Source organism: Chionomys nivalis, chromosome 13 (assembly GCF_950005125.1).
Source record: "Chionomys nivalis chromosome 13, mChiNiv1.1, whole genome shotgun sequence".
Lineage (NCBI taxonomy): Eukaryota > Metazoa > Chordata > Mammalia > Rodentia > Cricetidae > Chionomys > Chionomys nivalis.
Window position 1 is genome coordinate 27600175 of NC_080098.1, and position 576716 is coordinate 28176890.

General features: G+C 37.8%; 14 protein-coding genes across 30 annotated transcripts; 10 read left to right on the forward strand and 4 right to left on the reverse strand.

Moving 5' to 3' along the window:
• Positions 1-337: 337 nt before the first annotated feature.
• On the forward strand, positions 338-19062 carry LOC130885464 (aldo-keto reductase family 1 member C15). Its single transcript, XM_057786952.1, has 9 exons — positions 338-523; positions 4980-5147; positions 6452-6568; positions 6809-6886; positions 7898-8020; positions 11189-11298; positions 14155-14320; positions 16432-16514; positions 18735-19062. The coding sequence occupies exons 1-9, from the start codon at positions 437-439 to the stop codon at positions 18775-18777; spliced, it is 975 nt and encodes a 324-aa protein (XP_057642935.1). The 5' UTR covers positions 338-436; the 3' UTR covers positions 18778-19062.
• Positions 19063-23877: 4815 nt separating this feature from the next.
• Positions 23878-53302, forward strand: LOC130885467 (3-alpha-hydroxysteroid dehydrogenase-like). The gene is made up of 9 exons (XM_057786956.1): positions 23878-24035; positions 31458-31625; positions 33221-33337; positions 35316-35393; positions 44806-44928; positions 46307-46416; positions 46679-46844; positions 49437-49519; positions 51559-53302. Exons 1-9 carry the CDS (start codon positions 23952-23954, stop codon positions 51599-51601), a joined length of 972 nt encoding a protein of 323 aa, XP_057642939.1. The 5' UTR covers positions 23878-23951; the 3' UTR covers positions 51602-53302.
• An 11184-nt stretch (positions 53303-64486) lies between these two features.
• On the forward strand, positions 64487-81691 carry LOC130885475 (estradiol 17 beta-dehydrogenase 5-like). Its single transcript, XM_057786978.1, is given in 10 exon segments — positions 64487-64567; positions 68071-68238; positions 70769-70885; positions 73144-73162; positions 73165-73220; positions 73588-73710; positions 76447-76557; positions 77082-77246; positions 80611-80693; positions 81649-81691. Coding segments are annotated over 10 exon segments (966 nt in total).
• LOC130885468 (aldo-keto reductase family 1 member C13-like) lies at positions 69986-358663 on the forward strand. Of its 6 annotated transcripts, none has more exons than XM_057786958.1 (11): positions 338755-338885; positions 341175-341222; positions 344972-345100; positions 347366-347533; positions 348327-348443; positions 349334-349411; positions 349922-350044; positions 352860-352969; positions 353223-353388; positions 356762-356844; positions 358349-358663. In XM_057786958.1, the coding sequence occupies exons 3-11, from the start codon at positions 345017-345019 to the stop codon at positions 358389-358391; spliced, it is 972 nt and encodes a 323-aa protein (XP_057642941.1). In that variant the 5' UTR covers positions 338755-338885; positions 341175-341222; positions 344972-345016; the 3' UTR covers positions 358392-358663. The 6 variants fall into 6 exon arrangements, with proteins under 6 accessions (XP_057642946.1, XP_057642941.1, XP_057642942.1 ...); XM_057786959.1 differs by lacking the exon at positions 341175-341222 and adding an exon at positions 342565-342653; XM_057786961.1 differs by lacking the exon at positions 341175-341222 and adding an exon at positions 342569-342653.
• Positions 101761-112400, forward strand: LOC130885474 (aldo-keto reductase family 1 member C13-like). 3 transcript variants are annotated; one of them, XM_057786976.1, is made up of 9 exons: positions 101761-101844; positions 104542-104706; positions 105112-105232; positions 106269-106342; positions 106722-106844; positions 107904-108013; positions 108607-108772; positions 111004-111086; positions 112358-112400. In XM_057786976.1, the coding sequence occupies exons 1-9, from the start codon at positions 101761-101763 to the stop codon at positions 112398-112400; spliced, it is 969 nt and encodes a 322-aa protein (XP_057642959.1). The 3 variants fall into 3 exon arrangements, with proteins under 3 accessions (XP_057642959.1, XP_057642958.1, XP_057642960.1); XM_057786975.1 differs by having other exon boundaries at positions 105112-105228; positions 106265-106342; XM_057786977.1 differs by having other exon boundaries at positions 105112-105228; positions 106265-106342; positions 111004-111083.
• Positions 131263-150250, reverse strand: LOC130885476 (aldo-keto reductase family 1 member C15-like). Its single transcript, XM_057786979.1, has 10 exons — positions 150231-150250; positions 148579-148720; positions 144018-144185; positions 142605-142721; positions 141719-141796; positions 140601-140723; positions 137597-137706; positions 134886-135051; positions 133803-133885; positions 131263-131492 (listed from the first exon to the last, which is right to left on the reverse strand). The coding sequence occupies exons 2-10, from the start codon at positions 148663-148665 to the stop codon at positions 131450-131452; spliced, it is 975 nt and encodes a 324-aa protein (XP_057642962.1). The 5' UTR covers positions 148666-148720; positions 150231-150250; the 3' UTR covers positions 131263-131449.
• LOC130885465 (aldo-keto reductase family 1 member C15-like) lies at positions 182028-202253 on the reverse strand. 3 transcript variants are annotated; one of them, XM_057786953.1, is made up of 9 exons: positions 202020-202247; positions 198948-199115; positions 197532-197648; positions 196649-196726; positions 195497-195619; positions 189664-189773; positions 186993-187158; positions 184933-185015; positions 182028-182251 (listed from the first exon to the last, which is right to left on the reverse strand). In XM_057786953.1, exons 1-9 carry the CDS (start codon positions 202104-202106, stop codon positions 182209-182211), a joined length of 975 nt encoding a protein of 324 aa, XP_057642936.1. In that variant the 5' UTR covers positions 202107-202247; the 3' UTR covers positions 182028-182208. The 3 variants fall into 3 exon arrangements, with proteins under 3 accessions (XP_057642936.1, XP_057642937.1, XP_057642938.1); XM_057786954.1 differs by lacking the exon at positions 197532-197648 and having other exon boundaries at positions 202020-202249; XM_057786955.1 differs by lacking the exons at positions 182028-182251; positions 184933-185015; positions 189664-189773 and having other exon boundaries at positions 187071-187158; positions 202020-202253.
• On the forward strand, positions 224830-234487 carry LOC130885473 (aldo-keto reductase family 1 member C13-like). Of its 5 annotated transcripts, none has more exons than XM_057786972.1 (9): positions 224830-224913; positions 227601-227768; positions 228173-228293; positions 230285-230358; positions 230775-230897; positions 231564-231673; positions 232271-232436; positions 233044-233126; positions 234445-234487. In XM_057786972.1, exons 1-9 carry the CDS (start codon positions 224830-224832, stop codon positions 234485-234487), a joined length of 972 nt encoding a protein of 323 aa, XP_057642955.1. The 5 variants fall into 5 exon arrangements, with proteins under 5 accessions (XP_057642955.1, XP_057642953.1, XP_057642954.1 ...); XM_057786970.1 differs by having other exon boundaries at positions 228173-228289; positions 230281-230358; XM_057786971.1 differs by having other exon boundaries at positions 228173-228289; positions 230281-230358; positions 233044-233123.
• LOC130885471 (aldo-keto reductase family 1 member C13) lies at positions 247570-261983 on the forward strand. The gene is made up of 9 exons (XM_057786969.1): positions 247570-247686; positions 250536-250703; positions 251123-251239; positions 252471-252548; positions 253054-253176; positions 253866-253975; positions 254626-254791; positions 259607-259689; positions 261725-261983. The coding sequence occupies exons 1-9, from the start codon at positions 247603-247605 to the stop codon at positions 261765-261767; spliced, it is 972 nt and encodes a 323-aa protein (XP_057642952.1). The 5' UTR covers positions 247570-247602; the 3' UTR covers positions 261768-261983.
• On the forward strand, positions 273443-295073 carry LOC130885470 (aldo-keto reductase family 1 member C13-like). Its single transcript, XM_057786968.1, has 10 exons — positions 273443-273466; positions 280129-280256; positions 283092-283259; positions 283679-283795; positions 285022-285099; positions 285604-285726; positions 286416-286525; positions 287179-287344; positions 292258-292340; positions 294791-295073. Exons 2-10 carry the CDS (start codon positions 280173-280175, stop codon positions 294831-294833), a joined length of 972 nt encoding a protein of 323 aa, XP_057642951.1. The 5' UTR covers positions 273443-273466; positions 280129-280172; the 3' UTR covers positions 294834-295073.
• Positions 306053-324938, forward strand: LOC130885469 (aldo-keto reductase family 1 member C13). Of its 4 annotated transcripts, none has more exons than XM_057786966.1 (10): positions 306053-306160; positions 312806-312941; positions 315568-315735; positions 316144-316260; positions 317683-317760; positions 318257-318379; positions 319079-319188; positions 319801-319966; positions 322225-322307; positions 324683-324938. In XM_057786966.1, the coding sequence occupies exons 2-10, from the start codon at positions 312858-312860 to the stop codon at positions 324723-324725; spliced, it is 972 nt and encodes a 323-aa protein (XP_057642949.1). In that variant the 5' UTR covers positions 306053-306160; positions 312806-312857; the 3' UTR covers positions 324726-324938. The 4 variants fall into 4 exon arrangements, with proteins under 4 accessions (XP_057642949.1, XP_057642948.1, XP_057642947.1 ...); XM_057786965.1 differs by having other exon boundaries at positions 306071-306173; XM_057786964.1 differs by lacking the exon at positions 306053-306160 and adding an exon at positions 306180-306291.
• A 39891-nt stretch (positions 358664-398554) lies between the features above and the next one.
• Positions 398555-417563, reverse strand: LOC130886183 (aldo-keto reductase family 1 member C1-like). The gene is made up of 9 exons (XM_057788094.1): positions 417480-417563; positions 414905-415072; positions 413927-414043; positions 413671-413748; positions 405442-405564; positions 404362-404471; positions 402077-402242; positions 400103-400185; positions 398555-398597 (listed from the first exon to the last, which is right to left on the reverse strand). Exons 1-9 carry the CDS (start codon positions 417561-417563, stop codon positions 398555-398557), a joined length of 972 nt encoding a protein of 323 aa, XP_057644077.1.
• Positions 417564-474177: 56614 nt separating this feature from the next.
• Positions 474178-488949, forward strand: LOC130886131 (estradiol 17 beta-dehydrogenase 5-like). Its single transcript, XM_057788030.1, has 8 exons — positions 474178-474261; positions 476844-477011; positions 479653-479769; positions 481246-481323; positions 481710-481832; positions 483596-483705; positions 483982-484147; positions 488863-488949. Exons 1-8 carry the CDS (start codon positions 474178-474180, stop codon positions 488947-488949), a joined length of 933 nt encoding a protein of 310 aa, XP_057644013.1.
• Positions 488950-501834: 12885 nt separating this feature from the next.
• On the reverse strand, positions 501835-518969 carry Akr1e2 (aldo-keto reductase family 1 member E2). Its single transcript, XM_057788093.1, has 10 exons — positions 518858-518969; positions 516906-517073; positions 514138-514254; positions 513335-513412; positions 511264-511386; positions 509949-510046; positions 508067-508139; positions 507462-507545; positions 505669-505751; positions 501835-505400 (listed from the first exon to the last, which is right to left on the reverse strand). The coding sequence occupies exons 1-10, from the start codon at positions 518894-518896 to the stop codon at positions 505358-505360; spliced, it is 906 nt and encodes a 301-aa protein (XP_057644076.1). The 5' UTR covers positions 518897-518969; the 3' UTR covers positions 501835-505357.
• Between the last annotated feature and the right edge of the window lie 57747 nt (positions 518970-576716).

Here is a 576716-nt window from a genome sequence, read left to right on the forward strand (position 1 = left end):
GCCACAGATGTCAAGCTTTGTTTGAGAAAATTTATAAAGTATTTTTGTTAAGATGTATAAAACAAATACAGGGTGAGGAAATTAACTAAGGTTCTATATCAGAATTCATATTTAGAAATGAACACCTTGATGAGAGTTTTGCATCTTACAAAGTAAGTCTGGTATAACTATCAGGGGCAGATTGTCACGACTAGCTTTTCTGTTTAGGAGCTGAAAATCCAACATCTTTTAATACATAAGCTTTCTGGGTGTGTTTGTTTTAGAGACATGAAGGGATTATAAGAAGTGCCATGGACTCACTCCAACCTTGGAGCCTTTGCAATCTTGTCCCCGCCTTTCTTGATAGAAATAAGTAGTGCTGGAGTCTTGCCTTTTATTCGGCTCAGGTTACTGAGGAAGGAAAGACAAGAGTCAGAATTGTTGGGCTGTGGACACCATGGATCTCAAACATAATCGTTCAGTGAAGCTAAATGATGGAAACTTAATGCCAGTGCTTGGATTTGGCACGTTTGCTTCGGATGGAGTAAGTTGGCCTCTCGGGAACTAAAGCATTAGATATCAGCTATCCTGGAAGTGTGTTCAGAAGGCAGGAGACCTGCACCTGATGAATGAGTCACCAGGGCTTCCCTTTCCCTGATTACAATTTACTTCTGTTCGTGCTTGGTGAGATGCCAAGATGTTAGGTCTGGAGATTTGGAGGTTAAAGATTTTGTAGGCGGATTATGTGTCAATTATTGTTATTAACATTGTTTCCTGACAAATCTCAGTGCTTGCTATATATTTAAGTCCTTACATCTATAAGTATATTAAATCCTTGATATAAGTATTCTTACTAATTTTTAAATTTTTATCACCTAAAGCTCAGGCTTCTTCAGCTTTCTACTCTTGGTTAGAAAAAGACAAGGTCCCCTGAGTAAATTGGGAGCATAGGACTGTTGGGGAGAGTTGAAGGGGGGAGGAAAGAGGCCGGAAGGGGAGCAGAGAAAAATGTAGAGTTCAATAAAAATCAATAAAAAAAAAAGAAATTCCTATGGGCAATGATTACAGGAGAAAATGGATAACAGTAGGAACATTGGACTGCAGCTTTGCTGTGAGATTTTTGGAAGAAGATGTATTTGTTGATGAATTTCAACTATTTGAACAGGTTTTAAAATTCTATACAGGTACACAATGTGTTTCGATCTTATGCACCACTCATTCCACATCTCCAACTCCTCTCAGACTCTCACTTCTCTTTTCCAACGTCATCTTCATTTCTTCTTCTTCTTCTTCTTCTTCTTCTTCTTCTTCTTCTTCTTCTTCTTCTTCTTCTTCTTCTTCTTCTTCTTCTTCTTCTTCTTCTCTTCTTCTTCTTCTCCTCCTCCTCCTCCTCCTCCTCTTCTTCTCTCTTCTTCTCTCTTCTTCTTCTTCTTCTTCTTCTTCTTCTTCTTCTTCTTCTTCTTCTTCTTCTTCTTCTTCTTCTTCTTCTTCTTCTTCTTCTTCTTCTTCCCCTTCCCCTTCCCCTTCTTCTTCTTCTTCCCCTTCCTCTTCTTCTTCTTCTTCTTCTTCTTCTTCTTCTTCTTCTTCTTCTTCTTCTTCTTCTTCTTCTTCTTCTTCTTCTTCTTCTTCTTCTTCTTCTTCTCCACTAAAATCATTAATACTGACTATATGTACTTGAATATGAGGCTGTCCTCCAGAACATGGCCAACATATGTGTGGCCACATGCTTGAAAGAGTGGATTTTCTATTTCCCAGAAGTCATTAACTGTCAGTAGCAGTTTTTTTTTCTGGGGTGGGGGCAAGGCCTTGTCTGGCCATCCTCTGTCCATGCTGCAGTGTTGACTGGATTGATATTGTGGAGGGTTTCTGCAGACAACCACAGCTGCTGTCAGCTCATGAATGTAAGCTGTTCCATCCCATCCAGAAGACACTGTTGAACAGCAGTTTTCTGTTTCATAATCTCTGGTTCTTACACTCTTTCTTCCATGATGTTCCCTGAGCCTCTTGAAGAAAGGGTGAGCAATAGAAATACCATTTATGGGTAAGTCCTCTATGGATACCTGTTCTCTGGACACAAACAGTTGTGGGTCCTGGTATTAGTTATTGTCTATGGCAAAAAGAAACTTCTTTGATGATGACTGAGAGATGCACTAATCTATGGGCATAAAGATAAACATTTACAATATAAGTCCAACTTTTAAAAAATGTCTCTGAGAATCCACAATAATTACATCCATAAGTTAGTGTTGAAGGCTTGCAAAATATAAAGTAACAATGGGAATCAGATCACACTTCTTACAAAACTCATTATGTACCCATCCAATAAGTCATTGTAGTGAACTGAAAGTGTTAAAAGATAGTCACAGGTAACAGAAGCATTGGGTGGCTTGGAAAGGATTGTCTCCAAATGACAGGGATCAATATATTCAATGTTGGTGGAAGAATGACAAAGTATTAGTATTGAACAGAACCAGTTTGTTTTAACTGACACTTATTACTTTTGTTAAAGATAGAATTGTATCTTAGGGAACAGAATGAAATCATTCTTCCATAATGCTTTTACTTGTAAAAGTAAATGTAATACATGCCATTGAGAAATAGAAAGGAACAAACAGAAGCTTCTTTTACAATATAGTAGAAGTTTTTATTCTGAATGTGATTCTTAGTCAATAAATGACCTCCCTATGAGGTCACTGCTGGAACAAAAGCCTGCGCCATTGTATGCTTTGGGATATTGTTTGTCTAGCTAAGTGCTCTGGGGGTAAAACAAACACTGGATATCTGATTAAATCATTAAATTATACACTGATTGAAATTTGAGGAAATTTTGTAAATATTATTATCCTGACTTTGTCCCTCAGCGGCAGCTTATTAAGGTGTGGTCCTTGTCCTGGTAACAATAACTGGTTCGAAGAGTAGTTCTCAGTTCTCTGGGCATCTGCTACATCTAGATACTCTCACTGTGGTTTTCATGGATATGAATTTAGCATCCTACCTACCCTTCAGTCTTCCCAGTTCTGATGCAGACCAAGGGCAGACTCATGTAAACTTCCTGCATGTAAAATTAGTGGATCAATTTTTGTCAGCATAGGTATTGAAATCAATGAGCTAGAATTTAAACTAAAAAGGACTAATACATATTTTACTGGTTCAGAGTATCATCTATGATGGCTATACTTTTGGTTTTGAATGAGTGATTTATTAAATATATGCAGAAATGTAAAAGAATAAATTATGAGGGGCAAACAGAGAGAAGCAGAATATAGATAGCAAAACATTAAATCAGGGGCTGAAAAACATCTACTAGAAACTAACTGTGGGAACCCCATTTAGGCAACCAGATGGAATTTTCCAGTTAAAAGTACATCCTGGGTAGAGTGAAGTATCCCCTTGGATGAGCGTTCCAAGTAACTGAACAAATAGCAGCAGAAAGAGTTGATATCATCAGATTGGATGTTCACTGCATCCAGCAAGAACTAAATGGGGAAACTGAGGCAGTAAATTCGAGTACCTTATTTTGCTCTCTCTCCGTATGGATGAGCTTCCGGTGAGACAACTGTTCTCCTCCTCCTCCTCCTCCTCCTCCTCCTCCTCCTCCTCCTCCTCTTCTTCTTCTTCTTCTTCTTCTCCTCCTCCTCCTCCTTCTCCTCCACTGTCTCCTTCTGCTGTTGCTGCTGCCCCTCCTCCTCTTCTCCTTCCTCATGCTGTAGCCTTTTCATATCATGGAATAAATAACAATCACCTCTGTTGGGAATGATTAATATTCTGTTTTAAAGGCATGTTTTCAAAACTGTTAGCTGCTTGAGATTTTTTTCCCCCTGGTACAAAGCCAGAGGGTCAACCTGACCCAGAGCAGAGAGTTTTCAAGGACAACTGACATAAACATGTTTCAGTCTGAAGTTGGTAGAGGGGAAAATCTGCTTCCATAATCAGCTTCTTAATGAGCTTTAGCAGCCTATGACAATTTACCACCATCATGTACAATATACATTTATACATATGCCTATTAAAGCAATTCTGGTAAATTCTGTCACTCTTACCTGATTATTATCCAATTTAGTGTTTATGATCAAGTTTCTAATTGTCATTCAAATTCATTCTGGTAATCATAGGAGTCTTCAAAGGCTAAACATCCATTTCTGTGTGGCTTTCACAACAAAATAGAGGTATTTGAAGCATAGATGAAAAGCTTTTAAGATGAGGTTAAAGAGAAAGAGAATGATAATGATGTTGATTAAAACAAGGTCTCAAGCAGTTCATGCTGACCTTGAACTCACTATATAGATAAGGATGAACTTGACCTTCTGCTCTTCCTGCCTCTCCATCTGTGAAGTGCTAGGATTGTAGGTGTGAGCTATCCCATCCACCTTTCATACTTTCTTTTGTAAAGACACTCTTCTCCACTTCTTCCAAAAACCTCATGAAAGAAGGGAAGCCAGTTTGTTCATGGAAAAATGCCTAGTACTCAAGAGCCTCATATAGTGTTGAGCTAGAAGGCAGCACTCAGTAAATGCTTACTGCATAAATGCTGAATGCAGAGACCTGCAAAATGAAGGGAACAAAAGAATCTTGAGTGAACTGAAGACTTATTTGGACAAATTTGAAAACGATGGAAAATAGGAGCTAATTATCATTCATCACCTCACAAATACCTATGTATATGTACACCTGTCTAATATACTGAGGGACTTAGAATTTTTCTCCCAGTATGCTGCTTTCCTGCTAGCTAGTTCCTTCCAACTAATCTTTATTGAATGAAACTTTCATTGACATGCTTGATAAGAATCCCACATCACTAATTCAATCAGTCAAGATTTAGAAGTTAATTCTTTTGTAGTTTGTGTCTCCAGATAGATTGTAAATCTATTATCAAGTTTGTATTATCAAACACGATCAACCATAGTGGTGGCAGCAACTCGGAAAAAAATGTGATGAAGATATAAATGTCTTTTTTTCCTGAATTAGTCACATCTCCAAATTTTTCTACTCTTGTTTTATAGATTCCAAAGAGCAAGGCTAATGAGGCCACCAAAATAGCCATTGATGTAGGTTTCCGTCACATAGATGCTGCATACTTCTACCAAAATGAGGAGGAAGTTGGACAGGCCCTCAGAGACAAGATGGCTGATGGAACTGTGAAGAGGGAGGATTTATTCTACACCACCAAGGTGAGCACGTATGGCCAAAATGGCTGAAAGCCAGTAACAACTCAGATATGTTACTAGGGAAGGAGACACCACCCCCTGGGTTTCAGATTGAATCGTGGCTTTATTGCAAAGACACATTATAGACAAATGAAGAACAGGGTCAACAGAATGATGCAGTAGAAAAGATGCAGGCTGCCATGCCTGGTAACCTTTTATTCTTGGCAAGTACATAATAGAAGAGAAATGATTCTTGATGTCTTACCTTAACATGTGTGGAACCCATGCACATGCATTGGTGGTCTCTCTCTCTTTCTCTCTTTCTCTCTCTCTCTCTCTCTCTCTCTCTCTCTCTCTCTCATACACTCACACACACACACAAAGATAAATAAAAGATTAAATAAGAAAAATCTTGTTTTGCTTCAAACTGTATTCAATGTGGCAGTGACTCAGTATCTCTGAATATCAGACATTATCAGATATAAAGGACGCAGTTCTGTTGGATAATCTGGCCTCGCTGGGTCCTGAGTAACTAATTCTTCAGTAGATTCCCAAGTGAGGTTGAGAATATTGTTCATGAAAGGGAAAATCCTTTTCTGAAATCTGCACTAAATGGACTGATATTTTTAACATTTCCTCAGGTGGAAAGGCAGTCTTCCAGTGTGATTCTATCTGAACTGAGGTCTCTACAGATGTCTCCTACCTATGTTTACACTGGTGACATCTTGTTTTTAGATGAGATCTCTTAGAATTGGTTCTGGATTTGCTAAGAACAGTAAATCCTTTGTCTACTTTACTGCTGTTTGTTCAGTTTCTTGGAAGCCTCACCCAAGAAGATACATCACTCTGCCCTGGATGGACTTTTAACTGGGAAAGTCCATCTGGCTACTTCAATGTGGTGGAGTTTTCTACTAGATGTTGCTCAGTCCTCTGATTTAATGTTTTGCTATGTATCTTCTATATCTTCTCTCTATTTGTCCCACATCCAACTCATCACTTCTTGACTCTTTTGAGACCAAAACTTCTAGTTCTTGAAACACTTAAATTAGTTGCTTTCTAATTTCTGCTCAGTCTCCTCACATTGTCATCACTCAAGTAAATCTCAGTATTCTATTGAGGATGTGATCTATGATGAACAGTACAAAATTATGTAGGGTTACAGGTAGGATCTGGGAAAAGTTGGATGAGGGGGAAAGCATGATACAAATTGTATAAAAATTTAAATAAAAATAAAAAACTTAGCCCCAGATGTTCTTAGTTTAGCTGAGACTACCATAGCCCATCTCAATCATTTCACCACAGTGTGTAATTCTGTTTGGAAACTATAGATTTGGACGACTTTCCTTAGACCAGAGTTGGTTTGTCAGTGCCTGGAGAGATCACTGAAGAAACTTGGGCTGGATTATGTAGATCTCTGTATCATTCATGCACCGTTTGCTATGAAGGTCAGTTTGGGATTTTTATTCCCTCGTTGTGTTGGCAATGAAAGAGAAGATATTCCAGTATAATCTATTACATAATTTCACTTTTCTTTCTCCAGAGTCTCCCCTTAACGACACATGTGCATACATGTATGTGCACACACTCTCACACACAGAGTGAATTTTGGATGAGTAAGCTCACTTGCCAGAAGAAATTGACTATTAGAGAAAGTTTTGTTAACTTTTTTTCTCTCTGCATTCTAGCCTGGAGAGGAACTTGTGCCAAAGGATGCCAGTGGAAAAATTATTTTAGATGTAGTGGACATTCATGATACATGGGAGGTATGTACTGCTGTAGACAATAAGCACTGTGTGGCAAGAGAAGATGCAATTAATAAAGAATTAGAAGAGATGGATTTTGCGTCCTTATATGACAAATCTAAGGCATATCATAATGCCTAGACTTATAATACCTTACTATTCTGTGTTCAGCTGATATCTCTGGGAGGCCTGCTCATTTCTGTAGGTAAACAAATGAGTGGATATGGGGGAGAGAGGAGATGAGGAGGAGGAATGGGAGGAGTGGTGGAGGTGGGGGAGCTGTGGTAGGGATATAATACATGAGAGAAGAATAAACCACAACAGTAACAGCACCACCATTGCTTCTCTGTCTTTCTGTAATCTGATCTGTAGAGGAAGAGTTGAGAGGGTCTGAGTTTATTTTTTAATCTCAACTATGATTTGAGGTAGACATTTCTTTGCCTCCTAGATCCCATTAACAATATAAGCCATATAAAAGGGATTAACTGAAAGACATTAAAGAAGGGTTACAGTACTCTTCCAGGACAGACAAACACGCCTTTGGAGAAGTGTAATCTGCCTTAGCACAGAGCAGGCTGTGATAGAGAATGAAACCTGCCACTATATACCCTATCCTGTATATAGTTTGTCAACATTAAAGAGAAAATGTAACAATATATTTTACCTAGCACAAGATCCTAGAATTCTTTGTCTTTGACTATGATGACATTTATTGAAGAACCATTATAAGCCTGGCATCACAATAGATGCCACTGACGAGGGTGGGGAAGGTAAAGCGAGACTTTTACGTACTTGCTGTTCTTAGTGTGCATGTAAATGAATGACAAATATGTATTCATTGCAGGTGAGTGCCTTAGGCAAGGCTTATTCAAGTGTCAAAACTGTTTTGAAATTGTAACCAAAATTATGTAAGTAACTGAAGTTATTATGTAAGCAACTGAAATTATTATGTAAGTGTTCAAAAAATCCCAAGGAGAATCTCTAAAGGGCAGAGTACAAATAGGATTAACTACACACTTTCTTCCTCCCCAGGCACTGGAGAAGTGTAAAGACTTAGGTTTAACCAAGTCCATCGGGGTGTCCAATTTCAACCGCAAACAGCTGGAATTGATTCTGAACAAACCAGGGCTAAAGTACAAGCCCACTTGCAATCAGGTGAGCTCTAGTTCACCTGGGCTGTGCTTTACCTTCTGTTCTTCACAAACTTCTTCATTACTTGGTACTCCCCAAATCTCTTTTTCAAACAAGCTATTTAGGTTATAGCTATTTTCACAGAGACAGGAAATATCAATTATGGCTCAGGTTGACAAGAGAGGGAAGAACAAGACAGGGGAAGGCTGTTTGATTGACTGAAATCACAGCTCTTAGAAGGAATACCACTGCTCAGTAATACAACGTGTGCTGTACTGAAAATCATATAAAATCTTTAATAAAACTTGATTGAAATGAAGCACACAAAATTATCTTGCTCCTGTATTGTTCTCGTGGCACCCTAGATAATTTGTGCTGGTTTCTTTCATAAATATAGGATGAAAATATTTTTTAATAACTTTCAAAGACTTTTATTAACTTTTGCAGAATTTAGAGCCACAAATGCACTGAGAATTGTGTGAGTACAACTTCCTTCACTTGTGCTCATCAGCGCACTCAAGCAATAATTTCTCTTCTGTACAAATTTGTCTTATACATACTATTTGAAGTATTGAGGCAGGCATCATGTAGTTTTAGCCCATATTTTAAAAATACATAGTTTAAAATAATTAACAGTGTTTGAACACTGTTTAAACACCTATACTTTCAACAAAGATTGGTATCACTAAATATCATGAGTGTCAAAGTATGATCACGGTTTTTTATTTTCATGGTACTTGGGATTGAACCAGAGGCCTCACTCACAGTAGGCAAATGCTGTAATACTAAGTTTTAGCTTGTGGTCTGTAATAAATTATTTTGAGGTAGGCTCTCTCTGAATGATCTGGTTGGCCTTGAGATTTTAGTCTTCCTGTCTTACTCTCCCAAGTAGCTAAGTGTTACTATATCTTGTAAGATATTTATTTTTTGTTTAAAACAAATTTTTTATTGTTTTTATTGAGCTATATATTTTTCTCTGCTTCCCTCCTTTCTTTCCCACTTCCCCTTTCTGCCCTCCCAATAATCCCCACATGATGGAGGAAGGTCATTGGTTAATTAATAAAGAAACTGCTTGGCCTCATAGGTTAGAGCATAGGTAGGTGGAGTAAACAGAACAGAATGCTGGGAGGAAGAGGAAGTGAGCTGAGATGCAGGGCAGCTCCTCTCAGAGCCAAAAGCAATGCAGCCAGCCGCCAGGTCAGACATGCTGAATCTTTCCCGGTAAGCGCACCTAGTGGTGCTACGCAGATTATTAGAAATGGGCTAAATTAATACGTAATAATTTGCCTAGAAGAGGCTAGATATAATGGGCCAGGCAGTGTTTAAAAGAATACAGTTTGTGTGTTGTTATTTCGGGGCATAAGCTAGCCAGGCAGCTGGGAGCCGGGCTGTGGAATGCAACCTGCAGCTTCTTCAACACCCACACTCCCAATTTACTCGGTAGATCTTGTCTTTTTCTACTACCAATGTAGATTATATCCATGTATGCTTTTCTTCTTTTTAAAGCTTTATTTATTTATTATGTATACAGTGTTCTGTCTGCATGTATCCCTGCAGGCCAGAAGAGGGTGCCACATCTAATTACAGATGGTTGTGAGCCACCGTGTGGTTGCTGGGAATTGAACTCAAGACCTCTGGAAGAATAGCTAGTGCTCTTAACCTCTGAGCCATTTCTCCAGCCCCCATGTATGTTTTTTTTACAGTTCTCATTGTTTAGGTTCTTTGAGGTTGTGAATTGTAGGTTTTCTTTGCTTTATGTCTAAAAGCCACTTATGAGTGAGTACATATTATACTTGTCTTTCTGGGTCTGGGTTTACCTCAATTAGTATGATGTTTTCTAGATTCATTCATTTGCAAATTTTAAGATGTCATTATTTTTTTCTGCTGTATAGTACTTCATTATGTAAATGTACCACATTTTCTTTATTAATTCTTTTATTAAGGGAGATTTAGATTGTTTCAGGGTCTGGGTATGACAAATAATGTTTCTATGAACATAGTTGTGGACATGTCCTTATGGAGCATTTTTTGGGTATATACCTAAAAGTGATATTGCTGGGTCTTGAGGTAGGTTGTTTCCTAATTTTCTGAGAAATCACCATACTGATTTCCAAAAAAGCTGTACAAGTTTGAATTCCCACCAACAATTCAGGAGTGTTTCCTCTACCCCACAACCTCTTAAGCATAAGCTGTCATCAATGTTTTTAGTCTTAGCTATTATTATGGGTATAAGATGGAATCTCAGAGTTACAGGGATTTGTGTTTCTCTATAGGCTAAGAATGTTAAGCATTTCCTTAAGTGCCTTTCAGCCATTTTAGATTCCTTTGTTGAGAGTTCTTTGCTTACTTAAGACAAGGATTTGTGTGTGTGTGTGTGTGTGTGTGTGTGTGTGTGTGTGTGGCTTTGGAGCCTGTCTTGGAACTTGCTCTATAGTCCAGACTGGTCTTGAACTCACAGAGATCTGCCTGCCTCTCTCTCCTGGGTGCTGGGATTAAAGGCATGCACCCCACTACTCTGCTAGCCCCTCACCCCACACATAGCTTTTTTTGATTTTTAGAGTAAGTTGATTCAAAGTAGGGAGGTAAAATGGCCAAATATTGTCACTGGGTTGAAGTCTATGAAGTTTTTTGTGAAATTAGAGGATCGCTCTCTTGTATTCATATACACTATCCATCCTCACTCCTCTATTTCCCTTCTTCCTGTTCTCTGTTCTCACTCTCACTCTCTTTCTCCTTTGATCTGTTTATGAACGAAATTAAGCATTTTATCCTGTTAAAGTTCCCCACATGATAGGGGAAACTAGTTACTGTGATAGTTTGTAGGTTACATTGAGGATCAGATTAAAAGGTTTGAAAACAGAAGACCAAGGTCATGTGAGTCCCTGAAGGTTAAAAGGCATGATATTTCCCCATCCAGTGCAGCCACTCTTGTTTATCTTTCTCTCCTCCTTTGTTCCCCTGAACACTGGGTCCTTCTACTAGGCTGCCACTTCTTCCCTCTCTAGGGGGCAAAAGGGAGATTTTAATCTTAAAATACTAATAAAAGGACAGAAGGAAGTATTTCAGGGAAAATTTGAAACATATTGTACTTAAGTCAGTATAGAAGTAGATCTGCCCTTAAGGCACTTTTAAAAACTGCATGACCTTGTTGGCTCATACATTCTAATACCTTTTTGTTTTGGAAATTTACAGGTAGAATGTCACCCATATCTCAACCAGAGCAAACTCCTGGAGTTCTGCAAGTCTAAAGACATTGTTCTAGTTGCCTACAGTGCTCTGGGATCCCACAGAGACCCAAACTGGTAATGAGATCATTGGACTTTATTTCCTTATGTCAATAATTCCATGTTGACAAACATTAACTTTTAACCTTGTGGAAAAGTTCAACTATGAAGAAACAATTTAACAGTGCAGAAGTTCCTATGCACCAGGGTTGAACTTCAGGCTAACTAGTGGTCTTTTATTCTTGCTTTATAAGTCTACCTGTTTGCAGCACTAATAAGCATAGATTTTAAGGCCCAGTTTACAGAGATGAGACTACATATATCCTAGCCATGCCATTTTGACAAGTGTGTGGAATGTAAAACCCACATTCGTATTCTTTCTAGAAACTTCCTTATTTCTGCAATATTTAATGTTTAATTTAGGAGGGACTTAGAACCATCTTCCCTCATAATATCAGCTAATGTTATACAGAAACCCAAAAGAGAATTCCCAGAAGAAAACATGACGTCTTTCCAAGTGGTGATATTGACTTGCAGAGTATCTAACATGTTACAAGACATTTTTCAAAGGATATATGCAGCTGAATTCATGAACTTATAGTTGCATGTGCATTGATATGTTAAAGTTCCACAGGCTTATGAAAATAGTACTGCTATTACATTTATCAGTGAATTCTGAGTTCTGTTTGTAGACTCAGAGACAGTAGATTTGCATATGCCCACACTGGTTGATTTCTTTCTTTCTTTCTTTCTTTCTTTCTTTCTTTCTTTCTTTCTTTCTTTCTTTCTTTCTTTCTTTCTCTCTCTCTCTCTCTCTCTCTCTCTCTCTCTCTCTCTCTCTCTCTCTCTCTCTTTCTTTCTTTGTTTTTTTCTTTTTGGGGGTGGGTTAACTTGACACTTGACATATGCCTAGACTTATCTGCTAGAAAGAGGAAATTATAACTAGGCTTTGAAAAATAGTACTGGTATTACATTTAGTAGTGAATTCTGAGTTCTGCCCACAGTGGTTGATTTTTTTCTCTTCCTTTTCTTTCTTTTTTTGTTCTCTTTTTCTTTTGGTTAACTTGACACATGCCTAGACTTACCTGGTAAGAGGAGGAAATTATAACTAAAAAAATTTTATCCATAAGATTGGCCAATTGGCAAGTCTGTATGGTATTGTCTTTATTAATAATTGATGTGTGAGGACCCAGCCCACTGTGGGTGGGGCCACCATTGTGGTCATGAGCTGTATAAGAGAGCAAGTTGAGTAAAGCAGTGGCCACCCTCCTGGATGGCCTCTGCTTCAGCTCTTGCTATGAACCCCTTTGAGGATGGACTGTGATGGGGAAGTGTAAGATGAGATAAGCCCTCTCCTTCCCAGGCTGTGTTTGTAATGATGCTTTATCATAGCATTAGAAACCATAACTAAGACAGAGCATGAGAAAGAAGACATTTTGATGACTGTCAAAGGCATTGTCTCTGGTCCTGAGCTTTTCATAGAGTGTAGCCTTTAATGTAAAAACTTGATTTTCTTAAGTGAAGCAAAATAAAACAGAAGTTAATCAATAATAATAATAATAAATAGTTTTTTGTATGCCTTTTAAGTTCTTATTACTTCTGAGACAGTTTCTCACCACTTCTCAGACTATTAATTTTTGCACTGTTCTTTTGCTCTAGAGAAGTTTTACTTGTTCTATAGGAATGCTGTGATTTTCGTTGAGGGGAATGGATTAAATTAGGATCATGCTATGTAGAGCAGGTTGTCTTCAAACTCAATGATGGGGGCCTCCTGCTTCAGTCTCCCAAGCTCTAGGATTGCAGACTTCTGCTCCCATGCCTATCTGGAATTCATATGTCTATGCTTTTTTTGGCCTGTGTCAGCACAATTACCTGAGCTCATGAAATTTTATAGCAATTCTCCTGAATTCTTTTCTTACTTCCTCTTCCTCCCTCTCCATCTGTCTGTCTTTCTGTCTCTCTTTTGTCTTTTTTCTCCTTCCTTCTTTCCCTTCCTTCCTTCCTTCCTTCCTTCCTTCCTTCCTTCCTTCCTTCCTTCCTTCCTTCCCTCCCTCCCTTCCTTTCTTCCTTCCTTCCTTTCTTTTCCTTTCCTTTTCAAACTTTTAGTTATCAATTAGTGGTAGCTTGAAACTATCAATTGAAAAATTCTAGAAATATGCAATTCTTAATTTGAGATTGCATATTATTCTAAGTAACTTGATGAAATCATATGCTGTCTGGGACAAGGATTATCCTTTTTCAGTGTGTTCTCACTAAATCTACTCCATGATAGCTAGGCACTTGTTTGTTGTTTGGTTTATCAGGACAACCATCATAACATGGTAGGGCTTGTATTTAATGAACCTTTATTTTACTTAATAAAGGTTCAAAATCATGAGAATAGTAGTGCTTGAAACTTGGATAGGGCAAAACGAGGCACTTACTTCGTTTGATAATGGGCAAGTTCTCAGCTTAATGAAAGAGAAAATTTATACACTGAGATTTTTGAAATATATGAAAAGAGTAAATCTTCTATTCTGAAATTGTCAAGAAGAAAAGGGAAGTTCATGCTAGCTTTGTATACCATCAAAGATAAGATTCACTTATTCATCAAATATAAATTGGAAAAGTATCATTTAATATATATACATATTTATAGTATATATTGGGATCAGTGCTATTCCCAGACCCTCTGAGGATAAAAGGGAGTATCTATATTTCTGTTATATTCTATTATATGGATACCTGCCCTACACAGTATTTATTTTCCCATCTATTTATGAGTAACTTAGTTGTTGGCAATTGCTACAATAAAAAATAAATCTCTGTTAATACTCACAAAATTCTGCTTTAATTATACTATATTGTACTTCTCAGAGGTCTGGGAATATAGGTAAGGGAGCAACATAGTCCAGATTTGTTATCTCTGTTAGTTTATGTCTGCATTTTTCTCAGGGTAAGCAGTGATAGCCCATACCTCCTGGAGGAACCTATCTTAAAGACCATTGCCAAGAAACACAACAGAACTCCAGGCCAGGTTGCCCTGCGCTACCAGCTACAGAGGGGTGTGGTGGTTTTGGCCAAGAGCTTCAATGAGAAGAGAATCAAAGAGAACTTCGAGGTAAAGGTCCAAGGACATTTCTCCAGAATGAGACCTGGGGGGCGGGGGGCGATTTCCCTCACATGGGAACACTTGCTATTTATTCGCTCCCATGCATTGCAACTGTGTGCTACAGACAGCAGCTTGAAAGGGTCGCAGAGAAAGCCTTGGGCAAAAGCCTGGGTTTCCTCCGTACTAGTTTTGACTTTTACAATTTCTTTAACAAACTGTATTGCTTCTCCATTACTTCAGTTGGTTGGGGGATTCCTTTCAGAAGGCAGAGAACTTTAAATACCTTCATTTCTATTCTTTGTATTCTATGCTTTTCAAATCTCTGTTTGTATTAAGGACTACAATTTGGATCAAGATTAAATCCCAGGACTGGAGAGATGGCTCAGTGGTTAAGAGCACTGACTGCTCTTCCAGAGGTCCTGAGTTCAATTTCCAGCAACCATGTGGTGGATCACAACCACCCATAATGAGATCTGGTGCCCTCTTCTGGCCTACAGGCAGGATACTATATAAATAAATAAATAAATGAATCATTTTTTAAAAAAGTTTAAATCCAAATACGATTGTTGGTTGGTTAACTCACTGCACCATTCCAATGCATTTTTGCTTTTTTCTTAAAACTTCCATAGTTCTGGCCATGGTTCTGTGTGTATTTTCCATTAACTTATAATTATTTAGTTATATACTGGTGTGCTTTCTGAGGTATGGGATGTTATATATGGACATTTCCCCTTTAATCATTGGTTTTTCTCTATGAAGAAAAAAGCTACATAAATTTAGACATTGGCTACATGAAGAAATCAATTATTAAAGTTATTCCTTAACTGCTTTCTTATGTGCACTGTCTAGTCTTTCCTATCAGTCAGTGGTTTTTCATTTGTTTTGTTTAAAATTCCATAAGGTTAAACAATTACCTTATATTTAGTTTCTGTATGTATGTGTGAGGACACACTCACCAGCACACAGTGGGTAACCAGAGGATAACTTGTGGGAATTGTTTCTCTCCTTCTACCACTGGACATCAGCGGTGGAACAAAGTGTCAGGAGGCACGATCGCCTGCAATATGGCAGCCATATTACTTAAAAAATGTATTTTTCAGAAGGACTTCTGGTGGACAGATGGATGGACAGTGTCTTGGTTTCTTTTCCTACTGATGTGATAAAATATTCTGGCAGAAGCAACTTAGGAATAAAAGGTTTATTCTGAATCACACCTCAAGGGTACTGTCTACCATTGCAGGGAAATTATAGTGGCAGGAACCTTAGGGAGCTGATTATATTGCCTACACAGTCAAATGTAGAGACAGTTGAATGCATGCTCATCTCTTCTCTGCTTTGTGCAGTCCAAGATCCTCTGCTCAGGGAATGATCCTACCCACAATCAAGATGGGTCTTCTCATATCAATTAGCACAACCAAGGTGATTCCTCACAGGCATGCCCTATGATGCATCTCACTGATGGTTCTAGATTCTGTCAAGTTGACTATTAACTTTAACCATCACAGATACATTTAATAGATATAGATGATTATACATATATATTTACATAATATAAATAAATATAAATTATACATAATATCAGAAAAGTTTTTTCATAAAAAGAATAATGTATGATAATGTTTGAGAACATGAGATGATCAAGTGATATGCTTGAATCAGGGGAAGATATTCTTCCACTCAGTCAAGTCTTGGAGAGGAGTTAGATTAGTCTCTGTGACTTGGGGAGGGGGTCTATTCAAAGCTGGATCAAACTCCAGGGTAGCAAAGGAAGAAAAGTTCAACAAATTTTGGTGAGACTAATTCTAGTATTTCATCTAGATTTGAAAATTAATTTGGAAGTCTTTTTTCCCTGCCTTTCTTAAGATTAGGGGTTGATGAGTCTTTCTGTTGTGAAGTGGATCAAAGTAGGAAAGAAATGGGAAAGGAGGGTCCTGCTATATTTAGCCAAAAGTTCTGAGAGCCGGGCCATCTGGAGGCCAATGGTGAATAAAATTCTTCTCTTAATGTCACCCTTGTTGCTATCACCCTTATATTTTTAGGTAGAGGAACACTTCAATGGCTTATTTATTTATTTGTTTATTGATTATTTTTATTTTTTCTGAATCTGTCTTTCATTCTAGGTGTTTGATTTTGAATTGACCCCGGAAGACATGAAAGTGATTGATGGCCTAAACAGAAATTTTCGATATTCTAAATTTTCATTGTAAGTAATGCCTCTAGACTGTTTTATGGTTTATTTTCTTTTTGTATCATGAAGGTGAACCATGAAGATGTTCTAGAGGATCCAGGTAATGATCAGTGCAGCTTAGCATTTGCTTTTGAATGAGTGAGTTTAAATATATATACATAATACTTACATAATAGTAAGTAGTGATAGATATATAGATAGATAGGTTGTAAACATAATTAAATTTCATACTCAAAGTATCCAGAAGTTGACTGAGAGAGCAACTTTAAAACAACCAGCCTAGGTTCTCAATAGAGGGGGTCTCGAACAGAGAACAGGGCCTACTTAGGTGAGGCTTCTAGGTAAAAGGGCACATGACAGCAGAAAGGTTGCATTACTAAACTAGATGCGTACAAACATCAGGCAAAATCCAACTGGGGAAGTTGAGACAGTTCCTAATGACAGTCCTGAGCAGAGAAGAGTGAGCCCCTAGGGTGAGGATTCCAAGTAAAACAAACCCTAGAAGAAAAAGATAACATTATCCAAATGGGTGCTTATAACATCCAGCAGAGACCTGGGAATATGGAGATCTACCAGTGACTGGTGGTGAGGAATTGAAGTCAAATTCAAGATTCAACAGAACCAGCGACTCTAGGATCTGCTACTCAAGAATGCCTTTACTGGCATTCTGTGAAGTTTTCTTTATTATGGAAAGCTCAGAGTTCAAAGGAGGGAGAGAGAAATGATGGAAAACATTCAGATTATTTCTTATCACTAGAAGTGCTCAAGAGACTGGAGATCTCTTGACTGGAGGGGGTTGTTTGAATAATGCCTTTGAGCACACAAAGCTGCACAGCTGATGAGGGGAGGGGACACATCTTACCCTTGACATTCCTTGGCAGGTGGAAGGCATTCTCCTCTTGGGAGTAAACAAAGTGCTATGGGAACAGAGTTCACACAGCAGGACAGTATATCATTATCTGCAGGTCACAGGGGAAGATGAGGCAGTTCCCATGGCTGAACTTCCAGCTTCTTTTTCCCATGGCAGGCAATTTACATTATGGAAACCTGTCTCTCTTCTAAAAGCATGATGTTTTCACTATTTAGCTGTTTCACTGCTTTCTTCATTCCCTGTCAGAGTTTTTTCATGGGCAGGGGGATCTCAACCCTAGACAAGGGGCTTTGGAGGATACATCGAGACAAAATACTTTGGGTCTTAAATGCAAGTGGCAACTCTGCTTCCAGAGCCAGCTTTTCAGTGATCTGAAACAACACACGAAAGTATTTTAATACAGTGTCATTGCAGAAGACACACCTGATTTTCAGAATAGGTTTGCAACAAAGAAAGGCATCCCTATGGACCTCAGAAGAGAGAAATTCCTTCTGAAGTTCAGATATGCAGTGAGACTCAAGACAACCCCATTTCAAAACTGGTCAATCTGGGGCTGTAGATTGGGTGGTTCATCACTTCCTAAGCAACACATAAAAACAGACATGATAGCCTAAACCATTATTCTCAGCCCCTGGGAGATAGAAATAGGAGGATGAGAAGTTTAAAGTCATCCTTGATACACAGGGAGTTCAGCTGAAACACAGAATACATGTGACCCTGTCCCCCCAAATGGTCAAAGCTGCATCACTGTGAACTGATATTAAAGAATATGCTATGACCTTCGGCTAAAATAAATGTCTTCAGGGCTCACCTGCCCATTAGACTCAGAGAACAGATTATGGCTCATGATATCAGAGGCCCATGAAAATACTTTCTCATTAATGTGTATTATAATCAAGAGAAATAAAAGAGAATTCAACAATAATGAATGTACAGCTATGCATCAAGACTATTTTAACTTTGTTTCCACTAAAACCTATTCTAACATGTACTTTGAATAATATTTGTGGAAGATGAACTCTCAAAGGTGATATGAATAAGTCCTAGGGAAAACATCATTCTCTTTCAGCTTCCTCCTCTCGGTGTCCACTGTCATCTCCCCTGGGACAGTCCTTTACCAAGCTACATCACAGGTGTCCTCTGACCTCCACAAGCATGTCTTGGCACACAGACAATCATAATAAAATTCTAAGAAGAAAATAATTAAATCAGTTGATCCACAACCTTAATTGCTGATGTATTCCCTTGCATTTAGCAAGACAGGGGCCACAGAAGTTTTTCTGGCTTCTCAAGTCATAACTGTCCTCATTTTGTCTGTCAGAAGTGTGACTCGTGAACAACCAGTGTTTCTTCTTCTCTTTCAGTGCAGTGGATCACCCTTACTATCCATTTTTAGAAGAATATTGAGCATGAGCTGTTAAACATTACAGAGACTCTCCTCTCTCCAGACAATGTGTATCTGTATTTGGTGGAGTGGTTGAGAAGCAGGATTCTTGCTCCAGGTGCTTGTCAAGTGTTACAAAAATCTCAAGTGTTTTTCCTGATGATAAAAAAAACACACAAATTACAGAGAATTTATAAAATAAAAAGAAATATTTGATGTATCTTTCTTGACTTTTATGTAATTTCATGACTGCATTGTTATTTTAAAAATTAAAATCAATTTCAACACATGGATAATATACTTTTAAATGTAATGTTTATACATTATCAAACTTTATTCAAGAATTTTAGAGCACTTTTCTAGTTGTAAAGAATAGGTCTTACTAACTTACTTGATTTCTTAGTTATCAAAGCAGGTTTGGCAGTGGCATGCACTCCTTTTTTTTTTTTAATTCCCTAGCAAAATTTTGTTGAATATCTGTTTTTCCTCCAGGCACTGCTTTATAATAAATTAGGAAAATTTAGACTAAGTTTACATATAAATATTTTTAAGTGCGGAGTTTTGTTTAGATAAATAGGGTATAGGGGAAGAGAAGGGAGGGAGAGAAGGAGAGAGAGAGAAAGAGGGATAGACAGATACAGAGAAGAAAGAACATTTTGAATAAAAAAGTCTACTGGAAAGAGTAGGCTACTAACAAATTAAAACCTGAAGTATTCAATGAGAAATGGTGAGGGGTGGACTGGAGAAGGCTCAGCGGGTAAGAGGGTGTTCTTCTTGTAATGTGGTTCCCAGCACACATGTTGGCACTGCACAATTGCATGTAACTCTGCCTCCAGGACATCTAAGTCCATCTTTTGGCCTCTTTTGGCACACATATTCATGTGCACTTACCTGTCCCCCAAGACATATACATAATTGAAAAGCAAAAATAAGACCAAAAAAAGAGAAATCAATTAAGTATCTTTTGGAAACTAATTATTCATAATCTTTTACATTTTTTCTTTTAAATTTTACTTTTTGATGTTTTGTTTATTTTTGTTTTTCTGTTTTCTTCATTGTTTTCTATTCACTTATTTATTCTGTTCTTTATCTTTATTTTTTCTTAAATTCAATTCTTTGAGAATTTTGTATGCATTGTGTTCATACTTGCTGTGGGACAATGGTCTTATACCCTGTAAAGTTTTGTAAGTTGTACTGGTTTAATAAAATGCTGATTGGTCAGTAACCAGGCATAAACAGCAGAATTCTTGGAAGAGAAAAGGCTGAGTCTGCAGTCCTAACCCAGATGCAGAGGAAGCAACATGAGAAAGCCTTGCTCATCAAAGGTATCAAGCCATGTTGCTGACACAGACAAGAATTCTGGGTTAATGTAGGCTGTAAGAGTTAATAAGAGTCCTGAGCTAATAGGCCAACCAGTTTATGATTAATGTAGACCTCTGTGTATTTCATTGGGACTGAACAGTTTTAGGACCAGGCGAGACAGAAATTTCAGGCAATGCATATTTATCCTCAGCTCTTCCCAGATCCATTCCCTTCCCTATCATTCCAACATAGTGTCCTAAGAAAACAACCATACCAACCAAACAAACAACTAACTAACCAACTAACCAACCAATCAAACAACCAACCAAAAAACAAACAAACACCAAAAACAAAAATCTCTTAAGATTAGTTGTGCTACCAAAATAATTTCGGATGTGTCGTCCTTCACTAGAGTGTGGTTAGCTAATAAAGGGATACACATGTAGAAGAAACTGTCACATGTTCTCCTAGCACTAACATTTGACATGTGTTCTGTGCCTAGGGGTAGGAACATATGAGTATCTACCTGCTAGAATTTCTTACATTGTTTTTACACATGACAAGTGGAGGGACTGACTGTGCTTCATTCTATATTTATTCAACAAGTTTGTATATTGAACAATCTTGACATGTAGAGACAGCATCTCCCTGCAAGGAAATGTGAATCATGTCTAATAAAGTAAACAACTAATCTCCTTGTTAAAGAGGCAGCCATGCTTACTGTTCATTGTAAATAACATGGATTCCCATTACTCTTTTTACTCAACCTACTGAATGTTCATGTGCCATTGAATTATTTCATTTCATGCTCTGAAACCTAGAAATTCAGGAAATGATGAAAAAGTGACCTTACTTTTGAGCAACAAATCTTCACTTATCCCTAACGCAGGAGTTTTAGGGTTTCTGCCACCATGTACAAAACATATCTAACTAGTTTATTAGTTTGTAAGTAAGATTATAATCTCGACCTTCCATATTCTTGACAATTATTTGAAGTGAATTGAAGAGTGGGAAGAATGGTAGCAGAGTGGGAATGTTAGTTGCTGTTTTCTTCTTTCCCTCCCTCCCTCCCTCCCTCCCTCCCTCCCTCCCTCCCTCCCTCCCTCCCTCCCTCCCTCCCTCCCTCCCTCTCCCTCCCCCTCCCTCCCTCCCTCCCTCCCCCTCCCTCCCTCCCTCCATCCCTCCCTCTCCCCTCCATCCCTCCCTCCCTTTCCCTCCCTCCCCCTCCATCCCTCCCTCCCTCCTTCCCCCCTCCCTCCCTTCCTCCCTCCCTCCCTCCCTTCCTTCCTTTCTTTTTTCCTTCTTATTTTTGATACAGTGCCCCTCTACAAAGTCTTAACTGTTCTAGAACTCTTTTTGTAGACCAGGCTGGTCTAAAATTCACAGAGTTATGTCTGCTTCTACTTCCTGAGTACTGAATTAAAGGTGTGAGCAACTGTGCTCAATTTTCTTTCTTTTAACATAATACTTCTTATTAATTATTTGGGAGTGTCACAATAATTATTATATTGTGATCGTATTTGCTCCTCCACTTCCCCTGACTCCACTTAGATCCAACAAACACCTACCAACCTCATGTATTCTTTTTATTCTTAATTTCAAAAGGAGTTCAGTTTGTGCTGCTCACATATTCAGCATGACTCACTTACCAGGTGCCACACATTTAATGCAAACTGACACTCCCTCCCTAACCAGTCATCAGCTATCAATAGCTCCTCAAATAAGGGTAGGTGCGACTTTCAATAGCTTGAGAAACAAAGATGCTATTGAAGCCTGACCAGCAGCAGTGATTATATGCTCCAGACCACAGTGAATCCTTTAGCTTTTGTCTCATTTACCAAGTTGGAAATCACCTCTGTGATATGTTTGAAAGGCTGTTATAATCCTGTCTTATGTTACTCACTGCTTTGATCACTCATTTCATTATCACAGCTTAGATTTGTACTCAGGATATTGTGTCAGGACCTTTCATTGCTCATACAGATAACCCATGCATCCACTTGTCTTCTTCTCATTGGGCTTCCTCTCTTATTATTTTTTATCGACTGCTAGCTCAGTTACTTGTCTTATTGCCCAGAGCAAGGGCTGCACAGCTGACATCATAGCTTGTTTACAGTCCCATCCTGTATTTGCTACTTTCAGGGGTTGTAGTATGTTATCTAGTCTCTCGGAGGCTTGGGAGGAACCTCTATAATCATGGAGCACAGCCCATACCTCAAGGAGACGTTCCAATCTACACTACATAGTGCAAGATGGCCATGTTTGAATCCCCCTTTAGTTGAAGCAGTGTTAGTTGTGTTTGTCTTTCCATCTGTTCCAAGGACAATACAATTGCTAATGTAGCAAGCAATCCTGCCATTCCACACCACAAAGAGAAGGGTGGCTGTACCAGTATCACCTCTGAGGGTGCTCCACTCAGATGTGTGTGTCACCATCATCACATGGATGAAACAAGGCAAACTCAGCTATCTGATTTTTTAAATTTCTGTACTGTTTCTTTAATTTGTTTTCTCTTCTCTGAGTGGCATAGAGGATGAAGTCTCGAAGAGAAGGCTGGTTACTTAGCAGGTACTTACAAAAAATAGAAAAGATATCCTTCATAATTGCTACGCAAATGTCAGCATAGCATATAGAAAATATGGAAAAATACAAGCAGTAGGAAAAGGAAACAATTATCAAAGTGAAGGAACGGCCTACGGAATGCAAGTGGACCTTTAGCAGCTATTCATCTTTCAAAGTGTGAGCATCCAGAACATTTAAAGTACTGAACAATCCAAATAATAAACCATTCAACCATAAATGAAGAAAGTAAAGAGCTCTAGGATGACTAATAAGAGTATAAAAATGTTCACTGTTTATGGCAATCAAGAATATGCAAGGCCAAGCTAGAGATTCTGTCACCAATGAGATGACTGAATCCAGAAAATAAAGACCAATGAATGCTCTTGAGGAAGGGTGGTGGTGGGGTCCTTCTATAATGCTGGTAAGAATGTCAGTTACTTCAGCCAGTATGGAAATCAGTATGAGTAGCTTCAGAAAACTAAAACATAAACTTCATTTTGGTCTAGATATGCTGCTCCTGAAGTGTATGCAAATGAATGCAAGTGAGAATAATAGCAATATCTACATACCCGTGTTTTTAAAGGTACTTTGCAAAGTGACCAATATATAGAATCAGTCTAGGTGCCAATACGAGGATGAATGGATAAGGAAAATGTGGCTTACATATAAAGTGGACTTTTATTAAGTTATAAGGAGGAAAATATCTTATTTGCAGGAAAGTGGATGAAGCTAGGTGGAAATGATCTCGATAAACATAAAAACCACAACTTAGGAAGGCAAATAGCTCATGTGTTCTCCATAGATGGTGTCTAGATTTTCAGAAAGACGTAGAGTAGAAGGGGGGCTGTTTGGAGAGTCAAAGAGAGAACAAAAGACATTGTGGACAAAGCAGTATGATCAAGATACTATGTGTCTGTGTGGAAAAATCACAATGAGAATCTTACTCTTTACAAAGTAAAGAAGAAGAGATACCCTTTCCAAGAGAAACTGAGCTCCCAGCAGCAGTTGTAGGTAACATGTGATTGATCAGTTACTATCCACCAGTTTTATTTTTCCAATTTAAAGAAGTCAGTGTGGATTATCAACAGACTCTTTTCTTCTAGAAGAAATTCATGCTTTCATTTTCACTCTGCAGTAATTTATTAGAGTTCACATTCATAAAATGCAAGCAGCCTTTAGCTCTCTTTCCTGTGGACTATTGCTTTAAGCAGCTCCTCCCACATGCCACTGTTTAACTTTCCACTAGATATTTAAGGAGCTTTCATATTTTGCTGGACTGCACCCTGTGCAAGCAGAAGACTCAAGACCTGCTTAGTTGCATGATTGACAAGCTATGAGTTCTGTGCCTCTGCGTGTGACTCTGAATGATGGTCACTTCATCCCTGTACTGGGGTTTGGAACCACTGTGCCTGATAAGGTAATATTTATGTCTTGGGTATAAGGGTTTATTTAAAAAATAGTCAAGGATGTGTGGAGGTTGAATGTACTTTCAGATTTGCTCCTGTCTGAAGTAGACCTCTAGAATCGCCAGATGAGATTTATCCACATATAATAGGGAAGGCAGTGTTGCTACTGTTCCTTGGAGATTTATGTGGACAGTACTGTTTATTCTCGAGTCTGTTTTCCCTTTAGTTTCTGCCTGTTTGGCAATAAGTGGAAAGCAGCTATGAGTGCTCCTATTGTGCTTTGAGTTTGATTGTAATGGGTTTAGTGACATGGATTATTTCTGTGATTTAAGTAATTGCCTTTTCTGATAGATATGATCCAGATAAAATATTTTGATAGACTTTACTAGAGATGTTGCTTATGAAAAATGATGAGCTTATAGTGTTTTGCTGAGCAGCAGGAATGAGCACCACAGCAGAAATTCCAGACCTGTGATGAAATAAGATTTGTTTTCTACTTTCACTCTAGAAACATTTACCAAACAAATAAAGAAATAAAGAAAACATTATATGGGTGTACTATACTTTAACAAAGCAACTCTAAATTCTTGTTCCTTGTTCCTGTTTATGACATTTGAATCAAAAAACCACAGGAGGTTCTCATGGGAAAATGCTTACATTCTGGTTTTATCCTCTGGTTTTTCAGTGAGTGTCAAGGACAGCACTTAAAGCTTGAGTGGCAGTTTTCTCCTGCAGAAGATATAATGACAGACATATTTTTACCTCTTTAGTTAGGAATTTTTACTTCATAGCATGCATAGCTTGAGAGAGAGGTAAGGAGCAAACATATTACAACAGCTGCGGTTTCAATAAATTTGTAGTGGTCAATACAACTTAGAGAAGGATAGGGATAGGACAACTGTTGGAGGTAGAAGAATCACTCCGTGGTTAAGAGCACTGGCTACTCTTGCAGAGGACTTGGATCCCAAGCACCCACATTGTACTTACAATTGTCTGTAACTCCAGTTCCAGGGCATCCAACAACCTTTTCTTGCTTTGCTGGAAGTAAACAAGTGAGGCATGGATATCCATTTCAGACAAAACAGTCACACACATAAGATGAAAAAAAATTTAAAATGGAAACGTGTCAAAGAAGAACATTATAATATTTTAGGAAGATTGACTACATCAGAGAAAACAATTCCTGGAAAATTGTGTGGGGTCTTTGATGACAGCAGTTTGATTGATCCCTAGGACTTATATGGTGTAAGGAGAGAACTGACTTTCATATGTCTTCCTAGAGCTCCAGATGTCCAACACACACACACACACACACACACACACACACACACACACACACACACACACACAGGCAAACACATGCACATGCACAAACAAGAAAATTAAGAAAAATTTTATAACTTATCTTCATTCTTATTATCTTCTTTGTTCGTGAAGATGAATCAAATCCATGTATCAGTAAAAACAAGCTCATTTTGATTATATTCTTTATAAGTCACTTTTTAAAAATTATGATGCATATATGCAAGCTGTGCTTATAGAGCAATATCTAAAGTACTGAATTTTTATCTCATTTTCAAATAAAAATTGGTGAAGTTCATGGTGCCAGCTGCCATATTGAACATAAAAAATACTATAAACAATTTTATATAGTTAAGATGATGTGGGTTATATTCATAAGAATGTTTTCTCTCACAATAGAACCAGAACAAATACATAAATATTTTTATGTGATATTAGGGGGTTCATATGTCTGTTTTAATAACTCATCGCATTATTATTTCCTTTTATTTGTATTACTTACAACATTTGAGTTCCACATAAATAATATCATTTAAATTAATGTCATCATTTCTGGTATTTTGAGAGATTTATTTTAATTTCAATTCATGTATGTATATACACATGTACATATGTATATATGTGTGGGGGTACAGATATGAGACCTCAAGGCCAGAAGAAGGTGTGGAATTCCATGGAACTAGAGTTATAGGCAGTTGTAAGTCATCTGACATGGGTGAAGGGAGACTAGACTCAGGTGTTAATGAGATACAGTAACATTTCTATGAATTGTACAAATATATGTGCAGGTCAAATTAATATATGACATACTATTATTCTGTATTTAGCTAATCCTGTTCTGTAAGCTGTGTGAATTTGGTAAGTAAAAGAATTGTGGTCACACTCTAACCTGTCTCATTTTCTCTGACTCCATTAATGATCTAATGCAAAAGGTAAATTGGACATGACTGCTAACCCCACTTCATCATGAAACCATAGTTTGAAAATGTATCTTCATGCATCTTTTAGCAAAACAAGATGGTTCTTTTACATTCCTGTTTGTGCAAGTCATTAATGAGATAAGTTTTCAACACACTGTGAAAGAAAAATATTGACAGAATGCTGTTCTCTCTCCTTTATTTTATTTTTTCTCTAGCTCTGAATCAACAGACAGAGAATGTTGACCATGACTCAAAGGTTTGGGCTTTCTCAGTAAAGGGACATTTTATTAATCATCAACATCAAGTTGATTTCAATGTATGATGATTTTATGAGCAGTTTGTTATTTTGTACTTGTTCAACTATGGTTATTTCTTGGTCCTCTTAAAATTTATTCTACATGAAAAAGTCTTGGGTTAGAATGTAATACACTACCATTTTTGGGGGTCTAGCCTCGATGAGTTTGTACATTCCACGGTAGGTAGCCAGAAAAGAGGTTCTTCTTTTGTTTCCGCTGAGGATGAGAACCTGTGGAATCCTTCCAGACTAGTGAGGTTTAACGGACCAAGACCCCCAGAAAGGTCACTTTGAACACCCTTCAAAAATTTACTTTGCCCAATAAATAACAGAAAACAGTTTGGAGAAAAACGACGCCCATATTCCCAAATATTGTCTACAAATATTTGTTTACATTTAAAGGGGAAATGCTATAGAGATTTGCATTAGTATTGATCTTGTTTTATGGATACAAATTTAAGGTCAATGTTGTTTTATGTATATTTCTGCTCTTGATTATGGTATTGTGTTTGTACAGCTCATTTAAAAATATTATGTATAATTAAGAAATATAGGTTAATAGATAATCATCAATAATAGTCAAAATTGTAGTCATGTTAGTTAGATTGTCTAGATGTACAGAGATATATTTCAGATAGATAGGCATTCTTCAAACCTTTCAAAGACTATAGAACATGGTATTTAAAATGTTTTAAGAATTGAGGACTTATCATGACAATTAGAAACATCTGCTCCTGGCATCTCCAATCTACTTCAAGAAAAAGATGGGCATTGAAGAGGCTCCTTATGAAGTTGGTTAGCTGTTTGGGCAAGAAACTGTTCTTGCCTGGACTGCTTGATGAACTGGACCTGCAGGACCCACAAAGAAATGACTGCTGAACTTGCCTAAATGTGAGACCATCCTTCAGGGTTCCTGCTTCATGAAAGAGTCTGCCAGACATTTTGTAGGACACAGAAGAAAGTGACTGAAAACTTCCAATATAGGCAGAACTGTTTCTGAAATTTTCTGTTTCATGGAAAAGTCTGCCAGTTACTATGGGCTAACAGGCTGAATATGGATGCCCTAAACGGTACAGAAGAACTTTGAGTGACTGTCCAGGCAGCAAAATGTCCCTGTCATTTCTAGAGTTTTGGAAGTTGCTTACAATGCACTTCCTGTTTACTTAGGGTAATAATATATCCTTCTGTAGTCTTTGATGGAGTTGAAAAATTTATAGTTAGTTTTCTTAGTTATGATAAAAGTAAAGTAGATATAGATATTGTAACTGTAATTATTGCTTGATACCTGTTTTGTTATATGTAATTTTACTATGTTAAAGTTAAAACCTTCCTTTTTAATTTAAACAGAAAAGGGGAGGTGATGTGGGATTCCCTTCTGTATGTTGTGAATATCATTGGTTAACAAAGAAGCTGCTTTGGGCTTATAGCAGAACTATCAGGAAACAGAACTAGGTGGGGAAAACTAAACAAAATGTAGGGAAAAAGAAGGTGGAGTCAGAAAGAGGCCATGTAACACTGCTGGAGACAGATTCCGGAACTTTAGCCAGTAAGCCACAGCCACATGGCAATACACAGATTAATGAAAATAGGTTAAAGTAATATGTAAGAATTAGGCAATACGAAGCTAGAGTAAATGGGCCAAACAGTGATTTCATTAATATGGTTTCTGTATAATTATTTCAGGGCTAAGTGACCTCCGTCCAACACTGTGAAAGCAAAGTATTGAAAGAATGCTGTTCTTTCTTCCTTATTTATTTTTTAGCTCTGAATCAGCAGACAAAGAATGTTGACAATGACTCAAAGGTTTGGGTTTTATCAATAAAGGGACATTTCATTAATCATCCATATCAAGTTGATTTCAATATGTGATGATTTTATGAGCAGTTCATTATTTTGTACTTGTTCAACTATGGTTATTTCACTGTCCTCTTAGAATTTATGCTACATGAAAGAGTCTTGTAATAGAATGTAATGCACTACCATTTGTTGGGGTCTAGCTTTGACGAGTTTGTACATTCCATGGTAGGGGCATGTGGATTAGAAATGTTAGGTAGAGTAGACAGAGATACAAAAGAAATACAGAGACATAGGATAGTACCAGAGGGCAACTCAGTGAAAAATGAATACTATATCCACTCATATTTGTTTGCCATATAATTATATAACCCTATAAAAAAGCAGAACAGTTACTTGTTTCAATACTTGAGATATCAGGTCACTATTTCCCAAGTTAAGCATTCTGATGTTTTGGACAGGATATGCAGAAAATACTCCTTAGTATCTTTTTTTTTACCATTTTAATATTCATATTTATTCTCATACACACGTACTCTCAACCTTTGTCAGAGAAGCTTCTTTTGTGGTAGGCAATGATACAGAGACTCATAACTGGTCAAAGTGCTGAGAACAAGTGACTGTGAGTCCTCAGCTGTGGATGGATCATCTGTGTCAACCTCCCCAACCAAGGCTCAGGGAAAATGCTATAAGAGTGAGTAGAAAGAGTGTAAGGGCCAGAGGTCAGAGAGGAGAGTCATAGAAGGAGAGCTGTCTCCTGGACATGACACAGCTGATGCACACATCAACTCTCAGCAACCGTGATTGTCTGCACATGGCCTGGACAAGTTCAAATCAGTCAAAATTCCAGTGTGTGGGGGCAGGGGTGTTTCTTTTTCTTTTTTTTTTCAATATAAAAATTGTCTATATTTATTTTAGTTATATACATTGTTAACATCCTTCAAATTTTCAGACAGATTCTTTTTTTATATTGAAAAAATTTCTGCCTCCTTCCCCCTCCCATTTCCCTCCCCCTCCCTCTACTCCTCTCCCCCTCCACCCACTCCTTTTCCCCTCCCTCTCCAGTCCAAAGAGCAGTCAGGGTTCCCCCCAAGGTCCAAATGAGGAGCAGAAGGAGGGAGAACATGAGGAAGGAAGTCAGGACCGCGAGGGGTGCACCCACCCACTGAGACAGTGGAGCTGATCTATTGGGAACTCACCAAGGCCAGCTGGACTGGGACTGAAAAAACATGGGATAAAACCGGACTCTCTGAACATGGCGGACAAGGAGGGCTAATGAGAAGCCAAAGACAATGGCTCTGGGTTTTGATCCTACTGCATATACTGGCTTTGTGGGAGCCTAGCCTGTTTGGATGCTCACCTTCCTAGACCTGGATGGAGAGGGGAGGACCTTGGACTTCCTTAGTATCTTGTAGGCAGCCACTCCTTATGTCAAACCTCCTATTTTAGAAGTGAAGTAACAAGAATAGGCTTGAATTCTCTGACCTTAGGTCAGGGTGGAGCAGATCCACCTCTATGGGCCATCTTAATGTTCAAACCACCAAGTAACCACATCCTAGGTCAGGCCACCTTGTTTGTAACCACACTAAAAATAAAAATAAACTCAAACTCTAAGACATTTAGTCAAGGTGGAACAAGACTCACATCTGTGGGCCCCCACAACCATCAAATATCATTGCCCACTTGTACTTGTTGATGTAGATGCAATTGCAGAATGAATTTTATACGTTTTATAGAATTAAAAATAATTGCTTTAGAAAAAGAGAAAGAAACAGAGAGTGAGAGAGAGAGAGAGAGAGAGAGAGAGAGAGAGGAGAAAAGATAATAAGACATTATTTGACATTTGTAATTTCATTGAAAAAATTCTTAAGTTCTTATATAGAATAGTTTCTTTGATTTTTGTTTTGAATAATACACTAATGTATGTGTGTGTGCATGTGTGTATGTGAGCAAGTATATGACTATGTTTGTACACACATGCACTGTACATGGGTGTATGCATGAGGAGGTCAGAGATCAACCATGGGTGTTCTTCTGGTGCTCTATGGATTTTTTTTTGAGGCAGTATCTGTCACTGGCCTGGAGCTCTGCAAGCAGACTGAGTTGGCGTGGCAGATCTGCCTTGCTTCCTCAGCTGTGAGATTACAAGTATGTTCATCTACACCCCATGATTTTACATCATCTACACCCCATGATTTTACATCATCTACACCCCATGATTTTACATCAGTTTGGGGGATTGACCTCAGAAACTCATCTCGTGTAACAAGCATTTTACCAAATGAGCCATTTGCCTAGTCCTAAAGCACACCTTAAAACAGAGATTTAAAAATAGGATATTAAGAGCAAGAAAAAGATACACCCAAATGTAGGTGTGGCTTTTTAAGGTAATGCCAACCTTTTTCATACTTGTCATATATCCCATTTAAGTGAAGTAATTATCTTCAAAGGGTTCATAAGATATATCTAAATGGATTCATGGAGTGGTTTCTGAATGACACATGGCAGGATCATAATTGATAAAGTAAAACTATTTCACAGGGATCCATGAAACTGGACATCTTTACTGTACATAACATTAACAGTCTTGTTTAAGATGCCCAGAAAATGATTGAGAAAATAAGCAATGTCTACAAGGCAAAGACACGCCAGGACTTATGTCAAGCTTATTGCTACTTAATACAAAATATTTGGATATGAAAGGAATGCTATAATATTATAGCCATCACAGCACACATTGCTAACTGTGCTGGAATTCTTGATTCTCAGCTGGTAAGAGGCTTCAACCAGACTCCAAGGGAGAGGCTGTATCCCATTCCTGTAAGTTTTTCTATCTTTCTATGCTGCCTCAATTAAACCTCTGAGTCCTTTGATCAAATCACTGAATTAGAAGATATTTTTCAGGATTTCAAGGGCAGTTTGCGCTGATTGCTCTAGACTGAGCAGATTTGGCGAATGTTCCACTCTGAGGCTGATTGGAAGAGATTCAGGAAAATTGGAATTGACTTATCCCCACACATTGTGAGCAACTCCAAGAAAGAGAAGTTGATTCACTGGAAAGCCATTGTTTGTGTTTGAGATGTCTTTCGTTACACAGATACTATTTTTGCTTGCTCTTTTAGGTTCCTAAGGATGAACTTATCAAGGCTACCAAAATAGCTATAGATGCTGGGTTCCGGCATTTTGATTCTGCTTATTTGTATGGAATAGAGGAGGAAGCAGGACAAGCCATTAGAAGCAAGATTGCAGATGGCACTGTGAAGAGAGAAGATATATTCTATACATCAAAGGTATTTTGTGCATGGGATGTTTGTAGACGTATTTAATGTGGCTCAACTGATGAAACAATGTGTCTTTGGATCAATACCTGTTTCATACATCGTTACTTATTGGTATAAATTGTATTCACACAGTGATGTATTAAAGATAGGATAAAAATAGATAATTATTTCTTTGTTGAGTTAAACTTTATGACTTTCATGTAAGTATACTGCACTGAATCTCAAGTCAAAACAGTGTGGTTCATCATGAAATGTAGAATGAAACAGAGCTAGAGCTAGACCATGACTTAACAGTGATCATTGCTGAGGAATTGAAGTAGAACTTGAGATTCAACAAAACCAGGGGACTGTAGGTTGTGCTACTCTGGAGTGCCTTTACTGGCATTCTGTGGTGCTCTTATTCCAGTTAACTAGAGAGATAAACAATGAAAAACAAAGCAAAACATTTCTCATCACCAGTGATCTCAGAACACACTAAGCTTCATTGCTGAGGAGGGGAAGAAAGGGGTACTTGCTTGAGACATTTCTTGGGCTGGTAGAGGCATTTGTCCCAGGCTAGTAAACAGTATTCTATGAGCACAGATTTTACACAAAAGATAGTATAGTAAAGTCTATATTATTCAGGCTATAGGCTCTTAAGAACCATAGCTCTCATATTAAAGTAAATAAAAGATAGTTTATTTTGGAGCTGTTTTGAGTAAACATGGCTTAGGAACACAGATTTACCTTACCTCAAATTCTATTTTCCGATGTGAAAGTAGTATCATGAAGTGTTTTTATTTTTATAGAACAAAGAAAATCATAAAGAACTGAAAATTTAAAATACATTGGTGGGTACACCAGAGAGACAGGTAGAGTGAGACGAGAGAGATTTTTTTATAGGTTTAACATGCTGTTGATGACATTCTTAGCTTTTGGATTGGTGGAAGTTAGCAGCCTGAGAAGTTAGTTTAGTCTCAGTTGTTTTTATCCATTAGTCACAAGATCTTAGTTCTGACACAGAGGTGCACAAGCAATGACTGTTCCAGATGACTAGTCCAAGATAAGATAATTCACCTCTGGACCCGCAGCATTCCAGCCTCACCACATAACGAAGTTCCAGTCGGCCAGTCAGTCTCTGCAGACACAACTTCTTTTCGGGAGATTTTGTTAACAAAAGGCATAGCTAAAATGTGTTCAGTTAGTTCAGCACACACTAACATGCCCACAAAAGGGTTTTTCTACAACCTACAGTTATGTATATTGGATGAGTACTAGCTCTTCCTGTGTGCTTGAACGGATGAGTGATTTAGACCAATCTTGAGTGTTACGTTGTAAACTCAGCATTATTATTAGAGAAAACAACCTTTCTCTTTAAATATTCCATTCTATGTTCAGTAGATAAACTGATAATAGCCAAGCATGCAATGATGTTCACGTTACATAGCTCAGTGGCAGGCACTGGACTATACTCATAATGGAGTTTGTATGTGAAAAACCAATGAAGAAAAAGAAAAGCAGGGAGGGTGTTTCCAGCTGTAGGAAAATGTCTCCTTGTTAAATAAAGTAATTGAGCAAAAGTGAATGAACTCTGAGTTTAAAATTTTGTTCTTTAACTTTGGCAGCTTTGGAGCACTTTCCACCGACCAGAATTGGTTCGATCTTGCTTGGAAGCGTCACTGAAGAAAGCTCAGTTGGACTATGTCGATCTGTATATTATTCATTTCCCAATGGCTTTGCAGGTGAGCAATCACTGTGCTTGCCATTATTTCACTAGTGGTGCCCGTTTAACTAACAGTTATGTGACAATTTATGATTTTTATTCTTGGGTGGATGTATGGATTATTCTGATGAAAATCCTAAACAATAATCCCCAAGTTCCATTTCATAGGGTTTTTTTGAGCCTTGAAACAGTGTTTCCTGCCTGTGGAAGAAAATAAATTAGTAGTCTTCTGCATTAGAATATGGGGTAAAAAACCCCAATACCCATATCCAATGCATAGTTCTGGTTTTAGTCCTTGTGATTTTTTTTATGTGTGTGTGCATGTGTGTTCACGTATCTGTTAGTGCACGTGTGTGCTTATTCATAGGAAGGACAGAAAGCAGTCACTGGTGTTGTTCTTTAGATGCCATTCACAATATATCTGAAACAAGGTCTTTCATTGGCCTAGAATTCTGAACAGTCTAGACTGACTGGACAATTAGCCCCAGGAAAACTACCTGTTTCCACCTTCCCAGTCTTAGGACTGCAAACATGAACAACCACACCTGGCTTTAAATTTTATTTTCTGTTTGCTATTTCACATCAGTTCTGAATGTCAACCTCAGGTCCATAGGCTTTCAAGTCCAGTATTTTACCCATTAGGCCATCTCCTCAGTTCCCCTTAGTCTTTTGAAGGTGCTTACATGCAGATGGCATGGAGATTAATAAAACTGCCACACATATGCTTCACAATGAGGTTTTAACATCTTTCATAATTGCACGTTGAAAGTAGATCTGGTGGTACTCAGTCTGTGTTGGTGTCCTGGTTAGTTTTAGCTTTCAACTTGACAGGGCCCAAAGTCATCTGAGGGAGTCTCAGTTGAGGAATTGTTCAGAACAGATTTGCCTGAGGTCATGTCTTTGAGAAAGTATCTTGACTATGGATTGATGTAAGATGGCCCACCACACTGTGGAAAGTGCCATCCCTCTGTAGATGGACTTGGCCTATGGAAGGAAGCTAGCTGATGAATGAGGAAGGAAGTGAACCCTGGAGTAGCATTCCTCCATGTTTTCTGCTTCAGTTTCTGCTCGAGTCCCTGCCCTCAATGATGGACTGTGGTCTGGAAGTGTAGGGCATTAAAAAACCCTTTCCTCCCCAGCTGTTTATAATGGCAGCAGAAAGCCAAGCAGTGCATCTGGTTCTCATACTCTCTGCCCTTGGAGAATTGGCGACTGGGGATTATTTGTCTTGATATTTCATGGTGGTGGGGTTTTGAAGATGGCATTTAGCCATTAATAACAGTGTTGTGCAGATTTCTTGCTACAAAATTACATGGAAAACTTAAGCTAGTTTGTGCAATGGAGGCTATTACGTTACATAACTGGGATGTCCAAGCCATGACTACATTTAAAGGTATGAATAACATCAGCATCAGACATATTTTCTCCACTCCTTATCTCTACATCTTGTCTATTTAGTTGGGGATTTCCATTGATATTGGTAGAAGATATGGTCTTGTGGCAATTCAAAATTCATGATTGGTAAAACTGGAGAGTTATTCTGGCTTTCTAACCCACATTAATCCTGAAAGGAAAGTCTGACTGATGGCCCAGTTTAATTGTGCATGCCCTTATACAATATTCTGACCACTGTGATAATGAATTGTTTTGCTCAAATCATAATCCGTTATTGCCAGAGACCAAGTTCATATAATTACTAGATTCACCAAAACGGTAGAGGCATTTTTCTATAGGGAAATATAAGGTCTGAAATAATAACAAAAGTAATGCAAGATACCATTAAGACTTTGAAGAAAGCACTATTTAAGCATAAGAAAAATATAAAGATTAGGGGATGCCAATCTTTAAAGTTTCATCCGTTGTCACTCCAAATGTATCTAAAATAATGTCCTTACTTGGGAAAGTTTCATGGCCCAGACTCTGAGAGACTTGGCAGTGTGACCAAATGTGATAACATGACTGTGGTAAAGTCTTTAAAATGGATGATTCTGTTCCAGCCTGGAGCTGAGTTATTTCCAAGAGATGAAGATGGAAATCTGTTGGTGGACCCGGTGAATCTCTGTGACACGTGGGAGGTGAGTTCTTAGAAGGGAGAATACAGAGGGAATATAGTGCGAGTTTGAGTGAGGTATTACCTTCACCTGTGAGAATAGAATGTACCTGGCTCAGTCTAGAAATTTGTAGCTTTTTAAATAATGGTTTTGATGGATTTATTGAAGGAATTCATTATTGGAAAATAATAAGAATGGAGAAGAACTGAGGGCAGGGGTTTAAGAATCTCTTTCCAAAAAATGTTGGAATGTCACCCATTTTGTATGTATGTATGTATGTATTGAACATCTCAGCCTCATTTTCCCTTCCCTTCTCTCCTTCCAGTCCCTTCCATTCACTTTCCCTCCAATTCCCTCCATCTGGGCAGGCTTCCCATGGACATTGGTAAAACGTGGCATATAAAGTTGTAATAAAATTTACCACCTAAGCTTGTATTAAGATTGAGCAAGGCTACCCAATATGAGGAACAGGGCCCAAAAAGCCAGCAAAAGAGTCAGAGAAATCCCTTGCCTCCATTGTTAGGAGTCCCAGAAGAAAACCAAGCTATACAACTATCATGCATATGCAGAGAGTGTAGGTCAGTTCCATGCAGGTTCCCTGGTTCTGGGTTCAGTCTCTTCGAGCTTCTATGAGCCCAGGTTAGTTGATTCTGTGGGTTTTCTTGTAATATCCTTGACCCCTCTGGCTCCATCTCTTCAGCAGGATTCCCCAAGCCCAGCATAATATTTGACTGTGGATCTCTGCATCTGTTCTCACCAGTTACTGGATGAGGCCTTTCTGATGAGTATTAGATTAGGCACTAATCTATGAGTATAGGAGAATACCATTAGGCATCATTATATTGACTTTCTTTTTCTCTTGTCATGTTTAGTTCTATCCTAGCTATCTGGGTCATTCAGCCTCTGAGTCATGGTGTTCCAAGCAGTGTCAGGGGTGGCTCACTCTCACTCTGCTGGCATGAATCTCAGACTAAACCTGTCATTGATTGGCCAGTCCCACAGTCTGCGTCACTCTTGCACAACCCTTAGGCAGAGCCGACTTAAGGTCTACGGTTATGTGCCTGGGTTGGTGTCCCAATCCCTCCAGTGGTAGTCTTGTCTGGTCATAGGAGGTGGTCATTTCAGGCTCCACATCCCCTTATGCTAGAGTCTTACCTGGGGTCATCTTTGTACATTCCTGGGAGTTTCCCTTGCACCAGGTTTCTATCTGACCCTGAAATGACCCCTTTAAGTTCATTCTTTCAATATTTTTCCCCCAACCTCTGCCTGATCCCTTGTATTCTTATCCCTATCTGCCCCCAGTTCATCCAAGAAATCTCTTGGATTTCTTCTTCCAAAGGAAATCCAAGTATCCCCTTGAGCCCTCCTTGTTACTTAGCCACCCTGGGTCTGTGAATTGTAGCATTGATCCTTTATTTTATGGATAATATCAACTTAAAAGTGAGTATAAAGCTATATTTGTTTTTCTGGGTCTAGGTTACCTCATTCAGGATGATTTTTTTTCTAATTCCATCCATTAGCCCTCAAATTTCATTTTGTCATTAATTTTAACATCTGAGTAGTACTCCATTGTGTAAATGTACCTCATTTTCTTTATCCATTCCTTGGTTGAGGAACATCTAGGTTGGTTCCAGGTTCTGCCTATTGTGAATAAAGCTGCTACGAACACAGTTGAACAAGTGTCCTTGTAGTATGATTGAGCATCCTTTGGGTATATGCTCAAGGGTGGTATGCTGGGTCTTATGGTAGATTTATTCCCAATTTTCTGAGAAATAACCATATTGCTTTCCTAAGTGGCTGTATCTGTTTGTACTCCCATCAGCAATGGAGGAGTGTTTGCTTTCCTCCATGTTCTTTCCAGCATGAGCTGTTGCTTGTGCTTTTGATCTTAGCCATTCTGACAGGTGTAAGGTGGAATCTCACAGTCATTTTTATCTGCATTTCCCTGATGGCTAAGGATGTTGAACATCTCCTTAAGTATTTCACAGTCATTTGAGATTATTCTGTTGAGAATTCTCTGTTTAGATTTATACCACATTTTAAAAATTGAATTATTTGTTTTTTGGTGTCTAGTTTTTTGAGTTTTTTTATATATTTTGGAAATCAGTCTGCTGTCAGATGTTGACATGGTGAAGATCTTTTCCCATTCTGTAGGCTGCTGTTTTGTCCTATTGACAGTGTCCTTTGCCTTACAGAGGCTTTTCAGTTTTATGAAATTCCACTTATTAATTGTGCATCTCAGAGTTTGCTCTATTGCTGTTCTATTCAGGAACTTGTTTCCTGTGCTAATGTGTTCAAGGTATTCCCCATTTTCTCTTATATCAGGTTCAGTGTATTTGGGTTTATGTTGAGGTCTTTGTTTCATTTGGACTTGAGTTTTGTACAGGGTGATATATATTGATCTCTTTGCATACTTTTAGATTTGAATACCAGTTATGCAAGTACCATTTGTTTGAAGATGCTTTCTATTTCCATTGTATTATTTTGGCTTCTTTGTTGAAAATCAGATATATATATATATTAGGGTCTTCAATTTGATTTGGTTTATCCACCTATCAGTTTTTATGCCAGTACCATGCATATTTCGTTATTATAGCCCTGTAGCAGAGACTGAAATCAGAGAAATCTCTGGAAGTTCTTTTATTGTTTATGATTATTCTAGCTCTCCTGTGTTTTTTCTTTTTCCAGATAAAGCTGAGTATTGTTCTTTCAAGGTCTGTAAAGAATTGTGTTGGAATTTTAATGGGGATAGGATTGAATTTGTAGATTGTTATTGATAAGTTGGCCATTTTTCTGTTTACCCTACTGATTCATGAAAATGGGAGATCTTTCCGTCTTCTGATATCTTCTCCAATTTTTTTCCCAAAGATTTGAAGTTCTTGTCGTATAGATCTTTCACTTGCATGGTTAGAGTTCCATCAAGATATTTTATATTATTTGTAATTTGTGTGAAGCATGTTGTTTTCCTGATTTCTTTTTTAATCCATCGATCATTTGTATATTGGAGTGCTACTGATTTTTTTTGAGTTAATATTGCATCCAGTCATTTCACTAAAGATGTTTATTAGTTGTATGAGTTCCCTGGTAGAATTCTTTTGTGTGTGTGTGTGTGTATGGAATCGATTTAATTGCTCCTAATTTATCAGTATCTAGGTATGTGCCAGTACAGAACCAAGAAGGACTGTGCATGCCTCTGCCAGCAGTGTATCCCCCTCCACACACATACAAACTGCAAAAACTACTGGCCAATAAAGACTATTATACTACAGCAATTTACTGAACTCTCATAATGGAAGTAACTTCATTTGATTATTAAATAAGTCAATAAATTTGAAAGTTATATAATAACAAATAGTATTACTGTCCAGGAATTTAATAACCTTTTTGCTTATACTATGGATGGTATTCTGAAAGATTTATATGGTTTTTTATGCATCCATTTATATGATATTTGGATTTAGCTCTTTTTTCATATTATATCCTTTAAAAATGGTTTGATAACAGAGCCAAGAATGAAACTCTATTAGAAATGATACAATCTTTACAGACTAATAATGAAATAATTGTATATGACAGAATTTATACAATTGAAAATAAAGTTAGCTGAAAAAATTTTTACCATTGAAAATGATAACATTAATTTTACGTACGAAATTCAATCCATATCAAATGGTGCTGAGAAATTATCTGAAAGATTTTATATTATTGAATTTGAAAATCAAAATCTGCTTAAAAGTTATGACAATTGTCAGATTATCTCTCCAGGAAGGCATTCTGCATGCTAACCAAATAATATCCAAGGATGAGAAGCTATCCTTAATGGAAAAAATTTCATACCATTGTATCATATGCGTAGAATGAGGACCAGAGGTTATATGAGTCATGATATTACTTAAAATATTCACAGACCAGGAGATTCAGGCTTTACAAAAGGCAGTGATAAAACAATTTGAAGTGATTGAAGAAATTATTGGAACTGATGAACAGGTAGAGAAACTACAAGCGCAGGATATAGCATCACCAGTATGTATCAAAGTCAGAGATGACTTACTAAGGGTTTTAGCTACTTATTACATAATTACCTCATCCAGTACTAAATACCCAAAGAGAGTCAGAGAATCTTTGGAGGTACCAATGGCCCTATCCTTAAAATGGTTAACTGAGAAATCAATATTGATTAAACAATGGCCTTTGACAGAAGAGACACTGCGGGCTTTAGAACAGCGGTTACAGGAGCAACCAGATTCTCACCATATTGAAGAATCAATGAGTGCTTGAAATTCTACTGTATTTGTTGTTAAAAAGAAATCTGGAAAATGAATAATGGTGACAGATCTAAGAGCTTTCAATAAGGAAACTCAAGCTATGGGCCCTCTACAATTTGGAATTCCTTTGCCTTCCCTATTGCATAAAGGATGACCTCTTACAGTTATTGATTTAAAAGATTTCTTCACTATACCATTACAAGAAAAGGACAGAGAAATTTTTTTACACACTGCCTATTTATACTAATTCTCAGCCTAATATGAGATATCAGTAGACCATCCTCCCAGAGGGAATGTTCAGTAGCTCCACCCAGCTCTTTATTCTATAAGTCAGTTATTGGAAATATTACATAAGAAATTTCTATATGTAAATCTATAATTTACATGGGTGACATTTTGCTATCTGATTCAAATGCATATATTTTAGAAAGAATGTTTGAAGAAGTAAAGAAAGTTTTGCCTAAATGAGGATGATAAATTGCTCCTGAAAAAATGCAAAGAGGAGAGTCTATCACTTACCTAGATTATAAAATAGGTCTACAGAAAAGTAGAAAACAGAAAGCTCAGATTAGGAGAGACCAATTGTGGACTCTTAAAGACTTTCAAAGATTGCTAGGAGACCTTTCCAATCTATGACCATCTGTTGGCATAACACCTGATTTAATAATTCATTTAAACAAAATCGTAGATGGTGATAAAGAATTACATAGTCCCAGGGAATTAACAACTGAAAGCTGAAAGAATTAAATTTGGTTGAAAAGGCACATATGGTTTGGATGGATCCAAATCTTTTTTTTCTTATTGTTGCTTTTGTAAGCTAGCATATCATCTGCAAATAATAGTACTTTGACTTCTTACTTTCAAATTTGTATTCTCTTGATCTCCTTCAGTTGTGTAGCTAGAACTTCAAGTACTATACTAAATAGACATGGAGATGATAGCTTTGTCTTCTTTCTGATTTTAGTGGAATTTCCTTGAGTTTCTATCCATTTAATTAGTCATTGGATACAGAATTGTTGTATTTTGCTTTTATCATGTTAAGTATTTTCCTTGTATTCCAGATCTCTCCAAGTCTTTTATCATGAAAGGGTGTTGATTTTTGTTGGAGACTTTTTCTGTATCTAATGAGATGATTATCTTGTTTTTCCCCTCAGTTTGTTTATATGGTGGATTACTGATAGATTTTTGTAAGTTGAACCATCCCTGTATATCTGATGAAGCCCACTAGATCATGATAGATGATTTTTTTGATATGTCCTTGGATTATGTTTGTAAGCACTTTATTGAGTATTTTTCTATATTTTTCAGTGAGATTGGTCTGTAATTTCATTTTTGTTGAGTCTTTCTGTGATTTGGGTTTCAGGGTGATTGTATCCTCATAAAATGAGCTTGGCAATATTCCTTCTGTTTCTATTTTGTGCAATAATTTGAAGAGCATTGTTATTAGCTCTTCTTTGAAGGTCTGGTAGAATTCTGTGTCAAAACCACTGGCCCTGTGGCCCTGTGGCCCTGGGCTTTTTTTGTTTGTTTGTTTGTTTGTTTTTGGTTGGAAGACTTTCAAAGATTGCTTGTATTCTCTTGGGAAATATAGATCTATTTGAATTGCTTATTATTTAACTTTAGTAAGTGGTATCTACCAAGAAAATTGTCCATTTCTTTTACATTTTCCACTTTTGTGTAGTACAGGTTTTTGAAATATGACTGTTTCTTTGAATTTCCTCAATGTTTGTTATTATGTCCCCTTTTTTTGTTTCTGATTTTAATTTGGATTTTCTCTCTGTCTTTTAGTTAGTTTGGAAAAAGATTTATCAGTCTTGTTGATTTTCTCAAAGAACCAACTCTTTGTTTTATTGATTCTTCGTATTGTTCTATTTTTTGAATTTTATTGATTTTAGCCTTAAGTTTATTTCTTGCCATCTGCTTCTTTTGGGTGTATCTACTTTTTTGTTTTACATCTTTCAAGTGTGCTGTTAAGTTACCAGTATGAGGATTCTTGAATTTTTTTTAATGTAAGCACTTAATGCTTTGAATTTTCCTCTTAGTTTTACTTTTATTGTATACCCTAGGTTTGGTTCTATTGTGTATTCATTTTCATTGAATTTTAGGAAGTCTTTAATTCTTTCTTTTTTTCTTGCATGAAAATTCAGTAAATTTATTAAAGTAAATGTTAACTCAGTAAAGACTTGCTCAGTTTCCATGAGTTTGTAGGTTTTATGTTGTTTCTGTTGCTTTTGCAATCTGATTTTAATACATGGTAGTCTAATAGGATACATGGGATTGTTTTAATCTTTGTGTATCTGTTGAGACTTGCTTTGTGATAAAGTGTGTGGTCAATTTTGTACAAGGTTCTATGAAGTGCTAAAAAGAAGGTATATTGTTTTATGTTTGGGTGAAATGTTCTGTAGATAACTGTTAGGTCCATTTATGTCCTATTACTTAGGACTGTAATTTCTCTGTTTAGTTCCTGCCAGGATGACCTGACCATGGGTGAAAGTAGAGTGTTGAAGTCTCCCAGTATTTCTGTGTGAGGTTTTATGAGTGATTTAAGTTTTAGTAATGTTTCTTTACAGATGTGGGTACCCTTCCAATACCCTTCTGGGGCATTGATGTTCAGAATTCAGTCATCATCTTGGTAGCCTTTTCCTTGACGAGTCCTTTTCTGTTTTTTCAGTTAATTTTAGTTTGAAGTCTGTTTTGTTAGGTAGTAGGATAGCTATACTTGAGTGTTTGTAAGGTCCATTTGACTGAATAATTTTTTCAACAATTTACTATGAGATAATGTTTATCTTTAATGTTGAGGTGTATTTCTTGTATGCAGAAGTATGAATTCTAGTTTGTATCCATTCTATTAGCCTGTGTCTTTTTATTGTTGAGTTGAGTCCGTTGATATTGAGAGATATTAATGACTATTGATTGTTTGCTCCTACAATGTTGTTGTTAGTAGCATTAGTATTAGTATCTTTCCCTTCTTTGAGTTTTTTATAGTGAGATCATCAGTTGCTTATGTTCATATGAGTGTAGTTAATCTCGTTGGGCTGGAGTTTTTCTTCTAGTACTTTTTGAAGGGCTGGATTTGTGGATAGATACTGTTTAAATTTAACTTTGTCATGAAATATCTTGTTTTCTCCATTTATACCAATTGAAAGCTTTGCTGGGTATATTTGTCTGGGCTGACATTGTTGGTTTCTCTGAGTCTGCAAGACTTTCCAGGCCCTTCTGGCTTTTAGAGTCTCAGTTAAGAAGCTAGGTGTAATTATTATATGTCTGCCTTTATATGTTACTTGGCCTTTTTCCATTGCAGTTTTTAATATTCTTTCTTTGTTCTGTATATTGAGACTTTTGATTATTGTGTGACAAAGGAAATTTCTTTTCTGATTCAATCTGTTTGGTGCTCAGTAACATTTTTGTACCTTTATAGCATGTCCTTCTTTAGGTTAGGAAATTTTTCTTTTATGATGTTGTTCTATTTTCCAGGTTTTGAGGTGGAATTCTTTTCCTTCTTCTATTACTATCGTTCTTAAATTTGGGTTTTTCATGGTGTCCCAGATTTTCTGGATGTTTAGTGTCAGGAATCTTTTAGCTCTACCATTTTCTTTGACTAAGGACACTATTTCTTCTATTGTATCTTCACTGTCCGACATTCTCTTTTCTATCTCTTGAATTCTGTTGTGATGCTTACATCTGTATTTTCTTCACTTACCCTGATTTTTCATTTTCTGTATTCACTCTGTGTTTTCTTTATTGCTTGTATTTTGATTTTAATGTCTCGAATCTTGAATTGTTTTCCCCAACTATTTGTTTCTTCTTAGTTTTCTTGCCATTCTTTAAGGGGTCTGTTGATTTCCTCTAACATTTTGGTTGTCTTGTTTTCTTTGAGCTCTTTAACGGAGTTTTTCATCTAGGATTAAAGGACTTCTATCATCACATCACGTTGACTTTAAGATTGTTTCCCTGTACCTTGGCTGTGTTAGAATATTCATGGCTTGCTGTAGTGGGATGACTGGGCTCTGGTGGTAATATATTGCCCTGGTTTTTGTTCAATGTGTTCTTACACTTTTAGGCATCTAGATTTGGAGTAATTATAGGTCTAGTTGATGATTTCTCAATCTGTCTTTGTTGGATGGATGTTTTCTCCCTTAGTTTCTATTTCCTTTCTGGTCTTCTGGATCCCATAGACTATGGTTGATTAGAGGGTCTCCACCCATACTGGAGGCTGGAATTCTTGATGTCCTGGATGGCTTTGTTCCAGCAGGGGATTGCTGCCCAAGTTTGGGGCTAGTGTTTTGGCTATGTCTGTGACTTTTGATCAGACCAGGGGTCCTCTCAGATTCAGATGCTGGCCTGGCTTCTGGTGGGGTAGGAACTTCTGCCTGCTTTTTTCAGGTAGTAAGTAAGCCTGGTCTTTGGGGTTCAGGATGTTGTTCTAGCTTCTTGGGATCAAGATTCTAGTTTGGCTTCTGATGGGATGGAAAATTCCACCAGAGATGTGTGCCAGGATGTGGTGATAAGGAGAGGAGGGACAGTTAAAGTTATGGTGATTGAGCACAGGTAGGGGAGGAGGCAATATTACCTGGCACTCAGGGTTTTGGTCTGTCATCTGGTGAGTGGGAGTATTCAGCTTAGGGGTGAGGGCAAGGAAGTGGTGATGAGGAGAGTTGGGGTGTTTGAGGTTAAGTTGGGGAGGCAGGGGTGTGTGGAGGGAGGTATTACCTGGGTTTCAGGATGCTGACCTGGCCTCTGGACAATGAAAGGTTTCAGCCAGAGTTGTGGTCAAGATCACGTGACAAGGAAAAGAGAGGCACTTGGGCTCATGCTGGGTGGGATAAGTGAGAGTTGGTTGGGTTGGTGGCTTACCTGGTTTTCAGGGTCGTGGCCTGGCCTCTGATGGCCTGGTAGGCTTCTGCCAGCGGTGTGGACTGGAATAAGGTGATAAGTAGAATAGGGGTGATTGGAGTTATGCTTGTTTTCAAGAATCTGGCCTGGCTTCTCATGTCACCTATTTCTTAAGGACTCAGGATTTTTTTTTTTAATTTCCCTTCCTCTGCTCCTTATTTTCTTTACCAATTCTCCTTCTTTAGATAGTCATAGACAGCATTGATTGGAGCATCCCCTTTAACACCAATTCTTGGAACAACTGCACAATTTATCCTTCACTATCTCTTCCACTACAGGCCATGGAGAAGTGTAAGGATGCAGGACTGGCCAAGTCCATCGGGGTGTCCAACTTTAACCGCAGGCAGCTGGAGATGATCCTGAATAAGCCAGGACTCAAGTACAAGCCTGTGTGCAACCAGGTGAGCTCTTTCCACTCCTTGCCCTTTTATGCTTTAATTTGTTCTTCCTGCACCACTGACTCATGTCCATTACTTGTTTAATTTTATTTATTTTACCTTCATGGGATGGAAATTTTAAAAGTACAGTCTCTCTGAAAAGACATAAGAGTACATTTATTAAAATTAGGAGAAAGACAGTGGAACTTTGAGGCTAATTTAGGCCTAATAGGATATAATAATTAGAACAAGGAAAGGCAACCAAAGGAGACAGGAGTTATAGTCCAGCCATTGAGAAGAAGATCAACTTCTTCTCCATCTCTGAGAAGCAACTGAAGAAGAAAGATGCTGTGGAGGGCATGGTGCACAGAATGAAAGGTCCTTGAAAGACAGTGTGGGCAATAAAGAATGATGGAGCAAAAGTAAAATATGGATGCTAATAATATGAATATTAGATGGTTGTGCCCTTGGTCCTGATAACCTCTGATTTCAGGTATATTAACCAAGTCATAGCTACAGGGAAATTAGCAGGAAGCTATCAAATTCATCTAGATTCATGACATATCTTACTTGGTTATGGTGAAATCATGATGGGAATTTTGGGCAAAGAACTATGAGCTGACCTTTTGCCTGACCACACACATCTATCAGAGAAGAAGTCTACTCCTTCCTGCTTTCTGACAGCAATTCAACTGTTTACACACACACACACACACACACACACACACACACGTGCCAGCACAGATGTGTAAATCTGAGGATTATAGAAATTGCTTGGTTCTCATTTTGCATCATCTGAGTCACAGGAATTGAAATCAAGTCATCATCAGGTCTACAGGCAAGTGCTTTAGCCTATTACACCATTTCACCTACCCCTTTTAGGATTCTTACATGATATTTTCTATAAAATGTTTTATGTATTACACAACAAGATAAAAATCAATTTTATATGAGATTAAGAGTTTGCCGCTGACTACCAATGTTCTGAAAGAACCATCACAGCGAAGGTCAGCATGAGCAAATGGATTTGTTTACCCTTTCTTTTCACTCTGTATTATGATGGACTTATGGGTTTCCTACATTCATATGGATCCTATCAAACTGGTTCTTTTGTCATAACACATGTCATCAAGAACCTTTAGCCAAGCCTTATGAAGTGAAAAGATTATTTAGCATCCAAGAACTGGTCCATAGAATTATTTCTTATCAGATACATATTTTTAAAAAAAACCTTTTTATAAGATAAAGAGTAATTTAATCTATTTTGTTAAAGTGATTGCTACTTAATGTTATTATTTGCGTCAAATTTCACATTATACTTTTTAAAATTTCACACTTTCATTTTTATGGTTTTCTTTTGTGTTAATGTAAAGCTTCTTACAATCTGATTGTTTCCTATCAGGTAGAGTGTCATATTTATCTCAACCAGAGCAAAATGCTGGAGTATTGCAAATCCAAGGACATCGCTCTGGTTGCTTACTGTACATTGGGAAGTTCACGAGACCCAATATGGTAGGTATCAAAACCAACAGCGAATCTCAAATATTATTGTTGAAATAGATTTAGTCCTTTAACAACTTTCTAGATCTAACTCTCAGCCTACTTAGAGAGGTTGGCATTTAAATTTCTGAGAAGATCTGAGGTGATATTGACTCTGCTGGCCTAAGGAGAATAATTGCCTATCTATGGTCTAGAGTATATAACAGTTTTGGAAGCCTTCTATTCTTAACATAATTTGAACTTCTGTAGTTTAGCATTTTACCTTCCCTTCCAGGGTGGACCAAAGCAGCCCAGTTCTTTTAGAAGATCCAGTTCTTTGTACCATGGCAAAGAAGTACAAGCAAACACCAGCCTTGGTTGCCCTTCGTTACCTGTTGCAGCGTGGGATTGTGACCCTGGCCAAAAGTTTCAAAGAGAAGAGGATCAAAGAGATGATGCAGGTGATGTAGGCACTGAAGCATCTGTGAAATATCTTCTCCTAGTTAGGGTTACTATTAATGTCATGAAGCATCATGACCAAAAGCAACTTGAGGAGGAAAATGTTTATTTGGCTTTGTTTCCACATCGCAGTTCACCATCAAATGAAGTTGGGGTAAGAACTCAACCAGGAGAGGAACCTAGAAGCTATGACTGATGCTGAGGCCATGGATGGGTAGTGCTTACTGGCTTGCTCCTCATGGTTGCTCAAACTGCTTTCTTATAAAATCCAGGGCCACCAGCCCAGGGAGGGCTTCACCCACAATGGGCCGGGCATCTCCCATCAATCAATAATTAAGAAAATATATTACATTTGGATATTATAGAGACATTTTCTCAATTGAATTCTTTGCTTTCAGATAACTCTAGCTTGTGGCAAGTTGTCATGGACTAGTCAGCACATATCCTTCATGTGGGTCTTTTGTGATCTCTCAGAACATCTTTGTACATGTTCGGCTCTTTTAAATTTATATTTATTCATATATATACACACATATGTATGCATGTATGTATGCCTGTGTGTGTGTTCATGCATGCATGTGCCATGATGTGTATGTGGAGGTCAGGTGACAGCTTTTCAGGAGTTAGCTTTTCTTTCCACTATGGATTCCAGGGATTGAATTCAGGCCTTAGGGTTTGAATTCAGCTCTTCAGGGACTGAATTCAGGTTTTCAGTCATGTGCCACAAGGGCTTTTACTTCCTGTACCATCTTGCCGCTCTGGATTGAGTTTTCTCATTTGCATGACAGTGAGGGTTTTCTACTGATTGGGCTGTTTGTAGCACTGTTCTCCTTCATTAGTTTACTATTTATTCTTTAGGTAACTAGTTTAGGCTGCACTTCATTACACATCACAACTTTTGTGGGGACGGAGTAGTCTAGAAATGTCTGTTATTTCCTTTCATCTATAAGGTCATTTAAGAATCTTTCTCTCGGGGCTGGAGAGATGGCTCAGCGGTTAAGAGTGTTGCCTGCTCTTCCAAAGGTCCTGAGTTCAATTCCCAGCAACCACATGGTGCCTCACAACCATCTATAATGAGGTCTGGTGCCCTCTTCTGGCCTGCAGACATACACACAGACAGAATATTATATGCATAACAAATAAATAAATATTTTTTTTTTAAAAAAGAATCTTTCTCTCTCCCCCACCAACCCCCATGAAGGTGCGTGTGTATGTGTGTTGTGCATATGGACATAGTCTGATATGTGTCTGGTTGTCAGAAGACAATCTTGGATGTTAGTTGTCACTTTTTACTTTGGCATAGAGTCCCTCTTGTATATAGCTGACATGGGGTGAACAGGATGTCCTAGTTAGTTTTCCTTTACTGGCTTAAAACCGTGACCTAAAGCAACTTGAGGGAATAAAGGGCTTGTTTGGCTTACACTGCAACAGTACAGTCCACCCTACCTTTAACAGCTTTATCAGCTGTTCAGATACTGATTTTCTCTTGTCTTCTACCATACTTTACAGTAGTACTATTGATTAATAAAATCATTAATCTGAATACACTGGGAGCTAGTGGTGATAATTTTGATCTCTAATTTCATAAGCTCTTTGGAAGCCAGTTCCTATTCTATTTGCTAATGACTTCATTACCATTTGACAATTTATAAATTAAACTATATAAAACTTATTTTCATTTTCTCATTTTTAATGGGATAGAGGAGTCTCTGGCCATACATTTTAGTAAATTCTTTTTTTTTTTTTTTTTTGATTTTTCAAGGCAGGGTTTCTCTGTGGCTTTGGAGCCTGTCCTGGAACTAGCTCTTGTAGACCAGGCTGGTCTCGAACTCACAGAGATCCGCCTGCCTCTGCCTTCCGAGTGCTGGGATTAAAGGCGTGTGCCACCACCGCCCGGCAGTAAATTCTTTTGTTAAAATGTTGACTGAGTTTTCTGTCCTGCCTGGTTGCTGCAGTCATTAAGTTCCAAAGAAATCACACAGAGTTCTACATTAATTATTAACTGATTGGCCTAGTATCTCAGACTTCTTATTAACTCTTATAACTTATATTAGCCCATAATTCTTGTGTGTGTTAGCCACGTGGCTTGGTACATTTTTCGGTGAAGCAGTCACATCTTGGTTCCTTTGTGTCTGGCTTATGGATTCCCTCTCTACAGCATTCTCGTTGTCCCTCCTGTACTTCTTGGTCATCCCGCCTATACTGCCTGCCTGGCTACTGGCCAAGCAGCATTTTATTAAAAATAATACAAGTGACAGAATAAAATACCATTGTCCCATAGCATTAAAATTCAGCTTTTATTGTTTTATTCAGTATTCTAAGTTGATATGTCTCAATAACACCATCTCTGTTTTTTTGGTTTTTTTTGGTTTGTAGTTGGGTGGTTCAATCTCTTATGTAAGAATATTGCTTTATTTCTTTTCTGCCTGTTATTTCTTAATAGTGTAAATGTTGTGAATGATATATTCAAGAGATTTGTGACATGTCTCCTGTGTTTTTAATATTGCCTCTGTACCACTCTTTTGAATATAATTGGGTTTCCCAGACTTGCAATATGTAATATAAAAGTAATAAAATTTCTACTTCTGTGATAGGTTTTTGAATTCCAGTTAACTTCAGAGGACATGAAAGTCCTAGATGGTTTGAACAGAAATTTAAGATACAATTCTGGAAATTAGTAAGTATCTTTGATCAATATATTGCTTCAGTTTGTTGAGTAGAAGTATAATGTATTAAATGTTACCTCGATATGCAGAAGACAAAAGCTAATGTGAGCTGGGGATGAGTTGCTTTGGGAGATCTTACAGATTTTCTCTAGGGCTCTGTTTCATGGTGGAAGCAGGGTCATCTTGACTTTCACATGTGCCTTCTGCCCTTCTCAAGCCACAGAACTCTTTGGATAATACAATGCCTTTCTTTAAACTGAAGCTCTGTGTAAGCTTCTGTTTTCTACAGTTGTGTCATGGCACATATACTTTACCATCTACCTGAGTTAAATACCTGAACTTATACATCAGCTTCCACATATCTCAGGGTGTTTTCCTAACCAGATCAATGATATCTTTTCAATACCATAGTCTTACTTAGACCCTCATATCTACTCCATATGCAATTGTTAATTACACCTCTTCAATTCGATGTTTTAAATAGAGTCAAGTTTCTTGATATGCAATACCTTTTCCTGAACTCAGCCCTCAAATTCTACGTTTGTATAAAACCAGTTGTTCTTTGTGAGGTGAAGAGAAACTATTGTTTTGCATTTTAAGAAATACAGAGATCTCAGTGCATAGGACAGAGATGTCTCAGTTTAGTGAGCTAAGAAACCGAAGGAAGATCTTGGAGAGCTTTCTATTGTTAGGAGATTTTTTTCCCATTTTTATCAAGACAGGGTTTCTCTGTGTAGCTTTGGAACCTATCCTGGAACTCACTTTGTGGACCAGACTGGCCTCACACTCACAGAGATCCACTTGCCTCTGCCTCTCAAGTGCTAGGATTAAAGGTGTGTGCCTCCACTACACAACTGTTGGGCGGAATTTGAAGGCAACAAATGATCTCTAGTTTTCCTTCCTTCCATAAAATTGTGAGAAGTAAAAAAAGACATACCCTATAAAAGAGTGTAAGCAGCAGTGTGTAGTTTTTCTGCCCATGGGAATTTAAATTCACAATATAAATAATGGAATGATGTATGAAATGAGTATAGCTCAATTAAAAATTTTATGTGCTGAAGAAAATAGCAGATACACAGTTAATAATCTTATCCTATGTATAGAAAAAAGTTAAGAATTATGGGAAATAGAACAATGATAGAGAGAATGGTAAACATAGAGGTGTTATTGCTGTACTTTATGCTTAACTATAAAAAATAAAAGAATGATCTTTGTTAATTATATTTGTGTCACTAGTAAAGTATGCAAATTACCAAATTATAAAGCATACATCTAGAATAATGGTCTTAATATTGTTAAACTGGGCATGGTGGCACACAAATATAGCTCCAACACTGGGAGATAGAGGCAGGAGGGTCAGAAGGTCCCAATCATTGTCAGCTATATGGTGAGTTTGAAGACAGCTTGGGATATGTGAGACCCAGTCTAAAAAATTGAAATATTTTCCATTTATAAACTTTATTTGTAAATCATGTGTTAGGGTTACCATTGCTATGAAGAAACAGCATGATGAAAGCAACATGGGAAATATAGCTTTTATTTTACTTACACTTTCATATAACAGTTACTTATCAAAAGCAGTGAAGGTAGGAACTCAAGCAGGGCACAAACCTGGAGGCTGGAGCTGATGCAGCAGCCGTGGAGGAGTGCAGCTTACTGGCTTGCTCTACATGGCTTGCTCAGTCTGCTTTCTTATAAAACCAAGGACCACCAGCCCAGGGATGGCACCACCCACAATGGACTGTGATCTCCCACATCAATCACTAATTAAAAATACTCTATTGATTTTCTGGTAGCTGGATATTATGGAGACATTTTCTCAATTAAGGCTCTTTCCTCTCAAATGACTCTTACTTGTGTCAAGTTGACATAAAACTAGCAAGTACAATATGCAACACTGTGTTAGATAGTAAAAAGAAAGTGAACTTGTTAGCAGTAACTAGTACATCTTAACCTAACGTTTATTACTGACCAACATTTGAATTTATCCTTCTTTAAACTAGGAAGAATCAATTTCTTATATTAAGCATTCTTTTTTTTCTAATTGCAGTTTTAATGGACATCCCAATCATCCATTTACTGATGAATATTAACATGGAGACCCTTGTCCAAATTTACACCGGAAGATCTGTTTATGCATCATGATATGAGACATGTCTCGGATACTGGCCATTGAACACATCACTTCTTATCAGACCTTCTTTTCTTTTCAATTCACAGTCAGCTATAGCTAAGTCCCCAGAGCTGTGTGAGAAGTCTGAAAGACAGCATCAAGATGTTTATCCTGATGACTCTTACATTTTGAAAGATTCATTTATTTTTATTTTACATATGAGTATCCCACATGTATGTGTACCTCATGAATATTCTTGTTCACTGAGGGCAACAGATCACCTGGAACTGGAGTTACCAATGGTTGTGAGTCACCATGTGGGTGTTGGAAGCCAAATCTGAGTCTTCTCTAAGAGCAGCAAGCCTTTAAACACTTTGCCAGTTCACCAGGTTCTACCCTAAAGATCCTTGCCTGCTTCTATTTCTGTGACCTTCAATGTCTTATTTCCTTCTGACTCCTTCTGACACCAACCTGATTTGCCTAGAAGTTTTGGATTGAATGTATGAGATGATGACTATCACTTAGTAAACATTTTTGGGTAAAATTTGGAAGAAATTTTAACATTTGGGGAATTAACAGTGACAGATTATTGATAAACCAATATTCCTCAAATTCTTTGAGAAAGAAGAAAGTACTCTGCAATTATCCCGCTCTTAGTTTGAAGGTGAGGCACATCTGGCAGTGGTGACCAAGAGTCCCAGGGCTTCCTTCACCAGCCCAAGAACCAGGGCTCCAAGAGCATGGAGATAAGATTTCCCTGTGGGAAGGCTGGGAGGTTGGAAGGTGGGTAAGAAGGGAACTCATGTAAAAGAGTCATCATGACACAGATGTGAAGACAGAAGAAAGCCAAATATGTCTCTGCTTGGGAAATATATCATTTGTTTTTGATCATTTTAACTAGGTAAAAGGGAATTCTATGTATTTTATCCAAGATAGAGATCTAGACTTTCAAGGGTTTCAGCAGTTGCCTTATTGAGCTATGGTAGGAAAAATTAATTCACATCAGTATAAACTCAATATTTAGCAAATTTTCTTAGTTTTAAAAATTGATCTGTGAAACATGATCGTATGTGTTTATAGGTAAACAAGACTCATTAAATATAAACTATCTCTAAGATTTTAAATTGTGTTATCAAATTAATGTTAAAATATATAACGATGATGAGACAAATTCTATAAATTTTCAAAAATTATTTGAAATATTGTATTTGACCAGCACAGTGCTTTAAGAATTGTTAAGTGTGGGCAATATCTTTTGCCCAAGAATATGTTAACGAAATCAGAGAGGAAAGTGTGCTGTGCTCAGAGAAGGTCCAGAAGAATGTGAAGGTAAATTAAAAAAAAAATTATCTACTGAGTTTCAAGGACACAGCTGAACTTATATATTTCGTTAATAAATATCTCAATTAAGAATTTTTTTGAGATAGTTTCTCATTAAATACTCCATGCTCACCCCTCATTCCTCTAGAAAGCTGAGATAAAAGGCATGCCACTATACCTATATATTTGAAGTCTGTTAAAGAAAAGGGAAAAATTATCAAAAAGCTTTAAATCACTTATAGCTACTTATCTATTAATAAATCTAACAAAATATGAATCGATAACAAAGCAAAATCCTATGAAATGTGTTGTTACAATAAAACTGTTATAATCTTATTAATAAATAAAAATATATATTATAATGGGGAATATGAAATTTCTTTAAAGACATTAGACAACATATAAAAACTAGACGTTTTATTGACCTCCCACAGCCAGAGTTTGTGTTGATGTCTGTGGCCCATGGTGTCACCAAAGGTCACATAGATGTCCAGGGACTGTCTGTGGCCATGTTAGTGTCTAAGGTCTGTCTTGCCACTAGGGTCATGCTGATCTGGGTGACCTGCACTGCCACACAACGACAGGGTGTTATCTGGGCCCAGGATGCTATTGCTGGTCATGTCTGGGTCTGTGGTCCAGCAGTAGTCAAGGTCTGGATTGATGTCTGTGGCTCCTACTGTCACCAGGGGCTGTGCTGATGTCTGGAGTCTGGACATCAGCCTGAGGCCTTTTTGATGTCTGAGGGTCTTGATGGGTCATACCAATCAGGGTGGCCTGTGCACCTACTGGGGCCATGAGGATGTCTGGACCCAACCTGTTGAAAATAGCCGTGTTTGCATCTGTGGTCCTGTTGCCACTGGTGTCTGTGATGACGCCTGTGGCCTGTGTTACTTCACAGGTTCATATGAAATATGTGTGTTGAATTCTGAAGGCTGTACTGAGTCGGTACCACCCTCACTTGCCCTGAGATAGCTGGCTGTGCCCCTAGTTGGACACTGCAGCAAAAGAGCTGCTCCTACCCCACATGGGAGAGCTGGTCCCTAGGACATTGGCCTAAGAGAGCTGGCTCTGTCCCTCACCTGAGGGGGGCAGTCCCAGAGGCCCAGTCCGACCAACTCAGCTACCATCAAGACATGAATTCTGGGCTTTTGGTTGTCCCACCCTAACATCTTCCCCATCTATGACCTACTGACGTTTGTGAAGGGCCTTGTCTTCAGGAACAGTAACGTAGGATCTCTATGACTCACAGCAACAGCATCCGACCTGAAAGGAGTTTCAGTGAGGATCCAGTGAGGATGGTGTGCCAGAGGCCCTGAACCAGACCACTGGCTCATCACAATGAAAATTTTGTGAGTGGTATTGGTCAGAAAAAAAGGGTATACTGTTTGACGCACTGCATCACTCAATACCACCAGGTCAAATGAAGAGGTGTTGCAAAGACAGAGGACCAAGGTGGTGTTGTTGTTTATTTTGTTTTTAATTAATTTTTAGGGGGCTTCTTGGGGGCTTATTCAGGGTTAGGGGCAGGTATGGAGGGACTGGTACATGAGCAGGATTGGGGTGCATGATGTGAAATTCCAAAAGAATCAATAAAGAGTTAAGTTAAAAATGAAATCATCAAATTATCTTCCAAGGTGGCTGTACCATTATGCACCCCCACTAGCAATGAATGAAGATATCCATTTCAGAGTCTTCCAGCATTCAGTGTTGTCAGTTTTCTGAAATTTTCCCATACTACTAACATTATCACCTCATTATTATTTTATTTACATCTCTTAAAACAGAAACGAATAGACAACAAGAACAAAACTAACCTAGACATTTCTATCATGATCATAGTCTCAGTGTCAATAGGGTCAATGAATCAGTTCTAAACCAACCAAATATTCCAAGGCAATAGCAAATGAACTTGTAGACTTATTCTTTTGTGCAAGTTTATTAGGTGTAAAGTTTATTAACTTTACATGATATACTGATAAGACAAAATAAAGTTACTCTTAAACAGAAGGAATTATGGAGAGTTGACTTTGAACTTATAAAGAAAATACAGAAATAAAATACATTAGGACTGGAGTGATGGCTCAGCCAGATCAGTGCAGTCCTTGAAATCATGAAGACCTGAGTTTGACTCCAAAACCCACACTTAAAAAGTCAGCTATAGTAACACACACACTTGTAAATTTAGTGTTGGGGAGGCAAAGACAGGTGTATCCATGCCCTCTTAGCCCACTTGGCAGGTTTCAGACTGGTGAGAGATCATGTCAATGAAAACAAAACAACAAAACGAAAACCAGAAAAATGGATGGTATCTTAAAAATAACAGCCAAGGCTGTGCTCTGGCTTCCACACACCCACATACATGCAGACATATGTACGATGAAAATTAAATATGCCAGTCAAAACTAGAGAGAGCAGTGTGCCATGGAAATAGAGCAAAAGTTTCTCCATCTTGAGTTCTAGTTTAGGTTAAACTAGATGTTGATCTTAATGGGAAGTCCTGTGGAAGATTATTCAGATCCATTCTAGGCAGCCAAGGTTAATGCCGCAGCTAACTTATCTTGGCTTTTGTTAAACTGTCTGCTTGTGCAACCCCCCCCCCCCGAAGCTGCCAAGCAAAAGAATAAGATATACCCTTTGTCTTTAAAATTCCCTCATCTAAATGCTCCGCATTACACTTGAGTCTAGAGTACCTGAGTGGCTTGAATAGAGACTTTCAAATGGCTATAGATTATCTGAGTGGTCTTCTCTGGAGGGTAACCCACCGCACCAGACACATGCTACTGTGACTATGAATATTTGATTTCCAATTGAAAATGGCACATGTATTTTGCAGGAGAATTATTCGCTCGGTCATTCCACAGTGCCAATAAAGCCACTTTGAATTAAAGGACAGAGTCTGCAATTGGCTGATGGGGATGAGCCGTAGAGTCATTGGAGGAATTAGGAGGCCTGATAGCGAGGGACAGGGAAAGAGAATAGGAAAGTTCTGGGGCACACAGATGGAAAAAAAAAAAAAAACGAACTAAGAGAGGGTCAGCCAATTGACTCTCTGATGTGCCTTGATGTTTATCAGACACATCTTTATCTCTATTTCTGACTCCCCAGCTTTTATTATATTAGAACAATTTAGGGAAACATAGGTGTATATTTAGATAATTGTTTCACATATTAATTAACATTATAGCATAATTAAACATCTACTGAGCAGATGATACTCTAATATTAATTTTTCAAAGGTAATAAAGAATATTTTTTTGTTTCCTATATAGAAAAGATCATGATACTCATGAAGTTTGGAGAACAGTCATGAAGAATCTCATTACAATAACAGCAGATCCAGGCTTGGTGTCACTCACCCGTATTTCTAGCACTTGGAAGGCAGAGAATGGAAGATCAGGAGCTAAAAGTCATCCTCAGCTACATGTCATGTTCAAGGGCAGTCTGTGAGCTACAGGAGAGCCTGTCTCAATACACACAAAATCCCAAAACAAAGCAGAAATAAGCTGGGTATGGTGACACACACCGAAATCCCAATAGTCAGGAAGCATAGGCAGGATGAACTGCAAATTTGGTGCTAGACTGGACTTCATAACTCGCCAGCTGAGTTTCATAGGAACCGATTTCAAAACCAAACCAAAGTAACACACACACAAATGGTGGAAGTATTTGTTCATAAAAGTATATCCTGTAAAAATTAACATAGGATTTTTTGGGAAATATCTCTATAAGTATTGCTGATGCTCTAAGAGGATTAATATTTAGAATATGTGAATTTTGTAGCCTGATCATAGAGTTCAGTTTCAGACCTTCATAGGTACTGTAGGCCCAGCAGCTTTACCCTTGCGGCTGGTTGCTCCGGTAGCGCCACGAGGGGGCGCACATATAGCCCAGTCACGCAGTCAAGGGGTGACCAGGGGATTCTGATGTCAGGTTCCCAGCAGCTAAGCCTCATCTAGATTCCCCCTAGCCCCTTCTGGCGCCGCAAGTTCCATTGAGGACGAAAAGTGGTAGGTTTCCTAAATGCCACCCTCTTAGCGGAGAAAGTGGCACGGCGGGGGGTGGGGAAGTAGCACAGCGGGGAGGGGAATCATAATCTGCTCAAGAAAGCTGCGGTCAGCGTTCTAGGTAGCTCGCAACTAGGTGGGGTTTAACTCGGTTCCTCACTTAGGGAGAGCTCTCTGTTCGGAATTTGACACTTTTGATACAGCTTGGGTTCTGCGAGTCGGTCAGTCTCATCGGGGTCTTTGAGAGTTGCGGAGAAAGTCTGATCTAGGAGAGGCGGCCGGTGACAAGGACATACTGGGAGCCAAGTAGCTAAGTCACAGTTGGCAGCGCAGGACATCATCACTAAGACTCCATACTGGGTCTTTTGGGTCTGAAAGCAACCGCTCCCTCTTCGGCCCGGGGAGAAGTTTCTCACCAGCCCCAAACTGCGCTCAACGATCGGACTACATATCCCAACATGCACTGCGCGCACATCTTCCAAACACACAAATGCCATTCTTGCCAGGACTTCTGCAACTGTGCAATTACCCGAATTTCAGAATCGAGAACTTGACTCGATGATACCTGCGGCGGTGCTATCCTGCCTTCGTTTGCTTTCGTGGATTTTTTGTTTGTTTTAATAAATTAGTATCCCGTATTACCTGCAATGCAACGCAACCAAGGCACACAGTATTCCTACCTCCCCTAAAAGTTCTTCTGCATTCTTCCTGTGACTATAACTGTGCAGAAATGGCCGGCTACTCTTTGAATTGCTACGTATCTTAATTTATTTCATAAGAGACCATAGGAACCTTCTTATATTTTGGTTAACAATTGCACTAAATATACATTCTGTAGAACGGTGTAAGAGAGTTTCTCTATTTTTATTTGGTTTAGAGTTTGGGGAGGCTGAAGGACATGATGCTGACAGGACACAGCTCTGATTGGGAGCGCACGCCTGACGGCTCAGCATGGGAGAACCACATGCAAAGATTCCATCACCAGATAAGAAGCTACAGAACAGCTGTGGACCGATGATGTAATTTCATCTTAGAATTCACTACCAAAAATCTCACCCTAATGCTAGATCCCACCTCCACAACTACCTCTTTCCCCTCTCTCTTAAATTTCTAAGTGGGCCCAGCCAGAATCAGAGTTTTTGTTTTCCTCTTGAGGAAAATAGGAACAGTGAAGTGCTGGATATGTTCATTAGTATATCTGAATGATTCTAACATACATATGCAGAGAAAAACATCCACTTTTCTCTCCTCACATTTGCTACCTCCAACTCATCTCCTCTGCACACCCAATCACTCCTGTTCCCATTCCATTGGCCCCCAGTCCACCAGAAAATTCTATCCTATTTCCCCTTCCCAGGGAGATCCATGTGTTCCCATAGAGCCCTCCTCTGTACCTAACCTCTCTGGGTCTTCAGAGTGTAGCTGGGTTATTATTTATTTAACTGCTAATTAATTTGCTAATTAATTGTTTACAAGTGAATACATACAATATTTGTCTTTCTGGGTCTGGCTTACCACACTCAGGATGATTTTTTTTTTCTAGTTAAATTCATTTGCCTACAAATTTCATGATGTCTTTTTTTTTTTTAACAACTGAGTAATACTCAGTGTGTAAATGTAACACATTTTTTAAATTCATTCTTTATTCCAGGGACATCCAGATTTTTCCAATTTCAGCTATTATGAATAAAATCACAATGAACATAGTTGAGCACGTGTCTTTGCGGTACGATATAGTGTCCTTGGGGTATAACCTGGGTCTTGTAGTGGAGTGACTCCTAATTTTTGGAAAAACTTCCATATTGACTTTCATAGTGACTGTACAAGTTTGCACTCCCACCAGCAATGGGAAAGTGTCCCCCTTATCTATATCCTTGCCAGCATGAACTGTCACCTGTGATATTGCTCTTAGACATTCTGACAGGAATAGGGTATAATCTCCCACCAGCTTTGATTTACTTTTATTTCTCTGATGGCTAAGGATGTTAAACATCTCCTTAACTGTTTAACAACCATTTGCGTTTTTTTTTTTTCCTACGGAGGATTCTCTGTTTAGATTATACCCTGTTTTTAATTTAATTATTTGGGGGTTTTGGATGTCTAGTTTTCTTTACATATTCTGGATATTAGTCCTCTACTGGATGTGGGGTTGGAAAAAAAAAACTTTTCCCAATCTCTGGATTGTTGCTTTGTCAAAGTAATGGTGTCTTTTGCCATGCAGAAGCTTCTCAGTTTCATGAGGTCCTTTTTATTAATCGTTGATCTTAATGCCCGTGCTACTAGTGTTCCCTTCAGAAAGTCGTCTCCTGTGACAGTGCATTCAAAGCTATTCTCCATTTCCCTTCTTTCGGGTTCAGAATTCAGGTTTAGAACTAGTGTTACAACTCTGAGGAGGGAAAGACTTCCCCATTAAATGTGTTGCAGCTCGTGGGAGGAAGGTTTCCCAGTGGAGGTGTTGCAGCTCAGAGGGGAAATGTTTGGCCAATGTGTTACAGTTCTGAAGGGTGAAGGGAAAGGTATCCTGACAATCATAAGCCAAGAAATACCACAAAGAAACACCCATTGTATGGGATACACAGGAGATCTGGATGGGGAAAGCAAGGCTATAGCTATTGTTTTGCTACAAAGTTCTAGGAAGGAGTCTGGTGGATGGCGTCTGCTGGGATAACAGAGAGCATCTAACATGAATTTATAAGTCCAGCTCCAAGGGATCTGACAACCTCTTCTGGCCTCTCAGGGAACCTGCACACACTTTAGGTATTCTACAAGATTTCAGATAGATGTGTTTGAACATTAGAATACCCTTCAAGACATAAAGAATTGACTATAAATAATAGTTAACAGTCTATTAGTCAGGATGAGAGAGAGAGAGAGAGAGAGAGAGAGAGAGAGAAGAGAGAGAGAGAGAGAGAGAAAGAAGAGAGAGAGAGAGAGAGAGAGAGAGAGAGAGAGAGAGAGAGAGAGAGAGGGAGTTTATTGGAATTACTTACAGGCTTACAGGTTACAGTCTAGCTAATCTAACAACAGCTAGCTGTGAATGAAAAGTCCAGAACGTGTGGACCATTTTGAAGAAATGTCTTTTTTTTTACCTCAAGATCCAGATTAAGGGTGTGTGTCCTCCTACATCAGAAGTCTGGACTAGAAATGGAGTCACCCACTTAAAACCAAGCAGAAACTCTCTCAGAGGTGTGCCTTCCATTTCTGTATTGTAGTTTATTCCACATGTGGTCAAGTTGACAACAAGAGTGGCCATCACACAATCTGTTAGTTTGTAAAATTTCTCATTTCTACCATGCTAAAGAGAAAGAGAAAACATGAGTTTGAACTACAACTTCTGAAGTAAAACCTATATTGTCCCTGGGAGATAGTGCTTTCTTTGTCTCAGTTCTTAAGACAGAGAAGCAAAACCAGCAAGGCCAGCCCCCAACCAAAAAACTCATGTTAGTCCCTGCCTAAACTTGTTCATAATAAAATATCAAGAATGAAATAAATCCAGGATCAAGGTCACAGAAGGTGAGTGGACAGTGTGCTTGGAAGGATACAGTTCAATTCCTTATGATGAAATAAATAAATCCTGTCTTGAAAATAGTGAGTGTTAGGCAGTTTAGCACTCAGGAGGCTAAGCAGTAAATGAGGGTGAGTCTGGTGTCAGTCTGAGCTCTGTAGTGAGTTTGAGGCTACTCTGGGCTGTATAACAAACATATGACTGAAATAAAGAATTAAGAAAGATAAAAAACTCCAAATCATAAAATATTCAAAGTCCTTAAAAATGACTTTTAAAATATTAAATAACAAAGTAGCCACAGTCAACACAGCTATGACATTTATTCCCTATTTACTTTTAAATATGTTTCAACTGACAGGTATTTGTGTATATTTGTATAATAAACTCTGAGACTTTGACATCTGCATCCATCATTGAAAGTGTCGATGTAGGTGGTAACATGCCCAGATCAGCACCAACTTCTGTGACCATTATGAGAACAAAAGTCTTGGACTTCTGGACTCATGTGCAGAATCAGGGACAAAAAAGAAACATTTGGCTACTATAAGCTGTTTTGTGGGTTTGTCTCAAGTGCAGGCTGGAACTGGTATAGGCAAGGGCTCATGGATTAGGGGGAGGGTGTTGTGTGCATAGCCAATCTGAAGACTCCTCAAGGAAGTCTGGAATTGAACACGGGGTACACTCTGTACTTGACTCCAATTTAGAAAACATTGTTATGAAGTTAGTTTGTGCCTGTGCCTATCAGGCACTGTCACCTCAAATGCCATGCTGTTTCTAGCTGTGTTCACAGATTAAAGGCTGAGCTCAGAACAAAGAACTTTGTGAAGTACTCTGGGTTGTGATAAGGAAAGAATTCTGTGTTAAAGGGAAGAGAAGAGGAAGAAACCACAATAAACTTGGCCACTTCTGTCTTTATTATTCTATCTAAACTTTTTTTTCTATCTAACATCTTATGTTGCATAGAGTGTCTTCTATATTTTCTAAGTAGCCAAGGTTTACCTTAATCTTGTGTTTTGTGCATGCTAGGATTATAGGCATGAATTAGTATATCTCTACTTCTCTAGTGGTAGAGATCAAACACAGGGCTTTGAACATGTGAGGACAGCACTAACCTAGACTCATCCCCAGACCCACTTCTGCCTTTAGGGGACCCAGATACATGGAAGGAAAGGCTGAACACAAGAGAGCTGACCTTCAATATCTCTGGAGTCAGTTCTGATGGGACAGGTATAGAATATGTTGAATAGTGCTCGGACTCAAAGTTCTAATCAGTTGTCTCTTTATATGTAACATTTTCTGTAATGACCCACCATGGAATGGCCACCAAGTTCGATCCCACATATGGTGCATTCTTCTTCTTGAAAGAGTCACAGAACCAGTAACTGAGGGTGAGCTTCGGCTATGAGGAAAATTATTCTTGGCCAAAGAATCGGAAAAGCAGGCACAAAAGGTCCATTGGAGAAGCCACAGTAAGTGAAAAGAAATGAAGGGTCACTGCTATACAAGTCAAGCATGGGCAGATTGGATTATGATGAAATTGGCAGTCGTCTGAACTCAGACTACTTGGGCTAACCTTACAAGTCTTTTGTCCTTTTGTTATCATTTCTTCGCAAGTAAGCAAGATTTGGGTGTAGAAGAATCCAGCCAAATCATAGGCATGTAATCAGGGCAGGGCAGAATTTAGTGAGGTCATGCATGCAGTACAGATTAGAACATGCTGGAAAACAAAAGGCCCTGTGGCCTCAGAGTCAAAAGATGGTCTGTTTTTCTTCTTGGTCTGTGAGGCTTGGCGGAGTTGTCAAGGATTCAGTTCTGTCTTTGTACAATTGGTTGAACAACAGATGCTCATCTTAAGAGACTTAAGGAATTTTGAATCTTATAGGAGAGGGAAACAAAAAGGACCCAAGGGAGGGACAAAGGAGGAGATAGGAAAGCAGGAACAGGAAGGAGAGCAGATGAGAGACTGATTATTTGAGTTTCAAGTAATACAACAATCTTGTATTTCAAATAATTAATAGCTCCTACTTTCTCTGACCTCATTCCTATAGAAGAGTTGTCAGACCTGCTCGGCAAGGTTTTAAGGCCTGGAAATATCTAGATCTACTACAGAACAGAAGGGGCTTTGGCTTTATTTAAAACAATCCCTGTATGCAAAGCAATTTACCGTTGTGCACTCCGGTCCTATATAGGTGCTATGAATGCAGGACAATAGGTGAAAATGGCAGCTGACTCCCCCCACAGTAAATCTGTAGAGAGAGTGAGTGGGATATGATGACCTTTCATTTGACTGACGGTCTGAATCTAATGAAAATGAAAGAATGAGAAGAAGAAATAAGACCCAGTGATTACAACTCTTGTTGAACTCAGACTTTGATGGATGGAGGCTTAGTAGAAACCACAGAGCAAGAATGTCCCTTAGTGTGATATTTAGGTTTTCCTTGTGAATTAGTCACAAGCAGTAAACACACAGGCAGTTACCTGAAGTACATTTTAAGTATGAACTAACCTCCTAGGAAAGCTTGAGCTTCTGCACTAACAGTGAAAGGTGATATCAGCTTCTCCCTAACAGAAATGTAAACTGAGAGAAGCGAATATATAGTTAACATTTGGACTGAAAGGATGGCTGAGTATGCAAGGGTGCTTGTCGTACCAGCCTTGAGTTCAACCCCTAGAATCCAATATGCATGTTATGTGCTTTTAGTGTGTGTGTGTGTGTGTGTTTGTGTGTGTATGTGAGAGAGAGAGAGAGGGGGGGGAGATTTAGTGAGTAAGTGAATGAGAGTGTGTGAGAAGGTGAATCAGTTTGTAGTAATGCATTCCCATATGTGGGTATGTGTGTTCTCTGTGTTTTAGTTGTGAAGTGTGTGTATTTGTGATTGTATTTGTATTTCAGTGTGTGACATTCTAAGTATGCATTGTAAAGTGTGTGTTTATATGAATGAATGTTTGTGATTATAAGTGTGTGAGTGTGAGCATGCCAGTATGCTACCATGTGTGTTTGAGTGTGTTTGTGGGACTAGGTGTTAATGTGTGTGAAATAGATAGTTGTTTCTTAAGTGTGTGTCTCGATGACTGAAAGTGATTGTATACATTTATGAACAAATGTGATTTATGTGTATTTGAGTATATGTGTTTTGTCTATGTATGTTTTTGATGTGTGCATGTATACATGTGTGATGGGATGTGTGCACTTGTGTGTAGATGTGTTATATGTACATTACTTGAATGTATATGTGTATGTGTGTTCTGTGTATGTGCTTAGTGTGTTTAGGTTTATTCGTATGCAGTAGTATATGCATGTGTGATGTATGAACATGTGTGGACCAGAGGAGAATTGTGAGTGTACTGTTCTGTTACTCTCTGCCTTACTTGTTTGAGACAGAGTTTCTTGCTGGAGCTGGAACCAGACCTTCTGGCCAGCATCCCAGTGAGCCTCGTGTGTCCCTACCTGGCAGCTCTAGGAATATAGGTATACACAGCCACACCCGGACTTTTATGTAGGTGCTGGAATCTGAGCTGGGGTCCTCATCTTGTAGAGCAAGTGATCCTAGTCACTGAGCCATATACCCACCTCCCTTTTCTTTAATTCTCTAAATGTGACTGTGTGTGTGGTGTGTGATATCTTACTCTTTTTATAGTGTATAACCAAGAGGGGCTTCATCATAGCCAGAAAAACACAAGTTCAAACAAGGGAATAGGTGTAGAGAGGTTTTCAATGTAACAAATGGCCAATAATTGTTCAATTAATTTTCTATTTAAAGACAATTTGTGGGACTATAATGAGAGAATTTTATAAAGACTAAATAATATATCAGTATATAGTACTTTACTCAGAATTCTTTTTATTATGAAATCATTGAGCTGGTACCAGTTTTCAGAGGCATGTGAGCTGTGTTACCTTCCTCCCCACACCCTGCTGTCTAAAGGTCGGACAGGAAATGAGTAATGATTAAACTTGCACCCCACAGTTGCAGTGTATCTTCCCGTTACTCAGCACCCAGTAACAGCAAGGAAAACAGAAGTGGAGCATTCCAGAATGAGTCCCAAACTCTGTGCAGAGCTAAATGATGGCCACCACATTCCTGTTCTTGGTTTTGGAACTTATGCCCCAGAAGAGGTAAGGATGGTGGTTTTGGAGTTCAGAAGAAAGCAGACAGTTGTACTGGGAGCTGAGAGTTTGACCATGAGATAAGGACTGTAATTCTTAGCTCTGTCTTCACGTTCAGTTTCAAGACTGAAACAAGCCTGTTTCCAACTGGGTGCAATGGATAAAACTCAATAACAACCCTCACTGCATAAAGTCTGGGTAAAGGCTTGTACATGATACTAAGTGTCTTATATTTCATATATTTTCAGAATTTTTTGAGAAATATATATTTAGATCACATCCTCTCTATTTAATGAATTCTGTTACAAAGTTTTCTGAGTTTTTTATGTACCCCAGATAGTAATAATTTTCCAGATAATACATTATTTTTGCATTACTGTGGTCAGAATACCTCATAGAACCCAAAGAAGAGATTGGTGGGTGGTTTTTCTTTCTTTTTGGATTTAGCTTATGGTCCCAAGCTCCAATCTGCTGTTGCTTGGCCAGCTTTGCTTGAGCAGAACATCAATGTGGTGGTGGTGCTTGTGGGGTATGTGGAGGCAGCTGCTCCTCTTTCTATTATTGGTGGAAGAGAAGTGAAGGAAGGAGCTAGGGCCAGCATGCATTCCAAGCATGCAGTCCCAGGCTCCTACTTTCTCTAATTAAATCACACCCCTACTTTCTGCCACTCCCCAACACAGAAATAAAATGAAGAGATTAATCTAATGATCTGGTCAGAGTCCTCTTCATCTAATTACCTCTGTAAATGCCAACACAACACACCTGGATTTTTCTTTTTTTGGTTCTTTAAAAAAAATTCAAATCAAGCCACCAAAGTGAACATGCATAGAAAGACATTTGCAATGATTTCCTTCTTATCTGTAGGAAATTTCTTCATTATGTTATTCCCTTGCTGCAAACAAACCCTACACAAAGATCTACATGCTAGTAAGGAATACTGAGAGTGGACAAATAGTCTTCTCCATTGTAGAAGACAGTGATTGGTCATCCAAACCCCAGTGGTCAGCCCTGAAAAATGTATGTATGATTAACATTATACAGACTGACCATATTATATTTAAGAAATTATGTATATAAATATATTCGTGTAATGACAATGAAGAAAAAAGCATCAATATGAAAGAGAGCAGGAAGGGATACATGTGAGGGTTTGCAGGGAGGAAAAGGCAGGGATAAATGTAGAAGCTATATTATAATCTCACAGTTAAAAATTAACAAATTATACACTTTAATTTTGTCTTCAAAAAGTAAAAGATGTTTCTTAAGTATAGATGATTTTATTTATGTATTTTCGTTTCTATGTTCTTTACATAGAGGACATGTATAAAAGATGTTACCTATACTAATGATTTGAAGGCTTGCTCTGTGCTTTCTTCCTTTGATGTCATTGTTTCAGGATAATACAATGTTTCTTTGCTTATGATGGCTTGATAGCATGTTTTGAAATTTAACATTACAGTGAGATAATGGTTCACCTTAGATTGTCAGTTAAAAAGGGGCATCAGAAAACAAACACTGATGGAATGCTGAAAGAGCAGAACTCTCAAGCATCCTAATGGGAATGTAAATTTGTACAAACACTAAAGAAGACAATATATAAATTCCTAAAACTAAAATTTTTATATGATCTACCCATAACCTCCTTCATCTGTACAAAGGAAATAACGTCAGTATACTGGAGTGATAGATGCAGTCCTATTAGTAACAAATATGAGTTTAACTTAGGTGCTCATCAAACAATGAATTATTAAGATGTTGCATGCATGTATGCACACACACACCACACACACACAAAGTAAAGTATTGAGAATCCACAAAGAAAAATTAATTCTTATCATTTTTATAAACTGCATGAATTAGAGGACATTTTAAAAATAAATGAATCACAGAAACCAAATACAAATACCACTTTTATGAAAGCTCATTTTTGACTGAAATGTAGAATAGTGATTATTAGGTTGAACATAGGTACCAAAACACAGATAAGGATTAAATTGTGGAATATCAATAGAATGTTGACTATATTTTATGGTGATATATATTTCAGTAAAGGGGATTAAACCTAAGCCCTAGAGCATGCTATGTAAATATTCTATCACGGAAAGAAGTTATATAAAGCATCACCAGGCTTAACAAAAAGACCTACATTTTGAGATAAGATCTCATTGTGTTGCTTACTCAGTCCTTGAACTCAGGAATCTCCTGCCTCAACCTGTGCCACCAGGTCTACTTTTATTTTATTAATATGTGGAGGAGAGTAACTCAAAGATCCTAAATGTAATATGAAGAAGAGAGAAATGTCATTTGCACTAATTTGATTGGTGCATGTGATATACATTGGTCAAAATACTTCAACCCCATGACATGTCTAATTTTAGCCAATCTCTTTATTATACCGACAATGAACCATCTTTCCTCATTCTACCATTTCCCAATGATATAATCAAATCATAAATTAACTAAGGACTGACCTCCTATTGAGGTTAAAGTCCTTCTGTTTCAATCACTTGATCCATCAGGGGACAATTAAGATTAAAACTATAACATTATGTGCCTGGCTCCAAAAAGATTATCTCTACATAGTAACACAAGTTCATTTATTCCATTTTTAAAGAGACCCTCAAATATCAATAGCCCCAGCAAAGGCCCAAATTCAAGTCTCCTCTGAGCATCAAGCAAAGTTACTTAAATAGTTCCGTTTATTTATCATAAAAGTAATTCTTATGATTAAATCTATATCCTGGCCTAATACATTTTAATGCTATAATTTACTTCAGTCATACAGATAGAATGGTTGGAGAATGAATTAAGACAGCATCCGGCTATGTGTTACAGTGTTTATTTTTAAACTAGATATTGATTAACAGCTGGCAATATTAATTATCACCATTTCATAAAAGAGAAGAACAGCCATATTTTTAACAGTTTGCATAAAAAGCAGAATTTTTGAAGGTCTGCTTTCCTTGGGAGAGTACATTTTAGAGTGTACTGACAGGGGATGTCTATATAAATCCTCAGCTAAATAATTAGGAATTGAGGCTCTCAATAGATTTCCTGTGAACAATGCATACATGTATACTCGAAGTGCAACGTGAGAGGAGTTTATGTGTTTGTGTGTCTTCTCCAGGGGAAACGTGCAATACTGTTCTTCTTGCCGTGCACATTGTCTTGGAGTTGTTTTACTTTGTAACCTTATTCTATAAATAACAAGCCCTGTTACAGCTGTATACTGAGTCCTGGGAATCCTCCCAGCAGATCACTGAACCTGGAGGAGTCCCTGAAGACCTTGGATGGCAGTGATTAATGAGTGTCTCAGTCTGAAGACTTGGCTCAGATGCCAAATTCTCATTATGTGTGAGGAAAAGGGCTGGGCAAACCTGGGAAGATGCAACACCCCCAAGACAGAACTCACTTAACACAGCAGAAACTTGTGATTTTGTAAAGTAACTAGCTGTTTCAGAATTAATTCAATCACACAGATCTCAAGATATTCCCTCTCGTTGCTTTTCTAGGTTCCTAAGAGTATGATTACAGAGGCCACCAAGATAGCTACAGATGCTGGACTTCGCCATATTAATGCAGCTTATATGTACCAAAATGAGGAAGAAGTAGGACTGGCTATCCGTGACAAGATTGCTGATGGTACTGTGAAGAGAGAAGATATATTCTACACTTCAAAGGTATTGTACACATATGGTATGCTGGTGTGCAAATGAATGAAATGCTAGTATGATTTGACCAGTAGTTGAATTAGGCATATTAGTCTACTGTTTAATTACATATGCTAAACTGGTGTTGAAAACAGAGGAAGCTAATGGATCTCTGCTCACCACTGTGTTTGAATTTGTAACCTTAGGGTAAAATTATTTTGTTATCTTGATTCTCACCTAAAAACAGTGTGATTTAACATGGACAGAACTATGATAAGACTGGCATCTTAGAACAATCTCATATCTTATCTCTTGGGTAACGAATATTACTTAAGTTTCTTAACATCCATTTTCACTTTCATTGGTGATAGAGAAGAATAAATATTTGTGTCCTGGGGGCTGGAGCGATGGCTCAGAGGTTAAGAGCACTGGCTGCTCTTCCAAAGGTCCTGAGTTCAATTCCCAGCAACCACATGGTGGCTCACAACCATCTGTACTGAGATCTGGCGCCCTCCTCTGGCGTGCGAGCATACATCGAGGCAGAATGTTATATATATAAAATAAATAAATCATAAAAGGAATTTGGCAATGACTTCTCTGTTTCTATATTGTGAAATACATTAAGGGGTATAGGTATTAGGTCTTCTTGGAAGTTCTGGTAGAATTCTGCATTGAAGCCGTCTGGACCTGGGCTTTTTTTGGTAGGGAGGTTCTTTATACCAACTTCTAATTCTTTGCGACTAACAGGTCTATTTAGATTGTTCACCTGGTCCTGGTTTAACTTTGGTATATGGTACTTATCTTAAAAAGTGTCCATTTCTTTTACATTTTTCAATTTTGTGGCATACAGGCTTTTGTAGTAAGATCTAATGATTCTCTGAATTTCCTCTGTGTCTGTGGTTATGTCTCCCTTTTCATTTCTGATCTTGTTAATTTGCGTATTCTCTCTCCGCCGTTTGATTAGTTTGGATAGGGGTTTATCAATCTTGTTGATTTTCTCCAAGAACCAGCTTTTTGTTTCATTGATTCTTTGGATTGTTTTCTGTGTTTCTATTTTGTTGATTTCAGCCCTCAGTTTGATTATTTCCAGTCTTCTACTTCTCCTAGGTGAGTCTGCTTCTTTTTTTTCTAGAGCTTTCAGATGGGCTATTAAGTCTCCAATGTGTGCTTTCTCTGTTTTCTTTAAGTGGGCACTTAATGCTACGAACTTTCCTCTTAGCACTGCTTTCATAGTGTCCCATAGGTTTGAGTATGTTGAGTCTTCATTTTCATTGAATTCAAGAAAGACTCTAATTTCTTTCTTTATTTCTTCCTTGATCCAGGTGTGGTTCAGTAGTTGACTGTCCAGTTTCCATGAGTTCGTAGGCTTTCTGGGGTTAGCATTGTTGTTGAATTCTAACTTTAATCCATGGTGATCTGATAAGACACAGGTGGTTACTAATATTTTTTTGTAACTGTGTAAGTTTGCTTTGTTACCGAGTATGTGGTCTATTTTCGAGAAGGTTCCATGAGCTGCAGAGAAGAAGGTATATTCTTTCCTATTTGGGTGGAATGTTCTATAGATGTCTGTTAAGTCCATTTGATTCATTACCTCCCTTAATCCTCTTATTTCTCTGTTAGGTTTCTGGAAGTCAGGACCACGAGGGGTGCACCCACCCACTGTGACAGTGGAACTGATCTATTGGGAGCCCACCAAGGCCAGCTGGACTGGGACTGAATAAACATGGGTTGAAACTGGACTCTCTGAACATGGCGGACAATGAAGGCTGATGAGAAGCCAAGGACAATGGCACTAGGTTTCGATCCTAATACATGAACTGGCTTTGTGGGAGCTTAACCTGTTTGGATGCTCACCTTCCTGGACCTACATAGAAGTGGGAGGACCTTGGTCTTCCCGCAGGGCAGGGAATTTGGACTGCTCTTCAGTATCGAGAGGGAGGGGGAATGGAGTAGGGGGAGGAGAAGAGAAGTGGGGATAAGGGAAGGGGAGTGGGGGGAGGGAGCAATATGTGGGGGGGAGGGAAATGGGAAACGGGGAGCAGGTGGAAATTTTAATTAAAAAAGAATAAAAAAACACAAAAAAACAAACAAAAATAAATAAATAAATCTTTAAAAAAATCGCATCCTAAGTATCTCATGAAACATTGCTAGAGTCTTGTATTGTGTCTAATATATGTTAAAAATATCAAAAATACTTCCTTTCACTTATGTAAATGATAGGAATATTAACTCTTTCCCATTGACTAAATGAATGAAACGATAAGAGAGAAACCGCCTTTGTAAACTCTTGTGAAATATAACTCAGAGAAGGGTTGTTATTATTATTATATCCAATGTTACTCAAGTATTAATTTTCCTATCGATTGACCAATACACCTCAGGTATGTATCAGACTTGACATTAACATATTAGACAATGGAAAACTTAAGTCTAGACAGAGTATTTTTGCTCTGTGGTCACCAGTTTCTGACCTGTTGAAAAAGACTCAATTTTGGGAAAAGAAATCCACAAATTTGGGCAGTGTGTTCATGTATCACAGCTCTCACTCTAACAATTGCAGCTCCCCTCCACGTGCCATAGGCCAGAACTGGTCCGGGTTTGTTTGGAAAAGTCACTGAAAAAGCTTCAGCTGGACTATGTTGACCTCTCTCTTATTCATTTCCCAGTGCCAATGAAGGTAAGCAGTCAGCATCTTCATACCTATTTTACTCCACTGCTCAGCATGAACTTTAATTTCGCTGATGATTTATTTAGATAAACTGATAAAAAATTAAATGTGGAAAAATTTGGAACCCAAATCACACTAGATTGATGGATTTGGAAAAGTCTTTAGAAATTCTCTGTTTATAGGGTTTCCCTTTGTTCTATCTTTTCCCATTGGTAGTAAATATGGTTTGATCATGGTTGTTTATATTGAATGCCTTATCTTCACCTTCCAGTGAAAAATTTATCATGAAAATAAACATGCTTGCATCTATCCTTACTTCAAACTGTGGCTCTTTTACATTTAATGTTTTTATGTTAATCTCTTTAGTTTTGATTTTTTTTTTAAAGGGACTGGCTTTGAACCTGCTGTGTTACCAAGGCTAACACTGAGTTCACATCCTTTGGCCTCCATATGCTAGGATTGTAGATATGTGTCCTCAAGACCACTGATCTTTCTCTTTTTTTAAAAAAATTATTTGCCTTTTGACATCTGAAAACTACACAAACCTAGGCAATGGCAAGCAGCAAGAGTATTTTAATGAATAAAGTGCATTGTCTTAGGAAATCATATATCCCTATTTTTGAACGGGTCCTAGCTGTGTTGATCTGTTGGCCTCCTTTGAAGGCTTTGATTACCTTTCCTCAATCACCTGAGTGCTGGGATGACAGGTGTATATCAACAGGTCTGGCGCATGCCAAATGGTTTGGAACGTTTTCTTTTAATTATCTGTTTCTCATTGAGTAGTTCCTTAAAATCCATGACTTTATTTTATTATCTGTAAATGCAAATAAGAGTAATACCATAGAACTCATAGAGAAAAAAGTAGATTACATGAATTAATATAGTGCCTGGAACATGGAGAGTACTTTTCAAATATGTTTTAATATTTGCAAAATAATCCTTAATAAAACAAATCTTAGTCCATGCCTAGCAATAATGGAAATTTTACCCATCATGATATTGTTTAGTCAACGAAAATGACATTTGACTACTGATGTCTCCCCAATGACTCAATCCCCTTTGAATGGCTGTTGACATGCTGGACTAATAATGATCTTTTAAAAAGCTTACAGTTATACAGAAGATGATGGCAGACATAAGTCACAATATATTGAGAGACATTGCTTGAGGTTAAAAAATATATTTTCTCATTAGAATGTTTGATCTTAAGACATGGAAAACAGATTCCTCATTACCTACATTAAGTGTTCTGCAAAGATCCACATCCCCAAGAATTAATGAGTCACACTTCCTAGTCAGACCAAGGATTTGTCTATACTTTTGTCTGTCATTAACAAGGCTGCAAATGGAAACCCTCCCTGTGAGGAATTTCTGTGTGTTCAGCAATCTACAGATGATAGTTGTTACTACTGATAGTGGTTTTTATTCTGACTTAGTTATTGTTGAATATAGAGAAAATTAATCTACAGAGATATTCTGATCACAGTGTCCTAGCTACTTCCCTAGTTCCATGTTTTCCTTTTTTTTCCTTAGTTCATACTTCTTATAACTGAAAAAAGTCTACAGACCCATAATTTATTCATTTATTTACTTGCTTATTTTTGAGACAAGGTTCCATGTAGCTCATCAAGTAGTGAAGGATGACCTTGAACTTTTCATCCTTCTACCTTCATTTCTTAAGACCTGAAATTACAGCCATGTACCACCATATTTTAAATGTAGAGCTGGTGATTGAACCTAACTAAGGCCTTGAGAATACTATATTGAACACTCTATATATCTACCAGCTAAGTTGTATCCCAGTCCCTTGGTGGACAAGTGTTTAGCTGTTGTGTGTAACCTTTGACCTTTGAAATGCTCAGGCAAAGTAACACTGATGAGAACATTGATTCTGTAACCATGTTAAGACTACAATTTCTAATTTAGTAGGGATCATGACCTTTGAAACTAGTGACTTTTTCAGTGATAGATAGATGTTCCTTCAGGGGATATCACACTGGTATTAAACAATAATGCAAGACAAATAGTATAACTGTAGAGATCTGGGAAATTTTGTGAATTAACACATAAAATAGATGTGAGAGAATAAAAGAAATCTGTTACTTTATATATTCCCTACAACTTCATATGCAAAGCCTTTTGCAGATGTAAATTGTGGCATGCTGGTCTACCTAACTTATGGAGTAGCCTTCTGTGTACTAGGGAACATTGCAATGTGGAAGGTCATGACACTGGTGAAATGGTGACAATGACTGTTTATATTCTAGCCAGACAACAATCTTAATCCAACAGTGAAAATGGGAAATTATTATTTGACCCAGTGGATCTCCGTGACACTTGGGAGGTAAGTACTTGGAATACAGAGCACAGGGGAAGTTAAGAGAGGGAGTCAGGTCTCATCACATGTGAGAGTCAGATATGAACCTTCAGATCATGAAACACATGATCTTTTCTAGGGTTATTTTGCAGTTGCAGGTAGGAAAGCATAATTGGAATAAATTGGAGACTACTGGAAAAGTATTGGGAGAAATATGTTTCAATATATGATTTCTTAGGTGACCCAAGGCATTCATTCTCTCTTTATCTTCTGCCTGTATTTTAAGCTGTTTTCTCTCTTTTTAATAATTATGTTCTATTTTCCTTTCTTGGTATTTATAACCATCTCCAGCCACTTTCATAAATTATTTTTTATCAACTTTCCCCTGACCCAGGCCATGGAGAAGTGTAAGGATGCAGGGTTGGCCAAGTCCATTGGGGTGTCCAACTTTAACTGCAGGCTGCTGGAGATGATCCTGAACAAGCCAGGGCTCAAGTACAAGCCTGTGTGCAACCAGGTGAGCATCTACAGTATTTTTTCTTCTGCTCTTCATTCTTTTCTTTTTTTATTACTAGCCACAATCCTCTTCTCTTATTTACCTGAACTTCGTGGAACAGAGAATGCTGATTGTATTTCTGCTTAGTTAAGAGTTTGTGGAAAAGCCTGGGAGCCACAGTGCTTCTGTGCACGTAAGAATATGGGAATGTAAAAGTACTCAAGGAGAGTTGCACTGTGTAATACAGAAAAATGACTAAAAGCTGCAAGAATGAAAGAGCCATGGAGGGGCTAGAGCAATGGCTTGGTCATTAAGAGCGAGGGCTCTTCTGAAAGAGGTTCATTTCCCAGCACCCAAATGGCAGCTCATAAGTCCATTTCTAGGGGACCTGACTTCCTCTACATGAGGTTAATTCTGACACTGTAGGGAAAGTTTTATAATGTTCCTTCTCTTTCAGTTTGAGGAGCATTGGTGTCAGTACCTTGTCTTGGTTGCTTTCTATTGCTCTGATAAAAGACCATGACCAAAAGAAACTTGGAGAGTAATGTGTTTATTTCATTTTGCAACTTATAGTCCTTCACTGAGGGAAGTCAGGGCAGGTTCTTGCAAGCAGAAACCTGGAGTCAGGAACTTAGGCTGAGACCATTAGGAAGACTGCTTACTGACTTGCTCCCATGGCTTGCTCATCCTGCTTTCCTATACACTTCAGTACCATCTGCCCCGTGGTGGTGTCTTCTAGTGACATCAATCATTAATCAGGAAAATGGCATACGGATTTGCCTATAGGCAACCAATAGAGGCATTTTCTCAAACAATACTCCTATTTCTAGATAACTCTAACTTGTGTCAAGTTCACAAATGCTAACCTGAACATTTCTCTTTAAAGGTGTGGCAGAATTCAGTACTGAATCCTTCAGGGCCTGGGTTTCTACTCGTTTACATTAGTTGGATTGCTATTATCGATTTTGTCAATTGTTTACATATTTTCACTTACTTTGGTAAGACATTTGAGTCTTGGGATTTGCTTACTTCTAGATTTTCCAGCTTTTTAGGATGTAAGTTCTCAAATTATGCTGTAACAATCCTCTGGATTTCATTGTGTCGGTTGTAACTTCCTCTCTATCTTCTATAATTTTAATAATGTGGTCTCTCCTCTTTTCTTGCTATTCAGAGAAGGCTTTTTTTTTATAAAAATATGTTTTCTTTTGCTTCAATTATTACTCTGCTGTCAGGTGATAAATGTCTATGGGGAAGTTATGTTTTAACATAGGTTTTCCCATAATTGAAATCTATTTCATACATCTCAGTATATTTTTGCCTGAATTATCTGCTTTACTGGGGTCTTTCCAAGGTTAATTTTTTATTTTAAGATACTTGTTTGGTTTTTTTCTTCATTGAATTCTACTATAAATAAAAATTTTGATTAAGAAGTGAAAATGAACCACAGTTATCCCTAAGTAATGGGGTAAGCCTTGTTTTTCCTTAGTTATCAATGACCTGAGCGAATTTTTACTTTGATAGCAGCACATTAGAGACAGATATCTGTGTTGTCTGTCTGTGTGTATTTGTTACTATGTAATTATTATATATGTTTACACATACATTCCTGAACACATAAAGTACATCTTGCTGATTTTGTGTAATGTTATTTGTATGCATGTATTCAAAGATGACCAAGTGACATTGTATAAACAATTCGTACGATCTTACCTTGGAGGGTTTTGTGTGTGTGTGTGTGTGTATTTGTTTTTTGGGATAGAGTTTCTTTGTGTAGCCCTGGCTGTCCTGGAATTCACTCTGTAGACCAGATTGGCCTCAAACTCACAGAGATCTACCTGCTTCTGCCTCACAAATTTTTGGGTTATAAGGCATGCACCATCACTGTTCGGCACTCTGGGGATTTTTAAAACACAATTAAATATTTTTTTGTGTGTATGTATATGAATGTTGTCTGTCTGTCTCTGTCTCTATCTCTGTGTGTGTGTCCATGTGTATGTCCGTGTGTGGCTGTGTGTGTAGGCAGGCTTGAATGCAATGGTGTCTGTGTGGAGGTCAGAGGACAACCTTGTGGAGTTGGCTTTCTCCTTCCAGCTTTATATGGGTTTTGTAATAGAACTTAGGTCACCAGGCAAGCATGGCAAACTCTTTCATCCCCTTGCCAACCTCTGATTGCTTTGATGCCCAAATATACCCAAATGTCACCAGCAGAATCCCTACAAATTTACTCTTTTGTCCTTCATACCTGCCCTCATGTGTTTTCAGCCAAATTCTTGCTTTAGGGTGTAATTCAAATCCAAGGCTTGATAAGCTTATTTTCTGTGCCCTATCTGTACTTCATATTTTCTCATTGTATCTACATTCAGTGGTCCAGTCAGTTCACCTCAGGGATGTTTTTAGTTTTTACAAGAGGATCATTACGCCGGGAGGTGGTGGCTCATGCCTTTAATCCCAGCACTCGGGAGGCAGAGGCAGGTGGATCTCTGAGAGTTCGAGGCCAGCCTGGTCTACAAGAGCTAGTGCCAGGACAGGCTCCAAAGCTACAGAGAAACCCTGCCTCAAAAAAAAAAAAAAAAACCAAAAACAAAAAACAAAAAAACCAAACAAACAAAAAAGAGGATCATTACTTGAAGTTGAGATTTTCTACTCATATTTTACATCGTATAGACTTTTCCACTTCTTTTACTTATAAACACTTCTTTTTCATGGATATTTGAGGTTTTCTATAATCTGAAATCTTTCTGTCTTTTTCATCTACAGGTAGAATGCCATCCATATCTCAACCAGAGCAAGCTCTTGGACTACTGCAAGTCAAAAGACATTGTTCTGGTTGCCTATGGTGCTCTAGGAACCCAACGATATAAGAACTGGTAATGAGAATTGTAACTAAATCATACCTAAAAAGCACATATAAAATAGTTTCAGTCTTGAAATCCCAAGTTTTCTGGAATTAACTCAACAGGATTGAGGATGGGGGAGGACAATCTACAGTTGATGAGGAAAGCCTTGTTAACCAATAATCTTTAAGATGCCAAACCTAGTTTAGCCATGGCTGTCTGGTACTCAGAGATAACCTAAACACCACCAGTGTACACTCTCTGTGTAGCTTCCCCCGTGGTCCAGGAAAGCCTGGATCTTCCATTCCTGTGGCATATAAGCTTTCCCCTTATAATAAATAAAATATATTTGTCTATCTTTAAGGTAGCCTGGTTATTTGCATATCTAGGTAACATCAACATACAATTCTGAAAATGTTCCAGAGGATGCTAGTATTACTGATTTTGGAGTCATATTTTAATAGTCCAAGGTCCAGAGTGAGCAAATCCATGTGTTCTGTAAGACTCCTAACACATCAAATCTTAACCTCAAGTAGTCAACATTTCTTTCTTTTCGGTGTAGATGAGAATGCCCCATATCTTTTGGAAGACCCAATTCTTGGTGCTATGGCTGAGAAGCACAAAAAAACTCCAGCCCTAATTTCCCCCTGTTATCTACTGCAGCATGGGGTTGTGGTTATTGCCAAGAGTTCCAATGAGAAGCAGATCAAAGAGAATATGAAGGTGAAGAAAAGACTATGGGCATCGGGGCTCCTGCGCAGTCTTTCTCCCTTGAAGGCTTGTTTGCAGGCTTCCAGTATCCTTGTGTCAGGCGACTGTGCCTGGAATTCCCTAGGCATATGTGTTTCAAGTGTATGCATGAGCATTTTCTTCTCTACAATAGCACTCTGGGTTCATGGCTGTAGAGGATTAAAACCGACTTTGTTTTCTCTTTAAGATAACAATGTGCTCTGTAGTCTTGTATACACACACACCTTTCATTCATTCGCTGGAGTGAGGTTATCAGACTGTGTGATTTTCAACCTTCATTAAAAATTTACTTTATAGTGACAGTGTCCTTTGCTTTACAGAAGCTACTCAGTTTCAGGAGGTCCCATTTATTCAATGTTGCCCTTAATGTCTGTGCTGCTGGTGATAAACGTAGGAAGTGATCTCCTGTACCCATATGTTGTAGAGTACTTCCAACTTTTTCTTCTATCAGGTTCAGTGTGTTCAGACTAATATTGAGGTCTTTAATCCATTTGGACTTGAGTTTTGTGCATGGTGATAGATATGGATCTATTTTCATTCTTCTACACGTTGACAAACAACGGTCTGAGCTCTTAAGGTCCAAATGAGGAGCAGAAGGAGGGAGAACATGAGCAAAAAATCAGGACCACGAGGGATGCACCCACCCACTGTGACAGTGGAACTGATTTATTGGGAGCCCACCAAGGCCAGCTGGTCTGGGACTGAATAAGCATGGGTTGATTCCGGACTCTCTGAGCATGGCGGTCAATGAAGACTGATGAGAAGCCAAGGACAATGGCACTAGGTTTCGATCCTAATACATGAACTGGCTTTGTGGGAGCTTAGCCTGTTTGGACGCTCACCTTTCTGGACGTAGATAGAAGGACCTTGGTCTTCCCGCAGGGCAGGGAATTTGGACTGCTCTTCAGTAACGAGAGGGAGGGGGAATGGAGTGGGGGGAGGAGAAGAGGAGTGGGGATAGGGGGAGGGAAGTGGGGGGAGGGCAATATTTGGGAGGAGGGGAGGGAAATGGGAAATGGGGAGCAGGTGGAAATTTTAATTAAAAAAGAATAAAAATAAATAAATAAGTAAAAAAAAATTTACTTTATATGTCCTTGATGCTCATAAAGAATAGTCTTCATATATTGATTCACTCTGTGGGTTGGTTGTCTTTATTTTCAAGTAGGAAAGTACTGTTAACTGTAATAGTTGTCTAGTAAACCAGTTCAATGTACACGTTTACAACAAAGAAATTAATGATATTGTTCTTTCTTGTCGTGTCTTTTTTCAGGCGGTCTCTCTGCAATCTAGGCTAACATCAGACTCACTGTCCTCTGCTCTTAGCCTCCCAAGAGCTAGGATTACAGGTGCGCTCCACATTCAGCTAGAACCAGATACTCGAAAACTCCTTTCATTTCTAAGCTTAACACTGCCATATTATCAATGTTTTCACACTCTGTGGGTCATTATAAGTTACAGGCCCGGCAAACCTCAAGGGATGGGAGAGAGACATGATCCCATACTGGAAAAAAAAACAAAACTTGCAAGTTCATATTACAAAAGTGTATGTCCTCAGAAACTAGAAGAGTCGGGGGAAGGGGCACTTTACAGTCCATTTACCACATTTATATATTCTCAATGTTTGCTTTTCAGATTCAGAATTGTTTGTTGCAGTATCTTCCTCATAGTTCATGCACATTTTCATTAGTTTTATGTTATATATTTATGTGCTAGAATCTCTCCCTTACTGTGCTCACACCATTCGTGACTTTACTTTGTGGTCAATGAATATTATTCTTTCCTATATGTGTAGCAAAATGAATTTTTTTACATTCTATACAAGTGATAATTTTTTCCCAACTGGTCTTTATTTCAAAGCAAGTTTTTGAGTGCTATGTAAAATAGGGAAGGATGTAAAAATATGTAGTTTTTGTAAAATGGCACTTACACTTCTAGCCATAAAATTGACCCACTTTCTTTTAACTTGTGTTTGCTTTTCTCTTTTGTGATCATTGTATTAGAAAGTTGGTGTTTGATTTATTACTTTCAATTTTAGTCTTAGAGATTGAATCTAGAGCCGACACATGTTAGGCAATTTCTATAACACTGAGCTGTGCCACCATGCTTGCTTTGTTATGATTTTTATGCTTTTTACTTAAACGTGTTTGCGCTTATTGACTACATCTGGTCAGATAAAACTCAGCATCACATTTTCCCAACGCTGCCTCATGCATTGAAACATGATTTATTTTTTTTTACATTGCAAGCTATTTAATATGATTTAGGTATACATTTCTGAATTTTAGATCTTATTTAATATTATTAAGTAAATTTTTACTCTGTCCATTAAAGCATTTGTAAATATTCTGTCAGTTTGAACTTAATAATTTAGGCCAATTTTGATAATGTTCATTTTGCTTTGATAATGCTCAAATTTATAGAAGTTAGTTAAAAATAATAAATCAATACCTATTACCTAGATTAATCAACTAATACATTATGGATACTTTTGTTTCTGTTTCTTTCTTCCTCTATTTATAAAGAATGCATATTTAAGGAACCTCTCATGTTGATGATTTAGTAATAACTGAAAATAATTTTGATACTTTAAGTGTTACAAATTTCAATAGTGACATCCTTTTTGAGCCTGCTTTTGGATCCCTTAAACAAATTATCATCTGTATTTGAGAAATTTCTGATTATATAAGAAAGGTTCATTTGTTTACATTCTAATCATTCATTGATTGAATGTACAAAGCCTACTCTATCCATGATAATTGTTACTAATCATATGTTTTAAAGTGATCATGCTAGGTGTTGGTGGCACATTCTTTTAATCCCAGCACTCAGGAAGCAGAGGCAGGCAGATCTCTGTGAGGTCAAAGTGAGGCCAGCCTGGTCTACAGAGTGAATTCAAGGGCAGGGTCCAAAGCTACAGAGAAAGCCTATCTCAAAAACCAAAATAAATAAAAAAAAAAAATTAAAAAAATTAAAAATTAAATAAAACATTAGGTTCCTCCAGGTCTTGCTTGCAATTGATCCTGTAATCTTTTCATTTGTCAATTTGGTTTCTTTTCCAGGCTCTTTTGAGATCTGATATTGCCTGTAGTAAAGTGAAATTTAAATATATTGTACATAGTAATATATTTGCATTCGTCTTTCATTTGGTATTCATTGTTTCATTTGATCTTAGCAAAAGGCTGAGATTCATTTGCTTAATAACTTGTATTCTTTTTGTTGCTATTATCTTAAAAGTCCTTTGGAAGCTCTTATCCCCGCAACTTTTAGTCTGATTAGCTTGTGTTTTTCAGATTGTCAAGGATATGGTCATTCTAAAATCTGTCTACTTATGTGACAGGTTTTTGAGTTCCAGTTGCCGGAAGAGGACATGGCAGCTATTGATAACCTGAACAAAAATTACCGATATTCTACTGCTAAAATGTAAGTACTGGAAAAAGCATTGCTCAATTTGTTTTATGATGATGAATTTAATGTGGTATTTTAGAGAAGTCTTAATACTGGGTAATGGGGTCAGTGTGAGACAGGAGTTTTGGGGATTCTGGTCCCAAATTTTTCACAGAGATCTGTCTGATTCATTAACAGGGTGCATGTAATCAGGGTTAGCTTGTAGTGCTACATATGGGCTTCTCTACTTACTATTCCAGTAATATTCCAATACTGCTGACTTTATATCAACATATAAGCCACTATATTTGACAACTATATAGTGGATATGCATTGTGGATTTTATTGTAGCTTATTTAGAAGGATCCAAAAAATATCAAATTAGTTATTTTAAATAAATTATTTTTTATCATTTTATATTTTGTCTTGTTTTTCAAGTGTAGAGACCTACAAAGTATGTAATGAATTTCTTGGACGTGGAAGTATATCTCATAATTTTGTCATTTTCATTTCTAATTAACTATAGTGTGTTATATATGATAGTGAGTTAAAGCTTATTGAATTATGGATTTTGGATTACCAGCACTAAACTTTATATACATACTTACATGTACATATATATATATGTATATATACACATACGTATATATTTAGATAAATATCTATAGAAATGTTGTACACAAATCATTATCAGATTCTGTTTGCATGAAAATCTGGAATGAGGATGAGATAATGCTTTGACAAACTGATGATGTAGGTGATGGAAAAGAATATGTTTGTACATTTGAAAATCAAAGTTCTTTTACCTTTCAGGAAGGGGAACTAAAGTGAAATAATTTAGTTTTGATCAACAAACAATTGCTATGCAGGCTTTTTGTAACAGTAAGATTGTAGCAAGCAAATACAAACCCTTTATTGTGATAGCAGTCAGAAGGAGAGTCATTCTCTCCACAGTCTAAACTTGTTCTATACATTTTCTTTCTCATTACAGTACATCTGTCCACCCTGATTATCCATATTCAGATGAATATTAATATATAAGCCTTTGTTGTGACACCACCTTGATGGTAGCAATGTGGGAGATGCCCACTGATACTGACTGGACATCACCTCTGGTCAATGTTGTGTGTCAGCCTATAATCAACCAGATCAAGAGATATGGGTACGGTGTTTTTGTGATACTCTAAACGATGAGATTTGTCTCTATGAGGTGCAAGTAAAGCACCACTATTGTTTTTGTTGCGTAATTTGCTTTCCTCTGACTCATCTGAGCTCAAGGAAACTATAATTTGGGTGTTGACAGGGAATGATGGAGACAACCAGCTTTGAAGGATTAGCAATTGGGTGCATGGAATTAAGGTGAGGAGAATTGGACAATCCTATCTGAGATATATGGGTAATTGATGAGTTTATCATATAGATAAAGAAAACTTTCCTCCCAAGAGCCAGAATTGAAGGCTAAACCTAATGTCTTTCTTCAAATAAAGGGTATAGTACTGGCCCCACTGAGTACTGATTGAGAGGCTGAAAATCAAAGTAACTGACAACTGAAAACTCCTAAATACTTGTTCTGTGTTCAACCTTCTTAGTTTTAAAATAAACTTGGATTGGATACACATCATCTTTTCAAATACTTTATTTTTTGTGTGTTTATGAAGTATGTGATTGTAGGGACATGTTTTGGGGACCAGCCTTGACAAAAACACCTCTTTCCAGGGTAGCAGCATGGGGATTTAGAAATACGAATAAATAATATGAAGACACATGAAAATTAATAAAACAGAAACCATAGAATAGTACCAGGGAGGCATTCCAGTGAATACTGAAATTGTCCATGTTTAATTTTCCATATACTTTTATACTCCAATCTAAAAGGGAGATGAAGGCAACAAAAGACTTCTTTAACATGATACAATGGACAGCTTGAGCAGTTAATTGCTTTAACATTTTGATATCAAGTCATTAGCATTCTGTGGTTTAGGCGGTAAAGTTACCCTAAACCAAGTATCTTGAAGGCGCCACTCTCCAGGTAACCTCATATTACAAAAGAAGTATCTGAAGTATGCTTGCATATCCTGACCATCTATCAGGATGGAAGGGATCTACTTGTATGAGCCATTTTAATGTCAAAAGAAATAAGTAAACACATCCTGAGTCGGGATGTGTAGCTACCCTTGTCAACCATTTTGAGAAACCTCCGAACTCTTTGACCGTCAGACAAGGTAGCAATAGGCTCACATTTTTGAGCCTCCATGATTCCTTCCTTTTTATTAATTTTAACAAAGACTGTGCTTTTGCAAGAGATAGATGATTGTGTCTGCCTTAGGTGAACACTTTCCCATTCCCAGACTTACTTGTCTTTGGTATATGCATTTTAATCATACATGTCCATGTCTTAGGTGCCTAGGAGGAAAAGGCTCAAACCCATTTTTGACTGCTGATTTCTGTAAGCAAAGGGTTAAGGGAGAAAGTACCTCTAGACTGTATATCTCTGAGCCAAGTTTCTATCAAGAGTTTATCTACAATTAGATAATGCTTTGTGAATATAAATGCTCTGATGGCTACAATCTCCTAATTAAAGGAGTGGAGGTTCACCAGGGTTGGGAATGCCCTTTTTAAATTGTCCTAGCTTTTTAAAAAAATAATTTTAGCTGTATCAAAATCTAAATTTCTTATTAAATATACCAAATCCAAGAACTCATCAGAAATGTCCAACTTTTCTTAACACCTTATAGTGAACTAAAAAAGCAATTACAAACATTAGCAGGTCAATACCATAATTCTAGAGTAGAAATTAACAATAAACGCACAATTTGTCAGATCATAATTTTCTTAAATCCATTTTAATCAAAATAAAAAAGATTTCTCTGATGGGTAAGAATCCAACTGCATTTCTGCTTTTAAGTAATTGTCTCAGTCTCTGAGCAGCAAAAACTTTTAGGCTACTCTCCCCATTCTTGAAGAGGGGCTTCAGTCACTCTTTGTTCCTTTGTTCCTATGATGGGAAAACTGAGGTCTCAGTTCTAAGGTCTTTTTTTTTTTTTTTTGCAGCAGATTGAATATCACACTGGCAAAATGAGTACTGTGTCCCAAAGTGTAAAACAATTAAATGTTCAGTCTACAATTTGGGGCTGACTCTAGGTTAAATGGGACTCCTTAGGTCTGGAAGTTTGAGAAGCAAGTACCTCAAGAGGCTGGGAATCACAGTTGTCACCACAACCTTCTTTCCCTTCTCAGATTGCAGCAAGTTGTAGTAAGTCGGGAGCATTGGTTCAGGGGTTTCTTCAGCCTGCAGCACGGTGGGATGAGGAAATCTGGATCACAGGTTTAGCAAACTCTCTCTGCTTGTTTCATGGTGTCATCAGTGACTGTGATGTCATCAGGACTGGCATTCCTCTGCTATATGCATCAAAACAGAAATTCTGGAAGTTCTCTCGTTTGATCCTCATCCTGTCAAAAAACACAGACATGCCCTCGACACCATAATAATGCAGAATCAGGTCCTTCCCATAATTCAGTGCAAGAGTCTCCCCACCTTGTTTTAGTAAAGCTTGTCTTGTTGCCATCATGCCAAGAGATTGCTCATGGACATCCATATTCAAGAAGTTTAGTGTAGAAAGTACATGGTTCAAGACGTTATATGGTGTTTGAGGATAAAATTTTTTGTTTTTATTTTTTGAAGTTGTGTTTTTAAGGTGTCATGGGCATACTCTATGGTTCCTTGTCCTTGAGGATTATAAGGAATGCCTCTCTTACGTTTGAGATTCCATTGGGAGCAAAATTGTTGAAATGCTTTATTAGCTTATCTGGACCCATTATCTGTCTTTATGATTTTTGAGGTCCTCATAAATGAGAAGCATTTTAAGTAATGAGTTATTACATGCTTAGTGGCTTTCCCAGTTTGTACAGTGGTCATCAAGAATCCTGAGTATTTAAATAATAGATTTGCACAAAGTCATATATATATGACTTTGTGCAAATCTATTATTTAAATATATATATATATATGAATGCATGCAATAAATTTTATATTCTAGTAGTCTTTTTATATTGGATAAATTTTCATCAAATTTATATAAAACATTAATGATGGATAGAAAGCTTAAAAATATAAGTGAAGCCTGTATCATCACTGGAGTTTAGGATTTATTACAAAGCCAGTATAATGTGTTGGTGGTGAACATTCTCAGTTCAGGTGACTTGTCTGAGTTGAGTTGAATATCTGAAACCGGGGGTTTAAGTTGCCTTTTGCATCTATCTATTATACCTACAAGGGCCCAAAGTCTTCCCACAAGTCAGAATGGTTGAGAACATTAGATTTATCATAAGCACTCAGATCCCTGAGAACAGCACCATTGTAGGAAATGTGGGAGAGCCACTAGGTGGCGCAGGATTTCTCTACACTGTGGTTCTCTACTGGAAGAACCCTGTAACCCAGTTCAGTGAATTTAAGACTGGCTAGCTGTGGGTGAATGAGGCACACCTGAAAAATTCATGTGGTCTGGAGATGTCTATAGTTTCCAGACATTTCTGGTCAAATCAGGGTTTCTGTGAGAAAAGTGAGTGACTGTCTTGTTAATGCTACAGCTTTGCTACACTGAGATTAACATCATGATTAATACAATTCACTGGATGGAGGTCAGTACCATTGTTGGCAGTTAGTATGCTTGGAAAGAGAATACAGACAAAGGAGAGCTGTCAGCCAAGACCTGTATGGGGAGGACACTTGTAGTACTTAGGGTGAGATCAAATTCAGCACATATCTGTCACATTTAAATGAAGCATGATATAGGTGTATTGTAAAGATAGCAACAAAGATGCCTTGCATCAAAGAGCACAACAAGGTACAACAGCTTGATGGACAGAATCTAGGTAAGAAAACCATCTTTTATGAAAAAGTGTCCACGTTCTGGATAATGTCACAGTGGGACTGCAGATTGAGGTACAGTTATATAAGGCTATTTAACAGTCTTTGGTTGGGTAGTGATGTTACTTGTGTCATTAATATAGGAGTTGGAGGGTCCTACGATTTCAAAACACTTCCATTCACTCAGTGGGAAGTCAAACATAAATACTTGCTGTGATGGTTTTCTCCTATGACATTCTTGTGGGTTTTTTTTTTTTTTGTCAAATTTTGTCTGTTTCTGTTTTAAATTTGAAAACATTTGATACACTTGCCTCTTGCTTTGGAGCTTCTCTTCCATGGTGCTATACTAACACAAAGGAAGGAGGACTTATACACAAACACAAGGATCCCCATGAACGTAGGGGTGTAGTAAAAAGAAGGGGCTTCATAAAAAGTGCTGGAATTTCTTCCCTGATCATTTCCTGATTAGACTGGCATTTGCTAGATGACATTAGAGAAATATTACAAGATACTTATCAACTTTTGTTCTTGTGTTGCCTTGAATTAAATTATTTTAATGTCCTTCAATGACTCAGAGAAGGTGGGTCTTTAAGCTTATTAACTGTCACCACTTGTAAATATACTAGGGCTAGCGTGGTGGAGTTACATGTTTGCAGATGTCCCATAAAGATCTAATGGGGTTCCTTTGAACAGTGTGTTGACATTGAGACTTGGGATGTTATCTGTCCTCAGTAATATAATCCATTCTGTAGAAGATAGAATGACTTTTAAAACTGGGAGTGGGAGGAAATGAGTGTGTTACATAGAGATAACATCTTTGGAAATATGGTACCTTTAGAAAGTACTTATTGAAAACTTGTAAGGGAAGAGATGATGACCTGTAAATGTCCTTTAAATTTAGAATGTAATAGTATCAAAGCCAGAGTTACCAGGGTGATACATTTATGGGATTATTTACTTGATTATCATCTACAGAGCAAGTATTTACTGAAAGAGATGGTGTATCTTCCAAATATATATGCTTCTTGAGGATGATCAAGCAGGTTAAAACGCTATTGTACACCTTATTTGGAGACAGAAACTGATAAAGTGATGAGAGTTTATAATATCTGCAGCACACCGTACCAATATAGATTTAACAAGCCCGTAATAATTGAGTCCTCATAGGTGTAAGCAAACACTGCTCATTCGTTCCTGGCTGCCCAGACCTGAATAATCACAGAGAAACTATACTAACTACAACACTATCAGACCCATAGCTTAGGCATATTCCTAGCTAGCCCTTACATCTTAAATTAATCCATTTCTATTAATCTGTATATTCTTCCAACCTGGCTATATTCTGCCTTGCATAGGATAAAATAGCTTCTTTCCTACCGAAGGTAAAATAAAAAAGCATACATCACATAGGCAAGCCATGTAGACTAGGAAAGAATCCTCTAATGATAGTTTGATCGTATCATTGGCATCTGATGTAGGATGCAGTGGGAAAATATAGTTGGTTCACCATTTACAATAATGCATCTAGTCATGGAGTATATCACTTCTCTGAGAAAGCGACCAGTGTGGAGTTTCATTACAAAAGACACATGAGTTTGACTAGAGAGTGGCACCAGAGGTGATCACTGTGATTCGGTTATCCAGAGCCTGGATGTGTTTATGTTCCAGAGTGTCTTTAGAAAACATTAAGCAGCACAAAAGATCACAGTCATCACTGGATATTTTGACCAAGAGTAAAATCAGCTCAGATTACCAGCAAGGCATGACAATCTTGTTTATATCTGAGGGACTCTGATTCAGATAATATAAATTAAATTTCTAATAAAGGTGTGCTATGACACTAAATTATCCACTGTTATTGTATGAGTAGAGACTATGTAATCCAAATAGAATGAGCAAATCCACTGGCACCTGCAGGTAGGACCTTTAATAAAGATAGGTGTGTGTGTATATGTATATGTATACATACACTTTTTATATCTATTTTGGTATAACAGGCAATACCAATAGATCATTAGCATTTATCCATAAGCAATTTTAAAATACGGGTATTCTAAAGTATCCTGGAAAAAATAAGGCAACATACAAGGGAACCCTTGTATGTTGCCTTTGTATGGATTGGAATCAGGACACAGCAGAGTTTAGGTGGAATTCCATCTCTCATCTATAAATTCCATCCTGTGATACAATGGATCTGATTATATACTATAGAACTCAAGACCCTTGCAGACCAACTCCCCTCTTGACTCCCTCCAAAGCCTTCTACATAGATTCCATTTTCCAGTTTCTTGGCATTCTAATCTTTGAGTTTCTGAGGCTGTTAACTGCACTACTTATGTGTATCTTGCCTTCAAGACCACATGTGATGCATTTTCTTATTGTTTGAAGGTCAGGAGAAACACTTACTGATCAATCTCTTCTAATTGCTACTTCCCAAAAGAAGGAAGACTCTATCCATACCTATTCTATATATGTCAATAAAAAGTTGTTATCCCTTAAACACTGTAAATGAATATGTAAAAAAGATGAATCAGTTTGATGTCTTAATGAGGCAGGAAGAGGTAAAGCATTCAATATATACACAGGAGTAAGTGAGGCGGAAGCAAACTATTTTTATTTATTTGCATAAATGAACTGAAATTTAGTGCTTTTGCTCCTTGATATGTAGACATAGCACAAAGTCAGGGAGAGCAGCATGGATTGAAGGTTATGTGTCCAGCTATCAGCATATGAGAGTCCAGTATCACACACAAGAGCTTCTAACAGAATCCATGGCAAAGGCCTCCATATTAATACTCATTGAAGAATGGAAAGCTGGGATAAGCCTTGACCCTGCAATGAGAGAGAACAATGCACAATGCACCTGAAGACTATTTCTAGTTTTTGATTTCTACAGATATGGCAACAGAGATGAAAGATGAAAACGTTTCTTTTCTGGTAATTCATACGATATGTATTCTTACCGTTACAAACTGTATTTCGTAATAGAACAGAGGAAGAACAAATGAACTGTTCAAATACATTATTCTTGGAACTTAACACAGAGAGAGAACAGAGTCATGCATTCAAATATATACACCTTTCTATAAAACAAAAAGACGACCATTTCTTTTTACTGCAAATTCTCAAAGAAACAGAGACTAATATTTTTTTGTTTTGAATTGGGCAAGTCCAGTTATGTATTTGACAACAATAATACTTTAGGGGAATAGAGAGATGGCTCAGCAGCTAAAAGTGTTTGCTGCCATCCCAGGTAACTTGAGTTAGATCCTTGGACCCATATGGTAGAAGGACAGGATTAATGGCTGCTAGTTGTCCTCTAGGGCATGTGTAAGAATAATTCACACCTAGTTAAAAAGTAAAGAAAGTTAAAAACTTCTCTGAAGTGATAAAGTAGATGATGAGATGATAGTATCTTAGTGTCAGTTTTATTCAACCATTAATTATTTACTAACTGATAATAATACAGGCTATGCTTTGTTAGATTCAGAGATAGAAGAAATGTCAGTTATGAGACTAATGTTCTGTGTCCAAGGAAGTTACTCATAGCAGCAGAAAGTGATAAAATGATTCATCATTTAATAAGAACAAAAATCACTGATTGCTTGCCAGTATTTCTATCTCTTTGTAGTAAAATAGAATGATAATGTAATCAAATATAATTTTAATAATATAATAAAAAGAGGTTAAGAAGAAGTTACCTGATTAACCTCATTTATATTGCACTTCTTTTTGCAACTTACACAGAATTATAGATAGCTTGAAGGAAAGTGATGATTGTCCATTGAGTATAAATTGTGTTTCCTTTCCTACAACAATGCAGAAATTCTTGAGAAAATGTTAGGCTGAGTCCTGAACAAACATACAGTGCAAAGGAAATAAGAGGTTTCATATTATTAGAGTCAGTAAATTAGTAATATTCAGCAATCAATTCCACATGGAGAGGGTAAGAGCAGCTTACATATACCATAGAGGTGATGAAAGTGGCTTTGGTCTGATAAGAAATTGAGCAGATTTTCAGAGATGATACTGTAAAATTGATCATTACAATATTTAAATATGTGGCATTGAAATACCCAGAATGTAGAGCCATAGAATACACAGATCTGCAGGTAGTACATAGACTCGGCAATGATGTGGGCTCTCCCAGCACATTCCATGCCACAGATACAGGAGGAACAGGTGCAACTGATCAAGTGACCCTGCACCCACCTCTTTTTTGCTGTGTCCAACAGAAAACTCTGACTGAGTCTAGAAAGAGAATTCTAGACATCTGTGCCTTGTCTGGCTCTAAGTATTCTTTGACTTTTTCATACTGAGGTAATATTTGACAGACAGGGTATTAACATACTCTCCTTAGGAGAGAACCATCAAAATTACAAAAGTTATGGAAGTTACTTACATATCAGCAGGAAAGTACCATAAATTTCAGTCCAGGTCATCTAGGATTTTCATGTGATCTGAAGCCAACCATAAATAAAAAACCTGCTGTAAAAAAAGAAATGTTATTTTCAATATACATTTATCGAGATTATCTGTCAACCTGAGAAAATAGACAATGCTTATAACCTCTGAGGAGTTGCCCCAATTTCTAAAGTCATCAAGCAAATCATTGAATTCCAGATTTAAAACTTAAATGGAAGTATATCAACACAAATAATATGTAATACTACAGACTTAGATTTCAAAGGAAGCTGGAGAAGAAAGATAGCTTAACAATTCAAAAGAGATAATGTCATGTATGCAAAAGATTCAGAGAAGTGCAGAGACAGTCTTGAAAATACACTTCAGTAATTATCATTATACAGTTGCACTTCTTCTAGCAAACTGAGCCTATCTGAAAAAAATGCAGCTATAGAAAAGCTTGGCTTCCAGTTTTGTGTGTCTGGAAGCCCTCTTTTCTTTAAAGCTTATTTAGGTCTTATGTAGATCCATGCCTCAGACAAGAGGCACTATTTTGTAATCAGACTGCTCTTTTGTTTCTTGGCTGTCAAGACCCGAATAATCACACAGAATGTATTTTAATTACAACACTGCATGACCAATGACTCAGGCATATTTCTAGCTTACATCTTGAATTAGCCCGTTTCTATTAATCTGTGTATCACAACAATGTTATGATCTACCAGGAAGGATCCGGCAGCATCTTTCTCCTTCAGCAAGTGCTTGGTGTCTCCTTGCCTCCACCTATTCCCTCTAAATGTGTCCGTTCAGATTTCTTATCTGGCTTTACTCTGCTAATACATTGGCCAAAACAGATTTATTCATGCAACACATATACAGAATTTGAAGAGAATTTGAAGAATCCACATCACATTTAAAACACTTGCCTCTTGTTTTAGAGCCTCTCTTCCATGGAGTTGTACTAACAACATAGGAAAGAGGACGTATATACAATCACCAGGTTTCCCATGAATATGGAAGTGTAGTTGGGGAGGGCCATCATAAAAAGTGTTAGAATTTCTTCCTTGATCATTTCTTGATTTGATTGACATTTATTAGATGACATTAGAGAAGCGTTACTAGACGTTTCTTATCTTTGTTCTGGTGTTGCCTTGAATTAAATTATTTTACTATCTTTCAATGGATCAGAGTAGATGGGTCTTCAAGCTTATTAACTATGTCACCACTTGCAAAGACACTAGGGCTACCAAAGTGGCGTTACATGTTTGCAGGTGTCCCATAAAGATCCAATGGGGTTCCTTTGAACAATGTGTTGACATTGAGACTTGGGATGTCATCTGTTCTCCGTAATATAATTCATGCTATAGAAGATAGAATAACTTTTAAAAAACATGGTGGGAGGAAATGAGTGTATTATTATACCAATACAGATTTAGCAAGGCCTTAATTATTGAGTCCTCATAGGTGTAGGTGAAGACTGCTTGTCTGTTTCCTGAATAATCACACAGAAACTATATTAACTACAAGTCTCTTTGGCCCATAGCTTAAGCATATTCCTAGCTAGTCATTACATCTTAAATTAATCCATTTCAATAAATCTGTATACTACCAATTGGCTGTGGCTTACTGGTACAGGCATGTTACTCTTTGGCAGCTACATGGCATCTCCTTGACTCCTATATCTTTATAAATATCAATATCTATATATGTGGAAGATATACATATCTTCCAGCCTGGCTATATTCTTCCTTGCCATAGGACAAAGTTGCTTCTTTCCTAACCAATAGTAATAACACATATTCATAGCATACATCACATAGGCAAGCCATAGAGACTAGGCAAGAATTCTCTAGTGATAGTCTGACCATATCATTGGCATCTGATATGAGATACAGTGGGAAAATACAGTTGGTTCACCATTTACAATAATGCATCTAGTCATGGAGTATATCTCTTCTCTGAGAAAACCACCAGTGTGGAGTTTCATTACAAAAGACATGTGACTTTGACTAGAGAATGGCACCAGAGCGATCCCTGTGTGTGGTCCAGTTATCCAGAGCTTGGACGTGTTTATGTTCCAGAGTGTCTTTAGAAAACATTAAGCAGCATAAAAGATCACAGTCATCACTGGATATTTTGATTAGGAGTAAAATCAGCTCAGATTACCATCAAGGCATGGCAAGCTTGTTTATTTCTGAGGGACTCTGATTCAGATAATATAAGTTAAATTTTTGATAAAATGTATGTTATGACATTACATAATCCTCTGGTATTGTATGAGACTATGTAATCCAAATAGAATGAGCAAATCTACTGACACCTTAGGTCCTTTAATAAAGGTATATATGTGTGTGTGTGTTTGTGTGTGTATATATATACATATATATATACATGCATATATATATATTTGATATAACAGGCAATACCAATAGATCATTAGCATTTATCCATAAACATTTTAAAATATGGGTCTCCTAAAGTATTTTGGAAAAAAACAAGAGAACTGCTTGTTTCCACAGAAGGGAACCCGGGTACACTGTCTTTGAGCAGATTGGAATCAGGACACAGAAGAGTTTAGTTGGAATTTCATGTCTCATCTACAAATTCCATCCTCTGGTACAATGGATCTGTTTATAAACTAGGGAACTCAAGACCCTTGCAGAGCAACTCCCCTTTTGGCTTCCTCAAAGCCTTCTACAGAGACTGCATTCTCCAGCTTTTTGGCATTCTAATCTTTGAGTTTCTTAGGCTGTTTACTGCTCTACTTATGTGTATCTTGCCTTCAAGACCACATGTAATGCATTTTCTTGGTGTTTGAAGGTCAGGAGAAACACTTACTGATCAATCCTTACTAACTGAAACTTCCCTAAAGGATGAGTACTCTATCCATACCTATTCTAGAAAGGTCAATAAAGAGCTGTTATCTCTTAAACACTGCTCACGAATATGTAAATCAGATAAATCAGTTTGAGGTATTAAGACGGCAGGAAGAGGTAAAGCATTCAAGGTATATATATATATGTATATGTATATATATATAAACATGAATAAGTGAGGCTGAAGCAAACCATTATTATTTATTTGCATAAATGAACTGAAATTTAATGCTTTTGCTCCTTGATATATAGAAAGAGCCCAAAGTCAGGGAGAGTTTCTAAGCACTATGGATTGAAGGTTATGTGTCCAGCTATCAGGATCACTCATAAGAGCTTCTAACAGAAGCCATGGCAAAGGCCTCCATGTTAATACTCATTGAAGAATGGAAAGCAGGGATGAGTCTTGAACTGGCAATGAGGGAGAACAATGCACAATGCACCTGAAGACTATTTCTAGTTTATGATTTCTACAGATATGGACACTGAGGTGAAAGCTGAAAACTTTTTTTCTGATAATTCATACGACATGTGTCCTTTCTTTTACAAACCTTATTTCTTAATAGAACTGAGGAAGAAAAAATGAACTGTTTAAATACACTGTTTTTGGAACTTAACACATAGAAAGAACAGAGCCATGAATTCAAATATATACACCTTTCTATGAAACAAGAAGACAACCACTTCTTTTTACTGCAAACTTTCAAGGAAACAGAAACTGATTTTGTGTTGTTTTGAATTGGGCAAGTCCAGTTATGTGTCTGACAGTAATGAATACTTTGGGGGGATAGAAAGATGGCTCAGCAGCTAAAGGTGTTTGCTGCCATCCCAGGTGACTTGAATTAGATCCTTGGACCCACACGGTAGGAGGACAGAGTCAATGGCTGCAAGTTGTCCTCTGACCTTCACATGCAGTGTATGTGTGAGAACACATACACACCAAATTAAAAATTAATAAAAAGTTAAAACTACTCTTAAGTGATAAAGCAGATGATAACATCTTAGTGTCAGCTTTATTCAACCATTAATTATTCACTAGCTGATAATCATACAGGCTATGCTTTGTTAGATTCAGAGATAGAAGAAATGTCAGTTATGAGACTAACGTTGTGTGTCCAAGGAAGTTACTCATAGCAGCATGAAAGTGATAAAAATGATTCATCATTTTAATAAGAACAGAAACCATTGATTGCTTGCCAATCTATGGCAAGATCTATTTCTATCACTTTGAAGTAAAAGTTATGTAATAGAATGATAATGTAATAAAATATAATTATAGTAATATAATAAAAAGAGGTTAAGAAGAAGTTACTTGATTAACCTCATTTATATTGCACTACTTTTTGTAACTTATACAGAATTATAGATAGCTTGAAAAAGAGTAATGGTTTTCCACTGAGTATAAATGGTGTTTCTTTTACTACAACAATACAGAAATTCTTGAGAAAATATTGTCTGAGTCCTGAATGCAGATACAGTGCAAAGGAAATGAGAGGTTTGATATTCCTATAGCCATAAATTAGTATGATTCGATAATCAATTCCACACGGAGAGGGTAAGAGCAGCTGACATGTACCACAGAGATGATGGAAGTGCCTTTGGTCTGATAAGAAATTGAGCAGATTTCAGAGATGATACTGTAAAATTGATCATTAGAATATTTAAATATGTGTCATTGAAGCACCTAGAATGTATATCCATAGGACATATCAGTAATCATCATGGATAAAGTTGTGTTTCTATATCCTCGCCACAAAAACTTAGGATGAGCGGAAAAAGTCATTTTCAATATTACTTAAAGTAGGAATTCCCCAATTATTAATGAGTCTTGGTCAAAGGACTCAAAAACTGGCTGTAAGATGACTCATTAGATATAATTCTAATCAGTTTTATCAAGAAAAAAGATGATCATTAACTATTACAGGTTTTTTTTATTTATTTGTTTTTTATTAAAAATTTCCGCCTCTTCCCCCCCCCGTCCCATTTACCCCCTCCTCCGTCCCCTCCCCCTCCCTCTCCAGTCCAAAGAGTAGTCAGGGTTCCCCTCCCCGTGGGAAGTCCAAGGTCCTCCCCCTCCATCCAGGTCTAGGAAGGGGCGCATCCAAACAGACTAGGCTCCCATAAAGCCAGTATATGCAGTAGGATCAAAACCCAGTGTTATTGTCCTTGACTTCTCAGTCAGCCCTCATTGACCAACACGTTCAGAGAGTCCGGTTTGATCCCATGTTTTTCAGTTCTAGTTCAGCTGGCCTTGGTGAGCTCCCATTAGATCAGTCCCACTGTCTCAGTAGATGGGTGCACCCCTCGCGGTCCTGACTTCCTTGCTCATGTTCTCCCTACTTCTGTTCCTCATTTGGACCTTGGGAGCTCAGTCCGATGCTCCAATGTGGGTCTTGTCTCTATCTCCTTCCATTGCCAGATGAAGTTTCTATGATGATATGCAAGATATTCATCAGTATGGCTATAGGATCGGGCCATTTCAGGCTCCCTCTCCTCAGCTGCCCAAGGAACTAGCTGGGGACATCTCCATGGGCACCTGGGAGCCCCTCTAGAGTCAAGTCTCTTGCCAACCCTAAAATGGCTCCCTTAATTAAGATATATACTTCCCTGCTCCCATATCCACCCTTCCTCCATCCCAACCATCCCATTCCCCCAAGCTCTCCCCTTCTCACTTCTCTCTCCCCATCTCCCCTTACCCCCATCCCACCCACCCCCAAGTTCCCAATTTTTGCCCGGCAATCTTGTCTACTTCCAATATCCAGAAGGATAACTATATGTTTTTCTTAGGGTTCACCTTCTTATTTGGCTTCTCTAGGATCACAAATTATAGACTCAATGTCCTTTATTTATGGCTAGAAACCAATTATGAGTGAGTATATCCCATGTTCATCTTTTTGGGTCTGGGTTACCTCACTCAGAATAGTGTTTTCTATTTCTATCCATTTGCATGCAAAATTCAAGATGTCATTGTTTTTTGCCACTGAGTTGTACTCCAATATGTATATATTCCACACTTTCTTTATCCATTCTTCCATTAAAGGCATCTAGGTTGTTTCCAGGTTCTGGCTATTATAAATAATGCTGCTATGAACATAGTTGAACAAATGTTTTTGTAGTATGATAGGGCATCTCTTGGGTATATTCTCAAGAGTGGTATTGCTGGATCCTGGGGTAGGTTGATCTTGAATTTCCTGAGAAACTGCCACACCCTTTCCAAAGTGGTTGTACAAGTTTGCATTCCCACCAGCAACTTACTCCACATCGTCTCCAGCAAAGGATATCATTGGTGTTTTTGATTTTAGCCATTCTGACAGGTGAAAGATGGTATCTCAAAGTTGTTTTGATTTGCATTTCCCTGATCACTAAGGAGGTTGAGCATGACCTTAAGTATCTTTTGGCCATTTGAACTTCTTCTGTTGAGAATTCTATGTTCAGTTCAGTGCCCCATTTTTTAATTGGGTTAATTAGCATTTTAAAGTCTAGTTTCTTGAGTTCTTTATATATTTTGGAGATCAGACCTTTGTCTATTGCTGGGTTAGTGAAGATCTTCTCCCAGTCAAAAAGGTTGCCTTTTTGTCTTATTGACAGTGTCCTTTGCTTTACAAAAGCTTCTCAGTTTCAGGAGGTCCCATTTATTCAATGTTGCCCTTAATGTCTGTGCTGCTGGGGTTATACGTAGGAAGTGGTCTCCTGTGCCCATGTGTTGTAGAGTATTTCCCACTTTCTCTTCTATCAGGTTCAGTGTGTTCAGATTGATATTGAGGTCTTTAATCCATTTGGGCTTGAGTTTTGTGCATGGTGATAGATATGGATCTATTTTTTCATTCTTCTACAGGTTGACATTAAGTTATGCCAGCACCACTTGTTGAAGATGCTTTCTTTCTTCCATTGTATACTTTTAGCTCCTTTATCGAAAATCAGGTGTTCATAGGTTTGTGGGTTAAAGTCCGGGTCTTCTATTCGATTCCATTGGTCAACTTCTCTGTTTTTATGCCAATACCAAGCTGTTTTCAATACTGTAGCTCTGTAATAGAGTTTGAAGTCAGGGATGGTAATGCTTCCAGAAGTTCCTTTATTGTATAAGATTATTTTGGCTATCTTGTGTTTTTTGTTTTTCCATATAAAGTTGATTATTGTTCTCTCAAGGTCTGTGAAGAATTTTGATGGGATTTTGATGGGGATTGCGTTGAATCTACAGATTACTTTTGGTAGAATTGCCATTTTTACTATGTTGATCCCCCCAATCCAAGAGCAAGGGAGATCCTTCCATTTTTTGGTATCCTCTTCAAATTCTTTCTTCAAAGACTTAAAGTTCTTGTCAAATAGATCTTTTACTTCCTTGATTAGAGTTACCCCAAGATATTTTATGCTATTTGTGGCTATTGTGTGAAAGGTGATGCTTCTCTGATTTTCCTCTCTGCTTCTTTATACTTTTGCTTCTTTATCCTTTGTGTATAGGAGGGCACCTGATTTTTTGGAGTTAATCTTGTATCCTGCCACATTAGTAAAGGTGTTTATCAGCTGTAGGAGTTCTTTGGTAGTTTTTAGGGTCACTTATGTACACTATCATATTATCTGTAAATAACAAAAGTTTAACTTTTTCCTTTCCAATTCGAATCCCCTTATGTTGTCTTATTGCTATCACTAGAACTTCAAGCACTATATTGAAGAGAAATGGAGTGGACAGCCTTGTCATGTTCCTGATTTTAGTGGGATGGCTTTGACTTTCTCTCCATTTAATTTGATGTTAGCTGTTGGCTTGCTGTAAATAGCTTTTATTATATTTAGGTATGAACCTTGTATCCCTAATCTCTCCAAGACCTTTATCATAAAGGGATGTTGAATATTGTCAAATGCTTTTTCAGCATCTAATGAATTGATCATATGTTTTTTTCTTTCAGTTTATTTATATGATGGATTACATTGATAGATTTTCGTATGTTGAACCAGCCCTGCATCTCTGGGATGAAGCCTACTTGATCATAATGGATAATTTTTCTATTGTGTTCTTGGATTCGGTTTGCCAGTATTTTATTGAGAATTTTTGCATCGATGTTCTTAAGTGAGATTGGCATGTAATTCTCTTTCTTGGTTGAGTCTTTGTGTGGTTTTGGTATCAGGGTAACTGTAGCTTCATAAAAGGAATTTGGCAATGACTCTTCTGTTTCTATATTGTAAAATACATTAAGTAGTATAGGAATTAGCTCTTCTTGGAAGTTCTGGTAGAATTCTGCATTGAAATCATCTGGTCCTGGGCTTTTTTTGGAAGGGAGGTTTTGACAACAGCTTCTAATTCTTCAAGACTAACAGGACTATTTAGCTTGTTCACCTGGTCTTGGTTTAACTTTGGTATATGGTACTTATCTAAAAAAGTGTCCATTTCTTTTACATTTTCCAGTTTTGTGGCATAAACGCTTTTATAGTAAGATTCTCTGAATTTCCTCTGTGTCTGTAGTTATGTCCCCCTTTTCATTTCTGATCTTATTAATTTGCATATTCTCTCTGCTGTTTGATTAGTTTGGATAGGGGTTTATCAATCTTGTCGATTTTCTCCAAGAATCAGCTTTTTGTTTCATTGATTCTTTGGATTGTTTTCTGTGTTTCTATTTTGTTGATTTCAGCCCTCAGTTTGATTATTTCCAGTCTTCTACTCCTCCTAGGTGAGTCTGCTTCTTTTTTTTTCTAGAGCTTTCAGGTGTGCTGTTAATTCTCCAATGTGAGCTTTCTCCGTTTTCTTTAAGTGGGCACTTAATGCTATGAACTTTCCTCTTAACACTGCTTTCATAGTGTCCCATAGGTTTGAGTATGTTGTGTCTTTATTTTCATTAAATTCAAGAAAGACTGATTTCTTTCTTTATTTCTTCCTTGTCCCAGGTGTTGTTCAGTTGTTGACTATTCAGTTTCCATGAGTTTGTAGGCTTTCTGGGGGTTAGCATTGTTGTTGAATTCTAACTTTAATCCATGGTGATCTGATAAGACACAGGTGGTTACTAATTTTTTTTGTATCTGTGGAAGTTTGCTTTGTTACCGAGTATGTGGTCAATTTTCGAGAAGGTTCCATGAGCTGCAGAGAAGAAGGTATATTCTTTCCTATTTGGGTGGAATGTTCTAGAGATGTCTGTTAAGTCCATTTGATTCATTACCTCCAGCCTTACAGAAAGTAATAGAAGGAAAATCACAACACAAGGAATCCAAAATTGCCAACATTGCCTACAATCTCAGACATCTAGCGACCCTTCACCAACACAACTCAAAGAAGGGAAACACACAAACTCTACTACAAAAAAATAATAACCAGAGTCAACAACCACTGGTCATTAATATCTCTTAATATCAATGGACTCAATTCACCTATAAAAGGCACAGGCTAAGAGATTGGATATGAAAACAGGATCCAACATTCTGCTGTTTACAATAAACACACCTCAACCACAAAGAAAGACATCTACTCAGAGTAAAGGGTTGGGAAAAGGTTTTCCAAGCAAATGGACCTAAGAAACAAGTGGGTGTGGCCATACTAATTTCTAACAAAATTGACTTCAAACTAAAATCAATCAGAAGAGATGGAGATGGACATTTTATACTCATAACAGGAACAGTTCATCAGGATAAAGTCTCAATCCTGAATATCTATGCCCCTAATATAAAAGCACCCACTTATGTAAAAGATACATTACTAGAACTCAAGGCAGACATCAATCCCCACACACTAATAGTAGGAGACTTCAACACACTCTCTCACCAATGGACAGGTCAATCAGACAGAAACCTAACAGAGAAATAAGAGAATTAATGGAGGTAACTATTACAGTTTTAACACATGGGTTCATAACTGATTGGTGTTATTCTGAAATAGTCTTATAGAGAAATAATAAAATACAACTATTTAAAGACTGAAAATTTATGTAAGACATGTACTTCTTAGTTTATTAAACTTTTTGTACAATTGAAAACTCTAAAGTTAAACATAAAATGTAACCCCACCTTGACTGAGAGTGAATTCCAGAAACTTGACTGTTGTAGAATGAAGAGTTGTGACTTAGAGACAACTTCTGCTGTTCTTATTACCAATTTTTATATCTTGGAGTTACCGGAGCACTGTAGGCAACCAGAATGATGTCGTTCATCTTGCACCAATCCAGCAGCTTGCTCTGGTTAAGATAAGGATGACATTTGACCTGTAAACAGAATAGAAAGGTATAAAATTATTTGAAATCACTTATTCATATCAAAGAAATATTAAAGGGAGAAGGAAGCTGAATAAAATAGTCAATATTAGCATGAAATTTAAATTGAGAGTTCCAATACCATGTCTTGATATTTTCAAATAAATTTGATATCTCTCTTGGGAAGTTAAAATAAAATAACATCCTTAGATTCAGTAATCTCATGGGCTAGATCTTTGATGCTAAATACCAATTTTTTTTCTGTGGGAAACATGACAAGTTCTATGAACTCAAAGGGCTTTGAATATTGACTAAAGCAAGGATATGGTTAAATATTCCGTTGAGATAAGGTCTGAAAGAGAGCAGGAATTTGTTAGAAATTTAGCCTGTGACACTGAGTGGATTTCTGTATTGAAAGAAGAATAAATAAATTACAGAGAAGGAAAGAGGGAAGGAGGCACACACAGAAAGAAAAAGATACATATTCACTTCTACATGAATGTTAAGCTGTTGAGTCAATGAAAACCAAATTACAATCCAAATAACACTAATCAGTTATGGACCCATGTGTTAATACTGTAATTGTTAATGATCATCTTTTTTTCATGATAAAACTGGTTGGGATTATATCTAATGAGTCATCTTACAGTCAGTTTTCTGAGCCAGTTTGGAAAAGATACATAGAGAAAGAAGGTGGAGTCAATGAGAAGCCATGTAGCCAGAGACAGATGCCTTTGCGGGAGAGCTCAGAAAATTGCCAGTAGGCCACGACCTCATGGTGTTGCACAAATTAATGGAGATGGGGTTATTTTAGGAAAAAATAGCTAGCTAGAAATATGCTTAAATTATTGACCAAACAGTATTGTAAATAATATAGTTTCTGTGGGATTATTTTGGGTTGGAGCGGCTGAGAATGAACAAATAGTACCTGGCAACACACATCTAGCACATATACACAAATATTTCAAAATTACCTAACAAACAAGTTCTATAGAAATGTCTGAGTCCCTTTGCTTGTTATAAAATAATACCCAGCAGTTGTCAATGGTTTATCAACCATGATGCACTATTCTGTGTTGTCCCCTTTATGCATTTCAGGATTGTATTTGGGCAATAATAATGGAAAAATACAGGAAAAAAATTTCAGAAAGACTAACCTTTTATATTTTAATTATTAATTAAATTTAATTGTGGAGTATTATTTTTTTACATGTCCAATTGTGGCTTCTTTGTTCTTTGAATATGTTTTTATGTTGAGTGTCAGCTAATTATTTTCAATAATACATGGCCAAGTAGAGGCTTCATAATGACTAAATGACAATAAATGTCTGAAATAGTATAATTATTCAATCAATCTCTTCTCCCCAAATACAATATATGCAATAATAAAGAGACCATTACAGGAAACAAATACTTTATCAGTATATAGTAATTTGTTTAAAATTCATCCTTCATATGAAAATGAGTGATTCCCTTCTTACATGTGACATAATGATTTAACTTTACTGACTCCATTCTGTTGACTGACCATTAGACAGGCAATAGCAGTATTACAAAGTAGGTATAGAGCAATATTGTTTAACCATTAGCCTAACAGTAGCAGCACCATTAATCATCATTAGCTAGGGTGTAGTAAAATTTAAACATTAGCCACTAAGTAGGAATGGTTAACCACCAGAATGGGAGTGCCACTTGTTAGCCATTACATAGGAAGCTGATATATGATGATTACCAACTTCCCCTTCAAGGCATCAGAAGATTCAGGACGTGCTTAGGCAGAGGAGTGACAGACCATGAGTTCCAAGCAGCAATTTGTCAAACTAAACGATGGTCACTTCATTCATGCCCTGGGTTTTGGAACCTGTAAATCCCAAGAGGTAAGGATATAAGATTCTAAGTATTTCCAGGCCAGAGCTATTCCATGTACAAGAAGGCAAATAGTTAGACTTGACATAAATCAGTGTGTTATTGATACTACACTTGTTTATTATTCCTGTTAAATAGAGGTTGGAGCAGTGGATACAATTGGTGGCCGTGGGTAGGAGACTAATCTGTTTCCTTAGATAGACTGAGTCATGATTCTGTAAGAATAGTGTCTTTATTCATGCTTGCCCTGCTCCTGGCAAGCCAGGAGCGATGCAGGAGAAAAAAGAGAAAGTTTAACTCTTCAAACATTTTTTTGAGCATGGGTGTTACTGTTTTATATGATAGAGCTAAAGGGCACAAGCCTCAGAGGCATTGGGACATTTACTATAACTCAATCTTGAACTTCAGGAATAGAGAGAAAAAATGTTTGTGTTCTCCTGTTATTCTTGCTGGAGACTAGGCTCTCTGGTCTTAGCAGAATGTGGCGAGTCTTTTTTCTTGCATTTGCTTTTCAGGCCCAGACCTCCCTGTGAGTTTACTGTTCTGGTTTGGGGCATGTCAACTCCAAGAGTGAACTTGAAATGAATCTTCAAGCTATAAACTCCAAGCTTAATGGGATATATCCATGACTTAACAATTCTGGGCACTGTGCTTTTCCTATGTCTATGTTTCTTGACTTGACAGAAGATAAGAAAGTCACCAGATTGCCTATCAGCATTCTTGGTTGCAGTGAGAGGGACTTCTCTGTTTATGTCTACAATCCACAGCATGTTATTTTCTTCGAAGAATGCAAGATCCTTGGAAATCAGTGTGGTAACTCAGGGTGTCTCCCTGTAGTAATGCATGATACAAGTATTTGAGGGAGGGCTACTTCAGTTTTGTTTTGGAGTAGCTGTGTTCTGCACTACACAGCGAATGCTGCACTAGAGCTAAGTAAGGTCCCCTATGTACAAATTCTGAACTATAGGAAACTTACTGGAATTTATAATATATCCTTATTATTGAGGGAAAGAGGACCTGGTAAACATAAATGTGAATTACTGGTCTTTATTAATGCATGTTGGCTTTAGAGCATGGTGGTCTCCTGAACTGAAACTATCAAGTTGTACTGTTTCTTAACCTAGAGGGAATTTCTTGTTTGTAAACTTCCTGAAACTTTTAAATTCTGTGACAAATGCCCATTTCCCTTAACTTCAAATTCACCCAGTTTCTTCCTATTAGATTTATTTATATTTACCTAGATGATTCTGGATACATACAGGATTAGTTACTTTTCAAGGTGGCAAAAAAAAAAAAAAGAAAGAAAGAAAGACAGCAACAAGTCAAGGGTCCAGCTAAAAACTTCAGTGCTGGTAACTCATAGAGTGACTTTGTTTTTAACTCTGTCAGAGCTGGTACCAGAGAAGGTGGTACCAGGCAAAATTTCAGTCACTGTGGTTTATTATGAAAGATAATTGTAGAAATTCTTAAAATAATAAAAATAATAAAAAATGTAGTCTGACTTTCTTCTCAACCCCTTTATATGTGTTGTATGACTACATATGTGTTTGTGTGTTTGTGCACATGTGTGTTTATGCCAGAGGTAAAAGTCTGACTAAACTGCTCTCACTTTATTTTCGTGAGGTAGGGTGTTCCACTGTATCTGGAACTCAGGGATTCAGCTTGACTTGCAGTCCATGAGCTTCACGGATCACCCTGACTTTGTTTCCACAAACACTGGGTCTACACGTGTGTGCCACCATACCATAGTCTCCTTTTACGTAATGGCTGGGGTCCGAACTAGGATCCTGAGACTTATTAGCAAACACTTTATTGAATGAGACATCTCCCTAGTCTACACCTTAAATTCTTTAATAAAGAACTATCATATCTTTATCCAAATCTCACAGTCAAGGCAATACTCTTAGATTTAATTTCAATCCTATCTTTGTTCAGCAAGTTATCTTTGGTTGAATGGGCTGACACCCCAAATGAAAAATCTCCAATATGATGTTCACAATTTATTTTAAGGAGAATATATTCCTAGAGTAGGTTTTTTTTTCTCTGCCTGTATTTAGTTCTCGCAGACAAAAAATATGGATATACACAAAGACTAACATAAGATACTGTTCTCTGTTCAAATCCTTATTACTAACTTGGTGTTGTGTGGTATCTGAGATCTTTGCTGTCTCATGATTATGTGACAGTGTCTTAGCTGGAGTCAAGGAAGATTGTCTATGGAATTGTGCTTTGTCCCAAGCAGACTTCTTTTTGTTTATTTTGCTTAGTAACCTCACAATGTAAATTGAGTGTGACTTCCAAGCAAATATTTGAACCCAGTATGAGCTTGGCATTTATCAATGCCAGTAAGAACCATAATTGCATAGGTATAAAGAGATTTTTTTGATTGTGAAAGTCTTGCTATTAATCAGGAAAGACCCCAAGAAAGTAGATCTTTGCTCATTGTCTCCAATGTGGGGCAAAATATAGGCAAACAATGACTCTATGAAGAGTCTTAGTTTTCTGTGACATGTACAATATTTCTGTAGAATTCCTTATGTTCTATAGAATAAAAAGTGGGTTTTCAAGGATCAGGAAACTAGGCTCTTGCCTAGTGGTCTAAGGGTGACTTTGAAAGACCAAATTCTTTCTGGTATAGTAAACTCCCATCTAGGCTCACTCATTTCAGAATGCATATCTCTAAATACCTCTTTGGGTTGTTCCTCTAGGTTCCCAATAGCAAGTCACTGGAGGCCACCAACCTAGCTATAAGTGTTGGGTACCGCCATATTGATACTGCTTTTGCATATCACGTGGAAGAGGAAGTAGGGCAGGCCATTCAAAGCAAGATTAAAGCTGGCGTAAAGAGAGAAGACTTGTTCATCACTACAAAGGTAGAGTTTTTATAGCATGCAAGTGTGCAAATCATTAAAATATAAGGAAGGTAAAATTATATTACTTGATTAGAAGTTGGTTAAAGGTGTCTGTTGTATAAATGAGTGAGAGAAAGTAATTTTCAATTATAATCTCTATGAAAAATAATTCAGGTTTTGAATGTTATTAGTGGTATGTGTTTTATTTCTTGAGTAATATCCTTTCATTATTCAATGAGTTAACAATGACAAAGAATATATAACCAAGTTCACATTGTTAAGTATGAGTTAAGTAAATTCTGGATTAGAGGTAATGATTATAACCTTCCTTCAAGTACAAAAAATAGTTCAGTATCAGGATAAACAAGTATTCATGTTTGGGCAATGTATTAATTAATCACAACTTCTAATCCTCAACTTCTGCAGCTTTGGGGTACTTGTCTTCGACCAGAACTTGTCCAACCTAGTTTGAAAAAATCATTGGAAAGACTGCAACTGGACTATGTTGATCTTTACCTTATACATTACCCAGTACCATTGAAGGTAGGTGATTGTATTGTCAAGTGTACGTATTTTTTTCATGGGGCATGGATATCATTTTTATGGATGGTTGAGACAATTTCATATATTTTTTTGCTATTAAACTTCTGAGTAGGTTCCACAAAGGGCTTACTAGTTTATGAAATGAGGTATTCAAGAAATGGTCAGAATCACAGATTAGAAGTAACTTCCAGAAAATCTTGTATTTACACATCTTTAACATTTATTAGTATTACTGGATATTTGCTTGGGTCTTATCCCAATTTTCTCCCTTGGTGGCAAGCATGGTCCCAAGAGAGTTTCAGCTTCAGGGTCACTGACTCTTTATGACTTCTCAGAGAGAGGGCAGGGTACCCTGCCCTGTGGGAAGTCCAAGGCCATCACCCCTCCGTTCAGGCTTAGGAAGGTATGCATCCAAATAGAATAGAATCCCAAAAAGCCAGTACATGCAGTAGGGACAAATCCCAGTGCCATTATCATTGGCTTCTCAGTCTGCCCCAATTGTCAGCCACATTCAGAGGGACCAGTTTGAGCCCATGCTCGTTCAGTCCCAGTTCAGCTGGATTTGGTGAGCTCTTATTAGCTCAGGCACACTGTCTCAGTGGGCTTCTCTTTATCTTTTCTTATCATAATCAATCTTGCACACAGTCCTGATTGGCCATCCTTGGCTCACATGCCTGCCCTTGTGCCCACAGGCATTCATATTTATTATTTATCCTGGGACAGGATTGATATAAATTCTTGCTGGCATTCAAGGCCATGCAATGACTGGGCTTCTCAGTGAGTATGAAACATTTTCCTTTTTTTCCTGAAAGAAGGAGTAGACAAAAAATAAAAGACAAAAGAATACAATACATCATTAAATAAATGTTCCACAGCATAAACAAACGTAACACACTTTAAAATAACATTTTACAACAAGAAACCATTGCTTAATCACTGATCTATCTCTCCATCTCCTTCAAGATATTCTTAAAAACATTACTATTGGTGAGACACCTGTTTTGTGAGATTTTCTTAACAAGCATTTCTTTTCCAGCCAGGGGATAATGATTTTCCAGTAGATGAACAAGGGAAATTATTATTGGACACAGTGGATTTTTGTGCCACGTGGGAGGTGAGTACTTTTCAAAGGAAAAATAAATCAAGCAGAGGGAGGGTGAATCAATCTATTTTCCCATAGGTATAGAAATTTATTTATTTTCAAGAGAAATCCTATAAATTTCTATTTGGCTGATACCTTATTCTTCATTATCACCTTTATCTTCTTCATATTCAAGTCCCATGATAATCTGGGCAATGTACCCCTTCTCACCTTTTTTTTTATTTTAATGTCTCTTATCAAACTTAGGACCTTGTGCACACTGGCAATTGCTCTAATATTGAACTATATGTCTAGCTCTAGACAGTTTTCTTTGTAACAGCTATAACTTCTCTTTATATTGATGTAGTCAGTTTACAAGTATGGCATTTCATAACCCCTTTCTCATCACCAGGCGTTGGAGAAGTGTAAGGATGCAGGATTGGTCAAGTCTATTGGGGTGTCCAACTTTAACCACAAGCAGTTAGAGAGAATCCTGAATAAGCCAGGACTTAAATACAGGCCTGTGTGCAATCAGGTAAGGATTCTTGTTCTCTCCTCATCTTTCATGCTTTTGCTTACTTGTACTACTAACACTTGTTCATTTGCCCTCTGCCCAAGTGATTTTCATACTGTGGAAAAGAAGTGATGTGGGAGTGATCTCTTTTTAATCTGTTGCTTTCATTGGTTAATTAATAAAGAAACTGCTTTGGCCCATTTGATAGGCCAACCCTTAGGTGGGTGGAGTAAACAGAACAGAATGCTGGGAGAAAGAAGTCGAGTCAGGGAGTCGCCATGATTCTCCCACTCCAGACAGACGCAGGTTAAGATCTTTCCTGGTAAGCCAGCTCGTGGTACTACACAGAATATTAGAAATGGGTTAGATTAATATGTAAGAGCTAGTCAATAAGAGGCTGGAACTAATGGGCCAGGCAGTGATTAAAAGAATACAGTTTCCGTTTAATTATTTTGGGTAAAGCCATGCGGGCAGCCGGGTGCCGGGGACGCAGCCCCGCCGCTCCATATTACAACAAAGAAGATTCTGAGAACAGTACCATTTTTTCAAAAGACATGGGAGATTCTAATTTTAACCTGGGACTATTAAAGTATTTGTGAGAATGTCTAAGTTCTGAGTTGGTCTAACAGGCAGAAGTTAAAGCCAGGGAAAATTAATCTTCTACCCCAACTAAGAACAATGAGTGAGCTTGGGATACTTTCTTGAAAGACCGAGTTCAAATTAAAAAAAAAAAAAAAACAGCCAGTGGTCAGGACTTATGTGAAGCTTAAACTTCTCACCATCCTATTACATTCCTTCCTCATGATTTTATTAGGTTTAGCAGCTGGTATCTTTACTTACTTAACTGCTTTGCTGACCACTCAGTATGATTTTGAAACAAAAGCTTGCCAAGAAAACGCTATTACCAGAATCCCTCAAAATTAATTCTTTTGTCTTTCAAGAATAAATGCAACAGTTTGATCTTTTAAATTCAAACGTGATATTGCATATGATTTTCTACTTTATTGGCTTTAAGTTTTAGTTTGTCATAATATGAGCATTTTATATAATCTGATGTCTTTCTCTCATATACTTCCACAGGTTGAATGTCATCTTTATTTAAACCAGAGTAAGCTGCTCGATTACTGCAAATCAAAAGACATTGTTCTGGTTGCTTATGGTGCCCTGGGAACCCAACGATATAAAGATTGGTAAGAAGATGAAGAGTATTCATGAAGCAAGACTGTCATTTAGCATCATGATACTCAGTTCTCAGGGAGAGAGGGAACTTTAGAAGAACCATGTGAAGCAGAAGTTTGTGGCCCAGGGACTTCTACATAGCCCTGACATTTTAATTTCCTTTTTTGTTGCTCTAATAAAATACTCGGACAAGAACTACCTCAGGTAGAAAGGACTGATCACAATTCTATGGTTCAAAACATAAAAGCAGGAAGTCAGAGAGTCAGGAGATGGAAGCACATGGTCCTTCACACTGCAATCACGAAGCAGAGATTGACAAATGAACACTAATGATCTGATCATTTTCTCCATTTATACAGTCCAGGATCTGGGCAAATGGTCACACCAATAATTAAAATGGGTTTTCCCACATCAATTTTCAAAATAAGGTAATCTCTCACAGTCATTCTAGAAGCCCATGTTTCAGGTGATTCTGGACCTTGTCCAAGTGACATTTATCTGTAACCATCATGTTCATTCTAGAATGAGTCCTCTACTGTGTGTTGAAGCACCGTAACAAAACCAAAACCTTGGCCTCGGGGGCTCATTTCTACTTTCTTACTAGGGTGGATCAGAACTCTCCAGTTCTCTTGCATGACCCAGTTCTTTGTGATGTGGCCAAAAAGAACAAGCGAAGCCCTGCCCTGATTGCTCTGCGATACCTGATTCAGCGTGGGGTCGTGCCTGTGGTCCAGAGTTTCAAAGAAAATGAGATGAAAGAGAATTTGCAGGTGAAGAGCTCTGCTCCTTAGGGTTGTTAATTAGTATCTTCCGTATGCTTGTTTCCTTCAAATCTCTGTGCACTTTTTTTTATATCAAGCCTATATATTTCCAGCATTTTCTATGCATCTGAACTTTCAGGTGCATCGAGAAATCTTTTGTCTATGACATAAACAGCAGTATGAACTTGATAGATTTAGTGTTGGAGATGATGTAGAACTTGCTTTGCCTTGTCAGTCAAGTACTACATACCCCTTTCACATAGACCTCTTCTTTATATTCTGAAATGGGGGATCTGGACTGAGCAATTTTGATTCTAGACTTTTCTGTGGTTTAATTTTTAATTCATTGTATGCTCAGGTATTCTAATTCTAGGTTCCTGTGAGTTTCCCTTATACCAGGTTTCTGCCTGGCCCTTTCAAGTCATCTCTTTCAATACTCTTCCCCACTATCCACCCCAAACCTGATCCTTCATGTGTCCATCTCCACCCAACTCCAGTGAGATCTCTTCATTTTCCCCTTCCCCAGGAAATTCATGCATCCCTCCTTGGACCCCTCCTTGTTATGTAGCCTATGTCGGTCTGTGAATTGTAGCATGGTTGTCCTTTACTTTACAGCTAATATCCACATGTAAATGAGTACATTGTCTTGCCTGGCCCCAATACAAGGGAATATTAGTCTTTCCTAAACTTGATATGCCATGCTTTCTTGATACCCATCAGAGGCCTGCCTCTTTCTGAACAGAAACAGAGGAGATGCAGGGCACACGGGGAGGGGAAACTGTCCTAGAGATGTAAAGTAAATGAATAAATTTGTTTTAAAAAATTGGTATAAAAACCAGAGCAGCAGTTGAACCAAAGGCACTTCTGATACTTAAGCCTGGCAGGCAACTACAACTTTCTCACTGCTGTAGGCAAGCTTTGCTGGTGTTCCTAGAAATGGTCCTGGAGAAGGAGAATAAGCACAGTTTTTGTAATAAATGCCTGCAAAAGTGAGCAGGGGTGAGTAGTTAATGATGTGTTAAATTTATATATATCATATATATATATATATATATATATGATAGATATATGTTTCATAAATATATGGTAAATCATATATTAAATATATGTAGTATTTATCATATATAAATATATATGCTATAACATGATACATGTGATAATTTAAAAATGATATATATGGATTATTTAAAAGCAATATATATATATATATATACACACACACACATAAATGAACACTGGTAGTTCAAGTGTAGAACTATGAAAATGCAATAACTTGTAAATCTAGGTAATAAATAAAAAGATGGTATATTTTCTCAAAAAATACGGGTTATATGTTTGCTGTATTTGCACAGTATCAATAGTGATTGTTAGGCAGATTCAGAAGAGTTTGCTGAATTGCCTTCTCCTAAATTTTGCTTGTTTTCATTCTCTTCTTATTACTTCATGAAAAGGAGGGATCTTTTACAGTCTTATACTTTTACTATGTGGTTGACCATCACATCTTTTCACTTGTCTGGCAAGAGTTTCCCTTATTATTTTACCAAAGCTTTGTCTTATTACCCCCCAAACTGTTCTCAAAATGTAGTTTTTATAAGTTGTAAAATATGGATCCAGAAAGATATATGTAATTTTAAGTGATTTATTAAGAATAATTGCATTTTTGAGTTCTTTTCTCTGTTTCATTATTTTCTCTCACTACCCTAATTTTGTGTCTTGCTAGTTTTAGCAGTTATTAAACTGCTGACAATTTTTCTTGTCCTTCTCTCCACCTTTTCTGTCTCCATATTTTTAAAACACTGCATGTGTTTAAGATGTGAACTGTTAGTGAAAAATCATTTTGAAGTTAAAATGTCTCAAATTAAAATAAGATTCTTTTTTAAGTCAACTCTTTTGTCCTTACACAAACATGTTATAATTAGAATTTGGGTAAATCTTGACTTGCAAAATGTTGAAAAGAGCGATTTTTTACATTTTGAAATTTTGCTCTAGATTTCTTGAAAACTATGTATATCAACTGTTTTTCCCCCCTCAAACTGTCTTTGTGATTCCTCTTGTTTGAGGCATTATGTAATTTTAATATATCTCAAAGCGATTTTCCTTCATTTTTACTTGGTATTTATTAATTATGAATGTTTTAGTAACCAATGTCCATTGTTTTCAGAGATGTGTTCTACTGACACTGATTTTCAGACAAAAATCTGATTCATTCAAATATTAAAACCTTTGTACTTTTCTGGAAGGTTTTTGAATTCCAGTTGTCTCCTGAGGATATGAAAACCCTAGATGGCCTGAACAGAAATGTTCGATATCTTCCAACTAAGTGGTAAGTAATGTTAATAAACACCTCACCTCAGTTTGTTTCACTTCCAAGTCTCTCCCCTGCTTTTCCATTCATGATGGTTCAGAAACCTAATGTCCTATTCATCTGTAGCAAGTTTTCCATGAAGATAGTTAGTATAGTACTTGTTTCTGAGTTTTTGAAAATGTGGATGTGTCATTCTAAAACATAGAGAAGGTTTTGAAAGTCATAGTCTAAAGTAAGAAAAGAACCTTCAGGACAAAACACTATTGTATTTGAGAATTAATAGCTACCAAAAGATCTTTAGTTTCCCTTTATGATCTATGGTTACAAAATTTGATATTGGATATAGGCTATATTATAAATGAAACCTGCATGTATACATCAATGTATATATTCATCTATTGATCTATCTTTTTGTTTTTTTATCTATCTGCATGTCTGTTTGTCATCTATCTATATTTTCTGGTTGTTATAATTTTAATTCTCAATAGAAATAAATATAATAATGTTTGAAGGAGGATTAGGAAATCTATAATGCTATGTAAAATTGGTATATATATATGTATTATTATTAAGATTTCTGTTAGTAAAGAACAGAATGAAGACAAAGGAGAGATATAACTTGGTGATGAGTCATTGTTGTAAGTAATGAATAATTCTTGCCACACTTTAGCAAGTAATGGTTTTTATCAATGCATATTTTGGATTGTTATTTTTATTTAGAGTTCTATAAATTATACAGTTATCTCCTTAGACATGGATGCCCATTTTATGGAGGACATTCTTTTACTAACTGAGTTTAATACATTACTTTTTATAGAATGAGCAATGAGTAAGTAATTAATGCGCTACTATTAATTAAATGGGAGTGAAAGTAGTAGGCATAAATGATATTTTAAGGTACATTAAGATATTTTTGCGTTCATCAATGTGTAGAGTTACCTTGGACTAAAGATGGCTTATACTTTTCTCTTTCTTTGGGGACTGAAGTTGCAAAGGATTTTTGACTCTTCATTGATTTGGTACATAGATTAAGCTAAGGAAGATGAGTATTTACAATCACGGGTCTTTGTGTGTTCGGTTCTAGGCAACTGGACATACATTAAGAAAAGTGCATGCATTTATATTTTAAAAACATTTCTTATACGTGTTTGTAAATGATTTTAAGTATATCACTTTTAGCAACTGATTTGGGAACAAAATGGGAACACCTTGATGGTGCCTTCCTAGATGTAACAATTTACATTGTAGAAATAGATCAAATAGTGTGTGTTTACTTTTATTTCTTTTAGTTTTGCTGACCACCCTGAATATCCATATTCTGAGGAATATTAACATGGGGACCTAATCATGACTGCCTGAAATTACTGTTTGTGGACAGTGCTGTTGGTGATTTGATTTGGATGCGGTTTGGTGGATGCCTCATTTGCTGTCAACCTAGGCTGCTTAGTAACAGTCACGTTCAGCTGAAGCTCCAGCTAATGGTCTTTAAGAAAAGGGATTTGATTTTCATTGTGAATTAAAATAAATATAACATTTTCTCCTCAAAAGATACTTTATTATTTTAAAATAAGATAATTTGATAGAAAACTGGTTTGTTGGAAGTCTGTGGTTGGTGTTTCGAGATGATGATTTCCATTCTATAAACATTTCAGACTTGGGGTAGGTGGTTTTTCCAGACCATAGAATGACTCTTAGCAGTTTTCTCTGAGTCAGCAGTCCTCTATCCCTGAGTTAACAAGAAAACACTGCACACTTTCTGTGGTTCTCAATCAGGAACATGAGACACACATGGGACCATTGGGTATTGACTAGCAATACCCAAGATTTCTCTACCTGCTTAGCATTAGAATCTTGGAATTGGTGAGTGGGGCATTCCTGAGATAGGTTAGGCTAAAGAGGTGACATGAGAATCAGCCTAGTAGAACCATTATAAGTCAGGATGGGAAACATCAGGAGGAGGGAATTAATCATAGCTCTACCTAGAAATGATGCCAAGGTTGGGTTTTTTACTAATTTTATTTTTCTCTTTTTTTCTTTAAAGATAATTACATCTTACAGACAAAAAGGAGATTTTCACATATTTAGTTCAATGACACATCAGAGAGTTATTTCTAGCATTATGTTTTAAAGGAAACAAAAAACAGAACTAACTTTAATTTTAATAAATATAAAATACTTGTAAATATTATGTTGCATTGATGGAATGTGGTCTATGAATTCCTGATAATTTAGAGTATTACAGTGTCAAAAATATGTTGGATTAGGAAGCTTCAAGTTTTCCTTATGTATACATCAGAAAAATCATGTAACCCAGGCTAACTGACATATAGTCTCTTAGTAAGCAGTCGACTGTGTACAGAAACTGTTTTGAGAAGGCTGCTTGTTGGTTCCCAGCCCCCCAGACTCCCAAAATAACTACACAGAAACTGTATTAATTAAATCACTGCTTGACCCATTAGGTCTAGCTTATTATTTGCTAGCTCTTATATCATAACTTAACCCATCTCCATTAGTCTCTACATCACCATGAGGTCGTGGTCGTGACCTACTAACGAGGTTTTAGCACGTCTGTCTCCAGCAGCTTCATGGCTTCTCACTGACTCTGCCTCTGTTCTCCCAGCATTCAATTTAGTTTTCTCCACCTATCTCTGTTCTGCTCTGCACAGGCCCAAGTTCTTTATTAACCAATGGTATTCACAGCATACAGAGCAGAATCCCACATCATCTCCCTTTTTCTATTACTTGGAGTAATTTGAGCTGCCAGGAGTATATGTTTCTCACTGTCATGAAAAGTCTTAAATTCTTAAACATTTTAAATGCCATATTCTGTAGTCTTTGAAAGCTTTGACAATGCCTATCCACCCCTGAAATACATTTCTATATATCTATAAAACCTAACTAACATGACTAGAAGCTTGACTATTACAGATGGCTCTCTATTAACATATATTTCTTAATTATACATTACATTTTAAATGAGATATACAAACACAATACCTTAATCAAGAGCAGCAATATATAATATAGAAAATAGACCTTAAATTTGTACCAATAAACAAAGATCCATACAAATGCAAATTATTCATATATATATGTATAACACACATACTATATATGTATATATATATACATATATAATATCCCCCTTTAAATGTAAACAAACATTTATAAAGAATCATTTAGAGAATTTTGGTATAGTTCTCTCCAAACTCCTTCCTGCTTTTTAGTGGGCGAAGTAATTTTTGACGATGATTACAGGGACCTTTCAGGGGGTTTTGGTTAAACAAACCACATTAGTATATTAGGATTTCACAGGGTCTCATCTTCTGTGGAAACAAAAAACAGAACCTCTTTTCCAAAGCAACAAATCCTTAGACCCAAATTTTGAAGTCATGATATCTTTAGAACATATATGCTGGCTTAATTTAGCAGCCCATACAATGAAATGTCTCTCTGTATTTATCTTCTTCACAGGCAAAAAAAAATTTAAAAAAACACACAATAATATAAATAATCCTGACTTTCTGTGAATTTTCCATCTTTACATGGCTTATTATTTTTACTCTATTACTTTTTCTACAAGTTTAATACTTATTTTATTATCTTTAATCCATGATTATCTGTACTCTGTTTCTTTAAAGACTGTATTGTGTACATAAAACTCCACTTATAAATTCAGTTTGGATGTGACACAGTTTATGCACAAAATAAGACCTAAGAGTTTATCATATAAGATTATGAGAATTTGATAATTTATTTAAACCTTATATAATAAAGATCTTTACTTACATGCACAACAGTTCTCATGTTGCAATCTCATTTACATTTTGTTTAAATTTGCTTCCAAATTTTCCCCTTATTTCAAGGCTCTTGAAAGAGGGACATTTGCTGTAGTTAGAGGCTGCTTGCTTGTTTCCTGGCTGCCCAGACCTGAAATAACCACACAGAAACTGTATTATTACAACACTGCTTGGCGTTATGCTCAGATCCATAGAGTCCCCCACAAACCAACAAGGAGACAGTGTCCTGTATGTAAAAGCAAAGAGCCTTTATTTTCTGCATGTTTGAAAACTCAATCCTTTTGTACGTCCAATATTTTGGAATAAACATAGAACCCTGAGCTCAGCTAGAGTTGGATTTTTATAGCAGTAAAGGTGGGGGTGAGGGATTTCTAAGGTTCATGATGACTGATTGGCTGGCATTTGTCTAGGGGTGTCCTGATGAATGTATGCTGGCAGGTGATCCTCTCTACAATGGTTGGAACATCAGGCACTTCCTTTGGGTGGTGTGTCCTGAGTGGTGCTCCAGTAATCTCAGTTTGTGGTTCTTCTTGCAACTGGGTATTGCTTCAAAGTAAACTACTGAAACTCAGGCCTCCATTAAACTCATCATTGGCTGAGTCTTACACTGGCAGGTGATAATGGTTAGAAGCAAAGAACTTCCTTTGGGTGGGCTGTTTCTATTTACCTTATCATGGTTGGTTCCTACTTTTCCCCCATCACAAGCACCAATGATAGGACCCAAGTTGTCCATGCTTTTAAGGAAGAATTATTGGGATCTAAGAACTACTTATGTTAATGAATCCATTAATTGACAACTTGGGCCTACTTTTCGGGCATATCAATGGGCACTATAGGTAGTTGTTGTTTTTTTCCCCATGCCAGGGAGTTCCCCCTTGTCTCAGCCTTTCAACCTTTTTTGATCAGGGAGTATGGGATTATATGTTCCTTTCTGCAACTACTTCAAACTGACATGGGGCATGGTTATCAGGGACCAAGCAGGTTGAAAGGCTAGCCAAAGATAGGGAGGGAATTCAGGCAATGTGGTGCTCATCAGACTCTGTTGAAAGGGACAGGGAATGTTCATATCAGCTGGACTGGTACACATCAGCTTTCAGAAAGTTCAGGGCTCACCACCATTCAGAGCAGGTTGTTGTCAGCAATTGATGCTTAGATGCATCTTCCAGCCAAGTGGAAGCCCATTGGAGATAAGTTTAAACTAGGAACAGAAATTAGAATTTATTTACTTAAAGAAAAATAATACATTATTGAAATCCATATTGTAGAAAAAGAGTAGACAACAGGTATCTGTAAACAGAAAGAATAGACTCATACCTTTGAGTTCTAGCAAAAACTACAGATTTTGGTTAGAAGCGTGTATATTTTTCTGCTGTTCATAGATCCATGTATGGTTTGGGCAGAGATGTCTTTGGCTTGATGAGAAACACCTTTTAGTTTATTTTTAAATGGCAATGAGAATAAATCTAAAATCTTAAACTTGTGACCCAAACAGTAACTGGTCATTGTTCTATCAGCTTATTAGAACTATACTATAGAAGGGAGGAAGAAATCAGAAATATTTTCAATATCTTAACCTGTATTTAAATTTTAAGTCATTTTTTAGATCCTCAAAGCTTATGAACCTTTATGTTCTCAGACATTAAAACATTTTCGTTTTATTTTTAGAAAACCTAGTAGCTTTAGAATGCACTACCAAGCTAGCTATATCTTTCTGGAAGGATCTGGATACCTTTTGCTGCTAAACTGACATTATAATTTCCCTAGCCATCAATACTATCAGAGATCTCAGAAGGATAAATAAAGTATATCTGAGTATAAATCAAGTAGTTACTGAATCTGTTAAAAATGACAGGGACAAGAGTCCATATACAGTTAGTCATACCCAGGTCTTCATAGCATTGGAGGCAGAAATATCCAGAACAGCAATCTTACAGTCTTAGCTATTCCCATAAGATGAAATTTTTTTCCTGTGGAAGAGGGACATGGAAAAAACTGACCTTATTTTTTCTAGGCAAAAGTGGTGCAATTAATTCTCCAATGTCCTGCTATTTGTCCACAGTCTGGACTGGGTCCTGGCAACAGGTGTTGCACTGAGGCACCTTGCCCAGTGGTTAGCATCATTGTAATCCAGGTGGAGACATCATGGTGTCCCATAAACTTCTTTGAGACCTTGGGTTATTGCTAGGATCTCAGAGTCTCTGTCTACTACAATAAGATTTTTATCATTATTTTAAATGCCATATTCAGCAGATCTCTGATGTATGAGGACTGCCTAGGCATGTCTGATTAGACAAACTTTGTTTCTAGTTACTTATTTTAAGTTTGACTTTGAAAACAAATACAGAGAACTTAATAAGGCTTATTCTTGTAACTAATTATATCAATACTTTAAGGATGACTGACTAACTTGTTATTTCCTAACAGTCTATAATAAGTTAGCAGCTTTTACAAGACTAGAACTCAACACTCTGTAATAATTTTTCAATTAAAGCTAATAAAGAAACTGAATTAGTCATTTTGAGGGTAAAGACAGAACAAGTTTTAACTAGCTGTTAATGTTTTCTCCTGTTAAGGCAAGGAAAAGGTCCCAGGGTAAAGTGGGAACAGGAGGGAGTCTAAGGGTTAACATTGCCCTAGGGCAAACTGAGACTCAGGTCTATCTTCCTGTTGATCTATAGAACCCATCTTGGCAGGTGTGTACCAAGTTGCCTGGAAAAGCTGCCCTGGGCTCTATATTTTTTCCCCCTTCACGAAGTAGCAATGATAGGATTCAATCATGGGTCCTATCCATCCAGGGCTCAAGGGGGTGATACTGGGACCTCAGTACCATCAGTTGAACAGTATTGACCCTTTCTCAAATGAAAGCCTACGAAAGTCTGTTGATGAGACAGGGACCAAGAGTAAGTAGCAGGAGCACGATGGTTAGGGGGCTATTAGGTTTGAGAGTAGTGATTAACCAGGGATACCAGTTGAACAAGTTTTCCTACCTTCCGGTTTCCACGGGAGCCATGTGGAAATAATTCAAAGATATACCTTTGCTCACTTAGGAAGCTTAAGAATAGGACATATAAATTTAATTTGTATAGGGATATATAACCAGAATCTTTGTAATGCATGGTTTGAAATATAATAATTACCATACTGACTGGATTCCCCTCAGGTGAAAGAGACAACTTAGGTTTAATGTCAGGGCATTCTGTTCCTCAAGAACACTGTGAAAAAAAAGGCTGAAAGAAGGGCTAAAACAATTCGGAAATGTTTCTTGAGCATATTTCAGGATACCTTGAATTTCTTCCTAAAATAATAGTTTCAAACAAAGATGAAAATTTGTAAAATAACCTTAGAAGAGAGAGTCTGCAAATGCACAAGGGAATCCAAGAATTATTACAGAAATGTGAAAGTTGCAAAGGATTTCAGATGAAAGAGCAGAGTCACGTACCTGTGATAACTCTAGACCATATCTGAGGAAGATGGAGTACACAGGTTGTAAAGAAATGTTTACTGCACATTGTGCTTAGGGAACTGATAAGCAACCCTTAAAAGCCGTCCCATGTTTATTTAAGAAGTTACGTCCCACTATGCCCAATCAGACTCTTCACACCATGGCACAGAGAGAAGTTGAGGGGAATCTGCTAACATTTTGTGCATTTTTAAATAGAAGGATCAAGAATTTCAATACTTTTTTAAAAAAAGATTATTCTTTTTTTGTCTTTTTGATACACACACATGCACACACACATATGTATATATATGCCATGCTGACCTCAAACTGTCAACCCTTCTGCCTCAGGCTCCCAAGTGCTGACATTACAGCTATGTATCACCGCATGTATCACGCACAACAGGGTGTTAAAGAGATGAACGGTGAACCAAAACTCAGTAGATTGCTCTGGGAAGTTAGTTATACAGCAGCTCTGAAGTTTGGACTGCAATATTCTTCTCTAGTCCTGTCTTTTGGGTTCTGAGTGTCCCTTGTGTTTGGAGGTCCGTTGCCTTTACATGGGTTGGAAAGTTTCTTCTATAATTTCATTGAATAGCTTATCTATAACTTCCATTTTGTTCTCATTCCTTCTTCAACTCCATTGATTTTTAAGTTTGATCTCTTGGATATTTCCCAGAGTTGTTATAAGTTTTGTTCATGTTGTAAAATTGTTTTTCTTTATAACATCTTAATGTACTTTTCTCTCAACTTTCCCCTCCATTTCTGGAATTTGCTCTTTCTCTTGGTCTTGCTTGTTGATGATGCTTTCTGATGTATTTTTACTTGATGGATTAATTCTTTCATTTCCACAATTTCTGTTTGGTTCCTTTCCAGTGTCTCAGCGACCAAATATTCTCAGGTTACAAATAAACATTTCATTGGTGACCTTGTGCACATTTGTGGTGTGTGTCTTTGGGAAGGGAGAATGCTGGGCAGGGAACAGGGCAGTGGAAACAGTGAGGCTGTGCTTTTGCTTGTGTGCTTCATGTAGGAGCATTTTTCAACTGGACGCGTGGTGTGGGAGGTCCTTCTGTCTATGTGTTGCTTTTATTGGTTAATGAATAAAGAAACTGCTTTGGCCTATAGCAAGGTGGAACTTAGATAGGCAGGAAAAACTGAACTGAATGCTGAAAGAAGGTGGAGTCAGGAGAAGCCACGCAGCTGCCAGGGACAGACGCCTCTGCAGCAGCCTGCTGAAATTTTGCTGGTAGACCACGACCTCATGGTGATGCATAGATTAATGGAGATGGGTTAGTTTAGAATATAAGAACTAGCTAGCAGTATGCTTAAGCTATTGGCCAAACAGTATTGCAAATAATATGGTTTCTGTGTGGTTATTTCGGGGCTGAGCAGCCAGAAATGAACAAGCGGCCTCCCTACAACAGACTTGGGCATTTTTTCCCTCATATGTAGTATGGTAAGGCGTGGGGAAGATTTTAGAAGTGCAGTCCCCCTAGTTTTACAGAGAGATTCAATGAGCAGTGAGGTTGGTGACATTTGACTTTCATTAGTCTGCTGTGCAGATGGAGTCACATGACTTTACTTGGGCATGACTCATTAGTGTTTTGTCCTCTGTAAATGGTCTCTAAATTTAATAGTGGTATTGTGTAATCAATCATATGGGTCTTGTCAGTGGAGAAGCAGGTTGAAAGGCTAGCCAAAGATAGGGAGGGAATTCAGGCAATGTGGTGCTCATCAGACTCTGTTGAAAGGGACAGGGAATGTTCATATCAGCTGGACTGGTACACATCAGCTTTCAGAAAGTTCAGGGCTCACCACCATTCAGAGCAGGTTGTTGTCAGCAATTGATGCTTAGATGCATCTTCCAGCCAAGTGGAAGCCCATTGGAGATAAGTTTAAACTAGGAACAGAAATTAGAATTTATTTACTTAAAGAAAAATAATACATTATTGAAATCCATATTGTAGAAAAAGAGTAGACAACAGGTATCTGTAAACAGAAAGAATAGACTCATACCTTTGAGTTCTAGCAAAAACTACAGATTTTGGTTAGAAGCGTGTATATTTTTCTGCTGTTCATAGATCCATGTATGGTTTGGGCAGAGATGTCTTTGGCTTGATGAGAAACACCTTTTAGTTTATTTTTAAATGGCAATGAGAATAAATCTAAAATCTTAAACTTGTGACCCAAACAGTAACTGGTCATTGTTCTATCAGCTTATTAGAACTATACTATAGAAGGGAGGAAGAAATCAGAAATATTTTCAATATCTTAACCTGTATTTAAATTTTAAGTCATTTTTTAGATCCTCAAAGCTTATGAACCTTTATGTTCTCAGACATTAAAACATTTTCGTTTTATTTTTAGAAAACCTAGTAGCTTTAGAATGCACTACCAAGCTAGCTATATCTTTCTGGAAGGATCTGGATACCTTTTGCTGCTAAACTGACATTATAATTTCCCTAGCCATCAATACTATCAGAGATCTCAGAAGGATAAATAAAGTATATCTGAGTATAAATCAAGTAGTTACTGAATCTGTTAAAAATGACAGGGACAAGAGTCCATATACAGTTAGTCATACCCAGGTCTTCATAGCATTGGAGGCAGAAATATCCAGAACAGCAATCTTACAGTCTTAGCTATTCCCATAAGATGAAATTTTTTTCCTGTGGAAGAGGGACATGGAAAAAACTGACCTTATTTTTTCTAGGCAAAAGTGGTGCAATTAATTCTCCAATGTCCTGCTATTTGTCCACAGTCTGGACTGGGTCCTGGCAACAGGTGTTGCACTGAGGCACCTTGCCCAGTGGTTAGCATCATTGTAATCCAGGTGGAGACATCATGGTGTCCCATAAACTTCTTTGAGACCTTGGGTTATTGCTAGGATCTCAGAGTCTCTGTCTACTACAATAAGATTTTTATCATTATTTTAAATGCCATATTCAGCAGATCTCTGATGTATGAGGACTGCCTAGGCATGTCTGATTAGACAAACTTTGTTTCTAGTTACTTATTTTAAGTTTGACTTTGAAAACAAATACAGAGAACTTAATAAGGCTTATTCTTGTAACTAATTATATCAATACTTTAAGGATGACTGACTAACTTGTTATTTCCTAACAGTCTATAATAAGTTAGCAGCTTTTACAAGACTAGAACTCAACACTCTGTAATAATTTTTCAATTAAAGCTAATAAAGAAACTGAATTAGTCATTTTGAGGGTAAAGACAGAACAAGTTTTAACTAGCTGTTAATGTTTTCTCCTGTTAAGGCAAGGAAAAGGTCCCAGGGTAAAGTGGGAACAGGAGGGAGTCTAAGGGTTAACATTGCCCTAGGGCAAACTGAGACTCAGGTCTATCTTCCTGTTGATCTATAGAACCCATCTTGGCAGGTGTGTACCAAGTTGCCTGGAAAAGCTGCCCTGGGCTCTATATTTTTTCCCCCTTCACGAAGTAGCAATGACAGGATTCAATCATGGGTCCTATCCATCCAGGGCTCAAGGGGGTGATACTGGGACCTCAGTACCATCAGTTGAACAGTATTGACCCTTTCTCAAATGAAAGCCTACGAAAGTCTGTTGATGAGACAGGGACCAAGAGTAAGTAGCAGGAGCACGATGGTTAGGGGGCTATTAGGTTTGAGAGTAGTGATTAACCAGGGATACCAGTTGAACAAGTTTTCCTACCTTCCGGTTTCCACGGGAGCCAGTCTGTTCCCTATCATTAATCCTTTAACAAGGTCATTGAATCTCTAATTACCCCAGAGTGATTGACTTAGAAACAACATTCTTCCCCCAAGACAGCACATTCAATTCTGTGAGGCAATCTCATCCAGAGAATCTAAGGAGGTCTCTAGCTTGAGTATAGACTGTTCTATGTTTTTGAGATCTGAATTGATGGCCAACTGTAGTGCCTGGTAACCTTGGAGGATTAAGTCTGAGGTGCCCACCCCCGTAGTTCCAGATATGGCCAGTCCTATCAGGGAAGAGAGCAATATAGCTGTTGCTCCTATAGCCCGTTTTCCCCTGACAGGAACAGGACATAAGGTCAGTTCCATTTGGGCCTCTGTATTGTATTTTATGTTGACAAACAATTAGACCATCACACAAAATCCTCATCCTCTGTGAAGGACTGTCCCATGGATGCAGGGACTGAGCCCCAACGTGCAAGTCCACCATCCAGCAGATGCCGAATAGAAGGTTTTATTTTGTATGCTGATGGTTTGGTTACATAGACCCATTGGGGCTTGCCTTCCAGGTTGGCACTACACAGGTCCCCGTACCTGTCAGATGTTGTAGTGAAATTTTTTCTTGGTTTTCCCAAGGGCAGAATTTTGGGAAGACTGAGGTATAAACACCAGTTATTGCAACTCCAACATAGAAAGGGGGTTGTGTATTCAGATAAAGCCAGCATTCTTTAGTCAAATTGGGTTCCAAAGCATTTATCACTGGAAGCATTTTGAAACCAAGTCTCATACAGGGTGTTGACCATATGAAGAATCTTGGCTCTGAGAGTTGGTTCCCAAGAGGACTACTGGTGTCTGGACCCCTTCTGGGGGTCTGGAGACTAGAGCCTCCTGAGGTATCAAGACTGAATTATATCCTGTTGCCACTGTGGCGTTTGTCTGAACCTCTAATCTAATAGTGAAGAGGGCCCCTGGTACTGACCCAAGATAAGGCCCAGGGCCATCATAGATTTGAATACATCAGGTTTTACTAGTAGTCCATTTCTCAATCAGAGGCCATTTTCCTTGATCAGCAAATTCTATCCTGAAAGGTTTACATTTTTTCTTCCATAGGACTCACAATCCATATCATATATACCCTGTCAGACAGTGATCACATCATCTCTTATTGGTGGTGTCCACCAGACACCAGTACTCACACATTTTCAAGATGCACAGAAGTAAGACTCGGATCCCCTACATTGCCGGGACTAGGACTTCTCAGTCTTGTTCCCTGGCAGACATAAAAACTGCTCTCTCTCTCTCAGCTGGCAACTGTCTCGGTTGGCCAGAAATAAATCCTGCACCTCAAATTCTAGAGAAGGGTACCAGATCGCAGGAGGAGTCTCAGCTGATTCTTGCTTGAGGATTTCTACAGGGGATGTGCCAATGACAGTCCAAATGAGTTCTGCAGGTTGGTGGAGACTAACAGTAAAGAGGGTGGTAGAGGATGAACAGTGCCAGCAAGCATAAGATCTTCATGACGGAGGAAGATGGATAAGTTCGAGCTTCAACGGGTTATCTTGATATTCAGCTCTCCAACATGAGGGGGCCTTTTTTTCGGAGATGACTCTGTGGGCTCCTCTATCTCTGTATCTTCCAGCCTGGCATGGGTGTAATGAATCCAGGTGACAATGCCATCTACTTTCATGGCTGTTGGAGATGTCAGGATCACAGTATATGTCCCTTTCCAGTGTGGCTCAAGGGGTTCTCTCTGATGTCTCTTTATGAAGACTCAACCTCCTGGCTGAAACTTGTGAGGTGCGGGTGGTGGAGCTGTCTCATAAATGGCCCTCAGGTGAGACCATATGTCCTTATGCACAAAAGCCACAGCCTCCAAGGAGATAACCAGGTTAACATCATCAAACTCAGTAATAAGCTCAGATTTGAAGTTGGACAAAATAGGAGGGGGTCTCCCAAACATGATTTCAAAGGGGGTTAATCTCAAGGTATAGGGCAAATTTCAAACTCTATAAAGGGCAAAGGGGGAGAAAACCACCCAGTTGCAGCAAATTTCCATTGTTAATTTGGTAAGGGTCTCTTTCAGGGTCCTGTTCATGAGCTCTCTATAAATACTAAAAGATATTTGTAACCATATTTTCAAGGTTTTACCTCAGTGAAGTCTATCTCCCAGTGGGAATCTGATTTTGTACCTCTAAGTCTGGTTCCAGAATTTTTAGTTTGATTGTCTGCACTGGTGAGTCGTCAGGCCAGATATTTATTAACTATTTGTTCAGTCTTGTGCCGAAGGTCAAAGATTTTTCACTGAGACTGTCTGATGAGGTCTTCTGTTTTTCGGGTGCCAAGGTGGGTAAAGCGGTGAATGTGATGAAGGAGGGTTTCTGCCAGCTTCCCTGGCAAGATGAGTCTTCCATTTCTGGTCATCCAGCAATTCGCTGGCTGTTGTGGTTGCAATGCTCTTGGTAAGCGCTGTGTCATGCGTCAGTCAGCAGGAGTACAGGTTGGATCCTCCAGGTTAAGCAGTTCTGGATCGGGTAGCATCAGGGCCAGGACAGTCATTTGCTCTGTGGCTTCTTTTGCCACCTGCCCTCTGGTTCCCTCTAGCCATTGGGGTATCAGCTCTTTGATGCCCAGGACAGGGGATAATGGCCAATTTGGTTGACAGCCATAATGCTGCCAGTAAGTCTAAAGTCTCCTGTTTGTTTTTGATAGCCTTGCCTTCTGCAGTAAGGAGCCCACGCTCCTGGTAAATGGCCCCATGTACATGGGTTGTGGCAAAGGCACAGCAGCTGTCCATATACACATTCAGTCTCTTTCCTTTTGCCATCTCAAGTGCCTTAGTCAGTTTGGTTTTTTGAGCAGATGTCCCAGATGCGAGGGTTGTTGCCCATGCAGTGTCTTCTTGTGTTACCACAGCCACCCCCCGCATACCTTTTGCCATCACCTGTAAAGCTGCTCCCATCCGTGTACCAGGTGAGCTCAGCATCCTGCAAGGACTGGTCTAGTAGGTTTTCTCTCCGTCCATGTACCTGGCTCAGGATTCCTGCACAGTCATGTAGTAGGGCATCCAGATACGGATCAGGGAGCAGGGATGTAGGATTTAAGAACACAATTGGAAGAAACCTTATGCGAGGTGGATTAAGGAGATTTTGATAGTGAGTTCTGTGAGCATTACTCAGCCATTGATCAGGCAGTTGTTTGAGTGCTCCCTCAATGGTATGAGGGGTAGTGATGAGGAACTCTTGACCCAAAGTCTACTTGTCAGCATCTTTAACTAATAGGGTGGTGGCTACAATGATCCTTAAACACTGGGATCAACTTTTTTTGACCGGTAGGCCACTGGCCTATTCCAAGGTACTAGAGTTTGAGTGAAGACCCCTTGAGCTATGTCTTTTTTTTTTTAATCTACCTACAGGTGAAAGGTTTTGATGATACCTGACAATCCCACGGTGGGCACTGAGAGTAGGGAATTTTCTAAATTTTATTGAAGACCTTGACTTCAGCCTCAGTCCATTGAAAGGGCTGACTTCCTTTTCTTGCCTCATACAGTGGCTTAATCAGCTCAGTGAAGCTGGTAATCCAGAGATGACAGAAGCCAGCTGACCCAAGGAATTCTCTAACATCACTCCTGGAAGTTGAGGTGGGTATTTTAGGCAGTCTCTTTCCAAGGTTCAGAAAGTCAACGCTGGCCCTTGAGTATATATCCAAAAAAAGTCACTTTAAGTTTGGTAGATTTGGGCCTTTTTAGCTGATGCTCAGTACCCCAGGGTTCCCAAGGCAGTAAGCAAAACACCAGTGCTTGCTTACCTTGCAATCTTCTTCACTGTCAGCTGCTGTCAGGAGGTCATCCACACACTGCAGGAGAGTGACCTGTGGGTGTTTCCTCTGGTATTCCCTGAGGTCCTCATGTAGGGCTTCATCAGTGATGGTTGGGGAGTTTTTGAACCCTTGGAGGAGCCTGGTTCAAGACAATAGTCCATTGTATCCCTTTACATGGTCATGCCATTCAAAGACAAACAAGGACTGGCTCTTTGGTACTAAAGGCAGGCTGAAGAAAGCATCTTTGAGATCTAATACTGTGTACTAGGCCCAGGTGAAAGGAAGTGAGCTCAAAAGGGTGTATGGATTTGGCACGTTCACTCATCCATAACCTTGTGATTGACCTCCCTAAGGTCCTGAAAGATCCGGTAATCATTCAAGTTTGACTATTTAACAGGGAACAAAGGAGAATTCCAGTCTGAGCAGCAACAGAACAGAATTCCTAGTTTCATGGGGTGCCTGATGTGGAGGGTGATTTCTTCCTTTGCCTCCCAGGACATGGGGTATTGCCACACCTGGATGGAGATGGCATCAGGCTTGATCTCAACGAGCACTGGGGCTCCATGTTTCACCAAGCCCATTCCCCCAGTCTCTGCAAATGCCTCTGGATATTGGAATAGCCATGTAGTCATGTCCTCATAGTCCTTATGTTTCTGGGGAAATTCTTAGCCCAGTGTCCCATTTCCTTGCAATAAGCACATTGATCTTTCTGCAGCCTGGGGTGCTCCCTTACATGGGAGTCCTTACCTTGGCCTCTGACTAGGTGTCTCAGTTGACACTTGTTTTTATTGGATCTCCTGCAGTGACTGGTAGGGGGATCCTAGCCGTATTTCAAGCGTGCTTCGCATTCTCTTCAGCAATGGCTCTTCTCTCTTTATCCTCTGGGATTTAGTGGTTATTGGGCACTTTCTGAGCTACTGCTAACAGCTCTCAGATGCTCTTATCTGCAAGCTCATCTGTCTTCTTCAACTTGTGCCTAATGTCAGGCGTGGCCTGATTAATAAAGGCTTATTCTCCTTGGCCTCAGGATCTTGAGTAGAGTATGTCCTAAAGGCCTCTGTAATCCGTTCTAAGATGGCTCATTGAAACTTTGTCTTTTCTTGTAGTACATTACTGACTTTGGCCAAATTGTTGGCTGATGAGCAGCTGCATGAAGACCTCTCATCAGAACCTGTTGATAGACCTGGAGTTCCTCCTTACCTTCTGCCAAGTTGAAATTCTAGTGAGAACGGGTCAGCGGGAAGCTTTGTTCTATTAGGGCAGGGTTGAGAGTTGGGTTTCCATCAGGTCCTGGGAACTTTTGGGCCTTTGTCAGAATTCTTTCTCTTTCTTCCATGGTAAGTAGCACCTATAACAACTGATTATAATTTTCTCAGGTGGGTTCCTGGGTGAATATAACAGAATTTAAAAGGTTAATAAGGGCCCTCAGATGGTCTGAGAAACTGGGGTTTTGGTTTTTCCAGGTATAGCAATCACTAGTGTTAAAGGGCCAATGCTGCATCTGTTCATTGCTTTTATAGCCCTGTGAGTCAACCGCCCTCAGTGGAAGGGCAACAGAGTTGGTCATCTGGGGCAATTATCTTCTGGTGAAGGGTGGGCTTTCCAAATCCCCTGAGCCTCCCTGGTCCCTGTCCCTGGCCACCTAATCAGTTTGGGGAGTTGGTCAGTAAGGGGGAATAAGGAGTCCATCCTCTATACCTCTTTGCAGCACAGGGGTAGAGGGCTTAGGATCCTCTTGCCTTTTGTCCTCCTGTGAGGTGAAGACAGTCTTGTTTATCAGCTCTGTGGAGATACAGGGCTTTAACCAAGGACAAGGGTGTGCTACAAAGTTCTTCAAAGCAATTATGTAAGGAATCTGGTCCGGGTGTCCAAGTTCACCAAAAATCAGGTCTTTTGTCCTAAAAATGATATACAGGCCAAAGGTTCCCTCTATTGGCCAACAGGTTCCAAATGCTGGCCATTTGGTCTTGCAGAATATGGTTGTAATTTCAGCCCCTGGCATCAATCTTTGGAAGCCCACCAAACCTTGACCCTTCACCAGGAAAGTTCAAAAACACTCCTACAGGTTATTTAAAATTTCTCCCAGAGAATAAACATGGGGTCTTTCATCTTCCTCTTCGTGGTCATGTCTGCTTTCTCTTCCCCCCTTGGGCCACCTGAGAGTACAGATGTCCAATTAAACCAGGATATCTTTTAATTTGTCCTAATTTGGTCTGATTTAAATTATTTATGTTGGTGGAGAGGTTTGTTTTTAGGAATATTCCTAACATTTTGGAGATTCTGCCAGGGGTGTTGTTTTTTACACAGGCTCAAGACAATGTGTTGGAAAAGGCCCTTATTGCCTGTGCTCTGTGCCAGGCTCAAATTGCTTACAGGCTAGATTGGCTTCATCTTGGTAAGCTCTCATTTTATGCTCTGTGCTGGTAGGGTAGGGGGTTCATTTATGTCTTTATTTGTCGGGCTTTCCATTGAAGTCACGATAGCTCAGTGAAAGTCTGACCCAACTGGCTAAGGTGGGCTTAGCTGGTGTGAAAATTGCATGGTCAGGGAAGCCTACCATTCAATTTCCACAATCCCTATCCCATTTTGGCTCAAGAGTTATCCCAGTGGATGCACTGTGATAGACTTGAGCCCGCAATTGGGCATAGACTGTTAAAATGGGATCTTGCAATTGAAAGCCAGATCTGTTATCGTTCCTGAGCTGCCTCCTACAAAATCTTTATAAATTGGTACTTTCTGATACAGTCTGCCCTGAATGGCTAATTTCTCTATGAACTAAGATTTGGCCTAAATAAGACCTTGACAATGGAACATGATGGCCACTAGAGGGAACTCTTGAGTTTTTCATCCTCCGTGACCTAAAAAATATTTGCCACCATGGGAATAAATGGACAGAATTTGCATATGTCCACAGTTCTTGGGCACTTCGCTCTCGCCCCTCCCTCAGTAGCCAGTGTCTTGCAGCACCCGTTTTGGTCACCAGGGTCATGGTGCCTCCAGATTCCCAACCATCTTGAAATTGGGACCCTGATAACTCCACCATGACCATGCATCCAGAGGCACTGGCCCCTTCCCCACTCACTCAAACCCTTACTACCAACCCCCTCCTGTGGAACAACATTCTCTACATTCCTCCCCTTACCTATGCCCACCTACTCTCCCCCCCCCCCCAGCCAAACAGAAAGTTCAAGGTCAACTTTCTCCTTAACCTACTTCCTCCCTTCATCTCACTCCTGCCTCATCTTCCTATACTCCCCATGCCTCAATCTACTTCTTGGACCTCCTCTATACACTGGACTAACCCCTCCCAATCCTGTCTCCTCTCATAGCACACCTCACCATAATCCCACCTTTCTCTGCCCTCTCTGGGAGGTAGGGGGAGTTGATGGCATTATTAAAGTCCATGTTCCCTTCTCTATTCCAGAACTCTCTCAGATAGAAAAGTGGTTGGGTTTCTTCTCTGTTAATCCTTCTGTTTATATTAAGGAGTTTTGCTATCTCTCCCAGGTCTATGATCTAAACTGGCATGACTTTTATGTCATCCAGACTTCTACTCTCATCCTGAGGAGTGAAGTAGCATTCAGACAGCAGCTAGACGGTATGCAGACCAGACTCACCTAATAGACAGTGCAGTCCCTGTGGGAGAAGTGGCTGTCTCTTTGAAAAGGAGATTGACTGTTTACTTTATTAGACATGATTCCCATTTCCTTAAAGGGAGATGCTCTCTCTATACATCAAGACTGTTCAATATGCAAACTTGTTGAATAAATGTAGAATGAAGCACACGTCAGTCCCTCCACTTGTCACGTGTAAAAACAATGTAAGAAATCCTTGCAGTAGATAATTATATGTTCCTACCCCTAAGCACAGAACACGTGTCAATTGTTAGTGCTAGGAGAACATGTGATAGTTTCTTCTACATGTGTATCCCTTTATTAGCTGACCACACTCCAGTGGAAGACCACACATTCAAAATTATTTTGGCAGCACAAACTAATCTTAAGAGGTTTTTGTTTTTGTTGTTTGTTTGTTTGTTTTGGTTGGTTGTTTGATTGGTTGGTTAGTTAGTTGTTTGGTTGGTATTTTTTTTTTTAGGACACAAAGTTAGATGGGTAGGGAAGGGGAATGAATCTGGGAAGAGCTGAAGATAAGTATGCATTGTCTGAGATTTCTGTCCTGTCAGGTCCTGAAGCTGTTTAGTCCCAAAGAAATACAAAGAAGTCTACATTAATCATAAATGAGTTGGACTCTTAGCTCAGGCCTGCTATTAACTATTACAGCCTACATTAACCCAGAATTCTTGTCTGTGTCAGCCATGTGGCTTGGCACCTTTGATCAGCAAGGCATTCTCATGTTGCTTCCTCTGCATCTGGTTTATGACTGCAGACTCAGTCTTTCTAAGAATTCTGCTGTTCCTGCCTGGCTACCGGCAAGTCATCATTTTATTAAACCAGTACAACTTACAAAACGTTACAGGTACAGGATCATTGTCCCACCGCAAGTATGAACACAATGCATACAAAATTCTTAAAGAACAGATTTTAAGAAAAAATAAATATAAAGAGCAGAATAAATAAGTAAATAGAAGACAATGAAGAAAAGAGAAAATAAAAAATAAACAAAACATCAAAAAGTAAAATTTACAAGAAAAATATAAGAGATCAAAAAGAATTAATTTCAATAGATGCTTATTGATTTCTTTTTTAAGTCTTATTTTTGCTTTTTAATTATGTGTATATCTTGGGGGGGAAGGTAAGTGCACATGAATATGTGTGCCCAAAGAGGCCAAAAGATGGACTTAGATGTCCTGAAAGCAGAGTTACATGCAATTGTGCAGTGCCAACATGTGTGCTAGGAACCACATTGCAAGAACAGTATACCCTCTTACCCGCTGAGCCTTCTCCAGTCCACCCCCTCCCCATCCCACCCTCCCCACTTTTTATTGAATACTTCAGGTTTTATTTGGTTATTAGCCTACTTTTTCCAGTAGGCTTTCATACTCAAAATGTTTTTTCTCTCTCTGCATCTAATTCTCTTTTTCTTTCTCCTTCTCTTTCTCTCTCCCTTATCTTCCCTTACTCCATTTATCTCACCAAAACTCCCCACTTAAAAATATTTATATGCAAACTTAGACTAAATTTTCCTAATTTATTATAAAGCAATGCCTGGAGGAAAAACAGATATTCAAGAAAATTTTGCTAGGGAATAAAAAAAGGAATGCATGCCACTGCCAAACCAGCTTTGATAAATAAGAAATCAAATAAGTTAGTAAGACCTATTCCTTACAACCAGAAAGGTGCTCTAAAATTCTTGAATAAAGTTTGATAATTTGTAAACAATACATTTAAAAGTATATGATCCATGTGTTGAAATTGATTCTAATTTTGTAAATAACAATGAAGTCATGAAATTACGTAAAAAATAAAAAAAGCTACATCAAATATTTCTTTTTACTTTATGAATTCTCTGTAACTTGTGCGTTATTTTATAATCATCAGGAAAAACACTTGAGATTTTTGTAACATTTGACAAACACACGGAGGCAGGAATCCTGCTTCTCAACTACTCCACCAAATACAGATACACATTGTCTGGAGGGAGGAGAGTCTCTGTAATATTTAACAGCTCATGCTCAATATTCTTCTAAAAATGGATAGTAAGGGTGATCCACCGCACTGAAAGAGAAGAAGAAACACTGGTTGTTCACGACTGACACTTATGATTGACAAAATAAGGACACTCATGATCTGAACCCACAAAATCTTCAGTGGACCCTGTCTTGCTAAATACAATGGAATACATCAGCAATTAAGGTTGTGGATCAACTGATTTCATTATTTTCTTCTTAGAATTTTATTATGATTGTCTGTGTGTCAAGACATGCTTGTGGAGGTCAGAGGACACCTGTGATGTAGCTTGGTAAAGGACTGTTCCAGGGGAGATGTCAGTGGACACCGAGAGGAGGAAGCTGAAAGAGAATGATGTTTTCCCTAGGACTTATTCATATCACCTTTGAGAGTCCATCTTCCACAAATATTATTCAAAGTACATGTTATACTGCTTTAGTATAAAGTTAGAATAGGTTTTAGTGGAAACAAAGTTAAAATAGTCTTGATGCATAGCTGTGCATTCATTATTATTGAATTCTCTTTTATTTCTTTGGATTACAATAAACACTAATGAGAAAGTATTTTCATGGGCCTCTTCCTATATCATGAGCCGTAGATAGTCTGCTCTCTGAGTCTAATGGGCAGGTGAACCCTGAAGACATTTGTTTTGGCCATATGTCATAGTGTATTCTTTAATATCAGTTCACAGTGAGGCAACTTTGACCATTTGGGGGGACAAGGTCACAAGGATTCTGTGTTTCAGTTGAACTCACTGTGTATCAAGGATGACTTTAAACTTCTCATCCTCCTGTTTCTGTCTCCCAGGGGCTAAGAATAATGGTTTAGGCTATCATGCCTGTTTTTTTGGCTTGGGAAGTGATGAACCAACCTGTCTCCAATCCCAGATTGGCCAGTTTTGAAATGGGGTTGTCTTGAGTCTCACTGCATATCTGAACTTCAGAAGGAATTTCTCTCTTCTGAGGTCCATAGGGATGCCTTCCTTTGTTGCAAACCTATTCTGAAAATCAGGTGGGTCTTCTGCAATGACACTGTATTAAAATACTTTCCTGTGTTGTTTCAGATCACTGAAAAGCTGGCTCTGGAAGCAGAGTTGCCACTTCCTGCATTTAAGACCCAAAGTATTTTTGTCTCAATGTATCCACCAAGGCCCCTTGTCTAGGGTTGGGATTCCCCCCCTCCACAAAAAAAAAAAAAAAAAAAACCTCTGACAGGGAATGAAGAAAGCAGTAAACAGCCCAAGAGTGAAAACATCATGCTTTTAGAGCAGTGACAGCTTTCCATAATGTAAATTGCCTGCCATGGGAAAAAGAAGCTGGAAGTTTAGCCATGGGAACTGCTTCATCTTCCCCTGTGACCTGCATATAATGATATACTGTTCTGCTGTGTGAACTCTGTTCCCATAGCACTTTGTTTACTCCCAAGAGGAGAATGCCTTCCACCTGCCAAGGAATGTCAAGGGTAAGATGTGTCCCCTCCCCTTATTAGCTGTGCAGCTTTGTGTGCTCAAAGGCATTATTCAAACAACTCCCTCCAGTCAAGAGATCTCCAGTCTCTTGAGCACTTCTAGTGATAAGAAATAATCTGAATGTTTTCCATCATTTCCCTCCCCCTCCTTTGAACTCTGAGCTTTCCATAATAAAGAAAACTTCACAGAATGGCAGTATAAAGGCATTCTTGATCTTAGAGTCCCTGGTTCTGTTGAATCTTGAATTTGACTTCAATTCCTCACCACCAGTCACTGGTAGATCTTCGTATTTCCAGGTCTCTACGGGATGTTATAAACACCCATTTGGATAATGTTATCTCTCTCTCTTCTGGGGTTTTTTGACTTGGAATCCTCACCCTAGGGGTTCACTCTTCTCTGCTCAAGACTGTCTATTAGGAACCGCCTCAACTTTCCCAGTTGGACTTTGCTGAATGTTTGTAAGCATCAAATTTATTAATACAACCTTTCTGCTGTCATGTGCTCTTTTACCTAGAAGCCTCACCTGAGTAGACCCTATTCTCTATTTGAGACCCTCTCTATTGAGAACTACGGCTGGTTGTTTTAAAGTTGCTGTCTCAGTCCATTTCTGGATATTTTGAGTGCACAATTTAATTATGTTTGCAACCTTTTTATCTGTCACCAGTTATTATTTTACACACACAAACACACAGACACGCAGACACACACACATACAGACACACACACACACACACACACACACACACATATATATATATTAAACTCACTCATTCAAAAGCAAATACTTAGCTAAACTGATAATTTCTTGGATCCTCTAGAACATCATCATGGCTCACCTCCATGTTTCAAAAAGGAAATAACCCATAAAGCAGTCTAGTGGGATTACTTACAATGACAATTTAACATATCGAAAATTTCTGTTGAGGCCATTAATCACTTTCATGTCTTCTGGGGTCAATTCAAAATCAAACACCTAGAAAGAAAGGCAGATTCAGAAAAAAATTAAAAATAATAAATAAATAAATAAGCCATTGAAGCGTCTCTCTACCTGAAAATATAAGGGTGATAGCACCAAGGGTGGCTTTAAGAGAAGAATTTTATTCACCATTAGCCTCCAGATGGCCTGGGTCTCACAACTTTTGGCTGAATATGGCAGGCTCTTCCTTTCCCCTTTCTTTCTTACTTTGAGTGCTTGTGAGTGTGCCCTCAGGCACACATACATACAGAAACTAAATATAGGGTAAATTTTTAACCATATGGGATTCTAAACAAAACAAATGAAAAAATCCCTGACTGAAATGAGATACTAGCTAGTACACATATGAGAAAGCAGTTAAGGAATAACTTTAATCATTGATTTCTTCATAAGGTCAGTCTATAAATTTATGTAGCTCCTATTCTTCATAGAGAAACACCAGTGATTAAAGGGGAAATTGCCATATATAACATCCCATACCACAGAAAGCATGCCAGTATATAACTAAATAATTGTAAGTTAATGGAAAACACACACAGACCCATGACTAGAACTATGGAAGTTAAAAAAAAAAAAAGCAAAAATGTATTGGAATAGTGCAGTAAATTAACCAGCAAGTAGTCGTATTTGGATTTAATCTTAATCCAAATTGTAGTCCTTAGTACAAATAGGGATTCAAAAAGCATAGAATACAAAAAATAGAAATGAAGTTATTTAAAGTTCTTTGCCATCTGAAAAGACTCCCACAACCAACTGAAGTAATGGAGATACAATAAGTTTGTTACAGAAATTGTGAAAGGCAAAACTAGTATGGAGGAAAACCAGGTTTTCACTGAAGGATTTTTCTTCTGCCTTTTCAAGCTGCTGTCTGTATCACACAAGTGGTGGTGGGGGGCAGCAATGCATGGGAGCAAATAAATAGCAAGTGTTCCCATTTGAGGGAAATCGCCCCCCCCCCCCCAGGACTCATTCTGGAGAAATGTCCCTGGGCCTTTACCTCGAAGTTCTCTTTGATTCTCTTCTCATTGAAGCTCTTGGCCAAAACCACCACACCCCTCTGTATCTGGTAGCGCAGGGCAATCTGGCCTGGAGTTCTGTTGTGTTTCTTGGCAATGGTCTTTAAGATGGGTTCCTCCAGAAGATATGGGCTATCACTGCTTACCCTGAAAAAAAATTCAGACATAAACTAACAGAGATAACAAATCTGGAATATGTTGCCCCCTTACCTATATTCTCAGACCTTTGAGAAGTACAATATAGTATAATTAAAGCAGAATTTTGTGAGTATTCACAGGCATTTATTTTTTATTGTAGCAATTATAAACAACTAAGTTATCCATCAGAAGATGGGAAGATAAATACTGTGTACAATAAGTATCCATATAGTAAAATATAGTAGAAATACAGAAACTTCCTTTTATCCTCAGAGGGACTGGGAATAGCACTGTTCCCAAAGTGTACTATAAATATGTATGTATATATATATATATATATATATATATATATATATATGTTTGTGTGTGTATATATATATATATATATATATATATACTTTTTCCAAGTTATATTTGATGAACAATTGAATCTTATATTTGATGGTATACAAAGCTAGCATGAATTTCCTTTTTCTTCTTGACAATTTCAGGATAGAAGATTCACTCTTATCATGGATCTTAGAAATCTCAGTGTATAAATTTTCTCTTTCATTAAGATGAGAATTTGCCCATTTTTAAATGAAGTAAGTGCCTCTTTTTGCCCTATTCACGATTCAAGCACTCCTATTCTTATGCTTTTGAGACATCAATAAGTAAAATAAAAGTTCCTTAAATGCAAGCCCTGCCATGCTATGATGGTTGTCCTGATAAACTAAACGATGAACACGTGACTAGTTAACATGGAGTAGATTTGGTGAAGATACACTGAAAAGGGGTAATCCTTGTCCCAGACAGCATGTGATTTCATCAAGTTACTTAGAATAATACGCAATTTCAAATTAAGAATTGCATATTTCTAAAATTTTTCCATTGATAATTTCAAGCTACCATTAATTGATAACTAAAAGTCTGGAAAGGAAAAGAAAAGAAGGAAGGAAGGAAGGAAGGAAAAGAAAGAAAAAAGACAAAGAGATAGAGAGGGAGGGAGAGGAAGGAAGGAAATAATTCAGGAGAATTGCTATAAAATTACATGAGCTCAGGTAATTGTGATGACACAGGCCAAAAAAAAAAAAGCATAGACATGTGAATTCCAGATAGGCATTGGAGCATAAGTCTGCAATCCTAGCACTTGGGAGACGGAAGCAGGAGGTCCCCATTCATGAGTTTGAAGACAGCCTGCTCTACATGGCATGATCCTAATTTAATCCATTCTCCTTAACCAAAAATACAGCACTCCTGAAGAAAAGGCAAAACTTCTCTAGAACAAATGAACAGTACAAAATCTAATAGTCTGAGAAGTGGCGAAACTGTCTCAGAAGTAATAAGAACCTGAAAGGCATACAAAAGGCTATTTATTATTATTATTGATTAACATCTGTTTTATTTTGTTTACTTAAGAAAATCAAGGTTTTACAAATAAGGCTAAGCTCAGGACAAGATAATGTCTTTGATAGTCACCAAAATGTCTTCTTTCTTATGCTCTGTCTTAGTTATGGTTTCTAATGCTATGATAAAGCATCATGACAAACACAGCCTAGGAAGGAGAGGGCTTATCTCATCTTACACTTCCCATCACAGTCCACCCTCAAAGTGGTTCATAGCAGGAGCTGAAGCAGAGGCCATTGAGGAAGGTGGCCACTGCCTTGTTCAACTTGTTCTCATATACAGCTCTGGACCACAATGGTGGCCCCACCCACAGTGGGCTGGGCCCTCATACATCCAATAGTTAATAAAAACAATATCACACAGACTTGCCTATTGGTCAATCTTATAGAGGCAATATAGTTATTATTATAACTAATTTTTTTTAGTTATAATTTCCTCCTACCAGATAAGTCTAGGCATGTGTCAAGTGTCAAGTTAACCAAAAAAAAAGAAAGAAAAAAATCAACCAGTGTGGGCATATGCAAATCTACTGTCTCTGAGTCTACAAACAGAACTCAGAATTCACTGATAAATGTAATAGCAGTACTATTTTCATAAGCCTATGGAATTTTAATATATCAATGCACATACAACTATAAATTCATGAATTCAGCTGCATATAAACTTTGAAAAATCTCTTGTAACAGGTTAGATACCCTGCAAGTCAATATCACCACTTAGAAAGATGTCATGTTTTCTTCTGGGAATTCTCTTTTGGGTTTCTGTATAACATTAGCTGATTTTATGAGGGAAGATGGTTCTAAGTCCCTCCTAAATTAAACATTAAATATTGCAGAAATAAGAAAGTTTCTAGAAAGGATATGAATGTGGGTTTTACATTCTACCCACTTGTCAAAATGGCATTGCTAGGATATATGTAGTCTCAACTCTGTAAACTGGGCCTTAAAATCTATTTTTAGAACTATGCTTATTAGTGCTGCAAACAGGTAGACAGATAAAGCAAGAATAAAAGACCACTGTGAAGCCTGATGTTCAACCCTGGTGCATAGGAACTTCTGCACTGTTGAAATTGTTTCTTCATAGTTGAACTTTTCCACAAGGTTAAAAGTTAATGTTTGTCAATGTGGAATTATTGACATAAGGAAATAAAGTCCAATGGTCTCATTACCAGTTTGGGTCTCTGTGGGATCCCAGGGCACTGTAGGCAACTAGAACAATGTCTTTGGACTTGCAGAACTCCAGGAGTTTGCTCTGGTTGAGATATGGGTGACATTCTACCTGTAAATTTCCAAAACAATACGGTATTAGAATGTATGAGCCAACAAGGTCATGCAGATTTTAAAAGTGTCTTGAGGGCAGATTTACTTCTATACTGACTTCAGTGCAATGTGTTTCAAAGTTCCCTGAAATACTTTCTTCTGTCCTTTTATTAGTATTTTAAGATTAAAATCTCCCATTTCTAACTTGCAGTCTCTGTCAGTTTCTTTTCTTTCTCTCTCTCTTTTTTTTTTGGATTTTTTTTTCGAGACAGGGTTTCTCTGTGGTTTTGGTTCCTGTCCTGGAACTAGCTCTTGTAGACCAGGCTGGCCTCGAACTCACAGAGATCCGCCTGCCTCTGCCTCCCGAGTGCTGGAATTAAAGGCGTGCGTCACCACTGCCCGGCTGTCAGTTTCTAGAATGAAGCTATAGCCTGTTAGAGCAAGGACTGGGTATAGCCATTGTTAGAAGACTGCAAGCTTTTGCCCTTGGAGAGGGAAGAAGTGGAAGCCTTGTAGTAGGACCAGATGTCCAAGGGGAAAAAAGGAGGGGAGAAAGATAAACAGGAGTGGCCACACTGGATGGGGAAATGCCATGCCTTTTAAGCTTTAGGAACTCACATTACTTTCGTCTTCTGTTATCAAGCCTTTTGCTCTGATCCTCAATGTATAAGAAATTCAAAAGCAACCTACCAAACTATCACAGTGATCAGTGACTAGTTTCCCCTATCATGTGGGGACCTTTAACAGGATAAGTTGCTTGATTTCTTTCATAAACAGATCGAAGGAGAAAGAGAGTAAGTGAGAACAAAGGATAGGGAGAAGGGAAATGAAGGAGTAAGGATGGAAAGGGCATATGCATGTAAGAGAATGAATCCACTGATTTCAAGAAAAACTTCATAGACACACCACCCAGTGGAAATGTTTGGCCATTTTACCTCTCTACTTTGAATCAATTTGCTCTAAAACAAAAGCAAGGTGTGGTAGCGGGGGATAGCAGAGTAGTGGGGTACATGCCTTTTATCCCAGCACCCAGGAGACAGAGGTAAGCAGATCTCTGTGAGTTCAAGGCCATTCTGCGCCACAGAGCAAGTTCAAAGACAGGCTACAAAGCTACACAAGAATACCCTGTCTTAAGTAAGCAGAGAACTCTCAAGAAAGAAATATAAAATTGCTGAAAGGCACATAAAGCAATCTCAACATTCTTAGCTATCAGAGAATCACAAATCCAAACAACTCTGAGATTCCATCTTATGAATGTCCAATGACCCATAAGAATGACCAAGACCAAAAACATTGATGACAGCTTATGCTGAAGAGGTTGTGGGGTAAATGGAACACTCCTCCATTGGTGGTGGGAGTGCAAATTGGTACAGCCTCTTTGGAAATCAGTATGATGATTTCTCAGAAAATTAGGAAACAATCTACCTCAAGTCCCAGCAATATCACTTTTAGGTATATACCCAAAGGATGCTCAATTATACCACAAGGACATGTGCTCAACTATGTTTATAGAAGCATTATTTGCCATACTCAGAGACTGGAAACAATCTAAATGTCCCTCAATCAAGAATGGATAAAGAAAATGTGTGGTACATTTACACAAAAGAATACTACACAGCAGAAAAAATAATGACATCTTGAAATTTGCATGCAAATGAATGACTCTAGGAAACATCATACTAAATGAAGTAAATCCAGACCCAGAAAGACAAATATAACATGTGCTCACTCATAAGTGGATTTTAGACATAAAGCAAAGAAAAGCAGCATACAATTCACAACCACAGAGAACCTAGAAGACAATGAGGACTGTAAGAAAAACATACATGAATCTAATCTACATTGGAAGTACAAAAAGTCAATATCTTCTGAGTAAATTGGGAGTGTGGGAATCATGGGAGAGGTCAGAAGAGGGAGTGGGAAAGAAGGGAGGGGAGCAGAGAAAAAATATATATCACTAAAAACAATAAAAAAACCTGTCTTAAAACAAATAATAAATAAATACAAAAATAAAACAATGTGTCAATGTGTAACAGGGTATAGTGACAAACACTTATCTACTAAGGAGAGTAAGGCAGGAAGATTAAAATTTCAAGGTCAACTAGATCATTCAGAGAAAGCCTACCTCAAAATAATTCATTACAGATCACAAGCTAAAACTTAGTGTTAGAGCATTTGCCTACTGTGTGTGAGGCCTCTGGTTCAATCCCAGACACCATGAAAATAAAAAGATGTGATTATACTTTGACACTCAAGATATTTAGTGATATCAATCTTTGCTGAAAGTGTAGGTGTCTTAACAGTGTTCAAGCCTTGTTAATTATTTTAAAATATGGGCTAAAACTGTATGATATGTGCCTTAAAACTTCAAATAGTATGTATATGACAAATTTGTAGAGAAGAGAAATTATTGCTTGAGTGTGTTGATGGGCGCAGATGAAGGAAGTTGTACTCACACAATTCTCAGCGCGTTTGTAGCTTTAAATTCTACAAAGGTTAAAAGTCTTTGAAAGTTATTAAATAAATTTTTCATTATAAATTTAGGAAAGAAACAAACAAAAACTGTCTAGGGTGCCATGAGAACAATGCAGGAGGAAGACAATTTTGCTCTGCTTTATTTCAATCAAGTTTTTTTTAAAGATTTTATATGATTTTCAGTACAGCACACATTGTGAGTGTTACTGAGCAGTGGTATTCCATCTAAGAGTTGTGATTTCAGTCAATAAAACTGCCTTCCCCTGTCTTGTTTTTTCCGTTCTAGTCAATGTGAGCCATAATTGATATTTCCTGTCTCAGTTAAAATAGCTATAACCTAAATAGTTGGTTTGAAACAGAGATTTGGGGAGTATCGAGGAAGGAAGAAGTTTGTGAAGAACAGAAGGTAAGGCACAGCCCAGGTGAACTAGAGCTCACCTGATTGCAAGTGGGCTTGTACTTTAGCCCTGGTTTGTTCAGAATCAATTCCAGCTGTTTGCGGTTGAAATTGGACACCCCGATGGACTTGGTTAAACCTAAGTCTTTACACTTCTCCAGTGCCTGTGGAGGAAGAAAGTATGTAGTTAGTCCTATTTGTACTCTGCCCTTTGGAGATTCTCCTTGGGCTTTTTTGAACAATTACATAATAATTTCAGTTGCTTACATAATAACTTCATTTACTTACATAATTTTGGTTACAATTTCAATACAATGTTGACACTTGAATACAGCCTTGCCTAAGGTACTCACTTGCAATGAATACACATTTGTCTGCTCATTCATTTACATGCACATTGAGAACAGCAAGTACGTATAAGTCTCCCCTTACCTTCCCCACCCTCGTCAGTGGCATCTGTTTTCATGCCAGCATTATAATGGTTCTTCAATAAATGCCGTCATAGTCAACGAAAAGAATACTAGGATCTTGTGCTAGGTAAAATGTACTGTTACATTTTCCCTTTATTGTTGAAAAATTGTATACAGGCAAGATTCATTCTCTATCACAACCTGCTCTGCGCTGAGGCAGATTACACTTCTCCAAAGACGTGTTTATGTGTCCTGGAATAGTATTGTAACCCTTCTTGAGTGTCTTTCAGTTGATTCCCTTCATATAGCTTATATTGTTAATGGGATCTAGGAGGCAAAGAAATGTCTACCTCAAATCATAGCTGAGATTAAAATTAAACTCAGCCCCTCTCAACTCTTCCTCTATAGATGAGATTACAGAAAGACAGAGAAGGGATTGTGGTGGTTGTTGCTGTTGTGGTTTATTCTTCTCTCATGTGTTATATCCCTACCACAGTTCCCTGTACCACCACTCCTCCCATTCCTCCTCCTCATTCCCTCTCCCCTATATCCACTCCTCATCCATTCTCCTACAGGAATGAGCAGGACTCCCAGAGATATCAGCTGAACACAGAATAGTAAGGTATTATAAGACTAGGCATTATGATATGCCTTAGACTTGTCAGTTAATGAAACAAAATCCATCTCTTCTAATTCTTTATTAATTGGTTCCTCTCTTGCCACACAGTGCTTATTGCCTACATACATACCTCCCATGTATCACGAATGTCCACTACATCTAAAATAATTTTTCCACTGGCATCCTTAGGCACAAGTTCCTCTCCAGGCTAGAATGAAGAGAGAAAAGGAAAGTTAACAAAACTTTCTCTAATAATCTACTTCTAGTGGCAAATGAACTTACTCATCCAGCACTCAGGAGATAGTATTAATCACTCTGTGTGTGAGAGAGTGCACATACATGTAAGCATGTATGTCTTTAAGATGAGACTATGGAGAAAAATAGTGAAATTATCTAATAGATTATACCAGAATATTTTCCCCTTGATTGCTAACACTTTTCTTCCTTGGGAAAGAAGGACTGAATCTCACCAACTATGAGGACTCTTCCCATTGGATTTCCATATCCCAATGACAGAATAATGTAAAAGATAGCACTTTTGCTATTAATCATGAGCTTCTGTTGCACTTTATGATGACTCAATTCTGAGTCAATGAATCTATCAGATCTGATCAGCAAACCTGTACCATAATAAAAAAAAATGAAGCCATGAGACCCAAAGATGCCCAGATGTTGGTTAACCAAATATAGATCCCTGTGTCCTAGAGTGAGAGATAGACATAGGCGAGAACATGCCCTGATGAGATAGAGACTTCCCCTGGAGTCTCAGAAGTCTCCACAACCGGGGACATGCTGATGATAGAAGGAGTGAAGTCGTTGAACTTCAACCTTCCTGAAGCCTGGAGGATGAGCATTTTAAGAAGTCTTGCCTGTGGTATCTCTCAGCTGTCACACAGTTTCATAATCACTTACCCATTCAGTTCATCTCAGATTGATGTATCATGCAGAGTAAAAACCCAGAAAAAATCTCATTGGCCTGACATAACATATCTAGGGAATAACAATCCAAAAGTTACCTTCATAGCAATCGGTGCATGAATAATACAGAGATCTACATAATCCAACCCAAGTTTCTTCAGTGATCTCTCCAGGCACTGACAAACCAACTCTGGTCTAAGGAAAGTCGTCCAAATCTACAGTTTCCAAACAGAATCACACATTGTGGTGAAATGATTGACATGTGCTATGGTGGTCTCAGCTAAGCAAAGAGCATCTGGAGCTAAGTTTTTATGTATTTTTATTAAAATTTTTTCATACAATTTGTATCATGATTTTTCCCTCACCCAACTTTTCCCAGAAATTCTGCAGAACACTACTCAAATTTATGTTATTCATCATAGATCACATCCTCAATAGAATACTGAGATTTACTTGAGTGATGACAATGTGAGAAGAATGAGCAGAATTCAGAAAACAACCAAATTCAACGCTTCAAGAACTATAAGTTTTGGTCTCGAAAAAGTCAAGAAATGTTGAGTTGGATGTGGGACAAATAGAGAGAAGATATATAGCAAAACATTAAATCATGGAGCTGAGCAACATCTAGTAGAAAACCTCACCCCATTGAGGTAGCCAGATGGAATTTCCCAGTTAAAAGTCTATCCTTGGCAGAGTGATGATGTATCCTCTTGGGTGAGGCTTCCAAGTAATTGAATAAACAGCAGTAAAGTAGACAAAGGATTTACTGTTCTTAGCAAATCCAGAACCAATTCTAAAAGATCCCATCTAAAAACAAGCTGTCACCAATGTAAACATAGGTAGGAGACATCTGTAGAGACCTCAGCTCAGATGGAATCACACTGGCAGGCTGCCTTTCCACCTGAGGAAATGTTACAAATACCATTCCATTCAGTGCAGATTTCAGAAAAGGATTTTTCCTTTCGTGAACAGTATTCTCAACCTTACTTAAGAATCTACAGAAGAATTAGTTACTCAGGGCCCAGAGAGGCCAGATTATCCAACAGAACTGTGTCCTTACTTTGTATCTGGACAACCTCTGATATTCAGAGATACTGAGTATCTGTATCCCACATTTATGATATTTTGGGGACAAAACAAGACTTTATTTTTAATTTTTTTATTTATAGTGGTTTTTTTTTTTGTGTGTGTGTGTTAGAGAGAGAGAGAGAAAGAGAGACCAACAGTGCATGTACACAGATACCACACATGTAGGAATAGGATAATAGGATATAAGGAATCATTTCTTTTCTACCATGTACTTGCCAGGGATAAGAGGTTAAGAGCCATGACAGCCTGTATCTTTACCCACTGAGTCATCTTGTTGGTTGATGATTCTTCTATATGTTTCTATAATGTGGCTTTGCAATAAAGTCATGATTCAATCTGAGACCAAGGAGGTGGTGTCTTCTTCCTTATTAAGATATCGGAGTTGACAATGGCTTTCAGCCATTCTGTCCAAAAGTGCTCACCTTGGTGGTGTAGAATAAATCCTCCCTCTTCACAGTTCCATCAGCCATCTTGTCTCGGAGAGCCTGTCCAACTTCTTCCTCATTTTGGTAGAAGTATGCAGCATCTATGTGACGGAAACCTATATCAATGGCTATTTTGGTGGCCTCATTAGCCTCGCTCTTTGGAGTCTATAAGACAAGAGTAGGAAAAGTTGGAGATGTGACAAACTCAGGGAAAAAAGTCGTTTATATCCTCATTACATTTTTTATTTTTTGCGAGTTGCAGCCAGCCCTATGGTTGATCTTGTTTAATGATACAAACTTAATAATAGATTTACAACCTATCTGGAGACACAGACTACAGAAGGATTAACTTCTAAATCTTGATTGAATAAATTAGTGATGTGAGATTCTTATGAAGCATGTCAATGCAAGTTTCATTCAATAAAGATCAGTTGGAAGGAACTAGCTAGCAGGAAAGCAGCATACTGGGAGAAAAATTCTAAGGCCCTCAGTATATAGGACTGGTGTACATATACATAGGTATTTGTGAGGTGATGAATGAAAATTAGTTCCTATTTCCCATTGCTCTCAATTTTGCCCAAATAATTCTTCAGTTAACTCAAGATTCTTTTATTCCCTTCATTTTGCAGGTCTCTGCATTCAGCATTATGCATTAAGCATTTACTGAGTGCTGCCTTCTAGCCCAATACTATGTTAGGCTCTTGAGTACTAGGCATTTTTTTAAATTTTTAAAATTTATATATTTATTAAAAATTTCCACCTCCTCCTATTTCCCTCCCACTCCACCTCCCTCTGCAGTCCTAAGAGAAGTCAGGGTGTACTAGGCATTTTTCCTTGAACACAGTGGCTTCCCTTCTTCCATGAGGTTTCTGGAAGAAATGAAGGAGACAGTCCTTACACAAGAAAGTATGAGAAGTGGATGGGATAGCTCACACCTACAATCCTAGCACTTGGGAGATGGAGAGGCAGGAAGATCAGATGGTCAAGTTCATCCTTATCGACATAGTAAGTTCATGGTAAGCACAGGACCATGAGACCTTGTTTTAATCAAAATCATTATCATCTTCCTCCTCATTACCCTCATCTTAACAGCTTTTCAACTATGCTTCAAATGCCTCTATTTTGTTGTGAAAACCACACGGAAATGTATATTTAGAATTTGCAGACTTCTATAATTCACAGGATGATTTTTAATGACAATTAGAAGCTTGATCATGAACACTAAATTGGTTAATTATCAAGAGTGACAGAATTTACCAGGATTGCTTTAATATGCATATGCAAAAATATATATTGTGCACAATGTTGGTAAATTGTCATAGGCTGTTAAAGCTCATTGAGAAGCTGACTCTAGAAGCAGATTTTCCTCTCCACCAACTTCAGACCCAAACATGTTTATGTCAATTGTCCTTGAAAACTCTCTGCTCTGGGTCAGGTTGACCCTCTGGCTTTGTACCGGGAAAAAGAAAATCTCAATCAGCGAACAGCATTGAAAACATTCCTAAAAACAGAATATTAATCATTCCCAACAGAGGTGATTGTTATTTATCTCATGATATGAAAATGCTACAGCATGAGGAAGGAGAAGAGGAGGAGAGGAAGCAGAAACAACAGAAGGAGATGGTGAAGGAGGAGAAGTAGTAGGATGAGGAGAAGGAGAAGAATAAGGAGATGGAGAAGGAGAAGGAGAAAAGAAGAAGAAGAAGAAGAAGAAGAAGAAGAAGAAGAAGAAGAAGAAGAAGAAGAAGAAGAAGAAGAAGAAGAAGAAGAAGAAGAAGAAGAAAGTTGTCCCACAGGAAGCTGATTCATAGGGAGAGAGAGCTAAATAAGGAATTCCAATTTACTGCCTCAGTTTTCACAGTTAGTTTTTGCTGGATACAGTGAGCATCCAAATTTATTGATGTCAACTCTCTCTGATGCTAGTTTTTCAGTTACTTGGAACCCTCACCCAAGGAGATTCTTCATTCTGCCCAGGATGTACATTTAACTGGATAATTCCATCTGGTTACCTCAATGGGGTTCTTACAGTTTCTACTAGATGTTTTTCAGCCCCTAATTTTTTTTTTTTTTTTGGTTTTTTTTTCGAGACAGGGTTTCTCTGTGGCTTTGGAGCCTGTCCTGGAACTAGCTCTGTAGACCAGGCTGGTCTCAAACTCACAGAGATCCGCCTGCCTCTGCCTCCCGAGTGCTGGGATTAAAGGCGTGCGCCACCATCGACCGGCAGCCCCTAATTTATTGTTTTGCTTTATATCTTCTGCATTTCTCTGTTTGCCCCTCATAATTTCTACTTTTACTTTTCTTGCATATATTTAATGAATCACTCATTCAAAATCAAAAGTATAGCCATCATAGATGATACTCTAGACAAGTAAAATATGTATTAGTCCTTTCTAGTTTAAATACTACTTTATTGATTTTAATGCTTATTTTTACTGACAAAAATTGATCCACTAATGTTACATGCTGGAAGTTTACATGAGTCTGTCCCTTCGTCTGCATCAGAAGTAGGAAGATTGAAGGGTAGAATGTTAAATTCATATCCAGAAATCCAGAGTGAGAGTATCTACATGTAGCAGATGCCCAGAGAGCTGATAACTACTCTTCTGACCAGTTATTGTTACTAGAAAAAGTACCACACCTTAGTAAGCTGCTGCTGGGTGCCAGTCAAGATAATAATATTTACAAAATTTCCTCAAATTTCAATCAGTGTATAGTTTAATAATTAAATCTGATTTAATCAGATATCCTGTGTTTGTATTGCTCCCAGAACACTTAGGTAGACAAAGATTATCACAAAGCATAAAATGGAGCAGGCTTTTCTTACAGAAGTGACCCCATAGGGAGGTCATTCATTGAGTAGGAATCAAGTTCAGAATAAAAACTCCTACTAGATTGCAAAAGAAGCTTCTGTTTATTCCTTTCTATTTCTCAATGGCATGTATTACATTTACTTTTACAAGTGAAAGCATTATGTAAGAATGTTTTTGTTTTGTTTCCTAAGATACAAGTCTGTCTTTAACTACAGTACCAAATGTCAATTAAAACAAACTGGTTCTGTTCAATACTAATACTTTGTCATTCTTCAACCAACATTGAATATATTGATCCTTCTCATTTGGAGACAATCCTTCCCAAGCCACCCAATGCTTCTATTACCTGTGACTAGCATTTAACAATTTCAGTTCACTACAATGACTTATTGGGTGTGTACATAATAAGTTAGGTAAGAAGTATGATCCCATTCCCTTGTTACTTTATATTTTGCAAGTCTTCAACACTAACTTATGAATGAAATTATTGTAGATTCTCAGAGACATTTTTTAAAAGTTGGACTTACATTGTAAATATTTATCTTTATGCTCATAGATTAGTGCCTCTCTCGGTCTTCATCAAAGATTTTTTTTTGCCATAGACAATGACTAATACCAGGACCCACAACTGTTTCTGACCAGAGAACAGGTGTCAGTGATGGGCTCACCCATAAATGGAACTTCTATAGCTTACCCTTTCTTCAAGAGGCTAAGGGAATGACATGGAAGAGGAGGAGGAAAGAGTGTAAGAAACAGAGATCACGAAACAGGAAAATTTATACAACAGTATCTTCTGTATGGGATGGATGCTTGTATTCATGAGCTGATAGCAGCTATCATTGTCTGCAGAAACCCTCCACAATATCAATCCAGTCAACACTGCAATGCAGACTGAAAATGGGCTGACAAGACCTTGTTCCCCTTTCTCCTCTGCTCCTAAAAAAAACTGCTACTGAAAGTTAATGACTTCCGGGAAATAGAAAATCCATTCACTTCAGACATGTGGCCATAAGTAGGTTGGCCATGTTCTTGTGGAAGGCCTCATATTCAAGTGCATATAGTCAGTATTAATGATTTTAGTGGGTTATTTAAAGAGAGAGAGAGAAGGAAGAGAGGGAGGAGGAGGAGGAAGTTGAAAAAAGAAATGAAGTTGGGAAAGAGATGTGAGAGTCTAAGCATAGTTGGAGATATGGAATGAGTGATGCAGAAAATGAAACACATTGTGTACCTGTATGAAATTTTAAAATTTTTTCAAATACTTGATATTCTTTAACAAACACATCTTCTTCCAAAAAACTCATACCAAAGCTGAAGTCCAATGACCCTATTGTTAGCCATTTTCTCTTCTATCCATTGCCCACAGGGATTTCTAACCAAGACTAGAATGCAGAAGAAACCTGAGCTTTAGATGATAAAAAGTTAAAAATTAATAAGAATACTTATATCAAGGATTCATTATACTTACAGATGTAATTACTTAAATATACAGCAAGCATTGAGATTTGTCAGGAAACAATGTTAATAACAATAATGACATAATCTGCCTACAAAATCCTTAACCTCCAAATCTACAGACCTAACATCTTGGCATCTCAGCAGGTACCAATACTCATTCTCAAGCATGAACAGAAGTAAATTGTAGACAGGGAAAGGGAAGCCCAGGTGAATCATCCACCAGGTGCAGGTCTCCTGCCTTCTGAATGCACTTCCAGATATCTAATGCTTTAGTTTGCTAGAGTCCCACTTACATGATCTGGAGCAAACGTGCCAAATCCAAGCACTGGCATCAAGTTTCCATCATTCAGCTTCACTGAACAATTATGTTTGAGATCCATGGTGTCCACAGCCCAACAAGTCTGACTCTTGTCTCTTCTTCCTAAGTAACCTGAGCTAAATAAAAGGCATACCTCTAACACTATTTATATCTGTCAAGACAGGCGGGGCCACGCAACAGCTCCATGGTTGGAGTGAGTCCATGGCCTTTCTTATAAACCCTTTATGTCTCTACAACAAACACACCCAGAAAGCTTATGTATTAAAAGATGTTTGATTTTCAGCCCCTAAACAAAAAAGGTAGCTTTGACAATCTGCCCCTGATAATTACACCAGACTTACTTTATAAGATGCAAAACTATCATCAGGGTGTTCATTTCTAAACATGAATTCTGATAAGAACCTTAGTTAATTTCCTCACCCTGTATTTGTTTTATAAGTCTTAACAAAAGTACTTCATAAATTTTCTCAAATAAAGCTTGATATCTGTACCCAATGTAATGTTTTGTCTCTTTAAGAGGCAAGTCATGCCCACTTCCTTCCTGCTTGTAGTCTCAGCCTCACTCTCTCTCTTCCTGTCCCTCTCTCAAAGAGGCAGCTTCTGCCTCTCCCCACTTCTCCCCTTACTCCTTTTCTCTCCTCTCTCTTTCTCTCTCTCCTCCCTTTTCCCCTTTTCTTTCCCCACCATGACAGTAAAAAATGTTCAATTTCATTCTGTATGGTGTGTCTATCTCTGTTTCTCCCACCCACCACCTGTTGTCGCTGCCGGGGACCAGACACCTTCCCTGCCATGTGGTCTCTGGGACTGGCTGCTTTTGGGTCCTCAGCAGTCCCAGAGACTTACAGTATCTGTGTCTCCCACCTGCCACCTGCCCACAACAGCTCACTGGGGACCAGGCAGCTGCCACATGGTTAGGGACCAGCCACCTTGGCTTGTGGATCTGCCACGTGGTCTCCACCACACAGGAAGCTGCTGGGGACCCACAGCAAATCCATTAAACCCAAGCACACAGACAACAAAATTCCTTTGGAATATTCACTTTCAACTTAGTTATCTAATTTTCTTATTCCATGTGTTAAAGTTTCACTCAAAATTCAGATTCTCTCTATTTTACTTCTTTAATAAGTTTTATGTCAGAGTCCAACCCCAACATAAACTATCTCTCTGGACCAGCGTGAAGGCGGAGGAATAATTGAGACACCCCTCACACAGCAATATCAGAAGGGTGTCTCAGGGTTCATTCAAATCCTGAAGATTACTTGCATTTATTTTCATTAGCATTCTGTTTCCAGGGTGGTAGGACTGAAGTCACCTCTGAAGCCCTGTCACTAGCTTGGATTAACACCTCTTCCCAGGTGGTCCTCATAATTACAAAGAAGGAACAGAACAACATCAGCATATTCTGACCTCAGGAGACAGCCAGTCTGAAAGTGCTTTTCATACCTCAGTTGCTATTGTGTCTTGAGAGCTTGGCTGCCAATTCAATGCAGAATTATGTGGCCTGTATAATATTGCCCCCCAATTTACTCTCTCTTAATAATTTTAAAATAAAAACTTGTGCTTCTGCACCAGGGCAGAAGGTCATGCCTGCCTTTGGCAAATCCCTTTCCATTTACCCAAAATTACCTGTCATAGGAGGTCAGGCATATTTATAACTTCCAGTCTTAGGCTTTCTTGAAAGGAGAGACTTGAAACCCATCATTGACTGCTGACCTCTGTGATAAAAAGAGATTATGGGAACAGATACTTTTGGGCTCTGTGTTTTGGACCCATACTTTTTTGTTAGGATAAATTAAAATGCTTTATGAATAATCATGCTCACAAAGGCTATAGTCTCCTATTTAAAAAAGAAGAGATTCACTTGAGTTGAAAATGTTTTTTTCAGCTAGTTTAGAGCACCTCTTAAATCCTTTACATTGTATCAAAATTTAAAATTTTTAACATATGCATTAAATCCCAACATTTACAGGGTGTGTCAGACTTTTACCAACATCTTATAAGCAGTTACAAATATCAGCAGGGCAGTACCATAATTCAGCATTATTGATCAATACCAAATTTTCTCAACATCTTATATGCAATTACAAATATTATCAGGTTAGTACAGTGATTTTTAGCATTATTGGTCAACACCTGTTGTGGGAGCTGTGGGCTGCGTTCCTGCCGCCCCAGCTCCTGGGCCGTCTGGCTAGCTTATGCCCCGAAGTAACAACACACAAACTGTATTCTTTTAAACACTGCTTGGCCCATTATATCTAGCCTCTTCTTGGCTAATTCTCACGTAATAATTTAGCCCATTTCTAATAATCTGTGTAGCACCCCAAGGTGTGCTTACCGGGAAGATTCTAGCCTACGTCCATCCTGGGTTGGAGCTTCATGGCGTCTGCCTTGGCGATGAGCTTCATGGTGTCTGTCTCTGAGAGGAGCTGCCCTGCATCTGAGCTCACTTCCTCTTCCTCCCAGTATTCTGTTCTGTTTACTCCACCCACCTATGTTCTAACCTATGAGGGCCAAGAAGTTTTTTTATTAATTAACCAATGACCTTACTCCATCAAAACCAACTTTTTTCAACATCTTATATGCAGTTACAAATATCATCTAGTCAGTACCATAATTTTTAGCGTTATTGGTCAATATCAACTTTTCTCAACATCTTATATGTTGTTACAAATATCAGGTCATTTCAGGTAAGAGTACAATGGCATTGCTATTATCAAATACCAGTTTCAGCAGCCTTTAAACCCTTAGGCTGCCCCCTTTCTTAACTGAAGAGGGGTTTTAGTCATTTTTTTAATTTTTTTATTTTTCATTTTATTTATTTATTTATTTGATTTTTTGAGACAGGGTTTCTCTATAGCTTTTTTTGGTTCCTGTCCTGGAACTAGCTCTTGTAGACCAGGCTGGCCTTGAACTCACAGAGATCCGCCTGTCTCTGCCTCCCGAGTGCTGGGATTAAAGGCATGCGCCATCACTGCCCGGCTCATTTTTTTATTTTGAGTCTTTCTTTCCTTGAGGGAAAGCTTAGGTCTTAGGTTTCAGGTGCAATATTTTAATCAAACTGAGTTATGCATCCCAGAGACTAAAACAGTCAAATGTTTAGTCTGTATCTCAGCTCCAAAGCACACAGGATTTAAACAGCAGAGAGTGGCAGTCATCCTAGTCACCTCAGCAGGGCCTCTTTGACTGTTCCAGAATCTCTGGAGGCAGAATGGCACCCTGCAGTGCAGAGTGGCAACACTGACTAGAATAACTACAGCAGGTCCTGAATTAGGTATTCCTTTCTGTTGGGTGGGGAAAACTGGACCATAGATTTTTTTCCTTGATCTCCTTATTTTCGGCTCCTAAACAGAAAAGCTAGTTGTGACAATCTGCCCATTGATGGAGGAAGGTCATTGGTTAATCAAAAAAGAAACTGCTTGGCCCTCATAGGTTAGAACACAGGTGGGTGGAATAAACAGAACAGAATGCTGGGAGGAAGAGGAAGTGAGCGCAGATGCAGGGCAGCTCCTCTCAGAGCCAGACATGATGAAGCAAGCTGGCAGGTCAGACATGCTGAATCTTTCCCGGTAAGACTGGTGCTACACAGTTTATTAGAGATGGGTTGATCGGGATATGAGAATTAGCCAGAAAGGGCTAAAGCTAATGGGCCAAGCAGTGTTTAAAAGAATACAGTTTGTGTGTTGTTATTTTGGGGCATAAGCTAGCCAGGCGACCAGGAGCTGGGGCAGCAGGAACACAGCCCGCAGCTCCCTACAACAGCCCATGATAATTACACCAGACTTACTTTTTAAGATACAAAACTATCATCAGGGTTGTTGTTCCTTTGGAGACAAGGCCACACATGCGCAGAAAATACAGTCTCCAAGTGGACTACAAACCCCAAAATGCCCAGAGCCCTTTAAAAATGGGCGTTCCAACCCGCTCTCTCTCTCTCTCTCCCCTCTCGCTCTCCCCTCCTTTTTCCCTTTCGTCTCTTCACTCCCGTTCCTTGTATGTTACCCTCCCCCATTAAAGTTTACCCACGTGGGACCCCGCGTGTCTCGTCTCTCCTTCCCCAACCCTGCGCGTCTCGTGTCTCCCCCTCCCGAACAACACCCCCCGCATAAAAAATAATAACATTGGTGCTGTCTGCTCGGGGACCTTCGCGCCCCGGGGCCCTCACCTGAGGCCTCGGCTCTGGGTTTTGGCGCCTCCTGGAGCTCGGGGCCTCCCTCGGGACAAGGTCAGAACCGGACGACCTGCGACCACTCCACGTGTTCCAGCCATCTCGACACGGCCCTCCCTCTCCAACCGTCAGCAGCTAATTCGTGAGTTTACCTGGGCTGGCTAACCATCCCCTCTCACCTGGAGGAGGCCGGCCGAGCTCCCGGCTTCCTCTGGCGTGTCCTGGGTGTGGTTGCTAACCCCCCTCTTCCCCCGACCTTCCGCCCTAGGCTAGACCTGTTTTTATCCGCGCCCAAAAGCCCGGGGCTTTTGGTTCTCTGTCCTCTGTTTCATTCCTTTTCTTTCTTCTCTTCATCGTGACCGCCGCTATGGTGCGGCCCGCCGCTACGGTGCGGCCCGACCTTGGCTGAATTCGGCTCAGCCAAGGTCCTACCACCCCCCCTGTGAAATCGGACGCCTTTTCACAGGGCCTGGGTGTTCGTTTCGGCTGCAACGGGCAGCCTTCGGGCTTAACTGTCCCCTCCTAGCCGAGACCCCCGTCTCCCGTCGAAAACTAGGACTGGGTCAGCTAGCCCCTAGCACGGTCCCCTGGGTACTCTGACGCCTGTGTCCAGAGCAACTGTGTTCGGAGCATCTTCGGGTGCCTTCTGCGGATATTTTCACGGTTCTAGCCATGGGCGCTAAGTCTTCAAAACCAATTCCCCCTTCCTCTCCTCTGGGACAGCTGTTGGAAGCTCTACAGCCCCACGCCTTAATTCCTTCTGTTAAATTATCTACACTCATCCGCCTTTGTTCTAAGAGGTGGCCTTCCTACGGCCTACAGGGGAACTTTAAATGGCCATCTTGCGGGTCTTTTGACCCCGATATTCTACGGGAACTAGCTAACTTTTGCCACCGTTCTGCTAAATGGAAAGAAATGATGTATATTATGGCATTCTTTTACATGGCTTTAAAAACAAATCCTTCTACTGTCTCTCAGTGCTCACCTGCTCACATGTTCTTAGCAATGCCGCCCCACCCGGAACCTCCTGCTCCTGCTATGGACCCCGCGGACGAACCTCCACCTCCCCGGCCTCGCGGGGCTACTCCTTCCCGTTCTGCCAGATCTAACGATGGTTCTTCCATTCCCCTTTCCTCCAAAGTTTCTTTTAGGCACAGAAAATCCTCCTCCAGGTCACCTAACCATTCTCCGTCTAGTTCCCCAACAAGCTCCCGTTCTGGATCTACAGGGATTTCGCCCAGTTCCTCCGATGAGGCTTCCACCCGCCCCCACCGCAGGACATGCAGACAGTCGAAAACGTCTTCGGATTCTTCCCCATCCCCCTCCCGCCCCGTCCCTCGGCCGCGATCTTCCAAAGCACCTCTGGGCTCCACTCCCGCCCGCCACCTCACTCACTCCCTGAGGACATCAGGTTCCTAAAGGCTACCACTGCCTCCTGTGAGATCTGCCAAAAGTCAGATCCCAGGACCAAATATCGTAGCTTTCCTTTCCCTACTCACCAAGCCAGGGGCTCCCTTCCGGGAACTGACTGGCAGCTGGATTTTACTCATATGCCCACAGTTAAAAAAATTAAATATCTCCTGGTGTTGGTGGATACAATGTCTGGGTGGGTTGAAGCTTTCCCCACCTCTAACAAGAGAGCCCAGACAGTTTCTGATATCCTCCTCCGAGAAATTGTTCCGCGGTTCGGGCTCCCAACTTCTCTTCAGTCAGATAACGGCCCAGAGTTTACTTCCCAGATTTCTCAGAATCTGTCTAGGGCACTTGGAATCCCCTGGAATTTTCATATACCATACCACCCCCAGTCTTCAGGTAAGGTAGAACGGACTAACCGCTCTTTAAAGGATGCCCTTGTTAAGATGTCACAAGAACTTCACCTCGACTGGGTAAGGCTTTTGCCTCTAGCCCTTCTCAGGCTTCGGGCTCTCCCAAAGGGCCCTCTTTTCATTTCACCCTTTGAACTCATGTATGGGCGGCCAGTTTTAACCCCTGGCCTCCCATCGGGAACCTCTCCCCTTCCTGATCACCTGCTCACTCCCCTCCTTTTCCACCTACGTTCACTGCTGTGGGACTTCACGGATCACTCACTACCTCAACCATGTGCTAACACATGTCCACCGCCGGTTAAAATAGGAGATAAGGTTTTATTCTCACCTCCAGGTCAACGTCCCTCACCCCTTTCCCCTAAATGGCAGGGTCCTCTCAGGGTAATTCTTCTAACTCCCACAGCTGCCAAGCTCGAGGGAATTCCTCACTGGATTCACCTGTCACATCTGAAACCGTTCATCCCTACAGCTCAGAACAATCCTCCTTACACGGTAACTCAGACGGGACCATGTTCCCTCAAGTTCCAAAGGACAACAGGTCCAACCCCCTCTACTCCAGCCTAAGGAAAACAATGGTCTCATTTTTCATTTTTTCCTCCTGTGCTAATACACCCTCCCTTTTCTAAATTCCTAAATAACCATCCAGTTGTCTCTACAGGAATCATCATCAAACACAGAGCCAAGAGGTTCAGGTGATAAGCAAATGCTTAACCAAGTTCCTGACATAACAGGTTTGTCACTGACTGCAGCAGTGACCCCTAAAATGTTAAGGAATATATGATTAAAATCTATTTCTTTTGAGACATTTTCTTTAAGCTCCAAGACACCAGCCGGACCCACCTGGACAAACCAGACACAAACAAAACGGAATAAGTATCATTCAATTAACGGAATAAGTATCATTTACCTTTTTTATTCTTATTCTTAACCCCTGGCCTCCTAAAAGCCCCCCCCTCCACCCCAACCCCCTCCACCCCAAATCTCCCCTCTAACCTTTTTCTCTCTACTAATGCGACTTTTGCTTTCCAGCATCCTAACGGTGACCCAGCTACTCAAGAGCCAGACAGATACAATCTCCAGACAGATGCGATTTCTTCAATCAGCCACTTGATGCCAGCGGACAAAACATCGATATGACATCATCAGGACAATAGGACGCTCCCCGGACCCCTCGACGCCCAAAGTCAGCAGGAAGCAGTCATGAGAGACCGGGCTACGCCCCTATTCCCTACCCGTTAAGACCCTCAACCCCCCCCTCAATTTTTTTTAATAAAACCAAAAGGGTGGAATGTTGTTCCTTTGGAGACAAGGCCACACATGCGCAGAAAATACAGTCTCCAAGTGGACTACAAACCCCAAAATGCCCAGAGCCCTTTAAAAATGGGCGTTCCAACCCGCTCTCTCTCTCTCTCTCCCCTCTCGCTCTCCCCTCCTTTTTCCCTTTCGTCTCTTCACTCCCGTTCCTTGTATGTTACCCTCCCCCATTAAAGTTTACCCACGTGGGACCCCGCGTGTCTCGTCTCTCCTTCCCCAACCCCGCGCGTCTCGTGTCTCCCCCTCCCGAACAACACCCCCCGCATAAAAAATAATAACAAGGGTGTTCATTTCTAAACATGAATTCTGATACAGAAACTTAGTTAATTTCCTCACCCTGTATTTGTTTTATAAATCTTAACAAAAATACATTATAAATTTTCTCAAACAAAGTTTGTTATCTGCACCCAAGCACACAGATAACAAAACTCCTTTGGAATATCCACCTTCAATTTAGTTACCTGATTGTCTTCTTCCATGTGTTAAGGTTTCACTCAGAATTCAGATTCTCTCTATTTTGCTTCTTTAATATGTTCTATTCTAGAAAACCTAGATTTAGATCACAGATGAATCTCTGGAATGTTGCTTTTGTTTAAACAGCTGTTTACTTCTGTAATAGCCTGTTCTCCTCCAGCTCAGTCACTACCAACCTTAGGAATTCTGCTTATTAAGCTCAGCGTATGTGTTTGAGTCACAGGTTCTTCTTGACTCCTACAGCCTCATTAGATAAGATCCATCATGCTTTCCTGTGTCACCTTACATTGTTCTAATATGTATTAATGCAGCTCAAAAACATGTTGGCAAATTACCCTCTAAATTAATTCAGAAAGTCAGCTATCATTAGAAAATCCTAAGTAGCACTTTGCTCACTATCACAGATATGTCACACTTACTCATTTGAAATACTACAACTGGTATTCCAATAGCCCTATAATTTGTATTATAATTTAAAATTCACCCTCATCTCTGGGAAGGATCAGAATTTTCCCTGATTTTATTAATCCTTTTATTGCATATTATACCTCTCAGGAATATTCCTTAAAGATGAGCCTCTCTGCTGATGTAAATAATCTCAATCAGACCAAATCAGACCAAATCAAAAGATATCAGGTTTAATTAGACATCTGCTCTTTTGTGTGACCCCCAGAGGGAAAACAGAAAGCCAACATGACCACCAAAGAGGAAGAGGGGAGACAATGTGTTTTTTATCTGTTGAGCAGTTTAAATAGCCTGCAGGAGTGGTTTTGATCCTTCCTAGGAAGTGGTCAAGCCTTGGTGAACTTCCTTGGCACTCTCTGGGGAAAGGACAAGGTTTTGGCTGAGGCAACTCTCAGGGGAGGTGGCTTCCACAGTGAATGCCAAGGGCTAGGATAAGGACCCCAACTTAACATTAGGATCCCAAATTTTATCAGTTATAAATTTAATGAATATATAATTTGTTTTTTTGTTTGTTTGTTTCATTTGTTAAACCAATCATAAATAAAGTGACGTTTTATAAAAAGGCTTGGCCCCAATATATCTCTCACCATAGAGAAGTACTGGCCAAAGAAGAAACAGGATAGGAACAGGATTAATCTTCCTTACAGAAAATTATAATGATCTTTCTGCGTGAACAAGATGCTGTCACATAAGATAGACAGAGAGTTGATGCCTACATAGCTTCTATTTTCCACTTTCAACTTGGAGGTTAGGAAAAAAAACAAACTAACCAGATGAAGCAAGAAACCAGAGAACCAGAGGCACTCTGTGCTTTCCTGTGAGAACTCTTGATAAATGGCTAAATGGTAGGAAGGATCCCAGGAAATCACACGAATAACCAGGAGAAATCTGCCATGCTGAAGCATTGTTCTGTGTTGTTGCCTCATAGGAAAGGATCAGGTGAACAGAGGCTTCTGGGAGATTTGGTGTTATGATTTTGGTCCCTGGTCCCTTTAAGAGACAAGCCACACCCACTCCCTCCCCCATTTGCTGAGGCAGGCTGATCTTCAGTTTCTGGCCTGAGCTCTCTCTGTTTCCATCTGCCTCTCTCCCCACTTCTCCACTTCCCCCCTTCTGTCTCTTTCCTGTTCTCCCCCCCTTCTCCCTTCCCCCTTCATAACCCCCTGAATAAATATTCAACCTCACTCTGCAAATCATGTCTATCTATGTTTCTGTCTTCTGCCGGCCTGCCGTGTGTCTCCCTGCCTGGGACCAGCCATTGCTCAGGGACCAGCAGCCATCTCTGCCTGGGACTGGCTGCTCCCAGGGCCCCGTTGTCTGCCGCCACATGTTGTCTGCCGCCACATGGCCCACTACCACCATTTGGTATATATAGCATTTCTGCTGCCTACTGATGCCGGGGATCTTGCAGCATTTTTAAAAATCATAAAATTCGGTCCCTGAAAGATGCTGATGCACTGTCCCAACCAGCAGGGCACAAACGGGAGTATGAGCCTGGAAGAGAGAGGAATGAAGAGATAAGAGACACAAGAAAAGGACAGCAAGTCTGTTTTCTGATCAAGCTGCCAACTTTACTTTTTCTCAGGAGCATTATAGAGCAAAAAGGCAGGGGGAGGGTAGGTAGCTGGAATATCAGTGATCTAACTAAAATGTCAGGTCTCCAGACATCTCTAGCTGATAGGAAGAGATAAGGAAATGCTGAAGGTTTGTAAATATTTCCTAACAAGGAAAATGCTAATTACTTCTGAAGCCTGGGGCCTGCAAGTCTGCTGATACTTTTAACTCATGGGAGGAGATAGGTATCAGGAACTTGCCCTATAGAGGTAAATATCTTACTTAACTTGGGAGCAAAGATGACTATAACCAAAAACAGGTCTTTTCTTCTGGCAACACACCAGTTGTAATGTTACTCAGTCATACAGTTGGGTAGAGGTTGAGAACTACTGACTGCTGAGAAGTCTCCAACCATTTCTACCTTCATTTCAGGTGTTCCTTTCATGCCACTGTTTTTCCTTGTGATGCTTATTACTACAAGATATGTTCTTGTATTTAGCTCGTTTTAATCCATTATAAGAATTTAAACCATACTGAATAAATATTAAAACTCAAGTAAAAGTTGGGTTAAAAGGTTCAGAAAGGCAAGTGTTAGGTGTTTTCTCTCACTGTGGTTCTTAGATTTTTTTAATGCAGATATATAAAGTTGTGTGCATGTATTTCTACATGTGTATTCTAAACATACAATAAATACACATACAGAAACTTAAATAACTAAACCATAAATGTTAAAAATCAGACTAAGAGATACATATTTCCCTTGAGTAATCAAGTAGATCTAGATTTTTTTCTTTATTGAAAAGTGAATTCCTTCCATTCCATGAGCTTCCTAGAGACCCTCATGGTCAGGCATGACATTCCTGTGAAGGAAAGCTGGCAGTCCAGGCAAGCATTTTAGCCACACCTAGTAACAAGCCCAGCAGTCTATTGAATGATAATGTCGATGCTGAATAGGACAACTAAGCTACTCTAAGAGGGAAAGAGAGCTGTATACAGGCATGCTAAACACTTTACACAAAGTTAGAGTTAGTCATCAGTATTCAGGATTTTATTTACTTATGTAGTTTGCAGAAGCAAAGAAATTTCTGGATACTAATAAGATTAAATTTTTGGATGTGTGGTTGATTTGAATACAATAATAGACTATGAGTCACCAATAGTACATGGGTATCACATTTTAAAAAGGAATCAAAATGCTTCTCCTTGGTGTCATTTAACCAAGAGCAGGCCCAAACTGGAACTCTCTGCTTTACATTCCCTGTGCCTTTCAACCTCCTGTCCATCTTTTGTCTGAGTCTAACTCTGTGCCTGTCTGAAGGACATCTTGTGACTCTGTCCTTGTCACGTTATCTTTTTGCCTGAAAGTCTGTCTATGTCTATTCATCACATGGGGAAGGAATGAAACACACTATCAGAAATCTTTAATGAAGTTTTAAAAAAAAATTAAATCACTGACTCCTGTTGCCCACAAGTGACGCAGATAATAAACAGTACTCAAACATCATTGTTTACCAAACAAAATCTACATGTTGTGTTCAACATTTATGGTTGATATTTATTTTAGAAGATTGCATTCAATCTCTATTTTTGATTTCTTTCAGCAAATGATTCTCAGAACACATGAAATACTGTGTGAAAGACGCATGAGAAAGTACAAAATTTAAGATTACAGGTAAACATTAGCTTAGGTTATAAAGTATAAGTTGATTATTTGAGAAATACAAAACAGGTAAGGTTGGTTCTCACATTAGTCTCTTAAAGGCAGGATAAGCAAACAGTGTAAGTTCACAGGGTTAACAGTCATTAAGTCTTAAGAGACCTCAATATTTGTTATTAACCAAAGTTAAATAACAAATTAACCAAATGAGGTCCAGAAAAATTTCCACTCTCTTAGATTGTAAGAAATAGTTTCATAATATTCCATTGCTACAGTTAATAATCTCGGAGACAAACACTGAATGCTTTCTTTCATTGGTGATTACATTCTATATTAAGCCATTTTCATATGTGTCTATATCTATCTGTGGAATGAAGTAAAACATTCAGGAAAACAAAGAAGACTTATGAGTAATGAAAACAAGGAGAAAGGGAGTTTGAGGAAATAGTCTCAATATAAAATACATGCATGCTGAAGAGCTCAATGTAGTTAAAAATAGTTTTAAAAGCAAGTAGACTAAAAGAAACAGCTTTCCCTTACATAAGAAAAACCCTGAGTATCCAGTTCTTTCTTTGCTCAATATGTCTACCTTGTACTGTAAGAATTGTCTTTTACCTATAAATTCTATTTAAAGGATTCCTTGCTGTTCCTTCTCCTTCCTCTTTCCTTCTCCCTTCTCCTAACAAGTACTGAATTCTCCTATCCACTTGCATTGTTGTTTAATCTAACCTTAATAAAACCATCTTCAGACTAAATACAACACATCAATTAAGAGCATTGTTGCACAATTGTGAGGACCAGAGTTTAGATCCCAGCACTCATAAAACTAGTCCTGTGTCCTGTGCACACCTACCTGAAAATCAATCTCCAAAGGGGGCAGAGACACACTTGCTAGAGATCACTGTCTTCCAGCTTAGCAGAAAAAGATCTGGAGAGGAACTGGAAGGAATAGAGGGAAGAAAAATCATAAACAAAATATTTTGTATGAAAAACATTTATTTTCAATAAGAAGAAAAATATTACAAGGCCTGGCATTATTGTTCTGTAGGTAAACGTGCTTCTAGGCACCCCAAAGTCCTGAATATGTAGGACTGAGGAAGGATGGACAAACCCTAATTTTCATCCAGAGAGGCTATAAAAAAAAAAGGGAAGTAAAATTCTGAAGACCATTTTCACTTGCTTGCTTCACAGGGCTTTTTTTTTTATTTTTTTCTTTTTTTTTTTTTTTTTTTTTTTTTTTTTTTTTTTTTTTTTTTTTTTTTTTTTTTTTTTTGAAGTTACACAGAATTTTATTAGCTGATTCAAATGTAGATACTTTAGAGAAAATGTTTGATGAAATGAAGAAAATTTTATATCTTTGGTTATTACAATTAGTACTGAAAATATACAAAGAGATTCTATTAACTATTTAGGACATAAAATACACCTATAAAAATTTGATGCCAAAAGTTACAAATTAGGAGAGATCAACTATGTGCTTCTAATGACTTTTAAAAATTCCTGGAAGTTATTGCCGACATATATTTTGGACTAATCCTGTAGCATTTATAATCAAAAGTCTTTTTTTTTTTTTTTTTTTTTTTTTTTTTTTTTTTTTTTTCTTGCTGATTTTTTTTATTAATTAAATAATTTAATTATTAAAGATTTCTGCCTCTTCCCCGCCACCACCTCCCATTCCCTCCCCCTCCCCCAATCAAGTCTTCCTTCCTCCTCAGCCCAAAGAGCAAGCAGGTTTCTCTGCCCTGTGGGAGGTCCAAGGACCACCCACCTCCATCCAGGTCTATTAAGGTGAGCATCCAAACTACCTGGGCTCCCACAAAGCCATTACATGCAATAGGATCAAGAACCCATTGCCATTGTTCTTCAGTTCTCAGTAGTCCTCATTGTCCATTATGTTCAGCGAGACCGGTTTTGTCCCATGCTTTTTCAGTCCCCGGCCAGCTGGCCTTGGTGAGTTCCCGATAGAACATCCCCATTGCCTCAGTGTGTGGGTGCACCCCTCGCCGTCCTGAGTTCCTTGCTCGTGCTCACTCTCCTTCTGCTCCTCCTTTGGATCGTGAGACTTCAGTCCAGTGCTCCAATGTTGGTCTCTGTCTCTGTCTTCTTTCATCGCCTGATGAAGGTTAATATTCAGGGGGATGCTTATATGTTTTTCTTTGGGTTCACCTTCTTATTTAGCTTCTTTAGAGTCACGATTTATAGTCTCAATGTCCTTTATTTATGGCTAGAAACCAAATATGAGTGAGTACATCCCATGTTCCTCTTTTTGGGTCTGGCTTACCTCACTCAGGATAGTGTTTTCTATTTCCGTCCATTTGTATGCAAAATTCAAGAAGTCATTGTTTTTTACTGCTGAGTAGTACTCTAATATGTATATATTCCATACTTTCTTCATCCATTCTTCCATTGAAGGACATCTAGGTTGTTTCCAGGTTCTGGCAATTACAAACAATGCTGCTATGAACATAGTTGAGCATATACTTTTGTTGTATGTTTGGGCATCTCTTGGGTATATTCCCAATAGTGGTATTGCTGGGTCAAGAGGTAGGTTGAACCCGACTTTCCTGAGAAACCGCCACACTGCTTTCCAAAGTGGTTGCACAAGTTTGCATTCCCACCAGCAATGGATGAGAGTGCCCCTTTCTCCACAACCTCTCCAGCAGAGGCTATCATTGGTGTTTTTGATTTTAGCCATTCTGACCGGTGTAAGATGGTATCTTAATGTTGTCTTGATTTGCATTTCCCTGATTGCTAAGGAAGTTGAGCATGATCTTAAGTGACTTTTGGCCATTTGAACTTCTTCTGTTGAAAAGTCTCTGTTCAGCTCAGTGCCCCATTTTATAATTGGATTGATTAACCTTTTACGGTCTAATTTCTTGAGTTCTTTGTATATTTTGGATATCAGACCTTTGTCAGTTGCGGGGTTGGTGAAGATCTTCTCCCAGTCAGTGGGTTGCCTTTCTGTCTTAGTGACAGTGTCCTTTGCTTTACAGAAGCTTCTCAGTCTCAGGAGGTCCCATTTATTCAATGATGTCCTTAGTGTTTGTGCTGCTGGGGTTGTACGTAGGAAGTGTTCTCCTGTGCCCATGTGTTGTAGAGTACTTCCCACTTTCTCTTCTATCAGATTCAGTGTGTTTGGACTGATATTGAGGTCTTTAATCCATTTGGACTTGAGTTTTGTGCATGGTGATATATATGGATCTATTTTCATTCTTCTACAGATTGACTTCCAGTTTTGCCAGCACAATTTGTTGAAGATGCTCTCTTTTTTCCATTGTATACTTTTAGCTCCTTTATCGAAAATCAGGTGTTCATAGGTTTGTGGGCTAAAGTCAGGGTCTTCTATTCTATTCCATTGGTCGACTTCTCTGTTTTTATGCCAGTACCAAGCCGTTTTCAGTACTGTAGCTCTGTAATAGAGTTTGAAGTCAGGGATGGTAATGCCTCCAGACAATCCTTTATTGTATAAGATTGTTTTGGCTATCCTGGGTTTTTTGTTTTTCCATATAAAGTTGATTATTGTCTTCTCCAGATCTGTGAAGAATTTTGATGGGATTTTGATGGGGATTGCGTTGAATCTATAGATTGCTTTTGGTAGAATTGCCATTTTTACTATGTTGATCCTCCCAATCCAAGAGCAAGGGAGGTCCTTCCATTTTCTGGTGTCCTCTTCAATTTCTTTCTTCAAAGACTTAAAGTTCTTGCCAAATAGATCTTTCACTTCCTTGGTCAGAGTTACCCCAAGGTATTTTATGCTATTTGTGGCTATCGTGAAAGGTGATGCTTCTCTGATTTCCCTCTCTGCTTCCTTATCCTTAGTGTATAGGAAGGCAACTGATTTTTTGGAGTTGATTTTGTATCCTGCCACATTACCAAAGGTGTTTATCAGCTGTAGGAGTTCTTTGGTAGAGTTTTTGGGGTCGGTTATGTATACTATCATATCATCTGCAAATAATGAAAGCTTAACTTCTTCCTTTCCAATACGGATCCCCTTGATCCCCTTATGTTGTCTTATTGCTATTGCTAGAACTTCAAGCACTATATTGAAGAGGTATGGAGAGAGTGGACATCCTTGTCGTGTTCCTGATTTTAGTGGGATGGCTTTGAGTTTTTCTCCATTTAATTTAATGTTAGCTGTCGGCTTGCTGTAAATAGCTTTTATTATATTTAGGTATGCCCCTTGTATCCCTAATCTCTCCAAGACCTTTATCATAAAGGAGTGTTGAATTTTGTCGAATGCTTTTTCAGCATCTAATGAAATGATCATATGGTTTTTTTCTTTCAGTTTATTTATATGGTTGATTACATTGATAGATTTGCGTATGTTGAACCAGCCCTGCATCTCTGGAATGAAGCCTACTTGATCATAATGGATAACTTTTCTAATGTGTTCTTGGATTCGGTTTGCCAGTATTTTATTGAGAATTTTTGCGTCGATGTTCATGAGTGAGATAGGCCTGTAATTCTCTTTCTTGGTTGGGTCTTTGTGTGGTTTTGGTATCAGGGTAACTGTAGCTTCATAAAAGGAATTTGGCAATGACTCTTCTGTTTCTATATTGTGAAATACATTAAGAAGTATAGGTATTAGCTCTTCTTGGAAGTTCTGGTAGAATTCTGCATTGAAACCATCTGGCCCTGGGCTTTTTTTGGAAGGGAGATTTTTGATAACTGTTTCTAATTCTTCGCGACTAACCGGTCTATTTAGATCGTTCACCTGGTCTTGGTTTAGGTTTGGTATATGGTACTTATCTAAAAAAGTGTCCATTTCTTTTGCATTTTCCAGTTTTGTGGCATACAGGCTTTTGTAGTAAGATCTAATGATTCTCTGAATTTCCTCTGTGTCTGTGGTTATGTCCCCCTTTTCATTTCTGATCTTATTTATTTGCGTGTTCTCTCTCTGTCGTTTAATTAGTTTGGATAGGGGTTTGTCAATCTTGTTGATTTTCTCCAAGAACCAACTTTTTGTTTCATTGATTCTTTGGACTGTTTTCTGTGTTTCTATTTTGTTGATTTCTGCCCTCAGTTTGATTATTTCCAGTCTTCTACTCCTCCTGGGCGCGTCTGCTTCTTTTTTTTCTAGAGCTTTCAGGTGTGCTGTTAAGTCCCCAATGTATGCTTTCTCCGTTTTCTTTAAGTGGGCACTTAGTGCTATGAACTTTCCTCTTAGCACTGCTTTCATCGTGTCCCATAGGTTTGAGTATGTTGTCTCTTTGTTTTCATTAAATTCAAGGAAGACTTTAATTTCTTTCTTAATTTCTTCCTTGACCCAGGTGTGGTTCAGTAGTTGACTGTTCAGTTTCCATGAGTTTGTCAGCTTTCTGGGGGTAGCTTTGTTGGTGGCTTCTAACTTTAATCCGTGGTGATCTGATAAGACACAGGTGGACACTGATATTTTTTTGTATCTGTGGAGGTTTCCTTTGTTTCCAAGTATGTGGTCAATTTTCGAGAAGGTTCCATGAGCTGCAGAGAAGAAGGTGTATTCTTTCCTATTTGGGTGGAGTGTTCTATAGATGTCTGTTAAGTCCATTTGATTCATTACCTCCAACAATTCTCTTAATTCTCTATTAGTTTTCTGTCTGATTGACCTGTCCATTGGTGAGAGAGGTGTGTTGAAGTCTCCTACTACTAGTGTGTGTGATTTGATGTCTGCCTTGAGTTTTAGCAATATTTCTTTTACATAAGTGGGTGCTTTTATATTAGGGGCATAGATATTCAGGATTGAGACTTCATCCTGCTGAATCGTTCCTGTTATGAGTATAAAGTGTCCCTGTCGATCTCTTCTGATTGATTTTAGTTTGAAGTCAGTTTTGTTAGAAATTAGTATGGCCACACCTGCTTTTTTCTTAGGACCATTTGCTTGAAAAACCTTTTCCCAACCCTTTACTCTGAGTAGATGCCTGTCTTTGTGGTTGAGATGAGTTTCTTGCAAACAGCAGACTGTTGGATCCTGTTTTCGTATCCAATCTCTTAGCCTGTGCCTTTTTATTGGTGAATTGAGACCATTAATATTAAGTGATATTAATGACCAGTGGTTGTTAACTCCGGTTATTCTTACTGCTTTTGGTAGAAGAGTTTGTGTGTCTCCCTTCTTTGAGTTGTGCTGTTGAAGGGTCACTAGTTGCCTGGGTTATTGTAGGCAGTGTTGGCAATGTTGGATTCCTTGGGTTGTGATTTTCCTTCTATTACTTTCTGTAGGGCTGGATTTGTGGCAACGTATTGTTTAAATTTGTTCTTATCCTGGAATGTCTTGTTTTCTCCATTGATAGTGAACGATAGCTTGGCTGGGTATAGTAGTTTGGGTTTGCATCCATGGTCTCTTAGTTTCTGTAGTACCTCTATCCAGGACCTTCTGGCTTTCATGGTTTCCATAGAGAAGTCAGGTGTAAGTCTGATCGGTTTACCTTTATAAGTTACTTGGCCTTTTTCCTTTGCAGCTCTTAATATTCTTTCTTTAATCTGTATATTTTGTGTTTTGATTATTATATGGCGAGGGGATGTTTTTTTTTGATCCAGTCTGTTTGGTGTTCTGTATGCTTCTTGAATATTCAAAGGAATATCTTTCTTTATGTTGGGGAAGTTTTCTTCCATAATTTTGTTAAAAATGTTTTCTGGACCTTTGAGCTGTGCCTCTTCTCCTTCTTCTATCCCTATTATTCTTAGGTTTGGTCTTTTTATTGTGTCCCATATTTCCTGAATGTTTTCTGATGAGAATTTGTTGGTTTTGGTGTTTTCTTTGATCAGTCCGTTTATTTTCTCTATGTTGTCTTCAGAATCTGAGATTCTTTCTTCTATCTCTTGTATTCTATTGATTATGCTTGTTTCTGTAGTCTCTGCTCGTTGACCTATATTTGCCATATCCAGCTGGTCCTCAGTTTGTGTTTTCTTCCTTGCTTCCATTTCAGTTTTCAATTCTTGGACTGTTTCCATTACCTGTTTAATCGTTTTTTCTTGGCTTCCCAGGGTATCATTTACGTATTTACTCATTTCTTCAAACTTTTTGTTATACTTCTCATCCATTTCTATGAGGGCGTTTTTTACATGTTGTTTAAGGGACTCTATTGCTTTCAAAAAGTCAGTTTTTTCCTCTTCTCCTGTGATAGGGTGTTCAAGTCCTTGTGTTGTAAGATCATTGGGTTCTGGTGTTTTCATGTTGTTTTTCAGATTGTTGGGTGAATTCTTGCCTTGGCGTCTGCCCATCTCCTCTTACCGATGCTATCTATTGGGTTTGATTTAATTGTAGCGGGGCAATCTGTTCTCAGTGCAGGCTTCACTGTTTCTTGCCCGCACTATCCTGCATCCAGTGCCTCTGCCGCCCGGGCCTGCCTGCCCGTGCCTCCGCCGCCCGGAACTGTCTGTGCGCCGGTGCTTCCGCCGCCTAGGCCTGCCTGCCGGGCCTGACTGCCGGTGCCTCCGCCACCCGGGCCTGCCTGCACGCTGGTGCCTCTGCCGCCCGGACTTGCCTGCGTGCTGGTGCCTCCGCCGCCTGGGCCTGCCTGCGCGCTGGTGCTTCCGCCGCCTAGGCCTGCCTGCTGGTGCCTCCGCCACCCGGAACTGTCTGTGCGCCGGTGCTTCCGCCGCCTAGGCCTGCCTGCCGGGCCTGACTGCTGGTGCCTCCGCCACCCGGGCCTGCCTGCACGCTGGTGCCTCTGCCGCCCGGACTTGCCTGCGTGCTGGTGCCTCCGCCGCCCGGGCCTGCCTGCGCGCCGGTGCTTCCGCCGCCTAGGCCTGCCTGCCGGTGCCTCCGCCACCCGGAACTGTCTGTGCGCCGGTGCTTCCGCCGCCTAGGCCTGCCTGCCGGGCCTGACTGCCGGTGTCTCCGTGACCCGGGCCTGCCTGTACGCCGGTGCCTCTGCCGCCCGGACTTGCCTGCGTGGTGGTGCCTCCGCCGCCCGGGCCTGTCTGTGCGCCGGTGCTTCCGCTGCCTAGGCCTGCCTGCCGGGCCTGACTGCCGGTGCCTCTGCCACCCGGGCCTGCCTGCACGCTGGTGCCTCTGCCGCCCGGACTTGCCTGCGTGCTGGTGCCTCCGCCGCCTGGGCCTGCCTGCGCGCTGGTGCTTCCACCGCCTAGGCCTGCCTGCTGGTGCCTCCGCCACCCGGAACTGTCTGTGCCAATCAAAAGTCTTTTAGCGGCTGTTGCTCCATGTTATGGTTTCTCAGCTTGCCAAAGCTCTCAGTTCATCAACTCCCTGCAGTAGCAACTTCATGGCAACACAGCTTTTTATTTTTTTCGAGACAGAGTTTCTCCATAGCTTTTGGTTCCTGTCCTGGAACTAGCTCTTGTAGACCAGGCTGGCCTCAAACTCACAGAGATAAGCCTGCCTCTGCCTCTCGAGTGCTGGGATTAAAGGCGTGCGCCACCACCACCCGGCTACAGGGCCTGTTTTTATTTTGTTTGACTTTTCTTGGCTTTTTCTTCTTTTTTGCTCCTAGGTATATTAGTTACTTACTTTTCTATTACTGTGATAAAATACCCCAATAATGTAAACATATAGAAGGAAGACGTTTTTCTGAGTTTACAGTTGAAGAGGGTTAGAGTCCCTGATGGCAGCAGAAACCCGAACCTGTTAGGAGGCCCTGCTGGTCAGAGGCTACAGTCTACCATGGTCTTGCACTTTTCTCTCAACTCAGCAACAGGAAGGACTCCCTCCCCAGAGAGGATTCTTGCTCTCTACCTGTCCTTATTTGGAGGATGTCTCTAGGCTCTGTGCCTGACTCATCTCAAAGATGATCCTTTGTCAGAGCCACCTTTTTGTGGTGACTTCTGCCACAATCCTAGCTGCTGTAGGTGACACATTGAAGGATAGGGAGTATGAGGATTAGAAAATATTAAGAAGGGGGAACAAAGATAAGAAAGAATCACAGAGACCTAGGATAGTATCTGAGGGCCACTCCAGTCTCTGATGTATACTGTGTTCTGGGTACTAAGTTTTCCCCTGTTTAATTTTCCATACATTTTATACCCCAGTGCAAAAGGAGAAGGCAAGATCCTGCTTTAACATGACACAAAGAACAACTAGAAAAGTTATTTGTTGCAGTACTTTGAGACATTAAGAAATTAATTCGTGAAAAAAGTATTCTGTTGTTTATGCAGTGAACCCACACTAGTCCAAGCATCCAGAAGGAAGCCACTCCCTCAGTCAAACCTGCTAAATCAAAGGAAGGAGCAGAACTATGCCTGAATCCTCTGACCTGTCGTCAGGGAGGAGTGGATCTACCTCCATCGACCATCTTAATGTGGAAAACACCAAGTAGCCACACCCTAGGTCAGGGTGTATAGCCACAGTTGCTTTCAACAACTTTGAGCAAGCTGAAACTCTCTGACCTTCAGACAAGGTGGAATAGGTTCACATCTTTGGGTCTCCACAACCCTTAATGTAGTTCCCTTTAAATGTCTTTCCTGGGCTGACCATATGGTAATTAAGTAACATGCTCTAGCTATTTTCATAGGCCGGTGCTGCCACTAACCCAGCTAGGACAGGAGTCTGCTGTTTAATCAGTGATTTCCCAGTTACTGTCCCCAATCCTTTATATTTCACATACTTTAGAATAAAGCTGAGTTGTCTCATTGAAATCACTTTCCTGAAGGCTATCTCCATTGTATCCACAGCCATCAGAGCCCTGTTACCAACTTCTGCTCCCTCTACCTTGGGGACCTATGGCCAATGATCCCTGAAGAAGGAGACCCATAGCTGTTACCTGTGAACAGGGACTCTCCAGGATGCTTGGGGATTGTGGGTATTCTGACATCACCACCAGGTATTGGTATTTATTGCCTGGTCATCCATCAGTGTACGCGCGAGTTTCTTTTGTCCTCCCTCTGGTTTACTTTTGATTCTCTCATGGAGAATTCTGTCTCTCTCCAGCTAAAGCATGAGGTTCACAATGTTGTAGCTACAGCCTGTCCCAGCTGTGCTTGCTTGGATGCATGCAGGGCAAAGCCTTTGTCTATCATGTGGGCTAGGGAAGAGCCTGTCTCCCTGCCATGTGCTGCAAAGGCTGTGTCTCTGCCAACAAATGGCATAAGGGGTGGAGTCACATAACAGCTACTGTGGCCTTAGTTATAGAATAGGCATGGTCACTGGCTGCTACTGCTGAGGCACGTGTCTGAGCAATCAAAAAATCAAAGGGAATTCTCTGCTTTTGACTCTTATTTTGCTCCAAAACCTGTTATTTCTCTCTGCTCTCTCTTCCTAAACTACATAAATCTCTTCTCCTTATGTTTGCTGTAACACGGGAGTCGGCACCTGCCCCTCCCTGCATGTCTAGAGCTTCTGACCCTGTAGTGTGTACACAGACACTTTCTTGGAACAGTGCTTACTATATCCAGGGGCTAAGGAAGCCAGATTGGTCTGTAGGTAATGAGTTATCTCAGTTGTTCACACTCAGTTACAGATTGAATTCAGGTTCTATACTTTTCCCACTGCTGTTGCCTTTCTCCCCTCTCCTAGAAGCTACAATTCTGTCTGTGGAAGCCTAAAAGACATACTAGAAATCTTTTCTCTACATCTTAAAGTTATGCTGTTAACTCCTATCTCAGGGATTATAAATTGACTATCAGTCATGGTTTAAAAGCTATATGATTCATAACAACATGTCTTTCCCGTGAGAAACTTTTGTTTGTCTACTTCTCAAGAAAGATGTTGTAATAGTTTAGATAAAATGGCACAGTTCCCCGAAGGGCAGCCAGGTCCCACCGCCTGTGTCCACTGTGGGTCCCAGGTGGGTGGGAGGCACTGGATGAGAGACCTCGGCAGGTCAGCTGGGTAGGTGGTACCACAAGGACCGTGGTGGGTTAGAGATGGATAGACGACATGCAGAAAAAGTGGATATAGTTCATTCAGTGCATTGTGGAAGGGAAGGAGGAGAGAGGGAGAGAGAAAAAGCGAAAAGGAGAAAGGAGAAAAGAGAGAGAGGGAGAAAGAGAGGAGAAGAGAGGAGGCTGTAGTCCCCTCTTCCGAAGAGAGATGTGGCAGAGAAGGAAGATCTGCTTGCCTCAGCAGAAGGGGGAGTGGGCATGGATTATTCTTAAAGGGATAGTACAAGTCAGTAGCAGGTCATAACATTCCCATTGTAATTATTCAGCCACAAATAAGTCTGCACTTCCAGGTTCTAAAGGCGAGCACGTGCAGATGGGCCCTCTCTTGCGGAAATGCCTGAATGTTAAAGGGCCCCACATGATGCATGTGCATGCATGGTTCCATCCACATATGACTCAGCTAAACCCTTGCACTCATGCATGAGCCTGTCATCTTTGTCATCTGCATATGACATAGTCATGCCAACCCCCTGTGTGCATGCGCTAAGCAGCTTTTAAAAGCTGGACACACCATCTTTCATTCTCTTTCTGCACACCAATTCCCAGGCCTATATGCACCCCTCTCTAATAAACTCCTAAGTGGGTTTATTGCATGTTCCATGTTTTCTTTTCACTCACACCCAGGTAATTTCACCTACCTTTTTCTAATAATAAAAAGGAGGGAACTTATGCACAACAGGTTAAAGGAATTTGGATGTTGAATTCTCAAGACTGCTTTCTGCTTATTTGTGGGCATCATCTTGTGAGACGAGAACCTGAGGAACTTGGGTGCTGGTCACATCCTGGGGTAGCTGAACTCTTTGCTTCTGTCCAGTGTTTGTAGTATGGAAATGTCTGGTGTCTCTTAGACCAATTTAAAACATGAGAATTATTGCTTTCTTAGTCCAGAATAGATATTATGGGAAAACAATTATAACATTTAACAGTAAACATAGGTGCATTTAAGTTACATGTATGCACACACACACACAAACAGAGTGAACAGGAATTGGGCGAAGTGGATGCTGTTGGTGGGCCCTACCAAAAGCATGCCACTGCACAAAACAAACATGTAACAGAATCAGCACTGGGGAACCAGGCAGGGAATATTTCAGTAAAGATGGTGGGACTTGGTTACCTGACCTGGCCCTCAGTTAAGTTGGTGGTAAGGTGACCTGACCTTTGTCAAAATGGTGGCAGTCACATGTTGTATGGAGAACCCATATTTTTTTGAGCCGTGAGAGTTTTAAATATAATAACAAGAGAGACCTAGAGGCATGATACACCCTGTTGCTATGCTGCCACACCACAAACCACAGCAGGGAGCAAAGGCTGAAAATGAAAACAGCTGTCTCGCAGATCTGATTAATCTTGGTTTCTGTGGGACCAGCCTTAGTGGTTGCAGGGATAGAATAGAAGGAATGGGAGTGAGAGGAAAAGAGCATTTTCAGATGGGTGGGGAAGGGGCTGCCCAGAGAAAGGAAAAGCAGAGTTGGCAGGACACTGGCAGAGCATTTACAGGTGGGTGGCTGATAATTTGAAGGTTTATATTCCATAGCTAAAAAAGTGAAAACAGCGAACACAGTTAAGGCCTGTAGAAGAATATCTTCTCTCTATAGCCAGGGTATTAATGAAGTCAACTGGCCCCGGTTCAGGCGAATCAGAAGTCAGATGATAGAGGCCATCCTGGATGGTCTCTCACAGTGGGGATCACTTTCATGTGGTTCAAAAGAAAAAAAAAAGAGAGAGAGAGAAAGGGGAAAATAACAGCAACACAAAAAGCAAAAACAAAACAAAAATTATCTGAGGGACCCCAGTCTCAAAGCAAACCTCACTCCTTATTCTCAAAGGAATTTCCTGGCAGAGTGTTTTAAAATCAAAACCCCCAGACTAGCTTCATGATCCCAGAGCTGATGGTGCCCCCCCTCAAAAAATTCTAAAGCATAAGAGTCGGGATGCCTGACCATCTGGTGGTGACTGTATACCACAAAATGCCCCAACTCAGGGACAGCATAACGTAACCTGACTCTAAAGACAAAACAAACTGACAATCAGGATGGAAAAAACCAAAGACCTTCAAGAAGTAAAAATAAAAGTTGCACCAAAACCCCTGACCACCCTGAAGGGCTTGTAGTTTTTGCCTTTAAAAAGCTAACTCCACCCAAGAACTCTAACTCCTCCCTGCCTTGCTGTAATGAGTGCTGGAGACGAGTTCGGTGCTAGCTCGCATTATGCTAACAGTAACAATAAACCTTGCTGTTGCAGTCTGGCTTCGCTGATTTCTGGTGGTCTCTCTGGGGGTCACAATCTGGGCACAGCACAGTGTTAGTGTGGGACGACTGCCCTGGGTAGTCTGATCGCAGTTTTAGCTGTGGGAAGCAACCAGAGATGAACGTCAGTGAAGAGCTCAACTGTTGCAGTGAAGACTGTGGTGAGGGCATTCCCCCCATTTTAGGAACACCGGAGGTTTGCTGGGAGTGTGAGAAATGGTTAAGCTGACTGGAAGGGGAAAACTCACAACGAAAGCCATTGGTGTCTGTAGAGGTTGGTGCTCAGGTGCAGGCAGAGACCTGGTTCCTGAGCCCAGGGTTTCACATGTCGTCAGCTGTCCCGCCCCCAGGTGGGAGGGCATGTGTAGAGAGCCTGGCAGAATCACATATCAATGTTATTCTTTTTTAAAGATAAAAGGGTGGTCCCATGAGGGGCAGCTAGTCCCATGAGGGGTAGTGGCTGGTGAGATACACCAAATGTAATGTTTTAGACAAAAATGCTACAGTTCCCTGAGGGGTGGCAGTGTGCCATTGTGGGTGGTTTATGGCAACAGTGAATTAGAGACCATGGCAGGCCACAAGGGGCAGCCAGTCCCACAAGGAGTAGATGAGAGATAGAGACAGATAGGTATGCCATACAGAGAGAGTTTGAATATAATTTATTTAGTAAAAGGGAAGGGAAGAGGGGGGGCAGAAGAGGGAGAGGAGAGGAGGCCATAGCCACCTCTTCCAAAGAAAGAGAGGGCAGAGGGGACAGAAAGAAAGCACAAAGGCTGGAAGGAGAGGAAAGATCCCCTTGCCCTGGCAGAAGGTGGGGGAGTGGGCAGGGCTTTTTTCCTAAAGGAACAGGACAGGACAGACCATTACAGATATATCATTAGAAAGTTTCTCTGTTTTTACATTCTCGTATGTTCAGCAAAAATTTAAATGTTTTTGGTGTTCTGTTTTATTAAAAAACTATTTTCTAGAATTTGGGTCTAGGTCTCCCATTCTCTAGACTCAACCATGTTTAAAAGGTCCCCCTATGCCCTGTGTCAGGTGAATTTTCCTGGCACAGAAAGCAAAGTAAAACAGCCAGAAATTAACCTTGGTTTGTATAAACATTCTATACCTCAAAAATTTAAGTTTATTTTATTGCATTTGGTTTAAAATCTGGTAAAACTAATTTTCAAAAAGTTTAGCTTAAAACTACTAACACATGGTTGGTAGGTAAAAATCTATACATAGGTAATCTTAAAGAGACCACGTGCCATGATCCCATTCTGGCATATAAACAGCACGTGGCTTGCTGCCATCTCTAGTTAACCTCGTGACTGGTCACCATCTTTGCTAGGATTGGAGAAGATGGATGCCATATGACTTCACCATCATATAATTAAAAGTGACCACCACATGGAGTGAGCCTACAAAGAAGAAAACAACAGGTCTCCAAGATATGTATATGAGGATAGATTTTTTTGTATGATATTTCCTGTCTTGTCCTAAAAACAAGGTCCAGAAATAAATCACAGATATTATGAATAAATAATCTACACTATCAAAGTTTTATTTTATCTTATGTGGGTTGTTGTTGTGCCCTGGGCTGGAGAGATGGCTCAGTGGTTAAAAGCACTGGATCTGAGTTCAATACCCAGCAATCAAATGGTTGCTCAAAATCATCCATAAGGAGGTCTGGTGCCCTCTTCTGACCTTCAGGCAGACATACAGGTAAAATATTGTATACATAATAAATATAAAAATCTTTTTTAAAAAAGCAAAAAAAGCGTTCCACATTTTTGAAAGATAATAAACCTTGTGGGTTTTATCTTCATTTTTTATTTTAATTATTTCCACAGAATGACCATTATTTTCATTTATGATTGTTATATACATATATATATATATATGTATATATATATATATATATATATATATATATAGTTGGATACACACACATACATACACACACACACAAGCACACACAGAGTTTTGCCCTCAGACATTCAGGGCTACTGTTGCTTGGACTTTAGTAAGATTGTGTTTAACCATTTTATTTTGCTAAATGAAAAAGAATTTTTTCTCCCATATTGTTTTCTTTCCCCAAATCTTCCAATTGTATCTACCCCCACACTTGAGTTTAAATTTGGGGTTTATGTTTGATACCATAGTCAATTTGAACAACACAACAAAGCTTGAAAATGCCCATCTGAATAATGCTGACTTCAGAAGAAACTGTTAAGATAAAAGACCGACCACAAGACCAAGACAACCCAGCAACTAAATGCTGTTGTTTCTCCTCTTAAAGAGACAAACAGGCCTTAAATGTTGTTGTCCAGAGGATAACATTTTATTTGGTGCAAAAATGTTCACACCTAAAATTTTATGTGTTTGTTTTGATTTTGATTAGAGACAGGATCTTATTCCACAATAATTCAACTTGAGCAGTTATTTGCTGATGGTCACTGAGTAAGTGGGAAAAGAAACTGCAAATACCAGAGAGGTGGCCCAGTGGTTAAGAGTGGGTACTGCTCTTGCAGAGGACTGGTGTTCAATTCCCAGGACCCACAGGAGGGTGCTCGCAGCCTCTAACTCTAGTTCCCAGAGGATCCAATGTCTTGTCCTCTACTGACCTCTACAGGTCAGAGTGCCTTCATGGACACATATCCTCCCACTCAACCCCCACATAAAGATAAAATAATTTCAAAACAGAAACTAATGAAATATAAATTGTAAAACAAAACACATATTAGCAAGTAAAATTGAATTGCCAATTTAAGAATTTAAAGGTTAAAACCTTTGCTTGATTCCAACAGCCTAGCCTGCTATAGTTTTATCCATCCTGGAAGAAACATTAAAATCAGCTCAAAAAAGTAAAATCCAGCTGTATCCAATGGCAGAAAGAACTCTGCCAAGGAAAACTAGAATATTGAGAAAGTTCTCTAGCATGAATAAAAATGATAAACTTTTATTGGAAAAAATTTAAATTTTATAAAACATTTAAATTGCAAAAATGTTCAATATATATTAAAAACAACTTTCAAGAATAGTATTTAAAGCTATAAAATGTCTTAAGTTCATAAAGGATTTTATTAATATACAATCTTGATAATAGTAGCTTTCACAACAGCAAACACCCATTTCTTTCCCCAGAGCTTCATCTTCCTTCTCAGTTCTCTTTGTTGTAAAATTCAGGCCACAGGCCTCACTCGCCTAGAGCTCCTACTATGTCTAGACAGTTTACCTTTTTATGAGACCCAAAAAAGAGATAAACTCACAAAACAGATTTCAATGTAACATTTTACTATTCCTTTATGTAGAGGAACTCACTCTACAGTGACTTCCCTCAACCACTTGTGTCTCCTGGTGAATGACTGGATATTAAAAAGGTGTAAAGCTTAAACCTTAAGCTGTGATGGTCTGAGAAAATGTTTTAAGATCTAAGAAGATGTATAAATGCAAGTTATAAAGGTCTGAGGATGCGAAAGCTTAAATTGTTATTTAAAAAGTGATTTAGGTGTATAAATGCAAGTTATTAAGGTGTAAATGCAAGTTATAGAAATCTGAAGACACCAGAACCTGAATTGTAAGGATCTAAGAAAAGTGTTTTGAGATACATGGATAGATACAATTTTTATTTTTATTTTATTTTTTTTTTTGGTTTTTCGAGACAGGGTTTCTCTGTGGCTTTGGAGCCTGTCCTGGAACTAGCTCTGTAGACCAGGCTGGTCTCGAACTCACAGAGATCCGCCTGCCTCTGCCTCCCGAGTGCTGGGATTAAAGGCGTGCGCCACCACCGCCCGGCTAGATACAATTTTTAAATGTATAAAAATGGCTTAATGTATATAAAAATGTTTAAGATTTCTTGCCCCTTTTATGCTATTATTACATTAGTCAATGAAATTCTGAAAAACTGTTAATTTAGCTCTCAAAATACAGAAATTGTTTTGTCACAAGCTCACAATTTTAAATTTCCTTTGGTTGTCCTCTAAATATAGACCTAAAGGTCTTTTTCATCTAACTACAGAACTAAAGACATTTCTGTCCAGTCTCTATCTCGCCTGGTTTCCACGTGGCTGACAATCACTATCCAGGGACCTGCAAATTACAAACTGCTGGGCTCTGGACTTGCTGAAAACTAACATGAACCAGTTCGTGTGATATGAATGTCCCCTGTTCCTTCACCTGGAACAATTAATCAGACGTTTCTGATGAATGCCCTACTTCCCAGACTTTAACTAGCCCTTCAGCCTTCCTGAGCCTTGACAACCTATATTATTTTCTGACACTACCTTAATTTTGTGTCTTGCTAGTTGCGCCACTATGTCAGGCTTCTATGCCCCAACATAAACTATTTTTAACTCTCTGGACCAGTGTGGGGGCGCAGGAATAATTGAGACACAGTTCACACAGCAATGTTGGAAGGGAGTCTCAGGCTTCATTTAAATCCTGAAGATCACCCGCATTTATTATCAACACCTTTTATCCCCCAAGGTAAACTCAGGTGGAAGTTCATTAACATTCTGTTTCCTGGAGTAGCAGGGCTATAGTCATGTCCACAGCTCAGTCACTAGCTTAGAATTCACACCTCTGATAATTACAAAAGAAAATGAGCAACTTATCCTGAACTTTTGTTAGGGTAGTGACAGCCTGTCTAGCAGGGTACATGATTACTTTGGATACCAACCATGGCTGGAGAACTCACTGTATAGGATCATGCCTCACTTTATGGCTGCTTACTCTCTTATTTCTAAGATATTCTTTACATATTTTAAAAAATATTTGTTTAATGTGTATTACTATTTTGCTTGTATGTATATCTCTGTACTAGTGTCTGTGGAAGACAGAAGAGGGTGTTGGACCCCATGGGACTTAATTTCAAAAGGTTGTGACCATGATGAAGGTGCTGGGAATTGAACCCAGGTCCTTTGAAAGAGAAGCTGTTGTTGTTATGGTGGTTTATTTACTCTTTAGTCTTTGGACTCTCTTGGGAGGCCTGCCACTCAGCTCCCAAATAAATCACACACACGGAGGCTTATTATTATTTATGAATGCCCGGATTTACCATGGCTTGTTTCTAGCTAGCTTTTAACTGCTCACTTCTTTCCCCTCCACCCTTCGCCTCTGGGATTTTTCCTTTTCTTATTTCTGCAATCTTACTTTCACTCTTCCTCTGCGACAGGCTGGGTGGCTGTGTGCCTGACCCCTAGCATCCTCCTCTCCTTGTTCTGTCTTGCCCCCTTGATCCTTGCTCATTCTATGTATATTCTCTGCCTGACAGCACTGCCTACTGGTCATTCAGCTCTTTATTAGACAGGCAAAGAATCATAGCTTCACAGAGTTAAAGAGATGTAGCATTAAAAAGTAAAACATCTTTACATCATTAAACAAATGCTCCACAGCATAAACAAATGTAACACACTTTGAAATAACATTCTACAACAAGAAACCATTGCTTAATTACTGATCTATCCATCCATCTCCTTCAAGATATTCTTAAAAGCATTAGTACAGGTGAGACAGATGTTTTGTGAGATTTCCTTAACAAACACTTCTCTTCCAGCCAGGGGATAATGATTTTCCAGTAGATGAACAAGGGAAATTATTACTGGACTCACATGGAGGTGAGTACTTTTCAAAAGAAAAATAAATCAAGCAGAGGGAGGGAGAATCAGCTCACTTTCGCATAGGTCCTGACACAATAACCTGAGTACAAATCTAAGATGTGATAATGAAAGGAGTGATCCAAGTAGTGAGTAACATAAGACAGGATTACAGCAGCCTTTGACATATCACAGAGGTGGTTTCCAACTTGATACATTAGACAAAAATCTTAAGGATTCACTAGGGTCTGGAGAATATAATCAATGCTACTGGTCTGGCTTTAATATCATTACTGTTTTTCAAGGTATTGTAAGCCATACCTACCTTTAGCTGAGGAGCTATTCATAGCTGATGGCTGGTTAGTTTTCATTAAGTGTGTGGCACCTGGTAAGTGAGTCATGCTGAGTATATGAGCAGCACAAACTGAACTCCTTTTTAAAAGTAAGAATAAAAAGAACACATGAGTTTGGGAGGTGTTAAGGCAGATCTAGGTGGAATTAGGGGAAGTGGAGGAGTCAAATATGATAACAATATAATAATCATTGTGACACTCCCAAAAATTTAATAAAAAGTATTGCGTTATAGGAAAGAAAATAGAGCATAGTGGTTCATACCCTTAATTCAGTACTCAGGAAGTAGAAGCAAACAGAACTCTGTGAATTTGAGGTCAGCCAGGTCTACAAAGTGAGTTCCAGAATAGTCAAGGTTTTGTAGAGCGGCCCTGTTTCAAAATGAGAAGGAAGGAAGGAAGGAAGGAAGGAAGGAAGGAAAGAAGGTAGGTAGAAAGAAGGGAGAGAAGGTGCTGTGGGAGATCATTCTATTCCTTAAGCCAATAGCTTTTGAGATACTATACCACTAGGGCGAGGTCTCTTACACAGTAAAAGCAGCAGTAACCATATGTCAGCTCTTGCCTTTGGCTCCAGGTTCTGGTTCCTAGACTCTATTCCTGTTCACTCATAGGACTGTTTGTCTAGGACAGTGATCTATAAGGTTTTCCCTTTAAATAAACAACCCCTTTATTATTCATAATTCTGAATTGTGTGTGATTGTTTTGTGACTTACATCATCAGGAGGGTGGGAAAGGAAGGAAGAAAAGAAGAAAGGAAGGAAGGAAAGAAGGAAGGAAAGAAGGAAGAAAGGAAAGAAAGAAGGAATACATTCCCATTCTGCTACCATTATCTATTCTTCCCACTCCTCAATTTATTTCAAATAATTGTCAAGAATATGGAAGGTTGAGATTATAATATTACTTACAAATGCATAAACTAGCTAGATATGTTTTGCACATGATGGTAGACATTTTGAAACTTCTGGGTTAGGGATAAGTGAGAATTTGTTACTCATGACAATATCTGTAGCCAAAGTAAGGTCACTTTTGCATCAGTTCCTGCATTTCTAGTTTACAGAACATAAAGTGATACAATTCAATGGTGCATGAATATTCAGTAGGTTGAATAAAAAGAGAAAAACTTTTTGAGTAATGGGAATACATTTTATTTACAGTAAGCGTGGCTGCCTCTTTGACAAGGAGATTAGATGTTTACTTTATTAGTCATGATTCCCATTTCCTTGCAGGGAGATGCTGTCTCTACACGTCAAGATTGTTCAATATGCAAACTTGTTGAATAAATGTAGAATGAAGCACAGTCAGTCCCTCCACTTGTCATGTGTAAAAGCAATGTAAAAATCCTAGCAGGTAGATACTCATATGTTCCTATACCTAGGCATAGAACACGTGTCAATTGTTACTGCTAGAAGAGCATATGACAGTTTCTTTTAATTGTGTATTCCTTTATATGCTGACCACATTCCAGTGAAAGACCACACATCCAAAATTATTTTGGCAGCACAAACTAATCTTGAGAGGCTTTGGTTTTTGTTGTTTGGTTGGTTGTTTTTTTGGTTGCTTGGTTGATTGGTTCGTTAGTTAGTGTTATGTTTGTTTGCGTGATTAGTTGGTTGGTTGGTTGCTATGATTTTTATTTTTAGGACACAATGATGGATGGGTAGTGGAGGAAAATGGATCTGGGAAGAGTTGAGGATAAGTATGCATTGCCTGATATTTCTGTCCCACATGGTCCTGCAGCCATTTACTCCCAAAGAAATACACAGAGGTCTATATTAATCATAAACTGGTTGGCCTATAAGCTCAGGCCTCTTATTAACTCTTACAGCCTACATTGACCCACAATTCTTATCTGTGTCAGCCACATGGCTTGGCACCTTTGATCAGCAAGGCATTCTCATGTTGCTTCCTCTGCATCTGGGTTAGGACTGCAGACTCAGCCTTTCCTCTTCCAAGAATTCTGATGTTTTTGCCTGACTACTGGCCAATCATCATTTTATTAAACCAGTACAACTTACAAAACTTTACATGGTACAATACCACTGTCCCACAGCAAGTATGAACACAATGCATATATACAAAATTCTCAAAGAAGTGATTTTAAGAAAAAATAAAGAATGGAATACAGAAGTAAATAGAAAACAATAAAGAAAACAGAGAAACAAAAACACAAATAAACAAAAAGTAAAATTTAAAAGAAAAAATGTGAGAGATTAAGAAGAATTAGTTTGTAAAAGATGCTTATTGATTTCTTTTTTTAGTCTTATTTTTGCTTTTTAATTATGTATATGTCTTGGGGGGCAGGTAAGTGCACATGAATATGTATGCCCAAAGAGGCCAAAAGATGGACCTAGATGTCCTGGAGGCAGAGTTACATGCAATTGTGCAGTGCCAACATGTGTGCTAGGAACCACATTGCAAGAACAGTACACCCTCTTATGCGCTGAGCCTTCTCCAGTCCACCCCTCCCCATTTCTCATTGAATACTTCAGGTTTTAATTTGTTAGTAGCCTACTTTTTCCAGTAGACTTTTATACTCAAAATGTTCTTTCTATCTATATATCTCTCTATCTCTCTCTCCTTCTCTCTTTCTCCCTTGTCTTCCTCTACTCCCTTTATCTCAACAAAACTCCTCACTTAAAAATATTTATATGTAAACTTAGTATAAATTTTCCTAATTTATTATAAAGCAATGCCTGGAGGAAAAAAAAGATAATCAACAAAATTTTGTTAGGGAATTAAAGAAAGTAATGCATCCCACTCTCAAAGCTGCTTTGATAACTAAGAAATCAAATGTTAGTGAGACCTATTCTTTACAACCAGAAGCGCTCTAAAATTCTTGAATATAGTTTGATAATTTGAAAACAATACCTTTAAAAGTATATGATCCATGTGTTGAAATTGATTCTAATTTTGTAAATAATAATGAAGTCATGAAATTACATAAAAACCAAGAAAGATCAATCAAATATTTCTTTTTATTTTATATATTCTTTGTAATTTGTCTGTTTTTTTTAATCATCAGGAAAAACGCTTGAGATTTTTGTAACATTTGACAAACACACGGAGGCAGGAATCTTGCTTCTCAACCACTCCACCAAATACAGATACACATTATTTGGAGGGAGGAGAGTGTCTGTAATGTTTAACAGCTCATGCTCAATATTCTTCTAAAAATGGATAGTAAGGGTGATCCACCGCACTGAAAGAGAAGAAGAAACACTGGTTGTTCACAAGTCACACTTCTGATAGATAAAATGAAAACAGTCATGATTTGAGAACCCAGAAAAACTTCTGTGGACCCTGTCTTCCAAAATACAATGGAATACATCAGCGATTAAGGTTGTGGATCAACGATTTCATTATTTTCTTCTTAGAATTTTATTATGATTGTCTGTGTGCCAAGACATGCTTGTGAAGGTCAGAGGACACCTGTGATGTAGCTTGGTAAAGGACTGTCCCAGGGCAAATGTCAGTGGACACCGAGAGAATGATGTTTTCCCTAGGACTTATTCATATCACCTTTGAGAGTTCATCTTCCACAAAGATTATTCAAAGTACATGTTATACTGCTTTAGTATGAACAAAGTTAGAATAGATTTTAGTGGAAACAAAGTTTAAATAGTCTTGATGTATAACTGTACATTCATTATTATTGAATTCTCTTTTATTTCTTTGGATTACAATAAACATTAATAAGAAAGTATTTTCATTGACCTCTTACTATATCATGAGCCATAGATAATCTGCTCTCTGAATCTAATGGGTAGGTGAGCCCTGAAGACATTTATTTTGGCCAAAGGTCATAGTGTATTCTTTAATATCAGTTCATAGTGATGCAACTTTGACCATTTGGGGGGACAAGGTCACATGTATTCTGTGTTTCAGTTGAACTCCTTGTGTATCAAGGATGACCATAAACTGCTCATCCTCCTGTTTCTATCTCCCAGGGGCTGAGAATAATGGTTTAGGCTATCATGTCTGTTTTTATGTGGTGCTTGGGAAGTGCTGAACCAACCAATCTACAGCCCCAAACTGGCCAGTTTTGAAATGGGGTTGCTCTGAGTCTCACTGTATATCATGAAATTCAGAAGGAATTTCTCTCTTCTGAGGTTCATAGAGATGCCTTTGTTGAAATCCTATTCTGAAAATCAAGTGTGTCTTCTGTAATGACACTGTATTAAAATACTTTCTTGCGTTGTTTCTGTAATCTTCTGTCTCTTTAAGGGACAAGCCATGCCCACTCCCTTCCTGCTTGCAGCCTTGGTTCTCTCTTCTAGTCTCTCTCTTAGGAAGAAGCAGTCTCTGCCTCTCCCCTCTTCACCCCTCCTCCCTTCTCTGTCTCTGTTTGTCTGTCTGTCTCTCTTTTACCCCTTATCCCCCCTTTTTGCCCTTCTCCCTTCCCTTCCATAACCATTAAATAAATATCCAACCCCACTCTGTATGGTGCACCTGTCTGCTGCTGCTGCTGGGATCCTGCAGCAAGTCTTGCCCTCTGCTGCCACATTGCCAGGGACCAGCTACACGGTGATCTGCCGCGTTTCTCATGTGCAGTCCCTGCCTAAGACTGGCTGCTCCCACTGGCCACTGCCAGGACCCAGTGTCTGCTGTACTGGGATCCTGCAGCCAGCTGTTGGACACTCACAACAAACCCATTACAGTTTCAGCTCACTGAAAAATCTGGCTCTGGAAGCAGACAAAAGTATTTTGTCTCCATGTATCCTCCGAGGCCCCTTGTCTAGGGTTGGGATCCTCCCACCCATGAAAAGACTCTGACAGGGAATGAAGAAAGAAGTAAAACAGAAGAAGAGTGAAAACATCATGCTTTTAGAACAGTGAGAGGTTTCCATAATGTAAATTGCCTGCCATGGGAAAAAGAAGCTGGAAGTTCAGCCATGGGAACTGCTTCATCTTCCCCTGTGACCTGTATATAATAATATACTGGCCTGCTGTGTGAATTCTGTTCCCATAACACTGTGTTTACTCCCAAGAGGAGAATGCCTCCTACCTGCCAAGGAATGTCAAGCATAAGATGTGTCCTCTCCCTTTATTAGCTGTGCAGCTTTGTGTTCAAAGACATTATTCAAACAACCCCCTACACTCAAGATATTTTCTGTCCCCTGAGCGCTTCTATTGATGAGAAATAGTCTGAATGCTTTTCATCATTCCTTTCTCCCTACTTTGAACTATAAGCTAGCCATAATAAAGAGAAATTCACAGAATGCCAGTAAAGGCAGTCTTGAGCAGCAGATCCTAGAGTCTCTGGTTCTGTTGAATCTTGGATTTGACTTCAATTTCTTACCACCAGTCACCAACAGTCACTGGTACATCTCCTATATTCCCAGGTCTCTGCTGGATGTTATAAGCACCCATTTGGATAACGTTATCTTTACTTGGTTTGTTCTACTTGGAATCCTCACCCTAGGGTCTCACTCTTCTCTGCTCAAGACTGTCTATTAGGAAGTACCTTAATTTCCCCAACTGGATTTTGCTGGATGTTTGTAAGCATCTGGTTTAGTAATGCAACTTTTCTGCTGTCATGTGCCCTTTTACCTAGAAGCCTCACCTGAGTAGACCCTGTTCTCTGTTTGAGATTCTCTCTATTGAGAACTTAGGCTGGTTGTTTTACAGTTGCTGTCTCAGTAAACTTCTGGATATTTTGAGTGCACAATGTTATTATGTTTGCAACCTATCTATCATCACTTATTATTTTACTTTGATATGTGTGTGTGTGTGTGTGTGTGTTAAACTCACTCATTCAAAAGCAAAGGCTTAGCTAAACTGATCATTCCCTGGATCCTCTAGAATATCTTCATGTTTCACCTTCACCTCCATGCTATAAAAAGCAAATAAACCTTAAAACAATCTAGAGGCATTACTTACAATGGCATACTATCATATCTATAATTTCTGTTGAGGCCATCAATAACTTTCATGTCCTCTGCGGTCAATTCAAAATCAAACACCTAGTAAGAAAGGAAAGACATATTCAGAAAATATAAAAATAATAAATAAATAAATAAGCTGTTGAAGTGTCACTCTCCATGGAAATATAAGGGTGATAGCAACAAGGGTGGCTTTAAGAAAAGAATTTTATTCACCATTGAGCTCCATATGGCTGGGACTCAGAACTTTTGGCTGAATATGGCAGGACCCCCTTTTCCCATTTCTTTCCTATTTTGGTCCACTTCACAAAAGAAAGACTGATCAACCCTTAATCTCAAGAAAGGCAGGAAAAAAAGAGCTCCCGAATTAATTTTCAAATATAGATGAAATACTAGAATTTGCCTCAACAAAATTTGTTGAACTTTTCTTTATTTGATACCCTAGAGTTTGATTCAGCTTTAAATAGAGCCCCCAAGTCACAGAGCATAGTCTAACTTCTCTCCAAGACTTTATTAAATTGAAGAAAATCTTCCCCTGAATACCACTTGATGATTTCATGTTCTCAAACATTATCAGACATTATTCTTTTTATCAAAATAACTTCCCTGGTTATATATATATATATATATATATATATATATATATATATATGTGTGTGTGTGTGTGTGTGTGTGTGTGTGTGTGTGTGTGTTACATTTATTTAATTTATTTAAATTTAAATATATCTCTCTAATTATCTATATCTATTAAAGGTATCTGTGATGGTTAAAGTTAATAGTCAACTTGACAGAATCTAGAACCATCAGTGAAATGACTCATAGGGCATGCCTGTATAGAATCACCTTGTTTATGCTAATTGATATGAGAAGATCCATTCTGATTGTGGGTAAGATCATTACCTGAGTAGGGGATCTTGGACTGCAAAAAGCAGAGAAGAGCTGAGCGTGCATTCAACTTTCCCTACATTTGAATGTGGATGCAATGTGACCAGCTCCCTCCATCTCCCGCAACTATAATTTCTTCCGTGATGGTAGACTGTACCCTTGAAGTGTGATTCAGAATAAACCCTTTCTTCCTAGAGTTGATTTTGCCAGGATATTTTATCACAACAATTGGAAGAGAAATCATGACACTGTGCTTCCATCTATCTACCAGAAGTCCTTCTGAAATTCATTCTTTAAGTAATATGGCTGCCATATTGCAGTGATAATACATGCTTACACTTTGTTCCACTCCTGATGTGCAGTGGTAGGAGAAACAGTTCCCACAAGTTATCCTCTGGCCACCCACTGTGTGCTGGTGAGTGTGCCCTCACACACAAGTACATACAGAAACTAAATATAGAGTTAAATTTTAACCTTAAGGGATTCTAAACAAAACAAATGAAAACCCACTGACTGATAGGAGAGACTAGATAATGCACATATGAAAAACATTTAAGGATTAACTTTAATCATTGATTTCTTCATATGGTCAGTCTATAAATTTATCTAGCTCCTTTTCTTCATAGAGAAACACCAATGATTAAAGATAAAATGGCCATGTATAGCATCCCATACCTCAGAAAGCATGCCAGCATATAACTAAATAATTGTAAGTTAACGGAAAACACACAGAGACCCATGGCCAGAACTATGGAAGTTAAAAAAAAGGAAGCAAAAATGTATTGGAATAGTGCAGTGAGTTAACCAACAAGCAGTCACATTTGGATTTAATAATAATTCAAACTGTAGTCCTTAGTACAAGCAGGGGTTTAAAAAGCATAGAATACAAAGAAAAGAAATGGAGGTATTTAAAGTTCTCTGCCATGTGAAAGAACTCCCACAACCAACTGAAGTAATGGAGATACAATACAGTTTGTTAACGAAATTGTAAAGCCAAAACTAGTATGGAGGAAAACCAGGTTTTTGCCCATAGCTTTCTCTGCAGCCCTTTCAAGCTGCTGTCTGTAGCACACAGTTGCAATGCATGGGAGCGAATAAATAGCAAGTGTTCCCATGTGAGGGAAATTTCGCTCCCCCAGGTCTCATTCTGGAGAAATGTCCCTGGACCTTTACCTCGAAGTTCTCTTTGATTCTCTTCTCATTGAAGCTCTTGGCCAAAACCACCACACCCCTCTGTAGCTGGTAGCGCAGGGCAACCTGGCCTGGAGTTCTGTTGTGTTTCTTGGCAATGGTCTTTAAGATAGGTTCCTCCAGGAGGTATGGGCTATCACTGCTTACCCTGAAAAAAATGCAGACATATACTCATAGAAATATCAAATCTGGACTATGTTGCTCCCTTACCCATATTCCCAGACCTCTGAGAAGTACAATATAGTATAATTAAAGCAGAATTTTGTGAGTATTAACAGAGATTTATTTTTTATTGTAGCAATTGTCAACAATTAAGTTACTCGTAAATAGATGGGAAAACAAATACTGTGTAGGGCAGGTATCCATATAATAGAATATAACAGAAATACAGATACTCCCTTTTATCCTCAGAGGGTCTAGGAATAGTACTGATCCCAATGTGACCCAATGTGATATATATATATATATATATATATATATATATATATATATATATACTTTTTCCAAGTTATGTTTGATGAATAAGTGAATGTTATATTTGATGGTATACAAAGCTAGCATGAATTTCCTTTTTCTTCTTAAAAATTTCAGGATAGAAGATTCACTCTGATCATGGATCTTAGAAATCTCAGTCTATAAATTTTCTTTTTCATTAAGCTGAGAACTTGCCCATTATCAAATGAAGAAAGTGCCTCTCTTTGCCCTATCCAAGTTTCAAGCACTCCTACTCTCATGCTTTTGTGCCTTTATTAAGTAAAATAAGGGTTTGTTAAATACAAGCCCTGCCATGCTATGATGGTTGTCCTGAGAAACCAAACAATGAACAAGTGACTAGCTAACATGGAGTAGATTTGGTGAGGATACACTGAAAAAGGATATTCCTTGTCCTAGACAGCATGTGATTTCATCAAATTACTTAGAATAATATGCAATTTCAAATTAAGAACTGCATATTTCTAGACTTTTTCTATTGATAATTTCAAGCGACCATTAATTGATAACTAAAAGTATGGGAAGGAAGGAAAAGGAAGAGAAAAAGAAAAAAAAGACAGACAGAAAGATAGAGAGACTGGGGGGGGAGAGGAAGAAGGGAAAGATTTCAGGACAATTGCTGTAAAATTTAATGAGCTCAGGTAATTGTGATGACATAGGCCACACAAGCATAGACATGTGAATTCCAGATAGGCATCGGAGCATAAATCTGCAATCCTAGCACTTGGGAGACTACATAAAAAGGTTCTCATCCATGAGTTTGAAGACAGTCTGCTCTACATAGCATGATCCTCATTGAATCCATTCCCCTCACCCGTAAGCACAGCATTCCTACAGAACAGGCAAAACTTCTCTAGAGCAAAAGAACAGTGCAAAAATTAATAGTCTGAGAAGTGGCAAAAAACTGTCTCAGAAGTAATAAGAACTTAAAAGTCACACAGAAAACTATTTATTATTATTATTGATTAACTACTGTTTTATTTTGTTTCACTCAAGAAAATCAAATTTTTACATTAAAGGCTACACTCTATTAAAAGCTCAGGACCAGAGACAATGTCTTTGATAGTCATCAAATGTCTTCTTTCTTATGGTCTGTCTTAGCTATAGTTTCTATTGCTATGATAAAGCATCATGACAAACACAGCCTGGGAAGGAGAGGGCTTATCTCATCTTACACTTCCCCATCACAGTCCATCTTCAAAGGGGTTCACAGCAGGAGCTGAAGCAGAGTCCATGGAGGAAGGTGGTTTACTGCCTTACTCAACTTGCTCTCTTATACAACTCTGGACCACAATGGTGGCCCCACCCACAGTGGGCTGGGTCCTCACACATCAATTATTAATAAAGACAATACCACACAGACTTGCCAATTGGCCAATCTTATGGAGACATTTTTTTAGTTATGATTTCCTCCTCTTAGCAGATAAGTCTAGGCATGTGTCAAATGTCAAGTTAACCAAAAAAAAAAAAAAAAAAAAGGAAAAGAAAAAGAAAAAAAAATCAACCAGTGTGGACATATGTAAATCTACTGTCTCTGAATCTCCAAACAGAACTCAGAATTCACTGACAAATGTAATAGCAGTACTAGTTTCACAAGCCTATGGAATTTTAACAATGTAATACAACTATAAGTTCATAAATTCAGGTGCATATATCCTTTGAAAAATCTCTTATAACATGTTAGATACTCTGCAAGTCAATATCACCACTTGGAAAGACAGTCATATTTTCTTTTGGGAATTCTCTTTTGGGTTTCTGTATAACTTTAACTGATTTCGTGAGGGAAGATGGTTCTAAGCTCCTCCTAAATTAAACATTAAATATTGTATAAATAAGGAAGTTTCTAGAAATGATATGAATGTGGGTTTTACATTCCCCCTCTGTTTTAAAATGGCATGGCTAGGATATATGTAGTCTAATCTTTGTAGATTGGGCCTTAAAATTTCTTTAAGAACTATGCTTATTAGTGCAGCAAACAGGTAGACAGATAAAGCAAGAATAAAAGACCACTAGCGAGCCTGTAATTCAACCCTGGTGCATAGGAACTCCTGCACTGTTGAAATTGTTTCTTCATATTTGAGCTTTTCCACAAGGTTAAAAGTTAATCTTTGTCAACATGGAATTGTTGACATAAGGAAATAAAGTCCAATGGTCTCATTACCAGGTTGGGTCTCTGCTGGATCCCAGGGCACTGTAGGCAACTAGAACAATATCTCTGGACTTGCAGAACTCCAGGAGTTTGCTCTGGTTGAGATATGGGTGACATTCTACCTATAAATTTCCAAAATGAAACGGTATTAGAATGTATGAGCCAACAAGGTCATGCAGATTTTAAAAGCGTCTTAAGGGCAGATCTACTTCTATACTGACTTGAGTAAAATGTGTTTCAAAGTTTCCATGAATTACTTTCTTCTGTCCTTTTATTAGTATTTTAAGATTAAAATCTCCCATTTCCAACTTGCAGTCTCTGTCAGTTTCTACAGAATGAAGCTATAGCCTGTTAGAGAAGGAGTGGGTATAGCCATCGGTGAGAAGACTGCAAGCTGAAGATAAAACCTTTTGCCTCTAGAGAGGGAAGAAGTGGCAGCCTTGTAGAAGAACCCAGTGTTCAGGGGAACAAAGGAGGGGAGAATGATAAACAGGAGTGGCCTCACTGGATGGGGAAATGTCATACCTTTTAGCTTTTAGGGTCTCACATGACTTTGGTCTTCTGTTATCAAGCCTTTTGCTCTGATCCTCAATGTATAAGAAATTCAAAAGCAACCTACCAAACTATCATAGTGACCAGTGACTAGTTTCCATTATCATGTGGAGAACCTTAACAGGATAAACAGCTTGATTTCTTTCATAAACAGATCAAAGGAGAATAGAGTGAGAGTGAGAATAAAGGACAGGAAGAAGGGAACCCCAGAGACTCGGATGGAAATGGGTCACGAACGCAAGAGAGTGAACCCCTGATTTCAAGAAAACCTTATATATCTATCTTATATCTATATATACCACTCAGTGGAGATATTTGGCCATTTTACCTCCCTACGTTGAATCAATTTTCTCTAAAAATCAAAAAAAAAAAACTAGGTGTGTGTTATGGGGGGATAGCAGAGTAGTGGGGTGCATGCCTTTATTCCCAGCACCCAGGAAAGAGAGGCAAGCAGATCTCTGTGAGTTCAAGGCTAGCCTGGACTATAGAGCAAGTTCCAAGAGAGGCTCCAAATCTACACACACACACACACACACACACACACACACACACACACAGAGAGAGAGAGAGAGAGAGAGAGAGAGAGAGAGAGAGAGAGAGAGAGAGGGAAAAAAAATCACTGTCTTAAGTAAGCAAAGAATTCTGAACAAAGGAATCTAAAATGGCTGAAAGGCACTTAAGGAAATGCTCAACACTCTTAGCCATCAGAAAACACTAATCCAAATTACCCTGTGATTCCATCTTATACCTATAATAATGGATAAGACCAACAACATTGATGACAGTTTATGCTGAAGAGGTTGTGGAGTAGAAGGAACACTTCTGCATTGCTGGTGGGAATTCAAACTTGTACAGCCTCTTTGGAAATCAGTATGGTGATTTCTCAAAAAATTAGGAAATAACCTACCTCAAGACCCAGCAATATCACTTCTAGGTATATACCCAAAGGATGCTCAATCATACCACAAGGACATGTCCACAGCTATGTCCATAGAAGCATTATTTGTCATACCCAGAGCCAGAAAGCAATCTAAATGTCATGCAATCAAAGAATGAATAAAGAAAATGTGGTACGTTTAGAGTGGAAGATTACACAGTAAAAAAATAAAATAATGACATCTTGAAATTTGCAGGCAAAAGAATGGATATAGAAAAATCATACTTATTGAGGTAAACCCAGACCTAGAAAGACAAGTATAACATGTGCTCACTCATAAGTGGCTTTTAGACATAAAGCAAAGAAAACCTACAATTCTCAACCTCAGAGAACCTAAACAACAATGAAGACTCTAAGAAAAACATACATGTGTCTAATCTACATTGAAGAAGATCAGAGAGAGAGAGAGAGGAGAGAGAGAGAAGAGAGAGAGAGGAGAGACAGAAGCTGCCTCTCCATGAAGGGCAGAGAAAAGAGAGAGAACCCAGGCTGGAAGCTGAAGATCAGCCTGTCTCAGCAGATGGAGATGTGAGTGGGCGTGAGTTGTCTTTTAAAGAGACAAAACAATCATTACATTCCCATTCTTTTTTATAATATAAAGGTGGGAGGTTAGGCACCACAGGTTAAAGGAATTGGGGCAGTGGATTCTCAAGACTTCTTCCTGCTTATTTGTGGGCATCATCTTCGGGGGGAACCTGAGAAGTCTGGGTGCTGGCCACAACCTAGCATAGCTGGTCTTTTTGCTCCTGTCTGTTGTTTGTCATATGGAAATGTCTGGTGTCTCTTAAGGTATTGGTAGAGCAGAGGACAAAGTTTAAGGAAAAAAAAATTTAGGACCAGGGAATTGAGGGGATGTATCTGACCTGTTTAAGGTGGATCCTTCAATTTGGCTCCCTGGAACTCACAAGAATTCTTTAGGTTTGTGAAAACAGAAGTTTTAGGCATAATGCATTGTATAAATAGTAGCATATCTATGTCAGAATGGCTGTGACAGATATTTATACACAATGAAAAGTATTTTTAAAACTATGAAAGGCAGCATGAGAGAGAAGTTTGATAACTTGTATTTGTCCTCATTCCTTTATAACTTGCAGATCTTGTATTTGTATTTTACTGAAATTTGTTTGGTGAGGTTTTCCTTTTAATGGGAATGCAATGGTCTTTCCTGTCTCTTTAAGAGACAAGCCATACCTACTCCCTCCCCCATCTGCTGAGGCAGGCTGATCTTCAGCTTCCAGCCTGAGTTTTCTCACTTTAAAGTTCTTTTCACCTTTCCCTTACTGTACTTGTTGACTATCGGTCTCGTGCCGGTATTTAGCCTTAGATGGAGTTTACCACCCACTTTGGGCTGCATTCCCAAACAACCTGACTTCAGGAAGACCTGGGCCTGGTATGCTGGGGGCTGCTACCAGCCTCACCCCTCAAGCCTTTTGATCTCCTCTATGGCTTGTGGCATGGCGGCTCAGTTACAGGGCAGATCATGCCTCTAGGTCTCTCTTATTAATCTTAAAATCCCTGCAGCTCAAAAATTGTGGCTTTTCCATCTCTTATTAATCTTAAAATCCCTACAGCTCAAAAATTCTGGCTTTTCCATACAACATGTGACTGTTGCCATTTTGAATGGAGTCAGGTGACTTTGCCACCATCTTGGCTGAGAGCCAGGTTAGGTGACTAAGTCCTGCCATCTTTACTAAAGTATACCCTGCCTGGACCCCCTAGTTTACTTAGTTTTTGTCTCTAAATACCGCTTGCTGACTCTGTTATATGTGTTTTACACAGTGACATGACTTTGGTAGGGCTCAACAAGAGCATCCACTTTGCCTAATTCCTGTTCACTCTGTGTGTGTTCATACACGTAACTTAAATGCACCTATGCTTAATGTTATGATTGTTCATTGCATCTCAGTTCAGACTACAAAAACAACAAGTCTCATGTTTTAAACTGGTGTGTACTTTTAAGTCTCTTACAAAAATACTTTATATTTAATCCAACCCTTATTTAAAATATATCAAGCTGTTCTCTACTATTATCAGTTCTGCCGTTAACCTTTTATTGCAAGCAGTTTTTTTTCTGTCCTTTTACAAGTGTAAATCTTACCCATTAAGTTTAAAGCCAGTACAGTCAAGCTCAGACCCAGCCCTCCAGGAAGGTTCTATACTGTAGTTATACCTGATAAACAGCCCTCAAATGCACAGGGATCTGGGGAATATGACATTTAAATAAATATTTAATTATTAAAAAACTTTTCATAACAAAAAGAGACAGGTTGGCTCCTAGCAGCAGCACTCTATTTCTTCCACAGAAGACAGAAGACACATGGGCACAGAACAAAGTCCATCTGCAATTCACTTCAACTGCCAAGAGCTGACCTCTGGGAAAAACTGCCTTTCATCTAAACTGAAGACCTCCAGACGTGGACAGAATTGCTGGAATCGACAGCCTAGCTGCTCAGGTCAAGGTTGGCTTGTATTCCTACAGATTTCTTAGTCTACAGGGTCTTCTGGAGCCTGGCAGGCCCTGCGCTAAACAGCAGAAGGCAAATACAAACTTCAGTGACCATGGAGGACCCTGGAGAGTAACTCTAGGAACCAACCACGTAAGTTCTCTGCCATTTTTTAAATCAGTAACTCAAGTAAAATTTTATCCTTCTCTGATGTAGTTTGACAGGTGAGAGGTTTTATCAGTTTACAAGGACAACCTCACCAAACAAATTTCAGTAAAATACAAATACAAGATCTGCAAGTTATAAAAGTATGAGGACAAATACAAGATATCAAACTTCTCTCTCGTGCTGCCTTTCACAGTCCTAAAAATACTTTTTATTGTGTAAAAATATCTGTCACAGTCATTCTAACATAAATATGATACTATTTATACAATGTATATGCCTAAAACTTCTGTTTTCACAAACCTAAAGAATTCTTATGAGTTCCAGGGAGCCAAATTGAAGGATCCACCTTAAACAGGTCAGATACATCCCCTTCAATTCCCTGGTCCTACATTGTTTTCCCTTAAACTTTGTCCTCTGTTCTGCCAATACCTTAAACAGGTGTAAGAGACACCAGATTTTCCATACCACAAACAACAGACAGGAGCAAAGAAACCAGCTATGCCAGGATGTGGCCAGCACCCAGTTTTCTCAGGTTCCCCCCAAAGATGATGACCACAAATAAGCAGGAAGCAGTCTTGAGCTTCTGCTGCCCCAATTCCTTTAACCTGTGGTGCCTAACCTCCCACCTTTTTATTATAAAAAAGAGATGGGAATGTAATGGTCTGTCCTTCTCTTGAAGAGACAAGTCATGCCCACTCCCTTCCCTGTTCATTGAGGCAGGCTGGTCTTCAGCTTCCAGCCTGAGTTCTCTCTCTTTTCTACTTCCCTTATGGAGAGGCAACTTCTGTCTCTCGCTTCTCTCCTCTCTCTCTCTCTCTCTCTCTCTCTCTCTCTCTCTCTCTCTCTCTCTCCTCCCCTTCTCCCTCCAGAACCCACCAAATAAATATCCAACCTCACTCGGCATGGCATGCCTGTCCATGTCTCTGTCTCTTGCCCACCACTACGTGTCTCCCTGCCCTGAACCAGCCAACACTCCAAGACCTGCGGCTGTCCCTGCCTGGGACTGGCTGCTCTCAGGGCCTGCTGGCACATGGCCTGCTGCCACCACTTGGGAACGAGCAGCATTTCTGCTGCCTGCCACTGCCAGGGATCCTGCAGTATTTTAAATAATCCATTACACTAGAATTGTTAATTATTTTAAACTATGTATTTTTAAAATATAGGATAAAACTATATAATGCCTGCCTCAAAACTTCAAATAGTATGTATATGACAAATTTGTATAGAAGAGAAATTATTGCTTGAGTGCGTTGATGGGCTCAAGTGAAGAAAGTTGTAGTCACACAATTCTCAGTGCATTTGTGGCTCTAAATTCTGCAAAGGTTAAAAGTCTTTGAATATTATTAATAAATATTTTTATTCTAAATTTAGGAAAGAAACCAGCACAAGTTATGTAGGGTGCCACGAGAACAATACAGCAGCAAGACAATTTTGCTCTGCTTTATTTCAATCAAGTTTTTTTTTTTTAAAGATTTTAAATGATTTTTAGTACAGCACACATTGTGAGTGTTACTGAGCAGTGGTATCCCATCTAAGAGTTGTGATTTCGGTCAGTCAAACTGCCTTCCCCTGCCCTGTTCTTCCCACTCTAGCCAGCCTGAGCCATCATGGATATTTCCTGTCTCAGTGAAAATAGCTATAACTTAAATAGCTGATTTGAAACAGAGATTTGGGGAATATCGAGTAAGAAAGAAGTTTGTGAAGAACAGAAGGTAAGGAACAGCTCAGATGAACTAGACCTCACCTGATTGCAAGTGGGCTTGTATTTTAGCCCTGGTTTGTTCAGAATCAGTTCTAGCTGTTTGCGGTTGAAATTGGACACCCCGATGGACTTGGTTAAGCCTAAGTCTTTACACTTCTCCAGTGCCTGTGGAGGAAGAAAGTATGTAGTTAGTCCTATTTGTACTCTGCCCTTTGGAGATTCTCCTTGAGCTTTTTTGAACACTTACATAATAATTTCAGTTGCTTACATAATAACTTCATTTACTTACATAATTTTTGTTACAATTTTAAAACAATTTTGACACTTGAATACATCCTTGCCTAAGGCACTCACCTGCAATGAATACACATTTGTCTGCTCATTCATTTACATGCACATTGAGAAAAGCAAGTACGTATAAGTCTCCCTTTACCTTCCCCACCCTCTTCAGTGGCATCTGTTGTGATGCCAGGATTATAATGGTTCTTCAATAAACGTCATTATAGTCAAAGATAAAGAATTCTAGGATCTTGTGCTAGTTAAAATGTATTATTAATTTTTCTCTTTAATGTTGACAAACTGTTACACAGGATAGGGTGTATAGTGGCAGGTTTCATTCTCTATCACAGCCTGCTCAGTGCTAAGGCAGATTACACTTCTCCAAAGGCGTGTTTATCTGTCCTGGAATAGTATTGTAACCCTTCTTGAGTGTCTTTCAGTTGATTCCCTTCATATAGCTTATATTGTTAATGGGATCTAGGAGGCAAAGAAATGTCTACCTCAAATTATAGTTGAGATTAAAAATTAAACTCAGCTTCTCTCAACTCTTCCTCTGCAGATGCGATTACAGAAAGACAGAGAAGGGATGGTGGAGGCTGTTGCTGTTGTGGTTTATTCTTCTCTTATGTATTATATCCCAACCACAGTTCCCACTACCACCACCACTCCTCCCATTCTTCCTCCTTGTCTCCTCTCTCCCCCTATCCCCTCCTTATCTGTTCCCTCACAGGAATGAGCAGGCCTCCCAGAGATATCAGCTGAACACAGAACAGAATAGTAAGGTACTGTATAAGACTAGGCATTATGATATGCCTTAGACTTGTCAGTTAATAAAACAAAATCCATCTCTTCTAATTCTTTATTAATTGGTTCCTCTCTTGCCACACAGTGCTTATTGTCTACAGCAGTACATACCTCCCATGTGTCACGAATGTCCACTACGTCTAAAATAATTTTTCCACTGGCATCCTTAGGCACAATTTCCTCTCCAGGCTAGAATGCAGAGAGAAAAAGAAAGTTAACAAAACTTTCTCTAATAGTCAATTTCTTTTGGCAAATGAGCTTACTCATCCAACATTCACTCTGTGTGTGAGAGTGTGTGCACATACAAGTGTGCACATGTGTCTTTAAGGGGAGACTCTAGAAGAAAAGTGAAATTATCTAATAGATTATACTGGACTATCTTCCCCTTGATTGCCAACACTTTTCTCCCCCCAGAACTCTCATGAAGCACTGAATCTCACCAACTATGAGGGCTCTTCCTGTTGGAATTTCCATATCCCAGTGACAGAATAGTATAAAGGATGGGACTTTGGCTATTAATCATGAGCTTTTGCTTCCCATTTAATGATGACTCACTTCTGAGTTAATGAGTCTTTCAGATGTGATCAGCAAACATGTACCATGATAAGAAAATGAAACCATGAGACCCACAGGAGCCCAAGCCCCATTGTCCAATACCCAAATTCAGATCTCTGTGTCCTTGAGTGAGAGATAGACATAGGTGAGAACATGCCCTGAGGAGACGGAGACTCCCCCTAGAGTCTCAGAAGTCTCCACAACCTGGGGCACTCTGGTCTATAGAAGGCAGTGAGGTTCTTGAACTTCAACACTCCTAAAGACTGAGGATGAGCATTTTTAGAAGTCTTGCACTTGTGGCCTCTCAGTGGTCATGCAGAATCATAATCATTTATCTATTCTGTTCATCTCAGATCGATGTATCACGCTCAGTAAAAACCCAGAAAAAATCTCATTGGCCTGAGATAACACAACTAGGGAATAAAAATCCAAAACTGACCTTCATAGCAATTGGTACGTGAATAATGCAGAGATCTACATAATCCAGCCCAAGTTTCTTCAGTGATCTCTCCAGGCACTGATGAACCAACTCTGGTCTAAGGAAAGTCGCCCAAATCTACAGTTTTCAAACAGAATCACACATCGTGGTGAAATTATTGAGATGGGCTCTGGTGGTCTCAGCTAAGCTAAGAACATCTGGGCCTAAGTTTTTATGTATTTTTATTAAAATTTTTATACAATTTGTATTATGGTTTCCCCCTCATCCAAATTTTCCCAAATCCTACCCATAACCAAATCTAATTTTGTGCTGTTCATCATAGATCACATCCTCAATAGAATACTGAGATTTACTTGAGTGTTGACAATATCAGGAGAATGAGCAGAATTTAGAAAACAACCAATTTTAGTGTTTAAGAACTGGAAGTTTTGGTCTCAATAGAGTCAAGAAATGATGAGTTGGATGTGGGACAAATAGAGAGAAGATATAGAAGATACATAGCAAAACATTAAATCAGGGGACTGAGCAACATCTAGTGGAAAACCCCACCCCATTGAGGTAGCCAGATGGAATTTCCCAGTTAAAAGTCCATCCAGGGCAGAGTGATGTATCCTTTTGGGTGAGGCTTCCAAGAAACTGAACAAACAGCAGTAAAGTAGACAAAGGATTTATGGTTCTTAACAAATCCAGAATCAATTCTAAGAGATCCCATCTAAAAACAAGCTGTCACAGTGTAAACATAGGTAGGAGACATCTGTAGAGAACTCAGCTCAGATGGAATCACACTGGAAGACTGCCTTTCCACCTGAGGAAACAGTAAAAATATCAGTCCATTTAGTGCAGATTTCAGAAGAGGATTTTCCCTTTCATGAACAATAAATTCAACCTCACTTAGGAATCTACTGAATAATTAGTTACTCAGGACCCAGAGAGGCCAGATTATCCAACAGAACTCAGTCCTTACTTTATATCTGACAATGTCTGATATTCAGAGATACTGAGTAGCTCCACATTGAATCTACTTTGAAGCAAAATAAGATTTTTCTTTTTTAAACTTTTATCATTATTTTGATGTGTGTGTGTGTGTGTGTGTGTGTGTGTGTGTGTGTGAGAGAGAGAGAGAGAGAGAGAGAGAGAGAGAGCCAATGCATGTGCATGGTTTCCACACACTTAAAGGTAAGATATCAAGAATCATCTCTCTTTATTATGTACTTGCCAGGGATAAAAGATTACCAGGCATGACAGCCTGCATCTTTTCCACTGAGTCATCTTGTTGGTCCTCTTCTCTATGTTTCTATAATGTGTCTTTGCAATAAAGCTAAGATTCAATCTGAGACCCAGAGGGTGGTGTCTCTTTCCCTAGTAACAAATCTGAGTTGGCAGTAACTTCCAGCCATTCTGTCCACAAGTGCTCACCTTGGTGGTGTAGAATAAATCCTCTCTCTTTACAGTTCCATCAGCCATCTTGTCTCTGAGGGCCTGTCCAACTTCTTCCTCATTTTGGTATAAGTATGCAGCATCTACGTGACGGAAACCTACATCAATGGCTATTTTGGTGGCTTCATTAGCTTTACTCTTTGGAATCTATAAAACAAGAGTAGGAAAAGTTGGAGATGTGACCAACTCAGGAAATAAAAGCCATTTATATCTCCATCACATTTTTTTTTCTGAGTTGCTGCCAGTCCTATGGTTGATCTTGTTTGGTGATACAAACTTGATAACAGATTTACAAATCTATCTGGAGATACAGACTACAAAAGATTAACTACTAGATCTTGACTGAATGAATTAGTGATGGGGGATTCTTATCAAGCATGTCAATGAAAGTTTAATTCAATAAAGATTAGTTGGAAGGAACTAGCTCACAGGAAAGCAGCACTGGGAGAAAAATTCCAAGGCACTCAGGAGAAGGAGAATGAGGGAAAAGAGAATGAGAAGAAGAAAGTTGTCTCACAAGAAGCTCATTCATAGGGAGAGAGAGCTAAATAAGGAAATCCAATTTATTACCTCACCTTCCCCAGTTAGTTCTTGCTGGATGCAGTGAGCATCTAATTTGATGATGTCAACTCTTTCTGACCCTCACCCAAGGGGGATACTTCACTCTGTCCAGGACGTACTTTTAACTGAAAAATTCCATCTGGTAACCTCAATGGGGTTCTCACAGTTAGTTTCTATTTGCTATTTTTCAGCCCCTGATTTTAATGTTTTGCTATCTATCTTCTGCCTCTCTCTGTTCACCCCTCATAATTTATTCTTTTATTTTCTTGCATATATTTAATAAATAACTAATTCAAAACCAAAAGTATAGCCATCATAGATGATCCTCCGGACCAGTAAAATGTGTATTTGTCCTTGTTAGTTTAAATAGTAGTTTATTGATTTTAATACTTATTGTTACTGACAAAAATTGATCCACTAATTTTACACGCAGGAAGTTTACATGAGTCTGTCCCTTGGTCTGCATCAGAACTGGGAAGACTGAAGGGTAGGTAGGATGCTAAATTCATATCCATGAAAACCACAGTGAGAGTATCTAGATGTAGCAGATGCCCAGAGAGCTGAGAACTACTCTTCGGACCAGTTATTGTTACCAGGACAAGGACCACACCTTAATAAGCTGCTGCTGGGGGACAAAGTCAGGATAATAATATTTACAAAATTTCCTCAAATTTCAATCAGTGTATAATTTAATGATTTAATCAGATATCCTGTGTTTGTGTTGTCCCCAGAACACTTAGCTAGACAAACAAAATCACAAAGCATACAATTAAACATGCTTTTGTTCCAGCAGTGACCCCATAGGGAGGTCATTTATTGAGTAAAAATCACGTTCAGAATAAAAACTTCGACTAGATTGTAAAAGAAGCTTCTATTTCTCAATGGCATGTATTACATTTACTTTTACAAGTGAAAGCATCATGGAAGAATGATTTCGTTCTGTTCCTTAAGATATAATTCTATTTTTAACAACAGTAATAAATGTCAGTTAAAACAAACTGGTTCTGTTCAATACTAATACTTTGTCATTCTTCCACCAACATTGAATATATTGATCCCTGTTATTTGGAGACAATCCTTCCCAAGCCCAATGCTTTTATTACCTGTGACTAGCCTTAGACACTTTCAGTTCTCTACAATGACTTATTGGATGGGTACATAATGTGCTCAGTAAGAAGTATGATGCCATCCCCATTGCTACTTTATATTTTTCAAGTTTTCAGCACTAACTTATGAATAGAATGTGGATTCTCAGAGATATTTTATAAAAGTTCTAAATGTTTATCTTTATGCCCATCTGTTAGTGCATCTCTCGGTCTTCATCAAAGAAGTTTCTTTTTGCCATAGACAATGACTAATACCAGGACCCACAACTGTGCCCATAAGTGGGATTTCTATAGCTCCCTCTTTCTTCGAGGGGCTTGGGGAACATCATGTAAGAGGAGGAAGAAAGAGTGTAAGAACCAGAGATTATGAAACAGGAAAACTGCTGTTCAACAGTGTCTTCTGGATGGGATGGGATGGCTTGCATTCATGAGCTGACAGCAGCTGTGGTTGTCTGCAGAAACCCTCCACAATATCAATCCAGTCAACACTGCAGCATGCACAGAGGATGGGCTGACAAGAACTTGTCCCCATACCACCAGAAAAACTGCTACTGACAGTTCTTCAAGCATGTGGCCACAAGTAGGTTGGCCATGTTCTAGAGGACAGCCTCATATTCAAGTACATATAGTCAGTATTCAGGAGTTTAGTGGCTTATTTAAAGAGAGAAGAGGAAGAAGGAGAAGAAGAAAAGAAGAGGAAGAAGAAGAAGAAGAAGAAGAAGAAGAAGAAGAAGAAGAAGAAGAAGAAGAAGAAGAAGAAGAAGAAGAAGAAATGAAGTTGGGAACGAGAAGAAGAGTCTGAGAGGAGTTGGAGGTGTGGAATGAGTTGTGCGTAAGCTTGAAATATGTTGTGTACTTATATGAAATTTTAAAACCTGTTCAAATAGTTGAAATTCTTTAATAAATACATCTTCTTCTAAAAAACTCACAGCAAAGCTGCAGTCTGATGTCTCTACTGTTAGCTGCTTTCTTTTGTATGCATTGCACATAGGAATTTCTAACCAAGAGTAAAATGCAGGAGAAGCCAGAGCTTTAGATGATAAACATTTAAAAATTGGTAAAAATACTTACATCAGGAATTCAATATACTTACAGACATAAGTACTTAAATATATAGCAAGCATTGAGATTTGTCAGGAAACAATGTTAATAACAATAATGACACATAATTCGCCTACAAAATCCTTAACCTCCAAATCTCCAGACCTAACATCTTGGCATCTCACCAAGTGCCAATACACATCCCCATGCATGAACAGAAGTAAATTGTAAACAGGGTAAGGGAAGCTCAGGTGAATCATCCACCACATACAGGTCTCCTGCCTTCTGAACATACTCCCAGAATATAATATCTAATGCTTTAGTTCCCGAGAGGCCCACTTACTTCATCCGGAGCAAATGTGCCAAATCCAAGCACTGGCATCAAGTTTCCATCATTCAACTTCACTGAACGACTATGTTTGAGATTCATGGTGTCCACAGTCCAACAAATCTGACTCTTTCTTTCCTCAGTAACTTGAGTCGAATAAAAGGCAAGGCTCCAGCACTATTTATTTCTGTCAAAAGGAGGGGCCAAGATTGCAAAGGCTCCAAGGTTGGAGTGAGTCCATGGGCTTTCTTATAATCGCTTTATGTCTCTACAGCAAACACACCCAGAAAGTTTATGTATTAAAAGATGTTGGATTTTCAGCTCCTAAACAGAAAAGCCAGCCGTGACATTCTGCCCCTGATAATTACACCAGACTTACTTTATAAAATGCAAAAACTATCATCAGGATGTTCATTTCTAAATATGAATTCTGATATAGAACCTTAGTTAATTTCCTCACCCTGTATTTGTTTATAAATCTTAACAAAAATACATTATAAATTTTCTCAAACAAAGCTTGATATCTGTGGCCAAGCACACAGACAGGAAAACTCCTTTGCAATATTCACCTTCAATTTAGTTACCTAATTTTCTTCTTCCATGTGTTAAGGTTTGACTCAAAATTCAGATTCTCTGTATTTGGCTTCATTAGTAAGTTCTGTTCAAGAAAACCTAGATTTATATCACAGATGAATCTCTGGACTGTTTCCTTTGTTTAAACAGCTGTTTACTTCTGTAACAGCCTGTTCTCCTCCAACTCAGTCACTACCAAACTTACGAATTTTGTTTATTAGACTCAGCATATATGTTTGAGTTTTGGGTTCTTCTTGACTCCTACAGCCTCATTAATAAGATTCATTATGCTCTCCTGTGACACCTTACATTGTTCTAATATCTATTAATGCAGCTCAATATACATGTTGGCAAATTATACTCTAAATTAATTCAGAAAGTCAGCTATCATTAGAAAACCCTAAGTAGTACATTGGTCACTATCACAGCTATGTCACACTTCCTCATTTGAAATACTACAACTGGTATTCCAATAGCCCTATAATTTATATTGTAATTTCCAATACATCCTTATCTCTTGGCAGGGTCAGAATTTTGCCTGATTTTATTAATTCTTTTATTGTATATTATCCCTCTTAGGAATATTCCTTAAAGATATGCCTCTCCACTGATGCAAATAATCCCAATCAGACCAAATCAGATCAAATTAAAAAATATCCAGGTTTAGTTGGATGTCTGCACTCTAGGGTGGACCTAAGCGGGAAAACAGAAAGCCAACATGAACACCAAAGAAGAAGAAGGATAAGCAAGCAGTGTAAGTACACAGGGCTAACAGTCATTAAGTTTTACGAGACCTCAAGATTTGTTATTAACCAAAGTTAAATAACAAATTAACCAAATGAAGTCCAGAAAAATTTCCACTCTCTTAGATTGTAAGAAATAGTTTCATAATATCCCATTGCTACACTTAATAATCTCAGAGAAAAATACTGAATGTTTTCTTTCATTGACGATTACATTCTATATTAAACCTTTTCCATATGTGTCTATATCTATATGTGGAATGATATTGAAGTAAAACATTCAGGAAGACAGAGAAGACTTATGAGAGAAAGAGCAATGAAAACAAGGAGAAAGGGAGTTTGTGGAAATAGTCTCAATACAAAAATATATGCATGTTGAAGAGCTCAACGTAGTGAAAAATAGTTTTAAAACCAAATAGACTAAGAGAGACAGCTTTCCCTTACATAAGAAAAACCCTGAGTATCCAGTTCTTTCTTTGTTCAATATGTCTACCTTGTACTGTAAGGAGTGTCTTTTACCTATAGATTCTATTTAAAGTATTCCTTGCTGTCCTCCTTCTCTTCCCTCTTTCCTTCTCCGTTCTCCTAACAAGTGCCTAATTATCCAGTCCACTAACCCTTTTGTTTAATCTAACCTTAATAAAACCATCTTCAGATTCTCCTTTTTGAGGCCTCATAGATTCTCTCATCAATAAATCAAGAACCTACAAAAGTGTGGTCTGTTTCCATAGTGCTAAGGATAACAGTGACAAAGATATGTTATTGTCAGCTCTTAAAATCTCGTCAGATTCCCCAAACCACCTAAAGGTCTCTGGTCATCGACCTAAACCTGTAGTCACCTTGTATTCCGTGAGAAAAAAACCTTTATGACAAAGAGGTAAACTCAAAAACAAGTAATAGAAAGCCTCTCTGAATTATCTTCCTCTAACTGAGGGGAGTTATCTGTTCTGATATCCCACTGTAGATCAGGAATGCCACAATGAACAGCACTCAACAAGTGATAACAATGATGATTCCTTCAAAAGCCTTGCTGAACCAAAACTAATGTAATAATCAAACAGCCGCACTTTGGTAAAGACTGATTAAAACATCTGCCTCTGACCAACTGCCCCAGCTCTTCCTCTGTTTAAACCTAAAGCTTATGTCAGTACACAGAAGTCAGATTTGGGGTCACTAGACTGCTTTATCTATTGCTCTCCCCAGTGTGACTATACTTAGTAAATCTACATCCTTTGCTTTGTGCTATAAATCTTCTTTCACTGATAAATTGGGGTAGGCTTTTGGATATCCCACAACTGGGGTTTGCCCTTGTCCTAGGTTATGGGTAATAATAATGCTATGAGTAAACCATTATCCTAAAGAGCGGGAGAGAGTAATGATGGAGGAAGGAAATCAGAGTGGGATAGTCAGTTAACTAACTAGAGATATAAAGCAAACAGAATCTAGTACACATTCCTGAATGTGTTAAAACCTTCTTTCAGATTCTATATGAACTCTTAATTGCCTCGCAGAAATCAAGATTCCACAGGTACTTGACCCTACAAGTGATCTTCATATTCTCAGTCTATTCATTTTGTCCTGTGTTCTACAGTTTTCCTACTGCCAGTTGTAGGCTGCTGCCTCTGGGGTCAACAGACAAACTTTGGCCAAGACGCTGGATTTGTGTCCTCACTGAAACATGTGTTAAGGAACTGCCTGTTCTTCATTTGTCTCCTGGTAAGCTCTCTTTTATTTTGCCAAATTTCCATTCCCACAGCAAATTTAAGATGCATAGAAGAAAACATGTTTAATTCCCCTGTGTCTCCGAGAAGATTCATGTCATTCCTGGATGTCAGAACCCTTGAATTGATCTCTGGACAGGTCCCCAGAAGCTATTGAATAGGACGTCCTGCTGATCACAGATGCTGAGGGTGCTGTTTATCACACAGTTGTTGCTGAAAATTGTTGGTTATTTATAGTTAGTACTATTATCATTTTCTGTTTATGGGTGTTTTGTCTATATTGTATATCTGTGTGCTACATGCATGCCGAACACATTGTCCTGGAGTTACAGATGTAATATGAGGATGTAGGGAATTGAACTAGTGTCCTCTGTAAGAGCAGCCAGAAGTGTTTGCACAGGTGCTTTCTTCTCATTTTGTTTGGTTGTGTACAGAGTCTTGACACAGTAGCCAGTCTGCTCTTGAATTCATGATCCTATTGCCTCATCTGCCTGAGTGCTGAATTATAGGTATAACAAAACCATAACCATTATAACAATGTATTTTCTACTTAATTTGTTTTATCCTTTTTCTTTCTAGAAAATCTTCAGAAAGAAAAAGGGATGGTTTCCTACAATGGTGATAAGTATTTTTAACCTCCTATGCTGTCTATGAAGCAAAGATGACATGCTCAAATGGGCCCTTGAATATGTTATCTAGAAAGCAGTGAGAAAATTGCTACAATAGGATAGAATCCAAACTCACAAACAAGTACTGTACTAGTAACTTTTCCTCTGTTTAAATTATGGTTGGTTTCATCTTACTCTCAGGGTTGTTCAGAAAAATCAGATTCATAGGCCAAGCAAAAGGAACTTTGTCAGGTGTGGTGACACAAGCCTATAATCCCAGAAGTCATGGATTGAAGGAGGACCATCACCTTAAGCTTCCAGCTTGGTCTCTCTTGTCTATAAACAACAAAAGAAATAGAAAGAAGGAAGGAAGGAAGGAAGGAAGGAAGGAAGGAAGGAAGGAAGGAAGGAAGGAAGGAAGGAAGGAAGCAATGAAGGAAGCAATGAAGGAAGAAAGGAAAAAGGAAGAAAAAGAAAGTCAGACTGAATAGAATTCATCAATTAAGAGTATTGTTGCACAATCGTGAGGACCAGAGATTAGATCCCAGCACTCATAAAACTAGTCACGTGTCCTTTGCTCACCTACCTGTAAATCAATGCCCGTAGGGGGCAGACAGACTTGCTAGAGCTCTCTGTCTTCCAGCTTAGCAGAAGGGGATGTGGAGAGGAACTGGAAGGAATAGAGGGAAGGAAAATCACAGCCAGGATATTTTGTATGAAAAACATCTATCTTCATTAAAAAGAAAAAAAATTACAGGGCCTGGCATGATGGTTCTTCAGGTAAAGGTGCTTCTAGGCACCCCAGGGTCCTGAATTCTGTCGCTGGGATTTACGTAGTGGAAGAGGACAACTAAGTCTGAAACCTCCACATGTCAGAACCACATTCATGCACTCATGCACAAATAACTAAATGACAAAACTGATTCCAAAATTAAAATACGAGAAAGACTCCTTTATCCATCCAGTTACAGACCACACACGTGTATTGTCAGGATAAATGACAACTGGTCTTCACAGGAGACTCCACCAAATCTGTTTATGATACAGTATTTCAGAGGTTACATCTCAGTTTACTGGTCATTTGCTCTTTAATCACCTTCATCTGAAAGAAAACCAACAGCTCTGGGAAAGCAGCAAATACAGGTTAGAGCAGTTACAGCTCAGAGCAAGGCAGTCAGGGAACTAGAAACTCTTATGTTTACATTTTAAAGGCTTAGCAACTCTCACACCCTAAAGAAAATGACCCTGGGTTGTAATTATTCTGCCATAGGGGCTAGCTTTTTTTTTTTCTCTGTTGTTGTATTGGTTTCTATTTTGTTTTATTTGGGAAGTGCAGGGAATTGAACCCAACATGGTAGGCCAGGGAGGGATCAGTTACTAAACTATACTTCCAACCTTCTAATTCTTCCTGTGAGAAGATCTACATACATATACAATGGGCTGAGGGAGGATGCACAAACACAAGTTTTCATCCAGAAAGGCTTAAGGAAAGGGAGGTAAAATTCTGAAGTCCACTTTCACTTGCTTGCTGCACAGGGCTTGTTTCTGTTTTGTTTTACTATGCCTTGTCTTGTTTTTTGCTGCTTGGTATATTAGTCATTTACTTTTCTATTATTTTGATAAAAACACCCTAATAAAGGAAGCAAATAGAAGAAAGAGGTTTTTTTTTTTTATTTTTTTTTTTTGGTTGTTGTTGTTTGTTTTTTTCTTACAGTTAAAGAGAGTTAGAGTCCCTGATGGCAGCAGAAGCAGGGAGCTGTTGGGAGGCACTGTTGGTTAGAGGTTACAGTCTACCATGGTCTTGCACTTTTCTCTCAACTCCACAACAGGAAGGACTCCCTCCCCAGAGAGGGTTCTTGTTCTCTACCTGTCCTTATTTGTAGGACATCTCTAGGCTCCATGCCTAACTCATCTCAAGGATGATCCTTTGTCAGAGCTACCTTTTTGTGGTGACTTCTGCCACAGTCCTAGCTGCTGCAGGTGACACATTGAAGGATAGGGAGCATGAGGATTAGAAAATGTTAAGTAGGGGGAACAAAGATGAGAAAGAATCACAGAGACCTAGGATAGTATCTGAGGGCTGCTCAGTCTCTCCTGCATACTGAGTTCTGGGCACTGAGTTTGCCCATGTTTAATTTTCCATACACTTTTATAATCCAATACAAAAGGGAAGAAGGCAAGACACTGCTTTAACATGACACAAAGAACAGCTAGAACAGTTATTTGTTGCAATACTTTGAGATATTAAGAAATTAATTCATGAAAATAGCATTCTGTTTAGGCAGTAAACCCAGCCTACTCCAACTATCCTGAAGGCAGTCACTCCCTCTGTTAAACCTTGTAATTCAAAAGAAGGAGCAGAAATATGCTTGAATTCTCTGACCTTTGGTCAGGGAGGAGTGGATCTACCACCATCGACCATCTAAATGTTGAAAACACCAAGTAACCACACCCTAGGTCAGGGTATATAGCCACAATTGCTTTCAACAACTTTGAGCAAGCTGAAACCCTCTGACCTTCAGACGAGGTGGAATAGGTTCACATTTTTGGGTCTCCACAACCCTTAATGTAGTTCCCTTTAAATGTCCTTCCTCTGCTGACCATATCTTAATTAAGTAACATGCTCTAGCAATTTTCATAGGCCGGTGCTGCCACTAACCCAGCTATGACAGGAGTCTGCTGTTTAATCAGTAATTCGCAAGTTACTGTTGCCAACTTCTGCTCCCTCCACCTTGGGGACCTATGGCCAATGATCCCTGAAGGAGACCCATAGCTGTTACCTGTGAACAGGACTGTCCAGGATGCTCGGGGCTTGTGGGTATTCTTCCTGACATCACCAGCGTGGGTAATGGTATTTTTTTGTATGGCCATGCCCCAGAGGACCTGCAAGTTTCTTTGGTCCTCCCTCTGGTTTACTTTTGATTCTCTCATGGGGAATTCTGTCTCTCTCCAGCTAAAGCATGATGTTCACAATGTTGTAGCTACAGCCTGTACCAGCTGTGCTTGCTTGGATGCATGCAGGACAAATCCTTTGTCTATCACGTGGAGAAGGGCAGAGCCTGTCTCCCTGCCATGTGCTGCAAAGGCTGTGTCTCTGCCAACAAACAGTACAAGGGGTGGGACCACACAGCAGCTGCTGTGGCCTTAGTTATAGCATAGGTCACTGGTTGCTATTGCTGAGGCACGGGTCGAGCAATCAAAAAATGAAAAGGAATTCTCTGCTCTTGACTCTGTTATTTTTCTCCAAAACCTGCTATTTCTCTCTGCTTTCTCTTCCTAAACTATATAAATCTCCTCTCCCTACGTTTGTTACAACATGGGAGTAAGGAGTGGAGAGGCGCTTGCCCCTCCCTGCATGTCTAGAGCTGCTGACCCTGTAGTATGCACACAAACATTTCCTGGCAGCAGTGCCTGCTGGATCCAGGGGCCAAGGAGCCAGATAGGTCCAGAGGTAATGAGTTATCTCAGTTGTTCACACTCAGTCACAGATTGAACTCAAGTTCTACACTTTTCTCACTAATGTCACCTCCATCCCCTCTCCCAGGAGCTACAGTTCTGTCTGTGGCAGCCTAAAAGCCCTATTAAAAATATTTTCCCTATATCTTAAAATTATACTCTTAACTCCTACCTCAGGGATTATAAATTGACTATCAGGCATGGTTTAAAAACTATATGATTCTTAACAACATGTCCTTCCTATGGGAAACTTTTGTTTGTCTACTTCTCAAGAAAGATGTTGTAATGGTTTAGATAAAATGGCACAGTTCCCTGAAAGGCAGCCGGGTCCCACCACTTAAGGTCTCTGTGGGTCCCAGGTGGGTGGGAGGCTGTGGGTGAGAGACCTCGGAGGGTCAATGGGACAGCTGGTACCACAAGGAGCTGGAGCTGCAGTGGGTGAAAGATGGATAGACCCCATGCAGAGAAATTGGTATAGTATATTCAGTGGGTTGTGGAAGAAAAGGGAAGAGGGAGACAGGGGGAGAGAGAAAGGGAGAGAGAGAGATAGAGAGAGAGAGAGAGAGAGAGAGAGAGAGAGAGAGAGAGAGAGAGAGAGAGAGAATATGAAGAGGAGAGGAAAGAAGAGGAGAGAAGAGGAAAGGAGAGGAGGCTGCAGCCACCTCTTCGGAAGAGAGACAAGAGAGACTGGTCAGAGAGAGAAGAAAGGTCTGTTTGCCTCAGCAGAAGGGGGGAGTGGGTGGGGCTTATCTTTTAAAGGGAAACTACAAGTCAGTACTAGGTCATAACATTCCCATCTTTTTCTTATAATAAAAAGTAGGGAAGTTAGGCACAACAGTTTCAAGGAATTGGGAAGGTGGATTTTTCAAGACTGCTTCCTGCTTATTTGTGGGCATCATCTTGTGCGGGGAGAAGCCGAGGAAGCTGGGCGCTGTTCACATTCTGGGTTACCTGGTCTCTTTGCTCTTGTCCAGTGTTTGTAGTATGGAAATATCTGGTTTCTCTTAGACCAATTTAAAACATGAGACTTATTGCTTTGTTAGTCTAGAATCAGATATAATACACTAAACATAGATACATTTAGGTTGCATGCTCACGCGTGAGCAGGCATGCGAGCCCGCGTGCGCGCGCGCGCACACACACACACACACACACACAATGAACAGGAATTGGGTGAAGTGGATGCTTTTTGTGCACCTTACCAAAGGCATGCCACTGCACAAAACACACATGTCAGCACTGGGGAACCAGGCAGGGAATACCTAAGTAAATATGGCAGGACTTGGTCACCTGGCCTGACCCTTAGTTAAGATGGCAGTAAGGTCACCTGACCTCAGTCAAAATGGTGGCAATCATGTGTTATATGGAGAAGCCATGCTTTTTAAACTGCGGGAGTTTTAAATAAACAAGAGAGACCTAGAGGCATGATCCACCCTCTCACCCTGCTGCCACAACACAAGCCATGGGAGGAAGCAAAGGCTGGAACTGAAAACAACTGTCCCACGGATCCAATTAATCTTGTTAGTTTCTGCAGGACCAGCATTAGCAGTGGCAGGGATAGGATAGAAGGAATGGGAGCGAGAGGAAAAGAGCATTTTCAGATGGGTGGGGAAGGGGCTGCCCTGTGAAAGGAAGAGTCCACAGGACACTGACAGAGTTTACAGGTAGGTGGCTGGTAGTTTGAGGGTTTATATCCCATAGCTGAAAATGTGAAAACAGTGAACAAACACCGCAAGGCCTGTAGAAGAACGTCTCTCTATAGGCCGGGTGTTAATGAAGTCGACTGGCCCAGGTCCAGGCGACTCAAAGTCAGATGCTGGAGGCCTTCCTGGATGGTCTCTCACAGTGAGGACCACTTATAAGTGGTTCAAAAGAAAAGAGAAAGGGAAAAAAACAAAACAACAATAACAACAACAAAGCAAAAAACAAACAAACAAAAAATCCAAGGGACCCCGGTCCCAAAGCAAATGCACCCCTCAGCCTGTGCAGTGCAAGCATGGGACAACTACCCTGGGTAGTCTGATCACAATTTTAGCTATGGGAAGCAACCAGAGATGAATGTCAATGAAGGGCTCAACCGTAGCCATGAAGGTTGTGGTTGGGGGCGATCACACCGTTTCTAAGAATACCAGAGTATTTCTGGGAGTGTGAGAAATGGTTAAGCTGACTTAAAGGGGAAAACTCACCACCGAAGCCACTGGTGTCTGTACAGGTTGGTGCTCAGAAGCAGGTAGATACTTTGTTCCAGAGCCCAGGGTTTCACGTGTCCTCAGCTGGCCTGCTCCCAGGTGGGAGGGCATGTGGAAAGAGCCTGGCCAAGTCACATATCAATGTTATTGTGTTTTAAAGACATGAGGGTCGGGGACTGGTCCCATGAGGGGTGATGGTCCAACAAGGAGCAACAGGTCTTACCATACCAACCAAGGCCTCTGTGGGGTCCCAGGTGGGTTGGAGGCAGGAGATGAAAAACCTTGGTGGGTCAGTGGGACAGTCAGTCCCATGAGGAGTGGGTGAGAGATAGAGACAGATAGGCATGCCATGCAGAGAGAGTTTGGATATAATTTATTTAGTAAAAGGGAAGGAAAGGGAAAGGAGAGAGAGAGAGAGAGAGAGAGAGAGAGAGAGAGAGAGAGAGAGAGAGAGAGAGAGAGAGAGAGAGGAGGAGGAGGAAGAGGAGGAGGAGGAGGAGGAGGAGGAGGAGGAGGAGGAGGAGGAGGAGGAGGAGGAGAGAGAGAGAGAAACAGGTAGAAAGGGACGGGGAGGGGGAGGAGAGGAAGCAATAGCCACCTCTTCCAAAGAGAGATGGAGAAGAGAGAGAGGACAGACTGGAAGCCAAAGGAATATCCCTTTGCCCTGGCAGAAGGGGAGGAGTGGGCGGGCTTTTCTCTTAAAGGGACAGGACAGACCATTACAGATATATCATTAGAAAGTTTGTCTGGTTAATCATTCTGGTGTGTTTAGCAAAAATTAAGATTTTTTTTGTGTTCTATTTTATAAAAAAGCTGTTTTCTAGAATTGGGGTGTAGATCTCCCATTCTCTAGATTCAACCATGTGTAAAAGTTCCTCCTATGCCCTGTGCCCAGTTAAGTCTCTTGGCATATAAAGCAAAGTAAAACAGCCAAGAAATTAAACTTGATTTGTATAAACATTCTACATGTCAAGATTTTAAGTTCATTTTATTGGATTTGGTTTAAAATCTGGTAAAACTATTTCTTCAAAAAGTTTAGCTTAAAACTGCTACTAGCACATGGTTGGTAGTTAAAAATCTATACATAAGTAATCTTAAAGAGACCATGTGCCACGATCCCATTCTGGCATATAAACAGCACGTGACTTGCTGCCATCTCTAGGTAGCCACATGGCTGGTTACCATCTGTGCTAGGGTTGGAGAAGATGGATGTCATATGACTTCATCATCATATAATTAAAAGTGACCACCACATGAAGTGAGCCTACAAAAAAGAAAACAACAGGTCTCCAAGATATTTATATGAGGATAGATTTTTGTGTGATAATTCCTGTCTTGTCCTAAAAACAAGGTCCAGAAATAAATCCCAGATATTGAATATTGAATAATCTACACTATTAAAGTTTTATTTTACCTCATGTGGGTCATGGTTGTGCCCTGGGCTGGAGAGATGGCTCAGTGCTTAACAGCACTGGTTGCTCTTCCAGAGATTCTGAGTTCAATACTCAGCAATCAAATGGTGGCTCACAATCATCCATAAGGAGGTCTGGTGCCCTCTTCTGGCCATCAGGCAGACATACAGGCAGAACATTGTACACATAATAGATAAATAAATCTCTTTTTTTTTGGAAATATTAAGAGAAAGGTTTATTCAATGACCCTGTGTTCCACCCTTCTTTTTTTTCTTTTTCTTTTTTTATTTATTAAAAATTTCTGCCTCCACCCATCCCCCCCCATTTCCCTCCCACTCCCCCCACTCTCCCTTCCCCTCCCTCTCCAGTCCTAAGAGAAGTCAGGGTGCCCTGCCCTGTGGGAAGTCCAAGGCCCTCCTCCTTCCATCCAGGTCTAGGAAGGTGTGCATCCAAGCCGACTAGGCTCCCCAAAACTCAGCACATGCAGCAGAATCAAAACCTGGTGTCATTATCATTGGCTTCTCAGTCAGCCCTCATTGTCAGCAACATTCAGAGAGTCTAGTTTAATCACATGTTTGTTCAGACCCAGTCCAGCTGGCCTTGGTTAGCTCCCATTAGATCAGTCTCACTGTCTCCGTGGGTGAACGCACCCCTCGCAGACCTGATTTCCTTGTTCATGTTTTCCCTCATTCTGCTCTTCATCTGGGTCTTGGGAGCTCAGTCCAGTGCTCCAATATGGGTCTCTGTCTCTATCTCTATCGATCGCCAGATGAAGCTTCTATGGTGATATGCAAGATATTCATCAGTGTGGCTATGGGAGAAGGCCAGTTCAGGCACCCTCTCCTCTGCTGCCCAAGGACCTAGCTGGGGAAATCTTCTTGGACACCTGGGAACCCCTCTAGAACCAAAACTCTTGCCAACCCTAAAATGGCTCCCTTATTTAAGATATCTTCTTCCCTGCTCCCATATCCACCCTTCCTCATCTCAACCATCCCACTCCCCCAAGCTCTCCCCAATCCTCCCCTTCTCCATTCTCTCTCCCCATCTCCCGTTACTCTTAAGGTCATGCTCAACCTCCTTAGCGATCAGGGAAACTCAAATCAAAACAACCTTGAGATACCATCTTACACCTGTCAGAATGAATAAAATGGAGATAATCAGAACATCTTCCACCTAACTGCCTTGTCACTTCTCGGGTTGACAGGGAAGGCTGTGGATGAAACAGAACTTCATTGAGCTTGTTATTCTCTGGGGCTTTCTAAACCTGGAAAGTGCTGTGTGCTGACTATCCTCCAGGACCTGTCATCTAAAACAGAAGAGAGGAATCTGCTGTGACTCAGCTCAACAGCAATGCATTTCACATAAGCCAGGGACCTTGCATGGGTAGATAACAACTCAGTGTTTGTCTTGTGGGGTTTTATGAGGATGGGATTGTTGGTTGGTCTTCAGAGAGACTCACATACACTATAAGCTGTCCTCAAATTCACTCTGTAGCAGAGAATAACCCTGAGCTCCTGATCATCCTGTATTCACCTCCCCAGTGCTAGGAGTGCAGATGTACAGCACCACCATGCCAGGTTAATTCAGGGCTTCATGCATGCTGGGTAAGCATTCTACCAACTGAACTACATCCCAAGGTCAAACTGCTGGGTTTTAACGGCAGATAAGGAGGCATTTGCTATTCAGATGGCAGTTGTAACAGTAATACTGAAGACTGTTCCCCTCGCCGGTTTATTAGAACCAGAGAACTAAGCAGTAGACAGCTCAGCAGGGAAAGAAACTTGCCACCCAGTCTTATGATCTGAGTTTGAGGCCCGAAGCCCACATGATAGAAGGAAAAAGACACAGAGTTCATAAAATAACAGGGTGTGGGGTCCTCAGAGGAGTTGGAGAAGAGATTATGAGATGGATACTATCTGAATATTTTGTATTCAAGTGGGAAATTACTAAAGAGTAACAGAGCAGAGCAGATTTGCTGACAGTAGGTCCACACCTCTCCTTCTGCTCCTCCAGATCCAATCCTCCCTCTCATATCCTGCTCTGTAGCAGAACACCTGTGCAGTCTCGCTGTCTCTCTTTCCTCTCTGATCCCATCCCCAACAGATCACAAAGATTTTCTTCTCCAATCTTCCTTTCCCCAACTCACCCCATGACCCCAGCCTCCAACAGCAGCAGGCATTCCCTGGGAACACAGCTGCCTAGCAGGCCAGGGTAACAAGCTAAATGAAGACCTTCACCAATCTCTCCTCCCATCCATATCCAACTTTCCCACCGCCAGCCTCAACAATCTTGTTCCTTTATCTGTAACAGAGCAGTTTTCCTTCTCCACCCTTGCCTGCCCACATCTGTGGATACCACAGATCATTCCCTCCTGCCCTTCTTTCCCAACTTGTCATTTCATCCAGCCCCCCAAACTGCAGCAGACACCCCCTGATAACCCACAGCCAGTGTCTGCCAGAAAACCACGTAGGCTGCCTGCAGATGTCCTCTTCTCCCTCTGTTCCACAGCAGCAACCCCCCAGTATCATCCTCAGCTTTTCAGCAGAACACCTGTGGTAGCCTTCCCTGGCCTACTGTTCCCATCTCCTGTGGATCCCAAAGATCTTCCTCTTCTAATGTCCCTCAGCTTACTCCTTGCTTCCTTCTAGCCCCCAAACTTTCTTACAAAGATTAAAACACTTTATGTTTCAAATTTTCTTCAGACCTCTGGAAATCACCTCTCCTATCCGAGCATCATCATGGTCATGAGATTCAATATTGATTGTATCTCAGATCCATTCCTCCATGGTTGATGATGTTGCCTTTAATGATGCAATTATTCCTTTGCATTGTGCATTAGCATTTTCAAAATTCAGATTTTTAATTATTGTCTAGCTTCTGATTTTGGTGTCATTCTATTACTGCTGAAGTAAATCTTTCCACCATTCTGTCCCAAGCATTCAAAACTGCTGAATGACATAAAGCCATGGTGTGGTCATCATAAACAGATTGCCTTTGTGTATTAGCATAATCTCCCTCTACAAGAAGTTGATAATTGGGAGATTTCCATAACTCTAGCTACTTCATTGTTCAATGGTCATAGTCTCATATTTCTATCAGGTCCTCCATTGTAACTGAGGACCAGACTCAAAGACTGCTGTAATCAAGTCTCTCCAGTCTTGAGGGATAATTCAATTACAAGTTGACCATGAATTTAACAAAAAGTGAATGCTGCTATATGATACTATTGCTTCCTTGAATCTCCTTAAATCTCTATTTCCACAGAAGTCAATTCAACTCTTGCACAGCTTTGAGAATATTTATCATTTGGCAGTTGTTTCTGTAAGGTGACTGAATAAATTAAAGTTTGTTGTTTGAAAACCTTAGCTTGTTCCCCTCTAACCCTAAAGTACAATGCTGGGATGGTTCCCTTTTAAATTCCTCTGTCGAGATTTGAATATCTCTATGATCTGTTTTAATAAGTTTTTCTAAGGGCTGTATCTTGACACTCATACCAACGACTTTTTAAAGGATAAGCCAAGAATTATCAAACCAACAATAAAGATTATCAAAATGATAATTAACATTATGTTAATGCTAGTTAAATTGATTATCCTTTCATTTAATTGTTTCAATTTTAAACCATCTATTGTGTAATCACACAGAGATGTAATTCTCTCCTTTGTAATAGTGGTTCCCATTTTTTTAATGTGGGAAATAACCTCTCTTTGTCTTATTAAACTAATTTCTCCCTTTAAGAGTTTCCAATTGACCCACTAAATCTTCTGATGATGACCATGGAGCATAAGGCTGCATAGCATGTCTAATTGAAGAACACAGGAGGTCCACAACCTGGCTGAGGATAGCTGCAGCTGTGAGCATGTAGTTGTGAGCTGAGAATGTGTATGTGTTGCAACACAGTAGAAGCCTGAGCAGGTGTCAAGTCAGCTACCTAGTGGGGCAGCAGCAGCTCAAGGAGGGGATTCTAGGGAATTCCACAACCCACAGGGGACAGGGAGCCAAATGTCTGAAAATTCGGTGGCTAAGTCACAGTGAGCAGAGCAGGACATCATCACTATTATTCCTTAGTGGGTCTTTTGGATCTGGCAACAATGGCTCACTGTTAGGCCCTGGGAAGAGTTTCTCACCAGCCTCAAAATGTGCCAAGGTAGGCGCAGACTACAGATCCCAACATGCACTGTGTGCACCATTTTCACACAGATAAAGGCCATTCTTGCCAGGACTTCTGTAACTGGGCAATTACCTGCGTTCCAGAATCTAGAACTTCAAGTTCCGAATGGATAACTGTGGCAATGCTATTTTTTGTTTGTTGATAAATTAGTATCCCGTATTACCTGCGATACAACACAATCAAGGCACACAATATTTCTACCCCCCCCAAAGTTCTTCTGTATTCTTCCTGTGATAATGATTGTTCAGAAGATGCCGACTACTCTTCAAATTGCTATTTATTTTGTAAGAGAGCATAAGAACTTTCTTATATTCCATTTAACAAATTGTACTAGAAGTACTTTCTGTAGAACAGTGTAAAACACTTTCTCTAATTTTATTTAGTTTAGAGTTTGGGGAATCTGAAGGACATGGTGATGACAGGACACAGCTCTGATTAGAGCCACACGCCTGATGGCTCAGCATGGGAGAATCATATGCAGACATTCCATCACCAGATGAGAATCTAAGGAAAGCTGTGGACCAAAGATGTAATTTGATCTCAGAATTCACTACCAATGATCCTACCCTAATGCTAGATCCCACCTCCACAACTACCTCTTTCTTCTCCCTCTTAAATTCCTAAGTGGGCCCAGAATCAAAGTTTTTCTTCTTCCTTTGAGGAAAACAGCACAGGTGAAGTGCTGGATATGTTCATTAGTTTGACTGAATGATTCTACCATAATACCCAGAGCGGAATATCCAGCCTTCTCTCCCCATATTTCCTTCCTCCATCCCATCTCCTCTACACACCTGATTGCTCCTGCTCCAGTTCCCACTGGCTCCTAGTCCACCTGAAAAATCTATTCTATTTCCACTTTTTCAGTGAGATACATGTGTTTCCCTCTAGAGCCCTCCTCTTTACCTAACCTTTCTGGGTCCCCAAGTTGTAGCTTGTTTATTATTTACCTAACAGTTATTGTCCACTTGTAAGTGTATACATACAATATTTATCTTTCTGGGTCTGGGATACCTCATCAGGAAGATTCTTTTCTCTAGTTCCACCCATTTACCCGCAAATTTCGTGTCTTTTTTTTTTTCAAAACAGCTGAGTAATGCTCCACTGTGCAAATGTAGCACATTTGTTTTAGTCCATTCTTTACTTCAGTGAAGTCTAGGTTGTTTCCACATTATGGGTTATTATGATTAAAGTGACAATGAATATAGTTGAAGAAGTGTCTTTGTGATAGGATGGACTGTCCTTTGAGTATGTGTCCAAGAGTGATACAGCTTGGTCTTGAGGTGAAGTGATTCCCAAATTTGGAAAAACTACCGTATTGATTTCCATAGTGACTGTATAAGTTTGCACTCCACACACAATGGAAGAGTGTTCCCCTTGCTCCATATCCTCTTAATAGATAAGTCTAGGCATGTGTCAAGTTAACCAAAAGGAAAAAAAAAAAAGAAAAAAAAATGAACTCAGAATTTACAATTCAATGATAAATGTAATAGCAGTACTATTTTTCCTAAGCCTATGGAATTTTAAAATTCAGTGTACATACAACTATAAATTCATAAATTCAGTTGAATATATCTTTGAAAAATCTCTTATAAAGCTGGGCGGTGGTGGCACATGTCTTTAATCCCAGCACTCGGGAGGCAGAGGCAGGCGGATCTTTGTGAGTTCGAAGCCAGCCTGGTCTACAAGAGCTGGTTCCAGGACAGGCTCCAAAGCTACAGAGAAACCCTGTCTCGAAAAAACAACAAAAAAATCTCTTATAACATGTTAGATAACCTGCAAGTCAATATCACCACTTGGAAAAATGGTCATATTTTCTTCTGGGAATTCTCTTTTGGGTTTCTGTATAACTTTAGCTGATATTATGAGAGAAGATGGTTCTAACCCCTCCTAAATTAAACATTAAATATTGTAGAAATAAGGAAAATTCTAGAAATAATAAGAATGTGGGTTTTATATTCCAATCACTGTTAAAATGCCATGGTTAGGATATATGTAGTCTAATCTCTATAAACTGGGACTTAAAATCTCTTTTCGAACTATGCTTATTAGTGCTGGAAACAGGTAGACAGATAAAGCAAGAATAAAAGACCACTGGGGAGCCAGAAGTTTAACCCTGGTGCATAGGAACAGCTGCACTGTTGAAGTGGTTTCTTCATAATTGAACTTTTCCACAAGGTTAAAAGTTAATGTTTGTCAACACAGAATTATTGACATAAGGAAATAAAGTCCAATGGTCTCATTACCAGGTTGGGTCTGTGGGATCCCAGAGCACTGTAAGCAACTAGAACAATGTCTTTGGACTTGCAGAACTCTAGGAGTTTGCTCTAGTTGAGATACAGCTGGCATTATACCTATAAATTTCCAAAAACAAAACGGTATTAGAATGTATGAGCCAACAATGTCAGGAATATTTAAAAAGTGCCTTAAGGGCACTTTTACTTCTATATTAACTTAAGTACAATATGTTTTAAATTTTCCCTGAAATACTTTCTTCTGTCCTTTATTAGTATTTGAAGATTAAAATCTCCCATTTCCAACTTGCAGTCTCTGTCAGTTTCTACAGAATGAAGCTATAGCCTGTTAGAGAAGGAGTGGGTATAGCCATCGGTGAGAAGACTGCAAGCTGAAGATAAAACCTTTTGCCTCTAGAGAGGGAAGAAGTGGCAGCCTTGTAGAAGGACCCAGTGTTCAGGGGAACAAAGGAGGGGAGAATGATAAACAGGAGTGGCCGCACTGGGTGGGGAAATGCCATGCCTTTTAGCCTTCAGGGACTCACATGACCTTGGTCTTCTGTTATCAAGCCTTTTGCTCTGATACTCAATGTATAAGAAATTCAGAAGCACCCTACCAAACTATCACAGTGATCAGTAACTAATTTCCCCTATCATGTGGCGGAACTTTAACAGGATAAATGGCTTGATTTTTTTCATAAACAGATCAAAAGAGAACAGAGAACAGGGAGAAGGGAAGTGGAGGATTAAGGATGGAAATGGGATATGAATGCAAGACAGCGAACATCTGATTTCAAGAAAAACTTACAGATATACCACCCAGTGCTAATGTTTGACCATGTTACCTCCCTACTTTGAATCAATTTGTTCAATATTAGAATGACTTATTTATTTATTTATTTTGTTGTTGAAAAAATTTCTGCCTCCTCCCTGCCTCCCATTTCCCTCCCCCTCCTCTCACTCCTCTCCCCCTCCCCCTACTCCTCTCCCCCTCCCCCCACTCCTCTCCCCCTCTCCCCACTCCTCTCCCCCTCTCCCCACTCCTCTCCCCCTCTCCCCACTCCTTTCCCCCTCCCTCCACTCCATTCCCCCTCCCTCTCAAGTCTGAAGAGCAGTCCTGTCTCTGAGCCGCCATGCTACAAGCCACAGTGGGGAGTAAAAGGCTGGGATTGAAAACAGCCACCTTGTGGATCAGGCCAATCTTGTTGGTAACAGTAGTGGTGGCAGGGACAGTTTGAGGAAACTCCTTCCATTTGCCTGTACACTGGCAATAGTTAGCTCCCATAAAAGTGGAGCAGGTGGGACACCGGCAGAGTGAGGGTAGGATATGAAGAAGTAGGGCATTAAGGCCTGGAGTTTTAGGGCCTCTAAAAGGCATCCATCCCAGAGGAGCCTGGATTGACGGACATGGATAGCTTGCTACGCATAGCTGAAACTTTGAAAACTCACAAAAACAGTGATACCACAAGGCCTACAGGGAGACATCTCCCCTCTGTAGGTAGGGTCTAAATCAGTGGTGAGCACCACAGAACCTGTAGGAGAGCGTTCTCTGTCTACAGGTGGTGTGCTAAAGCCTGACTGGATTCGGTCAGGGCAACTCAGAAGCCAGAGAGGCCAGAGGCTGCTCTGAGTGTCCTTTCATGGCAGGGGAAAAAAAGAAAACAAAAAGAAAAAAGAAAGAAAAAAATCTGAGAGACCCTGGGCCCCCAGTTGTGGGAGGACTGACCCAAAATTGTCCAAACATGATTTTAGATAAGGGAAGCCATCCAGAGATGAATGTCAGCAAAGGGCTAGACCATAGGCATAAACACCATGGTTGGGGGCTGTACCCCCATTTCTAAGAACATCAGAAGATTTCTGGTTGGGAGAAATGGTTAAGTTACCAGAACGGGGGAAACTCATCAATTGAAGCTGGTGGGGTATGTAGAAATCCCACTCAGGCAAATGGAACATGTGGTTGTTGTGGAAAAATACCCGGTTCCAGATCCTGACCCCGGGAGAGAGGCTCAGGGCAGGAAACCCTTCTGAGTCTCATAGCACCAATGTAATAGATTAAGTAAAATTCTATAGGTCCCTGAGAGGCACAGTGGCAGAAATGCCACAGGTCCCTGAGCAGCGGCAGTGGGCAGCAGGTTTTGAGACCATGCCACAGGTCCCTGAGTGGAGGCAGGCAGCAGGCAGTGGGTCCCAAGAACAGCCAATTTCAGGCAGGGATGTTACAGTTCCCCAAGTGGCTGCAGTGGGCCATAAGGGGCAGTAAGTCCCACAAGGAGAGACAGATGGATGGGAATGCCACAAGACCATGCCACAGGTCTCCAAAGGTGGCTGGTCCCAGGCAGGGAGCTATGCGGCAGGCAAGAGGCAGACAGATAGGTATGCCATGCAAAGTGAGGTTGGATATTTATTTATTTATTTATGGAGGGGAAATGGGAGAAGGGGTAAGGGGAAAGGGGGAAGAACAGAGAGAAGCAGAGAGAAAGAAAGACAGAGTGGGGAAGGGGAGAATGGAGTGAGGCAGAAGCTGCCTCTTCAGGGGGAGATGGAAAAGAGGAAGAACTCAGGCTGGAAGCTGAAGATCAGCTTGCCTCAATGGATGAGGGAAGAGGGAGGGAGTGGGAGTGACTTGTCTCTTACAGGGACAGAGCAGACTATTATACATACCACATTGTATGGTAGCATAGAATTTCTTGGTCTGGAGCTTCAGTTATGACAGTTAATACTGGGTTCTCAGGGACATGTGGGTTGTCCGCATCGACTTCCAAACTAATACATATGTACACACACACACATGTAACATGTGGGCCTGCTCATTGGGGTTTTTGTCCCCCCTGATGTTTTCCCGCACCACACACACATTCTCCAGACAGTCAAAAAGAAAGTATCATAACATTAAAAAGGAGTTTCATGAGTTCAGCAAGTGGAAGGAGCTAAATTTTCATCAGCAGATGAAGGTAAAAACATGCGACACACATGTAAACAAATGTAATACACTAAGCAATCAATAGAATGAACCACAGGCTTTTTCAGTCACATTGGTGGATCTCTGTTTCTGTGCAACAAAAACTAGGCACAAATGAAATATAGCCGATACTGTTTTCTATTTCTTTAAAAACACTATTCACTTCATGTGCATAGATATTTTGCCTACATAAGTGTTTATCCACTACATGCATGTAGTGCTCGAGGAGAACAGAAGAGGGCGTCAGAGCCTCCTGGAGCTACATAACTTTGTAGTTCCTGAAATAAAACCTTGGTCTCTTGGAAATGGAGCTGATATTCTTAACAGCAGAGTCATCTCTTCAGCCCATTTTTATTTCTTAGTAAACACTTCCTTTTTGAACTCCAACTTGATAGACATTGATTCTAGATTAGAAAGCATATAGGAAAGTTATTAATCCCCATGACTGTTTTTTTTTCAGAAGAATGAAGTTTTATAAACTTTAGCCTTAACGTGCTTATAATACACATTATATGGCCACATTATATTAAAAAATATCACATATTCTACTCTCATGTGTTTTACTTTAGTGAAATAGAATAAAAAAAAAAACACCTATCTTCAATTCTTTAACTCCCTGTCCAATACTCATAGCAATTTGATTATTTTCAGGTGAGTTCTTTTATGAATGTTGAATGAGGCTATGAATCTAACACATTGATCTGCATTTTAACATCTTATTTATAGTTATATAAAAATCAGGGACTGAATAGTAAGCTCAGTGTTTAAGAGTGGTTGCTCTGAAGTCATGGCATCAGAATTGTGTTGCGGGAGCTCCTTCTGCTCCTTCAGCCGCTGAGATACCAGCTCATTGGGGTGTGGTCTCTCTCTTTTTAAAGAAGCAGCCACTGCCTTCTGCTAGCTCTCTGGCTTCCAGCTATGCTTCTGGCAACTAGGCTCCTTTCCTGATTGCGCAGAGGGGCTGTTGTCTGGGATGGTGATCTCTAAGTTTTTCCCCCTTAAATAAATAGCCATTCTATTAATCATAATTCCAAACTGGTGTGGGATTGTTTGTGACTTACACCTTCAGAACTGTATACCACATTCATATAACAAGCTAGGTTTCCCGCGACTGCTGGTAACTACAATTCCCAAGTGATCAACATCCTCTTCTTGCACACCTGATGTAGGAATCCCCTCTGTATACCATTGGTTAATAAAAAAGCTGTTATCGGCCAATGGTTTAACAGAATATAGCCAGGCTAGAAAAGATAAATAGAGAAAGAAGGTATAGTCAATGAGAAGCCATGTAGCGAGAGACAGATGCTTCCACTGGTGCCCGCTGAACCTTTCCCAGTAGGCCTTGACCTTGTGCACAGATTAATGGAGATGGGTTATTTTAAGATATAACAACTACCTAGAAAAATGCCTAAGTTATTGGCCAAACAGTATTGCAAATTATTTGGGTGACAGCATCACCCCAACCCCTGGCACCCATCCTTGGAGTGCCAAAGGAGCAGAAATGGAGAGGGGAACTCCATTTCAAGCCCCCTCCCCTGGGAGTTGCCTTGTTCCAGACTTCAACTCTGGGAAAGTCTGCCAAGTGCTGATCTCTCCCGGGGAGGGTCAGGACCACTCTCACAGACTATTAGGCTTCTGCCCAGAAAAGGAGCAGGTGGTCTCTCCCGTCTCTCTCTTCCCCTAACCATGCTTTCCTGGGCCACCTGGGATCATTGCAGTAATTAAACACGGGCATCAGTTTGATTTGGTCTGATTGAAATTATTTGTGTCAGAACAGAGGCTGGTCTTAAGAAATATTTCTAATGCAAATAATATGATTTTTGTGAGATTATTTTGGGTCAGAGCAGCTGAGAATGAACAAACAGTATCTGGCAACACATTCCTAGCACATATACACAAAAACTTCAAAATTATCTAATAAATGAGTTCTGTAGTAATATCTAAGTCTCTTTGCTTGTTATAAAACCCAGTAGTTGTCAATGGTTTATCAACCACTAAGCACTGCTCTGTGTTGTCCCCTTTATGTATTTCAGGATTGTAATTGGGACAATGACAAAGGAAAAATACAGGAAAAATTAAAAATACTAAGCTTTTGTATTTTAATTATTAAATAAATTTAATGGTGGAGTATCAAAATTTTTGAAATGTCCAATTGTGGCTTCTTTTTTCTTTGAATATGTTTCTATGTTAAGTGCTAGCTCATTATTTCCAAGGATAAAAGACCAAATAGAGGCTTCATAATGATCAAATGGCAATAAATGTCTGAAGTATTATAAATGTCTGAAGTATTATATTCAATCAATCTCTTCTCAAATATATAATATATGCAATAATATATCATATATAATACACGCAATAATAAAGAGAACATTAAAGGAAAAAAATACTTTATCAGTATATAGTAATTTGTTTAAAATTCATCCTTTATATGAAAATGAGTGACTTCCCTTCTTACATGTGACATAATGATTTAACTTTACTGCATCCTTTCTGTTGACTGACCATTAGACAGGCAATACTAGTATTACACAATAGGCATTGAGCAATATTGTTTAACCATTAGCCAGACAGTAGCACTAATTAATCATTAACTAGGGTATAGAAAGAGTTAAACACTATCCACTAAGTAAGAATGCTTAACCAGAAGAATGGGAGTGCCACTTGTTAACCTATAGATAGGAAGCTGATATATGATGATTGACAACTTCCCCTTCAAGGCATCAGAAGATTCAAGACATTCTTAGGCAGAGGAGTGACAGACCATGAGTTCCAAACAGCAGTTTGTCAAACTAAACGATGGCCACTTCATTCCTGCCCTGGGTTTTGGCACCTATAAACCCCAAGAGGTAAGGATATAAGATTCCACGTATTTCCAGGCCAGAGCGAGTCCATGTACAAGAAGGCAGATAGTTAGGCTTGGCCTACGTCAAGCTTTTATTGAGACCACACTTGTTTATTATTCCTGTTAAATAGAGGTTACAGCAGTGGCTGGAATTGGTGGCTATGGGTAGGAGACTAATCTGTTTCCCGAGATAGGCTGAGTCAGAATTGTCAGAATAGGGTCTTTATTCATGCTTGCCCTGCTCCTGGTAAGCCAGCAGTGATGCCTGTTTTATGGAGAACAAAGGGAATGTTTAACTCTTCAAACATTTTCTCTGAACATGGGTGTTGGTGTTGTATATGATGGAACTACAGGGCCCATGCCTCAGAGGTATTGGGACATTTACTGTAACTCAGTCTTGGACTTCAGGGATGGGGAGATTGTTAATGTTTCCTAGTTATTCTTGCTGGAGACTAGTCTCTCTGGTCTTAACAGAATGTGGCCGAGTCTTTTTTTCTTGGATTTTCTCTTCTGGCCCAGACCTGCTTGTGAGTTCACTGTTCTGGTTTGGGGTCTGCCAGTTCCAAGACTGAACTTGAAATGAATCTTCTGGCTGTGAGCTCCAAGCTTAAAGGGACAAATCCATGACTTAACAATCCTGGGCACTATGTTCTTCCTATGTCTGTGTCTCTCAACTTGATAGAAGAGAAGAAAGTCACCAGATTGCCTATCAGCATTCTTGGTTGCAGTGAGGGACTTCTCTGTGTATATCTACAATCCACAGCATGATATTTCCTTTCAAGAAGGCAAGATCTGTGGAAATCAGTGTGGTAACTCAAAGTGTCTCCCTGTAGTAATGCATGATACAAGTGTTTGAGGACTACTTCAGTTTCGTTTTGGGGTAGCCTTCTGCACCACACACGAATGTTGCAGTAGAGCTAAATAAATTCCCCCATAACAAACCCTGAACTGTAGGAAACTTACTGGAATTTATAATATATCCTTATGATTGGGGGAAGGAGGACCTGGTAACCATACTGGTCTTCATTAATGAATGTTAGGTTTAGAGCATGAAGTTTTCTAGAATGGAAAACTTCAAGGTGTACTGTTTCTTACTTAATCAGGGACTTTCTTGTTTGTAAACTTTCTGAATCTTTTAAATTCTGTGACAAAGGACCACTTCCCTTAACTTCAAATTTGCACATTTCCTTTCTATTAGATATATTCATATTTACATAGATAAATCTGGAGATATATACAGGATTAGTTACTTATCAAGGTAGCAATATAAAAGAAAGGCAGCAACAGGTCAAGGGTCCTGCTAAAAACTTTAGTGTTGGTAACTCCTAGAATGACATTACTTTTAACTATGTCAGAGCTGGTATCCAGAGAAGGTGGTACCAGGCAGAATTTCAGTCACTGTGGTTTATTGTGAAAGATAATTGTAGAAATTGCAAAATAATCAAAAATGTAGTGTTTTTCTTCTTAACCCCTTTGTATGTGTTGTATGACTATATATATATATGTGTGTGTTTTTGTGCACATGTGTGTTTATGCCAGAGGTTAAAGTCTGACTAAACTGCTCTCACTTTATTTTTGTGAGGTAGGGTGTCCCACTGTATCTGTAACTCAGGGATTCAGCTTGACTTGCAGTCCAGTGAGCTTCATGGATCACCCTGACTTTGTTTCCCCAAGCCACCCTGACTTTGTTTCTACACGTGTGTGCCACCATGCCATATTCTGCTTTTACATGAGGGCTTGGGGTCTGAACTAAGATCCTGAGACTTATTAGCAAATGCTTTATTGATTGAGACATCTTCCCAGTCCACACCTTAAATTCTTTAATAAAGAACTGTCATATCTTTATCCAAATCTCACAGTCAAGGCAGTACTTTTAGATTTAATTTCAATCATATCTTTGTTAAGCAAGTCATCTTTGGTTGAAAGGGCTGACACCCCAAATGAATAATTTCCAATATGATGTTCACAATTTATTTTAAGGAGAATATATTACTAGGGTAAGAATTTTTTTCTCTGCCTGTATTTATTTCTCGCAGACAAAGAAAATGGATATACACAAAGACTAACATAAGATACTGTTCTCTGTTCAAATCCCTATTACTAACTTGGTGTTGTGTGGTATCTGAGATCTTTGCTGTCTCATGATTATGTGACAGTGTCTTAGCTGGAGTCAAGGAAGATGGTCTATGGAATTGTGCTTTGTCCCAAGCAGACTTCTTTTTGTTTATTTTGCTTAGTAACCCCCACTACGTAAATTGAGTGTGACTTCCAAGCAAACATTTGAACTTGTGAGCTTGGCATTTATGAGAGCCAGTGCGTAACTAGGACTACATGGATATAAAAATGTTTTTTTTTTTTTCTGGATGTGAAAGTCTTGCTATTAATCAGGAAAGACCCCAAGAAAGTAGATTTTGGCTCATTGTCTCAAATGTGGGACAAATATAGGCAGACAATGAGTCTGTGGAGAGTCTTAGTTTTCTGTGACATCTACAATATTTCTGTAGAATTCCTTATGCTTTATAGAATAAAAGTGAGAGTTCAAGGATCAGGGGACTAGGCTCTTGCCTAGTGGTCTGAGGGTGACTTTAAAAGACCTAACTCTTTCTGGTCTAGTAAACTCCCATCTAGGCTCACTCTGAACAAGCTTTCAGAATGTGCATCTCTAAATACCTCTTTGGGTTGTTCTTCTAGGTTCCCATAAGCAAGTCACTGGAGGCTGCCAACCTAGCTATAGGTGCTGGGCTCCGCCATATTGATACTGCTTATGTATATCACGTGGAAGAGGAGGTAGGGCAGGCCATTCAAAGCAAGATTAAAGCTGGCGTTGTAAAGAGAGAAGACTTGTTCATCACTACAAAGGTAAAGGTAGAGTTTTTATAGCATGCACGTGTGCAAATTAGTGAAATTTAAAGAAGTGAAAATTATATTACTTGATCAGAAGTTGGTTAAAGGTGTCTATTGTATAAACGGGTGAGAGAAATTACTATTAGATTATAATCTCTATAGTTTAGTTTTTGAATATTGTTAGTGGTATGTGTTTTATTTCTTGAGTAATTTCCTTTCATTTTTCAATGAGCTAACAATTACAATGAATATATAAGGGAGGTCACATTGTTAAGTATGACTTAAGTAAATCCTGGATTAAACGGAATGATTATAACTTTCCTTCAAGTACAAAAAATATTGTAGTATTAGGATAAATAAGTATGCATGTTTGGGCAATCTATTAATTGATCAAAACTTCTAATCTTCAACTTCTGTAGCTTTGGTGTACTTGCTTTCGGCCAGAACTGGTCCGGCCTAGTTTGGAAAAATCACTAAAAAGACTTCAACTGGACTATGTTGATCTTTACCTTATACATTACCCAATACCATTGAAGGTAGGTGATTTGTATTGTCTAATGCACACATTTTTATGGAGATATTGATATAATTTTTATGGATGGTTGAGACAAGTTTCCATTACAATTTCATATAAATTTATTTTATTAAACTTCTGAAAAGGTTCTACAAAGGGTTTATAAGATTGTGAAATAAGGTGTCAAAGAAATTTTCAGAGTCAGAGATTAGAAACAACTTCCAGAAAATCTTGTATTTACACATCATTAAATTTAATTTTATTACTGGATGTTTGCCCAAGTCTTGTCTCTATTTCTCCCTTGGTGGTAAGGATGGCCCCAAGAGAGTTTCAGCTTCAGGGTCATTGGCATTTTATGGCTTCTCCACATCTTTTCTTATCACAATCAATCTTGCACAAAGTCCTTATTGGCCATCCTTGGTTCACATGCCTGCCCTTGAATCCACATGCATTCATATTTATTATTTATCCTGAGAAAGGATTTATATAAATTCTTGCTGGTGTTCAAGGCCATGCAATGACTGGGCTTCCCAGTGTATATGAAACATTTTTCTCTTTTACAAGAAAAGGAGTAGATAAAAGAATACAAGTCAGCTAGGAGAGCTCAGTTTGGTGTTTGGAAATATTATCTAGGTGCAAGAATTATATGTACATGTGTGTGTGTCATGTATATGTGTGTGGCAACAATTAAAGCAAAAGAGGTCATGAATTTGAAAGACAACAAGGGCATACATGGGAGGCACTGGAGTGAGGAAAGGGAAGGAGGGAATTGATGTGATTATATTTTAATTTCAAAAATAAAATTATTATAAGAAAATATTTATTTATTCATACAATTAACATAAGAGAACAATGCAAAACTAGGCTCCTAAAGATCATTTTTACAACTCTACCTGTGTATCACTTTGTAAACACACTGTATAGGATCATGCCTCACTTTATGGCTGCTTACTCTCTTATTTTTTTTTTAAATATTTATTTATTTATTATGTATACAATATTCTGTCTGTGTGTATGCCTGAAGGCCAGAAGAGGGCACCAGACCTCATTACAGATGGTTGTGAGCCATCATGCGGTTGCTGGGAATTGAACTCAGGACCTTTGGAAGAGCAGGCAATGCTCTTAACCGCTGAGCCATCTCTCCAGCCCCTGCTTACTCTCTTATTTCCAAGTTGTTCTTTACATTTTTAAAAAAATATTTATTTAATGTGTATTGCTATTTTGCTTGTGTGTATGTCTGTGTACTAGTGTCTGTGGAGAGCAGAAGAGGGCATTGGGCCACATGGGACTTCGTTACAAATAATTGGGACCATCATATAGGTGCTTGGAATTGAACCCAGGTCCTTTGAAAGAGAAGCTGTTATTGTTGTGGTGGTGGTGGTTTTTTTACACTTTGACTCTTGGGGCTCTTTTGGGGGGCCTGCCACCCAGCTCCCAAGTAAATCACACACATGGAACCTTATGAATTCCCGGCCTTACTGTAGCTTGTTTCTAGCCAGCTTTTAACTGCCCCTTCCTCCCTGACCCACCCTCCCCCTCCCCCCCCCGGGGTCTTATTTCTACAATCTTACTTTCAGTCTTCCACCATGACAGGTAGGGTGGCTGTGTGCCTGACCTCTAGCGTGCTCCTCTCCTCGTTCTGTCTTGCTCCCTTCACCCTTGCTCCGTCTATTAATACTCTCTGCCCCGCCTCTCCTTTCTCCTGCCTCGCTGTTGGTCATTCAGCTATTTATTAGACCACCAGGTGTTTTAGATAGGCAACGAATTATAGCTTCACAGAGTTAAACAGATGTAACGCAAAAAAGTAACACATCTTTACATCAGCAAAAAAATTCTCCATCCACAGCACGAGCAAATGTAACACACACACACTTTAAAATAACATTCTACAACAAAAAGCCATTGCTTAATCACCGATCTATCTCTCCAGGTCCTTCAAGATATTCTTAAAAGCATTACTACAGGCGAGACACCTGTTTTTGTGAGATTTCTCTAAAAACACTTCTCTTCCAGCCAGGGGATAATGATTTTCCAGTAGATGAACAAGGGAAATTACTATTGGACACAGTGGATTTCTGTGCCACGTGGGAGGTGAGTACTTTTCAAAAGAAAAATAAATCAATCAGAGGGAGAGAGAATCAGCTCACTTTCCCCTGTGTATAGAAATTCATTTACATGCATACATATCTTATGTAGCAACATCCTCAATTTTCAAAAGAAACCATAGAACCTAGGCTGACATCTTATTCTTCATTTTCATCTTTATCTTTGCTTCTTCTTATTTAAGTCCTCTGATAATCTGGCCAATATACCCCTCCACACCTTTTTCTTTTTTTTTTAAGTGTCTGTTATCTCAAACTTAGGGCCTTATGCACACTGGCAAGTGTTCTAATACTGAACTATATGTCTAGCTCTAGACAGTTTTCTTTGTAACTGCTCCATCTTCTCTTTATACTGATGCAGTGAATTGCAAGTATGACACTTTATAACCCCCTTCTCATCACCAGGCGTTGGAGAAGTGTAAGGATGCCGGATTGGTCAAGTCTATTGGGGTGTCCAATTTTAACCACAAGCAGTTAGAGAGAATCCTGAATAAGCCAGGGCTTAAGTACAAGCCTGTCTGCAATCAGGTAAGGGTTCTCATTCCCTCCCCATCTCTCATGCTTTTCTTCACTCTGTACGACTAACACTTGTTCATTTGTCCTCTGCCCCAGTGATTTTCATTTTGTGGAAAAGAAGATTCTGAGAACAGTACCATTGTTTCAAAAGACATGAGTGATTCTAAATTTAACCTTGGACTATTAAAGTATTTGTGAGAATGCATAATTTCTGAGTTGGTCTAACAGGCAGAAGTTACGCACAGGGAAAATTGATCTTCTACTCTAACTGAGAATATATGAGTGGGCTTGGGATACTTTGCTGAAAGACTGAGTTCAAATAAAAAAATCAGCCAGTGGTCAGCACTTATGTGCAGTTTAAATGCTGCTTACCATATTATTACACTCCTTCCTCATGATTTTATTAAGTTAACAGCTGGTATTCTTACTCACTTAACTGCCTTGCTGACAACTAAGTATGATTTTGAAACAAAAGCTCGCCAAGGCAAATTATATTAACAGAATCTTCCAAAATTGGCTCGTTTGTCTTTCAAAAATAAATTGCAACAGTTTGATCTTTTAAATTCAAACGTGATATTGCATATGATTTTTAGTCTACTTTGTTGGCTTTAAGTTTTAGTTTGTCATAATACGAGCATTTGATATAATCTGATGTCTTTCTCTCATATTCTTCCACAGGTTGAATGTCATCTTTATTTAAATCAGAGTAAGCTGCTGGATTACTGCAAATCAAAAGACATTGTTCTGGTTGCTTATGGTGCCCTGGGAACCCAACGATATAAAGAATGGTAAGAAGATGAAGAGTATACCTGAAGCACGACTGTCATTTAGCATCATGACATTCAGTTCTCAGGGAGAGAGGGAGCTTTAGAAGAACCATGTCAATCAAAAGTTTGTGGCTCAGGGACTTCTGTGTAGCCCTGGTATCTTAATTTCCTTTTCTGTTGCTTTGAGAACATACTTGGACAAGAGCAACCTCAGGGAGAAAGGGCTGATTATAGATCACAATTCTAGGGTGCAAAGCATAAGAGCAGGAAGTCAGGGTGTCAGGAGATGGAAGCAGGTATTCCTTCACATTGCAATCAAGAAGCAGAGATTGACAAATGAACACTAATGATCTGATCATTGTCTCCATTTATACAGTCCAGGATGTGGGCAAATGGTCACATTAATAATTAAAATGGGTTTTCCCACATCAATTTTCATAAGATAAATTCTCACAGGCATTCTAGAATCCCATGTTTCAGGTGATTCCGGACTTTGTCCAGTTGATAATTATATATAACCATCACGTCTAGTCTAAAATGCATCCTCTACTGTGTTTTGCAGCACCATAATAAACCCATAACCTTGGCCTCTTGAGCTTATTTCTACTTTCCTACTAGGGTGGATCAGAACTCTCCAGTTCTCTTACATGATCCAGTTCTTTATGATGTGGCCAAAAAGAACAAGCGAAGCCCCGCCTTGGTTGCTCTGCGATACCTGCTTCAGCGTGGGGTTGTGCCCCTGGCCCAGAGTTTCAAAGAAAATGAGATGAAAGAGAATTTGCAGGTGATGAGCTCTGCTCCTTAGGGTTGTTACATAGTATCTTCCATATGCTTGCTTCTTTCAAATCTCTATGTACTATTTTGAGATCAAGCCCTACATGTGTTTAAGATATGAACTGTAAGTGAAAAATCATTTTGAAGTTAAAATGTCTCAAATTAAAATAAGATTCTTTTTTAAGTCAGCTCTTTTGTTCTTATACAAACATGTTATAATTAGAATTTAGGTAAATCTTGACTTACGTAATGTTGAAAAGAGCAATTTTTTACATTTTAACTATTCATTGATAGATTATCAAAATGTAACTTCCCATGCCAATCACTTTTTTGTGTGATGTATTTTGAAATTTTGCTCTAGATTACTTGGAAACTATGTATGTTAACTGTTTTTTTTCCTCCCTCAAAGAGCCTTTGAGATTCCTCTCATCTGTGACATTGAGCAATTTTAATATATCTCAAAAGCAATTTTCCTTCATTTCACTTGGCATTTATTAATCATGAATGTTTTGGTAAACAATGTTCATTATTTTCAGAGGCATAAGTGCTACTCACATTGCCTTTCAGACAAAAATCTGATTCATTCAAATATTAAAATCTTTGTGTTTTTCTGAAAGGTTTTTGAATTCCAGCTGTCTCCTGAGGATATGAAAACCCTAGATGGCCTGAACAAAAATTTTCGATATCTTTCAACTGAGTCGTAAGTAATGTTAAACACCTCACCTCAGTTAGTTTCAGGACCAAGTCTCTCCCCTGCTTTTCCATTCTTGATGGTTCAGAAACCAAATGTCCTATTCATCTGTAGCAAGTTTCCCATGGAGATAGAGCAATATTTGTTTCTGAGTTTTTGAAAATGTGGATGTGTCATTGTAAAACATAGAGAAGGTTTTGGAAATCATATTCTAAACTAAAAGAAGAAACTTTAGGAAAAAACTCTATTGTATTGGAGAGTTAATAGCCACCAAAAGATCTTCAGTTCCTCTTTATGATCTATGGTTACAAAATTTGATACTGGACATAGGCTATATTATAAATGGAAACCTGCATGTATACATAAATGTGGATATTCATCTATCTATCTGTCTATCTATCTATCTATCTATCTATCTATCTATCTATCTATCTATCTATCTATCTTTTTGCTTTTATCTATCTGCATGCCTGTTTGTCATCTATCTATATCTTCTTCTTGTTATAATTTTAATTCTCAATAGAAAGAAATATAATAATGTTTGAAGAAGGATTATAAAATCTACAATACTTTGTAAAATTGGTATATATGTTATCATTATTAAGATTTTTGTTAGTATAGAGTAGTATGAAGGCAAAGGAGAGATAAAACTCAGTGATGAGTCATTGTTGTAAGTAATGAATATTTCTTGCCACACTTTATCAATTAATGGTTTTATCAATGCTTATTTTGTATTGTTATTTTTTATGTAGAATTTTACAAATTGCACAGTTATCTCCTTGGACAATGAATCCCCACTTTATGAAGGACATTCTTTCCCTAACTGAGTTTAATACATTACTTTTTACCTAATGGGCAGCGAGTGAATAATTAATGCATTACTATTAATTAAATGAAAGTGAAAGTATTAGGCATAAATGATGTTTTAAGGCACATTAACGTATTTTTGTGTTGATCAATGTGTAGAGTTACCTTGAACTAAAGATGACTTATCCTTTTCTCTTTTTTTTTTGGAGACTGAAGTTGGGAAGGATTTTGACTCTTCATTGATTGATGCATAGATGAAGCTAAGGGAGATAAATAGTAATGAACACCGGTCTTTGAGTGTTCTAGTGTAGGCAGGTGGACATAATTTATGAAAAGTGCATGAATTATATTTTTAAAACATTTCTTATACATGTTTGTAAATAACTGTAAGAATATCCCCTTCTGCAACTGATCAGGGAACAAAATGTTGAGCTTTCATCTGATGGTGCTTTCCTAGATGTCACAACTTACATTGTAGAAATACATCAAACTGTGTGTTTGCTTTTATTTCCTCTTTTAGTTTTGCTGACCACCCTGAATATCCATATTCTGAGGAATATTAATATGGGAACCTAGTCATGACTGCCTGAAGTTATTGTGTGTGGACAGTGATGTTGGTGATATGATTCAGATGCTGTTTGGTGGATGCCTCATTTCCGGTCAACCTAGGCTGCTTAGTAACAGTCACATTCAACTGAAGCTCCAGCTAATGATCTTGAAGAAAGGGAATTTAATTTTCATGGTGTATTGAAATAAATAAAATGTTTTCTCCTCAAAAGATACTTAAAAATGAGATATTATGACACAAAACTGGTTTTGTTGGAAGTCTGTGGTTGATGTTTGGAGATGATGATTTCTATTTTACAAACATTTCAGACTTGGGGTAGGTGGTGCTTCCAGACCAGAGAATGACTCTTAGTACTTATCTATGAGTCAGTGGTCCTTTAGACCTGAGTCAACAAGAAAACCCTTCACAAATTCTGTGATTCTCAATCAGGAACATGAGACACACATGTGAAGGTTGTCCAACAATTCCCAGGCTCTCTCTACCTGCTTAGCATTAGAGTCTTGGAACTGATGAGTGGGGCATTCCTGAGATAGGTTAAAGAGGTGACATGAGAATCAGCCTAGTAGGATCATTAAAAGTCAGGATGGGAGACTTCAAGATGAGGGAGTTGATCATAACTCTACCTAGAAATGACGCCAAGGTTGGGTTTTTTCCTAATTTTATTTTTTTCTTCTTTTCTTTTTTTTTTAAGATAATTACATCTTGCAGACAAAAGGAGATTTTCACATATTTAGTTCAATGACACATCAGAGAGTTATTCCTAGCATTATGGTTTAAAGGAAACAAAAACAAAACCAACTTTAATTTTAATAAGTATAAAATACTTTTAAGATTTATGGTGCATTGATGGAATGTGGTCTATGAATTCCTGAAAATTTAGAGTGTAACAATGTCAAAAACAATGTTAGACTAGGAAGCTTCAGGTTTTCCCCATGGATACATCAGAAATACCATGTAACCCAGGCTAATTGACATAGTCTCTGGTAAGTAGAAACCAAGTAAAGAGGCAACTATTAGTAACAACAGGATACCCCAATAGGTAGTTTTATTGTGCATTATATCCCACACTGAGAAGATCTGCCTACTTGGTACCATGTGATCTTGGCATGTAGGTGGTATCAACAGTCACCGTATAATTTTTTCTTCAGTGAAGTTATATAAACAATCTTATAGGTTTCAACATACCAAATCTTTACTTCCCATACCAGTTTTAATTTCTTAATACTTCCATTCTCACATACAGTCTAATTTCATAAATAGTGGTTGACATTAAATAGCAAATCTAGGTTTATGGTGCTTTCTTTAGGAATTTTACAAATTATTTTCCACAGAATCTTTATGTACACAGAAAATAAATTTTTTCCTTGCATTTGAAAAAATGATTAAATTGACAACCAAAGGCTTTTTCTCAGTGCTTGCAAAATTGATCAGGAATATAATATTTTAAGGGAGAATTGAACACATTTTAATATACCATTACCTTTTCTGTATTAATTCTTATTTAATGTTGTTCAATATAATTTTTTTAAAAACATAATTTTTATTTTATGTGTAAGTGTGTTTGTTTGCATGTATTTTTGTATACCACATGAATATCTGCTGCTTAGGGAGGTCAAAGAGGTTATTTGTTCCTTAGAACTGAAATTATAGATGGTTATGAATCAACTTGTGTGTGCTAGGAATCAAATCCAGGTCCTCTAGAAAAGAAGAAATTACTCCTAACTTCCGAACCATCTCTTCATCCCTTGTTGTTCAGTATTGTGATCTTCATTTGGATTTACAGAAGCTTATAATCTTATTATAGATTCACAAATGTTCAGAAATTTGAGAGGTTTTTCGATGTGTGCAAAGTACAGTGGGAGTTGCATATGTCATTGAGGAATTTGTTACCTTCACTTACATTGTTGGGATATCTTTATGTATATTATAAATGTGTATCTTATGGGCTGAATAATCACAGAAGTATTTACTTCCACAAGTAAAAGTCTGGTGAGAGACCTCACACTGGACATTGTTCATTGAGCACCCTTATTTTCTTCCATCTCTACTGGCACTTCTCTTGTGTGTCGAGTTCATGCTCAGGCTGGGCGAATGAAACTACAGTAACTTCAGAAATTATGGAGTGATAGTAACATATCCAATATGAGAAAATTAAGCTTTTGAAAGCATCTCTTACAAAATAAAACTAGATTGTGTCCTAGTATGGTCTTCTCTCATGCAGCATTGGCTAGGAATGGATCACAACGCCTGAAACATTTACTTTGGAGGAAAAAAAGCCATGATTGCTGCAATCATAGGGAGAAAGTGATGATTTTATTGAAAGTGGATTTCTCATCTTACCTACACTTATAACTGCTTGGCACATTTTGAACATGCCTGCTTTGCCATAGTCTAGAAGAATAAGTATGTATAGGACAGGGACCCAGCTATAAATAGATGGATCCACCCAAATAAGAGTAGAACTTTTTTTATAATAGAGACATTTCTGTCAAAAGTTGATGCAAAAATAAATGAATTGTTGAATGCAAGGGCTGTACCCATCAGCAAAATATTTCTGAATGGAAAATTATAGAGAGAATGATCAGTCTACTCATCTCTCCCTGAGTTCATGATTTAGCCTATTTTGAACACTTAGACTGGAAACTGATCAGCTTGAGTCCATGAAACCCAATTCTAAATCAGACAAATTAATAACTTGGTAAAACCCCAGAAATAACATTTAATAGTCAGATGACCACCAAGGCCTTGGTCCTGATCTTTGAGGCACTAGATTTATCCTTTGACATTTGTCAAAACAGATCAAGTTGAAAATAGTAGAATAATGATTGGTCACAACAGAATAGAGAACTGAGCTCATATCTAAACAAATTTATATATATATATACACATATATATGTATATATGTATGTATATATACATGTAATGATAGCCGTGTTCTATTAGTTCCTGGATATTAAAAATTCATCACTATATTTTATATAAAAAACTCCACTTATAAATTCAGTTTATATGTGACACAGTTTTAGGCACAAAAGGAGACCTAAGAGTTTATCATATAAGATTATGAGAATTTGATAATTTATATAAACTTTATATAATAACGATCTTTACTTATAGGCATAAGTTTTCATGTTGTAATCTTATTTTATTTCATTTAAATGTGCTTCCAAATTTTCCCCTTATTCTCAAGACTCTAAAAAGAAGAATATTTACTGTAGTCAGAGACTGCTTATTTCCCAGCTGCCTAGACCTGAAATACACACACAGAAACTGTATTATTAAAACACTGCTTGGTTTATTAGCTCACTTATTGGCTAGCTCTTATATCTTAAATTAACCCATTCCTATTAATCTGTATATCGCCACATGTTGTGGCCTACTGGTAAAAGGTTTCATATGGCATCTGGCATTTGTCTCCTGTGGTGGTACATGGCTTCTTTTTGATTCTGCCTACTCTCTCCTCCTCTATCCACTTGGAATTCCCACCTTGCCCTAATCTGCATTGCAGTAGGCACAATGCAGCTTCTTTATTAACCAGTAGTATTCAGAGCCTACTGAGGGGAATCCCACATCAATTTACCAATATAGATTATGAGCAGGCTGCAGCAACTTTGAAATTGTTGTTCATAGAGCAAAATAGTTCTTTTTTGAGTCCAGGGCATTCAAACAGATATGTGGGTATATAGTACAATGTCCAAGCAGATCAACATGCCATGAGGTTTAAAAAAAAAGTATTAAAATTTCTAGAGAGATGGATAGTTGTGCCAGTGTCCTGGAGTCCAGTCATAGGTTACTCAAGAGCTATCATGATCTGTATTTGCATTTATGATAGCAGGTTGGAGGAGTTTACATTACAAGAATGTAATGATGAAGACAGAAGGACACTGAGTTTGTGGTTTTGAGTAAATGCAGTTGAAATAAAGTTAAAAGTGTTGATCTTTGCTTGGGAAATTCTATTCTACACCCATAGTTAAAGGCATAGCTTTATCTTTTGAAACCTTCTTTCATTTTCTGATATTATATAGTCTATATCTATAACTATATATACTAAGTCACCTAACCTTCCTCCAAACCCTCGAATATACCGCTCCCTACTCTCTTCCAAATCCATGTCCTTTTAAAATTAGTTTCTTACACATACAAACACACATAACATTCATATATATTTCTAAATATATCAATACAGTTCCCTGAGTCTGTACTATATATATATATATACATACATACATATATATATGTATATATACACATATATACATATATGCTTTGGGGACTGACCACTTAACACCCATATAACCATGTGACAATATGGATGCTAACATATTCCCTGCTCTTTGAAAGAAATGCATTAAAAGTCTTAGTCCTATATTTTATTCATGTGAAATCTATATGCTCCACTTATATTTTTGTGATATTTGACATCAACATTTCAAATCCTATATAAGTACTCCAAAATTTACAACCATGAAGTGCTTCCCATTTCCTCTTCTATGAATAACTCTGAGTAAGGTCACACATTAAATGATATAGACTTATGCATTTTTGATTATATTGAAAATTTCTCATGGTGGCATAACAGGTGAAAGACATAATGAGTCCTAAGGTTTTGTTGGTACCTTTGGCATATGATTTTCAGCAGTTGTTAATCATTCTACATCTAAGCACTACATTACTATACTGCCCTTATCATTGCACATTGCTCTCACTATAGTGTCATGACCAAGCATAATCATGACAACGCAAAATTATATTTGTCTAGGTGAAAGTTCAAAGTGTTGTTCTGATTGTTTCAAGGAATGTCTGATTTGGAAGAGACTCCATGGGCTGGGGAGATGGTCCAGTGGGTAAAATGTTTGATGTGTAATGATAAGATTTGAGTTCAGATCCCTGGAATCCCTGTAAAGCCCGTATGGTAGGTGGCCTGTGTCTGTAATGAGCCAATGCCTCTATAGTGGGATAGGAGACAGATATGGGTGCTTGTGAATGAACTAGTCTGGCATACTCAGGAGTAAACAGCGAGCAATCTGCCTTGACCAATGTGGAAGTTAAGGAGCAAGGTTCCTGAGGTGTCCTATGATCTCCCTGCTGAGGCATGTGTGCACCCACACTTACACACGTGCTCATGAACGAATCATGCACACACTGCATCCACATACAAATATAAAACAAAGGGTTCATAGTGACCAAAAAATCATCCAAGAAAGTAGGGGGCTAATGCTTCCTAGTGTAACAAATGTTGACTTAGACAATAAATAGATTGCATGATTTACTATGATTAAAAGATTCTAAAAAGATAATTTATTTAAAAATATGACTCTATCATGATATAGTATTATGTTTAGGAATTCTAATTCATATTGAATAAACAAATTGAATCAAACTCTCTGGTGCATGCAAACTACTGCTTTAACTTCATCTCTTTCCATGCTATTGTTTCAACATGGAACAAGTTTTAGATGTAACGATTTCTATTGTTATTGTGTCTTGGGAAGGAAAAAAGAAACAGTATCTGTTTATTCAGAAGAATGACAGGAAATGAATTTCACGCATCAACTTCTAGAACTACCTGAAGCAATAGCAGTGTTTCTGGTGTTGCAGGATTAACGGCAAATAGATACAGACTCAATGGTGACTCCACTAATTTGCCCAGTAACCTGCTTCTGGTTCTCAGTTTCTTCATGCTAGAACTAGTCCATGAACAGGAGACAAGAAGTTGGCGCTTGCTCTGTTTCAGGGCCTGACCATATCATCACCTATTGATTGTTCTGGGTACTGTGTTTTCCTTATTTCAGTTTATTTTCATGCTTTTTAGAGAAATGAAAATATCCAATCTAGAGCACAGCTTGGCGGCTTCCTGGTTTCAATATTGATTGCAATGGGATAGGATGATGGTAGATTTTCTATTTATATGGAGTCTGAAAATATTTCTTCCTTCCAAGAAGACCAGATTAAGAGAAATGAATCTTCTAATGTTAATGAAGATAAGACACACGAGTCATACTGCATTTTTGTGGAGTAGCCTCAGAATTCCTCAACAGATGCTGAGCCTGGGCTAAATGGACCCCTGTATGTCTCTCTAAGTGTTAGGCTTTAAGTGGTAAAGTTGGCCCTCGGAAATGAAGCAACCAAAATGATTTGGTAGAGTGGGGAAAAGCTTTGATTCAATTATTGTCCCCGGAACAATTAGTTGTGTAGTGAAAACCAGATTTGATAAACTTGTATGTTCCAGGGTAGGAGCGTGAACATTGGAATAATTACACAAAAGGAACAGAGATAAAGGAGAAATAAGATGGAAAAACAGGGCAGTATTGGGAGGGGCATTCACTGACTACTGAATCTACCTCATTTATTTTTCCACAAGCTTATACAGCCCAAAGGGGGTGGAAGGCGGCAACAGACTTCATTCGGATGATACAAGGCATAGATTTGAGTTCTTTGACCCTTGGACAGGTGGAGGGGATCTACTTCAGCACTCAGAATACTAATTAACCACAATCAAGGCCAGAATCTCTCATTTCTGGCCACACTGTGGTCAACAACTTTGAAAGAGCAAAACTAAGCTCAAACTCTCTGACTATCAGACAAGGTGGAATAGGCTCACATCTGTGTGTGCTTTGACAGTTGTGCGATGAAGGAATAGTTTAACAGACTTTGAAATTATATTTTTATTAGACATAGATGTGAGAGAAAACATATTTATCTTTCTCCCACTATCTTCTCTGGTCCCTCTTTCTTTATATCTCCTTCTCTATAACATATTCCTTTGTCTATTATTATATGATATGATATTATATAATATGTTTAATTATTTATAATATAGATTCTCCATATGAGAGGAAACAAGTATGTTTGTTTTTCTGAGTCTGTCTTATTTGCCAATCTCAGTTTCACCTATTTTCCTGAAGTTGACATACTTTAATTCTTCTTTATAGCCCAATAAAACTCCACTGTGTATATGTACAATTTTTCTCCTTAGTTCTTCAAGCAATCTGCATGGATTGGATGTTCTAGTATTTCTGTGGAATGGTGACTCAAGGCTACTTCAGTATACAAACACCATTATTTCTTGATTTATCAGTGGATGTGTTATGGTATCTTGGACACATCATGTTGTCTTTTATTGTTTTGGGGGTTTTTGTTCTTAGGTTTCTATGTGTTGATATGTGCATTTGTTAGATTAGGTATTTTTTTTATTTGTACATCTTTTTAGTGAACAGTATACCTTGAAGACTCAATCACCTATTTGTAGCTGGACTTTTCTCTCCTGCCCACATATTCCAGTTTTGCCCACTGGCTCAGGCTTATTAATGACTAGCTCCTACAAATTAAATTAACCCATCTCTATTATTCTGTATTTTACCACCAGACTTGTGACTTGTTACTTCACACCTTGCTCCCCTGGTAGCTGCTGGCATCTCCCTGACTCTATCTTCTTTCTTCCTCTATCTATAGATTACCCACCTAGCCATATTCTTTCCCGCCATAGGCCAAAAACTTTTTCAATAACTAATAGTAATAAATCATATTCATATCATACAGAGGGGCAACCCACATCACCTACTACCACAATAAGCATGAAAATCAAGCCAGTGTAATATAATAACATTAACTAAACACGATATAGAAACACTGAAAATCAATTAAAGACTATACCACAAAGGCAACACGCATGGAACACATAATTAGAAAAGAAAAGCAATTAAAATTATTAAAAGTACATGTAGTAATTTAATAGAATGTGTAAAAAGATAAGAAAGGAAGAAATAGAAATGCCAGTTAATGTTAAAAAAGAAAGAAAAACGTAAAATTGTAGAAGGTCATAAGAATATTGATCAAAGAGCAAGAAATATATAATTGATCAACAAGAATGTTAAGAAAAATTGGTAAACTTAAGAAGAATAAAAATAAAAACACAATTTTTTAATGAAATAAATTTAAATACTTCTAAAATATAGTAGTAAGAGAAATGGGGAAACTTATTAGGAAAGAAAAAACAAAGCATTCACAAGCTTATTTCTGGGCCCTCTAAAGTTGTATTTAGCCAGAAGAAGGGGAGGAGTCACTTGAAGTGGGAATCTCTTATCTTTCTAATGAGAGCCAGCAGAGTCCAGCACTACTGGATCCCTGGTAAGGTTCAGGTCAATTACGCCAGGGTAGTGAAAGAATTTAGAAAATTTCTAATCTAAAAATTATGGAACAAGTTTACAGATGTGTTGTTCATATTATGTTCTTTATTCTCCTTTATTTTGTTGCAAGGTTACCAGTTTATATATATATATATAAACAAACAAAGGTAATTCTCTGGAAATCGCAAGTAGCAGAGCTTGAGTTTCTCAGCGTCCAAAAGCAGATAAGGGTTGTCCTGAGTGACACTGTCATTATCTTTATGGCTCTGAAGAGGCGAGGCTAAAAGGAAATCTAGGCAACACCTAGGAGAATGAAAGGCTGGTTTAGGAGGCTTTTTAAATTCCAAATGGGGAGCAGATGAGTTGGTACATGAAACTACTTTTCTAGGTGTGCTTTAATTAAACTAGGGGTAGGTGTAGGGTATTAATAGCTTTTTTAAGGGTTAGAGCTGGGGGTCGAATGAGGTCAGTACTTTACCAAGTTGGCTGTGGGAGAATTTAGGGCACTCAATCTCAAACGAGCTTGGACATTCCTTTATCTTTGAAGTTCCAAAATATGATCTATTTGAAAGAATCCTTTCCTAACTAAATGTCCTGTCAAATAAAGATAATTGTAAAAGCATTGACCTCCAAGCTTTATCTCAGGGAATGGAGCAGAGATTTGACTGTGGGAATCAAGATTTTTGGTTGTGTGACTAAATTTCCTCGCCAGAGGTCCCACAGATTGGAGGGAAGTCACCCAAAGAGCAAAAGAGCAAGGCATGTTTTTCAGTGTCCACAGTCCTTGTGGGACAAATAGGTCCAGTTATGAAGCATGTTGCAGTATGTATTATGCATATCAAAACTCTATAGATAAATAAAAAGTCATCTACCTGACCACTCACAGATATATGTGCCCATAAGATTAAGATGCAACCATGAGATTTCATATACACGTTACATGAGAGTACACACTACAACGTAGGCATTGTAAAGACACCAAGCTGCTTTAGCCAAAGTGAGCAACGACTTTCAGAGTCAATGTTCTTGCAGACCTTTTCTGGACAGGATTAACCTCCATCAGATAGCCATTTCTCGGATGGGTTTACATCTGAATACTAGTTGTCACCTGCTATATCTCCCTTGCTGCTGACACCTTTCCTACCAGTTAGACTTTTTTGTTCAGCTGGCTAAGAGCAACATGCCCACCAGTGCTTGTCCACTTCTTTTCTTTGTGGACCAGGAGCGGCCTCTACTGGCTACATCTAATATTGCAACATGGGGCCTGGCAGATTCTTTCCCATTCTCAAGACTCCCTAGCTTGTACACTTCAGGAATGACTAATATTCTAGGTAGGAGTTTCTCCCATTTGCAATGGGGGTGAGAGAAGTTAACATTGCACCGACATCTGTATATAGAGACTACTGTCTATTTTCAAAGCACAGTCCGCCATAGACATGCTGCAGGAGGGATGAGGTGAAGAAGTCAAATACTTTGCTGGTGCTTAATAGTTATCAATCCCATTAATAGCGTACCTCAACTGACATAGGAGGCTGAAGAGGCTGGCCACCTGTGATGTAAGGCTTGGGTGCATAACACACATAGATAAGGTGATGCGGTTAGCTGCTAGCTACTGAGAATGAGGTTGATTTTTATGACCTTCAGTGTCTGAGGCAAATCTTCCACTTGAATTTTCAGTTGTTGACACCTGTTTTGCCTTTTCTTTGTTACTAACTCCTTTGCTCATCTCACCCAGGATCCAGGTTTTCTCAATTGAGATTGTTTATGCTATTAGGCACCCAAGGATGGCTCAATATTAAATAACAAATCCACTATCATGATGGTTGCTGACCAAAATCATCACATCAGAGAAGTCATGGTCTTTCCAGAATTCGTAACTGGATTCAAAGCTTTCAGAAGCTGTGGGCGTATCCCTTAGCAAGATTGTCAGTCTCTTTTATCTGACAATTAGTCTAACATCTGACAGTGACTGTGTCTTTTCTCTCACTAGAAATTTGCCTGGTGCCCACAGCAGGGAATTCTGTAACCTCAGACATCCTGTGGGTACCATACTTTAGTCTGCCCATGGTTCTTAGGTGTCCTGTTACCCTGTCATCTGCTGTGTGGCTGTCAATGTCCTTCTAATCTTTCTCTCTTGGGAAGAGAGCATATTCTTCATTGTCAGACTCTCCCTATTCCCATGTCACACATAGATGATTTCTGAGTTTCTGTTTTAGACAGGGAGTCTCAAAATTAGACTTGCATATCCCAGATATGCTATCCTTTTTAAAGAATGGATGAAACTGACATCTATACATGGCATCTGTAATTAGTATGGCAAGTAAATATGAGTTTATATAAATATAAGCATCTAAGAAACTACCAAGAAGGCTTCATTTCAATTGTAGAGACAAATGGAAATCTGAAGAGATTTATGTGTTATTTGCAGAATAATACCAGAATATTTTGACTTAAAACATCAAATTTTATTTGGTTTTCACTTATTTAATCTCAAGATAAAAATTTAAAGAAGACAAATTGATTGTTTAACAGAAATAATAAGATAAATATATGTATGTTGTTATATAAATCTCACTAACATAGATGTTTAACCCAGTTGTGCTCCAGGAGGCTTATAAAAAAGAAAGTCCATAGGAGAAAAGTTATATGTGTTAAGTTGTTTATCATCAAAAGGTTATTTATATATTTTTTCTATTTTTTAACTTTATAGCAAGTTGACATTCATAGTAATTGATCTATTCATATCAAAGTTTTAAAGCAAAACCCGAAGCTTAAAATATTTATGATTTATTATAATAGATGTTTAATCATTTATCTTAAAATATTCATAACTTAATAGAGATAAGGATTGTTTAAATTTCTATTTGGGTTGAAATATTTTTAATGCTCATTTTTATTATTCTCATTAAATGGAGCTATTATATAAGTGCGTTGTACTTGTGTACCAGGCAAAATGAAAACTTAAATCTTTGTATTTTTATAGTAGTCTATGATTCAAAGAATGCAAAACAAAAATGTTCTGTTATCTGGTATCATCCTCTTAAAATTGTTAAGAATCACTTTTCAAGGAGCACATGTCTGTTTTACCCAGTACCACTCTCTGCGTATCCTCATGGAGTCCTGAGTTGCTCCAGCTGAAATGATTCCTATTCCTGATTGTTACTTGTAAATGAATGAACAATAAAGTCAATTCTGTATCATCTAGTATAAATTACAACAGTTTCAATATGCAACAAAACTCTTTCTGTATATTGAGATTGAGTAACCTTTGAAAGAGTTTCTGGAAAATCCAATAATACCTTAAGCTTAGCAGATAATTTTGACTTTTGGACAGAACCGTAAGGACTTTGAGCCAACTTACTTAAATTTCATGATTTGTAACCCGCCTTTCCTGACTTACTAGCATCAGGATAGAATGTAGGGGCTACAGATATTAGTGTTCCCCATATAATGTGAGGAAGAATCTAGTTATTTCTTTCTCAAATTGAATTCTCTTGCCTTTGGGATGTTTGATGTTAATATTTTCCCCCCAAATTCTGTAAGCTCTTTGCCAATGTTCATTTTCTGCACACAATGAGTCAATTTCATCATAAGAAAAAAGTACTACGATTTCTGATGGGTTTGTTTCCTCAATTCAGAACATTTCCAAGTAAATTTATATTTTTTTCTCTGCTTACATGGTACAAATATCCATTCTAAGATGTTATATTCCCTCTGCTAAAATCTCTGTGGGTTAAATCATAGAAGGTTAAAAACCAGAATGCAATCAAACTCTGGATCCTAATAATCTACATGTATATCCTGTCATTTATTTTCCAACAAAGCCAATTCTCCCTCATCTTCAGCTGATAATTCTCTGAGACTATTTAAGTCCTGTCACCTTTCAAAGTTTGGAACAAATTAATTATTTCTGGATTTGTTACTCCAATAGTGGGTTGTAGACAGGCAATGTCCCAGTAGTCTGTGAAAATCATTAAGAATCTGCAGCTAATCTTCCTTAATATGCACCTTTTGGGATTGAATTTTTTGTAGACCCATTTTATATCCTTAGTAATTAATAGAATCTCCTCCTTGTAATTTTTTGGGATCAATTTGTAATCCCTAACAATGCAAAATTTTCTTTAATTCTTCAAACATTTTCTCGAGGGTATCTATTTGAATCTGTTAGTAACATATCATCCATATAGTGGTAAACTATAGATTGAGAAAACTGCTTGTATATCATTTTCAATGGCTGACATACCCTATATTGGCACAGGGTGGGGGTATTTAGCATTCCCTGTGAGAGAGTCAGCCAGTAGGGGCACATACATTTATCACAGCACTTGGGAGGCAGAGGCAGATGGACCTCTGTGAGTTCAAGGCTAACCTGGATACATGAGATTGATCCAAACTAAAAAAGAAAAGAGGCGAGTAGTGGTGGTTCACACTATTAATCTCAGCACTGGAAGTGATAAGGCTGGGTGGAAAGAATAACACAGGATGAAACAGGAGCTGAGGTTTCAGACTGAAGTTTCATAGAATCAGGATTCAGTCTTCGAACTTGCAGAGATAGGGTACCCCATTTGGTCTCAGGATTTCATGGAGGTGGGACTAGTGGCTGGATACTGTCCTTCTTTGATAATTCAGATTTCATCCCCTAAATTCTGACTCCAGGTTTTTATTGTTAAGATCAACTAGAAATCATGCTACAACTGCCTCCTCCTTTCTGCTGCCTGACCATTAGATAGTCAATTGTAGGACATAAACAGTAGGCATACAGCAGTATTGCTTAACCATTGCTCAGACAATAGTACTAGTTAATCACTTGCTAGGGAGTAGAAATGGTTAAAGATTAGCCAGGATGTAGGAATGGCTAACCACCATGATGGGAGTGCCACTTGTTAGTCATGAGACAGGAAAGTGATTTATGATGTTTCTCATCCACTTTGGGGCAGCAGCACCAGAAGATTCAGGACGTGCTTGGGCAGAGGAGTAACAAGCCATGAATTCCAAACAGCAGTTTGTCAAACTAAACGATGGCCACTTCATTCCAGCCCTGGGTTTTGGCACCTATAAACCCCAAGAGGTAAGAATGCATGGTTATCAGTATTTCTAGGCTAGCTATTCCACGTACAAGAAGGCAGATAGTGAGGCTCGGCCTACATCAGGGCTTGATTGAGTCCCAACCTGTTTATTATTCCTGTTAAATGGAAGTTGGAGCAGTGGCTGCAATTGGTGGCTGAGGGTAGGAGACTAATCTGTTTTCCTGATAGGCTGAGTCAGAATTCTGTCAGAATAGGGTCTTATGCATGCTTGCACTTCTGCTTGTGAGCCAGCAGGGAGGAAGGCTTAATGGAGAACAAAGGGAAGGCCTAACTCTCAGAACATTTTTTTCTGATGGTGGGTGTTAGTGTTGTGTATGATGGGGCTACAGGGTACATGCCTCAGAGGCATTGGGACCTTTACTATAATTTAGTCAGGGAATTCAGTGGTAGGGAGAATGCTTGTTTATGTTCCCTGGTTTTCCTTGCTGGAGACTAGGCTCTCTGGTCTTAGCAGAATGTGGCTGTTTTTTTTTTTTTTTTTTTTTTTTTTTTTAATTATTTTTTATTTATTTATTTATTTTCCCTTAGATTTGCTCTTCTGGTCCAGACCTGTCTGTGAATTTAATGTTCTTGTTTGGGGCCTGTCAGCTCTAAGAGTGAACTTAAAATGAAGCTTCTGCCTGTAGGCTGAGGCTTAAAGGGACAAATCCATGACCTAACAATTCTGGGCACTATGTTCTTCCTATGTCTGTGTTTCTCAACTGGAAAGAAGAGAAGAAAGTCACCATACTTCCTATCAGTGCTCTTAGTTGCAGTGAGGGCGAACTCTCTGTTTATGTCTATAACCCACAACATGATAGTTCCTCTCAAGAAGGCATGATCCATGGAAATCATTGTGATAACTCGGGGTGTCTCCCTGTAGTAATGTATGAAACAACTATTTGAGCACTATCTCACTTTGTTTTGGAGTAGCCTTCTGCACCACGCAGTGAATGCTGCACTAGAGCCAAGTAATGTCCCCCATGTACAAATTCTGAACTATAGGAAACTTACTGGAATTTACAATATATCCCTATGATTGGGGGAAGGCAGACCTAGTAACAATAAGTGTAAATTCTTGGTCTTCATTAGTGCATGTTGGGTTTACAGAATCGTGGTCCCCAGAACTGAAACTATCAAGGTATACTGTTTCTTAACCTAAAAGGAATTTCTTGTTTGTAAATTTCCGGAATCTTTTAAATTCTGGGACAATAGACCATTTGCCTTAACTTCAAATTCATACATTTCTTTCCTATTAGATTTATGCATATTCACAAAAATAAATCTGGAGATATATACAGGATTAGTTACTTTTGCAAAGTGACAGAAAGAAAAACAGCAACAGGTCTCAAGGGTCCTGTTAAACCATCAGTGTTGGTAACTCACAGAGTGATTCTTATTCTTAGCTAAGTCAGAGCTGGGATTCAGAGAAGGTAGTACAATCCAGAATTTCAGTCATTGTGTTTTATTACGGAAAGACAACTGTAGAAATGACTAAAATAATCAAAAGCAGCAGTCTGAATTCCTTTTTTATGCCTTTGTGTATTTGTATGACTATATGTGTTTGTGTATTTGTGTATTCCAGAGGTCAAAGTCTTCCTCAACTCCTCTTTATTTTTGTGAGGTAGTGTGTCCCACTAAGTCTAGAACTCAGTGATTCATCTTGGAGGCAACCCAGTGACATGCTGGGATTACGCTGAATTGGATTACACGTGTGTGCCACCACGCCATACTCTGCTTTTACATGAGGGCTGGGGTCTGAACTAGGATTCTGAGAGTTGTTAGTAAACACTTTATTGATTGAGACATCTTCTCAGTCCACACCTTAATTTTGTAATAAAAGAACTGTCTTCTCTTCATCCAAATCTCACAGTCGAGGCAGCGATTTTAGATTTGTTTCCAGTAAAATCTTTTTGTGTGTTTGTTTTTCCAGACAGGGTTTCTCTGCAGCTTTTGGAGTCTGTCCTGGAACTAGCTCTTGTAGACCAAGCTAGCCTCGAACTCACAGAGATCCTCCTGCCTCTGCCTCCTGAGTGTTGGGATTAAAGGCGTGCGCCACCAATGCTTGGCCAGTCAGTTCTTTTTAAAGCAAATATATTTGGAGTGAAGGGCTGACTCCCCAAGTGAATACTATCCAACCTGATGTAGGCAATTTATTTTTAATGAGAACATATTCATAGAGGAGATTTTCTTTTTCCTGACAGTATTTAGGTATGTCAGATAAAGATAATGGATATGCAGAAAGACAAACATAGGATACTATTCTCTGTTCAACTTCCTATTATTAACTTAGCCTTGCTTATTATCTGAGATCTTTGCTTTCTCATCCTTTTCAGGCAGTATCTTAGTTGGAGTCAAAGAGGAGTGTCTATGTAATTGTACTTTGTCCCAAGTAGACTTTCTTGTGCTCATTTTGCTTAGTAACCTCACTACATGAATGGAGTGTGACTTTCAAGCAAATATTTGAACCCCGTGTGAGCTTGGCATTCACCAGTGCCAGGATTGTGTGGGTATAAAGAGGTTCTTGGATATGGAATTCTTACTCTTAGTTAGGAAAGAAACTCCAAGAAAATGGATTGTGGCTCCTTGCATCAAGTGTGGAACAAAAAACTGACAAACATGGAACCTGTGGAGATGTTTATTTTTCTGTGTTATTTATCATATTTCTTCAGTATTCATTCATCTTATAGAATAAAATGTAGGAATTCAAAGAACAGGGGACTAGGCTCTTGCCTTCTGGTCTGAGGATGACCTTAAAGAAAAAATTCTTTCTTGTCTAGCAAAGTCCCATCTAAGCTCACTCAGAACATGCATCTCTAAATACCTCTTTTTTTTTTTTTTGTTCCTCTAGGTTCACAAGAGCAAGTCACTGGAGGCTGCCAACCTAGCTATAGGTGTTGGGTTCCGCCATATTGATACTGCTTATGCATATCAAGTAGAAGAGGAGATAGGACAGGCTATTCAAAGCAATATTAAAGCTGGTGTTGTAAAGAGAGAAGACATGTTCATAACTACAAAGGTAGAGTTTTTATAGCATGCAAGAGGGCAAATTACTGAATTTTATATATATAAAGAAGTTAAATTTATATTACTTGATCAGAAGCTGGTTAAAGGTGTCAGTTGTATAAATGGGTGAGAGAAAGTAATGGTAGATTATAATCTTTCTGAAATTAATTTAGTTCTTAGACGTTATTAGTAGTATGTGTTTTATTTCTTGAGTAACTTCATTGTTAAATAAATGAGCTAACAATAACAAAAACATTGTTTTTGTAAACAATAAGTTTACATTGTTATGTATGAGTAACGTAAATCCTGTTTTAAAAATGAATGATTACAACTTTCCTTCAAGTACAAAAATAGTTCAGTACTAGGATAAATAAGTTGCATGTTTGGGCAATTTATTAACTGATCACAACTTCCATTCTTCACCTTCTGTAGCTCTGGTGTACTTGCTTTCGGCCAGAGCTGGTGCAGCCTAGTTTGGAAAAATCACTGAAGAAGCTTCAGCTGGACTATGTTGACCTTTACATTATGCACTACCCAGTGCCAATGAAGGTTGGTGATCTTTGTCAAATGTACATATTTTTTCGTGGGGGAGTGGATATCATTTTTATGGATGGTTGAGGCAAGTTTTTATTATAATTTCATATAAATTTATGATAATAAACATTTGAGTAGGTTCCACAAAGTGCTTACTGGATTATGAAATGAGGTATCCAAGAAGTGGCCAGAATCACAGATTAGAGGTAACTTCCAGAAAACATGCCTTTACACATTTTTTACATTTATTTGTGTCACTAGATATTTGCTTGGGTCTTGTCCTCATTTTTTTTTTACTGGCAAAGGTGGCCAAAGAGAGTTTCAGCTTCAAGGTCTTGGCACATTGTGGCTTCTCTGCATCTTTTCTTATCACAATAAATCTTGCACACAGTCCTGATTGGCCATCCTTGGCTCACATGCCTGCCCCTGGGCCTACAGGCATTCATACCTATTATTTATCTTTGGGCAGGATTGATATAAATTCTTGCTGGTGGTCAAGTGCATGCAATGACTGTGTTTCCCAGTGAATATGAAACATTTTTGTTTTTTTTTTAACAAAAGAATGAGTAGACAAAAGAATGCAAGTCAACTAGGAGAGCTCAGTTTGTTGTTTAAAAATATTATTTAGATGCAAGAATTGTGGGTGTGTGTCTGTGTTTGTATGAAATAAAAATTAAAGAAAGAGAGGCCATCAATTTGAGAGATAGCAGAAGCATACATAGGAGGTGTTAGACTGAGGAAAGGGAAGAACGGAAATGATTTAAGTATAGTATACTTTTAAAAATAAGAAGAAAATTATAAGAAAGAAAAATTTTAATTATTCCTATAGATAACATAAGAGAGTACAGCAAAACAGGTCTCCTAAAGAAACGTTTTGCAACTCCTCATATCTATCACTTGTAAATGCAGTGTAAAAGATAATGCTTCACTTCCTCTATGTTTGCCTATTGTCTTATTTCCAAGATAGTCCTTATTTTTTGAAAACATTATTTTTTAATGTGTTTGCATGTTTTATTTGTATGTCTGTGCAGTGCTATCTTTGGAGACCCCAAGATGGCACTAGGCCCCATGAGCTTGCTTACAAATTGTTCTGACCAACCATGTAGGTGCTGGCAATTGAACCCAGGTCCTCTGAAAGAGAAGCCAGTGCTTAATCACTAAGATATCTGTCAGCCTCCTCCAGGATATTCTTAAAAAGTGAGACAAGTGTTTTGTGAGATTTCTTCAACAAACATTTCTCTTCTAGTCAGGGGATATTGATTTTCCAGTAGATGAAAAAGGGAAAATGCTATTGGACACAGTGGATTTCTGTGCCACGTGGGAGGTGAGTATTTTTCAAAAAGACAATAAATCAAGCAGAGGGAGGGAGAATCATAGCATTTTCCCATAGGTATAGAAATTGATTTATATGCATACATATTTGCTGGAATGAAAGGGGAGGAATGCATTACTAAAATGTAAGGGAGGGAAAGTGAAGAATTACTCAGGATAATAGGAAAATGTGTTATTTTGCCACCTTATGTAGTAGTCTCCTTAATTTACTAGTGGTGTCATAGAAACTCATCCTTAGCAGACACCATATTAACCATTATCATCATTATATTGACTTCTTCATATTTAAGTCCTATGATCATTTGGGCAATTCATTCCTCTCCATATTTTTTACTGTCTATTATCAAATTTAGGGCCTTTTACGCACAGGTAAGTATTCTAATACTGAACTATATGTCCAGCTTATGACAGTTTTCTTTGTAACTACTTCAACTTCTCTTTATACTGATATAGTGAATTGCAAGTATGACACTTTCTAACCCCTTTCTCATCACCAGGCATTGGAGAAGTGTAAGGATGCAGGATTGGTCAAGTCTATTGGGGTGTCCAACTTTAACCACAAGCAGTTAGAGAGAATCCTGAATAAGCCAGGACTTAAGTACAAGCCTGTCTGCAATCAGGTAAGGGTTCTCATTCCTCCCCATCTCTCATGCTTTTCCCCACCCTGTACTACTGACACTGGTCATTGGTCCTCTGCCCAAGTGATTTTCATACTGTGGAAAAGAAGATTCTGAGAGCAGTACCACTGGTTAAAAAGACATGGGAGATTCTAAACTTTATCTTGTACTCTTAAGTATTGATAAGAATGGGGGCAGACTGTATAGAAGCCTGCTTCTGGAGAATGTATAGATTTAAAGCTATTCTGGCAGGCAGAAGCTGAGGGCAGAGGAAATTATCTCCCCTTTAGCTGAGGGTATTGAGTAGCCATAGGATACTTCGCTGGAAAATTGAGCTAAAAAAATCACTCTGTGGACAGGAATTATGTGGAGCTTAGATGCTTCTCTCTGTCTTGCTATTATCCTTACTCTTGATTTTAATAAGTTTAGCAGCTGACATTTTTACCCACTGAACTGCCTGGCTGACCACTAGCTATTTTTTGACATAAAACTTCTCCTGACAAAAGTTATTAACAGGATCTTACAAAATTAGTTATTATGTCTTTCAAGAAAAATTGCAATACTTTAATCTTTTAAATTCAAACGTGATATTGAATATAATTTTCTTAGTCTAATTTATTGACTTTAAACAATTTTATTTGTCTTAATATGAATATTTGATATAATCTGATCTCTATCATATCCTTTCACAGGTTGAATGTCATCTTTATTTAAACCAGAGTAAGCTGTTGGATTACTGCAAATCAAAAGACATTGTTCTGGTTGCTTATGGTGCTCTGGGAACCCAACGATACAAAGAATGGTAATAAGATAAAGAGTATACCTGAAGCACGACTGTCTATTACCATCACACTACTCAGTTTTCAAGTAGAGAGAGCTGTCTTTAGAAGACCCATGTGAAGTAGAAGCTGGTGGCTCAGGGACTTCTGTGTGTTCCTGGAGTCTTTTTTGTCTTCTGATTGCTCTAATATAATGCTCTGACAAGAGAAACTTCAGGGAGAAAGGGTTGACTATGGTTCCCAATTCTAGGGTACAGAACCTAACAGCAGGCAAGACAGGGTGTCAGGAGCTGGAAGCAGGTGGTCCCTTCACATTGTAATCAAGAAGCATATAATGACAAATGGACACTAAGGATCTGATCATTTTTTTTATTTATACAGTTCATGATCTCTTGCTTGCTCGCACCCATACTTAAAATAGGTTTTCCTATATCAATTTTCATAATAAGATAATCTCTCCCAATCATTTTAGAGGTTGATCTTTCTGGTGATCCCAGACTTTATCCAGTATATATGTATATATGTATATATGTGTATATATATATATATATATATATATATATATATACACACCCATCATGACTAGTCTAGAATGCACTCTCTATTTTGTTTTGCAGCACCACAACCAACCCAAATCCTTGACCTCTTGAACTTATTTCTCCTTTCCTACTAGGGTGGATCAGAATTCTCCAGTTCTCTTGCATGATCCAGTTCTTTGTGATGTGGCCAAAAAGAACAATCGAAGCCCTGCCCTGATTGCTCTTCGATACCTGCTTCAGCGTGGGGTTGTACCCCTTGCCCAGAGTTTCAAAGAAAATGAGATGAAAGAGAATTTGCAGGTGATGAGCTCTGTTCCATATGGTTGTTACTTAAAATCTTTCGTATGCTTTTGGGTTGTTATGTAGTATCTTTGCATGCTTTCTTCCTTTAAATCTTTGTGAACTTTTTTGAGATGAAACCTATATTTCTAGCATTTTGTGTACATATGAACTTTCAGGTGCATGAGAAATGTTTTGTCTCTGACATAAACAACAGCATGACTTGATAGAGTTAGTGTTAGAGAAGATTTAGATTTTGCTTTGCCTTGTCAGCCAAGTATTGCATACAAGAACTCTGAATCTAATATCCTTTGTTTAGTTTTTCACCTGACCATTAGCCATAACAACTTTTAATGGACTTCTTCTTTATATACTGAAATAAGGGATCTGGACTGAGTAATTTTGATTCTAGACACTTCTATGGTTTTAATTTTATTTCATTGCATGCTCCGATATTCTAATATATGCACACATACTGATTAATTGTAAGTTTATGTTTCTCCTTACCAATATTGATTCTTTTCAAAATTTCAAATATACTTTATTATACTATAAAATTTTAATGATTATGAAAGAATGCTGGGTGGTGGTGGCACAACCTTTTAATCCCAGTACTCAGGAGGCAGAGGCAGTTGGATTTCTGTGAGTTTGAGGCCAGCCTGGTATATAAGAGTTAGTTCCAGGACAGGCTCCAAAGCTACAGAGAAACCCTGTCTCAAAACATTTATTTACCATAGTGTTCTTCAATTTAAAAGTTTGCTTTACTTTAGCCTGAACTCAGTGAAAATAATCTGTCTATGCTAGGTTGCTTCACATATATTTAAGGAACAATTGTGCATTTTTCAGGGCAATGAGGCCTCTTAAGTTCAGTAGACTGATTGAGCTTTTCCTCAGTTCCATATAGGTTTCACAAAACTGACAAATTTTGTATGTTTTACCTCTACACTTAATGTTGTGTTAGTTTCTGTCCTGCCCGGTTCCCACAATCGTTATGTCCTGAAGAAATCACACAGAGGTCTACATTAACTATAAACTGATTAGCCCATTAGCTTAGGCTTCTTATTAATTCTTATTACGTATATTAACCCATTATTCTTGTCTATGTTAGCCACGTGGCTTGGTACCTTTTTTGGTGAGGCAGTTACTTGTTGCTTGCTCTGTGTCTGGGTCAGGAATACAGACCAAGCTTTTCTCTTTCCAGAATTCTCCTGTTCTCATTGACTTGCCTCTACTTCTTGTCTGGTTGTACCACCTATGCTTCCTGCCTGGCTATTGGCCAATCAGCATTTATTTAAAATATAATTGACTGGATAAGATCATTGTTCCACAGCACTTAACCCTCTTTCAAAGAAAGAAACAAAACAAGAACTCTGAATCTAATATCCTTTGTTTAGTTTTTCTCCTGACCAGTAGCCATAACAACTTTTAACCAAGATTCTAAACAAAGGAAAATATCTATAGTCCATATTTTAAGAATGTGGGCATAGTTTTCCATGCTACTTTCTGCTGTTTGGGGGCGCCGATAATCTTATGGGGATCTAAAGAAAATTTAGAATTATGATCATGTTCTGACTGAAGTTGCCTGTGAGGTTTTGTTCATCTCAAGCAGCAGTCTTAAATCTTTTCTGGATGTAGAACTCAGACATCTGGGCTATCTCTTTCTACTGGAGATTTCTCGGGTGGTATCCCTTAATCAAAACTTATTTTTCTTAACTCAGAATAAATCCATAGCCTCTCATTTTCTGTGGAAACAAAAGCAAAACCTCTTTTCCAAAGTAACATATCTTTTGACTTCAATTTTGAAATCAAGGTATTTCAAAATACCTATCTTGGATTAATTTAGCAGCATTTGTTTTTTTTTTCATTTATTTATTTATTTAAGATTTCTGCCTCCTCCCCGCCACAGCCTCCCATCCCCCCCCCAATCAAGTCCCCCATCCTCATCAGCCTGAAGCCAGTCAGGGTTCTCTGCCCTGTGGGAGGTCCAAGGACCGCCCACTTCCTTCCAGGTCTAGTAAGGTGAGCATCCAAACTACCTAGGCTCCCACAAAGTCAGTACGTGCAGAAGGATCAAAACCCAGTGCCATTGTTCTAGATTTCTCAGCAGCCCTCATTGTCCGCTATGTTCAGCGAGTCCAGTTTTATCCCATGCTTTTTCAGACCCAGTCCAGCTGGCCTTGGTGAGTTCCTGATAGAACATCCGCATTTTCTCAGTGTGTGGGTGCACCCCTCGTGGTCCTGAGTTCCTTGTTCATGCTCTCTCTCCTTCTGCTCCTGATTTGGACCTTGGGATTTCAGTCCAGTGCTCCAATGTGGGTCTCTGTCTTTGTCTCCTTTCATAGCCTGATGAAGGTTATTATCCAGGAGGATAACTATATGTTTTTCTTTGGGTTCACCTTCTTATTTAGCTTCTCTAGGATCACGAATTATAGGCTCAATGTCCTTTTTTTATGGCTAGAAACCAATTATGAGTGAGTATATCCCATGTTCTTCTTTTTGGGTCTGGCTTACCTCACTCAGGATAGTGTTTTCTATTTTCATACATTTGCATGCAAAATTCAAGAAGTCATTGTTTTTTACTGATGAGTAGTACTCTAATATGTATATATTTCATACTTTCTTCATCCATTCTTCCATTGATGGGCATCTAGGTTGTTGCCAGGTTCTAGCTATTACAAACAATGCTGCTATGAACATAGTTGAGCATATACTTTTGTTGTATGATAGGGCATTTCTTGGGTATATTCCCAAGAGTGGTATTGCTGGGTCCAGGGGTAGGTGGATCCCGAAATTCCTGAAAAACAGCCTCACTGCTTTTCAAAGTGGTTGCACAAGTTTGCATTCCCACTAGCAATGGATGAGTGTACCCCTTACCCCACAACCTCTCCAGCAAAGGCTATCATTGGTGTTTTTGATTTTAGCCATTCTGACAGGTGTAAGATGGTATCTTAAAGTTGTCTTAATTTGCATTTCCCTGATTGCTAAGGAAGTTGAGCATGACCTTAAGTGTCTTTTGGCCATTTGAACTTCTTCGGTTGAGAATTCTCTGTTCAGCTCAGTGCCCCATTTTATAATTGGGTTGATTAGCCTTTTACAGTCTAGTTTCTTGAGTTCTTTATATATTTTGGAGATCAGACCTTTGTCAGTTGAGGGTTTGGTTAAGATCTTCTCCCAGTCAGTGGGTTGCTTTTTTGTCTTAGTGACAGTGTCCTTTGCTTTACAGAAGCTTCTCAGTTTCAGGAGGTCCCATTTATTCAATGTTGCCTTTAATGTCTGTACAATTTAGCAGCATTTGTAAACAAATATCTTTTAGCAGGTTGCTCCATCCTCAGCATTCAAACAATTCAAAGAGAACTTAATAACATACAGTATACAGACTCTCTGTGTATTCTTCATCTTTACATGACTTTATTTTAATCTTTATTTCTTTTATTTTTACTTTTAATTTTTGGCTTTTTGAGAGAGGTTCTCTATGTATCTTTGGCTGTCCTGGAACTCCCTCTGTAGACCAGGCTGTCCGTGAACTCACAGAGATCCACTTGCCTCTGCCTCTCAAGTACTGGGATTAAGGTCGTGTGCTATCACACCTTGAACATAGAGGTCAGTCTACCTCTGCCTCCCAAGTGTTGCGACTAAAGGTGTGTGCCACCACACCTAACGACTCTCTTTTTTAATTTAAGGACTTTAACCTTTAGCCTGCATATATTTTTAATATACTGTAAACCGTTTAGAAGTTTTCTTTATCTTTGGCTCTCTCTTTACTGTATATCTCTCTTTTTCTAACTACATGAGTATTTAATTTGCTAAGTGATTTAATTTGCTAAGATAAAGTCATGGCTTTATCTAGCCACAGTTCTTAGCTTTCTGAGATTTCAGGCTCATGGCAGAGGTACCTGCCAGAGCCATGTTTATTGCCCAAACTCCATGGCACATAAGTTCCCTGGCATCAAGCAATCTGCAGCAGTCTGCTAACAAATCACACTCAAATGATCTGTAGCCAGACCTCCTGTCTAAAAGAGTCAGAGTTTGTGCTGGCGGGATTGCTCACAAAGCCAGCATTTTAAAATGGCATGGCTTTTTTTTCCCGCTATGACTGAAAACGAAAAAGCATGCAGCCAGCTTGTCATCAACACCATTTAAATATTTTGTGGTAGGACCTTTTAAAAGAACTGCAAGATTTTACAGCTAAGGCTAAGTCAGGAAGCCTTTCTTAAATGAGAATGTTTGCCGCTAGCAAGCAGAGCCCACCTGAGAAAATGCTACTATCAATAAGCTGTGATGAACTCTACCCATTTCTGTCTAGACTGACATCCCAAACTCTCTCAGGCTTTATGTAGATGCAGTTGTTCACACGTTTAGCAAAAATCATTTTGAAGTTAAAGTGTCTTAAATTTTAGAATTTGGACAAATCTTTACATACATTATGTTGAAAGTGCAATTGTTTACATTTTAATGATTCATTGATGGATTATAAAATGTAACTCTCAATGCAAATTGCTGTTTGTTTGATGTATTTCAAAATTTTCCTCCAGATTTCTTGGAAACTACTTCATGCTACTGTGGTCTTTAATGTGATGTTAAATGTATTGTTTTTGTTTGATTGTTTGTTTCTTTTTTTTTCTCAAAATGACTATGAAATTTCCTTTTGTCTAAAGCATTGTACAAATTTAATATATCTCAAAACAGTTTTCTTTCATTATTACTTGGTATTTATTAACCATAGATGCTTTAGTAAACAATCTTCACCATTTTTAGGTGCATACATACTAATCACATTGCTTTTGAGTCATAAACTCTGATTCATTCAAATGCTAAAACCCTTGTATTTTCCTGAAGGTTTTTGAATTCCAGTTGTCTCCTGAGGATATGAAAACCCTAGATGGCCTGAACAAAAATTTTCGATACCTTGCAGCTGAGTTGTAAGTAATGTTAATAAACACCTCACCTCAGTTTATTTCATGTCCAAGTCTCTGCCTCCCTCTTACATCCATGATGATTCAGACTCCAAATATCCTAGTTTTCTGTATCAAGTTTCCCATGAAGATTGTTAATACAACATTTATTTCTGCATTTTTGAAAATGTGAATTTGTTATTTTAAAACATGGAGAAGGTTTTGAATTAAGTAAGAAAAAACCTTTAGAGGAAAAGCACTACTGCATGGGAGAATTAATAACTAGTTAATGATCTTTAGTTTTCTTTCCTGCTCTACAGTTAGAAAATTTGATAGGTTGTAAATTACAAAGACTGCATAGGTACTTATAGGTGCACCATCTATCTATCTATCTATCTATCTATCTATCTATCTATCTATCTATCTATCCTCTATCTATCTATCATCTATCTATCTTTCTATCTATCTATTATCATTTATCTATATCTTCTCTTGTTGGCATTTTATTTCTCAATATTAATAAATATGATAAGGTTTTAAGGAGGTTTAGAAAAATCTACAATGCCATGTAAATTGGTATATATATTAGCATTATTAAGATTTTTGTTAGTATAAGGCAGAATAAAGTCAATGAAAATATACAACTCAGTGAGAGAATCATTGTTGTAAATAATGGGTAATTCTTGTCACACATTAATAATTAATTATTTTTATCAATGCATATTTTGAAATGTTATTTATGTAGAGAAGTCTACAAATTATACAGTTAGCTGCTTGAATGTGAAACCATCTTATTAATTCTCTAACTGAACCTAATACATTGCTTTTTAATTGATTGACAGTGAGTGAATAATTAATGAATTACTAATAATTAAATGGAAGTGAAAATAGTAGACATAAATGATATTTTAATGCATATTAAGATATTTTCATGTTGATCATTGTGTACAGTTACCTTGAACTAAAGATGACTTATAACTTTCTCCTTTCTCAGGAGACTAATGTTAGGAAGGATTTTAGCTTTTCATTGATTTATTCATAGATGAAGCTAAGGGAGATGAATATTAATTAACATAGGTCTTTGCATATTCTGTTCTAGGTTAAAGGACATAATTGGAAAATAATTTATAAATTATATTTTTAAAACATTTCTTATATATGCTTGTAAATGACTGCAAGAATATCACCTTCTACAACTCATCAGGGAACAAAATGATTGACTTTTACCTTGATGGTGTCTTCCTAGATGTCACAATTTACATTGTAGAAATTGATCAAACAGTGTGTGTTTGTTTTTATTTCCTATTTTAGTTTTGCTGACCACACTGAATAACCATTTTCTGAGAAATATTGACATGGGAGGGGGGCTGGCATTCACTGCAGGATCTATCCAAGATGCACAAACTTGCCTTTTGGAGTCCATTCTCTATGGTGGGATACCTTGCTCAGCCTTGATATGAGGATTTGGGGGAGGGGCTTGGTCCTGCCTCAAGTTGCTATGCCAGGCCTTGTTGACTCCCAAAGTAAGGCCTTAACCCCCTTGAGGAGTGGATGAAAAATGGCAATGAGGTTAGGTGGAGAGACAGGACAAAATGAGGGATTGGAAGAACAACCGGGGTTGGTATGTAAAATTAAATGTAATGTTAATTAAAATTAAGAAAAAAGAAAATTTAAAAATACTAAAGTTATGAATAAAAATTAAGCATCAGAACCAATAAAGAAAGAAAGAGAAGAAAAAATACTTGGACACTTAGATTTAAGTATCATTGCCAAAATTGTAATTACTTACTTATAAGAGTTTTTGTTTGTTTGCTTGTTTGTTTTTGAGAGAGCATAAAGATTTGGATATCTTTCAAATAACATGCAACTAAAAATAAAATATTTTGTTCTCTGTATTAAAGAAATGGATCTCAACAACAATAACAAAAGGAATATCACCTTATGCAACTAATCAGGGAATAAAACAATTAACTTTCTCCTTGATAGTGACTTCTTAAATGTCACAGTTTACATTGTAAAAATGAATCAAACAGTGCATGTTTGCTTTTATTTCCTATTTCAGTTTGATGGGCCACCCTGAATATCCATTTTCGGAGGAATATTAATGTGGGGACCTAGTCATGACTGCCTGAAGTCACTGTGGGCAGTGATGTTGGTGATGTGACCCAGATGCTATTTGGAGGATGCCTCATTTCCGGTCAACCTAAACTGCTTCTTATCAACTCTCACATTCAACTGAAGCTCCAGCTTCTGTTGAATAAAAAGGGATTTAATTTGAACAAAATTTCATTTAAGTTGAATAAAAGGGATTTAATTTTCATAATGCCTCAAAATAAATATAACATTTTCTTCTCAAAAGATACATTTGTTTCTTTTTTAATGAATCATTATGGCACAAAACTGGTTTTGTTGGAAGTCTGTGGATGGTGTTTGGAGATGATGATTTCCATTTTATAAACATTTCAGACTGGGTTAGGTGGTTGTTCCAGACCAGAGAATGACTCTTAGCAGTTGTCTGTAAGTCAAAGGTTCTCTAGCCCCACGTCAACAAGAAAATCCTGCACACATTCTGTGCTTGTCAGTCTGGAAGATGAGACACACATAGGAAGTTTGACCAACAATTCCCAGGCTCTGTCTAGTTGCTTAGCATTAGAGTCTTGGAACTGGATAGCAAAGCATTTCTGAAATAGGTTAGGCTAAAGGGGGACATGAGAACCAGCCTAGTAGGACCTTTAAAAGTTAGGATGGGAGACTTCAGTTTATCATAGGTTTTCCTAGAAATAGTGAAAAGTTTGCTTTTTTCAGAACTTTTTTCTTTTTATTTTCTTCCTTCCTTTCTTTTTAAAAAAAATATAATCACACCTTGAAAGCAAAAGGAAGTTTTCAGAAATTTAATTCATGACATGGCAGAGACTTTAAAATTATAACTGAAGAACAATGGCAATGGGTTCTTGATCCTATTGCATGTAATGGCTTTGTGGGAGCCCAGGTAGTTTGGATGCTCACCTTAATAGACCTGGATGGAGGTGGGTGGTCCTTGGACCTCCCACAGGGCAGAGAAACCTGCTTGCTCTTTGGGCTGAGGAGGAAGGAAGACTTGATTGGGGGAGGGGGAGGGAATGGGAGGTGGTGGCGGGGAAGAGGCAGAAATCTTTAATAATTAAATTAATTAATTAATAAAAAAAATAAAAAAAAATAAAAACAGAACCCAACTTTAATTTTAATACATTTAGAAATACTTATCAAAATTGTGATGCATTGATTAATGTGATCTATGAAAGCCTGAAAATGTAGTATGTAAAGATGTTAACACCATGTTGGACAAGGAAACATCAAGCTTTTCCATGGAAACAACAGAAACACCATGTAACCTAGGTTAACTGACAGGCTCTGCTAAGTGGACAGCTATCTACAGAAACCAAGCAAAGAGGCAACAATTAGTAACAACAGGATCCTCAAATAGGTAGTTTTACTGTGTTTTATATCTCACACTGGGAAGAACTGCCTGCCATACTATGTTGTCTTGGCATGTAGGTGGCATCAACAGTTACCATTTAATTTTTAATTCAAAGCAGTTGTAGCAACTGATCATATAGGTCCCAATATACCAAATATGTGATTTTTATTTCAATTTCCATTCTCACATGTAAAGCCTAACTTCATAAATAGCAGTTGGCATTAGCTAGCAAGTTTCCCACAGAATCTTTATGTACCATAAAAGATAAATTTTGTTTTCTTTGCATTTGAACAACTGCTTAGATGATGACAAACAACCTTTTCTCAATGCTTAGAAAGTTGACCAGAATTTAATATTTTAGGATAGAATTGAGTACTTTTCCATATTAATTCTTATTTACTATTGTTCAATATGTCTTTTAAAAATATTTTTATTTTGTGTTAAGTGTGCTTGTCTGCATGTATGTCTGTGTACCACATGATTGTCTCATGCTTAGGGAGACAAGAAGATGGTAATCTTCATGTAGAACTAGAATTACAGAGGGTTGTAATTCCATCATGTGTGTGCTAGGAATCTAACATAAGTCCCCTGAAAAAGAAACAATTAGTCCTAACTTCTGGACCATCTCTCCTGCCCCTGTTACTCAATATTTTGTTCTCCATTTAGATTCAAAGAGGCCTTTAATTTCAAATGTTCAGAAATTCTAGGTGTTTTGGGATGTGTAGAAAAAAATGCAGTGGCAAATGGGTGTGTCAAAGAGGAATTTTTACCTTCCCTTGCAGTTGAAAAAAGTTGGAAACAAAGGCTGTACCTATGACCAAAAAATAAAGTAAAATTATGAATAACAGATGATGGAGAGAATGATCAGAATCTACTCACTTGTTCCTGAATTCATGATTCAGATTAATTTGAACACTTAGACTTACATGGGAGCTAATCAGTTTGAGTACATGGAACATAATTCTACATTAGACAGTTCAATAGCTTGACAAGACATGATAAATAATGTTTAATGACCAGATGACCACCAAGGCCTTGGTCTTGATCTCTGAGGCACAAAATTTAACCTTTGACATCTGCCAAAATACATCAATGTGGAAATAGTAAAATTATGAATGGTCACAACCAAAGAGAGAGCTGTGTTTATGGATGGAGTTTTATGTATATAAATGGCAATGTACATGCGAATAAATGCTGTTCTATTAGTTCTTATATATTAAAAAATTCTCACTATATTGTATATATAATACTTCACCCATAAATTCAGTTCAGATGTGACACACTTTTAGGCACAAAGGAAAACCTAAGAGTTTATAGTATAAGATTACAAGAATTTTGATAATTTATACAAACTTTTTATATGATAATGATCTTTATTATAGGCATACCGGTTTTTATGTTGCAATCTCATTTAAATTTTGTTTAAATTTGCTTTCAAAATTTCCCTATATTCCCAAGACTTTAAAAAGAGGAGCATTTACCAATGTAGATTGTGAGTAGGAGGCATAAATCTTGAAATTGTCATCCGTGGAGCAAAGTAGTTCTTTATCTGTGCCCAGAGCCTTCAAACAGATATGTGAGTGTATAGTACAATGTCCATGTAGATCAACAGGGTACCAGGATTTAAAACAATCTCCAATCTGCAGAGAGATTGATAATTGAGGCAGTGTCCAGGAGTCCATCCAAATGCCACTCAGAAGTTATCATGATCTATATTTACATTTATGAGAGAAGGTTAGATGAGTTTACACAGAAGAGGAACATGATTTAAAAAATCCAGAAAGTCACTGAGTTTGTGGTATTGAGTATGTGAAGTTGAAATAAATTTAAGAGTGTTGTTTTCTGCTTGTGGTATTCCATTCTGTTCCCATAGTTTAAGGTATAGCTTTATCTTTTAAACACACACACACACACACACACACACACACACACACACACACACACACACACACAATTCTCCTTTCATTTCTCCAAGCCGTCCTATATACTCCTCTCTGGTCTCTTTCAATTCATGGCCTTTTAAAAATTAATTATATTTATACACATACGTGTATATTTCTAAATACATAAATATATTTCTCTGAGTCTGTAGAAAATCCCATATATGCTTCAGGGACTGACCATTTGGGTACAGCATACCAAGTAGAATATTTCTCCTGCTCTCAGCTCTCCTTAGTTGTTTTAAAAGAGCTGTTGTTTGAGTTGAAATAATAAAATTTTCTTACAAAGACTGAAAAGCACATCATACATAAGTAACCATACTCCAAACTTTCAGAAATAAAGACTGCTTAAAAGTTCCAGTCTTTCCATTTTTTATTACATATGTCATATACCATATGACAGTGTGGATGCTAACATATTCCCCACTCTTTGAGAAAAATTCAATAAAAGCTCTAGTCCTTATTTAAACATTGTTTATTAATATGAAGTCTGTAGCCTGCACTTACAATTATTTTAAGGTGTTTTGACACAAATATTTAAAATTCTACTCAAGTCCTCTAAAATTTACAGCCACAAAGTGCTTCCAAACTTCTTTTTAATGAATAATTTTGAGTAAGATCTATCACTAAATGAAATAGTCTTCTTCATTTTGAGTATATTCAAAGATCCTCATAGTTGTATAACAGGTGAAAGACATAATGAGTTCTAAGGTTCTGTTTGTTCCTTTGGCATATGATTTCCAACAGTGGTTAATCATTCTACATCTCATCAGTACACTGCTACATTGTCCTTTTTATTGCACATTGCTCTCACTACATGTCATGATTCAGCAAAACTCTTACAAGGCAAAATATATTTGTTAAAGAGAAAGTTGATATGATTCTTTTCTTTTCAATTTGCAATTTAATCTCTTAAGAGTCAAATATTGGGAAACAATAAATTGTCCTGTTTTTAATGCTGTCTGTCTCTGTGTTACTGTGTGCATAGTATGACATCTGACTGTTTCAAGGAATGTCTGATTAGAAAGAGACTTCATGTACTGGGGTGATGGCTCAGTGGGTAAAGTGCTTGATGTGTGAATATAAGATCTGAGTTTTGACCACTGGAATTCCTGTAAAACCTGTATGGTAACCTGTGTCTGTATTCCCCATGTCTCTATAATGGGATAGGAGACAGACATGGGAGAATGAATCTTTGGATGTTTGTGGGTGAGCCAGTCTGGCATACTCACTCAGCAGAGAACAGCAAAACATCTATCTCAATCAGGGCAGAAGTTAAAGTAAACTTGAGGTTGTCCTTTAATCTCCACACTGAGGCATGTGTGCACCCACAGTTAGACACATGTTCATAAATATACTATGCATACTCTGACACAAGCTCTCCTATCCACATACAAAGATAGGACAAAACTTTCACAGTGATGACAAAAGTCACCAAGAATGTAGGGGCTAATGTATCCTACTCTAAAAATCATAACTTATGCAGTAATACATATATTGCATAGTTTATTATGATAGAAAGATTCTAAAAAGAATCATATTAAAAGATAAGCTTCTTTATCATGATATATTTAGGAATTTTAACTCGTGTAAAATAAGCAGATTGTTTCAAACTCAGCGGTACATGTGGTGGACTACCTCTTTAACCTCAGTTCTGTGTGCATAGTATAAGACATCTGACTGTTTCAAGGAATGTCTGATTAGAAAGAGACATTCCTTTCTGTTCTGGTTAAACACGGAAACAATTTTAGATGAAATTATTTATGTTATTATTGTGTTTGGGAATGAAAAAAAAAGAACCAGCATTTGTTTATCTAAAAGAGTGAAAGGAGATAAATTTCACATGTCAGGATGTGGATATATGAAGCAAGAGTAGTGATCTTGGTGTTGCAAGATCCATAAGAAATGGATGTAAAGTGAGGGGGAACTCATTTGGTTTGCCCAGTCCCATGCTTCAGGTTCTCAGTTTCTTCATGCTAGAACTAGTCCATGACCAGGAGACAAGTTGGGTAGGACTTGGTCTGACTCAGGGTCTAATCATGTTATCACCTATTGAATATTCTGGGTACCATTTAACCTATTTTACTTTATTTTCCAGCTTTGCATAAAAATAAAAATATCCAGTGTATAATACTATTGCTTGTCATCTTTGTGTTTTCAATATTGATTGCAATGGGATGATATATAAATTCCCTATTTATATGGAGTCAGAAAATATTTCTTTTTTCCAATAAGGTCATATTAAGAGAAATTAATCTTCTAAATGGTAATGAAGATAAGATACTTGAGTCATACTGCATTTTTGTGTAGTATCCCCAAAATCTCTTGCTAGACACTATACCTGGAGTAAATGGAAACACATGTGTCTCTTTCAGTGTTGGGTTTCAAGTGGTAAAGTTGATCCTCAGAAATGACAATGTCCAAGGTGAAGAGTTTCCTAGACGTGGAAAAAATTTTTATTCAGCTATTGTACACAGAACAATTAGTTATGTGCTAAAGTCATAGTTTTATAAACTTTGAATGTACATATTTTTGTTAGATAAAGACATAAGAGAAAACATAATATTTGTCCTTTTTTTCTCCCATTGTCCTCTTTGTTCCCTTCTCTTTAAATATCTTTCTCTACAAGATACTTCTTAGTCTCTTTTATATGATATGATATGCTGTATAATAGGTTCACTTACTTGAAATCAAAATTCTCATTTGGACCTCGGGAGCACCAATGTGGGTTTCTGTCTCTATCTCCATCCATCGCCAGATGAAGGTTCTATGGTGATATGCAAGATATTTGTTAGTATGGCTATAGGATCGAGCCATTTCAGGCTCTCTCTCCTCAGCTGCCCAAGGACCTAGTTGAGTACATCTCTCTGAACCCCTCTAGATTCAAGGCTCTTGCCAACCCTAAAATGGCTCCCTTAATTAAGATATATACTTCCCTGCTCCCATATCCAACCTTCCATTATCCCAACCATCTAATTTCCCCAAGTTCTCCCTATCCTCCTCTTCTCACTTTTCTTTCCCCATCTCCCCTTTCCCCCATCCCACCCCACCCCCAAGTTCCCAAATTTTTGCCCAGCGATCTTGACTACTTCCAATATTCAGTGGGATAACTATATGCTTTTCTTTGGGTTCACCTTCTTATTTAGCTTCTCTAGGACTGCGAATGATAGGCTCACTGTCCTATATTTATGGAGAGGGAGTGGGGAGAGGAGTGGGGCGTGGGGAGTTGGGGGAGGGGGAGGGAAAAGGGAGGCGAGGAGGAGGCAGAAATTGTTAATTAAAAAAATTTAATAATAAAAAATTCTGCATTCGAGAGAAAGCAAGTATGTTTGTTTTTGAGTCTGGCTTATGTGCTTAATATGACAATCTCAGGTTCATCTATTTTTCTTCAGGTGACATACTTTATTCCTTCTTTATGGCCCAATAAAATTTCACTGTGTATATATATACCATGTCCTCTTCAATTCATTCATCAATTCATCAAGCAATCTCTATGGGTGTACAAGTGCTTCTGTGGAATGCTGACTCAAGGTTACTTGTATACAAAGGGGGGGTTGACTTTGAGGAATCACATGCTTGATCTATTTTTAGTTGTTTATTTTTGATTGCCCTACTGAAATAGAAACGAACTGCAGTAGCTCACAGTTGCATTAGTTGGGTATAAGTGTCCCCTGATGCTTGTCAGCATTTTTAATACCCATTTTTCATGGGGTCAGAGGAAATCTCAGTGTAGTTTGGATTTTCATGTCCTTAATGCATAGGGATGGTAAATACATTTTTAAAATAAATTTATTGGGAATTTGTGTTTATTCCTTGAAATCTTTTTGGTCAGTTCATTAGATAGTTCATTAGATAGTTTTTGGTGTTTAATTTAACAAACTTTTAAATTTTCTGCATATAGTCTATCAGATGTATACTTGGGGAAGATTTTCTCCCTTTCTGTTAGCCACCCCATTACTCTGCCAATTATCTCCCTTGCTATGAAGAACTTTTAAAATTTCATCCAATTCCATTTGTCTGTTCTTACCTCATTTTCTAGTTTCTTTGAGTCCTTGATATATATATATATCTTGTGGTTAAATGTTCTAGGTTTGAATAATTTTCTTTTATAACTTCATTGAGTAGATTTTGTGTGCCTTTACTGCTGATCTCAGTTCCTTCTGTCTAATGGAGTCTTAGTTTTGTTCTCTCAATATCTGGAATGTTATGATCACTCTTGTTTCTCTTCTTCATTCATATCTGAAGGTAGCATTTTCACAACTTTGTCTTCAATCTCTGATATTCTATTTTAATCTTAATATTACCAGTTTTTGTGGATTTGGACTGTGTATTTTATTTTATTACGGCATTTCAATTTGCTTTTTATTGTCAAAGTTTGTTTCCAGCTGGAATTTATCCATTTTCCTGATTTTTCTCCTACTCTACTGATAGATTTTTTTCCTTGTTAGGTAGTTTAATAATTTCATTATTTTTTGATTCATTAGTGGAGGTTTTATAATGTTTTGGGGGTACCATGTTGTCTTTTGCGTTTGTTTTGGTGTTTGTTCTTGTGTTTCTGTGTGCTGAGCATTTAGTTTTATTAGGACATCTTTTTAGTGAACAGTCTGCTTTAAGTACTTAATCCTTACTACCGTCATGAGCATAAAAATCAAGCTACTGTAACAAAATAACACTAACTATTCACAATATAGAAACACTAAAAACCCACTAAAGACTATACCATCAAATACAATGGCCATGGAATACAAAATTAGAAAAAAACATAAGGGATTAAAATTATTTAGAGTAAAAGTATGTGCAGTAAATCAATGGAATAAGTGAAAATGTACAAAAAAGAGAAATAGAAATGTTAGTGACTGTTTAATAAAGGAAAGATAAAAGATTATAGATGAATATCATAAGGATGTTGCCCAAAGGGTGAGAGATATATAACTGATCAACAAAAGTGTGTAAGAAAAATAAATAAACCTAAGAAGAATGAAAATAAAAACATAAACATTCTTTTTAAAAACAAAATAAATTAAAATACTACTAATATATTGTAATAAGATAAAGAGAGGAATAAATTAGAAAAGACAAAGCGTTAGTGCTCTTTCTGACCCCTCTAAATTTGTATTTGGCTGGGTGGAGGGGTGGGGTCACTTTAAGCTGCACGGTCTTGCTTGTCCTACCAGTCAGACTTTGTTTTTCAGCCAGCTAAGTGTGACATGCCCACCAGTACTTTTCCACGTCTTTTCTTTGTGGATGAGGAGCTGCTTCTCTTGGCTTCACTTAACATTGCAGCATGGGGCCAGGCAGATTCTTTCCTATTCACTGGATTCCCTAGCTTGTACACTTCAGGAAAGACTAATATTCTAGGTAGGAGTTTCTCCCATTTGCCCTGGGAGTTAGAAAAGCAAACAGCACTGGCATCTGTATATAGAGATCACTATACACTTTCAAACACACTCAGCCATTGACATGCTGCAGGAGGGATGAGGGGAAGAAGTCAAATGCTTTGCTGGTGCTTCATAGTTCTCAGTCCCATTGATAATGCACCTCAACTGACATGGCTGGCTGCAGAGGCTGGCCACCTGGTGATGTGAGGCTTGGGTTTATAACATGCTTAGATAAGGTGATGTAATCGGCATCTAGCTACTGAGGATGAAGTTGATTTCTAACCATGACCTTCAGAGTCTGAGCCAAACCTTCCACTTGAATTTCTTAGTTAATAACATCAGGATTGCCTCCTATTTGTGACTTTTTCCCATCTCACCAAGGCTCCAGGATTCTCGAGGTGAAATTGTTCCCTGTTACTAGGTCACCAACATGGCTCAATATTAAACAGAGATTCACTGTCATGATGGTTGCTGACCAAAATCACCACATCAGAGAAGTTACATCTTTTTTTTTTTTTTATTCTTTTTTAATTAAAATTTCCAACTGCTCCCCGTTTCCCATTTCCCTCCCCTCCTCCCACACATTGCCCCCGAGAAGTTACATCTTACCAGAATGTAAGACTGCATTCAAGGCTTTCAGGAGCTGTGAGCTTACCCTTCAGCAAGACTGTTGGTCTCTTTTCTCTGAAAAGGAGGCTTAGCTAAGTCTTATGCATCCTCTCTCACTAGGAAATTGCTACAGCAAATGAGAACCTACAGCAATGAGGGCCTTACCTTCTGATTTCCTGTGGATACCATATCAGTCTGTCTGTGTTTCTTAGGTGTCCTGTTGCCCCATTACGTGGTATGAGACTGTCAATGTCTTTTCAATCTTTCTACCTTTGAAAGATAGTATAAACTTCAGTGTCACACTCTCCTTGTTCCCATGTCACATGTAGTGACTTCTGAGTTACTGTTTTAGACAGGGAGTTTTAGACTTAGACTTTCATATCCCAGATATGCCATTTTTTTTAAGAAATGGAAGAAACTGACATCTATACATGACATCTATAATTAGTCTGGCAAATAAATATGAGTTTATATAAACATAAGTATCTAGGAAACTACTAAGAAGTCAAAATTTCAATTGCAGACAGAGTTGGAAACCCCAAAATTTTCATGTGTTATTTGCAGAATAGTATCAGAATGTTTTGACTTTAAGACTTCAAATTTTATTTAGTCTTCACTTATTTATCTGAATATCAAAATCTAAAGAAAATAAATGCTGGTTTGAAGAGGAAATAGCATATACATGTATATACAAAACATTTTAATATATTATGTTTGACATTTTAACTTTATCTTATATTTATATCTCATATTAATTACATTTAATATGCCATATTAATATAACATATAAAATAAAATGTACATGATTTTGTATAATATGTATTATCTATATCACATGTTATAATAATTCTCAATAACACAGAAGTGTAACGAAGTTGAGCTATGGGTGGCTTAAAAAAATAAAACACATAGGAGTACATTTATATGTGTTAGGTTGTTTATAATCAAAAGGTTATTCAAATATTTTACCTATTTATATTCAAAGCAAATTGACATTCTTAGAAATTGTTCTATTTATATCAAAGTTGTTAAAACAAAACCCCAATTTTAAAATATTTATGTTCCATTATAATAGATGCTTAACATTTTTCTGTTAAAATTTTCCAACGTTTAAAATGTTTAAGGACATTTAAAGTTTGGTTTGGGCTGGAACCTTTATAAAGCCCATTTTTGTAGCTCTGTTTAAATGGAGTTATTATACAAGTGGCTTGTACTTGTGTACGAGGCAAAGAAAACTTTTTAGTAGTCATTGATGTTGTTTTAAGGAGAAACTTGTAAGAAATGTAAAATTTCAAATATTTTACATTTAGCTCCAAAACAAATGAATATATAGCTGAACGAAAAATAAACATCATTGCATAGTTATAGTGTACAATTTAACTAATTCTTTGTACACTTATTGTAGTCTATGATTCAAGGATATAAAACTTGAATGGTTCTGTGAGTGGTGTCATCCACCTAACATTGTTAGGAATCACTTTTCAAGGCGCACATGTCTGTTTTATCCAGCACCACTATCTGAGTGTCACAGCTGGGTTCTGAGTTGTCCCAGCTGAAATGACCATTCCCATGGTGCGCAGTATGTACAACTATGTACTGCAGTCAAGATGTGGTGCCTTTGGGTTCAATTCCTCCTGAAAGATGTTTTATTACATCAAAAATCTTTCTCCTGGGGACCATTTTGTCTTCTGGCTGTCCTGTAACCACAGCCGTTTTTTTCTCCAAGTTCAACATTCCTATGAGTAATCTAATTTCTTGAGGTCTGCTGTTTCAATAGTCTGAAAGCCCAGGAAGGACAAAAGTATCTTTGTAGAATATCCCAGTTTTTTTGAGCCTGTAATAATAGCTCATTGTTTCCTGTGCTGTGTGATCAAGTAGAAGCTTCATCATAGTAGAAAGCTTTGAAAATTAAACACACATAAGCTCAGGCATGAGGTTAGGTCTGGGAAGGACTGGCCCATGCCTGCACCCACAAACAGAACATAAATTACAATAGGTGGTGGAAGCTGCGTCATCTTAAGTTGGCATTTTCAGGGAAGCATACACAGTAAACTTTTATATTTTATGGTTAATTAAAATTCTACACATATTTTTGAACCTTCCATATCTTAGGTGGAAACCCTAGGAAATTGGGGTCCTGAGATAAGCAGGCCTCTTTCCTAGAAGGACCCACCCTGGAGGAGGGAGGGCAAGTGTTATAAGAAGAGGACAAATAAAAGTCCCTGCCTACCAGTTACCAGGCTCTGCTGCTGGGCTCAGCCTGCTCTTATTCTGAATAGAGTTCTTACTTCCTTGGCCTCTAAAATGAAACTCTTGGCTGCTCTCTGGGCTGTGTGTTCTTTATTTTGGAGTGCAGAATAAACAAGACTGAAGCTAGAATTGAGACCAGGGAGAACCGGAGACCTGCTGCAGGACATCTGGTGCGCAATACAGGTCCACTTTCTTTACTTAAAGGGAACAGAGAGGCATTCTCCTCCTTCCAACACCCTTGCCCAGGACTCGGCTTCTGCTTGGCAACTGTATTGTCTCACATCCTTCCTATCTTCTAAGGGTACTGAATTTTTTTCCTCTTGTTGCTTTTTCTGCTCTAAGAATCATATAGCTTAAATGGCTCTTCTCTCTCCTCCCCCTCTTCTCTGTCACTGCTTGTATCCCTGGTTTAATCGCCACCTCCACCCTGCCTGTTGGTTTCATTCTTTTCTTTGACCCAAAAGAGCTGAAAGGGCAGCTGTGTCTGGTTTGTTGCTTCTGTGACCATTATTGAAAACTTGGAATGGTCAAAAACCTTGTCTTCAGCTGTTTCCCACAGTAAAACCCTTTTGCTTGCTCTAATATGTCCTGGAAAGACATTGGGGTCCCCTGCGGTGATTATTCTGAAGTGGCACTTTGCTGTCTGGGGAAGGTGCAAGACTTTAAGGATGAGTTTAGATGATCCTTTTTCTGAGGGCTGCAGAGCAGAATGTGTTTTTAACCAAGCTGCCTTCTTTTCTTATGACACCCCAGAATAGCCTTGGAAAACATGAAAACTGCTGACAGGGAGTGACCCTAAACCACCATCATCCCTTTTATGGGAATCTTTATTCCTATTGCTTGGATTTTTTGGTTGTCATTAAAAATATTTTTAAAAATTATTATTACTACTGTTGTTATATTATGTGCGTGTTTGCATGTACATAATGTTTGTGGGGGTACATATGCCATGGCATTCATTGAAAGCTATGAATATAGTTCTGCAAATTGGTTTATTGCTCCCACCTTTACGTAAGTTCTGGGGGTCAATCTCAGTCTTCAAACTTGCACAGAAAGTGCCCTTACAGTCCAAGCCACCTCACAGACAGATGCATTTTGCATTTTAAATGAGCTCAGGGCCCTTACATAAGAGGCATGTACTATGCCACTGAGTCATACTCCCAGCTTGTGTGCATTCTTCAAAAAGCCTATATGAAGTCCTTACCCCTAAACAAAGCAGGGACTGTGTTTGACTCTGTTGTTTGCTGACTGGCACCAGCTGTGTTTTCAGGAAATCAGCAAACTCAAACACCAGGCTTAATTGAAAAGGGGCCACAAATATCTGGGAGAAACCTCTTGAATATAGATAGAGCTTAGGGTAAAACTAGGCTGGTTCATGTCTAGGGGACAGCCCAAGCATAAAGGGGACATTTGAGAATGGTTGGCATCTGGAAAGGATGACCCAGAGATTGGTTACTGTTTAATCACTAGATGAGAATTCCCTGGTGATACCTAAAGAAAGGCATGACTGCCCTCTGGAGAGTAGAGGATGCATAGGTAAAATGAGGAACACCCCATCTGAAATGCTTCTTAGCTTTCTGATTCATATTCCTTCTGTTGGGGAATCAGATTCACCTCCATCTCGTCAAATGCCCCCCCCCTCCGACTGCATACTAAAGAAGTGGGACAAGTTTAACAAAAACATTCTCAAAAGGAGGCAATCTGTTTTCATTTGCATTACTGCCTGGCTCTCCTAAGAACTGGGGTGCGAAGAATTGATCTCTAATGTGAGTCTAAATCCAGAATCCTTGCTACAGTTATTGACATGCTCTTCAGGGGTGACAAATGCAATGAGATCCCTTATGTTTAAGCCTTTTATGTTAATTACATCACTGTCCTGCTTGATCTACTTTGCCGATGAAAACGACAAAAGGGGAAAGTTTCCTTTGTCCATATGTGTGCAGTTAAAGGATAATCTAACAAGAATGAAGCAAGTTTACACACGTGTTGTTCAAATTATGTTCTTTATTCTCCTTTCTTTTGCTGCAAGGTTTTCGATATATATATATATATATATACACACATACACAAACAAAGGTAATTCTCTGGAATTGTAAGTAGCAGAGCCTGCGTTTCTCAGGGTCCAAAAGCAGATAAGGGATGTCCTGAGTGACACTGTCAGTATCTTTAAGGTTCTGAAGAGGCGAGGCTAAAAGAAAATCTAGGCAACACCCAGGAGACTGAAAAGCTGGTTTAGGAACCTTTAAATTCAAAGAGGGAACAGGGGAGTTGGTGCATGAAACTACATTTCTAGGTGTGCTTTAATTAAACTAGGGATAAGTGTAGGGTATTAACAGCCATTTTTAGGGTTAGAGCTGGGGGTCAACTGAGGTCAACACTTTACCTACCAAGTTGGCTGTGGGAGAATTTAGGGCACTCAATCTCAAACGAGTTTGGACATCCTTTTATCTTTGAAGTTCCAAAATTTGATCTATTTGAAAGACTCCATTCCGAACTAAATGTCCTGCCAAATAGAGATAATTGTAAAAGCATTAACCTCCAAGCTTTATCTCAGGGAATGAAGCAGAGATTTGACTGTGGGAATCAAGGTTTTTGGTTGTGTGACTAAATTTTCTCACCGGATGCACCACAGATTGGAGGAAAGTCATCCAATAAGCAAAAGGACAAGGCATGTTTTTCAGTGTCCACAGTCCTTGTGGGACAAATAGGTCCAGTTATGAAGCATGTTGCAGTATGTATTATGCATATCAAAACTCTATAGATAAATGAAAAGTCATCTACCTGACCACTCACAGATATATGTGCCCATAAGATTAAGATGCAACCATGAGATTTCATATACACATTACATGAGAGTACACATGCAGGTATTGTGGAGATACCAAGCTGCTTTTGCCAAAGTGAGCACTGATTTTCAGTGTCAATGTTCTTGTAGATGTTTTCTAGACAGGATTAACCTCCATCAATACTAATCGTCACCTGCTATAACTCCCATGCCCCTGACACTTTTCCTACTGGTTAGACTTTGTTGTTCAGCCATTTAAGAGCAACATGCCCACCAGTGCTTGTCCACTTCTTTTCTTTGTGGACCAGGAGCGGCCTCTATTGGCTACACTTAGTATTGCAACATGGGGCCTGGCAGATTCCCATTCTCTGGATTCCCTAGCTTGTCCACTTCAAGAATGTTTCTGCCATTTGCAATGGGGGTGAGGGAAGTGAACACTGCACCAACATCTCTATCTGGAGACTACTGTCTATTTTCAACGCACACTCATCCGTAGACACGCTGCCAGAGGGATGAGGTGAAGAAGTCAAATACTTTGCTGGTGCTTCGTAGTTCTCAGTCCCATTAATAGCGTACCTCAACTGACATAGGAGGTTGCAGACCCGGCCACCTGGTGATATAAGGCTTGGGTGCATAACACACATAGATAAGGTGATGCGGTTAGCTGCTAGCTACTGAAAATGAGGTTGATTTCTATGGCCTTCAGTGTCTGAGCCAAATCTTCCACTTGAAGTTTCAGTTGCTGACACCTGTTTTGCCTTTTCTTTGTGATCTCCTTTCCCCATCTCACCCAGGATCCAGGTTCGCCGAATTGAGATTGTTTACTGTTATTAGGCACCCCAGGATGGATCAGTATTAAATAACAGATTCACTATCATGATGGTTGCTGACCAAAATGATCACATCAGAGAAGTCACGGTCTTTCCAGAATTCACAACTGGATTCAAGGCTTTCAGGAGTTGTGGGCTCTTTTATCTGACAGTGATCCTAAGTTATGGCTTCTGTGTCTTTTCTCTCACTAGGAATTTGCCTGGTGGGTGGGTACAGCAGTGAATAAGGTAACCTCTGACTTCCTGTGGGTACCATACTTTAGTCTGCCCATGGTTCTTAGGTGTCCTGTTACCCTGTCACTTCCCGTGTTACTGTCACTGTCCTTCCAATTTCTCTTTCTTGGGAAGAGAGCATATTCTGTATTGTCAGACTCTCCCTACTCCCGTGTTACATGTAGGTGTCTTCTGAGTTTCTGCTTTAGACAGGGAGTCTCAGAATTAGACATTCATATCCTAGATATGCTATCCTTTTTAAAGAATAGATGGAACTGACATCTATACATGACATCTGTAATTAGCATGGCAAGTAAATATGAGTTTATAAAAATATAAGTATCTAGGAAACTACCAAGATAGCTTCATTTCAATTGTAGATACAAATGGAAATCTAAAGAGATTTATGTTTTATTTGAAGAATTATATCAGAATACTTTGACCTAAAACATCAAATTTTATTTGGTCTTAACTTATTTATATCAAGATAAAAAACTAAAGAAGATAAATTGATGATTTGAACAGAAATAATAGCATAAGTATATGTCTGTTGTTATATAAATCTTACTAACATAGATGTTTAACATAGTTGTGCCACAGAAGGCTTAAAAGAAGAAAGTCCATAGGAATAAATTTATAGATGTTATGTTTGTTATCTTCAAAAGGTTATTTACAGAATTTTTCCTATTCTTTCCCTTTAAAGCAAGTTGCATTCGTAGAACTTGATCTATTTTTACCAAAGTTTAAGGCAAAACACCAAGTTTATAACATTTATGCTGTATTATAATAGATGTTTTAAATTTTATCTTAAAATATTAATAACTTAATATAGCTAACAATTATTTAAATTTCTATTTGAGTTGAAATATTTAAATGTCCATTTTTATTACTCTGATTAAATGGAACCATTATATAAGTAGGTTGTACTTGTGTACCAGGCAAAATGAAAACTTTTTAATGGTCATTGGAGCTCTTTAAAAAAACTTATAGGAAATTTAAGATTTCAAACATTTTAAATTTAGCTCCAAATAAATAAATAAATGCTTTTGCATAATTGCAGTCCTAACTTTTACCAAATTGTTGTGTTTTTATTGTAGCCTATGATTCAAAGAATCCAAAACTTAGTATGTTTTGTTAGCTGGTGTCATCTACTTAAAATTGTTAATAATCTTTTTCATGGGGCACATGTCTATTTTACCCAGCACCACTATCCTTATGTACTCCTGAATACATTATTATTCCTATTCCTGATTATTACTTGTACTGAATAAACAATAAAGTCAATTCTGTATCATCTAGTATAAATCCAATACTTTCAGTATGCAAAAACCCTCTTTCTGCTTATTGAGATTCAATAACTTTTGAAAGAAGTTCTGGAAAATCTAATAATACCATGAGAATAGCATATAATTTTGACTTTTGGACAGAACCATAAGGACTTTGAGCCAACTTACTTAAATTTCTTGATTTGTAACCTGCCTTTCCTGACTTACTAGCATCAGGATAGAATGTAGGGGCTACAGATATTGGTGTTTCCCATACAATGTGAGGGAAAATCCAGTTATTTCTTTTTTAAATTGACCTCTCTTGTCTTTGGGATCTTTGATGTTAATCTTTCCCCAAAGATCTTCAAGCTTTTTGCCAATGTTTGTTTTCTGACCACAATGAGTCAATTTCATCATAAGAAAAAAAATACAACAATTTCTGATGTGTCTATTCCTGCAACTCAGAACATTTCCAAGTAAGTTTATAATTTTTTACACTGCTTACATGGTACAAATATCCATTCTAAGATGTTATCTTCCCTCTTCTAAAATCCCTGTTGGAGAAATCATAGAAAGTCAAATAACCAGAATGCAATCAAACTCTGGATCCAAATGATCCACGTGTATATCCTGTAATTTCTTTCCCAACAAAGCCAATTCTCTCTTATTTCAGCTCATTTTTCTCTGAGATTATTTAAGTCCTTGTCACTTTTCAATGTTTGGAACAAATTACTTATTTCTGGATTTGTTACTCCAATAGTGGTTTGTATATAGTCAATGTCTCCCAGTCTTTGAAAGTCATTAAGAATCTGCAGCTGATCTTTCCTAATTTGCACATTTTGGGGTATAATTTTTGTACAACCATTTTATATCCTTAGTAACCAATAGAATCTCCTCCTTATATTTTTTCAGGACAATTTGTAATCCCCAATAATGCAAATTTTTCTTTAAGTCTCTAGGGTATCTACATTTGAATCTGCTAGTAAAATATCATCCACATAATGGCAAACTATTGATTGAGCTTGCATATCATTTCCAGTGGTTGACGTACAATATTTTGGCACAGAGTGGGGGTATTTAACATTCCCCTGTGAGAGAGTCAGTCAGTAGGGGCACATACATTTATCCCAGCACGTGGGAGCTAGAGGCAGATGGACCTCTGTGAGTTTAAGGCTAACCTGGATACATGAGATTGATCCTGTCTAAAAAGAAAAGAGGCAAGTAGTGGTGGCTCACACTATTAATCTCAGCATTGGAAGTGATAAGGCTGGGTGGAAAGAATAACCCTGGCTGAGGTTTCAGACTGAAGTTTCATAGGATCAGTATTCAGTCTTAGGACTTGCAGAGATAGGGTACCCCATTTGGTCTCAGGATTTCATGGAGGTAGGACTAGTGGCTGGATACTGTCCTTCTTTGATAATTCAGATTTCATCCCCTAAATTCTGACTCCAGGTTTTTATTGTTAAGATCAACTAGAAATCATGCTACAACTGCCTCCTCCTTTCTGCTGCCTGACCATTAGATAGTCAATTGCAGGACATAAACAGTAGGCATACAGCAGTATTGCTTAACCATTGCTCAGACAATAGTACTAGTTAATCACTTGCTAGGGAGTAGAAATGGTTAAAGATTAGCCAGGATGTAGGAATGGCTAACCACCATGATGGGAGTGCCACTTGTTAGTCATGAGACAGGAAGGTGATTTATGATGTTTCTCAACTTCCACTTTGGGGCAGCAGCACCAGAAGATTCAGGACGTGCTTAGGCAGAGGAGTGACAAGCCATGAGTTCCAAACAGCAGTTTGTCAAACTAAATGATGGCCACTTCATTCCAGCCCTGGGTTTTGGCACCTATAAACCCCAAGAGGTAAGAATGCATGGTTATCAGTATTTCTAGGCTAGCTATTCCACGTACAAGAAGGCAGATAGTGAGGCTTGGCCTACATCAGGGCTTGATTGAGTCCCAACCTGTTTATTATTCCTGTTAAATGGAAGTTGGAGCAGTGGCTGCAATTGGTGGCTGAGGGTAGGAGACTAATCTGTTTTCCTGATAGGCTGAGTCAGAATTCTGTCAGAATAGGGTCTTATGCATGCTTGCACTTCTGCTTGTGATCCAGCAGGGAGGAAGGCTTAATGGAGAACAAAGGGAAGGCCTAACTCTCAGAACATTTTTTTTCTGATGGTGGGTGTTAGTGTTGTGTATGATGGGGCTACAGGGTACATGCCTCAGAGGCATTGGGACCTTTACTATAATTTAGTCAGGGAATTCAGGGGTAGGGAGAATGCTTGTTTATGTTCCCTGGTTTTTCTTGCTGGAGACTAGGCTCTCTGGTCTTAGCACAATGTGGCTGTTTTTTTATTATTATTATTATTTATTTATTTATTTATTTATTTTCCCTTAGATTTGTTCTTCTGGTCCAGACCTGTCTGTGAATTTAATGTTCTTGTTTGGGGCCTGTCAGCTCTAAGAGTGAACTTGAAATGAAGCTTCTGCCTGTAGGCTGAGGCTTAAAGGGACAAATCCATGACCTAACAATTCTGGGCACTATGTTCTTCCTATGTCTGTGTTTCTCAACTGGAAAGAAGAGAAGAAAGTCACCATACTTCCTATCAGTGCTCTTAGTTGCAGTGAGGGCGAACTCTCTGTTTATGTCTATAACCCACAGCATGATAGTTCCTCTCAAGAAGGCATGATCCATAGAAATCATTGTGATAACTCGGGGTGTCTCCCTGTAGTAATGTATGAAACAACTATTTGAGCACTATCTCACTTTGTTTTGGAGTAGCCTTCTGCACCACGCAGTGAATGCTGCACTAGAGCCAAGTAATGTCCCCCATGTACAAATTCTGAACTATAGGAAATGTACTGGAATTTACAATATATCCCTATGATTGGGGGAAGGCAGACCTAGTAACAATAAGTGTAAATTCTTGGTCTTCATTAGTGCATGTTGGGTTTACAGAATCGTGGTCCCCAGAACTGAAACTATCAAGGTATACTGTTTCTTAACCTAAAGGGAATTTCTTGTTTGTAAATTTCCGGAATCTTTTAAATTCTGGGACAATAGACCATTTACCTTAACTTCAAATTCATACATTTCCTCCCTATTAGATTTATGCATATTTACAAAAATAAATCTGGAGATATATACAGGATTAGTTACTTTTGCAAAGTGACAGAAAGAAAAACAGCAACAGGTCTCAAGGGTCCTGTTAAACCATCAGTGTTGGTAACTCACAGAGTGATTCTTATTCTTAGCTAAGTCAGAGCTGGGATTCAGAGAAGGTAGTACAATCCAGAATTTCAGTCATTGTGTTTTATTATGGAAAGACAACTGTAGAAATGACTAAAATAATCAAAAGCAGCAGTCTGAATTCCTTTTTTATTCCTTTGTATATTTGTACGACTATATGTGTTTGTGTATTTGTGTATGCCTGAGGTCAAAGTCTTCCTCAACTCCTCTTTATTTTTGTGAGGTAGTGTGTCCCACTAAGTCTAGAACTCAGTGATTCATCTTGGAGGCAACCCAGTGACATGCTGGGATTACGCTGAACTGGATTACACATGTGTGCCCCTATGCCATACTTTGCTTTTACATGAGGGCTGGGGCCTGAACTAGGATTCTGAGAGTTGTTAGTAAACACTTTATTGATTGAGACATCTTCTCAGTCCACACCTTACGTTCTGTAATAAAAGAACTGTCTTCTCTTCATCCAAATCTCACAGTCGAGGCAGCGATTTTAGATTTGTTTCCAGTAAAATCTTTTTGTGTGTTTGTTTTTCCAGACAGGGTTTCTCTGCAGCTTTTGGAGTCTGTCCTGGAACTAGCTCTTGTAGACCAAGCTAGCCTCGAACTCACAGAGATCCTCCTGCCTCTGCCTCCCGAGTGCTGGGATTAAAGGCTTGCGCCACCAATGCTTGGCCAGTCAGATCTTTTTCAAGCAAATATATTTGGAGGGAAGGGCTGACTCCCCAAGTGAATACTATCCAACATGATGTAGGCAATTTATTTTTAATGAGAACATATTCATAGAGGAGATTTTCTTTTTCCTGACAGTATTTAGGTATGTCAGATAAAGATAATGGATATGCAGAAAGACAAACATAGGATACTATTCTCTGTTCAACTTCCTATTATTAACTTAGCCTTGCTTATTATCTGAGATCTTTGCTTTCTCATCCTTTTCAGGCAGTATCTTAGTTGGAGTCAAAGAGGAGTGTCTATGTAATTGTACTTTGTCCCAAGTAGACTTTCTTGTGCTCATTTTGCTTAGTAACCTCACTACATGAATGGAGTGTGACTTTCAAGCAAATATTTGAACCCCGTGTGAGCTTGGCATTCACCAGTGCCAGGATTGTGTGGGTATAAAGAGGTTCTTGGATATGGAATTCTTACTCTTAGTTAGGAATGAAACTCCAAGAAAATGGACTGTGGCTCCTTGCATCAAGTGTGGAACAAAAAACTGACAAACATGGAACCTGTGGAGATGTTTATTTTTCTGTGTTATTTATCATATTTCTTCAGTATTCATTCATCTTATAGAATAAAATGTAGGAATTCAAAGAACAGGGGACTAGGCTCTTGCCTTCTGGTCTGAGGATGACCTTAAAGAAAAAATTCTTTCTTGTCTAGCAAAGTCCCATCTAAGCTCACTCAGAACATGCATCTCTAAATACCTCTTTTTTTTTTTGTTCCTCTAGGTTCAAAAGAGCAAGTCACTGGAGGCTGCCAACCTAGCTATAGGTGTTGGGTTCCGCCATATTGATACTGCTTATGCATATCAAGTAGAAGAGGAGATAGGACAGGCCATTCAAAGCAATATTAAAGCTGGTGTTGTAAAGAGAGAAGACATGTTCATAACTACAAAGGTAGAGTTTTTATAGCATGCAAGAGGGCAAATTATTGAATTTTATATATATAAAGAAGTTAAATTTATATTACTTGATCAGAAGCTGGTTAAAGGTGTCAGTTGTATAAATGGGTGAGAGAAAGTAATGGTAGATTATAATCTTTCTGAAATTAATTTAGTTCTTAGACGTTATTAGTAGTATGTGTTTTATTTCTTGAGTAACTTCATTGTTCAATAAATGAGCTAACAATAACAAAAACATTGTTTTTGTAAACAATGAGTTTACATTGTTATGTATGAGTAACGTAAATCCTGTTTTAAAAATGAATGATTACAACTTTCCTTCAAGTACAAAAATAGTTCAGTACTAGGATAAATAAGTTGCATGTTTGGGCAATTTATTAACTGATCACAACTTCCATTCTTCACCTTCTGTAGCTCTGGTGTACTTGCTTTCGGCCAGAGCTGGTGCAGCCTAGTTTGGAAAAATCACTGAAGAAGCTTCAGCTGGACTATGTTGACCTTTACATTATGCACTACCCAGTGCCAATGAAGGTTGGTGATCTTTGTCAAATGTACATATTTTTTCGTGGGGGAGTGGATATCATTTTTATGGATGGTTGAGGCTAGTTTTTATTATAATTTCATGTAAATTTATGATAATAAACATTTGAGTAGGTTCCACAAGGTGCTTACTGGATTATGAAATGAGGTATCCAAGAAATGGCCAGAATCACAGATTAGAGGTAACTTCCAGAAAACATGCCTTTACACATTTTTTACATTTATTTGTGTCACTAGATATTTGCTTGGGTCTTGTCCTTATTTTTTTTTTTTACTGGCAAAGGTGTCCAAAGAGAGTTTCAGCTTCAAGGTCTTGGCATATTGTGGCTTCTCTGCATCTTTTCTTATCACAATAAATCTTGCACACAGTCCTGATTGGCCATCCTTGGCTCACATGCCTGCCCTGGGCCTACAGGCATTCATACCTATTATTTATCTTTGGGCAGGATTGATATAAATTCTTGCTGGTGGTCAAGTGCATGCAATGACTGTGTTTCCCAGTGAATATGAAACATTTTTGTTTTAACAAAAGAATGAGTAGACAAAAGAATGCAAGTCAACTAGGAGAGCTCAGTTTGTTGTTTAAAAATATTATTTAGATGCAAGAATTGTGGTGTGTGTCTGTGTTTGTATGAAATAAAAAATAAAGAAAGAGAGGCCATCAATTTGAGAGATAGCAGAAGCATACATAGGAGGTGTTAGACTGAGGAAAGGGAAGAACGGAAATGATTTAAGTATAGTATACTTTTAAAAATAAGAAGAAAATTATAAGAAAGAAAAATTTTAATTATTCCTATAGATAACATAAGAGAGTACAGCAAAACAGGTCTCCTAAAGAAACGTTTTGCAACTCCTCATATCTATCACTTGTAAATGCAGTGTAAAAAATAATGTTTCACTTCCTCTATGTTTGCCTATTGTCTTATTTCCAAGATAGTCCTTATTTTTTGAAAACATTATTTGTTTAATGTGTTTGCATGTTTTATTTGTATGTCTGTGCAGTGCTATCTTTGGAGACCCCAAGATGGCACTAGGCCCCATGAGCTTGCTTACAAATTGTTCTGACCAACCATGTAGGTGCTGGCAATTGAACCCAGGTCCTCTGAAAAAGAAGCCAGTGCTTAATCACTAAGATATCTGTCAGCCTCCTCCAGGATATTCTTAAAAAGTGAGACAAGTGTTTTGTGAGATTTCTTCAACAAACATTTCTCTTCTAGCCAGGGGATATTGATTTTCCAGTAGATGAAAAAGGGAAAACGCTATTGGACACAGTGGATTTCTGTGCCACGTGGGAGGTGAGTATTTTCAAAAAGACAATAAATCAAGCAGAGGGAGGGAGAATCATAGCATTTTCCCATAGGTATAGAAATTGATTTATATGCATACATATTTGCTGGAATGAAAGGGGAGGAATGCATTACTAAAATGTAAGGAAGGGAAAGTGAAGAAGTACTCAGGATAATAGGAAAATTTGTTATTTTGCCACCTTATGTAGTAGCCTCCTTAATTTACTAGTGGTGTCATAGAAACTCATCCTTAGCAGACACCATATTAACCATTATCATCATTATATTGACTTCTTCATATTTAAGTCCTATGATCATTTGGGCAATTCATTCCTCTCCATATTTTTTACTGTCTATTATCAAATTTAGGGCCATTTACGCACAGGTAAGTATTCTAATACTGAACTATATGTCCAGCTTATGACAGTTTTCTTTGTAACTACTTCAACTTCTCTTTATACTGATATAGTGAATTGCAAGTATGACACTTTCTAACCCCTTTCTCATCACCAGGCATTGGAGAAGTGTAAGGATGCAGGATTGGTCAAGTCTATTGGGGTGTCCAACTTTAACCACAAGCAGTTAGAGAGAATCCTGAATAAGCCAGGACTTAAGTACAAGCCTGTCTGCAATCAGGTAAGGGTTCTCATTCCTCCCCATCTCTCATGCTTTTCCCCACCCTGTACTACTGACACTGGTCATTGGTCCTCTGCCCAAGTGATTTTCATACTGTGGAAAAGAAGATTCTGAGAGCAGTACCACTGGTTAAAAAGACATGGGAGATTCTAAACGTTATCTTGTACTCTTAAATATTGATAAGAATGGGGGCAGACTGTATAGAAGCCTGCTTCTGGAGAATGTATAGATTTAAAGCTAGTCTGGCAGGCAGAAGCTGAGGGCAGAGGAAATTATCTCCCCTTTAGCTGAGGGTATTGAGTAGCCATAGGATACTTCGCTGGAAAATTGAGCTAAAAAAATCACTCTGTGGACAGGAATTATGTGGAGCTTAGATGCTTCTCTCTGTCTTGCTATTATCCTTACTCTTGATTTTAATAAGTTTAGCAGCTGACATTTTTACCCACTGAACTGCCTGGCTGACCACTAGCTATTTTTTGACATAAAACTTCTCCTGACAAAAGTTATTAACAGGATCTTACAAAATTAGTTATTATGTCTTTCAAGAAAAATTGCAATACTTTAATCTTTTAAATTCAAACGTGATATTGAATATAATTTTCTTAGTCTAATTTATTGACTTTAAACAATTTTATTTGTCTTAATATGAATATTTGATATAATCTGATCTCTATCATATCCTTTCACAGGTTGAATGTCATCTTTATTTAAACCAGAGTAAGCTGTTGGATTACTGCAAATCAAAAGACATTGTTCTGGTTGCTTATGGTGCTCTGGGAACCCAACGATACAAAGAATGGTAATAAGATAAAGAGTATACCTGAAGCACGACTGTCTATTACCATCACACTACTCAGTTTTCAAGTAGAGAAAGCTGTCTTTAGAAGACCCATGTGAAGCAGAAGCTGGTGGCTCAGGGACTTCTGTGTGTTCCCGGAGTCTTTTTTGTCTTCTGATTGCTCTAATATAATGCTCTGACAAGAGAAACTTCAGGGAGAAAGGGTTAACTATGGTTCCCAATTCTAGGGTACAGAACCTAACAGCAGGCAAGACAGGGTGTCAGGAGCTGGAAGCAGGTGGTCCCTTCACATTGTAATCAAGAAGCATATAATGACAAATGGAAACTAAGGATCTGATCATTTTTTTTTATTTATACAGTTCATGATCTCTTGCTTGCTCGCACCCATAATTAAAATAGGTTTTCCTATATCAATTTTCATAATAAGATAATCTCTCCCAATCATTTTAGAGGTTGATCTTTCTGGTGATCCCAGACTTTATCCAGTATATATGTATATATGTATATATGTGTATATATATATATATATATATATATATATATATATACACACCCATCATGACTAGTCTAGAATGCACTCTCTATTTTGTTTTGCAGCACCACAACCAACCCAAATCCTTGACCTCTTGAACTTATTTCTCCTTTCCTACTAGGGTGGATCAGAATTCTCCAGTTCTCTTGCATGATCCAGTTCTTTGTGATGTGGCCAAAAAGAACAATCGAAGCCCTGCCCTGATTGCTCTTCGATACCTGCTTCAGCGTGGGGTTGTACCCCTTGCCCAGAGTTTCAAAGAAAATGAGATGAAAGAGAATTTGCAGGTGATGAGCTCTGTTCCATATGGTTGTTACTTAAAATCTTTCGTATGCTTTTGGGTTGTTATGTAGTATCTTTGCATGCTTTCTTCCTTTAAATCTTTGTGAACTTTTTTGAGATGAAACCTATATTTCTAGCATTTTGTGTACATATGAACTTTCAGGTGCATGAGAAATCTTTTGTCTTTGACATAAACAACAACATGACTTGATAGAGTTAGTGTTGGAGAAGATTTAGATTTTGCTTTGCCTTGTCAGCCAAGTATTGCATACAAGAACTCTGAATCTAATATCCTTTGTTTAGTTTTTCTCCTGACCATTAGTCAAAACAATTTTATGGACCTCTTCTTTATATTCTGAAATAAGGGATCTGGACTGAGTAATTTTGATTCTAGACACTTCTATGGTTTTAATTTTATTTCATTGCATGCTCAGATATTCTAATACATGCACTCATACTGATTAATTGTAAGTTTACATTTCTCCTTACCAATATTTTTTATTTTCAAAATTTCAAATATACTCTATTATACTATAAAATTTTAATGATTATGAAAGAATTCTGGGTGGTGGTGGCACAACCCTTTAATCCCAGCACTCAGGAGGCAGAAGCAGTTGGATTTCTGTGAGTTTGAGGCCAGTCTGGTCTATAAGAGCTAGTTCCAGGACAGGCTCCAAAGCTACAGAGAAACCCTGTCTCAAAAACCAAACAAACAAACAAAATCAAAAAAGAGAAAAAATAATTACTAAGAAACAATTCTTAATTAGAAATTTATTTTGAATAACATTTATTTACCTTAGTGTTCTTCAATTTAAACGTTTGCTTTACTTTAGCCTGAACTCAGTGAAAATAATCTGTCTATGCTAGGTTGTTTCACATATATTTAAAGAACAATTGTGCATTTTTCAGGGCAATGAGGCCTCTTAAGCTCAGTAGACTGATTGAGCTTTTCTTCAGTTCCATATAGGTTTCATAAAACTGACAAATTTTGTATGTTTTACGTCTACATTTAATGTTGTCTTAGTTTCTGTCCTGCCCGGTTCCCACAATCATTAAGTCCTGAAGAAATCACACAGAGGTCTACATTAACTATAAACTGATTGGCCCATTAGTTTAGGCTTCTTATTAATTCTTATAACTTATATTAGCCCATTATTCTTGTCTATGTTAGCCACGTGGCTTGATACCTTTTTTGGTGAGGAGGTACTTGTTGCTTGCTCTGTGTCTGGGTCAGGAATACAGACAAAGCTTTTCTCTTTCCAGAATTCTCCTGTTCTCATTGACTTGCCTCTACTTCCTATCTGGTTGTCCCACCTATACTTCCTGCCTGGCTATTGGCCAATCAGCATTTATTTAAAATATAATTGACTGGATAAGATCATTGTTCCACAGCACTTAGCCCTCTTTCAAAGAGAAAAACAAAACAAGAACTCTGAATCTAATATCCTTTATTTAGTTTTCTCCTAACCAGTAGCTATAACAACTTTTAACCAACTATCTAAACAAAGGAAAATATCTATAGTCCATTTTTTAAGAATGTCGGCATAGTTTTCCATGCTACTTTCTGCTGTTTGGGGGGCGCTGATAATCTTATGGCGACCTAAAGAAAATTTAGAATTAGGATCATGTTCTGACTGGAGTTGCCTGTGAGGTTTGTTCATCTCAAGCAGCAGTCTTAAATCTCTTCTGGATGTAGAACTCACACATCTGGGCTATCTCTTTCTACTGGAGATTTCTCGGGTGGTCCCCCTTGATCAAACCTTATTTTTCTTAACTCAGAATAAATCCATAGCCTCTCATTTTCTGTGGAAACAAAAGCAAAACCTCTTCTCCAAATTAACTTATCTTTTGACTTCCATTTTGAAGTCAAGGTATTTCAAAATACCTATCTTGGATTAATTTAGCAGCATTTTTTTCTTTTTCATTTATTTATTTATTTATTTATTAAAGATTTCTGCCTCCTCCCTGCTACCACCTCCCATTTCCCTTCCCCTCCCCCAATCAAGTCCCCCTCCCTCATCAGCCCAAAGAGCAGTCAGGGTTCCCTGCCCTGTGGGAGGTCCAAGGACCTCCCACTTCCTTCCAGGTCTAGTAAGGTGAGCATCCAAACTGCCTAGGCTCCCACAAAGCCAGTATGTGCAGTAGGATCAAAATCCAGTGCCACTGTTCTTGACTTCTCATCATCCTCATTGTTCGCTATGTTCAGCAAGTTCAGTTTTATCCCATGCTTTTTCAGACCCAGTCCATCTGGCCTTGGTGAGTTCCTGATAGAACATCCCCATTGTCTCAGTGTGTGGGTGCACCCCTCGCAGTCCTGAGTTCCTTGCTCATGCTCTCTCTCCTTCTGCTCCAGATTTGGACCTTGAGATTTCAGTCCGGTGCTCCAATATGGGTCTCTGTCTCTATCTCCTTTCATCGCCTGATGAAGGTTAATATCCAGGAGGATGACTATATGTTTTTCTTCGGGTTTACCTTCTTATTTAGCTTCTCTAGGATCACGAATTATAGGCTCAATGTTCTTTTTTTTTATGGCTAGAAACCAATTATGAGTGAGTACATCCCATGTTCCTTTTTTTGGGTCTGGTTTACCTCACTCAGGATAGTGTTTTCTATTTCCATCCATTTGCATGCAAAATTCAAGAAGTCATTGTTTTTTACTGCTGAGGAGTACTCTAATATGTATATATTCCATACTTTCTTCATCCATTCTTCTATTGAAGGGCATCTAGGTTGTTTCCAGGTTCTGGCTATTACAAACAATGCTGCTATGAACATAGTTGAGCATATACTTTTGTTGTATCATAGGGCATCTCTTGGGTATATTCCCAAGAGTGGTATTGCTGGGTCCAGAGGTAGGTTGATCCCGAATTTCTTGAGAAACTGCCACACTGCTTTCCAAAGTGGATGCACAAGTTTGTATTCCCACCGCATTGGATGAGTGTACCCCTTACCCCACAACCTCTCCAGCAAAGGCTATCATTGGTGTTTTTGATTTTAGCCATTCTGACAGGTGTAAGATGGTATCTTAAAGTTGTCTTGATTTGCATTTCCCTGATCACTAAGGAAGTTGAGCAAGACCTTAAGTGTCTTTTGGCCATTTGAACTTCTTCTGTTGAGAATTCTCTGTTCACCTCAGTGCTCCATTTCATAATTGGGTTGATTAGCATTTTACCGTCTAGTTTCTTGAGTTCTTTATATATTTTGGAGATCAGACCTTTGTCAGTTGCGGGGTTGGTGAAGATCTTCTCCCAGTCAGTGGGTTGCCTTTTTGTCTTAGTGACAGTGTCCTTTGCTTTACCGAAGCTTCTCAGTTTCAGGAGGTCCCATTTATTCAATGTTGCCCTTATTGTCTGTGCAATTTAGCAGCATTTGTAAACAAATACCTTTTAGCAGGTTGCTCCTTCCTCAGCATTCAAACAATTCAAAGAGAACTTAATAACATACAGTATACAGACTCTCTGTGTATTCTTCATCTTTACATGGCTTTATTTTAATCTTTATTTCTTTTATTTTTACTTTTAATTTTTGACTTTTAGAGACAGGTTCTCTATGTATCTTTGGCTGTCCTGGAACTCCGTCTGTAGACCAGGGTGTCCGTGAACTCACAGAGATCCACTTGCCCCTGCCTCTCAAGTACTGGGATTAAGGTCATGTGCTACCACACCTTGAACATAGAGGTCAGTCTACCTCTGCCTCCCAAGTGTTGGGACTAAAGGTGTGTGCCACCACACCCAACTACTCTCTTTTTTTAATTTAATGACTTTAACCTTTAGTCTGCATATATTTTTAATATACTGTAAACCATTTAGAGGTTTTCTTTATCTTTGACTCTCTCTTTACTGTATATCTCTCTTTTTCTAACTACATGAGTATTTAATTTGCTAAGTGATATGACTAAGGTTAAAGTCATGGTTTTATCTAGCCACAGTTCTTAGCTTTCTGAGATTTCCGGCTCATGGCAGAGGTACCTGCCAGTGCCATGTTTATTGCCCAAACTCCATGGCACTTAAAGATCCCTGGCATCAAGCAATCTGCAGCAGTCTGCTAACAAATCACACTCAAATGCTCTGTAGCCAGACCTCCTGGATGAAAGAGTCAGAGTTTGTGCTGGCAGGATTGCCCACAAAGCCAGCATTTTAAAATGGCATGGCTTTTTTTCCTGCTATGACTGAAAATGAAAAAGCATGCAGTCAGCTTGTCATCAATACCATTTAAATATTTTGTGGTAGGACCTCTTAAAAGAACTGCAAGGTTTTACAGCTAAGGCTAAGTCAGGAAGCCTTTCTTAAATGAGAGTGTTTGCCACTAGCAAGCAGAGCCCACCTGAGAAAATGCTGCTATCAATAAGCTGTGATAAATTCTACCCTTTTCTGTCTAGACTGACATCCCAAACTCTCTCAGGCTTTATGTAGATGCATTTGTTCACACATTTAGCAAAAATCATTTTGAAATTAAAGTGTCTCAAATTTTAGAATTTGGACAAACCTTTACATACATTATGTTGAAAGTGCAATTGTTTACATTTTAATGATTCATTGATGGATTATAAAATGTAACTCTCCATGCAAATTGCTGTTTGTTTGATGTATTTTAAAATTTTTCTCCAGATTTCTTGGAAACTACTTACATGCTGCTGTGGTCTTTAATGTGATGTTAAATGTATTGTTTTTGTTTGATTGTTTGTTTCTTTTTGTTTATTTTTCTCAAAATGACTATGAAATTTCCTTTTGTCTATAGCATTGTACAAATTTAATATATCTCAAAACAGTTTTCTTTCATTATTACTTGGTATTTATTTACCATGAATACTTTAGTAAACAATGTTCACCATTTTTAGGTGCACATATACTAATCACATTGCTTTTGAGGTATAAACTCTGATTCATTCAAATGCTAAAACCCTTGTATTTTCCTGAAGGTTTTTGAATTTCATCTGTCTCCTGAGGATATGAAAACCCTAGATGGCCTGAACAAAAATTTTCGATATCTTGTACCTGAGTTGTAAGTAATGTTAATAAGCACCTCACCTCAGTTTATTTCATGTCCAAGTCTCTGCCTCCCTCTTACATCCATGATGATTCAGACACCAGATATCCTAGTTTTCTGTATCAAGTTTCCCATGAATATTGTTAATACAACATTCATTTCTGCATTTTTGAAAATGTGAATTCGTCATTTTAAAACATGGAGAAGGTTTTGAATTAAGTAAGATAAAAACCTTTAGAGAAAAGCACTACTGCATGGGAGAATTAATAACTAGTTAACGATCTTTAGTTTTCTTTCCTGCTCTATAGTTAGAAAATTTGATAGGTTGTAAATTACAAAGACTGCATAGGTACTTATAGGTGCACCTTCTTCTATCTATCTATCTATCATCTATCTATCTATCTATCTATCTATCTATCTATCTATCTATCTATCATCTATCTAGCTATCATGTATTTATCTATCTATCTATCTACCTATCTATCATCTATCTATCTATCATCTATCTAGCTATCATCTATTGATAGATTGTAAATTACAAAGACTGCATAGGTACTTATAGGTGCACCTTCATCTATCTATCTATCTATCTATCTATCTATCTATCTATCTTCTATCTATTTATCTATCATCTATCTATCTATCTATCTATCTATCTATCTATCTATCTATCTATCTTCTATTTATTTATCTATCTATCATCTATCTATCTATCTATCTATCTATCTATCTATCTATCTATCATCTATCTATCTATCTATCTATCTATCTATCTATCTATCATCTATCTATCTATCATCTATCTATCTCTATCTATCTATCTATCTATCTATCTATCTATCTATCTATCTATCTATCTATCTATCTATCTATCATTTATCTATATCTTCTCTTGTTGTCATTTTATTTCTCAATATTAATAAATATGATAAGGTTTTAAGGAGGTTTAGAAAAATCTACAATGCCATGTAAATTGGTATATATATTAGCATTATTAAGATTTTTGTTAGTATACGGCAGAATAAAGTCAATGAAAATATACAACTCAGTGAGAGAATCATTGTTGAAAATAATGGGTAATACTTGTCACACCTTAATAATTAATTATTTTTATCAATGCATATTTAGAAATGTTATTTAAATAGAGAAGTCTACAAATTATATAGTTAGCTGCTTGAATGGGAGACCATTTTATTAATTCTCTAACTGAACCTAATACATTGCTTTTTAATTGATTGACAGTGAGTGAATAATTAATGAATTACTAATAATTAAATGGAAGTGAAAATAGTAGACATAAATGATATTTTAATGCATATTAAGATATTTTCATGTTGACCATTGTGTACAGTTACCTTGAACATAAAGATGACTTATATCTTCCTCCTTTGTCAGGAGGCTAATGTTAGGAAGGATTTTAGCTCTTCATTGATTGATTCATAGATGAAGCTAAGGGAGATGAATATTAATTAACATAGGTCTTTGCATATTCTGTTCTAGGTTAAGGGACATAATTGAAAAATAATTTATAAATTGTATTTTTAAAAAATTTCTTATACATGCTTGTAAATGACTGCAAGAATATCATCTTTTACAACTCATCAGGGAACAAAATGATTGACTTTCACCTTGATGGTCTCTTCCTAGATATCACAATTTACATTGTAGAAATTGATCAAACAGTGTGTGTTTGTTTTTATTTCCTATTTTAGTTTTGCTGACCACACTGAATAACCATTTTCTGAGAAATATTGACATGGGAGGGGGCTGGCATTCACTCCAGGATCTATCCAAGATGCATGAACTTGCCTTTTGGAGTCCATTCTCTATGGTGGGATACTTTGCTCAGCCTTGATATGAGGATTTGGGGGAGGGGCTTGGTCCTGCCTCACATTGCTATGCCAGGCTTTGTTGACTCCCAAAGAAAGGTCTTAACCACCCACCCCCCCGGAGGAGTGGATGGGAAATGGCAATGAGGGTAGGTGGAGAGACAGGACAAAGGGAGGGATTGGAAGAACAACCGGGGTTGGTATGTAAAATTAAATGTAATGTTAATTAAAATTAAGAAAAAAGAAAATTTAAAAATACTAAAATTATGAATAAAAATTAAGCATCAGAACCAATAAATAAAGAAAGAGAAGAAAATATACTTGGACACTTAGATTTGAGTATCATTGCCAAAATTGTAATTATTTACTTATAAGGGTTTTTGTTTGTTTGCTTGTTTGTTTTTGAGAGAGCATAAAGATTTGGATATCTTTCAAATAACATGCAACTAAAAATAAAATTTTTGTTCTGTGCAATAAAGAAATGGATCTCAACAACAATAACAAAAGGAATATCACCTTATGCAACTAATCAGGGAATAAAACAACTTTCTCCTTGATAGTGACTTCTTAAATGTCACAGTTTACATTGTAAAAATGAATCAAACAGTGCATGTTTGCTTTTATTTCCTATTTCAGTTTGATGGGCCACCCTGAATATCCATATTCTGAAGAATATTAACTTGGGGACCTAGTCATGACTACCAGAAGTCACTGTGTGCAGTGATGTTGGTGATGTGACCCAGATGCTGTTTGGAGGATGCCTCATTTCCGGTCAACCTAAACTGCTTCTTACCAACTCTCACATTCAACTGAAGCTCCAGCTTCTGCTGAATAAAAACGGATTTAATTTGAACAAAATTTCATTTAAGTTGAATAAAAGGGATTTAATTTTCATGATGCCTCAAAATAAATATAACATTTTCTTCTCAAAAGATACATTGTTTTTTTTTTAATGAATCATTATGGCATAATACTGGTTTTGTTGGAAGTCTGTGGATGGTGTTTGACATGATGATTTCCATTTTATAAACATTTCAGACTGGGTTAGGTGGTTGTTCCAGACCAGAGAATGACTCTTAGCAGTTGTCTATAAGTCAAAGGTCCTCTAGCCCCGCATCAACAAGAAAACCCTGCACACATTCTGTGCTTGTCAGTCTGGAAGATGAGACACACATAGGAAGTTTGACCAACAATTCCCAGGCTCTGTCTAGTTGCTTAGCATTAGAGTCTTGGAACTGGAGGGTGAAGCATTTCTGAAATAGGTTAGGCTAAAGAGGGGACATGAGAACCAGCCTAGTAGGACCTTTAAAATTAGGATGGGAGACTTCAGTTTATCGTAGGTTTTCCTAAAAATAGTGAAAAGTTTGCTTTTTTCAGAACTTTTTTCTTTTTATTTTCTCCCTTCCTTTCTTTTTTTAAAAAAATATAATCACACCTGGAAAGCTAAAGGAAGTTTTCACAAATTTAATTCATTGACATGACAGAGAGTTTAGAACTATATTTTAAAAATAAAAATAGAACCCAACTTTAATTTTAATACATTTAGAAATACTTATCAAAATTGTGATGCATTGATTAATGTGATCTATGAATGCCTGAAAATGTAGTGTGTAAAGATGTTAACACCGTGTTGGACAAGCAAACATCAAGCTTTTCCATGGAAACATCAGAAACACCATGTAACCTAGGTTAACTGACAGACTCTGCTAAGTGGTCAACTATCTACAGAAACCAAGCAAAGAGGCAACAATTAGTAACAACAGGATCCTCAAATAGGTAGTTTTACTGTGTTTTATATCTCACACTGGGAAGAACTGCCTGCCATGTTCTTGGCATGTAGGTGGCATCAACAGTTACCATTTAATTTTTAATTCAAAGCAGTTGTAGCAACTGATCATATAGGTCCCAATATACCAAATATGTGATTTTTATTTCAATTTCCATTCTCACATGTAAAGCCTAACTTCATAAATAGCAGTTGACATTAGCTAGCTAGTTTCCCACAGAATCTTTATGTATCATAAAAGATAAATTTTGTTTTCTTTGCATTTGAACAACTGATTAAATTATGACAAACAACCTTTTCTCAATGCTTAGAAAGTTGACCAGAATTTAATATTTTAGGATAGAATTGAGTTCTTTTCCATATTAATTCTTATTTACTATTGTTCAATATGTCTTTTAAAAATATTTTTATTTTGTGTTAAGTGTGCTTGTCTGCATGTATGTCTGTGTACCACATGAATGTCTCATGCTTAGGGAGACAAGAAGATGGTAATCTTCATGTAGAACTAGAATTACAGAGGGTTGTAATTCCATCATGTGTGTGCTAGGAATCTAACATAAGTCCTCTGAAAAAGAAGCAATTAGTCCTAACTTCTGGACCATCTCTCCTGCCCCTGTTACTCAATATTTTGTTCTTCATTTAGATTCAAAGAGGCCTTTAATCTCAAATGTTCAGAAATTCTAGGTGTTTTGGGATGTGTAGAAAAAAATGCAGTGGCAAATGGGTGTGTCAAAGAGGAATTTTTACCTTCCCTTGCAGTTGAAAAAAGTTGGAAACAAAGGCTGTACCTATAACCAAAAAATAAAGTAAAATTATGAATAACAGATAATAGAGAGAATGATCAGAATCTACTCACTTGTTCCTGAATTCATGATTAAGATTAATTTGAACACTTAGACTTACATGGGAGCTGATCAGTTTGAGTACATGGAACATAATTCTACATTAGACAGTTCAATAGCTTGATAAGACATGATACATAATGTTTAATGACCAGATGATCACCAAGGCCTTGGTCTTGATCTCTGAGGCACTAATTTAACCTTTGACATCTGCCAAAATACATCAATGTGGAAATAGTAAAATTATGAATGGTCACAACCAAAGAGAGAGCTGTGTTTATGGATGGAGTTTTATGTATATAAATGGCAATGTACATGCGAATAAATGCTGTTCTATTAGTTCTTATATATTAAAAAATTCTCACTATATTGTATATATAATACTTCACCCATAAATTCAGTTCAGATGTGACACACTTTTAGGCACAAAGGAAGACCTAAGAGTTTATAGTATAAGGTTACAAGAATTTTGATAATTTATACAAACTTTTTATATGATAATGATCTTTATTATAGGCATAACAGTTTTTATGTTGCAATCTCATTTAAATTTTTTTAAAATTTGCTTTCAAAATTTTCCTATATTCCCAAGACTTTAAAAAGAGGAGCATTTATCAATGTAGATTGTAGGTAGGAGGCAGCAATCTTGAAATTGTCATCCGTGGAGCAAAGTAGTTCTTTTTCTGTGCCCAGAGCCTTCAAACAGATATGTGAGTGTATAGTACAATGTCCATGTAGATCAACAGGGTTCCACGATTTAAAACAATCTCCAATCTGCAGAGAGATTGATAATTGAGGCAGTGTCCAGGAGTCCATCCAAATGCCACTCAGAAGTTATCATGATCTATATTTACATTTATGAGAGAAGGTTAGATGAGTTTACAGAGAAGAGAAACATGATTTAAAAAATCCTGAAATACACTGAGTTTGTGGTATTGAGTAAGCGAGGTTGAAATAAATTTAAGAGCGTTGTTTTCTGCTTGTGGTATTCCATTCTATTCTCATCGTTTAATGTATAGCTTTATCTTTTAAACACACACACACACACACATAGACACAATTCTCCTTTCATTTCTCCAAGCCGTCTTATATACTCCTCTCTGGTCTCTTTACAATTCATGGCCTTTTAAAAATTAATTATAGTTATACACATACGTGTATATTTCTAAATACATAAATATATTTCTCTGAGTCTGTAGAAAGTCCCATACATGCTTCAGGGACTGACCATTTGGTACAGCATACCAAGTAGAATATTTCTCCTGCTCTCAGCTCTCCTTAGTTGTTTTAAAAGAGCTGTTGTTTGAGTTGAAATGATAAAATTTTCTTACAATGACTGAAAAGCACATCGTGCATAAGTAACCATACTCCAAACTTTCAGAAATAAAGACTGCTTAAAAGTTCCAGTCTTTCCATTTTTTATTACATATGTCATATACCATATGACAGTGTGGATGCTAACATATTCCCCACTCTTTGAAAAAAATTCAATAAAAGCTCTAGTCCTTATTTAAACATTGTTTATTAATTTGAACTCTGTAGCTTGCACTTACAATTATTTTAAGGTATTTTGACACAAATATTTCAAATTCTACTTAAGTCCTCTAAAATTTACAGCCACAAAGTGCTTCCAAACTTCTTTTTAATGAATAATTTTGAGTAAGATCTATCACTAAATGTAATAGTCTTCATTTTGAGTATATTCAAAGATCCTCATAGTTGTATAACAGGTGAAAGACATAATGACTTCTAAGGGTCTGTTTGTACCTTTGGCATATGATTTCCAACAGTGGTTAATCATTCTACATCTCAACAGTACACTGCTACCTTGTCCTTCTTATTGCACATTACTCTCACTACATGTCATGATTCAGCAAAACTATTACAAAGCAAAATATATTTGTTAAAGAGTAAGTTAATATGATTCTTTTCTTTTCAATTTGCAATTTAATCTCTTAAGAGTCAAATATTGGGAAACAATAAATTGTCCTGTTTTTAATGCTGTCTGTCTCTGTGTTACTGTGTGCATAGTATGACATCTGACTGTTTCAAGGAATGTCTGATTAGAAAGAGACGTCATGTACTGGGGTGATTGCTCAGTGCGTAAGGTGCTTGATGTGTGAGTATAAGATCTGAGTTTTGACCACTGGAATTCCTGTAAAACCTGTATGGCAACCTGTGTCTGTATTCCCCATGTCTCTATAATGGGATAGGAGACAGACATGGGAGAATGAATCCTTGGATGTTTGTGGGTAAGCCAGTCTGGCATACTCACTCAGCAGAGAACAGCAAAACATCTATCTCAATCAGGGCAGAAGTTAAGGTGCAAGGACTCTTGAGGCTGTCCTTTAATCTCCACGCTGAGGCATGTGTGCACCCACAGTTACACACATGTTCATAAATATACTATGCATACTCTGACACAAGCTCTCCTATCCACATACAAAGATAGGACAAAAGTTTCACAGTGATGACAAAAGTCACCAAGAATGTAGGGGCTAATGTATCCTACTCTAAAAATCGTAACTTATGTAGTAATACATATATTGCATAGTTTATTATGATAGAAAGATTCTAAAAAGAATCATATTAAAAGATAAGCTTTTTTATCATGATATATTTAGAAAATTTAACTCATGTAAAATAAGCAGATTGATTCAAACTCAGCGGTACATGTGGTGGACTATCTCTTTAACCTCAGTTCTGTGTGCATAGTATAAGACATCTGACTGTTTCAAGGAATGTCTGATTAGAAAGAGACATTCCTTTCTGTTCTGGTTTAACACAGAAACAATTTTAGGTGAAATGATCTATGTTATTATTGTGTTTGGGAATGAAAAAAAAAGAACCAGCATTTGTTTGTCTAAAAGAGTGAAAGGAGATAAATTTCACATGTCAGGATGTGGTAGTGGTCTTGGTGTTGCAAGATCCATAAGAAATGGATGTAAAGTGAGTGGGGACTCATTTGGTTTGCCCAGTCACATGCTTCAGGTTCTCAGTTTCTTCATGCTAGAACTAGTCCATGACCAGGAGACAAGTTGGGTAGGACTTGGTCTGACTCAGGGTCTAATCATGTTATCACCTATTGAATATTCTGGGTACCATTTAACCTATTTTACTTTATTTTCCAGCTTTGCATAAAAATAAAAATATCCAGTGTATACTATTGCTTGTCATCTTTGTGTTTTCAATATTGATTGCAATGGGATGATATATAAATTCTCTATTTATATGGAGTCAGAAAATATTTCTTTTTTCCAATAAGGTCATATTAAGAGAAATTAATCTTCTAAATGGTAATGAAGATAAGATACTTGAGTCATACTGCATTTTTGTGTAGTATCCCCCAAATCTCTCGCTAGACACTATACCTGGAGTAAATGGAAACACATGTGTCTCTTTCAGTGTTGGGTTTCAAGTGGTAAAGTTGATCCTCAGAAATGACAATGTCCAAGGTGAAGAGTTACCTAGACGTGGAAAAAATTTTTATTCAGCTATTGTTCACAGAACAATTAGTTATGTGCTAAAGGGATAGTTTTATGAACTTTGAATTTACATATTTTTGTTAGATGAAGACATAAGAGAAAACATAATATTTGTCCTTTTTTTCTCCCATTGTCCTCTTTGTTCCCTTCTCTTTAAATATCTTTCTCTACAAGTTATTTCTTAGTCTCTTTTATATGATATGATGTGCTATATAATAGGTTCACTTATTTGAAATCAAAATTCTCATTTGGACCTTGGGAGCACCAATGTGGGTTTCTGTCTCTATCTCCATCCATCGCCAGATGAAGGTTCTATGGTGATATGCAAGATATTTGTTAGTATGGCTATAGGATCGAGCCATTTCATGCTCTCTCTCCTCAGCTGCCCAAGGACCTAGTCGGTACATCTCTCTGAACTCCTCTAGATTCAAGGCTCTTGCCAACCCTAAAATGGCTCCCTTAATTAAGATATATACTTCCCTGCTCCCATATCCAACCTTCCATTATCCCAACCATCTAATTTCCCCAAGTTCTACCCATCCTCCCCTTCTCACTTTTCTTTCCCCATCTCCCCTTTCCCCCATCCCACCCCACCCCCCAGTTCCCAAATTTTTGCCCAGCGATCTTGACTACTTCCAATATTCAGTGGGATAACTATATGCTTTTCTTTGGGTTCACCTTCTTATTTAGCTTCTCTAGGACTGCGAATGATAGGCTCACTGTCCTATATTTATGGAGAGGGAGTGGGGAGAGGAGTGGGGCGTGGGGAGTTGGGGGAGGGGGAGGGAAAAGGGAGGCGAGGAGGAGGCAGAAATTTTTAATTAAAAAAATTTAATAATAAAAAAATCTGCATACGAGAGAAAGCAAGTTTGTTTGTTTTTGAGTCTGGCTTATGTGCTTAATATGACAATCTCAGGTTCATCTATTTTCCTTCAGGTGACATACTTTATTCCTTCTTTATGGCCCAATAAAATTTCACTGTGTATATATATACCATGTCCTCTTCAATTCATTCATCAATTCATCAAGCAATCTCTATGGGTGTACAAGTGCTTCTGTGGAATGCTGACTCAAGGTTACTTGTATACAAAGGGGGGGTTGACTTTGAGGAATCACATGCTTGATCTATTTTTAGTTGTTTATTTTTGATTGCCCTACTGAAATAGAAACGAACTGCAGTAGCTCACAGTTGCAATAGTTGGGTATAAGTGTCCCCTGATGCTTGTCAGCATTTTTAATACCCATTTTTCATGGGGTCAGAGGAAATCTCAGTGTAGTTTGGATTTTCATGTCCTTAATGCATAGGGATGGTAAATACATTTTTAAAATAAATTTATTGGGAATTTGTGTTTATTCCTTGAAATCTTTTTGGTCAGTTCATTAGATAGTTCATTAGATAGTTTTTGGTGTTTAATTTAACAAACTTTTAAATTTTCTGCATATAGTCTATCAGATGTATACTTGGGGAAGATTTTCTCCCTTTCTGTTAGCCACCCCATTACTCTGCCAATTATCTCCTTTGCTATGAAGAACTTTTAAAATTTCATCCAATTCCATTTGTCTGTTCTTACCTCATTTTCTAGTCTCTTTGAGTCCTTGATATATATATATATTTAACCACAAGATATATATATATATATATATATATATATCTTGTGGTTAAATGTTCTAGGTTTGAATAATTTTCTTTTATAACTTCATTGAGTAGATTTTGTGTGCCTTTACTGCTGATCTCAGTTCCTTCTGTCTAATGGAGTCTTAGATTTGTTCTCTTAATTTCTGGAATGTTATGATCACTCTTGTTTCTCTTCTTCATTCATATCTGAAGGTAGCATTTTCACAACTTTGTCTTCAATCTCTGATATTCTATTTTAATCTTAATATTACCAGTTTTTGTGGATTTGGTCTGTGTATTTTATTTTATTACGGCATTTCAATTTGCTTTTTATTGTCAAAGTTTGTTTCCAGCTGGAATTTATCCATTTTCCTGATTTTTCTCCTACTCTACTGATAGATTTTTTTCCTTGTTAGGTAGTTTAATAATTTCATTATTTTTTGATTCATTAGTGGAGGTTTTATGTTTTGGGGGTACCATGTTGTCTTTTGCTTTTGTTTTGGTGTTTGTTCTTGTGTTTCTGTGTGCTGAGCATTTAGTTTTATTAGGACATCTTTTTAGTGAACAGTCTGCCTTAAGAACTCAATCCTTACTACCGTCATGAGCATAAAAATCAAGCTACTGTAACAAAATAACACTAACTATACACAATATAGAAACACTAAAAACCCACTAAAGACTATACCATCAAATACAATGGCCATGGAATACAAAATTAGAAAAAAACATAAGGGATTAAAATTATTTAGAGTAAAAGTATATGCAGTAAATCAATGGAATAAGTGAAAATGTACAAAAAAGAGAAATAGAAATGTTAGTGACTGTTTAATAAAGGAAAGATAAAAGATTATAGATGAATATCATAAGGATGTTGCCCAAAGGGTGAGAGATATATAACTGATCAACAAAAGTGTGTAAGAAAAATAAATAAACCTAAGAAGAATGAAAATAAAAACATAAACATTCTTTTTAAAAACAAAATAAATTAAAATACTACTAATATATTGTAATAAGATAAAGAGAGGAATAAATTAGAAAAGACAAAGCGTTAGTGCTCTTTCTGACCCCTCTAAATTTGTATTTGGCTGGGTGGAGGGGTGGGGTCACTTTAAGCTGCACGGTCTTGCTTGTCCTACCAGTCAGACTTTGTTTTTCAGCCAGCTAAGTGTGACATGCCCACCAGTACTTTTCCACGTCTTTTCTTTGTGGATGAGGAGCTGCTTCTCTTGGCTTCACTTAACATTGCAGCATGGGGCCAGGCAGATTCTTTCCTATTCACTGGATTCCCTAGCTTGTACACTTCAGGAATGACTAATATTCTAGGTAGGAGTTTCTCCCATTTGCACTGGGATTGAGAAAAGCAAACAGCACTGACATCTGTATATAGAGATCACTATACACTTTCAAACACACTCAGCCATTGACATGCTGCAGGAGGGATGAGGGGAAGAAGTCAAATGCTTTGCTGGTGCTTCATAGTTCTCAGTCCCATTGATAGTGCACCTCAACTGACATGGGTGGCTGCAGAGGCTGGCCACCTGGTGATGTGAGGCTTGGGTTTATAACATGCTTAGATAAGGTGATGGAATCGGCATCTAGCTACTGAGGATGAAGTTGATTTCTAACCATGTCCTTCAGAGTCTGAGCCAAACCTTCCACTTGAATTTTTCAGTGAATAACATCAGGATTGCCTCCTCTTTGTGACTTTTTCCCATCCTACCAAGGCTCCAGGATTCTCGAGGTGAAATTGTTCCCTGTTACTAGGTCACCAACATGGCTCAATATTAAACAGAGATTCACTGTCATGATGGTTGCTGACCAAAATCACCACATCAGAGAAGTTACATCTTACCAGAATGTACGACTGCATTCAAGGCTTTCAGGAGCTGTGAGCTTACCCTTCAGCAAGACTGTTGGTCTCTTTTCTCTGACAAGGAGGCTTAGCTAAGTCTTATGCATCCTCTCTCACTAGGAAATTGCTACAGCAAATGAGAACCTACAGCAATGATGACCTTATCTTCTGATTTCCTGTGGATACCATATCAGTCTGTCTGTGTTTCTTAGGTGTCCTGTTGCCCCATTACGTGGTATGAGACTGTCAATGTCTTTTCAATCTTTCTACCTTTGAAAGATAGTATAAACTTCAGTGTCACACTCTCCTTGTTCCCATGTCACATGTAGTGACTTCTGAGTTACTGTTTTAGACAGGGAGTTTTAGACTTAGACTTTCATATCCCAGATATGCCATTTTTTTTTAAGAAATGGAAGAAACTGACATCTATACATGACATCTGTAATTAGTCTGGCAAATAAATATGAGTTTATATAAACATAAGTATCTAGGAAACTACTAAGAAGTCAAAATTTCAATTGCAGACAGAGTTGGAAACCCCAAAATTTTCATGTGTTATTTGCAGAATAGTATCAGAATGTTTTGACTTTAAGACTTCAAATTTTATTTAGTCTTCACTTATTTATCTGAATATCAAAATCTAAAGAAAATAAATGCTGGTTTGAAGAGGAAATAGCATATACATGTATATACAAAATATTTTAATATATTATGTTTGACATTTTAACTTTATCTTATATTTATATCTCATATTAATTACATTTAATATGCCATATTAATATAACATATTAAATAAAATGTACATGATTTTGTATAATATGTATTATCTATATCACATGTTATAATAATTCTCAATAACACAGAAGTGTAACGAAGTTGAGCTATGGGTGGCTTATAAAAAATAAAACACATAGGAGTACATTTATATGTGTTAGGTTGTTTATAATCAAAAGGTTATTCAAATATTTTACCTATTTATATTCAAAGCAAATTGACATTCTTAGAAATTGTTCTATTTATATCAAAGTTGTTAAAACAAAACCCCAATTTTAAAATATTTATGTTTTATTATAATAGATGCTTAACATTTTTCTGTTAAAATTTTCCCACGTTTAAAATGTTTAAGGACATTTAAATTTTGGTTTGGGCTGGAACCTTTTTAAAGCCCATTTTTGTAGCTCTGTTTAAATGGAGTTATTATACAAGTGGCTTGTACTTGTGTACGAGGCAAAGAAAACTTTTTAGTAGTCATTGATGTTGTTTTAAGGAGAAACTTGTAAGAAATGTAAAATTTCAAATATTTTACATTTAGCTCCAAAACAAATGAATATATAGCTGAACGAAAAATAAACATCATTGCATAGTTATAGTGTACAATTTAACTAATTCTTTGTACACTTATTGTAGTCTATGATTCAAGGATATAAAACTTGAATGGTTCTGTGAGTGGTGTCATCCACCTAACATTGTTAGGAATCACTTTTCAAGGCGCACATGTCTGTTTTATCCAGCACCACTATCTGAGTGTCACAGCTGGGTTCTGAGTTGTCCCAGCTGAAATGACCATTCCCATGGTGCGCAGTATGTACAACTATGTACTGCAGTCAAGATGTGGTGCCTTTGGGTTCAATTCCTCCTGAAAGATGTTTTATTACATCAAAAATCTTTCTCCTGGGGACCATTTTGTCTTCTGGCTGTCCTGTAACCACAGCCGTTTTTTCTCCAAGTTCAACATTCCTATGGGTAATCTAATTTCTTGAGGTCTGCTGTTTCAATAGTCTGAAAGCCCAGGAAGGACAAAAGTATCTTTGTAGAATATCCTAGTTTTTTCGAGCCTGTAATAATAGCTCATTGTTTCCTGTGCTGTGTGATCAAGTAGAAGCTTCATCATAGTAGAAAGCTTTGAAAATTAAACACACATAAGCTCAGGCATGAGGTTAGGTCTGGGAAGGACTGGCCCATGCCTGCACCCACAAACAGAACATAAATTACAATAGGTGGTGGAAGCTGCGTCATCTTAAGTTGGCATTTTCAGGGAAGCATACACAGTAAACTTTTATATTTTATGGTTAATTAAAATTCTACACATATTTTTGAACCTTCCATATCTTAGGTGGAAACCCTAGGAAATTGGGGTCCTGAGATAAGCAGGCCTCTTTCCTAGAAGGACCCACCCTGGAGGAGGGAGGGCAAGTGTTATAAGAAGAGGACAAATAAAAGTCCCTGCCTGCCAGTTACCAGGCTCTGCTGCTGGGCTCAGCCTGCTCTTATTCTGAAGAGAGTTCTTACTTCCTTGGCCTCTAAAATGAAACTCTTGGCTGCTCTCTGGGCTGTGTGTTCTGTTCTTCACTTTGGAGTGCAGAATAAACAAGACTGAAGCTAGAATTGAGACCAGGGAGAACCGGAGACCTGCTGCAGGACATCTGGTGCGCAATACAGGTCCACTTTCTTTACTTAAAGGGAACAGAGAGGCATTCTCCTCCTTCCAACACCCTTGCCCAGGACTCGGCTTCTGCTTGGCAACTGTATTGTCTCACATCCTTCCTATCTCCTAAGGGTACTAATTTTTTTTCCTCTTGTTGCTTCTTCTGCTCTAAGAATCATATAGCTTAAATGGCTCTTCTCTCTCCTCCCCCTCTTCTCTGTCACTGCTTGTATCCCTGGTTTAATTGCCACCTCCACCCTGCCTGTTGGTTTCATTCTCTTCTTTGACTCAAAAGAGCTGAAAGGGCAGCTGTGTCTGGTTTGTTGCTTCTGTGACCATTATTGAAAACTTGGAATGGTCAAAAACCTTGTCTTCAGCTGTTTCCCACAGTAAAACCCTTTTGCTTGCTCTAATATGTCCTGGAAAGATATTGGAGTCCCCTGGGCCGATTATTCTGAAGTGGCACTTGGCTGTCTGGGGAAGGTGCAAGACTTTAAGGATGAGTTTAGAGGATCTTTGTTCTGAGGTCTGCAGAACAGGATGTGTTTTTAACCAAGCAGCCTTCTTTTCTTGTGACACCCTCGAATAGTCTTGGAAAACATGAAAACTGTTGACAGGGAGTGACCCTAAACCACCATCATCCCTTTTATGGGAATCTTTATTCCTATTGCTTGGATTCTTTGGTTGTCATTAAAAATATTTTTAAAAATTATTATTGCAATTGTTGTTATATTATATGCGTGTTTGCATGTACATAATGTTTGTGGGGGTACATACGTCATGGCATTCATTGAAAGCTATGAATATAGTTCTGCAAATTGGTTTATTGCTCCCACCTTTATGTAAGTTCTGGGGGTCAATCTCAGTCTTCAAACTTGCACAGAAAGTGCCTTTACAGTCCAAGCCACCTCACAGACAGATGCATTTTGCATTTTGAATGAGCTCAGTGTCCTTACATATGAGGCATGTACTATGCCACTGAGTCATACTCCCAGCTTGTGTGCATTCTTCAAAAAGCCTATATGAAGTCCTTACCCCTAAACAAAGCAGGGACTGTGTTTGACTCTGTTGTTTGCTGACTGGCACCAGCTGTGTTTTCAGGAAATCAGCAAACTCAAACACCAGGCTTAATTGAAAAGGGGCCACAAATATCTGGGAGAAACCTCTTGAATATAGATAGAGCTTAGGGTAAAACTAGGCTGGTTCATGTCTAGGGGACAGCCCAAGCATAAAGGGGACATTTGAGAATGGTTGGCATCTGGAAAGGATGACCCAGAGATTGGTTACTGTTTAATCACTAGATGAGAATTCCCTGGTGATACCTAAAGAAAGGCATGACTGCCCTCTGGAGAGTAGAGGATGCATAGGTAAAATGAGGAACACCCCATCTGAAATGCTTCTTAGCTTTCTGATTCATATTCCTTCTGTTGGGGGATCAGATTCACCTCCATCTCGTCAAATGCCCCCCCCCTCCGACTGCATACTAAAGAAGTGGGACAAGTTTAACAAAAACATTCTCAAAAGGAGGCAATCTGTTTTCATTTGCATTACTGCCTGGCTCTCCTAAGAACTGGGGTGCGAAGAATTGATCTCTAATGTGAGTCTAAATCCAGAATCCTTGCTACAGTTATTGACATGCTCTTCAGGGGTGACAAATGCAATGAGATCCCTTATGTTTAAGCCTTTTATGTTAATTACATCACTGTCCTGCTTGATCTACTTTGCCGATGAAAACGACAAAAGGGGAAAGTTTCCTTTGTCCATATGTGTGCAGTTAAAGGATAATCTAACAAGAATGAAGCAAGTTTACACACGTGTTGTTCAAATTATGTTCTTTATTCTCCTTTCTTTTGCTGCAAGGTTTTCAATATATATATATATACACACATACACAAACAAAGGTAATTCTCTGGAATTGTAAGTAGCAGAGCCTGCGTTTCTCAGGGTCCAAAAGCAGATAAGGGATGTCCTGAGTGACACTGTCAGTATCTTTAAGGTTCTGAAGAGGCGAGGCTAAAAGAAAATCTAGGCAACACCCAGGAGACTGAAAAGCTGGTTTAGGAACCTTTAAATTCAAAGAGGGAACAGGGGAGTTGGTGCATGAAACTACATTTCTAGGTGTGCTTTAATTAAACTAGGGATAAGTGTAGGGTATTAACAGCCATTTTTAGGGTTAGAGCTGGGGGTCAACTGAGGTCAACACTTTACCTACCAAGTTGGCTGTGGGAGAATTTAGGGCACTCAATCTCAAACGAGTTTGGACATCCTTTTATCTTTGAAGTTCCAAAATTTGATCTATTTGAAAGACTCCATTCCGAACTAAATGTCCTGCCAAATAGAGATAATTGTAAAAGCATTAACCTCCAAGCTTTATCTCAGGGAATGAAGCAGAGATTTGACTGTGGGAATCAAGGTTTTTGGTTGTGTGACTAAATTTTCTCACCGGATGCACCACAGATTGGAGGAAAGTCATCCAATAAGCAAAAGAACAAGGCATGTTTTTCAGTGTCCACAGTCCTTGTGGGACAAATAGGTCCAGTAATGAAGCATGTTGCAGTATGTATTATGCATATCAAAACTCTATAGATAAATGAAAAGTCATCTACCTGACCACTCACAGATATATGTGCCCATAAGATTAAGATGCAACCATGAGATTTCATATACACATTACATGAGAGTACACATGCAGGTATTGTGGAGATACCAAGCTGCTTTTGCCAAAGTGAGCACTGATTTTCAGTGTCAATGTTCTTGTAGATGTTTTCTAGACAGGATTAACCTCCATCAATACTAATCGTCACCTGCTATAACTCCCATGCCCCTGACACTTTTCCTACTGGTTAGACTTTGTTGTTCAGCCATTTAAGAGCAACATGCCCACCAGTGCTTGTCCACTTCTTTTCTTTGTGGACCAGGAACGGCCTCTATTGGCTACACTTAGTATTGCAACATGGGGCCTGGCAGATTCCCATTCTCTGGATTCCCTAGCTTGTCCACTTCAAGAATGTTTCTGCCATTTGCAATGGGGGTGAGGGAAGTGAACACTGCACCAACATCTCTATCTGGAGACTACTGTCTATTTTCAACGCACACTCATCCGTAGACACGCTGCCAGAGGGATGAAGTGAAGAAGTCAAATACTTTGCTGGTGCTTCGTAGTTCTCAGTCCCATTAATAGCGTACCTCAACTGACATAGGAGGTTGCAGACCCGGCCACCTGGTGATATAAGGCTTGGGTGCATAACACACATAGATAAGGTGATGCGGTTAGCTGCTAGCTACTGAAAATGAGGTTGATTTCTATGGCCTTCAGTGTCTGAGCCAAATCTTCCACTTGAAGTTTCAGTTGCTGACACCTGTTTTGCCTTTTCTTTGTGATCTCCTTTCCCCATCTCACCCAGGATCCAGGTTCGCCGAATTGAGATTGTTTACTGTTATTAGGCACCCCAGGATGGATCAGTATTAAATAACAGATTCACTATCATGATGGTTGCTGACCAAAATGATCACATCAGAGAAGTCATGGTCTTTCCAGAATTCACAACTGGATTCAAGGCTTTCAGGAGTTGTGGGCTCTTTTATCTGACAGTGATCCTAAGTTATGGCTTCTGTGTCTTTTCTCTCACTAGGAATTTGCCTGGTGGGTGGGTACAGCAGTGAATAAGGTAACCTCTGACTTCCTGTGGGTACCATACTTTAGTCTGCCCATGGTTCTTAGGTGTCCTGTTACCCTGTCACTTCCCGTGTTACTGTCACTGTCCTTCCAATTTCTCTTTCTTGGGAAGAGAGCATATTCTGTATTGTCAGACTCTCCCTACTCCCTTGTTACATGTAGGTGTCTTCTGAGTTTCTGCTTTAGACAGGGAGTCTCAGAATTAGACATTCATATCCTAGATATGCTATCCTTTTTAAATAGATGGAACTGACATCTATATATGACATCTGTAATTAGCATGGCAAGTAAATATGAGTTCATAAAAATATAAGTATCTAGGAAACTACCAAGATAGCTTCATTTCAATTGTAGATACAAATGGAAATCTAAAGAGATTTATGTATTATTTGAAGAATTATATCAGAATACTTTGACCTAAAACATCAAATTTTATTTGGTCTTAACTTATTTATATCAAGATAAAAAACTAAAGAAGATAAATTGATGATTTGAACAGAAATAATAGCATAAGTATATGTCTGTTGTTATATAAATCTTACTAACATAGATGTTTAACATAGTTGTGCCACAGAAGGCTTAAAAGAAGAAAGTCCATAGGAATAAATTTATAGATGTTATGTTTGTTATCTTCAAAAGGTTATTTACAGAATTTTTCCTATTCTTTCCCTTTAAAGCAAGTTGCATTCGTAGAACTTGATCTATTTTTACCAAAGTTTAAGGCAAAACACCAAGTTTATAACATTTATGCTGTATTATAATAGATGTTTTAAATTTTATCTTAAAATATTAATAACTTAATATAGCTAACAATTATTTAAATTTCTATTTGAGTTGAAATATTTTAATGTCCATTTTTATTACTCTGATTAAATGGAACCATTATATAAGTAGGTTGTACTTGTGTACCAGGCAAAATGAAAACTTTTTAATGGTCATTGGAGCTCTTTAAAAAAACTTATAGGAAATTTAAGATTTCAAACATTTTAAATTTAGCTCCAAATAAATAAATAAATGCTTTTGCATAATTGCAGTCCTAACTTTTACCAAATTGTTGTGTTTTTATTGTAGCCTATGATTCAAAGAATCCAAAACTTAGTATGTTTTGTTAGCTGGTGTCATCTACTTAAAATTGTTAATAATCCTTTTCATGGGGCACATGTCTATTTTACCCAGCACCACTATCCTTATGTACTCCTGAATACATTATTATTCCTATTCCTGATTATTACTTGTACTGAATAAACAATAAAGTCAATTCTGTATCATCTAGTATAAATCCAATACTTTCAGTATGCAAAAACCCTCTTTCTGCTTATTGAGATTCAATAACTTTTGAAAGAAGTTCTGGAAAATCTAATAATACCATGAGAATAGCATATAATTTTGACTTTTGGACAGAACCATAAGGACTTTGAGCCAACTTACTTAAATTTCTTGATTTGTAACCTGCCTTTCCTGACTTACTAGCATCAGGATAGAATGTAGGGGCTACAGATATTGGTGTTTCCCATACAATGTGAGGGAAAATCCAGTTATTTCTTTTTTAAATTGACCTCTCTTGTCTTTGGGATCTTTGATGTTAATCTTTCCCCAAAGATCTTCAAGCTTTTTGCCAATGTTTGTTTTCTGACCACAATGAGTCAATTTCATCATAAGAAAAAAAATACAACAATTTCTGATGTGTCTATTCCTGCAACTCAGAACATTTCCAAGTAAGTTTATAATTTTTTACACTGCTTACATGGTACAAATATCCATTCTAAGATGTTATCTTCCCTCTTCTAAAATCCCTGTTGGAGAAATCATAGAAAGTCAAATAACCAGAATGCAATCAAACTCTGGATCCAAATGATCCACGTGTATATCCTGTAATTTCTTTCCCAACAAAGCCAATTCTCTCTTATTTCAGCTCATTTTTCTCTGAGATTATTTAAGTCCTTGTCACTTTTCAATGTTTGGAACAAATTACTTATTTCTGGATTTGTTACTCCAATAGTGGTTTGTATATAGTCAATGTCTCCCAGTCTTTGAAAGTCATTAAGAATCTGCAGCTGATCTTTCCTAATTTGCACATTTTGGGGTGTAATTTTTGTACAACCATTTTATATCCTTAGTAACCAATAGAATCTCCTCCTTATATTTTTTCAGGACAATTTGTAATCCCCAATAATGCAAATTTTTCTTTAAGTCTCTAGGGTATCTACATTTGAATCTGCTAGTAAAATATCATCCACATAATGGCAAACTATTGATTGAGCTTGCATATCATTTCCAGTGGTTGACGTACAATATTTTGGCACAGAGTGGGGGTATTTAACATTCCCCCGTGAGAGAGTCAGTCAGTAGGGGCACATACATTTATCCCAGCACGTGGGAGCTAGAGGCAGATGGACCTCTGGGAGTTTAAGGCTAACCTGGATACATGAGATTGATCCTGTCTAAAAAGAAAAGAGGCAAGTAGTGGTGGCTCACACTATTAATCTCAGCATTGGAAGTGATAAGGCTGGGTGGAAAGAATAACGCTGGCTGAGGTTTCAGACTGAAGTTTCATAGGATCAGTATTCAGTCTTAGGACTTGCAGAGATAGGGTACCCCATTTGGTTTCAAGATTTCGTGGAGGTAAGACTAGTGGCTGGGTGCTCTCCTTTTCTGATATTTCAGCATTCATCCCCTAATTTCTGACTCCAGGTTTTTATTGTTAAGATCAATTAGAAATCATGCTACAACTGCCTCCTCCTTTCTGCTGCCTGACCATTAGACAGTCAATAGTAGGACTTAAACAGTAGGCATACAGCAGTATTGTTTAACCATTACTCAGACAATAGTACTAGTTAATTATTTGCTAGGAGGTAGAAATGGTTAAACAATAGCCAGGATGTAGGAATGGCTAACCACCAAAATGGGAGTGCCACTTGTTAGCCATTATATAGGAATCTGATATATGATGTTTCCCAACTTCCACTTTAGGGCAGCAGCATCAGAAGATTCAGTACGTGCTTAGGCAGAAGAGTGACAAGCCATGAGTTCCAAACAGCAGTTTGTCAAACTAAACGATGGCCACTTCATTCCTGCCCTGGGTTTTGGCACCTATAAACCCCAAGAGGTAAGTATTTCCAGTCTAAACCTATTCCCTGTACAAGAAGGCAGATACTGAGGCTTGGCCTACATCAGGGCTTGAGTCCCAACTTGTGTATTATTCCTATTAAATGACTGTTAGAGCAGTGGCTGCAATTGGTGGCTGTGGGTAGGAGACTAATCTGTTTTCCTAGATAGGCTGAGTTAGAATTCTGTCAGAATAGGGTCTTATGTATGTTTGTACTTCTCCTTGTGATCCAGCAGAGAGGAAGGCTTAATGGAGAACAAAGGGATGGCCTAATTCTTTTAACAGTTACTTTGAGGGTGGGTGTTAGTGTTTTATGTGATGGAAGTACTGGGTATATGACTCAGAGGCCTTTGGACACTTACTATAATTTAGCCAGGAACTTCAGGGGTAGGGAGAAAGATTGCTAAAGTTCCCTGGTTATTCTTGCTAGAGGTGAGACTCTCTGGTCTTGGCTGAATGTGGCTGTTTTTTTTTTTTTTTCTTTGTTTCTTAGATTTGTTCTTCTGGTACAGACCTGCCTATGAGTTTACTGTTCTGGTTTGGAGTCTGTCAATTGTAAGAGTGAACTCAGCATGAGTCTTCAGACTTTGAGCTCTGGTCTTAAAGGGACATATCCATGACCTAAAAATTCTAGGCACTACGCTTTTCCTATGTCTATGTTTCTCAGCTGGATAGAAGAAATGAAAGTCATCAGATTGCCTATCAGCGCTCTTAGTTTCAGTGAGAGGGACTTCTCTGTTCATGTCTACAATCCACAGCATGATATTTCCTTTTAAGAATGCAAGATCCATGGAAATCAGTGTGGTAACTCAGGGTGTCTGCCTGTAGTATTGCTTGATACAAGTATTTGAGTGCTACTTCAGTTTTGTTTTTGGGTAAACTTCTGCACCACACAGTGAATGCAGCACTAGGTCTAAATAACTTCCCCATGTACAAATTCTGAACTGTAGGAAACTTACTGGAATTTATAATATATCCTTATGATTGGGGGAAAGAGAACCTGGTAACCATAAGTGTGAATTATTAGTCTTCATTAATGCATGTTGGGTTTAGAGCATGGTGGTCTCCAGAACTGAAACTACCAAGGGTTACTTAACCTGGAGGGACTTTCTTGTTTGTAAACTTCCCGAATCTTTTAAATTCTGAGATAATAGACCACTTCCCTTAACTTCAAACTTATATATTTCCTTCCTATTAGATTTATGCATGTTTACAAAGATAAATCTGGAGATATATACAGGATTAGTTACTTTTACAAAGTGACAGAAAGAAAAACAACAACAGGTCTCAAGGGTCCTGTTAAACCATCAGTGTTGGTAGCTCACAGAGTGATGTTTATTCTTAGCTAAGTCAGAGCTGGGATTCAGAGAAGGTGGTACAAGGCAGAATTTTAGTCACTGTGTTTTATTATGGAAAAAGGGCAGAAATTACTAAAATATTCAAAAGGCAGTCTGATTTCCCTTTTTACTTTTTTGTATATGTTGCATAACTATATGCAGTTGTGGATTTGTGTTGCCAGAGGTCAAAGTCTTCCTCCCCTACTCTTACTTTATGTTTGTAGGTAGGGTGTCCCACTGAGTCTAGAACTCAGTGATTTAACTAGAAAGACATGCTGGGATCACCCTGAATTTTCTTTCCCAGGCACTGAGATTACACATGTGTGCCCCTATGCCACACTCTGCTTTGACATGAGGGCTGGGGCCTGAACTAAGATTCTGAGAGTTGTTAGTAAACACTTTATTGATTGGGACATCTTCTCAGTCCACATCTTACATTCTGTAATAAAAGAACTGTCTTCTCTTCATCCAAATCTCACGGTCGAGGAAGTGATTTTTTATTTAAATCCAGTCAGATCTTTTTAAAGCAAATATATTTGGAGGGAAGGGCTGACTCCCCAAGTGAATACTATCCAACTTGACGTAGGCAATTTATTTTTAATGAGGTCATATTTCAAGGGTAGATTTTCTTTGCCTGACAATATTTAGGTATGTCAGATAAAGATAATGGATATGCAGAAAGACAAACATAGGATACTATTCTCTGTTCAACTTCCTATAATTAACTTATCCTTGCTCTTTATCTGAGATCTTTGCTTTCTCATCCTTTTGGGACAGTGTCTTAGTTGGGGTCAAGCAAGAGTGTCTATGTAATTGTGCTTTGTCCCAAGTAGACTTTCTTGTGCTCATTTCGCTTAGTAACCCCACTACATGAATGGAGTGTGACTTTCAAGCAAACATTTGAACCCCGTGTGAGCTTGCATTCATCAGTGCAGTAACTAACCAGGATTGTGTGGGTATAAAGAAGTTCTTGGATATGAAATTCTTACTCTTAGTTAGGAAAGAAACTCCAAGAAAAAGGATTGTGGCTCATTGCCTCTAATGTGGGACAAAAAGTAGGAAAACAAGGAACCTATGGAGATGTTTAGTTTTCTGTGTTATTTATATTTCTCTGGTATTCATTCATTTTATAGAATAAAATGTAGAAATACAAGAATCAGGGGACCAGGCTCTTGCCCCGTAGTTTGATGATAACTTTGAAAGAACAAATTCTTTCGTGTCTAGCAAAGTCCCATCTAAGCTCACTCAGAAGATGTATCTCTAAATACCTGTTTTGTTTGCTACTCTAGGTTCACAAGAGCAAGTCACTGGAGGCTGCCAACCTAGCTATAGGTGTTGGGTTCCGCCATATTGATACTGCTTATGCATATCAAGTAGAAGAGGAGATAGGACAGGCCATTCAAAGCAATATTAAAGCTGGCGTTATAAAGAGAGAAGACATGTTCATCACTACAAAGGTAAAGTTTTTATAGCATGCAAGAGGGCAAATTATTGAAAGACATATAAAAAGTAAAAATTATATTACTTGATCAGAAGCTGGTTAAAGGTGTCAGTTGTACAAATGGGTGAGAGAAAGTAATGGTAGATTATAATCTTTATGAAATTAATTTAGTTATTAGCCTTTAATAGTAGTATGTGTTTTATTTCTTGAGTAATTCCTTTTCATTGTTCAATAAATGAGCTAACAATAACAAAAATACGTAACTGATTTCACACTGTTAAGTATGAGTAACGTAAATCCTGCATTAAAGTGAATGATTACAATTTTCCTTCAAGTACAAAAATAGTTCTGTATTAGGATAAACAAGTTGCATGTTTGGGCAGTCTATTAACTGATCACAACTTCCATTCTTCACTTTCTGTAGCTCTGGTGCACTTGCTTTCGTCCAGAGCTGGTCCAGCCTGCTTTGGAAAAATCACTGAAGAAGCTTCAGCTGGACTATGTTGACCTTTACATTATGCACTACCCAGTGCCAATGAAGGTAGTTATTTCTTTGTCAAATGTACATATTTTTCACGTGGGCATGGATATCATTTGGATCATTGAGACAAGTTTCTATTATAATTTCATATAAATTTATGCTACTAAACTCTTGAGTAGGTTTCACAAGGGCTTACTGGATTATGAAATGAAGTAACCAAGAAATGATCAGAATCACAGATTAGAAGTAACTTCCAGAATTGTATTTACACATCTTTTGAATTTATTTGTGCTACTAGATATTTTCTTGGGTCTTGTCCCTATTTTTTTTTTTTTTTTTTGGCAAAGTTGGCCCCAGAGAGTTTCAGCTTCAAGGTCTTGGCATGTTGTGGCTTCTCTGCATCTTTTCTTATCACAATCAATCCTGCACATAGTCGTAATTAGCATCATTGGCTCACATGTCTGCCTTTGGGCCCACAGGCATCAATACTTATTATTCATCTTGGGACAGGATTGATATAAATTCTTGCTGGTGTTCAAGGACATGCAATGACCATGCTTCTCAGTGAAAATGAAACATTTTAATTTTTTTTCCAAAATATGAGTAGGCAAAAGTATACAAGTCAACTAGGAGAGTTCAGTTTGTTGTTTGTAAATATTATTTAGGGGGCTGGAGAAATGGCTCAGCGGTTAAGAGCACTGACTGCTCTTCCAGAGGACCCGGGTTCAATTCCCAGCACCCACATGGCAGCTCACAACTGTCTGAAAATCCAGTTTCAGGGGATCTGACACCTTCACACCAATGCACATAAAATAAAGATAAATAAATCATAAAAAATTTTAAAAAAATATAATGTAAATATTATTTAGGTGCAAAAATTGTGTGTGTATGTGTGTGTCTGTGTTTGTATGTAATAACAATTAAAGAAAGAGAGGCCATGAATTTAGAGCCAGCAGGAGAATACATTGTAGGTTTTAGATTGAGGAAAGGGAAGAAACAAAATGATGTAATTGTAGTATAATTTCAAAAATAAAAAGAAAATTATAAGAAAGAAAAATTTTAATTATTCCTATGGGTAACATAAGAGAGTACAGCAAAACAGGGCTCCTAAAGAAAGGTTTTATAACTCCTCACTTGTAAACGCAGTGTATAAGATAATGCTTCACTTCCTCTATGTTTGCTTACTGTCTTATTTCAAAGATATTCCTTATTTTTAGAAAAATATTTCATGTGTTTAGATGTTTTATTTATATGTCTATGCAGTAGTATCTTTGGAGACCAGAATGTAGCACTAGGCCCCATGGTCTTGCTTAAAAATTGTTCTCACCAACCATGTAGATGCTGGCAATTGAACCATTGAACCCATGTCCTCTGAAAGAGAGGCCAGTGCTTAATACTAAGCTATCTGGATATTCTTAAAAATATTACTAGAGGTGAGACAACTGTTTTGTGAGATTTCTTTAACAAACACTTCTTTTCTAGCCAGGGGATATTGATTATCCAGTAGATGAAAAAGGGAAATTGCTATTGGACACAGTGGATTTCTGTGCCACGTGGGAGGTGAGTACGTTTCAAAAAAACAATAAATCAAGCAGAGGGAGGGAGAATCAGCTCATTTTCCTATGGGTATAGAAATTATTTACATATATTTGCTGGAATGAAAGGGGAGGAATGCATTACTAAAATGTAAGGGAGGGAAAGTAAAGAAGTTCTCAGGATAATAGGAAAATGTGTTATTTTGCCACATTATGTAGTAGCCTCCTTAATTTAGTAGTGATGTCATAAAAACCCCTCCTTGGCTGACACCATATTCACCATTATCATAATTATCCTTACTTCTTTATATTTAAGTTCTATGATCATTTGGGCAATACATTCCTCTCCATATTTTTTAGTGTCTATGATCAAACTCATGGCCTTTTAACACAGGTAAGTATTCAAATACAGAACTACATATCCAGCTCTTGACAGTTTTCTTTGTAACGGCTCCAACTTCTCTTTATATTAATGTAGTGATTGCAAGTATGACATTTCATAACCCCTTTTTCATCACCAGGCATTGGAGAAGTGTAAGGATGCAGGATTGGTCAAGTCTATTGGGGTGTCCAACTTTAACCACAAGCAGTTAGAAAGAATCCTGAATAAGCCAGGGCTTAAGTACAAGCCTGTCTGCAATCAGGTAAGGGTTCTCATTCCTCCCCATCTCTCATGTTTTCCCCACCCTGTACTACTGACACTGTTCATTTGTCCTCTGCCCAAGTGATTTTCATACTGTGGAAAAGCAGATTCTGAGAGCAGTGCCACTGGTTGAAAAGACATGGGAGATTCTAAACTTTATCTTGTACTCTTAAGTATTGGTAAGAATGGGGACAGACTATGTAGTACCCCACTTATGGAGAAAGTATAGATTTAAAGCTGGTCCAGCAGGCAGCAGCTGAGGGCAGAGGAAAGTGATGTCCCCTTGAACTGAGGGTAGTGAGTAGGCATGGATACTGTTTTGAAAGACTGAGCTAAAAAATAATCACTGTGTTGACAGGAATTATGTGGAGTTTAGACACTTCTCTCTGTCTTACTATTATCCTTACTCTTGATTTTATTAAGTTTAGCAGCTAACATTTTCACCCACTGAACTGCCTTGCTGACCACTAGCTCTTTTTTTGACACAAAAAGTTGCCCAGCCAAAAGTTATTAACAGAATCTTTCAAAATTAGTTCTTTTTTTCATGAAAAATTGCAGCAGTTTGATCTTTTAAATTTAAATGTGATATTGCATATAATTTTCTTAGTCTAATTTATTGACTTTAAACACTTTTAAACACCTTTATTTGTCTTAATATGAGCATTTGATATAATCTTATCTCTATCATATTCTTTCACAGGTTGAATGTCATCTTTACTTAAACCAGAGTAAGCTGCTGGATTACTGTAAATCAAAAGACATTGTTCTGGTTGCTTATGGTGCTCTGGGAACCCAACGATACAAAGAATGGTAAGAAGATGAAGCGTATACCTGAAGCACAACTGTCAATTAGCATCACGCTACTCAGTTGTTAGGTAGAGAGAGCTGTCTTGAGAAGAACCATGTGAAGCAAAAGCTGGTAGCTCAGGGACTTCTCTGTAGCCCTGGAGTCTTTTTTTTTTTTTTTTTTTTTATCTTCTGATTGCTCTAATATAATGCTCTGACAAGAGCAACCTTAGAGAGAAAGTGTTGACTATGTTTCACAATTCCAGGGTACAGAACATAATAGCAGGCAAGACAGGGTGTCAGGAGCTGGAAGCAAGTGGTTTCTTCACATTGCAATCAAGAAGCAGAGAATGTCAAATACTAATGATCTGATCATTTTTTTCCATTTATATAGTCCAGGATCTCTTGCTTGATCGCACCCATAATTAAAATGGGTTTTCCTACTTCAATTTTCATAATAAGATAATCTCTCAAGGCATTCTAGAGGCCCATTTTTCAGGTGATTCAAGATCATGTTTAGTTGATAATTATATATAACCATCATGTCTAGTCTAGAATGTACTCTCTACTGTGCTTTGTAGCACTATAACCAACCCAAATATTTGGCTTCTTGAGCTTATTTCTACTTTCCCTTAGGGTGGATCAGAACTCTCCAGTTCTCTTGCATGATCCAGTTCTTTGTGATGTGGCCAAAAAGAACAATCGAAGTCCTGCCCTGATTGCTCTTCGATATCTGCTTCAGCGTGGGGTTGTGCCCCTGGCCCAGAGTTTCAAAGAAAATGAGATGAAAGAGAATTTGCAGGTGATGAGCTCTGCTTTTTAGGGTTGTTACTTAGCTTTTTTGTATGCTTGCTTCCTTTAAATCTCTGTGAACTTTTTTTGAGATGAAACCTATATTTCTAGCATTTTGTGTACATATGAACTTTCAGGTGCATGAGAAATGTTTTGTCTCTGACATAAACAACAGCATGACTTGACCGAGTTAGTGTTGGAGAAGATTTAGATTTTGCTTTGCCTTGTCAGCCAAGTATTGTATCCATCTTTTCATGGACCTCTTTATATTCTGAAATTAGGGATCTAGACTGAGTAATTTTTTTTTTTTTTCGAGACAGGGTTTCTCTGTAGCTTTGGAGCCTGTCCTGCAACTCCCTTTGTAGACCAGGCTGGCCTCGAACTCACCTCCTGAGTGCTGGGATTAAAGGCGTGCACCACCAACGCCCGGCTAGACTGAGTAATTTTGATTCTAGACATTTCTATGGTTTTAATTTTATTTCATTGCATGCTCATATATTGTAACACACATACACATACATACATACATACACACACACACACACACACACACACACACTAACTACAAGTTTGTGTTTCTCCCAAGTTGATATTTTTCAAAATTTCAAATATACTTTATTATTATATAAAATGTTAGTAATTACTAAAAATACCATTCTTAATTAGACATTTATTATGAATCATTTATTTACCTTAGTGTTCTTTTTTTAATTTGCTTTATTTTAGTCTGAACTTAGTGAAAATTTTATATCTATGCTAAGTTTTTTCACATATATTTAAGGAACATTTGTACATTTTTCAAGACAATGAGGCCTCTTAAGCTCGGTAGACTGATTGAGCATTCCCTCAGTTCCACACAGGTCTCATACTTCACTGTGATGGTCAGCATTGTATTTACACTGAGCTAGAATCATTGAGTTGGAGAATGAAGTTTAAACACCTCTATCCTAGATCTGGGTGTATAGCATCTATTCTAGTGGGAATGGATGAAATTAATACATAACTTCCAGAGATTTAAGGGTTTCTGCCTTTTATTCAGTTTTCCCCCACTTTGGGTGTTTCAACTGACCACAATGTAATAAATCCCAAAGTAGTAATGAGGTCATTGCAGGGAATGATGACATTTAACTTTTAGATGCTAAGAGCCACGTTTAAAATGTCTCAGGCTAATTATTGTTCGTTTTGGGGGAAGGAACTTTGCTCCACAGGGTATATTAACTCATTTATACTTGGAAATCAGTCTTTCCTATTGTTCCTGTTGTTAATAAAATTTACATATAGTTTTTTCCCTTTTGTGGAGAAGTGATAGTTCTTTTTGTGAAATTTTACTATTAACGTCTTAGGATGTGAACACATTCTATAACTAACCTCTTCCTGAGATTTTTAACTACTGGAAATCCTTAACCAATTATATTATTTCTTTTATTTTGAAAATGATTTGGTTGCTTTCTATTAGATGGTGTGTGCTATTTTCTGTAATCATAGTTCATCTAAACACAGCTTATTTTCTTGAACATTAACGTTTGTAATCTAAAGTTAGAATCCCGTTTTCAGTGAACTTAAAGAGCTAGTATAGTTTTTCTCTTCCTTAAGTTGGAAGTAGCTGTTGCCAAAGTGAACAGGTAGCCACTTGTTGTATAATAGGAATGTGCTTTGGACATGGGGATCAGTGTTTATTATGACAATTTGTTAGTCCCAAAATGGTACTATTACATTCTAGAAGTCTAAAATATGTAATTTAAAATCCTCCATAAAATTGGATCTAATTTTATAAAATAAGTGTGAACAATTAGCGAAAATCATTTTGAAGTTAAAGTGTCTCAAATTTTAGATTTTGGACAAATCTTTATATACATCATGTTGAAAAGAGCAATTTTTTTACATTTTAATGATTCATTGATGGGTTATAAAATGTAACTCTCCATGCAAATCACTGTTTGATGTATTTCAAAATTCTTCTCTAGATTTCTTGGAATCTATTTATGTGATGCTGTGGTTTTTAATGTGATATTAAATATATTGCTTTTGTTTGATTGTTTGCTTTTGTTTTTACTCAAAATGACAATGAGATTTCCTCTTGTCTATGGCATTCTGCAATTTTAATATATCTCAAAACAGTTTTCTTTCATTATTATTTAGTATTTAATAACCATGAATGCTTTAGTAAACAATGTTCATCATTTTTAGGCGCATACATACTAATCACAGTGCTTTTGAGGCATAAACTCTGATTCATTCAAATGCTAAAACCCTTGTATTTTCCTGAAGGTTTTCGAATTCCAGTTGTCTCCTGAGGATATGAAAACCCTAGATGGCCTAAACAAAAATTTTCGATATCTTGCAGCTGAGTTGTAAGTAATGTTAATAAACACCTCATGTCAGTTTATTTCATGTCCAAGTCTCTGCCTCCCTCTTCCATCCATGATGGTTCAGACACTAACTGCTCTATTTGTCTGTAGCAAGATTTCCACAGAGATAGTTAATACAACATTTGTTTCTGAGTTTTGAAAACATGAATTTGTCATTTCAAAACATGGGGAAGGGTTTGAATTCATACTTAAATGTTACATGAGGGGCTGGCTTGTTGGGCGTTTCTGTCCTGCTGGGTACCCCACAGCTGGCAAGCCCCAAAGAAAATGACACAGAGATCTCTATAAGTTATAAAGCTGATTGGCCCGTTAGCTCAGGCTACTTATTAGCTCTTGTAGCTTATATTAACGCATTATTCTGATCTACTTTTGTCATATGGCTGGGTACCTTTTTCAGCTGGCAGGGCACATCCTGCTTCCTCGGTGGTCTGAACAGGATTGGGAGCAATCAACTTCCTCCTTCCCAGAATTCTCCTGTTCTCATTGCATCATTTCTACTTCCTGTCTGGTTTTCCTGGCTATACTTCCTGCCTGGCCAATCAGTGTTTATTTAAAACATGATTAACAGAATACAAACAATTCTCCTGCACCACTTAAAAGTAAGAAAAGGACCTTTAGAGAAAATCATGGGAGAATTAAAAAAAAACTAATGATCTTTAGTTTTCCTTCCTGCTTTATGGTTACAAAATTTGATACGAGAAATAGTTTATAAATTACAAAGACTGCATTGGTACTTATAGGTGCATATTCATTATCTATCTGTCTATCTATCTCTCAATATCTATCTATCTATCTCTATCTATCTATCTATCTATCTATCTACCATGCATCTATATGTTTTATGTGTTTGAATTTTAATTCTCAATATTAATAAATATGATAATGTTTGAGAGAGAATTAGAAAATCTATAATACCATGTAAATTGTTAAATATATTAGCATTATTAAGATTTTTGTTAGTATATAGAATAATAAAGTCAAAGAAAATATGACAAAATGAGTGAGTCATTGTTGTAAATAATAAATAATTCTTGCCACACCTTAACAATTAATTATTTTTATCAATGCATATTTTAGAATGCTATTTATATAGAGAGGTCAGCAAGCTCCTTGGATATGAAAGACATCTTATTAATTTTTTAAATGAATCTAATATATTACTTTTTAATTGATAGGCAGTGAGTGAATAATGTATTACTAATAATTAAATGGAAGTGAAAGTATTAGACATAAATGATATTTTAAGGCATATTAAGATATTTTTGTGTTGATCAATGTATAGAGTTACCTTGAACTAAAGATGACTTATACTTTTCTCCTTTTTAAGGAGACTAGATTTGGGAAGGATTTTTGGCTCTTCATTGATTGATGCATAGATGGAACTAAGGGAGATGAATGTTAATAAACACTGGTCTTTGCATGTTCTGTTTAAGTTAAGGGACATAATTGGAAAATATTTCATAAATTATATTTTAAAAATATTTCTTATACATGCCTATAAATGACTACAAGAATATCACTTTCTGCAACTGATGAGGGAATGAAATGATAAACTTTCAACTTAATGGTGCCTTCCTAGATGTCACAACTTATATTGTAGTAATGGATCAGTATGTTTGTTTTTATTTCCTATTTTAGTTTTTCTGACCTCACTGAATAATCATTTTTTGAGATATATTGACATGGGGGGGGTCTGGCAGTCGCACCAGGGTCTACCCAAGATGTATGAACTAGATTTGGGGAGTCTATTCCCTATGGTGGGATACCTTACTCAGCCTTGATAAGAGCGTTGAGAAAAGGAGCTTGGTTCTGCCTCAAGTTGATATGCCAGGCTTTGTTGACTCCCTCTGAGGAATGGATGGGAAATGGCAATGAGGGTAGGTGGAAAGGCAAGAGAAGGGTAGGGAGTAGAGGAAGAACTGGGGTTGGTTTGTAAAATGAAAAGTAATTTTTAATAAAAAAGAAGAAAATTTAAAAATATGAAAATTATAAATAAAAATTAAGCATCAGGGCAAATTAAGAAATAAAGAGAAGAAAAAATATTTTGAACCTGAGATTTGAGTATCATTGCCAAAATTGTAATTACTTACATATAAGGGTTTTCGTTTGCTAGTTTTTTTGTTGTTGTTGTTTTGAGAGAACATGAAGATTTGGGTATGTTTCAAATAACATGCAACTAAACTATAATAAAGAAATGGATCTCAACAACTACAACAACAAAAAAGAATATCACCTTCTGCAACTAATCAGGGATTTAAACAATTAACTTTCTCCTTGATAGTGACCGCCTACATGTCAGAGTTTATATTGTAGAAATGGATCAAAAAGTGCATGTTTGCATTTATTTCTTATTTCAGTTTTTCAGACCACCCTGAATATCCATATTCTGAGGAATATTAACGTGGGTACCTAGTCATGACTGCCTGAAGTCACTGTTTGCAGTGATGTTGGTGATGTGACTCAGATGCTGTTTGGTGGACGCCTCTTTTCCAGTCAACCTAGACTGCTTAGCAAATCTCACATTCATCTGAAGCTCCAGCTAATGGTCTTGAAGGAAAGCGATTTAATTTTCATGATGCCTCAAAATAAATATAACATTTTCTTTTCAAAAGATACATTTGTTTGTTTTTTAATGAGTCAGTATGGCAAAAAACTGTTTTTGTTGGAAGTCTGTGGATTGTGTTTGGAGATGATGATTTCCATTTTATAAACCTTACAGACTGGGTTAGGTGGTGTTTCCAGACCAGAGAATGACTCTTAGCAGTTGTCTATGAGTCAGTGGTCCTCTAGCCCTGAGTCAACAAGAAAACCCTGCACACATTCTGTGATTCTCATTCTGGAAGATAAAACACATATAGAAAGGTTGACCAACAATTCCCAGGCTCTCTCCGGCCAGGCTTAGCATTAGAGTCGTACTGGAGGGTGAAGCATTTCTGAAATAGGTTAGGCTAAAGAGGGGGCATGAGAACCAGCCTAGTAGGACCTTTAAAAGTTAGGATGGGAGACTTTAGTTGATCATAGTTTTACCTAGAAATAATGCCAAGGTAATTTTTTTCAGAACTTTTTTCCTTTTCTTTTCTTATTTTTTACAATATAATTACACCTTGAAAACAAAAGTTTTTCACAAATTTAATCCATTGACATGGTAGAGAGTTATTCCTAGCATTATTTTTTTTTAAAATAAAAACAGAATCAACTTTAATTTTAATAAATTTTGAAATACTTAAAGAATTGTCATTCACTGATCAATGTGATCTATGAATGCCTGAAAATTTAGTGTGTAAAGATGTTAACACCATGTTGGACTAGCAGACATCAAGCTTTCCCATGGAAATATTAGAAACACTATGTAATTTACATTAACTGTGATATAGGCTCTCCTGTATCAGTCGGTAATCTTTAGAAACCAAGTACACAATTAATAACAACAGGATCCCCAAATAGGTAGTTTTACTGTGTTTTATATCTCACATTGGGAAGAACTGTCTCCCGTACCATGTTGTCTTGGCATGTAGGTGGCATCAACAGTTACCACTTAATTTTTAATTCAAAACAGTTGTAGCAACTGATCTTATAGGTCCCAATATACCAAATATGTGATTTTTATTTCATACATCCATTCTTCCATGAAGCCTAACTTCTTAAATAGCAGTTGGCATTAGCTAGCAAGTTTCCCACAGAATCTTTATGTACCATAGAAGATAAATTTTGTTTTCTTTGCATTTGAATAACTGATTAAATGATGACAAACAGTTTTTTCTCAATGCTTAGAATGTTAACCAGAATTTAATATTTTAGGATAGAATTGAGTACTTTTTAATATACCATTATCTTTTCTGTATTAATTCTTATTTACTATCGCTCAATGTGTTTTTTAAACAAATTTTTATTTTGTATAAAGTGTGTTTGTCTACATGTATGTCTGTGTACCACATGAATGTCTAGTGCTTAGGGAGCTCTGAAGGTGGTATTCATCATTTAGAACTGGAATTACAGAGTGTTGTGAGCCATCATCATGTGTGTGCTCAGAATCTAAGCTAAGTCCTCAGATAAAAAGCAATGACTCTGAACTTCTTGGCCATCTCTCCGCCCCTGTTACTCAATATTTTGTTCTTCATTTAGATACAAAGGGACCTTTAATCTCATTATGGCTTTGTAAATGTTCAGAAATTCTAGGTGTTTTGGGATATGTGGAAAAAATTCAGTGGCAGATGGTTGTATCAAAGAGGAATTTTTACTTTCACTTGCAGTTGAAAAAAATTTGGAAACAAAGTCTGTATCCATGACCAAAAAATAAAATAAAGTTATGAATAACAGATGATAGAGAGAATGATCAGAATCTACTCACTTGTTCCTGAGTTCATGATTTAGATTAATTTGAACACTTAGACTTACACAGGAACTGATCAATTTGAGTACATGGAACACAGTTCTACATTAGACAAATCAATAACATGATAAAACATGATAAATAATTTTAAATGACCAAATGACCACCAAGGTCTTGGTCCTGATCCCTGAGTCACTAAATTTATTCTTTAACATCTGTCAAAACAGATCAACTTGGAAATAGTAAAATTATGAATGGTCACAACCAAAGAGTGAGCTGTCCTCCCATCTAAATGAGTTATTGATGGACTTTTTTTGTATATAATACACGTACACAGGATGCCCATGTACACAGGATGCCCATGTACACAGGAATAATTGCTGTCCTATTAGTTCCTAGATATTAAAAGATTCATCACTATATTGTATACATAAAACTTCACTCATAAATTTAGTTCAGATGTGACACACTTTTAGGCACAAAGGAAGACCTAAGATTTTACAGTATAAAATATGAGAATTTTGATAATTACACAAAGTCTTTATATAATAAAGATCTTTATTTATAGGCATACCAGTTTTTATGTTGTAATTTCATTTAAATTTGCCTCCAAATTTTCCCCATATTCCCAAGGCTCTAAAAAGAGGAGCATTTGGACCTTGAAATTGCCGTCCATTGAGCACAGTAGTTCTTTTTCTGTTCCCAGGGCCTTCAAACAGATATGTGTGTATATAGTACAATGTCCATGTAGATCAACAGGGTGCCAGGATTTAAAACAAAAATATTCAAATCTCCAGAGAGATGGACAGTTGAGGCAGTGTCCTGGAGTCTATCTAAATGACACTCAGAGATTATCACAATCTATATTTACATTAATGAGAGAAGGCTAGGGGAGTTTAAAAAGAACAGGAACATAATTAAAAAGACGGAAAGACACTGAGTTTGTGGTATTGAGTAAGTGAAGTTGAAATAAAGTTAAGGGTATTATTTTCTGCTTGTGATATTCTATTCTATGCCCATAGTGAAAGGTATAGTTTTATCTTTTAAAAACTTATATGCATATATATCCAATTCCCTTTCATTTTTTCAAGTCCTCCATATATGCTTCTCTGGTCTCTTTCATTTCATGTCCTTTTAAAATTAATTATAGCTATACATACATGTATATTTCTAAATACATAAATACATTTCTCTGAGTCTGTAGAAAGTTCCATATATGCTTCAGGGACTGACCATTTGGTACAGCATACCAAGTAGACTGTGTCTCCTGCTCTCAGCTCTCCATAGTTGCTTTAAAAGAGCTGTTCTTAGAGTTAAAATTATAAAATTTTCTTACAATTACTGAAAAGCACACAGGACATAAAGTAACTACACTCCAAACTTTCAGAAATAAAGACTGCTTAAAAATTCCAGCCTTTCCATTTTTTATTACCTATGTCATATAACCATATGACAGTGTGGATGCTAACATATTCCTCGCTCTTTGATAGAGATGCACTAAAAGCCCTAGTCCTTACTTAAACATTCTGTTAATGTGAAATCTGTAGCCTGCACTTACAATTATTTTAAGATATTTTGACAGAAATATTTCAAATTCTATTTAAGTCCTCTAAAATTTACAGCTACAAAGTCCTTCCAAATTCCTCTTCAAGAATCATTTTGAGTAAGGTCACATATTAAATGAAATAGTCTTCTGCATTTTGACTATATTAAAAGATTCTCATAATTGTATAACAGGTGAAAGACATAATGAGTCCTAAGGTTCTGTTTGTACCTTTGGCATATGATTTCCAGCAGTGGTTAATCATTCTACATCTCATCAGTTCACTGCTACACTGTCCTTTTTATTGCACATTGCTCTCACTACACTGTCATGATTCAGCAAAACTCTTACAAGGCAAAATTTATTTGTAAAGAGAAAATTGAAAGAATTTTTTTTCTTTTCAATTTGCAATTTAGCTTCTTAAGAGTCAAAAAATTAAGAAATCAATTGTCATGTTTCTAATACTGTCTCTCTGTGTGTTACTGTGCGCTTAGTGTAAGGCTTATGACTGTTCTAAAAATGTCTGATTGGGCGCCGCGCACCATGCCCCCTGTCTGCGCTCTATGCACTAGAATCCAGTTCGCAAGCTTTGAGCAAGGGGCTGGCTGGAGGTTGAGGAAACACACGCAGAGACAGACTGACACACGGACCTCCAATCGCTGGTACAAAAAGCCCTTCTTTAATGGCACCATGGAGGTTTAAATACACAGCCGTCAATGGCCAAAAGGTGAAAATCCCATCCTCTGATCCTCTAGGCAAAGCACAGCTTTTAGTAACTTCAGTTAGAAGGCTCTAGCAGGGAAGAGCAGCTGAAGGCCAGGACTCAATTAGTCTCAACATCTCCCCCTAAGTTTTTTTTTTTTTTTTTTTTCAGCACCTGCTCTGATCTTTTTTTTTTTTTTTACTTATTTATTTATTTTTATTCTTTTTTAATTAAAATTTCCACCTGCTCCCCATTTCCCATTTCCCTCCCCTCCTCCCAAATATTGCCCTCCCCCCACTTCCCTCCCCCTATCCCCACTCCTCTTCTCCTCCCCCCACTCCATTCCCCCTCCCTCTCGATACTGAAGAGCAGTCCAAATTCCCTGCCCTGCGGGAAGACCAAGGTCCTTCTATCTACGTCCAGAAAGGTGAGCGTCCAAACAGGCTAAGCTCCCACAAAGCCAGTTCATGTATTAGGATCGAAACCTAGTGCCATTGTCCTTGGCTTCTCATCAGTCTTCATTGACCGCCATGCTCAGAGAGTCCAGAATCAACCCATGCTTATTCAGTCCCAGACCAGCTGGCCTTGGTGGGCTCCCAATAAATCAGTTCCACTGTCACAGTGGGTGGGTGCATCCCTCGTGGTCCTGATTTTTTGCTCATGTTCTCCCTCCTTCTGCTCCTCATTTGGACCTTAAGAGCTCAGACCGTTGCTCCAAATTGAGACTCTGTCTCTACCTCGATCCATCGCCAGATGAAGGTTCTAAGGTGATATGCAAGATATTCATCAGTATAGGATAGGGTCATTTCAGGTTCCCTCTCCTTAGTTGCCCAAGGTACCAGCTGGGGACATATTCCTGGACACCTGCGAACCCCTCAAGAGTCAAGTCTCATGCCAACCCTAAGATGGCTCCCTTAGATAGGATATATACTTCGCTGCTCCCGTATCCATCCTTCCTATATCCCAACCATCCCAATCCTCCGAGCTCCTCCCATCCTCCCCTTCTCATATTTCTCATCCCATTTCCCCTTTGCCCCATGCCACCTCACCCGCAAGTTCCCAGTTTTTGCCCTGGAATCTTGTCTACTTCCCCCTCTCCATGCGGATGACTATATGATTTTCTTTGGGTTCACTTTCTTATTTAGCTTCTATAGGATCACACATTATATGCTTAATGTCTTTTATTTTATGGCTAGAAACCGATTATGAGTGAGTACATCCCATGTTCCTCTTTTTGAGTCTGGGATACCTCACTCAGGATAGTGTTTTCTATTTCCATCCATTTGCACGCAAAATTCGAGAAGTCATTGTTTTTTACTGCTGAGTAGTACTCTAATATGTATATATTCCACACTTTCTTCATCCATTCCTCCATTGAAGGGCATCTAGGTTGTTTCCAGGTTTTGGCTATTACAAACAATGCTGCTATGAACATAGTTGAACAGATACTTTTGTTATTTGATGTGGCATCTCTTGGGTATATTCCCAATAGTGGTATTACTGGATCTTGGGGTAGGTTGATCCCAAATTTCCTGAGAAATCGCCACACTGATTTCCAAAGTGGTTGCACAAGTTTGCATTCCCACCAGCAATGAATGAGTGTGCCTCTTTCTCCACAACCTCTCCAGCAAAGGCTATCATTGGTGTTCTTGATTTTAGCCATTCTGACAGGTGTAAGATGGTATCTCAAAGTTGTTTTAATTTGCATTTCCCTTATCGCTAAGGAGGTTGAGCATGACCTTAGGTGTCTTTTGGCCATTTGAATTTCTTCTGTTGAGAATTCTCTGTTCAGATCAGTGCCCCATTTTTTTATTGGGTTCATTAGCATTTTAAAGTTTAGTTTCTTGAGTTCTTTATATATTTTGGTGATCAGACCTTTGTCTGTTGCAGGGTTGGTGAAGATCAGAAGACCTTCCTGTCTTAGGTCATCTCAGAAGAGTAAACCCTTACCCCTCTTTGAAAGATCCCTTCCCTCTTCTGTAGAAGTTGCCTGTCTATGGAGGAGTTTTCATTGTTGGTGCAGTATTTGCAACCAAACCTGGAATACGTTCAAGTTACTGGCCAACAGGCTCAGAAGGACTTGATAAGTGACCATGTGCTGCATTCTCATGGGTTGTCTGATCTTACACAGAATTAAGAGATGAACGCCCATGGCAACAGGCGTTAAGATTGCCAGTTACCACTGGACCCAGCCTCCCATTTGGGCTATGGTATTCTACCAACCCTTTGGCTAAAACAGTTACAATCTGGTGTGTGAACTGTAACATTTCAAGGGCTATTCAAGTAACCATTGAGTTGTTTCACTGCATAAGAGGCATTAGCAATATTAACAGATGTCATACAAATGGAATGATAAAAGTGTGAACAAGATATTTGTTGTATTAGCCATAAGTCCACCTGCTCCTACAATTGGGAAGAGGCTTCATGTGCTGGGGAGATAGCTCAGTGGGTAAAATGCTTGATGATGTGTCAGTATAAGATCTGAGTTTTGGCCAGTGGAATTCATGTAAAACCTGTATGGCAACCTGTGTCTGTGATCCCCATGTCTCTATAGTGGGATAGGAAACAGACATGGGAAAATGAATCCTTGGATGTTTATGGGTGAGCCAGTCTGGCATACTCACTCAGCAGAGAAGAGCAAAAGATCTATCTCAACCAAGGCAAAAGTTAAGGAGCAAGGACTAGCTCTTGAGGTTGTCCTTTATTCCCCCCCATGCTGACACATGTGTGCACCCACAGTTACACACATGTTCATGAATATATTATGCACACTCTGATACAAGCTGTCCTCTCCACATACAAATATAGGACAAGAGTTTCATAGTGATGAAAAAACGCCACCAGGAAAGTAGGGGCTAATGTTTCCTAGTCTAAAAAGAGTAAATTATCCAATAAATACATATATTGCATAATTTGCTATGATTGCAAGATTCTAAAAAGAATCATAATAAAAGATTAGTTTCTTTATCATGATATATTTAGAAATTTTAGTTCACATAAAATAGGCAGAGCATTTCAAACTCAGTGGTACTTGTGGTGGACTACCGCTTTAACCTCAGATCTTCCCATGTTATTGGTTTATCATGAAAACAGTCTTAGATTAAATTATTTATGTTATTATTGTGTTTGGGAAGGAATAAAGAACCAGCATTTGTTTATCTAAAAGAGTGACAGGTGATAAATTTCACATGTCATCTTGTGGATATGTGAAGCGAGAGTAGTGGTGTTGGTGTTGCAAGATCCAAGGGTAATGGATGTAAAGTGGGTGGGGACTCAATTGTTTTGCCCAGTCACCTGCTTCTGGTTCTCAGTTTCTTCACGCTAGAACAAGTCCATGAACAGGAGACAAGGTGGTTAGGGCTTGGTCTGCCTCAGGGTCTGATCACGTCATCACCTATTGAATAGTCTGGGTACCATTTATCCTATTTCAGTTTATTTTCCAGCTTTGCAGAAAAGTACACTTATCCTGTGTTTTACTATTGCTTGTCATCTTTCTGGTTTTGATATTGATTGCAATAGTATGATGGTAAATTCTCTATTTATATGGAGTCAGAAAATATTTCTTTTTTCCAATAAGGTCATATTAAGAGGAATTAATCTTCTAAATGGTAATGAAGATAAGACACATGAGTCGTACTTCATTTTGTGGAGTAGCCCCCAAATCTCTCGCTAGACACTGTAGCTGAGCTAAATGGACTCATATGTGTCTCTCTCAGTGTTGGGTTTCAAGTGGTAAAGTTGGTCCTCAGAAATGACATGACCAAAGTGAAGAGTTATCTAATCTGGGATGAAGTTTTTATTCAACTACTGTACACAGAATAATTAGTTGTGTGATAAAGGGATAATTTAATAGATTTTTAAATTTACAATTTTATTGGATAAAGACATAATATTTGTCTTTCTATCTCCCATTGTCCTTTCTGGTCCCTTCTCTTTAAATAATTTTATCTGATAAAATATGTTATATAACAGGTTCACTTATCTAAAATCAAAATTCTGCATATTAAAGAAAGTAACTATGTTTATCTGAGTTTGGTTTATGTGCTTAATATGGCAATCTCAGTTTCATCTATTTTCCTGCAGGTGGCATACTTTATTCCTTCTTTATGGCCCAATAAAATTCCACTGTGTATATATATCATGTCCTCTTCAATTCATCACTATGGGTGTACAAGTATTTCTGTGGAATGCTGACTCAAGGTAACCACCACTTTTCTTCTGCTGTGGCTGCTGAATCAGGAAAATAACTCTGCGGCATGCCACCAGCAAACAGCAAAAAGCTGTGTTAAACTATCTGTGTGTGTGTGTGTATTTGTTTGTGTGTCTAGAATTCCTTTTTAAGCCCTTTCAGGTTTTACGTGGAGTTAGTTTGCCACGTTGGGCCTCCAAATGTTGTACGAGGAGGGGGGCCCCTAGTTTGTCCTGGCCGCCTGGCTAGCTTACACCCAAAATAACCACACAGAAAATGTATTAATTAAAACACACGTGGCTGTGGCTTACCGGATATTCTAACCGGCATCCATCTCTGGGAGAAAATCCATGGCTTCTCTCACTCTGTCCTTCTTTCTGACAGCATTCAGTTCTGTCTTCTCTGCCTACCTAAGTTCTGCCCTATCAGGCCCGAAGTAGTTTCTTTATTCATTAACAATGAAAGCAAAACATGAATGAAGAACCTTTTACACCAAGCATGTGATATTGAAGGATCACATGCTTGGTCTATTTTTAGTTGTTTATTTTTAATCTCCCTACTGAACTAGAAACGAACTGCAGTAGCTCACAATTGCAATAGTTGTGTATAAGGGTCCCCTGATGCTTGTCAGCAATTTTTTAAATACCCATTTTCCATGGGGTCAGGGGGAGGGAACCTCAGTATAGTTAGAATTTTCATGTCCTTCATGTATAGGGGTGGTAAATATATTTTTTTAAATTTATTGGAAGTTTGTATTTATTCCTTGAAATCTATTTAACCAGTTCAATTTCTCTTTCATTAATTAGATACTGTTTGGTATTTAATTTAATGAACTTTTAAATTTTCTGCATATGAATTGTCTATCAGATGTATACTTGGGGAAGATTTTTCTCCTACTCTGTTAGCCACCCCTTTACTCTGTCAGTTATCTCCCTTGCTATGAAGAACTTTTTAAATTTCTTCCAATTCCATTTGTCTGTTCTTACCTCATTTTCTAGGCTCTTTGAGTCCTTGAGCCCTTACATTAGTTACTTACTGAAAAGCTTCCCTATGGTTTCTCTATGTAGCAAGTATTAAGGATCTCCTGGAGTGCTGGCTTAGTGGTCATAAATTTAATTTGTACTGGTCTTTGAATATTTTGTTTTCTCTTGGTTAGGCATTATTTGTTTCAAAGACTGAAATAGGGGCTGGAGAGATGGCTCAGAGGGTAAGAGCATTGCCTGCTCTTCCAGAGTTCCTGAGTTCAATTCCCAGCAACCACATGGTGGCTCACAACCATCTGTAATGAGGTCTGGTGCCTCTTCTGGCCCGCAGGCATACACACAGACAGAATATTGTATACATAACAAATAAATAAATTAATTAATTAATAAGATTGAAATAGTTCTCATACTCCTCTGAATTTACAGTTTCTTCACGTAGGTCTGATGGTTATTCATGTTATTCTGATGGTTTTGCCTATAATAGTGAAGTGGCAGCTTTCAGTTGCTGCTTTTACATTTGATGTCTTGGCATCTCAATTACAGTGTGTCATGGTCAGATTCTTGCCTGTTTATGTCTACTGGAGATTTATATGTCTCTTGTGCTCGAATGTTCTAGATTTGAATAATTTTCTTTTATCACTTCATTGAGTAGATTTTCTGTGCTTTTATTGCTGGTCTCAGCTCCTTCTGTCTAATGGAGTCTTAGTTTTGTTCTCTTAATTTCTGGAATGTTATGATCACTCTTGTTTCTCTTCTTCATTTGTATCTGAATGTAGCATTTTTACAACTTTGTCTTCAATCTCTGATATTCCATTTTAAGCTTAATATTACCCGTTTTTGTGGATTTTGACTGTGTATTTTATTTTATTAAGACATTTCAATTTGCTTTTTATTCTCAAAGATTGTTTCCTCCCGGAATTTATCCATATTACTGATAGATATTTTTTCTTTGTTCGCAGTTCAATAATTTCATTATTTTTGGATTCATCAGTGGAGGTCTTATAATGTTTTGGGGGTACCATGTTGTCTTTTGCTTTTGTTTTGGTGTTTGTTCCTGTGTTTCTGTGTGTTGAATATTTTGTTTTCTTAGGACATCTTTTTAATGATCAGTCTGCCTTAAGAACTTAATCCTTACTAACATTATGAGCATAAAAATCAAGCTACTGTAACGAAATAACACTAACTAAACACAATACAGAAACACTGAAAACCAACTAAAGACTATACCATCAAATACAATGGTTATGGAATACAAAAATAGAAAAAACATAAGGGATTAAAATTACTTAGAGTAAAAGTATATGCAGTAAATCAATGGAATAAGTGAAAATGTACAAAAAAGAGAAATAGAAATGTTAGTTACTGTTTAATAAAGGAAAGATAAAAGATTATAGAAGAATATCATAAGGATGTTGCCCAAAGGGTGAGAGATATATAACTGATCAACAAAAGTGTGTAAGAAAAATAAATAAACCTAAGGAGAATGAAAATAAAAACATAAACATTCTTTTTAAAAACAAAATAAATTAAAATACTACTAATATATTGTAAGAGGATAAAGAGAGGAATAAATTAGAAAAGACAAAGCGTTAGTGCTCTTTCTGACCCCTCTAAATTTGTATTTGGCTGGGTGGAGGGGTGGGGATCACTTTAAGCTGGACGGTCTTGCTTGTCCTACCAGGTAGATTTTGTTTTTCAGCCAGCTAAGTGTGACATGCGTACCAGTACTTTTCCACTTCTTTTCTTTGTGGATGAGGAGCTGCTTCTCTTGGCTTCACTTAACATTGCAGCATGGGGCCTGGCAAATTCTTTCCTATTCACTGGATTCCCTAGCTTGTACACTTCAGGAAAGACTAATATTCTAGGTAGGAGTTTCTCCCATTTGCCCTGGGAGTTAAAAAGCAAACAGCACTGACATCTGTATATAGAGATCACTATACACTTTCAAACACACTCAGCCATTGACATGCTGCAGGAGGGATGAGGGGAAGAAGTCAAATGCTTTGCTGGTGCTTCATAGTTCTCAGTCCCATTGATAGTGCACCTCAACTGACATGGGTGGCTGCAGAGGCTGGCCACCTGGTGATGTGAGGCTTGGGTTTATAACATGCTTAGATAAGGTGATGTAATCGGCATCTAGCTACTGAGGATGAAGTTGATTTCTAACCATGACCTTCAGAGTCTGAGCCAAACCTTCCACTTGAATTTTTCAGTGAATAACATCAGGATTGCCTCCTCTTTGTGACTATCTCCTTTTCCATCTCACCAAGGCTCCAGGTTTTTTGAGGAGAGATTGTTCACTGTTATTAGGTCACCAGCATGGGTCAATATTAAACAACAGATTCACTGTCATAATGTTTGCTGACCAAAATCACCACATCAGAGAAGTTACATCTTACCAGAATGCACGACTGGATTCAAGGCTTTCAGGAGTTGTGAGCTTACCCTTCAGCAAGACTGTCCATCTCTTTTCTCTGACAAGGAGGCTTAGCTAAGTCTTATGCATTCTCTATCATTAGGAATTTGCTACAGCAAATGAGAACCTACAGCAGTGAGTGCCTTACCTTCTGACTTCCTGTGGGTACCATATCAGTCTGCCTGTGTTTCTTAGGTGTCCTATTACCCTATCACTTGCTATGTGACTGTCAATGTCTTTCCAATCTTTCTCCTTTGGAAGACAGTATAAACTTCTATAAACTTCAATGTCACACTCTCCTTATTCCCATGTCATATGTAGTGACTTCTGAGTTACTGTTTTAGATAGGGAGTTTCAGACTTTGACATTAATATCCTAGATATACTATTTCTTTTTAAAGAATGGATGAAACTGACATCTACATAGCATCTGTAATAGTCTGGCTCATAAATATGAGTTTATATAAATATACGTATCTAGGAAACTACCAAAAGTCAAAATTTCAATTGGAGACACAGTTGCAAATCTAAAGATTTTCATGTATTATTTGTAGAATAATATTAGAATATTTTGACTTAAAATATCAAATTTAATTTAGTTTTTGCTTATTTATCTGAATATCAAAATCTAAATAAGATAAATGAATGGTTTGAAGAAGAAATAGCATATATTATAATGCTATTTATATTTTGATATACTATATTTGGTGTTTAATATCTCATGCTAATTATATTTAATATGCAATATTAATATAATATGTAAAATAACATGTTCATGATTTTATATCATATATCTCAAATCTTATAAAATTCTCAATAATACAGAAATTTAACATTTTTGAGCGATGGGTGGCTTATAAAGAAGATAGCAGATAGGAGGACAATTATATGTGTTAGGTTGTTTGTAATCAAAAGGTTATTCATATATTTTTTCTATTCATTGTATTCAAAGCAAAATGACATTCTTAGAAATTGATCTATTTATACCAAAGTTGTTAAAACAGAACCTCAAGTTTAAAATAGTTATGTTCTACTATAATAGATGTTTAACATTTTTTGTTAAAAATTTCCCATGTTTAAAATGGTTAAGGGCATTTAAATTTCTGTTTGGGCTGAAACCTTTTTAATGCCTATTTTTGTAGCTCTGTTTAAATGGAGCCATTATACAAGTGGGTTGCACTTGGTATGAGACAAAGAAAACTTATTAGTGGTCATTGATGCTGTTTTAAAGAGAAGCTTCTAAGAAATGTAAAATTTCAAAGATTTTAAATTTAGTTCCAAAATAAATAAATGAATAACTGGATGAACAAATAAACACCTTTGCATAGTTATGGTGTACACTTTAACCAATTCTTTGTATACTTTTTGTAGTCTATGATTCAAGAATGCAAAACTTGAAAGTTTTTGAGTGGTGTCATCCACCTAAAATTGTTAGGAATCACTTTTCAAGGCGCACATGTCTGTTTTATCCAGCACCACTATCTGAGTGTCCCAGCTGGGTTCTGAGTTGTCCCAGCTGAAATGACCACTCCCATGGTGCGCAGTATGTACAACTATGTACTGCAGTCAAGATGTGGTGCCTTTGGGTTCAATTCCTCCTGAAAGATGTTCTATTACATCATAACTCTTTCTCCTGGGGACCATTTTGTCTTTTGACTGTCCTGTAAGTACAGCCTTTTTTTCTCCAAATACAAAATTCCTATGGGTAATCTAATTTCTTGAGCTCTGTTGTTTCAATAGTCTGATAGACCAGGAAGGACAAAAGCATCTTTGTAGAATATCCTAGGGTTTTCGAGCCTGTAATAATAGCTCATTGTTTTTTTGTGTTGTGTGATCAAGTAGAAGCTTCATCATAGCAGAAAGCTTTGAAAATTAAACACACATAAGCTCAGGCATGAGGTTACCTCTGGGAAGGACTGGCCCATGCCTGCACCCACAAACAGAACATAAATTACAATAGATGATAGAAGCTGAGTCATCTTAAGTTGGCATTTTCGGGGGAGCATACACAGTGAACTTTTCTATTTTATGGGTAATTAAAATCCTACACATATTTTTGAACCTTCTATATCTTAGGTGGAAACCCTAGGGAAATGGGGTCCTGAGAAAGGCAGCCCTCTTTCCTAAAAGGGCCCACCCTGGAGGAGGGAGGGCAAGTGTTCTAAGGAGAGGACAAATAAAAGTCCCTGCCTGCCAGTTGCCAGGCTCTGCTGCTGAGCTCAGCCTGCTCTTATTCTAAAGAGAGTTCTTACTTCCTTGGCCTCTAAAATGAAACTCTTGGCTGCTCTCTGGGCTGTGTGTTCTTCACTTTGGAATGCAGAATAAACAAGACTGAAGCTAGAATTGAGACCAGGGAGAACTGGAGACCTGCTGCAGGACATCTGGTGCTCAATACAGGTCCACTTTCTTTAGCTTAAAGGGCAGAGAAAGGCATTCTCCTCCTTCCAACACCCTCTGCTTCGGCTTGGCCCATACATCGTTTCACTTCTTTCCTAGCTCCTAAGAGTAATGAAAATTTTTCCTCTTGTTACTTTTTCTGCTCTAAGAATCATACAGCTTAAGTGGCTCTTCTCTCTCCTCCCCCTCTTCTCTGTCACTGCTTGTATCCCTCCCTGGTTTAATTGCCACCTCCACGCAGCCTGTTGGTTTCATTCTTTTCTTTGACACAAAAGACCTGAAAAGGCAGCTGTTTCTAGCTTGTTGCATGTGTGAGCATTATCAGAAACTTGGAATGGTCAAGAACCTTGTCTTGTGCTGTTTCCTACTTTATTGCCGAGATGAAACCCTTTTGCTTGCTCTAATATGTTCTTGAAAGACAATGGAGTCCCCTGGGCCGATTATTCTGAAGTGGCACTTGGCTGTCTGGGGAAGGTGCAAGACTTTAAGGATGAGTTTAGAGGATCTTTGTTCTGAGAATCCTTGTTGTTTTAACCAAGCAGCCTTCTTTTCTTATGACACCCTCGAATAGCCTTGGAAAACATGAAGACTTTTGACAGGGAGTGACCCTAAAACACCCTCATCCCTTTTATGGGGATCCTTGCCCCTACTGCTGGGATTCTTTGGTTGTCTTTTAAAAATATTTTTTAAATTATTATTACTATTGTTGCTATATTATGTGTGGGTTTGCATGTACATAATGTTTGTGAGGTACATATGCCATGGCATTCATTGAGAGGTATAAATATAGTTCTGCAAATTGGTTGTCTGCTCCCACCTTTATGTAAGTTTTGAGGTTCAATCTTATGTCTTCGGACTTGCAAAGAAAGTGCCTTTACAGACAAAGCCACCTCACAGATCCAAAGAAACTGTTTTTGTTTTTGTTTTTTGCATTGACAGGCAAAAATGTTTTCTTTGCATTTGCATTTTTAATTGAACTTAGGGCCCTATACATATGAGGCATGCCGTATGCCACTGAGTCATTTCCAAGCTTGTGTGCCTTCTTCAAAAAGCCTATATGAAGTCCTTACCCATAAACAAAGCAGGGACTCTCTCTGACTCTGTTGTTTGCTCACTGGCTGCAGCTATGTTTTCAGGAAATCAGCAAGTTTAAATAAACACCAGTTTTAATTGAAAACGGGCCACAATTATCTGGGAGAAACTCCTTGATTATAGATAGAGCTTAGGATCGAACTGGGCTAGTGTATGTGTGGGGACAGCTCAATAATGAAGGGGAAGAGTTGAGAATGGTGGGCATCTGGAAAGGGTGACCCAGAGTTTGGTCATTGTTCAATCTCTAGATGAAAATTCCATGGTGATACCTAAAGAAAAGCATGCCTGCCCCCTGGAGACTAGACTATTAAGAAACACATGTCTGCCCCCTGGAGACTAGATGATGCATAGGAAATATGAGGGACACTTCATCTGAAAGGCTGCTTCCCTTTTTGATTCATGTTCCCTCTATTGGGGAATCAGGATCATCTCCATCTCATCAGATGCGCCCCCCCCCCTTGGACACTCAAAAGGAGGCAACTTATTTTCTTTTGCATTACTGCCTGGCTTGCCTAAGAACTGGGGTGGAAAGACTTGATCTCTAATGTGAGTCTAAATCCAGAATCCTTGCTACAGTTATTGACATGCTCTTTAGCGACGACAAATACAATGAGATCCCTTATGGTTAAGCCTTTCATGTTAATTACATCACTGTCCCATTTGATCTACTTTGAAAATGAAAAAGAAAAAAGGGGAAAGTTTCCTTTGTCCACACGTGCGCAGTTAAAGGATAACTCTGACTTCTGCAAAGACTGCAAATTACATCCCACTTCCAATCATTTATTCATGTGAGCTCGTCTGTTTTAGCACTTGCAGACTTGATATTGATTCAAAAATTCTGTGTGGAATGAAATTTAGTACAATCTGATCTTTTGCAATATGGAAATCATTAAACTATTTGAAATTTTAAAAAGGCAGGTGGTAAGCCTTCAACGTCGAATCTATTCTCAGGCAGTTTTTCCTTATTTAGAGTGAGAGAGGTGGTCACTCTGAGGGGGAAAGGCCTGTTTTTTTTTAATTGATTGTCACTGCCCATTTTCAATGTTAGGGAAAGTCTTTGTGAGTTAGTACTAGGGTAAGGGTCCTGGGTGCAGCCTGTTCTCACTTAGGGCAAGTCTTCTGTGCAGTAGGCGCTAGTGATTTCTCTTTCCTGCATTGGTCCCTTATGAAAAAGAAACCATTTGCAATCTTCCACAGTCCTTCACTGGAACAGACACATTTTGTGTCTCAAACCACAATTACAAGGTTAGCATACACACAGCTTTGGCTCTGTGTGTTTTCTTTCATGCCTTTTCTTGTTTGATAGTTCACTGTTTGAGGTCCTTGGAAGTTCGTATCATAGCCTGGCCTTGCCAGAATCCAACATTCTGAAACCCTCAGAATCATATGAGACCAAGAAAAATTATGTAAAATAAAAATTTTAAATTATACAAGCAGAGATTAAATCTGCCTAGCAGTTAGCACAATCAGGAATCTTAATAGTTTAAGAACATGTGGGCCAGTATTATGGGTTACTTTAAACTATGAAAATAATTTGGATTCAGTTCCCTTTGAGTAAGTTGATATATTTGTTTATGTTACTATTTCAAGGTAAGAAAGGGAATTAGACAGAAAAGACTTCGTAATTAGGAAGGAGAGACTATAAAGTATGATGTAAGTTACAAAGATTTGTGGAGGAGGGATTTCCAGAAGGCATGTATATGATAAGTAAAGGTTACTAAAATCTCTAAGGCCAGAATTCAGTGCACTGATATAAAGCCTGGGCTTAGCTCAGTGTCAAAGTATCTGGTTTGTATCATTCATAAAGGTTGGGTTAGAGAAAAATTTATGTTTTATCAAGATAATTATATTTTCTGCTTTATTTGTTAAAAATCTGTTCTCATCTAAACTTTGCCTGCCACAGAAAAGTTAGCAATAAAAAAAATCATCTGTCACTGCACAAGATGGAGAAAACTTTCCTTGTGGATGCTGAAAGCCCAAGTTTGCAGGCTTACTCAACGAGAATGGGAGGTCTAGAAGGATAGCTAGTGTTTTGAACCTTATATTCCCAAGTTAGCCAGAACACAGAGGGAAAAGGAACCCTTCTGAATGTTTGGCTTCTCTGGTAAGTCACCTGTCCTTGTAATTGGAGAGGCCTTAGAATTTCCAACTACTGAACTCTAAGCTGCACATAGACTACACGTACAGTCAAAGAAAAGAGGGTATTCTCTGAGCTTTTATGTTAAGCTGTATGGTCAGCAAGAAACTTCCCCATTCCTTCAGATAGCACACTTGATAGAGGAAAGTATAAACAATTAAAGGTCTCTAGGAAATTCCATGACTCTTTAAGGAGATAATTATTTGACCTCTCATATGTTCTTAAATGCTCCACAGTGCATAAAACAAAATAATGCTATCTGCTACAACTAAGATTCTTATTTGGTCTAGTTGACCCAGGGAACCCCTGTGCTCCCAAACACATATAAAGACATATAAAAAGCAGGTGACTGGTTTTGGCTAGTATAAAAGGGACAGTGTTCAAAAGGCTGTCAAACTCCAAGGAATTAGTGACTGAACCTACAGCTCAGGACAAAGGCTTATGTTTCAGAAAGACTCAGAATGAGAAGGGGAGAACCACACTGAAGCAATAAACCAATTACCCACTGTGCTTTCTCTTCTAAGGGCACCAAGGTTCAGGTAAGCAAATCTGTGGACTATGCTCCACAGCTCCTGCTACTGAAATTATCCTTCTGGGAGGTGTCTTAATGACACATTCACTCTCCCCTTTGACCTCCTCAGATAAACCCTGTCTTGACTCCCATAAAAGTATTTCCAAAGGTTTTTCTAACATTGTTTAAACAGGTTTGGCCCTAGTTAGCCTCTCATTTACTATGATATTAAACATTTTGACTCCTTGCTCCTCCTTTAATGGGTAATCAAATTTGTTTGTTTCATGAACCCACAGATTACTTTTCAAATAGTTATGCAAAAAGTAGTGCTGCACCTTTTCTGGACCAGATCCAGACACATCACAGCTTGCTTGTACCAAATGATCTAATTCTTCCTTAGAATTTTCAAGTAAAAAAAAAAATTGCATGTTTCTTATACCAACAATCTCCCACAATATTCACAGTTTGATTTTTGTCTTGTGTCTCTGGTTCTTGTTCACTTAGCATCTTTGTACAACTGATATCTTTAAGGCTCAACACCCAAAAACTTTAACTGATAGCCAAGTGATGCTAATCTTTGACCCCTATCTTGATCCTATTGCACGTAATGGCTCTGTGGGAGCCCAGGTAGTTTGGATGCTCACCTTAATAGACCTGGATGGAGGTGGGTGGTCCTTGGACCTCCCACAGGGCAGAGAAACCTGCTTGCTCTTTGGGCTGAGGAGGGAGGAAGACTTGATGGGGGGAGGGGGGAATGGGAGGTGGTGGCGGGGAAGAGGCAGAAATCTTTAATAATTAAATAAATTAATTAAAAAAAAAGAGTCTCTGAACCTCATTCCTTGGAGGACTCTGTGATCTCTTATCCAGATGTTCCTTATAACAATGCCCTCACCCAGGAAGAACTAGCCAGACAAGCTGCTTCCTCTCTTCCCTGAAATACTTCAAAAGTCTATTGTTGAATAGGAAGTAAACTGACCAATGGTCTCTCCACATCAGGATATAGAGAGCAATCGGTTATCCTTGAGCCTTAGGAAGAGGAGCCATGTTGTAGACATGTCAGTTGGGACCTAACTCCAAAAATGTACATTTTGATTAGTTGTGAAATTCTGAAAAGACCTATGCCTGCTGCCAAGAGACGTTTCCTTGATGAGGAAAAACTGAGGATTATACTTGTCTTTGAATCTAAAAACAGATATTTAAAATGTTGTTAGGCTTATAATGACTTAGGCTTTTCTCCAAAATCCATGGCTCCACTAGTCCTGGGTAGTTGGCTAGGTTTCTGGTTCCAGGACTGTTTTCCCCACTGCTGATTGGGTTTTAAGTCCAATTAGTTAGTTGTTTGTTACCACCAAAGTATGTATTCCACCAATGCACACTTATTGGATCATTGTAGGGGTCATTTTAATTGCAACAACTCACAGCCTTGAAAGGTTGGGCAGATGGTGTAGGTGGATGAAATAGGATATGATAATATTTGGTAGTGTTGATTCTCACTGGGCCAGTTTCAAAGACCCACAACCAGGTCATACAGAACAACATGCAGGAGTGGTTGACTCTGCCTGGATAATCTCAAATTGTCCTCAGGAATTTTCTCACAAGGGAGTATGTACCCAGTGCTGTTACTTTTTTTATTTTCAACTTTGGTATTATTTAAACTCTATTCCTTGCTTCTTAGACTGGAATTTAGGTAAAATCTAAGAGAAACAGTCTTTTTTTCCTAAAAGTGCCCGCGATGAAGAGATAACGGAGAGGAGAGCATGCCTGTAAGAAGCAAGGCCACTGCTGCCAAGCTTGGTGTGCTCTTATCTTGAAGTTTATTCTTGTTTCATTGTTTGCTAAAATTCAGTGCTAGCCTGCTGGCTCAATTGGTATGATGTATTTGATATCGTCTCTTTCAGGGGAACAAGAACTAAGAGTGCTGCTGACTTGAGACTAGCGGAGACTTGCGACATCCATAACCATAAGAGAATAGGTTTCTATGTAGAAAGCACCTAGTAATTGTTCACTTAACCACTGCAATAGCTTGCAGTAATTTTTAGAGTTTAAAGAGAAATTTTACTAAAAGAAATTACAACTGTATAATGATTCACTACAAAATTATCTTTTATATTTCTGAATGGAACCAAATGACCTGTGAAATAGTGCTTTAAATTTCCTACTCCTCCTTTGTCTGTTGGTTAATTGTTAAATGGGTAATGTCACTGGTTAACCATTATTCAGGTAGGAGTATTGTTTAATCATTAAATGGAGAGTAACCCAGCCTACCCATTAGAGGGCGTGGGCTTCTGGTTATCCATTAGCCAGAAGGTTGACATAAGGCCCTTGCATATTCACTGTTTCACAAAGGCTGCAGGAGAATCAGAACCTGCTTAGTCAGAAGAGTCATAAGCAATGAGTTCCAACCAGCAGCGTGTGAAGCTAAATGATGGCCACTTCATTCCAGCACTGGGGTTTGGCACATACAAGCCCGAAGAGGTAAGAACTATGGTGCTGGTGGAGGGTTCAGGAGAAAACAGCCTAAGGGAGGATGGGGGAGATAAAACTGTCAAGTCACCCATTCCCATGGGACTCTGTGGAACTCACAGAGTTTTGTTTCCCTAGACTAGAGCTATATTCCATATGAGAAAGAAGATAGTTTGGCTTTGCCCTGTGTCAGGGTCTAATTATATGATCATTTGTCAATGGTTTAGTGTGTCTTGGCTTTGTAGAAGAAATCAAAGTCACCAGTCTGGAACACTGTTAGTTTTCTTGATTTGATGCTGATTGGAAGGAGGGAAGGTTCCTCTTTTTAGCTCTATATTCTAGGGTATTTCCCCCATACCCCCAAAATGCCAGACTTAAAAAAAAATAGCATGTGGAATATTTGTGTAGATGAGAAACAAAATGAAAGTCCTAGGAAGACGGCAATTCTGTTGTGGGAGTGGTCAGTATTTCACAGCAAATGCTGCACCTGAGTTAAGTAAAACATCCAATGCAACACTCTCCACTGTGGGCACTGGGTGGACATTGCAACATCATGATGGTGAAAATGGCAGGTGTGAAACGCTGGTCTTTGCTAATGTACATTAGGTTTTTAACATAGTGGTCCAGAAGGTGCTCTGAAATGAAGTGAGCAAAAATGACAGTTTACAAACCTGGAAGGAATTTCATGTTTTAAAATCTTTGATCATTCGATTTTAAGATAAGTGAATTAGTTTTTAAACTTTGAACTCATGCATTTCTTATCTGTAATTTTTACAGGAATATGTATGGCATGCCAATGGCCATATTGTCTGGCCTACACCTTATCATGTTAGAAATATCCAAAGGGCAAGACTGAAGAAATATGATAGAACTTAATTACTTTGTATGGTAAAATTGCCAAAAGAAAAGGAAGGCAATGGGGCAGGAGGTATCTTCAGTGGTTTATGAGCATTTATTTATTTATTTATTTATTGCTCTTCGGGGACCAGGATTTTATTCCCAGCAGGTACACGGCAGTTCACAATCATCAGTAACTCAAGTTCTAGTGATCTGACAAACTTTTCTGTCCTCCACAGACACTGCATGTATACGGTGCACAGACATATATGCAGGCAAAATATTCTCACAGAAAATTAATCTAAAACAACATTTTAAAAAAAGAAAGAGGCCACGATCACTATAAAAGTCTCAGCCTGAGTAGCCCTGTAGCTTGATCACTTCTACAGGCCTCAGGGTTCAATGCTTAGAGCCACCATCTCATTTACTATACCATCATCATGAAAAGAATTTCTTTTTCCTGTTTTTTTTTTTTTTTTTTTTTAAATTTGTTCTGAGACAGGGTCTTACTGTGAAGCTCTGGGCCTGGGATTTGCTATGTAGACCAGGCAGACCTTGAACTTGAACTCACTGCTTCAGCAGTGCTGGGATTAAAGATGTTGTGTGCCATGTCTAACTCTGATGTTTTTAAATAAATGCAAAAGTAGTTTGATGCGCCATGATCCTCTATCCTTTAACATATGGATGTTGTGGCAGAGTAAGCAATAATCTTAAATTTAAGTCTGGTTATATTTTCATTAAACAATGTAACTTTTGTATTAAGGTCTGATAACCTAACATAAACAATCCCTCACAAATTAGGAACAGATTTCTATACAGATGAGATTTTCCATGTATTGTCACAATTTGATGCAGAAAAAAAAAAAAAAACCTCAGTATTTCCTAGGAGTCTTCACTGGGGGAAGACTCATGATGCTGGACTGAATTCGTATCTCTTCTCTGTTTTGTTCCAAATACCTTTCTCCTGTGTTTATTGTACTTGTGACCCCACTAAATTATAACAGGGCTATTTCTATATACTCAGTTGTGTAAGCATTTCTAGAGTAATCACTGAATTTGAGGTCTACTTGAGGTCCTCTGATGCAAATACTTGATCATTATTGCATGGGTATGAAGGAGTTATGGGATGTGAAATTCTCATTATTATCCAGGAAGAACCCAGTGAAAGTAAGTTGAAACCTATTACCTCAAATGCTCAACTATCCTAAGACATGGGGGAAAGGCTCCTGAAATCACCTCTGTGCCTGTGATCTCCACAGTTACTGTTTGTGGATAATGTTAAGTCTTACAGGAGGTGAAATTTCAGTGGTCAAGAAACCAGTCTTTTGTAAAGTAGCATGAGAATGACCTAGGAATATAAAATTCCTCCTTTTTGTCCACTACATCCATTTCAAGCCCTCTCTTATATGCCTTTAAATTCTGCTTTTGTTTACTCTTTAGGTTCCTGAAAATAAGCCACTGGAGGCTATAAATTTAGCTCTAGATGCTGGGTTCCGCCACATTGATACTGCTTATGTGTATCAAACAGAAAAGGATGTAGGGCAGGCTATTCGAAGCAAGATTGCAGCTGGCCTTTTGAAGAGAGAGGACATATTCCTCACTACAAAGGTATTGTGTGTGTAGTTCTCAGATGCACAGATGAACTGAAATGTGATGTAGGCAAGCAAACATTAATTGGATCATTAACTGATAAAATATATATACCAGTACAATTTTTATCACATATCATTTGTAGATGAGTTCATGAAAAGCAAAAAAGATTTTGACTTCTCATTGTTCTCAAATATATCACTCTGAAGTTCTTTTCTTTTCTGAACCTCAATTCAAAGTAGTACATTTTTAACATGGGCTGTGAATTCAGCTTAAACTGTGAAATTGTGACTTTCTCTATCTCCTTGATAGCTTTGTAAGGTCTATTATATGTCAAATACTAATTTTATCTTTAACCATTTAAGAGCAGCAAAAGAGAACTTTCATATTAAAGGTTAAAGTACATTTATTAATGTCTGTCACACATTAAAATGTCACCTGTTGCTTCTGTTCAATTATGTAAACAAAGGGATGCTAACTCTTCTCTAATGGTAAGAATGGATCAAATAATTAGATTAATAATTGCTTTTGATCTATGTGAGATTTAATTTAGAGACTGAATATTATTAGTAACAAATGTGAGTTTTATCTTTTGAGAAATTTTCTTTTATTTTTGAAGGATTAAAACAAACTTATGATGAAGTTCATATTTGTAAGTCAGATTAATAAAAACCACAAAACAAAGGGGATTTCATGTCTTTTGATTATAAGTTTCTATATAGTGTAAATGTATTTCTATTAGGTAAAATAAAACTTCCATATTTGGATTGTTTACTAATCTAGGATTACTTCCATTCTTTCATGTAAATAGCTTTGGTGCACTTTCTTTAGACCAGAGCTGGTTCGATCTAACTTGGAAAAATCATTGAAAAACCTTCAGCTGGATTATGTTGACCTCTATATTCTTCATTACCCAGTGCCAATGAAGGTAAGCAATTTGAGTGAGCAGACTTTATCAACTTTGACAATGGCATGGTTATTAATTTTTCTTGATGATTAAGATAAAGTTCTATTTTATTTTTATGTAAATTCAATTTATGTGTTACATAATCTACTCAAAGTAGATTATGCAAATGGCCATAAAATTGGAAGCCCAAGCAATTGCTAGAATTACAGACTCAAAAAAATGTTCAAAAATGACACTATTTATGCATTTCTCATATTACACTAGTAGGTATATGGGTTTTAGTAAAGCATTTTATTTTCTTGTGGCATTGAGAGAGTTCAAACTTTCTGGTATTCACTGTTTTATAGCATCATTGAGTTTTCCTCCATCAAAATTAGCTTGGAATAAAACTTTGATTAACTATCTTTAGTGGAAAAACTTTCCTTTTGCCCAAATATATGCAGGTAGGAAAAGAACATTGATTATTTGGCTTCAGTCAGGACTGAAATTCATTATTACCGGAAGTCAAGATTGTATGTCTATTAAATTTTTTAGTAAAAGAGAAATATCTCATCAAAAGCATGAATAAGAAGTAACAAAGTAATAGACATCAGTTCGGAGACTACAGATAGACCTGTGAGAATACTGTTTACTAATAACAATAATAATAACTAATAACAATAACTAATATATATGTAAAACTATATAGTTTACTATATAGTTTTACATATATATTTATATATATAGTTTATAGAAGAAACTAGTTCAAGTACCTGAGAATACTCCTTATACTTCCATATACAAATTGTTTTGTAAATGTAAGTACATAGAATGATGCTCTTGTTAATACATATTTAGTGTTCTGTTTCTAGCTATTCCTTTGATTATAATTGTGTTTAGTCAGATTATTGTGAAGACTGTTTCTGTTTCAGCCAGGGGAGGATCTGTTTCCAGCAGATGAACATGGGAATGCATTATTGGACACAGTGGATATCTGTGCCACATGGGAGGTGAGCAGTTAGAAGAGGGACAGTGGGGGAGCTGGGAGAGGGAAACCGGGTCATGCTTGAGAAAGAGGGGTATATGCCTTTGGGTGTATAAATTCATTATGTTTATATAGGTGTGTTACCAGAGTGAAAGGGAGCCATGCATTACTACAGTGTAATGGCGGGCAATGAAGAACGACTCAGGACAATAGGAATGAATGTATTTTGCCAACATATGTAGTGTGGAAATCTGGTTCTTAGTAAGGATGCAGGAATTCCTTAATGGCTGTCACTTTCTTCCTCTATTATCTTCACTCTTTTGGGTTCTTCACATTCAATTTCAGTGATCATCTGGGCACTGTCTCCTTGCTACCACTTTCTCAATGTTAGTACGATAATGATCAAACCCAGGGTCTTTCACCACTAGCAAGTGCTCTGCCACTGAACTGTATGTCCAGAACAAAATGGTGTAACTGTTCCTTTTTGCATTTATTTCAATGTAAATATGACTCTTCACAACTCCTTCATTTCTAGGCCGTGGAGAAGTGTAAGGATGCAGGATTGGTCAAGTCCATTGGGGTGTCCAACTTTAATAGCAGGCAGCTGGAGAAAATCTTGAATAAGCCTGGGCTTAAGTACAAGCCTGTCTGCAACCAGGTGAGAAACTTCACACTCCTCTTAGTCTCATATACATTTCCTTATCTCTGTTCTGATGCCTCCAGTCCATTTGATCCTTCCTCAACTCATCTTATTTTCATTGAAAAGAAGATTCCAAGAATAGTGTCACTGTAGCAAAGGATACTTTGAGATTCTAAAATTCAGTTTTGCAGTATTAAATTTTGTGAAAAGGAGACCATACTGTCGTGTCCAACTGGTGCAAAATGTGGAGATTTAAAGTGATCCAGGAAGCAGATGTCACTAGTAGTATTTCAGGATCAAAGTAGACTTATCTGACCTGGGAAAATGTAGTCTATCAGACAAGTGAAGGTGCTGGCAAATGGGCCAACTTATAGTGAGAAGGTCATAAGAACGTGGAATAAGCAGTAAAAGGAGATAATGAAAATGAGCGAGATGAATAGACATGGCAGCTTTGGAAGTAAAGAGGTTATTCTTTCCTCTTAGTATACCCGGTCTTGGAATTTTTGAAAGAAAGACATAGCTGCAGGGATTATAAAGTCTATAAACCACGCACATTTAACTGATCGTCTCTTCATCGTGATATTAATGTTGGATAAAAGCTACACTTGGGGATTACATGCAGAACATACAGTAGATTCTGTGCCAGAAAACCTCTAGGTGAGCGTTTCTTTTCTTCCTCATCTTTTATAAGTTACTTTAAACACATGCATGTATTTTCTGTGAGTGGCCCTATATTCTCTATTACAATTTAACACATTCTCATCATGTAACAAAGATCTTTGTCTGGAAACTGTAGTGACCTGGCTGCTATGGTAGTAAAGAAGAGATTTTCAGGCAGTTGAAGTATTTAACTATAGATCAGAAAAAGAAAAGCATCTTATAGAGTACACCAGAAAAGGGCAGTGTGCTGGACATAAAGGAAGCATTGCCTGGCACAGGCCCTAAGACCACTTCACTGCACTCTCTGCTGGAAGGTCTTGATGGCTAGTCAGAGGTTTCAGTTTATTATGGCCTGGCAGCTTTTTCCAAAAACATAGCACATGAAAATGCCCTCTCTTTTCAGCAACACTTCCTGCTCTCTCCTGGCCCTTATCTAGAGACTGTCCCTGGGTCTGGAGGACTGATCTTATCTAAAAGCTGTCTCTTAGCCAGATTCCTGATATTTATTGACCCTTGGCACAGATTCCTGCTAGAAGACTCGTGCTGGGAGTTTTGGTATAGAAATCTATTGTCACATATGTGGTCTTGTGATAGGAGCATGCCACTTAATTTCAATTTGGGTTTGTCCTCAAGCTCCCCAATTCTATATTTTCCTTATAACATGGAATACAGTTGAACTGATTCACTGAAGTCTGTCTCCTGGAGGGCTGTTTCTGTAATATCCACAGCCATCCTAAACCTGTTCCCCACTTCTGATCCCTCCATCCCCATGGACTAATGTGGCCCGCAATCTGGAGGAAGAAGCAGAACCACTCTTCTCTGTCCCTTCCTTTTTCTTCTTTGTTCCCCAAGCAGCTTGTCTCGACTTTCAAGTCATCTGTCCATGCAGGATTTCATATATCTACAAGGTCTAGGACTTAGAAAAGATAAAAAGTAGGTTAATTGTCTTTCTGCAACTAATTTAATTTACTTACTGTGATTATCTCCAATGCATTAATTTTTCTACATGCAGTTAACTTTATACATTTTTATAAATAAAAACTTCCACTGTTCTTAGAAACCACATAAGGGCTATCCTTTCCTCTGTTGTTGGCAGCTATGCTGGTTCCCTAACTTAGCTGTCATGAACTGGTCTGCTATTAGTGGCTTTTCCTGAATAGAAAATACTGTTTTAGGTCATTATGTTTTTTTTTTTATAATGACATGAAATTGTGACTTTTCAATATAACAAATATATGTGTATGTGTGTGTGTATTTGGTTTTTTTATAATGACATGAAATTGTGACTTTCCAACATAACAAATGTGTGTGTGTGTGTGTGTGTATATATTTGGCATTAGTTTTCTCAAAAAATTCTTATTATAATTTTTGTGAAGCATCCTAAATAATTGATAGACTGAAGAAGAATATTTCTGCTTCTTAACCTGTATCTCAAAATAGTGACAGTTTGTCACATGGACAAATAAACCCATTCAGGGTCTATCTCTACATATATATTTACTTTATATCTTTCCAATATTTTCTTTAATTTCAAAATTACATTTGGGTGTGTGTATTTGTGTTGTGTGTGCACATGTGTGTATGCTTGTGTGTGTGTGTGTGTGTGTGTATGTGTTATGGTGCATATGTAAAGGAGGACAGGAGAGGACTTGTGAGTTTCATTGAAAAAACTCAGGTCTGACTTGTCAGCAAGTATTTTAACCCACTGGCTCCTATTTCTGAAACATTCTTAGTACCTTCTTCAAAGTAGTTTCTTTAAGTGTTCACCTTCAGAAAGTTCAGAAAATAACTCCCAAAAAAGGAGATGTGATCAGACATTGTTAGACTTGTGTTTAAAAAAATTAACAATAATTCTCTTCCATAATCTGAACTTGTGTATATTTAAATTTCCCAGTTATTTTTGGAAATGTCCTCAAGTCAGTACTGTATATTCGCTTTGTAATCCAAATTGGAATTTGAACTTCAAGATCTGCTTTATAGAATTATTTTATCATAATAAAAATATTTTTGTGTCATATTAGTATATAGATGTGAAATTAAATTTTAAAGATGCAGATTAAATTATATTGATAATCTAAATATGTTACATTTTCTTATTTAATCCTTCTCTTTTACATAAACACTAGTATTTTGTATAATTAGATACCATTCTGTTTGTCCCTCTATTCTAAAGGTGGAATGCCATCTTTACCTGAACCAGAGCAAACTGTTGAACTACTGCAAGTCAAAGGACATTGTTCTAGTTGCCTACTGTGCTCTTGGATCTCAACGACCTAAACGATGGTAAGGACAGTAAGGAGTTTACTCCAAACACCAGTATTGGTGAAATCTTTTCAATAACAATAAAAACTCAGGTTTCAGAAGCTCATTTTGAACTTGCTAAGAGAGAGAGAAAAATTTCCACTTTTGAGGAGATTTTGATGACGGAAATGTTACTGGTCCAACGATTTTTTTTTTTTTTTTGAAGACCCCTGGTTCTGAAGCCTCCTAACAATTCTTACCTTTTGAAGCTAAAGATTTCTGCCTTTATTTCCAGGGTGGACCCAAACTCCCCTGTTCTCTTGAATGATCCAGTTCTTTGTGACATGGCAAAAAAGCACAAGCGAAGTCCAGCCCAGATTGCTCTTCGTTACCATCTTCAACGTGGAATTGTGGTCCTTGCCCAGAGTTACAAAGAGAATGAGATAAAAGAGAACTTACAGGTGACCAGGGAGGCTGTGGGCATCTGAACTCTTACACATCCTCTCTCTTCTATTTTCTTCTTTGAAATCTCTTAGGGAATTTTTTGACCCAGACAATCTCCCTAGCATTTCCTGCTCATGTGAGATTTCAGTTGCATGCAGACATGTTTTGTTCTACTCTACAACATAACAACTTAGCTTGATAAAATTCTATCTAGAGAGAGCACAGAAATTTAGAATTCAGAATTAAGTCAGCTGTGCACCGTGAACTGCTTTGCAATGGGTCTCTTCATTGTTTGATGAAATGAGAGTTTAAGTTTGGGTAGATATTTTCATATGATAAACTTTTGTGGCTTCATTTTGTATTTGACTTGCATATTTACATATTTTATTTTATTTTTGTTTATTAATTTTTATTTACATGTATAGATGTTTTGGCTGCATACTGTTTGTGCACCATGTCCATGCCTGGTGTCTGCAGAGGCTAGAAAAGGGTTCCCTGGAGCTGAAGTTGTGAATGATTGTGAGCTGCACTGTGTGCTCTTGGACTCTAACCTGTTCTGGAAGATCAGATAGTGTTTAAACCAGTGGGCCATAGCTAGTATCATGCACACATATTTTAATATGGATGTATTTATTTCTTATGAGTTGGTTTACAGGCTAAGATCATATTCTTTTCTTGAAGACTTACCTATATTGTTGACCTTCTATTTTCAACTACAAGAACTTTGTTGTACCATTATGTAAAACAATTGAAAAATGAACCAGGTCCAACCTAGAGTTTTAATATAGAGTATATTTTTTAGTTCATTATTCTATGGTTTCACATTTTTCTAGAGTTATATCTGAGCACTGAGTGGTCTGTCTACCTTGAGTTCTCTCAAGTACATTTAAAGAACTAGTGTATATATTTGCAAGATGATGATATCCATCTGACTCAGGATACAGTTGATCTTTTCTGTGATGTTCTTTAGCCCCAAATAGTTTTCATTCATTAGCCAAATGGCATAGGCTTTCTTTCCTCACGTATTCCTCTTTTAAGACACTGAGTCAATACTTGCAAAGACTTTAAATCTAGGAAATAATTATCTACCACATATTCTGCTATGTTAAGACCTGGGAGATGGTTCAGTTATTAAAGTTCTTGCCAAGCAAACCTGGGACTGGACTTTAGATCCACAGAACTCACATTCCAAGTAGGTATGGTGCACTCCTCTAATTGAGCTTTGCAGGCAGAGATAAGGGATTCCCAAGAGAAAGTTGACTAGTGAAAACAGTCATATTGTTGTTCTCTGGGTCTGATGGAGAGATTCTGCCTCAATTAATAAAATACAAGAGCTATGTGGATGAAGTCTGGTATCAACCTCAGTCTTCCACATACAATACACACATTTGTGAACCCCTACATATGCACATATAAAAACACATGAATACTGTATATACACATATGGAAATAGACAAAGGACAAAAAAATTTAAAATTAAAGAAGTAAGAATAAGGACATTGCCTGTAAGAAGAAGTAGGTGCACATTTGCATGGAGTGTGAAGACTTGATAATATGAGTTGTAATTAGTTTGCAGCATTTATATCTTCTCCACATTAACTACCTTACAAATTTAGATACATTTATTCTATTTTAAATTCTGTTGTGCTCTCTCTCTCTCTCTCTCTCTCTCTCTCTCTCTCTGTATGTGTGTGTGTGTTTGTTTATTTTCATTAGCAAAAATTTCTCTTTATTGTGTTTCTTCATTCCTTCATTTTGTGGTTAAATGTCATGTTCTTTTTTTCATTGAGAACACAACATCATACACCATATATATTTAAGCACCATATATATTTAAAAAGCGCATTTCTTTCCAAACTCTAGTTGAAGTGCAGCTTCTGAAATTATGTAAAATAAAAATTAAAGAACAGTTAAATAATGTTCTAAATGGCTATGTAGTCTTGCCAGCAGGAGTAATATTAATCATGGATTCTCTTTGTCTTATTTATGTGAACCTCTTTTCAAAATATGACAAACTACCTTAACAATATGACTTAACAATAATTCAGGTCTTAAACAAGACCTGAATAAGGACAATGACAAATGATTCCACTGCATGTAAAGAAGGAATCTCATAATGTAGCATACTTAGATAGAGAACTACAGACAAATAATTTTAAGAGCCTAAGGCCTGTAGAATTGCTCTTCCTTAGGATGGGGTACTTGTTTATCCAATAGCCACTGGTCAGCCATGAAATGATATACAAACAAACAACACCAAACAGATTCAGCAGAATGCTTTTATGTACATGGGTGTGTATGTGTGTGTGTAGAATAATTTAACAAAAAGATCATAAATTAGCAAAAAGACATGTGAGAGTGAGGAGTAAGGTGAGGATGATATAATTATATTTTAATAAAAAATAAAATAGGATTTTCTGTGCAGATAAATCATATATGTATGAATTTCTTAATTTATTATTGTTTACCTTGATTATATCTTTCAGTGTTTAAATATTTAAGTTTTTAGATAAATACTAAATTTCTCCATCAGTTGAGGAAGAACTGGAAGTTTGAAATATTAAGAATTTTAATATGTAACTATATTGAGAATTTACAATTTTATGTGACCTTTTTATATATTAACACTTTAATTTTTTCCATTAAGGCATTTGTATATATCCTGTTAAGTTTATAAAGAGAAGTGGTGCTGTTTATCATCATTTACTAATTAATCCTTTTTTCTTTTGTTAGTTTTTAAATATAAAGAAAAGTTTGCTCAGTGATTTTTACTAGATAAATCAGTAGCTAGATTTGGACACTTTGAGCTTTTCCTCCTACCTCCACCCCTCTTTCCTTTCCTTCCTACCCCCTTTTCCTCTTTCTATTTATTTATCACCTTTTTAAAAAAGAAATAACCAAAGATTTGATGATTTATTTGTGCCAATAATTTAGAAATTAGAAGAAAATTGCTTTATGTAAAGAAACCCAATGCTAGCCAGTGAAATCCTATTCACGCCAAATACTTTCTTTTTTTTTTTGAAATGATAAAATTAATACCTGAATAAATTGTGCCTTAAACTGTGTTACAAAGAATTCTATTTATTCACGTAAATATTTGAATTATTGGGTTCAGAAATTTATTTTAGATTGTTTGAAATCTAGCACCATGGTCTTTGAATAAAGTTCCCTTTGGTAAATTGTACTGCTTCAACAGATCTCAAAAGTGGTTTCCTTTAACTTTTATTTGATATCCTTTGATCACTTGAGTATCTTGCTTAATGTCATAATATAACTTTCACGGGTTTTTGCATATTCACAAGTTGCATTTGTAGAATAAAATATGACTCACTTGGGTTTTAAAATTTTGCAAATAGACACTTTCCTAAAATGTTTCAAATTGTTCAATAGGTATTTGAATTTGAGCTGCCTTCAGAGGATATGAAAATTCTAGATGGCCTGGACAAAAATTTAAGATATGCACCTGCTCCATTGTAAGTCACTCTTATTAATATTTCAGAATTTATTTTAGCTTATGTCTTTTCCTTTTCAATGAATGTTTGTTCGTAGAATCAATCACTTCATTAGTTTCTTGAAAGCTGCCATTATGACAATTACTTTTAGCTGGGTGGTGGTGGCACATGTTTTTAATCCCAGCACTCAGGAGGCAGAGGCTAGTGGATCTCTGTGAGTTCGAGATCCACTTGCCTCTGCTGTTGATTACTGTGAGTCCAAAGTCAGTGTTGTCTACAGAACTAGTTCCAGGACAGCTAGGGCTGTTACACGAAGAAACCATGTCTTGAGAAACCAAAATCAAAACCATACAAACAAATAAACAAGAGCATTGATCTCACTTCTTGCTCTTTGGACATATAATTTGATACTTTAAAAGGATAGACAGTTTTCAATGGCGTGTATGTTGTCATCACTAATAGATGATAATGGATTAATAGGGAAAATTGAAAGATAAAGACAAGACATAATGTGTAGGTGAAGGCTTCTCTTTCGTTTCCTGGACACTAAAACCTGAATAATCACACAGAAATTATATTAGTTACAACAATATTTGGTCAATGGCTCAACCATATTTCTAGCTAGCTCTTGTATCTTAAATTGACCCATTTCTATATTTTGTGTATCACCATGAGGCTGCAGCTCACTGGGTAAAGTTCCAGCATGTACTTCTCCTTTGGCAGCTACATGGCGTCTCCTTGACTTCACCTACTGTTTCTAAATATTACTGTTCAGAGTTCGCACCTGGCTTTACTCTGCTAAACCATTGGGAAAAAACAGTTTATTCACCAACCAATAAAAGCAACACATATACAGGAGGACATCTCACATCAATAATGCATGTTAGAAACTTGCAAGTACTTAGTAATTCTTGTTATATATTAAGTATTATAATAAGTAATAAATTTGTCAATTTATACTTTCTGATGGTGATAATCTATAGATCTACAAATTATATGTTAAGCTTGATTCTTAGCCATAAGTATCTATCTTATTAGAGACGTTCTGAATTTAACACCTTATGTTGTATACAATGGTCAGTACATAAATAATAAATGAATTAAGTGACAAGGAAATTAGTTTTTATAAGCTGTGTTCACCACATTATTTTGTGATAATTAATGCTTAGACTTTCATTAAATATGATATTCAGTTTTTGATTTTATTGAGACACTAAAATGAGACATAATGTTTCCTTCTATGCTTTGACAGACTGAATAAGAAGCAAAAAGGAAGGAGTATATGTGTATGTCTGTTTGCATTTGTCTGCTTTAGACAAGTGAATTTAATTTGAAACAAAAGCAGTTTTACTTTGTTAAAAACATTTTCTTCATATTCAAGTTTATGAAAATAAAAACAGTAGATTCTGCAACGAGCCAGAAAAATTGAGTGATTAAGTCTAAAGATGGCATCATAGATTTCTGATTTACCATCATGGAAATGAATCCAAGAATTAATATCTTTTATTTTTCTTTTCTATTTTAGTGCTAAGGGTCACCCGGAATATCCTTTTTCTGATGAATTTTAATATGGATGCCTTTGTCTTGACCTCTATCCCAAGTCTCGAAGTCCCTCTATATGGATATTGATCTAGGTGACATCCAAGATGCTATCGACTGAACATATATCATTTATGCTCAGTCTGAACTGCTTAACTACTCAACTTCAGCTAGAGCCGTGTCCACCAGTCTACCATAAATCATTGTATTTTCATTATGCTTTGAAAGAATGGCAATAATTCCTATAAAGACCTTTCTTTAATACTGTCTGCATTTCTTGCCTGGTTTGTTTTCTTTTGAATCTTTGAGACAAAAAATTAACTTTTTTGGAAGTTTGTGTGTATAATTTAGGAAATGATAACTTAAGGGGTTATAGTGGGTGTATACCTTCTCGTCTAGCATAGTTGCAAGTACCAGGTATTTGTGAGAATGCTCATCTGACTTGTGAGCCCAAAAGAAAACACATTGCACATATTTATGGTTCTCAGTCTGGAAGGGAAAGCATTCTTGGAAAGGCTGACCAACAGTGCCAGGGTTCCCTCACAACTTCTAAATTACAGAGAACTGGAAATGTTCAGTGAGACATTCCCGAGATAGTGTTGGCCCATGAGGTGGCAGAGGGGTTGAGTGATCTTTGGGTACAGAAGTCATCAGGAGTTGCTATGTTCCTTTATTAGAGTAACAGTAGTAGGTTTCTCCCTAGAGCTTTGGTCTATTTAATCTCAGGTTCTTAGCCTGATTAACAGTGTCGGGTATGGGTTGCTTATTGTGTTGCAGGCCTTATATCTAATAAAGTGGCGTTGGCTACTTCCATAACATTTGTACCACCAGTATATCTTGCTGACAGATCACTATTGTAAGCTGCAAGATTTGTGTATTAGTGATATGGATAATTACCTTTCTTCTCTGGTAGGATGAAAAGCAATTTTTATTACCACAAACACTAATCAGTAAAGTTGAAACTTCTAACTGGGCATCAGACTTATTTCTTCATGATTGATGTAGTAAATATGATATTGCTCACAAAGAACATGCCCATGTTTCACAGACCATAGAGCACTATTTTACCTTCATAATAATAAATTACAACATCAAGTAAATGAAAACAGCCACAACAGAACATCAAAACATATGGAGTTACGAAGTTTCACATTTTCTTATGGAAATGTCAATGATTTACTTGGTTTTGGCTAGTTGATATTTTCCAGTTACAATAATTTATCCTATTGGTCCAATGCTTTGAAGATTCATCAGAGTAAAGTTATGCTTATCCTCTTTAAAATAATTTACCCTTTCCTCTCAGCCCAGGATGTACACTAACATCAGCAACAACTGCTGTCACCAGAGCAACAGCTTTGGTTCAAGGTGCTATTTTTCCTCATCTTAGCAACCATTTTCCATAGAATCTTTGTAAACTCTAGAAAGTAGATAGAAATAAACTTATTTCATTTGCATTTGAAAACACTATTGGACTATTGTTCAATATCTGTTCCCATAATAAGGAAAGCTGACCTTGAGTCTACAACATTGGAGGAGAAAATATGATATCCTTTTAGATATCATACTACTTCTCATTTTTTTCTTCATTTTCTTTCCTCTTAAAAAAATTTCTTTGTATTGAAAGTAGATTCTTTACTCATACTATATATCATATAATTTTCCTCTAAATTCTTCCCACCTCCCCTCCAATCTATATCTATTCTCTTTCTGTCTTTCATTAAAAAATAATAGTCTTCTAAGAGATAACAAACAAGAAACAAAATAAAATATAATAAGATGAATAGAATGGATTCCCTGAGGAATAAACAAGAATCTGACCTACTTGTTTACATACTCAAGAACCCCATAAAAATAATAAATTAAAAGCTATAATTTTATTAATATTCATTTATTTCTTTATTAATTTTAAGACCATTAGTATGTAGTTTTGCTGTAGACTTCTGGACTATCTATTCCTTGCTTCTTGGTTATTCCCACAAGCTTTGTGTCATCATACCCTAGCATATTTTGCAGGCAGGAGAGCAATTGTAGATAAAAGATTTTGCATGTCAGTTGATGTTTATACTTTTCTTGTGGCAGCCTACAGACTACCTACCCACATCAAAAATACTAGAATGTAGAGGTGAAGGCTCTATGTAGGTACCAGCTCAAACTCTCCATTTTTTTTCTTTCTTTATTTTATTGGTGATATCTATCACTTTATTTTATGTTTTTATTTTTATTTTTCCATTCAAACTCTCCCCTCCTCCCATTCCCCTCCCACTCCCCCACCCCCTCTCCTCCCTCCTTCTCCCTCCTTAGAAAGGGAAGGAAACCCTGCCCTGTGGGAAGTCCAAGGCCCTCCCCGCTACATCCAGGCCTAGAAAGCTGTGCATCCAAATAGACTAGGGTCCCAAAAAGCCAGTAAATGCAGTAGAAACAAGTCCCAGTGCCTTTATCAATGGCTTCTCAGTCAGCCCCCATTGTCAGCCACATTCAGAGAGTCCGGTTTGATCACATGCTCGTCATTCTCAAGAGCTCTGAGCCTCCATTGCTCCAACATATCTTGCAGGCAAAACAGACTGTGGTTCATACGTTTTGTGACTGGGTTGGTGTCCCAGTTCCTCTACAAGAAATCTTGTCTGGTTACAGAAGATGACCAGTTCAGATTTCATATGTTGCATTGCTAGGTTCATCCTTGAAGATTCCTGGGAGTTTCCATTATACTATGCTTCTACCTTGCCCCTGAAATGACCCACTTTTCCAGTCCTCTCTTTCAGTACTCTCTCTCCCTCCCTCCCAGTCACCTGACCGCTTCTGTTCCCATCCCCATCCATCCCCAGTACAACAGAAAAAAATATTTTATCTTCCCTTCATATTAGTTATTCATTACAAAACAGATGGGGCAGGGTCAAGCATTTATTTTCAATCCTTTGAAGACAGAAGTAATATCTTCTTTGCTGGAGGACAGAGAAGCATGAATTCTAAACAGCAGACAGTGAGATTAAGTGATAGTCATATATCTCCTCTATCAGATGTGGAGTTCATGAAAATGTTTTCTCATTATGTAGGCTGTACTTTGTCCTTTTGAAAGTTTCCTTTGCCTTGCAGAGCTTTTCAGTTTCCTGAGGTCCCATTTATTAATTGTTGATCTTAGTTCCTATGTTATTATTGTTCTGTTCAGAAAATCCTCTCCAGTGCCAATAAATTCAAGACTGTTCCCCATTTTCTATTTTCAGGTCCATTGTACATGATTTTATGTTGAGGTATTTGATCCTTTTGAACTTGAATTTTGTGCAGGTGATAAGAATGATCTATTTAACAGGCAGACTAAAGTTTGATCAGCAGTATTTGTTGAAGGCACTAATTTTTTTTCTAGCATGTATTTCTTTACAAAAAAAAATGTCAGGTGTCCTAGGTATGTGGATTTTTGGATGGGTTTTAAATTTGAGCCCATTGATCAATGTGTCTGTTTTTATGCCAATATCATGATTTTTGTTACTTATTATACCTCTGTAATAAAACTATTAGGAATGGTGATATATCCAGAAGTTCTTTTATTGTTCAGGATTGTTAGTTCTCCTGGACTTTTTGTTTTTTCACATGAAAATGAGAATTGTCCTTTCAAGTTCTGTGAAGAATAGTGTTGGAATTTTGATAGGAATTGCATCAATCCTTTTGGTAGGATGGGGAACCTCCTTCAGCCAATGGCCTTTGAGAGGGTAGACCAGGTTGGGCATGGCCTTGGTTACCAAAAAGGCACTGGTCTTCTTGCTCCCTCTCTCTCTTCACTTTCACACCTGGAAGCTGAATTCCATTCCTGTTCCCCACTGTGGTCTGTGAGTTCCCCTTTAAATAAAGAATCCCTTATTATACCCTATTTGGAGCTAGTGTGAGATTACTTCATCTTGTTAATTCCCCTTCACCTGGCACATTCCCCTTCTGCTACTGCCCAATGTGGTAACAAGTCCACAATTATCAGGATCCCATTGGTTCCCACTCTGCTCCTGGTTTGCCAGCCTGGGCATGTTTCTTGTCTGCGACCCATTTGCCACTGCCTAGGACACTGAATTTCCCCACCACAGCCCACTGTTTTATTCAAACTACGAATTTCCATAGTGTTACATCTGCCAGCCGCACACATCATGGCTCATGACCGATAAAGTTTTGGGTTTCTTTCTTATTCTGGCCACCAAAAAACTCTCCCTACGTATGGCATCACTTTAATTGTCCTTAATAACTGCTCTTAATTTGTTAAACAATGCATCTTTGTCAGTATATAAGCAGACACCAATGTGCCCACACTGTTAACTTCTGTCTGCCAGGCAGCTGCAACTGCAACATCTGCTGGCCAATAAATATTATTACACCTACACCAACTCACTGAAATTTCCTATAGGTATGAATAAATTAATGAAAATTATATGATGATAGACAGTATTACCATTCATATATTTAATAACCATTTTGCTTACACTATGGATGATACTCTGCAAGGCTTAAGTGATTTTCCTTATACATCCATTTATTTGATTTTGGGAATTAGATTAGCTTTTCATATTATTTCCTTAACAAAATGGTTTGATAACAGAACCAAGAATGAGCCACTTTTAGAAATGATACTGAGCGCGGAGAGATCTGGTCCTTAATAAAAGGAATCCCACACTAGCTCAGAACTAAGACATATACAGGTATTTATTAATAGATAAAACTTAAAAATCAGGCCGGGTGATGGTGGCACACGCCTTTAATCCTAGCACTCAGGAAGCAGAGGCAGGCGGATCTCTGTGAGTTCGAGACCAGCCTGGTCTACAGAGCTAGTTCCAGGACAGGCTCCAAAGCCTGTCTCGAAAAACCAAAAAAAAAAAAAAAAAAAAAAAAAAAAAAAAAACCACTTAAAAATCAGGATTCTCTGTGTGAACGATAAAAAAAGATGAGATCCAAACACACCGAAACCCTGTCTCGAAAAACCAAAAAAATATCACAAAACTTAAAAATCAGGATTCTCTGTGTGAACGATAAAAAAAGATGAGATCCAAACACATCGAACCAGCAAAAACGCCGTCCAGGGGGAAAGGCAGCGAGGAAGAGGGCCGGACATGCTTCTGCATTCAGGTAAATAATCTATGAGGCCTATACTGGGCTTTGGTATCTATGCACCTCAAGAGGTAATGGTAGGGAAAGGGGCTGAGGGTTCAAAAAAAAAAATTCTTGGCTTGGCTAAGTGGGATTGATATGGTATGTGCAGTCATTGAGTTCTGATGTGATTCTGTGTGGCTAACCTGCTTCTTTGTTTTACCATGGTAGAACTATTCCTTGTGCGAGGACAAGGCAGAATACATACATACATACATACACACACACACACACACACACATATAGTTTAAATGAAAAGAATTTTGTTGTCCTTGAAAAAAATTTCAGATTTAAACTATATAGTTCTTATATGTTGTGAATAATCAAAGACATTACTCAGCAGACACAACTGTTCGAGTAATAATAATGCCCATTATCTGAGTTAAGGTTTATTTTAGTGGTAAAATAACAGAAGGACTTACTGTGTTCTATCAGTTCAATGGAAAAGAATTAGTTTCCCTTCCTAATATAACTGAATGGGTATTTTAAGCATTATATTAGCTTCTATATACCATAGAAGACAAGTTAGTTCTCTTTTATTCAACACCAAATGTTAGTTCTTTGATGAGTGGTAAGAGTGACATGTGACTTAAAGAACAATGAAAGGTTTTGTAAAAGAATCCAGAACATGAAAGAAGCTGATGTCTTCCATAGTTCATGTGAAATGAGATGCAGAAACCTTTAAAAGTACATTGTATTTAAAAAAAAAATGGATAGACAAGAAAGCCATCATCTTTCTCTTCAACACATCATGTAATGTGTGGATATGTCTGAATAAGAGATAGTTCAATAAACACAATTCACTAATAATTTCTTATCCAAATTCATAATTGTCACCTCAACACATCACAATCAGCTTAGCACATATCAAATGCAATATCTTTGAAGTAAAGAACAGTCTTCTTTTTTGATAATGCCGTTTCAAACTTCCTTCTGATGACCAGTACTATATCTCTTCATCTTAGCACAATTGAACAGCATCAGTGTGGCACACTCCTAAATCTTGTTTGGTGTCCTTTACAGCCATAGTCTTGATATTTAAACATCAAATGTTGAGAAATTATTTACATACAACAATAAAACTTCCCAAATGCCAATTTTTTCTTTACAACTTTGGTGTGTTGTCTATTTGAAGTGACAAGCCTAACCATGTTTGTGTGGAAGCTTTTGATTTAGTAACAGGAACTGAACAAGCCAAGGGCCTTTAAAGTTCCAGATGATCATGACTTAGCTATTGGCATTGCAGATTTTCTATAATGCCCCAAATCATTATTTTCAGGAAGGAATAAAAGGTCTGTCTCATCAAGGAATTAGGTGGCAGTTGTTTTATACAGCAATATAAGAGCATGGAATTTAAACAGAAAATTGTGCAAGAGAGAGTCAAGAGAAGAATTAATGTTTAATCTTCTGTGAGTCTTCACCCAATGAAGTCATGCAAAATACACTAAATTCCCCAAACACTGAGTGTTCCGAATGTGTGCTGAAGTTGTTTAAATTGAAGCCATTTAGAGCCTCTACGCCTGCCTTTAATTCACAGTTTGTTTCACAAAACTGTGTAAAATGATGATGATGATGAGATATTAGTAAAAATAATCTTGAACCCGACTCAACTCATTTACAAGTTTCTGTATCCCAAATAATACATATACAAAAGGTTCTCCCTATATATCAAGTTAATAGACAACTGTAATCCTTTTGCTATGGAGATAACTCAGTGTTTCCAGGTGCCATCTAAAGTTTAGCATGTTATTTATTATGAACCACATTAGTTAGCAGTATATGATGCCAACTTTCCAATGACACCATTCTCACTATATAAGAGATGTTATTAATACTAGCAGTAAGATGTGCCCTTAAAGGCATAGATTCATACCTAAGAAGTTATATCCCTCCTACACGGAAATAGTCAAGTAGTAGTCAGCCATTAAGCAAAAGCTTGTTTTGTAGTATAGAAACTCTGATTATATTCAAGTTTTAAATTTAGGTTATATATCAAATTTTTGAAAAAATATATTTAATAGTAGAAGCAAAAAAAAAATAAATATCCTCCTTTTTGTGATATCACCACCACTCTTTCAGGGTTAAAAACACTTACAGATTTACCAAGGAGGAAACAGCAGTGTTACTTTCAGTCTATATTTGGCATGATATACACACTAAGTCATAACTACCTCCTGTTATAACCATCACAATATCTCCTTATATAAAAATTATCAAATCTTGCATAGGAGATAAGTGTGAATTCAATATTCAATAAAAAGCTTCCTTATCACACAATTAAGTAGTCTTTGACAATAATGTGTTCTAAAATTATTATCTAGGGAATTCAGTGAACTCTCACCTCCTAATTTAATTTCTGAAAACCTCTGGACCTTGCACTGTGAATAAGACATTATTTTCACATAATGACTATGTATATTTACCTTTAGTAGATTTGTATTTTTAAAAACTTAAGTAACTTTATCTTTTTCCAATAAGCTGCTCAGAATTTTTTAGAATATCTTTATTTTTGAGGTTATAAAATAGTTATATCATTTTTTCCTCCTTTCTTCTCCCCATCCCTCCCATATAACTCTCTTGCTCTCTTTCTAATCCATGGCCTCCTTTCCATTGATTGTCACAATTGTCATGACATCAGGAATGCAATGGCCCTATCAAGGCTGGAAAACACCATTTTTCTATAGCCATTCACTATTTCTAGTTTAGAATCTTTTTGACAACTCTTCTGCAACAATCCCTAAACCTTAGGCAGGACTGATATTCAGATGCCTCATTTAAGGTTGAACACTCCATACAATTCTCTTATTCTTTGCCCATTGACCAGCTGTGTGTCTCTGTATTAATCACCACCTACCGCAAAAGAATATTCTCAGATTAGGTGAGAGAAGCACTAATTTGTGATATAAAGAGAAGTACTTAGTGGTTGATTAATACTATTTCCATTTCGTGGTTTAGATCATTGTCAATAAAGGAGAACCTATAACCATCAAAACTTTTTAAAAAATTTATTCTATGTATCTTTTACACCATGTATCTTGATCCCATTCAGTTCCCAGTCCTTTGCATCTTCACTCTGCCTCTGCATCTCCCCAAATAAAACAAAATTTAAGAGAAAAGGGAAAATAAAAAGAGGGAATAAATTAAAAATCTCATCATGGAAGTTGCAGTGTGACACAGTGAGACACACTGTAGACACCTTTGTCCACATATCTTTACTTGCAAGTGTTCATTGCAGAGTCATCGGTCTGGTTGAGGCTTCTGTTTTATACTACACTATTGATCCTGGGTCCTCACAGGACTCTTCTGGGTATTCTGTTGTTGCCCTGTGCTGTGGATATCCTGCAGCTTTGGGTCTTCAGATCAGGTTCTTTCGCATGTTCCAGCAGATCATAGATGGGGTGCATCTTGGGACAGATCAAGTTATAACCCTTGACCTGGCCTATGCAGCTGTAGGGTTGATCTACCAGATGAGAAATAGGAACAGTTCTATCATGTTTCCAACTTTGGGACTGGCTCCTGTACCCCTGTGTTAATAAGTTTGTTTCTTCTCTCTTATCATTAAAATTTTACAAACAAAAATCTGGGGATTGGATGGAAATTATAAAAATGGGAAAAGTAAAATGATGGCAGCGAATAGGGTCAAAATATAGATGTTACTGCATGAATTCATACACTATGAAATCCATCAATATGTGCAATCAATATGTCAATTAAAACCATATGATCATAACTCTATATTTGTAGATTCTTTATTCATTTCTCTCTTTTGCCCTTATTTTCTCTGATTGTAGCACAGACTGGCCTTGAATTAATGAAAATTGCTGTGTCAGCAGCCTATTCTCTGGGATAACATGCATGAACCACCACATTTATGTTAACATATTCAAATTCATATTTTATGCTACACAGGATTTCTTATTTACATATTTAAAACTATCTTCTTTTTAATACTATAGCATTTTATGCAATGACTAATGCTTCTATGGCTGTGAGTCATAAATTGCAGTGCTTGACAAACACATGCAGGAGTTTATTAAGGTAGGGCAAGGATAAGGGGAAGGAAATGCATTGGAACAGCAATCACCAAGGCTCTTTACTCCTGCCCTAGAGTCAAATGTTGGTCAGGGTCATCTCCTGAGAAAGCAGGCAGTTCTCACCAGGGCTTGCAGATCCACAGGGGAGGCAAAAGTTCACTGCCTGAGCTGCCATGGGGATTGTGTGTCCAGTCTACCCAGGGGGCAGCAACTGTGGAACTGGGTTGCCAGTAGGTGTGCTTCTCACTGTTGTGCCACTGGTGTGTGTCTCACTTCTGTGTTACTGGTGTGTGTCTCACTCCTGTCCTGCTGGTGGCCATCTCGCTACTGTACTGTTTTTGTGTGTCTAACTGCTCTGCCGCTGGTGGCCATCTTGCTGCTTGTCAGCTGATGTTTGTCTCCCTACTGTGTTGCTGGGGCCATCTCGCTATTGTGCCACTGGTGTGCAGCTTGTTACTGTGTTTCTGGTGGCTGTCTCACTCTGTTCCATTGGTGGCCACTGAAAAAATGCAAGTGACTCTGAACATGCTGCTGCCCAACACACAGCCTCAACAGTGCCCAAGACTGCTCTGTTGGAGGTGACAGGGGAGGTGACAGGTGGTGGGAATGCTACAACAAAGGCTGTGACTCTGTCCAGAGGTTCTGGAGCAGAAGGTCCTAAGCAGAGGCCACCGTGGTCTCCAGCTTCAATGAACAGAGATTGCTGGGGACGAGGACACTGCTCAGGCGGCAAGATTTGGCCACTGCTGCCTATGCAAGTTGGGTGGATGGAACCAGTATAATATGAAAATCCTAACATTTCCATCTTTTTCTTAGATTTAAAAGTGGGAAAATTAATGGTGTACCACGTGTGACAGGGATAAGGGGCACTGAATTAGCAAGACTGCTTCCTGCTGATTTAGGGAACATTCATCATTGTGGGGATCATGAGAGAACTGGAGTTTTGGTAGTCAGTCATTTCACTGCTGTCTCAGGCTACGTGGAGCCTCGGAAGTTCTTTAGATCTGGTGAGATGCTTAAAACACCTGTCTATTTTCCATTATCAAGGCATCACCTTGACCTTTAGGGAAGACAACTGATTTCTGAGAGTATCCAGGCATGCTTGATGATCTTTGTGCCTCCAGCTCCGTGCATAATGGCTGGGAGTTCTGTAATGACAGCTAATTGGTTGGATTAAGAGTACACAGAGAGATTGATGAAGAAGAGCATAGTTAGTGGAAACAGGTGAACACAGATCAGAATGGAGGAAAAGGGGGTCAGAAAAGAAAGATCCCAATCCAGCAGAGTACAATTGTGGGGTAAAGCCTCACTCTTCTTAAATAGGAGACAAGACAGTTGATCTTAGTGCCCTCCAAAGTTTAAGAGATAAGAGTCTCATTGTTGTTACTTTGTATACAAGAGGATGAGGTTGGGATGGAGGAGTAAAGGGTTTGAGATTAGATAAACGAATTCAGTGAGGGAGGCCTTCAAGTTTAGCAGCTGCTAGAGTTACAAGAATAACTTTAAAGGCACCGTGCTATTTAGGGGAAAGGGTAAGGGGTTTTGTTGGTCTGGAGGTGGACAACGGTTCATACGTGGTCAAGGTAGGGAGTAGTCAATGAATTTTCATAAGAGGTGATAAAGTAGGGGTATAAGCAGGTGATCAGGGAGAGGTGAGGGTTAAGTTAGAGACTGGGGTTTAGAACCAGCTGCTGATACCTGAGTTTAAAGGCTGAGAAGGAAAGGAGTCATTTGGGGAGAGTCCCGAGCCTGAGAAGAGCCAGGGGCAAGAGCTTTACCTAGTGAAGGTGAAGTTTCTGTGACGTCTTAGCAAGAGTATTTTTTAAGGAGCAGTTAGTTCATTCTAACTTCCCTGACAACTTAAAACAGTATGGGATCTGAAACTGGCAAGGAATATTGAGAGCTTTAGCTAGAATTTGAGAGATCTGAGAGGTGAATTCAGGACCATCCCTAACTGGGGAATAATTTTCCTGAGAAGGATATCATTCAGAAACTGTCTAGGACTTTTTCATTTGTGGTAGGAAAGGCTTCTCTTCACTTGGACATGGTATCTACTAAAACCAGAATATATTTAACCTGTTTGACTGTGGGCATATGAGCCCACAAAAGGGAGCCTTGGACTGGTGGGTGGGAAAAGGGAAGCTACGGTATTTGGAATTGGGGTCTGATTTTGACAGATTTTACAAAAAGGCAGTGATAGTGTTTAAGAATTGTAAGTCCTCAGGAGTGGACTAGAGATGAGCCTTGATGGAATGAGACGGAGTCTGACTATTAGGACGAAAGAGCTGGTGTAAATAGGACAGACTTGCTGAGTGTCAGAGGGTGACTGAGGATTCAGGTTGTGGTATGTGGATTCCCTGTGGTGGGTGAGGTGAGTCTGGGCCTTGGAGGGCTGCTGCAGCTCTAGCTGTCTCATCAACCCATTTGTTTCCCCTAGAGATAATGGAGCTGTCAATCTGATGGGACCAGCAGTGAATAATCCCTATAACCTTGGAGAGATGGAAGGCTTTTTAGCATGGCTATGATTTGGCCTGAGTTAGTTATAAATCCTCTTTTTGTTGTAAGAAGCCTGTGTTCAGGATTTAGGTCTGGGAGATGAAGAGCTGTAGCCTACAGAAGAGTTCGTTAGAGCTTTTGGAAAGGCTTAGTGACAAGATTAGGAAGAGGTTCATGGAGGATACCCAGAGCTGCCTCGTAGAAGGGGCAGACCAGGAGGGTAAAAGAGGGAATCCAAAAATGCCAAAAGCCAGGTCTTCCCAGAAACGATAGAATTTCCTTCCCAACAGAAGGGACTGTGAGAGACTGAATTAGGTTCTTTCTATCCAAAGTAATAGCTTTGTGAGTTGCAGTAATGGCCAGTGCCAAGTATGTGGACCTGAGAGTGGACAGATGGACTTTGGAAGGTGTGACCCTATAGTCCCTGCTGGACAAGAAGTTTAGAAGAGTAGAGATATTAATTTGGCTAACATTTAAGGACAAATTGCAAAGTAAAATATCATCTATATACTATGTGAGTTTAGATTTGGGGAGAGATAGTAAGAGTAGAGCAGAAGCTAGAGCCTGACCAAATAGATGTGGGCTGTCCCGGAATCCCAGGTGAGCTGTGTGGCGAGGTGAGCGGCAGAATCAGTCCAGGTGAAAGCAAAGATATTTTGAGACTAAAGGCTTAGAGGGATAGAGAAAAACACATCCTTGAGATTCAGAACTGAGAAAAAAGAGGTCCCTGAGGGGATAGGAGAAAGAAAGGTGTAGGGATTAGTCATCACAGGAGAGATAGAGACTACTGAAGAATTAATGAGTTAGAGGTCTTGAACTAGGTGGTAGGTCATGCCTGGTTTCTTTTCTTTTCTTTTTTTAGGCATCACAGATACATTTAAAATTTATTTCTAAAGATCAGATTTTCACAAACTGGAATCTACGAATAACATTGACAAAGCAAGGATATTAATATTAATATAAGGCATAAGGACCAAAAATATAAATAGTAAGCCAGAACACAATAACAAACAGTATTGAAAACACAAAATTATGTTAACCCCAAATATAATTTTGTATATATAATATGTATCTTTTTGCTTTAGACTAATTTTTTATATGAATGTTTAACTTTTAATTTATTAGATTTTTAAAAAAATACCACCCTCTCCCCTCCTCCCATTCTTCCTACACATCCTTCTACCCCAACCCCATCCAATCCTTGGAGAGAGTAAGGCACATTGCTTTGTGGAAGGTCCAAGGCCCTCCCTACTATGTCTAGGCTGACACAGTATACATCCAAAAGGAATAGGTTCCCAAAAATCCAGTACATGCAGTAGGAATAAATCCTGGTACCACTGGCAGTGGCCCCTCAGTCTGTCCCAGCCATACAATTGTCAACCACATTTAAAGGTACTAGTTTGGTACTATGCCTGTTTCTTCCAGCTGGAGTTGGTGAGCTCCCAGTAGCTCAGGTAGACTGTTTCAGTGAGTGAACTCATCATGGTCTTGACCTCTTTGCTCATATTCTCATTATTCCCACTATTCAACTGGACTTTGGAAGCTCAGTCCAGTGCTCTGATGAGGGTCTATGCCTCTGTTTCCATCAGTTGCTGGATGAAGGCCCTATGGTGATATTTAAGATATTCATCAGTCTGACTACAGGGAAAGTCAAAATTGGGCCACTTTCCTCCATTGCTTAGGGCCTTACCTGAAGTCAAACTTATGGATTCCTGGGAATTTCTCTAGAGCCAGGTTTCTGCTAACCCTATAATGGCTCCCTCAATCAAGATATCTCTTTCCTTGCTCTCCTCTTTGTCCTTCCTTCATCTCAACTATCCCAGTCCTTCAAGTTGTCCTCAATCCTCCCCTTCTTCCCACCTCTGCCTTTCTCCCCCCTACCTCCATGCTCCCAAATTTGTCAGACAATCTTGTCTGCTTCCAATTTCCAGGTGGATCTATTTACATTTTTTCTTGGGTTCACCTTATTATTTAGTTTTTCTAGGATCATGAACTGTATGCTCAATGTTTTTTGTTTATAGCTAGTATTCACTTATGAGTGAGTATATACTATATTACTATATTTATCTTTTTGGGTCTAGGTTACCTCACTCAGGGTGGTATTTTATATTTCCATCCATTTGCATGCAAATTTCAAGATGTCATTTTTTTATCACCGAGTAGTACTCTAATGTATAAATTTGCCATATTTTCTTTATCCATTCTTCAATTGAGGGGTATATAGGTTGTTTCCAGGTTCTGGTTATTACAAATAATGCTGCTACAAACATAGTTGAACAAATGCTTTTTTATATGATTGAGCATCTTTTGTGTATATGCACAAGAGTGGTATTGCTGGAACCTGAGGTAGGTTGATTCCCAATTTTCTGAGAAACTAATGTCCAAAGTGGTTGTATAAGTTGGCATTCTCATCAGCAATGGATGAATGTTCCACTTACTTCACATCCTCTCTAGGATAAGCTATCATTGGTGTTTTTGATCTTACCCATTCTGACAGGTATAATATGGTAATTCAGAGTTGCTTTTATTGTGCTTCTCTGATGGCTAAGGATGTTGAACATTTCCTTAAGTATTTTTTGGCCATTTGAGATTCTTCTGTTGAGAATTCTCTGTTTAGTTCTGTACCCAATTTTTAATTGGGTTATTTAGAATTTTAATGTCTAATTTTTTGAATTTTTTATATATTTTGGATATCAGTCCTCTGTCTGATGTGGGGTTGGTGAAGATCTTTTCGCATTCAGTAGAGTGTCTCTTTGTTTTATTGACTGTGTCCTTTACTTTACAAAAGCTTCTCAGTTTCAGGAGGCCCCATTTATGTATGGTTGCTCTCAGTGTCTTTGCTACTAGGGTTATATTTAGGAAGTGGTCTCCTATGCCTATGCATTGAAGGCTGCTTCCCACTTTCTCTTCTATCAGGTTCAGTGCGGCCACATTTATATTGAGGTATTTAATCCATTTGGACTTGAGTTCTTGCACACCGATAGAAATGGATCTATATTCATTCTTCTACATGTTGACACCAAATTATGCCAGCACCATTGTTGAAGATACTTTCTTTTTTTCATTATATAATGTTAGGTTTTTTGTCAAAAATCAGGTATTCATAGGTGTGTGGATTAATATCTGGGTCTTCAATTTGATTCCATTGTTCAAGGACTCTGTTTTTATGCTAATACCAACTTGTTTTCATTACTGTAGCTCTGTAATAACACTTGATGTCAGGGATGGTGATGCCTAAGAAAGTTCCTTTATTGTACAAAATTGTTTTGCCTATCCTGGGATTTTGTTTTTCCATATAAAATTGATTATTATTCTTTCAAGGTCTGTGAATAATTTGTTGGAATTTGGTGGGGATGCATTGAATCTATAGATTGCCTCTGGTAGGATTGCCATTTTTACTATGCTGATCCTACCTATCCTAGAGCATGGGAGATCTTTTTGATTTCTGGTATCTTCTTCAATTTCTTTCTTCAAAGACTTGAAGTTCTTGTCAAATAAGTCTTCTACTACTTTCATTAATGTTACCCCAAAATATTTTACGTTTTTTGTGGTTATTGCAAAAGGTAATGTTTCTCTGATTTACCTCTCAGCTTCTTTATTATTTGTATATAGGAGGGATACTAAGTTTTTTGAGTTTATCTTGTGTCTTGCCACATCACTGAAGGAATTCTTTGGTAGAGTTTTTGGGTAACTTATATATACTATCATATAATCTGCAAATAATGAAATTTTAATTCTTCCTTTCCAATTTGAATCTCCTTGTTCTCCTTTTGTTGTCATATTTATATATCCAGAGCTTCAAGAACTCTGTTAAAGAGATATAGAGCGAGTGAGTGGACAGCCTTGACTTTTCCTGATTTTAGTGGAATCGATTTGAGTTTCTCTCCATTTTATTTGATGTTGATTAGCTTGCTGTATATTGCTTTTATTATATTTAGATATGTTCCTTGTACTACTGATCCCCCAAGGACCTATATCATTAAGGGGTGTTGAATTTTGTCAAGTGCTTTTTCAGCATCTAGTGAAATGATCACATGGCTTTTTTTTCTTTCAGTTTATTTATGTGATAGATTACATTGCTAGATTTTTATATGTTGAACCAGCCCTGCATCTCTGTGATGAAGCCAACTTGATCATGGTGGATGATTTTGTTATGTGTTCTTGGTTGGATTCAGTTTGCCAGTATTTTATCAAGTATTTTTGTATCCATGATCATGAGTGAGATTGGTCTGTAATTCTCTTTCTTGCTTGAGTCTTTGTGTGGTTTTGGTAGTGGGGTAACTGCAGCCTTATAAAAAGAGTTTGGCAATGTTTCTTTCTGTTTCTATTATGTGGAACACTTTGGAGAGTATAGGTATTAGCTCTTCTAAGCATTTCTGGTAGAATTTTGCACTAAAACCTGCTTGTCCTGGGCTTTTTTTCATTGGGAGGTTGTTGATGACAGCTTCTGTTTCCTTGCACTTTATAGGTCTATTTAAATTGCTCACCTGGTCTTGATTTAATTTTAGTATATGGTATCTTTCTAAAAAAAATGTCAATTTATTTTACATTTTCAAATTTTGTGGAGTACAAGTTTTATAGTATGACCTAATATTTCTCTAAATTTCCTCAGTGTCTGTTGCAATGTTCCCCTTTTCCTTTCTGATTTTGTTAATTTGGATGTTCTCTCTCTCTGCCTTTTGCTTAGTTTGGGTAAGGGTTTGTCTATCTTGTTGATTTTCTCAAAGAACCAGCTCTTTGTTTCATTGATTCTTTGTATTGTTTTCTTTATTTTTATTTTGTTGATTTCAGCTCTCAATTTGATTATTTCCTGTCTTCTACTCCTCCTGGGTGAATCTGCTTCTTTTTGTTCTACAGTTTTCAGATGTTCTGTTAAGTCACTTAATGTGAGCTTTCTCCTTTTTCTTTATGTGTGCCCTTGGTGCTATGAACTTTCCTCTTGGTGCTGTTTTCATTGTGTTTCATGGGTTTGGATACGTTGTGCCTTCACTTTCGGTGAATTCAAGAAAGACTTTAATTTCTTTCTTTATTTCTTCCTTGACCCAAGGGTGGTTTAGTAGTTCACTGTTCAGTTTCCATGAGTTTGTAGGCTTTCTGAGAGTAGTATTGTTGTTAAATTCTAACTTTAATCCATGGTAATCCGATGACACATAGGGTTACTCCATTTTTTCCTTTTGTATCTGTAGAAGTTTTCTTTGTTGCTGAGTATGTGATAAATTTTAGAGGAGGTTCCATGAGATGCTGAAAAGAAGGTATATTCCTTTGTGTTTGGTTGGAATGTTCTATTGATGTCTGTTAAGTCTATTTGATTCATGACATCTGTTAGTTCTCTTATTTCTCTGTTAAGTTTCTATATGGTTAACCTATCCATTGGTGATTGTGGAGTGTTGAAGTCTACTATTAGTCTGTGGAGTTTGATGTGCAATTTAAGTTTTAATAATGTTTCTTCTACATATGTGGTTGCTCTTGTATTAGGGGCATAGATGTTCAGGATTGAGACTACATCTTGATGAATTGTTCCTTTTATGAGTATAAAGTGCCCTTTTCCATCTCTTCTGGTTGATTTTAGTTTGAAATATATTTTGTTAGATATTAGGATAGCTACACCCACTTGTTTCTTGGGTCTATTTGATTGGAAAATCCTTTCCAAACCCTTTATTCTGAGGTAGTGCCTGTCTTTGAGGTTGAGGTGTGTTTTTGTATACAGCAGAAGGTTTCATCTTGTTTTTGTATCCATTCTCTTTTTCTGTGTCTTTTTATAGGTGAATTGAGTCCATTGATGCTAAGCAGTATTAATGACCAGTAGTTGTTAATTCCGGTTATTTCGGTAGTAGTGGTAATAGTGTTTGTATGTTTCCCTTCTTTGGGATATGCTGGTAGGAGGTTATAAGTTATGTGTTTTTGTGGGGGCAATTAGCTTCCTTTGGTTGGGGTTTTTCTTCTAGTACCTTCTGTATGGCTGGGTTTGTGGATACGTATTGTTTAAATCTTTTTTGTTGTGGAATATCTTGTTCTTTCCTTTAATGGTGATTGAAAGCTTTGCTGAGTATAGTAGTCTGGGCTTGCATCCAAGGTCTCTTATTGTCTGCCGGACATCTATCCAGGACCTTCTGGCTTTCATAGTTTCTATTGAGAAGTCAGGAGTAGTTCTGATAGGTTTAACTTTATATGTTACTTGGCCTTTTTCTTTTGAAGCTCTTAACATTCTTTCATTTTTCTGTATGTCTTGTGTTTTGATTATTGTATGATGAAGGGACTTTTTTTTGATCCAGTCTATTTGGTCTTCTGGAAGCTTCTTGTACCTTTGGATATCCTTTTTTAGGTTGGGAAAGTTTTCTTCTATGATTTCATTGAATGTATTTTCTGTCCTCTTCCCCTATTATTCTTAGGTTCTGTCTTTTGATGGTATCCCAGATTTTCTGAATGTTTTGTGTTAAGAATTTCTTGGATTTAATGTTTTCTTTGACCAATGAGTCTATTTCCTCTATAGTATCTTCAACACCTGAGATACTTCTATCTCTTTTATTCTGTTGGTTATACTTGTCTCTGTAGTTTCTGTTTATTTACCCAGATTTTCCATATTTAGAATTCCATTAGTTTGTGTTTTCTTTATTACCTCTATTTTAGTCTTCAAGTCTTGAACTGTTTGCTTCACCTGTTTTATTGTTTTTTTCTTGGTTTTCTTGGGCTTTTTTGAGGGATTTATTAATTTCTTCCAATTTTTTGTTTGTCATTTCCTCGATTTCTTTAAGGAAATATTTCATTTTCTCTTTAAAGCTCTTTATCATTTGCATAATGTTACATTTAAAGTTGTTTACTTTTCCTTCTTTTGGTTTAGGATGATCAAGTCTTCCTCTGGTGTGACCACTGTGTACTGGTGTTACCATGTTGCTTTTTAGGTTGTAGGAGGAATTCTTGCATTGTTGCCTACCCATCTCTTTCTTCAAATGAGGCCAGCAGTGTCACTGCATCTTGGCTCTATCCTTTCAGTGACTGTCTGAGTGTTTGGGAGTTTTTTTTTTTTTTTTTGCCTGCTCTGTAGTGTCAATGTCTGTCTCAGAAAGCCTCTGAGCTCTCTATAAGCCTGCTCTTTTGGTGCTCTCTCTTGGTCCCCTCAGTGTTGTAGCAAGCTCTCAACTCTTAGGCAGGGTATCGTTAGTAGCTTGGGAGGTCCAGTGGATCGAGTTGGGTTTTGGGGGAACCTACCAGCAGGAAACTCCCTGATGGCTGGCTAAAACACATGCTAGGTTTCTTAACCACAAGTATAGGAGTGTTGAAAGGAGAAATGGGGAGAAGGAGCTTTCTTTGTAAGAGGTCAGAGATAATTGGCTTAAGTCTCCTCAGACTTTGGAGTAGAAGTAGGTGCTGGGCTCAGTGATGTACTGCACAGGATCTGGTAATTGAGTGATGATGGGGGAATGGTATTTAGCAACAAAAGTGTTCTGGGTGCCTAGACTCGTGGGTCCACCTGAGAGGCTGGCAAAGGAAATGATATGTTATAACTAGTAGGGTGGGTGGCTAGGAGGAGAGGAGCCCCTGGAAAATATGGGGTCAGGTGGATGGGAGGAGCAAATGAAATAAAAGTTCCTACTTTGACTAAAAGATCCCTTCCTAGTAAGGTTAGCAGTACCTAAAATAAATGAGTTAGAAGAATAATCTTGAAAATACAATTGAGTGTTGGAGTCTGATGAAATAGATAAGGCTATCTTCTACCCCAACAATAGAGAGGTGATAAAGAGGGATGGGTCCCCAAAACTCCCTCAGGACTGAATGTGTGGCACCAAGAGGAAGGAGATGGATTGTCCTGATACTGTGATGTCTTACCTGGGGCTCCCTTTTGGAGATGACAGTGGTGATCAGGTCAAGATAACCTGGGCATTCTCAGTTCTCCATTGCCATGCCTAGGAAATTGGCCAGAGGGTAGTCTGTGTTCAACATGTCCATGCCACAAGGTGCACAGGGACAGTCCACTGACCAGTGTCCCTCTTGCTGGCACCTTGGATATGATCTTCTTGGCCCTGGGCAATTAGGGCAAGCCTGGGCCCAGTGCCAATTTTGATCACACTTGAAACAGGTACCAGGAGAACCTCAAGCCCCAGAGGGCAAAGAATTCCTCTCAGACCCTGAATTGTGTCAGTTGGCCTTGGCCAGCATTTGTTATTTATTTTTTGAGCTTTCTCATACCTCTCATGGTACACTTTCAAGTCCAATGGTGAGACTTCTGCCTGTAAGGTAAGTGGCCCTTTCTTCAGAAGCCTAAGTTTAGCCCTAATGTCAGGGAAGATCTGAGAAAAAAAATGGTCAAAAGGAATTGTCTGATCTCTGGGTTTTCAGAGTCTAAGTTACTGTACTGCAAGGGGTCTTTTGTAAGGTATTGCAGGAACTGAAATGGATTTTCCTGTCTGTCCTGAACTACTTCCTGAAGAATTTCCATTGTTCACTGGCTTGAGGGCAGTCTTATAAAGACCTGCCTGGAGGCAGGTTATAAACTGATCTCTAGCTAAGGGGCCTCCTGGGGTATTATAGCCCTTTGGAAGTCAAGATCCTGGACAGTTTCTGCCCTGATTTGATGACCGGATGAGCTGCATTAGTCTGGTGAACTTCATTTGCATGGACTCTAGCTTTCTCCCAAACTGGCCTGCATTCCTCAGGTAGTAGGTTGCTTATTAAAATCTATACACCATGGAATGTGAGACTATAAGATTGGGTGATATATTGGAATTCTTTTATGAAAACAGTAGAGTCAGAGGTGTAAGATCCTAGTTTATTTTTCTCAATTTGAGAGTGTTGTGTTAGTGAGAAGGGGACATGAGCTTTAACTGGTCTTTCCACCCAGGCTGCCTCTCACAAGGGAGAACTGTAGCTGGCTTGACTCTGGCATGAAAGTGGGCAACAGGAGTGCTGAAAGAAGGTGCAAGGGATGGGTATCTAGGGTGCTGCAGTGACAGAGAAGGAGAAGGTAGGGCTGCAGAATGAGCAGTTTAATGTTGAGAATGAAATGGTAGAGGTTCATAAGCAGGATCTAAAGTAAAGGGAATAGCCTCTAATTCAGATTTTATAGGTAGAAGGACATGAGATGGAGAAGACAAAGAACAGAGAGGATGTTTAGCACTGAAATAGAAGAGCCTTTGAATATACAGTAACTCCTTCTATCTATCCATTTTCTGACAGTAATTGGAAAGATTCCATAAAATCTTGGGGCCTAAAGAGCCATGAGGCAGCCAATTTGAGTAATTTTTCAGTGGATATTTGGATCATTTGTTAGTACAAAGGCAAGTGAGTGTAGCATCCTATATACCTGGCATTAAGCAGAAAGGGTTTAGATTTTCTAACAGGCATCCAAGAGGAGTGGATAGGGTGATACTTTTTGTCAGTTTGTTTCCCATGAGTGAGGCAGAAAGATAAATGACTGGCTCAGGCCATTAATTTTGTTTGTTAATGTCAGTGAAAGCACGGGGGCCAAGGGCATGAAGACCTGATGTGGCATTCCCCTCTGTATGCTGTGAATATGTTTTATTGTCACTGGTTAATAAAGAAGTCACTTTTAGCCAATGGCTTAACAGAGTAAAGCCACGCAGAAAATTTAAACAGAGAGAGTGTAGGCAGAGTCAGGGAGATGCCATATATCCACCAAAGGAGACAGACATCCAGGAATGTTACTGGTAAACCACAAGCCTCATAGTAAAATATAAAATAATGCAAATGGGTTAATTTAAGATATAAGAGCTAGCTAGCAATATGCTTAAGTGACTGGCCAAGCAATGTTGCAATTAATATAGTTTCTGTGTAATTATTCAGTTCTGGTGGCTGGGAACAAACAGTCTCCTGTTACAGACTGGCATGCCAACTTGGGCTCACATAAAACCTGAGAGAGCATGGAAAAGAATTCAATACAGAAAATAACAGAGTTTAGTGCAGCTTCTTGGTAGCTCCAAATTCTTTTTCAGATGGCCTCTGTTGCTGGTGGTGAGCACAGTTGCTGTGGCTCCTTTCAGAGGGGGTTTTATTGACTCAGCATTGGCAGCAAAGACTGCATGACTTCTTTAGGAGACAACTTACTGGTTTGTGCTAGTTGCATGAACTACTATAGATTTTTAAGCAGTCTGAGCACTTAAATGGGGTCTGTGAACAGTGTGTTACAATTGCGTAATAGTGACATAGACTCGCTGTGCCTCTGGAGCTGGGACATTGAACATAGCTCTCAGAGGCAGTGAACATTCCTCTGCCATGTTGGACTGAGCAGAGCCAACAGGCAGGGTCACTGATTTGGCCTTAGCCATGTGTGCTTAGAATTAAAAAACAGCACTCCTGGTCAGAAAATAATTACAGATGCACATACAATAATGACAAATTCTGACAAAAAAAGGTCTCTAAATGGGTCACAGTGTTGGGTAAATGTACATAGGCTTAAGAGAGAGAGAGAGGAAAAAGTGATGTGGCATTCCACTCTGTATGCTGTAAATACCATTGGTTAATAAAGAAACTGTCTTGGGCCTGTACATGGAATAGAGGTAAATGGGAAAAACGAAACTGAACTGAAGGAGGGGTTAGGGAGAAGCCATGGAGATACCACTGGACACAGACGCCCTGAAAATTTTCTGGTAGGCCACAACCTCGTGGTGATGCACAGATGAATGAAAATGGGTTAAATTAAAATGTAAGAGTTAGTCAATAAAAAGCTAGAGCTAATGAACCAAGCAGTGATTTAAAAAAAATACAGTTTCTGTGTAATTATTTCAGGGCTGAACAGCTGGGAACCAACAAGTAGTCTCCCTACAACAAAAAAGATTATAGACAGTTATAAAAAAAAGTAAAGTCTTTAAAGAGACAGAGTACAGACAATCATAGATTAAAGGAGTAAAGAAAAATAAGCCACATAAAGTTGGAAAATACACAGAGAGTCTGGGTTATGTATTATTGTGTTATCTTTAAATTTTTTGACTATGAATGAGCTAAGTGCAGAGAGACATTTCATTGTATGGGCTGCTAAGCCAAACCAAAATATATTTTAAAGATAACTTGACTTCAAAATTTGGGTCTAAGGATATGTTGCTTTGGAAAAGTGGTTCTGCTCTTTTTTCCACAGATGCTACAAAGCTGTGGATTCCTTACTGGCTAATATGGTTTGATCAAACAAGACCCCCTGAAGCAATGGCCCAGATGGTTCAACATTCATGACAACTTCAGGACTGCTGACTGAGATGGACCTACCACACAAAATACCCCATGAAAGATGTGATTGACAGTGCCCCAATCAGCAGGAAGTAGTCTAGAGAACAATACCCAATTTCACTAAATGATTGTTTACAAATGTTTGTTTACATTTAAAGGGGGATATGTAATAGAGACAAATACTTTGCATTGGTGTGAATCTTTTTTTTTATTGATGCAATTTAAAGTCAATTTTGTTATATGTATATTTCTGCTTTTGATTAAGGTATTGTGTTTGTGCAGCTCACTTAAAAATTAAACGTATAGATAAAGAGTACAGATTAATAGATAGTCATGTTAGTTAGGTTTCCTAGATGTACAGAGATATATTTCAGAAGGATAAGTATCTCTTCAGTCCTATATGCACATATTAAAATTAAATGAAAGGGTATTAAATTGGGAGAGAGATGTGATGATGTGTGTTAGGAAAAGTTGGAGCATAGGAGGAAGATAGGTATACATATATAAAAATTTCAAATGATGAACAATATCTTAAAAGTACACATGTATAACAATATTTCTTAGAAAATGGAAAAATTAGAAATAATCCAAATATTCATTTGTTGGGAGCTGTGAACCCCCCAGATCCTGAATTTCTGGTAAACAACTTTCAATACTTGCAGCTGCTCTGAGCACGAGACCCTCAGGAGTTCTTGATGGCAGAGGAGTAGTTTCTGGTGCATTTGGCTGGAGCATGGCTATCAGTTAAGGATCCCTATATAAGCTGCCCCTGGACACAATAAAGGGGGCATTCCTGTTTCAAGGATGACCTGTGTCTCTGTCTGTGTGTCTTTAGGTGTTTCAATCTCAAGCCCATTTCCTGGCTCACAAACTGTATAGGAGCACATAGAGTACAGATGGGCATCGTGCACTACATTCATTGTCAGAATTCATAATGATACTACAAAGTATTACTGTAATGAAATAGAAGTAATTAATGCTAAGTAATTTAGGAAGAGTTTTTCTGTCCCAACCAAATATAAGAGCTTGATCTGCTCTTATTTTGAAGTCTGTTCTTGTTTCCTTGTTTGCTAAAATTCAGTCCTAATCTCCTTGCTCAAGTAATATGGTGTATTTGATATTTTCTCTGATAGGAGCAAAAGAACTAAGAGTACTGCTGATCTTGAGACTAGGGGAGACTTGAGACATCCCAAAACCACAGGAGAATAGTTTTCTTTGGAGAAAACAATATTAACTATGCATTTAACATCCTGCACTAGCTTACAGTAACTTATATAGTGTAAAGAGAAATTTTACTAAAAGGAAATACAACTATATAAAGATTCACTACAGAATTTTCTTTTACATATCCTAATGGAACCAAATGACCTGTGAAGTAATGCTTTAAATTTCCTACTCCTCCCTTCTCTGTTGGTTAACTGTTAAACTGGTAATGTCACTAGTTAGCCAATTGACAGGCAGAAGGATTGTTAAATTACTAACCAGAGGGTACCACTGGCCAGCCATTAGATAGTATGGGCTTCTGGTTATCCATTAGTCAGAAGGTTGACATAAGGCCTTCACATTTTCACTGTTCCACAAAGGCTGCAGGAGAATCAGAACCGGCTTTGTCAGAAGAGTGTTAAACAATGAGTTCCAACCAGCAGTGTGTGCAGCTAAATGATGGCCACTTCATTCCAGCACTGGGTTTTGGTACATTCAAACCTGAAGAGGTAAGAACAATGGTGTTGCGGTGGAGGGTTCAGGAGAAAATAGGCTAAGGGAGGATGGGGGAGATAAAGCCGTCAAGTCACCCATTCCCATGGGACTCAGTGGGGCTCATGGAGTTTTGTTTCTCTAGACTACAGCTATACTACATATGAGAAAGAAAATAGTTTGGCTTTGCCCTGTGTCAAGGTCTGATAATATGATTGTTTTTTTCAATTGCTTCAATGTGTATTTGCTTGGTAGAAGAAATCTAAGTCACCAGTCTGGAACACTGTTAGCTTTCTTGACTTGATGCTGAATGGAAGGAGGGAGGGTTCCTGCTTTTACCTCTATAATCCAGGGTATTTTCCCCATACCAAAAACATGCTGGACTTAAGAAATCAGCATATGTCTATTTGGATGCACACCTTCCTAGGCCTGAATGAGGGGGGGAGGGCCTTGGATTTCCCACAGGGCAGGGTACCCTGCCCTCTCTTAGGACTGGAGGGGAAGGGGAGAAGGGTGAATAGGGGAGCAGGAGGGAAGTGGGTTGAGGGGAGGAAGTGGAAATTTTGATTCCTGGTATTAAGAAAGTAATAATAATAATAAAAAAAGAAATCAGCGTATAGAATGTTTGTGTAGATCAGAAACAAAATAAATGTCCAAGGATGATTGCAGTTCTGTTTTTATGAGTGTGGTCAGTCTTCACAGCAAATGCTGCACCTGAGTTAAGCAAAACATCAACTGCACCACTGTGGGCACAAGTGGACACTGCAAGATCATGATGGTGAAAATGGTAATTGTAAAATACTGATTTTTGCTAATGTACATTAGGTTTATAGCATAGTGATCCAGAAAGTGTTCTGAAATAAAGTGACCAAAGAGGGCAGTTTACAAATCTGGAAGAAATTTCATGTTTTAAAATCTTCCTTTCTAAATAAGGTGAACCCAAAGAAAAACATATGGGCATCCTCCTGAATATTAACCTTCATCAGGCGATGAAAGGAGACAAAGACAGAGACCCACATTGGAGCACCGGACTGAAATCTCAAGGTCCAAATCAGGAGCAGAAGGAGAGAGAGCATGAGCAAGGAACTCAGGACAGCGAGGGGTGCAGCCACACACTGAGACAATGGGGATGTTCTATCGGGAACTCACCAAGGCCAGCTGGCACGGGTATGAAAAAGCGTGGGATAAAACCGGACTCGCTGAACATAGCGGACAATGAGGACTACTGAGAACTCAAGAACAATGGCAATGGGTTTTTGATCCTACTGCACGTACTGGCTTTGTGGGAGCCTAGGAAGTTTGGATGCTCACTTTACTACACCTGGATGGAGGTGGGTGGTCCTTGGACTTCTCACAGGGCAGGGAACCCTGATTGCTCTTCGTGCTGACAAAGGAGGGGGACTTGATCGGGGGAGGGGAGGGAAATGGGAGGCGGTGGCAGGGAGGAGGCAGAAATCTTTAATAAATAAATAAATAAAAACCACAATGAAACACAATGAAAGTTTTATTTAAATATCTATCAAAAAATACAAAAAATAAAATTAAAATCTTCCTTAGATCATGCAATTCTAGGATAAGTAAATTATTTTTTAAACTTAGAATGCATATATTTCTTATCTGTAAGATTTACAAAGATATGTATGATGTGCCAATTTAGCTTGTTGGAAATATCCAAAGAGTAATAGTGAAGAAATATAATGAGATTTAATTATTTGTATGGTAAAGTAGCAAAAGGAAAGGAAGGCAATGGGGCTAGAGAGATGGTTCAGTGGTTTAAGAGCATTTGTTTCTCTTGCAGGGACTAGGATTGTATTCTCAGTGAGCACATGGCAGTTCACAACCATCAGTAACTCCAGTTCTAGAGATCTGACACCCTTTTCTGTACTCCATAGGAGCTACATGCATGTGGTGTACTCACATAATGCAGCCAAAACATTCTCATATAAAATTAATCTAAATATAGTTTAGAAAAAGGAAGAGAAGACAAGTGTCAAGATCACTACAGAAACCTCAGCCTGAGTTGCCTTGTAGCTCGATAACCTGGGCAGGACTGAGGGCTGAATGTTGATGAGAGCTATCATTTTACTGACTATAACTTCATCATGAAAAGAATTTCCTTTTCCTGTTTTTGTTGTTTAATTTGTTCTGAGACAGAATTATACTTCCAGACTCTGGGCCTGGAAGTTGCTATGTAGATCAGGAAGAACTTAAACTCAGAAATCCTCCTGCCTCTGCTTCAGGAGTGCTGGGATTAAGAGATTGAGCACCATGTCCGACCCCGATGTTTTTAAAACAAATGCAAAAGTAATTTGATTTGACATGATGATCTATTCTTTAACTTATGAACTTTCTGGCAGAGTAGACAATAATCTTACATTTAAGTATGGTTATATTTTCATTAAGCAAAGTAACTTTTGTTTTAAGGGCTGATAACCCAACATGAATAATGAATACATTATTACAAAATGAATAACAAACAGCTTTCTATAAAGATGAGATTTGCTGTGGGAGCTCATTCTGGTCCTTCAGCCAATATCCTTTAAGATACCAGCCCACTTGGGTGTGGTCTCTTTTGCTTTTGCTTTTAAAAGCAGTGGTAGCCCTGCTCTCTCTCTCTCTCTCTCTCTCTCTCTCTCTCTCTCTCTCTCTCCCTCTCTCTCTCTCTCTCTCTCTGTATCTCTGTCTCTCTCTCCCTCTCTGTCTCTCTCTCTCTCTCTCTCTCTCTCTGTCTCTCTGTCTCTCTCTCTCACTCTCCTCCTCTCTCTCCCTCTCGATTCTGGCTCCCACTTCCGGCTGCTAGACTCTGTTCCTGTTCACTCAGAGGTCTGTTGTCTAGGACAGTCATCTGTAAGTTTTCCCTTTAAATAAATAACCATTTTATTAATCATAATTTCAAACTGGTGTGGAATTGTTTTATGACTTATGCCTTCATCTGGCACCCAATGAACATTCGGTTTTAGAACCTCCTGGCTCTACTAACCACTGCCAGCTCAGAGGGCTCCTAGCTAGGCCCTCCTTCAGCCAGCCATGACCTGTGTGTGGAGCCAGCTGTTCATTTGGATATAGAATTCTCACTAAGCAGTGGCTTTGCTTGATGCATATTGGCCACAGTTCTTTATATTATCTCATTACTCACCTCAGAGCAGCTTCCAGTCCTTCCATCACAGCACACTGTGCAGAAATTCAGATGTGATATGGGCTTTATTGGGTGCCTGCTGTTATCTTGTTATCCCTTTGCTCTTGTGGCTGTTGACTGATCATGGTCTACCGCGATTCATACAGTTTGTGATTTCTATTAATAAATATTTTTTGATCTAAACATATCTTTTATCATTTCACACTAAAATCAGATTCATATGAGTCATGTGACTCCAACTGTGTCATCAGGCCCAGCGGGGTTAGTTTTGTAGGTGGCCTGTGACACCTACTGGCAGGTTATGATTATTGCACCTAATCCACCTAATTAAACCACAGGTAAGATTTAAATAGAGATCATAAATTGCTAATTTAAAAGGGCAGTATGTTAGGCAACCTAACTGCCCAAGTTTTCAATAGCCTCTTTACTTACAGCACGTATGAGGTTTTACAAGACTTATATGATGTCACTTCTACATCATTAATCTTAATTTTGGGGATTAGTTTTGTCCTCAATATTTTTTTTTCTGGTTTTACAATAGGGCTAAGAATGAGGTGTTTTTAGAAATAGTGTAGTCTTTGCAGACTGAAACCATGTTTCTCAAGAAAGAGTTTAGAAATCTGAAGAAGGATATGACTTCATTTAATGGAAGATTAATCACTCTGGAGAAGGAAACAGATGATTTGGCACATAAAACCCAATCAATGACAGTGGGTACTGAAACATTATTTGAGATAATTCACACTATTGAATGTATTAATCAGACATTGTCAAAGGGTTTTGACAAATTGACTGATAGAATGTCTCTACAGGAAGGTAATATATATGCTATAAAAATTATGTCCAAGGATGAGACATTATCTCTACTGGACAGACTTCATGCCTCGGAATCATCAATGAGGGCATTAGAGCAGAACACTGGATAAGAGATTCAGACATTACAAAAGGCAATGGTAAACAGATATGAAAAAATTGAGGAAATTATTAAGTTTGATGACCAGGAACAAAAGGTACAATGGCAAATTTAACCTTCTCAGTATGTAAAAATCTCCAGAATAGCTTCCCCAGAGTTCTGCCTGCCTTTCCAGTAATAACAACAGAAAATGTATCTGGCCCCAAGTACCCTAAGGTTGTCAAAGAATGTACATGGGAGCCCATACGTCTGACTGAGCTAAGGAAAATTAAAAAAAGCAATTTTAGCTTATGGACTACATTTGCCCTTTGTTAGGGAGATGGTCAAAACCTGGGCTTTCAGTCACAAAGCAACGCCTCAAAGTTGGGCTCAGTTAATCTCAGAAGTCCTAGAATGTGGACAGCAATTACTTTGGAGATATCTTTTTAAAGAGGAGATAAGAAGTTTAGAGCAACAAGAAAAAGCAAATGGACTTGAGATTTCCCTAGATCAAATTCTAGGTGAAGGACCTTATTCTGATCCTAATGATCAAGCTCTTTATGATGACCACATCTTGTCCCTATGTAGCACATCATCTTTAAAGGCTTTGGACAGGATTCAGGAACCATGAAAGAGAGTACCATCACATCATAGGGTTGAACAGGTTCAGAGAAAGCCTTTTAGTGACCTTTTGCAAAGACTAACTAGGGCTGCACAAATAGGGGTAACTGATCCATCAGCTAGACATATAATAATTGAATCTTTGGCTTATGAGAATGACAACATTGAGTACAAATGGATCCTTGGGCTTTTAAACATCATATCAGCCCCCATGTATGAATGGGTCTTGCATACAATGAATATCAAGACACTTGAGTATGGTACTGAAGTGTGGGTAGGGGAAGCAATTTCCAATGGTAAGAGAATACACCAAAATACCAAACGTTTTCATTGTAGTAAAATGGGACATCTGAGAAGAGACTGTATAACATGGATTTTTAAAAATAATGCCTCCTCTGGAAATGGCAGAAATAGGAGGACTCAGCCTTCAGGTGTATGTAAGAGGTGTGGCAAAGGCCATATATAGCCAATATTGCAGTAAATTTGTGGGTTGTGACCTATTGCAGTCATGGAATGCCCAAATTAACATTTCTGCAGCCCTAAAACTTATGTTTCTGAAGAAAATATTAGAAGATATTATTGGTGATAGACACCAACCATTTGGGCTGTACAAGAACACAAAGCAATTGATAAATCTTCAGAGGTACCAACAGCTAACCTTTAAAATGGTTAACTGAGAAACCAATATGGGTTAAGATGTGACCTCTAGCTGAGGAAAAGTTGCAGGCTTTAGAACAGCTGGTACAAGAGCAACTAGATGCTCGACATATAGAATTCTCCTGTATTTTTTGTTAAAAAAGAAACCTGTAAAATGGAGAATGATGACAGATCTAAGCGCTGTCAACAAGGTTATTCAACCTTTGGGCCCTCTACAATCTGGAATTCCTCTGCATTCTCTGTTACCAAAGGGATGGCCTCTCATAGTTATTGATTTAAAGGACGGTTTCTTCATTATACCTTTACAAGAAAAGGATAGAGAAAAGTTTGCCTTCACAGTACCTACTTATAATAATTCTCAGCCTTATAGAGGATATCAATGGACCATCCTTCCACAGGGAATGTTCAATAGCCCCACCCTGTGCCAATACTTTGTTATTCAGCCATTGGAAATAATTTGTAACAATTTCCTAATTCTAAAATCTACCATTACACGATGACTTTTTGTTATCTGATTCAAATATAGATACTTTAGGAAGGATGTTTGAAGAAGTAAAGAAAGTCTTGCCTAAATGGGGATTACAAATTACTCCTGAAAAGATTCAAAGAGGAGATTCTGTTAATTACCTAGAATACAGAATAGGCATACAGAAAATTAGAACACAACACAATAGCACAAATTAGAAGAAAGCAGTTGCAGACTCTTAATGACTTTCAAAGATTATTGGGAGACATTTCCAGGCTATGACCAGCTGGTAGGATAACACATGATCTAATAATTCATTTAAACAAAACCTTAGATGGTGATAAAGACTTGAAAAGTCCCAGAGAATTAACAGATGTAGTAGAAAAGAAATTGCTGCTTGTTGAGGAGAAATTACAGGAGTAATAGTGGGTAATAGAGTGAAAACTTGTGAGCTATTATTTATGGATAATTTACATTGGTATAGGTTTTTATATTGGTACAAATTCAAATTACATCCATTACGTTTGTTTACATTTGTACACCTATGCAAAGTTACTTTGTCAGATTGTATATATGCATGTTTCTACCTCAGTTTAGGACATTTTGCATATTGATATAACTTTTAGAATACATTTTAATATTGCCTTATATGATACTCCTACCTCTAATCAAAATACTTATAGATTGTTTACATTTTGAGGTCACTGTCCTCATTTGCTGCACATTTATTTACAGATTATTTAATATTCTAACATGAAGTCTAAGTCTTTAACTTATACAGGTATTATTATCAGTCAATAGTTGTTCATGTTTGTTGTACATACAGTCAGATCAATACCAGTCAACTTGTGTTGGTCTCTTTTGCTCTAAAAAGTAGTAGAGGTAGCACTTCTCTCTTTCTCTCTTACTTCTGACTCCTGCTTCCAGGAGGTAGACTCTGTTCCTGTTTGCTCAGAAGGCTGTTGTCTAGGACAGCGATCTGTAAGTTTTCCCCTTAAATAAATAACCCTTTTATTAATCATAATTACAAACTGGAGTGGGATTTTTTTGTGACTTACATCTTCAGAGATTTTTTTCCATGTATTTTCATGATTGATGTAGAAAGGAACTCAGTATCTCCTAGGATTTTTCACTGGGGGAAGACTCGTAATGCTGCACTGAATTTGTATCTCTTCTCTGTTTCGTTCCAAACACCTTTCTCCTATGTTCATTGTACTTGTGAACCCACTAAATTATAACAGGACTATTTCTATATGCTCAGTTCTGTAAGCATTTCCAGAATAATCACTGAATTTGAGGTCCATTTTGAGGTCCTCTGGTGCAAACTATTGACTATTATTGCATGGGTATGAAGAAGTTATGGGATGTGAAATTCTCATTATTATCTAGGAACAACTCAGTGAAAGTAAGTTAAAACTTATTACTTCAAAAGTCCAACTATCCTAAGATATAGGGGAAAGATTGCTGAAATCACCTCTGTGTCTGTGATCTCCACAGTTACTGTTTGTGGATACTGTTAAGTTTTACAGGAGGTGAAATTTTAGTGGCCAGGAAACCAGTCTCTTGTTATGCAGTAAAGGGACAAGAGAATTAAATTCTGCTTTTGGTTCCTCTTTCAGTTCCTGAAAATAAGCCACTGGAGGCTATGAATTTAGCTATAGAAGCTGGGTTCTGTGCGATCAATACTGCTTATGTGTGTCAAACAGAAAAGGATGCAGGGAAGGCTATTCGAAACTAGATTACACTTGGCATTGTGACGAAAGAAGACATATTCCACACTGCAAAGGTATTGTGTGTGTAGTGCTCAGCTTTACAGACTAATTGAAGTTTGATATAAGCAAGTAAACACTTATGTGGATGATTCATTAACTGATAAAATGTACATACTGGTACGGCGTTTATTTACATGTAATTCATAGAGGAGTGCATGAAAAGCAGAAAAAGATTATGATTTTCCATTGTCTTCAAATGCATCACTCTAAAGTCCTTTTCTTTTCTTAGGCTCAGTTCAAAGTGTATTTTAACAAAATCTGTGAATTCAGGTAAAACTATGAAGTTGTGACTTTATCACTTTGTTAGCATTTAAAAATCTATTGTATTCCAAATACTATTTTTTACCTTTAAATATTGAAGAGTAGTAAAAGAGAACTTTGATGTTAAAGTACATGTATTAATGTCTGTCACACATTAAAATGTTATCTGTTCCTTCTGTTCAATGATGTAAACAAAAGCATGTTACTTCTTTGTTATTTTAAAATATAATTAGATTAATAATTGCTTTTGATCTCTGTGAGATAAAATTCAGACACTGAATATGAATAATTGTAGATATAAATTTTATGTTTTGAGAAATTTTCTTTTATTTTTAAAAAGGGTTGAAAACAAACATAATCATAATCATGTTCATATGTGCAATTCAGATTAGTGGTACAGAACAAAGGAAGTTTTATGTCTCATGATTATATGCCTCTATATAGTACAAATATATCAGTATTAGGTAAAATGAAGCCTCCACATTTGGATTATTTACTAATCTAAGGTTACTTTCTTTCTTTCATGGAAATAGCTTTGGTGCACTTTCTTTAGACTAGAACTGGCTCGATCTTACTTGGAAAATCATTGAAAAACCTTCAACAGGACTATGTTAATCTCTATATTATTCATTACCCAGTGCCAATGAAGGTAAACAATTTGAATGAGCAGAATTAATCAACTTTGACAAGGGTATAGTTATTTTTCTGGATGAGTCAGATAAATTTTTCTAATATTTCCTGTAAACTCAAATTCTGTGTTGTGTGGTCTACTCAGAATAGATTATATAAATGGCTATAAAGTTGAAAGCCAAACCAATTGCTAAATTACCGATTCAAAAAATAATCTTCAAAAATGTCACTATGTATTTCTTATATTACATTAGTAGGTATTTGGGTTTTATTCCAGCATTTTTTTTTGTTTCATTGAGACAATTCAAACATTCTGGTTATTACCTCCTTATAGCATCATTGAGTTTTCCACCATCAAAATTACCATTGTATATAATCTTGATTGACCATCTTTAATGGACTTGATTTTCTTTTGCCCAGATATATTCAGGTATAAAAAGAACTCTGATTGTTTGGCTTGAGTCAGGACTGAAACTATTATTACTTGAAGTCAAGGTTTTATATGTACTGAATTTCTCAGTGAATGAGAAATATCTCACCAGAAGCATGAATAAGAAGTAATGGACATCAGTTAGGAGACTACAGGTAGATCTATGAGAATAACATAATAACAGTAATAATTAATATGTATTAAATATATATATATTTAGTTTATATAAGAGACTAGTTCAAGCATCTAAGAATATTCCTTATAATTCCACACACAAATCACCTTGTAAATGTAAGTACGTAGAATGATGCTGCACCTAATACACATTTAGTGTTCTATTTCTTCTTTATTAATTTTTAATTGTTTTTATTAAGCTATATATTTTTCTCTGTTTTCTCCCTTCCTCCTCCCTCTCCTCCTACTCTCTCCCATGGTCCCCATATTCCCAATTTACTCAGGAGGTCTTGTCTTTTTCTACTTCCCATGTAGATTAGATCCATGTATGTCTTTCTTAGGGTCCTCATTGTTGTCTAGGTACCTTAGGATTATGAACTGTAAGCAGATTATTCTTTGTTTTATGTCTAAAAGTCACTTATGAATGAACATATATTTGTCTTTCAGGGTCTGGGTTACTTCACTCATATGATGCTTTCTAGACCCATCCATTTGCCCTCAAATTGTAAGATGTCATTATTTTTTTCACTCTGTAGTACTCCATTGTTGGTTGGCGTGCAAACTGGTACAGCTGTTTTGGATCTCAGTATGGCAAAATCTCAGAAAATTAGGGGACAACCTACCTCAAGATCCAGCAATACTACATTTGAGTATATACTCAAAGGATATTCAATCATACCACAAAGACATGTGCTCAAATATGTTCATAGCAGCATTATTTGTCATAAACAGAACCTGGAAACAACCTAAATGCCTTTCAGCTGAAGAATAGTTAAGAAAAATATGGTGTATTTACATAATGGAGTATTAGTGTTCCATTTCTAGCTATTACTATGATTATACTTGTATTTAGTGAGATCATTGTGAAGACTGTTTATGCTCCAGTCAGGAGAGGATCTGTTTCCAGAAGATGAACATGGGAATACATTATTGGACACAGTGGATATCTGTGCCACATGGGAGGTGAGCAGTTGGAAGAGGGATAGTGGAGAAGCTGAGAGAGGGAAACAGAGTCAGGCTTGAAAAAATGGGGTATATGCCTTTGGGTGTATAAATTCACTCTGTGTTACCAGAGTAAAGGGGAGGCATGCATTACTACAATGTAATGAAGGGCAATGAATAGGTCCTCAGGACAACAGGAATGAATGAAACTTGCCAGAATATGTATTGTGAAAATCTCTGGTTCTTAGTAAGAACAAAGGAATTCCTTCATGGCTGTCACTTTCTTCTTCTATTATCTTTACTCTTTTGATTTTTTTATGTTCAGTTTCAGTGATCATCTGGGCAGTGTCTCCCTAGTGCACTTTCTCAATGTTAGTGTGATAATGATCAAACTCAGGGTCTTTCACCACTAGCAAGTGTTCTGCCACTGAACTGTATGTCCAGAGTAAAATGGTGTACTCTTAACTGCTCCACCTTGTATTTATTCCAATGTAAATATGACTCTTCACAGCTCCTTCATTTCTAGGCCGTGAATAAGTGTAAGGATTCAGGATTGGTCAAGTCTAACTTTAATAGCAGACAGCTGGAGAAAGTCTTGAATAAGCCTGGTCTGAAGCACAAGCCTGTCTGCAACCAGGTGAGAAACTTCACACTCCTCTTAGTCTCATGTACTTTTTCTTATCTCTGTTCTGATGCCTCCAGTCCATTTGCCACTTCCTCAATTCATCATGAACTTTGCTGCTATTAGCAGCCTTCCCCCCACAGAAAATACAGTTCTGGGTCATTAAGTTTTTTTTCATAATAACATGAAATTGCGACTTTCCAATATAAATATTAAATATATATATGTATATTTCATATTTTTTTCAAAATACTCTATCATATTTTTCAGGAAACATCCTAAATAATTGATAGACCAATGAAGAATATTTCTGTTTCCTAACTTATCTCAAAATAGTGTCAATTTGTCACATGGACAAATATAACCAGATAGTGTATATCTCCACATACTTGTTTTCTTTATATTTTCCAATATTTTCTTTAATTTTTAGAATTACATTTGCTTGTGTGCACGTGTTGTATGCATTAGTGTGTGTGTGTGTGTGTGTGTGTGTTATGTTGCATATGTAGAGGAGGACAGGAGATGACTTGTCAGTTTCACAGAACAAACTCAGGTCTGGCTTCTCAGCAAGCCTCTTAACCCACTGAGCTGTCTCACTGGCCCTATTTCCAAAACTTTCTCATGAACTTCTTCAAAGTAGTTTCTCTAAGTGTTCACTTTCAGAGAGTTACAAAAATATCTCCCAAGAATGAAGATGTGATCAGACATTGTTAGACTTATATTGAGAGAAATTAGCAATAATTCTTTTACATAATATGAACCTGTTTATATTTAAATTTCTGGAAACGTCTTCAAGTTGTAATGCAAAATGGAACTTGAACTTCAATATCTGATTCATATCATATTAGATATATTTGTAAAATGTCTTGTATCATTATGCTCCCTGCACACACACATATCTATGAAAATCCTTTTGGAATCCAATTTAGAGTCCGCAATTGATAACACCTTGATGTAAAAATTTTGGGGTAGAACATTTTGTAAACCTGTTTTATAATCTAAGTAATTAATAGAATCTCCTCTTTGTATTTTTTCAGGAACAACTTGCCCATAGGGCAAAACTTTCTTTACTTCTTCAAATATTTTCTTTAAGTATCTATGTTTGAATCATGTAGTAAGATATTGTCGAAATAATTCTAAATAATAGACTGAGGAAACTGTAAACAAATCAATTCCAATGGCTGTCACATAATATATTGGAAAAGGAATGTTAATCTGGGTATTCGATTACTGTAATATATTATGCCCCTGTAAATTCAATGTTATATTAGTCACATAAGGCTTTAATTTCCTCTTTGTCCATCTGGCCTATATATTTGACCTATCTCTTGTTTTGTTTTACCTGAGATATAATTCCAATCCCTAAAAGTCGTCCATTTGCCTCCTGAAGAGTTCAATTTGAATGCCAAGATTCTGGTGGCATTACTGTTACATCCTCCCCTATGTCTACAAGACCATTAATATTTATTCTTATTTTAAACTTTGGTCTTTGTTCCTTTATAGAAGCTTGCCAACATATTTTCTTTATGGCATTTTCTAAATTTTTTGTTTTTATCTTTTAAAACATCCATAGCAGTATGGTTTTTTTCTATAACAGGCATTAGGTTTCTGCGTAGGAGTTTCCCCCATGGTGACATGGAATGGCTGAACCAAATTTGACATGGTATCTGCAAAGGGTTACCTTGACTGTCCTTTGTTGATCTTCACTCATTCCAGAGGTCAAGAGTCTTCATTTGGATAATTCCTCAAAGAAATATTGTTCCTAGGAATACCCTGTCTACAAGGTAACCAGGTTTGCACTAATTAAACACCAAATATTTTGATTTTGTTTTATGTCTCTGGAAATTATCCTAGCCAATTATCATCATGGTTATGAGATTTACTATTGACTGTATGTTATATCTATTCCTCTATGGGTGGTAATCTTGTCTTTCATGAATTAATTACTCCTTTTCATTTTAAATTAACATTTTCAAAAACCAAAGATTCAGTTAGTGTTGTCTAGCTTCTAAGTTTGGTATCATTCTATTTACAGAAGAAGTCAACTTTTGTAAAAAAAAAATCAGTGAGTCCTGTATAACTTTAGTAAATATCTCTGTTCTCTTTCCAATTCTTTTATTCTGTCCCAAACTTTCAAAGCTGCTGCATAGCATAAAGTTAAGGTGAGGTCATCATATATAGACTGCCTTTGTACATCAGCATAATACCCTTCTCAAATAAGTTGATCTTGGGAAATTTCAATACCTCTAATCCTACTTCACTGTTCAACTGTCCTAACTCCATCTTTTTCAAGATTGACTGCAATTGAGGACCAGATTCTGATACTGCTGTAACCAATTCTTCCAGTCGTATAGGATAATTCTGCTATAAGTTGACCTTGATTTTAACATCTGCTTCACAAAAGGTGAATTTGTACCATATGATATGATCATTTCCTTAAATCCTCAAATCTCACATCTCCACAAGAATCCAGTTAGCTCTTATACAGCATTCTATGTAACTGTCATTTGACACTTGTTCCTGTAGGGTGACTAGATAAATTAATGATGTTGTTTGATAGCCTTGACCATTCCTCTCTAATTTTATAATATAATGGTGGGGTAGCTTATCCTATAAATTCTTCTCCTTGTACCTGAATATCTCTTAAGGCTTGTAACTTATTAGTCAAAATGGCATTATTCTCTCTAGTAATTTTTTCTAAGACCTATATCTTGGCACTCATATGTTGTAATATCTGCGGCGGGGCTGCGTCCCCGGCACCCAGCCGCCCGCATGGCTTATGCCCCAAAATAATTACACAGAAACTGTATTCTTTTAATCACTTAATCACTGCCTGGCCCATTAGCTCCAGCCTCTTATTGGCTAGCTCTTACATACTGATCTAACCCATTTCTAATATTCTGTGTAGCACCATGAGCTGGCTTACCAGGAAAGATCTTAACCTGCGTCTGTCTGGAGTGGGAGAATCATGGCGACTCCCTGACTTGGCTTCTTTCTCCCAGCATTCTGTCTGTTTACTCCACCCACCTAAGGGCTGGCCTATAAATGGGCCAAGGCAGTTTCTTTATTAAATGAAAGTAACTCCTCCATCACTCATATCTATCAATTTAGCACTCATATCAACCAAATTTTTAGGAATTACCAAATTACTATTTTTGAGAATTTTCAAAGTGAAAATGCTTATTATTAACATTGCATAAATCCCAGTTAAGTTACATATCCCCTTATTTAATTGCTCCAATTATAAAACATTCATTATGGAATTATACAGTGACCTAACTCCCTCCATTGTAATACTCTTTCCCATTTTTAGCATAGGGGAATTCTCTCCTTTTTGTGAAACTAATTTCCTCCAAAAGTCCCATCAAATCTGCTGAGGATGACAGTAAAGTGTGAGACTAACTATTACTGTTTAGCACATCTGAGCAGAGAACATAGGTGGTGCACAACCTGACTGATTACAACTGCAACTGTTTGTATGCAGCTATGAGCTGAGAGTGTGTGGCAGTTGTAATAACAGTAGAAGCTCAGGCAGGTACCAAGGCAGCTACCTAGCTTGTCAGAAAATCGAGAAGAGCCCAGAGGAAGCCAACAAACCATGGGTAATAGTGAGCTGGCTATATGAAAAAAGCACACAAGGGATCATGTAGAAGAAGCCCTTCTGGTGAGAGCTGCCTGAAGGCAGAGCTGGCTGATGGTGAGGGACTAACTACAGGGCATTTGGAGTCCAAGAGCCTGTGGAGATTGCTATATAATGGCAGCAACAGAAAAATCCCAGACCCGCTCAGAGGAGTGGGGCAAGAGTGGAAAGTCACTGAATGTAGAAAGATCGAGTTTGTACCTTCACGAAGCCTAATCTCTATAGCATGAAACAATACTGTACATAATATGAATTAAAACATGGACTTTATCATAAAACCCTCAACCTACAATCTCTCCTTCCTGTAAGAGGTGTTAGGGTAATCAATGTTGGCACAGAACTTGTAGGAGTAGCCAACCAATGTCTGTTTTAACAGGAGGCCCACATACAAGAGGGAGGCCATGCCCTACACTGCCTGGATAGAGACCCAGGGAAGAACCAAACACTATCGTTCTCTCATTGGCCTGTACAACTTGATTCACTTCATAACAAAGCCGTGATTTCAGTCTCTGGCTTTTGGTAGAAGTCTAAGTATGTAGTGAGAGAAAACAAAGGTTTCTGTGAGATACAGAGGATGGACTGTGATTGGGATCACAGTTCTCTGACCTCAGACAGAACTGGTTTGAGTTCATAAAGGCTCAAATTTCAGTGAATTGCTATAGGTGCTGCAAGAGTTTGTTTATTTCCCTTGCTGATTCTTTCATTGCTTTGGACACGGCTTCTTAAAAGAGCCTGAATAATGTTAATTAGCAAATATCAAATGCATTCTTGATGTGTCTGAGTTTGAATTTAGAACTTCATAGGCTAAGATTTTATTAATCTCATTCTGTAACTTTAATTTATAGTGGGCATATTAGATTCTACTCCATTATGCTGTCATAAGTGTTACAAGTATTTTCAAACAGAAATATTCCACTACTCATTTTTAGGATTTAGTGAACTGATAGAAGGTCTTGTTGGTCACTCTTCTTAGGAATGCCTTTTTGTTCTAAAAAAAAAAGTTTATTCTGTATAGTCTGCTTTCTTGTTAACCTATGGGCTAGAAACACTGACTTCTTAGCACCATCTAAAGTCACTTTCCTTGAGTTAGAAGAACCTACTCTCTCCCATCCATCAATTTTCTAATAGGCTATATTGTCTCTTGCTCTTGCCCACTGACTTCATCCAAATCAATTTTTATACAACATGCAAGTAAGAAAAATGGTACCAGACAAAATTCTTTAGGGAAAAGAACATTATATTTATTACAACAAGTGATTAAAACATTAGTGTCTTTCTTCCAGGTTGGTGAATGTGGCTTCAATAGGCTGTGAGTTGCTAAGTGGTATAGATCAACCAGACATGATGTGTCTTATTAGCATCACCTCAATCATCATCAGCAGCATGATTATCCACACTTAGTAGCTTGATGTAGAAGTCATGACAAAGGCTATCGTGCTAATATTCATCCAAAAATGGAAAATTGGGATGGCCAGCAGCACTAAAATATGAAAGAAAAATAACCACTGTGGTCTTAATGAATCTTGTTCAAACAAAATGTGCAATGACTGTTATTAAAAATTTGTATTATTTCTTGCTGGCTCTGGAACTAGAATGAATTTTAATTGTTTTGTTTTCTGGTTGCAGAATCTGTCCTTCATACTTTCATAAATGTAGTTTCATAAAAATATTTTTAAAAACCATAAATAAATTATTTAGATTACATTCCCTGGTCTAGAACAGAAAACAAAGAAAAAAGTTTTCACATATATACTTCTTAACTACATCTGTCAATCAACACAGCACAGAAAACTCCAGAATCTTCCGCAGTTTAAATCACCTAAGGAAAATAGGTGCTGAGTGTGCTTGTTTAGTACAAAGACAAGTCCCAATATTTACCAATACAAAAATCAAGAATTCCTGACTTGCGATTTCTAATTTCAATTCTGCTTAATATGCACTAGTTATTTTTATCATTCTGCATCTCACACAATTTATTGTATTTAAATCAGAAATATAATGTCTTTAAAAAGTATTTCATATCCATGGAATTTCCCATGTATGTTTGTGGATTTATTTATATAAATACAAACACAATTTATAAAGTTATAATAATTACTAATCATTTGATTGTCTCTCTCTTTTTGTAGTAATTCCATACTTTATCAATCATTTGCTCTATACTAACATAATTAGTAATAAGTCTACTATTTTTTGAACTCAGACAATTGTGGATTATACAATGCCGTTTCAAGCACTATCATACTTATTTTTTATGAATATTATTTCATATAGCAAAAGGATAATAGATTTTCTTATCAACAAACAATATCACTAGACAAAGAAGTACAGGCAGCTATTGACTACAGAGAGAATAATTATTATCTTCTGAGGATGAGTTCTTTGGTTATTCAATAAAAAGGGGTAAGTCTTGGAATCATATATGCATAAGCAACACTAAAGAGACTTTTAAGACTATATTTATATGTGTGCACACAAATGTGTTGCAACACTAAAGATAAAGAGGCTATAAAATTGACAGGATATAAGAGGGAGCATGGGGTGGTAAGAAAGCAGGGACATGAGAGAGGCTAGAGAGAGTAAAAGAAAGGGAGTAAATAATTTGTTTTAAGTTTATACATAAAATTTTTTATGTATAGGTAATTTTAAAACAATGCTTATGGTTTCCTTCTTTGCTCACACTTGTAAAATACAGTTAGGATCTTCTTCTAAAGAAGAGAATGAAAGAAGAGAATCTTTTTAAATGTTATAAAATCTCTTTAGTGACTGTACTTCTGCATAAATATTCTTTCTTTGCTTTTGAATTCCTCAGCAAAGCTTCTCTTAGCTTGTTCATGAAAACCATTTTATCTCTGAAACTCACCAAAAGTTCCATTGTGGACTCCTGAACAAATTTGCACCAAAGAAAGTGAGAGGTTTAAATAAATTTAGGCAAATTGATGCAACATGTTTGTTATATATCCTTATAGCATTTTTGTTACTTACACAGTCACAGGAAAATATCTGAAATTTCTGTGCAGGCCATCTATGATTTCCATATCCTCTGGAGGCAACTGGAATTCAAGTACCTATTACACAAGGAGAAAATGTTTTCACAAATTTACTCTGTAAAATTGCCAATCTTACCAACCCAAGTTAATTAGATTGGTTCTGATACAATATTTAGAATATCTGATAAATTTGCAAAAAATAAAGAGATCAAAAACTGCACAAGTTATCAGGGATTTTAAGTTAAATGAAAAAAAACTTCTTTTTTATATGTACTATTTAAATTAATACTTTCAGAATATTACATAATTTTAAATAATTTACATAATATAGCATATCCATTCTACAGATCTTTCCCTTATCATTTTCTCTACTCTCTCATTTCTTCTCATCCAACTGTGAAATTGCTTTTTATTTTCATCTTTCCCGTTGAGTCCATTTTATGCTGCCCACTTACTTTTGGTATTGTCATAGCAATAGTCTTTGATTAGCTTTCAGTGGTGACATCATTAAAGAAAAGTGACTCCTCTCAATGGCTGTCAAATATAGCAATAGCTTCTCAGCTAAAGGTGTTATTACATGTACACCTTATCCCTTCTTGCTAGAATTTTGCATAGCTAAAGCTTGCAAATATTTTGGGCATACTATCACAATCACTTTGAGTTCAAATGCACAAATGCTTTGCTTTATCTGGAAAATTCTATTTCCTTCATGTTATCAATAACCTTCAGATAATATTATCTTTCTTCCTCCCCTTCTACAAAGATACCTTAGCTTTGGGATGAGATATATTGAAACTTTATTACATGAGGAAAATCAAACGTGACTGGAGAAGAAACAAAGATGGCATCACTGAATGACTACATTGCCATGTACTTAAAAGTTTCAAAAAAATAAGAAAAAATAGTTTTAAGTATACAAATTAATCTACCAATTTTCATGGTGATAATTATACTTGAAAAATATACTTACAAATAAAACTTAAGCCAGGAGTTGTCTGAATATTAATGATATCTTAGGACAAAAGAACTGGCTTGAAAAAAATGCCTCATTCTCTAAATATGTGACATTTTTAAACCTCAAAGTGACTTTAAAGAAAAGAACAAAAATGTGTCATGTTAATGTACAAAGATTAACCAGGGAGTGGTGGGACAAACCTTCAATCACAATACTCAGGGAACCAGAGGCTAGTATATCTTTATGAGTTCAAGAACAGACTGACCTACAGAGTGAGTTCCAGGACAGCCAGAGATACACAAAGAAACCTTTTCTCTAAAAACCAAGAAAGAAAGAAAAAGAAAATGAAAAATGAAAAAAGAATATTTGAAGATTATCAGTCAATTAAATTGACAAAAATTTACTGGCATTCTTTCAAAATGAATAAGCACATGAGCACTAAATAATATGAAAATTTGGGGGACCATAAAGGATAACCATAATAATTTATAGAATAAAATTTTTTCAACAAGGATGCCCCATTTCAGAAGATAAAGATGTCATTTGTACAAGTCTGACTTAGTGATGAAAACTAAATTTCTTTATTTTCTATCAAATGATGCTTTTTCTATTATTTGGGAGGGGTTGGAGGAGGAAGAAGTATGCCAAAAATATATTTCATAAAAAATTAATAAAACTAATTTTAAAAAATAAGGACTATTCTATTAAAAGTATAGAAAGTTTCAAATTTACTGTGACGTATAAAGATCAATGCAATTATTGCCTTGCACCTAGATTTATGCCTTCTGAAAGTATTTTAGTATTTATTGGCATTCCTGGGAATGACCCAGAATATAAGCATTCACTTTTGCATTATGCTAGTATTTCTTGAAAATCATAACATTTGAAATCTCATATGCACAGGAAATTCTACAGACAGTGATTTGGCAAGAGATTTACTTGGAGGTTTCCAAAGAAATTAATGGGTGAAGAAGAATACCCAAAGTTCCAAATACCCATAGTTCCCTACATCACCTGTATGTTCTCTTTCATCTCATTCTCTTCATAACTATGAGCAAGGGCAATGACCCCACGCTGCACCTGGTAGCAAAGGGCAATCTGAGCTGGACTTCGATTGTGTTTTTTGGCCATGGTACACAGAACTGGATCATTCAAAAGAAATGGGGCATTCTGGTCTACCCTAAAAGGAAAACGTACAAATACTGAAAGTCAGAAGTTTTGTTTCTTAGGGTATTTACAAACACATTCAAGTATTGCTTTAGACAAGAAATCATTATAATTATTTCCTAGACAAGAATATCAATACTCTGAGGAGCCTTTCTAAGATGCAAATTCTCTGTCTTACTGAATCAGTTCAGAGTGAAGTCCTTTAAGTTGAAGATTTTAGAAATAAAAACTTTTGTGCTTATATGACACCTATAAACTGCGTCAATGGCCAGAGTGAGACAGTAACCCTAAGAGTGCTGCAGTGGGACACATTCCTTGGTCGTAACACAGAACTCTCTAATTAGACCTAAGAGTCATCAAGTGTGAAACCATGCCTGGTACTTGAGACCTAGCCCGTTATTTTGTAATAATGAAGTCATGGTGTTGGAGAACGGGTCGCTTGTTCATCCTGGCTGCCCAGAACCAAAATAATCACACAGAAACTGTATTAATTAAAACACTGCTTGGCCCATTAATTCTAAGTTCTTATTGCCTAACTCTTACATATTAATATAACCCATTTCTATTAATCTGTTTATCACCACGAGGTCGTGGCCTACCAGCAAAGTTTCAGCACGTCTATATCCGATGGCAGCTCCATGATGTCTCTCTCTCTCTCTCTCCACCTTCCTCCCATCATTCAGTCCAGTTTTCCCCACCTATGTAAGTTCTGCCCTATTAACATTCTAAGGCAGTTTATTTATTAACCAATAAAAACAACACATAGGCAGAAGGACCTCCTACACCATAATGGAAGTTGGGGAATAACTTATAACTACTACTTAACTAAAACTGCATAGTCCTTAACAACACTCTAAACATTTGTCCTAATACCCACAGAATAGTGTAGTCTTCAGTTGGAGACCACTACAAAAAAACCACAGCCATAATCAAAAATTGTGGAGTGCAGTCTCTGTGGATACATCTGCAAAACACTTACTAATCTAAAGCATAGGGAGCATTGCAGAAAAGGAGGCAGAATATTTTAAGAGCCAGATCAGGAAATTTGTTGTAAAATTATGTCTCCTAATAATGTCAGAAGTTACATCCATGAAGTCTCATGAACATGACTGCCCCGACATAAACAAAATAAGGATAACACCAATGAATATGTCAAAGTAGTTGAAGAAAAGTCCATGAGGCCTCAACCCTACATAAAGAACTGCTGGAAAGGGTGTAGGGTAAAGGGAACACTCCTTTGTTGCTAGTGGGAGTGCAAACTGGTACAGACACTTTGGAAATCAGTATGGTGAGTTCTCAGAAACCTACCTCAAGATCCAGCAATACCATTTTGGGGTATATACCCAAAGAATGCTCAATCATACCAAAAGGACATGTGCTCAACTATGTTCATAGCAGCATTGATTGTCATAGCCAGAACCTGGAAACAACCTAAATGACTCTTCACCAAAGAAAGTATAAGGAAAATGTGGTACATTTATACAATGAAGTAGTACAAGCAGGAAAAAATAATGACATCTTGTAATTTGCCGGCAAATGGATGGGTCTAGAAAACATCATATTGCATGAGGTAACCCAGACCCAGAAAGACAAATATAATATGTACTCACTCATAAGTAGCTTTAGGACATAAAACAAAGAAAACCAGCCTACAATTCACAATCCCAGAGATCCTAGACAACAAAGAGGACCCTAAGAGAGACATACTTGTATCTAATCTTCATGGCAAGTAGAAAAAGATAATATCTCCTGAGTAAATTGGGAGCATGGGGATTATGGGAGAGGGTATAAGGGGAGGGGAGAAAAAGAGAAGGGAGTGGAGAAAATATATAGCTCAAAAAAAAAAACAATTTTTAAAAAATGAGGAAGACTGGGAATTGGAGAGGTTACCTTACCCAGGAAAGAGCACAGTAATTAGTTTTCCAGGGTCAAACACTCAGTTCTGAAAACATACAGTCAACATTATAGACTAAGCAGGTTACAGTTACATATATGTATATAAATGCACACAATAATGATTAGTGAAAAAACTGAACAAAAGCAGGGTAGGGGATATATAGAAGAATTTGAAGGAAGAAAAAGAAAAATATTGAAGTATAATTATAATTACAAGTATTAGTTGGGTTTATTACCAGGGTTTTGGACGTTGAGAACCTAGGGCCGCATAAGCAACCAGAACAATATCTTTTGATTTGCAGAAATCCAACAGCTTGCTCTGGTTCAGATAAGGATGGCATTCTACCTATAGATGGACAATATAGAAATACATTGTAGTATAAGAAATTCCACTTCATAAAATAGCTTTTAGTGTGTCAGTATGTTTGTATATGTACATGTATTGTATACATGTGTGTTTGTGTGTACATGTGTGTATTGGTATCCTTTCAGAGGAGATGTTAGATACATCAATGTTTTAGAAGAACAACAAGCACTTACAACAATGAGGACCCTCAGAGAGACATACATGGATCTAATCTACATGGGAAGTAGAAAAAGACAAGATCTCCTGAGTAAATTAGGAGCATGGGGACCATGAGAGAGGGTTGACGGAGAGGGGAGAGAAAGAGAGGAGAGCAGAAAAAAGTGTATAGCTCAATAAAATCAATAAAAGAGAAGAACAACAATCACTCATGTTCCATCTTTGCAACCTCAAAAGTGTCAGTATTAATATTAACAATATGAAAATTAAATAAAACTTAAAAAGGAATGTATGCATATAAAAAATAAAATGATTTAAAGCTATTGAGAAATAATTAAAACAGAAGTCAAAAAGTGTTTAAAATGTTGATTTGATTGCAGAAGACACAAAAGAGATGATGACTAATATGTGCTCAGGATCAAGATCAGCTAGTGTTCTGTGAGTGAACATTATCTACCATTAAAACTACTGTCAACAGGTAACTTGTCTGTCTAGCCTGGATCCTTTTATAACACTCCTCCAGTCAGGTACTATGCCTATGGCTCTGAGGTCACATTCATATCCACAGATTTTTGTACTCATTGGGCATTAATATCACCTTGCTGTCTTTACCAAGACACCATCAGGAGGAGATACAATTGAGAATTTGTGATGTATTCCAAGACAAGAAATGGCTGTGAGATACTTGTATTCTATAAATCTAAGATGAATGTGAAGTACGAAGGAAAGGTTACCGACTATATGACAGAAAGAAGGCAATGATGAACAGAAAAAGAGGCTTGAGAGCTGTCACCTGGTTGCACACAGGCTTGTACTTCAGCCCTGGCTTATTAAGAATCATCTCCAGCTGCCTGCGGTTAAAGTTGGACACCCCAATGGACTTGGCCAGTCCTGCATCCTTACACTTCTCCATGGCCTAGAGAAAGAGAAATTGTATAGGTTCATGTATACATTCATAAAATGTGTTGGCAAGTTTCATATTACATTGACACAAATTAGAGTAGTTTGGGAAGAAGAGCCCTCAATTGAGAGAAGGATTTGCATGTAGGTGAATGTGTAGGACATTTTCTTTCTTAGTGATTGATGTGGAAGTACGCAGCCAATGATGGGTGGTGTCATTTTTTGACAGGTATTCCTGGATGATGCAAGAAGGCAAGCCAGCCAGTAAGCAGCACTCTTCCATGATCTCTGCTTCAGTTCCTGCCACTAGGTTCCTACCCTGTTTGAGTTTTCCTGATTTCACTCAGTGATTGACTGTGATGTGGAAGTGTAAGCTGAAATAAACCTTTCTATCTTCAAGTTGCTTTTGGCTACTGTGTTTTATCACAATAGAAATCCTAACAAAGATACTCATGTTAATATAAATGAAAAATAGAACTTTTAAGAGAATTGTCTAGAAATTTGTAGAAATGCAAACAAAATAACAACAACAATAACAAACCAACAAAAACTACAAATATGAATTACTACAAAGTACTTGATAAAACTAAACTCAAAGAAAACAAACAATCAAATTTAAAAATGTGTTATGGGATAAACCTATGTTCCCTCCTTATCTTGTCACTGAATCCTGGACCACATCTCTGATGGAAGCCTCCCACTCTACCAGAATCCCGGACAGCATCTTAACTCTGGGTAAGCCACCCCCACCCTGACCATGCTTGCCTAACATAACCGCAACCACCCCTCTAGTCCTTGCTGAAACATTCGTATTAACTGAATATATGGAAATATTTGCAAAACCCACATCCAAATATTAGACCTAGCTCATGGAATCCTGCTGAAGAAAGGGAGGAAGAGTTGTAGGAACCAGAATGGTCAAGAACATCACAATAAAACGTACAGAATCAATAACCTGGCATCATAGGAGATCACAGAGATGGAATAGAAAACCAGGGAGCCTTTTTGTGACTGACCTAGGTCTTCTGCATATATGTTGTTATGTAACTTGATCTTCTTGTGGGACTCTTAACAATGGGATTAGGGACTGTCTCCGATTTTTGTTGATGTTTGGAACTTTATTCTTTATACTGGGTTTCTTTGCTCAGCCTTAATATAATGGTAGGTGCTTAGTCTTACTGCAACTTGATATGCCATGCTTTGTTGATGTCTGTGGGAGGCCTGTCATAGTGGATTGAGGAAGGTCAGAGAGGAGTTGGGGGGAGAAATTGGGTAGAGAATAATGATGGGAAACTAGGTCAGAATGTAAATAAATAAATATGAAAAGATAAAAGAAAAATGTGTTATGTAACTGAAAAGGGAGTTGAGGGAGCTCATGTGTGACTCAGTTTCTATCTGGAGTCAACTCAGACTTAAAAGTCATTTGAGTTCAAGATCTCCTGTTTTGCCTGCATCCTTGAGGGCTGTGAGAAAGTTCTAATTAAGCCCATGGGAAAAAGCATTTTGCCCCTGAGAAGAAAACACATTATTTATGTAGTCACAGGCTAGAGAATTCCAGTTGAAGGCACATAAAGATAGAAAAAAAAAAAACTGCTTGCTGCTAGCAGAATTGATATGAAAGAGACAAACCTGCTTGCCCTTTCTCTCAAGGACAATGTGTAGTGACATTTAATTTTATAATTGTATTTTAATAAATGAAGCTTGCCTGAAGTTCAGAGAGTAAAACAGCTACACCAATCAGCCATACAGGCCAGGTCGTGGTGTACGCCTTTAATTTCAGCACTAGAGGGGAATATAAAATAGGAGGAGAAACCTCTCACACAGAGGCTGGCTGTTTTGCTTTTCTGACCTTCAGGTCGAACACCAACTTCTATCTTGGCGTATTTATTAATCGTGCTACATTTGGTGACCAATATTTGCGGTACAAATTCATGATAAAAGTCATTTGCTTGATGGTTTTCTTGCCACGGGCACAGGCAAGATCTGGACCCAAACCTAGCCATCCACATTCAGGAGAAAAACTAGTGCTCCCAGCTCCTATCTGCCCTTTTTTTAAAAAAAAAAAAGTGCTTCTAGACCCAGAAAAAGGGGAGTCAATTGCAGGTTCCTGGTAGCGGTCTTTTCTTCCAGTAGGCTCTGTTTGCTGGCAGCTAACAGAGGCATGGCACCTTGAAGAGAGGCTTTCTGAGTCAACATGAGCAGCAAAAACTTCACATCTCTTTTAAGAGACTTTGCCATCAAGCACTTCAATGGTGCTCATTAACAGTCAACATCAGAATTCTTGATGGTGGCATGGACCTTGAAACTCTATAGAGTTGTGGCAATAAATCTGACTCCTGTCAGTAACTCTGCCATAAAGCTAGACCCCGGGAAGCCAAGTAATGGGACAGAACAAGCTGGCAAAGCCACAAGTTTAATCCTACCTATGTCTTCATTCTTAGCAAATTAAAGACTCGTGTGCCCAGAAAAAAGATAGAGATATACAGTAAAGACATATTCAGATAAAAAAAAACCCTCTAAATGTTTACAGTGTGTTTAAAATATGTGTAGGCTTGGGAGAGAAAAGAAAAAGGATAAAGTCCTGAAGAAAAGAAATAGGGTAGCCAGGTGTGGTGACGCACACCTTTAGTCCCAGCACTTGGGAGATAGAGACAGGTGGACCTCTATGAGTTCAAGGCCAGCCTGGTCTATAGAGTGAGTTCCAGAACAGTCAATGATATACAGAGAAACCCTGTCTCAAATAAACCAAAAATTAAAAAAATAAAAATAATAGAAATAGAGTTTAAAAAAAACAATGTAAAGATGGAAAATACACAAGAGATTCTGGATACTGTAGGTGATTGTGTTGTCTTTGAATTCTTTGACTGCTGAGAAAGAAATAACAGCTCCTATAAAACACTTTATTATAAATACTGCTGGATTAACCCAATTTATACAGTTTGAAAATTTTTGACTTCAAAACTTAAGTAAAAAGATATGTTATTTTGGAGATGAGGTTTTGCTTCTGTTTCCACGGGAAATGAGAGGATGTGGATTCATTCTTGGTTAAGAAAAATAAAGTTTGATTGAAGAAGACTCCCTGAAAAACTTCCAACAGGAATTGGCGGTCCGTTTGAGCCAATGTTTAAGACCATTTCTCTTGCAGTTTCCTGAGTTCTGCATCCAGAACAGATTCAAGCCTGCTGGCTGAGATGATCCAACCTCACAGAATACTCCAGTCAGAACCTAACCATAATCCTAAATTTTCTTTGGGTTCCCATAAGATTATTAGCACCCCCAACCAGCAGAAAGTAGCCTAGAAAACTGCACCCAAATTCTCAAAAGGTGGGGTGAGTGACTTTTTGCCATTCAATGGATTATGGATATTTGTCATTGTTTAGGGGGGCTAGTTACAAGTTATTATTGGTAATAGGAAAAAACTAAACAAAGAAAATTGAATTCAAGGTTCTTGCTTTGAAAAGAAAAGTGGGATATAGATATAATAGGGTAAAAGAGTAGATTATTTAATCTACTTTTTAAAAGCAACTGCTAGTTTTAAATGCTTTACATTGGATTTCTCTTTTGTATATTTTGTATATTGGTACAATTTTGTATATTAATAGAAGTTTGAGAATAATTTGTTAGACTATACTATATATTTCTATCATTGTTCAAGGCATCATACCTATAGAATTTATTTAGCAATGTAATTAAAATTCCTAGCCCTTGAAAATTATTATTACTGAGTCATTAGAATAATAAGGAAATACAGGGTTAGTAACTAATTATATATTATAATTGAAGTTATAGTCACATTCGGCATGTTTTTAAGAAAAAGATATAGTTTAGATAGACAGGTCATCTTCAAACACTTCAGAGATCTACATAGTATGGCATTAATGATGTTTTAAAAACATAGGCTCTTTTCTATAATGAAGAGACATGTCTGCTCCTAGTAGCACCAATCTACTTTAGATAAGATAATGGGCACTGAAGAAACTCTATATAAAGTTTACGTTCTTTGTGGTAAAAGTAAGTTGGTGTGCAAGAAAATATCTTTGCCTTGACTGTTGAGAGTATGTTGTCCTAATTGGACAAGCAGGATACAAAATAAAGTGACAGTCAAACATTTTCAAGACAAGAGTAACACCCCTTTGGAATATAATATCCTGCTTCACAGAAAAGTTTATCAGATACTGTAGGCCTATAGGCCAAAGATAGATGCCCCAATGTTGCAGAGGAATTTTGGGTAACTCTCCAGGCACCCAGATATTTCTGTCATTTCTCATAATTTTTAGAAGTCACTTGCTAATACTTCTTGCTTACTCAGTTAATGTTATTTCCTTCTCGGGTCTCTGAGGGTGTTGAAGATTGGATAGTAATATCTTACTAGACAGAGAAAGCAAGTTGTGATTGAAAGTAAATTGTATGTAAGACTTTGGACTTAGGAAGATAAGACAGATATAGAGTACTTTCTCTAAATTTGCCAATACAAATGGCCTACACATTGTTGATGTACTTATTGCCTGTATATATTTTATATAGCCTGGTACTTCATATATAATTTTTCTTATATTAGTTACAGCCTTCCCCTCTTTTATTTTAGACAAAAGGGGAGATGTAGTGATATTTCATTTGTATTTGAATAAATAAAGCTTGCCTGAAGTTCAGAGAGTAAAGCAGCTGCACTGAACAGCCTTACAGACCAGGTTATGGTACATGCCTTTAATCCCAGCAGTAGAAAGGAATATAAGAAGGGTAGAGACAGTTCTCAGACACAGTCTCATTCTAAGTTTCCTGGAGTCAGGATCATGATGTTGGACTGAATTAGATATAAAACCCAGTAGTTGGCTGTTTTTGCTTTTCTGACCATCAGGTTGAACCCCAATTTTTGTCTCTGGGTTTTTATGAGCCATGCTACAGTAATGCAGAGAGATAGTTAGTTGACTGTACTGCTCTTTGTTCTGCCTTTTGTCTTTCATCTGTATAAATTTCAGAATAAGCTGAAATAAGCTCTTGTTGGATGTTTGGCAGTTTTGACTAGACCAAACAGACCTCCCAAATCTATCTGTGCTTTCTGTCTCAGTTTCTTTCATCTGACATTTCCTTAACCTTAACGTCCCTCAATCCAGGTACCCTGGATGATTTTGTTGGAGTAGGCTCACACAGAGAGTTAACAAACAAAGACATACAAATGATTAACAAACATGTTTTAGAATGTTCAACATCCACATCTATCAGAAAAATGCAAATTAAACCAATTTTGAGACTTAATCTTAATTCAGCCAAAATGTGAAAACCATGTAAGGAAAACATACTAGACTAGATATGGGAAAATGGAACACTTATTTGCTGTTAGTACAAGTCAAAATTGGTGCAGAGGTGAATGAAATTGATTTGGAAGTTCTTTGTGTGAGTCTTCCTGCCCCACAGTCCATTAACCACCAGGCCACAGGGAAAAGGGGGCAGAAGTAGCAACCGGATCTTGTCCAGCTTGGGAGTATGACAAAGATAACCCTCTGATAGATAACATCAGTGAATTAGCTCGACTTTATTTCAAAGCATAGGGAATATATAAGATCAAGGACAGTAGGTAGGGAGTCACCTAATTTGCATGAAGCACTACTGTCCTATCATTCAGCTCCTAGTACTATTCTTAGTTATCATGTGTGGAAGCATGGTCCTATTGTGTTATTTTAATGCTCCCAACACAATATCTAGTTACCATAAGAGCAGCAGGGGGAAAGCTACTGCATGGAACTGCAACAGGGGTCATACTAAAGATAAGCCAGGCATTTGGACCTAGAAACATTATCTACATAAGTTTAAGAAGACAGCAGCGCTCATTCTTCGGGGGGGAGTCATTTATGTTGCTGAGCTCAGAAAGAGCTGCTAGGCTGTGATAGACTGCAACCTCTGACTAGTAGGTACTCCCAGAAATTCCTCATAAAGCTCAAATTTAGCTACTATTTGATACTGCTACACCACTAGCAATATATTTTCCTATCAAGACATTTGCTTATCTATATTCACTACTGCTCTATTCACAATATCTAGAATGTAGAAACACCTAGCCTCCATCAGGGAATGAAAGGACATGTAAATGTGGTCTAGATATATAACGCAATTTTATTAAGCTGTAAATACAAATGAAAATTTAAAGTTAGCAGTTAGCATTAAAATTCTATTGCATTGGTAAATGGGTTGAGCTGGAAATAATCATTCTTAGTGAGGCAACCCAAAACAAGAAAGATAAATATCACATATTCTCTTTTATATGTTAATCTTAGTTTTGAATTCTTAGGTATGTATTTAAATTAGAGTGCCTGTAGAAGTCAGGAAAGGAGAAAATAGCCATAGTGGGGTAGGTTTCAAGAGAGAGTAGTAGAATTCAGGTGGCAAGAAAGCAGAATGGGGAGTCGTGGAGGAAGAAGTGTTAAAGTGGTGTAGGGACAGGAAAGCAGAGAAGAGGAAAGAGTAAGGGAGAAATAACTAACTCTGAAGTCTTATGAAAAAGCCAAATGGAAATGCACTACTGTAAAAGCTTCTGTATACATATATAAGGAGATGAGAAAAGCTTAAGGGAAAATATCTTTTCTAGATATCATAGACTATCAAATAAAAAGTCAGGTATTGGGGCTGGAGAAATGGCTCAGAGGTTAAGAGCACTGACTGCTCTTCCAGAGGTCCTGAGTTCAATTCCCAGCAACTATATGGTGGCTCACAGCCATCTATAATGAGATCTGGTTCCCTCTTCTAGCATGCAAGCATACATGCAAGGAATATTGTATACGTAATAAATAAATAAATCTTTTTTAAAAGCTAAATATTGTGTTTGTTATCACTTCAAATCAAATTGTTGGTCCTTGGAGGATCATAGACCCTTAAAACAATACAAGTTATTGTCTTTGCTCTTCGGTACTCTCCATAAATTGATGGTAAGATATTTTTGATGCAGATAACAGATTCTTGACTCACAGGATATGAAGAAAGACATCTGCTAGAGATCTGGAAGCTTTATCACTACTGAGTAGATTTTATAATGCTTGAAGTTGCTGTGTACACTAATAAGGGATGAAAATAGTCAACTGTCTTACTTAGCTATAAACTCTATGAGCTACAATAATGAGCAGCCTGGTAAGAAGTATCCATTGGTCCACGAATACCACAACTGCTTATGGAGTTATCATCTACTTTATTATTAGATGTACAGGTGACCCCACAGGATACAATTCATGTTTGGTACTAGTAACTGAGCCAAGAATCTGAGCCAAGAATCTGCTCATAGCTGGGTCATATTCTGATAAATGGATACCGCAAACTACCCCCTAAATATTCATCTTTATTTTACAGACTCCCGAACCTTACCAGAAAGCTTCTTTTTGCAGTACATGGCAATTTATGCATGCTTAGAACTGATCAAAGTGTAGTACAATGAGATACTGTGAATTGCTCAGCCCTAAATCATGATTCCTTACCAAAGTTTATTCTCTAAGGCTTAGGGATCATCACAGTAAGGGGGTAGACAGATCAAAACATCCCCTGGTAGTAGAGGATTGCCATGAGTCATTTTTCACATGTGTTAGAGTTTTGTACACATGAACACACAGCCACTACACCTGAATGAACAGTCCGCACAAGTTTAAAGACAACCAAAATCCCAGCATGGATCAGATGGGGCTCAAAGACTCTTGCCCCTAGCTGAGGAACTCTTCTCAACTGGTGGGTGCTAGAGGAAGGAAGAGTTAGTTTTCATAATTTTCAGTTTCTGATGGAGTACCTATCTGGCAGTACATTACCCCTGCACATACAAGCAGTACTAAGTGAACTCATTGGGTCTAAAGAGGAGTATATGAGTTGGGAGGAAAATGGCGGTGAGGAGGAGTTGGAGGGTAGAGCATGGGGACAGACTTTATTAAAACATACCCATATGTGATATTTCAGAGAGTCATCTCACAATTGTACTCCAGTCTTCACTTCTATTTCTCTCTATTTAGTCACATATTCTTTTCAATACTTCAGGAAAACAAAAGTAAACACACAATGCTTTCTAGACTTAAGGGTACATACTCCATTCTCATAACTGAAAGCATGGCCTGACTCTCTTTTAGGTTTCTCTGATGTCTCACCTTCATGTACTCACCTCCCATGTAGCACAGAGATCTACTGTCTCAAATAATATTTGTCCATTTTCATCTTTTGTATATATCTCTTCTGACGGCTGTAATGAAAGCACTGGTTATAGAAATCCCAGCAAATATATGCATCCTACCCATTGCAATGGTCTTATAAGTCAAATGGAAATAGAAAAGTTAACAACCATAAAATAAGTGGAACACAACACCATCTATCATTTATATAGACAAATTTAATTAGGCTAAATAAAGTAAATGACATACCTTAATTGAAATTGGGTAATGAATAAGATAGAGATCAATGTAATCTAGCTGAAACTTTTTCAGTGACTTTTCTAAGCAAACTTGGACCAGTTCTGGTCGATGGAACGTAGACCATAGCTGTAGGGTAAAAGAATGGATGTTGTCTTAGGATAAAATAATCAGAATTGAAAAATTTTGTAATGATTAGGAAATTATGACTACAGGGAATACAATTTCTTTCACTTGGGCTATCTGATCTGATCTGTCTGTATATAAACTATAGAATATTATTGGTTACAGTTAGTTAATTCAATTAATATGCGAAAGGCACTACTAAAGGGGTAAAATATACCAGGTTATAACTGCTTGCATCTCTGAATAATGTATGGATCTTAAAAACCTAAATTTCTATAAGTATTCCACCCTCTCAGATCCCTGGAAATATGTTAGCAATTTTTATTAATATAAATCATGGGAAATGTGCTATAGACATTTGGTAACCACTGAGCACAAACTTCAGGAATTGGATAGATTGTGTTTACCATTCCATAAACTCTTATATTTTGTTATTTTCAGTAGGAAATAAAAAAATAATGTTATAAATATCCAGAATTTTCTATGCCACCCAAGTTATAAGGAAAACCCAAAATGGATCAAGGTTATTTCTGAGTTCACTGATCAGACTGAATCATGCTGTGTTGAGCCCAGGGTCAGGAAAGAAAAGAATTTGAAAGATATACATTTGTAAAAAAAAAAAAAAAAAAAAAAAAAAAAAAAAAAAAAAAAAAAAAAAAAAGAAGCCTATGGTTCTCTCTGATTAAAACTAAGTCTTACATGGAATATATATATATATATATATATATATATATATATATATATATATATATATGTGAATAAATGTCATACCAACAAACATTTCACCTGATGGTAAGCTATTATTTTAGATTCTTTTCATCGCATTTCAATAAATCATAAACTAACTTACTGTACACACAATACCTTTGTAGTGAGGAATATGTCTTCTCTCTTCACAACACCATCTGCAATCTTACTTCGAATAGCCTGTCCTATCTCCTCTTCATTTTCGTACACATAAGCAGCATCAATATGGCGAAACCCAACATCTATTGCTATTTTAGTCGACTTTAATATCTTACTCTTAGAAACCTAGATTGGGAAACAACATTATGATTTGGATCTAAATATCCTGAGAGATATGAAGTTAAACATCATCTTCCATCCTATTAATTAAATGACAAAGTATTAGTTCCTGGAATACTATTTCATGCTTCACTTCGCATAAGGCTTTACAGACCATCCAGTGAGCAACAGTGAATATATAAGCAGAAGCAATTACTGTCCCATTAGTGGATTTTAAACAGTTGTAGGGTATTCACCAGACAAGACTGCTCAGGCATGGTTTTAAGCCAAAAGAAGTCCTTTATTAGCTTGCCAGTGACTATACGGGGCATTCAAGATCCTAGTCTAGTGCTGAGCTTTCTTCAGGGTGAACTTTCAAATACAAAAATCATATCCTGAGTTGACTTCAGTTAGCAAGAACAGTTATCCAGAGCAGAACTACAGAAGCCAAAAAGCAAGGTTAGTATATGTACTTTCCTAATGTTTATTTTATGGATTAAGTCTTTGTTTTAACTTTGGCAAGTGGTGCTGTCTATGTGTTGAATTACACTTCCATCATGGGTCAGTTGTGCTAAGGCCTGAGGTCCTGTTACATTACTGATGTAACATTACATTGCTTCTGCATGTGGAACAATAAACACATACAAATGTTTGTGTTGGTCTCTTTTTTTAAATAAGAATTTGTTGTCTTAAGAATCTCTTCATACATGAGCAATGTTGGTTCATAATTGACTACCTAAAACAATAAGATCATTGATTTCCTAGACCTGTCAGGAAACTGCATGTGGTTATGATCACATCTGATTTACACCCCATCTCTCTCTCTCTCTCTCTCTATATATATATATATATATATATATATATATATATATATATATATATATTTCCAAGGAGTTTCTATGAGAAATCAGGGAAGAAAGACATAAAATTTTCATTCCACTAGTCTTGAAATATGACAATGCATAAGAAATGTATCTACAAAAGTATTTTAAATCATGCCCTAAAATTTCTCCAAGCACTGATTACTTTCACACCTATTGTAGCATACAAAATGTTCTACTTGTCCAAAGGAAATTGGACACACATATTCACTACTAGTAGGAGTCAGTCAAGACAGTTAATATTCTCAATAGTTCTAATATAGAAAGCAAAAACAATGTTACTAAGAGTGAGTTTGATAAGAGTATTTGAACTTATACGGCTGTGATATTTTAAATTATGGAACTCAAAATTTTACTCTGTGTCATCAAACAAATTTTAGGTGGGAAGTTTATAATCTATGAACTCATGTTTTAAAATGTGAAATTACCCTCACCATGTCATGATTGTTACTGCTTCTATAATCACTTAAAGCACAAATGCATTTTTTTACAGAGACCTTTTTAAGGTAGAATTTTAAATTTTTGCTTTTTATTTATATTTGGGTAATATCTTGCAAGCTTACTTCTTAGGGACAAAGCAAAAACTGCCCACCCAGTTTAATGATTTCAGAAATTTTCTTTTCTCATTAAAATTACAATGCAGAGCTGGTGATTTACACAGTCCTCTCCTGAGAGCAACCTGACTTTCTGAGCTTGATGAAGGATTCATTGAGGTACAACTTAGGAGAACACTTCATACTGTTCTGCCAATTGCACTATGACTTCTTCAAATAACTAAGTTCTACCATAATATTCATAATTATTCAAGGGATATGACTATGGATACAAAATTCAGTTAATTTGTTCAACATTTCACAGTTGAGCAGTCGAAGGAATATTTTAGACTATTGATTTGCTTCTGGGCTACTAAATTCTCTACTTTGTATAATTTAAGTCATAGTATCATTTTTATCACCTCAAGAGCAAATAATTCATAGAAGCTTCCATAAGTTTAATGTTTCCCTAGTTTTTACATTTTACATTCATGTAAATATCACACAGTTGTCGGTATTACATGGAAAATTCTACTTATGTCAATTTCACCACTTCCTGAGAGTTGTTGAAGGCTTCCCTGAAGATCTGAAGTACTCCAGTACCAATTATTCTATGCCTCACATTTCCAGTAACTTTTGACACATCTATTTTCTAGTGTTTTCCTTTACTGCAAGTAAGGAAGAAAGATCTCCTGGGTTGTAGAAATAAACAGAAAAATGACTCCCGATTTTATTATTATCAAGTCAAGAAGGCTTTGAGGCAGTTTGTAGACTAATAACTTTCATATTTAGAACTAGCTGGCAAATAAATTAAAATAGGGAAAACACAGAACAGTCAATCATCAATAGCATAATCAGACTCTATTAAGCTACATTCTAGCTATTTTCAGTCTTAACATGAAATATCCCCATCTAGCAGAAACTGAAAACCAGGGATGAAAAATTAGAGTTCAGCTCCAACATGTCATATGTCAATTTTCTTTTGAGATCCTCCATCCCTAACCCTATATCTTTTGTTACCTGTGGATTTTGAGCAGTTCCATAGCCCAGTAGAGGCATGATGTGGCCATCATTTAGTCCCACACACCACTGTTTGAAACTCATTATTCTTCACTTTTCTGGTAGTGCAGATGGTCTATAATTTTTTTTTTAGTCATACACTGTTTATAGGAAGGGCAGAGCCTAATTCCTAGCGTTTGTCCAATGTTTAACCAATGGCCTGTGGGAGAAATGAGGTTGACACAATACAACTCATTGTTAGCATTCAGAATCAGTTTATCTATTTATATGATTGTGGTTTCACCACTGGGGGAACCAGTCCTCAGCAGGCTCTCCTAGGTCAGAAAAGCTGGAGAGGACATATGAATAGGTAAACTATTGGACATAGTGCAGTTACACATGGGAAAAAAGCTTCATTCTTCATTTTATATTTCCTTTTGCTGGTTGTTATTTCTGTTTTCTCTCTGCTCTGTTCTTTTACCCTGTTGCTTTTGTTTGACTTTTTGTACACAGTTGTTCGCCTATGCTTTCTAATGTTATCCTTCTATTTTTCCCTAATGATTTCTTTCTCTTTGTTTCCTGATATTTTTCCTTCTACATTGTTTGTTCTTATTTTATCTGTTATATTTGTTTACCTATGTATGCCTCCTAATACAAAATTTTCTACACAAGAAAACATTACCTCACAACCACAAGTTACTTATTTTCCAAAACCAAAATCTTTATGTAAGAATAAATCATATTAAGATCATAAATTACATGTATTTTCTTAGAAGCCCACAAGTAGTTAAACAATTTTCTTCATATTAATTTTCCCATCATTACATCATCATCCCAAGGCAATGATTCTTTTATAATTAACTAACAAAGTTTTAAGCAAGCCAAGTATATTCAACCAGTTTCTTTTGTACTGGCAGGCAGCTGTTTGCGGCTTCAGTGTTGCAGATACCTACAAAACTTCATTTAATTGGTCTAACTAACCATCTATTTTTCTTTACACACAATAGGGTCATTCGATTTCTTTTCACAATTTTGTCTTTTCAAGGTTCATGCTGGGATCTATGATTAATTCTCTAAACTACATGACAAAAGAACTCAGGCCTAAATACAGGTGTAGGACATAATTGTTTTCTGCAATCACCTGCCTGTTATTTCACAGGTAGAATTCATGGGTCTATAATGCATGGAACTTCCTTGTTTTATCTTTCATCTTTTGTAAATTTCACATCTAACAAAGGGGAAGGTAGCTTTTAGCCTGTTTTTGCATTTTTTGTGTCTTTTACTAGAGTAATTGGCACAGTAACCAAAACCATTTTCCAAAATCATCTTTACTAACTGTCCTAACCAACTGTATCTTTTAGGCTAATCCAGAAAGTACAATTCATAGATCATCACTTCTCTTATAAGTGAAGATCTTAACTATGATCTGCAAGTAAATTTGGCAGTGAGGTGTGGGATTTTTCTAAGAACTAATAACATTATACTAGGTAAAGTTGGAGTCGTTCACGTAGTAATCACACCACACACAATATGGTAGGAACACAGCAGTAACAAACAAAAGGAAACACAGCAGAAGCAAGGGGTAGTCTGGAGATGATCAGGGTTTAGCTCTGGTTTGTTGAAATGAAGTGCATAAGCTTCATTGCTGACTACAACTCCTCTGTCATGGCTACCAGCATGGATTCTTCCATAAACTAGAACCACTGACACTGAGACTATTAGTTTTAAGTTCATGGTCTCCATATTACTATAGATATCATAAAACTGAATAATTACAGTGGTTAGAAACTAGATAACTCTTAGCATTTCTCTCTCTCTCTCTCTCTCTCTCTCTCTCTCTCTCTCTCTCTCTCTCTCTCTCTCTCTCTCTCTCTCTGTGCCAGTTCATATGCTAGGGAGAAAAAGGCATCATATCCCTTGGAACTGTAATATTAGGTATTTGTGAACGGCCTGATATAGAAGACTGACCTGAACTCTAGTCCTCTGATAAAAAGAAAGCTCTCTTAACCAGAAACCATCTTGCTGGCACCAGGATTCTTTGTTTTTGACATTTTTTTTTTTGCATTTAGTGAAACTGGTTATTAATTGTATATTCCATGAAAAAGTAAAATACTTTTACAACATACACAGAAACTAATAAAAAATAAGAATTACTTACATTGTGACTCTTCTGGGTCAAAAAATAAAACAGACAAATAATCTTTTAAACTGTGTCCTAGAGAAAACATTTTCAGTATTCTCTTCATTTTTTCTTGCTAAGAAACAAGCAAACAAACAAAAACACTAAAATGTTCAAATACATGACAGAAAAACATTCAGTACAGAATGTATTCAGTGAATGATAAATTATTAACTATGGTTGGAAATCATTACTAATGCTAGCAGATTCCAGGTGTTCTAGAACTGGATTCCAAGAAATGAGTATTCATTCATTCAATCTATAACAGAACTAGTTTAAAGTACCAGGAATAATGATGTAAAAAAAAGCAGATATGTTATTAGTTAATATGCTTGATTTTGTTGAAAATTATTCAGAAAAGTATGAATGAAAGTCTCATATGAATTCTGGAATAGTTGAAATTTGATACATTGATAAAATGTAAAGCACCTCAAAAATTAACTCAGGGGATTTATATCGTGAGTCATTTCTTAGAAAACTGGGGACTTCTTTCCCTTTATGTTTGAAATAATAATGAATTACGTTTTTCCCTTTTTCTATTTCCCTTCAACCCTTCCAATAGCTATTCCTTGCTCTTTTTCAAATTCATGACCTCTTTTTAATTATTTGTTATTATATGCATGTGCATATATAAATATATATTCCTAAATAGAATATGCTCAGTTTATATAATGTTATATTATGTTTTCTGAACTGACCATTGATATTGGTTAACCAACTGGCGTGCTCTTCTAGTATTCTATTTCTGCTGCTCTCAATATTCCTTAGTAACACATAGTTCTTTGTGTGGGGTTATGGCCTCCTGGGCTTTCCTTATACACTTTGTCAAGGCTAATGGTGAGGTCCTTTTTCATCTTATTGTTGGGCAGTCACATTGGTCTGACCTTATAGGTATAGCTTCTGATGTTACTAGGAAAACACAGTTTTGTGTCAACTTCTCTGTTACTCTGAATCTTATAATCTTGCTGCTCCAATTTCCACAATGTTTCCTGAGCCTTACAAGTGAAAGCTGTTTTATAGATGTATGCATAACTCTATTTTGTTAATTTTTTAAAGTATTTTTTAAACAATCTTATTTCACATATCAATCCTCATTCCTCCTGTCCTCTCCACCTTCTCCCCTCTCCATCCCCATCCACTCCTTAGGTGAGGCCTCCCATGCAGAGTAAAAAAGTTTGCCTCATCTCTTGAGGCAGGACTAAGGCCCTCTACCATGTATACAGGATGAGCAAAGTATCCATCAATAGGGAATGAGCTCCAAAAAGCCAGTTTAAGCACTAGGAATAAATATTGGTTACACTGCTATTGGCCCCACAAACTGCCCATGCCACACAACTGCCACCCACATTCAGAGGGCCTAGTTCAGGTTTATGCAGGTTCCCCAGCTGTCAAAACAGTGCCAATGAGCTCTCACTTGCTCCAGTCAGCTGTTTCTGTGGTGTCCCCATCACAGTTTTGGCCCCTTTGCTCATAATATCACTCCTCCCTCCCTATGATCGGAATCTAGGAGTTAAGTCCAGTGCTTAGTTGTGGATCTCTCCATCTGTTTCCATCAGTTACTAGACGAAGGTTCACAGTTGTATTTTGGTTGGTTGTGGTTTTCTGCTGTGATCTGTTTGTTGCATGAGAAGTTTCCTTGATAAGGATGAAGTCTGTGCTTATCTGTGCATATAAAGACACATGTTAGAACTGTTGGTAGGGATTATACTGTTTCCCTAAATTAGTGGTTTTAAGTTCTCCTCCAGTGACCATGACTTCACTATCACTGAGTAGTGTTTAGGTTTCCAGTACCATCTATGGTTTCCTGTTAGAGCCTGTGTGGGTCCCAACGCAGATAACTATTTTCCCTAACTGGACTGGTACGGAGCCGCAAGGAGTAATCAGACACAGCTTACAAAGTCATTACGGAAGGGCATCGCAGGGTCCTTTCTCCTGATGATCTCCTTGTGTTTATTATCCAAACAGCTTATATACCAACACATAAATTGAGCTGGAAAATACATTAGGCTGTCTCCTAGGTAACCAGGTAAATGGCCTTTTGTCACATCTGCATCTACCTGTTTGCTGAGTATGCTAGTTGTCACATCGGCCTGAATTAACATCTCTATAAGATATCCTCCAAATTACAAAGGAAGGAGCACCAAACATCCTGACCATTGTTAGGCAGAGACAGCTTGTCTGCAGAGCTACATGACCCCATAGGATGAGACCTATGGATTTGTCTCCTGGTGGCCACACCATACAGAAATATGGGCCTACAGTTTCCCATTTGTTGAGTATGCTATAAGTTCAACTAAAAAGCCATTGGTTACCAGCAGGGTATGCATGCCACTTCTGCACCCATAGGTTTATTGTAATATTCTGATCATTGTGTTTCACAGTCATTACAGCTGGGCAGGACTATTGGTTGGCTTCTTCTTCTTTTAGAAACTTGTATGTTGCTTTCTGGTACCATGAAAGGTAGCCCTTGGGAAGAGGTGTTCAGGTCAGTTTAGTTCAGAGAACTCTGGGCCCTGTTTTTGAAATACATCGTGTCTTTAGCAACAAGGATTTATCTTATAACTCTGTCCAACCAAGGACAACAACATTAGGCAGTATATTTTGAAGTCTCTTGGACAGCTCTGACCCACCATGGTTCCAACTCACATCATTGTAGTACCCAACCATGATAAGCTTAATAGAGGCCTGAGTCTCAGTAGTTTACCCTGAAGCAATACCTGTTTCCAATAAAGACCACACACTGGAACTGCCCAGGGAACCACCCAGGAACAGACCATCCAAAGGAAATTCTTAAAGTTCCAAGATCCTTGTAGATAGGACCACCTGCCAGCACACATTTACCAGGAGACCCCTAGACAAATGTCAACCAATTGGGAGTCCTGAACCTTAGAAATCCCTCACTCCCACCTTTACTACTATAAAAACCCAACTCTAACTGAGCTCGGGGTTTTCTGATCACTCTAATAAGTTGAACATGTGGCGAGTCTGAGTTTTCAATCTCGTGTAGAATAAAGGCATTTTACTTTTACATTCAGGACTTGGTCTTCTTATTGGTTTTATGAGAACTTTTTGGATATGGGCATAACATTTGGGGGCTCATCCAGGATTCCCCAAGCCCACTAGGACTACCACCCTTATAGTCTTCAACCAGCCAGTAAGTTTTCTGTGGTTTTTTTTTTTTTCATGTCTTATGGCTTTCTGTGTCTTGTATCTTTCTGTAAGTGGACCCAGAAACTGTAAGAGCATGTAGACGGTGTATGTGAATGCATGAAAAGATCACAGGGTGGAGTAAGGGGGGCGGGCGGTATCTGAGATGTCCCCAGGGCCCTGCTGTATGAGTGGATCTCTCTGGTTTCTGTAGATAGATGTGCAGAATGCTCCCAGCATCTCAGTTCAGTAGATAGACGTGCAGGTTGTACTCTAGATATTTCAGTTTCAATTCTGCCTCCAGGGTGCCAGAAGAACTATTTATCTATACATTGTCCCATGTGTCTGTGTATTGTTCTGTTTATGTCCAGACTTAGACTGATATTGATGATTTTGGACAGACTGAGAGTACCCCCACAACCATAACTTTGATTCTGGACCATTTTCAGGACTTTAGAAATAGAACAAAGAAAGAAAACTTGGAAACTAAAAAGGGCAAACTTACCATCTTTTGCAAAACCTAATGACCAGCTTTTGGAACCGTTTGACTGATAGAGGGAACCTTTGACAAAAGACTTGATTTTTGGTGAATCTGGACACCCAGACCAGATTCCTTACCTAATCACTTGGGAGGACCTTGTAGCACACCCTCCCGCTTCATCAAAATCCTTAATTTCCAGGGGACTGAGAAACAAGACTATCTTTGCCACACAGGAGGAAAAAGATGAGAGGATCTTAAGCCCTCATCTGCCCCTGTGCTTCTAGGGGGTACAGAGAATGAACTCCGTTTTTCATTACTGACCACATCACCGAACTGATCAGGCAGCCAGGGAGAGGGCCCAGGGAGCCTCCGGGAATTTGGGAAGCCCATCCTTCACCAGGGGATGGGCACAATGAGAATTGCCCCAGGTGGCTAACTCTGCTGCTCTTCCCTTGAGGGGGGGTCAGTCCACAGGACAAGAGGGCAATGAACAGATGCAGCATTGACCCTTCACCTCTAGTGATCTCTATAACTGGAAAAACCAAAAACCCCAGTTTCTCAGACAATCCAAGGGCCCTTATTAATCTTTAAGATTTTGTTATTTTCACCCATCAACCACCCTGGGAAGATTACAATCAGTTGTTTACCATACCGTTTACCATGGAAGAAAGAGAGAGAATTCTGACAGAGTCCCGAAAGTTGGTCCCAGGACCTGTTGAAAACCCAACTGTCAACCCTGCCCTAACAAAGCAAGCTTTCCCCCTGACCTTTCCTAACAGGAATTTTAACTTGGCAGAAGGTAAGAAGAGGCTCTGTGTCTACCAACAGGTTCTGATGAGAGGTCTTTGCATGGCCAGCTGACAACCCACCAATTTGGCCAAAGTCAGTGATATACTACAAGAAAAGACAAAATCTCTATTAGCCTTCTTAGAATGGATTATGAAGGCTTTTAGTGCATACTCTCCTATATATCCTAAGACTGAGGAGAATATGTCAGCCATGGTTATTGTCTTTATTAATCAGGCTGTGTCTGACATTAGGCATAAGTTACAGAAGATAGATGGGTATCTGTAAAATAGATGAGAGCATTTGGGAGCTGTTAGCAGTAGCTCAGAGTGTACAACAACCCAGAAACCAAAGAGGACAAACAGAGGAGGGCCATTGCTGAAGAGAGTTAGAAGCAGAATCAAAATATGGAAAGAATCCTCCTAGCAGTCAATGAAGGAGATCCAGATGAATAGAAGTGTCAACTGAGATGCCTAGCCAAAGGTCAAATATATTGATGACCTCCTGATAGCAGCTGACACTGAAGAAGCTTGCAAGGAATCCTGAGCCGTGTTCATCGACTGAGAAAAGACCTACAAGACCAGCGCTTGCCAGATGCCGAGCTCACCTGGTACACAGATGGGAGTAGCTTTACATGTGATGGCAAATGTATGTATAGATTCATTTTCTGGATGGTTTGAGAATTTTCCAACTGAAAAACATGAAACTGCACAGATGTTCATCAAAACATGACTTGAGGACATAATTTTGAGGTATGGTACTCCTATCCTCTTAAGTTCAGACAGTAGACCAACTTTTATCTCTCAGGTAATGCAGCTCTTGTTAAGGGCACTGAGAGTGAATTGGAAATTACATTGTGTTTATAGGCCCCAGAGTTCAGGTCAGGTCAAGTGCATGAACAGGACCCTAAAAGGGACCCTCACCAAATCAACATTGGAAACTTGTAGTGACTGGGTGGCTCTTCTCCTTTTCTCCTTTATAGCATTCCAAATTCACCCTATACCTTGGGATTAGCCAATTTGAAATCATGTTTAGGAGACCCCTCCTATTTTGTCCAACTTAAAATTGGGGCTTTTTGTTGAATTTGATAATGTTAACCTGGCTGTTTCCCTTGAGGCTGTGGCTCCTGTGCCTAAGGACATATGGTCTTGCCTGAGAATCATTTTTTTTTTAAATATTTATTTATTTATTACGTATACAATATTCTGTCTGCGTGTATGTCTGCAGGCCAGAAGAGGGCACCAGATGTCATTACAGATGGTTGTGAGCCACCATGTGGTTGCTGGGACTTGAACTCAGGACCTTTGGAAGAGCAGGCAATGCTCTTAACCTCTGAGCCATGGCTGAGAATCATTTATGAGACAGCACCACCACCTGTTGTAATAAGAGCGGCGGGGCTGCGTCCCCGGCACCCGGCCACCCGCATTGCTAGCTTATGCCCCGAAATAATTACATGGAAACTGTATTCTTTTGAATACTGCCAGGCCCATTAATTTCAGCCTCTTATTGGTTAGCTCTTACATATTGATCTAACCCATTTCTAATATTCTGTGTAGCCCCACGAGCTGGCTTACCAGGGAAGATCTTAACCTGCGTCTGTCTGGAGTGGGAGAATCATGGCGACTCCTGACTCAGCTTTTTTCTCCCAGCATTCTGTCTGTTTACTCCACCCACCTAAGGGTTGGCCTATAAATGGGCCAAGGCAGTTTCTTTATTAAATGAAAGTAATTCCTCCATCAACCACCCATGCCTCACAAGTTTCAGTCAGGAGATTGGGTCTTCATAAAGAGACATCAGAGGGAGACCCTTCAGCTGCACTGGAAATGTGATTCTGATAACTCCAACAGCCCTGAAAGTAGATGGAATCACAACTTGGATTCATCACATCCATGCCAGGTCAACAGATCATATAGTCAACATCCTTTATGGGACTGGTTTCTAAAACCTTCCAGGTGATAAATGCCTTAAACCTAATTTGACTAAAGAATGCTGACTTTGTCTGAATGCACAACCACCTTTTATGTTGGCATTGCAATAGCTAGTGATTACACCTCAGTCTCCCCAAAATCCTACCCATGGGGAAAACAAGGAAAAATTTCACTACAGCAGGTGACAGGTATGAGGATCTGTGTAGTGCCCCCTAGAAGACAATGCCCAGTGGGTCTATGTAGCCAGATTATCATCATACAAAATAACACCCTCTATTTGGCATCTGCTGGATGGTGGGCTTGCAATTCAAAACTAACTCCCTGCATCCACGAGGAAGTCCTTAACAAAGGACATGAATTTTGTGTGATGGTCCAATTGTTCCCTAACATAAAATACTATACAAAGGCCCAAATAGAACTGACCTAATGCACAAAACAATCCCACACCAGTTAGGATTTAAAGGGGTATTTATTTTGGGGGGTAAAACTCACAAAACACCAACCGTCAGAAAAGGAGCCTAGTTGCTGGAGCAGCAGCCGGAACCAAGTACCGGAACCAAGCAGAGAGTGAGCCGAGGCTTGCTGCTCATTTTTAAAAATAGACCATGGCCCAGTGGGCTGGTATTTCAGCAACTATTGGCTGAAGAGGCTCCCACAGCATAGTGGGCTCGTACTTCAGCAGCTATTGGCTGAAGGAACGGAAGGTCCTCCCGCAGCACTGACCTTATCCCATTTTCCTACCAAAGCAAAATTGGCAACAGGGGCAATAGCTATCTTGCCCTCTTCTCTGTTTGGACTGGGAATAGTTGGAGCAATGTGGGTGGGCATATCAGCCTTAATCCTCCAAGAAAAAAACTACCTGGCCCTACAGTCAGCCACCAATTCAGATCTCAAAAACAGAACAGCCTATACTCAAGTTAGAGGCCTCTTTAGATTCCCTGACTGAGGTTACCTTACAGAATCAAAGAGGTTTGGATCTCCTCTTTATGCAACAAGGAGTCTTATATGCTTCCCTCGGGGAAGAATGTTGTTTCTATGTCAATCACTCTGGGGTAATAACAGATTCAATGGTCTTGTTACAAAAACAGATTAATGATAGGAATAGAATACGCACGGGGAAGCTAGATGGTATGAAAACTTGTTTAACTGGTCTCTTAGGTTAACCACTTTACTTTCAGCCAACAGGCCCCCTAATGATCTTGCTTTTACTTTTTACTCTTGGTCCCTGCCTGTTGGAAGGAGGGCCTGCTTGTTCTTCCCAGCGGCCAAGCTAGCTTAGCCCTGAAATAACCAGACAGAAATTGTATTAATTAAATCACTGTTTGTCCCATTAGCTCTAGCCTCTTATTGGCTAACTCTCACATCTTGATTTAACTCATTTCTATTAATCAGTATATTGCCATGTGGCAGTGGCTTACCGGATAAAATTCCAAGTGTCTGTCTCCAGCGGATCCATGGCATCTCTCTCTGTCTGCTTTCTTCCTCCCAGAATTCAGTTCCAACTTCCCCAACTGCCTAAGGTCTGCCCTAGCGACAGACCAGGGCAGTTTCTTTATTCATTAACTAATGAAAGAAACACATAGCCAGAAGGACCTTCTACACCATTTCCCTTTTTCTGTTTAAACAAAAAGGAAGGCTTTAACTTTAGCAAAACAAAACTACATATAACAAAACAGGTATCGCCAGGCGGTGGTGACGCACGCCTTTAATCCCAGCACTCGGGAGGCAGAGGCAGGCGGATCTCTGTGAGTTCGAGGCCAGCCTGGTCTACAAGAGCTAGTTCCAGGACAGGAACCAAAAGCTGTGGAAAAACCCTGTCTCGAAAATTAAAAAAAAAAAAAAAAAACAAACAAACAAAAAAACAGGTATCAACCAAGAACTACAGTTACAATATTTATATCTACTTTATCTTTTATCATAACTAAGAAAAACTATAAACTCTCCATCAAAGACTCAAGAAGGAGTCTTAATAAATAAACAGGAAGTGCATTATAAACAACTTCCAAAACTCTAGAATTGACAGAAACATTTCACTATCTAGAAAGTCACCCAAAGTTTCTCTGTACTGTTGGGGCATCTGTCTTCAGCTTATTGGCCCATATTATCCAGCAGGCTTTTCCATGGAGCAGAAAATTTCAAAGACACTTCAATCTATGTTGGCAGTTTTCAGTCACTTTCTTCTGTGTCTTGCAGAATATCTGGCAGACTTTTTCATGAAGCAGGATCCCCCAAGGATCATCTCACCTTTAGGCAAGTTCAGCAGTCATTTCTCTGTGGGTCCTAGGCAAGAGCAGTTTCTTGCTCAAATGGCTAACCAACTCCATAGGGAGCCTCTTGGTGCCCATCTTCCTTTTGAAGTAGATTGGTACTGCCAGGAACAGAAGTGGTTCATTGTCATGAAAAGTCCTAAGTTATTAAAACATTTTAAATGCCATATTCTGAAGGTCTCTGAAAATTTGAAGAATACCTATCTAACTGAAATATATCTCTATACAATTAGAAAATCTAACTAACATGACTATGAGCTTGACTATTAAAGATGACTATTAACCTATATTTTTTAATTATACATTACATTTTTTAAATGAGTTACACAATCACAATATCTTAGTCAAGAGCAGACATATACATATAACAGAATTGTCTTTAAATTTGTATCAATAAACAAAGATCTATACCAATGCAAATTGTTCATATCTATATCATATTCCCCTTTAAATGTAAAAGAACATTTATAAGCAATATTTGGGAATATGAGCATAGTTTTGTCCATACTGCTTCTTGCTGTTTGGGGGCACTGTTAATCAGGTCTTTTATGATGTATCCTTTGTGCTAGGTTCATCTCAATTAGCAGTTAGGTGATGTAATTTTTTGAGAGTGCTTGTGGCGAGGCCTTGGTCATGAAACCATATTCACCTAGAAGCAATCCACAGGTTCTCATCTTTTGTGAAAACAAAAGAACAACCTCTTTTCCCAAGCAACATGTCCTTAGACCCAAATTTTGAAGTCAAGATAACTTTACAATATACAAGCTGGTTTAGCTTAGTAGCCCATACAATGAAATGTTTTATGTTTTTAGTTGACCATGTGAGCACCAATTGTTGGAAAAATGGCCTGCTTACTCATCCAACCTGCCTGGCTAGCTTAGCCCTAAAATAACCAGACAGAAATTGTATTAATTAAATCTCTGCTTGTCCCATTAGCTCTAGCCACTTATTGGCTAACTCTCACATCTTGATTTAACCCATTTCCATTAATTAGTATATTGCCACATATGGCAGTGGCTTACCAGATAAAATTCTAAGCATCTATCTTTGGTGGATCCATGGCCTCTCTCTCTCTCTCTCTCTCTCTCTCTCTCTCTCTCTCTCTCTCTTTTATTCTTCCCAGAATTCAGTTCCATCTTCCCTGCCTACCTAAATTCTGCCCTATCAACAGGCCAGGGCAGTTTCTTTATTCATTAACCAATGAAAGGAACACATAGTCAGAAGGACCTCCTACACCACCGGCCTCATCAACAGACTGATGGCTTTTGTTCAAGAATGGATCAATACTATTTAACTGATGGTATTGATGTTCCAGTATCACTCCTTAAGCCCCTGATTGAGTACTGTCATCAATACTTGTGAAGGGGGAAAATGTAGGGCCCAAGGCAGTTTGCCTAGGGCAACTTGGTACACACCTACCAAGATGGGTTCTTTAGATTAGTAGGAAAGTAGGCCCAAGTTTCAGTTTGCCCTAGGGCAATGCTACCCCTTAGATCCCTCCTGTTCTGTTCTCATTTCACTCTGGGAATTTTTCCTGTCTTCCCAGGAGACAGCATTAACAGCTGGATACAAACTTGTTTTGTTTTTACCCTCAGAATGACCAATTCATTTTCTTTATTAGTTCCAATTGAAAATCACTACAGAATGTAAAGTTCTAGTCTTAGGAAACCTGATAACTTATTATAGACTGTTAGAAAATACAAGTCAGTCAGTCATCCTTTAAGTATTGATATAATTAATTACAGGAATAAGCCTTATTTAATTCCCTATATGTGTTTTCAAAGTTAAACTTAAAACAAGTAACTAAAATCAAAATTTGTCTAATCAGATATACCTAGGCAGCCCTCATACGTCAGAGATTTGCAGAATATGGCATTTAAAATAAAGACAGAAAATCTTATAGTAAACAGAGACTCTGAGATCCTAGCAGTGGTCAAAGGTCTCCAAAGAAGATCATGGGAGACCGTGATGTCGCTACCTAGATTATGATGATGTTGACCACTGGGAAAGATGCCCCAGTCTAACACCTGCTGCCAGGACCTGGTTCAGACTGTGGACAAACAGCAGTATATTGGAGAATTTATGGTACCCCTTTTGCCTAGATAAAATAAGGTCTGTCTTTTCTGAGCAGCAAGCATGTGTTAGAGAGGAGGCTGCTCACTCAAGGACAGGAATAGTCTTGTGGTTAAATACCAAATGACCATTTGTGCTGTGCTTTGTTCTGTCTTTGTATACAAGTAAGTTATGAAATAAATTCTGGGCTGTTTGGGTGCTTCTGTGTGACCAGATAGACCTCCTGATTCTATCTTGTCTTCTGTTTCTTCTGACTTTTCTTTAGCCTCAAGGATCCCCTATCCAGGAACCCTCACTGACCTTATAGAATCTGGCTTCTATAGGTATAGTTCTGATAAGCTGATAGAGCAATGACTACTTACCGTTTGGATCACACTTCAGATTTTAGATTTATTCTGGTTGCCATCAAAATATAAACTTAAAGGTGTTTTTCATCAGGCCAAAGGAATTTTTGTCCAATCCATACATGGTTCTCTGGACATCAGAAAAATATACATGCTTCTAACCAAAATCTGTAGTTTTTGGTAGGACTCAAAGATATGAGTCTGGCCTGCTATATAAAGGTACCCATTATCTGTACTTTTTCTGCAATATGGATCAATATGGTCCTAAAAGTTTCAAATGTATTATTTTTCAGTACATAAATTTTAACTTCTGTTCTTAGTTTAAACTTATCTCAATAGGTTTTCACTTGGCTGGCAGACATATCTAAGCATCAATTGCTGACTACAATCTTCTCTGAATGACTGTGAGCTCTGGACTTCCTTAAAGCTGATGTGGACCAGTCCAGCTGATGTGAATGATCCCTGGCTCTTCAACAGTCTGTGGACCAGATGATTCTGATGAGTGCCCCATTGCCTGAGTTTCATCCTTACCTTTGGCTATCCTTTCAATCTACTTGAAACCTGATGACAATACCCTGATATTAGCTTGAAGAAGTTGCAGAAAAGAGCACATCATCTCATGCTCTCTGCCCAGAATAGGCTGAAAAGCTGAGATAAGGGATAACTCCCTGGCATGGGGGACAAAATGACTACCTATAGTGCCTATTGATATACCAGAAAATAGGCACAGAGTTGTCAACTAAAATGGTCCTACAATAAAAAGTCATTTGGTTCTTTATGCAGAACCACAGAACCCAAGAGGATATTCAGGATTATAATTACAATTTTGTTGTACTCAAAAGAACAAAACTACAGGGCCTGGTAGGCTGGCCACTGTTCTGAAAAAAATCTGTTAACTAAATGTTCTTAGGTTCCAATATTATCTCCTTAAACCCATGGGCAAGCAGGACCCATGACTGTGTCCTGTAATTGGTACTTGTGAAGGGAGAAGTGTAGGGCCCAGCCATGATAAGCTTAATAGAGACCTGAGTCTCAGTAGTTTACCCTAAAGCAATACCTGGTTCCAATAAGGACCACACACTAAGCCTGCCCAGGCAACACCCAGGAATAGGCCATCCAAAGGAAATTTCCAACATTCCAACCTTTGTAGTTAGGATCACCTGCTAGCACACATTCATCAGGAGACTTCTAGACAAATGTCAGCCAATCAGGGGTCTTGAACCTTAGAAATTCCTTACCCCCAACCTTTACTATTATAAAAACCCAACTCTAACTGAGCTCAGAGCTCTCCTATCTCTCCAAGTTTTCAAACTTGTGTTTAAAAAAGGCTTTTTGCTTTTACATATGGGACTAGGTCTTGTTGGATTTTGGGGGATTTCATGGACCTAAGAATAACAGTTACATTTTAACAGCTGCTTTTAGGTCATCCTGCTCTGAAGTCATCTTTTGCAATAAGCAATGTTCTTTAAGCAAATAAATTAAATTTTGCAATAAGCAATGCTTTAAGCAAATAAATTAATAAATCATTATCAAATAATCTTTTAATCTTCTATGATAAAGTGTGCAGAAGAATTAACTTACCTGATCTTTGATCATTGCTTTCAATTTTTTTTCCCATGGAACTGGTCATTTGACTAAATCATGATGAGGAGGGAGACTGAGTCCTTGAGCAGGATTCTACAAAACAAAGTATTACAACAGATAATTTTCATAATAAATTTTACAAAAATAATTTGAAAAAATTTAATCACATCTACCACATTCAGCATGGTTTGTTCCTGAAAATGTGTCTGGGAAGACAAGGGAATGAAGGAAGGGTAGATATATATTCAGAAAAGAGAGATCAGGTGGGCTGTGTATAATGTGCTGGAGTGGCAGCAACTAACCAACAATCTGAAAACTCAGTAAATTTATTATGTACAGTTCAAAAAGGTAAGGTTACCTAGTCTTGTTGGGAGATTTCTGTAGAATACAGGCTTAGACTGGTAAATATCCTGGTAGAGGAAGCTGAGGTCATTGTTATGCCCAAATCCATGAAGTCCCAACAAAATGCAACAAGGAGACTGAGTCCTGAAAACACACACAGGGAACTAAATAAGGATTACTATTGTAACTAATTATATCAATACTTTAAAGGTGTATTTTTTAACAGTCTATAATAAGTTAGCAGCTTTTACAAGACTAGAACTCCATACTCTGTAATGATTTTGAATTAAAGCTAATAAAGAAACTGAATTAGTCATTCAGAGGGTAAACACATAACAAGTTTATATCTAGCTGTTAATGCTGTCTCCTGCAAAGGCAAGGAACAGGTCCCAAAATGAAATGAAAACAGGAGGGAGTCTAAGAGCATTGCTCTAGGGCAAACTGAGACTCAGGTCTACCTGATGATCTATAGAACCCATCTTTGCAGGTGTGGACCAAGTTGATGTGAGAAAGCTGCTGTGCCCCAACGTTGTCCCCCTTCACAAGTGCTAATGACAGGACTCTATCATGGGTCCTGTTCATGCAGGGGCTCAAATCTGTTGATAAGAAGCAAGATCATTAGGGGACTGTTAGAGCTGAAAGTAAGGTTGTTAACCAAGGAGATCAGTTGAACAAGTTTTTATCCAGCTTTAGTGTGAGTTCATTAGCAAGGTCATAGAATCTCTAATTACCCCAGAGTGATTGACATAGAAACAACATTCTTGCTTCAGAAGAGGAGGTCTAAATCTCTTAGTATCAATACAAAAATTTATGACTCAGTTTATCCAATAGCTTAAACCCTAACTATATAAAACATAACATAAAACATTTTATAGCACAGATATCTCACAGCCTTATAAATTTGTTTTAAAAATTAAAAATTTTAAATGTTTTTTTCAATATTAAAAATATTAAAAATAAAGTACTTCTCTTTTGGTCCCACATTTGGTAGCATCTACATAGCCTGTTTTTTAGATCTCAGCATGCTACATTTTACTGTAGCTGGTACTTTTGGTGACTATTACCTGGCACTTGCATTTTAAAAAATTTTCTTAATCCAAATTATCTTGGAGATTTGGTAGGCCCACTCAATGTGGTCATCTTTAATTGAGAAGTGGCATCCATTTTTTAACTCTAACAAAATGGCAATTTCAAATTTAAAATGGAATTATGCCTTATAATTTCTTTAAAATTACCCATGCATAGATTTTAAGTAAATAAAACATGGGTGTAACAAAGGAAGATCCATAATACAATTTTAAAAAACAGCATATAGCAGTTTTACCATTATCTATACCAAAAAGTCATCTGAATTTTTGCTAACCCAATTTAGCAATCAGAGCTCAGTGATAAATTTCTGAAGTCAGGCCCATAACAGCAAAAATAGATCATTTTTGTCTCAGCTCCTTGTTTGCAAGAAAAGCTATATAAACCAACTTTTTAACAAAACAAGCATATTCAGTATTTGCATGTATGAGAAACCATAGCAAACATAGTTTACATCGTCTTTTGACCTTTTATAATTTCTTATATACCTTTTTTTTACATTTACCTTAACCAGAATTAACCCAAAATTTTGACAATACACCAAAATCTCTCTTGCTTTTTAGACAACATGAAATTTTTTTACTGTAGTCGTTTTTGTGGTTTCTCTCAGAGGTGTATGGCTATAATATTTTAAGCAAGAACAGAAACATGCATATAGTATAACAAAAAATTCTAATTTAACATCACATAAAATCCTGCACCAGTGTGAAACATTTGAGACCTACAGTAGTTTTTTTTTATATTAACCAATAATAATTTGTAACTAGACCCTCTAAATGATGACAGATATTGATAACATATTGGTTCAGAATGATCAAAACAGCTCTGGTAAAGAGAAGTCAAATGGTGCAGGAGAATTGTTTATATTCTGTCAATTATGTTTTAAATAAACTCTGATAGGCCAGTAGCTAGGCAGGAAGTATAGGTGAGACAACCAGACAGGAAGTTGAGACAGGGCAATGAGAAGAGAAGTATTCTAGGAAGCAGGAAGCTTTCTCCCCAGTCCTGTTTAGATACCGAAAAATCAGGATACGACCTGCCTGCTGAAAAAGGTACCAAGCCATGTGGCTAACATATACTAGAATAGTGGGCTAATATAAGTTATGAGTAAATAAGAAGCCTGAGCTAATGGGCCAATCAGTTTATACCTTATTAAGACCTCTGTGTGATTTTCTTTGGGAACTGGTGGGAGGACAGAAACCAGGCAGGTCAGAAACCTCAATCAACAGAATGGCACCAATAGGTAGACAACTGCATCCTCATAAAGCCCGAGACAGCTTGGGAAGTAATTCTAGAACAAAATAACAGCTTTACCCATGGTTTCTTGGTAGTAGCAATTTCTCAGGACTTCTCTGCTAGCTAGAGGCAAGCAAGCACTCTCATCTATGAGAGGCTTCCTGACTCAGCTTTAGCTGTAAAGCCTTGCAGCACCTTTAAGAGGACATGCCAAGTAACACTTAAATAGTGTTGATAAAAAGATGACCACATGCTTTTCAGTTTTCAGCTGTAGCAGAAAAAAGTTGTGTTGTTTTAAAATGCCAGCTTTCTGGGCCATCCTGCCAGGGCAAACTCTGACTCTTTCAGGCAGGAGGTTCAACTGTGGAGCATTTGAATGTGGTTTGTGAACACACTGCTGCAGCTTGCTTGCTGGAAAGATCTTGAAATGCCATAGAGTTGTGGCAATAAACATGGCTCTAGCTGGTACCTCAGCCATGATGCTGGAATCTCATACAGCTAAGAAATGGGCTGGATCTAGCCATCAAAGCCACAGCTTTAATCCTCTCTATATTGCTTAGCAAATTAAAGACTCATGAGGTCAGAAAAAGAGAGATACAGTAAAGATAGATTCAAAGATGAAAAATCCTCTAAATGGTTTACTGTGGTTAAAAATATTTATATTTACTTGGGAGAGTGACGAAAGAGGTTAAAGTTTTCAAAATAAAAAAGAAAGAAAGGGAGTAGGTGGGTGTGGTAGTACACACCTTTAATCCCAAAGCCTGGGAGGCAGAGGCAGACAGATCTCTGTGAGTTCAAGGTGTGGTAGCATACACCTTTAATCTCAGCACTGGGGAAGCAGGGACAGGTGGATCTCTGTGAGTTCAAGGACAGCCTGGTCTACAGAGTGAGATCTAAGACAAAGGTACACAGAAACCCTATATCAAAAAGTAAAAGAAATAGAGGTTAACGATGAAAAATACACAGAGAATCTGGATACTGTATGTTATTATGCTCTCTTTGAATTGTTTAAATGCCGAGGAAAGAGAAACAACTGCTAAAAGATATTTGCTTATAAATGCTGCTGAATTAATTCTAGATAATTATTTTGAAAATACCTTGACTCCAAAATTGAAGTCAAAAGGTATGTTACTTTGGAGAAGAGATTTTGCTTCTGTTTCCACAAGAGATAAGAGGCTATGGATTCATTCTGAATTAAGAAAAATCAGGTTTAATCAATGAATACCACCCGAGAAATCTCCGGTAGTAGCAGATGTCTCAGATATCTGAGATCTACATCCAGAACAGATTCAAGATGCTTCCTGAGATGATCAAGCCTCACAGGATACTCCAGTCAGGACTTGCTCATAATTCTAAGTTTTCTTTAGGTCCCCATAAGATTATCAGTACCTCTAATCAGCAGAAAGTAGCCTGCAATACTATGCCTGCATTCCCAAAAAAATGGACTATGGATATTTTTCTTTGTTTAAATAAAAGGGGGGAAAGTGGTGCAGGAGAATTGCCTATATTCTGTCAGTTACATTTTAAATAAACCCTGATTGGCCAGTAGCCAGGCAGGAAGTATAGGCAGGACAACCAGACAGGAAGTAGAGGCAAGGCAATGAGAACAAGAGTATTCTTGGAAGCAGGAAGATCTCTCCCCAGTCCTGTTCAGACACCAAAGAAGCAGGATGTAACCTGCCCTGCTGAAAAGATACTGAGCCATGTGGCTAACATATACTAGAATAATGGGCTGATATAAGTTATAAGAGTTAATAAGAAGTCTGAGCTAATGGACCAATTCGTTTATACCTTATTGAGAGCTCTGTGTGATTTTCTTTGGGGCTTACCAGCTGTGGGAACTGGGCAAAACAGAAATGACAACAAGCAGGCCCTCATGTTCCAGCCAAACCTTGGTCATGTTTGACCAGAAGTTGAGGCACACCACACCCAGGGTAGGTAGAGGGAACTCATCCACCAGCATGGGAGGGGAAGGGTGGTATACAATATGGGGGGGGGGGGAAGATTGCTATCCTCTCCAAGCCATAGCAATTAACCCCAGATTCTCTGTTCAGTGTTTGAAATCCTATTGGGATACATCTGCCCCCTTCACCCGTGGCTGGCAGCCTTGCTACACTGCAACAACAAGGCTACATAGCCTAGCCACCCATCTGATATAGGTGGGTCTTCTATCTATCTGTTGTTTCATTGGTTAATTAATAGAGAAACTGTTTGGCCTGATAGGTCAGAACATAGGTGGGTGGAGTAGACAGAACAGAAAGCTGGGAAGAAGGGAAGTGAGGCAGCTGCCATGTTTCTCCAACCTGAGACGGATGTAGGCTAGACTCTTTCCCGGTAAGCCACCATCTCGTGGTGCTACACACATTATTAAAAATGGGTTAATCAAGATGTGAGAGTTACCCCGTAAGAGGCTAGAGCTAATGGACCAAGCAGTGAGCCCCCAAATGATATGCCTAAATATGCAAAGTCCCTGCAAAAATTAACAAGGAAACTGAGTCCTGTATGTAAAAGCAAAGAGCCTTTATTTTAATCAAGTTTGCAAACTTGGTCTCTCTGCATGTCCAACATATTAGAATAAATGGAGAGCCGTGGGCTTAATTAGAATAGGATTTTATAGTAGTAAAGGTGTGGGTGGAGGTTTCTGAGGTTTTAGGGCTCCTGATTAGTTGACATTTATCTAAGGATGTTCTGGTGAGTGTGTTCTGGCAGGTAGTCCTATCTACAGTGGTTGGAATGTTAGACATTTCCTTTGAATGGTCTGTTCTTGGGTGGAGGTTGGGTAATCTCAGCATGTGTTTCTTCCTGCAACCCTGCTTCAGCCCATACTTAGCTTGTCATGGCTGGCTCCCACAGTCATGCTTTCTGTAATCTCTGTCAACAATTGCATACTGACCAGATTCGAGCCTACACTGTGAAAGTCTTTTCTACTTTTCATCGCTCTGAGATAGCAATCCTTGCCAATAATAGATATTTATATGTTAGGGAACATAAGGAGTCCCAAAAAACTACCTGTGTTAATGCAATCAACAAGAGCATTTATTATGCCACATACATGTGGAATTACACACCTGTACAAAAAGGCAAAAACCCCAAGAGGAATGTGTAAGCTCCTTTTAAGCACAGTTATGGGAATTTTAAAAGCAGAGTGACCATCCTGCTTAGGATTGGCTTATTCAGGTGGCAATCATATATAGTGGTATATTATTAATTTTTTGATAAGTAAATCTTGACTGAAGACCGGAGGCAAATCTTAAACCACAGAGGTCAGGCAATAGTGAAACATACATTTAATCCCAGGATTTAAGAGATAGAGTCAGATGGATCTCTGTGATTTCAGTGCCACCTTGGATTATACAAGATCAATATAGAAAAAAATCCAGGTGGTGGTAGTCTATACTTTAATCCCAGTGATGGGAGTCATATGCTCTTAATCCCAGCACTAGAGAAAATACAAAATGAGAGGAGAGAGAGGCTGTCTGCTTAGTTTGCAGTTGCCCAGCCTTGGTAGAAGTAAGACTTCTCCAGTAAAGACTTTTTGGTTTTCAGATTGAACCCTGATTTCTGCCTCTGGGTTTTTATTATTGATACTACAATCATATTAGTACACATCTAATTAGTTAGGGCTATCAGGGGTGGGATAAGGTTATAGATTTTTGATTCTTTGGCCAGTCTTGGACAAGTCCTAGGCTTTGTTCTTATAAAGTATCACCTGTGTGGAGTGGGAGTTGGTTTAGGACTTATGCTTAATTAAGTAATTAGGGGCCTGTCATGATTTTTGCATGGCCCTCTCATATGCATGTCTTTATTGACTCTTTACACACACTTAGAGCTTCTTCAGCTATCCACACAGAAAATGTGTAAAACTGTTCCAGTGAAGGATAGCAAATGAAAGTAATTTCTATTTTATCCTACAGAACCAGGATTAACTTGGTATTGCAACCAGACATAGACTTTGTAAGAAATAGAATTGTAGTGTTATGGGTCTGAGGTCACTCAGAGATTCAACATGACAATGAAGAAAGTTAACTAATAAGAGACTTTAAATACTGACACTGGATACATAAGAACACTCTCAAGATTGTGTTAATCATGAATTTATAAAGGCAAAACTCACAAGGCTATGTATTTCCTGCCATTTCACAATCAGGGTCAAGCATATATCCTGTAATCAGGCATATATCTTACCTGTAATGGTCTGTTCTGTCCCTTTAAGAGACAAGTCACACCCACTCCCTCCTCTGTCTGCCAAGGCAGGCAGATCTTACTTCCTGCTTGCAGCCTGAGTCTCCCCCTTTTCCATCTCCCTCTCAAGAGGCAGCTTCCATCTGTCCTTCTCTTTCTGTCTCTCCCTTCTCTCTTTCTCTCTCTCCCCTTCTCTCTCTCTCTCTCTCTCTCTCTCTCTCTCTCTCTCTCTCTGCATTTCTCTCTGCTCTTCTTCTTTCCCCCTTTCTTTCCATAACCCATGTAATAAATATCCAATCTCACTCTGCATGGTGTGCCTATCCATCTCTCCTTTGCTCACCACCACCATGTGGCTCTCCACCCAAGACCAGCCACCTTTGGAGAACTGCAGTGTGATCTTTTATGCTATCCCTGACTGGGAATGGCTGCTCTGGGGACTGCTGCCTGCCCCCACTCAGAGACTTGCAGCATTTCTGCTATTGCAGGGATCCTGCAGCATTTTATTTTAACCTTTATACTACCTATAGACAATTAAGAACACATCCTGCTAATGTACAGTCAGGGGCAAGCAATCTTGTTTACTGAAGTGAAAACACAGGCAATTACAAGAACAATCCCCAACATTCCAGGAATAACAAGTTAGACAATTTGTTTTTATAGTTCTCTTAAATAGTAATTTTAAGTTTTTAAATATAATGTTCACTATTACAATAGAATGATGTATCTCATAAATACTCTTTGGCAATCCTCAGTGGAAAACCAACACTACTAAATACTAAAATACTTTTGTATACAATGAAGTGGAATTTTTATTCCAATTCAAATATCCTACAATATAATGATTTCTACCATTGAAAATATACCACATTGGAAAGAAAAAAAAAAACACGAGAAAAAACAAGATCTCAACCACTAGATAAAGTTAATTATTTTCTGTTGTCTTCTGTTTCTGTCCTGCCTGGTTCCCACAGTTGTTAAGACCAAAAGAAATTACACAGAGTTCTACATTAGTTATAAACTGATTAGCCCATTAGCTCAGACTTCTTATTAACTCTTGTAACTTATATTAGCCCATTATTCTTGTCTATGTTAGCCATGTGGCTTGGTACCTTATTCAGCAAGGCAGTCACATCTTGCTTCTTCTGTGGCTGGATCACGACTGCAGAAAAATGGGCAGTCCTCTTCCCAGAATGTTCCTGTTCTCATTGCTCCACCTCTACTTCCTGCCTGGCTGTCCCACCTATACTTCCTGCCTTGCTACGGGTGAATCAGCATCTTATTAAAATACAGTTGACAGGACACAAACCATTGTCACATGGCAATTTTCTTATAATAAAATAAAATATTCAGAAAATAGAAGTAATAAGATCTTATCTCTCAGGGGCAAGCCTCAACAAAAATACCTTTCTTCCAGAGTACAGGTGTGGGAATTTTAGGAATATAGTAAAGAATACAAATATGTGAATGAAAATATAAAACACAGAAACTATAGGATAGTATTTGGATGAAATTTCAGTAAATACTGAAAAATCACCCTTTTTAAATTTCCAAAAACTTAAAATATACCCCTGATTTCAGAAGGTAGGAGTAGAACAAAAAAAAAAAACTGCATTATCATACAAATTGAAAGTCATGGGGCATGTTCAGTCACTCATGCCCTTGACTCATGCCCTACACCAAACACTCTGTTGGCAAACCACTCCCTGGGTGGAATCCCAAGTTATTTCCATAAAGGGCACTGGAACTTAGTTGGATCCTTAGATTTTTGTTTTAGGTAGGAACCAACTACTTTCCTATTTCAATAGCACAGAGGGGGTCTATTTACAATAGCCTTGAGAGAGCAGAACTCTGATTTACAACTAGTTGGGAGGTTTGTTTGAGTTAGAAACACAATAATCTCAAACTAAAAACAAGTTCCAAACTCTCTGACCTCTGGCCTCTTTTGGCCTCCACAACTCCTCCCTTTTTATTAATATTAATAAAGCCTGTGCTTCTACAACAGGACAGATGATCATGCCTGCCTTTTAATGAACACTTCTCTATTTCCCAGTCTTACACATCTTCGGAACATGCATTTTATTTTATGCAAGTTCATGTCTTAGGTGCCCAGGGGGAAAGAGGATCAAATCCTGTCCTTGACTGCTGACCTCTGTAAACAAAGCATTAATGGAGAAAGTAATGGGGCTCTGCATCTTCAAGCCAGGTTTCTGTCAAGAGAGTTCATTAACAATAAACTAATGATAAACAAGCAGATAATACTTTATGTTATGCATACTTCAATGGCTAATATATCTCCTTATTAAAGGAATGGAGGATTACCAGGGTTGAGAATGCTTATTTGTGAATTGGTCTAGAGCATTCAGCTATATCAAACACTAAATTTGTCTCATAAAACATAGAAAATGTAAGAATTGATTTCTAGTGTCAAACTTTTCTTATATAAATTCTAAATATTTTCTAAACATTAACATCTTATAGTGAACATTACTAGTGCCAAACTTTTCTTAAACAAGTTCTGACCATTTTTGAACCACTAACATCTTATAGTGAACTAAAGCATTAACACGTCTACTATAACATGATTTATCAGGTCAATACCATAGCACCATTTAACAAATCTTATTTTTCTTAAATCCATTGTAATCAAAAAACAAGAAGATTTTTTTAATGGGTAAGAGTCCAAATACATTTCTGCTTTTAAGCAACTGTCCCAGTCTCTGAGGAACAGAAAACAACCCTTAGGCTACCCTCCTCTTATCTGAAAGGGCTTTCTTTCTTTTTTTCCCTGAGGGGAAAATTGAGATCTCAGTTCTTAGGCTCTTAACATTTCAACAGTAGATTGAATACATCATTGGCAATCTGAGTTCTGTGTTTCTAGTACAGCTCCAAAGTAAGCAGGATTCAGAGTGTAGAAAGTAGTAATTATCACAGCTGTTGCAGCAGGGTCTCAGTAGCTATGTGGATCCTGAGTGTCTGGAGAAAGCCCAGCATTCTGCAGTGCAGAATGGAATTCACTGTGTAGAATGGTGACAGAAGGTTTCATGGATCAGGCATTCCTTGTTGTGGGGCCAGGAAAGCAGGACCATGAACTTTCATTCTGACTCCTCCATGGGGGCATTAGCAGCTATGATGTCATTAGTCTGGTGTTCTTTTGCTGGACACATCAAATCAGGCATTTTGGAAGCCATCTCACTTGATCTTCATCCTGTGAAAAACACAGACATATCCCCGACCCCAAATTAATACAGGGTCAGATCCTTTCCATCTTCAAGTGCAAGGGTCTCTCCACCTTGCTTTAGCAAAGGTTGCTTTTGTGCCATTATGCTATAATCTGTCTTCTGCTGATTGCTTATTGACATTGATATTCAAGTTTAGCTTAAACAGTACATGATTTAAGGCATTATGTGGAATTTGAGAATTTAATGTAATTTTGAAGTTGTGTTTTCAAGGAGCCATGAGCATGCTCCCCAATTCCTTGCACTTGAAGATTATAAAGAATTCCAGTCTTATGTTTGATAGTCCATTGGGCACAAAATTGCTGAAATGCTTTATTAACATATCTGGATCCATTATCTGTCTTTATTATTTTTGAGTTCCCATACATGAGAAGCATTTTAAACAATAAGTTATTACATGCTTGCCAGCTTCCCCAGTTTGTGCAGTGGCCATCAAGAATTTTGAATATGTATCAACTGTTACATGCACTTACCTCAATTTTCCAAACTCTGAGATATGAGTAGCATCCATTTGCCATATGTGATTAGGCAGTAGTCCTCAGGGATTTAACCCCTTATAAGATAAATATTGTGGGCACATCTCACATTGCTTAATAATTTGGTAAGCAGCTTCCCTTGTTAATTTAAATTGTTTTTGTAAACTTAGACAATTTTGATGATGCAAAGCATGGGACTGCTGAGCAAGTTCAGCCTGCAATACAGCAACTATTTTTGTAAGTTTATTAGCTAAAGCATTACCTTCAGCTAATGGACTTGGAAGATTTGAATGTGCTCTGATATGTCCCACAAAACATATTAACTTTCTTTGTTGTATGGCCTCTTGCTTTTCATTGGTTCTCTGAAATTAACTGAGGGGATACTGAAAGCAAATCTCTGGCAATCTTGTGGTGCCAAAGGGATGGTATATAAACAGTCTTTTTAGTCTAAAATGATTTTATGGGTGCCTTTTGGTATAGCTGTAGGAGAAGGCAGCCCTGGTTGTGATGATCCCTTTGGCTGCATGGTTACATTAACTTATCTTGAGTCCTGGATTTATCTCAACTTCTCTGATTTATTTTTAATCCAAACTGCAAATCTGCCTAGCTGACAGGCTTAATTTGCTTACTTATATTTTGACAGATCCCTCTCTGGGTCTGGAGCTGCAATTCCCTGAGACTACTTTTTTGCAGCTTGGCTGTCATATGTAGAAACTGGGAACTGTATTTGAAGCTGAGCTATGTGACTGGGCACAGGTCATGCTTTCTCCACTGTTTTGCCATCCTGCTTGGGTACTTTGGACCAGGCGGTCAGTCTCTCATTTTTTTTTTCTTTTGCCTTGGCAGGTCACAGGGCATGTTCAGTGATCCTTCCACAGACTGTGACTGACTGGGCAAATTTAGCTCAGGTTCTCAGGTGTCCTCATTGTAACAGCTTTGAGACTGCCATATTCATAAATTTAGGCAGATATAGCCATAATTGTAAAAAATTAATTAAAAAATGTGAATCCCCAAGTAGCTGCAGTGGCAGTAACACTGCAGGTCCTAAAGTGGTGGAAGGCAGTGGGTCCCCAGAGCAGCCAGTCCCAGTCAGGGACTATGTACGAGACCACACTGCAGGTCTCTGAAGGTGGCTGGTCCTGGGCAACTAGTCATGTGGTGGCAGCAGGCGAGAGACAGATGTATAGGCATGTTATGCAGAGTAAGGTTGGATATTTATTTAGTGGTTTATGGAGGGGGAAGGGAGACGGGAAGAAGTGTTGAGAGGCAGAGAGAGAGAAAGAGAGAAAAAAAGAAGAGAGAGAGGAGAGAGAAGAGAGAGATGGAAGAGGAAGAAGCTGCCTCTTCAAGAGGGAGACAGAAAAGGAAGAAAGGCAGGCTGCAAGCAGGAAGGAAGATCTGTCTGCCTCAGTGGACAAGGTGTGGAATAAGTATGGCTTGTCTCTTAAAGGGACAGAACAGATCATGACAATAATAATTTTTTACTATCCTTTGAAGGCAAAGGCATAAGTCACAAACAGTCCCACGCTAGTTTGGAATTATGATTAATATAATGGTTATTTATTTAAAGGGGAAAAAACTTACAGATCACCGTCCCAGACAACAGCCCTCTGCGCAATCAGGAAGGGAGGCTAGTCACCGGAAGCGGAGCAGGAAGTAAGAGAGCGTGAGGAGGGAAGTGGCTGCTTTTTTAAAGGGAGAGAGACCACGCCTCAATGGGCTGGTATCTCAGTGGCTATTGGCTGGAGGAACGGAAGGAACTCCCGCAACACCTCCCCCTATTGTTTAAGTAAGAGAGTTCTAAACCTACTATGAAATTATATACAATAAGTACAAATATCCTATTCTAACTATCTTAGGTCTTGTATAATAAATAGCTTGGCCAAGTCATGAGTGGAAAGTGACTACATTTATACAGTCTTCAACCCCATCGAAGATCTGAGAAGGGAAATAATGTTACCTGAGTAATTAGGAAGTGCAATCAAACAACTTCCAAAACATGCAACAAATCACAGAGACAACTAGCTACATGAGCAATCACCCAAGGTCACTTTTGCAGCGTTGAAGCAACCAACTTTGGCTAAGGCCTAACATAACTGACATACCATTTTCAAAGGCAAGAAACTTGTCAAAACTATCTTACCCTGTCTTGGCAGGATATGAAAGTCCTGTTTTTCCATTCACGGATACTCTATATTTCTGTCAGTGTTTGAGGTATGGGCATTTCTTTGCCCAAAGGCCAGTTCAGCCAAGGCTCCAGGTAGAGTGTCTTTGGTGCTCAACATTCTCTCGGGAATAGAGCGGTGTTGCCAAGAGCAATTGTGTCTCACTACCACAAAACTCTGAGTTAGATTAAAGGCCATTTTCTACAGCTCTTTGAAGAGGTTGAAGATTATCTATCTATACTGAGTATAATCTCTATGTATCCAAAGAACCTGATTAGTCCAATTATACATGACAAACTTAGAATACTATTGATCTATATAATTCTCAATACCTATCTAACTTAAAGACTAAGACAATAAATGACTGTGAAACAAATGAGGACAATGACCTCCAAATATAAACAATGTACAAATATTCATTGCAGTATGATAAATATATATCAATACACAAACAATATATAAGTATCTTAATCAGAGGTAGAAATGTACACTGCAATATGGTAAATATATACAATATATATATAAATACAATATTTGTCAATAAATAAAAAATGTTTTAAACAGAGGTAGAAACATGCATGCATACAATAGTCAATATAATTTCACTTTGTATCAATATATAAGAATCGATACCAATATATTTGTCTCAAAACAATAACTCACAAGTACCAACAAGTACCAATCTATTATCCCATCATCCCATTATCCCCCTTTTCTTTTTCAAATGATCCCTGAGCTTATAAAATTCCTCCCCCAACCCTCAACCGTATACCAATTATAATCAACCCCTAAATGATGTCCCTAAACCCAAGGGCAAACTTTACTGGGAAAGGGGACGTCGTCCTCTAGAGTTACTTCCAGCTGTCATGGGGGCCACGTTCTTTCTGGGTGATCCTGTGAAAGTAAAATGATGGTTAAATTTTAAGATCAATGTCTTTTAAAATTGCAAATAGTTTTTGAGTATTTTGTGCAGGTCTGGCCAGAATGTTGTATAAGATGTGCACCATTTCAGCTAACCAAGTTGGAACTGTCTTGTGCAGCTGGTACCCAAAACAGGTCTTGTAGTAGTGCTATCAGTATCGTGACATCATATCAACCAGGTGGAGTTGTTGTTGTGGGGCCCCATCTTCTTCCTGGAAACTTCAAATGTCACTTCAGGAAAAACTCATTTTTCATTGTGAAAAACTTAAACATTAATCATATAGACATATATAGACATATATATATATATATTCAATGAAAGGCATGATAGATATATTTAATGAAAAGTATGAAAGATATGAAGAAAAGCAAAGATGTTTTCTAAACTCATATTTCTTTCTGTCCCATATCATGGCTCTTGACATGAGACAGAAATTCCAGAAGCTCTGGGTTTTTCTCTTACCAACAGGCTTGGAATTGGAGAGGGACTGAGCCAGAGTCCAACTTCAAAACCAGCTCTATAAATTTAGAAATATGGTTTAACATATTTTACTTACACAACCTATTCAGTTTTCTTGATAGTTCCTATTGGGCAGGTATTCTTCCATCTGTCAGTATCCAAACATCCAGGGTCCCTTGAATTTTTCAAAGATGAGTGTTTTCCTGTGGAGATAAGAACAGAACCCTGCCCCCATTCTATATGTTTTTCTTAACACCTGTATGAATATCATCATTGTGGATGAGTTGTCATTTCTCCTTTCCAAGAGGTTTATCCTCTTCAAATCGAACCTTTATTAATTTTGATGGTATCCACAATTTCTCTTCTCCTGTGGAAACAAGAGCAAAACCACTTCCCCAACGTAGCACATCTCCTGGCTTCCATTGAGAGGTCAGCACATCTTTGAAATAAATCGGCTGATTTAGTTCAGCAGATTTTTCCATTATCCAATGTCTTTCTGCTGCTGTCATTCCTTTCTCATAAGCGTTAAGAAAATTCAAGGTTAATAAAGCATTATGTAATCTATTTCTGGGGGTATTTTCGGTCCCTTTCTGTTTGTTCAGCATGTCCTTGATAGTACGATTTGATCTTTCTATAACTGCCTGACCTGTAGGATTATTTGGTATACCTGTAATATGTTTTATATTATAATAATCAAAAAAGCATTTCATTTTCTTAGATACATATGCTGGACCGTTATCTGTCTTTATTTGTGTAGGTATACCCATGATGGCCATAACTTCCAATAAATGTGTGATTACTGAATCAGCCTTTTCTGAGCTCAAGGTAGTAGCCCATTGAAAACCTGAATATGTGTCTATGGTGTGGTGTACATATTTTAATTTACCAAATTCCATAAAGTGGAACACATCCATCTGCCAGATTTCATTTCTTTTAGTACCCTTTGGGTTACTCCCTGCAGGCAACGGTGTTTGATTATAGAAAGAACAAGTAGGACATCTCTTTATAATGTCCTTGGCTTGTTGCCATGTAATGGAAAATTCTTTCTTTAGGCCTTTACTATTGACATGATGCTTCTTATGGAATTCTGAGGCCTGCAACATGCTTCCAATCAATAATTGATCAATCTCAGCATTGCCTTGTGCTAGAGGATCAGAAAGACCTGTATGGGACCGGATGTGTGTTATGTACATCAGACAAAGCCTGTTCCTGATTATGTCTTGTACCTGGATAAACAATGAAGTCAACTCTGTGTCATCTGGTACAAATTCAGTGGTTTCAATATGCAAGATATCTCTTTCTGCATATTGTGAATCTGTAACTATATTAACAGGTTCTTTAAAATCCCTTAGCACCATAAAAATGGCATATAATTCTGCCTTCTGGACAGAATTATCAGGGCTTTGTTCCACCTTACTCAATTCATCTGACTTATAACCTGCTTTCCATGATTTATTTGCATCAGTATAGAATGTACGGGCTCCAGTTATTGGAGCATCACGTACAATCCTAGGAAGAATCCAAGAAGTTCTCTTTATGAGGTTAAGTCTACCACTTTTGGGATAGTTGCTATTAATTTCTCCCAAAAATTAGCACAAGCTCTTTGCCATGGTTCATTGTCTTCCCATAACTTTTTTATTTCTTCAGTAGTAAAAGGCACTATAATTTCTGCTGGGTCTATACCTGCTAGTTGACAAAGTCTCAGCTTACCTTTTATAATTAATTCAGAGACCTTTTCCCCATAAGTTTGTAATTTTTTACTTAGTTTATTAGATATAAATATCCACTCTAAAATAATATCTTCCCTCTGCATTAGAATCCCTGTAGGAGAAATTCTGGAAGGCAATATGACTAGGATGCAGCTAAGATTTGGGTTCACCCTATCCACATGTGCCTCCTGTAATTTTTCCTCAATCGTTGTCAGTTCCTTTTCTGCTTCAGCTGTCAGTTTTCTTGGACTATTCAAATCTTTATCACCATCTAAGGTTTTGTTTAAATGAACGATTAGATCAGGTGTTATCCCAACAGCTGGTCATAGACTAGAAATGTCTCCTAACAATCTTTGGAAGTCATTAAGAGTCTTTAACCAGTCTCTCCTAATTTGTGCCTTCTGCATTTTAATTTTCTCTAACCCTATTCTGTAACCTAGGTAATTAATAGAATTTCCTCTTTGAATCTTTTCAGGGGCAATTTGTAATCCCCATTTAGGCAAGACTTTCTTTACTTCTTCAAACATCCTTTCTAAAGTATCTTTGTGCCGGGCGGTGGTGGCGCACTCCTTTAATCCTAGCCCTCGGGAGGCAGAGGCAGGCGGATCTCTGTGAGTTCGAGACCAGCCTGGTCTACAAGAGCTAGTTCCAAGACAGGCTCCAAAACCACAGAGAAACCCTGCCTCGAAAAAAACCAAAAAAAAAAAAAAAAAAGATAAAGTATCTTTGTTTGAATCAGACAACAAAATGTCATCCATGTAATGATAAATTATGAACCTGGGGAATTGTTTACGAATTATTTCCAATGACTTACTTACAAAATATTGGCACAATGTAGGACTATTGAGCATCCCCTGTGGGAGGATAGTCCATTGATATCTCCTAGTAGGCTGAGAATTATTATAATTAGGCACTGTGAAGGCGAATTTTTCTCTATCCTTTTCTTGTAACGGTATAGTAAGAAAACAGTCTTTCAAATCAATAACTATAAGAGGCCATCCTTTTGGTAATAGAGAAGGCAAAGGAATTCCAGATTGTACTGGGCCCATAGGTTGAATTACCTTGTTGACAGCTCTTAGATCTGTCACCATTCTCCATTTACCAGATTTCTTTTTTAGAAAAAACACAGGAGAATTCCAAGGGCTGGTTGATTCTTCAATATGGTGAGCATCTAGTTGCTCTTGCACCAGCTGTTCCAATGCCTGCAATTTATCTTCAGCTAGAGGTCACTGATTGATCCATATTGGCTTCTCAGTTAGCCATTTTAAAGGTAGGGATGTTGGTACCTCTAAAGGTTTGGTATTTGCTGTATGTTCTTGTACAGCCTGAATGACTGGTGACCTTTTTCCATAATACCTCATCATATCCTTCCCAGAATTATGAGTTCTTGGAACTACAGGAATGTTAATCTGGGTATTCCATTGCTGTAGCAGGTCACGGCCCCATAAATTTATTGCAATATTGGCAATATATGGCCTTAGTCTTCCTATTTGCCCTTCAGGTCCTATGCATTCAACCTATCTTGTACTTTGTTTTACACGAGATAGGGTTCCAATTCCCAGGAACTGAACATCTACCTCTTGAAGAGACCAATTCAGATGCCAAGATTCTGGAGTAGTGATACTTACATCCGCACCTTTGTCTAATAAGCCTTCAATAAAAGTGCCATTTATACAGACTCTTAGCTTTGGTCTTTGATCGTTAATAGAAGTCTCCCAAAATATACGTTTACTCTGTCCTACTGGGTTTTTTGACTCATCCTCCATGCGTAATTCATCATTTAGGCCAGTAATATTTTTTACAGCAGAAATTGGAGCTTTTAATTTTCTTGGTGAGGCACGTTTTCCACTGTGACTGGGAATGACTGGGCCACTGTTGGCTTGGGGGCCTGTGAGAGGCCCCTCAAGGAGTTTCCCAATGGTATCGGGTTGCCTTGTCTGTCTGTTGTTGACCTGCATTCATTGGACCAATGTCGGCCTTTACCGCATCTCCTACATATACCTGAAGGCCGAGGTCTCCTATTTTTGTCATTCCCAGAAGAGATATTATTCCTAGAAATTCTTTGCTGCAATCCCTTTGTGAATGTCCTAATTTACCACCATTAAAACACCTGGCAGTTTGCTGTCTCCTCATTGCTTTGGAAATCACTTTTCCTACCCAAGTTTCATCATTATAGCTAAAGGTCTCAACATTCATTGTATGCCGAATCCATTCATCCATAGGTTCTGATCTAAACTTTAAAGGTCCAATTATCTTTTTGCATTCTATGTTTGCATTCTCAAAAGCTAGAGATTCAAGAAGTATTCGTCTAGCTTCTGGGTCTGTTACCCCTATGTCCAGAGCCTTAATTAATCTTTGCAAAAAGTCAATAAAAGGTTTTCTCTGTCCCTGCCTAATTCTGGTATATGATTCAACCCTTTTTGCTGGATCTTGTAGTCTATTCCAAGCATTTAAAGCTGCTTGGTGACATAGACACAGTACTTCATTATCATAAAGAGCTTGGACCTGTGGATCAGCATATTCTCCTGCACCAAGAATTTGATCTTGGGACACCTCCACACCTTTTGCTCTTCCTTGCTGTTCCATATGTTTAGATTCTTCTCTAAAATAGATTCCAAACATCAAGGAAGGTCCATTATCTAAAACTGCAGACACTAACTGATGGAAATCATGGGGTGTAGCTCTAGCATTAGAAGCCCAAGTCCTTATTATTTCCTTAACATATGCAGAGTGCAAGCCAAAATTAACAATAGCTTGCTTAATTTCTTTTAGATCATTCATTGCTATTGGCATCCATCTAGCTTCTCTGACTCCCTTTGAGCCTTTAGAAGTCGGCGCTTTGTCAGAATGAATTACAGGGTATGTCGCTAAAACCCTGGGTAAGCCATTTCTAATAGCTGGTGGTGGCATTGTATCCTGTCCTTGTGCCGTCTTACTCTGTTCACCAGCTCCAATAATTTCTTCAATCATTTTAAGTCTTTTTATTATTGTCTCTTTTGAATCCTGAATCTCCTGACCTGCGTGAGTTTCTAGTAAAGATTGTATGGTTCTTAGGAGTGCCATAATCTTCCTAAATGATAAAATATTCAAAAGAATACTGAAACCTAGTAACCAGTAAATTAAGTTATCCCCATAGTCATATAAACCTTGCATGAAATAACCCATTTTATTGGCAAACAAAACAGTAAAATTTGTGTTGGAAACGAAAACTGCCATGTTACCTATTATCCAACAGGTGGCGCTGTTGCCAAGCCAAGACGAAAAGGGGTCCTGTTTCAGTGCCGCCTAGTATTTGTTAAAAACTGAGAAATGCAAGTTGCTCAACAAAGTAAATGTAATTGAATCAATTCTGTACACGGAACCATAAACCCAGAATCCAAGGGTAGAGAAGAGTAACCCGGAAGCCATGTATGCCTCCGCGTGACAGAGTCACCTTGAGGGATTGCAGCTTTCAGCAACCGGCAACCGTGCTCTGTTTCCCACCACTCAAGCACCGCGCTTGCAAGGGAGATTTAAAAACGACTCAGAAAAGAGAAAACCACGCGGGCAGAGACTACGCAGGCCTGTGGAGTTCAAATCCATGTGGGGAGGCAAACGATAGGCAGCGTGGGGACTTGAAGTCAATCTGAGGTGTCTAAAGAGAAAATATAAAGAACTGCAGGAAGAAAAGCCACTGCGTGATGATTTATGTTAAACTGCTGGCTCCACGCACAAGGCACAGGCCGCAAGGCACAGGCCGCGGCTGAACTGGCGGCAGGCAGCCAAGCGGGGGAAGGAGGGGTCCTAAAATCAAACGTTGGGTGCCAGATGAAGGCGAAGGCGTAAGTCACAAACAGTCCCATGCTAGTTTGGAATTATGATTAATATAATGGTTATTTATTTCAAGGGGAAAAAACTTACAGATCACCGTCCCAAACAACAGCCCTCTGCACAATCAGGAAGGGAGTCTAGTCACCAGAAGCGGAGCAGGAAGTAAGAGAGAGCGAGGAGGGAAGTAGCAGCTTTTTTAAAGGGAGAGAGACCACGCCCCAATGGGCTGGTATCTCAGCGGCTATTGGCTGAAGGAGCGGAAGGACCTCCCACAACAATCCTTGACTCTTTTTTTTAAAAATCTTGTAATCATAAAATTAGGAGAATTCCTAAATCCTCTTTTTTTGTTAAAGCCATAGATTTATCCATTGGTCAATTAGCCTCTAGGTATTTCCATTAACCAACTCTTGGCGCTGACTGTAAGAGGTATAAGTAGCCCTGTAAACTATTTTGTCTCCCACTTTTCCTGGTTCTACTGCTCAGTGTGGGTCAGACTCAACTGACCATAGCATATGCCTGTAGTACCATAAGTCACTGCTAAGTCAAATGCCATATTCCCTTCACTCTTACCACTCAGTCAGCAGCAAAAGAGATTGTGACTTTGTGACCACAGCACTTCTGCTTGCAGTGGTGAAGGTGAGGCCTTATTTTCACCTCTCCAAGTCATGGAGCAGCCAGAAGTTGGTGGTGGATAAGCCGCTAACATGGGGGCAGAAATATAATCTTTACAAACTCTAGAAATCTCTGCCTTTGTTTCTGCTTTATTTCAACTCCTCTAACTATCACAATACATTTGCTGTGCAGATAATTGAATGCTTATCCCAATTTCTTTCCATACTGCAGTGTCTAAAGTCCTACACTCAGAAAATATAAAGCATAGCTACTCTATAAATTCTAAAAATTCCTGTATCTGATGTTGCTGTACTCTTGCTCCTCTATCCTTTAATATATCTCCAATCAACTGTATAGCCATTTGATGGCTTCTTCCTTGTCCCGTATCTATTATTTACAAGGTTTACTCCCAATTTTTTCTTTCCCACTAATCTCTTATTTTTAAGTTCTATTACTTATTTCTGAGCAATCATTACTTACCTATCCACCTGAGGTGCAATTTTTCTCACAGGTTCCTCACGTGTTCTCCTCTGAACATCCAGTCACTGTTTCATGTTTATCACGGTTTACAGGTCAGTCCCATGTTGTAGCACCATTTGTTGGGGGTCAGCCTTGACGAAAATAACTTTCTTCCAGAGTGGAGGCATGGGAATTTTAGAAATATAGTAAAGAATACAGAGACATGAACAAAAATAATTAAACACAGAAACCATAGAATAGTATTTGGAGGGAATTTCAGTGAATACTGAAAATTCATCCGTGTTTAATTTCCAAAAGCTAAATATACCCCTGATTTTAGAAGGTAGGAGTAGAACAAAAGACTGCATTATCATACAAATTGAAAGTCATGGGGCACGTTCAGTCACTCATGCCCTTGACCAAACGCTCTGTAGTAGAATCCCAAGTTATCTCCATAAAGGAAACTAGAACTTAGTCGGATCCTTAGACTTTGTTTTAGGTAGGAACCAACTACTTCCCTATTTCAGTAGTACGGGGGTCTGGCCACTAGTCACACTAATTTACAATAGCCTTGAGAGAGCAGAACTCTGATTTATAACTAGGTGGGATGTTTGTTTAGTTAGAAACACAATAATCTCAAGCTAAAAACAAGTCCCAAAATCTCTAACCTTTGGCCTCTTTGGGCCTCCACACTTATCTCAATATGTTGATTTGTACTAATGAAAAACCCCAGGTGACATTATGCACAATAACATCATTCCTGACATTTTTGCAACTGGTCAACATGTTACGGTGAATTCTATGCAGACTTCTCTGATAATAAAAAATAAATTTAAAGTGTCCACTAGAGAAGATCACTCAGACACACAATCGACTCATCTGGTTCTATATTCAAGTATTTTGCACACAAGTATAGCAGAGGGCATTTAGGATTAAGGTTTTTTTTTTTTTTTTTGGCAAAATCCACATCATGGAATCTTACTTTCTTGATTGGCAGGGTTTTTTTTTTTTTTTTTTTTTTTTTTTTTCAAGACAGGGTTTCTCTGTAGCTTTGGTGCCTGTCCTGGAACTAGCTCTTGTAGACCAGGCTGGCCTCGAACTCACAGATATCTGCCTGCCTCTGCCTTCCGAGTGCTGGGATTAAAGGTGTGCGCCACCACCGCCCGGTTTGATTGGCAGTTGAAGGGGAGGTTTTACAAAACAAGAAAGCAGTTGAACTAAAGCTAAGATAATCATTTAGCTGGAACAGAAGGTTTGCGTAAGCAGGCAATTTAACAGAAACTTAACTGAGGCATCTTGACCTCAAGTTCTTAGAATAGGATTGCATAATTTTTCACAGGATTTTCCATCAGGGAGATCAAATTCTAGTTAAACTGAGATGACCTTAGCAAGAATATGAAATGGAGGAACCCTCTGCACTTTCTTGTCTTCTCTTGTCAAAAAAACAGTAAATAGCGGAGAAAGAAAATTCCGTTTCATCATGAACAGCATGATTGTATATGTAAAAAACTTTTCAAATTCATCAAACAAAATTAAACATCAAGAATTATCTTTGAAAATTTAAAGAACAAAAACAAACACTAAAATCTGTACAGAAAAAAATCACAACCAGCTATTTATTCCTTAGAGCTGCAGAAACAAGAAAAGAGCAGTGCAATGCAATGCAGGTTATCCAGAACTTGGTGCTACTTCACTTGTCAGCATAGAAAGAGGCCAGCATGGAAAGAGGCCAGCAGGGATCCAGTATAAACAATATAATCCAGTCAGGGTACCCAGACATAAACAGCAATCCACACAGCTGTGGAATCAGGAAATGAACTAATAATTGCCCAAATTGCATTTGATCCAAATCATAAACTTCATTTCCTATAATAATGTTTTCTTGGTTACTTTCCCAACCATTCTTAAACACTTAGGTGTATAAGATGATTTCTTTCTTTCTTTCTTTCTTTCTTTCTTTCTTTCTTTCTTTCTTTCTTTTTTTCTTTTTTTTCTTTCCTTTTCTTTTCAAATTTCAATGTATGGCTTTGGCTGTACTGAAATGCTACATAGACCAGGCTGGCCTGAAGGTCACAGAGATTTCCCTGCCTCTTCCTCTTGAATAATGGGTGTAGTCAATGTATTGCCAGTCACATACCTGTGTGATTCGGGAGGCTTTGCTTGGTTCTGCTATTCTGCAGGCTACAGCCATTTCATATTAAGAAAGAAGATGTTTATACCATCCCTTGCTGAATACTCTGGGCAGTGTACTTCCTTTATTTGAGACTGTTAACTAAGAAGGCAAACAAATGGAAGTGGGCAGGATATTCAAGAACACTGTCAATCTTGTGTGACTAATACTTGAACTGGGGATGTCTTCTCTGCTTTTAAAATTCAAGAATTATTTGTTTTTCTTTGTTTATTTTATTATTTTTATTTTCTGTTTCTTTGAGACAGGGATTCTTTGTGTAGCCCTGGATGTCCCAGAACTCACTCTGTAGGCCAGGTTGGCTTCAAACTTAAAGAGATTCACCTGCCTCAGTCTCCTAAGTGCTGGGATTAAAAACATTTGTCACAATTGCCTGACCCCTTTCTTACCTCTAAAGAGACAAGGTTCACAGACATCATTGTGGCCAAAGTTACTGGAAATTTGTCTTCATCAATGACAAGTGGGGTGTTGCTATTCTGCTCTGAGGTAACCCTCTGTATCTCAAAGCAAATACTCAACGTGGGTCATTTAGAAGTTTTTAGGGTGTGTCACCACTTTCATCTGTTGGGAATTTCATGAGTATATATAATACCATCATTATACAGAAATGGAACTTGCTATACATTTATATATATATGACATTTAAAATGAACAAGAAATATATATATATGTATGTATGTATATATGAATGCTATATATATTGCTAGTTCTCCAAGAGAATTCACTAGATTGGAAGTAAATTTCTTCCAATATCATCTGTAGCCACTGAGCTAGTCAAGGGTCTAGTTTCTATTTATCACTTCTTTAAGACTTAAGGAAATATCCAAAGAACTTTTCCTAAAGATACAGGACAGAACGTCAATATTGGGAAAATGGTGTCAAGTCATGTTCAGATTTAGTTCAACAATATAGCCTCAACCATGGTGAACCACCAAAGGACTGTCACCTAGGAAGGTGGAATTCATGGTTACAGTCATAATTTCATGTAAAAAAAAGATTCTAACATTCTAAAATAATTGAAAAGCATGGGTTATTTTTATGTTTTTTCCCTTATCGAATCAACAGACTTTCAAAACAGTCTCTAAATTTAGTAGATCTCAGAACTTTAAATTTTACTAAAATTAGTTCATGTTGTAATAGCCATAACTTAAAAGGAAACTGTATCTCTATGTTGAAGTATTTGAGTCCATTTTTAAAAAAATCACAGAAATTGTCTGTCTCTGGAATCCTATCACATAATATCTACATAAGACAAAGCAAACAGCATTCTGGCATAGATGGGATACTGGTCCTCCAGCTCCTCCCTTTACTGATGAGCTATTTCTAGTTGAGGGTTATTGGGGAAGAGAAAATTAGTTTTCAAAAAGTGGATGTGGCCACTTGTTGATTCCAAGCTCAAGCGGATGACTTATATGAACAGCACTATTTGGACTTAGTAGGTTTTCTATATAAGAAAAACAAATGGCATGAGGTTAGATGGGTGGCTTGTTAAGGGAGATATAGAGAGGAGTAGTAAGGAAATGGTAGGTAAATTTGCCCATATTTTGTTGTATGTATGTACAAAAATTTTCAAGAATGAAGAAATATTAATAAATTACTGTAGTAGTATAATTATATTTGTATTAAAAGAGGGATGCCTGACTTTAATGTGATGACCAATAAAAAAATCTCTTACATAAAAATGGTGATTTTTTTTTACTTACGTGTGAATAATACTGTATATACATTTTTAATGCCAACATTTAGTCCTTTCATACAAAGTTAATAATTGATTGGAAGAGAGTTAATTGAGCTCAGTGTCATCTGTCTGCTTAAGGCCCTGTTATTCATCTAACTGATTTAAAATCCAGAAACAATTGACCTTTAACCACTTCTTTTAAATAAGGTCAGTGGCTGCCCCCGAACTGTTTGCATAAACAGTGTAGTTTGTGTATACTTGCTCCTATTGCAATTTAAGTGTATTCTTATAAGCCAAATGAAAATCTTAGAAAAGTATTTTAATAACTTTTCTTGTAGAAAAAAAATTTCTTATGTTAAAACAATCAAATGCATGGAGATGTTACTATATCCTGTGTGTCTTTCCCAGAAAATAAATATTATGGAAGCATTCTCTTTCATGTTTTTCTTTTCTTTCCTATTAAAAAAATTAAGATTATGAATCCCACATTATTCCATTCCTTTTCTCCTTTTAGACCACTCAACCTTCCTAATGCTTTAACCCCCCCCCCCCTTTTTTTTTGTTTTTTTGAGAAAGGGTTTCTCTGTAGCTTTTGGTTCCTGTCTTGGAACTAGCTCTTGTAGACCAGGCTGGCCTCAAACTCACAGAGATCAGCCTGCCTCTGCCTCCCGAGTGCTGGGATTAAAGGCATGTGCCACTACTGCCTGGCCTGCTTTAACCTTTGTTGCAGTTATTCATGTGTAGTGACTCCCAACCATAAAATTATTTTTTTGATACTTCATAACTGTAATTTTGCTACTGTTTTGAATTGTAATGTAAGTATCACAAGAATAACCCTGGAAAAGTGCTATTCAACCCCCAAAGGTGTCATGACCAACAGGTGAAGAATCATTGTTCTAAACCCTCCAATATATCTCTCTCAACTCTCCTTTAAGTTCAGGTTTTCTTTTTTAATTGCTTTTGCATACATATATGTATATACACATATATTCTTAAATGTAACTTCTGTCCATATAATGTTACCTTATACATGCATATATGTGTGTGTATGTTGTCACTGAGTAAACAATTAGTGTGCCCTTCCATGGGGAATGCTAACTTTCACTTTCCTAGCTTTCCAAAGATACTTATAGATCTTGTGTAGGGTTAAGTTCTCATAAGCTTTTCTCTGTGCAGTTTAGAATGTGTATTGGTATCAACTATGTTCTGCTCTTGTTCAAGAAGTCATGTTGGTGAGACCTTATAAGTGTAGTTTCTGACGTTACTAAGAGATACAGTCTCACAGTAAACTCCATGATCCTCTGGTTTTTGAAATTGTTCCACCTCATCTTTTTCAATGTTCCCAATATCTTAGGTACAGGTGTACTTTTTATATGTATCCATTAGGACTGGTATCCACAATTCTTAGATTTGGTTGTAGTGTTCTCTAGGGGCATCTAATGTTGCAAAGAGAAAATTTTTTGAGAAGCGGATCAAAGACAGATACACAAAAAGATAACGTTTTCTTCTATTAAAGATTACTGAAGACATAAACTATTTTTGTTGTTACACATGGACAAATCAAGTTGGTCCCAACCAGAAATTTCACTTCTTGGCAGAGGCTGCTCATTTATTTCTCAGTCACCCAGGCCCCATATAATCACACAGAAATTATATTAATTACAGTGGTGGTTGGCCAATTGCTTAAGTGTATTTCTAGCTAGCTCTTACATCTTCAATTAATCCATTTCTATTATTTTATATTTTACCACAGCAGTCATAGTTTACCAGCAAGGTTCTGGCACATGGGTCTCCTTCAGCAGCTACATGGTGTATCCCTGGATCCACCTTCTTTCTCCTAGCATTTATTTTAGTTTTTCCACTAGCTCCATTATGCTCTGCCATAAGCCAAAGAAGCTTTTTTAATCATTAACCAATGAAAGAAATGCATATACAGAAGGACTTCCCCCATAATTTCCCCTTTTTGTGTAAATAAAAAAGGTTTTAACTTTAACATAGAAAATTATATATGCAAAATATTAATCAAGAATAAATTGCAGTTGTAATATTTATGTCTACTTTATCTTTTATCATAACTAAAGAAAAGTATAATTATAACTATCTATTTTTTGTTTGAGGTTTTCTGTCCTGCCTGGTTTCCACAGTCATTAGGTCCCAAAGAAATCACACAGAGGCCTATATTAACTATAAAGTGATTGGCTCATTAGCTCAGGCTTCTTATTAACTCATATAACTTATATTAGTCCATTATTCTTATCTGTGTTAGCCACATGGCTAGGTACATCTTGCTTCTTCTGTGGCAGGCTCACAACTGCAGAAAGAGCTTACTTCTTTCCAGAATTCTGTTCTCATTGATCTGCCTCTATTTCCTGTCTTGTTGTCCTGCCTATACTTTCTGCCTGGCTACTGGCCAGTCAGCGTTTATTTGAAATATAATTGGCAGATTATATACAATTGTCCCACACCAATTCCCCCTCATTTTTTAAAAACAAGAACTCTGAATCTAATATTCTTTGTTTACCTTTTCTTCTGACCATTATCCATAACAACTTGTAACCAAAATCCTAAACAAAAGAAAATATTTATAGTCCATTATTTGGAAATGTATGCATTGTATTCCAGGCTACTTCCTGCTGTTTGGGGGTGATGATAATCTTATGGGGACCTAAAGAAAATTTAGAATTATAATGCAGTCCTGACTGGAATATCCTGTGGGGCTTGATCATTTCAGGCAGCAGTCTTGAATCTGTTCTGGATGTAGAACTCAGACGTCTGGGCCATCTGTTTCTACCGGAGATTTCTCAGGTGGTCTTCCTTGATCAAACCTATTTTTTATGGTTTATTTAGCTGTATCTTATGTGCACTGGTGTGAAGGTGTCAGATCCCATGTAACTGGATCTTCAGACAATTGTGAGCTGCCATGTGGGTGCTGGGAATCAAACCTGGGTCCTCTGGAAGATCAGTCAGTGCTCTTAACCACTGAACCATCTCTCCAGCCCAACCCTGATTTTTCTTAACTGGGAATAAATCCATAGCTTCTCATTTCCTGTGAAAACAAAAGCAAATTTTCTTCTCCAAAGTAACATACTTTTTGACTTCCTTTTAAAAGTCAAGGCATTTGCAAAATATTTAGGTTTTATTAATCCAGTAGCATTTATATTTAAATGTCTTTTATCAACTCTTGCTCCTTCTTTAGCATTCAAACAATTCAAACAGAACATAATAGCATACAGTATCCAGACTCTTTGTGTATTTTCCATTTTTATGTGGTTTTATTTTAAACTCTATTTCTTTTATTTTTATTTTTAATTTTTGGCTTTTTGAGACAGGGTTTCTCTGTGTATCTTTGTCCTGGAATTCACTCTGTAGACCATGCTGTCCTTGAACTTGCAAAGCAGAGATTTGCCTGCCTCTGCCTCCCAAGTGCTGGAATTAAAGGAATGTGCTACCACACCCTGAACTCACAGAAGTCAGTCTACCACTGTCTCCCAAATGTTGGGATTAAAGGTGTGTACCACCACACCCAACTACTTTCTTTCTTTTTTATTTTAAGGAATTTAACCTTGTTCTTTACTCTCCCAAGTTTGCACATATTTTTAATGTACTGTAAACCATTTAGAAGTTTTCTTGTCTTTGAATCTCTCTTTATTGTATAACTCTGTCTTTTTCTGACCATTTGAGTTTTTAATTTGCTAAGCAATATAGAGAGGATTAAAGTTGTGGCTTTGACAGCTAGATCCAGCCCATTTCTTAGCTTTCTGAGATTCTAGCCTCATGGCAGAGGTACTGGCTATAGCCACATTTATTGTGACAACTCTACGGCATTTCAGGTCTCTGCCAGCAAGCAAGCTGCAGCAGTGTGCTCACAAACCACACTTAAATGCTCCGTAGTTTGACTGCCTGCCTGAAAAATTCAGAGTTTGCCCTGGCAGGGTGACCCAGAAAGCTGGCATTTAAAAAACAGTGTGGCTTTTTTCCTGCTATGGCTGAAAACAAAAACACATGCAGTCAACTTTTCATTAACACCATTTAAGTGTTTTGTGGCAGGACCTCTTAAAAGAGCTGCAAGGTTTTACAGCTAAAATTGAGTCAGGAAGCCTCTCTTAAATGAGAGTATTTGCCTCTACCAAGCAGAGCCAACCCAAGAGAGTGATGCATTAATAAACCATGCTTAACTCTATTATTTTATGTCTAGAATTAGTTCTGAAGCTCTGTCAGGCTTTATGTAGATGCAGTCATCCACACATTGGGGACTATTTATTGATGTCTCAGTACCTTATTTAGCAGGGCAGTAACATCTTGCTTCTTCTGTGGTGGGCTCACAACTGCAGAAAGAGCTTCCTTCTTCTCAGAATTTTCCTGTTCTCATTGACCTGCCTCTACTTCCTGTCTGGTTGTCCTGCCTACACTCCTGCCTGGCTAATGGCCAATTAGTATTTATTTAAAATATAATTGACAGAATATAGACAATTGTCGCACACCACCTATTCTTCAATTCCATTAAGGCCCCAGAATGATATAATATTACCCAATTTAACAGGAAGTGCATTGTAAATAACTCCCAAAACTCTAGAATTGACAGAGATATCTAGCTTTCTGGAAAGTCACCCAAAGTTCTTCTTTAACATTGTGGCATCCATCTTCAGTTTACAGGCCCATAGTTTCTGCAGATTTTTCCATGAAGCAGGAAATTTTAAAGATTCTTTTACCTATATTGGCAGTTTGTCAGTCGCTTTCTTCTGTATCCTGCAGAATGTCTGGCAGACTCTTTAATGAAGTAGGAACCCTGAAGGACTGTCTTACTTCTAGGCAAGTTCAGCATTTATTTTTCTGTGGTTCCTGAATGTCCAGTTCAAACAGTATGCCATCAAGCAGTCCACACAAGAGAAGTTTCTTGCCCAAATGGCTAGCAAACACTATAAAGAACCTCTTTGTTGTTCAACATATTCTTGAAGTAGATTGGTGCTTCCAGGAGCAGATGTGTCTCATTGTTATGAAAAGTCCTAAGTTCTTAAAACATTTTGAATGCCATATTCTGTTAGTCTTTGACAAATTTGAAGAATATCTATCTAACTAAAATATATCTCTATATATCTAAAAAACCTAACTATCATGATTACAAGTTTGACTATTTTAAACAATTCTATTAACTTATATTTCTTAATTATATAATACATTTTTAAATGAGCTGCACAAACAAATACCTTAACCAAGATCAGAAATATATACAACAAAATTGACTTAAATTTGTGTCAATAAACCAGCATACATACCAAAGTATCCATCTCTATATTATATCCCCCTTTAAGTGTAAACAAACATTTATAAACAATATTTGGGGACTTGGTCATTGTTCTCTCTAAGCTGTTTCCTGCTTGTTGTCGGACAAAATAATTTTAGGATTTTCATGGGGACTTTTTGGGTAGTCTTGTTCCATCAAACCACATTAGTCTGGAAAGAATCTATAGGTTCTCATCTTCCAAGGAAATGAAAGCAGAACTTCTTTTCCAAAGCAACATATCTTTAGACCCAAAATTTAAAGACAAGATATCTTTGAAATATTTATGTTGGTTTAGGTTAACAGTGCCTACATTAAAATATCTCTGTGTTCTTAGCTCATTCACAGTAAAAAAAAAAAAAAGAAACATAGTAATACACATAATCCAGACTCTCTGTGTTTTTTTCCATATTTACATGGTTTATTTTCTTACTCTATTACTTTTTCTACCAGTTTAATCTTTATTTTATTATTTTTACTTCTTTAATATATGACTTTATTCACTCTTGTATATTACTTTTATTGTTTCTTTACTTATTTTCTTCTCTCTCCCAAGCCTATGTAACTTTCTTTAACACTGTGACCCACTCAGAGGTCTTTTTTAAAATTTGAATCTGTCTTTATTGTGAACCTGTAACAATTTTCTGAATAGGAGTGCTTTTAAAATATTTACAATTTTAAAATCTCATAACCTGTAACCCTACCTTGCTGTTTGACGGCCTAGCTTCATTTCTTCACCACATATTCCATTATAACTGAGAAGCAGATCCCAATACTGCTATAACTAAATCTTTATAGTCTTTTGGAATAATTATTTTCTGAGGAGCTCATGATTTTAACATCTGCTTTACAAAAGGTAAATGCATACCATATAGTACTATTGCTTCATTAATTGTCTTCAAATCAAACATTTCTGTAGTTTCTCAATTAGCTTCCATATAGCCCTGTGGTTATCTATCATCTGTAGATGATTCTTGAATGATGACTGCATAAATTAAGGTTGTTTTCTTAAATAACCTTGGGGTACTTCTCTGTAATTTCATAATGTAATGATGAGGGTGGTTGCCTTCTAAATTCTTCTGTTTGTGTCTTAGTGTTTTTATTATCTGTTTTAATACATTCTTCAAGGTTTATAATTTATCAGTTAAAATAATTTTCTGCTGTAATAATTTGTAGGGCTTGTATATTATTAGTAGTGACCTTTTCTAAGACTCTTATCTTATAAATCATTAGTTTTACTAAGGTTTGCATATTATCAGTCACATTTTTGTTCTCTTTATCAGTAAATACTTACAAGTCTTTTATCTTATTGGTTAAGACTGTCTTGTTCTCCTTAGTAATTATGTGCAAGGTTTCTATATTGTCAGTCATTTTCTCATATTTGACACACTTATCAAACCATTATTAGTGATAAAATATAAATTGCCAGACTGATAGTCACTATAATAATGGACATTATATCAGCCCCAGAAAAGTTGTTTATCTTCTTATTTATTATTTTATTCTCTTGCCATCCATACTAGCAGTAAATAGGGTCCCAATTGCTTGCATTTTGATATTTCCAATCCGTAACATGGGAAAGGTTTACAATTGTTACCCCCCCCACACACACCTTTCTTTACTTTAATAGCCAAGTTTACTGCTTAAAAGTTCCCAAGTAACTTAACAGTTCCCATCCTTGGAGTACTGAGTTATGTGAATAGAGTGAAGATATTTGACCAGAGGGGGAAGCTGATGCTTGGAAGACTGGGGTATCCAAAGGTATTCTAATGTAGTGATGAAGATTGACCAGCAGGTGGAGCTGCCATGTCATCAAGGTAATTCAGACTGAACATGCTGAGCTAATAATGATCAAGGTGACTGAAACAGATACTATCCCAGTGCCTATGTGGATCAGATCCTAAATTCCATTCCATATGGGGGTGGGGGTGGGAGAGCAGCAGCACACTGAAAAAATATGCAAGGCATCAGAAACAGATCCTGCTCCTGTGCATGTGCACACCAAGCAGAACCTGTGTGGTAGCACAACTGGAGGCCACGAGTCTATGTCTGGAAAAGCAGAAAGACAGAAAGGCAAGATGGAGTACACACATTTGGCCTACAGAGTAGCTGGGTGGAAATGCAGGGGTGTGGGTAATGCTAACCCTCCACCATACTGCAGAGCATCCATACTGGAAGGACATGCTCTAACTATTGGCCACATTGGACACCAGGTGTTAATGAATTCTTTTTACTGCTTATTAAAGTATAAACTCTGTGCACAAATTCCAAAGAATAAACAGGGAACCTGAACAGAGTCTCAAGCAACTGCTTATACCTACCATTCCTTGTTTCTCCTCCAAAAGGGCCACCTTTGCTTGGTCTCATTCATCCCCAATAAAATCTTTCTCTTGGACCAAAATGCTCCTCTAAGCTGAATATTGAGTGGGTGACAAAATTTCCATTACATAGGATAAAATGATAGAAGCAAAGAACATATTTAATTAGGATGTAGGAGTACAATATAGAGAAAAGTAGAAGATAAAAACAGGAGTAAAAATAATATAAGAAGTAAAATAGGATCAACCATCAAAATTATTATTTCAATTATAGCCTAAAGAATTTAAAATATAAAATATATAAACATATAAATTAAGATGGATTGCAGGATAGGTTATAAAAGATATGGGTATAAGTTGTCTGAAAGAGAAATTTAAATAAATATAAAAGTAAATACAAAGAAGGAGGAAGGAAAAAAGAAAGTGCAGATGTAAAATAAGACAAAATAAGAAGTACATATATAATGGTTAATCTGTTTAATCCAAAAAATATTTTAAATTATTTCTTTGTTAATTTCACACATGAATGCAATGCAGTTTGATCATATCCATTCTTCATTTCTTCTCCAAACCTCTCTCAGACCAATCTCACTCCTCTACTCCTCTCTCAACTCCAAGTCCTCTTATTCATCTTTTCTTCATTATTTTCCGTATTAACAATTTCATTTTTAGATACTTATATTTTTATTTTTGAATGTTCTTTGATGTTCTTACTATTTTTCCCTTTCATTGAAAAATAGATTCTTTTCTTGTACACTACATTTCTTAGAGTTTCCTCTCTCTTTACTCCTCTCAGTTCCCTCCTTGCCATCTGTATCCACTCCCATTCTTATTGGCAAAGATTACTGTCCCACTAGGTCCCACAGCAGTTTAGTCCCAAATAAATACACAGAAGTGTACATTAATCATAAATTGGTTGGCCTATTAGTTCAGGCTTCTTATTAACTCTTACATGCTGTAAGAATTTCTATCACCAATAGTCTTTAGGTTACCCATCCACTTGGGCATGGCTTCTTATACTATTCGTGCCAATGTAAAGCACACATCTAGCCTCTTTTCCAGCTGTAGAATTGAGTAGATGTTTCCCATTCCAACAGAGGATTTGTGATTTGTAATTCTATTTCTAAATAAATAGAAATATTATTCTCAATTTTGAACTAGTATGGGATTTCTTTTAACCACCCCTTTTTAACTAGTGCCCCACCTGAATTTGGACTCCACACCTGCCAGGTGAATGGCCTAAAGGTTTAACGGATCCAAAGCCCAGAAAGTCTCCCAACCCTGCCTGCTTGGCTTGCTTTTACCTGAGTGTATGTATTCCTTTACTTGAAAAGGATAAAGAAAAATTTGCCTTTACAGTGCCTACTTATAATAATTCTCAGTCTACTAGGAAATATCAATGGACCATTCTCCCACAGGGAATCCTCAATAACCTCACTCTTTATCAATACTTTGTCAGTCAGCCATTGGAAATAATACATAAGGAGTTTCCTATGTCTATATTCTACTATTATACTGATGACATTTTGTTATCTAATTAAAATGCAGATATTTTTGAAAAAAAATGTTTGAAGAAGTAAAGAAAGTTTTGCCTAAATAGGGATTAAAATTGCTCCAGAAAAAAAAATGCAGAGAGGAGATTATATCACTTACCTAGGTTATAAAATAGATTTACAGAAAATTAGACCATAAAAGGCACAAATTAGGAGAGACTGATTGCAGGCTCTTAATGACTTTCAAAGATTGTTAGAACACATTTCCAGTCTACCACCAGCTGTTGGGATAACACCTGATCTAACTATTTATTTAACAAAACCTTAAATGATGATAAAGACTTGAATAGTCTCAGAGAATTAATAGCTGAAGCAGAAAAGTAATTGACAATTGTTGAGGAGAAATTACAGGAGGCACATATGGTAGGGTGAATCCAAATTGTAACTGTATTCTAGTCACATTGCCCCCTAGAATTTCTCCAATAGAAATTTTAATGCAGAGGGATGATATTATCTTAGAATGGACCTTTTTACCACAAAAACCATGTAAAAGTGAAAAACTTATAGGAAAAGATCTCTGAATTAATTATAAAAGGTAAATTGAGACTTTGTCAATTAGCAGGTATTGACTCAGCAGAGATTATATGCCTTTTACTACTGATGAAATATATAAAAAAGTTATGGCAAGACAATGAACCCCTGCAAAGAGCTTGTGCTATTTTTTGGAGAAATTAATAGCAATTATCCCAAAAGTGAAAGATTTAATCTTATAAAGAGAACTTCTTGGATTCTTTCCCAAATTGTATGTGATGCTCCAATAACTGGAGTCTGCACATTTTATACTGATGCAAATAAATCAGGAAAAGTAGGTTGCAAATCAGAAAAATTAAATAAATTGGAACAAAGTCCTTATAATTCTTTCCAGAATAGCAGAACAGTATACTATTCTCATGGTGCTAAGGGAGTTTTTTTCTGAGTCTAATATCCTTTGTTTATCTGTTCTCCTGACCATTATCCATAGCAACTTGTATGTAACCAACATTCTAAGCAAAGGAAAGTATTCATTGTCCATTTTTGGAAATGTGGGTGTAATTTTCCAGGTTACTTCCTGCTGGCTGGGGGCACTGATAATCTTATGGGGACCTAAAGAAAATGTAATATTATGATCAAGTCATGACAGGAATATCCTCTGAGACTTGATCGTCTTAGGCAGCAGTCTTGAGGCTGTTCTGGATATAGAACTCAGACATCTGGGCCATCTGCTCCTACCGGAGATTTCTTAGGAAGTCTTCCTTGATCAAACCTTATTTTTCTCAGACCAGAATAAATCCATAGTCTCTCATTTTCTGTGGAAACAACAGAAAAACATCTTCTCCAAAGTAACATACCTTTTGACTTCATTTTTGGAGTCAAGGCATTTACAAAACATTTATATTTTATTAATCCTCAGCATTTATACTTAAATATCTTTTAGCTGCTGTTGCTCTTTCCTCAGCTGTCAAGCAATTCAAAGATGACACAATAATATACACTATCCACACTTTCTTTGTGTTTTCCATCTTTATGTAGCTTTACTTTCAATTCTATTTCTTTTGCTTTTTACTTTTAATTTTTTGCTTTTTGAGACAGTGTCTCTCTGTGTATCTTTGGCTGTCCTGGAACTCCTTCTGTAGTCCAAGCTGACTTTGAATTCACAGAGATCTGCCTGCCTCTGTCTCCTAAGTATTAGGAATAAAGGTGTGTGTCACCACACTGTGGATTTACAGAGGTCTGTCTGCCTCTGTCTCCCAAGTGTTGGGATTAAAGGTGTGTGCTGCCACACTCAACTACTCTTTTTATTTTAAGGCCTTTATCTTTTTTCTCTCAAGTGTACATATATTTTAAAACACATTGTAAACCATTTAGATGTTTCCTTCATCTGAATCTATCTTTACTGTATATCTCTCTTTTTCTGACCACATGAGTTGTTAATTTCCTAAATGATATGGCTAAGATTAAATCCATGGCTTTGACAGCTGGATCCAGCGCATTTCTTAGCTTTCTGAGATTTCAGCAACATGGTGGAGGTACCAGCTGGATCTATTGCCACAACTCTATGGTGTTGTTTCAAGGTCTGTGTTGTCACCAAGAAGCATGCTGTAGGCTATTCATAAACACCATTTAAGGGATGCAAAATTTTTGCAGCTAAAGCTGAGTCAGGAACCCTCTCTAAAATGAGAGTGCTTGCCTCTATGAAGCAGAGCAGACCAGAAGAATTGCTGCAAACAAGAAGCCATGCTTAACACTGTTATATTGTGTCTATAATTACTTCCCAAGCTCTCTCAGGTTTTCTGTGTATGCAGTTGTCCACATGTTGGGCACCATTCTGTTGTCTGAGGTTTCTATCCTGCCTAGTTCCTGCTGTCATTAAGCCAAAAAAATCACACAGAGGTCTACATTATTTATAAACTGATTGGCCTAGTAGCTTAGGCTTTTTATTAACTCTTATATTAGCCCATTATTCTTGTCTATGTTAGCCACATGGTTCGGTACCTTATTCGGAGAGGCAGTCACATCTTGCTTCTGGTTCTAAGGGTTTTTTAAGAACCTCTAAATATAGTCACTGATTCAAAATATGCAGAAACAGTTGTCTTTCATATTAAATCCCTGAATTTATACCAGATGATACAGAATTGACTTCATTATTCATACAGCTTCAAGAAATAATCAGAAATAGGCTTTGTCCCATATACATAAGACACATGCAATTCCTTACAGGTCTCTCAAGTCTTCTAACACAAGGTAATGCAGAAATTGATCAACTATTGATTGGAAGCATGTTGCAAGCCTTGGAATTTCATAAAAAAATCATGTAAATAGCAAAGGTTGAAAGAGTTTTCTATTACATGGAAATGAGCTAAGGAGATTATAAATAGATGTCCTACTTGCTTTTTATATAACCAAACACCTTTGCCTTCAGAGAGTAACCCAAAGAATACTCAAAGGAATGAGGTCTAGCAGAGGGATGTGTTCCACTTTACAGAATTTGGTAAATTAAAATATGTGCACCATACGATAGACACATATTCAGGTTTTCAATGGGCAACTGCCTTGAACTCATAAAAGGCTGATTAAGTAATCACACATTTATTAGAAGTTATGGCCATTATGGGTATACTTGCACAAATAAAGACAGATAGTGATCCAGCATATATCTTTAAGAAAATGGAACAGTTTTTGCTCATTATAATATTAAGCATATTATAGACATACCACACAATCCTGCAGGTCAGGCAGTTAGTTTTAGAAAGATCAAATAAAACTATAAAGGATATGTTAAACAAACAGAAATTGATGGAAAATACCCCTAGGAATAAATTACATAATGCTTTATTAACCTTGAATTTTCTTTACACTAATGAGAAAGGAACAATAGCAGCAGAGAGACATTGGATAATAGAAAAGTCCTCTGAGTTCAATCAGCCAATATATTTCAAGGATGTGTTGACCTCACAATGGAAACCAGAAGATGTGCTATGTTGGGTAAATGGTTTTGCTCTTATTTTCACAGGAGAGGAAAAACTAAGGATATCATCAAAATTAATAAAGATTTGCTTTGAAAAGGAGAAACCTCTTGAAAAAAAGAAATGACAGCTCATCTACAATGGTGACAATCGTATAGGTGGTAAGGAAGTCTCATAAGAGTTGGGGAAGGGCTCTATTCTTGTCTTTTCAGGAAAATACTCATCCTCAAAAGGTTAAGAGACCATGGACATCTAGATGCCTAAAGAGAAAAAGATAATTATCCTGATAGGATCACTAAGTGAAGAGAATTATTTCTTATGAGGGCATGTAATCAGAGGATAAGAATCTCAAAACAGAAACTAAAATAATAATCATGATTCACTTAAAAATCAAAGCTGACTTTGGAATTGGACACTGGCTCTGTTCTTCTCTAAATCCAAGCATGTTGTTAAAATAAAAATTCAGAGATTCTGTCTCATGTCAGGAGCCATGATCTGGGAAAGAAAGAAAAAAGAATTCAGGAAAAACTTTTACTTTCTTCATACCTATTTTGTTGCTATTATACCTTTCATTGAATATATATGTCTGTATAAATAATGCTTACATTTTCCTCAATGAACAATTAATTTTCCTGCAGTAACCTTCGACATTTCCAGGATGAAGATGGGGCCCCACAACAACAACTGCACCTGGTTGATATGATGGCATGATGCTGATAGCATTACTATAAGACCTGTTTTGAGTACTAGAAGCTCAAGATGGTTTCAACTTGGTTAGCTAAAATGGTGCACATTTTTACATTGTTCTGGCCAGAACTCCAAATAGGAATCTCAGAGAAACCCTACTTCAATACACAAAGACTTTTTGCAATTATACCAGACAGTAATCTTGAAACTTAACTATCATTTTACATTTACAGGATCCTATAGAAAAACATACCCCCATGACAGCTGGAAGTAATTCTAGAAGACAAGGTCTCCTCTCACAACAAAGTTTGTCCTCATCGTTAGGGACATTATTTAGGGGTTGTTATAATTGGTATAGGGTTGGGGGTTGGGGAGGAAATTATGTAGGCTTAGGGATCTCTTTGAATAAAATGGGGAATTGGATGGGATAATAGATTAATGTGAGCTTATTTACACTAATAATAATAATGAGTAATACAGGGAATACTTGTGAGGTATTATTTATTGTCAATTTACATTGGTATAGATTCTTGCATATTGATACAAACTTAAATTATATTAAATATTTTACTATTTTTGTCTGCAATATTCATATACCTAGGCAAAGTTACTTTGTCATATTGTATGTATGCATGCTTCTACCTCTGCTTAAAACCTTTTTTGTATATTGATATAATTTTAGGATATATTTATCATATTGCAATGTACATTTCTACCCTTGACTAAGATACTTATACATTGTTTACATTTTGAGGTCATTGTCCTCATTTGTAGTACATTTGTTTATTGTATAATATTCTACTATAAAGTCTTAGTCTTTAAGTTATATAAGGATTTAAGAAATATAGATCAAAAGTAATCTATGTTTGTCATACTTATAGTTAGGCAGTTCAGGTTTTTAGATGCATAGAGATTGTATTCTGAATAGATAGGTAATCTTCAACCACTTCAAAGAGCTGTAGAATATGGCATTTAAGTAATTTAGATTCTGTTGAAGTAAGACTTGATTGTTCCTGGTAGTTCTGATCAATTCCGGAGAGAATGTTGAACACTGAAGGCACTCCATTTGGAGCTTGTCTTCTTCTTGGAAAAGTGGCCTTTGGGCAAGTAACTGCCTATTCATTGACCACTGATAAAATGCACGATATCTAGACAGGACAAGCAGAATACAAGAAAAAAGATTGTCAAATTTTGTCAAGACAGGGTAAGATGGTTTTGAAAATTTTCTTGCTTCTGAAAATGGTCTGACAGTTACTCTAGGCCTTAGCCAAAGCTGGTTGCTCCAACATTGAAAACAAGACATTGGGTGACTTCCCAGGTAGCCTCTTGTCTCTGTCATTTGTTGCACATTTTGGAAGTTGTTTGATTACACTTCCTGCTTACTCAAGTAATATTATTTCCCTTCTTGGATCTTCAATGGGATTGAAGACTAGATAGTTGTAGTTACTTTCCTCTCATGACTTGGCCAAGTTATTTATTATACAAGACATAAACTCATTAGGATAGAATAATTATTGAATCATTTATCAACTGTTTCTTGTTGATATATTTGCTTTTATTGTATATAATTTTGTATTAGGCTTAGAAATCTCTTATTTAAACAAAAGGGGGAAAGGCTGTAGGAATTCCTACCACCAGTAGCCTTTAAGTTACCCACCCACTTGGACGTGACCTGTTATACTATTTATGCCAATTAAAGTACGCATCTGGCCTCTTTTCATCTGTTGGATTTGGTTGCTGTTCCCTGTTCCAACAGAGGGTTGCAATCTGTGAGTCTACCTCTAAATAAATAACCCTCTTTTATTCTCAATTCTAAACTAGTGTGGGACTTTTTTTTAAAGCATCCTTCTTCTTATATTAGTCCATATTTCTTGTCTGTGTTAGCCAGGTGGCTTGGTACCTTTCTCAGCAAGGCAATCTCACATTGCTTCTTCTGCGTCTGGGTGATGACTGCAAACTAAATCTCTCTTCTTCCCAGAATTCTCCTGTTCTGATTGCCCCACTTCTGCTTCCTGCCTGGTCACTCCATCTACTTCCTGCCTGGCTACTGGCCAATAAGCATTTTATTAAACAGGTGCAAAATGCAAATCTTTACAGGGTAAAACCATTGTCCCACAGCACATTCTGTTTCTCTTAGCAAAGGAAAGGCTTCTAAATGATGACAAAACAGAACAAAATAAATTATAAGAAAAAAAATCACATTGAAGTTTAACAAGGCAAATCAATAGAAGGAAAATAGCCCAAGAGGAGGCACAGGAACCAAAGACCTACTTGTTCACATACTCAGGTGTCTTATAAAAATAAAATCCTGAAAACTATGATATGTATGGTAGAGGACATGGTGCCTGTGTTTGCTCCTTCAGTCTCTGTGAAATATGAGTCTTGCTTGACTAATTTAGAGGACTCTTTCTTCTCTATCTCCTTGAATCTTATATTCTGTCTCTTCTTCCACATGATTTCCTGAGCTTAGTGGAGATAGATTTGATGGAGACATCCCATTTAGGGCTGTGTATTCCAAGGTCTTTTCTTCTCTGAGTAATGTCTAGGTACAGATCTCTGTATTTGTTCCCATCTGCTGTAGGAAGAAGTTTCTTTGATATTGGTAGAATTCATTGATCTATGAGTACAGTAGAATATCATTAGGAGTAATTTTATCACTACTTTTTGCTTTTTAAGCCCAGTAGTATTTGGTTTTATACTAAGTATCCGGGTTATCTGGTATTTGGTTCGTGGTCACCCAAACAGTGTTGGGTAGGAGTTTCATCTCAGGAAGGTGGCCTTAAATCAAATTAGATATTGGTTTGTTACCCCTACTGTGTTAGGTCAAAGATGGATCAATGATTTATTTATAATTCAGTTTTTGAGTCTATAATGTAATATAATCAGTTCTCCTTCCCATTTCCTTTGTCAAAATTAGTGTATTTTTTTTTCATTTTTCTCTCATGCAGTATATCCCAACCAAAACTTCTCTTCTCTTCCCTCTTCCTATCCTTGACTTCTCCTATTCCCCTTTCATTGCTCCACTGTTTCCCAGTGATATCAAGTGAACATGGCATAGCATGCTGCACCAAGACTAGTCATAAATCCTCATTTCAAGGCTGGATGGGACAACTCAGTAGGAGAAATACCCCCACTCCTACCATTATGAGTCCAACAAAAAACCCAAACTAAACAAACAACCATAGCCTGTATGAAGAGAATCTAATGTAGACTCATGCAAACTTTGTGCTTGCTGATTCAGTCTCTGTGAGCCCCTACGAGCCCTGCTTTGTTGATTCTGTGGCTGTATTTTCCTGGTATTCTATACCCCTCTGGCTCCTACAGTCCTTCCTCCCTGTTTTCTGCTGAGTTCCCTACCTCTGCTTAATGTTTGCCTATGGTCTCTGTATCTGTTCCCCTAAGTTGCTGAGGAAGCCTCTCTGATGACATTTTGACTAGGCATAGCTCTATGAGTATAGCAAAATATTTTAAGAAATGGATTGATTATTTTTTTGTTTTTTAGTTGTGTTTGGTTCAGTCCTATGTCTCTGAGCCATCCAGCTTCTGGACCCTGTCCATTTAGGCAATGTTGGGCTTGGAAACCCTCTTGTGATTTGGGCCTAAAGTTTGACCAATCATTGATTGGTCATTCTTAAGAGCTCTGAGCCTCCATTGACCCAACATATCTTGCAGGCAAAACAGATTTTAAGTCATAGGTTTTTGTGGCTCTGTTGGTGTTCCAGTCCCGCTACTGGAAGCCCTGCCTGGTTACAGAGGATGGCATGTTCAGATTTCATATATCACATTGTTAGGAATCTTAGTAGTTTCATCTTGTCTATTCCAGGAAGTTGCCATTACACCATGTTTTTACCTTGCTCCTGAAATGACCCAGTTTTTCTAGTTATTTCTTCCAGTACTATCTCTCTCCCTCCCTCCCCCTTACCTGACCCCTCCTATTTCCATTATCACCCACCCCTATTACACCAAAAAAATTATTTTATTTTCCCTTCCCATTAGTTACTCATTACAAGACAGTCAGGACTGGGCCAAGCACATATTTGCTGTCCTATAAAGACAGAAGTAATATCTTCTTTGTTGGAGTACCTAGAGGCATGAATTCTAAACAGCAGACAGTGAGACTAAATGATGGTCACTTCATCCCTGTACTGGGCTTCGGTACCTATGTACCTCAAGGGGTAAGAGCAACAGAAGGGGCTCAGGGTTCAAGAAAAAAGAGTGCTTGGCTTGGCTACATGGGATTGATATGGTATGTGCAGTCATTGAGATCTGATGTGATTTAGTTGGGCTAACTTGCTTCTTTCTTTTACCATGGTAGAACTATTCCTTATACAAGGACAGGCAGAATACACTCAGCATCAGGGCTGATACATGAATTTTGCAGCAGAATTTGAGGGCACTAGTTTTTCCTTCCAATTTCTTCTATCCTAATTCGAGAGAAAGAATGAAATCAAGCCTTCAAGAGCACTGCATGAGGATCAATGATACTGAATTCTGAGCATGTTTTTTTTGTTTTAAATTTGTTTATTTCACCTTACTGGAGTATCCCCTCCCTTTTCTCATTGCATTGCCTTATAAAACAACCCCCTAACTCACCCAGTTCACTTCTCCTCTATGTCTTTTCAAAAAATGTCAGGCTTCCCATGGAGATCAAAAAATCACGGCATATCAAGTTGCAGAAAGACTAAGTACTTCCCCATGTCTTAAGGCTGGACAAGGAGATCCAATATGAGGAATAGGGTCCCAAATGTCAGCCAAATAATTAGAGACAGCCATTGATTCCATTTTTAAGAGTCCCATAGAAATACCAAGCTACAGAACTGTCATATATATTCAGAGGGCCTAAGTTAGTCCCATGAAGGCTCACTGGTAGTCAGTTCAGACACTGTGAGCTCCCTTGTGAGGAGGGCAGTTTATTCTGTGGGTTTTCTTGTGATGTCCTTGAGCCCCCTGTCTATAATCTTTCTTCAGCAGGATTCTCTGAGCTGGGCCTAATGTTTGGCTGAGGGTCTCCGTTTCTTCTCCAGTTGCAGAGTGCAGCCTCTCTGATAGGAATTAAACTATTAAAAAGTGCTTGTTTGCAAGCCCTAGTTCTTTTTCTGAGATGTGTGTTTATATATTTACCCATTTAAAAACTGTATTCTTCTTCCTCATGTGCTTTATAGATGTCAACTTGACATTAGCCAAGTTCATTTGAAGGAAGAGAATGCCAACTAAGACAATGTCTCCATAAAATTTGACTTTAGGAAAAATTTTTTAAAGTAGTGATTGATGTGATAGGGCTCAGCCTACTCTGGGTGGTAGCATCCTGGTAGTGGTTCTGGGTTCCATAAGAAAGAAGGCTAAGCAAGTCAAATGGAACAAGCTGGTAAACAACAATCCTCCATGGCCTCTAAGTCAGCTCCTGCCTCCAGGCACCTTCCCTAAAGTTTCTTCCCTGACTTTGTTGAGTGATGGAGTGTGATCTGAGTGTTATAAGATGAAATAAAGCTTTTCATCCACAAGCTGCTTTTGGTCATGGTGTTTTATCACAGAAATAGAAATTCTAACTAAAACAACAAATTTTGTGGAAAATATCTACTTTTTCCTGTATTTCCCTGAAATTACATAGCAATACAAACTTCCTTTCACGTTTACTACATTGCTATTTCATTTTCTTGCTTTAATGCAGTATAGATTTTAATAAAATTTAGCCAATAAAATAAAAGCTTGTTTTTCATTAAATCACAATTCCTATAAACTAAGAAACTGTAGCTTAAATGAGGACACCATGACCAAAAGCAACTTGTGGATGAAAAGCTTTATTTCATCTTATAACTCTCAGATCACACTCCATCACTCAACAAAGTCAGGGAAGAAACTTTAGGGAAGGTGCCTGGAGGCAGGAGCTGACTTAGAGGCCATGGAGGATTGTTATTTATCAGCTTGTTCCATTTGACTTGCTTAGCCTGCTTTCTTATGGAACCCAGAACCACTACCAGGATGCTACCACCCAGAGTAGGCTGAGCCCTAAATATTTTTATGTATGATGTCCTTAATTTCCTAGGCATGGATTCGTGCTTTGAGTACAATCTTGCTGATTTTTATGCAAAAATGTCTGTGTGAAAATAACTTATATCATATTTCTATCTTCTCAAATTTCTGTGCAGAAATTGAACCTTAGACGATCCCTGGGAATGTTGAAATCTTCCCATTTCACAACAAGGATGATAACTTTCCATGAACTCTCTTTGCAAACAGTAGGACTCATGTGTGCATTCTTTCATCCGGGATGAACTAAGGGTTATTTATCAAGCTACAAATTAACAGCTTAGTAATGGAAACTAAATGGTTTCTATTTAAATGCATTTATTTTGTAAATTCAGTGTTAGGTACTTTGATATATCCTTTTTCACTTCTCTGGGAGAAAGCTCATAGAAGATTCTATAGTGTTTCTTCTTTGTGTGGTCTCATGCCCTTTTTCTTTTATAAAATTTATGGTGTCATATACATAGACATCCTTCTAGCACACATAATTTCCTGTGGTTTCGGTGGGGACCCTAATGCCAATTATATGTAATTGACTGGACAAATTGACTGGTTCCTGGGCATCCTACCCTTGTGTCTCAATGGAAGAGGTCCAGACAGACTTGGTTGGATTCTTCACTGCAAATGGATACCTCACTGAGGGGAGGCTTAATGCTAAAGATGTTTTGTTGTTATGCCTTAAAAATACTAAGTCATATCTACCTCTAAATACTGCTTTTGGTTGATCTTATAGGTACCCAAAGCTAAGGCTACAGAAGCCACCAAAATAGCTATAGATACAGGTTTCCGGCATATTGATTCTGCTTTTATATATCAAAATGAAGAGGAGATAGGACTGGCCATCCGAAGCAAGATTGCAGAAGGCACTGTGAAAAGAGAAGATATATTTTACACAACAAAGGTATTGATAAATAAATAAAATGTGATGTGCTGAAGTAATCTTTATATGACTAAATAATCAAAGGATTTTAGTGGAATACCCAAATTGGCCATTATTATCGAGAAAGTTGTTAGCTTTAACTATCTCATCAGTGTCTTTAAATTTTTCAGTGGGTGTTAGCTTTCTTTTGTTCTGAGTCTCTGTTTACTAAGCATGATTTAGAATGGACTGAAAAACTGGCTATTTTTATTGATTGCATGAATAACTATAAAATTTCTCAATATCAGAACATTATTTCTCTCTTTTATCAATAAATACAATATTATAAGAATATACTTTTGGGGTTGGGCGGTGGTGGCACACGCCTTTAATCCCAGCACTTGGGAGGCAGAGGCAGGCGAATCTCTGTGAGTTCGAGACCAGCCTGGTCTACAAGAGCTAGTTCCAGGACAGGCTCCAAAACCACAGAGAAACCCTGTCTCGAAAAAGAAAAAAAAAAAAAATATATATATATATACTTTTGGTATTAAAGAAGATACAATTAATTATAGAATACATGATATTATATTGTATAATTATTACTATATAACAATCAAAAATAGTATATAAATATGAGTTTTTATTATATAACTATAAATTATGATGTATATATATACAATTCTATAATAATTTACTTATTCCATAACTAGAAAAAAATGGATCTTGAAATATTTTCCATTCAGATATATAAACAAATTAGGCATGAATTCTTCCACATTGAGTTGATTGGGTAATCATATTATACTCTTACTTTTTTCAGTAAAGATATCATTGTTATAAGTAGAACAGAAATCTTAAAAACAATAAGAAATATATGAAAGTACCTCCATAAGTTGTCCGCAGTTATCATTATTTACCTTTAATAGACTGCATATCATTGTGTCTATTATACTTTTCTGAAACTGTTACTATCACCACAGAATTCTGTGTAAAGTGTTGTGCTTTGTCATTATGATGGTTAGGATGTCATTAGGCAATGGGAGTAGTTCAGTTCAACAATGGTCTTATAAAACACCATCGAATGTGCGGATCATTTCTCACAAATACTTTGTTATAGAGCACATGACTATGTGTTCTGTATTTGTATTTTGGTGTTTCTTTTGCATGTAGTTTCTTATTTTAAAAAGTACATGTGTTCTACATTTTTTTAAGTCTCATTTTTCCAAATCGAGCAGTTACTGAGGTTTTTGTTGCTGCCAAAGGCCGTGATCTCAATGTGAATGATTAGGCCATATAAATACTTTGATTTTTTTCTTACTCTGACTGAATAAAAATGCTTAGGGATATTATTGTTTATGATGGTACTCTTTACTGGGAGGAAATTGAAATAAAGAGACTGGAAACCAACCTAAAATAATACTTTAAAATCTTTCTAAATGCTTGTTCCCCATCTAATAAAATTGCCCAGTAACTTATTTTTCAGACTATCTGATTTTATCTATGTGTGATTTAAAAAATATTTACTTGTTGTATGTGTATTTGTATCTTGATTTCATGTATGTTACATGTACCATGAGTGAGCTTTATAGCTGCAGAGACTAGAAGCAGGCATCAGATCCTCTAGAACTAGAGGTAAAGAAGGTTGTGATCTGCCACATGGGTTCTGGAAAACAAATCAGGCCTATCTACAAGCGCTGTCTTGCTAACACGTCTCTCTAAACCTCCATGCTTTATTTTGAGGTTGTATACTTTTATTCAGTTTCTTTTTACAAAGACATAGCAGCATTATTTCCTCTGCCTGTGATGGATAGTGAAGGATGGAAACACACGTGGCAATAATTATTCCTTGACCAATCATTTAAGACCTGAGACCCCAACTAACAATTCAGAGTGAGCAAATGCAGACCACCAAATTTTCCTGCTGATAATACAATATGACATTCTGGAAGGATTTTAAATGGCTACTTAGACATAGAGAAGCAGTAATCTTGATGTGCTAGAGAACAGTTCCTTCATTGTTGCTGATTGATTATAAAGTGACTGTTCCCATAGTATTCTTGGGAATCCTGGTACATTGCAACGACATTTATATAAGGTGAATGAGGTTATATACATTAAAAACAATAGCTATGCGTGAGGTTAGAGTGACTTCATATATATTATTCTAACACAGCACACCATAATGAACTATATGTAAGAAATGTTATAGTGTATTAGAATCCAAAATTGTTTTCTTAATTCAACAAAATTAAATTTTTTTTTTTTTTGGTTTTTTGAGACAGGGTTTCTCTGTGGTTTTGGAGCCTATCCTGGAACTAGCTCTTGTAGACCAGGCTGGTCTCGAACTCACAGAGATCCGCCTGCCTCTGCCTCCCAAGTGCTGGGATTAAAGGCGTGCGCCACCACCGCCCGGCCAAAATTAAATTTTTATGATAAATACCATAATTGCTTGATGAAAGTTTGGGGACTTGAGTAATATCCAAGATTAAGTTAAATTAAACAAACATTTCAGAGAGGTCTATGGATAGATAAAATGAATAAAATCCAAGGGGAATAGGAATCGTTTTTCCTATGGTCATCAATGTCACAGCACTTGAAAAAAGTGTCTCTAATAAGTAAACTTACACAACAAACTCTTGAAGTTAAATAATACAATGTCAGTTCCATTCTTTAAATTTCATAGCTTTGGTGTACTTTTCACCGTCCAGAACTGGTGCAGCTTTGCTTGGCGCAGTCACTGAAGAAACTCCAGTTCCACTATGTGGACCTGTACCTCATTCATTTCCCAGTGCCTCTGAAGGTATGCAGATTGGATCACCCCAAAATTCCATCTCTAAAGTTAACATTTTCCTGATTGGTTGAATTCAACTTCTATAAAGTTTTAAAACAGAGTTTGGTTAATTTTTAGAAAATTCTTATAATTTATGCAAAGGAGTTAATAGAATTATGTAATGAATAGCCTAAGCCTTGAATTTGGTATTCTAAGTAATCTTAAAAAGTGTCTTTGATTTTTAATTCCTGACCTGTGTATTATTGCAAATCTGCTAATTTGTTTTATAAGTTATTTCAGTTTTATTTCATACGTGTGATTGTTTTCCCTGAATGTGTTTTCACCAAATTGTGTGTGGTACCCAGAAAGGCCAGAAGATGGCATTGAGTTCCTTGAGTTAGAAGTTATAAACAGTAATGTGCTGCCATGTAGGTGCTTGAAATTGAACCTGTTTCCTTTGGAAGACCAGCAAGGTCTTTTAACTGTTGAACAATCTTTCCAGCTCTAAATTTGCTTAGTTTTTATTTCAACAATTTCTACAAATTGGTGATAAATTTAGACTTTAGGTAGTTTGAAGTTCTAGTTCATTGACAGGTGTCAATTTCTATGTATTTTACAACATCAAAATAATATTTAAAATACACCAGTCCTGAGCTGGAGAGACAAATGGCTCAGTGGTTAAGAGCACTTTCTGGTCTTGCAGAGGCCCTGAGTTTAGTTTACAGCTTCCACTTCAGATAGTTTGTTAATTGTCTGTAATTCCATCTCTAGAGAACCTGACACCATCTTCAAGTGTTTATCAGCACCTTCAACTGTGATACATACACAGACACACACAACAAACAAACACAAAAGAGTAAACAAAACACAACAATCTTGTGTCATCTTTTGCATACTTGTCAGGACTGAAGAACAAAAAAGCAAAGAACATGGGGAAGATTTCTTGTTTGCCAGGAGTCAAAAATGAACATTATTGTTGGTAGAGATCGCTGTAATGTTCTTATCAGTTCCTAAGTGAAAGTGGCATTGAACAGAAACACAAGTCAAGCATGATAGTCTAAGTAACCAGAAACAAGTTCTTTATTAAAATGAAATTACTTGTTTTTAAAAAAGAACAGTGAAACTTAAGGACATTTTTTACAACTTTACATTCAAAGCATAAGAACAGGGGCTGGAGAGATGGCTTAGAGGTTAAGAGCACTGAGTGCTCTTCCATAGGTCCTGAGTTCAATTACCAGCAACCGTAATGTGGCTCAAAAAGTAATGACATCTGGTGCCCTCTTCTGGGGTGCAGGTGTACATGCAGGCAAAATACTATGCATATAATAAATAAATCTTATAAAAATCAAACAAAAACCAAAACAAAACATAAGAGCAGTATTAAATGAAATATAATACACCCATCTGCTGGAAGTCGTATTCATAGCCGTCTCTTTATCAGTGAGTTTTGTTATTGTGAGTAATGCATTTGTTGAGAGATTACTTTTACGTTTGTCTCTATTCCAGCCAGGAGAAAATTATCTTCCAACAGATGAGAATGGGCAATACATATTTGACACAGTGGATCTCTGTGCAATCTGGAAGGTGAGTACTTGCATGAGAGAGAGCACGGTGGAAGTAGAGAGTGAGAGTAATGTCAGAACTCCACTTGTGAGAGTGAGGTGTGCATTCTGTGTTGTAAAAATTAATGAGCTTCATAAGTGTTTATTTACTTAAGAGGTGGAGACCATGCATGACAGCGACATAATAGAAATGAAGGGAGCGTTTGACTGAAATGATGACAAACAGTCTAATGGACTAAGGGTAGCTCAGGGTACTCTTAGGGATTGATACTGTCATTTTCCTTACCGTTTTATTTTTCCTTAGAATGAATGCCATAAAGTTTCATTTTATTTTCTTACAGTGTTGTTTCTGACGTTATAGTTTTCCACTTACGTTAGTTTATATGTTGGTATTTTTTTTCTCGTTAGGCCATGGAGAAGTGTAAGGATGCAGGACTGGCCAAGTCCATCGGGGTGTCCAACTTTAACCGCAGGCAGCTGGAGATGATTCTTAACATGCCAGGGCTCAAGCACAAGCCTGTATGCAACCAGGTGGGGTTCCTCAGCCCCCAATCTTTCCTTTCCATTCCTTTCTTCCTCTACTACTGTGAGGTGCCAATTGGAGGGAAGAAATAACATTGGAAACTTAGAACGAAGCTTTGAGATGACCTTGTTCTCTGGTATCTTTCAATTTTTCCGGTTTCTGCCATAAAATAAAGCATTAAAGCACATTCATTTTGCTAGCCTTGTCCCTGGAGTTATTCTCAGCAGCATTAAGGGAAACGGTAAAGTTTCTTTATTATAAATTGTGACCTAAATCATACACATTATTTGGTGTATGCTTCTTGACCTATATTCATGTCAGGTTTTAGATTCATTTTTTGAAAAATTAGTCTAATAAAATTATTTCTAGAAGATGGGATAATCTTTCATTATTTTCATTATAAGTATTTTGAGAATGAAAACTACTATAATGATTGCTGCAGAGGGTTTATCTCTCCTATTTCTCCTTTCCTTTCTTCACTATACACTTAGTCTCTTTGGTCAAATTCAGTTCATAACCTTAATTTTGATTAACTGTTGTTATATACAGATATGGATATGTGTTTGTACATACATATTTATAAATTTATGAATACAGCCTTCTCAGTCTGCATAATGTTATTTGTATGTGTAGATTTTTAGGAATGATCATTTGGCTCCACATAATCAATTGGCATGTCCTTCCCTGGGGAGGACTATTTCTCTGACTCTCAGAATTCCTTTCTTTACTTTAGTTCTTTTTGTACTTTAGTAAGAAATTGTTTATTTTGATTTTATATACATATTTGTATTGGATGTTCTTATTTTTTATTTTAATTCCAAAATATACATAAATGACACTATTGCTACATTCACAAACTGTTTCTTTTCCTTTCCTTATGGATTTTCATCAATTTTTGTTTTTGTTTTCTATTTGATAATCAAAAATCAGTGAATCCATTCCATACTCCACAAAGGGAGCATGAGTCATGACTCATCATAGCAAAAGCTAGTATTTCCGTGAATGAAACATGATATAGAGCTAGCTTTCTTTCAAAAATGTTGCTTCTTCAACTGTTCCCTACAACATAAGTTCTAAATATAACATTGTAGCTCTGGAGCATTTAATGGGAATATTGATGGGGAGAGAAGGAAGTGGAACAAGAATAAATATGCTCAAAATATATGACATACTTTATGAAAGTGTATTTGAAATTCCTCATTGTGCACAATAACAATAAATCAGATAACTTATTTAATCATGGTACTAGCAGGATGGCACAGTGGGTAAAGGTTCATGTTTCCAAATCCGTTGATTCCTGGGACCCATATGGTAGAAGGAAAGAAATCACCATGCAAAAAACTTCTGACCACCTCATGTTCACTGTGACATAGACACACAAACATCTACCATCTTCCAAAATACACTTGAAGATGTTTATATTTTCTTTTTTCCCTTTTCTTCCCCATTTACATTTATTTATTTATTTATTATGCATTTATTTTATTTTGCTTGTGTCATAAGACATAGTCTTTATCTGTAACCCAGGCTGGTCTGAAGCATTGTGTAGACTAGAATGACCTCAAGCTCATTGCAATCTTCCTGCCTCTGTCTCCTAAAAAGCAGAGTAATGGTTGTGAGTCACCATACCAGTCCTGTTAGCAATATATTCAATTAAAATTTCATTACGTGGATTGAACTAATTCACCTTTTAAACATTTTTGACATTTTTCTTTATATTAAATATGGAATTTTATGTAATTTGGCACATTTCTATTTCATTCATCTATAGGTAGAATGCCATCCTTATCTCAACCAGAGAAAACTTCTGGATTTCTGCAAGTCAAAAGACATTGTTATGGTTGCTTACAGCGCTCTGGGAAGCCAACGAGAACATATAGGGTAATATGGACAATGATAATCAAACCAAATGAAAACAATGTTGATTAAATAGTTTTTCATCTTATGACACTGTTTCTTGTAGTTCATTATTAAAGGAACTTAAGCAGGGAGAATTTTCATTTTGGGGAGGATAAAAGTCTATAATGGTTTTATAGTTTCCCCATGCATTAAATTTGGAAAAACCATGGCCTATATGTCAACCTTTCTATGTATTAGAAGTCTTCTAACAAATCCAACAGTTAGAAGAAGATATTAACATTTCTGCCTTCCCTCCAGGGTGAACCAAAATATCCCAGTTCTTTTGGATGATCCAGTTCTTGGTTCCATGGCAAAAAAATACAAGCGAACTCCAGCCCTGATAGCTCTTCGCTATCAGCTGCAGCGTGGGATTGTGGTCCTGGCCAAGAGTTTCACTGAGAAGAGGATAAAAGAGAACATGCAGGTGATGAGATGCTGCAGGTGTTAGGCGCCTACATAGATTTATCCTACAGACTTGGTGGATAGTACTATAACCCTAGTCAATATCCCTTATATTCTGACTGTATCTGTGCTCTAAGGGCATCTCCAGGGGGTTTAAATAGTATTCCTCAGAAGGAATGACTGTTTACAGAGTGACTGCTGTTACAGCTAGATGTTTATATCAGAATAACATTGGTAATTCAACTTTAATTAGGTGGCATGCCCTTTTCTTCATTTTCTGAAATGAAGCAAGTGAGCCTAGGCAATTTTCATCTTTCAATTACTTTGTGGTTTATTTTGTATTTTCCTATAAATACATGTATTTTAATGTTCAGGTCTTTAATCACATTGAATGCATTTCATGTCATAAAACTATGTTTTTCATGTCTTGGCTCCCATGAGAGTACTTCTCTGCTCATTTTGAATAGGAGATCATTTATACCACTAATACTAGCAGTGGTAAAATCAATCCGCACCTACGTACAGGCCCTTTTTGAATAGTCAGTTATGCAGTTGATTAGTTCATGGTTAGAGATTTGTGTGGTCTGATCCAATCTCAGATTATTCTAATCGTGGTCAGGCTCTCTCCTGTTCTGCATTGAAGTTGTTCATACATTTGAGGAGCGGTGAGGTGTCTGCTCTAGGGTAAGGATCACAGTGTCCTAAGTGGAGCTGGATTCTCCTCTCTGTAGTGTTTATCCTCCAGTCAGCCAGTGCTCCTCATATTATACAACCCCCAAGTAGTTTACAAATTCTATGTGTTTTCACGTCTAATCTTATATCAGGTACACCATCTCTTCTCGTAAATACAAGTGACACCCTAAGCCATGTGGCAAGAAATGTGTCCACATCTTAAGGAGAACAGCACTAAATTCATTTAACACAGAGTAGACTCTGGAAAATACAAACAAGAGATGTTCTTCTAGTCTATTTCATTTTCTATTCTGTAAATTCATTGGACTTTCTGCTTTTGTTAAACACCTCATTTCCGGATCTAGATCCTCACCATGTTTTAAATTAAATAATAATATTAAAAGGAATTTCTTTTCTCCATTTTTTAGATTATTCATGGATTTCTTTTGTAGTTGGCTGGTGTTAAGGTTTCCTGTGTGAAAATAAATCAAACTCTTCTCCGTCATCTTCAAAAATGTCATTCTTTGTCCTTTCCATCTTACCCTTAAGTTTCACTAGAATTACTCTTTGATCATTTCAATCGTTGGCTAAAACATATAATTTAAAAATGGGTAACAAAATTTATTTTCAGTAGCCCCATGTCTATTCGCATTTTTATCATCAATTAATGTATTTACTTTTGTTAATGACTCCATCTTCTAGATATTTTAATGTTCACTTTTACATAATGGCATACATATTCTGGTTATTCTTTTTATTTTTAATTTTATATTATTATTACAAATTTTCACCTCGTCCCCTCCTCCCATTGCTCTCCCCCTTCCCCCATTCCCCCTCCTTCTCCCTTTCCAGTCCAAAGAGCAGTCAGGGTTCCCTGCCCTGTGGGAAGTCCAAGGTCCTCCCACCTCCATCCAGGTCTAGGAAGGTGAGCATCCAAACAAACTAGGTTCCCACAAAGCCAGTACCCGCAGTAGGATCAAAACCCAGTGCCATTGTCCTTGGCTTCTCAGTCAGCCTTCATTGTCGGCCACATTCAGAGAGTCCGGTTTGATCACATGCTCCATCAGTCCCAGTCCAGCTGGCCTTGGTGAGTTCCCATTAGATCAGCCCCACCGACACAGTGGGTGGGCACACCCCTCGTGGTCCTGACTTTCTTGCTCATGTTCTCTCTCCTTCTGATCCTCATTTGGACCTTGGGAGCTCAGTCCAGTGCTCCAATGTGTGTATTTATCTCTATCTCCATCCAAGTTATCCTCCTGGATATTGGAAGTAGACAAGCTTGCCAGGCAAAACTTGAGAGCTTGGAGGAGCGATGGGGTGGGGGTAATGGGAGATGGGGAGAGAGAATTGAGAAGGGGAGGATGGGGAGAGCTTGGGGGAATGGGACGGTTGGGATAGAGGAAGAGTGAGTATGGGAGCAGGAAAGTATATATCTTAATTAAGGGAGCCATTTTAGGATTGGCAAGAGATTGGACTCTAGAGGGGTTCCCAGGTGTCTAAGGAGATGTCCCCAGCTTGTTCCTTGAGCAGCTGAGGAGTGGGCGCCTGAACTGGCCCTATGTATAGCCACACTGATGAATATCTTGCATATCACCATAGAGCCTTCATCTGGCAATGGATGGAGATAGAGACAAAGATCCACATTGGAGCACTGGACTGAGCTCCCAGGTCTGCTTATTCTTTATGGGTTATTCTTTTATGCAATCAATTTGGCCACTTCCATCCAGGGTGTTTTTGACAAAGTTGATATTGCACTGAGTTTATTGTTTTGGAGACTGTGACCATTTGCTGTTTGACTTGGATTTGAAGTGCTCAATCCATGATAACATTAGAAACGTGCAATAATTCAAATAGTTTACTGTATTCATTTCCAACTTCTATAAATTTCAAACTAAGAAATTTTATCTATTCTGTTCTATCTTATTGACTCATAGAAATATAATTATTTTATTAACAGCCTTTTTGCTGTTGTTGTTTTATTAGCTGCCAGATGTGTTGAAAAGAAAAGAAGTTTGCAAGAAGTGCCTGTTACTTAATATGATTAATTTTTCAGACATTGCTAGCTATTTTTTCTCGGTGTTATTTTTTTCCGATTAATTATGCATGCAGACGTCACATTCATACACAGCACATAGAGCACAGAGACACACAGACACAGTCACACACAGCACACAGACACATTCACACAGTATACAGACTTACCTGGGACTCGAACCGGCAAACTTGGGTTCTACGGGGCGGCGCTCCAATCCTCTCAGCCAGATCTCCGACCGTTTCTCGGTGTAATTTTCATGAGAACTTTTGGAAGTCTCATCATCTTATTTCTTTCCATTTGCTAACAACAGGAGACCTTCTTGTTGATGAACTGGACCACATTTTATATAAGAATTTTTTTCTTGATGTCACTTCTTTTTAATTGGAGTTTAATTATTAAGATTTCTAAAATTTTTACCTTGAATTGCATTATAAATGATATTTCAAAAATTACTATTGCTCAAGTGTGAGGCATAGAAGAACAGTGTGTTAATGACACTATTACTTGGAGTCAGTCACTGTTTCTTGCTCTTACAGTCTTTCTGCCTTGTCTTCCACATAGACCCCTGAGCTTTGAGGGGAAGTTCAATGAAAAGTTTCCCATATAGGAGAGAGAGCTCCAAAGTCTTTCACTCTCTGTGCATTGTCTATTCCTGGGTCTCCATGTCAATTTCCATCTACTGCAAGAAGCAGCTTTTCTTTTCTTTTTTTTTTTTTTACTTAAATAATCTTTATTTCTCATGCACTAGGAAAATGGGTCATATGAAACACTGTTCTTCATAGCAAAGGCCTTGGTCTAGAACATAACGTAAGAGGCTAACTGGGATCTGGGCCTGGCCAAAGACCTGGGAACCCCTGAAGGTGGTACCACCCTCTGGGCTAATGGCAGGCCCAGCACCCCCAACTGTACACACAGATCAGGGCAGCTGCCCGTTCCCACAGGGGCACAAGGGAGCTGGTAACAAAGGGACATGTGGAGTGGGGAGGAACAGAGGAGGCAGTGACTTGGCAGGGGCAGTGGTCCAGCCCCTTAGGCCAGGCCTCCAGGGCCATGAGCAAGCCAAAGCCTACTCTGCCTAGCACAGACACAGAGCAGCCAGTGCCACAACAGAGGGATCTGATACGCAGGTATAGAAATAAATCATTAGGAGTCTTTTTATTGCCACAGACCAGACTCGATTGAATTGATGCATATATTAACTTACAGGGATTGTGGCAGCATGCACAGGTTTAGGCTAGAAAAATCCTCAGAACTAAAGGGGAGAAGTGAATTTAAGGTCCGACCCCTGGCTGCTTAGGAGTTTTTCTAAACTGATATCTGCTGGGAATGACGAAATCAGTTTTCCTCCAGCAGTGTCACTGAATATATGAACTATATTTCCTGGCAGGTGGCATACCCAGAAAGAGTTGACCAACACAAAATTAATGCCATATTTTTTCTGGGCTTTTGTTTCATATTATTTTTATTACATTTTTTAGTTTACTTTGATCCTTTTATCTCTGTGTGTGTGTCTCTGTCTCTGTCTCTTTCTCTCTCTGTGAGTGAGTGAGTGTGTGTTGAAATTGTATAGGTAGGAAGATGGGAAGAATCTGGAAAGAGTTTGGGGAGGGGAAAAGAATGATTGATAGTAATATATGAAAATAGTTTAAATTAAAATAAAGAAAAAACTATCAATGACTACTATGGGAATTTGTTAAACATTTAAACTACTGAGTGTATTTTATTTTGGACCATCTAACAACCTGATTACGATCATGTTTGTCATCATAATGTCTTTATTTCTTCCTCAGATCATTTGTTAATGCCTTTGTGTGTGAGGCTGTACCTTTCAATTCAGGAATTAATTTCCAGAATTTCTACATCTGGTATTCATCACTTCCTTAAATGTTTTGATGAGCTTGTGTTCATTTTCTTGATTTCTTGAATATATTAAATATTTATCTGTATCATTTAGTCTGGTGCATTTGGAATAGTCAGATTGACAAATATGCAGTGTAAATATAATAATGTAGCTCCTATTTCTTTGATAGGTTTTTGATTTTCAGTTGTCTTTGGAGGACATGAAAGTCATTGATGGCCTGAATAAAAATGTGCGATACCAAAGTTTCACAATGTAAGTAATTTCAGTAAATGTTTTTTTTCTCAACTTTTTTTTTCTGAGGTGGATGTAACATAATTGTTATTATTTGCCTTAATTTAAGCAAGGAATACAGAGACCATGTTACACCAGAAGGGAAACAAAAGCTTTATCCTCTGTTTCTAGCCTCCTGTGAATTCTGCCCATTGTGAGAGAAGCAGGAGGTGTGGACCCAGGCTCATACTGACCTAATGCATTTTACTGCTCTTCTCCTGTGTCAGGGACAGTTTCTGTGTCATCAGTGTTGGGTCTCTGTTCTTTGTGTGGGCTTCCAAATTTGTCTGTCCTGTGATTTACACTTGAGGCATTTAAACAAGCCTCTTGAAGCATTTTTAATTCAATGTCATATAATTTTACCTATACCTGCTTAATCTCTAATTATTTTAAATGCATGACCACCAGTCCTGTGGTCTGTGATATTTCCTCCAGGTGAAATTGTTTCTTGAATTCAGGAAGTTTAATGTTTTCAATGGTTTGAAAAGTTTCACATCTTTTATATAGCACCTTTCCCTCAGGTCTTTATGTATTGTGTTTGTGTTTATAATGACTGGTTTAATGAATTCAATAGCTCACTTGGTATTGGTTTTCTAGAATATAGAGACCTCAATGTTAAAGATTAAGAAGTACTAGAAAATAAAATTATGAATAGTATTATAGAATGTAGAAAACAATGCCACCTGTAGGAGAACTTTTAACCAACAAAAAGTGTTATCCTTCCATAATGCTATATCCATATAGATATCTCTGTAAGTAGGAAAGATATACTTATTACATGCATGATGGAAGAATTGCATATGTATCTCTTCTACTACTGGGAAATTACTTCTAAAGGATATAAATATGAGAATTGTTGAGCTAGCATATTGAAAAATTGCTAGTACAGAGTGTATCAGGCAGGCCAGTCTACTTGGAGCAGCCTCAGCAGTGTGATGGGTGAGCCAGGCCACCGGGAGCAGACTTTGCAGCACATTTTCTGAGTCAGTCTGCAAGAGACACCTCTGCAGCGCAGCAGAAGGGACAGGCCATTGGGAGAAGCCTCAGCAGTGCAGTGGACCACGGCAACAGCATTGACATCCAGGAATTATCAGCCAGGAAATCTGGGACAACATGAAAAGACTGAACCTAAGAATAATAAAAATTGAAGGAGAAGAATCCTAATTCAAAGACAAAGAAAATAAATTCAACAAAATCATAGAAGGAAACTTTCCCCAACCTAAAGACAGACATGCCTATGAAAATATGAGAAGCTTACAAAATACAAAATAGACTGGACCAAAAACAGTTAATTTGCAAAATAATAATCAAAACACTAAACATACAGAATAAAGACAGATTATTGAGAACTACAACTGAAAAAGGCCAAGTAACATATAAAGGCAGACCTATCAGAATTATATTCCACTTCTTAATGGAAACAATGAAAGACAGAAAGTCCTGGCTAGGCATTATGAACAAACTAAGAAACCATGGAGGCCAGCCCAGACTACAACATCCAGCAAAACTTTCAATCAGTATAGACAGAGACACAAGATATTCCATGACAAACCCAGATTTAATCAATATCTACCCACAAATACTGCCCTACTGAAAGTACTAGAAAAAAATTCCAATACAAGGAAATTTGCAAGAACCACAAAAACATAGGCAATAGATAATCACACCCCAGAAAATCCCAAAGAATAGAAACACAAACACACACCACCAACAACAAAAACAAAAATAATAGGAACTAGCAATCACTAGTCATTAATATTCTGTAATATCAATGGACTCAATTTGCCTATAAAAAGATGTAGACTAACAGATTGGGTATGAACACAGAGCCCATCTTTCTGCGACATACAAGAAACATACTTCAACATTAAAGACAGACATTACCTCAGAGAAAAGGTTCGGGAAAGATTTTCCAATCAAATGTACCTATGAAACAAGCTGGTGTAGCTATCTTAATATATATCAAAGTAGACTTCAAACTAAATTAGTCAAAAGATATGAAGAAGATCATTTCATATTCATCACAGGAAAAATCCATCAAAATGAAGTCTCAGTTCTAAATATCTATGCCGCAAATATAAGGGTACAGTCATTTGCAAATGATACACTACTGAGCTTAAATCACACATCAGATCCCACACACTGATAATGGGAGACTTCACCACTGCACTTTGACCACTTGAGAAGTCTGTCAGACAGAAACTTACCAGAGAAATAAAGGAACTAACAGATGTTATGACTCAAAAGGGCTTAAGAGATATCAGTAGAACATTTCACCCAAACCCAAAAGAATATGAGTTCGCTGAAACCAAACAAGTGACCTGTATGACAAGAACTATTAATACTTGAAAGAAACCGAAGAAGACAACAGAAAATGGAAAGATCCACCATGCAACTGTGATTGTGTTCCGTGCCTTCTATCTTGTTTGAAACAGAATATCTTGTTTCTACTGTGTATTTCACATTGTCTGTAGGTTTGCAGGAAGTTTTCTGTTTCCACTTTCTGTGTCACCATGGAGATTTAGTACAGTTGCATGCTACCATGGCCAGTTTTATGTGGACACTGGGGATCAAAACTCATACCACACGTTTGCACCAAAAACATTTCTCCACTTAGAAATGTTCCTAGTCCATTATTTCTACTTCTAAAACAAGATTAGTATAGTGCTTGCAGGATTTTAGCAAGTAAATTATCAAGTAGAAATTGAGGTGAAATTGATGCCTCCGATTTACATCTCCCTGAAGTATTTCTTGTTGCAGAGTGTCGTTTGCCTTGTTATTTTCAAATCAAGGTGACTAGTTTCTGCTTTCATTAAGAATTTGAAATTAAACCAGCTGGACTGGGAAAGAACAAGCATAGGAACAAACTAGTTCCAATGAATATGGTTGACAATTACATGGCTAGGGAAGACTGAGGGACCACTGGCAGTGGCAGCGGAATTTATCCTACTGCCTGTACTGGCTTTTTGGAAACCTATTCTCTTTGGGAACCTATTCTCTTGCTCAGCCTAGATATATTAGGCAGGGCCTTGGACCTTCCCCAAAGCAATGGGCCTTACCCTCTCTGAGGAGTGGATAGAGGTAGTGGGGAGGTAGGTGGAGGGAATGGGAGGAGGGGAAGGAGTGGAAACTTAGATTCTATGTATAATGAAAAAAAAGACAGTTTGTTCTCTTTTTAAAGAAAAATGAAAAAAATTATCTTTTTTGGATAGATGTATATTTGACAATTTAAATATTATTTTCTGTGTATGTCTTAGGGGAAGGAGCATAATATGCAATATTTATTTAGTTTTTGTTTAACCATTTATAAAATAATGTTTAAGATCAACTATGGATTACCAGAAAAAAAATTTGTAATTTGTATTTTTGCATAACAGCTTCATAGAATTCACTCAAAACTCATATGATTTGTTTGTATTTCTAGATTTAAGGGACAACCTGGTTTTCCATTTTCAGATGAATATTAACATAGAGGCCTTCCTGTGCCATGCCTTGTGCTAGAAGTCCGTGCATGTGGATATACAGAGGAAAGCTGCGCCAGTGGTGATTATTACACGTCACCCCAATCCTTTCTGGGAAACCCTTGTTTGCTGAATCTACAGCTATATGCAATGAAACAAACACGATATATATTTGCCCCTTCCTGAATGGAAAAAAGAATAATTTTCTTCAGCATTTATCTATGGAAGTTTGTAGTATTTACTTATTTTAACTTCTCCTGACTCATTTAGATCTCTAAGGCATTTTTGCAGAAATGTGTGCACAGGGCATGTAATGATAAAAGACATTTTACAAACATATCGAACATGATAGTGAACAAAATTGTCATCATCTGGAAAGTAGCAGTTATCAAATGTCTATTAATATGTTTTTCTCTAGCATTTGAAGGAATAAGAAGTGTATTATGTGTAGTATAGCAAGTAAACCATACATAGGAAGGGCAGCTTTAGTCATGTTGTTTCTCCTGTGATCTAGACACTCAACTATCCTTGTGGGAGGGTTCACAGGTGATGAGGATAAACCAGTTTGCATGGATCATGAAGACTCTAATGAAGGGAGATCTATGAGGGACAATTTGAATGTGTCTTTGCTTGGAAAACATGAATCAATATCCTTTGAGAAATACATCTAACCAATAATAATATGCTTTGTATGCCATGTGCCCCCAATTTAGCGATGTGCATTAAATGTGGAGCTCAGTGTGTCCCCAGGAAAAGAAATAGACTTACTCATGTATGGGGTCTTTTATTTAGACTCATAATGTTTATAAATTTTCTCTGACTTCATCAATTTATTGTAACCAAATTTCAAGTGTTTTATTCTTTCTTTTTGGAACAAATCAGCCCACATGAGTGAAGAAAACCTTCTAAGTTTTAGAGGATAACTTAGGCAATAAGATAATAAGTGAAATGTATAGTGGTTTAGAATATTTGTGATATAACTAACTGAGAGTTGTTCACAAAATATGACTAAACATGAATACTATTCAAAAGTTAGACTTCCAGTTTTAAGTCTGACAAATTATGAGCTCTGAAGCTTTCACTTATTGCCTCACATTTAAGAAGAAGTTAACAAATTGCTACCATTCCTAGGTTGAAAAAATCAAGGCCACTGGTCAAATTTCTTACCTGAAAATCAGGAAGATGAGAAAAATCACTGTAATGGCATACATAGAAAGTTTGCAGTGTTCTTGATGTCATTAATAGGAAAACTAATGCAATTATAATGAATTTAGGATTTCTAGAGATTAATGTACCTGGAAAAGGGGGAAGATAGATTCAATGATCTCTTTTTCTTTCCAGTCAGGAGACAAATCACCAAGCAATTCTCACACTCACAGATCTTCTGGGTGGAGCTGTAGAGTGCATGGTACTAAGGAGGTGTAAAGGAAAAAGGCAAAGGGAACAAGTGCAGTTATTGTTCATTGGACAGTAGGGTACTTGCTCTGCCTTCTGGTTTAACACCATAGCAGAAAGGTGAAGACCGCAAAGGAATGAGGCTGAAAGAGATGATTCTTTCAGTATTGGTGAATAAGTAAGTCTTTTGGGTAAACCAATGACAGTGAGGAGACACACTTGAACCAAACATAGGAAAGGCTTTGCTCTGACATCTGTTGATGAAGTAAATAGAAAGTACAAATTGTCAACCAGCTTCTTACAGCATAGCACACTGAACCCACTTACTGTCATCATTTTTTGCATCTACTACCTGATGTATTACTTCTACACTTAGCAAACAGCCTCACCAAATGCCAAAACCAGAATTTCCAAAAGCTGATACCTACACTCCTTAAAGTGTTTCACATAATAGAAACAGAAGAGTCATTGCCAAATTCTTTTTTTTTATTGAAAAAAAAAATTTTCCGCCTCCTCCCTGCCTCCCATTTCCCTCCCCCTCCTCCCACCCCTCTCCCCCTCCCCCCACTCCTCTTCTCCTCCCTCTCCAGTCCCAGGAGCAGTCAGGGTTCCCTGCCCTGTGGAAAGTCCAAGGTCCTCCCCCCTCCATCCAAATCTAGGAAGTTGAACATCCAAACTGTCTAGGCTCCCACAAAGCCAGAACCTGAAGTAGGATCAACACCCCGTGCCATTGTCCTTGGCCTCTTGTCAGCTCTCATTGTCCGCCATGTTCAGAGAGTCCGGTTTTATCCCATGCTTTTTCAGTCACAGTCCAGCTGGCCTTGGTGAGCTCCCAATAGATCGGTCCGACTGTCTCAGTGGGTGGGTGCACCCCTCGTGGTCCTGACTTCGTTGTACATGTTCTCCCTCCTTCTGTTCCTCATTAGGACCTTGGGAGCTCAGTCCGGTGCTCCAGTGTGGGTCTCTGTCTCTATCTCCATCCATCGCTAGATGAAGGTTCTATGGCGACTTGAACTTGGGGTGGCTACCAGATGCCAAATTCTTTTTATGAAGCTACAGTTACCCTGATACCAAAACCATACAAAGACTCAACCAAGATAGAGAATTACAGACCAATCTCGCTCATGAACATGAATACAAAAATTTTCAATAAAATACTGGCAAACCAAATCCAAAAACACATCAAAAAAATAATCCATTATGATCAAGTAGGCTTCATCCCAGAGATGCAGGGCTGGTTCAACATATGAAAATCTATCAATGTAATCCATCATATAAATAAACTGAAAGAAAAAAACCATATGATCATTTCATTAGATGCTGAAAAAATATTTTACAAAATTCAACACCACTTTATGATAAAGGTCTTGGAGAGGCTAGGAATACAAGGATCATATCTAAATATAATGAAAGCAATATACAGCAAACCAACATCAAATTAAATGGAGAGAAACTCAAAGCCATTCCACTAAAATCAGGAACAAGATAAGGCTGTCCACTCTCAATATATCCCTTCAACATAGTGATTGAAGTTCTAGCAATAGCAATAAGACAACATAAGGAGATCAAGGGGATTCTAATCGGAAAGGAAGAAATCAAACTTTCATTATTTGCAGATGATATGATTGTGTACATCAGTGACCCAAAAAAACTCTTCCAAAGAGCTCCTACAGCTGATAAACACATTCAGTGATATGGCAGGATACAAGATCAACTCAAAAAAAAAAAAAAAAAACAGTATCCCTTCTATACACAAAGGATAGAGAAGCAGAGAGGGAAACCAGAGAAACTTCACCTTTCACGATAGCCACAAATAGCATGAAGTATCTTGGGGTTACACTAACCAAAAAAGTGAAAGATCTATTTGACAAAAACTTTAAGGCTTTGAAGAAAGAAACTGAAGAGGACACCAGAAAATGGAAGGATCTCCCATGCTCTTGGATTGGGAGGATCAACATAGTAAAAATGGCAATTCTACCAAAAGCAATCTATAGATTCAATACCATCCCCTTCAAAATCCTAACAAAATTCTTCACAGACCTTGAGAGAACAATAATCAAATTTATATGGGAAAACAAAAAACCCAGGATATCCAAAACAATCCTATACAATAAAGGAACCTCTGGAGGCATTACCATCCCTGACTTCAAACTCTATTACAAAGTTACAGGGGGAGGAAAATGGGAAACAGGAAGGAGGCAGAATCTTAATTAAAAAAGAATAAAATAAAGAGAAAAAAATTGATAGTTATAATTTTAATTTTTCGTAAGTTATAATAAAAAACAAAGTAGATACACATATTGTAACTAAAAAAACAACAAAGTTACAGTTATGAAAACATCTTGGTATTGGCATAAAAACAGAGTCATTGACCAATGGAATTGAATCAAAGACCCGGATATTAACCCACAAACCTATGAACACCTGATTTTTGACAAGGGAGCTAAAAGTATACAATGGAAGAAAGAAAGCATCTTCAACAAATGGTGCTGGCACAACTGGTGTCAGCCTGTAGAAGAATGAAAATAGATCTGCATCTATCACCATGCACAAAACTCAAGTCCAAATGGATTAAAGACCTCAACATTAATCTGAACACACTGAACCTGATAGAAGAGAAAGTGGGAAGTAGACTGCAACACTTCTGCACAGGAAACCACCTCCTACGTATAACCACAGTAGCACAGACAACAAGAGCAACAGTGAATAAATCGGACCTCCTGAAACTGAGAAACTTCTCTAAAGCAAAGGACACTGTCATTAAGACAAAGCAGCATCCTACTGAATGGGAGAAGATCTTCACCAACCCCACATCAAACAAAGGTCTAATCTCCAAAATATATAAAGAACTCAAGAAACTCTAATCAGATTTTGCCACCAGATGTGGTTGGGAACTGCCCCTCCAAATTAGAAATTTTAACCCAGTGATTTTACAGCTATATGAGGGATCTTGCCTACTTGGCCCCTTTCACTAAATTTTTGCTTTTTTAAGTAACTCCTGCAAGTGGCAAAGTTACAAACCATGGATGGAAGCTCACCCATCTTCAGGGAAAAAAAGGCCAAATAGACATTTAAAGATCAACCATGATAGCATATTGAATCTACTCTAATGAATAGGGTATAGAAAGAAGATTAAAAGATAGATAATTGAATCTACTTTTAAACCAAAAAAAGGGTAACTACTAATTTTAAATATTTTACATTGGCTTGGATTTTTGATATATTCATACAAAGTTGAGCTTATTTTTATTAGAACATCCTGTAGACACATTTCTAACCTTGTTCAATGTATTGTAAGTTTGCAAGTCATTTAACAATGTAATACAAATTTCTAGCCTTTGAAAGTAAAATCTTATTACCAACTATTTAGGATAATAAGAAAATGCAGGCTAGCAAATAGTCACCTATTACAACTGAATTTGTAGTCATAAAAGGTATGTTTTTAAGGTCAAACAGATATATTTTAGATAGACAGGTCATCTTCAAGCACTTCAGAGATCTACAGATTATAGATTATTAACTTAAGATGTTTTAATAAAATGGGTTCTTCAATGATGCATGTCTGTTCCTGGTAGCACAAGTCTACTTCAGAGTAGATGATAGGCATTACAGAAATTCCAAATGGAGTTTACTTTTTTTGTGGCAAATGATAGTCCCTGGGCAGGAAAGTGTCCTTGCCTTGACTACTGACAATATTTTGTACAAATTGGACAAGCAGGACACAAAAGAAAAGAGTGACAAGTTTTGCCAAGACAATGTAGGACAGCCCTTCATCATATCCTGTTCCACAGAAAAGTTTGTCAGAAATGCTAGACCTACAGACCAAAGATAGATGCCCCAATGTTGCAGAGGAACCCTGGGTTCCTCTGTCCAGGCAGCCAACTGCTTCTGTCATTTCTCACATTTTTTTGGAAGTTACTTGCTTACACTTCCTGCCTACTATTTACTTCTTGGGTCTCTGATGGAATTGAATAGAAGATAATTAGAGTTATAGTTTTCATTGTTACCAGATTTAGAAAAAAATTCACTAAACAATTGAAAATTGTATAAGGTTGAGAGAAATAAAAATATTGTTCAATGCAAATTATAATAGAAAGTAAATTAGGTACAACTTTCTGACTCACTAAGATGTGATAGATATGAAATAGCTTCTCTGAATTTCTCAATTTCTATTGGGCTAGACATTGTTGATGTATTCACTGACTGTATATATTAAATATAGTTATTGTACTTACTGTATATAGTTTTTCTTATCTAAGCTATAAACTTCCTTTTTAATTTTTATACAAAGAGTAAATGTGGTGATATCTTGTTTGTACAACTACAGCTTGCCTGAAGATCAGATGGCAGAACTAGCCATTAGCTAATCATGATGGTGTGTATGTCTGTATATGGAGACAGGAACTGATATGACTGGGGGGAAACACAAAGTGATTAGGCAGGAGGAAACAGAAACTCAGTTCCTTTACGAATGGAAATAGGAGAAGTAAAGTGGCTGTGGTTTTAATCCTTTATCTCTGATAGTTCAGCATTTTCCCTGATATCTGACTCCAGGCTTTTATTATTGAAACCTATTAGAATTTGTGCTACACCTAGTTAATTAATAGAATATTCTATTGGTGTTTTTTCAGGAAGAATTGATAATCTCCCAACAAGGCAAATTTTTCTTTGCTTCTTCAAACTTTTTCTTAGGTATTTGCATCTGTAGGTATCAGTAAAATATTCATATAATGGTAAATTATAGATTGAGGAAGTTGTTTATAAATTATTTCCCATGGCTGTGTATAAAATATTGACAGAAGTTGGAGCTCTTTAAGCTACCTTGTGGAAGGACTTTCTACTGATACTTTTAACAGGCTGGGAATAATTATAATTAGTCATTGTGAAGGAAATTTTTTTCTATCATTTTCATGTAAAGGTATAGTTTTAAAAAGTAGTCTTTTCAATCAATCACTATAATGGACTCCTTTTAGGTAATAGAGAAGGCAGAATTCCAGGCTACAGGGAGCATGTCAGCTGAATTATTTTGTTTATTGCTAAACACTCTTCAGATTTCTTTTTAGTGACAAACATAGAATTCCAAGGACTGGTTGATTCTTCAATATGATGTGAATTTAGCTGCCTCTGTACCAGCTGTTCTAATATTTGTGCTTTTTCTGATATCAGAGGGCATTGTTCTATCCACATCGGTTTGTCAGTTAACTAATTTAAAGGTAGGGCTGTTGATATCTTTGTAAGATGATCAGTTGTTGTGCCCTGCTCATGTACAATTTGGACAGATTGTGGATGTTCTTAATATTACCTTTTAATATTTCTCGCAGAAGCGTTTTTTATTTTACAGGGTTTTTATGAAATTGGAGGAACATTAATCTGTGTTTTCTACTGCTGTAATAAATAATGTTCTCATAAATTCATTGCCATGTTAGACACACATGGTTTTAATTTCCTTATCTGTCTTTCTGGCCCTATATATTTGACCCAACTTGCATGTAAAACCCCCATCCTGCCGTGGTAAAGTTCCAATCCCTAGAAACTGAATATTTGCCTCCTGAAGTAGCTAATTTGGATGCCAAGATTTATGCAATATTATTGTTACATCTTCCCCTGTGTCTACTAGATCCTCAGTTTCATTGTTATTTGTTTATATTTTAAGCTTTAATCTCTGATCTTTTATAGAAATTTGCCAAAATACTTGTTTTTATGTTCTCTCCTGAAAATTTTGTTTTTCTTACTGAAGCTGTTTTGCCATTCTTAGCAGCATGGTTTTTAACAATAGTCATTAGGTCATTTAATTGCTCAGTGGAGGCATTTTTTCCATGCTGACAACTAAAGATTTAACCAATTTGACACTGGGGCATTCAAGAGCCTCCACAAGTTGTTTGCTGATGGCAGTTGATTGTCTTGTATGTCCTTTGTTGAACTGAATTCATTAGTCCCTTTGCCCTTTGCCACACCTCTGCATACTTCAGAAGGTCGAGGTCTTCTTTTTGACTTATCTCTAGAAAAATAATTGTTTCCAGGAATGTCTTGCCTATAATCCCTTTTCAGATGACCTGGTTTACCACAATTAAAACATCTAACCTTTTGATTTTTTTCTTAAATTTTTTTGAAATGACTTATCCAAGTATCATCATAAGCCTGAGATCCAACATTACCTATATTTTGGTTCATTCATCTATAGGTGCTGATCTTGCCTTTATATGCCTAACCTCCCTTTTGCATTCTGAGTTATCATTTTCAAAAGACAATTTGTTAATATTTGCCTGACTTCTGGATCTGATATTATTCTAGTTACAGCTGTAGTTAATAGTTGTAAAAGATCAGTGAAGGCTTCTTTTAGGCCTTGTATAACTTTAGTAAATGAATCAGCTTTCTTTCCTGATTTTTCAAGGAATAGGGCCAAGGTATTATCTTTAAATATAGACTACCTTTGTAAATTTGCATGGTGAGCTTCACTGAGAAGCCAGTCTTGGGAAACTTCTATATCTCTAGACCTCCTTCATTGTTTAGGGAGGGTGTGAGCTATCAGAAAAGCTAATGTAAGAAAACTGGGAGGAGAAATTAATGTTGTTGAGATGCAGCTTAAAATAGGGCCACTCTGCCGGACACTAGCAGCACGGGACAGGATCCAGCATGAGAGAGAAATCTATATGGCTGGAATGCAGCATGGGATAGAAACAGCCATGACTGTTGTTAATGGCAGAGGGTATGGCCCTGGGTGAGAGAAAAATCCAGTATCTGGAACACAGTAATGGATAGTTCCACCCTGCTTGCCATTAGCAGCAGAGGGCAGAAAAATCTGCATGGCTGGGATACAGACCGGAGTGTACACTGTATGAATTGGACATCAGATATTTCAACTCTTATCATTTATTGAAAGATAAACTTGGGGGATAAATAAAGAATAAACCTGAGAAATCAGCAGAGCAACAAGGACAAGATCCTTCCTCTCTACTTTCTCTGCCCAAGCAAGAGTAAAAAAAAAAACCCTTGGTTGTGCCTCTTCCTTGTATGCCTTTTTTTCTGTTCTTAGTCTTCCATGAACTCAATGGGCTGCTCCAGTCAGCTGAATGTGCACTTTGTTTTCTGAACACAGATTAATAGAAATGGGTTAACTTAATATGTAAAAGTTATCCAATAAGAAGCTAGAGCTAATGGGCCAAACAGTGATTAAATTAATACAGTTTCTCTGTCATTGTTTCAGGGCTGGGCAGTCAGGAATCAATAAGCAGCCTGCTACTACACTGTACCAGATGGGGTCTTAAAGCAGAAAGAAGTGAATACATGTTCCCATCACAATCATAGAAGCAATTCCCAATGGATAGGCACTTATAAATGAAAAATCACTTCCCCTGAGGGAGTCTCAGTGGAGAAATCAACTCTAAAGAATAGGCTGCATGCCCAGCAATAGATGGCCAACAGAAACTCACTGGTATATTTGGAGGTTCCTTGTCTCATAATGTCATATCATGGATTTTCCTTTTCTCAAAATAATTTATATTATATGTGTATATGTCCTATATATGTGTGTATATATAAACACACAACTTTTTTCTCTCTTTTTACTCTACAGGTCCTTTGTTCACATATTATGGCTTCCAGGTTAGTGTTTTTATGGGATTCCTGAGTATGCAAATGAGTGGGTCTACGTTCCTATGTCTTCTCTTGGGCTCTTTTCCTCCTGTTTTTTTTTTTCTCCTAATCTGTGCTAGTTTTAGCTTTATTATATTTTATTTCACTAGTATCCCTTAGAAGCCTATTGGTTTCCTAATGAGAGACAGAAAGAGGGTAGATATGGATTCGAAGGGGGTAGGGAAAGGATTACAGTAATCAGGTTATATTATGTAATAAATGCCACACACCGCGCCTCCGTGTCTGCACTCGGTGAGCTATTACCTAGTTCGCGAGCTTCGGGCAAGGGGGCTGGAGGTTAAAATACACAGACATACACAGACAGAGAGACAGCAACACGGCTCATCCTTGAATTCCCCAAGAATGACCCCTTTATTGTGTTCAGGGGCAGATTATATAGAGATAGCTATGCCCCAGCCAAACCCACCAGAAACCACTCTCCTGTCATCAGGCGCTCCTGAAGGTCTCATGCTCAGAGCAGCTGTAGGCACTCAGATCAGGGGATTACAAGAAATTCAGGATCTGGGGTCTTACTGCTCCCAACAAATAAAATAAAATCTATTTCCCACAAAAGGGAAAAAAAAATAATTGCTCTCCAAGCACCAGCTGGTATCTGACACTGAGTACTTTTCAGGTGGACTGGGAAAATCCTTTAACTCCTCATTCCAGGGTTCCACCCTGCGTAAACCCTGAAATCCAAATGCATGTGCTTTCACGATCATTGAAGCACCTTCCCAGAGCAGATAGTTTTCCATTTCCAGACGACTTCTTGCTTCAGCTCTTCAGCTATATTCTAGTTTCATTTCTGTCGCTGTGACGTGGGATGAGAACAATGCAGGAACTCACATAACATCTAGGTAATTGCAGATTAAAAGGGCATCTACACGGACAGCAGCTTCCTAGCTTCCATCCAGTGTCCTCCTGTGTCATATAACTCACATCTACTACCAGGGAACGGTGACATCAATCAGGAGATGGTCTTCCTACATCAATGAACAATCAAGAAAGTCCCCCCCAGATATGCTATAGGCCAATCTATCACCAATATAGGTGATCTCCCAATTGAGGCTCTTTCCCAAGTGACTCTAGGTTGTGGCATGGCATGTTGACATTTAAAATCAACAAGCTCAAGCTATAAGCAGAGTCCTTCTTACACGGCCTGCTTAATGCTGTTTTATTTTTGCGGTTCTTGTTGTCAGTTCATGCTTTAAAACTGCCCAGTATTTGTTAAACAGTGTTTCAAACCCAAGAGGCTGATGATTTGTTTTATAAAGAAGACGAATATGTTAGATAAACATGAATTTACACTTGGTGAGTTCAACATCAATGGATCCAGTGTGTATTCAAAAAGATATTTCTTAAACAGAAATATATAAACAACGCTAGGTACTGATCAGTTATGGAACTATTACAATGCAGCTTATAACAACCTAACCCAGAAATTCTGTCAGAACATCAATTTAGCACTCACTCATTTTTTTTAAAAGAGACTATAGAAAGTAACTATTGAAAAGTATGATGACTACAGCACTTAGATAAAATATGAAAACATACATTGTAGTTTCATTTCTGTTATTGTGACACAATTCATTGACACAAAGCAACTCAGGGACAAGGTTAGTCAGATGACAATTCAATTATAATGCATCACTGAAGGCAAGTCAAGGCAGGAATCTAAGAAGCTAGCTATAGCATATCCAGTCAAGAGCAGAGAAAAATATAAACAGATGAATCTTTTCAGGCTTACTTCTTTGCTCTTTCTAAGAGCAAGTTTATTCCTCTCATATAGTATTCAGGGTTCCTTTCCTAAGGAATGGTACCACCCACAACAGGCTAAGCCATCCTATGCCAATTAACAGTAAAGCCAGTTTCCCTGAGATTTGTCCACAGGCCAACCTGACCTAGATATAATTTGTAAAGACTCTCTAGGTGATTCCAGGTTGTGTCAAGCTGACAAAAGTTAAAACTAATTAGAAGAGCTTTTATCCCATGAATCCTTATGTAACATTCTGAAGTCTTAGATAAAATGCAGTTTTATACATAAGTGCAATTTCAGTTTAGTCGGCAGGATTGCTAGTCTGAACTTCTAATCAAGCCCCCTCCCCCCCACTGATTTGCTGGGCAGTTTTTTTGTTAAAATGAAGAAAAAGTGCTTTTTATTTTTGAAACAGAACCTTTCTTGAGGTTCATGAATATAGGCTGAGGTGCATACAGTGTGGGAATGCCCTCCCAAAACAAAATGACCTCCATTCCTGCTCCCACAAGAGGAACAAAAGAGACTTTCAAGTGTACTTCTTGGAACTCAGGTAGAAAAAAACTGTTTCTATATCTCCATTAAGTTTAGGTTCTCTGGGTATTGGCAGACATCTGGATGCCAAATCTCTGACATAAGAGGAGACTCTCCATGCTTCCTTGGCAAAAAAAGGGGGGGATTGGTAAGATATTCTTTGGGAAGACATGGTTGTGGTCTGAATTTAATATTTGTTTATGTCTGTTAAATTTCAGTCAGTCTGAAAACATGTAATCAAGGGACCGACAGTCTTTACATGAGGGCCCGGGGCTCCCACGTTTTCTTTAACCAACAGCTGCCTAGGGGAGAGTGGTGAGATTTTATATTTTCATTACACAGACAGGAACAAGTTTTGGACCACTACTAATGTCGAATTCCATCCTTATTCCCTCTGCAGTTGGGTAGAGAGGACTAATCTCTGCTCCCATCAAATCCATACAACCCACAAGTTAAAGAATCACGTTTATATGAATCATGATTAAGAAAAGCTTTCCAAATTGGCAGTAGTTTATGTATAAGTAATCTGAGATATGCAAAATGTTATGGTTAGATTTGTCATGATTAGACTCTTGGAGATAAGACCATATAACCTCCTGGTGCGCTCATGTGTGCCCACAAAAAGGATTTTACTGCTAATGATGGGATCAAGTGCTTTAAGTATATGGTGACATTTCATTATCATGCCCTTAGGTTGATATTCAAGAAAAGTTCAGTTTAGGAACTAACTAACTTGCATAAAGTCATAAAATTAATACGTAATAAGGAGTTATGAGTATGAAAATAAAAGTCCATGTCAGTGGGACTGAGGAAGAGTCAGTCAGGGTTTTCCTAGTGAAATTCAGGTAGGAGATATTTGGAGGCCTCTGTAGACACTCTAACAGGACATCCAACTTCTCTTTCATCCACACTGCTCTGAAGAGCCTAACTTGAGGTTCTCACACAGAAAGCAAATGTTTTCATACAACAAAGCTCTCTTTTGTACTCAGACCAATGAGATTCTTTCACTTCCCTTTCGGAGGTAGACTATGAGAGAAATGAGCACTCCATAGGCATGCACACATATGTTCGTTCACCTGCACACATATGTGAAGAGGCATACACACATCCACCCACACCCACACTTGGGAATCTTTAATTAAGAATATCAAAAACAAAATTGTCTGAGATAGAGTCTCAGCATAATGGTTTTCCTTTTCTGAAGTGCAGGTAGAGTTTGCTTGAAAATAATCTAGAAAACTCTGGGGGTAGGGGCAGAGAGTAGTATGAAGGAAAAACACAACTGGCCTTAGGTTGATTGCTGTTGAAGCTGACTTGTAGATTTTAATTCATGAGCCATCAGCATCTCATTTCAGAGGATAGAAGCCACAAGGACTAACGTGTGCTTGGCGATCCCTAACAACTCAGTAACAGCTACAGCCTGCATGGCACTTTCTTATCTCACCCCTAGATTTTTATGTTTCTCCAAGAACTGGTCCTCTGTTCTAGGCAGGATTTTCCTCGCTTCTAATTCTGCTGCTGTCATTGCTAGCTGAGCCCACACAGCCTCTGCAGAGGTGGATCCGTGCTGCCAACTTCGGTGATCTGAGAACAAAAGAGGGCGAGTGACGACGCTGTCTTCAGTACTCTATGTGGAAAGGGTAGTCCTTGTGATTTTCAGTTCTGAAAAATAGATTCAAAAATTACAAGCAGAAATAGAGAACAGGCATCTTTAAAGGAAACATCGTAAGTGACAGAGGTGTGCTTTTCTAACTCTCTAGTATATAAATTAGTCATTGTCTTTATTCACTGGCCCAACAATTAACAGGGAAAAGTTACAGTAAGGTTTAATTAACCTTAAATATTAACAGTAAAGATTGTTCAAGAACCAGTCACTGTGTTTGTGTATGGCTCCTTTATCTCTGAAAAGAAGTAAAGGAGATAGACTTACGAGGGGAATGTGGCCAAACGGAAGTTCTTATTGAGGCTGAGGAGTTCCTCCATATCTTTTTCTGTTAGTTCAAAATCAAATACCTGGAACCAAAATCAGATAATCATAGGGAATTCAGATTAAACCTCATTGAATTGGCATATGTTTTCTCTACAACAGACACTAAGATGAACAGAAATTTTTCATTAAACTTAGAACTTCCCCTAAAAGACTGCTGAGCCTTCAGAAATGCACTTTGATTTTCATTGCTTGGTGGGCACAGGCTTAGTCTGAATTAAATTTAAGAAACCACAGGGGGCTGGAGAGATGGCTCAGTGGTTAAGAGCATTTCCTGCTCTTCCAAAGGTCCTGAGTTCAATTCCCAGCAACCACATGGTGGCTCACAACCATCTGTAATGAGGTCTGGTGCCCTCTTCTGGCCTGCTGGTGTACACGCAGACAGAATATTGTATACATAAATAAATAAATAAATATTTTTTTAAAAAAGAAAAGAAACCTCAGAAAGATGAGCTATATATTGTTTTTATCTTATGGGGGTGAGGAACAAAGAGGAAGAGTTTCAAAAAAGCAAAGTATTTTCTTCACTGATCTACCTCCTCCTCTCAAAAGGAAAAAAATCATTGCTCCTTCCACCCCATCAGCTAGGAAGTCAGTTGGTATTGACTGTAGCATCAAAGCACACAAGAACATCTTGAGTAACTTCATTTTCAAATAGTATTCTTACTTCTCTGCCCTTCGCCTGCTAACACACTTGTGGGCTATGATCAAATTCCTCAACCACATTATCTCACAGTGACTAACACTCACTGCAGCTGAGGGTCTGAACCCAAGGAAAAGGAACAGAAGAACAACCAGCAGCTTCACCCTGCCCTAAGGAGGGAAGCTGCTGGACCCCAGCCTCTATCCTAAGATCAGGTTTGGCCAAAGCAGCCACATAGTATATATGGGAACTGAAGACAGCCAGCCTCAGTGCTGGAGTCTTTGTGACCACGGAGAGAAGTACACAGTACTAGAACAGATACTCAAGGGGTACTCTGAGCTGTCATTAGAGTATAGGTGCTTGTATTGAAAGCCTTCGGTGGGCAAGCCCACGGTCTACTATCCTTGATATTTTTCTTCTAGTTAAACTCAGGTACACAACTCCTGGCTCCTCTAGAACTAAATGGCACTTTCTCTTGAGCCTCTCCTAAACTGACATTATTCTCTATCCTCAGCATCAGGTCTCAACTCTGTTGCTTGGTTAAGTTATAAAAGACTATCTTCAAAAAAGCTGTTCTCAATCAGAGTTTTGTATATGGATTGCTAATTAAGATGTCTAGCCCTTCAGTTTTCACTGATTCATGAAGAACATAACACCCACAGCAGCTGCCCTCAAGAGACTAGTGAACAAACCCTATATGGCTCAGACTGGTGATCACCAACCTGTATTCCTTCCTCCTGGGTGTATCTAGCTTCTGTTAAGGGTAAGTGTGGCAGAATTATTGAATGGGATGAAGGTGCTCATTCCCAAATGTGGTCTGTTACATGCTTCTCCAGGAGCTCCCCTTACCTCTTTCCACATCTTGGGTTAAATGGAGAAGACACCCAGCTTTGGCAGGTAGGAGCAAAGGACATAATAAGAGCCTGGCCTGACTCACTACGTGAAAGGCTAACCACCAACACAGATCATAGAAGAATACACCTCTGTCAGGTGACGGCCATGGAGATCTGGTTGGTTGGTTGTTATGGAAGTTAGCCAGCACTCCACTCTTCAGGTCATGATCTGAAACACTCGAAAATCAGGAAATGCCCACCTGCATATTCTCCCTGATCCGACTCGGGGTGACAGATTTGGGAATCACTATCACGTTCCTTTGGATCTGAAATCGGATCAAAATCTGTAGGATAGAAAGTTTCACATAGAAATAAAACAAATGGAAACAAGGCATTACAGTCGTTCAATTTCATTGTACAGAAAAAGCTCAAAAGCCTTAGTCATCTCAAAGGCCTTTAGAAATCAAACTTAATTGCTTAAATAATACATCTGTAATGAATGTCATGAGCCCAAAGATAAGGACAGAATACTCGTTCACACCTTCACTAAAATTCCTCAGCATGTGCCTGGTTCTCCAAACGATCAGGACATTAGGATAAGACTGGTGTTAATGACTGATCTCTCTCACACTGGCTGTCCATGCAGTTGATAGGGCAGAGAAAGTGGCACTGGAGGGCATCCAATTGACTGGTGAAAAAGGCAGGGTATATGGCTTGACTGGATGAAGACATGGAAGTAACCAACTTAGAGCTCCAAACTGGGACGCTCTGGTGAATCAACTCATCAGGATGAACGGACAAGGCTCAGGATCTGGGGAGAGGTGATGAAGTGTGATCTCAGCACACGACAGTTCTTTCTGCGTACCTGGGCAGAAGACTTCGCGTGCTTCTTTGCAATCTTCCGAACGACAACATCATCCAACAAGTCAACCCCATCTCTAGAGAGACATAGCAAAGCGGATTGAGTCAGGAGAACAGTCAACACAAATGCTTACAAAATTGACTTTTCTCTAAGATTAAAAGTTTACTGTTTGTTTATTTTACTTGCTTATTACTTTTTATTTTTTGAGTAACTCACTTAGACTTCATTGACTTCAAACTCAGTCTTCTTGCCTTTGTCACCTAAGTGCTTGGACTGCTGGCAGGTGTCACTACTGTTACTATTTTCTGCTTGTAAAAACCTTTACAAGATATGTTTAAGATTATAAACATATCCATCAAAAATTTATCCAGGCAAGGGTCCTAGTGACTAAAGGAAGCCATTTTATTTTATTTTGGACAAGGTGTCATGTCTGGCTTTGAACTTGCTATATAGCATGAGAACGACTTTGAACTTCTGATCTTTCTGCCTCCTCTTCAAACTGCTGGGGTTACAGGTGTGCACTACCACATCTGGTTTACACAGTGCTAGGGAATCAAACCCAGCAGTTAACAGGTTTCAAGAACGAAGCTAGTCACAGCTCTCAGTGCATTCAGAAAGAACTAGACAGAGTGGGTGCTATCTTGCCATAAGCTCCTCTGATAGACAGAGACTCTTCTACACCAAGTCTGGGTAAAATATGCCCCAGACTTCTAAGAACTCCCAAGCTGCTCTCAAGTCCAAAAATGCACACCCTATTTCACAAAGAAAACACAAAGGTAAAGAAACTAAAGTGAGTCTAGCCTTTCCTGGCTTCCTAACAGTTTCCTGGCATCCAATTTGAGGGTAGTAATAGAGACAGCAGTCCGGTGACATCAGTGACCAACAGCGCAAAGAAACCTAGTGCATTAGATAGTGGAAGGGAATAAAGGTGAGATGCTATGACAAGAGCAAGGCACCAAATACAGCAAGGAGCTCATGGAAACTTCCTGGAGGGCACAGTGCTCCCGACCTGAGCATGACAACAGAAACAAGAGCAAGCAAACTCAAGAAAGAGAAAACTACAGATTCTTAGTATATGCAAAAAAAAAAAAAAACAACCAAAAAACAAAAAACAGTATATGCAAAGTTGCAAAGACTAGAAAGAATATTCTATCCAAGCACCCATCAGTAGTTTTCTGTGATTGGTATGTTGAAGGTTTACAGCACTGGGGAAGAGAGTGACCAGAGGAGGATGAAGTCAGGTCAGCTCCTCCACACAGGCTCAGGAAGAACGAAGTTAAAGTAGGAAACGGACATGACTGTGTCCAATGAGATCACTTCAGTTAGCAGGTGAGTAACCCAAAGGAATGGGTGGATCTGCAAGGGAGTTAAGCAGTTAACAACCTTAAGACATCTGCATTTCATTAAGGTAGAGACGAAGACAGCAGAGAGTGAAAGAAAGATTCCAGGTTCTCTTGGCACAATCAGCCATCGATCTTGGCATTGGATTGGAGAGGGATAATGAAAAGGGATGGATCTACAGTTCAGGCTTTGGTAGCTCAGTAAGGGAAAGGTACAAACTCCAGGTTTGGGGAAAGAAGACATCTCTGTAATATTATCTAAAGACTGAATTTTGTGACATGCCCTGAGAGGGTAGTAGCTGACTGGTGAACTACCGGACAGATCAGCAAAGGGTTTTGCTTTAGGCTGGGTCTGTCTTTTCAAAGCTGGTTACCCTCACAGGGAAGCCCAAACAAGGCAACTCTCCAGCCTGAGGAGTAGCCACCTACATTCTCCTTGGGGCCTGAGAGGTGTAGGAAGCTCCTCCAGCTCTCAAATAAAACAAGAGGGGGGCATCTAGCATCTGTTAGCATTCAGATTAGCACAGTCTCTAACATGCCCTTACCTTGAGCCACCAAGAGGACGGTAAGCGGTCACAGACACATTTCTCTTATGGCAAAAATCAATCAGATTCTTCTGAGTAAGATATGGGTGGCATTCAATCTACAAACATAACCATAGTGCACCAAAATAATCCAGACAACTGGCATACCAGGAAAGCACCAAAGAGAAGACATACTTGATGTCCCCACTGTCACTAACTAGGTATAAAGCCTCTCTCTTAAGGTCTGGGTGTCTCCACCTACAAATGAGTAGGTTGGTCTCTGGCATCTCTAAGATGTCAGATGATATAAATGCCTCCAATTCCACACTCTCAGGCCTCTATGTCATGCAGACATTCCTACATCACCTGCTCAGTGAAGCTTCTTCCATCATGCAGGAACAAGCCTGAGCAGTCTGAATCCACTCCTTCTCCCTCCTGCCCTTCAAGGTTCCTATGGTACCCACATTACCCCATGCCTCACATGTTTAATTTGCTTATTGGCTATCTTTTGTCACCAGGACTTTAGTTTCAAACACAACAAGGCTTGAGAGCAGTTATTTCTGGCTCCTACATTTCAGGTAATGAACAGACTTAGAATCAATGCTCATTTAGAGGAAACTGAAAAGAATTATGAGCAGTGCCTTGACTTTCAAGATCATACCACATCCAGCAAGATCAACTTCCAGGCAAGTTTCCTTTGAAGAACTGTTGCTGGTACTCACGGCATAGACTTGTCCCATGTAATTCTCTAATTGCATGCATTCAACACACAGTTATTGGAAAACTTCAAATGCTTAGGTTTTGAGCTTTACCTCCAACCAAATTCAGACAAAATTTCTTATGGTCATTAAACCCTGGTGACAAATAAAGGCCAGTAAACATACACAATGTGAGATTTGGGGTACTATATGTGCTGTAGCCAAATGTGAAGGGCAGCTGGGGGGGTGGGGAGAAGATTCATTTCTGCACTCTGCAAGCCTGGGTGGAGACAGGGTTACCCACTACTCTTCCGCATGGGCTGGATGAGTGGAAGGGAAGGGCTGCCCTCCTTTAGTGAGGGTGAAGGGTCTGAGTGGACCCTGCTCTTCTGAACACACTTGATCATGTGCCTCCAAACACAGGCCAAGAATCGAGATTCATGCCACACTCCACCCACCCATGGCATCACCTAACCACATGAGCTATAAAGGAAGACATCTGCCCATTCACATCTGCCTGTCACCTCATTTCAATTCTGACAGCTAACACAGGCAAACATGTTACCTTTCTCATTCACTACCACATGGAGGGAAAGAGAATAACACTGTGCAAAACTTCTGACCATCTACCAGCTCACCTGGTTAGTTATTGGCTTGAACCTCAAACCAGGCTTATTCAAAAGCTTCTCAAGCTGTTCATGGTTAAAGTTTGACACCCCAAGGTGCTTCACCAGTCCCTCAATCACCAGGTCCTCCATGGCCTGAAAGAGAAAAACATGTGCTGAGTACACAAGTTATATGGTTTGTCTAGCCCCGTGACAAGCCATGTCCCTTAGCAACTTGCCATAGTGCTCCAACATTTTAAAAGTATTTTACTTGACGTTACAAGATCATGTGGACAACAGTATCCACACCAGGGCTGTTTTAAAGTTACATGGAATGAGAGACACAAAGCATTTGCCTCAGATCCAAGCGAGCATTCCGCATTATTTCCAATTTTCTTAAGCTTGTGCTCCTAGGTGACCTACAGCGACCCCTCCACTGCCGACATCATTTATTCACTTTGCTTACCACCTACGCATTTGCCCTGAGCGTGGTGATGGGTCGGCACTCTTGTTTCCCACTCTCACCATTACACATTTTAAGTAATTTGAGGGCTAAGCGATCTGAAACTGCGCTGACCTCCAATGAATGAGCCTTGTACCTAGGCTTTCAGAAAACCCATGAGCTTCAGGGCAGTGCAGAATCAGGTATAAGTCTCCAGTGATGATGAAGACAGGGACTAGTGAATTAGGATTCTGTAATAATCACCAATAAACACCATGCATGTTTAAACTCCTAGTGTTTGACCAAAATCTTTCATGAGCAGAAGCCCAAGGTGACAGAAAGGGCTGGAACCCCAAAAGTAATTTTTTCAGTTTCTTTCTGGTTAGTTTCCAAGTTTATAATTTTCCAGAAGGAGAAGCTGTCAGTGCCCAGCCCAGAGACTTCTCCCTGTCTGTTCTGTTCCTCTTGTATCTCTTTTTAAGGGACGAAATATTGCTAGTTTCACCAATCATTCTCACAGGAATGGCTCCATATTGGATCTTCTGAGTCAAAACTCTTCCCTAAGTTTTGCTGATTTATACTTAAACTTGTTCAAATGTGCTGATGTCCTGTTCCTGAAGCTGGGCAGCAACAGTATCAGAGCTCACAGTCGGAGAGTCCTGCTATTCTCTGTTCCAACTCTGTCAACTTCACTGACTTCATGAGACTCTCAAGTCCACCTCCTTCCTTATTTTTCTTGCTTACCACCTCAACTCAAATGTTCACCATTTTTCATCTAGATCTGAGACACTGACTTGACACTTCATCACCTTGCCACTAACTTTTTCCTTTTTATACCTTCCCAATTGAGCTTTAAATGTTGCCAACATTATGTTTCTGTAACAATTAAAAGAGAACCTACAGGAAATAGGAGAGGACTGCAATGCCAGTGATTGCCAGAGGCTTATGGAAATAGGAATTTTTAAATTTTTCCTTTTTTATTACTCTGTATTTCCTGGGGAGAAATGGTATGTTTTAATTAAAAAAAAAAAAAAAACAGAAACAGTTGTGGGAAAAGAGTGATCTATATTATTCCCTATACTACACTAGGTTGAAATAGTGAGAAATTCATTTGGTATCTTTAGTTTTTCAAGTATTCATCTGTAATTCATGGTGTGTATTAGCTACTTTTCTTATTTGCACAAGATCCTCAAAAAGGCAATCTAATGAAGGGCTTATTTTTGGCTTATAGTTTAACGGTATAACAAGTCATCTGCCATGGAAGGGAAGTGTGGTAACAGGAGTGTGAGGGCCTTGGCCACAGTGCATCCACGGTAAGGAAATGGACAGGGATGCACACAGGCACCCGAGAACCTCTCTTTATTCAGTCCAAGACCCCAGTTCAAGTAATGATTCTGCCTACATTTAGGGTGACTCTTTTGAGCCTCATTTAATTCAATCTAGGAACCTCTTCAAAGATTGCCAAGGGGTTTGATTCCTGACCTAATTGATTCTAGATTATGTCCAGTTGACAATCCACATTTTACCATCATATATTGCAAACCCTATATTTGAAGTAGTGCCTGGGGTATTTGAACATAGAAGCTTGAGAGATCTTGTGCAACTTTCATCTGGGTATGTGTGAGTGGGGGTGACAGAGCCAGATGGCGTGCTTCAACTTACCTCCCATGTGTCCAGAAAGCTGGTGTTACTGGGTATAACCATGCCATTGCAATCCAAAGGTACGTCTTTTTCTCCAGGCTGTGAGAACCAGAAGAAAAGGAGCTTATTGGGGCTTGTGGCATCCTCCACCAGAAGACTATGTAGGGAGAGAACACAGAAGTACAGAGTCTGCACTAGAGTGGATTTGCATCTTAGCTTTAACCCTGTCACTAAATCCTACCGGCTTTGCTGGACCACTTTTCCTCTCTAGGCTCAGTTGCGCCTTTAAGACCAAGAATGAAGGGAAGGTGAGGCCAGCAAAATTCCATTATGAAACTTGCTCAAAGTTTGAATCCCTGACTGATTCAGATTTTTAAAATCAGGGAACAATGGGACTTTCTTCATGTCCTAATATATTCAATTGTCTCCTAACAATATTATTAGGATCTTCACTCTTCAAACACCTCCCATCAAGATGAATGACAACCAAGTGAGAATACAAAGGCAGGGTATGGAGGGAAAAGGCAAACATGCTAAGGGGTAAAAACCTAGTCACGCTGCTGAACAGCAACAAGGGCTTACAGACTACCTGTCTCTTGTGACCAATCATACCTTCCTGTAGGTCAAAGGACAAGTATCATATATACATATACATATATATATATAATTTCTAATAATTTCAAATGTTGGAAGTTCCAGCTTAATTCATATTTATACACATTTTTTTTATGATAAAACACAGAAAATGTTTTGCTTCCAGGCTCTCTCCCATGCTGACATTTGTCTGGGTCTTTGTAGGAATCCTGCCACAAAGTGAGTGGTACCTTGAAGCCCATGGGCCAGTGTATGAGGTAGAGGTCCAGGTAATCCAAGTTTAAGGCCTTCAGGGTATTGGTGCACGCTGTTTTCACCAAAGACTTCTTGTGGTAGGTACACCACAGCTACAGAAAAGGGAGACTGTTGTTACACTGCCACGATCTAAAACCAACAGGTTGTACACTCGTCGGTGCTTCCCACAAGCTTTCATGTGACAACACAACACATCATGTTCTGAAGGAAAACAGGGATATCACCCTTAGAAAAGGATTATCCTTATTCACAGCAGGAAGCCTTCCATACTCAAGGAAGCTTGAGGGTAATGTGGAATGTCCTTCCATATGTGTTGTTTTTATTGGTTCACGATTAAAGCTGTTTTGGCCAATGGCTTAGCAGAGTAAAGTCAGGCGAGAAATCCTAACAAAAATATATAGAGAGAGTAGACAGAGTCAAGCAGATGCCAGCCAGCTACTGAGGAAACAAGGCATATAGAAAATGGGGTAATGCCAGGGGCACATGGCAATCCACAGAATAATAGAAATGGGTTAATTTAAGATGTAAGAGCTAGCTAGAAATATGCCGGAGATATTGGCCAAATAATATTGTAGTTAATATAGTTTCTGTGTGATTATTTAGATCTGGGCGGCCGGGAAACTAAAGTACTGTCTCCACTTACATAAAGGCAACACAGGAAGACATTTAATGGGAAGTTGCTAGTCTACCTGAATGTTCAGTGAGAAACTGATAAACCAGCCTGCCTCTATCTTGGGCTTGAAAGCAATCTCACAGTAAAGACAAACTAGATCATTTATGTTGATTATTAAATCTGTTTTGCAAAGGTTGGACTATGCCCCAACTGTAACCTTAATGGTTCTATATTGTCTATTCCAAGAAATGGCAACCGTGCTTTATTTCAGGAGGTTGTTATGATCACCTTGCAAGCACACTTTTGTTTAAAAATTGTTGTGACCACCTTACAACCATGTTTGATTCAGGAGGTTGTTATGCTTATGTTCTGTACCAATTTGTCTGCTAAATCTCCTACGTGGAAAACCCCTACTTTTGAAATATAAAACCCTTACCTTTCTTACCCACGTCCAATGCTCATCGTTCCAACCCCACCTATAGGGACGGCCCATGTGCACAAATAAAAAAGGCTTTTGAAAATTAATTTGACCACAATTTGGATCTTTCTCCTCACATCTATGGAACTAGCAAGACCTTGTCTTAAGGGAATTTGGTAGAATATTACAGCAAACTATTAACATCCTTAAACTCTTCATGAGTTCAACAAATTCAAATTCTTAGTTTAAAAATGCTGACATTGGTACCCTGACCCTGTCTAACAATCTGGGCTGAGATCCTGAATGATAGTTGGACCTTAAACATGTGACTATTGACTGATCCTGGGTGGTACATTTAAAGGAAACCCAGCCTGTAGAGGGAGAGGAAAAGGGTGCTTTCTAACTTTTATCTATGTTGCAAGCTGGCACCCACTGGGTGTGGTAAAGAAGTACATGGAAACTCTCAAAAGAGACTTACTTGGAAATGTTGTTCTTGAGATTTAAGTTAAACATTAAGAAGTATAAGCACCCACACTAAAGCTATATTTTTTATGAGGATATTATTGCTCCAAAGGAATCACAGGTTCTCCCACTTCTACCCCTGATTTTGCTGATTTTTCAAAGCAGTATTGCGTATGTATTTAGGTTTTATTAGAGCTTTCAATTTCCCAATCCAACTTTTCTGAGATAATAAAAACTTATGTTAAGTGGAAAAAAAAATAATAATTTTAAAAAGCAGCTTCTTGTCCCCTCCTTGAGACAGCATCTCATGACAGCTCTGACTCTGTTGGAACTCACTATGTAGACCAGGCTGGCCTCAAACTTATATATTTGCCTGCCTCTGCTATGATGAAGGGTGTGTACCACCACACCCTGCCCCTCCTCCAAAAAAAAATCGGCTTTTAAGTCTTGGTTTAACCCTTGAGTTCTACAGGGCATATTTTCCTACTCTCTTTCATATCCACCTCGCCTTTCTCACTTTGTCAGCACAGAATTCATCATCTCCTGCACTGTGTGTACAACCTGTTTAAAGTGCACATTCCTCCTGTCAGCTACCATTATGTCCTATGTACGTGTCTGATTCGTATGGAAACTCAGCTGCCTGACTTAGAAACAGTGCCTGCTCTCAACCCGCTTCTTATGTGCCAGAACTTCGATGATTTGAACCCTGTCCATTGCTCCAGCCTCCATCCGCTGTGCTCATGCACAGCTCATGTTCGATTTATGATTTACTTCCTGCTTATAAAGCTAATCATGATAGCATCAATTTCTTAGTGTGGACTTTGCCATGTGTACATTGACTGTCACTAGCGAGTAATTTCAAGTTTAGGCGTGGATATGTAGACAGAGTTCACAAGGGCTAGAGTTTTATCCTGCTCATCACAGACACAGAGGTGTCATCACTCAACCAAGCTTTGTGTGCATGGATGGACTATTGATTGGTTGTATCTCTCCATAACCATTTGAACAGATGAATTAAAAACAAAACAAAACAAAACAAAAAAAACCTTAAGCAACCTTAAGCAAATCTATACCTGACGTAACCTCGCAGGTTCATGAAGCTGTAGAAGCCCTTGTTAGTTCTGAATCAACTGAAAATCAAAGACACCAATTCCTATAAGGAAAACTCTAGGCTCAATTATTCCAGTTTTCTTAGTTTCCATCACTGGAGTGGCGGAGACCATGCTGTCCTTGCAAATGAGAAACCTTACCTTACTGACGACAAACAGTTCCTCTCTTTTCACCACACCCTCCTTGATCTTGGAATTGATTCCCATTCCAACCTCACTCTCATTGTGGTATAAGTAAGCACAGTCGAAATGCCGGTATCCCAAGTTGATAGCCACCATCACCGCGTCGGCTACTTCTCCTGGAGAGGCCTGCAATATAATCAAACACAAGTATCCCTTCTGTCATCAGGGGCAAACAACTTAGTGTCTCTGTTGTCACCTGGGAAGCAGAACCAAGGAATATATAAACACCCAAATCATTAAAACAGTACTATTATCAGCCAAACCTAAAGTTGGGGAATGTCAGAGTCAGAATGTGATTAGAAGTCTGACTGTCACCCTTACTCATTTGGGAAAAGACTACAGACATTTCCAGTTCCTGCAGAGGACTGAGCTGTGTGTCATGCTCCCAAGTGATTACTGAGTGAGTAACAATAGACAGGGCATGAAGCAGTCTGAGATCTAACACTCAGGAACGTTCAATCAACTGTAAAGACAAACCAAGTGTTTATTCTCATTAAAGTGATCCATCAGATTCTTATATGACATTTACAGGAGGTTAATGGTACAGTATGCAACCCCAATAAATCTGAGAAGTATAGCCCAAGCTAGTCTTGAATTTGAGCTCTTCCTTGCTTTGTTTTATAGTTTACTTAATAATTAAATTAAGTAAAGAATTATATTATATTTATTATTCAAGTATAATAATTATTCAAAGCAACATACATATCTAGCATATATATATATATATATATATATATATATATATATGTTAGACCACCAGTAAATGTCACATAGTGCTATGGTTTTCCAGTGTCTTCCATATTTTTGGAAATTCATACCCCAGTATCTTGAACAGAATTAAATTTTTTTCATTGTGTTCAGAAGGCAATGCTTTTTTCCAAATTTTTTAATTTAATTATAGTTATTAATGCTACTAAAACACACCAGTGTAATTGCTTTCATATAACAAATCACAGGTTCAGAGAAGTTCAAAACTAATAACTGAAGTATCCCTCTTCAGTTATAGAAAAATAAGAATGCTGTCAATGAGTTAGCAAGTGAAAATATGACAGGCAAGAACAACAGAAAATAGGTATTTGAAGAATCTGAAACAGACCAACTTTGAAGACACCTCTTGATTTTCTTAAGCCTTTGTCTCAATAATTCCATATGTTTCTTCCATGTCAACCTTCACTCAAATGCACCAAAGAGTACTCAAACCATAGAATTGCCTAAAAATCCCACACTTTTACAAAAATTTCCAGAGAAACGTTTATTTTAAAAAACCTTTTCTAAACAGAATTTTTATTCAGTCTTTCATACAAAGTATATTTACTATGTTTTCCCCCCTCGCAGACCTCCCTCACCCCTCTACCCATCCAAATTCACGTTCCTTCTCTATTTAAAACGTGTTTTCCCAACATAAAATATCTACTGCGCAAGCTGTCCAATCACTAGCAAATAAATACCTCTGCTGTCATTATGCGGAAGGCAGAAGCAGGCATTAGTGCAATTGTTTATTTTTCTTTGGTTATAGCATGCAAAATAGAATGCTTCCTGGTGGTCGCTTCATGCACACTTGGTTTTGGTGTGCAACGAGGATTAGAGCTTACACTGCATAAATGATTCTTTGGAGACTGGGGGAGGAGTGGTCCACGACTCTCTAGGACAAGGTCGGGTTCAAGATCACTATGCTTTATATAGTTTATCCTGACTGTTTTTAAAACTGACAGGGAGCAGGTGTTTTAGGGCCTTGTAACAATTATTTCACAAGGGAGAGTCCGACCTCTCCTCTATCTCTCCAGTCAGGACCTTGATCAGAGCCCGGGTGTGGAAGGAGTCATCCTGTGCTCATGACCGCTCCTGAGCAAGTATTCATCAGGCTCGAGCCCCCTTAATTAGCCCGACCACAGACGGAAGAGTACCCTTACCTTCCAGGTGCCCAAGCCCACTCTAGGGATGATATCCATGGTACCCCTTGGCTCTCCGGCTCAACCAGCAACCAGCACTGGAGGGCCAGGTGGCGGCCGCCGGCGCTCAGAAAGGTAGACAGCCTGCAGGGTTAATGACGCGATTGCTGGAGTTCTGGCGCTCTAATTGGCTGGTGGAGATCGCGAGCTTCTCTGGTTGGCTGATAGCACGTCCATCTTTCAGCGTACTGAGCAACTGGTTTGGTTGTGCAGTTCACCTCTCATAAATCCTCCGGAATGTTGAGTCCTGTCTCCTAGCAACCTGGATAAAGTTCAGGACTATTTCGAGGAAGCAAACTGGGATACAGGTTTACTTCCTGGACATCAGATGTTTTAGGCTGATTTTCATTCTTAGTAAACTGGAAAATAATCGGTTTGGGTATAGTAACTTGCTGTGATTGTGTGTTGGTTTGATACTTAGTTTTAAAACTATTTATAGATAAACAACATGTAATTGTGTCCCCCCCCTGCTTGTTAGTATTATCTAATTTTTCCAATGTTGAAAAACAGAAGTGAGAAAGTCACTGCCATGTTCCTAACAGTGTAAAATATGATATGAATAGGATTTTCCCAAGATGTATCTTTCAGTATTAGAAAAATCTCTTTCTGGAAGATTTTTGACATCCTACTTTTTACTTCTTATGGCCTCTTTGACAAATACATTTTATATGATCTGGTATAACTTGACACTCAAAGTACATGTGGGTAATGTGGCAGCATTCCGCTACTAAATCTTTAATAAGTACGTAATCTTAACTGTAATTGCATTATTCTCAAGTGTTGTCTTCTGTGGCATTTGTAGTCATTGTCTTGGTGACTTGTTTACTGTAAGATACACTGCTGTGTGCTGTGCCATTCCCGTAGGTAAAAGGCAGTGTGTTTGAAATATGAGACAGGGCAAGCTCACATGTAAAAGCAGTACAGCCTGCAATAGAAAAGTTGCACAGTATAAAATTAGGGCAAAATTAAATTAGATCTTCCTTGAGAAAGAAATAAGCTATGAGTTGGGAATGCCTAAGATTTCAAGATAGGCAGCAATAGTGAATGGAAACAGGGATCACACTGTCTGACTTAAAGATTCTCCACGTATTCTGTTCACATTAGCAAGGGGGAAAAGAGACTAGGCCGACCCGCCCAGAGATTTTTCTTTTAAGAATGTTTTGCTGAACCCAAGAGAATGCTCAGAGATTCAGAATGCTTGTTGCTCGAACATCAGAATTGGAGTTTGGATGTCATAACCCAGGTAAGAAACAGGGCATGCTCATGAGTCCTGACCATAACTGTAATAACAATTAATAATAAAGGAGGCCATGAACGTGAAAGATATCAAGGACTATCTGCATGGGTTTTGAGGAAGGAAAAGGAAGGGAAAAATGTAATTATAACTGAAAAAATGATGGATATTCCCACAAATAATGCCTGAAGGGCATAGCTAGAGGAACATCGCCTGGGTGATCCCAGGTGTTACGGAGTTGGCGGTAATCCTAACACCACAAGCTGAAACAGTTGGAAGGAACCAGAGAAGCAAAGGGGGAAGGTAAATAGCTGTTCTGAAATATCAGCATTATTACAATAATTACAAAAGTTGAGGATTGGTCATATTATAGTGTTAGAATTTTGTACCGCTTATTTTGCTTATTAATAATTTGGCAGAATTCGACAATTTTACATTGTGACTAGGATCAGCAAACTAAGCCAATAATTTGCTTTTTCCCTTTTCTGTTGCTATGCTATATATCACATCTGTTCATTAGTTTGATTTTTGCAAATGTTCATGGCAGACAGTTTATCGATATGGAAAATTGTACACCTTTTCCATATCTCTTAATGACCACTTCTTGTATTTATATCTTGTAAAATCTCCAAAGTTAACGCATACTTTAGATTTGCAAGACAACTTTTTCTTAACAGCTTTTGAACATAAAATATTTTGTGCAAATTAATATGGAAGTATCTATTTGTAAAAGAATGTTTTTAATAGCCGAATGTTATTAATACTATGTGTGATAGGCTTTTATTAGTCATAGTCACACTTACAGTCTTATTTCATGTATGTACAGAAATGTTCTCCTTTCTTTAAATGTTTCTATCATTGCATGACAGCTTGGTTTAATCTAGTGTTGCTTTCATTTTTAATTGTCATGTCAAATGTCTTTGGTTAATACTTTGGAAGACTAATATAAATGCTGCAGATATAAATACTTGAATAAAGTACAAGTATCCTTGTACTTTAACTTTTGAAACCTCAAATTTAGATGAGGTAGTTAATATTAAGACATTGAAAACATTGACCATGTATTTACAATGAGGTAGAGATCAATATATACACATACATACACACAATGCAAAGACATACATGTATATGTGTATGAATACACTTATATCTGCACAATAAACATATTTTGGTTAAATAAAAGCAATTTTAACAGTGGGAAATGTTGAAATAAAGACCGAGATAATTATGAAATATTTTGATGCTATTAGATTAATTTTACACATGCATTTTAATAAACACCATTTCAGAAAGCATATTTTATTCATGATTATTTATAGATGATAGTAAAAAAATTTACCAAATGGGAGTCACAAGTTGATAACTACATAGCAAGTACTTCATCTGAGCATTGAAAATATTTTGTAATTATCCTCTATATTTGAAAAATACAGCTAAGACAAATAAATAGTGTACAATCCTTCGTAAGACACATGAACTTTATAAATTGGTTATTCCTGCCCCCTGGTGGTCATTCCTCAAAATGCAGATATATATGTAAGTAAGCAAGTATTTAAGTATGTATGTATTATGTGGGTGCATACAAATACACATATAAAATGTATATATAATATATAAACATATATGTAAAAATACATATATTTATACTCACATACTTATGTGTGTATTTAATTGAAATTACCTTACTCCACCTTAGTGCCAGGTGTACTATACCATACCTTGAATTGTTGGTATAGAAGTCCCAGAGACCTCAAAAACATTACAGGCCATTGACAGTGATCTTGATTGTACACCAGAACTCAATGAAATGATCATATTGTTGAAGGCATCACATATTCTAGTCTCTACTCTCTAGTTCCAGAAGGTACTGTGTGGGCTGCTGTAAGAGCAAACTCATCAACACTTTATCTAACTGTAAAACTTGGAGGTAGAATAATGTCCTTCATGGCACCTTATGCCCCTGGACATGCACAAACTTTATGGAGGCAATCAACTACTTTCTGATTGGATATGAGGCTCAGTCCATGGTGTGGAATGTGTGCCTGGTACTGTAAATCTAGGCTGATCTATCTAATGGGAGCTCATCAAGGCCAGCTGAACAGGAACTGATGGAGCATGTGCTCAAACTGGACTCTCTGAACGTGGCGGACAACAAGTGCTGACTGAGAAACCAAGGACAATGGCACTGGGTTTTGATCCTACTGCACGTACTGGCTTTGTGGGAGCCTAGTCTGTTTGGATGCTCACCTTCCTAGACCTGGATAGAGGGGGGAGGACCTTGGCCTTCACGCAGGGTAGAGAACCCTGACTGCTCTTTGGAATGGAGAGGGAGAGGGAGGGGAAGTGGAGGGATAGGGGAGGGAAATGGAAGGAGGTGGAAATTTTTAATAATAATAATAATAATAATAATAATAAAGAACTCATGGTAGTGGAACTCATAAGCCACAGGGTGAATCTACTAAATATACAGTATCACACTATTCTCTGAAATTTTATGCATGTATTATTGATTAGTACATCTCTCACATCAGAGAAGTTTCTTTGAGCAATAGAGGGAGATTAATACAGAAACCCACAACTGGTCAATTTAGAGAGAAAAAGTGTTGTGAGGTATTCATCCACAGATGAAATGTCTAGAACACATTCCTCCTAACAAGTCTCAGGGATCACTCCAGAAGAGGTGTGGCAGAACAGTTGTAAAAGCCAGAATTTGGAGACAACTGAAATCAAATATTATTTTCTACACATGATATTACCATCAATTCACAGCTGTCTGCTGAGAACCTAAACAAGGTCAAGGCAGTTGAGGCTCAGTACATAAGGACGGTATTGAGCCCCCACCACTAGCTGATGAGCTACTGTCAGATAACAGCTTCTGGAGGAAGGGTAGTTGGTTTTATTTAAATCTTTGGTCTCTAGTAAGTCCACCATAATCAAATGGATGGCCTCACAGCCATGATTGTATGGATATAGGAACAGGACAAATTGAACTTCATTGGTAAAGAGGAGGAGTTGGGAGTGGGACAGGAGTAGGGAGTGAGGGTCTGGAGAAGTTAGAGAGAGAAATAGGACTTAAAAATGATCAAAATATGTTGTATAAGTGTGTAAAATTATCAAGGCATTAATAAAATATTATAGTAAAATGTACAGAAATATATTAGGAGAGAAATTAACTCTGTCATCAATGAGACATCACTGACAGTATATGACTGAAGAGGGATATACATATTTTCTATAGCATCTGGGTCTTCACTAGCAGTGATGATATTCTGGACCACATGTATACGTAACTATGCTTAAGTATATGGAATACCACAGCATTTGCACTTTAAGCTACAAGTTGTTTCTCTGGGTGTGGGTGGACTAAAGCTCAGTGGAACAAACCTGCAGCAAATGCTGTCAATTATAAAGAAGTGGATTAAATGCTGTTAGAGAAGGTGTAGGAGAGGAGGAGGATTTTTGAGGTGTGGAAAAAGAATAATCAACAAGGTACTATATGTTGTGCCAGTGTAGGTGGTGGGAGGCACACAGCTCAAGAAATATGCTCTGATATCTAGGGGGGATAATTGGGTGGATGAGGATTCATTTTTTCACTAGTAAAAGGGTAAGGCAAAAAGAAAGTTTTGAGATCCGTGATATCGCATGAAGTTAGTTCCGTTTTTGTCTTAATTCTCCAAGAGACAATTTTTAGAAACACAGGGAAACTATGTCCTAGAGAAAGAAAGAACTTAATGTCAAAATTAGCTATGTAGTGAGAGTCCCAAGTTATGAAGAAAGTGTTGGAAAGACAAAAGTGATTAGATAGAAGTCCTTGAAAACTTGTTTCCCGTAGTCTTCCAGGTAGCCCCTGCCTCCAGCCCATACATAGAGAAGAAGGGAAATGAAGAAGGAAAAGGTGAGGGGGAGAAGGGAAGACTTGTGAGTGGATCAAGCCTTAAAATTAGCATACAACCTGAAGATAGGGAAATTGATTATAAAAGCCATAGTATCTGTAACAGTTAGTTTCCTGTTCCTGAATTTTAATAAAAAATATTTAGTAATCAATATTTTATATAATTAAGTAGAAACTCAAGTAAAAGGCCTAATGCATTATGGAAATGGGAAAAAAAGAAAGTGTCACCAAATGGCCAGCCCTGAAAATATACATACAAACAACAATATGCATACTGAGAATGTTATATTTAGGAATTTTCACACACAACCACACATATGCACGCAACAATAATCAGTTATAAAAGGGTCATGAATTTGAAAGGGAGCAAGGGAGGGTAATGTGGGAGGGTTTAAAGGGATGAAAGAGAAGGGAAAATTGTAATTATAATCTCAAAAATGAAATAATAAACAGTATTTTAAAAGTGAATGAAGCTATAAAAATTAAGTTTGTGTTTATTAGCAAAAGGACATAAGCACAAGTCAGTGAACTGGAAAGAGAAACTGATACAGACTCAGTAAACACTGTCAGTTTTCTATAAAGTTTTGCAAAAGGAATTTATTCCACTGGGCAAGAAGAGTTTTTTTCAACAGATGTTTCTAAATAGATAACACACCTAAACAAAAATCAGCTGTGACCCATTCATTTAAATGTTTCAAAAAGTTAAATAAGTTGTTGGTCTACAGATTAAGATGTAAAATTTCTGTTGTAATCAAATAAGAAAACTCTGTAGCTGTGAATTTAATGAAACTTCTCTTAGCTAAACGGCAGAACTCTAGCCATGAGAAATGACAGAATAGAATCAGCTATAATTCAGGACTTCAGCATTTGAAATACTGTAAAGGAAATGAAAAGTCAAGCCACACAGTAATAGGTTATATCAGCAAAATATATATTTAATAAATAATTAGCAGTAAGGAAATAAACTGTAAAAATTTGATAATGAAATATGTGACAAAAATTGAGCAAAAGATTCGAGCATACACTTCAGCAAATAAGCACATGAAGAAGGGCCGAGTGTCTTCAGTTCTTTGGGGAATTTACATTAAATACCAAAGAGATACTAGTTCACATCTACTAGGCTGGTCAACAATAAATGACTGGCCCTAAGTGAAGTATGCTGAGCAAACAGAACTCCCTTCTATTGCGGGTAGGCATGCAAATGGCGACGACTTGAGAGGGAAAATGTGTGTACGGCTTTATCTGTAATCCCCTTGCAGACAGGAAATGCACAAAGAGGCGTTTATCTTCTTGTCACACATTCACTCACTTCCAAACTTTAGTTCACGAGGCATCTTCTAATGATAAACATCTTACACATAAAGACTTTTTCAAAAAAAGTAAGGTTTTCAAACCCTGAGGATTAGTGATAAGAAGCACAGAGGCATACATCTGTCCTTTAAATCTTTCTGCACATTCCCCTTCTCTTCCAAATGAAAATCTCTGTTAAGCTCAGGACTCTGGTCCTTCATTTCATCCTCATTTGATAAACTTCAGGACACCATTTAGATACATTTCCAATTCACATGATGACAACTCTTACATGCTCTTTCAGCAGAGCTAAACTCAGAATATAATTATTCTCTTTTAAAAAAAATCAGTTGGCTCAACATATTTTCAAAAGAGGAAATTCCCAGGCATTGAGAAACACATCTGTGCTACACAGAAAACATTTTCTAAGCAAGAAAAGTCTTTCTGACTGTGCAAAAATGTCATACAAATTCAATCGCATGTTAGAGGGTTACATCTATCCTGAATCCCCTTTACTTGAGTCACTATAACATTAATACATGAACAAAAGTCATGATGATTTTAACTTAGCCAAGCTAAAAGTTAAAAAGTGTAAAAGTGATGCCTTAAATTTCTCCTTAAATGTGTTGACCTCCGGCAATTATCTCTTAGTTCTTATAAATTATTCATTGAGTTACTTTGGTTTGTGCATATCCCACTAAAACTAACTATTAAGTGAAAGGGACAGAAATAATAGAAATTCACCTGGACAATAGAATGCAGAAATGAAACGTTGAGGTGATATAAGGATTTCTCAGATGACCCTCATGTGGGCCACATTGCTTTTTGTTAAAATAAGTATAACTTATATTTTAGCTCTTGTAAAGATGTGATGTTCTTAGAGAGGAGCAGATCTGAGATTTTCTGGTCTCTTCATCAGTGTGTTTTGATCTTGCACATTCAGTATTCAAATGGATCAGATCAAGCTGAAAGATGGTTCAGTAGATAAAACATTTGTCACACGAGCAAAAGGACCTGGTTTTGCATAATCAATGTGGTTATTGCAGAGGGTTCCTCTGTAATTCCAGCAACCCTACAGAGAGATAGGAGGTAGAGACAAGAGACAGAAGGTCATGGACGAGATAACCTGGCAAATTAGCAGTGAACAAGTGGTCTTTCTTCAGTCAAGGGGAAAAGCAAGGATTAATATCCCAACGGCTTCTCTTTTAATTTCCACATGAGAACTACGGCGTGCACAGCTATACTCACAAAATAAACATGCACACTATATATCAGACTATATACCCCACACATACACACACACACACACACACAGAGAGAGAGAGAGAGAGAGAGAGAGAGAGAGAGAGAGAGAGAGAGAGAGAGAGAGAGAGAAGAGAGATCTAAACAGCATCACAATCCCTTGTTGGAGAGAGTATCACTTTATTTAGAGAAAGAGAATACTAACTATGGAGGATGGTATGATCTTGGATCAGAATCAACTCTATGTCTCACAACTGATGTTCTTATAAGAGAAACAGATGAGGATTAAGATGCAGTGACTGTGGATGGAGACAGACAGAGGTAATGATGTTAGAAGCTAAAGCAGGCCAAGAAATGTCAAGCAGTCACTGATAGCTATGATAGAACCATGGGGTGCTTTCTTTTACAGAGCCGATTAAGGGAACCAATTATGACAGACTTTTGCTGTGAACTTTGGCCTCTGGACTTGTGATATAGTACAGTTATTTCTGTCTTTCCAAAACTTTGCTGTCTTTAAAAAATATCTTTTATAGGAAACTAATAAACAAATTAAACATCTAAACCAGGATCTTATTTAAATCATTTCCCATGTCTTTTTATTATTAACTAAACCTTAAAAATAGAGTGAGTTTGTCCTTTCAACCTCAAAGACTAGATTTATTCCCCACAAACACAAGTTAATATAAAGTGAGTCACCTATTCTTGCTTCTTCACTTTGGCTTTGTCACGACACTGTACTAGACACTTCCACTATGCTCTTGGACCACTAACCCTCCAGAACAACAAAATAAGAAAGCTTTTAAAAAATAAACTACTTGGTTTATGGTACTTTTCTATAGCTCATATAACAGACTAATAATGTTCATCATTACCAAAAATAATATTTTTAATGTATGGCACACAGAAAATTGAGGCATATTTTGGAGTTTTGATATGGGAGAGTCTTCTGTTTTGTGTTGATTTCATTGGTTAAATAAAAAAACTGCCTTGGCCCTTTAATAGGACAGAAAATTAGGTAGGCAGAGAACACAGAAACAGGATGCTGGGAAAAAGAAGCCTAGCCAGTCAGTCGCCATGATTCTCCCATCCGACACAGACACAGGTTAAGAATCTCCCTGGTAAGCCACCAGCTCATGGTGCAACACAGATTATTAGCAATGGGTTAATCAAGATGTGAGAACTAGCCAATAAGAGGCTAGAACTAATGGGCCAAGCAGTGTTTAAAAGAATACAGTTTCCGTGTTGTTATTTCGGCTAAAGCTAGCCGGGTGGTGGGACGCAGCCCGCCGTTCCTATTAAAACAATTAAAGTCATCAATCTTAATGTACCTGAGAGGACTGGGTGTCCCAGTGAACTTATAAAAGTCAATTGGAAGTCTGTTATTGAGGTGTAGTGAAAAAGAAGTCAGGAAGACTTCAAATTCAGTTTCAATGTACATTGGGATAACAGTTGTGAGTGACCCAATGCTAACAGCCTCAGAGTAAAAGCCTTTAACCCTGTGAGTACAGAAGATAGGACTTGGTGAATGACCTAAATGATCATGGAAGCACGCCCAGCTTGGAGATTCTCAATCAAAGTCCAGGGAGTTTATATTGATTATATTCTTATAGGACTCTGAGCAGAAAGACAAAGGGAGTCAACCTAAATTCTGACTGATGGGATCACAGCACAGTTATTTTTTTCTTAACCTTATTATTTAAAGCAGTTGAGTCACAGCTTTCTAGTTTTACACTAGTAGGAAGTAGAGGGTTCCCATTTATACGCTGTCTCAACTCACAAGTGACCTACCCATTATCAACCTCACCCCTCCATCTGAGTGGTGCATTTGTTGAACTGATGGACCTACACTAACACATCATCACCCAAAGTCCATAATTTCCACCAGAGTCTGAATTGTCCCTTCTCTGGGTTAAACAACTCGAGAAAATGCCTGTTTATCATTATAGTAACATATGCTCATGCTGACTTAACTGTCCTCTGTGAACCACCCATTTATCTCTCCTTCCCACTCCCCAAACACTATCAACCGCTGAAAATTTGCTACTTTAATAGTTTTCCTTTTTCATGGTCACTTACTGAAATCAACAGTACAAGTCCTTTCGGGTTGACTTTTTCTTTTATTTTACTTTTTTATTTAAAAACAATCTTTTCTCATTTTACATACCAATCCCAGTTACCTCACTCTCCCCTCCTCCTGCTTCCCTCACCATCTCCCCACTTCATACCCCATCCACTCCTCAGAGAGGGTAAGTCCTCTTATAGTGAATCAACAAAGTATTTCACATCACTTTGAGCAGGACCAAGGCCCTCCTCCCTATATCTAGGCTGAGCAAAGCATCCATCCCTAATTAGGGAATGAGCTCCAAAAAGCCAGTTCATGCACTAGGGATAAATCCTGACCTCACTGCCACTGGTTCCAGAAGCTGCCCCAAAGACACACAACTGTCACATTCCGAGGGCCTCGTTTGGTCCTATGTAGGTTCCCCAACTGTCAGTTCAGAGTCAGCAAGCTCCCACTAGCTTGGGTCAGTTGTCTCTGTGCATTTCCTCATCATAATCTTGACCCATTTGCTCATATTATTGCTCTTTAACTGAACTCTTTGACTGAACCTCTTGGTTGGACTCTGGGAGCTCTGCTCAGTACTTAGCTGTGGATCTTCCCTTAGCACCAGGTCTCTCACTGACCACATAATGGATCCCTTTATCAAGATATCTTTTTCCTTGCTCTCCCTTTTTGTCCAACCCTCAACTTTACCATCCTGTTCTCTCATAATGTCTTCCTTCTTCCCCTTTCCCCTAACTCCCCTCCCCCATGCTCCCAGTTTACTCGGGAAATTTTATCTATTTCTCCTTCCCATGGGGATCCAATCAGGTCTCTCTTAGGGTTCTCCTTGCTATGTAGCTTTTCTGGGGTTATTGAATGTAGGCTGATCATCCTTTGCTTTATGTCTAATATCCACATATGAGTGAGTGGCTATTACATACCATGGATAGTACATAAATAATACACACCATGTTTGTCTTTCTGGGTCTGGGTTACCATACTCAGGATGATTTTTTTCTAGTTCTATTTGCCCTCAAATTTCAAGATGTCCTTGTTTTTTTACCACTGAGTACTACTCCATTGTGTAAATATACCACATTTTATCTATTCTTCATTTAAGGGGTATCTAGGTTGTTTCCAGATTCTGGCTATTATGAATAATGCTGCTCAAACATGGTTGGGCAAATATCATTGTAGTATGAATTTGCACACTTTGGGTATATCCCTAGTGGTAGTGCTGGGTCTTGAGTAAGATTGATTCCCAATTTTTTGAGTAACTGCCATAGTGATTTCCAAAGTGGCTGTACAAGTTTGCACTCACACCAGTAATGAAGAAGTGTTTCACTTACTCCACATCCTCTCCAGCATAAACTGTCATCAGTGGTTTTGATCTTGACCATTCTGACAGGTGTAAGATGGTATCTCAGAGTTGTTGTTACTTGAGTTTCTCTACAGGCTAAAGATGTTGAGTATTTCCTTAAGTGTCTTTTGGCCATTTAAGATTTCTCTATTCAGATATGTACCCCATTTTTAATTAGATTATTTGATACTTTGATATAGAGTTTCTGGAGTTCTTTGCTTATTATGGAGATTATCCCTCTGACAGATGTGGGGTTGGTGAAGATGATGTCCCCTTCTGTAGGCTGCCATTTTGTCCTGTTGACCACGTCCTTTGCATTACAGAAGCTTCTCAATTTCAGGTAGTCCCATTTATTAATTGTTGCTCTCAGTGTCTGTGTTACTGTTGTTCTGGGTAGGAAGTGGTCTCCTATGCAAATGAGTGCCAAACCTGTGCCAAAGCTACTTCCCATTTTCTCTTCTATCAGTTCACTGTAGCTGGACTTGTGTTGAGGTCTTTGACCCATTTGAACTTGAGTTTTGCACATGGGGATAGATATGCATCTATTTGCACTCTTCCTCCTGTCGACATCCAGTTATGTCAGCAACATTTGCTGAAGATGATTTCTTTTTTCCATTATATAATTTTAACTTCTTTGTCGAAATTTGGGTGTTCATAGGTGTGTGGACCAATATCAATCTCTTTGATTTGATTCCATTGGTCCACCAGTCTGTATTTATGCCTATACCAAGCTGTTTTCATTACTATACCTCTATAGTAGAGTTTGAAATCAGGGGTGGTGATGCATCTGGAAGTTCCTTTATTGTTCAGGATTGTTTTGGCTATCATGGTTTTTTGTTTGTTTGTTTGTTTGTTTTATCATATGACATTGAGTGTTGTTCTTTTGAGGTTTGTGAAGCATTATAGTGTGAATTTGATGGGGATTGCATTGAATCTGTAGATTGATTTTAGTTGATTGTCATTTTTACTATGTTTATCCTACCTATCCAAGAGCATGAGATATCTTTCGCTTTCTGATATCTTCTTCAGTTTCTTTCTTCAAAGATTTGAACTTTTTGTCATATAAGTCTTTCAGATGTTTGATTAGAGTTACCCCAAGATATTTTACGTTGTTTGTGGCTATTGTGAAGGGTGATATTTCTCTGATTTCTTTCTTAGCCTGTTTATCTTCCATGCATAGGAGGGCTACTGATTTTTTTGAGTTATTCAAGTATTGTACCACATTACTGAAGGTTTATAATTTATAAAAGCTCCCAGGTAGAATTTTTGAGGTCACTTATATATACCATCTTACCATCTGCAAATAGCAAAAGTTTGATTTCTTTTCCAATTTGTTTCCTCTTGATCTCCTTTTGCTGTCTTACTGCTCTAGCTAGAACTTCAAGTACTATATTGAATAGATATGAAGAGAGTGGACAGCCTTGTCTTATTTATGATTTTAGTGGAATCACTTTGAGTTTCTCTCCATTTAGTTTGGTGTTGTCTGTTATCTTTATTATGTCTAGGTATATTCTTGTATCCCTTATCTCTCCAAGTCCTTTATCATAAAGGGGTATAGAATTTTGTCAAGTGCCTTTTCTGCATCTAAAGAAATGATCATGTGGATTTTTTTCTTTCAGTTTGTTTATATCATACATTTCACTGACAGATTTTCATATGTTGAACCTTTTCTGTATCTCCGAGATAAAGCCTACTTGATCATGGTGGATGATTTTTTTTGATGCGTTCTTGGATTTGGTTTGCCAGTATTTTATTTAATAGTTTTACATCAATGTTCATGAGAGTGATTGGTCTGTAACCCTCTTTATTAGTTGAGTCTGTGTGGTTTGGATATCAAGGTAAGTGTAGCCTCGTAAAAAGAATTTTACAGTGCTCCTTCTGTTTCTATTGTATGGAACAACTTAAGAAGTATTGATATTAGCTCTTCTTTGAAATTGTAGTATAATTCTGTGCTGAAAACATCTGACCCTGGGATTTTTTTTTCTTTTTTCTTTTCCTTTCTTTTCTTTTTTTCTGGTTGGGAGACTTTTGATGACTATTTCTATTTCCTTACTGGGTATAGGTCTATGTAAATTTTTTATCTGGTCTTGATTTAATTTTGATATGTGGTACCTATCCAAAAAGTCATCTGTTTCTTTTATATTTTCCAATTATGTGGAGTGCAGGTTTTTGTAGTAAGACCTAATACTTTTTCAGGATTTCCTACGTGTCTGTTATTATTCCCCCCATTTCATTTCTGATTTTAATTTGGATATTCTTTCTCTGCCTCTAGGATAGTTTGAATAAAGGTTTGTCTATTTTGAGCTTTTCTCAAAGAGCCACCCCTTGTCTCACTGATTCTTTGTAGTGTTTTCTTTGTTTTTATTTTATTGATTTCTGTCCTCAATTTTATTATTTCCTGGCATCTAATCCTCCTGGGTGAGTTTTTTTCCTTTTGTTCTAGAGCTTTAAGGTGGACTGTTAATTCTCTCACATAAGATTCCTCCAGGTTATTTATGGAAGCACTTAGAGCTATGAACTTTCCTCTTAGTATTGCTTTCATAGTGTCCGATAAGTTTGGGTATGTTGTGCATTCATTTTTGTTGAATTCTAGGAAGTCTTTAATTTTTCTTTATTTCTTCATGATATTTCTTTATTTCTTTCCAATGATGATTTATTTGAGCATTGTTCAATATCCATTAGTTTGTTGACTTTCTGCAATTAGTGCTGCTGAATTTTAACTTTCAGCCATAGTGATCCAATAAGATATAGGGTATTATTCACATCTTTTGTACATGTTGAGGTTTGCTTTGTTACTGAGTATATGGTCAGCTTTAGAGATGATTCCATGAGGTGCTGAGAAGAAGGTATATTCTTTTATGTTTGGATAGAATGTTCTAAATATATCTATTAAGCCTATTTGAGTTATAACATCTGTTAGTTCCTTTATTTCTCTGTTAAGTTTCTGTCTGGCAGGCCTATCTAGTGGTGAGAGTGGCGTGTTGAAGTCTCCCACTGTTCGTGTGTGGTGTTTGATGTATGATTTAAGCTTTAAAAATGCTTCTTTTAGAATGTGGTTGCCCTTGTATTTGGAACATAGATGTTCAGAATTGAGACTTCATCTTGATGTACTTTTCCTGTGATGAATATGAAACATCTTTCTTCATATCTTTTAATTAATTTTAGCTTGAATTCTATTTTGTTTGATATTAGAATAGTTACACCTAAGCATATTTCTTAGGTTTATTGTTTGGAAAATATTTTTCCAACCCTTTACTCTGAGGTAATGTCTGTCTGTGAAGTTTAGGTGTGTTTTTTTTGTATGCAACAGAAAGATGGATACTGTGTTTATATCCATTCTGTTTTCCTGTGTCTTTTATAGGTGGAGTCCATTGATATTAAAGATATTAATGACCAGTGATTGCTAGTTCTTGTTATTTTTTGGTTTTGTTATCAGTGGTTGTATTGTCTCTGTGTGTATGTTTCCCTTATTTGGAATTGTGGGTGTAGGATTATCTATTACCTGTGTTTTTGTGGGTTCTGCTAACTTCCTTGGTTTGGAGTTTTCCTTCTAATACTTTCTGTAAGGCTGGATTTGTGAATAGGTTTTGATTAAATCTGGTTTTGCCATGGAATATCTTGTTTTCTCTGCTTGTGGTGATTGACAGTTTTTCCAGGGGTGGTAGTTTGGACTGGCATCCATGGTCTCCTAGTGTCTGCAGAATGTCTGTCCATGACCCCTGGCTCTCAGAGTTTCCATTGACAAGTTGGGTGTAATTCTGATAGGTCTGCCTTTATATGTTACTTGGTCTTTTTCCATTGTGGCTCTTAATATTCTTTTTTAGTTTGTATGTTTAGTGTTTTGATTATTATGTGGCAAGGGCTTTTTTTTTTACTGGTCTGGTCTACTTGGTGTTCTGTAAGCTTCTTGTACCTTCTTAGGCATGTCCTTCTTTAGGTTCAGAAAATTTTATTCTATGATTGTGTTGAATATATTTTCTGTAGCATTTAGCTAGAATTATTCTCTTTCTTCAATTCCTATTATTCTTAGGTTTTATCTTTTCATGGTGTCCCAGATTTCCTGGATATTTGTGTTAAGAATTTATTGGATTTAACATTTTCTTTGACCATTGGATCTATTTCCTCTATCATATCTTCAATGCCTAAGATTCTCTCTTCTATTTCTTATACTATGTTGGCTATGCACACATCTGATTATTTACCTAGATTTTCCATTTTCAGAATTCCCTTGGTTTGTGTTTTCATTATTGCCTCTATTTCAGTTTTCAGGACTTGAACCATGTCCTTCACCTGTTTGATTAGTTTTCTTGAAGGAAATTTTTCATTTCCTCTTTAGAGGCCTCTATTATATTCATAAAGTTTTTTAAAGGTTATTTTCTTCTGTGTAATCTGCATTGGGATGGTCAGGTCTTGCTGTTGTAGAACCATTAGTTTCTAGTGATCTTGTATTGCAGTTATTTGCAAGCATATTTAAAGTTTTTTATTTTTATTTTTTTTAGTTTTTCAAGACAGGGTTTCTCTGTAGCTTTGGAGTCTGTCCTAGAACTAGCTCTTGTAGACCAGGCTGGCCTCGAACTCATGGAGATCTGCCTGCCTCTGCCTCCCAAGTGCTGGAATTAAAGGCATGTGCCAAAACCGCCCAACTGTTTTTTTTTATTTATTTATAGGTTAAGGATAATATTAATTAACCCTCTATGGACCTTAGTTTGTGGTTTGTGTGAATACCACTTTTAACATTTAGGGATAAATGTTAATTAGTTAGACTGATGGGCCTCATGGAAGGAGTATGTTTAGTTTTTGTAACAAACTGCTTTTTCCACATAGTTGTGCCACTGAGCCTCACTGTTAGTAATGAGAGCTTCTGTGACTTCATGCCTCACCAACATCTGGTAGGATTTGTGCTCTGGACATTGGCCATTCTGAAGTCGTGTGGTGACTGCTTACAATTGTAAGCTGTGTTTCTCTGATGATAGGTAGTAGAACGTTCTCAGTATGCTTTATTTCATCTTCTGTGTATCTGTTAAAGCCTTTGGGACTTTAAAAATTTGGTTTTCTTATTGTTGAATTCTAAGCAATCTTTGTATGTTTTCACTTGCTTTTACCAAGTATTTTGTTGTGGCAATGGATATGTAAGTAATATAGCAACTATAAATATAACATGTATGTCACACCTGTAATTGGATAAAGTAATAAACAAGAATTATTGGTGCTTAACTGGAAATCCAGGGTGTTTTAGGCTTTGGAAAGCAACTGTGTACATGCCTTAGGGTTTTCTTGTTATCCTGGTTCTGCTCTTTCACTGTGTATTGGTTTCAGACTTAGGTTCATTTCCCTTTTGATAATCAAATGCTTTCCAGAGCTGCAGATTTGTTGATTATTCCCTTCTTTAATCACTCTAAAAATTCTTGGGCAACATTCTGACTGCACCAAGTAAGAACGTATCATCAATCCTAGTACAATTTTGTCAGGTTTGGGTTTAGAGAGATGATTGAACTAGTCTAGCCTTGGCACTGTGCAACTTACAGGTAATTTAGTTAGATTAAAGAAATCTGTTTTGAAGAGTGGGGGATTTCTGAAAGATGTAGTAACTTTGTCAAAAAGGGGAGAAGTAGAGGGTAAGTAGACCTGAACAGCAAAACTACCACAGTGAGTAAGCCTTGCAAAAGTATCCTCTTACTAATTGTGGAACAATAACAGAGGTTTGTGATGCCAAGCTTAGATCTTCACTACCTACTAATACCTACAAATCTGCAACTGCATCATAAATCGCTTCTTGTTGCTTCTCATCACTTCCTCAGTGGGACATATGGACAGAATCTATATACTTTTTGCAAACACCAATCAGGATGTTCCATGTTTTCAGCAGCATCATTTTCTCAGGAACTCAGAGTCAGAAACATACAGTCATGAGTTCCATTATTATCTGCTTTCCACTGGAAAAAATGAACTACCACAAAAGACTGAAAATGTATCTGTTTTATTTGCATTCCCCTAAGGTAGGGTGACCTTCATTATTTTAAAACTCTGTTGTGAGGAGCGGCGGGCTGCGTTCTGCCACCGGGCTAGCTTTACCCGAAATAATTACACAGAAACTGTATTCTTTAAAACACTGCTTGGCCCATTAGCTCTAGCCTCTTATTGGCTAATTCTCACATTTTTGATTAACCAATTTCTAATAATTTGTGTAGCACCACGAGCTGCCTTACCAGGAAAAATTTTAACCTGTGTCTGTCTGGAGTGGGAGAATCATGGCAACTGCCTGACTCCGCTTCTTTCTCCCAGCATTCGGTTCTGTCTACTCCACCTACCTAATTTTCTGTCCTATTAAAGGGCCTAGGCAGTTTCTTTATTTAACCAATGAAATCAATACAAAGCAGAAGACTCTCCCAGATCATTTTCCCTTTTTCTGTTTAAACAAAAAAAGAAAGCTTTAACTTTAACATAGCAAAATTACATATAACAAAACAGTTATCAAGTAAGAATTACAGTTACAATATTTATATCTATTTTATCTTTATCATAACTAAGGAAAACTATAACTATCTATCCATTCTTCAACTCCATCAAAGACTCCAGAAGGATATACTATTACCTAAGCAAAAAAGAAGTCCAAATCTCTAGAAATGACAGAGACATCTCGCTGTCAGGACAGTCACCCAAAGTTCCTCTGTACCATTGGGGCATCTGCCTTTGGCCTACAGGCCCATATTATCCAGCAGACATTTCCATGAAGCAGGAAAATTCAAAGACAGTTCAGTCACTTTCTGCTGTGTCTTGCAGAATGTCTCACAGACTCTTTCATGAATTAGGAACCCCAAAAGTCCATCTCACCTTTAGGCAAGTTCAGCAGTCCTCTCTCTGAGGGGTCTTTGTTTCCAGTTTATGCAACAGTCCAGGCAAGAGCAGTTTCTTGCTCAAATGGCAATCAAACTCCATAAGGAGCCTCTTTGATGCCCATCTTCCTCTTGAAGTAGATTGGTGCTTCCAGGAGCAGACGTGTCTCATTGTCATGAAAAACCCTAAGTTATTATAACATCTTAAATGCCATGTTCTGTAGTCTTTGAAAGATATGAAGAATGCCTAATGTCTAGAAAATCTAACTAACATGACTACAAGCTTGACTATTATTTATGATTATCCATCAACAACCTATATTTCCTAATTATACATTACATTTTAAAAATGAACTACACAAGCCGGGCGGTGGTGGCGCATGCCTTTAATCCCAGCACTTGGGAGGCAGAGGCAGGTGGATCTCTGTGAGTTCGAGGCCAGCCTGGTCTAGAAGAGCTAGTTCCAGGACAGGAACCAAAAAGCTATGGAGAAACCCTGTCTCGAAAAATCAAAAAAAAAAAAAAAAAGAATGAACTACACAATCACAATACCTTAATCAAGATCAGAAATATATATACATATAACAAAATTGACCTTAAAATCTACACCAATGCAAATTATTCATATCTATATCATAATACCTTAATCAAGAGCAGAAATACATATACATATAACAAAATTGACCTTAACATCCACACCAATGAAAATTATTCATATCTATATCATTTAATGAAACCCAGAAAGACTTTTCACAATAATGTCTGAATAATGTTTGTGTGCATAACCAAGGAACAGGAATCTTGTGGGAGCCTTTTAAACATTCTGCCCATGCACTGTCTGGTGACCATGTCATAAGCAGCCTAAAATCAGTGGCATTAATCATCTTTTAAAGACAATTAAAGTCTTTTCCATAGTGATTAAGAAAACAAGCTTTAACTCTGTCTTTGTTCCACTGAGGGCTCCCAACTAACTTGTACAAACAAACACTTTTAAAACTACAGAATATGGGGCTACAGAAATAGCTCAGCAGCCAAGAGGACTGGCTGCTCCTATAGAGGACCCAGATTCAATTCCTGAAACCCTCATGGCATCTCATGATTGTCTATAACTCCCATTCAATGGGGTTGATAGCACCAGGCATGCATACAGTACACATATGTGTGCATGCAGGCAAAATACACACAAATATGTAAAATGAAACAAATGTCTTAAAAAATAAAGCTAAAGATTATGGAAATAAGGTCAGTTAAAAATAAAATGATTAAGAATAACTGAATATACCAAATTTATAAAATAACATAAATATTTGATGTCATTAGTGATATTTTAAAACCAACTTCAGTTGTGGTTTACATTGTGCTGTGGTCACTTATATTCACTATGCATGAATATGTGTGTCTCAGTTAAGCATGTGGCTGAATTCCTGTTCTTGCAATAGAATTTGCATTCATATTGCAAGCGCTCTTGTTAACAAGGCACTTGACAGGCATTCCTTGTTGGTTATCACCTTTATTTGGAACCTTTAGCTCTATTTAGATGTAAATAAAAAATTAAGTTATGAAATTTACTAGGATTTAGATGCATCTTGATATTAATTGTTGTTTCCAATAAAGCATACAAATTTTCTTTTTTATAGGCTAAGTAATTTCACAGACACAAGTCATCTCATAGGGACGAACCAAATGCAGGAGATAACCTTGATCTTCAAGACAATGTAGAAGTAAGTAATGAATAAAATGTGGCAGTTGACATTAGAACATAAACAAGTCTGTTTGAAATAACATTTTGAGGCTGCAACAATTCTAATATTCATCCTATGCTTCTGTTAAATCTGGGGAACCTAAGGAAACATATATGGGTATGTTTCCTGAGTAAGAAAAGGCAAAGAATAATCACTAAGTGAATTGTAATATCCAAATAGAAAAACTGGTAAATTATTTTTATGGCTATTATGAAACTGGTCACATTTTTTAGTACTTTTGTAATTTCCAGAGCTTTGCTCATTTAGCAATATTGGAATTTCTTTGCAGATGATTTCCTCAAAATACTGTCTTTCATTTTTCTATTGTTTCTGTATTATTTACCATATTATTTACCTTATTATCTAACAATAGAGGAAATTTATCCTCTCTTATTGTTCCAGTGTTCAACAGAAATGCTTCTAAGGTTTCATTCACCCCAAAGCATTAACTTTCTGCAGGCTAACCAAAGTGTTCTCCTACATAGTTCTTGCATGTTAATAGCTTTTACAAAGAGTAATTATGGAATTTTTGAAGTCTTATCTCTATCTTTATTGATATGATCATATTTTTCTCTTTTAATATGGTAAATTATATTGATATTCCATTTGTAATATGAAATTATTTAGGTATTTATAGAATGAGTTATCTTCTATAAAGATACAAATGTGTGTGAATGCATCAAAAAGTGGTTGGATTTAAATTTCGTTTTAGAAATTGGTTAAATGAAATAGTTCGTAATTTGTTCTGTTTCAGTACCAAGTTTAAATGGACTTTTGTAGTTTTCTTTTCAAATCTTGAGGATAAATTGCATATGAGGAAACATTTAATTTCTTTTATTTTGCTAAAATTTAACCCATAATAACATTTAGGCTTGGTAGAATTTTCATGGAGAGGATTTGTCTACTGATTCTGTTTTTATTGTTTTGTACAGTTAGGTTTGTTTTGATCACAGTTATCAATAAAATAATTTCTCTATTTAAATAATCTAATTTCTCTTTTGATAGAGTAGTTCTTTCCATTATGTATAAAATTGTACGTCAGCATGGGCCAAAGACCATGTGAATGTCCATGGTCTGTTCTGCCACCTAAAGCCATGTTGATGTTCTTGGACTCTGTTGTCTCAAGGGCTATAATGGTGTCCATGCCCTGTGTTTCAGTAGGGGACTCTGTTGACATCGGGGTCTGTACTGCCTCCACAGATCATGCTGAGGTCTGTGGCAAGTGTGAATGAGTCATACTCCTACTGACTGTAAAGGGCAAGGAAGTTACTTTCACTGGGTATCAGTGACTGAAGACTCACGGTTAAGAAGGAGGAACATAGAAGACTTGTGTGATTACCCCAACCCCCAGCCCCACCCACAAAAATAACAGTTTAGACAGAAAGCAGTTGAAGAGAATTCTTAAAAGTCATCATAAGGATGCTGAAGTGTAGCTCTCCACAACTGATGGTTTCTTATGAGGGTTTGGGAAGAGAGGGACTCAATTGTCTTTAAAGGAATGGATACAAGGAGTTTTTCCATGTACCAGTGAGTATATGGGCAATACAGATTGGAATTTTGTTATATATATTTTTCTTTTTCTTATTTATTTTAATAAGGATGTCACAAGGGTGGGGATCAGGCAGAAGAAGACAGGGGAGTATATTCCCAAATAATCCTAGGAAATTGTACATAACATTCACCTTGAAAAATGCTCTAAGATACCTTGCTCTTTTTATTCATAACAAGACCTGTATCTTCTTTATCTTGTTATTTCTGCAGTCTTGTCAGTTTTATCTTATTCTTTAAGGAGAAAAAAGTTTCGATTTTGTTAATGTTTGCTTTTATATGTGCTCTCCTATTCTTTAATCCAGGAATTATAAGTGTTAAACAATAATTCTCCCAATTTATTTTATTATTCACTTATGTGTATGAGTATACATGTTACTCTGTGTGTACGTGAATGTATGTATGAGTATCATGTCTGATCCTCAACAGCTGGAAATGCAGGTGGTTTGGGAATACCAGTAAGGATGCTGTTCTCTTTTATTTTGAAACATCTCTTTGGCCCCCACTCCAGTCTTTTTAATGTATACTACATTCTTCTTATATGCCAGAAGAGGGCACCCTATCTTAATTACAGATGATTATGAGCCACCACGTAGTTACCGGAATTGAACTCAGAACCTCTGGAAGAGCATCAGTGCTCTTAATCTCTGAGCTCTCTAGTCCCTACTCCTATCTTAACTTTATTTGTCTTTTCTATTAGCTACCTCATCTTCAATCTCACCCAATTTCCTGAGATGATTGATTAGTTCATTTGTCATTACTATTTAAGCCAACAGTTTGACTAAAACTATGCAAAGATCATGTCTTTAAAATTATTGAGAAATGTATGTATAAAGTTCTGAATGTGTTGAAATTTTTGCATCTCCTTTGTAGCAGTTGGCATTTAACTTTAAAGCATAGTGATCAAAAAATGTGGCTCATAAATTACTGATAAAGGTGATCTAAATTTATAATGTATGTTTTGAAAAATCTATAGAAGTTAAAACATATAAGTCAAAAGTGCTTTGTATAACCTAATCTACAGAATATCAATATTTAGTTCATCCAAGTCCATCTTAAACACAGTCAAAACTCTTAGCATCCATGGACATCACCTAGCACCAAGTCTATTTTATAACACAAACTGCTCACAGCATAGTGGGCTTCAGGATATTGAAAGTTTACCTTCATGATTGTGTGTTCAGCTGAAAATAACCTCTCTGCTATAGCTCATCTCCAGGAAGCATGAAACCTGTGTACAGTTAGACAACACTTTCAAAATTTCAAATTCTCAATATGCTTAACTGAATATACATTAGTGTCATTCATCATAAAGTCTAAATGCCTTATGTTTAGCCAGCACAATTTGGGGTTGCCTGTCTGAAGAATTTGTCGAGATTCCCTTAATACACCATCAATATTTATGTTTTTATTCATACTGATCAATAGTACTAATGTGTGATTATAGCAAATTGTTGAGTTCATACCAGCTTAAAATACAAAAACAATCATTGTTTCTATATAATGTGTACCTTGTTTTTACCTTGAATGGATCTGTGTACCTAGTAGCACAGACTTAATAATTATATTAAGAAACAATAATTATTTTTTTTACTACTTGCTATTGGATAGTCTAATCTCTAGTGGTTATGAGATTCTAAGCAATCACAAATTCTGTCAAATTTTGCTCGATATGGTGCAAGTTTCTGATATTAAGTCTGAAAAGGCCTCTAGTTTTTTCTTTTTGGTGCACTATCTGATTTTCACATAACAGTTTTCTTTTTCTGCTCTTTGTACATTTGTTTACATTAAATTTCATTTTCTCCATATTAGCAATTTCAGATTTCTTAATATTGCCAGTTCTCACAGTGAAATCTATAATGTTCTCTGGGTATCAATACCTTTCAGAAGGTCTGTGAGGACAAACTTACTATTTTCAGAATACTAATATGTCCTTTACACGCTCAATATTTCATGAATGCCAGAGGAATTTCTGAGATAATAAGAGAAATACAAAATAAGAACAGAATGGCAAGAAAACTCCAGTCACCTTCTATTCGCACAATAAAGTGCAAAGACGTAAATCAAGGCGATTTTTTGTAGCTGTGAGCTTTGTTTCAGAAATAACTTTTTAAATAGGTTTTTATATTGACAAATAATGAATATATAATTGTTGTTTTGAAGGCAAAATTAAATTATTCTTTTAAATTCCCCATTTTTATTTTAATAAGACCCATACCAGTGATATAAATTATATACTATAAATGAATAATATTTGGGGTTCTCAAATACATTTTTAAGTTCTGAAAAAAGTGTTTATTTTGAATCACAATTTAAAGGTGCAGTAAATCATGGTGGCCGGGATTTGGACAGGCAGGTTACACTGAATCTGAACTCAGGAAGCAGACAGAGATAGATGCTAGTATCCAGCTTGCTACTCTCTCCTTTTTTTTTTTTTTTTTTTTTCAGCATAAGATCCCCATCCCACGGATCAGTGCTACCCACGTTAGGGTATGCATTCCCACCTTTATGAACCCCCAGAGGAAACTTCTGCAAATAAATGTCTAGAACTTTATCTTTTAGGTGATTCTAGATCCAGTAATTGAAGATCATTATTAAACATGGCAGCTGCTTTGTCACATTTGTTAATATGAGGCTTACTTTGCAGATATTTCAATACACAAGAAGATCATGTGTTTCCAACAGCTCAGTCCTTCATTTCATCAATGAGAAACAGAACTCATAAATACAACTGAAATTGTTCAATAGGGTAAGCAGATAATGGCATAGGTAGGATTTAAAATTAGATTTATTTGGATCACAGATTCTTCTACAACAGAACCGATTCCAAGATGCTACATAAACTTTAATTTCCTACGGCCAGTTGCTAAACTAAACCAGTGAAATGAGCTTTGTGAATGTAATGATAGAGGAAGGAATCATTTCTCGGACTCTGAGCAGAAATCAAGAAGCACAAACAAACCTTAAGTATCAAAAATGTTATAAATATTAAAGTATTACATATTATATATTTTGTATATTACAATATAATATACTAACTGCAGATGCATGTTTATATAATAATGCACAGTTCATATAAGCCTGTGAGCCAAAATGTTTGACTATGGTCAATGTTAAAATGTAAACTTAAGCTAGGAAACTGTTATTAAATATTAAAATCATTGAACAAGAAAATATTTGTTTATATGTTTTTGTGTGTGTAGAACATTCTAAATCACAGCAACTATTCAGAGTGTCACAGACATATGGAAAAAGAATAAAAGTATGTCAAAATAAAATAAAGCTTGCTGACAAATGCAAAATTTCTTTTATTTAACACAGAGATCCACAGCCAAACATTAGGCAGACCTCTGGGGATCCTGTGGAAGAGCAGGAGGAAGGATTGAAGGAGTCAAAGAGTAAGGACACCACAAGAAAACCCACAGAACCAACTAACGTGGGCTTATAAGGGCTCACAGAGACTGAACTGACAAATGAGAGCCCAAATGGGACTGACTGAATCCCTCTCTATATATGTTACAGTTTTGTAACTTGGTCGTCTTGTGGGACTCCTAGCGGTGGGAACAGTGGCTATCTCTGACTCTGTTGCCTACTTTCTTGATTCTTTCCTCCTATAGGATTGTCTCCTCCAGCCTTAATAGAGGAGGAGTTGCCTGGCCTCACTGCAACTTGATATACCATAGCTGGCTGATATCTGTGGGAGGCCCACCCTTTAAAAAACAAAAAGAAACAGAGGAGGAGTAGAAGGGGACAGAGGGAGATGGGATGGATGGACCAGGAGGGGAGGGAGAGGAAACATTGGTCAGGATGTAAAAACAAGATAAATAAATAGATTAAAAGAACTGAGGGGGTATTTTCTTCTTTCTTTCTATCTATCTATCTATCTATCTATCTATCTATCTATCTATCTATCTATCATCTATCTATCATCTATCTATCTATCTATCTATCTATCTATCTATCTATCTATCTATCTATCTATCTACTATCTACTGTTTTTATTTAGAGGCAAGGGCTCACATAGCCCCAGGCCTCAAGTTCCTGATCTACTTGTCTCTATTTCCTAAGTACAAAGATGATAGGTATGATTGGCCACCATGTGTCTTACTTTTTTTTTTTTAAAGAATTCTATTGTAGTTAGCGTTTCTTTGGCCTGCTAACTCTCAAATAATAACATGGCGACTTTTTATTAATTATGAAAGCTTAACCTTAACTTAGGCTTGTTTTTGGCTATCTATTAAGGCTTAAATTAACCCGTTTATTTTAATCTACATTCTGCCACATGGCTTATTGCTTCTCCTCCACACTTTGCATCTTATTTGCTCAGAGTTTCTCTAGCAAATCCTTCTGCCTCTCAGATTCTTCCCCCAAATTCCTTTTCCTCCCCAACAGTCTTGTCTATCATCTCCTGCCTAGCTATTGGCCATTAAGCTCTTTATTAAACCAATCAGAAGGTGCCTTGGCAGAGACACATCTTCAGAGTGTACAAAAAGATTATTTCATAACAATCTTTAACAGTTTTATACATATATATATGAATTTTAATCCTTATTACTTTTCTTTCTTACGCTGATACCCCTCTTCTTCTCCCAAATTCTCCCCTTCTACTTTCCTCTCTGTTTCTCAGTCTCTGTCTCTCTCTCTCCCTCCGTCTCTCTCTCTCTCTGTGAATGTGAGTGTATGTGTTTGTTTCTGTGTGTGTGAGTCTGTGTGTCTGTGTATGGCCCAGTGTTTAGACAGAGTTGTTTCCAAAAGCATGGGTGGGAAGGAGATAATGTATCTGAGAACAGGCAACTAACCAGGGTTATATTTCTAAAGAATGTGAGACATTTTCTTCCAACCATCATACCTGTCAATAGTGTCTCAGGGAGAGGCAAAGTCTCCTGAGCTATCCTTTCCCCATGACAAATGCTACCATGCCTACTTTTCCACAGGTTTGAACAGGTATCCGCTGATACACTGAGTTCATGAGTGCACTGATATACTCACTGTACAATATCTATATATTGTAGATAAAGTTGACTCTTCCTCATGCAGCAATCAATGGTCATTATCTCCCCAGCTAGGACAGAAACATAATAGGTATGAGCCTTGTGTATTCTTTGTCAAATTCTATTTGTTTTATTATCAATTTTACTTTTTCCATCTTTTATATTAAATATTTATTTTATTTTAATTATGTATATGTGTGTATCTCCATATGGCTTTGTGTGAGAGTATGTGTAAAAAGCAGTGGCATTAAATTCCCCTTGAACCGCAGTTCCAAGTGGTGAGTTCTGAGTTACCTAACTTGAGCTCTGGGAACTAAACGGGGGTCCTCTGCAAGATCAGTAGACTCTCTTGAATTCGGAGTCACCTCTCCAACTCCAATTTTTACTTTTCTTGTTTTGTTTTTTGTGCAGTAGACCAGGCTGGTCTTGAACTCACAGAGATAGGCCTGCCTCTGTCTCCTGAGTGCAAGGATTAAAGGTGTGTGCCACTACATCTGGCTAATTTTTACATTTTATATAAAAGTGTATGGCTAATCTCTCCCACTCTCTGTCTCCTTTTTTTGATTTTTGAATTTTAAATTGAAAATTTCTTATGTTTTCCTGCTAGGTATCAAAGAAAAGACTCTTTCCTTTTATAATACTGTAATTAAAATGATAAACTTTCTTTTTTCTGCAAAAGATACTTCAGGTGGATAGCCAGAAACACCATGCTTTGTTTTCATTTCCATATGATTTAAAATATCTCCCAATATCTCCAGTAGTCGTTTTATTTGATCTAAACATGAATTTGAAAATGTGCTGTTCTTTGAATCCTAAGTAAATTGGGGTTCTCTGTAGTTCTTACTGGGCTTCCATTCAATACAAGAAATATGTCAATCTTGCATTACTATCGGCTTCCCCTATAGTAGGACCTCTTAAAATTTCAGTTTTTTCCTGTCTTGAAGGATGCTTAGAGATGTGTTATTGTTTTTCAATATTTAGGAAGTGTCTAGAAATACTAATGCATCAGGTTCTATAAAAAAAGATGTTGTTGACAAACTCAATATGATCTCCTTGCAATGATTTTTAAGGGAAAATGTGTGTTAAGACATAAAAGTGAATTTAGAATTTCATCATGTGAAGCCAGATGTGGTTCCTCGGGCCTGTAATACCAACCCTTAGGAGGTGGAGGCAAAGATGAAGAGTTCAAGGTTATCCTCAGCTAAATAACAAGTTTGGGGCCAGCCTAGGACTGATGAGAACCAGTGTCAAAGAAAAGGAAAAGAGACAGGAGGATAAAGGAGAGGGATAATGGGAAGGAGGAATTACATCATTTGTGTAAGATCTAATTTTCATACAAAAAGGCTAGCTTACACAAATCTTACTTTGAAGGTAAGTTCCTGCTATAAAGTCTTGGTAGTGATCACATTGATGAATATCTTAAATATCACCATTGAACCTTCATCCAGCAACTGATGGAAACAGAGGCAGAGACCCACAGCGGGACACCAGACTGAGCTGCAAAAAGTCCAGTTGAAGAGTGGGAGGAGTGAGAATATGAGCAAAGAGGTCAAGACCATGATGGAGACACCCACTAAAACAGTTTACCTGAGCTAATGGGAGCTCAAAAACTACAGCCGAATAGGGAAGAAACCAACATAGGTCCAAACTAGTCCCTTGGAATGTGGATGGTAGTTGTATGGTGGGGCTATTGGCAGTGGCACCAGGATTTATCCCTACTGCATGTAATGGCTTTTTTGGAACCTATTCTCTTTGGATGGATACCTTGCTCAGCCTAGATATACTAGGGAGGGCCTTGGGCCTTGCCCAAAGCAATGTGCCTTGCCCTCTCTGAGGAGTGGATAGGGGATAATGGAGGAATGGGAAAAGGGGAGGGAGTAGAAACTGGGATTGGTATGTAAAATGAAAATTGACTGTTTTCTTTAAAAAAAAAAGATAAGAATTTTTTTTTAAAAAAAGCAAAAACCAGAACAAAAACAAAAGAGTGACCATTGGTCAAAATACATGTTCTCTATATCTCCTAGACTGCAGGAATCTGTTCTCTAACATATATCTCCAAACATTCAAAAGCCCAGTAGCTGGTAAATTCACCAGGCACTATTGGATGCAGTGTGAACTTTCTGTATTGAGTTTGCATTTGCATAGCTAGTTTCTCTGGCTTGGCGTGGATGGGGTCACCATCCTGTAAAGGAAGCCTTGTGATGGAGCAGCAAAGCATTTCTTAATAGATTCATTATCTTTGATTAACTCCACTGAGTCTAGTTTCCTCCATCACTGAGAAAACCGCACTGATAACCTTCATGGCATTGCTTTCCTGTACATCCGATTTATTTCTATTTTTCTGTACTATAGTAGGGACTCAATTTTGAACTTGTTTATTCAATAAAAGTCATCATGAGAGCATTTGCATGGAGAATTATTGCACTAAACACTAACATTATTAATCTTAATGAGACGGGTAGAGGAGCTGGCAAATAAAACAATCTGAATATCATTCTAACAGATACAAAGAGTAAGGGTTATTATCTTGAAGAAACAGCTTCATTAAATTAGTAGCCAGCATCACCAAAGGAATTATAGAAATCAATTATATAAAAATCAAAGCATGACTTTTGATACAGCAATTAGAAGATCATGGATTAATTTGTCATATTCATATTCAATAAAATAGAAAGTAGAGAATCTGGTCTTTAGAGCATTAAATGTTATGAGGAAGCAAATAATAATGGACTGTATGGCAGATCGGCCATAAAAAATGAAAAATTATGGATTGATGTTGCAAGCTGATAAGGTATGCATACTTAGAGTAGATACACATCCCTATATTTCTAATAATTGTGATCTCTATTGTATTCCACAGATGGCAATGCTAATTCTCTAGTTATATTCAGACAACTATATTCTCTGCTATTTCTAGTGACTAGTGACAAAGGAAAGTTTGATTTCTGGGCTCATAACTTGAAACAAACCTCTGTGCTTGGAGAAGAGAAATATAACTTTAATGGGAATAAAGACATTATTTTTGAAGATGGTATTTTGTCTCTTGTAGGAATGCAGTCACACTTGCATCTCTGGCACCTATCACAAGATGTCTGTCTTCACTAAAAGTCATAAATGTGTGAATCCTTGCAGTATTCTATTATTGAAACATTGTTTACTCAAAACGATATTCTTTGTAAACATGTTGAGTGTATATGCTGAACACAAAAGTATAATTATGATATTTTGACCCTGCCTGTGTGTTGCTGGTCAGTAACTACTGAGTTACACATTAGTGTCTAGTGTCTAGCTATGCCTCACACAATAATCTGTTTGCAAGAATTCTCATTCTGTATGTTTGGTTAGAATAAGAAAATTACACAAACCAAATTACTGGGCATAAAATTGCACTTAGTTCCATTTATTTTCAGGTGAGACAATGGCATTCTAGAGAATACATTTTTAAAAGATCCTTCAGCCAGAAACTACAGATTTTATCTTTACACTCCTCTTGCTGTGTTGTAGCTCTGGTGATAACACACTTTTTTTGCTGTGTTGTAGCTATGGTGATAACACACTCCTTTTGCTATGCTGTAGCTGTGGTGATAACACACTCCTCTTGCTATGTTGTAGCAATATTGATAGCACACTCCCCTTGCTGTGTTGTAGCTATGGTGATAACACACTTTTCTTGCTGTGTTGTAGCTATGGTGATAACACACTCCCCTTGCTGTGTTGTAGCTATAGTGATAACATGCTCCCTTTCCTTTGTTGTAGCTATGGTGATAACACACTCTTCTTACTGTGTTGTAGCTATGGTAATAACACACTCCTTTTGCTGTGTTGTAGCTATAGTGATAACATTCCCTCTTGTGGTAGAAAAAGGAAAAGTCTCGAGCTTTAGTTTCTTAATTATTATCTTACCTGATAAAAGTATCAATAAGGAACCATGGATTACAATGTCATCATTTTATTTTAAAGAAACCCTCCTTTTAAATAGGTGTTTTGAATATTTATTTAATGTATATTTCCACCATGAGAGTATTTTATTAAGAATTTCTTTTTTTGAAATTTATTTATTTATTTATTAAAGATTTCTGCCTCCTCCCCGCCACCGCCTCCCATTTCCCTCTCCCTCCGCCAATCAACTCTCCCTCCCTCATCAGCCCGAAGAGCTGTCAGGGTTCCCTGCCCTGTGGGAAGTCCAAGGACCTCCCACCTCCTTCCAGGTCTAGTAAGAGGAGTATCCAAACAGCCTAGGCTCCCACAAAGCCAGTACGTGCAGTAGGATCAAAACCCAGTGCCATTGTTCTTGACTTCTCAGCAGCCCTCATTGTCTGCTATGTTCAGCGAGTCACACAATCTTTTCTTTTCACATAGCTGTGCCCTATGCCTGTTCCCACTCCCTCCCCTCCTCCCACTTTCTCCACCTTCACCCCTACCCTACCTCCCCATCCCACTCCCCAGAACGGGTAAGGCTTCCCATGGCGAGTCAACAAAGACTGACATTTCACTTCAAGGCAAGACCAAGGCCCTCCCCCATATATCTAGGCTGAGCAAGGTATTCTTCCAAAAAATGTGCTCCCAGATGCCAGTTCAAGTACTAGGGATAAATCCTGATCCCACAGCCAGTGATCCCACAGACTGCACAAGCCTCACAACCGTCCTCTACATTTAGTGGGCCTAATTTAGTCCCATGCAGGTTTGTCCACTATCAGTCCAGAGTCAGTGAGCTCTCACTAGCTCAGGTCAGATATTCCTGTGGGTATCACCATCATGGGGTTGACCCCTTTGTTCATATTATTGCTCTTCCCTCTCTTGGGCTGATCTCAGCCCAGTGTTTTGCTGTAGCTCTCTGTATCTGCTTCCATCAGTTGCTGGTTGAAGGTTCTATGATGACAATTAAGGGAGTTATCAGTCTGATTACAGGGGAAGACCAATTTAGGTGTCCTCTCCATTGTTGCTTAGATTCTTAGCTGGAATCATCCTTGAAGATTCCTGAAAATCTCCCTAGTTCTTTGGTTCTCAATAGCCTTTTAATGACTTTAATGACTTCCTTGATGAAGATATCTCTTTCCTTTCTCTCCGTCATTGTCCTTCCCCATTCTTGAGTATCCCATTCCCTCATGTTCTCCTCCTCCCTCCCCTTCTCCCCTTCCCCAACCTCTTCTACCCTCCCTTTTAATTTCCTACCCACCTCCTAATTTTCTCAACAGGTCTTGTCTCTTTCCCTTTCCTGGGGGTGATCCATGATGCCTCTCTTAGGGTTCTTCTTATTACCTAGCATCTCTGTGATTGCGGACTACAAACTGGTTATCCTTTGCTTTGCATCTAATATCCACTTATGAGAGATTATGTATTGAAAATTGAAAAAAAAACATCATGTTTAAAAAATGTGAGGACCTGAGTTCGTTTCCTAGCATCTACCTGGTGCCTCATAATCATCTGTACTTCTAGTTCCAAGAGGTCCAAAGCCCTCTTCTGACTTCTGCTGGAGCTAGGTATACACACACACATACACACACACACACACACACACACACACACCAGGTGAAATACCCACACACATGTGATATAAATAAATCTAAATATTTGAAATTTAATATTTATATCTCAAAATGAATATCTTTTAAATCCCACATTATATGTATTTACTAGAACCTTATGTGTTTATATAAATCTGAGCATTTTTCTATCTCTCATATTTAATTATTAAGGAAGTTATATTTGGTATGCAATAACATATAGCCATAGGAGTCTTTAACTGAAGATATAAATGGTCCCAGTTGAATAAAAGAAAATGAAATATTAATAATAATAAAATATAGTCTGGATGTTTGAGAAATGTTTCTATAATATTGATACTGGTCTGAAATTTAAAATTTTCTACAAACTTTAAATTTTAAAATTACAATTTACTCATGGCTAATTTTAATAGCTATTTTTAAAAAATTATGTATTTTTTATATAAGTGTGAGGGTGGGTGTTTGTGTCTGATAAAAGTATGTGCACAATGTACATGAAGTGTCAATGGAGGCCAGAAGAGGGCGTTGTGTTCCTTGGAGTAGGAATTACCTGATGTGGGTGCTGGAAACCGAACTTAGATTCTTGGCAGGGGCATGAAGTGCTTTTATCCACATAGTCATCCTTTGAATCTCAGATAACTAATTTTAAAGTCAGAATGTATTTAAATGGAGAACAAATGTATTTGAAAAGATGATACATATAAAAAGATTCATAATTTTAAAACCTGAGGTACTTATACAAATGAGAGTTAACAATTCAAAAATATACAAGGGACATTTGAAAGTGGTGTGTCTTCCAGGAGGATCTCATGGAGTGGTAATTACGGGTATGTTTTGAAGTAACCATAGTGACAGCATTTAAGGAGCTTTTACACCTGAAAAACACCATGAGCGATGCTTCAAATACTCCCTCATCTATTACTCACAATCAATACTGAAGCAAATAATACTATCACCATTTTTAGAGTATGAATCTAGAGAGGTCTAAATACATTGAAGAAATTACTCACTGCCCTTCCACTTGAAATCATGGGAAAGAAATCCTGCACTCTTAGCCACTGTGCTCCCCCCCGCCCTCCAGTAAAGGTATTAATTAGATTGCAAATAACTTGGGCCACACCAATCTGGAAGGCTCTCCTTTTTTTCACTTCAAAATCAGAACATGAAATCTGCAGACTATGAATAGCTGACGTTAGGGGTGGTGCAGAGCTGAACAGACGCTGATGTGGCTGACCTACAAAACTTAGAAATAGAATTGTTATAACTCTAGGTTACATGTGCTGAATTTTAATGAGACAGTCACAATATTGCCTTTTTCGAGATCCTCATAAAAGATGTGATGTTAGGTTTGATTACACATTTTGCTTCATCTCATTGCTAGAATATTATCCTTATGAAATGCCAACGTTATGCATAAGAATATATTAAAGAATGACAGAACTACCAGAACACTGATGAAGGAGCACACATTTCACTAGAGTTATCTGGGCTTTAAACTAAACAAGATGCAGCCAATTTTCTTTTAAAGTCATAACCATTAGCCACGCGTCTTTTCCCATCTAAGCAAAACCCACAGATGTGTGAGTGCTTTCGCCAAGTTACTACGATTCTTATTTCCTACTGAAGTACTCAGCTTCCTCTACCACTAATATTTATAGAATCCATTTCAGCATGAAACAAGGAGCAGAGGAATTTCTTTCAGCTATACTTAGCTCTTCAGATGCATTTTGAAATGTACACACTGCTCTTCGTTGTAGCACATATATTTACACACTTGGAAGTTGAAATTGAATTTTGACTATATGAATATGGTTCAGATATTGAAAAACATAAAATCAAAGATATATAGAGATCCAGGGACTCTGGATAATTTCTGCTGTTCATGCTTCATTTTTCCAACCTGCTACCTCAGCAGCCAATAAACCCAATGATGGAGAAAATGTCTGTTTTCAAAATACTTTTCTCTCTTCTAGCTTCTTGCCCCATAATACCTCTGTACTTGCAGAAGCCATATGATCTTTTAAGTGAGCTTTAAGTCTGATGGCTTCCTTAAGAAAGAACCAAGAGAAAACACCTTCAGGCTACATCAGACTGGACCAGATGTGGTGAGATTAATACCGCATCACACAAAGCTCTCTACAGGAGTTGAAGCAATTATATTTTATATATGCCATGTTTTCTGTGCATAATTCCATATAATATACAATTATATTGCATATAATTATTAAAGGAGCCTATTAGAAGGATCACTTACATGATTGGCTGTGTACTACTAATATTGACTGTATACCTATCTGTGTAGGTGGATATAATGTGCTATATAGCATATATAATGATTAAAGAAGACTTATTGGAAAGATCACTTACATGATTGGCTAAGTAGTACTTACATTGACCGATTGTATGTCTATCTGTGTAGGTGGTCTTGTGCCATAGTGAGACTTGTGGGAGTCTTTTCTCTCCTTCCACTCTGTGGGTTCTGGAGGTCCTCCTGTTGGCTTTAAGTGGCCGTTTGTCCTCTTGAAAAGGAGCTCCTTAGTTCAAGCAGCTGGATGCCTTCAAGCCATGGTGTCATCCAGGTGTGAGGCTGGAAGCCTGGGAGCACCTGTGTGCGGACTCTGCTAGCTTTGAGAAGTGATGCCATCAGCCCACCAGCTCCACACACTGGTTGCTTTTCTCTTCCATTTTATTCCGTCTGGGTCCACAGACCATTGGATAGCACTGACCACATTTGCGGTGGGTGTTTTCTTCTCGGTTACTCTTCCGTAAGTCAGTCCTCTCAGACACACACCCAAGTGTACAGTTTTAATCCCCCAGGCACCTCTCAACTCAGTCAAGGTGACAATCAAATTAGTCCTCACATATGTCAAGTGGTGTGGGTGCCTTCCTTCAGTGGTTTAACCTTTCTCTTTGACAGGAGCCTGGTAGCTGCAAAAAACAACCTCAGAAACAGAGCTAACAAAGCAGGCAGTATAGTGTTCCTGTGTAAGACTGTAATCTATACCAGAGACACCGTGGTATATGGAGGGGCACAGAGCACGTAGCTTGTCACATCCACCATCTTAGGGCTGGTTTGAATATAATTTTCTGTAACATGTTTTTGTTGTAGTCATAGTTGCATATTATCTGTGTATATTATGTGAACTTGTTCTTCATGAGCACGGGGGATATATAAGAAGGAGAAGGTATATGGAATCTGAAATTTCATTATGCAAGCTTGATATTTAATTTAATTTTTATTCTATTTTCTTTGACAGTTTTATATATGTATAGGATGTGCTTAGATCAGATCCACCTTCTACTCTCCCTAGCATCTACATGAAATGCCAAGCATAGTTGTGTGTTCTTGGGACTGCAACATTGGGGCACACAAAGAAGTAGATACTGGGAGCTCACAGGCCAGTCAGCCTAGCCCAAAGGGCAAGGCCACTGTCCAGTGAGAGACCCTGTCTTAAGGACAAAAGGGCAGAGAGGGATAGAGGAAGGCACCTGACACCCTGATTTGGCCCTTACATGCTCATGTGGGTGCACACACACTGTACATACATCCTCCAAAGAGTTATGAGGTGATTTTACTCAGCATGATCCTACATTAAAGTTTCTGCAGCAATAAAGAATAAAGACATAGAAACTCTTGCTACTCTCCAAGCATCTACCAACATGCTCTATGTCGACACTGGGTTTATCACAGTGACTAAGTACCTGAAAGAAAGAGTGATGAGATGTAAAGCTCATTTTAGCTGCTTTTAGATGGTAAATCTCACCAGGGAATGGAATGGAAGGGAAGGGAAGGGAAGGGAAGGGAGGGGAGGGGAGGGGAGGGGAGGGGAGGGGAGGGGAGGGGAGGGGAGGGGAGGGAAGGAAGGTGTTGCGGGAGCTCCTTCCGCTCCTTCAGCCAATAGGACTGAGATACCTGCCCACTGGGGCGTGGTCTCTCTCCCTTTAAAAAAGCAGCCACTTCCCTCTGCTCTGTCTCTGTCTTCCAGCTCCTCTTCTGGTGACTAGGCTCCCTTCCTGATTGAGCAGAGGGCTGTTGTCTGGGGCAGTAATCTGTAAGTTTTTCCCCTTTAAATAAGTAGCTTCTCTATTGGTCATAATTCCAAACTGGTGTGGGATTGTTTGTGACTTATGCCTTCAGGAAGGGAAGGGAAAAAGGCAAGGCAGTTTGGATGCTCACCTTACTAGACCAGGATGGAGGTGGGTGGTCCTTGGACTTCCCACAGGGCAGGGAACCCTGATTGCTCTTCGGGCTGACGAGGGAGGGGGACTTGATTGGGGGAGGGTAGGGAAATGGGAGGTGGTGGTGGGGAGGAGGCAGAAATCGTTAATAAATAAATTAATTAATTAAAAAAAGGGCAACACTGCCTCTCATGTTGGCCAGACCAGGAAGCAAAGGGAGGCAGGGAATGGGGCCATGCTCAAAGATTCATCCCCAGAGACGCACCTGCACAAGATAGGAACCATCTCCTAAGGTTTCACAATCTCTCAAACAGTGCTTCCAACTGTGGGCCAGATGTTCAAGCACATGCACCTTTGGGGAACATTTCAAATGCAAACCTCAATCATCAATTGCAACTGCAGGGCATAGCTGTGATAAGAGGCACAAGGGATTTAGAGTTCCCACTGACATGCAGGCTTGAAGAGCCCTTTGTTGTAGTACCCAAGGCCTCCTGAGAGCTTCAAAATGGGCTAACATTTTGAGCATCCATATCTGTGGTTCTGTTACTTCTATAGTTTCTGCTGGTTTATTTCAACTTTAAAATATGTTCATTTAAACATGTTCTTAGGAACGTGGCTCTTATGTATTTCGAAGAAGTAAAGGTAAGCCACCAGTCAGGGTCAAGAATCTGGTATTAGCTTGAGGCCCAAGGCCAGGGCACCAAATGACGAAGGAAAATGATTTGAAATAGAGCTTGACTTTCAGGCAAGAAGCCAGAAATGTCAATTGTTGCTTGAGGCAAGTGTTTCTTTTCCAGGGTAAATGTTACAGCCTCTTATGACAGTGTGCCATTCAAGGATATGTCTAGAGGACAGTGTGACATCATGGAATGTACTCTCATTAAGAATCCATGTTTGTGTTTAGCCATAAAATATTTAATTCACCAGTTTGTTATGATGATCAGAACAGAAGATGCAAAGCATCTCCATCTTATAAACAAGGCCAAGTGCATCTCTCAGCTTCAGATTTTTTGAATATTCATGCTTAAAAACTCAGATTATATTAACATTAGCTGTCATTGCCACACTTGGCTTTTGCATCATAAAATAGTTTCAACTTCATATAAGTTGCCTTTGACAGCAAATTAAAATTTTAATAAGAAGTTTTTAATAGACATTTAAATATAGACACACACACAGCCTCTTTCATTAGAGTTCAATGTCAAAATATAATCTATTTTGCTGTCTCTCCCAAACACTGTGTATTTCTGAGAACATCTTCAAGGCCTTTTAATATGGTGTTTAATTCAATTTTTCCATTTGTTCTCAAGGTAATTGGTTTGGAAAATCTTACTGGAGTTGCTACATAGAGGATTTGCTTTACCAAGTAACAAAGCAAGCATCTGTTATGTGTTTACTGAAACAAAACAAATGCTAATGGTAGAATCCTGTGTCTCCCATTCTTTTGAATAACTGACTTCTGAGTCAATCCAGCAGAGCAGAGCATTCTGCCATGAGGACAGGAAGCAGGTGGAAAGCTAAAGAGGTGGTAACAGACTCAGAATCAAACTTCAGCTTGCATTTTGTATTGCATGTCTTGGAAATATGTTCCAAGCAACAGCAGCCATTTTGAAGGACTTCTGACAAATGCCTATCCCTCTGGGGATCTTGTTAAATGGGGAATCTGATACCAGTTGGGTATCAGGTATGGGACAAGAGTCTGCATTTTTATCAAGATAAGTGTTGTGCTGGTGTGACTGATTGCTGGACCATACTCTTACAAAAAAACATGGTATGGAATACTCATGAAGAAATATAATACTTCAACAGATAACTCCAGTTTTATGAAATGATGTATCTAGATAGGTAGTTACTGTTTCCCAAAGAGTCAGCTTCACATCTGAGTGCCTATCGTTGCCTCTAACTTCATTTAAATGTCCCTCTTTAGCTTAGTCTCATAGGTCACCAAGTTTAGAAGAGACAATCAAATGAAATATTTTATTTCAAATTTAAGAAGACAAAAAGAGTTGCTGGAGAGTTGATTAAAAACATTTGCTGCTATTGCAGAGGATTTCAGAACCCAGTTGCTCCATATTGCCTATAACTCTAGGTCCAGGTGATACAATGCCTTTTTCTTGTCTTCATGGATACCAAGCAAACATGTGGTGTACATACACACAAACAAACACTCATGTGCATAAAAATAAATAAATCTTTTTTTTTTGGTTTTTTGAGACAGGGTTTCTCTGTGGTTTTGGAGTCTGTCCTGGAACTAGCTCTTGTAGACCAGGCTGGTCTCGAACTCACAGAGATCCGCCTGTCTCTGCCTCCCGAGTGCTGGGATTAAAGGCGTGCGCCACCACCGCCCGGCAATAAATAAATCTTTTAAAAAAAGATTTATAGTGAAAATAAACATCAAAATATAAATCAAGATGAGTCTTAAGATTATTCATTTTATTTCTTTGTTACTTAACTATATTTGATGGAATTAGGTATGATATTTTACATTTATCAAAGCAGATTTAAAATTCATCTTGAAACTTTACAAATTATTATGAATATTTTAAAAAGAGCTATTTGTTTCATTCTATGTGTATGGTTGTTTTGCCAGCATGTATGTTTGTACTTCAACTACATGTAATGCCAATGGAGGCCAGAGGAGGGCGCCAGGAACTAGAGTTACAGATGTTTGTTAGCCACCATTTTACGTGGGTATTGGGATTCAAACCTGAATCCTCTAGAAGAGCAGCTGGTGTTCATAACCATTGAGCTATTTCTCCAGCCTCAGGACCACTTAAATTTTTTTCTTTTTTGCTTTATTAACCTTTGATTCCTTTCTTTAGCAAAAAATTTGCTCAGTGGAATAATATGTATTCAACTATAGCATAAAAGTGTGATACAATCAAATTCAAATACCATGACATTCTGAAAATCAAATTTTTGAATATTATTTCAGAACTCCAAAAGAAGAATACTTTTATCATGTGTTTATTTTTGTCTGGGTCCTATACTTAAATGATAATTTAAAAACTAGTGTTCTTACAGTCAAAATAATAATTTAGCAGCAAAATACACCGTAGGGAAAAAAAATCTCTCTTATATTTATCAGAATAAAGTGATTGTTAAGCACACATTCTGTTCCCATTCTCTTCTTTCTGATGACAGCCCAAGCTTCGGTGCCACAGTGTTTGTGTCAGCTTTCAGTACTGCTTTTCTTGCCTTTGGGTATGTCTGGTAATTCTGTACTGAAAACTGGGCAAGTACCGGGTGGTAATGACAGAACAGGCTTTTGTTAGGGGCTCATTTTCCTGTGGCTAGAGCTTGAGACGCAGTTTAAGGTTTGCTGTTTTAAATGCGACATTGGGGCTCCTTAAAAAACTGTTAGAGCCAGACAGTGATGGCACATGCCTTTAATCCCAGCACCTGGGAGGTAGAGGCAGGTGGATCTCCCTGAGTTCAAGGCCATCCTGGTCTATAAGAGATAGTTCCAGGACAGCAAGGATTGTTACACAGAGAAATCCTGTCTCAAAGAAACAAAACAAAACAGAAAAGCTGTTAGAAACGGCAAATGCCTTCAGGTCTTCCAGGTGTAATCTTCTTGTGGTGCTTCATTTCATATATGTTAAACAGTCTAATGGAGGCTGGGATACTCAGGAAAGCATCATTTCTGAGTATGCTTGTGGAGACTTTTCTGTAAGAAATTAACACCTGAATCTGTCATCTAAGTGATAAATGCCTTCCCGAATGTTCAATCTGTGGAGAACTTGAATAAAGATACAAGGTGGAAGGAGGCAGATTCCCTCTGTGCTTCTGACAATATTCCTTGTCTCTTGCCCTCAGACATTAATTTTCCAGAGTTGGGACCTTCCGCCTTGGGTCATAACTTAAATATTAGTAACTCTAGTCTACATCGCCTAAATTCCCGAGTCCCATAGGGCAGCCTGCGTATTTACCGACTTCTCCAACCCTCTGATCATGTGAGTCAGTTCTTGATGATAAATCCCCTTTCTATGTGACTATATCACACTGGTTCTGTTTCCATGGAAAATCCTGACTGATGCACAACTGCCATTGTATCACCAACCCATTTTTGTGACTTATAAAGATAGTGCATGGGAAACAATTCAGCATTTTTCAGGACAATCTCCTAGTGCATTTGTGGCTTGGGGCTGTGACCTTACAGTGTGTCTACAGTGGTATAACACTTTTCACTGAAAGAGAGAGCTTAGAATTTCTTTTAACTCTAGAGATTAGAGATTTAACTGAACATTGAAATAGAAGGTCATCTTTTCAGCTGGCTGTGATGGTGATGCCTGTTGTCCCAGAATTTAGGACACTGAGGTAGGTACCCCCTTTTCATTTCTCTCTTTCTTTCATATGAACTCTCCCTTATTTCTCTATTTTCCACACAGGATCTGAAAGTATAGTCCAGGCTAGTGTCAAACTAAATCTTTCTACCTCAGCATGCTGCATACTGGATGGATTTATTAAGGAGAAGAGTCTAGACAAACCTTTATTATTGATCTCCTCTCCCTACCAGAGCCCACAGAGACTCCCCTTAAGGTCATCCCTGTCAGATTCAGGTAAATTACCTGGACAGAGAGTCTAAGAATAAAGAATTCCTTCCACGTCCAGGACCAAGATTTTCTCTAAATCCATACTCATCTGTTAGGAGAATTACAGTTTCATCAGAATTACATCATCCATCAGAATTACTGGTTCAGGATACCCACCCATAATATGGCTCCAGAAGTCTCTGTTCTAAGGGAGAAGATTTCTGCTTGGTTCTCTGGATTTGCCTAAATATTGGGGTGATATTATTTCCTTGAATCTCATTTTTTAATACATCCACCTATTTTCAGCTTGTTAGCCAGGACTGAAGACTTCTAAGCTCTTTACGTATTAAAGTTGAAAGCAGAAGTTCAGCATTAGGTTTTTCTAATGTACATTTTTGGAAAATGTCTCATTAACCTTTAAAGAAACATCCTGTAAATATACAGTAACCCAGTAGAAAATGTCTCCGGAAACATTTTCCAGCATAATAAAGAAAATTAACTGTACTTTCAATGAAGAGTGGAAGAGACATCTGAAAATGTTGTTCTAGATAAGGAGGAAGCTAACTCATGAAGGAGGTCTTGGAACATGAGTTCTGTCTTCAATATTTGAAGGACTTTTTGGAAAAAAGCTCAAAGTAGTGTCACATGAAAGACTGATTAAAATGTTGTCAAATCAGTTACAGAGAAAGAATATATTATTGCAGAAATCTATCTGAAGTGTAAAAGATTTCCCCAACACAAGCATGCAGGCACAAACACACACATACAGTTTTTTTTTGCACTTTCATGTCTGTGTGTGTTGCACTCAGATGTCTTTGTAATTTCAAGTTACTTCCCATGCTTTCTGCTCAGCTTCCTTATTTCCCCTGGCTTCATACACTAGCTATTTCTTTTTCTGTAGTAACAGACTGTTCTTTCATAACTTTAGAGTATGTAGGTAAGTCTTTAGAAGGAGATTGCCAAAAGAGCAAAAGATCCAAGTATATACAAGGGGTTGAGGCTTTTCTGTCAGAAAGTTTGAACAATGTCTTTGAGGCTTTAGTGTGTATATGTGAATGCAAATATCTGACTTCAGAAAGTAGCATGTTAACCTGATGCAGAGTAGTCCCATTTTTCAGATTCAACATTGTCCTGCAAATCTTTAATTTATGTCACACTGGGCATGACTCTTCTGTGTCTATTCTTTTTGATGGCTGCCATTTTTCACAATGTTTCTTTTTCTTTTCTTGAGACCAATTCTGACTCGTTAACACAGGCTGCCGTGGAACTTGCTATGTAGGCTAACCTTGCCTTGAATCCATGATTCTCTTACCTCTGCTTTTTATGTTCTAGGATTTATGTACCAGAATGCTTATTTACATACAGTGTTTCATGAGACAATGTCTGAACATGTGCAAAGAGCTAAAACTTTGTATTCTAAATAACCAACATATAGATACTATCCTCTGTAGTATCTTGAGTATAGCATATTAGACATCTATTACAATTGTCTGCTTTTAGCACCTCGGGCTTTATAAAGATGAAAAACTAAGGTAAGTTTTTACATATTGTTGATTCCCATAAACAAATACTTAGCTAATGCATGGTCATTCCATCTGACCTTTCTTGATTTCCTCTGCACTTATAAACTAAGTAGAAATGCAGAGCTTGCTCCCAGAAATCAATTTATGCTTTAAAATTCCTCCACACCTACTTTTACTTTGATGATTGATGAGACTCTTAAAGAAGATTAACACTTCTTTGGTTATCTTTAAGTTAGTCACTTATATCTAACTGATTGCATCCAACATGCATGATTATACTATTAAATACTTCATTGATCTATCCTAATATGTTCTGGGATGTTTCCTCATGATAAATCTCAGTCAGTTCATAAAAATCTGCAACCAATTCTTCACTGACAGTTTAGGAGGAAAAAGACAAGTCATACTCAATATAACTTACTTCTATAGAGATTATATATCTTTGGAAATACAGCACAATTGCGACATTTTCTTAAAACAAGATTAACTAACAAGCATGGATTGGTTGAAATAATTTTTGTATTGGAAAGGCTTTGATAGTAATTAACTGAAGAGCAATTCTAGTAACTCCACTGGATACTGTCCTGTTTAGAATTCCACTTCTGTGATAAAACACCATAAGCAAAGCTAGGTGGTGGTGGTACATGCCTTTAATCACAACACTCGAAGACAGAGGCAGGTGAATCTCTGTGTTTGAGGCCAGCTTGGTCTACAAGGGCTAGTTCAGGACAGACTCCAAAGCTACAGAGAAACCCTGCCTCAAAAAACAAAACAAAACGAAAGAAAGCAAGGCAACTTGGGGAGGAAAAGGGTTTATTTCACTTACACTTCCATGTAATAGTTCATCATTAATGGAAGTCAGAGCAGGAACCCAAACAAGGCAGGAAGCTGGAGGCAGGAACTGAAGCACAGGTACATGGGGAAACACTGCTTACTGGCTTGCTCCTTATGGCTCACTCAGCTTGCTTTTCTAACAACCACGAACAGCATCCCAGAGTGGCATTGCCTTCAGTGAAATGTGCTCTCTGCAATTAGTAAGAAGAAAATGCACCACAGACTCATCTACAGACAAATCTGCATTTTCTCAATGGAGGTTTCCTCTCCCCAAATGACTCTAGCTTGTGTCAAGTTGACCTAAAACTAAGCAGCAAAGACAGCAGATTCTGCAACTGCTCAACTTATCAAGGATTTGTTTTCAGTTGTCGTATAAAGTATTTTATAATGTTATTTAAAATTTTCCATTTTTTATCTTTACTAAGGTTCATTATGTAATCATCTTATCAGAGGTCTTTTATGTCACTGAATTTTTTTCAAAATCTTACATATTTTGCTTTGGATTTTTCTATTGGGCGACTATTCAAAATATTAACAAGTTTTAACTATTTGTTCATATCTAAAAGTGTGTTGCTCAAAAGTAATTTAAAATATTTCTCTGTTCATTAGAGAACTGGCATGTGGTTCAGTATGGACTATTCATTTTTGCTGTTGATGGAGCTTAAAATACTCTAAATTGGATTCCTTTTTGAAAAATTTACATCTCAGAACAGTCACTTTAAAGGTTTGTCCAACCTCTTTCTCAAAGGCAGTAAAATTAATGTTGACCAGGGAGAGAAGGGCACAGTCTCCCGGGATGCAGTGAAGTTCTTACACTTGGTCGGGATGTCCAATCCTCTCCTGCTACAGTCGAGTGTCCAGAATCCCAGTGTGCAGTCTCTCTGCCTCAGTATTTCCTAGGTGAAGCGGGTAAAGTTATGACGTCCTCGGAGCACTGATGTCTTCTTTTCAAGTGCTATTTTTTTACCACCTACTAATGGATTCACATCCACAACCACTCTTCTACTTGTAGGATTCAGGGCTCAACCCTTATTAGTTGGAATCGTTCCCAAATCCCGTATAACACACACATACGCACATCACAATCAGTTTACTCCGTCCTGCTGTGTTAGTTTCCACTGACTCTCTGCTTTCCCTTCTCCGTCATTTGTTAATGTCTCCATTCTGCCGTTGTCACTGATATTGTTCCCTTGAATGCATACCTTGCCTGTCATCCCCACCAGGATTTCAGCAGCACACTGCTGGATATGTATCCAGTATTTTATTAGTACTGTCACATTAATCTACTTAGAAATGTTATGGAGCTCCCTTCTGAATGTATGGCATCCATAATACATTATCTGACGGAGAAGAAGCTTACATTTATGAGTTTATCATTCCTATATAAGCAAGAGAAACCTGAAGGAGAGTATGTCTTAAAAGGTTTGAGATTGAAAAACATCTAATACATGGAATTTAAGAAGCTCATGTTTTCTTGAATAACAATTGGTATTTATCTTTGCAGTGAGTTTCCCCTTCCTGGGGATGAAATGCAATGGAGAGTGTTATGTCTCACAGTATAACCCCTGCAGAGCGATAGATCGGTGCACAGTCAGCACTTTTGGTACATAGGATTAGATGGAACACAGTGTCTTTATTTTGAGATGTTGTGACATTCTGAGAAATGGGAACTAGAAACAAACACAAAGTATTTTCCTGTAAACTAGAGCATTTTAACATTAAGATTAACTGGGGGAAATTTAGTGGTTAAAAAGTAGATACATGCTATCAGAAAACTGGAGACCACACAGACTTGAAGAGAAGTCCATGGCAGGAGTTAGTTTTGTCCAACACCATCTTACAATTAGCCTTTTCTTCTTCTTTTTTTTTTCAGGGACATGCTAAGCAATGAATAAACATGTTTTGGAAAGAAAACAGAACATTTATTAGAAAAAGAATCATTTATTAAAATGATTTTTTTGTTTTTGAGATTATACTATATTTACATCATTTCTCTGATGGACAAGCCAACATTAAGGTGCTTCTTCTGAAAGTAAACAGAAACTCACATTATCCTTAACCTGGACCAAGAATGATGATATAGCATCATCTGAAATGCTGAAAATTCTGAGGAAGGCTATCCCAGCCCCTCTCCCTGCCTTCCTTAACCTTCTCTGGAGACTACAGATAAGCCTGAACATGTTTGGGGATGGACAGATCTCCAGAGAGGATCCAAGGCTTTCTGGGAGGATAAGAAACCAAACCTGCTCCAGAGACAGAATTACTTGGCATTAACTTTCAGGGATTTTTGCTTTAAAACCACTGGAGAGTCTTGGGGAGGGCCTTTTCAGTGTTTCTGAATAGTATCTCTTTTGGAAAAATTATAAACTCTATGTTTGCTGAATGACTTAAAAATAAACAAGAGAGATTGGAGAGACAGCTCAAAGGGTAAAAACAATGTTATAGAAGCATGCTGCATGAGTTCACACCCCAGCCTTTATAGTTGGGCACTATGAAGTTGAGGCACCTGGCATCTTCCTCTAGTTTTGGTGTACAAATTCAAACCAATATATACTCACATGTACAACCCCTTCACGCCCACCACGTGAAAGAAAATTAAAAACCATGTTGTCTACTTTCAAGTCAGCTTGACACAAGCTCAAGTCACCTTAAAAGAGGGAACATCTTTTGAAAAGAAAACTTCTCTATAAGATCGGACCACAGGCAAGCATGTAGAATATTTTCTTTTGTTTTAAATTTTTATTTATTTTGCATACTAATCACAATTTTCCCTTCCTCCCCTTCTGCTCCAGCCACTTATAGAAAGGGTAAGGCGAGCCGGGTGGTGGTGGCGCTAGGGAGGCAGAGGCAAGTGGATCTCTATGAGTTCGAGGCCAGCCTGGTCTAGTTCCAGCTAGTTCCAAGACAGGAACCAAAAGCTACGGAGAAACCCTGTCTCAATGAAGCCCGGTACATCAAGTAGAGGCAGGACCAGTAACTTCCCCCTGCATCAAGGTTGAGCAAGGAATTTCACCATAAGGATTGGGCTCCGAACAGGCTGCTATTGCACCAGTGGTTGATCCTGGTCCCACTACTAGTGGCCCCACAAGCAGACCAAGCCACACAACTGTCACCTACATACCGAGGGCTGACTTTGGTCCCTTGCAGGTTCCCCGGTTGTCAGTCCAGAGTCTGTGAGGTTCCAGAAGTTTGGTATAGACTTGTACAGCCACTTTTCAAATCTGTACAGCAGTTACTCAGAAAATTGGGAAGCAATCTTCCTCAAGTCCCAGCAAAACCACTCTTGAGCTTATACTCAAAGGATGCTCATACTATAAGGACATTTGCTCAACTATATTCATAACAGTGTTATTTGTCATAGCCAGAACCTGGAAGCAACCTAGATGCCACTCAACTGAAGAAAGGACAAAGAAAATGTGGTAAATTTATACCATGGAATATCACTCAGCTGTAAAAACAATGACATCATGAAATTTGAAGGCAAATGGATGGAACTAGAAAAAAATCATCCTGAGTGAGGCAACTGAGACCCAGAAAGATAAATAGGGTTTGTATTCCCTCATAAGTGGCTATTAGAGGTAAAGCAAAAGTACATTTTCTTAAGTAATTATTGATGTAGGAGACCCAGTCCATTGAGGAAGTACCCAACCCTGTGCTGGATGGTTCTAGATTCTAGGAGAAACCAGGCTGAGTAAGTAACAAGGAACAAGTCAGTAAGCAGCACTCTCCCATAGCCTCTGCATCTGCTCCTGCCTCCAGATTCCTGACCTGCTAGAGTTTCTGTACTGACTTCTTTCAATGATGAGCAGTGATATTGAAGCATAAGCCAAATAAACCCGTTCCTCCCTAACTTGCTTCAGTCATGGTCTTTCATCATAGAAATGATAGCTACAACAATAAAGGGATACAATTGATTCAAAGACTTAGAAATGGTCGAGTCAAAGAGAAAATCTATTTTACCCTCTGTGTTCTCTTCTCCTGAACTCTCCCAGGCAAAAGCTTTAAAAAGACAAGACTACAAGATTTTAAAAATTAAATTCAATTAAATGTATTTATAAAATTTTCCAACTCTTCTCCTTCCTACCCCTGCCATCTCCTATTTCTCAAAGTTATGGCTTTTTTCTTTAATTATTGTTTCACACACACACACACACACACACACACAGAGAGAGAGAGAGAGAGAGAGAGAGAGAGAGAGAGAGAGAGAGAGAGCTGTGAGCCTGTTTAGTGTTGCTTGTCTTTCTGTATGTGTTTTTACGGCTGAAGGTCAGTCCCTGTTTTGACACTCTATGAATTTTAGACACAGGAGTAGGAAGGTTCCAAATGAAAATGTCAAAAACAGTCTTTTATATATGTATACAGTTTTATATATGTATATATAAAATTTCATAGCCAGAAAGTTTTACTTACTCTTTCCTCTAGATGGCGGTAAATCCTTAGACATGTTTACAAGGCTGGCCATTCTGGGAAAGAGGCTGTCTATTCATAGTCCTACTGTTTGCTGCTGAAGGCTCCTAATTGTTCTGACAGTAAGTGGTGCTGCAGTGTGCAGGATTTGATGCTAAAGACAATTTCTTTAAATAATAAAAATAAACGACATTTGCCAAGTGACATCTGTGCGCCCTAGTCTTAAGAGACTTGTTTTTTTGACTAGAAATGGCCAAGGACATCCTTTGCGTTTAATCAAAGGTCACGTCTGACTTCTTTTGTTTTCTTTTTCTTAAAATCCTAAAACTGTTAAAGTGCCCATTATCCATTGTTCCCTCTTGCTTCCGGTTCTTCTGGAGCTTTGTATGGCTGAATGGACATCTATGACAACAGCAAGAAGCTCATAGTGTTCCCCTTACTTAAGGAACACTGAATAGCTGTGTACTGAGAGACACTTTATTACTTCCCCATATGGTTCCAAGGGGAAGTGAGAGTACAATGTGACTAACCAACGGGAAAATGGGAAAAAAAAACAAGAGGAACAACAAAACCACTTCTAAAGGGCTAGGATTGTGAGCCAGGAGTGTGCCTTCCTGCCCCGTCATTGTTTACTGACTCAGAGCTCAGCAAGGAAGTTTGTGACTTCAGGAAGAAATTATAAGATAATGCTTACGAGTTTCTCTGACATTATATTAAATGTGCTTGGTTTCTCAAAATTAAGAAAAGGAAATCTTCAAGAATGTTTCCGGTGTGTTTTTATCCCACACTTTTCTCCCATTATCAGCCTTCACTTCTTCAGTAAAATAATAATTCTCAGGAAGAATAAAAACAAAGCACCAATATTCAGTATAATATGCATTATTATCCCGAGCTAAGATACTATAAATATTTTGACTTCATATTTTAATATCTATTAAAGCATCTAGCATTCTCTGGTATTTTTTAATGCTATGACATCCTCAATCATTTATATTTTTCAAATGGATTAGTACATAAATTTGAAATGTGACTTCATTTTATTGATCTATGAGTTTTAATTTTATATTTCGACTAATACTCAAAATATTACAGTACTCAATTTTGTAGACTAGTTAACTAACGTATGTATCATTTATTATTAGTTTTTAACCATTTGGAAAATGAAAGAAAAGAAATATTGTTGGTAAAGAGGCAATTGATAAAATGCATGCTTATTAAGTTAGCAGTCAGGGTTACTATTTCAAAAATAATAACATTAAATATTACCAAAGTTCCTTTCACTATTTCACAAATAGTTCCTTGCTTTCATTTATTGGTCTCTGTAAGCTCCGACCTTCTTTGCAGTGCATTTTTCTTAACATTTTGCTAAAATAGATGGTGTCTTTGTCAAGTTGTACTGTCTTCTAGGTCTGCTAACACTTTTATACTAGTTTGCAGAGAGAACTGCATTGCATACTTTTGTAATTATCTAAACGTCACATGATCCAAATGCTTTTTGAAACATTCAAGACATTGACAGTTTTCATAATAATGAATAATGAGAGAATTATTTGGTCAGCACAGTATACCCTTGCCTTTCTTTTTTCTTAACTTGTGTATATGTTTTAAAAATATGATCTGCTAATTTGGAATAAATCAAAAGATAATGTGAAGTCTAAGATGCATTGTTCCCTCCTCTTCCTCCTCCTCCTCCTCCTCTTCCTCCTCCTTCTTCATCATCTTTTTCTCCTTCTTCTTCTTTTGAAGAAGCAAACATCTAGGAAGCATTATTCTCTGTCTCTCTGGTCATACTGTCTGTCAGCTATCCTAAAGATGGAAATGAAAAGCCTGGAATGATATTTGAATGGTGAGAGCCTTTAAGTGGGTATCTATACATATAAAATTGACTACTATTTATCAGTCAGCCAGAAGAATGGATTCCAAAAGGTGAAATCTGCGGATACAAATAAGATCGCTGATAAATAAAAAAATATTTTTGAAGGTGTGCCTATTGTAAATTTATATTTTAAAATTTTTATTTAGGGTTTTTTTTTGGGGGGGTTCAACAGTTTGTCCCCTCTTAAATCTGGTATTTCAAGTTCGCTTTGGTTTGACACTATGTGAGAACAAAGTGATTGAGTGGGTAAGGTTATGAGTCCAGTGTCTTCCTGCTCGCTGCATTTTTAAATAGTGCATGGCTTCCAAAGCTATTGGATGGACTTCATTATGACCTTATTGACATTTTCATTCTTTTCATGGTCAACATTACTATGTTAAACATGCTGAGAATCTGGGGCCAAGGTCATCCTCCTTTGGGGTCATTCATGCCTGACTGTAAGTATTTACCCCACCTATAATATTTATACAAATTTGAAAAGAACCCAAAATGGATCATAGTTGGAGATGGAGAAGTGGAAATGAGTATTTATTTGATTGTTCTGGCATAGAAGAATTTTTTTTTGCTTGATTTCAGAAGCAAAACGTTATCTGGCCTCAGGAAGGAAGAGTATATCTTGAGCATTAAGGAGTCCTGTAATGAAATTGCTATGGATGGTCATTATTACTTTAGTTTTTTTAATGCATGCTGCAACTGATCTGCTGCCCATAAGTAGAGGGCAGTGGAAGAATGTGAAGAGACAATGAAAATGATAAGGGCTGGCAATCCAAATTGCACCTCAGTATTATTCTAGCAAAGTATTTCATACTACATAAAAGGGATTTGCATTTCCTGAAGCATAACCCTCCCCACCATTATAAAGACATCACCAGCGGTCCTAGTTTCTGATGGAGTTTGAACTGTTAAGGCTTTCATTCTCAAGAAAAACCCTAAATGTTTTCACAAAACTCATTCATGAACATGTTAGTTTATTCTTTATGGGATGTATCCAATAAAGATTACATTTACACTGTGTTACAGCCACAGTGTTTATCAGCAATTTAACAGTTTAGTCCTGTGATTATTTTCCAACATTGAATATGATTATATAACACTTATGGAACTGGGAATAGGTTGTGTCCCAATTCAAGGAGAGACTTTGCAGTTCAACACTTGCCGATGCTGTTATTGCTCTCACATCACCTTCATTTGGCAGTGGAGCATGGACTGACATAGCAATTATGCAAACTCAATAAGCCAGACCTTCCCAAAAAAGTCAAAATTTATTTTAAGTGGATTTATAGTGACAGAATAGGACTTTTTTTCTTTTCAGTATTAGAATTACTAAAATTCACTGAGACTGTGCGCCCCATTTGTTTACCCTAAAAAGACACTTTACCTTCCTTTCCATAAATACCGAACACCATTCCACGTGTATCTTGACAGTTCAAAGAGATTGTGGTGTCAAATAAAGGACTATCCTTTTTAATTATTTCTTTGATGCTATACAAAAAAAATGGATTCTTTTCTATGGGAGGGAATTTCCTTTGTTCTTTGTTCATTAATGCACTTTTATTCTTCACAACTATGATTCAAATCATCCCTTTTACAAAGAGCACTCACGTTGCTTCCTGCTCCTTGGCAGGATGTAGTCATGCATATGTATGACATATCACAAAGTGTCATTTTGGGGAAGACTCTGTTAGAATGCCCATGGGAAGAAGTATAGTTAGATGATTGTAGCCAGGAAAGCCGCTCCACTTTGCAGCTTTTAGCTTCCTGGAGTAAGTTTGGCGTTGGGGGCGGGGGGGGAGGGATTCTGTTTTGAATATTAGTTGTCATTGTCCAAATGATCTGGTTTGTTTTTTTTTTCTACCATAAGTTCCAAATTGGTATGAGTCTAAGGGGGAAAAAAGCATGATCTGTAACTCTTTATAGATGTGGGAGAACACTGGAAGTAACGTAAAGCTCACGACTTCACATTGTTCTCAAAACATTATAATCATCAGCATTTATTCTCACCTCACATGGGATTCCAAAAGCATTTTTGAAAGCCTTTTCAGAGAGCAGGAGTAAAAATAAAATGTGCCGTTGAAACTAGAAAGGAGATTATCTTCTCAATCGATGGCTTTAGAGCTGCCAACAGGTGGCGCAACAACCTATTTCAAATTTACCTTTGACAGAAAATGTCAGTCATTTCCTCCTGTTCGTTATGAATTCTAAATGGTACTAAAAATAAGACCTTATTGACAAATAGTATTTAAAATATGACCTTGAAATATTTAACGATTGTATTAATGTAATTATAGCACCATTATACATAATATCTGACTTCTTTTTCCTTAAGGTATTTCTGATTCAAGACTTGCTTTAGTGAGATTTGTGATCTTGAACTATGTATGTCTTAAGAGCCCTGTCTTTATCCGATTGGATCCATCAAGGATTGAATTAGCCACGTTGTTGACTGAATTCTATATTAGCCCAGTAATAAAAATTGGGAGGTATGTGATCATTTATGACAATATATGCCTATGTTTGTTTAGGGCACATTTTCTGAGACAAGAGTCATCCAAGGAATGGCATTTTCAGTGAGAACATAGCCTCTGCACTTTTCTGTCGTGCGACCCAGCAAGACATTTTGCCAAATGTTTCCTGTCCAGCCTCTAGCTATTTCTGTCGTAAAGGGAAAGAGAGCTGTTGTTCACACATTTATCTCAGACTATGAATATAATTCCTGTGGAGTCAACAAATTTCACAGTAGAAAGAATAATTAGGAAGATACAACCTCAACAATGTTGCCAAAAGGCTAATAGAAGTGTATATAGTCTTCAAAACATGGAAGTTCATATTGAAAAGCCTGCTTACATTATAGAGAAAAGGAAGTAATGGGAGGTTGAATTAGGAAGGTACATATACTGTATCAATAGTAATCTCCATAGGTAATAAGTTAAAAGACAGAAAGTTGATGATAACTATGGGCTTCAAATCATTAATTTGTACATGGATGTGGGGCATAGTTAACATATGAAATTATTAATAAATAATAAAACATAATGTTAAAATAATGTTAGTTACTTCATATTTTTTTATGATGAAGATGCCAAATGGCATAAAAGCTCTCTGATGGATTATAAATTAAATTTTCTGGTAAAAATTTTAATTGCATATTTCTTTTGCAAATGTGATGTTCTAGTTTCTTTTCTGTTTCTGTGGTAAAACACTGATCAATGGCAACTTAGTGAAGAAAAAGATTTATTTTATCTCATAGTTTGGACTCCATCATTGAAGGAATTCAAGGCAGAAAGTGAAGCAGGAACTTGAAGGAGAAATCATGAATGAATGCTGTTTGCTGTTTCGATCACAGGTTCGTGCATAGCTTTCTTACACAACCCAAGACCACTGCCTAGGGAATGGTGCCCCTCACAATAGTCTGTGTCCTCCAGCATCAACTCTCAAGATAAACCTATGAATATTCCTGAGCACTCTAATATTATCTGCACAATTCCTCATTTGAGACTTCTTCTCTCAAATGACTGTTTGCTATATCACGTTGACTATTAAAGTTAGCCAGGACAAGTTAAAAAAAAGAACTTTTCTGGAAAATCAAAATTCCTTTGGGAATTCCAAGCTGGTTTTTATTCCCCCCCCCACCCCCGCCACGGGCAATATATTTTGTTGTTGCTTTTCTATCTCTTATTTTTTTCTTTATTTTAAAGACATATCTTATTTTGCACAGGCTAGCCTCAGACTCACTAGACATCAGAGGGAAGGTCACATTGAACCCTTTATTCTCTGCATTCTAAATTTTCAAGATACATGATTTCAACCCAAATTGCACAATGGGCAATGTTTTTTATCAGACAAATAAAACGGTGGCATTTTAACAATAAAAGGAGTTTTCCATGTGAAATAATCAGGAAATAAAATATCAAAAAATGAAACTATATCCCTGTCATGTCCACAGGACAGTCTTACAGCTGTTGTCTTGGTCCTCAGCATGCATCCATGACCTCTCAGCAATCAAGTTGCCTCTACGATATCTGCAATGCGATGCATTTGTCATGCCAACATGGATGGGAGAGTTTCACAAGGTCCCACCCCTCAATGAGGACAGTCGTGTCTGCTGAAGGAGGATAATCCAGTTGTCTTCAGTGATAATATCCTGATATTAAGTGGTCAGCCCTAAACATATGTACATACAGACAAAGTGATTAGACCCAGCAGGTTAGGTGTGTGTGTGTGTGTGTGTGTGTGTGTGTGTGCGTGCGTGTGTGTGAACATTAATTGTAGAAGGAAAGGTCATGAATTTGAGGGATGATACATTTGCGAAGTGACATGGAAGGAACTGTAGGGGTGATACTGACATAAATACAGTACTAATGCATAAAATTCTCAAATTTAAAAACTACACTAAAAAGTCTTGATTATAAAAATAAGTTATCTTTTGGAATTTATAAATGTTATAACATTGATTCCTTTTGAAAATGCCTGAAATCAACTTGCCAAGATCCTTGCAATCATTTGTTTAAATTCCAGTTAACAAAAGCAGATCATTGGGCAATATTTTTTCACAAGAAAGATCAAATGCGTAACTGCAGATAAAGTATGTTGCCTGCGTTTGGCTAAAATAACCAGTTGTTGTCGTTGTTGCTGCCGTTGTTATTGTTGTTGTTTTTATTACTATTAGCTCTTGTTGTTGTTGTCATCATTATTTCCCCAGAATGCTCCAGAGCGGTTATGCAATTTTCAGCATAGGTACTTTAGAGCAGAAATACTGTTAAAAAAGAACTGAATGTCCAGGCCCTGGTTAACTCATTGAAGTGAACGGCCAAAATCAGATGTTCTTTCAGAGCCTCTGGACTTGAACATTGGGTGATTTTATCATATTATCCCAAATAAAGGGAGCACTAACATGTCTCTGATTTTGTTTTCAACCATTGAAAGAATAACTGTAAAAAATATTTGAATACTTTGTAAGAAAAATGTGGCAGGAGAAATTTTATTTCCTTACCTATTGAACATTGAAATGGTCTGTAGAATCATTACTTCACTTATGCATATTTTGTTAGGAAATATTCAGGACTGAAATGCTAGCAAAGAATTTTCTTGGAAAAATTCTGCATTGTTTAAATGATAGGATTAATGTAATAAAAATTTGCAGTTTTTCTCATATTTAACCATATTTTCATAACATGTTCTTTTTGGGAAAATGTTTATACTAAATATATTTTAAGGAACAAAAACTTAAGGAAGTAAAATAAAACCCATTAATGACTTTCATATTAGCAATCAGAAAATTATTTTGAAATTTTTAGATTGTGACTCAATTAAGTTATAATATTGCCTATAAATTATGATTAATTAATTTTGTGTACATATATTTTGTTTCTGCCTGTCCTGAAAAAAAATCTGCCATTTTTATATCTATAGATTGCAACTTACCAGGCAGTGGTGGTGCACGCCTTTAATCCTAGCACACAAGAGGCAGAAGGAGGCACATCTTTGTGAGTTCAAGGCCAGCCCGGTTTACAAGAGCTAGTTCCAGAACAGGATTCAAAAGCTACAGGGAAACCATGTCTCAAAAAAACCAAAAAAAAAAAAAAAAAAAAAAGAAAAAAAAAGAAAGGAAGGAAGATTGCAACTTATAAATATATGTGAAGTGTAGTGTAGTATGTGAGCCATTTTAGGTATCAATTTTCATTTTCAAAATAGAGAAAGCTGGGCTGCATGAGAGTGAGATGTTGGATGCTACACAAAGCTGTATTAGGAACTCCAACACCTGATCATTCAGTGGGTGTGACCTCAAGGCCGTATCAAAAACCCACACCAAACTAGATCTTATATGCTTCAGAATTAAGATATTAAAATGTTTTTCAAACTTCGGAAAGGAAATAAATATATCATGCATGTATTATTTTTCCCAGAGCAATACATGAGGCAGCTGCCAAGAAAAAAACACATTAACGATTCTGCAGCCCTTGTCTGATATTAGACACCAACAATCAGGACTATAAATAATTTCTCAATAGTTCAGGCCAGTAGTAATGTTTTAGTGAATTAGCCTGCCCTTTGAATTTCAGAACTATGGATAAAAAGAATGAATTTGTAAAGCCAAGGTGATTGCCAATTAAGAAAAAATAGAAATTCAGAAAGAATGAAACTTGTGCCCTTTGCACAGCAGTGCTACACAGCTCTGCCCTTCTGAAGAATGTTGGGAACAAAGGTACTCTAAGGGTCCCAGGGAAGCTACTGAGAAAATGATAAGTGGAGATAAGGCTGAAAGAGAACACTCAGAAAGACAGAAAAGAGAGCTGTAGTTCTGAAATTACAAGTAAATGGAACAAAATCAAAGACTGAGATGATTAACAACTCATCAAATTATTTGCTATAAAGGATGAATAATCTGTTCAGATTAAAAATAATGGTGTTAGGTGGCAGAACAAATGCATTTGTGGCTATTAAAATAAAATATCTTCAGTGACTGGAGTTAATGATCAGTTACTGCTCTGATATATATATATATATATATATATATATATATATATATATCCTCTCCTTAGAATATTAATATCTATGTGATGACCAGATTATCTCACATATCACAATAAAACAAAACCATTGTGATATGAATATTATCCCCACATTTTAAACACTCCCTGAAGTGTCTTTTCTGTGATTAGAATGATTTTACATTTACCATGTGAACATGCTGATTTCAATATGCACACTCTGATATATCTTGCATTTTTGTAAAGGCATTCATATAAAGATTCCAAACCCACAGTTAAATTAAGTTCATGTTTATCCTACTGTGTGTGCGTATGATATGAAGGCAGAGAGGGTAGTCTCCTTTAGCAACTGTCAAGAGCTGTGACATGTCTAATATTTATGATAGTCCTAGCAAATATGTTTGGCCTCCAATTTCATGTAGGGATCCACAGAGAATGCTGTTTTGATTCTTGGCATAGCAGCCACCTTCAACACCATGGGCACTGAGGAGGTGCTTCTAGTCTCTTAAGTCCACAGGTGGGTGCAATGAGGCCTGGATGGAGATGAGCAGAGAGAATATTGCAGAAAAGAGGTTCCGATTTTTGAGAATCTGGGGTACTGTTTTAATAGGTATAAAGTGTGTTTTTTTATAGGAGTCTCACTGAAGAAAATTTTCTATGCTGGTTTCTATCCCAACATTCTTCAAGAAATAGATTATCTCGGTAGTCATCTTTGATCATAAAATGTACCAAAATCTGAATAACATGTGTCTAATTAGCTCCTTAAAATGATGGTAGCATTTTCCTATGAGTTTACCTACCTTTGGGATGCTACAAATAACTGGGCCAGCAAGCATAGAGGAAAATATGGTTTGCTTGCATTTGATTGCATCTCCTGAGGCTGTTGCAATAGGATTGCAAGTATCAGGGTAAAGAAAATCTGCATTTTGAATTAAGCCATATATCTTACCCTAAGTCTTAGATTTAAATAGATGAGCATGTTGGATGCACGGAACATGCCAGGTGATTTCTGATGCTATTCCTTTACATGTATGTTTCTATAATATTGTTATTGACAAATATGACAGTCTTTATGGACCACAAAGAACTATTATGATCTTACTGTTTATATAAAGTATTTGTAACTTATACAAAATCCATCCTGTTCTACCACAGAATTCCAGGTAGTTCTCTTCTTAGATTTCTGAATAAACGTTTACATATGCCCTGTGACAATGTTTTTATTTTGTTTTTGTTTTTTTTTTTTTTTTTTTTTTTGTTTTTTTTGTTTTTCCAGACAGGGTTTTTCTGTGGCTTTGGAGCCTGTCCTGGAACTAGCTCTGTAGACCAGGCTGGTCTCGAAGGTTAGGCTGTATTAGTCATTCCACTGACTCTACACTGATCTAGAAGGAAGACATATTGAGCAGTTCTATCATCTGCCACAATCTTGGCCAGTGAGTTCACTATAACCTTATGGCTTTCTGGAATTTTGTTGGTATCATCGAATGTATCAATTGAAGCTAAAAATTTTTCTGGCATCTGTTCCGATAAGATAACTTCTAATGGGATGTTGGCTCTCAAGATGCTTAGAAGTAACATTTTTTTTTTGAGAAGATACCCTCAGTAACCTTGGAGATCTTTGAGAAACCTTTATGTCCATCCAATAGATATCTGTTATTTCATTCAGAGCTTGAAGCTGCCTATCATAACTCCTAAGAAGAAAGACACCATGTTTAGAGGAGATAACCACATGATTGTCTTAGTTCCATATGGTGTTAGATTATTTACAATACCAGAAGAAAGGTAGGATTGTTTATATTTAGCAAGATGACCACTAGGACCTTTATTAGTTGAAGATACAGGCTGAAAATCCAGTTCACGTGTCCCCTTAGTTCTCAGTCATCTCTTCATGACCAAGTTTTGACAGATGGCCAAGTTGTGTACCAGATAGGTAGCGTTAATTTGTCCGTGGAAAGATGGGAGACATGTAAATAAATAGAACACAGGAAAACTTCCAGAGGATCCCACATGTATTTTAAGAGGTACAATGTAGTGTTTTTTCAAGCTCGTCCAATGGACTTTTCATGAAGCTAAGTGGAAAGTTGATTCATTCACAGCCAGCACCCCCAGATCTTTTAGACTTTTGAAGAGAACTACATTGGAGAAAGATGAAGATCATTATTGACACCTCACTTTTACTCTTACTGATGGGCTTGATATTCTTCCCAGTGTTAGTACATCAGGGCATCCATTCTAGCTATTACTACACTTCATGCAGTTCTATCCCAGTCATGTTCAGAGCTTTTATGAGGAAGAGTC

Coding starts and splice junctions, on each gene's coding strand:
- LOC130885464 (XM_057786952.1), top strand. CDS start 437: ATGGATCTCAAACATAATCGTTCAGTGAAGCTAAATGATGGAAACTTA. Junction 11,299..14,154: donor TCCCACAGAGACCCAAACTG/GTAATGAGATCA, acceptor CATTTTTCTCAG/GGTAAGCAGTGATAGCCCAT. Junction 16,515..18,734: donor CGATATTCTAAATTTTCATT/GTAAGTAATGCC, acceptor CTTCTCTTTCAG/TGCAGTGGATCACCCTTACT.
- LOC130886183 (XM_057788094.1), bottom strand. CDS start 417,563: ATGAGTTTCAAACAGTGGTGTGTGGGACTAAATGATGGCCACATCATG. Junction 414,044..414,904: donor ACATATTCCTCACTACAAAG/GTATTGTGTGTA, acceptor TTTACCCTACAG/CTATGGTCTACGTTCCATCG. Junction 405,565..413,670: donor ATCTCTGTGCTACATGGGAG/GTGAGTACATGA, acceptor CTCTTTCTCTAG/GCCATGGAGAAGTGTAAGGA.
- LOC130885469 (XM_057786966.1), top strand. CDS start 312,858: ATGAGTTCCAAACAGCAGTTTGTCAAACTAAACGATGGCCACTTCATT. Junction 315,736..316,143: donor ACATGTTCATCACTACAAAG/GTAAAGTTTTTA, acceptor CACTTTCTGTAG/CTCTGGTGCACTTGCTTTCG. Junction 322,308..324,682: donor CGATATCTTGCAGCTGAGTT/GTAAGTAATGTT, acceptor TTCTTATTTCAG/TTTTTCAGACCACCCTGAAT.
- LOC130885465 (XM_057786953.1), bottom strand. CDS start 202,106: ATGAATCTCAAACATAGTCGTTCAGTGAAGTTGAATGATGGAAACTTG. Junction 197,649..198,947: donor ATTTATTCTACACCACCAAG/GTGAGCACTTGT, acceptor TGAAAACTGTAG/ATTTGGGCGACTTTCCTTAG. Junction 189,774..195,496: donor ACAAGCCCACTTGCAATCAG/GTGAGGTCTAGT, acceptor GGAAATTTATAG/GTAGAATGTCACCCATATCT.
- LOC130885473 (XM_057786972.1), top strand. CDS start 224,830: ATGAGTTCCAAACAGCAGTTTGTCAAACTAAACGATGGCCACTTCATT. Junction 230,898..231,563: donor ACAAGCCTGTCTGCAATCAG/GTAAGGGTTCTC, acceptor ATTCTTCCACAG/GTTGAATGTCATCTTTATTT. Junction 231,674..232,270: donor ACCCAACGATATAAAGAATG/GTAAGAAGATGA, acceptor CTTTCCTACTAG/GGTGGATCAGAACTCTCCAG.
- LOC130886131 (XM_057788030.1), top strand. CDS start 474,178: ATGAATTCTAAACAGCAGACAGTGAGACTAAATGATGGTCACTTCATC. Junction 481,324..481,709: donor ATCTCTGTGCAATCTGGAAG/GTGAGTACTTGC, acceptor TTTTCTCGTTAG/GCCATGGAGAAGTGTAAGGA. Junction 484,148..488,862: donor GGATAAAAGAGAACATGCAG/GTGATGAGATGC, acceptor TTTCTTTGATAG/GTTTTTGATTTTCAGTTGTC.
- LOC130885474 (XM_057786976.1), top strand. CDS start 101,761: ATGAGTTCCAAGCAGCAATTTGTCAAACTAAACGATGGTCACTTCATT. Junction 101,845..104,541: donor GAACCTGTAAATCCCAAGAG/GTAAGGATATAA, acceptor TTGTTCCTCTAG/GTTCCCAATAGCAAGTCACT. Junction 105,233..106,268: donor CCCAGTACCATTGAAGGTAG/GTGATTGTATTG, acceptor TTTTCCAGCCAG/GGGATAATGATTTTCCAGTA.
- LOC130885476 (XM_057786979.1), bottom strand. CDS start 148,665: ATGGATCTCAAACATAATTGTTCAGTGAAGCTGAATGATGGAAACTTG. Junction 141,797..142,604: donor ATGCACCGATTGCTATGAAG/GTAACTTTTGGA, acceptor TCTTCATTCTAG/CCTGGAGAGGAACTTGTGCC. Junction 140,724..141,718: donor ACATTCGTGATACATGGGAG/GTATGTATGTAG, acceptor CTTCCTCCACAG/GCACTGGAGAAGTGTAAAGA.
- LOC130885468 (XM_057786963.1), top strand. CDS start 345,017: ATGAGTTCCAACCAGCAGCGTGTGAAGCTAAATGATGGCCACTTCATT. Junction 349,412..349,921: donor ATATCTGTGCCACATGGGAG/GTGAGCAGTTAG, acceptor CTTCATTTCTAG/GCCGTGGAGAAGTGTAAGGA. Junction 352,970..353,222: donor TCTCAACGACCTAAACGATG/GTAAGGACAGTA, acceptor CTTTATTTCCAG/GGTGGACCCAAACTCCCCTG.
- Akr1e2 (XM_057788093.1), bottom strand. CDS start 518,896: ATGGATATCATCCCTAGAGTGGGCTTGGGCACCTGGAAG. Junction 514,255..516,905: donor AACTGTTTGTCGTCAGTAAG/GTAAGGTTTCTC, acceptor CCTTTTCTGTAG/CTGTGGTGTACCTACCACAA. Junction 505,401..505,668: donor CGTTTGGCCACATTCCCCTC/GTAAGTCTATCT, acceptor TCTATTTTTCAG/AACTGAAAATCACAAGGACT.
- LOC130885471 (XM_057786969.1), top strand. CDS start 247,603: ATGAATTCCAAACAGCAGTTTGTCAAACTAAACGATGGCCACTTCATT. Junction 253,177..253,865: donor ACAAGCCTGTCTGCAATCAG/GTAAGGGTTCTC, acceptor ATCCTTTCACAG/GTTGAATGTCATCTTTATTT. Junction 259,690..261,724: donor CGATACCTTGCAGCTGAGTT/GTAAGTAATGTT, acceptor TTCCTATTTCAG/TTTGATGGGCCACCCTGAAT.
- LOC130885467 (XM_057786956.1), top strand. CDS start 23,952: ATGAGTTCTGTGCCTCTGCGTGTGACTCTGAATGATGGTCACTTCATC. Junction 35,394..44,805: donor ATCTCTGTGACACGTGGGAG/GTGAGTTCTTAG, acceptor CTTCCACTACAG/GCCATGGAGAAGTGTAAGGA. Junction 49,520..51,558: donor AGATACAATTCTGGAAATTA/GTAAGTATCTTT, acceptor TTCTAATTGCAG/TTTTAATGGACATCCCAATC.
- LOC130885470 (XM_057786968.1), top strand. CDS start 280,173: ATGAGTTCCAAACAGCAGTTTGTCAAACTAAATGATGGCCACTTCATT. Junction 283,260..283,678: donor ACATGTTCATAACTACAAAG/GTAGAGTTTTTA, acceptor CACCTTCTGTAG/CTCTGGTGTACTTGCTTTCG. Junction 285,100..285,603: donor ATTTCTGTGCCACGTGGGAG/GTGAGTATTTTC, acceptor TCTCATCACCAG/GCATTGGAGAAGTGTAAGGA.